This window comes from Pezoporus flaviventris, unplaced genomic scaffold (assembly GCF_033815535.1).
Source record: "Pezoporus flaviventris isolate CSIRO_AGI_PZ_B2104156 unplaced genomic scaffold, CSIRO_AGI_Pfla_v1 ptg000036l, whole genome shotgun sequence".
NCBI lineage: Eukaryota > Metazoa > Chordata > Aves > Psittaciformes > Psittacidae > Pezoporus > Pezoporus flaviventris.
In genome coordinates, this window is record NW_026892584.1 from 35846696 (window position 1) to 36423411 (window position 576716).

General features: G+C 40.8%; 6 protein-coding genes, 2 long non-coding RNA genes and 1 other non-coding gene across 23 annotated transcripts; 4 read left to right on the forward strand and 5 right to left on the reverse strand.

The window, feature by feature from the left end:
• Nucleotides 1-502: 502 nt before the first annotated feature.
• DICER1 (dicer 1, ribonuclease III) lies at nucleotides 503-69537 on the reverse strand. Of its 7 annotated transcripts, none has more exons than XM_061463913.1 (28): nucleotides 51755-51768; nucleotides 50742-50842; nucleotides 43134-43326; nucleotides 42142-42304; nucleotides 41598-41728; nucleotides 40526-40660; nucleotides 39595-39755; nucleotides 38026-38194; nucleotides 35509-35981; nucleotides 31582-31714; nucleotides 29598-29840; nucleotides 29347-29501; nucleotides 27773-27905; nucleotides 27217-27292; nucleotides 25947-26086; nucleotides 23373-23552; nucleotides 22291-22504; nucleotides 21810-21963; nucleotides 17383-17565; nucleotides 16972-17077; nucleotides 16696-16871; nucleotides 15625-16408; nucleotides 14053-14208; nucleotides 9517-10399; nucleotides 7224-7492; nucleotides 4550-4712; nucleotides 4381-4456; nucleotides 503-4111 (listed from the first exon to the last, which is right to left on the reverse strand). In XM_061463913.1, the coding sequence occupies exons 3-28, from the start codon at nucleotides 43275-43277 to the stop codon at nucleotides 3946-3948; spliced, it is 5766 nt and encodes a 1921-aa protein (XP_061319897.1). In that variant the 5' UTR covers nucleotides 43278-43326; nucleotides 50742-50842; nucleotides 51755-51768; the 3' UTR covers nucleotides 503-3945. The 7 variants fall into 7 exon arrangements, with proteins under 7 accessions (XP_061319897.1, XP_061319898.1, XP_061319899.1 ...); XM_061463914.1 differs by lacking the exon at nucleotides 51755-51768 and adding an exon at nucleotides 47780-47840 and having other exon boundaries at nucleotides 50742-51194; XM_061463915.1 differs by lacking the exons at nucleotides 50742-50842; nucleotides 51755-51768 and adding an exon at nucleotides 69396-69537.
• A 10535-nt stretch (nucleotides 69538-80072) lies between these two features.
• CLMN (calmin) lies at nucleotides 80073-163591 on the reverse strand. Of its 2 annotated transcripts, none has more exons than XM_061463932.1 (13): nucleotides 163435-163591; nucleotides 104985-105046; nucleotides 101943-102038; nucleotides 100598-100681; nucleotides 97879-97971; nucleotides 95751-95941; nucleotides 93753-93946; nucleotides 92695-92777; nucleotides 89949-91250; nucleotides 88757-88938; nucleotides 87177-87237; nucleotides 86094-86155; nucleotides 80073-84543 (listed from the first exon to the last, which is right to left on the reverse strand). In XM_061463932.1, exons 1-13 carry the CDS (start codon nucleotides 163514-163516, stop codon nucleotides 84390-84392), a joined length of 2646 nt encoding a protein of 881 aa, XP_061319916.1. In that variant the 5' UTR covers nucleotides 163517-163591; the 3' UTR covers nucleotides 80073-84389. The 2 variants fall into 2 exon arrangements, with proteins under 2 accessions (XP_061319916.1, XP_061319915.1); XM_061463931.1 differs by lacking the exon at nucleotides 163435-163591 and adding an exon at nucleotides 142496-142671.
• A 33163-nt stretch (nucleotides 163592-196754) lies between these two features.
• LOC133274562 (uncharacterized) lies at nucleotides 196755-472441 on the reverse strand. Its single transcript, XR_009745182.1, has 2 exons — nucleotides 471992-472441; nucleotides 196755-200790 (listed from the first exon to the last, which is right to left on the reverse strand). It is a non-coding gene; the product is annotated as an uncharacterized LOC133274562 (long non-coding RNA).
• On the reverse strand, nucleotides 205903-267915 carry SYNE3 (spectrin repeat containing nuclear envelope family member 3). Of its 8 annotated transcripts, none has more exons than XM_061463929.1 (18): nucleotides 267761-267915; nucleotides 243235-243392; nucleotides 240196-240368; nucleotides 239460-239769; nucleotides 233694-233855; nucleotides 231508-231852; nucleotides 229579-229715; nucleotides 227457-227604; nucleotides 226507-226689; nucleotides 226104-226226; nucleotides 225006-225140; nucleotides 223837-223998; nucleotides 222920-223083; nucleotides 221747-221873; nucleotides 221417-221572; nucleotides 220581-220730; nucleotides 219405-219443; nucleotides 205903-207362 (listed from the first exon to the last, which is right to left on the reverse strand). In XM_061463929.1, the coding sequence occupies exons 2-18, from the start codon at nucleotides 243376-243378 to the stop codon at nucleotides 207165-207167; spliced, it is 2856 nt and encodes a 951-aa protein (XP_061319913.1). In that variant the 5' UTR covers nucleotides 243379-243392; nucleotides 267761-267915; the 3' UTR covers nucleotides 205903-207164. The 8 variants fall into 8 exon arrangements, with proteins under 8 accessions (XP_061319913.1, XP_061319909.1, XP_061319911.1 ...); XM_061463925.1 differs by lacking the exon at nucleotides 267761-267915 and adding an exon at nucleotides 267348-267709; XM_061463927.1 differs by lacking the exon at nucleotides 267761-267915 and adding an exon at nucleotides 263773-266254.
• On the reverse strand, nucleotides 274980-275250 carry LOC133274836 (small Cajal body-specific RNA 13). The gene has a single exon (XR_009745302.1). It is a non-coding gene; the product is annotated as a small Cajal body-specific RNA 13 (non-coding RNA).
• On the forward strand, nucleotides 277684-283369 carry GLRX5 (glutaredoxin 5). Its single transcript, XM_061463919.1, has 2 exons — nucleotides 277684-278011; nucleotides 283185-283369. Exons 1-2 carry the CDS (start codon nucleotides 277699-277701, stop codon nucleotides 283361-283363), a joined length of 492 nt encoding a protein of 163 aa, XP_061319903.1. The 5' UTR covers nucleotides 277684-277698; the 3' UTR covers nucleotides 283364-283369.
• TUNAR (TCL1 upstream neural differentiation-associated RNA) lies at nucleotides 290546-459954 on the forward strand. Its single transcript, XM_061463935.1, has 5 exons — nucleotides 290546-290992; nucleotides 318447-318535; nucleotides 396951-397071; nucleotides 428161-428456; nucleotides 459100-459954. The coding sequence occupies exons 4-5, from the start codon at nucleotides 428418-428420 to the stop codon at nucleotides 459283-459285; spliced, it is 225 nt and encodes a 74-aa protein (XP_061319919.1). The 5' UTR covers nucleotides 290546-290992; nucleotides 318447-318535; nucleotides 396951-397071; nucleotides 428161-428417; the 3' UTR covers nucleotides 459286-459954.
• On the forward strand, nucleotides 440528-444720 carry LOC133274790 (uncharacterized). Its single transcript, XR_009745266.1, has 3 exons — nucleotides 440528-440685; nucleotides 442871-442960; nucleotides 444164-444720. It is a non-coding gene; the product is annotated as an uncharacterized LOC133274790 (long non-coding RNA).
• A 36375-nt stretch (nucleotides 472442-508816) lies between the features above and the next one.
• On the forward strand, nucleotides 508817-548199 carry CUNH14orf132 (chromosome unknown C14orf132 homolog). Its single transcript, XM_061463921.1, has 2 exons — nucleotides 508817-508989; nucleotides 546459-548199. The coding sequence occupies exons 1-2, from the start codon at nucleotides 508963-508965 to the stop codon at nucleotides 546681-546683; spliced, it is 252 nt and encodes an 83-aa protein (XP_061319905.1). The 5' UTR covers nucleotides 508817-508962; the 3' UTR covers nucleotides 546684-548199.
• The last annotated feature ends 28517 nt before the right edge of the window (nucleotides 548200-576716 follow it).

Here is a 576716-nt window from a genome sequence, read left to right on the forward strand (position 1 = left end):
CTGTTAGAGAGGTAAGTACAGTATCACAGCAGATCATGATGCTACTCCTCTTTTTTGGATAACATGTGCTGCTGTGACTGTGATACAAAGATTTCACCTTCTATACAAATAAATGCATGTAACGTAGCTATGTCATATGCAGTAACATAAACCCCCATAATTTCCAGTGTATACAGGTTCTGTATTTCCTTATAAGGAGGAAAACCCAATCTGCAACATACATATAAACACAAGATCTTCAGGTATGTAAAAGAATGCAGTTACATTGATTAAAATGATACCACATCAATTTGCACCAGCTGAGGATCTGGCACCTCCTCCCTGGGCCACCACTATACTCCTCCCCAGCATGGAAACTGGTTCTTGTCCAAGTTCTTTACTCTGCAGTCACAACTTATTATCGTATAATGAGACTTAAAAATAGTAGGGTTTTTTTCTGTATGGACTTTTAGCAGCATCAAGCTCAACAAACACTTTAGAAGTCACTACTGCGCACTCAAGATTCAGACTGAGCAGAGATTTAGTTGAAGTTGACCAAATCACTAGGGGCCATCTACTCGCAAAAACTACATTATATGCATTATATGTTGGTTTGTTCAGATATAATTACTGGAGTGTCAGAGGTCATTCTAATTTTAATTACTTCACATAACAGTAAAATGATGTAGCAGAAAGACAACAGCTTCAAAATACAATCAAGAGTTGTTGCACATCATTGTTGTATTTTCCCACATACAGTAAAAATGCCACAGACATTACAAATGACCTCAGTTGTGCAAGTAAATGACGCATTGCAGGCATTATAATTATCTTTTTCAAATTCAGTAAATCACAACAGCAGCAAGGCCAAACCACATTTTTCCTCTCTGTTAAGCATTTTTTCCTTGAAATGAGGTAAAGCATGGTACCAAGTGCAATGCTTATTTGTGCTACATGAACAGAACAACGCAAAAAAAAAAAGCCATAAAAATAAAAATGCAGCATAGTTAGGAGGACTGTTTAAAGTACAGTATAACAGGACTTAGATTAAAAAAAAAACAAACCAAACCAAACAAGGTTCATGCCAACTAACCCCCACGCTATTCATTACAAGCCTGTGTGGTTGCTTTTGAAGATGGGTTACAACAGTCCACTTACACTTGTGCTTATAGCATGTCAAGTGATTTCTATCCCAACCTTCAAATGATCAGATTTAGGTCTTTAATAGCATACAATGTCCAATATCAAAATCTTATCAACTGTAGGGTAAAACACACAGATGTGTAACATGGAAACTACTAAGAATTTTCTATCTCAAAGGATAAAAAATATTTCAATGAGGTCACACTGGAAAAAATTACGGCATTTAAAACACATTTAAAAACGCATCAGCAGCAGAAACTACTTTATAGTCAGCCACTACACATTTCAGATTTCCAATTCATAGGCTTTATCTAGTAACAAAGCAATCATTAAACTATTCTGAAACACAGAACAAGTTCAGTTAATTTTCTTTGCATCAAGACACTCTGTAGCACTTTACTGCTAGCAATTACCTAAAACCCCTGAGAATCTATAACCTTGTAATAATCAGTAAGAAATTTTAGGCATTCAAAGACTAACTTAAAGTTTAGTTTTTCGTAACGCAGTTAAAACTACTTAAGACTTTCTAGATGGTCTGATTTCATCTGCTGATTGATGTCTGGCCAGAAATACAGAACTGTTAACATTAATAATCATGTATTTTTGCTAGAAAACTTCACTCCTACCATGAAAAAAGAGCTGTAACTTAAACCAGTGACCTTTAAAAGCAAAAGAAAACAAAACAAAACAGTTAAAAAAATTTACCTTTGAAAATTCAGACTGTGTGTTTTTACTATTCCATCTCATTTACACTTGTTTTATATACATCAAGACTTGCAGGTCTTGTATTTCCCTGTTACATTTTCATGACTGAAGTACCAAACAAATGCTTTTATAAGCTAGTATTTTAATTCTTGTTCTCACTACTATAACAATGCTGCTTTCAAACATAAGAATGGTCCTTTTTGCAGAATGAAAAATGACTCAGATATAAAACATGAACTCTTGAAAACTGTATTTCAGAAAAGCTTAATGTCTATCCCTTGTCACTAAGGCATTTATTTTCTTTTGTTAAGAAAGCAAGAGCTGACAGTTTTCGTTTTGTTTTAGTGTGCATTTCTGAGGAAAGGAAAAGGGTTTAAAAGCAGGAAATACAGTATTTATTTGTAATTTAATACATAGGACACAGCATCAACTTCAAACTATTGTGCTGGAAAACGTTAAAACACCTTGCTCTGCTTTCTCAAACTTCAAGCATAATTAACAGGGCAAAATTGCAGCAAACCTCTATTGATACTGGTGGGAATACGAGACCCACAGCTTTTTTTTAAAAGGTAAATTAAGAGGTATTATAGTTACAGTGCAAAAAATTAAAATTTCAAGCATAATATATAAACATAGCACCAAAACAGAAAAACGCATGCAAAAAAAAAAAAAAAAAGGAAAGAAAAGAGAAGAAAAAAAAAAGAACTGAGGTATTTAAGTAAAGAGTGCCTACAAAGATCTAATTAAAGAAGTAGAGGCAAAGCCTAAAAGTATGATTTCCACCCCCTGCCCCCAGCAGACCAAAACACCAATGAGCTAGTTTCTCTAAATTAAGGACCTAAATCACAGATGTATCAAAAGTACGGCAGTTGTATCTCATACATCAACTTTCATGTTATTTAACAGCACAGCTTTGGTAGGCGAAATATGCATGCAACTCTGAAAAGTACAGTAAGAAATTTATGTGGAAATATCTTTAAGTGTAAAGGTGCTCTGTTTGTTAAATACGTAACCAATTGACTATAAAATCTGCAGCATATTTAAGGTGTGATATGTCAAAGGTTATTTTGTTAGAGTGACAGTTTGTACTGTGCAATTTTTCATTACTGTTTCCAGTACTGGAACTATCTAGCTTGTATGTTTGTGTAAAATTGGAATTTTAACCAAAGACCATACTTGTTTATGGTATAAAAAAACCAAAAAAACAACAACTTTCAACTAACCACCTCCTCAGAATTGTTAAAAACAACCTAATTACATATATATGAATACAATTTCTATTATAATCCCGTAATAAGTCACAGCTATAGTAATGAGTTGTACTGTAAATATAGAGCTGTATCATTGCAAAATGCATAATAAAATTAAGGGAATGTAAAACAGCTTGTTCCAAAAAAAGATCAGAAATTAAAAGATTATTAATGAGGGTTTATTTATTTTTAAGGCAAGAACCTTTTTTTATGCAAGACTGTGTGGCATAATGAAACGGAAGTTTCATTCTACTAGTATGCCAGCCTTTTCAATTAGAATCTGTCCCTAACAAATAAGTGCAATAATGATTGGGAATGCCATCTTAATGTAAAAAGATGACATGGAGAGATTAAAAAAAAAAAAAAGAAAAACAAAAAAGAAAAACAAGAGAGAATACTGGCACACTTATTCTTTCTTATACCCAATCATCCAGCACAGTTTATCAACTGCTTTATGACTGGCACTAGTGCACAGACTGAAGAATTTCAAGATTACTATATATAAATCTAGCAACTGCATTAGGCATAAGCTCCCTGGCCTTCTAACACTAAGCAAAGCTGTACTGACAATAAAAGTAAACCATAAAGACCTGACAACAATTATTCTGAACACTTGCTAAATGTCATCATTAAAGCACTCTCGTGATTAAACAAAGCAGAAGTGAGGAAAGAAGACAAGATTGTGTTTGCGCAAAAAACTATAACTACAGTTAGTTCCAAAATTTTATACACGTTAAATGTTTTGTTATCTATTCTGTTATCAAACAAACTTTAAATTCTGTCTTCCAATTTGTTCCTCTCAACATCAACATTTTTAAAAATTTTCTTTATTTGTGTTTTTTCCCCCCATTTTTTTTTAAGAGGAGTCTCAGCTGTTTGGGACCTGAGGTTGATTTGCTTTGAGGCTTCGTAGTGCTCTTCTCGCAGCTGCAGATTTGGCAATCCTGTAGCTTCTGCCAACACCTTTAAACTTTCCCTTTCCTACAACTTCCACTGTTACTCTGACCTTTCCATCGTAAGTTCTTTCTGCAGGACTGCAAAAATATACACAAAAATTACTTAGTCCTTAAGTAAGTTAATGTGAAATAAAGAGACCTATATTCTCTTTTCTACAGAAGTTAAAGCAGTATAGTTAAACAGAAATTGTTACTTTTCTCAAAGTTATGCAATAAAAAGCAATAAAATCAGTGAACACAATGATCATGCTAGCTACTTAGTGCAAAAGAAATTAATTTTGGACATTTATGAAGCACAGCTTAAAAATATTTTATGGCAGTGTGTACCAAAGGAAGCATATTCTCACCTAAATTTGGCTGTCTCTGGCTCCATCTCCAGCAGCTCTCGCACTGGAGAACGGGGCACATTAGCAGAAAATTTCTCTATTTGGAAGGGGAAAAAAAAAAAATTAGCTTTCTTCTCTTCATAGCAGATGGCACTTAATTATTATTTTCTTTTCTGAAAGCAGACAATACCTATTAATGGCCTCATCATTGGATAGTACACTTGCCACACCATTTCCAAAGACATTCCGCTATCCATATAAATGGCACCAGCAAGAGACTCAAATATATCCCCCATGGCCTTTGGTACTTCAATGTCTTCCTCTTTTTCTTCATCTTCTTCAGATCTTCTGAGCTGTTAGCAATTAAAAAAAGCAGGGGGATGCAGGAAGAAAGGAGGAAGAGAGAAACAATTGCATATTTTAAAATAAAAAGATCTTCAGAAATGTAAGCTCTCTTTCACGCTACCCTGTGCTGCTTCCTTTAAGCTTTTCACTGACAATTTTCCACAGTGAAATTGTTCTTTTATTTCCCAACAAAACTAAGCTGCTGGATATGTCATTTTTCAAATGCAAAAATAATTCCAAGCACCATTCTGTACAGAGACCTCATGTGCTTTGTGAATTCCTCATGTAATTCTGTAGGATTTTACCATGGGTCTGTTTTTTCCAATAAGAAACAGACTTGGCTCAATCAGTTAATACTAGAAAGCTACGCATAATAAAGGAAGATTTCACACATTAGGCATCTCCTAGAAGTAGCTTCAAAAATCTGTATGAAAGCTTCAAAATCTCTGGACGAAAGTTGGGTGTACTTTTCCTTATCTCATTTACCCCAGAAGACAAGCATGAAACAAGTACCAGTAAACTGAGCCATTAATAAGTGATAACCAGCAACATGAGATAGCTAGCAGGCACACTTAGCTATCTTTTAAAGGTAGCAGGCAGTGTTTTCTTCTATGCTACTATCTTCAGACAATAGCACAGTCTCATTATTAAAGCTAAACTTTCAGCCTATGTTTTAGAGACCTTGAGTTAATCTAATCCTTTACCAGAAATACATCAAATACATACAATATACATTCACCTAAGTCCAAACAAAGTGATCTGAAACAGAAATTTTTGACCATAACGCTCCTCTGCCTAAAAGGAAGTAAGTTCGTCTTTTCTCCCAGCAACTACCTTCTCACTGCGTTGGGTTTAAACCCCAAGGTAGGGGCCAATGTCAGTCCTCTTAAGAGCCACCAAAATACTTCATGAACCAGTACAACCCAGTATTTCTACCCAAAATAAATCAAACAAGAAATCAGAGCTGATGTGTAAACACTCCAAACAGGAATTTTAATGTTAAAAAACAAGTTCAACTCTTCTGAATAGTGTATTTCATACCAAGTGCAAACTTAAGCACTTTTGAGTTATACTGAAATAACAGGAGAGAGAAATTAAGAGCTATAAAGCAAGGGACAACAGATGTTTCACGAGTGGTATCTGAAAAAAGCAAAGCAGATGATGTGGAGACACACATGGAAACCAGCCTAGCTGGCATGAACTGCAGAAACAAAGACTCTTCATTAACTCTGATGAAATAAGAGTTTCAGTAATTCAGTGCCAGACCAAGATAGGGAGCAGGCGCAGGGACAGCGAAACAAGAATTTTATTTGAAACAGCTATCACACAATTTGGTTGCAACTTCGGAGGAAGTTTCTAGGCAATCTTTTTGCATACCAGCAAAAAACTGAACGAACTTAGAAATCACTACTCTGAGGTCTTCAAATAAGTTTTTAGCCTTTTCACTCATAGATTTCACTCTGCAACACAGTGCAAGGGCTGTAAAAACATGTTTGTAACAGAAGTATTTTGACTGCCAAGCTTCTAAGTTGTGTAGCAAAAAGAAGAAATTACTAAAGACGAAGATAACACGTTTGTTGAGTGCTGGAGTATTCTCTGATAGAATACTTTTCAAGAGATTGGTCACAGTTTTTCAGAAGACAAACTATGAGGGTTATGCATTGGATAACACTCCTAAAGAAAGGATAATGAGAAAGTCCATCTCTTCCAGGACCCTGATTAGAATTTGATTCACAAGACCCCTGCTCTCATACATCTTCTGAGCAGCTTATCTAAATGAATTAGTTTTAGACTAATGGATCTCCAGCAAATAGATGTTCACTACCATTAGGTTTCTTCCTGCATAGCACAGATAGGATCTGTGCTTGCAGGTCTTCAGTTAAACTATCTTTCAAGTGGTTTATTTGAAAGATGCATGCAATGTTTCCCTGGTTAGCAGATATAAAGCCCTCAGGAGCATGTCACACATACTTGAGCACAGTGCAGTAACACCTGCTCCAGCAGAAATATTCAAAAGAAAAATGGTGGAAACCTCTGTCAGTGTGCTACATTAAATAATCTCCACATAGTCCAAAGGTAGTATTGCTCATAATGTTGCATGGATATCCTATACTAAGTCAGTATTAACTCATTAACTCTTTGTCATGATTTTATGATGTAGTAGTAGCTTCCAGGCTAAGTGGTCCTGCTCCCCCCCTGCCTGCATACTGTTCTAACAATAACACAAAAGTGAAATAGTGACTGAAATCAAAGGTCACAAAAATCTAGAGGCAAACTGTTTTCAATTTAATTATTTTATGAAAGTTCTTTATACTTTCTAAAGATTGTATTTTAATTTGCATATTGTATGCTTTGTTACTGGGAGCCTGCTTCTTTGGTTGCTGTGTGCATAAAACTAAAGTATTACAAAATGTAATACAAAAATGTATTAAAAAGTATTACAAAAATGTCCATCACTATGAAATCCAGTAGCATGTTTCAAATCAGATACTGAACACATTTCTTCTACTTCCACTAACCTCAGAATCCATTCCTTGCATTTCATTCTTTTCCATTTGAAACTGCACAAAGTCATCAATAACATGAAATAGTTCAGGAGAGACAGCTTTGAAGTACTTGTGGTAGTCATACTTAACAGCTAATGATGCAAAAATGGTATTATTGACTAGAGCAGATCGCAGGTCAGTAAGAACTCCTGGAGAGTGTTGCCGTGGGTCTTCATAAAGGTGCTTGGTTATGAGGTAGTCCAGAATTGCATCTCCCAGGAATTCTAAGCGCTGGTAACAATCTTAAAGCATTGGAAATAAAAGAATGTACAACACCACAATTAAGTTTAACACACACATTCTTTCCAGGACATTCTGGATAAGAGGTCTGGTACACTGCCATTTAAATTCCACAAACTAGCCAATTCTCAGAGGAGACAATCTGTTTTTTTAAAAAAGGTATCTTTGTGTTCAGAGAGATTAGTTATTGAATTCTTTTTTTAAAAAAATCAGAAAAAAACAGATATTACATCTAATAATAGACATTTTTTAACTAAATATTAACTTGCCAGGCTAGCAAACCATTTGTGTTTATAATCAATTAATGCTTTTACTCAAAATCTTTACCACTGCACCAAGAAAGATCAAAAAAAGTAAAATTAAGGGATTGCACTAGCAAGCTGATCTGAAAATGGTAACAGTTAAACCTCAAAAAATTCATAAGAAAACAATGCAACAAAAGCAGGAGGAACATACAATCTCAGATTTTTCATCTAATTCACCACACACTTAGATTTCTCAAAAACCATTGAACTAAGATTCCCATTAAGAATGGGTCTTTTAAACTGGAAACTAAAATTGTCAAGCATTGGCTCTTTGGAAAATTGGCAGGGGACAGGAATGGAGAGCTATGCAAATCTATTTTTAGAACATAAACAAAAGCAAAAAGCAGTCTTGAAAGTAAACAAGGATGGGTAGATAGAAAGAAAGGAAGACAGAATTACTACAAAAGTAACATGAGAGTGAAATGGCTAGCACTAAGCTGTTTTTATAGCAGCTGTACCTATGATACTGCCAGATGTTGATTACTAGCTACTCCTTAACAGAAGTTACAAGCAACAGCAATTCATAGCTGCCTTATGTGGTAAACAGAAATGAAACCAAAACTTTTGGACCCAACAACACAATTTCAGCTAGACACTATGCCTCAAGGTTTCTGTTAGTATGCATGTATATGTGTGTAAAGGGATTATCTACCTTCTATATGTTTTGTGAAATATTTGTGAAAAGTAAATACATAGACAGTAGTATTACCTAGAATAAAAAGCTAAAGGAGCATTCCAGTGTACATTGTGAATTGTTTTCGATGTACTAACACTGTCAAAACAACTTCTTTAATTAAATCAGAACTTTCTTACTCCTTGGTATAAAGAACCAATTCACTTCGGGGAAAAATTCAGACTGCTGACTGCACAAGAATTTGCCATTCACTTCTAACAGGGCTGGAATTTACCATAGTTTGGTTTTAATTGTATATTATAATAGCAAAATATTTAAAGTTTTAGAATGAACAAATACTATGCTAATTGGCATAAGCAAAAGTTATTCAAGATCACAGAAACACAAACTTGTGCTGCTGTAAAATCTTCTGTGAGAGCATGTAGAGAAACATTAAGCAGTTAGCCTGAAATAAATATTTAGCCTGATTTAGTCAATTGCTTCAAACTTGGACTTTAAATATATACTCAATACAATGCCTAGACTTAAACTATGCCTTCTAATTCACAACTTCAAAGGGAAGTCTCCATATGGTATAGTCCTACAGACTATTCAGCTAATTAAAGTTGTATAGTCTAGTTTTAATCTTCAGAAGTATGGTCAAAGGGCAATATTCTTGGGATTAAATTATGGACAAATTTGCTAAATATATTTGCAAAACATGATTGCTACTTCTAGAAGTATACTGCAATTTTCCAGAGTTCTACAAGAACTTATTTCAGCTAAATAAGGATCTAATGTCAGTCACATACACTAGTGATACAGCCAAGATGAAAAATGCTGCTCTTTCCCAAAACTTGATTAAGACTTCAGTAAGTCTTCTATCTACCTCAAATCAAAATATGAATAATCACTGAGATACAGCTTTCACACATATCCCCCTCCTGAAATAAAGAGCAAGACAGTATTTTCAAAGACTTAATATTCAGAGACTATTGTCTTTTAAAGAAACATGTTGTCTAAAAAAAACTGTACAGGAACACATCATACACTGCTTCTCCTGTATTTACAATATGGGGAAAAACCCCACTCGTTTAAGACTACTTACCAGTAATGGTATTATAATGGTACGAGGCATGAGTAAATGCTTGAAGAAGATAAGCCTTGTTCTTAAAACTGTAGTTTATTTTCTTCTCGAAGTTTTCAAAACCAGAAATAAGGTGATTTAGGGTTTTTTCAGCATCTGGGTGATCAAACATACACCTTGGCGGAATCTTCAAACAACCATACTCTAGGTCTTTATACAGAGAAGCCTCTGAATTAGGTATAGAAGCAGAAATAGAGTCTGATGAAAGATTTTTCTCCTCGCTGCTACAATTCTCTCTGCTAGCACACAAAGTGCCTTCCCAATCAGTCTTTTTAATTACAGGGAGCACCTTCAGCCCCAGTGAACACAGGAAAAGCTGAGCAGCTCTTTCACCACAGCTGGTCAGATAGCAGCCCAACAGGGCTTCCACGCAGTCTGCAATGCTTTTGTCAGCAATACACTGTTCTGTATGCAAGTCATATGAGATAGACTGTTTTCCCGCATCAACACCACAGTTTTCTTCTGATGGATTCCAGAAGCCCACTACAAAATCATCCTCTTCAACAGCTTTGCTAGGATCCAGATAGCACATAGCATCCCACGAGCTATAGTCAAAATCATCAAAATCTGATGAAAATTGAACATTACCCAGGGAAGACTTCTTGGGTGCTTTCCATTCATAGTTTGAATCAGTGGTTGAAAAGTGAGAGAGAGAAATTTTCTTCACAAAAGCCCCTGATCCCATTAACATATTATCAATGAATTTGATATGCTCCTGATCATACTCCAGAAAATCATCTTCAAAGTCTGTTTCTTCCTTGGGTAACCTCCACATTAGGTTTTGATCCTCTTCATCATTTTCATAATTATCAATTTTGCCATTAGCCAACAAGTTCTCCTTTGTCTATGAAAGAACACAAAAAATATGGTACCAAAGAAGGAAATGAGAAACTTTTATTCCAGAACTGTCAGAAGTGTGGGATTTGAGTAGTGTCTGCTAACAATATGACTGATTTTTTTTTCATGTTTCTAATTACATTGTCTGATCAGCTGCACAATACAACCTCAATTTACACTAGCATTTTAAGACCAGAATAACTGTCTTAGAATATAAACACTTTATTACTAACCTATAATAGCACATATTCTACATATAACATGCAGCATTTCATAGAAACTTGTGCTTATACTAGAATATGGTGCATCTGGGATTAACTAAATCCACTAAACATTAGACATTTGTATACCAAGCAGACAAAGGAATTCTATACTAACAGATCTGGAGAAGTACAAGGAACATTTTCTGGGTGCATCCTTCCCTCTATCTGCTAAGTAAGGCTAATACAAACGGTGACCCAAACCAATTCTGAAGATTCTTTATACATCCTTCTACAGCAAATACTAAGGGACTTGCAGGACTTGCTATAGTCATAATCAAGATAATCTCAGTTTCTGGACACATAATTGGAAAATGCATTCCATGTAAAAACTGTAAGAACTTCTTTACCCTAGTTCTTCAATAATAATCACCTGAACCAGCAAAATACCTTTCTCTATGTTCTCAAACACAGCTGCTAATTAATTCAGTCTACTTGGCAAACTAGTAGAAAGTAAGTTTAGTGTACCAGTGTAGGTGATTTTTTATTGCAGATCAAAACTGGAAGTCTAATACCAGTTAGTTGGCAAGAACCTAATGCTTATGTGTGTGGCTGTCTTCACTGCATAGGTTGGGGACTCAAGAAATGATCTGGCTGCTTATCATATAGTAGATATAGAACAATTCTTTTCTTCTGCAAGAACCACAGTGCAAGTTAATAATTCTCAGTTTTAACAAATATACTATCTCTCCAGTTTTCCATTCATTTAATATCACCAGGATTTCAATATGGCAAGTCTAAAAATGTAAAAGCAGTTTTTAAACTGAATATTAACATATTCATGAAATCATGAAGTAGATGCAAAGGCAAATAGTATTAATCCTTTAACAAGTAAATACTGGCTTAAAGTTTTGGGTTGTTTCAGGCTGTACTTACAGCCTTAACTTATCAAGTTAAAGTTGTCACCAATTTTCTAATACTTACATACATACCCACACCAGCAAAACTAATGATGTCTCATGTCTTTTCCCTGCTCATATTAAGCAAACTGGTATGGACTGATGTAAATTATAAATTGAACGCAGATATGCCCAAGCTATACAATGATGTATAATTCGCCATGGCCCCAATCCAGGAGAGCACTTAAACATATTAGCTAAATGCACAAGTAGTCTTCCTAACATCAAAAGACTATTCACAGACTCAAACCAGCATCACTGATGTCAGCGGGAATTCTGCCACTTAATTTGATAGAAGCAAGATCAGATTCAAAGTGCTTTTCTGGAATGGGTCCTGAAAGCCAACACCATTTTGAATCAAGCGAAACAGCTCATATCTGCCCTCAATCTATGTATGTCATATTATAGGTCTCAGACACTTAATCTTACATATCTGTGAACCAGATGCTACCATGGGGGACCTGTCCCTCTGGGCCAAATGCACAACTCTCTAGATGTGTGGATGGGTGGCAGCTGTAAGGTGCACTAGGCAACGCTTGAAATCAGCTAAGGATCAGATCACAGCATTCCTCATCAGGACAGAGGAGGCTTAGTGAGATTTAGTGCTGGCAGGGGCAGGGGAAAAAAGTGGCTACAGAAATTCAGTTTAGACATTTGCCAAAAGAATTTCTGCTGCTGTAATTACCCATCTCACATATACACATCTGGGATTTCCGTAGATTTAACTGATCAGAAAGAGATAGCAACACTTGATTTTACATAGCTGTTTTGGATACTAGTAGCAGTATAATGCTCAAAGTAAGACTAATTTAACCAGTCCCAATTAGAGCTAGTGCTGATTTTTTTCTTGTTACATACCACCTGTCATATCTGTCACTGAAAAAAATACACTGATACATCTCTAGCTAGATGACTCAAAACAGATTGCTGTCTGCTTTCACAAAGATTTAATAAGTGATAAATTTAATTCTTACTACAATTTCATTCACAATTTTCTTAAATTCATTTTAATTAGCAGAATGGCTACATGAACTACCCTAACATTGTTTGCACACTGCTTCATGTATAAAAAAAGTAATAAAAATATAAGTGATGAGAATGAACAGTAGCTGAAGGAGCCGGGAAGCAAGTCTGATAGGTCATTACTTTCATCAGACAGCATTTAAAAACATTAATCAATGATGATCCTCAAAAACCAAACCTTTTCTTAAAGAATACCTGATTGATTTTGAGTTAGTTATGGCCACTTACAAGCTAAATACATGTAAGTGCTTCTTTCATGCTTTTTTGAAATAAACTACCTGATCAAATTAACAGAGGAAGATCCTTCCCCTTAATAAAGCCTGGTAACACAAAAATGCCAACATCTGACTAGGATGTTTTTGTAATAATCTGTCATAATAATATGAGATTTTCTAGCCCCAGTTACAGTCCATCAGCCCATGGATGGAGAATGAAAATTATATGCAAGAAAGCAAAATATCTACTTGGCACAAACCCCAGTACTACTTAATTGCACCACAGTCTGCATTTTGGTCTGAAATTGTGTATTTTATTTACAAATAAACAGTGACTAGCAAGGAGAAAGAGGCCACTAAAATGTTATGGTGAACTGAAAGCTTCTACAAAATAACGATTAACTCCTGTCCCAAATGTACTGTCTTACTTTTAGAAAGGTACAGCAGTAAGTCTCTTTGAAATGGAAATCTTGGCACACACAGTAATCAGGTTGGTTCATTCTGAAATAAGCATTTATTTGCACGGTACATCTAACTAACAGTCCTCCCATGTGCCCTCTGGTGGTTCTACAATCGAGTATGGTCTTCAGATTTGGGGAAAAGAAAAAAAAAATACCTCCACCTTCTTCCTTGACCTCCAAACCATTCTCGAAACACTTAAAGATTATATTACTGACTGCTGTGATCAGTGATATTTCTTGCACACACAATCCTACTACAAACATACAATGCGTTTAGTCAGAAAATAATTGGAACTGCTCCTAATTAAGATTTGTCGTTTTGAAGCTTTAGACAGTGAGGGTGGCTACCCCAGCATTGTATTTTGGATGCAAAGTAGCCTTCAGCCATACCCATGGTGTAAGCTAACAGCAACCAATACTGAACATTTTCTCAAGCCGGTTCAATCTTCATTCTCAGCACTATGAAAACCAACTCCGTTTCATATATTCTATGAAGGTGAACTCATTTATTTCAGAAAAACTCCTGAGAGTACACGAACTACAAACAAAACATTTTTTCTTCTCTACTTTTCTATTAATATGCACACTCATTATTGGATGATGTTCAGTAAATTTCCTTTCTACAGGTTCTATTCCGGATCAGTTTTCCTCTAATTTTCCATAAGTTAAGGAGAAGTTTTAGAAAGGAAACAAAGATACAGATCCACATTTTTAGCAAAATATCTGGGGGTTAGAAGGAGGTAGGGGTGAGAGAATACAGACGTGAATAGTTACTCCTCAGCATAGTTAAATCAAGTCTTACCACTTCATCCTTCTCCCACTTATCAGTGTTGCTCTTATCCTGGTTCACTATGTAACCAGGAGGAAGCCAGTTGACCGGGGGATCAAAAATTGATACCACCATACGACTAGGCAGTCCTTTCTTTTTTCCAAGGCGATACAAGTTACAGTTGCTGACCTTCAAGAAAAACACATTCTCATAAACCTCTGGACATACATATATTTAGGTTAAAATGCAAAAGGAGCAAAACAAGTTTACACGTCAAGCCAGATCTTGTACCATCATGCATTTTTATCTAGACCTCAAAAGGCATTTCAGCTTTCTTAAAACAGATTATTTTAATATTTTTTTTTAAGGCTAAGCACATTAGATGTGTCAAATTTAATTAAAGAAATCTGATAGATTAAATCCTATTTGCAAAATAAAATTATTGCTTCTTTTAAAATAACAGTAAAAATGACCTGTACGAGTGTCATTAATTATTCATTATTAATGAACATTCAGGCGAGATTTGGAAATGAAAAATTATTGTGATTATGGGTAGATTCACCTAAACTTTGGCAGTAGAAAGTGTTGAAACAGTTCCATATAACAAATCTTATTAAGTCATAACACAGATGTTGTTTTCATAGACTCTAAAATTCTTTTAAACATTTTAAAAGGGAGGGGAAAAAAAAAAGCACTCACATGCAAACATATTTCCTTTTATGTTGTAACTATCAACTTCTGAGCTTCATTTCTCATTCTAAATACACTTTCCATGTTTGTTTTTAAAGTCTTGAAATTTGAACTTGAATATTAAATCACTTCCTTTACTTGAACTATGCAATTTATTTAGCCCTCTTTATTTTCCAAGATTAAACTACTCAAAATACATCACTGAGAATTAACCTATTATCAGAGACAGACAATCAAATCCTCAGCATTTGATTCAAGTTATCACATTATGTAGGGGAAAAGAAAAACCCAGAACACTTTCGCATGATTGATTACTCCGGAATTTAAAACCGGCAGCAGCAGAACTGACGACCCTACTCTGTACTGTTCACATTTACTTTAAAATACTTTCAAACGTTTTGATGCAACACTTCTGTAAGATTTTTTTATTGGTTCTGTTGATTTATTTTTAGCATTTGTGTAAGATCACAGTAAAAGTTTTCAAGGAAAGTAACTTATTGAGGAAACAAAGGAACAGTCAAATAAAGCTACAACCTAAGGCTCTGTATTGCTAACTCAACCCTTCATTCAAGCACTCCCGTTAAAGAAACTCAGTAACGGCTCTAGTGTTCAGTCCATCAATTATCCTTGCTAACCTAGAACTCTTATTCAGTCCTATCCTTTCTTAGGCTGATAATTAAGTGGTCTAGATTTCAAAATGAACTGCAGAAAACAGTTTCAATCAATCACAGTTATGGCAACATTAATCCTGTAGTCCAGTATTTTCATTCTTATATGCATACTACCCAACGTATAATTGGTAAAGGGGTGGAATTAAATCAACCTGTTGCCATTCAATCTTCCAGCAAAATTCTTACGCGTATGGCTGGTTACAACGTGCCTTTTACATACCATGACCGGATTGTTACTACTTACTTTTTTGCTTCTCATATATGACAGCCGTCCCTCATGAGCATCAGGGTAAGTGCAAAACAAGTACGTAGTGATGGCATGCTTTAAAAATGAATCACCAAGCATTTCTAGCCGCTCCAGATTAAATCCATCACTAGCATTTGAAAGAGTCAAAGCTTGAAGAATGAGACCAGGATTAGGACCAAGAGTTTTTGAGGAGTACTCATTGGAAGGGTTTGTTTCAGAATCTCCTGTGTCTTTTGAAAGACTAATAGCTTTTGAAGTACTGGTGGTCACTGCCATTTTGGGGCATCCATCTGAGGTAGATCTGTTAGCATTTCCATCAAGGTATTTATTACTCAGTAGAGTACATTCATTGCTGGGCTTGGGCTGGTTCTCACTGCTGTATAAATTCTGAACAGGATATGAGGTAGTTGGTTGTACAGGTATTTCCTGCCTGTAGTAATTCAGCTGATTTCCTTGGCAAAAGTCTCTGTTAACTAAATCACAATTGCCATTGGCAAGATTTTTATTATAAGAAACACCATTAATTGCTGCAAGTTCTGCTGAGACATCAATTTGGAGTTTAATGGGTGACTCATTGAGGAGTGCTCTGTAACTCACAGATATTTGGTCATGGTTTTCTGCAGAAGAGGTTCTATTAGCACCTTGATGTGCAGCATTTTCAGGGACTACAATTGTGCTGTGCTTACAGTAATTTTCATTCTCTGCTAAAGAGGAGTTAGGAATAGAGATGAAGGATTTGCTGTCAATAGACTTTTTCCATCCGAAGTCCAAGTTAGGGTATCTGAAAAGATACATGCTGATTTTGTTAACAAAAAAATACTGCCACAAGACAAGAAAATTCTCCATGCACACACGTTTAAAAAAGGTTAGATTCTTCTGAAAAGAACAGTGACTGCAGTATCTAACTTCACCTTTCATAATCAAGTCCTTTTAAGCTATGTTTCACTGAAAACCAATGCGAGTTAAACAAAGGGTATCAGTTTTAGATTAACGCAGTAATAGTTTTCACCTTACTGTCCAATGAAGTCAGATATCGTACTGAAAGACACATCCTGAAAAAATACATGCCTGAAATCTGCAGGAAGTGATTTAACTCCCACACCAGCATCAGTGGCTGTTTGAGCTCTTAGTTCCTCTGCTGTTAAAAGGCAGTGCAGCCGATAAAGTATGCTGGGCAGGCAAACAGCTTTTCTCCACAACGATGCTGGAATAGGATGTATAGCACAGAGCTCTGGAACCAGTATCTGGGGAGAGGAGGAGAGAGGGAAAGAATTTTACCTGTAAAAGTAATTGTCAGATCACTGTTGAGAGAGAGGCAACTTCAATTTGATACTTCTATTTTACCTGCTTATTCTGCAAGCTTTCCCACTTTGCTTTCCTTTTCTCAGCACTGCTTAGTGGAAGTGCCTTCCCCTTCTGATTCAAATGGCGAGGAGTCAAAAGGTTAAGTCTAAAAACAACATAAAAATACTTTAATATAAGCACATAATTAATAGAACTTACTAGCCTAAGCTTTCTAAAGTGATGACTTAATTCTTAGCATTCAACCTTAGTGAAGTGACAGCACAGTTACCTCTGGAAGAAAAATGGGATCAAGTTACAGTTGTTACAGCCTATTAAGTACCTCTTAAGAAAAAATATCGGTAATTATTTTGGAAAACACAAACCCTCAGCTTTATCCTGTAATTAAAAAAAAACAACAGGGCACTTTACAGTCAAATTACAAGCCTCAGACACAAATATGACTGTTGTTACCTTGAAGACGTGTGGTCCACATCCAGCAGTGGCTGGTTGAGATTAGTAAGGTCAAGATTATACTTTGTTTTATAATATTCAGCAAAAGTTTCATATTCAGGGGAAGGGAATTTACTGAGTGGAGTAAGGTCAGTGTATACATCAGCAACATAGAATCGATGAGGCTGATCAAAATTTCGATACCTAAAAAAAAAATAAATAAAAAAATAGGTATATGTTAATATGTTACAGTGTTAGGGGAAAGTTTGTGTGCTAAGTTCTTAATGTTCTAATGTGGTCAGGTATAAACCATTAAATAGTTCACTTGAGAGTTTTGACTGGTAGGTTTTTTGGTTATAAACCCATTTTTCTACACAACTCAAACACTAAGTGAGAAGCGTGCTAAGGTCAGCCTATAATCTCTGAAATTTCCTCGACAGAAACATTTAAACTAAATACAGAATTTGTGTCTTCAATATCTAAGACAAAAATTAACCTTTGGACAACAATCTCAGAGTAATGCTGCAAATGGTAATTTCTTAATTCCAAACAATTAACAATTAAACTTGATAATTTGGCTGTCTAATGTGTAGTCTTCTATGCACTGCCATCAGTAGAAATGGAGGTCTACTGCATGTGAAGACTGTACTACCTCTCATCTAAATTGGTATTTTAACCAAGTAATCCTCTAAATAAAGCTAAAATACCAAACTCCAAATATGCAAGGCAAATTCACAAGCATTACAAGGTCAATGCAGTTCTTGTAATGCAGCAAGGACGTTAGAAAAATAAAGCCAGAACTCTGCAACCCCTTTATTGTGGCTACTGATTCTCATTGGATGATATGGTGCTAAAGATGCAAAGGAAAATAATAAAGAAATTAAATCAACATTCAATATTTAGATCTGTGTATTAGCTTATGTCATCCTTGATCAGCTGCATCTATTACTTTAAGCTTCTATTCAAATATCTAAATAGACATCCCTAAATAAAATTAATACACTATTAAGGACTCTTAACACACTTTTAAGAAGTTTTTATAGCTTTTTTCCAGAGGAGGAAAAAAAACAAAACAAAACAAAACATCAAGAAAGTCATATTATGAGGTTGTCTGAACTCCACTGAAGAACACGCTGGTTAAAAGAATTTCCTGAAAACTTCTTTATCTTACTTTATTCATAGTCATGCCTCATATGAAGAATTTAATTACAATTGTACCACTACAATCATCATATTATGCTTCCCCTGAGGAGTTTACAACCAAGTAGGATATATGCACAAGCACATATTTCCACCATTTTTATGCTGACTAGAAGCATAAGTACTTGAAATTCTGAGATTTCTTCATCTATGAAACAGGGTCAAAATTTTTTTGGTTTCTCCCGGGGCTGAGCATTACCAGATGACAACTAATAACTGTCATAAAAGAGAGGCACTCTTTCATGATGTACTCTGCCACCTCTCCCATAAGAATAATATTCATTTAGGCACTATGGCCAGATCTTTGATCTTCAGACAGGTGAAATACCATAGCTTCATTCACACCACCTATGAGCTACTTGTACAGTGCTAACCCTGATCACATGAAGTAATTCTTACACACTGTGATGGTCTGTTGCCATTATTTCACACAACCATTTTTATCACAGTATTCATCAGCACTGGTAGCAAGACATTTAAAGAAAAGGAAAGAAAAAATCTAACACAGATGAGGCCAAAACAAAGTACTAATATTTATCTTTGATATATATTCTACAATTACCATTATTGACAATATACTAGGTACAAGCACAAACCAGTCAGTCCATTTTCTTCCTTCCCCATCATGCCAGACATGACATAGGGAATAATTAAGTCTCCATAAAACCTACCAATTCTGGAGAACCCTTGCATACCCAATACATAAAATGATGTAGATTTCTCCTCTGAAAGATACTCAATAGAAAGACTTTTTTTTAACTGGTCTTTTTCACTTGTCAATTTTTCCATCTACCAACAGCACACCTTCCTTAGCAGGCCTTTGATGTGGGAAAGCAGTAACCAGAGAACATGACTTCCACTGAATTGTTCAAATTAAAACTGGTTTTGGTAGGCCAGTTCCAGTGAGTGTGTGGGATCCCATGTGTGTTTGTGTTTCTGTGTGACTGAGATGCAGCACAGCTACGAAGCGAGTGTGAAGTCCTGATCCGGGGTTCTGTGTTCTCCTCGAGGAGAGCGGCGGGAGACAGACCAAGCATCTTTGTTCTGTGTTGTGCCTAAGTGCTTTGTGTGTGTATATGTCTGTTGTTAGTGTTAAAGATTACAGTGTTTAAGCAGTGGGGGAGGAGTAGACAAAAGTAAACCCTGGCTAGTGAGGGGGGTTAAGAAGAGTTCCCTCTCTGCACCCCAGTGGCTGTATAAGAGAAGTATAACCTCTAATATCCGAGATCTGGACTTTACACTCAGTACCACAGACTTGTAGCCTCACATATGGGTGCATAATAACTTTTGAACATTGGATCCTGACGTGGATACTAGGACAGTGTAAATTTTGCTGGAACCGAAACTATGATCTAACATCAGGGGAGTTGATCTGCAGAACCCAGAGACATTATTTTACTGAACCCCCTGAGAATATCATAAAACTTGTGTGTAGGTGCTCTCATATTTTAAGCGCATTTGCAGAGCACTGGGAAAGAGAAGCTATAGAGATTTGTAAAAGATTGTTTGAAATGAGAGCTGATCAAAACAAGGTAATTCTGAAGAAAAGCCCATTGGGTTACATTTTGGCACATTGGAAAGAACTGGGAGGGTCTTCTGGGGGCTCCAGAAACATTGATAAAATATTGTACCCAGTGTCTGTTTTTAGTTAGACTGTTGCCAGCTTAAAAGTGACAATTCTCCACTCCTGTAATTTCGCATGATGTACACCCCTGTTATTTTTAATTTGTAAAATTTGATATGAAACTTCTCTGGATAGAGTTGAGTACTTGATGCGTACGTATGGAATATCAGGTCTTGTGTGCAGGTGTATCTTTTTATAAAGACTGTGATGTTCCTATCTGTGTATGAATTGTACCTGTAAAAACATTGTGAGTGTAAAAAGCTTGCTTTCGAAAAGTTAATTGCCAAGCTTGTGATTGTTTATTAGATTGGGGAAAGTATTAATTGGGATTTTGGTGTGAAGTCTCTGAAGTTGAGTACCAGAGGACAGGTATTAGCCCCCTATTTATTATATGCTCACCCGTAAAAAACCCGTAAGACATTCAGGAATGATATGGAAAGAGAACAGTGTGTCAATGAAATGACTCTTTCCCATGGTCATCATCTATATGTGTTTGATTTGCCTTTCTAGACTTGGATTGCTCTGGAGACTACTAAGCATTTTTCCAATTTGATACGGAATTTTCCCTGGCTTGGATTCCTCCTTCTGTCTGTTGTGTGTTAGGGTTTGATAGCAGTTCTTTAAGGATGTTTGATGCCTAAGGCAGAGGATCCTTTATGGCAGTGTGTACATATATAATTTATTTATTTTAAATTTGTCAGATCAGAAAATGGCGCTACAGCTCCTATTGTCTGGTAACTCTTAGTGAATTTAATTATATAAAGCAATGAAAATGGTTGAATTGTAGGAGAGAGATTTAAAAAAAACACACCACATTTTAATCTCCTAATGACATGTCTCAAGCTGGGCATGGGGAGGCTTAGTCTGGGTATTAGGAAAAATTTCTTCACCAAAAGGTGATCAAGCATTGGAACAGGCGGCCCAGGGAAGTGGTGGAATGTGTCCCTGGAAGTGTTCAAAAAACACTGAGATAAGGCCTTTAATGATATGGCTTAGTGGTGGTTTTGGCAGTCCTGGGGTAATGGTTGGACTTGATGACCTTAAAGGTCTTTTCCAACCTGGTTAATTCTACAATTCTACATTTTATCAGAACACTACATAAGTTTTGTGGTGAACTCTACTATTCCTTATGAAAAGGTCCTACTGGAAGCCCTAAACATTTAAAACCTCTTATATTAGATTAAGTATTAACAACAACAAAATCTTTGAGACAGTACTACATACCTTCAGATTAATAGTAAAATTCTTCCTCAGGGACTGTAGTGATAAGACAAAGGGGAATGCATTCAAACTTAAAACAGAGGAGATTTAGGTTAAATACATGGAAAAAATTCTTTAAAGTGAGGGTGGCGAGACACTAGAACAGGTTGCCCAAGGAAGTTGTGAATGCCCCATCCCTGGCAGTATTCAAAGCCAGGCTGGATAGAGTTCTGAGCAACCTGGTCTACTGGGTGGTGTCCCTTCATGGCAGGGGGTTGGAACCAGATGACCTTAAGGTCCTTTCCAATCCAAACCATTCTACGATTTCTTACAAGCAATTATTTTGCAGATACCTACATCCCATTTTATAAGAGTTTATATAAATACAATAGGTACATACCTGAAGTATGTATACAGTACTCACCGTGGAATGATAACCGCATCCTGGTAATCTTCTAACTTGAAAATAAAAGGCATTTCTTTTGTATACTGTGTACTGGGAATGCCTGTTCGTGCTTCAGATTTCTCAATGTCTTCCATGAACTTAAAGTCAATGTCCAAAGTGCTGGAGTCATCAACTTAGAAAGGAAAATGCATAACTATTCATAGGAGAGTTTTCCAGGCTGAACGTTTCTGAGAAGTTGTAAATTACAAATTTTTTTCCTTATTCTATACAACTTGATTATTTTAAAAAATTTACCAAGGAGACATATATGATTTCAGACCCCTACAGAGTCAGCTGAAACCTACTATAAATCAACTTAAATCATCAAGTTAAAACAAATTTGGAATTGTGAAGAAATAATAAAAATGTAGTATAAAAATTTGTCAGTTACCACATATAGTATTATTTCTACAGCTAACACTTAAAATTTAACATAAACCAACAAGAGCTCTCTTCTTACCAACATTAAGAGGTAGAACACAATAGGCTGAATCAGCTTCTGTGGGTTTGAACTCTAGTGCAGGTTTCTCAAGACGAAGAATATGCGAAAATATATACTGATGGAGTCGTGTTATCAGTTCAAGCATTGGCAGAGACAGAGTAAAATCAGATTTCTTAAGCTCAATAGATATCGTAACCTCTCCAGAGCGAGTATACACAGGAAAATGAGGAATCTAAATAAGAAAAAAACAAAAAAACAAAAAAACAAACCCACAAAAGAAATCAAAAGAAAAAATGCAGAGTAGGATTCCTTTATAGAGTAGTGGTTGTTTAGTTTAGATGCTGAGGCAGCACTTGCCAAAGCAAGCTGGATCAGAATTTGGACCTTTGATGACTTTCAATTATTGATAAGGCTTTGAAGGCTTAAAGAATGACTGATTTTTTAGTTTTTATATATAATACTTCTTCCTGTGTTTTATAGCTCTTCCCTTTCTATAAGGCCAAATAAAAACACAAGTCTTTTCCATTATGAAGGAATAAATGTGGAAGAAAACCAGCAATATTCCTGAAATGTCGTTTTCTGAGAACAACAGAAAATATATTTTGAAAAAAATCTTCCTCAGCTGAGTCTCATTCACAGTAAATGCTTTTCTATTAAAATTTTCTGAAGCAAGAGGTGCCAATTTCAATTAACATGGACTACTTTTTCTTCTGCTGCAGACTAGGAATGCTGAGAGGACTTGTTACCATAGCTTTCATATAGAGAAGGTAGCACTGCAGCCTCCTCTATAGCTGGTACACCACTCCTATCACAGCTCATGTACAAAAGGAGGAACATTTTGAATTTGTCACTGCAAAATAATAAAAAACAAAATTGTAAACCAAAATTTTGGCAAAAATAGAACAGACTGCTCATCACTAAAGACAGAAAAATTAAATGGCAACTAGACTGCTTGGCTATTACTGATTATTTTCTGGAGTTTACTTTGTATCAAGCAGTTCTTAAGGACATGTCCAATTCTTCAGTCTGGGGGTGGGGAGCAAGTGGAAAATGACAGGTTGTAGGGCATGTAGAGTAAGGAAAGAAGCTAGATTAATTACCTGAGGTATAGGTTTGGCTGTCAATATGCCAAAACATCTCGTTGTATCCTCAGGAGGATATAGCTTTCGCCTCCTGAAGTTGAGCTCATCAGGTAGAGGAGTCGTTAACACCATTCCTATTACATACAGGTAACAGGGCTGATCAGGTTTGGGATAACTATCCCTCAAACATTCTGGAATCTGAAAATAAAAGCCCCACCAATTAATAAAAATCAGCAAAATTCACCCAAACACTATCCTTTGAACAAAAATTCACATTTACTTGGAAAGGTATTGCTAAAAATGAGGAATAAAACCAATTAATCAGGACTTAACAAATGTTTTCTTTCTTAAGCAAAAAGACTGGCCAGCAGCCTGGCCTGGCAAGCACAAGATCAGTCCAAACACTTGCATCAAGAGAGCATGATACTCCCAGATTTCCCTATTTGCCAAGAGGCAATTCTATTTCATCTCTAAACTTCTTCTACATCCATCCTGTGTTAGAAATACATGTCTAACTGTAGAACACAGGCAGCACTTCACCATAAACACAACTGAAGTTTTGATGTCAGCATTTAGCCAGTAACTCTGAAGCGCTTTATGATCAACGTTCTTTAGACCTTAAGAGTAGAGAAAAAAGTATGCACAGGAAACCCCTGCATCTCAGTAATTGAATTTTCATACAAGTGTGCCTGAACTTACTGCTTCATTAACACGGATTTATTTTTTTTGTTTGTTTGTTTAAAAGTATCAAAATGTGTTTTTGTTAGACCTGGGACAAGCACACAAGCAAGTTCCCCTTTGCCCTGGCACTACACCATGTAAGTTTTCCATTAACAATTCTAGCCAGCCACAATACTTTTAACTCTGCTGCTTGTATCTGTCATAGAATCATAGAATTATAGAATAGTTAGGGTTGGAAAGGACCTTAAGATCATCTAGTTCCAACCCCCCTGCCATGGGCAGGGACACCTCACACTAAAACATACCACCCAAGGCTTTGTCCAACCTCGTCTTGAACACTGCCAGGGATGGAGCATTCACAACTTCCCTGGGCAACCCATTCCAGTGCCTCACCACCCTAACAGGAAAGAATTTCCTCCTTATATCCAATCTAAACTTCCCCTGTTTAAGTTGTAACCTGTTACCCCTTGTCCTGTCACTACAGTCCCTAATGAAGAGTCCCTCCCCAGCATCCCTATAGGCCCCCTTCAGATACTGGAAGGCTGCTATGAGGTCTCCACACAGCCTTCTCTTCCCCAGGCTGAACAGCCCCAACTTTCTCAGCCTGTCTTCATACGGGAGGTGCTGCAGTCCCCTGATCATCCTCGTGGCCCTCCTCTGGACTTGTTCCAACAGTTCCATGTCCTTTTTATGTTGAGGACACCAGAATTGCACACAATGCTCAAGTGAGGTCTCACAAGAGCAGAGTAAAGAGGCAGGATCAAGAAATCATGCTTTGTGTTTGGTAGGAAGTTCATTACTTCATATGTCCCAAAAAGGATCCTCCCGTTCATCTAAAAACTAAATTGCAATACATGTCCTATATTTTAAAAGTTATACTGTTGCAAAACTATGGCCCTGGCTTAATGGAAAATTACTCATAAGTTTAATAACTATATTAAGCCCAAAAGGATCTTATAGACCTTAAACATTTGCCAAAGCTTCTTTTCCAGATGTGAAAAGTTGGGACAAAAGCAAGGGAAAGTATTCTTGAATTCTGTATTGAAAAATAAATGAGAAAGAATGAAGCATCACTTGACAAATCAACTTCTTTGAATGACAGATACCATGATAAGGCATTTTACAAGTCACCCCTATTCTAACAATCACTAGTAAGGCAAAACGACTGAGAGAGGCACTTGTAACAAGAAGCACCAAGAAACACTGTAAAAAGATTTAAACTGTTTGTGAAGTCTTGCAAGTAAAAGGTTTTCTCATCTGTCATTCCCTCTGTAACATGATGCCATGGTATCCTTTCCTAAGGTTTCCTAATAAGCAACTATTTAAACTACTAATAAAATTGGGGCGCATGGAGGATGCCAGTAGTGGAATTACTTAAGGTCTATCACCATAACTGGAGGCTGCATTTGAACATACAACACAGTTTTGCAGCCTACTACTTGAGAACATACACGGTGACATTCCTACAGGTGACTAAAGGCTATTGGTTCTCCATGAAATTCTGAAGTTGTGTTTGAGCAGTAGTCACCAAAACAAAACCCACAACTTCGACCCCCTGTGCATCCCCTTCAATCTTCAATTATTTGTCTAAAAAGCCAGTAACACTTCCTTTGCTGTTGTATATTTACCAGATAACTTAGAGATTTCACAGATTCTTAATGCAAGGCATTTTCTCCTCCCAGTTATTTCTATACTAGGCAAATATAGTCAACGAGTTTTACCAAAAGCGCACATTCTTTGAACTTCAGGCATGCTTCCAAAGCATATTGTCCGTAAGCCCATTCAGGTAACAGTGCAAGTTTCCATGCAGATAAAACTGTCAAGTATTCCACTACAAATGCAAGACTTGTAAAAGATTCTTATCTGAGAAAATTAAGAGTTGGCAATTTGATCAAAGTGAGAGATACTAACAGCTTTAGGATAGCACTGTCTCCGTTTTGTAGAGCCTGGCCTTCCTGGAACACTGGTTTCTTCTTCATCATGTAAATCAAGCTCTTCCTCATATTTAACCGTTTCTTTACCAACTGGCATCAAATGATCATCCAGTTCACCTGAATAGTCCGAAAGAGTAGAAAGAAAAAGCATTATGAACAATCAAATCTTGGTACTTTCAGATACTACACAGCAGATGTGATTGCCTGTAAAAACACCTCACCTAAGGTTTTAAAATACACTTACTACTGCAAGGCTCAGAATGTGTAACTTTGGGGAAAGCGTGATAAAGATGGAATTTCTGGAAAACAAACAAACAAAAAAACAAAAAAAACCCCTCATTTATGGTAAAAACTGTCTGAAATTTTAAGTAAAATTTAATGAAAATTCCAAAGAAAACTATTTTTGACCATAGAAAACAACCAGGGACTGAAATACCCATCTAAAAATCACTCACATAGAGTTATGCCAAGAAAGATGGAACAGTTATATTCATCTATCATTCTAAAAAGGGAGTTACTATCATTAAATGTTCACTCTCAGTACTGAGTTGTGCTACCATGGTATTTTACATTTGTTGGTATGAATCCAGTGATCAAAAGATTTAAGGGGGGGGGGGGGTAGGAAGGAAATACAAACCCCAGACCTAGAGATTTAATTTATTTTTTTTTTTAAGATATGCAAAAGTTTCTGTACTTCATCAAAACACTCATAAATAATGCCACAAAAAAAAAATAATATGCTGCATTACACTTACTAGAGACAAGAGAACTGAAGTAATCCTGCAATTCCTATTTTTGGAACATGACTTAAGATACAGTAGAGAATACAATAAATGTAGGGTGGTGTATTCCATAATTTAATTTGTTACAATTAAAAAAAAAAAGTTATTTTTTGGCTGCAGGATATAGTCCCTGACCTATAATCAGCATCATCTGAAGAACACTAATAGAGTGCCCTCTATTAGTTACATTCAATGTCAGAATCTGCACATCTCATATTAATGTTACATTTGCTGCTTAAGACAAGATACATTAAATAACAAGCTTCCGCTGGGAAATTTAACTTCAGCTTACAAGGTGTAAGCTAAATTAGCAACATGATTGTACTGCAAAACAAGGTAAGAGAAGAAAACTATAGCAGAAGGCTATGACAGAAATGCATGTATATGCGTAACACCTGTTGCATGTTCAGTTTCTCAATTATAAGATATTCTTTACCAAAGAGGTACCGTTTTTCCAGTTCTTACCAATTTTGTGCAGTTTTTCACAGCAAATAAGAGCTACAACTCTCTCAGCCAGTCTTGCACAGCTCATTGGAGGACCCTATAAACATTTAAATATGTCTTAAAAGCTTTGGTTAGCACATTACTTATTATACATTTGTTTGGTTTAATTTAACAGAAACATATTAGGCAAACAAGACTTTTTGAAAAAATACATTGACAACAGTTTTGTGAAGATATTCAGGCCTATGCTGTTTTTCACAGAAGCCAGAATTACAAAATAACAAGAATGCAACAAATTATCGATCAAAAGCAATAAAGGACATTTTTCTATAAAACTTACATAAATGTGTGGGGAAAAAAGGCACTTAGAAGAATATCTAAATATTTTTCCCTTTGGAATAAACAGTAACTACTTGAAAACAGATTAAAACAGTGATCTAAATACAGTTAGAGCACAGCACAGGGAAAGAAAAAGTGATTTACATAAATAACAATGAAAGGAATTCTAGAAACAGCACAGACATCAATACCAACGTATTTCACTTAGTTCCATGCTTTTCTTTCCTCAAATACGTACCACAATTGAAGCTCGAAGAGGCGAGTTGATTGGCAGGTACAGAGTAGAATAAAATGTATGATCAGGTAGTTCTCGTGTTTTACACTTGGGAGCTAGGTGTGTAAATGGATCACTTGGTAGTCTAGCGCAGTACCTAAGTTGACAAAACATTTTACAACTCATCAAAACCTGCAAATTGAAACCTAAACATATTTCAGTGGAACCTTGTTTAATGGTGTAAATGCTAGAAGATGACTTCAGGCCATAATGAGCACTGCAAGGGTACACTAACTTATATTCTACACTACTGAGCAGAAGACTTCTAAGTCCTTTACTGCAAAGCTAGTGTCCAGCAAAGTGGTTTCAAGGTTGCAATGATGTACAAGACTATTCCATCTCAGGTCCCAGAATTTGCGTTTGTTTAATCTCCTGAGTTTACTGTTGCCCTATTCCTCCTATTTGTCATGGCTCTCCCTCTAAATAGTAGCCTTTTCTCCACTGCACTCACTTCCTCCTCTCCCAGCTTGTCATCAACTGCAAACATGCCAATGTTATACCATACTGAACCTCTTAATGGCCCATGAATAATGCCACATATAACCAGCTACCAGCTAGCTTTTGAACCATTTACCATTACATCCTTCAAACCTGACTGCTATGCCAGGTTTTATTTATCAGGCAGTCCACCATAATGGTCTGCACCTCAAGAATTTGGCTACTAAGGTACTATGGCAATTGCATCAAAAGCTTTACTTAAGTAAATGACATTCACTGCACTTCCCTATCTTAAGAGTCAGTCACTTCATCACACAGGGGACTATAAAGCTGGTTAGGCTAAAATTGCCCTTAATAAAACTGCTGGCTGCTGCCAACTCTCTCTTCTTTTACATGCCTAGACAGTGCTTCCATAATGACTCAGTCCATAATATTCCCTATGACTATAGTAAAACTGACCAGTCTGTAGCTTCCTGGGTCTTCTTCCTTGCCTTTTTTGAAGTGTCATAACATTTAACTTTTCCTGTCACTGAGGACATCCTCTAAATGCCATGGGCTTACAAAGATGACATTTGGCTAGCTCCCGTGGAAGCATACCATCCTGTCTTGTGGACTTCTGGTAAGTTCAGCTTACTGTATGTTTGTTTTTATATATGACAACAGATTGCTATGACATAAGATGCAAATATTAGAATTGGAAGATCTTATTACAGTTTTAACAAGCCACTTGATTTTTATTTTAAGCTAGCTTATCGAGGAAAAAAAAAATAACAAACCCACCCTAATAATCTTACTACCCATTTTTAAACTGAACATTTTCAGGACAACTTTAAATTAAACAGGAATTGATGCTGCTAGATCTATTATCAGAGCAAGACCCTCTGTAGGATAGAGAGGCAAAAAGCAAATTACCCCTTCAAACCACTGGGACTACTTTCTCTAGGAGAGTTCTAGAAGTTCTTCAAGGTCCTTTCCAACCTACCTATTTTATGATTCTAAGATTCCTAAGAGGAAATGTGTACAATTCCCTAACCTATGTGAAACAGACTATGAAAGTTTTTATTCAAAGACAAGGAGTAAAACATTAATATGCTTCTTACCTATTTATGTGTCCAATAGCAGTGTTTATAGTAACTCTTGGACTGTTCTCATCTGGCCTCAACACGTAGGGTGGAAATATATCGTCATCATCAACAATGGGTTCAGTTTCAGTTTCACTGGTATCAACAGATTTTGAGCATTTGTTTCTGAGGATCTTAACATTTCAAAAACAGAACATAAGAGACTTTCTCCCTTAAAAAAATACTGTGACATATTCAACCAAATCAGGCACACCCCTTTAACCTCATACCTTCTCAATTGCTTTGTATGTCTTCAGATCTTCTTCAAAACTCTTGATTTTGTCTGTATCTGCTAACATAATGTAATTGGAAATTGGCGCTCTAGCTCTTCCTTTTGACTGCACATAGGAACGATACTCTGTGGGCAAATCAAAACGCACCACCAAGTTGCATTTTGGTATGTCAACACCCTCTTCTACAATACTAGTAGCAATGAGTAGGTTGGTCTCATGTGCTCGAAATTTTCTAAGAACCTGAAAAAATAATGAAGACATTTGAGAGATTAGTCTGAGATCTGTTTCCATCATCAGATACATCACAAGCCAACAGAGTGGATCAGATGTTCCAGAAATTTGTCTAAATATGCAGATAGTTACTATTAGAAAAAATGCTTTCCAGAAACACAGCAAGACTATTTATCAGAACAGGCAGATTCCCAGGAATGAAATCTGATAAGTGGAATTACATGAGTCCAAGAAGCTACTACAGCCATTAACAATGGATAAGACCTGGACAGGCTGGAGAGTTGGGCGGGGAGAAACTTGATGAAATTCAACAAGGACAAGTGCCTTGCATCTGGGGAAGAACAACCCCATGTACCAGTACAGGTTGGGGGTTGACCTGCTGGACAGTAGTGAAGGGGAAAGGGACCTGGTGGATAGGAGGACGACCATGAGCCATTAATGTGCCCTTGTGGCCAAGAAGGCCAATGGCATCCTAGGGTGCATTAGAAAGGGTGTGGTTAGTAGGTCAAGAGAGGCTCTCCTCCCCCTCTACTCCGCCTTGGTGAGGCCGCATCTGGATTACTGTGTCCAGTTCTGGGCCCCACAGTTCAAGAAGGACAGGGAATTGCTTGAAAGAGTCCAGCGCAGAGCTACAAAGATGATTAAGGGAATGGAATATCTCTCCTATGAGGCGAGGCTGAGGGAGCTGGGACTCTTTAGCTTGGAGGAGACTGAGGGGTGACCTCATCAATGTTTACAAATATGTAAAGGGTGAGTGTCAGGATGATGGAGCTAGGTTTTTTTCAGTGATGTCCAGTGACAGGACATGGGGCAATGGGTATAAACTGGAGCACAGGTGGTTCCATGTGAACATCAGGAAAAATTTCTTTACTGTGAGAGTGACAGAGCACTGGAACAGGCTGCCCAGGGGGGTTGCAGAGTCTCCTACATTGGAGATATTCAAGGCCCGCCTGGACAAGTTTCTGTGTGATGTACTCTAGGTTACCCTGCTCTTGCAGGGGGGTTGGACTAGATGATCTTTTGAGGTCCCTTCCAACCCTTGGGATTCTGTGATTATGTGATTTATTTACAATTTTTCAGCCGTAATATTAAAAAAAAAAAATATGCTGCTTTCAGGACCCAACCATTTCTGAAGTCAAAACATTCTTGGTACAGTAGAGCATATTCTAGAACTGGTACTTCTAATATTTATACTATTTACTAACCAATATTAAGGAAAGGTTTGGGGGAGATGGGATAGTCAAAAGGACAACCCAGCCAGGAGTACGAGATAAATGCATTTGCTTTCAAAATACTGTGAATGCTTTAAATGAGGTCAAAATCATGGGACTTTATATCAATTTAATGATTTAACAAATTCACTTTTAGCAAAGATAAATATTAAAGCCAACTTAACTGTTGAAAATGTAAATATATTTCATTTTCACTACAGTATTACTGGGCTATTACTAACCCAATGCAGAAGAAAATAATAATTAAAAAAAAAATAAATAGATGGTTGATGATCTGACATGAAGATTCAATTTCTGCTTGTGTAATATGATATAGCAATGTCCCCAAACATGTTTTATTTTGTTTCTTTGAATATGAAAGTCACCTGCATCTCCAGTAAATATGCATATTTGTTAAACCAAGGGTATCCCATGGACTTCAAATGACTGTACCCCAGACACTGCTTGCTGATGAAAAAAAAAAAAAAAAAAGAAAAGAAAAGGTGCTGGAAGTACTCAATCATTTTTCTTGAAGTTACCTCTTCCTGTTTTCTGAATTCTACTTCCATCTGCTTGTTACGAGGTTGGTTCTTGCCAATGCCATGTCCAGTTATAAAATTGCTACTGATGTAAGCCAGTTCTGGATCTTGCTTGCCAGCTTCTTTTATCAACCTAAAAACATTACACGCATTTTTAGAAGTTGTACAGCCCAGCAAATGGAAAACAATATTTTGTTTGCAAGATCTACATTAAAATTAAGAAGGGAAGCATGACAATTAAGCCGTGCTAACACAAACTGACCTTAGGCTTCTTTAAAAACAGTAGCTCTAGTGAAAACCTTTGTCAGAAGAATAAAAGACGATCTGCACACATACACAGCATAAGTATGCATGTATCATACATTTCAGACCTACAATGGTAAAACCCAAGCCCTAAGGCTCCTTGTTGTTAAAGCACCCTACTCAATTGCTTTACTTAATCTTTCTGTAAATTAAAAGTAATTTTAGCAGAAAGACCTGTAACCTCTAACTCAAAGAGTGTTTCCTCAATGTATGTTTTAACCTAAAAATTAAAACTTATATGTTATTCTCCTTAGTATTAAAATACATATTCTGTTCAGGTATACTGACAAAATCTTGACCTCTGTTTCTAGAAAATGATACTCAGCCTACTCAGTGAGATGTTTACTACTTCTGAAATTAACCCAAATTCATCTACTGTTGGAGGACTTAATCCAGCTCTTCAAAAGGAACACTGATCAGGGAGGTAAGGATCAGCCACGCTCTCAGTTTATTTCCCTACATACTTCTTTAGGTTACGGAAGTATAAGAGCATAGCTTCTCCAATGTTTTGATTTCACAGACAAGGTAGAAGATTGCTCATGTAAATAATATACTGAATCCAGAACTAGGCATTTACAAATTTAAAAGCATAATTGTGCAAAGTAATTATGCTGTGGTATCCTTAGTTGTCAGTTTTCAGCATGGACAGAACCTGGGATTTCTCAAAAGTAACAGGTCTTTGAGCAGCTGAGCCAATAAAAATCAAGGGATCATACAAAGAAATTTACATCCCTTGCACATTTTAATACAGGCATCCCAGCACCACATTGCTCACAGGACATTCATCATGTCCATTACCAAGTGCTCCTCTTGTCCAAAGGACAGGCTGCCTCTGCATACCCCAGTGGCAATTCAAACCTTTCCCAATTAAACCTCTAGCAGTTCTGCCTCACATATACAAAGATAGGTACTGTGCCAGTCTACCACCTGCCCTGAAAACTGCTGCCAAACCAAACAGCAAACTTCTCCCTGCCCCTTCTATACTCAGAAACTACCAAAGTCTCTCCTCTTTCTTGGTCTCTGTTTTAAAGAGGATTGATGGGAACATAAAGCACCTTGACCACTTCATTCCTTTGCAATCTGTTAAAACTGGAATGGACAGGGAGTACAGGCAAGAGAATGGAAGAGAGGCAAACAGCTTGCTATCCTTATGGAAGCAGACAAGGATTCTCCTGTACTCAAATGCATGCGACTCGTTAGTTCAAGGCCAAACTAATTCACATTTCCATATGTACTCTAGGCTTGAGACAGAAATACTAAGAAAGCATGGGTTAGTAAGCAGACAAAACCTTTTTTTTTTAAATATATTTATTTCTCCACATGGCACTTCTGTGAAGTCATATAGCTTCAGCCTGTGTACCTACTAAGCATCTTAAACATTCTTACTGTATTTCACTTATTACAGACATGGACAACTAAAAAAATCTGAATAAACACATTTCTCTCTGCACATCTTTGGCAAGTTCTTGGGAAGCACCCAATACTTCAACTTTGTGGTTAATAAAGTACCATTAGTGGTAGGTAACAGGTGTTGTTTTTCAAATGCATAAAAGAACTTCTGCTATCAGACACCTTCCTAAGGGAGTTTAGGAACACTTCAGTGAAAATTAAAAACTCTGCTTTATAAAATGTTTCCTCTTCTGAAAAGGAGCTTGTAGGCACCAGAAAGTCAACTCTACAAAAACTAAAACAGCAAATGACCCACTTCATCAGTTGTGTGTAATAATAAAGTTGATTTTTTTCATCCTTCTAATTTGCAGTATTTACAATATGTGCAGTGGCTGTTGCTAAAGATTTCTAAAGAAAGATATCAGCAATGATTACCGCATCAGAGAAAATTTCTACCCATTTCTCCCATGAAGTACAACACATGCAATGAATTTTGCCCTTCCTCAGTCATCACGGACTTCATAAAATGAGATTCTAGTCTCTAAATAACTACCGTAATAAATACATTTTAAGAAAAAAATATACTTTCTGCTTCAACTTAGTTCTGCAGAATGGTCTATATTGGATTACTGGAAACTTGAGTGGCTTTGATACACAAATTCAAACACTATTCACTGCCTTATTCAATGGAGACAGTCTTTCCACCTTTACATGCAATGTAAGTATAGTTACATTCAGCAGAGGCCCTTGATCTAAACCACTCAACAGAAGTGAGGTTACAGTCAGGTTCTTTCACTGAAGGCTTTCAGACTGGATTCCAACAACTCAGGCCTGCTGACCACCCAGGTATTCTGAGTCCAGGTGTGTTACATGAGGTAAAGGAAAGCCTGCTATAGCTAGCTTTCAGAAGTAGATAAAAAATTACACAAAGTTTTATTTTTTGCTACTAATAACCTGCATCAAAGGTGTCTAAACCTTACAGACAGCAGAATTTGATCTAAAGATCACATTCTGTCAGGTTCAACGGCAGTTAGTATATAGTATCGTGCATAAATCAGTCTATAAGAATGCACAGTGGAAAAAGTATAGTTTAAATCACATTTATAAACAGGAGGAAATTTTTCACAGCTCTGTTCTCTCCCACAGAATAATGAAATATTTGTTTTCAGCTCAGCAAAGGTTTATAAGAACCTGTTATTTCTTCAGGAGCTGTTAACAAAATATGTTCATTTAACTGAATAGATTAGTTTGCCTCATATCGCATATTTACAAAAACATATTCATAAATGCAAAAAAGGCAAAGAAAAAAGATGAAACTCACAAAAAAGAAACTAAACACACAGGCAAGTCTGCAGATGAAAGAAGACATTACACACTCTATGACTATTGACTCTGGCAAAAAGGTAACAGCAGGGTCAGATTCAGAGGTATCCAGGATGCAATAAACAAACATTTAGCACACTATCAAAAAACTATTAGAAAACCAAATCAAGGTAAATGAATAAATGAGATGTCATTCATAGTTTGTGGAATATAGCATTAAACAATTAAGTGTTATACATAACTAAAAAAAACCACATTCAGGAATAAGAACTGATAAGGAACTACAGTACTGCAAATAGGCAAATATTCTAGGGTTCACATTTTTCTCGGTGGAGACTGTAAGAAAGTGCTTAGTGTCTGACTGAATAAGCATTTTATAAACTTCAACTGCTAAAGTAGTAGTGATAAATCTTAAGAGATATTTGTGCAAGGGCAAATTTGATTTTCTGTAGACTTGGATCATATAATACTGTGATTCAGTAAGGTAATGGTAAAGTTTCCAGAAGTACTGCACCCAGTAGGCTAGAGAAGTTTCCAGCATCCACTGCAAATACAAATTTAAAAGACTGGTTAAAACAAATCAGGGTATACCTATTTTATAGGATAAAAAACAGTGTTTCATATGTTGTCTTCTAAAGGAATCAAGTTACTAACTTAGGTCCAAAACAAGCCTGTGAGTACAATTTTCAAAGACACATATTCTCATCCAGCCCATATGCACATAGCCTGATTTATTTTTTTGTTATTATTTATGCAGATCCAGTATGATCTCCTAAACCAACTTTAAAATAGAGTTCTGAAAATACAATTCCCTATATACTCATGATACTAACATCCATACGCTGGCAGCTGAGTCTGCCTTTCTTCTTTCTTTAAAAGATTTTATTTTTTTCTTTAAACAAAAAGCTTTACCTATTTAGAACAACTGCTGTGTATCTTCTTTCCACAAAAATAATTCCACATAAAATATTAGTAAAGGGAGATGGGAAATTAGTCTCTGGCTTCTCTTTCTCCTCAATTTCTTCATCCTCCTCATCATCTTCAGAATCACTCCAAGATACGTAATTATCCTGATTCCTATTGTTATACCATTCAACACTCTCAAACTGCTGCCGTTCATACGGTTTATATTTGCGCAAAATTTCAAGCAGCTTTATTACTTTTGGGGTTACAAATTTCAGGTCAAGTGAGGCAGGCGAGAAGTGCTCTTCACAGAGTGCATGTATTTTCCTTAGGAAAGTGTCTGTAAACAATAAAAATTTCCTGTGCAGCTCCTCTTGTTCATGTTTGATAAACTTCTGTAGCTCTCTCACCATCATCCCAGCTACCTTATCTGCACACCAGGGTCCCAGAACAACCAACACAGCTCGACAGTCTGACAATATCTACAACAAATGAATTCAAATATCAGTTCAAAGGAGTACATTCATGAACTATTCATTTAAGACTGGGATCTTGTTTCTTACATAGCACAATCTTTGCAAGGATTATTACAATTGTTCTATTATAAGAATATTTAGTAGTCTGCTTTTGTTATTTAAATGACCTTGGCAACTTTTGTTTCTAATGGAGCAAGTTTCCCCCCCTCCCCCTTAAATTACTACAGCTAAATTTTAAACTTTGTACATTTCTGAATCTCAAAAATCCCACTAGCTTAAAAGAGTATTTTGCAGTTCTTTTGCAGAGATTGTAACTTTAAATTTACTTTTAGATAATTATGCTAAATAGGAGAGATACTTTTATATTTAACACAGAACTAATAAAATTAATGCTTTACATGGCATTTTTGTTACTGGCAGCTGCCAGAGTTTCAGAAGTATCCAACCAGAAAGTTGTTGAGATTACCCTAAGGCCATTGTACAAGTCTAGCCTCTCAAAGGTAAAAAATTAGGTTATTGTATGTGTGGATGGAATAGAAAAAACAGAGAACTATACCCTACTCAGAGAAAACAGCATAGGCACTTGAGTACCATCAACATCGTTTTTGACAGCAAGTTTTTTCCTCCACAAAAATCTAAGTGGTTAAACAATAAACTAGGAATCCAGAAATGGGTTGATAATTTATATTGATAATACCATTAAAAAAAATTATGATTTGGATGTATTATTACAACAGAAGAACTACAACAGAACTGTAACAACCATCACGTTCATAGTTTCAGTTGCTGCTTTAATTTATCTTCCATTCTGTGAAGAAGAACAGGTTATCACCCTCTTTACACTATCATCCCTGAAGTTTTTTGGCTATAAGACTTAAGGGCAAAATTTATCTAAACTATTGTAACTGTACATGGAGGCTTGACGTTCTCCAGTGCCAAGACAAAAGGCCCCTCAAACTGAAAACTGATTTCTTTTACTTCATATGGGTGCCTTCATCTTGGAGAACTACTTGATTAGAAAACAAGCACACAGGGTTATGTGCATTAGAAGCATAGCATTTAATCCACTCTTCTGGATTATGCAAATTCTGAAGACTTCCCCCACTTCCCAGCATTCCTTATGTATTTTAGCCTTTTGCATTTTAAGTTTAGCACAAAGTAAGCAGGATTTGCTTTTCCCATTCAGCTGCAACAGGCTTCCCTATGTATCTGGCCAATAGTTGTTTTATGGACAACATCAAGAGTGGTGGGTTTCTAAGAATGTAAAAGAACACTTTGGAACACTTTGGGCTGAAGAAAAATATATTCTCCAACTTCCTCATGGACTAATAAGGAAGTATGACTCACTACAAACTTCTTGCTGAACAAAGGCTTAAGTATCTACATAGCTGTACCTCAGGAGGCAATTCCACACCACAAAGCCTTAGAGGGAAACAAAAGCTGCTTGGACCCCATGTGTGACAGGTCAATACACCATACCTCCTGGATCTGCCATCTCACATGAGAACAGGGGGCAAACACATAAAAAGTGGAAAGCTAGAGGTTCAAATTCCGTTCCAGCAAGGTGTAGCACTAGTCCGATATTGTTCCAAGATCAACTGTAGAAAGTTTAGATCTATGGTTGGAATGTTTTTCCGATCCTTACTTTATCATCTTTCATTATACCTGGGCACATTCTTTCCAAATACTTCCTGAGGCATTAATTCCTCTTCTAGACTGAATTATTCAAAGGTCACAGGCGACCACAAAGATGTCAAATACTTGACTTCAGAAATAAGGACCCAATACATCAGGGTGTAGAACTGTTTTACTACCTTAAGCAAATCTAAATCTCAAACTAGATGAAGTTCTAATAAACGGTTGACATTCAAGCCCCATTCATTTATGAAAAGACCTGCCCTGTTAGTGAGCACAAAAATCAGAATTCTTTTTGCTCAGATAGTCTGTGATGGCTGGCTTAGAAAGTTTCAGCAATGTAACATACATGGCAAAGAAAAACAGTAATAAGATTTCTATTACCCAGGTTTTTCACATAGCTTGATGTTCTTACCTGCTTAGAAATCAAGGTAGAATCTCTTTCTTTTGAATGTACAGATATGTTGCAGTCATTTAGAAAAATAAGTGCTTCATCCAATTCCTTTAATAATCTTCCATACAATCCACTTTTGTCAGTATATGGTCCACAGTCTACAACAATCTCACATGGCTGAGAAGTGTATCTTAATTGAGGGCAAAGATCAAGTTAAATACAGCTTCTGAAAGTCAGAGCTATTTCAGCCTGTTAAGGTTATACAGCAAATAGCAACATGAAGTGTAGTCAAGTACATTTCTTTCCTCACCATGAATTAATAATGATGAATACATACACAGCTAAATACTTCTAAAGCAGAAAAACCTCCCCCACACCAAATACTGAACTACTAAATTCTAAAATACTGTTCTTTCTAATACACTCCCTAAAAAAGGAGGTTTCTATCTTAGTTTCACATACTAAAAAATTTAAAGCAAACCAGATTGAATTTACTTAATCACCCTCACTTTTGGTTTTCCAGAGTATACTCTTTTGATATACCAAACAAAAGTGATCTACATAAGATCAGGTCTATGCATACACTTACACAAGTAAAATAATTACTAGTCTTGAACGAAGAGCTATAACTGCAAAATTCTTAAAAGCACATGGTTCACCAAGTTATAAACTGCATTTAAAAAACAGCCACAAAACACCTGTTCCAGAACAGAAAGAATAACCATCTTTAATTTTGTCCAAAACTTGATGACATAACACAGCTAGTGCAAGAAAACATGCTACATATGAATCATCTCACACTAGTTTTCCCCTACAACAAATCACCACATTACCACCATCTTTATCGTAAATAATATTCACAGGACTATACATTCTGTAAGAACAGAGTTTTCGAAAACACCCACTTGTTCTGATATTTCTATATTGTTTTCATTACTTCCTCTATCCCCCACTGTCTTTCAGCCTCTATAAACCCAGGTTACTCATTGGTGGGATGGAATCACGCAACTTTTCTGGCATTAGACCATCTTGTACTGTGAATGTTGCAACATTTTTCTAAATTAAATAGCAACATTATGGCATACAGTTAACATAAATCAGTTATTCTCCAAACATAAGGCAGTGCATTTTACAAGTTCAAAATGTGTTGTGGAATGTGGTTTTTTTATGCTGGTGGTTATGTTGGGTTTTGGGTTTTTTTTGGTTGGTTGGTTGGGTTCTTTGGTTTATTTGGGGTTTTGGGGTTCTTTTCAGTTGTTTTGGGTTGTTGTTGTTGTTTTTTTTTTTTGTTTGGTTTGTTTCTGTGCCTTGGTTTGTTTGTGGGGTTTATTTGTTGTTGTTTTTTTTTTTATTTGCTTGCTTGGTTTGTTCTTAGCAATTATGGAACATCTCTGAGTATCAAGGTCAATCAGTCAACAATGGTTTCTTAAAATACAAGTTAACATTCCCTCCCCACCCTAAAGAGAAGTAATGGTATCATATACACAGTTTTCTAAAATTTAAGAGGAAATACTTCTATTAGGTTACTCCCCTATTCAAAAATGAAAACTCAGGCATCAATTTAAAAGCCATAATAATTGTATAACATACCTGTCTAAGACAACCAAATCAGTTGCAGTTTCGGCATTGCTCTTTAAAATTTTCTCCAGTTTCTGGATCTTCTCCTCTAGCTCAGCAGGATCACACTTCCCATTTAAAATGGAAGCTGTTAATCCCAAAATTCGAGGACATGATGGATAACCCTCACAGATCTTCAGTAAAACAGAATGAAATACCTTAGGACAGTTATCCTGCAAACTTACTATCAAGCTAGTAGACTGCAAACTTAGATGCCTAGTTGGAAAAAGGAACTGAAAGTTGAATCAATATTCTACTGACTGGAAGTTAAACTAGAAACTGAGTAACATTTAACAGCGAACATCTGGAAAGGTAAATATTCACAACATGGAAAAATAGAAAGAGTTAGCATTACACAGAATAGCCTTGCCACATCTACAAAACACGTAATACTTCCACACCATCTAAAAACTAAAGTATCATCTAAAAAAATTAAAGACACATGCTCTTGATAAACTTGGAGAGATTTGAAATGACATCTATTATACAGGTTTCTTGCATTGTATAAGCCAAATACCACACAAAGCCAAGAATATCCCAGAAGAAGCCCTACAAATATCTCCAGAAATCAGTATTTTAAAAACAAGTAAAACTGATTTTAGTACATCCCTTTTCCAAACTCAAATTTTTTATCAAAGAATTTGTAAAATTCTCTATTCTATAAAGATAACTTATCTTCTCTGTTAATGCCAGATTTTTCTTCAATCCCCACTGTAAAATACAGTGTATCTCATAATACTACTGAAGTCTTATGACAACAGCTGAAACATTTTTCCACTGATACCTTTCCTTGGTAGCAAAGGTGCCTTAAATGGTTCCCACTTCTCCAGGCCTGCCCCACACCCCACCCTGCTCCCCAGACTCCTCAACCAAGGATGAAAACATTAATGCAATGGAAACCCACCTTCATAATTTCACGGTATGGATGATCCTGGATTGCAAGATGGCACTCATCAAACACCAGAAGATTAATATTTGATAGAGATAAATACTCATTTCTCAAAACAGTCAAAGCAACATGACATGTCATAACAAGAACCTAGATGAAAGAAAAAACAAGTGCCAGTATAAGAAAAGTTCAAGCCTGTATTAGGTCAAAGTGAAGTAGGAAAGTGTTCTGTGGGTCTTGCTAGGCAGTAACAGCAAAAAACCCTCTGATTCATCTATATACAAAAGGTAAGGACAAGCAATAAGAAGACATTCTTTACTTGACAAGGTATTCTGTCTGAAGGTTGTGTGTGTGTGTGTGTGTTTGTGTGTGTGTGAGAGAAGGATTGATATATTTGGGACACACACACATATATATCACCAGTCACATCCCTAGGGAGAAACAAAACTACAACAAACAAAACAAAACAAAACCAAAACACCAGAACAAAATACCAAATACAACAAAGAGATGGTATTAACAGCAACAAGACCACACAGAACAAATGCCATTAAATCCATAACAAGTTAGTGTCTCTTATGTGTCATCACACCCTTGGAAAGAAAGATAGTTCTTCATAAACTAGTAAGCACCTGCAATGGTTACAAAAGCAGGATATTATCAAATTCTTTTTTAAAGGAAAACTCATTTCTTGTACATTATCACAGATAAAAAGTTTCTAAACAAAATGATGCACTATTTTTCTGCTGACTTTGAACTCCACTAAGTATAACAACATTTTCACTTTTCAGAGCTCCTCAGACATTTCATCAACCAGTTCTAAACCCTGGAGAGAAAAACACAAATTACAAATACTTGACTACTGCAGGATACCTGGGTCAGGGGGAAGGGTGGGGGGGAAGCAGGGAGAAGGGATTATAACAGAAAGGGCTGAGAACGCCTACACATGCTTTGCCTGAAAATTCACATACAAATAATACAAATTTGCTGAATTTGAAAAAGTTAAGATTTAACTGGAAGAAAACACTTCAGATCAAGCCTAACTTACTGTAGATTCTGCTTGTGTAATTTTTACTTAATAAATTACCTGATGCTTAGAGAATTCCTGACTCCACTTCTCTTTTGTCCATGATTCAGTTAACTCTAAACTTGAATACTCTCCTACTTTAAGATCTGAATGTGTCCTGACAGCTGACACTTGCTGAGCAACTTGACTTGCTAAGAAAAAAAAAGAAAAAAAAATAATCTGAATCACATAAAGGTCTTTTCATACATTGATTTTCAAGATGAGAGCCATGTTACCTAGCACCATGTGTGATAACAATCTTTAGTTTAGGCTAATGTTAAGTCAGACAGTCATGATAACTGCCTCCAGGTAAAACCACAGCAAGAGAACAGATTGTTAACTAAATTACACTTCAGATTCAATGCCTTAATTTCACACCAGGAAACAGAAGATGTCATAAACAGGTTGTATTAAATGGATTAGAAGCAAAAGATGAAAGGTGTCACATCCTTTCTGTTGAACTTTTGCATAAAGTTTGTCCCAGCTTTGCTTTTACACAACTTCTATTAAGGAATGAAGATATTAGCAACATGTTTAGGAGTTCAGTATACTTTTTTCTTCTTACCTGAGTTGACCAAGAACACAGTTCTTTTCCCATTTCTGTTGAAATCTCCCCTGATCTGATAGGACAGCTCTTTAGTGAGTAGTACTGCAATAAAAGTCTTCCCTGAGCCAGTGTTTAAGCAGACTATTGTGTTATGATCCAAAGCTGCTTCAAGCAGCTCAACCTAGGTTTAAAAAACAAGGTCCTTATTTGCAGCAATGCAATGAAAAAACTGACAGAAATAATACAAGCAGTAAATAAAATACAGACAAGTTGGTAGTATTTCTAGACAACAGCAAATTTGCTGCTATTTTAAGTAGCTATTATCTTAATAGATTACTGTGTTGCTAGATACATTATTTGAAGAAAGAAGCTCAAGCTTTTAAGTCTAACTGCATATATCAGTTCCACCAAATAAGCAAGTACATTAGCTCAAGGCAATCCAAGTTTTTTCAGTAATACTAACAAAATGCTAGATTTCAGGCACCTCTGCAGTGCAAAGAGAACTGAAATTCTAGAGATCAGAAATAGCTTTCCTTAACAAAATGAAAATCAGAGTGCTCTGAGGGTTTTTCTGACATTACTGAGCTGCTTTGACCAGTATGTGGAAAAAAAAAAAAAAATATCAAGATTTACTTTGTAGAAGACAAAAGGTCAGAGGTGGAAGAAGACATGATTGTATGCATACAACTGAGAAGCAGTGTAATGTTTACTGTATTTGTCCCTAACCGCATTGCAGAAAGCAGGAAAGGAATATTCAACTTAATAGATGTTCTCTTCATCAGAGCAAACTAAGGAGGAGGAATGGGGAATACTGCAAACATAGAACACAGCCAAGCAAAAGGAAAAGAGAGACAATTAACTTCCAACAGGTGGAGGTGTGAGGGACACATGCCTAGACTGTGCATTCTACACTGCACATCGTACAGCTGCTCTAGTTGTTTTCCCATTAAGTTAGTGGATTTCATCGTACATTTTTTCTGATGCTACTGTATTACTATTATCATTTGTACCTGATATTTTCTTGGTGTGTAAATGTTATCATGAATTGCTTCTTGTTGCCATGGTAGTCCAAAAAATGGACCCATTGGGGATGAAGCAGGGGTCATGAGCTGCAGTCCCGCCATGCTGAGGGATTGCAAAGCAGGGCTTTTCATTCATTCATCCAGTGTTTCTTTCATTGCATTTTTGTTCCAGCACAACCTACTACAAGAAGAAAAAGGAACAGCATTAAATACAGTCACAATATAAAGCAAGAAGAGAAAACTTAGTGTAAGAAGAGGACACTACTTGCTTTTAGTTCCAGTATATGCTAATATACTGTTTTCAGCAGAAAATGTTAATTTGAAATTTACAGGCACTTCTCCACTAAAAGATGTGTGCATCAAGGTACCAAAGAAATTAAAAATACGTACTTTAGAGAGTAAAATTCATTCTATGCATTTGAATTTACACATATACATTTCCATATAAAGTTCCATTAATGTTCTGACAGAATCATGTTTAAAATATCTTTAAGAACAGATTTTTTTTAAATAATAAAGCTGTTTTACCTTTACTCCAGGAAAGAAAAATATTTATTTTCTAGAGCACAGGCATAAATAAGTATCACATTTTCCATTTTTCTTTCCAGTCAAAATGTCTCTATGACCACTTAAAGCTTTACATACACACAAACAGGAACTTTATCCTAATCTGTGGGAAAAGAACAGGAACTACACAAGAACCTCAGTATTTTCAAATCAACAGATCCTGATAAGCTTAGCTGTTTAAGGACTGGCAGAAGAATTGTAAATAATCGCTGCCAACTCTGGTAAGGACTAATGGAGAAAGGGAACCTTACCAGGTTAGCCACCAATTTCCAGAAAGATATTCTAATTGATAAACAAACAAACCATTCACAACTTGACAATTCTGGAAAACACTTTCCTACTAAGGCAGTGAAGTTCTCATCACCAGGCTTTTCTTAAAATGTTTGCCAACTGTCAGGAATGATCGAGGTTTAGAAAAAAAAATAATATCTACCCTGCCCACAGAAACTAAGGCCTGACAACATAAAAAATATTGCTGAAGTAGAATACAAACATTCTGCATCAAATCTTCAGAAAAGTCCCTCTATTCAAATCCGATACATACCCTATTCAACAGGACAGTATTTTCAAAATCTAGTTTCCCTGAAAATTCCCAGATGCTCTATATTCATTTTTCCATCAATCTCAAAATGAGAAATGCATAAAATTGATGTTTTCAAATTTGATCACTAATTAGACATAAGTGAGGAAAAGCTGATTATCATTCTATTGCGCCCTTGCTTTTCTACAAAACAGAAAAGTTGGCTCAGTTTTGCAAATGTGCAGTAAGAAAAAAAACTGAGAAAAGTGCATGTTATCTAATAGACAATATTACCCACTAATGGTTATGAGAAATAATCACTTTGAGAGATTGCAAGTAAAGCCATACAATTAAAAGGTATTGATTTCTTTTCAAGATGAAATTTTATTTACCACAGTCTTCACCTAATACAACATTTTAGTTCTTTATCGTATATTCACATCTTTAATTATTATAACTGGGTCATGTCTAAACACTGATTTACACTCTAACTTAACTAATATTAAATAGCTATGGGAATCACTGACAAAAGAGATCAAACTGGTTCTCTCTATTTTTCCATCTCAGGCATATTTTGTAAAATAAAGAGAAGGCAATATACTGAATTATATAATCACTCCTTTTGCAGCTTCATGTACACGTAATACCATTTCATAGAAAAAGTCAGATATAAAAATCTATATAATATAAATAATTATTTCTCTTTTGAAGACAAAACATTCACCAGTAAACACTATTTAGTGAATGATAATAATTGTAACTTCTTGGCCTTTGGATCAACAATAAATGTACTTCCCCCTATATCAAATATAGTATTTCCTTATGAAAAGCACATTTAAATGTAACAAACAAACAAAACCCACACCCAAACAAGAAAAGGGGTGAATGCGTATTTTCACAAGATATACTAAAGAATGTTCTTGACATTTTATCCGACTTTTTTTTCAGTGGCTTTTGAATGAATCTCCAAACTCATGCAAATCTTCTCATTTACTTTTTCAGTCCTGCAACCTGAACTACCGAGTCTTCCAGATTATCTGAACAGATGAAATGCATCAATATACTGCCTTATTTAGCAGCAACTAGAAAAACAGCATAGTCTACACACATAAAATCAGTAACACAGTTATTCAGTTCAGTTGTAATACAAAAAGAGTCCTGTAGGGTTTTTTTAATTGGTCTTATACATTTCAAACAATGCATATAAACACATGCAGGTTCTGTTCTAACAATTCAACTAGTAACTTTATAGAGTTCAAATCTGGCACAACTTTAGATCCTCTGGTTCACTCCTTCTTTGCAACTAGTGCCTTCATGGCAATTCCACAGCTCTGGGTCTTGGGACACAACCAGGAGGAAACGCGCTATACAACTGCACACAGCAAAGATGGTCACCCTTGACATTCTGATCTCCTGAGCATTTGCACATAAAATATAACAATGTTAATCAGTATGTGATTAATCAGATTAAATCAGTCATGTGGCAAGGACAGTAGCATGATACACAATCTTCCCCAGGCCCCCGCTGAAAGCATTTGGAAACTGCACTGCTAACATAAGTGAAGCTTTCCTATGAAGTGACAGCTTATGTGTATGAGAGGAGGGGAGAAAGGAAAAAACACAGGGAAAGGTGTTATCACCAGCTCTCCCCCCCCAAGATTCTAGATGAAGCTCCCCTTTAATGTATCTAGCTTCCCTTTTTATATTCCAATAAGCATCACACTACTTGGTAACATAAACAAAAAAATCCTTTGAAGAACATGAAGTGTTTATCATGACTGGAGTATTTCACTGAAACAGTCTCAGGCCTGCTTCTCTACTTACATATAGCAACCCATGTGGAAATACAATTAGTGTTTTACTTTGTTTAAAATGAGACCTCATCAGTATCACAATTGCTCAAAGCTAGAAGGGACCAGGAAAAAACAAACCAGAACAAGCCTTTTGTGTAGTAAAAGTTAAAGCCAATTCCTCAAGCATCCTTTTATCTAAACCCAGCTACTTTAGTTTCATAAATTACTTCAGGTCAGCAGTGCCTTCCCTTGTTTATTATTTATTCCACCTATTCCGTGTTTCTTTTCCAAATCATAAATACAACTTTGGAAAACATATAAAATAGCTGTATCACATCACTAGGAGGGAATCAAGGAAAGAAAACCAACCTTATTTTAAAAAGCTGCTAATAAAAAACAAGCATAGAATCTAATATTCACAAATAATCTCATTTCCTTTGCTACACACTTCACCACAGTGATACTAAGTTAGCTACCCCACTGCAAAAAGCAAGAGGATTTATACTTATGTATGGTTCCAGCTTGATCCGGAAAAGCTGTGAAACAACATATACTACAATTTCAGTTTCTGTGTATCTGCTTATGAAAGACCTGCCCTAAAGTACAATCAAAAAGCACTGTTGAAAAAAAATTCTGAAGTGCAAAGGAAGAAGTACATGCATATTTGTACCTTGAAAAGTAAGCACAAGCAAAGCAGAACGCATTTGAAATAGTTTAAAACCTCTCCCACTGCATGCCAACTCAGGTAAAAAGAGAAAGTTCTCCTGCTTAAACTGTCAACGTTACTTCCTGCTATGCTGAAGTTTCCTAGTCCTGGCCTTTATTTGTATGATTTATATTGTAAGTATACAAGATCTGACAAGATCAATGTCAACGTTATTACAGGAGTAAGCCGGAAAATGAAGTAATTGTATCATTCTAAGTTGCTATTTCAATAGCAAGGAAAAATACCATGCTCTTCAATAAAAGAAAAGGAGTACAGGACCATCTAGAAATAACAAAGGGAAAACAGACATCTACTTGAAGAACAGGTTTTAAATTGAAAACATCTGAGATGCAAGTACATGTGTTCAGAATCTGTGGACAGAAGTCAACTGAACCTAGCCAACTGAAACCAGATAACAGAGCAGAGAAAAACCCAAAGTAGTCCTGCTCTGCCAGAGTAATAAACATACCTGCCAAGATGCTCCATATTATTCACTGTGCTATTTTGAAAACTGGTAGACTAAGAAACTGTAAGAACTTTTTGAATCCAGATTTGACGGGAGAAACACAGCAAACAAGCTCTGCTTTCTGTCATTTTAGACTAGGTTACAGAAGCTGGATAAAACAGCACAGTGCCCAAGCTTACCTGTTCTACTAAAATAATACTGAAAGGTCCAGTTTTATGACCATTACTCATCATAGTTTTAAGAACAATATCCACAACTCTGTGTCCTTACTTCAATACATATTTATGTGAACAGTGAACTGGAAAGCTAAAACTAACCCCTTGTCCTACTAATTAAGGAATTTAATTTCAGAAGGGCACTAGGTTAAGAATGAACAGTCAACAACAGTTAACAGCCATTTCTTCCAGACTACAGTTATTCTGGAACTGTGCTGTAGGTTTTTCAATCACAGGACTATATCCAAGTTGAAGCAGTCCTTCGATGCAAAAAAAAATAAAAGCCCCCCCCCCCCCAAAAAAGAAAAAAATTAAATCAAGGTTTACTGCACTGAGGAATACAAACCAAACCAAGCAGGGCACTCACCTGAAATAAGACATCCCAGATCTAGTCCCACTCCAAGGACTGTTTAAAACATGGAGTGACACTGAAGTAAATAGAGAAGAGAATAGAGCCCTGCAGATGCATCTGTCAAGTTTTCACCACCATATGCAAGCATTATATTAATTATCAAGTTAATGCAAAGCTACAACTATCTTCTATTATGATCAAAAATTTATTACTGCCATGTGCAATTTATTTCATTTGCTTTCATCACTAGCACCGATTTGTAAATTTGTACCCAATATAACCCTTGTGACACAAAAATCAGAAATGCTCTAAAGACGCTCTCAACATCAGCAAAAAAAATAAATGTCAGCCTCAATAGGTTAAAGATAAAAAAAATCCACTTACTCTAAAGCAAATGATCTATGAAAAGGAAAAAAAAAATCCTTGCTGCTTGAATGTTCTCTTACACGAACCCCTGAAGAGTCTGAATAACACATTCTTTATACATAAGTTTTATGTCCAACTGAAACATGAAATATTAAGTTGCTGAAAGATGTAACACAGAAAATTCTTACTTTGGTAACGGAGGACCAAACAGAAAGAAAACTCTGAAATGTTACAGATATAAAATACAGAGTAAAAAATGAATGTAAATGTTAATTTACAAAATGAAAATATTCACTGAGAATGTTCCGCATGAGTTACTGCAGAAGTTTGCAGTAAAGTGACTTCTACTTACACTATAAGCAGTCAGTGGCAAGAACTGATTTTGCCCAAGTGATGGTAAACATACAAGGATTCTGACACCATCTGGTTTCCAAATCTGCTTTTAAAAGTGTACTTTTTAAAAGGATTTGCCTTTTCCTGTGATAGTCTAAAAGCACCACACAAGCACATTTCCTGACTATTACTCCTGTAACTTCAGTTCTCTCAGAGAACTTAGAAAAAAACCCCAAAACTACACACAGCTTTTGGGGGGGGGGGGAGGAGAAGGAGTGTGGGGGTTTGGGGGGAAGTGTCCAAAACTCAAACATCTTGGAAACAAATGAACAAGTTTCATTTTCATGGGAAGGAGGTTTTGCCCCTTTATTTAGCAGCTGGTATCTAGTATACTCCAAAATTGAAGCACATTGATGCACACTCAAAACTCAAAGTTTGTAAACAACATTAGGCCCCGAAGGTCTAAAGTAAGGAAATACTGTCAAACAGTATTACTCAATAAGATGAATGAGAAACCTCCTTAATATTATGCTGTCTTTAATGTACAATGCAGCTGCACAAGGCACTCATCTGTTACCTTTCAAAGACGTTTACCACATGCATTGCCCAGCAACAATTTTTGTATTTGGTCTTAGAATATTCTGATTAAATATGAAATCATACTTAAGATCTGTTCCCCTTCAAGAAGGGCAAACAGAATGCAAAAATGCTTACAAAACTCAAATGTAAGCATCCCTAAGGGAAACCAGGGAAGCTGATTCTTAAACATAATCACCAATATTCATTGTGGGTGTTCGTCTTTATAAGAATTTGCTCTATTTTTCCTGATACAGAATCAGTCTAACAGCACAAGCAGAACACTGGTCTCTAATAGCATACCAAAGCAGCAAAGGCTGTTTTCTGTTGTTCACTAAAAAGATTATTAAATGAAGATTACACTGAGGCTCTACATTTGAATGAGTTGCTTCTGAAGCATTTCTACAATCAATAGAGTATAGTTAACAGCTGGAATTCCTGTCAAGACTCCTAAATGTCTGTATACAGAAGAGAAATGGAGTAAACATTACACTTAGACTCAGAAAAATGCACAACCCCTCAAGTCCTAAATTTAGTGTTCACTCACCAGTATGACCAAACCTACATTTGAGGCAAAAGCCTAATAAACAGTTTCTGTTGCGATTAGTCTACCATTATTAACAGAACCAGAAGACCACAGTTCACACCAAAGCTGTGCTGCTGTACACTGCAACAGCCTATAGTGGATTATACCACTATATATCAGCATAACATATGTGGGCTGTACAGCATTTACTAGTACAGAAATAAAATGTCAAAATAAAATTCAGTTTTCTAGCCTATCTATAGTGACAACCAGTGTACATGAGGCATTCAGAGTAACAGTTTACAACAGTGGATGTTTCTCCTTTAACAAATTCAGACATGCAACCAGATTCTGGAACAAGCTCTCATTTTCAAAATTGTATGTATAAGGCCCAGTGCAACAGTCCTAACAATGTAGTTGCTTAATCGGCGGTGCAAAACTGGTGCTATGCTGATTCTTCTGCATTTCCCTCCTTAACACAAGATAAAACATTAAGCATCTGGCAAGGCGAGGACCAGAGAAGTTAGATGCATTTCTGTGTGTTCATTACTATGTTCTCAAACCACATACCAATTTTTGTTTTATGTCTCTTTAATTGGCTAGCATCTTTCCCCGTTTTTGCTGAACTTGTACTTCAAACTGAAGCACACTATTTAAACTAAGGCCTTAAAAATTTACCTGCCATTTACTTCCTTCAATGTTTATTTTGTATCTTCTATCTGGAGCAACATATAAATTCAATTCCAATTCTAACCCTTTGTATCACCCCTCTTTTCTCTTCCCACGTTTTCTCTTCCCCCCAGTTGATTGTATTTCACCAACACAAGTACATTTGAATATAAAATCCACAATAAATATTTACATATGTACACACCCCGTTTTAAGAAACGGAGTATATTTTCTAATATTACTCTGCATCATAAGAAATATCAAAGCACACGTTTCATGACAAACATCTTTTTATCTGTGCCACTGATGTACCTAACCACCTACAGATAAAATAAAGTAGCTACTTTCATTATTCTTTTCAAGACATTCATGGTAAATTCCTGTAACCTTATACATGGAAGTTACTTCACTCTATGGTCCTGAAGAAGCTTTAAAAATAAGACAGAAGAATGCAGTGAAGCAATGCTTAAAAACCTGCTTCTCCCATGCTGCAAAGCACAACCTTACCGTTTTAATTTCCGCAGTCTCTGTGTTTATGCTTCGCGAACTGCACTTTGACATCATGATATCAGCTTGTAGATATATCACATAATTTGCAAGCTTCGGCTCTTAAAAACAACAACAACAAAACTTATGAAGTATAGAAGTGGTTTCAAAAGGGAACTACAATAGCAGGGTTAATTGTAGTCATTCAGTTGCTTATAAGCATTTAAATGTGTCAAAACTACAATATAACCTGCTGACAGAAAATGAGCAATTTAAGTCCACCCTGAACATGAATTATTTTTATTTAGTATTAGAAAGAAAAATTTAGAAGTGTGATTTAAAAGCCAATTTTTGGTAGTTTAAATGTGCAAGGAAAGCCTACTTCCCTAATCCTATTTACAGGTTACTAGGATCACCTGTTCCTGTGAGAAAGACAGTAGCAGTATGTTCCATTTAATTTTACTATGTTCTGTTTAACTGTACTGTTTCCCCCATGAATATGTATTTTCATTTCAGTTGACCTAAATGTAAAAAAACAAAAATAAATTTGTAATCTATACTTTCTTTAAAGTATTTCAATTTGAAAGCACAAGTACAGTAAACTCATGAAAAAGCAACAAACATTTCTTCCTAAGCACATTAACACATTTTTTAATAAAAGTAAAAATATTGTGCAATTAAGATTGTGATTTACATAAAATCACATTTAGCTAATCAAGTAAAATTAGGGAAGATGGTCATTCATGACAGAGAATTTCATGGCTACATTAACCATTCCATAAAACTACAACTTATATCAAAAATACCATATTTAAACAGACCTGCAGAGTTCAAGATCTAAAATAATTCTACAATATATTCACCTGAAGTATGAGTTTTCCCAGACTTAAAGAGAGATTCTTAAGTCATTTTTTTTTTTAATTGATACTGAAAACTTAAATGCAAAAATCTTGATGAAAACTTCTACTCCAATCAGTTCCATACAGTTAAAAAGGAGGACACTCCCAAGATTACTTCAGTATGTTCATTTTTACCTCAAACGCTGATGTGAGCTTTTCCAGAGTCTCCAAGCCTGCAATTTTGTTTCACCCTAGGTAACCTAAAAGGCAATATAAGAAGAGAGCATTTTAACATGAACTACCATAAAAATCAACTGTGCCATGTGCTAGTCTGCTTTCCTGCATTTTAATATTTAGCCCTGTAGCAATAGCACATGGTCCTTCAAAATCTAATTATCATATGTCCTTTTTTGTCTGGGTACAGACAGGCAGTGTCTGCAAGATCAGCTTTAAGTGCTCAGGAGATATTTGCATATTTTTTTTTATCTGCTAAAGTAATTGCTAGCTGAGTCCAACCAGATTTACAGTTTATCTCCACTGTGCTCCCTCCACGTTTCAGCTAATACAGTACTGAAATCTTGAAGAAAATTATCATTTAGCACATTTAAAAAAGATACCTTAAAGAATGTGTTTCCAGAAAACAAAATAAAGAAACAGCTATTGTTTTCTTTTACAACAAGAATATGTAGGGAGCACAGCACCGAAGATCTGATGAGTGTTGAGTTCATGTACAAAACAGACCTTCACAAATTTTACTCCCAGGGCTGCATTTTGCATTTGCCCCATACATACATCCTTTTTTCCTGCACAAAATAAATTAACTTGAGGCTAAGCTGCAGCAATTAAAACGTATTGTAAAGGTTCCTGTTATGCCTATTCATTTATTAACTGCCTCTAAAACATGAGCCAGAATACGTATTCCACTGAACCAGAAAACAGCTGAATGGAAAACTGTCACATCTACAGTAAAAATAGAGACATATATTCCACTCTGTATTTGCAAGAAAACCAGAAATGAGCAATAAATACAACACTTAGTTACCCCACTGTATAACAAGTATGAACAGAAAGAAAAGGTTCAAGTCTTGTCAGTAAAGCTAATGCCACATACGGCATCACATAGCAAATTTACTTTACTCCCTACTCATAGATGGCAAACACAAAGCACACAGACGAGGAGGTAAGATCTGGGAGAACCAAAAAAAAGTATCTAATTCTCCACCAACCACAACAATTTCCTTTGGCACATCAGAGCCGTACAACAGAAAACTGCAGCTTTAACCGACTGGCAGACATTAATTACAGTAGGCCCTTTTAACGCTCAAGCCAACATAAAACCAGACAGGCCACATTCCTGAGATGCAGTCAAGTTCTAGTACAAAACGCCAAGCTTATCTCACATTAGCATCTAAATGGTAGTTGTGCGCCACTTAGACAAAAGCCTGTAGCGGGGCAGGGTGGACCATGTACCGCTGCAGACCACAGGCATCCGCAGCTTCCCAAGGATCCCAGAAGACCATTGGCACAGGCCAGGGGTCACCACAGCAAACAACACGACCAACCCCTTCAGCACTTACTAACTACAGCATTGGAGTCCAACCTCTTAAGAGTTTTTTACCACATTAAAAAAGGAAAATCTTTTTACTCTAGAGTGACCAGGGACCTTGTTAAAAGCAAGCAAAGGGCTGAAAAGGGAAAATCAGTGAGGTTTCTAGAATCTCTTTTATTGAACAGTAACCCTACTTTTTCATAGCAAATAAAGTAACAGCTATTAAGAACTGTTAAGAGCTCAACATTCACATATTTTATCTAAAGGTAGGAAGGTGAGAGTTCCAAGATAATGAGCCATTTGGACTGTCTAGCCAGACACACCACGAACACACCAAATACTCTAAGAAAGCAGCAGCAACAGGAAAAAAAAAAAAAAACACCAAAAAAACACCAAACAATGCACGAAACAAAACCCAACACTCAACCAAAACCCACACAGTTCTTATAAAGACATCAAGAGAAGTATCCAAGAAGTGACACACCATTCACTTCCACAAAGCTCCAGTGCCCTAGAAACCTGCAATTAACCAATAGTTACTTCTTTGAGTCTCAGCAAGGATCTTCAAGTATCTTGGCTATTTGCTACTTAACAGTTGCTAATACAATCCCCAAGTACTTAAATATACCAGAGCATACAGAATATATCAACAGGCTTCGTAATGCAGTATTTGAAAATAATCATGTTAATATGATGCCTAACTATTAAAAAAGTGATGCTGCTATTAAAAAAGGACCTACAGACATAACTACTGGCAAAAGGCTGAGCCTGAAACATAGACTATCAATGTTCTTGCTCTTCAACATCTACAGTTTGAAATTAATCAACTATTCCCTCGATCTTGGTAATGATGCTCATATTCAAACCATTATTCAAACGGTTAACAACTTGAAAATTAAGTTCTTATCTTGCAAGAAGATCTACACAATTGGACTCTTAAACTCACAACAGAACTATGGTGAAGTGAATTATCATCGTGCAAATACAAATGAATTCCAGCAAGAATCAAATCCCTGCAGCAGAGGGTAAGGTATAAAAACTACCATTATGACTGGGAAGAAGATGTCTGTCTGGGCTGGCATCCTGTCTCTCTATAATTACAGCTGGTCGCAGATGCTGGGGGCGGGGGGGGGGAAGGGCTGACTATAAAGAAGGACCCATCCCCTCTTCCAAGTGTTATTCCAGCAACCTTATATTTAAAATATTTTTCTTTTATTATGGTACAAACAATAAATTTAGTCAGAAACCAAAATACAAACTGTCTACTGCCTCAGATTAACTCCAAACCAAAACAGTCTTAGCATCCAAAGAACTAAGCCTTCTCTATGGAAGTCAGGAAAAAAATAATAATAAAAAAATACACTCTGGACATAAATAAAATCTGAACACTCAAACAACATATTTAACAGCAATTAGAGTTAAATTATTTAATGTAACATTTTCAGGATTATTTTCAAGCTACTGCTTGAAAGGTATAAAGGGTAAGGTATAAAAACTACCTTTTCAAGCTACTGCTTGAAAATTAACCCACAAAAAAAAAAAATCACATCTAAGTTTATAGATCTTTATTTATATAGGTAACTACATTATTATTATATCACTATCACAAGAAGGAATAAATGACCGTATCTGTGAATTTATTTATCATTGGGTCCTTTATGTGGGTAACAAATTATTTGCTTGTGATTTTGCTTATTTAAAGGTTAGCTTCAAGCTTTTCAGGTGCCTACCTCATTCGACAGGAAGGCAATTAAGCCCACATTAGGACAGGGAGTTTGCTTTTCCTCAACCTGGGAGCAAGCTGTGAGGCAAGTACAGTTCCAAAGCACCAACTGTTCTTGCTTAAAAGTAAAAGCAGCAGCTGCCTCCTGAATATAACCCCATGTGGGGATTCAATCCCATTATTTGCATAAACATAAATCCTTTCTCTCCATGTGGCATAAAGTCAAGTTCCCAAAACATGAATGGGTGTTTGACAGTTTTCTGTTATCTCTGTGCCAGTACATCCAAAATTAACAAGATTCCTACATTACAAAAGGCTGTCTCTGAAGTCAGTAATTGCATGATGCAAGACCTGCAGACATTTGGGTTTTAAGTCACCCTCTAGAATTTCCAACGAGTCTAAAATTAACGTTCAAATATATAGATGGACATAATATCAGTTTCTGTATCACCCAAGAATCAGTATACAAATGATAGGACTTTTTTTTTTTAAAAAAAAAAGAATGTTTATTATTAATGATGCATCAAACTAACTCAACCTAATGCAACCTTAAAATACATATTATGGACTGGTTGGCACATTATTTACTCCAATTACATTTTGGACTTTGCAGATTTTAATCTAATTTCCTAAAAAAGAAAGGCTTCTCACCCTACGTGTCTGCACATGTTCTTCCCCTGTAAAGAAGTTGCCAGCACACTACTGGAATTTTCTTTCATGTGAAGCTGGGTTGAAGTCAATATTAAGTTCAATATAATATGTGGTATAAAGACTATTTTTGCTCCAAGAAGACATCAAAAGCTGCTCAGATGCCACAGAATCAAATCTACAGAGAGATAATGGGACGAGTGGAGGATGAGAAGGGAGGAACAGGACATGACAAACAAAACCAAAACACCCCCTAATTTGTTAATTCTTACATTTTATTGGGGAAAAAAAACAACCAAACAAAAAAAAAAACGAGCCCCCACACAAACAATCCAATACTGAACCACTGGAAAGACATTTCCATAGCACCAGAGTATGTACGAGCATCTAAAGGTGTAGACAAAACCATCCCGGAATACAAACATTATTGCAAGAGCTCTCACACAAGATGAGGGACAGAATTTCCCACATTACAATTGCAAGACAAGAATACATGTGCCTGACTGTAAAATGATCTGAATTGATTCCAAAACGGAAAAAGCCATTAGAAAAGGAAATTCTTAGCATTTTATCCATCTGGGTAACCAACTTCGTGTGCAAAGCCATCAGAAAAAGCTTTTATGTGGAGCCAGTTCTTGTTTTGAGAGTCGAGAATCAACCTGGCCAGTGTTAATTATCTACATGACTCTAATCTCAAATTAACAAGTGCGGTGCATTCTGTAGCATTAATGGACCAATGCTAAAAAAACTGCATGATGAAGCACTTTACAGCTATTCCAGGTATTTTAAATTTCACCTTTATAAAAATTGAAATAACGTTTAACGTAATGCTTTCTATTTATTTGAGTCAAACTGAAAAGAACTGCTTTTATCACTTCTATTCCTACTGAAGCATTACGCTTCAGCACAGAAGCAGCTACTTAGATGATACATACCTAGTTGAATACAATGAACATCATGTTAATAAGCTACAGCATGTTATAGATACTGTTGTTTCCTTACATGTAAATATATGCATTTAGAATAGAACATTATTGTTTCTTTACATTCTTTACAGTTAAACAAACAAATATAACATGTTGGCAGGTCACATCAATTAACAATTTTTATTTATTTTAATGCATCAATCTTGCACTTTTCAATACTGCCCCATAAAGCACAGATTTACATACTGTATGTGGCCCAAAACTGCTGAGAAGTCATAGTTACTACATTTTTAAGAATATAAAGGCAGTAGCTTCATGTAGTATTTTCTTATTACAGTTATTTGTAACACTGTTGACCTTCAAGAACAACTGAGATGACACTGAAACTGATTCACATATATCCAATAATTTACCTGATGAAAAGACAGCCATGGGAGAGCTGAAGTCCCTGTCTGAGGTGAAGTGGCAAAAAAGTAACAGTACGTGATGAGACATGCTTGTTTTGACTCTTCTCAGTCCTGAGCTACATAGGTAAGAAAAACTGGAATAGTTTACAAAGATTTGAGGACTTCATCTTGTGCTGTATAATTCAAAAAGTTTTGACTAAAAAAAAAAAAATCCCTTTATTTTTAACAGTTGCCTTAAATAGAAGTCTTGGGTTTAAGAGTAAATACGGAAAAATCATGATTTGACTTCGAGAAATAAAAATACTCAATACCCAAAATACTCAATTGTAACAGCTTTCTCTCCCCATTATGTGGAATCATTGATGTCTAAAAAAATAACTGAGAAGCTTTAAATTTGGAAGCTTTTTTCCCCTCCTCCTTTAAAAGCTTTTCACATTCTGATCAACTATGAAAGCACAAGGTCAAACAGCCTACCGTGTTAGAGTTGTGATGTAACCCCTACCACCAACACTTGCAACTAAGCACTAGTAACACTTTCAGCGCAAACACAAACCAGAAAACTGACCCACTCCCAATTCAACCATTTGTCAATTTTCCACAGTAGCAGAACAAATGCAAGATGAAAAAGAGTAACTGAAGATAAAATAGGTATCCTTGAGAGATTTCTCTGAATTATATTATTAGGTATATTAATAGATATCTTTGCCTGATGCCAAGTCTATATTACAATTAAGAATCTCTTCAGTCCAGTGCAGACCAATTCAATACAATTTTTCACCTTAGCTCTGCACATTATATATATAGGAATGGATATTATACTATGTGGCTAATAAAAAAGAAACTAAGCTGCTACTCCTTGTTGAACGGTGTAAAAGCTTCAAAACCTGAGGGGCAAAGATAAGCTTATTTTTTAGCCTTCTTTTCTCAGAATTGAATGAAACCTATCACAGCATATAGGCAAAAGCATTCTCCAGTTATGCAAATGAAAGGATTGTTCCAGACATCAAAGCATGGTTTCTTGAATATGGCATTACTCAATTATTACTGAAGCAGGTTAGAAGGAAAGGTAATGAAATACTGCTGAAAAAAATCCACATTTTCTATATTATTCTCTAAAACCACTCAGGGTTGAAAAATTACGTTTTAAATGAGTTAATTCACTGTATATAATGCAGTTGAGGGTTTCTGACATTAGCTTGGGTTCTGGAAGCAATTAATACAGTACTGCACCTGTCAATTAATTCTTCTGCTGAGCACAACTCAATTTCCTATGGTTCTTTCCATTTCAGTGGCACAGTATTGCACTGAAAGTCAGACATACCTACAGGATTCTGGTCCATATCCATCAGCTGAAGTAAACTCCTTTATTCTGTAACGCTAAAATTCTCTAACACTGTAATTCTATCAGTCCTGAACTGCATTTTCAGGGCAGAACACAAATATACTAGTTTTAATTTCTTGTCTAAAACTATCACCATAGATTTTGCTTTACCCAGAATTACCATCTCCACAGCACTGGTTAGCAAGTAACAGTAGTATCAACAAAAAATATGAAGCAAAAGAATTCTGTCCTGTTCTTACCACACCAGTTGGAGTTTCTACAGAAGTTGTCAATCACTAATATAATCTAATTACCAGAAGTATAATAGCAGTCATTTTACAGGTTGCTTGATTGCAACAACATTAAACAGTCAACATCAAGCAACCATCAACAAAAAAATGAGGTGTTTTACTGTTTCATTAGTTCAGAGTTTTCAAGAAAAAATAAAAATAAAAAAAAAAAAAAAGCAGCCAAATTCTATGAGGTCTTCCTGACAGCTGCAACAGCAGAGCCTGAACCATCTCTGCTTTCTGCTGGTGTCCTAAACTTGTGCTCTGGGTACATTAAGTCCTACAAAAAAATAAGTGACAGCCTGACAGGTCCATTTGCTGCAGAAATCCTGGTGATTGACCAAACCCAGAAACAAGTGAACAAACAGAAGAGCTGGGAAATGACAGGAGAATCAGATAAGCAGAAGAACACGTCTCCACCATTTTGAATTTGGGAAAAGAAAAATAAGATTCACACACAATCTGATACAGTTATGACCGTATCCTTCTTTCAATCTGGGCAGCTCTGCAGACACTTTCAATAATTTCACTTAACGATGAGAACTGAATTAGGAGTACTTTCTTTCTCTCATTTATCCTTGCATTACCTTGCAGTTGACCAATTCCAGCAAATCAGACTGACTATGTAGCTATCCAGAGGTCAATCAAACCCAGACTCTCTGAAGAGATCCATAAAGCAGCACAGAAGGAGAGGGAGCAGAGCAGCTCTAATGAATAGGTAGCCTGTTAGGCAGAATCAGAAGAAACACTGCCAGCATTTAAATTTCAAAGAACTCAATCTAGTTATGAGGCAATCAAAGAAAAGGAGCAAGCTTCTGGAAGTAAACCAGAAAAACATGAACGCAATAAAAATCTTGGAAAATTTGAGATAATTCTGCTTATAAAAGGAAAACAAAAAAATTACTAAAAATCTTGAGACCAAATAATTGAGTTTTAAAGTATGGAACGACCAAGCATTTTAAGGTAAATTACCATTAACACCCCAATACAGCAAGCCTGATTAAATCAAAAGTATTAACACTCCATAATTTAATCTGGATTTATACTGGGAAACCTTACATATAATGTTTCTTATATGGCTAGCCTTTCTATCAGAAACATTTTGGTTTGCAGTTTTCTTGGCAAACAAGTGCTGCTACATTGACACTATTTACCTTGATTTGCAACTATCAAATACAGGCATCTGATTAATGAGGAAGGTAATGTCACAGCCATTATTAATATTCAAGTAATTATACCATTTAACTTATTAACTGGTATATTCTATTATGTAGTATAATTTTTCCCCGTGCTTATTATGCCTATTAAGGTGCCTTTGGAAAGAAGTTGCAACTCAATTAATGCAAATATATTTTAAAGTTATAATAATAATTAAAACTTTAAATTAGGCAAAATAAATATTTAAATACAACTGGCTTTCAATTTCATTGACTAATCATTTGCTTCTATCAGCTAATGAGCTGCCTTATTTGAGTAGGCATAAACAGATGTACCAAGATGCCTAAAGAGGCAGTAATCAATTAGTATGATGTTCAGAATGATTTAAGCAGAGTACATGCCTACCTAACTTTCAGAGATCTGAATGATTTCCCATTTCTTCCTTAGCACTTCTTTCTCAGCTGTATAAAGGAATCTCTCATTTCTCTTTAGTTAACAGATGAACAATACCTTTCTTGCACAATAAAAATCAAAAGTAGTATTTCTAGGAAAACTGCATAGCTACCTTTTGCCTTTTTAAAGGCTGAACAGACATACTTACTGAAAGACAGATGTAATTCCAACACTCAAAAGACCCTTTCCTTTTCTTCATAACTAGATGTAGTTAATTCAAAATTGACCGTTTTCATAATTTACAATTCAAGGTACTTCAGCATCTTTCAAACACATACTAAAACTACATGGTGGGAAGTAAAAAAAACCCAACAAATTAAACTAAAACAAATCCCAGGCTATTAAGTCTAGGCCTTTAAAACTTGCAATATAAAAATAGTTTTGAAATAAAATTTAAAAGGTATATTGAAGTAATTAAAGTTTGACTTGGCTGCACAGAGAAACTGAGACTAACCAACTAAGGCAACGAAGTTCATTCAAAAAGTACAAGTGCGTTAAACCCTGATGGGCAAGCTGTTGCTGAAAGACTGACCTTACATCCTCTCCAAGAGAGGATTAAACACAGAGCATATGCAGAATTTTAACATGCCATAATTTCACCAAATTGGCATTTCATTTTAGCACTCTCAAGTATGCTCATAAAAATCTGTGTCTGGCTGTACAAACTTTTCCAAAATAATCACAGAAGAATATGATCTCTGGTATAGACAGAATACAGAAAAGTCACTTGGTATTTTACCACTTTTCTTTCACTTTCACTCAGCAGTGAGACAAAATGCTGTATGACAAAGACTCCCAGATCACAGCTTAACATGCATTTAATATGGCATTGTTATACACACTCTTCTTCACCCTTCAACCTGCATGCTGCCTCAAGCCCTGTCTTACGCTGACACAACTGTTTCCAGGTAATTTGTGACATCTAGAGACAGACCATAACAGAATAAGGAAATCACACAGAATAAAATTGTTTCTAAGATTAATTAGTTTCCTTAATCCACTTTACCACATAATTTCAGAAATGCTTGCATCAATAAAGCTTAACAACAAATGCTTGGGGATACACAGGTCTTCTCTTTTAGGCAGAAATGCCATCTAAAATGCATGTCAAACTACCACCAAGATAGAGCTTGTGCACCTCAAATGCCTAAAAGGAAGAAGGATTTACTATTTGGAGTTGTATTTCCATGACTCTATCTGTCCTAAATAGAATACAAGTATTTTACATTAAACTTTTCTACATTTCTAATTAATCCTCTAGAAAGTATCATAATATCAAGTGCAAATACTCCTGCATTAAGTACTGGCTATTATTTCATATGAAAATTACACATCTGTCAACTAATATTCCTAGAAGTATTCCCATGAAATTAAAATCATAAATAGTGTTTATCCCATAAATCCCATGGGATACAAAAGCTTAGCCCACACTTTTAAGTGCTGAACTCATTACACTGAAAGACACATTGTTTACCTTTGGATATTCTTGATCAAAGATTTCGCATATCTTAACTGTACTACCACCTTTCAATGACATGTTTTCACAAAAAAATCAAAGTCAATTATCACCATAAAACCAAGTTTCACTTATTGGAAAAAACACATAGTATGGAAAATTCACATAACCTTAACCTCATCCCCAGTTCTGGTCTGAATGCACATTTATTGTGTGGGAAGAAACAGGATCTTGTTGAAGTTGGGGAAAAAAAAATTATAAAGTTTTCATAGTCTTGCCTCTCAACTAGTCCAACTTGTTACTTCTGAACTTCCCACATAATTATCTAAAGACATCTGTTGTGGAAGTGTGGGGTCCTTAAGCTTTGACTCTTTGATTTCAAATTAAGGATTACAGATCTCTACCATACTGGTGGTAAATAAAAACAAAGAACTCTGTAGTTTATTTTAGATTTTGTTTGGGGCATGTGGTGTGTTGGTTTGGGTTTTTTTGGTGGCTTGTTTTGGGTTTTTTTTTGTTTCTTTTTTTGGTCTTTTTGTTTTTTAAAAATCAGGACAGTGATTTGCCCTTCCCCAACTGAAGCCTAAGCACTGCTTTCAATAGCTTTTAAAGCTAATAAAGGTATGCCTGAGACCTTGAATACATGATTACAAACAAACCAAAAAAAAAAAACAACCAAACAAACAGGAATAAAACCCTCCATCACTTTCAAAAGAACAGGAAGCCGGATACAGGAAAACTTTTATTTTAGGCAGTTTCTTGCACAGCTCCCTAATTATGGAGTCACAACTACGAACTACTGCTAGACAAAAATTAGAGATTTTAAACTAGGCATAACTCCAGAACTGAATTTCCCAAGCTAAGAGCTAGAGTCTAAGTGTTCCATCTTGATTATTGCACTCTGATGGTTGTTACCTTTGTTAAAAAGCTGTTAAAAGCTCAGAATAGTAAAGAAACATAGTTATATTCAATTCCATTTTTATTCCATTTTCATTCCATTTTCATAACAAACCATAAGCTTCTCCTCCTCTCCCTCCCTTGCTTTGGTTCATATCCTGGATTTACTACAGCTGATTTTCATATACAAAACCAAAAGATTACTGTAATAGTACACCTTTTTATAACAGCAGGTATTAACCATAAGTAAAAAAGTAGAAGGTTAAGAAAAATATGAAACAACTGTTTAAATTCATAGGTGAGAAGAGAAACCAATATTCATAAAGGAAGACAATCAAGTGGAAAGTAGGATTTTGGGATCAGATTTTATGAGACTGCAGGTCCAATCCCATGGCAACCTAATGCTAGATAAAGTAACCCCACTCTCACTGCTCCTCCCCTCTAAACAGTTTTGACAGTTGTCTGAGTCTTTGGGAGAAAAATAGTTCAGCACACTAACAAGTGTTTTGGATTTTTTTTTTCTTGACCTAGGTAAGTTTTCTGCAAACTGAATTGAACAGTTGATGGCGATCAGATGAGCATTAGAGCTGGCATAAAAAGATGGCTGTCATCCATTTTGACAGCCACTAGACTGCCTACATTACAGAAACCAAGCAAATTGGATTCAAAGGGATTTTGACTGTCACTCAAAACCAGAGACCAGTTTCTCTTCTCTATTGCCAACTGTTGCTGAACTCTGTTACACTAATGACAATAAACCTGAAAATACCAAATCTTCTTGCTGTCTAGTCCAAAACTATTTGAAAGCCGCAAAAGTAAACACCTAGTGGCAGCAGATAGCAGTATCACAATGGATGGATAAAAGATTTTAACAACTGTTAACATTAGTAGCATTACTGGCATGCTACTCAAAATGCTTGCCAGAAATCAGCACCTGCTTCATCATTATGCCAGTCACTACATGCCTTAAAATCATCCAGTAATTCCTTGTAGATCCTCATCCACCGAGATAATAACCAGACAGTAAACAGCTTTAAGTCACAAATTTTGTCACTGAAAACTCACCTTCTACTCAGTTCAAGCAACATAGTTTTTAGACCTCCATTTTCCAGACAATTTAGTATTAATCAAGTCAGATTTCACCCGTCAACTTCTACACAGCAGAGCATTAACTATGCAAAGATTACCATAGCAAAAACTATTCCTCTCCTGGAAGTTGATCATGTGTTTCTAAAACTGAAGGAGCTAATGAAAGTATTTGGCATTCTTCCAGTCTTTTTTCAATAAACTACTTCAAAATAAAAATGCAGGCCTACATTGCCCATTAACTTCATCAAACCTACACCTTCTCCAGAGCTTTGTCACCTGTCACAGCTCAAGCTCTTCCCTCTCAAATCCTTCAAAATCCTTGAGTAGACTGTATAGCCACTATTCTTCAGAGGAAGATTTCACTAAGTCATGGTCTTTCTGATTACACAGTAAACAAATCAACCAACCTATTCAGCACATATACCCAGGTGTTCAAGTCTGTAGGTTTATTTTCTTTTTATTTATAACGTTTAAAGTATACAAAGAAGATGTTGCTTCTTGTCCTATCACAGCTTGCTATGCTGCTTTAGTGCCAAAAAAAGTCAAATTAGGAAGCTACTGCTGACAGTGTTCAATATCCTTTGGAAACAATGAAAAATGGAACACTCCTCTACCCCTTTTTACAAGTAGTAAAAAAACCACAAGGCAGTCCATAGGAATTTGTTTAATCTTCATAAGCTAACAGAAAATGCAGACCTCGCTTACAGGAACTATAAAAATAATGTGAAAGAGAAGGATAATCCCATGGCTCTTAGTAATATGCTTCTGTCACTTTCCTCTTGCAGTCTCTGCCATTCATGCTGACTATTCACTGAACTGGTAGAAAACACTCATTTCCTAGGGCCATTTTTTCCTCTTACTTTACCTCACAGAAACAGGAAAGTGTAAGTAGCAAGAAGAATACACACCCACCTTCCTGAGGACTCATAGAGCATACAGGAGAGGTTCAAACCTATGTCAGACAATACTGAAAGATGATCTTCAGTAACTGGAAAGGGAAAAGATCATGTCTTCCCTCCTCCCTCCCCCTCCCCCCCCCCCCCCCCCCCCCGGGGATTTTTACAGACCTCATATCACTTCTTAGTAACTTTACATAGAAAAGTTGACAATATATGCATTTAGCTTTAGCAGAAACAGCAAAAGCTTGTGGATCACTGAAAAAAATAGAGGCCAAAGCTTTTAGTCATATTTCTAAGCACTTTTTCATTTTATGTCCTCTTTCAAAAACAAAAGCCTGCTAGCCATTGACCATGAACGTAGCAAGGCAGACAGGACTGTCTGCTCAGAAATACAAAGCTTAAGTGAGAAACTGGAAGTCTTTACTTGAAATGGATCACAGGCACTAATATCCTGATCAAAGATGATCAAATACAATCAATGAACATTATGGATTCATAAAGCCATAATTAATAAGCCAGTATAAATACAACTCAATGTCTTAATGCACAGAGACAGGGTATAAGCATCTAAAAAGAGTCTCTGATTTAAGAACTTGAGAATTAAAGGAGGTGGTGAAAATAGAGATCCCTGAATTAACTTGCCAAAGATCAGCGACAGAAGTCAGGTCCTCTGAATCTTAGACAATGTTCTAACCACTAGATTACCTCTTGGCAACTTCATCTTTAGGTACATAAGCTTTGTTCAGTTCTTCTTGACCAAGAAAATACAGAGCCAAAGTCATCATAAAAAAGCCAGTAACAGTTTCAAGAAAGGTGTAAGCAACTTGATCTACATCAGAAACAAAGCAGACTTTGCAAACAAAAGAACAAAACATGAATTTCAAAGTTAGCAAGCCCAAACATGTTTGCATAGCCAGATCATCTCAATGGAGTCAAACAAATTAACTTTAAAAAGCAAGCTCCATTTCCCTCACTTCCTAAGGGGAGGAAATTTATGCTACCAATAAGTGGGCAGGTCTAAAACTACAAACTATAAACAGAATATTAAGAAAATTAATTAAAAGAAACCCTAGACCCTTAAGTTTAAGGAGACTGATTTTTTTTAACCATTACCTACCTATTAGCATCTCTGCTGAGAAAAAGGCTGCTACATGGCTTGACAACTTATGAGGAATCAGATTCCAAAAGAGGAGACTGGCACTGGAAACTGGGTTTTAATAACAGTAAGCGGTTTTGTTTTCTTTACAAATGAAAAACCAAGATGATACTGATGAGCAATTTAAAATAAAAAAAAAAAAATCCCAATGCCTGCTAAAATAGTCCCAACCTGACCATCACTTTTTTCAACCAATCCTAAAGCCAGCAGCCACTCTGCTGCACACTTACTCGGTGAACCTAAAGGAACTGATCCTTTATGAAGAGCAACAGAACATGCAAAACATGGGTACAAACTGATCATGCCAACTTAAATGCCATAAGTACTGAGCAAAAGAGCAGAGGAAACCAAGCTTTTCTACAATACTATGACGCATTAGCAAGGATCAAGAGAGAACACTTTCGGTTCTTTTTCCAGGACTGAAAAGTAACATCTGTGCCAACAGAAACAAGATTCATTAATGGGTTGCGTTTCAGTAAAAGTCGTGTCAAACAGTACTGAAGTCTCTTAGATTCAGATGTATTTATGCAAGAAGTTGGAGAATATTGCTCTTCCTTCTTTTCCCACCTAAGGACATTTCAACACCTTCAGCTGTCCGACAATGCAAGTAAATTCCTAGACAGTAGTTTCAGTATTCTGCTTCATGACTCCAAAAGCTGCAGGAATTTGAAGGTGACAAATGTCACTTAACTAATACAATCTGCAATATAGAGCAAAAACAACATGGGAATTTGAGATGTACGTGCAAGAACTACTAAAACCAAGAGCTCAGCCAATACAGTATCATGGCATACATTAAAGTGGGCACTGCCTTGTCCTGTGCATTTTGTCTTTTAGAGTGATTATTTTCATTACATCTCTATATGTAATATCCCCCCAAATCATCAACACAATCTGAACATCAAACCTTGTATCCCTACCAAAGACTGCAGTAACTTCGGCTAAACTTCTAGTTTTTTCTATATATCAGGATTTTTGCTCTTCTGGTTTATTGCAATACATATGGAAGTCATGAAAGTCATGAAAGGCTAGAGGATGAAGACACCTGGGAGGCGTAAAGAAAAATCATGCCTTCTCTACTCTAATCATTCTTAGCCTTCAGGGTAGAGTGTTCTAAAAGCATACTGCACAGAATTATAGAGAAGCTCCTATTCCATACAATACTATAATTATAATTGCTTTAAAGGGAGCCACTTCCTCGGGGGAAAAAAAATAAATTGAAATTTCTGTGCTATCAGTCAGAAGAAATTGCTGTTGAACATATGACGGCGATGGGATACAGATGATCAGTGGTTACACTGCCAGGCATTAGGATATAAGAACTATCTCACTGTTCTGCCAACAACCTATCAAGCTCAGTATACTCCCTAGTTAGTACCACCTACATCAGAGGGAAAAAACCCAAACCAAACCAACAAACAAAACAAAACAAAAAACAAATAAACAACACCACCACAAAAAAAAACCAAAAACAAAAAACAAACCTTAGGTTTTCTTACAGAGAATTAGGGAATGATGGAACAACCCATCACAAAGTGTCTGACCTTCTATCTGCTGCCTGACCAATCAGATTATACCCTGAAGTAAAATTCCTGTCTGTAGTCTTAGCACTTCCTATAATGCTTGTCATCCCTAAAGCATACAATTATTTTCAAAAATCTTCCTGAACTCTTGCTCTCACTTATATTCTGCAGCTTATCCAAAGAGAAATCAAGTGTTTCAACTGCAAGTTCTCTACATTCATTTTATTAAATAGGTCCTTACTTTTTGAAGAGGGATACACATTTTTGTATTTGGTTTTGCTAGTAATTTGCAGTTACAGATCAGTGTACATTTAATCTGTTCATACTGAAAGTGAACATGAAGTGGAGATACTACCATCTGTGCTAAAGCAACTTTGTGCAATCCATTAACTTTTCCGAAAAACAGGAAAAAGTACTTTAGAAATTAGTGCGGAATTAGAAACATCTTTTTGGCTTCCCTCTGACAGTAACCAATGGATGACATATATGAAGGAGTATAATAGCAGAGCAAGCGGGAATACCTTCCACTAACCAGTCACTCACCATGGTGTTTGTGGAGTCCGAGAAGATCCTCCTGTGTTTTGATAGGCTGATGATTTTTCCTACAAATTAATTGTTTCAACTTCCTTGTAAACTTCTCCTGCAACACCTGGTGTTTTAGTTACACATGGTATAAAGGAGCATCTCCTTTTTTTTTAATGTCTGTTATCCCTCCACTGGTACCTTTTTCCCTGGGTGAAAAGCACTAGTCAATTTTTGATCTCTTATTCTTTTAGGCTAGTACAACTTTTTTTTTGAGGTAGAAAAGAGGTAAAGGGAAAATATCCAAACTATACTTAGTATTAATCATATGGCCCCAGAATGGATTTATACTGTGACATACTGATGCCACTTTCTTCTCATGTAATCATTAACTGTAGCATTATTTAATTTTTGACTGCTGAGTACTGAGCTGCTGCTTTCACAGAACTGTATCACCAAGGTGCTTTCATGAACTGCAGTAGCTAATTCCAAATTCAGCACTTCGGAATAAACATGTATTTTGTTAATCCTGGGGATTAATAAATAACAAACCAATGATTATACATGCATTTTCCAGCCTAGTAACATCTTCAAAGCTTATTTAACCACAGTGTATCTTGTAGAGACAGACAATGGGAAAGACCCTCTTAAGGGAAGAATTTAGGAGAATAATTATGGCATAATAAAAGTCAGTTTCCATTTGTATCTATATCAACCTGTTAAAACAAGCACTACCTAACCTACTGAACATACACATGCAGTTTGCACTTCATCAGAGCATCCAAAATCCCTTATTAAAAGTGTAAAACAGTGTACACTAAGTGTCTGTAAAACTGTTTCGATTTTTTTCATTTTGTTTTGTTTCTCTAAATGTGATTATCATCACCCAGCCTACACACTTTTACCCCTAGAGCCCACCACGTAACTCAAAGTTCTTCATCAAAAATAGTCAAAACTGCTCATCTGAAGTGCCAATCATCCTCCAGACTTTTAACAAAGTTAACTGAAATACTAGAAGTCTCACTTTTTTAAAACAATAATATCTGGTTAATGACAATACACAAATTTTTTTTTTCAGATGTATTACAAACCATTTTGTATTCATTCGTGTTTTTTTAGATTACCTAATAGAGCAACAAACTCCAGTGCAAAATCCTTCATCTTTGTAACCTTTTATTTTTCAAGGTAAGGCCACACAACGAAAGATCTGTATTAATCACGCCGCCACTATGTTTTTTTCACTCCATGTACTGCTTTCATTTAAACTGGAAGAGGACGGAAAGGAAGCAAAGAGAAGAGCTACGAGTTTCCTACACGGCCTTTAACGTGAGCACAGCAGAGTGGAAACTATTTTACTACCCTGCACGGCTTTCGCGAGCCTACCACGACATGGCAGAAGGGCTCCAAAGCCCCCCGGAAGGCCAGGTGCCAGCCCCCAGAGCGCCCGCCTCGGCGTGGCTCCGGCGCGGTTGCCTGAGGGCGCAGAGCCAGAAGAGACAAAGCCGAGAGGGGCCAGAGCGCAGCCCCCGCCACCGCCCCACACGCGAGGCCCGGGCCCTGCCGGCGCCGGGGCCCGCGGGCAGTTGCCAAGACCGAGCCCGGAGGCCGGTGCTAGCAGCCCCGGGACCCGCTGGGACAGGGACAGAGGCAGGGCAGACCTAACCAGGCTCTGACGGAGAGAGAACGAGGAGGGAGCTACTGCTGCCATCCCAGCCCGGTCGGCAAGGGCGCTGGGGCTGCGGGAGCGCCGACACCCGCGCTTGGCAGCCATGCAGCTCCCAGGGCGAAGGGCAGGCGAGACCGGGCCGCCATCTCCTACCTGCTCGGACGGGACCCAGCCCGGCGCTTCCCTGCACTACAGGCCGCGTCTCATTGTGCTGCTGCTGCTGTCGCCGCCGCCGCCATTTCCCCGCCGCCGCCGCCTCACTCCCCCCAACTGTCAGGCTCCTCCATTCACCTGGGCCCGGGACAGCCTCCTCCTCCTCCCCCTCCCTTCCCCCTGCGCTGCCGGCTCTACGCAAACGGAGCACCTCCCCCACCTCTCCCACTCATACCAACAGAGGCCGCCTAGCGCCCGCAACGCAAGCCAGTTCCGAGAATTCCACCCTGCGCCGCTCACACGCTCCGCATCCCGACTCTATGAAAGAAGCCAGACAATTGGTGGCGAAAGCCGGGTAAAAGGTGAAAGGTTCATAAGGCAGCCAATGGGATAGCGGGATACAGCCACGACAGGAGAGCCGCCGGGTGGTCTAGAGGCTCACGTGCGTGCGCACTCCCTTCCCCCCACCGAAGGATTGCCAGGCTCTCGGTCCCCGGCGCTATCCCCGCGCACGCGCTGAGACGGGTCTCGCGAGCGCGGGAGCGGCGGGCGGCAGCGCTGGGGCGGTGGCGACTGTACCCGCCATCTTGGGGGGAGGGGAGGCGCGGTTAAGAGCTGCCGAGGCCTCCTGCAGGGTAGCGCTCTTCCCACGGAGGCAAGAGCGAGCAGAGCTGGCCTACCGTGGGGCTTCAGAAAGCCCTAGGAGATAAGGCGATCCTTTTGGCAGCGTCTGAGCAGAACCGTGCTGGGTCATCGCTGTGTAACAAGATCCCACCTTTCCATACTTGCAGGCGGTCATTTCCATCAGGAATGTTCTTCCTGCCAAAGGCAAAGGGCTGCTTTTCCACCAGGGAGCTGGCTCGCTCAGCTGTTGTTGGTGCTAAGCCCAGAAGGTGGAAGAGAAGGCTACATGGAGACCTCATAGCAGCCTTCCAGTATCTGAAGGGGGCCTATAAGGATGCCTGGGAGGGACTCTTCATTAGGGACTGTAGTGATAGGACAAGGGGCAAGGGGTTCAAACTTAAACAGGGGAAGTTTAGATTGGATATAAGGAAGAAGTTCTTTAAGGGTGGTGAGGCACTGGAATGGGTTGCCCAGTGAAGTTCTGAACGCTCCATCCCTGGTGGTGTTCAAGGCCAGGTTGGACAGAGCCTTGGGTGACATGGTTTAGTGTGAGGTGTCCCTGCCCATGCCAAGGGGGTTGGAACTAGATGATCTTAAGGTGCTTTCCAACCCTAACTATTCTATGAAGAAAGGACCACTGGAGGTGGTTGAGTTTGTGTACTCCCCAAGCAGCATCTGCTTTTGCCATTGTAAGTGCCCTTTAAACAGCTAAACACTTAAACCACTTTTTTAAGTGCCCAGATTAAACAGCTGATGTAGGCTAACTCTTTTCTGCTATCAATCCCTTCAGCCACAGGTGAAGAACCAAAGGGAAACGTGATGCCAAAACAGGGCAACATAATTCTCTTATGTCTCTACTGTTGCCATTTTCCAGCTTTTATTTTCATTACAACTGACATAAAAGTCTGAAAGCTGCGTCGTTAGGAAACTGGGGAAATGTAAGACAATGAGAAGGCTCTTACAAGACTGCCATGGAACACTTGATGTAGAAGGTTCAGGTGTAAGTGTGAATAACTGATTGCTAAGGTAGGACATAGGGCTGGAGTGAATTAGTTTACAAGAACTAGCACATGTGGAGGTACCTTACGGATTTTTTTTAATTCCAATCTCAGTTAATTCTAATTCCATCATTCCCATCTCCCATAGCATCACCTACCAGCATCATTCTCTTTGTGACTGGTGAGAAAACTGAACCCTCCTCACAGAGATGTAGTTAATAACCAAACCTGCAGGCTTGCTTACTGCATGACTTGGATCCATAGCTGCAGCCTGGACCAGATAGATGCTGTGGGCAAGCAATGAAACAGGTAATTCTTGAAAATGTGGAGTTTGAAATCACATACAAAAGGTGAGACATTACCTGGACTTGTGTAAGACAATGTCCCGCACAACATCCTTGTCTCTAAACTGGAGAGGCATGGAATTGATGAATAGACCACTCGGTGGATAAGGAATTGGCTTGATGGTCACATCTAGAGAATTGTGGACAATGACTTGATGCCCAAGTGAGACCAGTGACAGGCAGTGTCAAGGTCCATACTGGGACTGGCCCTTTGTCAGCAACATGGGCAGTGGGATTGACTGTGTCTTCAGCAAGTTTGCTGATGGCACCAAACAGTGTGGTGTGGTCAACATGCTGGAGAGAAGGGATGCCATTCAGAGGGACCTTGACAGGCTTGAGAGGTGGGCCAGTGCCAACCTCATGGAGTTCAACAAGGCCAAGTGCAAGGTCCTAAACCTGGGCTGGGACAATCCCAGGCACAGCTACAGGTTGGGCAGGGAAGAGATTCAGAACAGTCATGTGGAGAATAACTTGGGGGTGTTGGTCAATAAACTGAACATGAGTTGGCAGTGTGTGCTCGCAGCCCAGAAAGCTAACCATATCCTGGGCTGCATCAAAAGGAGCGTGACCAGCAGGTTGAAGGAGGCAATCCTGCCCCTCTACTCTGCTCTTGTGAGACCCCACTTTCAATGCTGCATCCAGCTCTGCCTCCCAGCATAAGAAGGTTGTGGACCTGTTGGAGCAAGTCCAGAGGAGTCCACAAATCAGAGGGCTGGAGCACCTCTCTTATGAAGACAGGCTGAGAGAGCTGAGCTTGTTCAGCCTGGAGAAGAGAAGGCTCCAGGGAGACCTTAGAACAGCCTTCCAGTACCTAAAGGGAGCCTATGAGAAATCTGGGGAGGGACTTCTTACAAGGGCATGTAGTGGTAGGACAAGGGGAATGGCTTTAAGCTAACAGAGGGAAGATTTAGATATTAGGAAGAAAATCTTTACTATGAGGGTGATGAGGCACTGAAACAGGTTGCCTGGAGAAGTTGTGGATGTTCCCTCTTTGGAGGTGTTCAAGGCCAGGTTGGAAAGGGCTTTTAGCATTCTGACCTCGTGGGAGGTGTCCTTGCCCATGGCATGAGGGTTGGAGCTTCATAATCTTTAAGGTCCCTTCCAGATCAAACCATTCTATGATTCTATTACTCTATGAAAGTTCTTTGGCCTAATGTAAGTCTTGATCAATCATCAGAGAGATGAAGGCAGTAATCACATTCCCAAATAAATGGTAGTTTATGGAACCAAAGTGGGGGAATCATTCACCTGAATATCTACCTGTCGGTTACAATAGTAATGGAGCACAAAATTGCATCTTCATCCTGAAGAGCTGTATTTGGAACTGACCATGAAAAAACTGCCTCTGATTGAAATCACGCTGTTCTTCAATGAATTGCACTCATCTTTTCGCAATGTCAGTGAATGTTTGTCAGTGTCAGTGTTTGGATCTTCAGATTATCCTCTCTGTATGGAGAGGTTACATAAACTTGCACAGGGACTGGAGATCATCCTTGCTGCCCACTAAAGAGGAAGACTACGACCATAAATGCAATACAAGGCCATTTCTGGCCAGCCGCTCTCCTTTCAAGCTGTGCTGAAGGCAGTGTGTATGCAACAGAAGATCTGCCACTGTAGCTCTTGCCTCCCTCATTCCTCTGTACTCTGTCAGGGACTTAGTGTCTTCCTTCATATAACTGTGCCTACAAAATCAGTATGAGATAAAGCTAAGTGGAGCACTCTGAGGTTCATTTAAACCAACCTTAGTAAAATTATTTCAGATTAAAAGTGATATAGAGGCCCATGGTATTATCAAATTTTTTTCTTGGCTCAAACTTCTATTGCTATTTAGAGCATGTCTTCTGTAATGCCCATGTTGTTAAATATTACAGCATTAGGTATTTTTATAGCATTGAAGGAGCATCCTTCTGGTTTTTATGGATGGAAGAATAATTATATACTGTGACAAAAGCTTAGGAAGAGGAGCAGCTGTTCAGTCTTATCCAGTGGGAGCTGTCAGAACATATGAGTCTATTTTTCCAATTTTTGCTGAAGTACTGAAAGAAATTGGCATTCTTGATTTTTCTAGCATAAAATAGAGCAGAGAGAAACCCTCCCTAATCCTCTGCAGGCCATGATTAAATAGTGAATTTTATCCAATTCAAGTAGGTTCAAAGAGAAGGCAAGCAGAATAGTTAAAACACAGAAAACAAAACACATGAATGCCAGGAGAATTCTGGAAGTTATTTTGATACATAAAAAAAGGGTATCTTTCTCCACAGTTACTTCCTCCCTGAGCCTGCCTGCTGGGAGGAGTTTTTTATTTAAAAGCACATTAGCATAAAATTTGTGCTCTTCCTTATTATTCTATCACCACTATCCTGTCTCCATTATATGAAAGAGATGTGTCCTATGCTTGTGTAGTGACAGCTAACTTTCAGAGTTTAAGCCCAAAGGAAAAAAAATTACATTTATGTTGATTTCACAAATTTCTGACAAAGATTTTTAAAGTAAGATGAAGTCATCAATATGATATACCAAAAAATGCACATATTTCACACTGCTTGGCATTCAATGTTTGGTAAAAACCACAAACAGGCCTTTGGATGAAAAGAATAGAATAGCCCAACTAATTAAAATCCAGAGCAGGAGAAGTAATAATGTAACAAATTACAACTTTCTCCATATCTTTAGTACTGGAAATACTGATTTTTAGGGGATAACTGTGATAAAGCAACAAGAAAACAGAGACATTTATCTCCCCTTTAAAAAAAAATAAAAATCCTATCAGTAATAGATGGATGTGTGTGTCTGTATGTGTTCTGGTTTTTGTTTTTTTTTTTTTTTTCCTGTTGGGGAAGAGTGAAGAAAAAAAAATCCCTTTGGGTTAGAAATGAGGAAAATTACAACTAAAAGAAAATAAATCACTATGTTACAAGTACTTTTCTTTGTTCATGCTATAGAACTGTGTAATCATGCCAGTGGACACCAGGCTGTGTGCTTTTTTGGCTCTACACGTCTCATCAGGTTCTGAAATGGACTCTGAAGAGATTCCTTCCCATGAGATGATGGTGACCTCTCTTGTTCTGTCCTGTTGGTACCAGCCATGATGCTACTTTGTTACTGCATCACACACTATTTCAATAATGCACTTGGAAATGAGCTGACAGTTACCAGAAAAATACGGGCCAGAGTGTTGCGTTCAAGTTTCTGGCCAAGAAAGGATGTGTCCGTCCTGCACTCCACTTGACAAAGTTTAACTTAAGACTCCTCTCAGACAGTCCCTTGTCTGGCTACCAGATCTTCAGTTCATAGCTGTGAATCACTGCAGAAAAGAGCAGTTGCAAACATTTGAAACCACAGTGCTAAATAATAACACCTGCAATGTATTATGAGAAAAAGCTGCCAGTATGATTTTAGAGGAAGAAGTTGGAAGAAGGAAAGAAAAAGCCTATTTTGCAAAGATTCCATTCCTAAAACTGGAGCTTAGATTTTAAACAGGTGTTAGATTGCACAAACATGTTTTTACCCTCACCTATTTTAAAGGGGGTTTGGGTGTGCTTTCACAGTTCAATGACCCAGACTTTACAACTCCGATTAAGGGTGTTTTCCCTGGTGCAAGAGAAACTTCAGTATTTTTAACTGCTTTAGTGTTGGGGGGGAGGGTAGGAGGATGGGGTAGATGGAGGGTGCTGTTGTCCTTTTTAAACTGCGGGTTTACATTTTAAAATCAGTATAAAAAATGGGATATCAACTCATTCACTCTTCCTATGCAGAGACAAGGCATTGGTGACAAATGCCTAAAAAAAAGTGTTGCTGTGCCTGAAGGTGGAAAGCCATTGCTCTGCAGAAGCACAACTGTGAATGTCTTTCCATCCACCACTGACTTAAGCAAGTCATGTAACTTCTGCATTTCACAAGCATCTGCAATGACACAGTGCAACAAATCTATCATACAACAATTAACAAAAGTTCCTAATATCCTTGAAATATTTTTTTAAGCTCCTTTTTGCCTGAGAACTAAGAAATACCACTTTGCAATGTCCAATGTCTAGATATACTTAGCTGTTGTATTTATCCTTATTCTTGCTAACATGCAGAAAATACTACAAGCAAAGTGATAAATCAGTTTCCCAGAGTACAGATCATCCATAAAAAAGTAATGCAAAAATAATCAATTCAAAGTATTTACAGCAGATGGAGCTATATATTTTGCTTTGATCATATGTTACATGGTACTCCAAGGTAAGGCATATGGTTTGGCAAGGATAGAGAACTGCCTGGGGTGCCATCTAACCAAGAAGTGGAGTTAGGCACTAGAAGGCAATTCATAAATGTATTGTAATTAACTTCTGGAAATAATTGTTGTAACATCAATAGAAACAGCATCTTAAGATTATTGCTGTATATTGGTATCTTAATAGAAGTCACTGCTCAAGTCTAAGGCTTCATTATATCTGCCCAGTGATTTGAAGGAATTCCTGTCCCTGCTGGCTTTTGTTTATCGATCACATAAAATAAGCCCTGAAGAGAGAACAACGGTTTCAGTACACGCTACCAACCAGAATATATATGAGATGTTCATGGGTCATACTTGCACGGTCTGGGCTCCTACACAACCAAAGTGTGCATACTGGGTACACACACTGGCGTATAGTTCTTTATCTGAAATAAACACCATGCTTATTTTTACTGCTGCCATGATCCAGCTGGGTATGTTTCCTACGCTGCATCTGCATCTTGTCTAAGCTACAAAACTTCTGTTTACACAGCAAGAGTAAGGGAGATTATTTTTGCAGTTACTATCAGAATGACTTTTATCCCAGTGCTGTTAAATCAAGTCCAACAATTCCTATCTTACTGTGTTTGAATTTGAACTGAAGTTTGGATCCCGTATGCTTGTAAAAGCTTACTCTACTCCCCTGTTCTGAACTGAACCATTTTACATGCTTGAACTTCACTCCCCACAGTCCATGTGAAAATTCCTAACCACAGTGTCAGCTGCAAAAAAATAACTGAAATTAAAAAAAAAAAAACAAAACACAACCAACCAACCAACCAAAACCCCCCAAAAACCCAACATCACGACCATTTTATTCTCTACTGCAGCATCCGCTTAAGTGATACTGGAGTGACACAAGTGATACTTGTGACACCAGTAAAAGTAACTAAGTAACTGGTCTGAAATTGTATCTAGAAACTTCAAAGATACAGGACTGAAGAAATGGTAGATGTCCCGACCCTGGAAACATTCAAGGTCAGGTTGGACAGGGCTATGAAGCAACCTCATCTAATGGAAGGTGTCCCTGCTTACTGCCGGGGGGGGGGTTGGGGGGGGGGGGGGAGGGGGTGTGGAAACAGATGGTCACAAGATTACCTTTGGTGTGGTCCCTTCCAACCCAAACCATTCCATGATTCTATGACTCAGTATGTCAGCACTGCTAACAGGACTGGACCCAAATACCCCAAATTCTCAACAGCATTATGAATATCCTCTTACCACTTACAAGGATTAGGTGTGGGAGAGGATGATCCAACAGGCAGGCACCAGCTACTCCAGCTGTTGTGAGAAATGCACTCAAAGCATTTGAGGTGGTTGATTTTGTAGAAGGAACAGAAGAATATTTACAATTCCTAAAGCGTGATGACCACCAAACTTTTAGAGAAGCAGCACTCCTCCTCCCTTCCCCATATCCTATATATACTCTATCCAGTTTAAATATATTTTTCATCATCATGGGGCTCATTCTGAACTGTATTGCATCTCTGTTGTACTTTATTTTCATTTTCTCATATACTGTAAAGTGAATTAAGGTGTAGGGGGAAGGACATAGTAAATAGGAATCAGTACTGCACCTAGTAATCTGCTAATCCATATGTCTAAGCATTTATATAGAAACACACCAGATAAACTGCATTGTAAGAACAGTCAGTAATTAAGCATAACTGGTTTTGTAATCTTTCCTATGGCTTGCCTTTATAATGCCTATTTCTAGGCATTGGTAAATTAATAAATCTTCACCTTTATAAAAATTAAAAATTAATTCTGTTTGTTGTCTGGAATAAAAGTTTAGATTCTTCCCAATCTTAAAAGTCACTTTCTGGGTAAGTGGAAAACCAATGCACTTTATGAATTTGCTGTGTTTACTTACTAAGATCTTCTCAGCTAAAAAGTGAGAAATATTTCTGGGCATGAAAATGAATAAAACCCAATATAATATATAAAGTATGTACTATACATAATACAAAAAATGTAATTTATTATTACATTATGAATAATAATTTTTATTTTTTTAATAAGAACTAAATGGTGATCTCTTCTGAACTGTTTGAAGATATTTTCTCATGAGGAAAAGGACAAAAGCACAGATAACAGATCGTATACAGGAAGTCTGTCCATTTATTTCAAAATTGGAGATTTTATAAAATAAATTGGAACTATTCACTAGTAAATACTATTCTTATTATGTCATAACGGTGTCTAAAAACATTTTTTTTGGTAGTGTACCAACTATACAGAAGAATATATTTCTTTCTCACAAAAATTAGCTTTGAGCAACAAAGTGCAAACACTCAATACATACCGACTGAAAGCATTCAGAAGAAATGTATTTGAAAGTACATTAAAATGCATCTCCTTCAGTATATCTTTTAGTACCACTCAGATCCTCCCAGCATTTGTTCTCATTTAAATAACTATCATTCTTCACCACTTGCCAAAGAGAAACATTTCTTTTAAATACCACATTCCTTATGAATTATTTCTCCAGGATAAGAAGTCCCTCATTAGCTCTTTAGCAAACTAGCATTCCAGAGTACACTTTAAACTGGAGAACTTTAACAAGAAGGGTAAAAAAGTTTATTCAGCTTTTTATACAGCAGAATACAATAGCACAGTGGTATGCCTACTAAAATATTTTATTTAAAACAAAAGAAGTCTAATTTTTATGACAATAAAAATATACTTATTTGACCTGTGTTATTTGACACAAAAAGGTGACTGCATTATTTCTCTCAAAGAAAATGAGCAGCATAGAATTTGAAAGTGACTTGATTTAAATCAAACTGGTAATTCCTAAGTAAACAGCAGTGATTTTCTCTTACAGTCTTAATAATGGCCATTAATCAGGATCTCCCTGTACAAATTGGTCCCCAGACACAGAGCAGATCTATTCCATGAATCAAGGAGATTCCAGGAAGGCCCAGTGAAAGTAATAAAACTACTTGGGGAATAAAACATTACCTGAACTAATACAGCAGTGAGGGCAGGATCAATCCTTTTCTGGAATGGTAGGTTTTAGTATTTCTCACTGAAGTAAAATTATTTGTATTGTTCCTTCTAACCTTTTCATGACAAAAGAAGTATATTGATCACTTGAGGGCCCATTTTATGTTCAGAGAGATTCCCCTCATGGTTAGAAAATACTACAGGTCTCATTTTCCAATATCAGCAGTAGCAGCTGCCTGGAAAGGAGTCATCAAAAGTGCCACTGAGGTGGAAGTAAGTTTCCCATGTATAACATTTAGAGAAGAAATATTTTGATGTTCCACAATTTTAGTTAACCCTGAAATGGACATGGCACTTGAAAATAAAAGGGTTAATTTTTCACCCTTTGTTAGCTCTGGAGTCATGTCAAGCAATGGACAGAATAAGCAAGCCATCACATTCAGACTGTGACTTTTCCAAATCATTTCCAAATCATACATCTGCCCCTCATTGTCTGCGTGAATAGCTTCGTGATCTTGGGGTGGCATGGGTGGGAACAAGCCATACTGCAACTCCTGTTTAGATACAGACCTGGAACGTGAACAATCCTAAGTTGGGCAGCTGTAAATTAGTGTTATCACTGATATGTCAAGGGGAAGAATTTGATGTTATTTACCTGACAAAAAAACCCTGCAGTGTGGAAATAACAAAACTTAAGGGTTTTTTACTTCTATTGAGGTCCACTACCTATGAGTTCAATGGAAAACAGCAAGCAAACTATTATCAAGGTAAGAGCTTTCAGCTGTACAGGTTTGGGAACTTTAATGGCCACATCCCAGCCTATAACCTCACCATAATCTTCCAGCCATTTGTTCTCTGCTGCTCTTCTCTTAATAGAAACCGGAAGTAGCTGTTAACTTCCTAAAAGAAAGAGAGGGTTGATCCTGCAGAATTTAGGCAAACAAATGCTATTTGTATACTGGGGTTAACTGAAGTCGTTGGCACTGTGTGTGTACATTGGATTTGAGGGGATCCTGCACAAAGGGCAATGCAGAGGCTACAGCTACTTCCTGGCCTGTGTTATCAACCCCAGTTTAAGTTCCCTTGAGGAAAGATCCTGTAGTGTCTGCTTAGCACACAGATGTGTTGCACTGACTTCCACAGAAGTAGAAGAGCTGAACACATCACTAAATGCGTTCAAGTTTGCGCTTGGCAAGAAGGAACTCTTAAGTACTTAAAGCCAGCATAAGTGATAATGCACTATTATAACTATTATCTTGTTAGACAGCTGAGTATGATCCCAAATACATTGGTCAAATTAATCTTCTAAAGCTCTGATTCTGTGGGGATTGATGCAGAAAACCCTAAAAACCAGAATCACTGGGTATTGCATGGTACCCCTGTAAATTCAGTGGAACACTACTTGCATAAAGAAGTTACAGTCAGTCTAGTGGGCTGGAGTAAACCGAGAGTCTCCAGAAGATGTAGAAGATTTAAGTGTATTTAGACACCAAATACCAACAGGTACAAATTTCAGCCTCAGGAAGTTTTAATGGAAGAAAGTAGCTTAATCACTCAGTATACTTTGCAACTGTAGCTGAAAGTTTAGTATCACAAAATAACATATTGCTATGCAGCTTTAAGAATCACACAATCATATTCAATCATTTCCCACATTTTTCAAGTTACTGTTCATTAGAAACTCTTCTACTATTTGCAGTTCCAGTTTTCAAATGGATGACACAATCGATGCATAGCTTAATGTTCATTCTCACAAGTTGTAATTAATAAATAATCATATCACATACACAGAATTTTATAGTTACTCTTAAAATGGTTTTACATTACTATTAAATATATAGATAAAATAATCAGTTATATAAAAAATCATTTTTAAACAGCTGAACTCCCAAGCTTTGCATAAAATTCTGTAGACACATTCATTACAATCTAGAAACTCAATAAAAATACATTTTAGAGCTCAACCATCAAAAATATTCATGTCATGGAAAAGTGATTGTCATTTTTTACTGTAATCTGTGCTTGCCCTATCTTTGCACTGATCATTTCCTACAATTTGGCAAAGGCTGTGTTCAAGTTTTTGTAGATTATGTGACTATTTAAATTATTTCTTGAACTCTAAGACATCTGTCCCATAATTTTTAGCAGGGTTCTGTCTTCAATAGCATATTTTCCTTGCACTTCCAATAAAATCACAATGAAACATTTTGCAGTTAAGTTACATGACTACAATAACATTGAACCATCCAGCATAGTTGTCTCAGTCTTTAATGGCACTTCTGTGAACACAATTCTTTATCCAGTGATCCTCAAGCACTTCCTGACACACTTCACAATACTCTGCTACCCACACATTTCTTCAACAACAATGGATTTTAGAAGCAGTCGTAACAGATCAGTACCCTTGTGTATCTGAATTTGATGCTAAATCAAAATACCAAACGCAGTCAGTTCAAGTTCGGCATTTTCCAAAAACCCAGACAAAAATTCAGGAAAAACTTCCTTATTCAAATGTATGTTATGGAAAATGGACTGATGATGGTTCATCCACCAGTCTTTAAAACCTGCACTACTTCAAGCCAGTCCTCTAGCCAGAAAGTTAAAATAGGCTTTGCCGGCCTGAATGCTTAACAATCAGGCTTTTAGACTGTTAGCTCAGAATAGGACACAAAGTTTGACAACAAGAAATGTTTTCAGAATAGGGCACTTACACAGGGCCTGGATCTTGCACTGTGGAAGAAATGCAGGCTTACAAGTCAATGTAGGTGGGGGAAGCTGCTGTTTACGCAGATGCCATTTTTGCAGTGCAAAGTAATGGCAAAATTCATGAAGAGTACAGTCTCTTCTTATGCACAGTTGAGCATACCAGTATAATCAATCTTAACTCTTTACCCTGGATATCCTTACCTATGGGAGAGCTGAGTGAGGTCCACTGCCTCTGTTATAGCAAAACCACAAACAACCCCAAATATGGAAAGCAACTTTCAGTCCAAATTGTGGACCAATTTAGTACTTTTTTGATCTATTTTGTATGGAAGAAACAATCTCCATTTCTTAATGGGATAGGCTGGAAAGCGTACATGAGTTTAAATACTGGGAGATGATGATCAAGACAATTGCTGGATGCTGTTTGACATTTAAACTGCTCATTTTGTTGTTTCAGTCACTGTTCATCAGTGGGAGGTAAGAAAGAAAACCTTGTTGTTTCTCCCTCTTGGAAGAAAATACTGTGTAATGAAATTGCCAGCATCAGTGCATTCCCATTCGCTTTTTCATTCTTTACAGATGACAGTTGTTCAGATGAGACAGCCAAAGACCTCTTCATTCTGATTCATTTTCATAGCAAGAAGAAGACAGAAGGGATCTTACTTGATTAACTTTGATAGCTGTAAAGCTCCACGAAGCGTCTGTACTCTAACCCCAGATAATCTCTGCTGAAGATTAAGAAACATGGAAGAACCAGAGAGGCTCAGAAAGAAGAAAAAGGCTCAGAAAAAGTTGTCATAAATGAAATGAGCCTTTGAAGAGTGGCAAATAATGAAGAGCTGTCAATGCTTTTGCTCTGAACTAACATACATTGTTACTTGCCACTATTAAATAGCTGCTGTACCTCAGCCTGGTGTTCACTGGTTTTCAGATTAAGGATATAAAGTTTCTTGTATTAAGTTTTATTCTTTCAGAGAAAAAGCACTGGCCCTTCAAATGTTATATTTTAGCCTACTTCAAGAAAGCATCTTGAAAAATTCTAGTAAGGTTTTCTTTTGGAAGAAAGTACCACTGTCGTCTTTCACAAACACAAACAGGTTCATGCATCACAAAACCAGATTACTCAAAATAGTGAAAATTTTCATCAGCAAAATGAAAAACTTTTTTTTTTGCTTATGTTGATTTACACTGAATTAAGTCGGGAAGTTTGGATCTCTTCCTTAACAAGCACAAAAGATCTGATTTTTAATCTATAGTCAACAGTGACAGGGCAAAATAGGAAAGATCCCAGTTTTATACTGACTGAAAGAGGATCAGAATTTTATCTTCAGTGTTCAAGATCCCCTGCCATGCATTGCTGCTACTGAATTCTAACTTGGAAGAAAAATCCCAGGGAAACAAAAAGCTTATAAAGAACAATGAAGTGTAATGGACAGTTAGGATTACCCCAGCAGGTAACATAACTACAAACAGGTTTTAAATACCTGCAAATAAATTGCTATATATCTGATGTGTCCCAGTCCCAGGTACTTTAGCTGAAAACTAAGCCAGGGCAGAGATGCACCTTATGCTAAACCAAAATATGTAAGACTTCTACTCATATGTTCTAAATTTCTCACAGTGTAAATTATGAAGCCTCTCATTTTATGAAGCACAGTGCAACTAATCTAACGAATTTACAGGGGGAAGCAGCAACACGTGTGGCCTCATAAAGCATACTATGAAACTAAAAATGTGCTGATGCAAAACTATGACTTCACTGTAAGTCACACAGAGAAAAGTTACTGCTATTAAACTGAATTTGAAAACTTCCCTTTTATCCTGTAATGCATGGGTACACCTTCTCTGGTAAAAATCCTAAATCAAATTATCCTAAAGTGATCATTATGTGGACAAAAATTACAAGATGCAGAAGTGGCTCAACAGTGTCCATGGACAAGCCACAGGAGTCTATTCAATTGCACTAGAAAGTCAATACCGGCTGTCAACATTCCTCCGTATTTTGTTTTACATATGTATTTTTTTTCTCTATTGACTTTAGCACTCAAGGGATATTTCTGATCCTTTTACCATGCACTTGCGACTTAACAGTAGCCTCAGCAAATTAGGTTACCTATTATTTTTTGTATCTTCAAGAAAGAGAAGTCTTCACATATCTGGTAAATAAAAGCAGCAGAGAAAAGGAAGCAGAAGCAGCCTCAGAAGCAGTGAGGTGCTTAAATAAAAAAGAACCCAAACCAAAAACCCCAAAACAACAACAAAAAAAAACAACCAACCCTAAAACCCATGGTATCTGTTCCTGATATATTATTAAGCTTCTTGAACATCTTCCCAAAGATGGCCATCAGTAACATATAAAACATCTATTTCTTCAGGTGTTCTCTACAGAAGTTTCTGGGCTAAGATTTCCCATATGATCCCTCCCTAAGAAGCAGGTAGCATGTATGTTCTTCACACTTCTCTACACCCAACTTATTCCTGCAAATTAAACATAACAGAAGGTGCAGAATAAAAATCAATTTAAGTCCTAAAAACCCAAACTCCCCTACCCAAATAAAACCCTTAACCTGATTTTGTTGCTCCACTGGATTGCCACTGGAATTGTAATCAATTCTTGGGGTGTGTTCCACCACCTGCAGCTCCGCTCTGCCTCTAGGTCTCTCAAAGAATTTCACGGAAAACATGATAAAACATTTCTATTCAGGTGGGCTGATTCATGGGCAAGTCAACACTACCCCTCTTCCACAGCTGTCAGGCCCTACATAAGCAAATGAAGCCAGAAGAACAATTTTTGAAGACTAGAGCTCTGAACTGTTTATATTTCTACTGATAAATATCTGGTTTTATTTAGCATCTTATAAAGCAAGGCACAAATGTACAAAATTGCATCTACTAAATCAGGTAATTTTTATATATATTTACACAATTATCATAATATAAAATGTGCCAAGACACTGTCATAGCACAACAGTAGAGGAGTTGAGGACAGCCTGATAATAAACACAAATACCAGGTCCTACATTTCTGTTTGTGCTTCACCCGAAGGAACATATTCATATGCAGATACACAAAGCAATCCAGACACCATCTATTACTTTTTCACACATCATAGAGCTCAAACTTTGTTGCTAAGAAGCTGTGGAAGGAGTAAAAGGCAGTAGGCCAGCACCCAGAAGAAAATGATGAAGTAGAATAGCTCTGGCTGCTCAACAATTGTAATTTCATGAGTTGGTGCTGGAGTCTCACTTGCTTCCAAGTCCTTTTTCTTCCTGAAAACAGGAGAGAATTTGGTAAAATGCAGGAAAAAGAAGAAAACTCCTCACTGTTAATATTTAGTGTAAAGATCAAAGACCGAGTAAAAGACATCCCTTTAATGAACCATTTCAGTATAGTCAGTTGGTGTCCAAGCTAGACTAGAAAGTGCATAAGGGGCTTCAGCAGTGTGCTCTCTTAGGAGCCAATGTACATAGCCATTAATCCTCTGAGAATCCCAGACAAATTCTCAGGTATTTTAAATACATGCTGTTACAGTACAGTTGTTTGATCTAAGGTGATTTCCATCAGTTAAAAAGATGCCTTTTATATCCAGAACAGTAAACATAGCTGTGGGCAACACATACCACACTTTCACAATACTCATACACTATATCTGACTTGATACCTTTTCCTGAAGCCATCTACTTTCAGAGGTACCCATGTCAGACACCAGAACATTAAAAAAAAGTAAAACTAAGGCTTCCAGAAACCAACTAGCAGTTGGGGTTTTGCAGGACAACTCCAGAATTCCAGCTTTCCAAAATTCCAGGTGCGTTTCATAAGGGCAAAGCTTGATGGACTCTGTCAGCCCACTGAGCTCTCACAAAGGCAAGAAAAGGACTGACTTAAAAAGGCACAAGATGGTATACTCATTTTATGATTTTGTAATACTATAGGGATCACCCTCTGGTAGACTTTTTGTAAATCTACTTTTGGAGAAAACTGGTTTTTGCATGTTTTAATGAGTCCTTTTTTCTGGCTTGGGGCATCCTACTTGCTCAGCTGTTATACTGGATATATACCTGAGTATTGCAAAACACTTGCTCGATATCAGCAGTCTGCAAACAGGCATAACTGTGACACATATTCATGCTTGTTTTTTTTTAACAGAAGCATAAGTGAGACCAGGATGCTGGATCCCAATAATATTTTCTGTGTTTTCTGCATTTAATGCAACCATTATTTTAACTAGAAGTTCTGGGAGGTATTAACCAGTATCAGCTGAGAGGGGAAATCTAAAGCAATCCTTTTTTCTCATAGATACGTAAGTCCTAATACCAAAGGGACAGACATTCTGCATGCAGGATCCATCACGCTAAATCTAAACTAAACACACATACAAATTATAAAAACTCATGTGTGCTCTAACAGAGGCCAGAACTCCACTGAAGTATTGTATTTCCTTAGCACTGACCACACTAAACATTGTCTAGACAGTCTTCCAAACCAGGAAAGAGTCATCACTGTCTGAAGACCTCACATTGGAAATCATCCCACTTTTCTTTGTCTGAAATATCCACCATGTGGGGAAAGTGCTGACAATCTTGCTTAGACAGCTGAAGCTTTCCTCTCAAGTCAAGATAAAGCATTTTAGCCAAGGGGGAGATCAAGCGGTTAAGAAGTTTTGTACCTTATACCTATGGGAAATATGGGCTCTGAGCCATTACACAAGACATGAAGTCAATCTCTACCATTACAGGTAATATCCTTTTGTAGCATTGTTAGAAGTACCTAGTAGTTATGGATTCCATGCAAAAGGCTTCTCTGAATAAGAACCACTCACCTGATGATCAATGGATCTTCACTCATACCTGTCATCTTCTGCTCGTTTACACCATAGGTTTCCTTAAACAAAACAGGAATAGATTATATAAAAAAATAAATAAATCAGCATCTCACAAAGATGGTAATTGTGTGTGTGTTTTATACACAGTAAGTCTAACTTCTGCTCAAATAAATTAAAAGTGTGCTTATAAATTTATTCCCTGCCAGGACATCTACCACTGCAGTCTGGGTCACACACAGAACTGGAAAAAAATGTGAAATAAGATTGTTTTTTTTTCTTTCAAGTGCTTTCATTCATCTGAAAAGGTTTCCTCATTCATATATATGTCAGTAGCTCTGACAGCACTGCAAAACTAAAGCATCTATGTGAAATCTCCATTTCATTGAACATTGGGATGCTCAGAGTTTTATTTTGCGCCAAAAAGAGCCATATTCCTATCCATGCTGACCATATCTGGATTACTGATTCTGTCCCTCCCTTCTGATTTAGAAAATAGAAACTCCAGAGCTCAGTTGTATAGTGTGTTCTCAAGAAACCAGTATGAATTACATCTGCCATTGAGGATGCAGTTTCACATTACAACCAAAATTCTTCTAGGCTTAGCAACTCCTATTGAGATAATACAGCACTACTGTGAAGGAAAGGGAAAGAGCCCAATCTTTCATTAAAAAGTACACCTCAAAAGACACTCAGCATTTTTGCAGGGCTGTGACCAGCACACTGTCGAACATGCAAAGAATGTACAAACAAAAAAAAATTCGAGCAGCAAATCAAGGCAGCTTCAAAGAAGCAAAGTGGTTAGGACAAATTAAGCCTCAAAGTTACAATACACTTAATTGTAGTATTAGCTGTTTCTTTGTGGGTTTGTTCAAGGTTCAATAAGGTTCAGTTCCATATATTTAGGAGAGTTCAGTAAAGCTTTCCAGCTATGCCTGGTTTTGGCACTAAAATTATTAGAAGTCACACGGCTTTGTATTATTACAGAGCTTTCTATATAGAGTAGACTCTTTTCCAGTATGTGAATTTTTTTGAGTTTAAGAGAAATAGAGAAACAGCGATAGGCAGATTTCACACACTTACCTCCTCAGAAGTATTCGGAGATCTTTTTCGGAGATAAATGTTGGAATCACCATCACCGGTTCTGAAATGTATGTAAAAGCAAAGTTTTTAAATTCATAAAGCTAAGTTTTGTTTGTAGTTCAAAGACAGCCACTGCAATTGCACATGCTAGTTTCAAACTATGCAAAACCACAAACATGCACTGTAGCATGTATTAGAATATGGACTTGAATTTATCAGTAATATAAAAAATGGCTTTAGGAAATCTAACCCACAATAAAAAATCTATATGCTCAAATTGCAATCTTTTCTGAAAAATGGTATCTGATATGGTTCTTCCATCTTTGACATCATTGACATCTAAGTGAGAATATACCCCAGGTTTTATGGATGTCTATAAATAAAGAACAGACTTTGTAGGGAACAGAGAGCTTGAAGGAGACAGTGAGTTTTTCTAATTCTCTCAAATTCATTAGACTGCCACAGTGATACGCATCAGCAAATTACAGTTCATGTCCCACTCGAATACATTACCTAAGAACTAAATTAAAATGTAAGAGGGAACAGAAAAATGGAGTAAAATTAACTTTACTGGGCCTGGCTGGGGTGCAGTTAACTTTCAGTATAGCAGCCCCTGTGTAGCGCTAAGCCTTGTATTTATAGCTAGAACTGTGCTGATAACACACCAATGTTTCAGCTATTGCTGAGCACTGCTTGAACAGCACCTCGGCTGTCTCTCTAACCCCCTGCCTCAATGGCCAGTAGGCTTAGTCTGGGCAAGAGGCTGGGAGGGGACACGACAGGGACAGCTGACCATGACTGACCAAAGGGATATTCCATACCATATGATGCTGTGCTTAGCAACTGAAACTAAGAGAAAAGAGTAAGCTGGCAGAGGGACACACACACGTTATTAAGGCGTTTGTCCTCTGAAGCAACCACTGTGCCTGTCAAGGCTCTACTTCCCAGGAAGTAGCTGGACACTGCCTGCTGACTGGAAGTAGATAATTATTTTTTTCTTGTCTCCTTCCGCTTTGCTTCCACATGTGGCCTTTGCTTTTTTCATCAGGTAATGAGGCAGACTGCTTTTACCTCAACCCATTAGTTTTTCACCTTATTTTCTCCTCCTATCCTGCTGGGGGTGGGGAGAGAGAGTGGCCTGGTGCACACCTGGTGGCCAGCCAAGGTCAGTCTACCACAAGGCTGTTCACTTGTTCAGACAGAAAAAAATTCTAACAAATATCTGTTGGAGTGAAGCAGTGTTACGCTTCTTCATAGTGTCATAATACACATAGATTATTTCATCTATGTTACAAAAAACTCTTTCTGTTGGAAAAACAGTTGTAACACTGCCATGTTCAAAATGTGTGGGGTTCCAGTTGGGTTTTGTGTAACAAAGTTTGCATAGCAAGCTCAAATCAAGTCCCATTGGCAATAAATCATTCAACATGTTTAAGAGAAACAGAGGAAGAAGCCAATGAGTCCCAGTACACTGCTCCTAAGAGAAGTCTACAAGAAACATCCAGCGGACAGGGAACACTCCAAAAGACCAGGCATTCATACCAGTTAGATGCATTTAAGACAAAGTTAATGTGAAATACCTGGTCAATTCCTGACAAACAGCAATTTTTTCCAGTTTATCTTGTGACAGAATAGTTGTGGAAGCTTCTGAGATTTGCAAGTCTTCTTCTTCTATCATGTTTTCCTCTTCTTCCTCCCCATTACTCCTTTCTTCTGATCTCTTTATGTCTATTGATAAGTCTTCTACATATTCTACTATGTCCTGTTGGAATTAAGAAACATTTTGCATTAGACAACAACACTGATTCCCCACTTTTCCAAGTATTTTAGTGGTGCAGCCTACTCAGATGCTAAATTGCATGTAGTACAAGATTGAAAGAAAACAAAAAGCAATTCATTTCTTGAAAGTCATTTTGGATATATGCAGCTATAAAGCATCATCAGTTCAACATACATACAATTAGTTGTAAGTTCTTTTTTATGTAAGGAATCATGACATGACATGGCTCTTTGAAGTAATCTGCTAAAACTTTTAACTCTATCCTGAATTAGTCTTTGAAGCTAACTGCAAATTGACTGACTTCATTACTCTAGTAAGTGTCAGGACCAGAACATTCCCAGCACGTCTATGCAACACATAGAGTAACATCAAATAGACACTCATTCCTAAACAACACTATCTAAAATTACTACACTGGAAAACATGTAAGACAATTCACAGTAAATGTCTGCAAGAAGAGCTGCCTAAATCCAATATATTGAATAATTACCAAAAATCTCCCCTCCTCCTCCTTCAGTATAGAAAAGCCTTCATTTTACCCATGTAATTTATCCTACTCAAATTAGTTTAAGTTTTTGTAGGGAAATTTATTTGGATTCAGCCCAAAACTACCTTTGCCTATATTCTACATCAGCAATGTTACTTTCTGTTCATCTCATTACAAGTTATTAAAATACCTTTGTGGTAATCTTTGTGCGTAAGTATTATACAGGAGCCTCAAACTACTTTAAATAGAATTAAAATTCACATTTTTTGCAGTACTCTTAATATTAGGAATTACTCTATCTTTCAATATCAGAACTTCCCAGGGATCTGCAATTCCACTCATTCCAGTAGAGGGCTGTGGCAGAGTTACGGGACAGGAAACCAAGTATACGTTACATATTTCTACAAAATGTGGCAAAATTAAAACAAATGAAAACCACTAAAGTCAGATGTGAATCCCCCATATACACACAAAGAAACACTGGTAATAACAAAAAATAAAAAACCTCAGGATGCTGTAGAATAGTGGAATCTCGATGGTTGGTGACCTTTTTGCCATCTTCTTCAGTTTCTAACTCTTCTACTAGTAATGACACTTCCTTTTCACTGGAAGAATTCACGTGACTGTTAATATCTGTTGCTTCCTCCTTGCCATTCTCACTTTCTGTTTCAGATGAAGGGACATCTGGCTTATTCCCTAAGTCTGTCTCTGGAGCATCTTCCTTGTGGTCCTGTTCTGGTAAGACCTTCTTGTGTAAAACATCTCTTACTGTTTCACAAGAAGCTTTATCATTTCCAGCATCATAATCTTCAATACAGGGCTCAAGGTAAGCGTTCAAAACTGCTGATATGGGAACATTGTAATGTGGATAATAAAAGAGATCATGGGGTATTACAGATACTTTCGAAGAACTTGGCAGCACTTCAGCTGAAGACTCAACTTCATCACAGCTGTCCAGATCCTCTGGACTTTTAGGTACATCTGAGAGAGAGTCATCAGATGTTTCATGCTGTGTAGATAATTCTTGGCTTTTGAGGTCAGAACCATTCAGTGAACAATGGTTAGTTTCTATCGTCTCAAAGGTAGGTGATTGCTCTGTATGCTCATTTTGTGGAATATTCAGTATTTCCTCATTTAGAAGATGAAGAACATACTTACGCGTATCTTCTTGTTTTGAGGTATCTTTTGGTAAAAGAACTGAAGTCTGGGGTTTGCTTTCTTCTACCTTATTTATAGATTCATCTGTAAGTATACCTGAAGTCGAAGATAATGGACTTAAAGAAGTATTGGCTGAAAGGCTCTTAGTTTCATTGTCATATTCAGTAGAGGTTTCTTTAGTTAATTCTTCAGAGTAGTCTTCGAAAGAGTCAACAGAATTTTTCTGATCTGTCAGAACAGCTGGAGAAAGGTCATCATTCTGTTTCAGTGGATCATCAGACATGCCTCCTTCACCTGGTGTGAATTTGTCACTTAGAACGTCCCAAGAGGAACTGGATTCTAAACTGACAATTTTCAGTGAGGTAGGCCTCTGAGGCTCCTCTTCAAACGTTTCCTGTGAATCACCTGACATGCGATTCAATTTCCCATTGCATTTTTCAGAAACAGTTTCTGACAGGATTCTCTCAGAGGTGTCATGAATATGAACCTTTGGAGGAGCAGGATGACTCCTTTCGTGATTAACAGTATACATGTTTTCTTCACTTTCACTTAAAATCAAGATTTTACTTTCTTTTTCTGATAGTGTGTCTTTGATGTGAACATATGTGGACTCAATTGGAAGCTCCTTGTCAGGATCTGTAAAGTCCTCCTACAAGTGATGATACACCATTAAAAGACAAATCATACCTCAGATACCATTTTACTTTTCCCAAACACTACAGGAAGAAAAACTGCTTAGCCCATCATCCCATTACCTTGTGAATGGCCAATTCATGACTCACTTATTGTGAAAGTAGAGAAACCAATTTGGCAAGTCAAGAGGCTTGAACAAAGCTGAGCGTCAAGAAGCCACTTGTATAGGAAGATTAGAATGCAGACAAGGCTACTCCTCAGTTCTTAATGTATTCATCTCTCCCTGCTGCACCTGTAGTGACAACTGACATGGCCTTTTGAAACAATCCCAAACCCTGGGAATAAAATAAATCTAACAAGCCCACTAAATTCACTGTGAAATATATTAATATAGTAGTTAATTCCATTCCAATATACTGTATTTTAAAAATGTAGTCTTTTTCTTTGTCCATTAATATGCCCACAAGACTTCATGCCAACAAATCTTACTGCTCATCTAATCTAAAAATAGTAATTAGATTATTGTAATAATTTTAATTCCAGTGACTTTAGTAATGCCCACCAATTTTATAAACTACAAAATTCATACCAACTGGAACCTTCAGTCAAGAAAGGAGAGGAAATGCCTTTCATGCAGGAGCAATCATTTATGTGCATATATTCTAGCAACAAACTTACCCAGATAGTAGAAGGACATTGAGTCCCTTAGGGATCCTTTCAAACCAAAAAGACTATGTTGAACTTAGTTTGTCTGGAACTACAAGTAGCCTCCAGAAGAGTTTTTCAACTTATGCAGATCTTTTCCCCAGTTCCTGGGACTTCCCATTTTAATTTGCATTTTCTGTCTCCTATCCCTTAATTCTTTTGTAAATTTACCCTCTGTTTCTCCAAAAGACCTTTGTCAATCCCTGACACTGTCAGCCCTTACTTACTACTCAGTTCTTTGTTTCTGATAAAGTCTGCATTGAAGTCCTGGACCTTTAAGCTGCAATGTATTTCATGCTTACAGTGAGGGCTTTGACTGCTGCACTGACAAGATCCAGCCTCTGGTATCTTGTCTCTGATATTGGATAAATTCAGATTGATTGTGGTCCTCAAACTTGAGAAGCTAGAAGTCTAAATGAAATTCAAAGTCCAATGAATCATCATAGATGAAGGGATAAAATTCAGCCTTATTTAAGACTAATACAGCAAAATAGCAGAACCCTATGTAACCAGGTTTAACTTCTGAAAGTTATAATTGCATGTAAATCTTTAAAAGCATAATTCTACATAAAGCATTTCAGCAATCACCAATGAAAGTCCATTTGACTGGATTTAACAAAATTGTGAAAAATTAAACCTGAGTTTGTGGTTTATTTTAAATAGAAACCTAGAAGATAAATACAGCAATATCTGACTTTATTAAGTACACCAAAGCAAATAAAAAAAAATGGCATGATGTAGGAATAAACACATACCGCTTCCAGCTCCGGGAGGTGTTCCAGAAACTGCGCCACATACGTCACAATTGACTGTTCATCAGGTGATTCCACCATAATATCTATGGAGACAGGCACAAGGTGCTTAAGCACACATGGCTCTAAAACATTCTTGCAGAGGAAGAGATCATCAGACATTTATCCTGCCTTCATGATGAAAGAAACAGTTACAAACACTTTTCTGACAAATAAAAGAAGTACTTTTCACTGTTGATGGTACTTGAAAGAGTTCTCAATGTCTTACTCTTACCAATTTTTTCCTGCTTCCAAACACATACCAAACCCTGATCAGGGTCCCTTTTCATCCATCTTCATACTGTCATTTATGTTGTTGTCACTAGACAGTGATCTTGTTGAGTGACAGCACAGAGGTTTATTTTTAGCAGGATGGCCCAGTCACCTTACAGGTGACCCATGAAAGCACACATAACCAATCTTTGCTTTCAGTCATAAAAGCAAGGCCTAATACCTGTCTAGTACAGTTCAGTAAAAAACACTGCAAGAAGCTTCATTTATATACATATACGCACACATATATTTACATATATATATGTGTGTGTGTATATGCATTGTAAAGGAAAAATCGGGAGATGAAAACACATCTGAATAGGTATCTACCCATTTTCCTGGTATGGCAGACTGATACCCTTCATCCTGGAGTGACGTTTAATGTCTGCAGACTGTAGGTCTTACAAAACAGTGCTCATGTATTGAGACACCTCTCAGCACAACAGGGTGGGGATTAATGTCCACTAGTAATGCAGATGTCACATAGCATCTAAACATTAACCAAGACCACCATACCCAACTAAAACTGTAGCAAGATCTCTGCTCCCAAGTAGTTTACAAACATGACTGGAAGCATGCAACTACAAGCCAGTACCAATTCTTTTTTATTTTTCTTATCAATCAGCCTAACACACTGATTATGTCAACAGCCTAATCACTGGGAGGTTTTTGGTAGGTATCACAACACAATATTCGTGAATTCATTATAGCTTGAATGTTACCCAACAAGGTTGATGTAGGCATTTTACCTTCTGGTTCTAGGAGCCGAGGAACACCCAGCTTGTTTTGTGCTATGATGAAAGCATCCTCCAGGTTTTCTCGAGCTGATTTCTCCAGTGCTTGCTTCATGTCTACCAAAGTACAGTCTATTGCTTTTATGACAGCTAAGAAAGCAAGACCACTCCTCCAACTGCTTGTAAAGTCCTGAACTGCAACACCATACCTAAACAGAATTACACACAGTTCACATGGATGGTTGTGTTACGAAATCCAAAGAAAAGGCATCATCATTTTCAAAGCCTCCTGAAGGTTAGAATTAAGGTTGCTGAAGTTGCACTAGTCACATCTGAGATCTTTTTGGATTTTGAAACACACAAAATACCATCATAAAACACACGGATTCACAAACTGGATCAACGTGGCCAACAGCTGACATCAACCTGCCTGTAGGAAGCAGCTAGTAAATACAAAGCCCTCAAGAACTCAGCAACCACATTTAACTTTCACAAAACCAAATGTCTATGTGATTCCTGTTTCTGTTGCTCTCCAGCATTTTAATACCATAGCTTGGGAAGACTGCCAACACTTAAATACTTAAAAATATAAGCATGAATGATTCACATTCTTGTGTACTTGGCCTTCTACAGCAGCAAACTGCTTTGCCAAATGCAAATGGTGCCAGTATATGTAGAAACCACGAGTGTGTTAGATGCTCAAAGTTTTGGAGGAAAAAACAACTGTCAAACTTGCAATGAAGTACAGCCACAGAACAGAAACTTCTGCACAGATCACTGCATAGCAGGATTATAATGATGCTATTATGCTTCTAATAATGAAGTTGCAAGAACAATTTTCTCCTATGTTTTCAATTTGTACTCTTTGTCTGAACTGAAAAGCCTATGGCCTTTACTTATTTCGTCCTCACTCTCCTTGTACCACCTCCTTGTTAATGACAGTATCAGCATTATTTTGGGACTAAACCTGTGGTTTCTTTATGGTCTGCACTGGCAGCAGTGAACTACGGATCTTGATGGGACAGATTTATTTGCACAACAAGCACCCTTAGCTTCACTGAAGATAACCAAGGGATTATGTGACCTGCAGGACCAAGTATTTAAAATGTAGATGTGTATTTTCAATACTAGACACAGAACATTTGTGTTCATAGACAGATTTGGATGTAAAAATCCATGAACAGACAAAAATGCCAAATGTTCAGTTATCCAACTTACAAGTAAGTTTGACCCATGCCCTCTCTAATACTTTCTGGCAGTCGTCACCCCCGATAACAATACATATAAAATACATTCTAGGCATTTACACGTGTGCTAGACATCTTACATTAATGTTTTTTAATCTAATGCTGCCAGGTTAAAGTATTACTATACAAAATGCTTTGGTGAAAGAACTGCCTTTTTATTATAGAGAGATAGGTTGAGCGATGGAAATGGATCCAAATATTACATGTTCATGAGAAGCGACTCAAGATTCATCGCCTTCCCCTCTCTAATTCTGAGGAAAGAGCGACTTTAATAGGGGCTCTGTCCTTCAAGGCACTCGGCAGCACACAAGAAGCTGCCTCGGGGCTGCCACTTAATTTAAAAGGCTGTTGCTGAAACCTTTCAATATACTTGTTTTTTCAGTTCACCCCTTGTTTGTGCCTACCCTTTACTCAGTGAAAGATATCAAAAAGACTGCAGGAAAGCCAGGGAGCAGGAGGAGGAGGGAACGATCCTGTTTTAAACAGTGCCAAGCAGAGTCGTACAAGTTAACATTTAACGCTCAAATCATTAAGCCAGCAGCGCACACAGCTTCAGGGTTAAATGGCTGCTGTCAGATGGTAATAGCAGTAATACCCCCCTGCAGAGACCCTGCACCTCCAAACTTAGAAAGCAGAAGAAGCCACTGTGCACAGTAACACACACACGGGGAAAAGAGAGAAGGAAGAGAAAGGAAAGAGAAGAAAGATTCAGCTTCAAGACGGCAGGTGGCAAAACAGGATTTTGTACATGGGTTTGTTAGCTTACTTTCTGGTTTTCCTCTGTACCCAGATTAAAAGGGCTCTGATGGCTTTCCGCTGATCCTTCACTGTAATGAACATGTTTCTCTCCACGCTAGGAGTGCTGGGGTGGGATGTGTCTGACTCCGGACCACTGGGCCCGGAGGACAGGCTGGAGGAGGAGGAGTTCCTGTTGAGGTTGCCTGTCAGCTCCTTAATCTGCAATAAAAGGCAAAACACACATTGTTCTTGTTTAACAGTGGCTGCATAGAGAACTCGGTGCTTGTTCTCATGAAAACTTTAAAGATGACAGTGGCATAACTGAATTTTAAGAGGTAGTTATAGACCTGCCCATTATAATTCCCAACTTGCATTGCACAGGCGTGACAGCCAGCAGCAGCCCAGCTGCCCACCCCAGGAAACAGAAAGGGCAAAGTACCAGTGCAGGCTGAACTGAGCGAACTTGCATTAAAAAGCACAGAGACAATGTCCTTGACAAAAATGTTTAACTGAAATTGTTCTCTTCACAGGTCTTGCTTGATTGAAATATTTTTAGTTAGGAAATGGTGACCTGCAGCAGCACTCCTGTCCTTGGTCAGCATTGACATTTGATTCCAAATTATCAACTCTGCTGCTCTTAGGTCCCTCGTGCCCTCTGCTGCTGACGCAGCAGATTCTCATCACAGCATCCCTGCCTGTGACTCCGTCTGGCCAAACTGGTGCTGTGCAGCACTGTTCAACCTGAGGAGCTCAGCTAGGGAGAGAAACCCCAGTGCAACTTTGAGATAAATTTTTAAACTATTGCCATTTTTTAAATGAAAGAGAGTGAAAAGCCTCACTGCCTTACAAGAGTTGCAGAACCCTTCCACCATCTCTCTCTGTTCATTACAATTTAGTATTATCTAGAAGGTAATTTTCAAAATACATGTAGATTATAGACCAGTTTTAATCTAAGCCTGGGGCTAAATCAATTTTCAAGCTCAAATCAGTTTTATCCATTCCAGGCCCTTCAAGATCTTTCATTTGGTCTTCGATGTGAAACAAGGGGGCACAAAAATCACAAAATGGAATATAGAAACCTTTAGAATTAGATTTAAGTAATGTTAAGTTTGATGGCTTTGTAACAGTATCAATGGAAAATTACTGAGGTGCATGATACATAGAGAAAAAAAATAGAGTACAGCTAGAGAACATATTGAGAATTCTCGCAAGATAAATCGTTATAGTTGTGACATAGTTTAAGAAAAGCAGTCTAGAAGAACAGGACACAGGGATAAGGAGTTTCTGGGAAACGCAGGTGTTCAGGATGGGCTACAGTTAAACTAACTGATAAGTAGGAGGATAGGAGGATTATTATGTCTCTGGTGCTAACGAACCAATTAAACTGGTATGAGCATCTACTGCACATGCTTCAAAGGCTGCCAGAAGTGATGAAGATTGTTGGAAGAAGTAAACGACCCTCAGAGACCACCACCACAATTCTGTACGCATGCGGGGAACTTTCTGGAAAATTATGTAATCCATATGTAGCCTCATGAATATGTATGTATGCCCAGTGGCTATAAAAGGATGGCTTGTGTGGCAGTAGGGAGACACACGTTAGGAGGAGCTATGCCCCGTGTCTCCCGGCGCTGCAATAAAGAATACCTGCTTGTCAGCTTGAAAACATTGTTGGCAAGTTTGTTCCTGGAGTTTTCTCCATATCATACATCAGTTGCAAATTTTTGCCATGTTGAGTAAGCCTCCAGAGATCAGTGATTCTACATGGAATTTCCCACCACATTGTACCAAATCTAGAAAAGGTTACTGAAAATAAACTGTGACCTGGAACCAAACCCAAGACATTGGTTCAGATCCAGGGAATCTGGAACAGAACCCTGACAAAGCGCAGGAGAGAAGGGAAAGGGGTAATCTGAAGCTCTAATTCTGGTCCAAGTGAAACAAGTCTTAAATTGTTTCCTATTTACACCAAAATAGTTCAAATGAAGTAAAATGAAACAGCTGCAGGTATAAAATTAGGAGGCAAAAGCTCAGGTTTGACATGTTTAATTATGTTCTTTAGGATGAAAAATAAATTTGAAAAGCAGTGTTCAGCTGGAATAGATTGATATTAGGAAGATTGTTCACGTATGATTAGAGTATTCAAGTTGCATTACCTGAAAAAACAAGATTATATTCCATATTAGTCCAAGAACCAGAGAGGAATTTCCATCTGCTATTTCTGCTGCATCAATACTAACAAGCTTTACCTGTAGAAGAGATCATAAATTCAGAGCCAAATTCAAAGAAGCAAGGTAAATGCAAAAAGTGCACCCAGACTTCTGGGCATGTCCAGAACACTTCTGCCACTGACTGACCAGCCAAAAACCAATTCTGAAATCTTACGTTATTGGTAATTTGTCCTGATCATAAACGCCCTGCTCATGGAACTCCTGTCTCAAGCCCCCAGCACAGTCTGCAGAACAAAAATGAGCCCAATTCTGCACCCTGAGAACCACAAATGCATTTCCTTCTTATAAAAATTGAACAAGATGGTGCCGTCTCCAGGGGATCCTATTCTTAAAAAGTAGAGCCACTTCTCATACAAAAATAAAGTCGTAATAAGATCTGCTTACTTCTGTTTTGCTATGCATCCCCCTTCTCCTTGCTTATCTCACCTCACATAGCTTGTCACAGAGTTCTGATTAAATCAGTTAGCAAAGGATAGAGTTGCCTAATCCAAGCAAACTCTAGACTTTCCCACACTGTGGTTTCTTTCACCTGATAACACCAGGATGTTATTCTCTTTGACAACACAGACTTGGTTTTGGCAAAGGTCATGGAGGAGGGAGGAAGCAAGGAAGCCGTCCGCACTACACATGGCACCCAGACAGAGTTAAAGCCCAGCATACAGCTCATTTATCACTGAGAAATCCTGTGCATGAAGAATCACTTAGCATTGCTTTACCCTGCTGTCCTGGTTCTACAGAAGCGTCCGCTGATGAGTTCCACCCACTATGGTTTAATATCTAACCCTGAAGCTCTTGGCAACCAAGGCATTTTGCCAACACTTTCACTAATCGGCTTGGTTAAACTGAAAAAAGTAAAGCAAAATAACTTTTATCTCGTGGTTTGCACAACAGTTTTCAATCTTAGCAAGAAGACACCTCTAGCTGTCATGTTTCAAGGCTCAGATTTCTTGCTAGCTCCAAGGTATTTGGCATGGGAAAACCTTTAAGACCTAGTACGTCTGAATAGCAGTTTCTTCAAAATGGTGAGTGAGTGGTACTTATCATTAGACTGCTCTCAGTGTCAGCTCTGTCCTCTCACTGCTGCTTACGTTTGTCACCCAGCTCAGTAGAGATACCTGGCTACAAGATACTGGATGCCTGCCCTTAAGGAAACAAGAAATCCATAGAAAAGTAGGTGTTTTAGCACTACTAATTAAAAGGCTGCCTGTGTCTAAGGCTTCTCCTGGAGCAAGGCCTGGCCTTGCTCATTTTGGTTCTAGGTTGTCCTGTAGTGAGGTCCTGACAACCAGACATGCTCCAGCTGCAGCTCTGTAATGTGCTGATATCAACCAAGAGAAAAATATGCCATCTGCCAGTGGAACTGAGCTGCATTTGGGTAGAAAGCATCAACTGGGAAACTGTTAAGAAATATGTGAAAATGTGAAATATTTCTCAGCAGTTCTATAGCAGGACACATAGACATACACATCGAGGGGCCAGATCAGCCCCTACTGATGGAGTTTCAAAAAGGAGACTGGAATACCTGCAAGTTACTGGACAACCTCTTAACCTTTCACATCATCGCCTGGGGAAAAAGGCAAAGGAGGTTAAATCTCCCACATCCATGAGGTTGTAAGAGATCCACTAAGAACCTCACATCATGCTCATTCCCACAGAGGGTTCTCAGTGACTGTCCTGCATGACTAGCTTGGCGCCACAATCTCTGGAGCAAGAGCTAAGCTCATTGCAGGGAAGCAGCAAAGTTACATCAGTTGCTGTTGTGGCATTCCACGCAAGGCAGGGTTTTGCCCATAAGCACACACTGGATCTTTCCTCACCCATAAAGTTCAAACCCTACTGCAGTCCTTTATAGGACGTAGTCTAATAATTGTTTTCTCCTTCTGAAAGACCTAGATATACCATATATATGAGTTGTTACATGGCTAGGATTTCTCTTGCCTCCATTGCTTCTCACATTTTTCAAGAGCAGGAATTTTTCAAAATACGAGCCACATCCACAGGGCTTTAGAATAAAGCCCTAATGGGAGAAATAATAAAGAAAGAAATAAACAAATAAAAAAGTATGAATAATTTCAAGCTACAGGCTCTCATCTTGCTTGGTCACTTACAATAGAAAGTGATGTTGCAATAATACCACACTGACTGCAAAGGAAGTTATATCCTTATAAGGTTTTGATTCCTGGAATTATACTTTTATGTCATGTTCTCAGATTTATTTTTTTCCTGCCTTTGACTCATGATCAGCTGCTGCAGGAGTTTGCCAGATAAATACATGATTTGTAATACTGTAAATATTACTGACCAAGTCATCTACCTTCAGCGGAACTGAAGCAATGCCACTAAGACCCAGTTCATAAGAATTACTTGCATTTCTTTTTAATTCCTTTTAATATCGGATTCCTGATCCTTTAATCCTGTTGAACATTTACATTATAAAATGAAGACATAATCCTTGTTTTAGACTCTGTAGGTGTTCTCGCTGTGCATTTTTATGTGCTTTTCAGCCTTGCTGCTAAGGTAAGTCATAGTGCCTTTAAGTGGTACATTCCTCTTACATACATGCAGCACATCAGATTAATTACAATTTCAATATAATTTGCAACATACATGGAGAGAAAACATTAAGACCTTTGGATATACTCACATTACTATCCTCCAAGAACTTCAGTGCTTTGGCTATGTTGTTCAAACGAAAAATGCGATGGCTTGAAGATTTGTATTCATGCATCTAGAAAAAATAAAAGCCACACTGTTTGTAAAAACAGTAGAATTATTCACCATGTCATATGAAGCTTAGAAACTATTGACACAGAGGCAAAATAAGACTAAGGTAACCTACCTCTGTAAAATTACTGTCATCTTTGCTGATCAGTAAAGTGCTTCAACTACATGATCTGCCCTTCCTGTAGCAAAACAGGGTTAGCAACCAGCTTTCCTGCTTTCCAGATGTTATCCCTCTCTTCAACCTGCCACATTGATTATTTATGTAATCATGCCCCAACTATGTTCAGTCACAGGATCAAATTTACCTGAAAATACATAATAATGGATTTATCTTTTTTTCTTAAATTGAACTGAATTGCATGATCCTAATTAGGAAGTGTGAGCAGCTTTCACTGCAGGCACAGGCAGGTGGGAAGCAGATACCTTCACTTTGGCAGAAATGAAACAGATTTGTTGCATGCCTGTCTCCCTGCAGTTCCACTTTAGCACAGTTTCCATCACACGTGTGCAGGAACACCTAACTGCCAGTGCAACAAGTCCAGCCAGCTGACCTTACCTCTTGCCTTGCCCTCCTCCCTGACCTGCTGGGCACAGCCTCAGGTTTACCATGAGGTGTCACCCCCTTCAATTCCTTTCCAGCCTGGCTTTCAATGCAACCTCTGTGAATGCACACAAAGACAGTGAAGCTTCTACTACTGCTCCCCAAAACTGCAAGTGTATTACAAAACAAGCAGTTGTGAATGTGTGACCGCAGAGGCCATTCGTGCTGCAGTATGCAGATGGCTCAGTCACTGTAGATCATCATCGTCTGAGTGCATCTGCAGTGGTGAGACAGCTGCAGAACAGGTTTCCTCTTATCCAAGTGTGATACCGACACAGAAGAGAGTACTTGCTGACAGGACTGATGGAGAAAGAAAACATTATGCCAAGTCTAGCTGGTCATTTATATTTGTACTGGGTGTTTCCACTTCTGGTATGTACAACTTTCTACAGCTCTTGCAAAGAAAGGAGGAGGGAAAAAGATTCTGGTAAGTGAAGCTTTGCTCTTCTGATATATACCCTATCAGTAAGACTAATGAAGTCTTAGCCAGGACACCAGAACTAAACGCACAACTACATCGAGCATCAGCAGACCTATTAAGCGCATATCAGACAACACAGAAACAGAATTCATTAAAAAAAACAATACAGCAAATATATCCTTTCTTGGTAACATGACTTGGGTGATCTCCAAATGGAATATGTGAGCATTAACGTATACATACCAGCTTTTGTCCTGACAGGACTTCCAGTAGTGCCATCAAGATTTTGCCATCTTGTACATCAACAAACAAGTCTTTCACCTTCAGAGGAGGCTTGCACTGTGTAGAAAATAAAAAAAAAAACAAAACAGGTAGCTTTTAAAGCAGTACTGCTTGATAAGTCACTATGATTTCAGAGAGTAAGAAGGAGAATTTTACAAGACTGAGATACTAGGAGTAAAACTTAGCCTGCAGGAAGAAAGGGCTAACTACAGAACCACAGAATGGTTAAGGTTGGAAAGGACTGTAAGATCATTTACTTCCAACCCCTAGGCCATGGGCAGGGACACCTCACACTATACCATGTTGCCCAAGGCTCCATCCAACCTGGCCTTGAACACTGCCAGGGATGGAACCTTCACCGTGCAATCTGTTCCAGTGCCTCAGCACCCTCACAGTGAAGAACTTCTTCCTTATATCGAACCTAAACTTCCCCTGTTTAAGTTTAAACCCATTACCCCTTGGCCTGTCACTACAAGCCCTGATGAAGAATCCCTCTCCGGAGCCCCTATAGCCCCCCTTCAGATACTGGAAGGCTGCTATGAGGTCTCCACGCAGCCTTCTCTTCTCCAGGCTGAACAGCCCCAACTTTATCAGCCTGTCTTCATATGGGAGGTGCTCTGTTCTTCGTATCAGTGGCAATTCTGGCCTAGGAATGTCAGAGTTAGAACTGAGGTACAGTATTCATGTAATTGAGATAAGATGAAGACTTATTCCAGATTTCCCATAACAGAGTCTCACCCTAAATAGTCTGCCTAGGAAGTGACCACCCAAGGGTTGGGTGCTGATCCCTCAAACTACAACAAGTTCAGAAGAAGCAAATCCCACTTTATGTTGAAATAAGCCTGCAATCCACAATGTCTCCTCTGTAAGGTTTCTGGTGGTGTCATTCTGTTTCCTACTATTTTCATTTCCGTTGCTGCCCATTTCTTTTCCTACTTTAAATAGCAGCTTCTTCTATTGTGCCGCTCTCTTCTCAGCAGACTCCTCCGAAAGGGAACTATCTCCTCACTTCACTGAGGTGTCTGATGATGTGTGCGCTATGAGGCACACAGCCAAGTCAGCTCAGCCCTTAGGAGCAGTCCCGACTGCAGCAATTATGCTCTTTTCAGGTGTCACTCACTTACATATCCCTAAAGAGCACAATCTTTTCATCTCTGGTTGGGCAATGCACTACTGTTCAATTAAGCACTGCTTCTGGAAAACTGGACAATACGTTTTTGTTACTAGCCTTTAATCTAGCCAAGAGTACTAAGTAATGATCCATACTGAAAGAAAGCAAAGTATCCTTCATTTAAAAATCAAATAACCTATCTGAAAGCCTCAAACCCAAACCTTTTTTATCCTTTCAGTACTTAAGAGCAACCAGAACTCAGAAGATGCAGTCTACTCCTAATTATCCCATGACCAGCAGAGCCATCAAAGGATGACCCAAATGGGACTGTCTACTCCAAAAGAGGACACAGCACACCATAAGTTTCCTGAAAAAGTACAAGAAGAAGACTTCACTGCTGTTTTTAAAATAAACAAGCCACTCTGACACAAGTGTTCCTTTGAGGATAAAGGTCACCTTCCTCAGTGGGTGTTCTCAGAGAATCACCTGTAATTAGAGAGAGCTTTAGCAAAGCTTTGGTTATTTACATGGGTACGTTTACTATGCCACTTCCAGGAAAAACATTTAATATAGGGGAAGACTTTTGCTTTTTCTTCAGAGAAGCACTTTTCTTGGTTGAATCCAGAGAAAACAGTTCACCTGCCCACTCAGATTCTAAGACTTCACATGTTTAGCAAGGCAGAATTAACAGCACCCTATAGCCTTTTAAGGATCTGATTCCTTCTGTAAATCAAAGACCTTTTCCACAGTCACATATCTGACAACTTTTTCTGGCAACTTCCAAAATTACTGTTAGTATAAAGCCCTAGATCCTGATTCAAAAAGGCATCATGTAACACTGCCTTTGTTCTGAGAGACCTCTGGGAGCACCTGCTAGTCAAAACATTTCCTACTAGTCTTATTCCGACTTTCCAGTGAGGATCCCTTCTTCAGCAAGACTCAGTTGCAGAACAGAGAACTTAAGCAGCTATGTATGTGATGGCTTTCTTCTAGAACTCCTTTACTTTACTATGTCTGAAATGCAATCACTTCCCAAGAACTACAGGAGCTAAACTGAGAGTCAGCTTGTAGCCCAAACTCGTTCCCAGTCTGTACTTTATGAAATTCAGACACAGGTACTAGAAGCACTGTGAATTTCAAGCTCCAGTCCAAGTTAAGACTTCTTCTAGATTAGGAAGCTGGTCTGATTCCTTGATCCTGCACTAAGCATTACTTCTGTCTCAGGAATATTACATATGTTTTCTTATCTCTTTCCATCCTCAACAGCAGGAAAATCATTCTCCAAGTGGCAGACTACTCAGGAGAGTTATCACTACTATCAATAAGAAAAGTAAATTAGGTTTAATAGCCATATGAGGGTGTGATTAAGAAACAATCACATCTTAAAAATATGATGTCCAAAAATTAGCTCTCTAGTGGAAGTGGATACATAAAGATCCCATCATACAGCCCTCCTCCCCTCATGACTGACAAGTAACGAATGGCTCCCATCTGCAGCTCTGGGATGAAGCCAGGTTCTGAAAAACATAGGCCATGATGACTCCAATGCTTGAACTTCCAGTCCATGGAAGAACACAATCACCTCAGAGCAAACTCAGCCACATTTGACTTTATGTGAGTAAGTTCTGTGGGAAAATTCTAGCCTCATGACAACATTAAACTCGGGCTTAAATGCACCTGAGGTGAACTAAAGCCAGCCAAGCATTTGTTGTGCCTCAAAAGCAATTTTTTTTTAACCAGAAATATGCTTCCCGTCATTCTCCTCCAAACATCCCCATATGCACAGAAGTCAAATTTGTTTCCAAATTTAAACTACTTTAAAAGACATGACCTGCAATACATCTATGGTTTGGTCCTTGTATCCCAATATCAAGTCTGTTTGTCAGTCTTACCTTTCCCAAATGTAGGTTTATCCATCTGGTAAAGGTCCTCTTCTGTACATTTTCCCGTTCCACTAGAAATACAAGAAACAAAAAAAAAACCAGCACTTTATTTTCCTGAAGAGGAAAACCTTGTACGAAATTTCAAAAACTGACGCACAAAGCAGTCAGAATTCATGAGAGCCCTGCGAATAAAACAAATATATTCCAAATCAGGAAATATAAGGTTGAGCTATGGTGTTTTATAAAATTTCTTTGCCCAGACACAAGCTGTGCACTTGTAGATGCATTCTAAAGGATGTAGGAAGAAATCTCTCTTCAGTTTCACAATCTTCACTACAGCTTTTGGGAGGTGAATATTTACATGTTGTGCACAGCTCCTCAGTGATGTTAGCCTCTGAGCAGGCAGCTTGACCCTTCTATGTCCATTTATAGGATTATTGCTTTGATGCCTCATGCCAATCAGGCTGCCATGGATTCCAGTGTACTTACTTGTATGCACAAGGAACAGGACCACATTAGCCACACAACAATTTTGTCTTCATTCTTATGAATGGAAAAACCTCATCAAATCTCATCTTCACAGTCTCCTAATGTGGTGGTTTAAAACCAGTCAGGCAGCTCATTGACTCACTCACCCCCTTCTTGCCCTCCCCCTACTCCCGGAGGGACGGAGAGGAGAATCGAAAAGAATGCAACTCCCACGGGTTGAGATAAGAACAGTTTAGTAACTAAGGTATAACACAAATCACTACTGCTACCACCAGTAATAACAATGATAAAGGAAATAACAAGGGAAGAGAATACATCTCACCACCAGCCAACCAATAACTCGGCCCCCCCAGCCCAACCAAGTACCGACTGATACCCAGCAGTGAACTAGCCCTTCCAGGTAACCCTCAGTTACATCCTGGGCATGATGTGCTGTGGTATGGAATACCTCTTTGGCTAGTTTGGGTCAGGTGTCCTGTCTCTGCTTCCTCCCGGCTTTCCCTCCTCCCTGGCAGAGCATGAGGCTCACAAAGTCCTTGGCCAGACTAAAACATCAATGTTATCAGCTCTGTTCCCAGGCTGAAAGTCAAAACACAGTGCTGCACCATCTACTAAGAAGGAGAAAAATGACTGCTACTGCTGAACCCAGGACACCTAACTAGTGCATCTAAAATCAAAATTCCAAGTCCCTACATTGAAGGATCATTTTACTTATATTGCAGTAAGAGGAGGAGTGCTTGCTCCTTGCCAGAAGTGCTACAGGCTAGGTGCTGTACAAACAGCTCTTGAAGAGTTTTTAATCACATCTGCGATTTCCTGAATCCATTTCCATAGTGAACTACAGCAAAAGTGTAAGGGGAATCATATTACTGACCAACATTCATTTACCTTCTAATATAAAAAAGTAAACCATATATCTAACATAAATGAAGTAAACTGACAAAGTAATATTTCATTGTGGAGACAATTATTCTCAAGTGGTTCTCAAATTTCACTTGAATTAAGGAAATCTGACAATTTCTGAACAAAAACCACTAAAACTAGTTATATGCTGTATTTCAATTTACTCAAAGAGCATATCAAATACATTTTAGAATCATTTTGTGTTTCTTCAGCCCTACAAAAATAGCTAACCTATCTACTGGGAAATCACTTTCTGTAAAAGTCTGGTTTGTTTTTATTGGTCAGACTAATTACAGATTAAGTAGTAGCTTATGTAAATCACATTTTCATATTGTTCCTTTTGATCATTTTAACTTAAGGGTCAGCAGTCTCTAATCATATGTATAATTGCTTTCCTTATTTTGATGCCTTGGAAGACAGCTTTCAGCATGAATCACATCTGTCACTGATGGCTGTTCAGGCCTTTTAAGTCCTCTTACTCCTGTAAAACCTAATTTTATGTGAGAATGGTTAAAAAAAGTCATTACCATTTAAATGCTTTCGAAAACATGGAAAATGCCAAACTAATTATTGCTGCTGGCTTTTAAGATATCTTAGAAAAATGTGCACAGATTTGAAACAGCTCTCTACAAATGAAACTGTAAGTTATATTAGAGTTCCAGAATATCTATAAAAACCCCACAGCATTTACCACCTACAAATCTCAAAGTACAATAAACTTAAGAGATGTGTCGTATCTTTCCTGGGCTTCCCTTCCTTCAACACCTTGACCCCAGAATTGGCTTTCCAATCACTCACACATCCACAGCTATGTGTCACCTAGGGTGTAACTTCCACAACTGATCTGTTAAAATTAACTTTTGAGGGTGGGTGGAGGTTAATGTTAAGCCAAATCTGTTCCCAGATATACTTCTTTTTGTTCAAATGCATGTTTTGGTGAAAAGGGGAAGACAAAACAGGCGTAGCAGTGGCAGGCAAGAGGGCCACCTCTTAAGCATGTCTGAAAATACTCAGGAATTCTCAGGTGGGCAGCACCATGCTTCAGGGAGGATGGGGGACCTTATCAAATGGGCTGGATATACAGAATCTCAGTGTTGACCAGAATCAAAGAGGAAACACAGAAGGTACACAGAAGCAAAATGAATGTTTTCTGATTTCATCAGCACCTTGGCTTTTTGGTTTTCAGTCCAATTTTTCACCAGTCACTTTGGCAACCTTCATTTTCACAGTAAATAAGGATAAAAAAGAGAGCTGTGTTTATTTACAGATCATCCATGAAACTGAGCACACACTGGCTCCTAATTCTGCTGCAGAAATTCTATCATGGATGCAAATTAGAGCTGCACATATGCCTCAAAAGATGGGTGAGCCAAACTGGTATTACTGCTTCAGGAAGCTCGCACACCAAAAAAAAAAAAAGAAAATAAAAAAAATCCCTAAAAGTCTCATTCAGGAAAGAACTTGCACATATACACAGGTTTCTGACACCAACCAGTGATCCTTCCTACAGCAAGCAGCCTCTTTCAAGTAAGAATGATGACTCCAGAACAGACGCTATTTGATTCTGTAATAATCCAAAGCAATAGTAACTGGATGGGCAAAAGGAAAGAGAAGGAAATGTGTTTATAAAATCCCTAAAGCAGACAAACACCTAATGCAGGCCATATTCTCAATGGTAGAGTTAATGGGAAAAGTTCAGCACAGGTATTTACTGACATGCCTGTCCTGGGTTCAGCCTTTAACTTATTCTTCTCCAGTTTTGTGGACCTCCCAGTTTCAGTACAGCCCCTCTTCTCCACAACCTTTTCATTTGAGACGATTGTAGAGACTATATGAACTTTATGCAGTTCTTATAAATTAAATGTAATCTTTTTTTCTCCTTCGCATTTTTATACTATTGTATAAAAATGAAGAAAATCGTTCAAGTCTAAAGTTCCTATGCCTATGTATATAGTTTACTGAAACTGCACTGTGTTTACTGGGCAGCTAGAGAGCAATAACACCATTATAAAATAATAATTACACACACCATATGGCTGGCCTGCACACAAATCCTATGCTGGAAAAGAAGGATGTCTGCTGTGAGGGTTGGAATCAAAGATGTAATCCTGGAAGGTAGTAAACAGTTAGGAACTGCCATTTCGGTTGAGCTCAACTCAGACCTTGACAAAAGAGAAAAATTACGAAGAGAAATTCTGACCACCACACAGAGAAGCTGGGTCTTCCATACTCTTGCAATAAGCTCAGCTGCAACACGCTTTTACAGTAGGGTCTTAGATGTTGTAAAGGAACAGCTTTATATCGAAGTACACAGGTAAGGCACTGACAGGCATTTGCTGCATTAATTTAGAAGGGAAGGAACCCCTAGAGAAGCAAAAGGTGTACTGGTAGGATGATGAGCTTATTGTATAACCCACACAGTTCTCTGCCCACAACTGTGACCTAAAAGCAGAATTTGGCAGAATTTGGCTCAGCCACAGTATCTACAGCCTAGTCAGTTTGCAAAGAAATATTTACAAAGATATATATTCTGGTTTGTCAAATTTTATGGCAAAGGCGACTCATTTGTTATAGAGTAAAACTAAGCTAGTTCAAAAACCACTTGGGTAAATTCAAGGTTAAGTCATTAATGGACAACAGAGTTCTGGTGCTTTCCTCAGTGGCACTATTTCCTTCCCCACCAGCCTAGAAATTCCTCAGGCATTTACTGATAATACCATTTCCTCCTTCTTCAGATCTCCTGAAAGGTCACTACTGTTGCAATACCTAGAAGAAGCCAATCCCCTAACAGCATTTACATTCAACAGCAAATTAGAGATAGCAAATATTGATTTACTTTTAAATACTATTTATTCTGTTGTTGCAGAACCAGTTATGAATACTCCTCTGAGACACATCACCATGAGGCTGGGCACATCAAGTAACTATTAAATGTGGAAGCTGATGTGAGTGGAATACTTGTCAGCATGTAATTACGTAGCTTCAGAAAACTGCTTGATTTCCATGTATGTATATTACAGAAGTTCACTTGAATTCATTTCCAAAGCTCTTAGCATTTCATCCAGGATATCATCATCAGATGCCATTAAAACCTTCACAACAGGCCAAGCTGGCTTTTAGACCCACTTGCAACTTACCTTGAAGACATCTTACTAACTACTGGTTTTATAACACACACAAAAGCCAGCTTGTTTCTCCTGCAAGTTATAACCTCTATAGATGCAAGATACACCTGTCATTAACATTGAGCAAGTTTTAAAGACAGGAATGGTGGTGTTGGCAACCTAACTGTGAAATAGGATGTTTTGACTGCCCTTGGCTTCAGAGGCAGAAACTTGCCAGGAGAATCATCATATATCCACTTCATCAGTAACCAAAGGCTACCATAAGACCAGCTTATAATGTGTATGGCTCCAGAGGTATCCAAGCATCTGCCAAAGTCATAGATCAGAAGAAAATGGCACTTCTTATTACATAAAAAAATATATATGGGAAACTGTACGATATTTAAATACTAGAACCTAACTCCAAAATGAAACATGGTTCAGACATTTGTCTTGGGAAATGCAAATCCCTCTCCTTTCACCTTCCTCACCCCAAAACTGTGGTGCACACAGCCAAGCAACGGATCAGTCTTCAAAGAATACACATTGAACAGTCTACTTTTGAACAACTCAAACTCAGGCTACTAAATAAAACGAGAACTGGATTTTAAACTGGGCTTCATGCTGTTCCTACAATGTGACTCAGCCCAAGTATTTCTGATTGCTACTCATCATACTATCAAGTCTGAATAGTGTTTTCTCTGCAAACTTTATGTTCATGAAGGAAGCCGGAGTGACAGCTTTGAAAATGGTTTTACCTGAAATTGCTCATTTGCTCCAAGCTTGTGCTACTGTGTCTCAAACACTGAAGAGTATGTTTCCAGACATCCTGTTTTTACAGATCATGACAAGGCTCTCCCAGCAATACCATTAGATAAAGAGAACGTTTATTATTTTTTAATTTTTTTTTTTATTATTAATGCATTTTTACATAGACTCAGACCTATGGCCTTGAGTAGCCAAGCTAAGCCAAGTGTCAAAAAAGAGGCTGGTATGGGACTACTATCTGCCTCACTGAGCTTCTGTATATAGTACAGCTGAGACACATGAATCCTAGCACCTTCTACCTTGTTTTTTTGCGCATATAGATGCAAGTAATTGTATATGCAACAAGCCATGCCATTACTTACAACAGTCAGGCATTAGGTACAGGAGGGTGATAGTAGGCACAGAATACCGACAGCTGTAAGGAAGCACAGATCCTTGTCTACAAGACCTTTCACTGTTCAAACACAACACATGGGACAAAGTTCAGATGCAAAGACAAAAGACAGGGCACATGTAAGCAACACATCTGACATGGGAAGGGTGATTAGAGATGAGCAAAAAAAATAGGGGTGGTAAGAAAGGGAGACTGGGGTTGGGGTAGCAACTGACAGCAAAATAAACGGAGAGTTTAAGATTAAATGTGCAAAGTAGGGCAGTGTTTCATCTCAACACAGACTTACATTAAATAAATTGAACTATGAACCCTCAGAAACTTAATTTCTATTATGTAGTTTCACAAGAGGCTGAAAAGATAGCTCACAACATAAGGTAACATGTAGGAAAAGACTTCCTCTCAAGTGTATTAGAAGGGGGGTGGTTAGTAGGTCGAGAGAGGTCCTCCTTCCCCTCTACTCTGCCCTGGTGAGACCCCATCTGGAATATTGTGTCCAGTTCTGGGCCCCTCAGTTCAAGAAGGACAGGGACCTGCTGGAGAGAGTCCAGCGCAGGGCAACGAAGATGATTAAGGGAGTGGAGCATCTCCCTTACGAGGAAAGACTGAGGGAGCTGGGTCTCTATAGTTTGGAGAAGAGGAGACTGAGGGGTGACCTTATTTGTGTCTATAAATATATAAAGGGGGAGTGTCACGAGGATGGAGCCAGGCTCTACTCAGTGGCAAACAATGATAGGACAAGGGGTAATGGGTACAAACTGGAACACAAGAGGTTCCACTTAAACTTGAGAAGAACCTTCTTCTCAGTGAGGGTGATGGAACACTGGAACAGGCTGCCCAGGGAGGTTGTGGAGTCTCCTTCCCTGGAGACATTCAAAACCCGCCTGGACACATTCCTGTGTAACATTATCTAGGTGTTCCTGCTCCGGCAGGGGGATTGGACTAGATGATCTTTCGAGGTCCCTTCCAATCTCTAGCATACTGTGTGATACTGTGTATATGGTGCAGTCCAGTTACACTGCTCAGTCAATAACTCAGTACTTACAAGAAAATCTCCATATTTGTAGGAGTGTGAATTTGTAGGAGTGTGAATTTTAAAGGCATAATCAAAGTGTAGGGAATAATTTTTTCCAGATTGCCCATAAAATACATTTTATAAGCTTCTGAATTCCTGGGAATTGTGTATTTTCCCTCAAAACAGCTTAGAAGATTAATACACATTTTCTTTTTCAGCTATACAGGGGTTGAAGGCTTTGTTGTGTACCATATGCCAATTTTATGTAATTTGGAGCACATGAAATATTAAAACTTAAAAACCCTGGTTTTCTAAAGGAAACATTAACTACACCATATAACATGAGACTGCTCTCAAGTTACCTCCCATGAAATGGGGCCTCTAAGCCTTCCAGATGAAGTTGTTAAGTGAATTGTTTGTTGAAACTGACCCATTTATTAGGGTCATTATTAAATTCCTATGGCAGGTGTTGAAAGCTTGAAGCTTTTTCATTCTATCAAAGTTGCAGAGGCTGAATCTTACTGGCTCAAAGTTCTTTAAAATTCAAGTTGGTGCTGCAGAACACAAACATTGCAGGATCAGGAGCATTACATTTCCATTTAGCTGCAGCTAAACAGGTTTCCTTTGGAATTCAGGGTCTGGTTATAGCAAAATATTTACTGCTGTAATCGGTATATTAGGATTATATACACCAAACAAATATTGCAGGATGAACATGAGGTTTCTGAAAAACTCTTCATGCTTTAATCCTCACAATGTCTGAGACAGATGTTCCTCTTACCAATGTATCAGAAAGATGAATTTAGTTGTAAATTCTACAGAGCTCTGGAAGAGAAATCCTACGTAAAATATTACTATTAGAGATGATCAAAATAGCTTCCAATGAGAGGGATTTATTTTTCCCCCTTGAAAACTAATTTGGTAGTGGCAGATGGTAGATTTCCCTCCTGTACCCTTCAATCACAAAGCAAACATATTTGTTCTCATTACACATGGAAAATGTTATTGAACAGATTAACAAAATTTCTCATTTACATACCAGGAATGTTCTTATGAAACTAAATTTGATAATGTTAAAAAAAAGAAATACAATTTTGTTCTGAATACTTTGAATGAAACAAACATCCAGTGTCTACAGGAAAGGTTACTGGATCCAGCAAAGCAGTAATTAGGGTAAATTAAATGGGTTTGGAATTCATCTAACAAGTGATTTCAGTGTTGACCCAGAAAGGGGTTTTCAGACTGTGCACACTACCTCTTGTGGTATATTCCATGCTGTGCAAGGAAAATACCTCCTTCCATAAGTGAAAATAAACAGGATTTCCTATTACCAGCAATGGCCACTAGGAGCAATGCATATTTACAATGTCGTAGTTTTTTGTTGCTCCTAGCCCAGGGTTCACTGTGTTCCAGGGCTGTTTGCTGCTCCTACAGATGGTTCACCTCCTGGGACTGCTGATGTTTCTTGGGGGCATTTAGGCCCCCCAGTTGCCCCCCAGGGCAAAACATCCAACCCTTGCCATTGCTGGACTCTGCTTCAAATGCTTAAGTTTAACTTCAGCCTCTCCTTGCACCTTTTCTATCAACTTGACTTTATTCTTTTCACTTGCTTAAAAATAAAATTAGGAGTGCCCTTCTAAACCTAACAAATTTATAGCCACTGCATTTCAACAAGTACCAACTGGCCCCATCTTCTTGTTAGTTAGAAGAATGGCTCTTGAATCAAGTTCACATCAGCATGGTTATACTAGCATTAGCACAACCATTTCCTTCCCAAATGGAGAATGCACCCTATCTATACCAATATCTGCACCAGAGGCTACATATCACTCCTAACTGAAGATCTCAGTGCTCAAATAAGAAGAACAACATCTTCCAGAAGCCATCCTACCTCAACCAAGTAAAGGCAAGTGACAAAGTCCAGTCTGTTTCATCTCCACTACTCGGCATTTACCCTTATTTGTTGTGGCAAACCTAGAAGGCCTAGACTGTGAAAAATTCCTTATTGTTTGTGGCTTTTTCCTGCCAAAGAGCAAAAAAAAAAGTCCTTTTTGCTGGTTAATTTTGCTAAGATATCAAAAGCTGAAATTCAGTAGGATATTCTGCTTTACATCAGTTCTGACAACAGTGCTAAAGCCTGAATAATTTGAGATGAGCAAAGAAGCCCAACAAAACCCACACTATGTGTCAGGATTATTTCTTGACATGCAGAGTCAGATGAGAACTAGCATGTGCACAGAGTCCCACTGCTTGCTATATTCAGCAGTTAATAGGTTGGTGGTTAACTGCACTTTTATGCATGTGAAACCATTGCAACTGAATCTGTGAGTAGAAGGAAGAAAACACAGGTGCAGGAGAGCAGCAACACATTCATTTCCAACAGAAGTCATGGGCAACTTCATGAGCATCTTTACAGGAGTCAGTCTTTAACACAAAATTTGAACTCTCGCAATTAGTAGCCAGGACCTTCAAAGAACTACTGGGTGGTACAGAAGGGCTGAGGAGACAACTGCCAGAGACATACAGTTTTCTTTACCTGTGGGAAACTTGTACTTATAAGACAGTAGTTTTGTTTTCTACAATCAAGTAAGGAAAGGCAATCACAAATGTGTAACACAGAATTACCTTGCAGAAGCCATGAAATCACAAAGAATTGCCTGTTGGGGTGTCTGTGGCTTCTGCATTTCTCCTTTCTACTTCCCCTATTATCCCCAAACAACTTGGGGACACTACCTAGTCAGTACATTATCCAAACCAAGAAATGCTTCTGAACACCACAAGCCAGCACTAGAAGATGTTAAGAAGTAAAAATTAATTATATATGTGCAGTACTTCAAAAACAGAATTAAAACCCTAAAAACAGTAACCCACTGCATGGACCACCAAAACCTTCTGGTTTGTTCAAGAAAGGGAGTCACCTCAGATGGCTCTCCCTAGTGAAAAATCACAGTGTTCTGTCTCTCTCCCACTTATCCATCCCTTTGATGTCTCTTATAAAAGCCATTAAGCAGCACAGATGAAATGGAGTGAGGAGCATGGTAGTCAAGATGAACATTAGAAACATACAGAAATACGTACAACTCTAAGAGAAAAAAAATGAAGAGATTTTTTGAGATTAACATTAACTAGCACAAATCCTGTGGCTTTGGAGGAATAAGCTTTGTCTCTTGTGAGCCAGACACGTGATCTGAGGTAGAGAGCATGAGACCGTTCTTGGAGGGATGGAGAGGAATATAAAACCAAACCCACAACCTAAGACACTGGAGCTACACTGTAAGGTGCTGTGCCACAGAGCAAGGCAATTGCCATTTAAAAACAGATGAAGGCAGAGTGTAAACTGCCTAAATTAGATTAAAATGGCTAAAAAGCGGAAACTACAGTCCTTTTTAAGATGCAAGAACCTAGCAGTGACCAGTAGATACCCCTGAGGAGTTGTCATTTGTCTTAAATGACCTTCTAGTAGGTATGCTTCGAGAGAGTCACACCTACATTTCTAAGAAAAGGGTAGCTGCCACAGAATAGTACAGGCAGATAGTACAGGCAGATCAAGGATGGCAAGCTTCTGAGTGCTCAGCTAAGTCACTCAGGTAGCCTCCCCCATGAGACTCTGACCCTAACTCTGCTCCCCAGTAACCCTAACACAGTCTTCGTGGGCAGCACAGCAGAAAGCCTGGTCCCCTCTGCATGTTGGTAAGCACTGCTTTAGCTAGTACAGGAAACCATAAGTCTTGGACCAGGCTTGGACTGAGGCCTGCTGTAAGACTCAGGATCCCAGTTCTTTCTAAGAAGCTCCTAGAATGCGGCAATGCAGCCCTCAAAGTGACTGACTGAAGGTCTTGATGCAGCTCCACATTTTTATCTGTATGCCTGAAGGCATATTTCAGCTAATCTGCCAGCATGAAAACCCAAGGAAACATGTAGACAGGTTATCTCGTTCACAGACATTTCAGAACATTTTATGGCATTAAACCAATGCCATGAAAAGAACAGAGCACCATAAGCTGTAAACACCGTATGCATCTTCAACACTGACATTCTCATGCCTCTTCAATGTGGCCTTAAATAGTTCACCTGTAACCTCCAGCACAACCACCACCTTTCTGCTTCTCTATTTTTTTGCAACTCTCTTCCAAAATTCAAACAAGAACATGACAGGAACCATGAAAACTCACCCTTTATCCTTCATGGCCCACACTGAATATCCATCCAGAAGAAAAAGCAAACATGAAAGAATTTGGACTAAAGTGCAAAGCAAGTATTTGTGTTATTTATGGACATTTCCAAAAACAAAAGTTAGCAGAGGCATTCCTCATGTACATTACTCACAACAAACTTCTTTCACTCAAAAATCCATTACTACATAGCTATATCCTGTGTTTGCACTGTACCTTCAACCCGATGAGCTCTGTGATCCTTATTATCAGACTTTCACATCCTTGGGAACAAGACATAGCACTGTCTCCTGTTACAAAGGAAAAAACAGGAGCACCAAGAACTTCAACGACTAATCATAATGCAAACAACAAGCCCTTCTTTTAATACACTCAGTGGTGTTCACATGGCATTGCATCTTTCCAAAAGACAAGGGTTTCCTTAAAAAAACAAAACCCTTATGGAAAGAACAGGCATTTTGTTGCTTTGAACTGTGCTCAACATGCATAACGATCCCTCCTGAGATGGATTTAAGTGATATACTTCAAACTGGGACGTAAGCCATTTTATTTGCAATGTTAGCTTGTATTCAGAAGAACAGTAATCAGACATTGCAGGAAAGGTGGACCTTCAAATGTCATAGTCCATAGCACAAAAGGAATAAAGGCACTTGGAAAGAGAAGGACCTTTTGTCAGAGGTTCTGCTTTCTACAGCCCTTTGAAACAGTTCCCTACTTTTACTTTTTTTTTAATGCCAATTAAAATGATTTTTTTCCAAGCTTCCTGGTGCTTTTGGCCACTCCCCAAGACTATTAGGGAGATGAAGACAAGGAACCGTTCAGCCACTGCAGCCTGCTTGGTGGTACTTCAAAGCTGCACCACGCAGAAGCATGCTTTCACATACCCTTTAACCCAGTACAGCTTCACATTGCCACTAAGAACCTTAGCAAACAGTTTGTCAGCACAAGAGAAGGCACCAAACAGCGCTTTGGCAGCAGAGCTGGCCAACAGTGTGCATCAGCCCTTGGCCTGAGAGCACTTGTAAGTGTAAACACCATCACATTAGCTCACTCTCCCCCCTGCATTGCTCTTGCATTGCCTTGCATCTCTCACCTCAAGCCTGAATGACAGGATTCTGATTAGTGTGTGTTCCTTGCATTTTTTTTTCCATTTCCCACATCAAATCATGAATGTTATGCAATGGGAATAATGCAGAACATGAGGACTGACAGCATTCCTACTGCCGTAGGAGTCAGAAGAGGCCTAATCAGTCAGCTCCTGTTCTGTCTCTTTTTCTCCCTCTGACAGGCACACCTGCCAGTTTCAGCACAGAGGACTGCTGCTATGTGCTGGATATGGTTAATAGGTGATATAACAACATTCTTTAGGCCTGCAGGTACTTATGGAGCTGGAATGTGCATGCTCTCTAACAAAAAAAAAAAAAAAAAATCACTATTTGACCTCCATTTTTCTTCATCTGTATGATGTGAGATGGATGAGCAATGGAACAGGACAGTGAGGACACCACTGCTTTGGGACTACACACTCCAATTCCCTACAGCAACTCAGCTAACAATCCAGTAAAATAGGAAAAGACACTGAAAGCACCAGGAAAGCTGCATGCAACACACCCTCTGATGTCAGCAACACCTTAGCAACAACACTGAGATCACCTGAGCCAGGACAAGCATGGATATTGAATTTGGGAGACAGAGGATGATGAGATGTTCTCTTTACTAATGCCATGTCTATGCTTAGACCTACACAAAGCTGGTTTAGTACTATTTGGATAAAATGTGCATAAGAGTCTTATTAAAACCCCATTAAAACACAGAGCTGTATTACAGCCATGTCAGAGCCATTCCATCTTCTCACGGTGCTTTAAGCTGAGAAGCTTTTGCGGATGGTCAAGGTCCTGTGCAGCAATCAGTGCCTTGCTCACACCATTCAGCAACTGCTTAGAGAGCCTGGTTTTAAGGTGAGAAGTTTAACTCTTGTGAACAGTTTCTACTCTTTACAGGTGTATGAAATTACCTAAGGCAAACCAAACTCTTCAAGAACATGAGACCTGACTGACTCATATGTTTTGAGAGCATGAGTCCATGGATACCCAAAGTCTGTCATTTTGGGGTCATGGAAAGACATTATTAAGTATTCCAAGGACTCTGGCAATGTCTGAAGTGTACATGGCAATGAACCTCATCACAGACTCACAGCACACTGGGTACAAGCAAAGTCAGACCAAAGAATTGAGTAATCATGACTAAAACATGATCACACGGTCAGTTCCCCTCAGGATTAGAAACACAATGAATTCTTCATAGAGAGAGAACAAAAAAAGGAATGCAATTACCTGATTGTAGCCTCTTGCATGGTAGCAGGGAAACAATAAGTCTTTAAGCAAAAGATGCTACTTCAAAACTAAGCTATCAATAAAAAAAACGTAAAAGGACTCTCAAAGCCAAACGGCATTTAGACCTGGCTACAACATATTGTTAGGAAGGTCATGGATACCAGTGTATGACCTCTATTAAAAAAGTACTTTGTAGAAGATGGTGAGGAGAAGGCTCCAAGTCTTAGATGTCTAAAGGAATCCCTTTCATACCTTAGGCAAATTTCCACGATCTCTGTGCTTCTCATCTTTAAGAGTGGAATCATTCACGCTTTGAAAGGATCTTGAAATTAAACCTACAAATACTGACTGCAAAGGCAGAGACTTTGGTGACAACTACACAGTCAGGCCCAAATGTTTAGAAAATAAGCAATTCATGACATGATTTTCGTGATTCATCTAACAATATCACAACTCCTGATGAACAACATAGAATCATAGAATCACAGAATGGTTAGGGCTGGAAAAGACCTTAAGATCATCTAGTTCCAGCCCCCCTGCCATGGGAAGGGATGCCTTACCCTGGACTATGTCACCAAGGCTCTGTACAACCTGGCCTTGAACACTGCCAGGGATGGAGCGTTTATCACATCTTTGCGCAGTCCATTCCAGTGCCTCACCACCCTCACAGTGAAGAACTTCTTCCTTATATTGAACCTGAACTTCCCCTGTTGAAGTTTAAACCCATTGCCCCTTGTCCTATCACTACAGTCCCTAATGAAGAGTCCCTCTCCAGCATCCCTATAGGCCCCCATTCAGATACTGGAAGGCTGCTATGAGGTCTCCATGCAGCCTTCTCTTCTCCAGGCTGAACAGCCCCAACTTTATCAGCCTGTCTTTATATGGGAGGTGCTGTACACAGTGAAAAAAAGGAATGCCAATAAGAATGCCACACAACAGTGTGACACCCTTATGCTAGTTTTGTTTGCACTTGTATTAAGCTCAACCCCAGGGCATTAAAGTTGCAAAGACAGAAGCACCTTTTACCTACTAACCCTACCATACTAAAAGTGACCAAGGAGAAAAAGTTACAAGTGAACTTCATCAGCAGACTATTCAAGGATTGCTTTTTCCGAGCTCAAGATCAGAGCATCCCGACACGTAGGAAGTCAAGGAAGAGGGCCAGGAGACCTGCGTGGCTAAATAGGGAATTGCTGGGTATGCTCAAGTGGAAGAGGAGAGTTTACAGGTCATGGAAGGAGGGGCTGGCCACTTGGGAGGAATATAAGGCTGCTGCTAGAGGATGTAGGAAGGCAGCTAGGATGACTAAGGCCTCCTTAGAATTAAACCTGGTGAGAAAGGTCAAGGACAGCAAAAAGAGCTTTTTCAAATACATGGCAGATAAAACTAACACCAGAGGCAGTGTAGGACCACTGATGAACGAGATGGGTGCCCTGGTGACAGAAGATACAGAGATGGCAGAGTCACCGAATGCCTTCTTTGTCTCTGTCTACTCTGCTGCAGGCAGTCCTGAAGAGCCCTGTACCCCTGAGACCTCAGATGAAGTCAGGTCAATGGAGCAGTTTGCCTTAGTCGATGAGGAATGGGTTAGAGACCAGTTGAGCAATCTGGACATCCATAAATCCATGGGTCCAGATGGGATGCACCCGCGGGTGCTGAGGGAACTGGCGGAAGTCATTGCTAGACCACTCTCCATCATCTTTACCAAGTCTTGGGAAACGGGAGAGTGCCTGAGGACTGGAGGAAAGCAAATGTCACTCCAGTCTTCAAAAAGGGCAAGAAGGAGGACCCAGGTAACTATAGACCAGTCAGCCTCACCTCCATCCCTGGGAAAGTGGTGGAACACCTTATCCTTGGTGCCATCTTAAGGCATAAGGATAAGGGGGTTATGAGGGGCAGTCAACATGGCTTCACCGAGGGGAAATCATGATTGACCAATCTCTTAGCCTTTTATGAGGAAATAACACGGTGGATGGATGATGGCAGAGCGGTGGATGTGGTCTACCTTGACTTCAGCAAAGCATCTGACACAGTCTCCCACAGCATCCTCACAGCTAAATTGAGGAAGTGTGGTCTGGATGATCAGATAGTGAGGTGGACTGTGAACTGGCTGAAGGAGAGAAGCCAGAGAGTTGTAGTCTGTGGGGCGGAGTCTAGTTGGAGGCCTGTATCTAGTGGAGTGCCTCAAGGGTCAGTACTGGGACCAGTATTATTTAATATATTCATCAATGATTTAGATGAGGGAATTGAGTGTACTATCAGCAAGTTTGCTGATGACACTAAGCTGGGAGGAGTGGCTGACACGCCAGAAGGCTGTGCTGCCATCCAGCGAGACCTGGACAGGCTGGAGAGTTGGGCAGGGAATAACTTGATGAAATATAACAAGGGAAAGTGTAGAGTCCTGCATCTGGGCAGGAACAACCCCAGGTTCCAGTATAGGTTGGGGAACGACCTGTTAGAGAGCAGTGTAGGGGAGAGGGACCTGGGGGTCCTAGTGGACGACAGGATGACCATGAGCCAACACTGTGCCCTTGTGGCCAAGAAGGCCAATGGCATCCCGGGGTGTATTAGAAGGGGGTGGTTAGTAGGTCGAGAGAGGTCCTCCTTCCCCTCTACTCTGCCCTGGTGAGACCCCATCTGGAATATTGTGTCCAGTTCTGGGCCCCTCAGTTCAAGAAGGACAGGGACCTGCTGGAGAGAGTCCAGCGCAGGGCAACGAAGATGATTAAGGGAGTGGAGCATCTCCCTTACGAGGAAAGACTGAGGGAGCTGGGTCTCTATAGTTTGGAGAAGAGGAGACTGAGGGGTGACCTTATTTGTGTCTATAAATATATAAAGGGGGAGTGTCACGAGGATGGAGCCAGGCTCTACTCAGTGGCAAACAATGATAGGACAAGGGGTAATGGGTACAAACTGGAACACAAGAGGTTCCACTTAAACTTGAGAAGAACCTTCTTCTCAGTGAGGGTGACGGAACACTGGAACAGGCTGCCCAGGGAGGTTGTGGAGTCTCCTTCCCTGGAGACATTCAAAACCCGCCTGGACACATTCCTGTGTAACATTATCTAGGTGTTCCTGCTCCGGCAGGGGGATTGGACTAGATGATCTTTCGAGGTCCCTTCCAATCTCTAGCATACTGTGTGATACTGTGTATATGGTGCAGTCCAGTTACACTGCTCAGTCAATAACTCAGTACTTACAAGAAAATCTCCATATTTGTAGGAGTGTGAATTTTAAAGGCATAATCAAAGTGTAGGGGGATTGGACTAGATGATCTTTTGAGGTCCCTTCCAATCTCTAGCATACTGTGATACTGTGATTCTTCCCTTGCCCACCAACATTACCTTCATAAGCAAGTCATCAGGAAAGTCATGGTGGGAATTTTGTTTCGTGTAACTTCACTTGGAAGAAGAGAGTGAAACTTTTCGTTATTATTATCTTTTAGTTTATTTCTCCATTAATAATAATGACTGAAATTTAGCTGTAAGAATGGCTTTGAAAATATACCTTCTTCATTTCAATTTATTTCTACAGCTGCAGAATTACATTGTTCAACTTTTCTTTCTTAAGTGGATTTCCTTTGGCTTTGGCTCCCATTTAATAAAGTGACGAGTTTACTGAAAACAGCCTTTGCAGTTTCAGTGGATTAGTATGGTAAAGCCGAACTTGATTGAAAAATAACTTTATTCCACGCTGCTTTACTGCAGTCAGCTCACATGACTGACTACAGCTGCGTCTGGCCACCAGACCAGTTATTTCACTTCTCGTTTGTTTTCAAATGGTCAGCAATAGCAATACCGATAACATGCACACACTTCATTTTCATGTTCTGTGGTGTGTGCAGAGTAGTTGGGGACCATCTGAGTGGAGATACGTCATTAGAAGAGGTCTTTTCCTGCTTTGCTGGAGATCAGCAGGTAATAAACACAAAGAAAGCAAGTATGGACCAAAGTCAGCAATATAATTACTTACAATTCTATCCCAAATGAAATATGTGGGCAGCAATTAAGTAGGAAGAGCTTGTCAGAAATCCCTAAGCACATAACTTGATCAGGATTTGATGGTATGACACCACAACAAGCTGCATACCTCTTCAAGGTCTGGAGAGCCTCCATCCCCCACTCATCTCATATCCTGCAGCACTCTGGGCGCAGCTGTGTCCCACAGAGGCTCTTCCTTGACAGCACCCACAGCTAAAGATAGGCATCACGATTTAGCTTTTATTTGTCTGCTGAAACAAACAGATTTAATGTGTAGTTCACTTTATTATGACATAAGTAATAGCTACTCTGTTCTTACAACACTGAAAAGGTTTAATTTTATAGTTGTTTCACAGACAGTCACATTAAACCTCACACATGTAAGCAAACAAAGGCTCTTTGACATTAACAGATGGGAAGCAAGGACCATGGGCTTTTCAAACTCCCAAGACAAACTTTATCTGCCCTCTCCTACCTTGGCCTAAAAATGGAGATAAATGCTGACTTACAAATGCCAGTAGTGGCTCATATGTCTCTGTTGGCAAAGTATTACCCAATTGATTTACTTCTGTGTCCACATAAACATGATTTTAAAGCTTAATTATGTAATTCCTTCCCCTTACATACTTCCAGACCACTGTTTCCATTAAAAAACACATATATATATTACAAAAGATACAATCAGGTATAGAAGTATTATTACATAGTAATAATGGCAAATTTTTGTCACCAACAACACGCTGGCAAGAAAAAGCTTTGAGTTTTGCAATTTCAACAGAAGTCTCCTTGGTATAAAGAACATAAACTTTGCGCACTAACCGAGAGCCAACAGTCTTCTAGAGAACTTGCCTAGCAAGGAAGCTGCCAAGGAGTTAAGAAATGAAACTCTGTCTGGTTCCAGGAGGACAAGCTACTCAAAGGGAAAACTCTGGGCCAGTATAAACTGGCCCTTTTTCTCTGGATTTCTAGAAGCTCAATAAATTCATCTTTGCAGTTTTAGGGACAAAGAAATTATCACTATACCAATTCTACAAACAAGTTACAGTTACTTGACTTGTCTATTGTCATACAAGAAGCCAAGTTAAATATTGAGCCTTGCTCTTTAAGTCACACATTGCATGGTGTGCAAGGATATGCTTAGTAAGTGCTGATTTCAGTTGCTATGCAAGCAATGGATCTTTAAACTGCAGCTTGTGTGGGCCCTTTTCCTAATGAAAGTCACCAAGATACTGGATTCCGCAGTTAAAATAGATTTTACCATACAGATCTGAAGCAAATAAATCTGGAGCAGAATGTACTCACTATAAAAAGTGGGGAGGGGAAGAAAAAAAAAAAAAAAAATTGTCTTCAAACTTACATTTGTCCCAAGAGTCACATAAAATTTCATGTCTCAGGGCTGTCTTCCACAGAAACTAATGTTTCCTTGGAAACATGTGTCTAAATACAGTTGCTCCACTCTGTACTAACAGTTTGTTCTTCAAGTACAGAGGTGGGCTAATCAGTGCTAAGTCAGTATCCTTGAAACTTGCCTGTTCTAGTCAAATCTTTTAATTTCTCAGGATCCATCTATTTTTAACAATTGAGAGTGCAACAACAGTAACCTGTGGTCCAAGTTACTTACAGAAGTCAATGGATGCAAGTCCTCATGCATTTTTGACCTCTGGCTTAAAAATAGAGATGCACTACCGCTAAATGTTCTTCAAATCTGAGACAGCTGGCACTTGAGCTGGCACTACAGGCATTCCAGAACACGGACTGTACCCTGACTTTGTACCATGCCTGGTGCGCTGGAGCAACAATCACTTGTAAAAGAAGGATCTGGAGCGTCCCCAGCTAAGCTATGATGAAATACACATTTCTGAGTTGCTGCTGGGAGCCAGTGGAGGAAATCTGTGACGTCACCATCATGCTTGGTTTCAGGAGATGAGTTTTCTCCCTGCTCAGGCACTAATGTATGCATTAGTCTTAGTTTCTTCAAGCATAAAGCATAAGTGGTGATGAATACTTCACTGTTAAGAGTGCAAGATGAAGAAGGAGTTGCATATTTCCAGCATCTCTTCTGGTTACCCTACATTGAACTTCTTGACAATATCCACCTACAACTAGGAGGCAGTGCTGGTCCTGGCATGTTTCCTAACAAGATCTCCAAGTTGCAGTAGGTTTGGCAGAGCGCTTGCTGTTTTGTGTCTCTGCCTAAAAAGAGCTGGCTCTGAAAAAAAGTGGGCGGGTAATACCAGCCTTTGCCCTGCCTTCTTTATGCTTTACCAGAACAGAGGTGCTGTAAGACATCACGCTGATCTCTTGTGACTACCTGCTTGGCAGACAGATTTTTTTCAGTGACAAACAAGGCTCTTACCTTGTGATACAAGGAAGGTGTCATGAGTAAGATTATTTGATCTGGAGAAAGGAAGACTTTACAGGATTTTTTCTCTCTGTGTGAGGTCTCTCATGAGTGGCACTGAGGGAGACTAATTTGTTGTGTCTCTCCCAGCAAAAGAACCAGGGAATGTCAAATGAAAACACCAGGCCACGGGTTTAAAAACAAAATTAAGGGAATTGTTTCTTCACACACAACATAAATGCACTCTGGTAGGGCTCACTGCCAAATGCTGTCGATTCAACACATTAAGTGAGGGCTTAAGTGGAGGCACATTCACAGAAGGGAAATCGACCCATGTTTACTAACTACAGTGAACTCCCTTCTGGCTCTGGGAGTGCCTGGTTTGCAAGTGGTGGCAGAGTAGATGAGGAAATTGTAAAAACTATTTATATTAGGCATCTGCTTTTGGCTACTGTAAGATAAGAGACACTTGGCTAGACAGATCTTTGGTGTGACTGCATGGCCTCCAGTATGTTCTTCTACCAGGTTTACAGCAGACGAGTCTCAGCTGTGGGACAGAACAGAGAGTACCTGGGCTGAAGGCACTCCATCATAGCCATAGGCTGAAGCAAAGGATCATTTTGGATAAAAGGTCCTGTGAGTCAGGGATGAAGTGAGAAACCTTTGTAGTTTTATGCTTGTATAGCAATCTGTGTGCTCATGGGAAGGCAAGAGGTCTGCATATGGTTTTCTTTTTTACTATTGCCCACTCTGTCCACTCTACAGTAGGGCTTCCACCACTGCAGGTAAGAATATGACTTAAATATGAAATTTAACATCAATTCCAGACAGACATCAATTTACGGTCTTTTTTTTTGAGTGATCTTGGATGGTCCCAGCCTTAGACAGACAGAAACATTAAAACAAAAATCAGTGATGTGGAAGAACCTAGGTAAGACAACCCTTTTGGTTTCCTGCTCCAAGAGGTTTTCACTCACTTTTACTTGGTATAGTCAACTGCTTTAACAAATGACTTTATTAATTCAAAATGTATTTCCTATTTATAAAACAGCTGGCCTTGTTAAACCATCTGTCGGTTAATAAAACAGCCATGAAAAATTTCTGCAGTGTATGTCTTACAGGGTATAGCTATCACTAGGCCCATGGGTGGGAAAGAAGTACTGGCATCCAAAGTTGAACAAACACAGAAAAACCCCTATAGTAAGCATAAGAACCAAAGTAAATAAATAGGTCTCCTATCACACTCTGAAGGTTGGCACCACCCAGAGCTTGCCAAGGAAAGCACATTCCAGATATGGGGCCCTTCCTGGCCAAGACAGGACTGCCACAAGTACTCCCAGAAACAGGTCTAATCCATCAGACTCCAGATCTCTATGGGAAATCAAATACCAGAAATAAAGTCCGGAAAGTGCTACAAAAATATTCCCAGGCAGGTCACCACAGATAATATTTTTAGAACAGAAACAGCCTGCTTGATGTGGACTAGAATGCAAAAAGCATTTACTTTCTCTTACCCTCATTGTGAGCACTATTCCACTGATGCCAGCATCCTCCTGAGATTTCTTTCTCCATTCCTTTGCAAGTCTGTTTAGTTCAGCCTGCCCCCTAATTGCATCTCAGAGATCAGAAAATGCTACTTTGCCTTGGGCCAACTAGGCTGTATGAACACCGTTCTTTTCCCTTCCTTCATCAGGAGGGATCCTTGTGCTTAAAGTGTAGGTTTGCTAAACAGCTAGGGATATGGAAAATGCTGCTATTAAAGGTTTTCGTAATAATGTAGTTGCTTCACAGATGAAGTCACCATGGTATTTGCTTGCTTCAAAAAGGAAACGTTACAATATCAACTGAGGGTTTTTTAAAGAAAATTGCAGCTACCAGGAGTGCTGGCACCTACTGACCAATGTACTTGCCATCAACCTGTAAGAGCATCCTGGAACTTTGGAATAAGCTTTGGGCAGAGAAGTTATCAGTCAACTACCAAGCTAAGAATTTCACCCTGGTAAACTCTGCCAGCATGGTGCTACATGAGAATGCTCTTTCAATTCAAAGCAATTCATTGCTTCCTCTATTCTCTGAGGAGGGGCGAGGAGAGGGGAAAGTATTTCTTAACTGGTATTTTTTCAGGAATTGCATCTGGAGCAAAAGAGAAGAGCCCCCCAGTTGTCAGAATGGACTCCATGTTCTTACTAGGGAAGCAATTCAGTCCCCAAGCACTGCAACTACCTGTCTCATGACATACACATAAGGTGCGCTTTTTCCACAAAGCCACTTGTTCTGTACTCCCAAGGACATGTCCCCTTCAGAGGATCTGCCATCATATGCAGTTTCTGAGCAGGAACTTCTCACTCTGTAGTCCTGAAACCTCAAATGATCTGCACTGTGTCCAGTGTCTGGACACTCTCATCAGCAGTTTCTTATGGCTTTGAGACTCCATATCTGCATCAGACATGGGGGTGAGAGGGTGGAATTATTTCACACTGAGGAATGCTGTCAGCAATCTGCATATTTTGGAGAAGACTTTTTTTTAACAGCTTACAGTTTCTCAGGTTGTAACATGGATCAATGAGGGGTCAGTGGCCAGTATAGCACACCTGAATTTCCACTTTCAGTTTGGAAGCACCAACTCATGTTTTTCCCTCAGATGCCCTTCTACTTCTTGCTTCAAATTGCACCTGAACATTCATCAACAAAGTTAACGTCTGCAGTTGTCTGTACTTACAAGTTTGTGATAGCAGGTGTTTCAGCTAGCTCTGCAAACCGGTATACTCATTCCTAGTTTAAAACAGTGAAACCCTTTGCCTTGCCTGGAGCTGGTAGTGTGGGCAGTACCAGGCATGAGTCATTCCTTGGAAATGGATGATTTCTGGCCTATACTCTGTTGCTTTAGACAGAGACAGAAGTTTTTTTCCTTGTTATGAAGCTACAGACCAAATGAGGCCTAATACAACAATCCACATGTCCTCTGGGTGCCAGTTTGTAGACGCATGACCTTGTGTTCCACATCAGTACTGTCAGTGTCCCAGATCACTGTCCCAGATTTGTACCCTCCTGCCAAATCTTCTCAAAACTGCAGAGAAACTCACAGCTAACCCAGTTCTGTCAAAACAATCACCATTTGCTAAACCACCTGAGCCATGAGAGGAGGTCCAGCACACAGCAGGGCAGACCCCAGGAGTAGCAATGCAATGGCTGGAGCACTGTGCCTGCCCATATCCAGGTTTCCCCAGACACCCAGTACTGCCCTGCAGAGATTTCTGCCATCCTGGGACACGCATGGTGCTGTCCTTCCTCTCTCCCCTGCCCCAGCCTGCAACGAGGAGTTTTACTTCATACATCGCTACTGTCTAAAGCACACACAGTGGATGAGATGCTACTTTCTCTATCTTTGTTAATCTCTTTGAGCTCCTTTAATTGCAGCCTGGAAGCTTTTTCCACTCTAGTGGCTGGTATTATTTTATCCCTTCACTGAAGAGTTCAGCTGTCTCTGCTATTTACAGGCATTTCTCTAGGGTTGAATTTCAGTGGTTTCTGGGATATAGAGTCACATGTTCCACAAGTTGTCCCACCATCCATCCCTCTTCTGCTTCTTGTATCAAGTCAGAAAAGAAAAAACAACATGCACACTTCTCTCTCCCCTCCCACCTCAAAAAAAAATTCTACCCCATTAAAAACTGATGCAATATATACTTTGAACAGCCAAAATTCACCACCATTCTACCACCAGAGAACAAGATCAAGGTGTTTTATTGTTTCTTTTTCTCCCTATGGTCCTCTCTTGACTCAGGCTTCCACGTGCACACATTCTACTGACTCTTGCTTCCACATGCACACAAGCATTTTCTGCCAAGAAGCCCCCTTTTTAAAGGTAGTTTCTGCTGGATGTATAGTCTTTCCAGTTAGTGTTATTTTGCTTTCTCTTTCTATTCTTTATTTGCTAAATTGACAAGTTCAACTCTATTACATATACCAAGTACCAGAAAACATAATGTTTCAGAAGAGATCAGAAGAGGCTGGTTTCAGAAATACTTAGGACACTCCCAAGACCAGCTTGTGGAAACACTGCAAGGATCGACTGTATCTCACTAGGTGCACACAGGCTTGTTGGTGCTCTGCAAATTCCTGCATTCTGTTATCTGTGTTTATTTCTTGACGTTGAAAGCAAATTGCTCCATCTTGCTTTTTAGCAGTTCTTGTGGTTCCTTGTTCACTATTTCTCTGGCTCTTTCTCCAGGTTTGATAATTTGATGTCCAGTAGGAATGTCCCTTTACACTACTGTGACACAAAACTGTCTTCTTTTATTCAAGGGCAAGGAGAAAATGTGGGAAGGGAAAAAATCACAAGCATTTTATGTTTCATTTTTTCTGCATACATACAAAAAGTAGATAGAAAAGCAAAACAGCAAAACAGCACTGTAAATAATTTAGGGGCATGAAAGGTTCTGTAAAGCAGCATCCACAGAAGCATCACTGTTTTCAGTTTAAATGTTTTCAACAATTAGGAAACAGCTATGCCTGACACTTCTTTTTAAAAGCATCATTCTTGCCAGCAAGTACATGATTCTTCAGCTGACTAAATGCTATTTGTTAAGATTTCCAAAAGAACCACTGACTCCTTGTCCTGGGTTCAGCAGTAGCAGTCATGTTTCTCCTCCTTGGTAGCTGGTGCAGTGCAGTGTTTTGACTTTCGGCTCGGGAACAGAGCTGATAGAGATGTTTTGGTTTGGCCAAGGACTTTGTGAGCCTCATGCTCTGCCAGGGAGGAGGGGAAGCCAGGAGGAAGCAGAGACAGGACACCTGACCCAAACTGACCAAAGAGGTATTCCATACCACAGCACGTCATGCCCAGGATGTAACTGGGAGTTAGCCGGAAGGGCTGGGAGACTGCAGGGTTGGAGGAGGTATCGGTCAGAGCTTGGTCGGGCTTGGGGGGCGAGTTATCGGTCAGTGGGTGGTGAGGTGTTGTATTCTGTTCCCTTGTTATTTCCTTTATTATTATTATCATTGGTGATAGCAGTAGTGATTTGTGTTATACCTTAGTTACTAAACTGTTCTTATCTCAACCCGTGGGAGTTGCATTCTTTTGATTCTCCTCTCCGTCCCTCTGAGAGCAGGGGGAGGGCAAGAAAGGGGGGGAAGTGAGCGAACGAATTACCTGACTGGGTTTAAACCACGACAGTTCTTTTTGGCGCCCAACGTGGGGCACGAAGGGTTGAGATAACGACAGATTTGACTGGATTAATAGTCATTTGTCACAATGCTGATTTATTGGGTATCAGAGTTGTTCTTCTTGATCTCACAGCTTCAGACCGTTGTAACTTACGTAGAGCCGGTATTTGCTGTGTTAGTGTTTATCAAGTGTGGGCCTGGGCTAAGGTTCTTGTCTCACTGTGCTTTATGGCAATGACTTGTAATACGGGCGGGCTCCAGCAGCAGGGCGGGACGGACGTGGCCGTGGACTTGTACCTGGCCGTCCGGCTGCTCTTCACCGTCCTGGCCCTCGCCCTACTCTCCATCTTCGTGAGGCTGCGGGGAACTGAGGGGGAGCGGTCCCGGGAGCCGGCGGCTGCTGAAGCGGCCCGGGAGAGCGGCCCCGGGGACCAAGCGACGGCGGGAGCGGGGCCGGAGGCCGCCAGGGGACGGCTGCCGGTGGAGGAGGCCGGGGCGGTCGAGGAGCAGAAGGAAGCGGCTGCCGAGCAGCGGGATAAGGCGGCGGAGGAGCCGAGCCCCGCGGAAGAGCCGAGCCCCGCGGAGGAGCCGAGCCCCGCGACGGCCGAGAGCATTCCCCGGCAGCCACCCGCCGAGCCCCAGGAGGATGCAGGAGACCACGCAGCACTTCCCAGCAAGGCAGAGGAGGAAGAGCTGGACTCAGGAAAAGAGAAGCCGGTGGTGGGAGAGCCGGCAAGCACAGCAGCTACACCAGCCCCAGTGACAAGCACAGCAGCATCGTTTGAGAGTTCTGAAGGCTCTGAATGGCCTTTGGGTATCCTTGGGACCTGCCTGCTGATTGTGATGGGGATCAGCATGTTGGCACACACACAGGCTGTGTTTTACCCACAACCATTTTGTCTGATCTCAAAAGTTAAGCAGAGTCAGGTTTGGGTCTTGTCTGGGGTTAGACAACAATATAGGGGGACCAAGAGGTTTTCCCCAAGGCTGGAGAGTCATGAGTGGCAGGGTGTGTGGGACAGTATGGGCAAGTATCTAGTCCACTGGGCCCCTCCAGTGCTTTGGAAGCATCGGAGATGGAAGGCAGCTGTATGGAGTCCCCAGCAACGAGCTGCAGAAACTGCTTAAGGGGACAGTGAATTATTTTAAGCCTGGTGGGCCCATGGCACTTCAGGCCATCAGAGCAGAGATGCAACACAGAGATGGACTCATGATCAAGGGGTGGACTTAACAATGGACACTATTGCCCAGGTTATTCACGAGTGTGAACACTGCACACAGTCTCTCCTGCTCTGGAAGACTGTTACAAGAGATGGAGCCTGACATGGACCAGATGGACGCAGCAGCTTTATAGGGACTGGTCCATGCACTAAGATAAGAGTGCACCAAGATAAGAGTGATGGTATATTGAAAATGTGGGATCTGAGCATGACGTGAATGGTATGGAATAAGGGGTGGATAATGTCCTGGGTTCAGCAGTAGCAGTCATGTTTCTCCTCCTTGGTAGCTGGTGCAGTGCAGTGTTTTGACTTTCAGCTCGGGAACAGAGCTGATAGAGATGTTTTGGTTTGGCCAAGGACTTTGTGAGCCTCATGCTCTGCCAGGGAGGAGGGGAAGCTGGGAGGAAGCAGAGACAGGACACCTGACCCAAACTGACCAAAGAGGTATTCCATACCACAGCACATCATGCCCGGGATGTAACGGAGAGTTAGCCGGAAGGGCTGGGAGACTGCAGGGTTGGAGGAGGTATGGGTCCGAGCTTGGTCGGGCTTGGGGGGCGAGTTATCGGTCAGTGGGTGGTGAGGTGTTGTATTCTGTTCCCTTGTTATTTCCTTTATCATTATTATCATTGGTGGTAGCAGTAGTGATTTGTGTTATACCTTAGTTACTAAACTGTTCTTATCTCAACCCGTGGGAGTTGCATTCTTTTGATTCTCCTCTCCGTCCCTCCGAGAGCAGGGGGAGGGAAAGAAAGGGGGGGAAGTGAGCGAACTAATTACCTGACTGGGTTTAAACCACGACACTCCTGTTGTATAATTTGGGAACAAATCCTTAGTAAAATTAATCAGCAGCTCAGAGCTTGTGGAAAGTGTGCAAGTGTGATGCATCAAAAAGAGCCATGTAATTGCAAAATGATGGAAAATAACACTTTACATACAAAAAGGATTCTTGCTGAAAGGAAGAAAGAGAGAAAAGAAAGTATTCATGCACATTATTAAGTATATATCAGTCTCTAGATTTTGTCTTCACAGCAGTGTTAGCATCTCAGATTTTTTGTAGCTCCAAAGAAGGATTATCCAATACAACTGCAATTTACTGAAGCATTAATTTTGTAAGTTTTGGTTAATGCTATCTTGTGTTGACGATAGTTTGGGGTTTTTTTAAATGCAAGGTGTACTGAGTTATATTCAATCATAAGGAATAAAAAGTTCCTCTCAGAAAGAAGTTTTTAATTACAAAACCCCAAATGTAATCCTGCTAGTTGAAAAATGTGAGTTCAAACTGTGAGTAGGCCATAAGCCCTGCAGCCACATTTCCAGAGAGATTCCTTAGACTACTCTGTTGGCACAAAAGCAGGAAAAGAATGAGCTAAGAAGGTGCCACAGGAAGACTGGTCATGTTCATGAGAAAGGACAGGTATCCTGGTGCAGCTCCAGAGCTCGAAGTATTATTTGGAGATCTCAGGTCACTTACATGTTAAGAGCCCAAACAATGTACCTGTTGTTTAACAAACTGTTGAAATGTCTCACTGGGTATTTCTTTAGTAACTTGCCAGTGTTTTCTGGACACATTTGGTGGGTTTTTTTTTAACTGGATTACTTTCATCATCTTTTATTCCCTTGCCAGCTTAGTTTTTATGCTGCATTCTGAAACGACTGAAGTATTTGCTTCATGCGTTCAGAAAAATGCACCCTCACCCTTACAAAAATGTCTTTTTTTTTAACATTTATTGATATTCCAAGACACGTGACAAGAAAAACAATTAAGAGACATTTTTCCCCATACACATTCAATTTCCTCATTTTGTATGGTAATTTGGGTCCCAAATGTAGGTTTTAGTAATTTTTCCAGAATCATTCAAAAAGATACTTTTAATACTGGGTCGAAGCTGGTTTCCCTAGCCAAGAATTTGCCTCCTAAAAGCTTTGTGAGGTAAAGTCAATTTTGAATTAATTTCATTATCTTCAGAGATAAACACAATAACTTAATAGCATAAACAGCAAAGGAAACTTGCTGCTTGTTCAACAGTACAGTAAATCCATCCTAAAGCTTGTAGAACCAGATTAAAACCCACATCATACAAAATGTTGAACTAACATAAACTTAACCTAGCAGCTTTATTATTTAAAAGAAGCTGCAAGTTAACTTTGCCTTAACAAGTTTTAAACCACATCAATTAGTATCTGGTCTCCTGCAGCTGGCCTCCTGTAGAGCTGCCAAACTCTTTGTTGCACCTTCTGGTGACTTCAGCAGAGAAGTAACTGTGAGCCCATGTGTGATCTCCATCACTTCTGTGTTGTTTTATCATACAATAACAACATACATTCAATATTAACAGCTAATGGGCTAGGCAGTGTTAAAATAACCCCTGGTTTTAATAATCTAGGGCATTAGGAAATATTTCCCTCATGAGTTAGGCTGTCACCCATTAGCCTGTGCACCATGTCCTAGTATCAAACAGAAGGAGGGGAAAATTTAACATCAAGTCTGTTCTTGGTTCATCTCAGATTTTAGCCCAGCCAGTTGCAATCCAAACAAAGGCCAGCCTCAGACTTCCTTTTATACCAACTGACGGTATCTGAATACAGAGCAAGAAGAGCAAATTTTGTTTGTCCCACTTCAGCTCCTTGCCAGTGAACGTCTAGAAGCAACCTAAAGCCCTTATATCTGCAAGTATACTGGCTGGCAAAAGCCTGGATCAGAGCTTAATCACAGGGGAAGGGATACTCTCACAGAAGGTAGTGAGAGACATCTTTAAAAGCAAACAAGTGTTATCTACTACTTTAATATGAATATCATATTTGAATAGGTTTATAACTCAATCATGTCATTCATTATTACCTGGTCTTGGAAACAGTGGTTGTAACTAAAACATTAAACTACCTCTCTAACTGCTACATAACTAAACCCAGTGCTTAATGATGTATGTTTTTCCCTACCTTTATCACAGATTCACAGCTTACATACCCAACGAAGGCACCCTTGTGCAAAGAATTGCTTACTGTTCTCCAGCAATTCCCAAACACAAGTGGTCTGGGCAAAGTGGGAGATAGGAAAGAGCAGTCTAGATCCTTCTGTGATTCTATGGCAAACCAGATGCAGGATTTGATGCCAGCTAAAGTTAACCTGGTGGACAAAAGGGTTTATTTTAACTTGGTCACTCGATCCAATTCACCACCCAGTCACACAAATACTTGTGCCTGTATGAGCCAAGGGGGAAAGGGTGTGTTATAGCTCTGCCTGTCTTGGCAGCAGCACTGGCTTATTTCTATTTAAACTGTATGTAAAAGTATGCCTTAACAGCCCTCAAGCCATTTTGTTTAGTCTCCTGAGTCACACACACATCACACAGATTTTTTTTGCTGCTGTCCAGACGGGAGACACTTCATAAACAAAGCATGAGTCCTCACAGGGGATGGGAAATTATGATATGTCTAATCAAACATTCAGTGATCCAACGGCTGTATGTAAGGGCTGTATTTTCAGAAATATTCGCAATCTGGTATTTAGAACAGAGGATGGCCAAGATATGCCACCAACATGAGAGAAGCAAACAAATGAATCTGTCTGTGCCCCAGTGTCACTACCTTTCACAAGCACTTTGTAAGGTCTCGGGATGAGAGCTTGTCTTTTGATTGTGTGTCTATGAAAAAAAAAAAACCAACAAACAAACATGACAACAACTTAAGATTTTTAAAAGCATTTAAAAACGTAACATAGAGCTGTGATATAAACTGAGTAAGTGTAATGTATGTTAACAGGGTGGCTGTCCATTCTTTCCTGTGTATCTGCAGGGCTGCTTCAAGAGAGCATGCCTGTACTACAAGAGAAGTCCTTATCTTAAGAGTTCATTCACTTTCTCTCTCCCTTCTGTCCTTACCTCTACTTACCCTTTGATAAGCCACAGAATAAAGTATGCATATTGTTGATCTAGAACAGTTAATTTACACATTTATTAGCTGCTCATCCCAATCATATTCCCAAAGATGTACAGAGGAACTTGTTTTGCACAAGTGGCTGAAGACGTAAGTACTGAGAACTACCTACCTCCTTTCCTTCTTTGCATTTCTCATTCCTACCCCCCTGTTTTGCTGGTGATTTTCCCATAAGTCTTTGATCTTGTCTGTAATCTTGGTACACAGTTATCTGTTCCTCTTCCCTTCTGTTTGTTCTTTCAGTCTCACAGCAGATAAAGTGGCACAGATCTACAGAGGTAGTTCCCCTCCTTACCAGACAACTAGAACAATGCATAACCCATTTCTGATCCTGCTCCAAGACAGCTGTGGTTAGAAGAGGTTAGTCACTCCAGCTATAACATTTCAGGTCAGGATAAAATGAACAAAATGCCCCTGGGGCATCTATACATTAGGCTGCCCAAAGGCAGCAGCTGATGCACCATCTAAGGAGGCTCAATAGGAGAATTCAGTCCCTGCTCATGCATTAAATATCAAAATCACAAGGGGCTGCTACCTTTTAAACAGAGCTAACCATAATAGGATCCTCTATATTGGTTATTTCATGTCTGAAGGAATGAATAATTAAAAGGCAGTAGGTATTCTGTAGAAACTAATTCTTTAGTTAGAAGCAGTACAACATCTAGCAGATCAAGACTTTTGTAAGTAAGAAAAGCTTAGAAGAGTCAAAGATCAATCACTCAGACACAGAGCAGGCTGACATGCGAAGCGCACACCCACTGGTCCTGAATCACTGTGGCTCTCACTGGGTGACGTGTTCACAGCACAGGCATATCCCTGCCTTGTACAGGACTCACACAACTGTCCTGTTTTCCCCATGCTGGTGGCACGTTACAGGCAGATGAAGGTTCCCTCTTTTTTTCAGTTCAACTTTACAAGCTGCTTCAGGATCAAACGTGCCACCTAGTTAAACAAGAGCAGTGCTCAGAGGGTGGGATTTGACTTGCATTAGCTGCAAGATTCCACACTGGTGCAAATGAAACAATAAACTTAACTTGTTCCAATGACTTCATGCTGCACAAACAGAAGCCAGCTAAATATAGACCATGCCTGCAAAATTACTTTCCATAGGTGAAGCCTACTAAACTCCCTGCTCTCACTGAAGCTGCAAAGCCTGCTGCTGACTTTGGCAGCCCTCCAAGGGGACTCCGTGGTGCAGCTCCAGTGGGACTCTCTCCCTGAGATTGGCTGGGCACACACAGCATGGTGCACACCCACCCAGGCAGGGCAAGAGGTAGAACAAATGCTTCTCTACTCCAGAAATCTCTGTGTCACAGCGCGGCAGAAAAGGCTGGCTGTCCCGCCCACAGACACGTGCAAGGTCTGCAGCAGAGCTGGCAGTGCACTTTCCTCCACACCAGCCTGGCAGCTTTTAAGTGCCGTTGGCATAGCCAGAAGTGCTCTTATCCTCATTAGTGGGAGGAAAAAGTACTATGGATATACCCTCAGGCTAAAAGGTGGATCTATCATTTGAGGCAAGGATGTGAAAACAAGGAAAGTAATCTTAGAAGAGCTTTTGAAGACAAAGTTCCTCCAAATACGCAACTTACTAAACTGGGGGAAAACACTGGAAAACAGATCATGGAAGAGTCTGATGCTCACCTCCACTTATGAGTGAGTCCTCACTACTACAGGATGAAATGTTGCAGCATCAGTCACAACCAATATTCTCTGAGGAGCAATCACACTGCAGTTGGCATTTGCTGACTGTGGGAACAGAAGCCTGAAGGCAGAGTGCAGAGTGGGCACTGGGCTCAGGTGCAGGTCTTGTTCTCTGGATCTCTGGAAAGACATGCCTAGGCACTTATAACACTGCATTTGGTTCTGGGCAGGTGGTTCTGTAACATTGCTAAAACTAGGTGGCATAAAAAACACTTGGATTACCTCCTTCAGGTGTTTGGTTCTGGTTTGTTTTTTTTTTTGTTTTGTTTTGGTTTTGTTTTTGTTTTTTTTTTTAAGCTGGGCTATTTTCAGACAGAGAAAAGCAATTGTTTTAATGATTGGTAATTACCCATTGGCTTTTGGGGTGCCTTAGCATATTAATATTTTTTCAAGTCTCCTTTAGAATTGCCAACAGGCAAAGTTCAAGAATAGCATGAAAATACACACTATGCAAATGCACATCAGGTCACTCTTCATGCAGTCACAGGCATGCTCGATGGAAGTGACCTCTGGAAGCCACTATCATAGAATCACAGAATGGTTTTGGTTGGAGTGGACCTTAAAGATCATCTAGTTCCAACCCCCTGCGCCACCTTGTACTAAACTAGGTTGCCCAAAACCCCATCCAGCCTTGTCTTGAACACTGCCAGGGATGGGACAGCCATAAATTCACTGGGCAACCACTGCCAGTGTCTCACTGCCATCATTGTGAAGAATTTCCTCCTAATATATAACCTAAATCTACCTTCTTTCAGTTTAAAGTCATTACCCCTTGTCCTATCACTACAGGCTCTTGTAAAAAGTCCCTCTCCAGATTTCTTGTAGGTACTGGAAAGCTGTTCTAACGTCTCCCTGGAGCCTTCTCTTCTCCAGGCTGAACAAGCTCAGCTGTCTCAGCCTGTCTTCATAGGAGAGGTGCTCCAGCTCCCTGATCATCTTCATGTCCCTCCTCTGGACTCACTCCAACAGGTCCACATCCTTCTTTGTGCTGGGGATTCCAGAGCTGAACACAGTACTGCAGGTGGGGTCTCACCAGAGCAGAGTAGAGGGGGAAAATCCCCTCCCTTGACCTGCTGGTCACGCTCCTTTTGATGCAGCCCAGGATACAGTTGGTTTCTGGACTGCGAGTGCACACTGCTGGCTCATGTTAAGTTCCTCATTGACCAACACCCCCAGGTCCTTCTCCTCAGCACTGCTCTCAATCTATTCTCTGCCCAGTCTGCAATATATTTTCCCAGGACATGCTCTAGTCATCTTATGATCTTCGTAGTCCCCCACTGGACCCTCTCCACAGCCCCCTTGACCTGGGGTGGGGGATAAAGCTGGAAACAGCACTCCAACTGTGGCCTCTCAGTAACCAAGCAGAAGCTCATGATAACTTCCCACAGTCTGGTGGCAGTGACCTTCTCAATGTAGTCTAGTAGAGGGTTTGCCTTATTCACAGTCAGGGTGGACTGTTGGATCATAGAATCATAGAATAGTTAGGGTTGGAAAGGACCTTAAGATCATCTAGTTCCAGCCCCCCTGCCATGGGCAGGGACACCTCACACTAAAACATATCACCCAAGGCTTCGTCCAACCTCGTCTTGAACACTGCCAGGGATGGAGCATTCACAACTTCCCTGGACAACCCATTCCAGTGCCTCACCACCCTAACAGGAAAGAATTTCCTCCTTATATCCAATCTAAACTTCCCCTGTTTAAGTTGTAACCCATTACCCCTTGTCCTGTCACTACAGTCTCTAATGAAGAGTCCCTCCCCAGCATCCCTATAGGCCCCCTTCAGATACTGGAAGGCTGCTATGAGGTCTCCACGCAGCCTTCTCTTCTCCAGGCTGAACAGCCCCAACTTCCTCAGCCTGTCTTCATACGGGAGGTGCTCCAGTCCCCTGATCATCCTCGTGGCCCTCCTCTGGACTTGTTCCAACAGTTCCATGTCCTTTTTATGTTGAGGACACCAGAACTGCACACAATACTCCAGGTGAAGTCTCACAAGAGCAGAGTAGAGGGGCAGGATCACCTCCTTCGACCTGCTAGTCACGCTCCTTTTGATTCAGCCCAGGATATGGTTGGCTTTCTGGGCTGCAAGCACACACTGACAGCTCATGTTCATTTTCTCATCAACCAGCACCCCCAAGTCCTTCTCCACAGGGCTGCTCTGAATCTCTTCTCTGCCCAACCTGTAGCTGTGCCTGGGATTGCTCAGACCCAGGTGTAGGACCTTGCACTTGTCATGGTTGAACTTCATGAGGCTGGCATCAGCCCACCTCACAAGCATGTCAGGGTCCCTCTGGATGACATTCCTTCCCTCCAGCGTATCAACCGAACCACACAGCTTGGTGTCATCAGCAAACTTGCTGAGGGCACACTCAATCCCACTGTCCATGTCAGCAACAAAGATGTTGAACCAGACCGGTCCCAGCACCGATCCCTGAGGGACACCACTTGTTACTGGTCTCCAGCTGGACATTGAGCCATTGACCACAACTCTTTGTGTGCGGCCATCCACCTGGTTCTTTATCCACTGAGTGGTCCACCTATCAAATTGATGTCTCTCCAATTTAGAGACAAGGATGTCGTGTGGGACAGTCTCAAATGCTTTACACAAGTCCAGGTAGATGACATCAACTGCTCTACCCCTGTCCATCAGTTCCATAGCCCCATCATAGAAGGCCACCAAATTGGTCAGGCAGGATTTCCCCTTAGTGAAGCCATGCTGGCTGTCACCAAGCACCTTGTTGATTTTCATGTGCCTTAGCATGCCTTCCAGGAGAATCTGCTCCAAGATTTTACCAGGCAGAGGTGAGACTGACTGGTCTGTAATTCCCCTGGTCACCCATTTTCCCCTTCTCGAAACTGGGGCTTATATTTCCCTTTTTCCAGTCGTCGGGAACTTCACCTGGAGGAAGGGAAATAGCTCACAACTTTCATACCTACTGGCAACTTCAGGCATCCATGGCAATACCCACTTCCATATCAGATGGGGTACAAGCCATAGTCACCTCCCAGCCTTTACCAGTGCAAGCAATTGTTCTGCCCAAGGTACAGACTGCTTCACTTTTTCTTACTGAACTCCATGAGCTTCATGTTGGCCTAGTCCCCAGGTTTATCCCTCTGGACTTAGGTTTTTCCATTTGCCATGTTTCTCCCCCTAATTTAGGGCCACATTGGTGTGCTGACATTTGGGGAAGGCACACTCTGTCTTCACCAGTCTGCTGATGAAAATGTCAAGCAATGTGGACTCTAGCACTGAGCCCTGGGTACTCTGTTCACTACTTGGTTCCAGTTGGATGAAAGCCCTTTGATCCCCTGGAGTCCAGCCAAAGGTGGTCCCATCAGTTTTCAACCCGCCTAACAATCTGTTTAACAAGACTGTGCCTGCAGTATCAGAAAGGCCATTTCCCACTGGCAGAATGTGGCAGCTTTGAGTCTTTCCTACACTGTTAAGGATAAAATTATGCAGATGGAAGGAGAAGCCATGGTATCTCTGAATTAAACTTTTAAACTTCAAAACAATCTGAGACTTCAGATTGCAGAGGTCAGTGATGAACTATACCATGAATTCATCTGCACAAGAACAGCAGCCTGCACGGCCTTTAGCGTGCTGAAAAAGGATGATGATGTTCACAGATGAAATTGAGATCAAACAGAAATTCAGGTTGATTTTAGTCACAAATTGCAGGAATTGAGTAATTCCCAATGTCAATGACTGCAATTTAAGCTTTACTTCCAAAACCAAAGAACATCTTCTCTTTACTGACGCCTAACAGTTAATGAGATCATGCTTTCAAGAAGATCATAGCACTTGTAAGAAGGTATTTTGTAGCTTTCAGAGAAACCACTAAAAAGACTAAGTATCATGCCATCCAAAACTGAAGTAAAAAACAGTAGCAACAATACATCAACTGACTCCAGCAAGAACTGGGAGTTGAGATGAAGAGATTCCAATTTTGGGTGTACATACACTAATTAGCAATTAGGGGTAATTGCTTTCAGCTGCATTTTGCTGTTAAAAAAATAAATAATAACTTCTAATTATCACTAATTAAAGGACAGATGAAAGCCCATGCTGGTGCTGAGAGGAGACACACCTGACAGAAAACAGCTATCTCAAATGCAGCTCCAGTAGTTAGAATGCTAGAATGCTTCTGCCATGTTTCTAAACCAAAATTACAACAGCTTTAATCTCTCTTTTCTTCTCAGGCACTTCTTGCCCATTAATCTTTGCCTTTGCCCATGGTCAGCAAAGCTACAAAGAGGAAAAAACTCATTGTGCTTCCTACTGCTCTGCACATGCTGCCGGATTATCAGCCAGACACTACTCCTTGGTTATCTACCCATAGCCTCACGTAATGGCACAGGAACTGCCATGCTGATGTTAGCTGCACAACTGAAACTGGAGTGGAAGCCTGTGAACCACACAGCCCTGTGATACGTGTTCTTCTATGGCTACATGAAAAGAGATAAAACATATCCAGACCCAAGATTAAAATGAGTTCACTGGAAGATTTCCTGGCCATGTCATGTAATCTGCCCTGACAGCACTTCCTGCCTTGAAATAAAAACTGTACCCCTCTGGTACCCCTCTGGTAGTGTTCCTCCATGCATAGTCACGTGAGGCAAGCCTGTGTGCAGGCTGCATGATGGGCAGGACAGCAACTCCTGTCTAGCTGTATCTATCTGTGTTACAAGTAGGCAAACCAGTTAAGTGCCAGGCCAATGCTGGGGAAGAAGCTACTTGGCCATTACAGAAGTGTGGCTCTAATGGTCCTCCTGGGGTCAGTGAAGAGGCACATAGCCAAGGTAGGTTCATCTCATGAGTACCTTTCCCATTACAACTCACAATCCAATACCCTTTGAGGCAATATTGTCAAAAGTTTACGTACTCCAATACTCCACCCTGTAAAAATGCATGCCTGTTACAGGCTTGAATGCATCAAGCTTGTAAACTTATTCTAAATAAATGTGCTCCCAGCATCTGTTTAACCAAGCTATAAAGCCCTCATGCAGGGTGGTTTAGCATATATTTTCTGGACAGCAATAAGGCTGGATCAGACCTAAATACCAATCTGACCCAGAGTCTCATCTGCAACAGTAGCCAATAGCATATATTTATCAACATACAGGACACAAGACAACAGGGACTGGTCCTCAGTTGAGTTTCAGATTACCAAACACCAGGCAAGTCAAAAAGCCCAAACCTCAAGGCAATGATGCATCTGTCCAACATGGCCAAGGCACACCCATTTCTCTTAACTATATTCCCTCCTGTTGACTACTATAGTATGCCTTGGTTTTTCCACTCGGTCTAACCAGCATTTATATTTTGTCAAATGGGCAGCCTTCAGGAGGCAGCCTACATCCCTGGACCCACAGCAGTACTTCTGAAGTTCCCCAGCCCTGCTTCACTGAACAGGCGCTGAGGTTCCCCACTGGGGCTGGGACTCAGGTTAATTGCCCATTTTCCTTCACCATTCCTGCACACCTCTGGGCTCACTACATGTCACCTTCACTAGCTGAGCTGAGCAGACTTAGGTCCCTGCAGTATAACTGCTTTGTACAGTTCATGTGGCTTCCTTAAAAAAAGGTCTAATAATTACATGTGGCTTCCTTAAAAAAAGGTCTAATAATTACTACTCTGAAGCCTCAACCAGGCATCCATATTCTTCAGACAGCGGGCAAGCTCAGAGATCTCATTTGATCTGTATTTCCTCTAACTCCTATTTCTACAGTATCAAGTTCAGAAATCTTTTATTACTATAAGGCTAATCCCTTACAAGTCATTCCAAGGGGCTCAGAACAGAATTCTGTCATTTTATCAACAAAACTCCACAGCAAACAGAGGTTTCACTGTAAACAGGATTTGCAATACATTATTCAGACATTGTGATGCAGAGGAAGCCCCCACTTGTGACTATAACTTTCAGTTCAGCTCTGGGTAAAACATTAAACCTTTTTTACTCCCTCTAGTCTACTGATTTTGCAGTGAAAACACCCTTACCTGTTACAGACCATTGACAAAGCTCCCTTTTTTTGCTTCCCTTCCCTCCCCCACGACATTTGGAGAAATCCTGAGAAGACGTAACCATCCTCAGACACCACTGCCCCAGGTCCCTGTGTCCCAGGAGCTGGAGAAGGCAGAGAGGAAGATGTCCTCCACCGCAGCTGAGCAGGGGTGCAGGAAAACAGGAATTTCCCTTTAGGGATCAGCTGCAGAGAATTACCTGGTTGCTTAGAAACATGAGATTAACTACAGCTCAGTTTTCTCCTTACTTCACCCATGCACTGAAGGAGAGGCCATAAATTGGCTGCTTAGGGGACTCAGGATGCGGAGCAAGATGTGGGGTCACCACACTGGGTCAGGCAGCAGGCACAGCAGGAAGACAAGTATTCTGCTCCCCTTCTAGGCTGTGTTAGCTCTCTCTGGTTTGCAATGAAAAGTTTGTCCTTGCTGAGTTTCAGCTGCCAGAACATGGGTCAATGTCAATCACAAATCGACTGTGCCAGGATTTCAGCTCTGATGACAATCAGTTGAGGGAACGCAGCTAGGGCAAAGGAAATAAAACATCCGACCAGCAAGAGCCGCTGATATTTAAAGCAGATGATATTTTAAGCAAAATTACATTAATTTCTGTGCCTCTTAGTAATGTTTTCTACGTGAGCTGCCAAAACATCAGTGACTGGCAGCAATAAACACACTTACTGCCTGTTTGCATCTTCCATACCTCAAGGAGTTTGAGAAAAAGTGTGATTAGAAACAGAGAAACCCAGCTACTGTTTTGCTTAACCACCCTCATATAACATGGAGGAAGGAAAAAATGATCTAGATAAAACAGATGTGGACTTAAGCTCACGCAGTTTACAGTCAAACCAGTTTGACATGAAAAAGCACCATCACTAATGCAAACACAGGAGCACAGCCCACAGTGTGTGCTCAAGAGCTTTCAGGAAGTCTCTGCAAGAAGAATGATCCTCAAGCCTGATGTAACAGGTCAAAGGACCAGTGAACTGACATCTGCCTGTAAAGTAGCAGAATTTGGAAAAAGATGCTAGGAAGTGTCCTTAATTTAGACTTACATTCATTCACATTCAGAGATGTCAGCTCTCAGTCACAGAGTGGGAGGGATATGCTGTGTAGCACGTACCTAATAACCTTCTGGACAAAAGCCAGCAGTGTGGTTATCATTATGGTGGATAGTTACTACAAGCTGAAGGTTAATTATTAGCAGAGCTTAAAATCAAGGAGAGTTTGATCCAGGCTGCATAGCTATACACACACACACTGAGCCACTACCCTGAAGCACTTTCTGTCTCTTTCCAGACAAGCTCAACATAGTTTAGCCATGTACAAGGTGACACACTATGCTAAGGTGACAGGGTGACTATAGCTAGGTGGCTCTTGAAAACAGCACTTAGGTAAGCAGGTACTGTGGGTGCTTTCCACTGTTTTTTTTTGGCAATTCCACTTCAGTGGTTGTTTAAAAACAGCATCATTATGAGTATTATTCAAGTTCTATACACAAAAATTCTCTTCAATGTGGGAGGAAGGACTAGAATTGCCTTCTGCTCCACACTTACATGCTTTGCTGTGAAAAGCAATGAGGTCTGCAAGGAAAGGTTTGCAACTACCAGAGCTCTGACCTTGTTAGAAGTTATTTAATGATACTTTATGATTACAGGCTGGTGGGATGGGAAAGAAGAGGCCAAGTGAACAAAGTATCAACATGGAAAAAAGGCCAAAAACTTAAATCACCTGGCAAGGGTTTTCTTCAAGTAACAGAAACTCAGAATTTAGTTACTTTTTTTTTTTCCACAGTGAAATGCTCTTTGGGCCTACTGGAAACATGAAAAGTAAGTCAGTAACTCTGCCTTGCTCCAGAGATGAACATCCCAAACATACCAAGTTTTCTTTTTCACTTAGTTGCCCCATTAATTCAGTATTAACCCAATTAACTCAATTCTAACAAACACAGTTTTACATGTCCATAAGCACTTGATATTTACACTGCATTAGGAAAGAAAACAAGGAACATGGGTAAGCAGGTAAGACTGAATTTGGAATACATAGGGGCAAGGGGAAATCGACTCATTCGTAACATTATGGATGGTGCACATGTGCAAACCTGGAGGTTCCTAAGGCAGACACAGCGAGCAAGAGCTACATACAATTAATAGATGGATCACACTCTTGTATAAACAGAAAAAGGAAAGCAGCTTATGCCAGCAAAATATAATCAAAATGACCAGCCAAGCTGCCTAAACAAGGCAGAGTATGATGTGGGGGGAGGTGTCAGCTGAGAACACTCTGCTCTTTTTTCTCCTACCGTGTGTGGTGCCTACACACAGGCTGACGTGACCAGGGGATCCCTGTGAGCAAGTAGGGTAACTTCCCTTTGGCAGAGAAGGATTAGTGTTTTCTGACTCTGTCAAAAGGAAATCGGGGACCTCTGCCTCCCTCCTGCCGCTCCTGCCATCCTGGTAGCAGCAGGGTTTACACTGCAATTTGCTGTGTTTACATCGCTGGCCCCAGATCTTTTTCTGTGTCTGTGGTGTTACAGCAGAGGCAAGAAACAGAGCCTAATTCTCTCACAGCAAATTAAAGTCCTTTCCAAGCCCAACATTTACCATTCCATATTCCCACATACTGCAAACAACCATCAAAATCAGGGTAAAATAACAGCTCCAGAGGAAGTCTACATGACCAGCTGAGGAAGTCGAACTTCCAGACAGCTAGGGCTTAAGAGAGAGAAATGCCACCCATTAAGCCAAAATCATAAAGAAAGTGTCAGGGGTCTTAGGAGACAGGGCAACTCAGTTCAGGAATCACATCCAGCCACTGCAAAGTGCCATGGCTCAAGGTGTTTGCCATTAAGCCACAGCTGCGAGAAACACACAGCTTTAATGAAGGCTAAGTCAACACAAGGGACCTTTCAGGTATGTAATACTGGCAGTTACAGTGAATGCAGATACGAGTAGACTGTATTTTCATCATGGAAAAATTTGCCAAAATAGTTTTGGAGTGAGCAGTCCGAACAACCTCTCTACTGTTTAGACTGAAGCTCTCCCAAATCTATTTTTTTCGTTAGTAAATTCAATCTTGCTTCAGTAAATTAAAGTACATTTCCACTTTGTTCTGCTAGCCATCACAAGAACAGAAAAGGTGAATTCAATGCTAATGCTGCTCCTGAGAGCGTATGATCCTGGAACAACGTCAACAGCCTGGTAAGGGGTTGGGAAACACCCAGGCATCTCCCAGCCTTCCCTCATGCCCTCTTGCTGGAGTACTACTCAAGTACTTCCCATGCATAACTCAACAAAGATAGGATGAACTTCAAATAGACCTCACCCTACACAGTCAAATAAACTAGGGAAAATGTATGTATGATTTGTAATATTTACATTTCGAGCAAGGAAATTCTTGTTTTGATACATTATACATGCTGGAATTACTAACAAGCCTGGAAACTGCATAGGTTCACTTTATGCATTGCTTTTTACCATGGAACATTGCTCTGTGACTTTGTTCAGGGACTAGGCAGTTTAATCCATCCATTTGCTACTTATCAAGGCCAAAATTTCAAATTTTGCAACTGCAGTCAGGCTAAGCCCTGGCTGTGCTTTGTGGTTGTCATTCTCAGTCCGTCAGTGCTGTAATCTTACTTATTTGTAGTCATGTTATTGAAGCAATGACATATTTTCAAGGGAGTGCTCTGTATAAATGAAAGAACATATTTTTTTTTCTCAAAGGTCACAAATTAGACAACGAAAACAATATAAACAAGGCAATAAATAAGCTGGATTTATATAAATTAACATTAAACTTGTTTGTTGCATAGTTTGCAGTCTGGAAAAATGACCACTTGCACTAGGCTGACTTCAGTGATTTCTATTACTCAGATAAGCATGTCACCGAAAAAAAGTCTGAGGTGAGGCAGGAGCTTTTATTAGGCCAAACAGGAGTTGGAAAAACAACAAAGCAACTTATCAGCCAGCCTAATAAAAGACATTACCTCTCCCTACAAACCTTGCCTTGCTTATGTCATGGCAGCAACTTCCCTGCCCAAATACTTCTCATCCTAACCATTAAATTTTACATTTAGTAGAAGTCCAAGAGCTGCCTTGGTTTATAACTGATTTTTGTGGCTAAACAAGATTTTCAGCACAGAAAGGCAACGAAGGGATGGGAACACCGGTACTGGAAAGAAAGCTTGCACAATTTTACCAGCACAAGCATTGACTCTGTGAGTTCCTCCACCCCCACATGCTGCAATCCTAGCATCCACAGAGTATCCACAGCAGCAAACGATGGGCCTTGGGACCAGATTACCTCCCAGCTGACACTGCCTGGAATTACCATCACTGACATGGGTGGGACTGTATCCCAAATAACTGATGTGAGGAACGAGCTGGCTCGCTCGCAGCCATTCAGGATTCCTCAGGGACTCCTGAGAAGCAACAGCAAGCTCCTGAAGTGGCTGACAGCCATTTTTCATTCCATATTCACTGTCACAGCACTGAATTAAGAGAGCATTTTCTGTGAGGCTGGAGGAATAATTGTATGCCCTGGACCAGCAGATGAACAAGTAATGTATTAGTATGGGGTAGTGTAGGGCTACCCAGGAAAGTTTAGGGAAGCAGAATTTTCCCTGTAGCACCCTAAAGAAGGGAGAGGATTAATGAAGTGTTTCCAGGAACCAAGCACATTAAGGTATATAGCCCTGCCTTGTCAGCTGTGCAGTAAGCATAGACACACACACAGAGACGTGTCCCTTTTTCAGCATCCTTGTTATTAAGAAGAGCTCAGGCATCCTCAGTGAGCTTCTTGGTGAGACACAAACTTCTTTCCTAGCCTATTTTTGTTTAGTTTAGCCACAAAGCTCGTCCTAACTGCCTCAAGGCAACAAGAAATGCGTACAGGGCTTTGTGTTCAGCCTTTCCAGCTAAACTGTTTCTCTAGCTGCCTCTCCCAGCACAGCCTCCAGTGCCAGCAGCTGTGCCCGAGCACAACTCCGCATGTATTGATCCTGGTACAAAGCACATGCTTGGCCTGACAGTCTGAACTCGGAGGTCAGGGTCCTCTCTTCTGCAACCCTCCTGACTGCTCTGCATCCAGCTCCACTGCCAGGAGTTCAATCAACTTCAAACAGAAAGCAATAGACTTGTGCTGCTAACAGCTTGTCTCCAGTAAACTGCTAGCAGAGGAAAAAAGCATCCCTAGTTCAGTTTACATTTAACTATAACCACCTGAGGTAGAGTCACCTGCAGAGAAACCATCATACCATCATCCAAAGTGGCTTAAACAATCAACTTTTGGGGAAGTTAATTTGGATTAACTTTTGAGTGTATTCATGTCGACGCACTCTACATTATTTCTTAGCTGCTCCATATCAGAGTAGCAGTGGCCAGAGTCATTGCTCTCTGGTACTGTAAATAAACACTAAATCTATGTTTCAGTGGTATCAGGCAGGCAGCAGCTGTTGCTGCTGAATGCCCAGCAGATTGCTCTTGCTCTCAGGACTCATGGGAAGGTACTGAATAGCCTGAAGATATTATTGTCTGGCAACAAGCATTTCCTTTCACAAATACCATCTGAAAAAAAAAAATAAAAAAAGAGAAAGAAGAGAAGGCTTTCCTGTGCCCCTCATCTGGGCACTAAGCCGTCACATTTTTATGTGAGGGGAAAATAAGACATTACACAATCTTCCGAAAGATCCTGTTAGAGAAATGGAAGGCAGGATATAGAATTTAATGCATAATTCATGGCTTGTGAGAGCCTTGAGGCAAGACCTTTCGGACTCGCTAATTGCTTTGCTGAGAAGTAAGCAGAAGCCACGATAATGACTCCTACACCCAGGAAAATACACACATAAAGCTGTTGTAACATCCACCTAGGGGCTTACACATCGCCCCTCTTGCACAGATGCGCTGCTGGCCCATCTGACAACATGCCAACCAAGGACAAGTGCATGGGATATCAGGCTGATCCAAGGATCTGTATCTAATTCTGGTATGTATTTCTACATATTCAGGTTTTTAGGATGCAGGCAATATATTTATATAAATATACATGCTGTAGCCCTTGGAGGACCGTCACTGTGTACTCAGAGCCTTAGCATGCAGAATTGTGAACATGAGACAGGCAGAGCTGAGCAGCTCCTCCGCTGCAGTAGCCAGATTTAGCCACACTGAGCTCAATAGCAAAAAATTCAGTGGGTGCAAAATCAGATCCTAGTTGCAGTCAAAGATATAGGTATGACAAGTATTCAAGTGTAACAGCTTATAGTTACAGAGGTTTGCACATGTGCAAAATTCGGTGGATCTAAGTCATGAACAAAGCATAAAAATACCTTTTGCTTCCTATGCCATAACCACCACCTCCTCCATGTCCTCAGTGAACATCCTTGGATCTTCTCATCCCAGCAGGCAAAATCATAGGCTTTCATCTACCTACATGTTCAAATCTTCTATGCACGCTCTCCCATTTCAGAAAATGCTATTCCAGCCAATTCTCTGATCATGTCCTGCTGACTGCCGCCAGCCACTGCTGCTTCTACTCTCTATGAGACAGGACCAGAAGTTAGCCTCAAGGACCTAAGAAAGGCCTCACTATTGCTGTTCCCAATTTGTTACTGAATCCAGTTACAAGTCATTCACTGCATCTGAAGAGAGATGGGACTTGTCTCTAAAGCATGGGGATCAACTGTCTTTCTGCTCTGCCAGCTTGTCCGACTCCAGCCCCTCCAGAGCAGTCGTCTTCTGGTTATCTTGTTGTAACTGTCTTCCACTGCAGTATCCTTAGAGAAATCTAACCCCGCATCCCTTTCACAACACATCAGAAAGAATCTCTTTTTAAGCCCTTTCCTCGCCCTTTGATATTATTTACTGATGCATCAAAATTATCTTAGAAACTCTTTAATAAAATGCAAATCAGTATCTTCCATAAAGCAGAAGGTTGTCGAAGTAAAACTACTGAAAGTGCAAGAAAACAGAGTCTGTCCCTTAATCATACTGTGCAAAGTCATACTACATTGACGGATTTACTGAAACAGATTACAGTTTTATTGCTCATATGCTTATTTACTGACTTCTAGACGTCCAGTCTGTTTCTCAGCATCAAGAATATGAAAAAGCAGAATAATCTGCAAGAGATGAAGACAAAAAAAGATGATTAAAGATCACTGGGTTTGATGGGAAACCATCAGTACTTCTGAGTATGAATGAAGCTACAATTATATGATAATGGAATAAAGTTTCTGAGCAAGTGAAACATCTTTTTGGTGATACTCCAAATCACATGACAGTGAAGAGATAAGATTGCCCTGCAACACCTATGTAAGAATCGCAACTATAAATCTTTAAATCTAAAAGCCCACACAATGAAGGCAGAAGAATTTAAAGAGCAGTTCAAATGTCAGTGGAGAAGTACAATGAAGCTGAAGATCCACAGACTTAGACCAGACTCAAAACACCAGTGCCCAACTCTGAAGGTTATTAACCTCTATGCCACTTTATAATTGAGGTGAAACACAACTCAAACCAAGCTGCAAACCATTACAGGCAACTCTCACCTATACTATTTTAAATCTACCTATACCATTAAAACTCTAGAAATGTTATTATCCTTTATACAGTCTCCAATTTAGGTTTTGATATCTACAAGGAACACACAAGGAATTCACAGTTTCCCCGAAGACCAGGGGTTTACAACCCAAACAAACAAACTGAAGCCAAAGCATGGGAAAGGCAAAGTGAGAACAACAAAACGTCACAATCTTGTGAGGTCTACCTTTAATAAATTTTGATAGCTTTCGCATTGGAAGTAAGGTAAATAAACATTAGCAGGAAGTACTGCTTGGTGTAGTTTCATTTTTTCTGTGACTGGCAGAAGTTAATAAAAGCAGAATGGATCTATTGCAATTGCAACACAAAGGACAGTCTTTCACTTCATACAAAGAATACTAGCACAGATGGTAAATCAACATTTTGCAGGAAAATCCACGTGTTTCCACATTAATGAGACACGGGTTAGAAGAACACAGTATTATACACTGTCATCATTATGGCAGAAGAGATTTGCTGTCCAAGCTTAGGTATCCAGATGGTATTCCAAACTTTCTATAAGGGCAAAGCTTTCACTATAATAAAAAAATGGTTTCAGAAAATATACTTGTTTCTCTGAGTACTCCTAGTTCATGTTAAACTGCTGAGCATGCCCTATATCTTGTCCGCAGTGCTTTAACAAGGAGGATGTATATATGCATTAGCAAACCTCAAAAGGCAGAGCTGGGGAGCGATAGCACAGGAGAGGGTAGCTGTGCAGAACCACATTCCCAAAGTGCAGAGAAGGAACTGGTAAGCCAAGAGCTATACAGTTCTTCCCTGGTGGATACATTAGCAAGGTCTTCAAAAAAGAAGATGGTCTCTGGTCACGCAGAATGGCACTGAAGCAACACCAAAGAACTACATGATCTGTGTTCATATATGTGAAAAAAAGCTCCAAGTTGGAGAGCAGTGGCTTCTTCTGATTCTGACCAGGTTTAACCCCCTCTCCCTGTAATGGGGAGAGGAGCCAAAGCAATGGGCCTTTATAACTAAGTTCTATTATTAACACACTTTCATTGCTGATACGTGCCTAAGAACTCTTCATAAAAGCCCACAGTCAAATAATTGCTTTCTATTCTGTATTTTCACTTCATCCGAGCAGACTCCCACAGGTTTGACTGTATTTTTTCTCTTAGAAGGAAATTGTGCAGGCTCTCTTAAAAGGCTTACTTTTAAAAAAGCAGCCTAGAAAATGCCAGGCTAAATTTGATGTGTTTTTCCCTATGTTTCAAAGCCAGGGAAGCATTTTTCTGGAAGAAGATGACACCTTTTCCACTCCAATAGACTGAAAATCTGCTTCAGAAAAATATGGCAGGGGGTAAGAAAGAAGAAAGGAAGGAACACATTTCTGTGAGAGTATGTGGGTGTCAGGATTCAGTCTTTAATCTGACAGGTACATATCAGCACTTTTCCACAGACATACCTGTAAGTGATCTATCTGTTTTCCTCTTTGCATTGCTATAGGTTTGTACTGTTTTCTAATGATAGCCTGTATTTTTAGGTTAGCTTCCTCCCAGTCTCTTTGCCTCATGTCCAAAAACCTATCAGGTTAACAAAGCATGAAAAATACCTTTCTTCATCAATGCATTTGCCCTTCTAAGTTTCTCAAGCAAATTTGTCCTAAAATTAAAAACTATATTGTCAACCACACAACTGACAACATGGTCCAGATTGGCAACTAGGGAGCAGGCAGAGGAGGAGGCTGCTCAGACAATGGATATAAATAGCAAAATCCCTGTCAGTAGGATATTATTGTTCTTTGGGGTTCCCAAAGAAGCCTTGAGCAATGGATCATCTCCTACACACATGCTGATGGCAAGATAGCACCCGTGTGCACTGGGAAGGCCCTGCTAAGGGAAGACTCAAGGCTACTTGAGACGTTACCAGGTCTCAGCATTTCCCATGCTCCGGTGGGAGGAAAGATTGAGAAAGTGGGGGGAAAGGGCTCAGCAAAGCACCTGTCATCTATTCATTCTTTTACATATTAGTAACTCGTCTCTAAGAATTATGAGACTAAATAGCATACTTCCCTCTGCTCATGCCATGAAGCCAAGCCTAGATGGAGATCAGCAGGCAAATACCAAAGAGCTTGAGAAACTGGGAAAAGAAAACAAAGAAGGAAAGGAGCTTCCCAGGAACAGGTCAGAATGGCTTATTTATCAAGCTGTAACTCCACAAAACACCGGCTTCAACTGGCTTCAAGTCAAGGCAGCTTACACACTCGGGTATCACAGAGCTTCCATTTATAAACCACATTTCAAGGTGAGGCAATTAACTGCCTCATTCCTCTATGACCTTTGCAGAACAGAAAAACAGAATCTAATTGCTCTCCTATTTCTAATTTGTTTCTGTTAACTTTCTGACTTCCTCCTCTTGCAGAACATATAATCACCCAGGCAGCCATCTTTAGGTAGATGCAAAATAAATATGTCTCATCCATGGCCTAATCAAGATCTCCCTTGGGTCTTCCTCCCTACCCCACCAAGCTCTTTCAGACCCCTGCACAAGGGAGACAGGGTTTCAGGACAGTGGATATAGCACTGCTGTCTGTTAAAATAACATTTGGATGATTCTGAGAACTGAAGAGCCTGATTTGACAGCAAGTTCAGGCTTGGATAAAATTTAATCAGATTCAGTTATGAATGCAAACGAAAAGCTTTTATTAGTATACATTCCTCAAAGAAAACAAATTGTAGTTCCTGGAGATGTTAATCATGAATTAACCTCTTCCAGCTTACAGCAGAAAGTTTTCTTCCCTCCCCAGCTCCACTTTATCTCATTTATAGCAACACATACTAAAACCAAAGCAAACAAAACTCCTGGAACAATCTCAGTGAACTGAAAACATAGTAAAAAGAGACAGAGCATGCACAGCTGATTTACATCTTGACTGAGGTAATGCCAGAGCACTTGAAGAGAAAAAAAGGTTTTACCTGAAGATAATAAAGGGTAACTCATAAAGATGATCAACATGAGACTTCAAAAAATACATCTTCAAAATAGAGAGAAATAGAAGCAAGCAGGTTGATTCCATCCCACAAACATTTTGTTCTTGCATTTAAAAAAAAACACCCCTAAGCCAAGCCAAAATGAAATCTGATTGCACTCAGTCAGCCTTCACACCAACTGGTGTGCACTGGGGAGAACACCAACAAGCATGAGCAAACCCCTAAGGAAACACCTGCCACCGAACATGAGAACACCACATGCTGAGACAAAAGATGGGTTTGTAGCTTCATGTGAATCATCAAGTTGTAAAAGTTTACGATAGAGAGGGCAGCATACACGTATTACAGCTCATGTGAATTGTTGGATGATGTTAGCTTTTACTGAGCATGCTAGATGGTGAAGGAGAAAAAAATAAGTTATGAAGAATTTGGTCAGGTAGTTACAATGGTCAGCTTGAAAAGAGAATAGTAAGGTTCAAGTCCTGCTCCACCAAAACTTTCCATGTTCATGCACAGAAAAATATGTAACTAGGTTGTCTGGATAACTTTGAAAAAAATCCTCTGGCTTTCATGTGCTTTTGATCCCCAACCCTAACACAAGGGTGTCATCTAGAGAAACACATCAAAACCATGAGACACTAAAAAAAGAGAAATAAACCCCTGCTAGAATGTAGTAAGAATACATTTCAATTTATTTGAGTCAAATGCAAAACAGTTGCAAGAAAGCCCATATTATCAGTGAGCATCATATTATATGGGCATCAATACTATCCAAGTACCAGAACTCAAGCTTGGACCCTCTGTATAAAACCACAGCTATTAAATGCTACTTCCACAACCATAACAGCCCCATCCTTCTGTGAGGATGCAACATGTGAGAACACACACGTGTAGCAGGACCAGCAAGCCAAAATGAAGTGGGTAGCCCATGTCAGTCTTTGTCACGTGGACATCACATTAGCACATTAAGCTGTGTTTTCCATGCACCTCCTGTGTTTAGCCTCCAAATCTGATCATTAGTGTGACAAATGAAACAAGCAGAAACTGGCTTGAAGAGCCCAAACTGCAGGATCTCTGTGGTCAGTCGCTCTTCCTAAGTTTTGGCTCATTAGTGAAATGGGAACATAAGAGCTCAAGTGAACATTCAGTTCATAATTAAGTGCCTGAATGACAAAGCTGTCTACTGGCTTGAATGACGCAACACAGGGGTCTCATCTGAGCTTGTTGTAGGCATCAGACCATCTGTACAACTGGCTTTTGTAATCAGCCTCAAATTAAAAGTGAAGAACTGAATACGCATGAAAAAATTGTGAACCTACGTTAAAAAAAAAAAAAAAAAAAGCTGTAGAGCTATGTGTGGAATAGGCAATAAAACCATGTTTAGACCTTCTCCAAAATCAAAGAAAGTCAAGGACTTGAAAGGTACCCAAGATCTGACTGGTTGAAACAAAATCTGAATATAACTTGCTTCACTGATTTAGTTTCCAAACAGCCTTGGGAGACAGATGGGCATCAGCTTTCCAGGCCCCCCCAAGCTACATCTGGATCTCTCAGCACCTGAGGATGGCTCCTCTCAGTAATATCTGGGATGGGAAGCATCTGCTGTCCTTCTCCTACAGAGACAGGCTACCATCAACAGGGTCACAGCCACTTCCCAACTTCAGAGTAGTCACACTGGTATGACTCCAGGTTCTTATATTAAAATAAACTCATGATGAGTAATACTGTCAGCTGCAACATTACAGATGAAGGACTTTACTCTGCCCCTTAGCTGTACAAACAATGAAAATATGGTGCTTCCTCTCTATACACACAGTTTTTTGAGACAATTAAATATAGTATCTTCTTTGATCCTTCTGATAAACACACAATGTTTTAAAGTTTTTAAAGGCCAGCATTCAATACATCAAAAAGACCCTCTACCTTCAAAAGAAGAAATGCAGCTTTGACAGCAAAAATCCATATTCTGTCTTCTTTCAGTCAAGGTCAATAATTATATTAACTTCAGTAAGAAGCTTGAGCATAAGTCCTTTTTAACCAACATTGGGTCCCTGAACAACTTTTTTGTTTATTAAAAAAACCCAAAAAACTCACAAGAGTTCCTGTAACTTCAAACCACTCCTTGCCCTGTACCCAGGAAGATCTTTAAAAGAAAACAAAAAGACAAAAAAAAAACACAACCTGAGAGTAACAGGAACTAAATGTTGTTCAGGTGCATTAATCACCAAGGCCAGGAAGTCCCCTACCTGGCATGCAACTTAGAACAAGGACAGTGACCAAATGCTTTCCAGCTACTCTGAACAGTAACTGCTGGAATTGATCAGGATTTGTACCAGAAATAGCACTACTGAGTCCCTTGTCAAAATGGGAAAATCAGTTTGAATTTTGTTTGAAAGCTCGTCTTCTAATCTGGGCAGGATTTTTTATGATTAACCAATTTTAAGTATCACATGAAGGTCTGGCCGCAGTCCCTCCTGCACCATCATTAGGTTTCTGATGATTTTCTCTCTTCCCTATTTGAGTACTTCTGTTTGCTTTGTTGCTCTCCCTGAATAAACAGTCCAGACAGATTTATGTTTCTTTCCTTACACATATCACAGACAATAAGTCTGAAGTGGACGTTTCATACTATGTTATTTATAAATACTATATCTTTATTAAGTTATAACTGCAGTTCATGTTTATCATGCTCATCAGTAAGAACCAGACAGTTTTAATCACATACGTGTCCAGATGCAGTCATATAAAGGATCAGTTTTTAATGAAGTTATCTTCGTTGGCATTGCTTTCATTCGTCTTAATGCCAGGATTCTCTTGCCCTTCCCATTTTTCACTGAGCCATGAGAAGCATAACCACCTCTTAGATGTGAACTACACTGACTGCAAAACACCTACTGGTATGCATTAGGGGGTTCTTTGCAAAGACTAAACCAAAATGGCAAAGTACTGTCTGACCATCAGCACACAACAGAAAGACAACCCATGCACATAACCAGTCCCAGGTGCTTTGGTTGTAATTCAGAGCTTCAGCTGGAGTCCTGTGAAACAAACAGTTCAGGCTGTGATATGACTCCAAAAGCATATGAATAGCACATGGCTGCCTGACCACTGAGGTGGTTACTGAACTGTTATTTGGGTTTCTTGAAGAAAACACAGGAAAAACAGCTGGAAGAATAAAAATGTAGCTTACCATAACCACTGGAGAGCTAGGAGACAATTGCATGATTAGAGCATATCTGAGGCCTTTCACAGATTTCAGAAGTGGTAACAAGTGAATTATCCTAAGGAACAGATCCAAAACAGTAAGACCTGCCACGTTATCGTTGACAGCAACTGTAAACTGGGCGGTGGTGGTGGGAGATGCATGTAGGCAATTTGAGGTTTATTTGAAGTTAATTTTCTCCCCTATCTTCTTCCTGGTGCAACATAAAAATATTTTCTTCTAAAGGCTCTTTGTTAACCTGGAGACTGCAACTGCTGAGCCAGTGAACAGCCACCTGGGAGAGCTGTTCCTCAGGTGCAGCCCCTAAATGCGAGCTTCCATGTAAATCTGGCTAAAACATGGAGCACCCACCCTGGGGTGCCAGTATAAGAAAAGGAGCGCCGTGGCAACCACTGTGATGGTGGTTAATTAGACACTTGAAACTCATTTCACAACCAACTACAAGTCTCTAACCCAACTCAAAAGTTAAAAGGAAAACTGAGAAGTCCAGTTGTCCAAAAAAGCCATAAACCCACCAGTAAGAGTAACTTTTAAGATGCTTCAGCATAAAATATGTTTTAATACACATCTGGAATAGTGGAAAATAATTAATAGAATCCCTCAAAGTATTACACTGTTTCAACACATATTTCTTGAATGATGCCATCAAATTAAGTAATGGGCATAGATATTTGACTTGTGTTTTAAGTGGTTTTGATAACACCTTTTCAGATCAAGTTGGATTTCTAATTTTGTAAAAAAAAAAAGAAAAAAAAAAGAAAAAAATCCTCTCTGGAACTTAACATATTCACAGGCATTCTCTCTCTAGATATCCAGGCTGTTGCTACTACGAGCCTTCTTAGAAGATGCCAACTTAAGCTTGTGTTCACGGCTATAAAGCCTCAAACTACAGCTAAAACAGAGCTCAGATGTTTGCACAGAAATACGCAGCAATTATAATGAAGTAAAATTCATCCTGCAATCCTCCACCTACAGTCCCCATATTTAACTAGTGTGCAGATATAAAAATAGAATAGCAGGTAAAGAGACATGTAGAAAAATACACTTATTTCTTAAAAGGTGCTGTGAAGCCCTTCACCACCCCAGCAGTGACACAAATATGACTGCTTATCTGGTAATTTCATCTCCTGAGTACATAATTTTAAGAATCTTCCTTCTAGATGGCAAGACAGGTAATATTTCACTCTTTCCCTTTAGACATATGACCTGAACAATTATCCTGTAACAACAGTGAGTTTAAACATCACAGGACATAAACAAATAATGTTTAAATGAACACTGACAAGCAAAAATATCCAAGGTTGCTTCTTCTAGTCCAACAGAAATGTCTTTAAAGTGGAGAAAGGAAATCAAGTCATCCCTTTGTAGTATTTTCAAAGTAAATGTTATGCATACTTCAGGATTTAAGTGACATAACCTTGAAATTGTCTTTTGGAGAAATAAAATGGTTTAAATTTCTGTCCAAGCTGGAAAAAAACAAAAAGCAAGCAGAAGAAACTATGATAAGTATATCATATTTTTAAATCGGTGCTAGTTTTAGCACAGTGTTTTGAAATTCATTTTTAAACTAATGCCATCCAACCTCAGGCAAGTAGTACGGTCTGAGATGTCACCAGCTATCCAAACACTGAGGCTGGTCAGTGCTTGAGCAACAGCTCACCAAGGAAAGACAGAGAAGGTGATGTTGGCAACTGGCAGTAGACCAACCCCATGCCTCAATTCAGGTCCATGCTTGGATGCCAAACACAGTCTCTCATACAACGAAGAGTTAATACATGGGTGTAAGAGTTCACTTGACTGCAGCGCTACCAGGGATGATTTGAATTTAGTGTAATATCACCCATGCAATGGGACAGAGAGCCCAGACTTCTAACTTGTCAGAGAAATTAGCCATTGACCTTATTACAATTGCATGCTGAAGCATGCAATCTGTACTTTGCCTTACCTCTCACTACTTCTTTATTTCACTGCCAGGTTTTCCTATTTTAGGAGCAGGTGAGTCTTCCTTCCATTCCTGACAAACACTGTCAGGTATGAGAGTGCACTCACAAAGACCATCCCCACCACAAGATTTAGGTTTCCAGCAATATGTTTGGCTCTTTATACGCAGATTTGAATCTTTATTTGGCGGATTGCATTTGCAACTTTCAGGCCTATTTATCTCCGCTTTTATATTGAATAGGATCACTCAGTGGTTCTACAGGGGTTTGTCTAAGGTTCTCCAGGCAATTTAATCTTTCCAAATATCACCCTAATCTACAAAGAGCTCCACTGAAATGAACACATCTACAGGCAGAACGAAATCCTGCTGAATATGGCAACAAGTTATGGAGGAGTTAAAGTAATGAACAGTTACAGCACCTTACTTTTGTCAGAAGAAACAGATACATTAACAAAGGTGTCCTTCTATTTGTATAATTTCCAGGTGTTTGAAAGTCATGTCAGACTATAGCAAACAACTGAATTCTGTGGATCTTGTAATTTAAAGAAAAATACTACTCTGGAGTTAAGTACAAAAGTCTTAAGAATTATGCTTCATACATAAATGAACAAAAATACAGAGAAAAACAAGACTGACTATAGCACCTGCATTTGGTTGCCCATCAGAGATGCCTAAGCCCCCAAAGTAAAGATACCTAGATACTTTCACAGCCAGAGTTAACTTTCATGAGTTAAGCATATGTATTACCTCTTAAGACAAAGGCTTTGGGACCTGACACAAACCTCAGCTTCCTTTGAGTTATCGGTGACAAGTATAGTTACTGCTGTCCAAAGCTTATAAAATCTAGATCTTAATGATCCAAACAAGAAGACAGGCAAAATCAGAGAGTGCTGAGAGATTTTAACTGATTCAACCAAACATACAAACTTAGGCAAGGATGGGGAACCAGTGGGGCTGGTACTGGTCAATTTATTTCTTCCAGCCTGTCACTTTTTCTGGGAGTTGTTATTTCCAACAACACAATATATTCCCATGCAGCCCTCCAAATATGCCTGAAGGCCACGCAACCCTCATCAGAGGAAGCCTGAGGCTCAGGAAAGTATTTAAACCTACTGAAATCAAGGAATAAACATCAATGTATTTCTGTGGTTTCTGGATCAAACTCTGAGTAGCAAAATGACAAGGAGCAGGACTTCGGGCTCTTTGTCTAGTCCTCTGACAGAAGGATAGTAGAGTTCTACACACCCAGCCCATATATTCTACTGTAATATACAAAATGAACATTCAAACCATAATTACTTTTAAATGGTGATAACAGCACTTGTTTGCCAGAGATGGACAAAACATCTGATTGCACAAGTATTCACCTCCACATATTTCTTTCCCAGGAAAGCAAGGAAAGATATGTACTATAAACATACATTCAGACTATTGCAAAGCACAGGACCAAAATATCTGAAAGAGAATGACTCCTGCTGAGGATGTTGCCTCTTCCTAGTAAGCACAATCCATCACATAAGGGAGTGTATTTTTGACAATCCTAAATCAAGCTTCCAGTAGGGAAGGTTTTAAAATATTTTTGCGTTGTAACAAAATGTTCCCACTGGTGTTGTAATGAAAGAAAAAAATCCATCTCCTGACAGGAAATTAATTATTGAGCATTCCAGTGCTTGATGATGTGCTCCTACATTGGGCAGAGGCTTTCCATTTTTTTCTTTCAGTATGTGGAGAAATTCACTATGGAGAATATACAAGCAGAAAAGAAAAGAGCACAAGAATATCAGTTTATTAAATGCATTTAGAAACCGAACAGACCTGGAATGAGCAACTTTGTCTGTGCATGACCATAGTTGATGTTTATTCCCTCTTTACACTCCCCTCTCCTCCATCAGATTGTCACTTTTTGTTCTGCTCTCTGAAATTACCTCTGTCAAGAACTGAAGCAGTGTGCCTGGCTTTTAGCATCACTTACCTGCAACAGCTCTGAACTATTCACTTCCTCCATTGGAAAAATGAAGTGGAAAAATCTTAGACCTTGATGGAAAGGGAAAATAAAAGCCCCATCATCATATGCCTATGCCTAAATTTCAAGATGTAATTCCATTTTTTAAACCATCCCTTTTTCTTCCCCCTAAGTCTAGTCCATTTGTCAAATTTCACCCCTGGCTGTCAGTTCTAGTCTCCCTGTGAAAAAGCTGAAAAACCCACACATGCCACAACTTCTCTCATTGTTTACATGACAGAATATACAGTTCCTCAAGCTACTTCTACACCAAGCACATGTATATAGAACATCTCAATTTGGTGGGAGCATACCACTGCAAAAACATTCTCATGAGAGCAGATACTTCCCAGTAACCGGAATCCTGGATCCTTCCTGGATGTGGAACTACCAAACGAGAGAGGGAATATGCAACAGACTGAAAGAGCATATGCCATCTTCAAATAGTATTTTACACCAGCAGTGCTTTACAGCTTAGCTAAGGCATAATGAAGAATTTTTTAAGAGAAATGAATAATTTTAGCTTTTAAAAAAGAAGGCGGAAAGGGCATGGAAAACTGCTGCAGCAGATGGCTGCATGATGCCTGCAGAAACTTTCATACCAGCTAGGCTGCTCAGGTGCTACTGGTACAGTTTCTTATGGTCATTACCAGTTGGGTTTATCTCCCTGGGCTCTTCCATCAGCTGCTGGGCAGGATGGCTCAGATGCAGCATAAATGTAATGACTCTGCTTTCCACACCTGAAAGACCTTATATTTGACTGGTTCCGAGTATCAGCAGAAGTCTCCATCTCTGCACAAATACATGCCAGTGTTTCCATGCATTACTCATACCCACAAATATTTAACTGCTGCCTCCTGTCCTCTCCTTACAATATACTCCCTCCTGGGTCTATATTTGCATCATGGGGTTCCCAGAGACCAGGAACCACATTCACATATGAAAAATGTCCCATTGCAAGGGAGTGTTCTGGAATAAGACAAACCATACCCTAAACACAGCTGGCCTTTACAGAGAGCACTGAAGGAGCAGGAGACACTGCAGCTGACAGGGACCGTCCCTACCCAAGGTCTTGTGTGACCCTGAGCAGCAGGGCCCTGCAACAGCTCTAATAGTGCTGCTGGAACCTCTGCATGATCCTCAGCTAGTTTTTCATCCTAGAATCGTGACTTTCTAGCACATCAAACCTGTTATTCACTCTACAGTTGATAAGCTATGATACTAGCAGTGATTCAGATCTCATTGTTTTGAGAGAATGAATTTTGAATTATAAAGCAGGAGAAGTTTAATTACTACGTATGAGCATAGAGCATATGCTGCCATTTTGCAAGAAAGTATCCTGAGGAGAAGCACCGTGCTTTGCCACTGAGCTCCTGAGGAACAAAAATCACACTCTTCGAGTTATCAGACTCACCATCTGTAAAATGTTTTTCATCTCTAGAAGATAATGTGTTACAAATCATGTACACTGTAAGTGACAGATATTATCATTTGCTTTGGAGCAGCATCCCAGAACACCTTTTCTCCCTTATAAGAGCCCACATGGGGCATAAAACTCTTTAAACGCTATTTAGTAGTGCAAGGTGACAACTAAACTCTCTCTCTCATATAGTAAGAGGGGAACAGGAGCATTTTTTTCATGAACATGTTATTCAAAGGAATTTGCCCTGTGGGATGACATTCTCCTACAGAACTATAGGAATTTTAGATGAGGCTGTGTGCATCTGTACAAATACATTTTAAGCTCCAGAAAGGGAAACAAATTTAACTCCTTCTTACACAAATGGCTGAGTCAAAGCCAAAACCATACTACTTTTTTTAAGAACAGATTTCTTCTCTATTCCTTCTCAAAAAGTGCCCATGAATTAAGGATTAAAGCAGGTTTAACTGGTACAGCTTGGAGCACCAAGAAAACAGAGACCATCCATGCTACCACAGAGAACCAAAAAAGACAGAGCCAGCAGTCAGAAATGTAGAATTACACCGTAATGAGAGACTGACAAAACCTAAGGGGAGTTCAACCTGGAATCTGCAGCCCTCAAAATCTGAATTTCAGTGGTTATGGTGATACAGGTCAAAATACTGTGGAGCGCACACACCAGCAGTTACAGCATTGATACAACATCAGAGATGACAGAATGGCTAATTGGAGTCTCTTTTCCGATAAATTATACATCTGCTATAATCAAGCCAAACCAAAACTAATTTCCAGCAACTGCACTGCCTCTGCCAGTAGACAGTGCCTTAATATCATTATGCATAAACAGGAAGAGATAATGACCTGTAATTCAACTCTATTATTTTATGGAACACGAAGATACATTGCAGTATAGTGTGAACTGTTGATTGAGATTGGTATGTTACATTAAAGCAATCATTCTCTCATAAACAACTGCTGCTGTTTCTTCTTTCATCGATTTTTGCTGTCTTGCCAATCACGAAGAGTCAGCTCCTGAGGGGCAAACGTAACTTTGGAAGAACTACCACACTGATACCGAACTACGTTCAAAGCTAGGTATTTGCATCCTTTCCACTACCACAGCCCATGGCACAATAGGGAAGCATCTCATAGATGATTTATCCATAAACTCTGCCCATGTTTATTCAACAGTAGCTTACGGGAGGTACATTAAATTAAGTACGCAGATAGCCGTCGGCTTCCCTTCAGACTGCGCCGATACGGACCAAGACCCGCATCTTTACTGCGGCCGAGTGCCTCCACATCTCCCGGGCGAAGTGGGCTCTGCCCCCTGCTCCCGAGCGCCTCTGCCAGGCTTCAGGAGAAAGAACGGGCAGAGGGAGGGTGATCCCCCGCACCGCTCGATTCGCTCCGCACCCCTCAGCCAGCGCGGTCTCCCCAAGAGGGAGCGAGGTGAGGGCAGCCTACACCCCCCGACAGCCCTCAGCAGGCGGCGGTGGGTGGCCCCGGGGTGGGGCCACGTGCTGTACCTCGCCGCATCCCCAGAGCCCGCGGAGTCCCCGCGCCCCGTCCCTCCGGCAGGTCCCGGTGCCGCTCGCCCCACCGCGGGGGTCTCCGCGGGCTGTGCGGGCCAGGCGCCGCGCACGGGGGAAACTTTGGCCCCGCCGTTCTCCTCCTCCAGCCCCGCACCGCCCACGCCGGGGAGCCGGGAGCCCGCGGCAGGGCACGGGGGGAGACGGGGGAGGGAGGCCGGGGAGATGGAGAAGAAGGAGAGCGGGGGGGAAGGAGGGTTTGTCGGTTTACCTTGGAGGTTCTGCACTCGGATGTCGCTGATGTGCCCGATGAGCTCCTCGCGCTGGAACCAGTCCCACTCCTGCCCGGCCATGGGGACGCGAGGCCGGGCTGAAGCGGGGCGGCGGGAGCCAGCAGCAGCAGCAGCACCGGCACCGACGGCGGGGAGGGGGGGGCGTCCCCGCCCCGGCCCGAGGCACTCCCCTCCTGCCCGCGTTCCTCCCGGCGGCCGGGGGCGGAGAAGAGCTGGGGCGGGGCGGAGCGGGTCTGGCCGTACCTCCCACCATGGGTAGCTGCGCACCGACAAGCCCTTTTGCCCTCCCAGCCAGCGTTGGCGAGGTTCCCGCGCCGCCTCCACCAGCAGAGCCTTCCGCCCCGGCCGACCCCCCACCCGGGCGCAGGCGTGTCCGGGCCCGGCCTTGCTGTAGCCCCCCACGACCGCCGGCCTCTCGCCTCGTCTCTCCCTGACACGGCCTGTTGGCACTCTGGATAAATATGTTTTTCTTGCTGAAGCAGCAGGGGGACTGCGAACAGTACCCGGGTCCTGCCCGCTTTCCCTTGCCGCGCCTGTAACGGGAGAAGTGTCATCCTCGGAAGAAATGTCATGAGTCCACGGCAGAAATGAAAAAGAAAGTCCGAACGGCAAAGGGGTTTTCCTCGTGGAGATTAAATAAGCACTACTATTCATTAAAAGGGATAATGTGCTGTTTGCATATTCACTTAGCCTGCTCTTGCTAGTAGGTTTAGGCTGTCACATTTCCTTTATGGTGAATTTTCATATTGAATACCTTCATTTACACAGTTTGTCATCAAAATTGGACAGTGGTTGTTATCAAGGCCCTTCAGTATTACTAATATCTATGCTCTACAAACTTGGTGAACAGCATAAGCGTTTTCATTACATGCAAGGCATTTCATTACAGTGTACCACTATTTGTACTTTTGTGCCTATTTTCTTTTCAAACCATGAAGACTGTATAATGTAAACAGCAAATTTTGACACAATCCAGTCGGACTAGTGTGGCATCATTAGTTAGACTAGCAAAACACACAAGCCAAGATCTACAAAGTTACCTATAAACAAATTGGGATCTAGAAACTGGGGCTCTTTCAAGTTGGGAATGTTTATGTTATCCCAAGTAAACACACAACTAGTTGTTTCACCCAGCTCAGGAACTCTTTCCCACAGCCCACATTGGTGAATCTCTGTTACATCTTAGAATCAAATGGAATCATCCATAAAGCATCTCATAGGTGAACAAATATGTCAGCACTATAACAAGCACCAGTCAACTATCCTAAAATTTGATCACCAAGAGCTGGGGTGGCGGGTGTGTCTTCAAGCTGTTTACATATCAAAGCTCAAAAGTTTTGCACAAAGGTAAGGACATCATATAAATCTAAGAATACCATGCTGGAGAGTTTATAAACCTGAATGCAAAGAGCAGAAGCAGAAGCTTGTGAAAAGGAAGAGAAACGTCTAAACTCAGGCAGCGTTGGCACAAATCACAGTGCTGCACTTTGACTTTATTTTGCACTGGGAGGACCTGTTACCCAAGTGGGATGAATGCATCAGTACTGTGTTTAGAGGTGAAAGTGGAAACTGAGCTGGTGTGGCTGTGGGAAAAACACGTGAAAGACTTCTCAGCATCAGTGAAATACTGTCCACAAGGGGTGGCTGGAGGTCCCTAGTCCACTCTGATGCTGCCAGTGCTGGATGGGGACAGCTGAGGCTTTATCCCAACATACGTGGGCATCCTCCAGCACCCAGGGTGCATGAGGTCTCTACATAGCCTGTTCCAGTCTGCAGTGTCCTGCTCCTGCTCCTGAGACCTGCCAGTGGCTGCTTACTATGGTCCGTATGTCAGCTGGAGAACGGGAGTTGGTATGAGATGAAAGTGAACGAACAAAGAGAATTGGAACAGACTGCAAACTTCAGCAGCAGAGTCACAGAACTGTTTAGGTTGGAAAAGACCTTTAAGATCATCAAGTCCAACTGTAAACCCAACAGTGCCAAGTCCACCACTAATTTATGTCCCTAAGTGCTACATCTACACGTCTTTTAAATACCTCCAGGGATGGTGACTCAAGCACTTCCCTGGGCAGCCTGTTCCAACGTTCAATAACCCTTTCAGTGAAGAAACTTCCTAATATGCAAACTAAACCTCCCCTGATGCTACTTGAAGCTGTTTCCTCTCCTTCTATCACTTGTTGCTTAGGAGAAGAGACCAACACTCACCTTGCTGCAACCTCCTTTCAGGTAGTTAGAGAGAGCAGTAAGATCTCCTCTGAGCCTCCTTTTCTCCAGGCTAAACAACCCCAGTTACCTCAGCCGTTCTTCATGAGAATTGTGCTCCAGATCCTTCACCAGCTTCATTGCCCTTCTCTGAATGCTCCAGCGTCTCAATGTCTCTCTTGTAGTGAGGGGCCCAAAACTAAACACAGTGTTCAAGGTACATCCACACCAGTGCTGAGTACAGGGGGATGATCACTTCCTTAGTCCTGCTGGCCACACTATTGCTGATAGAGAAGGTGGACACTGAGGCGCAGCAGAAGGAGCAAAGGTCAGAGGAAGCAATCCAATAGCTCCCTGCTGCCAGCCCCACCTGATGTGTGATATTACAGCTGTGATTCACTGCTCTCTCATATTTTCCTGGGGCTAATTACTGCCTTCACCCTGTCCCTGCCCCTGCCCCTGTGTTAGAGCTGCCCAGCTCCACTGCCATGTGGCAGAGTGTGCCTCTGACATCTCCAGGCCTGCCAGGTATAGCTGTATTTGACCTGCACAGTCTGGGTCTCAGAGTCAGGTTGGGTTTAAGATGTTGTAAATTATTAACAGTGTTGGCACAGGGAAGTTAAAACTTCTGATTAGGGAGAGGAGAAAGGCATTAAAACTTTCTTACCTGGAAGAGCATCTGCTCTGTGCAGCCTCATCCTCTGAAGGCAGAATGGCCCTGGCTAGTGTGGCCGAGCAGGCAGCACAGATTGGGACCGCCCACTCTTCCTGCACAGATGGGAGGCCTGAGCAACAGGGCAGCTTGCCCTTCTCGTGCCAGGGAGTCAAGACCTCAGCCCTGGTCAGGGGTACAGGCCTACCTGGCAAGTTTGGCCACTCCAGTTCCTTGCCCCACACATCAGTAAAAGCTGCACTGATCTCATCTTACTTTAATACACTGGTCCATGAGCTGTCCAGGGAGGCAGCAGCCGTATTACCTGCATTTGTCCATCCAAGACTCCCAGAGAGGTCTTCAGCACCTTCCCCAAAACAACTTTGCATTTAGCAGATCTCTGAGCTGATCATAAAAAAATTGCAATATATGCAGGACTAAGTGCTCCCAAATGAAAAGCTAAGACTCTGAAACTGTAAGGACACTAGAAAAATTGTAAGATCAAAAGGGGCATCCTTTATAAAACATTTTTCTTTATGTTTTTACATTCTTCCCTGCAACCATGTGGTCTATGAATCAGCTCAAGAAGAAAGTATGAAATCTGAGATTCTCACATAAAGCCAGAACTCCAAAGGTTGTGTTACTCGGCATAAAATCTGTAAATGGTTGTGGGAAACTACCTGTGAAAATACTATATGCTTTCTAAGAAGTAACTGATTGATACAGTGAGGACTAAAGAACTTCCCTTAAGCAAAAAGTGATTTCAGATTTTATTATTAAAGTCCCCTTGCCTTTTCATGTTTAAAGACAGTTCTGTAACTGAAAAAAAAACAGGTTACATTTAATTAAGTCCCTTGGCTCAGTCAGACTTGTTACTTAGAGCAACACTGTAAACACTTGGCAGAGACTCTGAACTATAGTAACAGGTTTATTAAGAAAAGATTTTGGTCACATAGGAGAAGGAGGGAGTCTAGTAGAAAGTTCATGGGGAACTTACCACTGTTCTACATCTCCTTCATCTCTTTCCTTAGTATTGTATGTAGGATAAAGATATTAAAAAGCTTTCAGTTTACCGTCCGTTGCATATCTTACCTGTGATTTAATGAGCTGAATTCTCATTTTGAGAAGAAAACGTATACTTAAAGATTGCCTGATAGTAGCAAAAAAACCCTCAACTCCTATATCTAGACTTTGTGCCTGTTCAGATGGACAATACCATGTGGCTCCTGCTTAAAATGGCAAGGGAAGATGTCTGACACAAAGGAAGCTATTAATGGAATTAAGGAATATATTTATGCCACTGTGGCTAAATTGCTTTGGCTTTATAAGCAGAGTTTCCCATATGAACAGTCATTCCAGGAGTGGATTATTTTCTGTCTTTGTTTAAATCAGTTCCAGACTAATGGTAAGCAGAAAAAGATGTTGTCTGTCTTGCAATAGGTATGCCTATATGAGCACATTGTGTATCTTCAACCCAAACCAGTGTTTCTGTAAACACTATTTAGGTGGTGGGCATTTGAGTCCTGCCCCTGCACTACTGGCATAGCCCTGGAGTCTTTGCATGCTCTTGTGCTTCATTGAAGGGGCTACAGAGAAGGTGAATCTCACTCAATTTTTAATCTGTTTAGATTTTCTCAAGTCTTCCTGGAAGACAACTGAAAACAAAGGCTTTCTTACCCTATAACTGTATGAGGAAAGGGAGGAAAGTTGAAGTCTGTAACACAGGAAAGTGATCCAAGTTCATATTTAACTCATATTTTACAGATACAGATACAGCCTGACCTGAATGGTGACTTCATTTCAAGGCAATAATCATGCCACCATAGGTCTCATCAACTCTTCATTTCCCTTGTTTAGACCATATCTGAACCACAAAGGAGTGCCAGCCGTGAGAAAAGACTCATTAGCTGTGCCAGATGAATAGCTACGTGAAGGTTTTGTTTCTGTTACCTTGTCTGACAGCAGCCACCCCTCAGTCTGGCTTGTTTGCCCACACACATGTAAACAAGGGGAGGGGTACTGTGTAAAACAGACTTTCAAAGCAAAGCACCAGAAAAGTCAGGAGGAAAAAGGCAGTCTCATTCAACCAAGTAAACAGGAGACGCTCGGGAAAAGGTGCAAAAGCAGTGAGAGAGAGTGTAATAGTAGGATTAAGTGGAAAAAGTGAGGTCGTGTGCAAAAAACCCTCAAATAAGCTATGAAATTTAATTTATTCATCAACGATTTAGATGAGGGAATTGAGTGTACTATCAGCAAGTTTGCTGATGACACTAAGCTGGGAGGAGTGGCTGACACGCCAGAAGGCTGTGCTGCCATCCAGCGAGACCTGGACAGGCTGGAGAGTTGGGCAGGGAATAACTTGATGAAATATAACAAGGGAAAGTGTAGAGTCCTGCATCTGGGCAGAAACAACCCCAGGTTCCAGTATAGGTTGGGGAACGACCTGTTAGAGAGCAGTGTAGGGGAGAGGGACCTGGGGGTCCTAGTGGACAACAGGATGACCATGAACCAACACTGTGCCCTTGTGGCTAAGAAGGCCAATGGCATCCTGGGGTGTATTAGAAGGGCGGTGTTTAGTAGGTCGAGAGAGGTCCTCCTTCCCCTCTGCTCTGCCCTGGTGAGACCGCATCTGGAATATTGTGTTCAGTTCTGGGCCCCTCAGTTCAAGAAGGACAGGGACCTGCTGGAGAGAGTCCAGCGCAGGGCAACGAAGATGATTAAGGGAGTGGAGCATCTCCCTTATGAGGAAAGACTGAGGGAGCTGGGTCTCTATAGTTTGGAGAAGAGGAGACTGAGGGGTGACCTTCTTAGTGTATATAAATATATAAAGGGGGAGTGTCACGAGGATGGAGCCAGGCTCTACTCAGTGGCAAGCAATGATAGGACAAGGGGTAATGGGTACAAACTGGAACACAAGAGGTTCCACTTAAACTTGAGAAGAAACTTCTTCTCAGTGAGGGTGACGGAACACTGGAACAGGCTGCCCAGGGAGGTTGTGGAGTCTCCTTCCCTGGAGACATTCAAAACCCGCCTGGACACATTCCTGTGTAATATTATCTAGGTGTTCCTGCTCCGGCAGGGGGATTGGACTAGATGATCTTTCGAGGTCCCTTCCAATCTCTAGCATACTGTGATACTGTGAAATAAGATTTTCATGACTTCTTTAAAGGCAACGGAAGGTACACTAAGATGTGTGTTCTACTTCTCCAACCAAAGTTTGATAATAAGCAATGACTTAATTTATAAGAGTGAAATAGTCAATAAAATAGAAACCAACTTAGAAACAGGAGAAACCTCACTAAACCAGTCCTCCCCTTAGTCCCTTTCATATGCTAGCAGAGGAAGAGGTGTGGTGACAGTTGTCCCTACCTCAGTGTACTGCTGAGCACACATGCAAACTTGGGATGCTGACCAGCTTCTCTTCTTTTACTCTGTTGTATCTGCCTCCTCCTTCCTTGATGCCCAGAAGTCCACCACATAAGACACACTGATGAACCACACTGATTCATGAAACTGTTGCCACACAATGGCAATAACTAGTCTATGGGTCTTGCTAAAAGGTCTCTATGTGCTGTAAATAAGTTTCATCAAGCAGATCTCTGAATAATGCCAGGAGTTACGGTGACTTCTCACTTGGGCAAGTTCAGCTGGATTTGTTTCATTTGCTTGCTACCAAGGTGAAGTTTATGTGTACCAACTTAGTAGCAAAATGCCAGGGGCTTGAACAGTTAAGGATTTTCTTTGTTCATCTCATGTGTTTTTATACAAGTCAATGGCTTATCCTATTTGATCTTAGCAAACTTTTATGGGAACTATTTGAGATTCTAGGATGAGGTGAAAGTGTGACCACATGTAATCATGTTAGAGGGTTCTGTCTTTCATCTGCAGCAATTTTTACCTGCTTTTACACATTTTGTTGCATCTTATTGAACAACTGATTAAAAAAAATTAAAAATAATAAAGTATCTGTCCAGGAGCTCTTCCTTATGACTGGTGAAATACCACTGAAGTGTTTCATGTGGAAGCAAAATGTTCAGGGCTCTTCACAGATAGTTAGTTTTCTTCTTACAAAGAAAACAGGCATCAACAGTTTTTCAAATGCACTGGGGACAAGGAAGACAAAAACCAGTGGCCAGAAGCTGAAGCCAAGATGAATCTGAATGAGATTCTAATAGTGAGCCAGTCATCTACAAACATGACAATTTGCTAACTCTTGCTGTCGTCAGAGACAGAGCATGCCTTTTTAGAAGATGTGCATACTCGAACACAGTACAGTTTATTCAAAAGTAGGTTGATTGTGCGAAGTGTAATGGCTTGTAACATAAAAGCCATATCACAGGATCTGTCTTAATGGACCTCTTTGCCTTTAGTTTTGCGAGTGAGGTTTACCTTAAAAAGGTATTGTTTTGTTTGTTGGGTTTTTTTCCACTTCCCAGCTCTTACACAGACTAGATCAAAAGAGTGTTAATTCCATTCCTTACAGATTTCTACCTTGGAAAATGGAGCTATTGAGTAATGCAAAAGTAGTAACAGCAACAGGGAATTTGTAAGAGTTTTCTGTTAGTGCCTAGCCAGTGAGAACTAATTTAGTCATTCACAAAGCTACAAAGCTGCCATCAGATGGCTTTTCTTCTTTTTTTTCTTTGTTACTATCAAACAGGTTGCAATGACATCCATTGGCAAAGGTGAATGGTTTGACTGATAGTCATAATTTGATCCTCTGCTATCGGTTCAGCAGGACAGTCACTAAAACACACAGTCCATTTTTTGTAAGGTTATCCTGCAGTTATAGACAAAACCATTGCCACAAAATTGGAAACTACACGATGTTAGATGTTTGTTATAGCACAGTTCATACCTGCCTATGTGTGTAGCCTGTATGGCCTTTCTGTCATCAGTGTGTATAAAATTGTCTATGCACGTACATACACACACATATATATGGAATTAATGAATATGGGAGAAAATAGAAGAATGCTGTTGGTGAAATATGAACATGTGAACATGTTTGCTCTCATTCAGCACCATCCTACCAGTCGTACACATCTGTGCACAAGGAACCTCATGCTCCTCTCATGATACTTTACAAAGACTCAGAACATTCACATGGTATCTGCAGAGAGAGGCTCAGATACTCAGTGGGTGTCCTGCTACTGAGTGACAGTTTGAAGAGCTCCTTTTCCTTGTTGAAATATGTTCTGAGAGTTAAAACATAAATAGCTACACACCCACAGGGAGTTATCATCATCATTCACTGAATTCAGAGCACCTGAATTTGGAGAATCTAGACATTAGTTTGGCTTTGGGTCTACTTTAGGGCATACATGATTATATGTAAGTAGCTTTTCTGGATTCTTATTATCTTATTTACAGGACTGGATGCTATTTGCTTATCATGCGCTACTTCCCCCAGCTTTTGTGAGCTACTACAGTTGCATGACTTCATGTGGAGGAATTTTCAGGAAAGCTGTGTGGTTTCATTATCACATGTGTAATCATAAAGCAATGGCAGTATTTTGACTGGTAAAATGAAGCAACACTGAACAGAGATTTTACACATTCACGTTTTAAGGTAGAGATTCAGATACACCTATGTTCAACTCCTTTTACATACTCTTTCAGAACAACCCCAATTGGTGCTGCACATGATTAACCCCTCTACCCTTCTGAGCTCCTCTGAGCCGATTTCAAGGATCTTTGAGCAATGCAAGTGCAGCTATGCTCTGCATTTCCTGCATGGCTAACAGTTTCAATCTGTTCTCAGTTGATAGGGGAAGGATTGCAATCTGTTTAAGAGTGTCTTTACCACAGACAAGTAGATACAATTTCTGAAGGAAAAATACGGGGTAGGCAGCTAATTTGTTGAGGATGGAGACAGGCCTGCAGGCATCAGTTATATTTGGGAGCACCATGTCATGTGAGCAGATTACCCCCTACAGCCATGGCCTTAAGTACACAACCACAACCACTGTCTGGTCACACCTAATGCATTTTATGTACTGTAAAAGCCACAGCTTTATTCCCACCCTGGTCCTCCACTTCTGACAGCTCTGTCTTTCTCAGAGCTGGAGTAGCAGCACACAATGCACAATATAACAGTCTCTTGCTGTTTCTTCCCACAAACCAGCCATTGAGCATTGGTGAGGAGCCACTAGCACCCAGTTCAAACACAATGTAAATTCTATGAGAACTTATTGTTTTTATGAAGATCACATGCAATTTGTTGCCAAGCAGCCTACACAAATATTTAAAGCCTGCCTTTTTCTCCACACAATTTTAAAAAAACCAACAAACCAACAAAACAAAAATAACAAAAGCTTTTACTTTGTGCCATAAAGGCTCAGAGGGAATTAACCTCTTCCTGCACAGGTCCCAGACACTGAGATGGTGGAATTATTGCCATGTGCCTGGGTTTTGTGGGGATGATCCTGGAGAGGACTTGACTTGGAAACTGGCTATGTATTTATTGGCTTGGATTTAGATCATTATGCATTTAGACAATGCCATGTGCATCTTCCTGATTCTTTCTTTTGAGAGGTAACATTTTCTGGTTAACAGTGATGTAATTACCTCTTTTCTAATGACCACCTCTTCAGACCAAGATACGTCCAGGCTCCAGGCCCACCTAGGAAGAACTGCTACCTTTGATCATGTTTTTCTCCCTCCCTCCATTCCTGCGGTCATTCATATCTCAGGACATGCTAGCTGCTTTGCTGAACTGTCGGACAGGAGCAATGTCTAGTCTGTTGAAACATAACAAGTGTTGCCAGCTCTAGATTTTTGTGTAGAAACTTGGAAGTAGAGACATTTTTAAAAATACTTGTAATTATTTTTATTCCTACCAGACTTCAGTGTCACCAATATGAGTTATCAGGCTAGTGTTTTCTGCCTGTGGAAAAGGTCTCCAGGCACAGAGCTGTCTAGTCACCCAAGAATTATCACCAGCATCACACAGGATAGACCTCTTATGAAAAAAACAGAGCAAGTATAAATATAAGCAATGGCTTGAATCCCAGCTGCATTTTTCCATAGGAACAAGCCTTCATACAGTGTGTGCCTTTGTGTGTGTGTAACTGCAATACTCAGAAGGAGTAATTTTCCAGCCAAATGAAGGCTTGATGTCCTGGATAAGTGACTCCAGGGTCTGATTACAAGGAGACATCTATGATCTGTGAAGAGGCAGGGTTATGAAGGTAATGATAGCCCTATGAACTCCATGGAAAGTTTGCTATTCATTTCCCATACATACCTATACTATAGGAGAAAAACTGTTCTCAGGACATTTTCTGACTACCTCTCTCTCACATTTGACTTCCTAGTTTCAGGTATTATTCTGCTTTTTGAAACAACAATTTCATGATCAGAGTGGAATCACACAAATATGATCTGAGTTCCCTAAGGTTGTAATTTATATGATTTATCTCATATAAGTTTTAAATATATTCCTCCAAACTGATTTCAGAATTGCCTGGAAGCATATTGCAAATACCATGTAGGGTGGCCTGACTTTTTTTTTGCCAGACAAATTTTAAAACTGGTAGGAAAATATCCCCAATTTAGCAATGACCTTGTTATTTATAACCAGGTCTTGATTCTATAAGATCTATTAATTATCATAATTTTCCTCAAAATGTCACTTACCCACATGATCATAAGGATGTAATATCCCGCAATAACTGAGGTAGAACTGAAAGATTTTATCATGGCTTCTGTTTCTATAAAAATGCAAATACTACAGCAAATGTGCCATACTGGGGTTATCATGGTAGTAAAATTAATTAGATGCATAACTGTTTTCTGCATCAAGATATTAGTGTGTAAAAGTGTAAGCAATTTTGGACATTTATCTTTTAACTTTATTTAGCAGCTGTGATTTTCTGTATTTCCTTCAGTAAGTACAAGAAGCAGATATTAATAGGCAGGTTTTTCTTTTGTTTCCAGTTTGTTTCTCTTGTGGTTCTCTTGAATGGCCAATGAGATCTGTAGTACACCCAACTGAAAAGGATCATTTGAATGCCCTTGGTGAAGACATACTGGCTGCCTCAGATCACCTCCCCTCTCATCCACATGCCTTAGCACAGCTTCTAGGGGGATCTGTTCCATGATCTTCTCAGGCACAGAGGTGAGGCTGAAAGGTTGGTCATTCCCATGGTACTGTACCCTTTTAACAAATGGGTGCAAAGTTTCCCTTATTCCAGCCACCAGGGACTTCACCTGACTGCTATGAGTTATCACATACCATGGAGAGTGGCTTGGCAACCACATCCCCCATTTCCCTAAGGAATTTCATCAGGTCCTGTAGACTAATCTGTGTTTAAGTTCTTCAGATGGTCACAAACCTGATCCTCTCTCACAGTATGAGGAACTTTGCTTCTCCAGTCTCTTGCGGTCTGTCCACTCAAGAGGTGTGGGACGAGAGATTACCAGTGAAGACTGAAGCAAAGAAGTTGTTGAATACCTCAGCCTTCTCCTCATCAGTTGTTACCAGTTTGCCAGTGCAAGAAAACATACCTAGCATGGAAAATGGGATCACAGGGTTGGTCAGCTGGGGTCTGTCAGGAGGGGCATTTTGTCCTACGTTGTCTTCTGGAATTGTTACTAGCACTGGCAGAATCAAAAGCTGCAAGCCAAGAAGCTCTTACTAAGCAGACATGAATTGGTCTGTTCTGTGTTAGAAGCCTTCCTGGTTCCTTAAACAGAGAGTGGTATAAAAGCTGACACGCTATGTTTAACATTGCTTCTGATTTCCTTTGTTTAGAGCTAAGGAATGCATTTTTTAGTATTACTTACCTATGGACAGATCTGATAGCAGGCTCCGGGGGCAGCAGCTCGGGGGAGCGGCCGCCCCCTGCCAGCCGCGGGCACCGCTGCCCTCTGCTGGCGCCTGCCTGCATCTCGGCTTGCTTCGGGGGGCCCGTGCTGCCGGCGGCGTGGGGCGCTTGGCGCTGCGGGTGTTAGGAGCTGTCCCTGTTTCAGCTGGAATAGAGTTAATTTTCTTCCAGTAGCTGGTGCAGTGCTGTTTTGGCTTTAATCTGAGAACAATGCTGATAACACACCAATGTTTTAGTTGTTGCCAATTAGTGCTTACCCTGATCAAGGACTTCTCACTCTCTCATGCTCTGACACTGAGGAGGGCCATGGGAAGTCGGGAGGAAGCAGAGACAGGACACCTGACCCAAACTACCCAGAGGGTATTCCACACCGCAGCACATCATGCCCACTATATAAACTGGCTGGAAGCCACCCATCACTGCTCCAGTTGGGCTGGGTATCCGTCAGCGGGTGGTGAACAACTGTGTACTGTGCATCACTGCTGTTTGGTTTTGGTTCTGTTTGTTTGTTTTAAATATCTCTCTGCTATTTTTGTTTGCAGTATTAGTATTAGATTATGACCTATTTTAATTATTAAACTGTTCTTATCTCAACCCATGGTTTCATCATTTTTTTTGACTCTGCTCCACATCCCACTGGGGAAGGGAGAAGTGAAGGGGTGGCTGTATGATATTTAATTGCTGTCTGGGTTTAAACCACAACAAAAGTACACCATAGGGATACATCAGGTGCAATGCAGAAAAAAAAAAAATGAGATTTCCTGGTTAGAACCCAACTTACTCATCTACAGATCACTAAAGGAGCTGTGTGTTAAAAGATTCTGGTAATTCTCAGAAAGAAGCTTTTCAGTGTTTCCCTGCATTAGGGGGACCAGGCCCACCTATGCTCCCCTCCCCGTCTTCCTGCCTTCCCCACCAGGGCAGCTGGGTGGGATGTGCTGTGGTCCCCGGATCCTGCTGTCCAACAGGACAGCAGTTAGTGGGAGAGCTCTTTCATTTGTTAGGACCCCTAATTTGGGGATTGTGTAAAGCATTTTCCCATTCCTGTAGTTAACCCAAAACCCCCAACACATGCACTGTTTTCCCCAGTCTTGGGGGGAATGCACTGAGTGTTGCAACGCTCCATTAAGACCCTGGGGAGGATTTGTCAGTCCAGGTCCATAGAGATATATAGGGTCATCTTCTTACTTCAACCCCGAGCAGTCATTTGTGACAGTGTCAAGAGAGGATAAAGCTCTGCTGCCCATGGTTTCCAAGAACCTTGAATGGGCACCTTTGCCTGTACAAGGTGCAAGGTACTTGTGAGCAGAGCACTGTGGATCAGCCCCCTCTGCTCATCCTCTGAAGAACAGGACTTTGATTTTAACCACATCTCTCTCTTTTCTCATTTCCGGGGAACTCCTGAGGGTACAAGAATGCTGCACATCTGCAAGACACCCATGATGACTTCTCTCCAACCAAGCCCATCTTCAAGGCTCCTGCCCTGCCTGGGGCACCTTTCTCTTGGAATTCAGGGAATAAAACTTAGAGAGGAAAGTCCTTTATGACTGGCTCCAGCCAGGGATGGGACCACAAGAACAGGAGCAGCTGTTGCAGTCAGGGAAGATCAGAGAAGAGGGGGAGAAAAGTCCCAGGCAGGGTACACACTCTCAAGAGCATCTTACAGCCCTAACCTGCTGAGTGGTAAAAGGAATGTTCTCCATTCCCTCTATTTTTATTTTCCTTCTCAAGGAACTTCACACAGTGGAGGAAGAAAAGAAAAATATCCTTCCTAGATACTATTTCAATGCTTTAATTTCTGTTTCAAAATATCCAATTTATTAAGCAGCAGTACCTGTGATTACACTCACCAAGCAAATTCTCAAAGGAAGCCTCACCATCTAGGTGTATTTTTCATTATACAGTAAACTCTGAACTCCACCAAAGGTGTTTTCTTGTAATGTTAAACTCAGTGCCTGACAATTATTGTCCAGCTCCATTTGGTGCCAGAAGTGCATTCAGTGGAGAAGTAATAAATCCTTTCATGCTGTTTAATAAAACAAGAAAATGTGTTGCTCACACTTGGATGCTAGACTTTATTACACAAACACAGCTAAAAAAATAAATGGAGTATTTCCTGTTTAGAAGTGCCTACATGTCACATGATGTTGATTTTCTCCAGGTGTCGCAATTCTAAATGAAATTTTCACTTAAGCTGTTCTTAAAGAAGTGAGTTATTTCAGAATGCAATAATCAACATGTTGTTAAAGGTGCAAAAACCATTGTAAAAAACCCCAAAACATTCAACATGCTGTAATGAAATTAGATGTGGAACATGGTGGTTGCCAGATTATACAACGTACTCGTGAGACACTTTGCCATCCACCTGAGTGTTTTTCTGAGTCTCCACTGAGAAAGAAAAAAAGCAAAGAAAAATCCTATGAGGCCTGAGAAACCGTTTCAAGTTGCCAGTTGATTTTGTCTCTTTGTAGGGAGCTGGGTTATTCTCTGCTCTGGTGGCCTGGTCTTGGTTAGAGGTGCCACCACTATTGTAAAATAAATGCCTGATAAAAACAGATGTCATAGTGAAGTGCTCTGCACTAAGTGGAAACAGGCCCTTAAGCAGGATTGTCTGTTCCTTCATTTTCACTAGCTTACATGAAGTCAAAAGTCAGCTACATATTGTCTTCTAATAGATAAATCCTATGGTTTTGTATCTGTTCTGCACTGCTTACACTCACATGGCCCAAGTTAACCTCATCCAGGGATGCCTTGAAGAACATGCTGAATATCTGTCATAGAATTACAGAATCATAGAAAAGTTAGGGTTGGAAGTACGTGCTTCATTCTTCCCCTCACCTGCTCTCCATTTACAGGCTTGTGTGGGCTGGTCTCTTCCATCTGGGAACTAAATCAGGCATTTAGAGGTGCCCAATAGCCTGTATTTCTGTGGGAGATGCCAAGGTTGAGAAGTGCCTCTAACATTTGGAGCAAGAACACTGAGTATAAGGATGGGTGTTACCATCCTGCTCGATTTCTGCCACAGCTTCTGGAGTGCAGACTTCTGCCCAGGGCAGCTCTACCCACACTGTAAAACTTCTGTGTACATCTCATAAAGATGGGTCTCCCCCCAGAACTTCAGAGACATCTAGGCAATTCTGAGCCCCAACCGTCTTGTCTTCATATATGATAATTTTTAGATAAGCCACCACAGGAACTTAGCACTGCCTCTTTTGTATCTGTCGTGGTTTAAAACCAGGCAGAGCTCCTTCACTCACTGCCCCCCTTCTTCTTGCCCTCCCCCTACTACCGACCAAGCACCAACTGATACCTCCTCCAACCCTGCAGTCTCCCAGCCCTTCCAGCTAACTCCCAGTCACATCCTGGGCATGACGTGCTGTGGTATGGAATACCTCTTTGGCTAGCTTGAGTAAGGTGTCCTGTCTCTGCTTCCTTCCGCCTTCCCCTCCTCCCTGGCAGAGCATGAGGCTCACAAAGTCCTTGGCCAAACCAAAACATCATTGTTATCAGCTCTGTTCCTGAGCTGAAAGTCAAAACACAGCGCTGCACCAGCTACTAAGGAGGAGAAAAATGACTGCTACTGCTGAACCCAGGACAGTATATAATAGCTGAAGTTGTACCTTTCTTCTGTTAACCTCATGTTCAGATCATAGAATCATAGAATAGTTAGGGTTGGAAAGGACATTAAGATCATCTAGTTCCAACCCAACTGCCATGGACAGGGACACCTCACACTAAACCATGTCACTCAAGGCCCTGTCCAGCCTGGCCTTGAACACTGCCAGGGATGTTTCCCAGTTTACAATGGCTGAGCACAATTATGCCACTGGAGTTAATGACTCCTGTTGATGTTTCTTTTAGAAGAAAGTAGATACCATTGAGTGGCTCACACCTTTTCTGCAGAGGCCACAGAGGAACAGGAGGCACTGAAGCTGCATATTTGTAAATCAAAAAGAACAGCATCTCCTTAGATATCCTCCAGAAAGCTCCTGTACCTGGACGAATGACTCAAAGAGCCACAATGTCACAAGCAACAGAACAGATCAGAAGTGGCTGCAGGGACTTCCCAAGTTATGTGAACTTCGTAGCAGTAACAGGCCCTCAGAGCACAAAAGGTTTCCTTATCAACCTGCCCTTCTGAAGACTCTGCAGCCACCCAAAAGGGTGAGATCACCCCATCCCCAGCACCTGCAGTGGCATGGCCATGCAATTAGATGAATCAGAGAACACACCTATATGAAAATGGCTGAAGGTTTTGCAGGATTGCTTTTTGTCCAGATCAGTTTGATGAGGCTGTTGGTCAAACAACCCGTTGGTTGCTGTACTGGGGAAGCATGGCAGGGAAAAGAGGCAGGATATGCCTTTTTAATAGCAGTGCAATCATTGGATGGCTGAAAATGCTTGTGAAACTGTCCCATAGGGTTTTGCAAGCCTAGCACAGTGTGCATCTCCCCAGGTCCTTTCCTCCCAGGGGCCTCAGTTCAACATTGCATCCCAGAGGCCTCAGTTCAACATTGCATTTAAATGGCTGAATGTCAAGCTCATGAGTAATTCTTAAGTCATTTGATATTTAATTTCAATTTAATTATATTCTTAACTTAAATTTAATTCTAAGCTTAGATTTATTTGCATGTGCAGTTAGGTCCTTGCATTCATGTTCTTCCCTGAAATAAGAGTATTTCTCAGGAGGAATATCACAATTGTGTGTATAGAAAGGAATTGATTTTTCCTAAAAGGTGATTCAAGTTATGAATTTATTTGTCTCATTAGTTGAAAGCTGATTTATTCACTCTTTCTCTTTACCGACAGTAACAGGTTTCTTTTCACCTGGGTAGAACTCCAGGACTCAGTTAACTCCATCTGCAGATTTAGTCAATTATTCCCTTATCAGAGTCAGCCTTACGAGAGGGTTTTTGTTGTTTAAAATTTTCCAGACTCAGAGGGCTGAAATGTAAGTTTTTAAATCTGCATTTGAGCTCCTCAGGTCACTTTGGCGGCTGTGAGCTTCCACATCATTTCAAATGAGATGGGAAAAAAGAAAGTCTCCAATTCTCTCTCTGTGGCTGTGGGGACCAGGAGGGCCATTTCTGAGCACAGTTTCCTCTCCATCGAGGAGCAGGGTCATGGCACAACACAGAGAACACCTCCATCCGCCTTTGGGGTCAGATAAGAACAAATGAGGAGAGGAGCAGTGATGGTAATAGAAAAAGAAAGGTGAAAATACTTGGGGTTTAAGAGGGATTTCAAAGACACTCCAGGAATACTAAATATTGGGTATTACACAATTAAATGAAACCTTCTGCTGGTATAAAATGTATTTAAAAACAAATTGGCCTGCCTGAGTTGAAGTGTGATGCCATGCTGCTTACATTATATATGGATAGTAATTGGAAACAGGACATCTGCAGAAATTAACTATTAACTGTTGAGCACTAAAAATCTTTAATTGAGTTTGTAAGCCCTTAATGGCACAGTTAACCTTAAACACAGCTTGGTGCACGCACTACCTGGTTAACACTGGTTAATAACTCTAACAGCCGATAATATTTCACACCCATGAGAGCACCAGAGTAGCAAGAGACTTGGTGGAATGAGCTCAGCTCGCCACTCTTTTGGACCACAGACATAACAGCTTAGCCTTTCTGCTGTAAGTGGTGTTTGTGGGTTTTCTTCCTTCCAGCCCTGCATGTGATGAGAGCACCTCTGCACGTATGGCTTTGTGAACTGCAGACACTGCTGTGTCCTCATGGCAATTTGTGGTGTAGCAGGAAACTACTTGGGTAATGATGGATAAATGCATGTCAGGAGAGCTGACAACTGGAAGAAGTGGCTGTAACCTAAAATAACCCAAGGAGAGCAAAACCTACCCCAAGGTGTCAATGGGAGCTGGGGAGATCTAGGCTGTGAGGAACACCCTCTGCCTGCTCAGCTGAAGAGTTGTTCAGAAATCTGAAAGGTACGATCCTATACTATTAATCCATGTGTCTAGTAAGCCCTGGAGGCCACTGCAGCCCAGGAAGTCCAGTTCAGGAAGTACAACTGCAGGAATATAAATTGTCGAGAGGGATTGGTGCAAGGAACAGAGCTGACAAACAGGTGAAAGAACAACTGTTGGAAAAGCACATACTTCTTTGGCAGCAAGTAGAACTTGACAAGTGGACTCATGGGTCTAACCTAGCACTGTCAGTGTTTGGTTTCCTGGTTCAGAGGCTTGTAAACAAAGCTATACTTTGTTACTGCCAACTTCTAGCGCATTTCTAAACAAATTAACTCTGCTGTTGTTCCAGGAGAAGTATATGGATCTAACAACAAAAAAAAGAAAATAAAAATCTCTGGGCATGAAACTCAAAAATCCCAGATGCAGAGCTGTGTTATCCATGGCATGAGTGTGTGCCACAGCTCCTCCAAGGCATTTATTTGGAGAAAATCACCTGACATCTGCACCTTGGGTTGTCCTGAGGGCATCCTCACCCAAACCCAGTCAGAACTGATGATAAAACAAGGGTCAGTGATGAGGAACGTCTGTGGCAGACCTACATATAATGAAACATCTCTCTGCAGTGAGGCATGCTGAATTGCCATCAAGCAGGTGGATGTGCTGCTGACATGCCAGCCTAGACCTGTGTTGTCCACACACACTTTCCATTCACAGGGCAGGGGTCCAGGCAGCAGCAGAGCTTGAGAATGCTGGTTCTTGCCTTGCGACAGGCACTGCACTTTTATGGCCATGACCTGCAGTGTGCGACTGAAGCCAGGAAATGAAAATCACCCTCTTTCTCAATTTACACATTTGCCTTAATAAAAAATCTTGCTTATTCCTACAAACCTGTATTTTATGCCATTTTTGTTAACAGCACTTAGCATGGCAATGACTTTGCCGATAAGTGCCCATTTTTCTGGCTGCTTTTATGGTACATGAAAAGTCATAATAAGCAGGTACAGACTGAACCCTTTGAGCCAACAGATGTCTCTAAAAACATTTTTTCCTGTGCACTTATAACAGAAATTCTCCAGCATCTTTTTGTACCTACTGAAATGTTTTGCTGACCAAAATTAACAACACAAGAGCTGCAGCTCTGTGCAATGGAGGCATTTTCATTTAATGTAAAGCTCACTCCACGGCAGAGATTTAGCCTCTCTGAGGCCACTGTTTTGTCACCTTTTACAGCTTTGTCTCCTAGGCACCCTCAGAGTTTACTGCAGCTGACATGGCTTCCTGTGGACTTTTGCCTACGTGCTGCATTTAGGTACCTGCAGGAGTTGATCACTTTGCAGCCATTATTCTTTTCCTATTTTCCCATGTGTTTTTATGGCAACTTGTGATTTTCTAGACTAGCTGGGGTATCTGGGGCTTCTTTGTGCTGTTGTTAGATGTTTTGTTTTCCTTTCTTTTTCCCCAGTGGCAGATATTTTATTACATCCCAGCCTGTGTCTCCAGGCCTTGTGCTCTGGGATTCTTGTTTGGTTTTCTCATGGAGGAGTCCTTTTCCCTTACCATTTCCCTCATGCCTTGTATTGCATTTTTATTACAGCAGAGGCTGTGTCTACAGGTCCTTCAGGCTATTTGTTCTGAGACTTTTATTGGATTCTCAATAAATATGTTTGCCATTGGGGGTCCTTAGCTGGTTTCCTTACCTATTTTATTGAAGCTGTGCTTCCAGACAAAAATGTTAACCAGCTATTTCAGCAGCAGTCTGGTTTCTCTTCTGAACCCTTGCAGTTTTGTACATGTTTGTATTGGCTGAGCTACACCTCCTGGTTTTTTTTTGGTTTTTTTTTTTACGTTTTCCTCACATTTAGGGCCTTTTGTGGGGGCGGTCTGGGTGCTTTTCTGCAGCCACCTCTGTTTCGCATGGCAGCACAAATACACCTTTGTGGCTGGCAGCAGGTGAAATGCAAAGAGTTCTCTACAAAACCAAGAAATCCTGGGCTTTTGATAGACAAAGCAAAGCAGGTTGAATGTCTGTAAAAAGCTACTCTTTGATAAACTGACCCAATGGCTTTTGCTTGGGTAAGCCGTGCCCCACTCGGGTGCATCAGGGTACTTCATCTTCATTTAAAGAGATGGACTTGGTGTCTTTTGGGTTAGTGGGTTTGTTGTCCTGGGGAAGGTCCTACGACAAAAGAGTGGTGTACCCATCACAGGCACATCAGCAAGAAACTGATGCTGGATGCTCCCAGTGCCCACAGGGTCATGCTGTGAGGATTTTGATTCAGATTTCAACAGAAAATCTCATCTGAGTCTTGGCTTTATCCCTCTTCTATGGCTATTTGTGATGTCCAAATATGTAAGTTGGGGGACTGTGTCATGCTCTGGAGAGGCTTCTGCAGAAGGGATGATCTGGTAGCCTAGCTGTACAGAGTATGACCAGCAGCTTTTCCTCCCCAAATGTGACAATTGCACCCGTGTACTAACATCCTGTAATGAGGCTGAGGTACAATTGCCCAGTGTTCACACCACAGAAACCACTGCAGGGCCAGTGGATTGCCCTGCACCTCATAGGCAGACAGAAAAACACCGATGGTTAATACAGGAGATGAAAAAAGGTCTGTCTCCAGCCTAAGCTTCATCTTTTCAAGTAATTTTGGGGTATTTCATTGGTTTTCTATTTTTAGCTTGGATAAAAGGGCTTAATGTGATCACACTCTGCATGCGTGTGTGCTTGTGCTTCTCTGTCTGCCCTTCCCATAACTTTTGAACTCATGGACCAGTTTCAACCAGATGTGACCAAGAAGAAGAAGTCACAAATATAAGATGCTCCTGCAATTTCTATATTAAATAAGCAGCCAGGTAGAGGAGAGAGACATCAGAGAACCCACACAGGAAAGAGACATTCTAAATACTTCAACTGCAGGCAAAGTTCAGATCACAGTTAATGCTTTATTAGACATAAAAATCCACCCATCATTTAAGTTGTCTTTCCCAGATGAAGAACATATCCTGTGTGTAATAAAAGGTAATACCAATTGAGCTTTTTCTGGTACTAAGGGCACTCATAAAGTCCTCTCTCCCCTCACAAACACATGCTGCAGCTTTAGCCTGACCCAGATTAAAAACCAAAAATCCACTACAAGTTGCAAATGCACCTGAAAGCAGGATCTGCTGCTTCTGATGCTGATAGATGTGGATGTTAGCTTAGAGCTAGTTATAAAGCTATTCTATGTCATTTATTTTATTAGTAGTCTCAAAAATATCAATAGTTTTTTTGGGACACTATCAGTGGGGAAAAGGCTGGTTTAAAAACCAAATATTACCTGCCTAATTTGCAAACAAGAAGAAAAAAAATAACTGATCAATAGAAATTAAAACAGAAGCTGTAAATCCTTACTTTTTATTCATTCTGTTCAAACCAACATGGAGAACTTTGTGATGAGCTGTTAGGGACTGCTTGGTCCAATATATGAGTGGTTCTTGAACGTTTTGCCAGAAGCCCCATTCCGGCAGAATCAATGGGGGTTGTTGCTTGTTTCCTTCCAGCAAACCATAAACCAGGTTCATTTTGTCCATGGCTGGGTCACATGCAGACTGTGGTACAGCACAGCATGTGGGGAGATTGAGCAGTTAGGTGCCATCCCAGGCATCTCTCTCCCTAGAGCATCATTGCACAGTTCACTGGGGTGACATTGGCTCAAGAGGGATGCTCGGCTCAAGAAAAGCTCCCCACCCCCAAACCTGGACTTCTTATGAAGGACTGTCACACCAGCCTTGTCATCCTGAAGCCCTTGTTCTGCCAGGAAACCCTGTGCAAGGCATACTATGTTCCCTCCCTGTACATCTGCAAGTGGCGACAATGGCACTAATCTTGAAGGGGATCTTCTTTCAAGTATTTGTTATTATTTCCACAACATAATGGGCTAGGTATTGGTCATTCCAAATCCTGCAGAAGAACTTTCTGGCCCCATCTGCAACGAGAAATAAAGAGTAACCTTAATAATGCCAAAACCAAAGTATTTGCTGCTGAAGTGGACTATTCATCCACATCAACCTTCATTTATGTAGCCTGTTGAGCAACGTCTTGGACTTCTACTAAAGCACGCTTAGATGTTGCCCTTTTCCCATGTGTCAAGAGGGTGGGTGGGAGGCAAGACTGGAAGCAGGAAGAGCTATGAATCTCAGCCTTGTGGTGACACTGGACTTCTTAGGCCAATAAAAGCCTGAAATATCTAATGCAGAACAGAGAAAGTCCATCTTTCTCTGTGTCAAAATTCAGGGAAACCACAAAACAACAGAGATACGATGTCTTCCTCTGGGTGCACAGAGCACATGAGACAGCCATTAAGGACCCTGGTGTGAATGTGGGACACTCAGTATTTCAGCAAGCTGGGGAGGCTGTCATAACCGACAGATCCTAACAAGAAACAAAAAAAAAATCAGAACATTTTTCTGCATTTCTGGGAAGCTTTTGCTGCTAACCCTTCTTTCTTCTCTTCTTTTGTTGCAAACCTGCAAATAGGCAATGCAACACACACAGACGGTTGGTGTTTCATCCCCCCATGGGACTCAAATGCCTGAATATTTTACACTAACAATAAAAACCCAAGTACAATTATCGCTGAATAAAATGTGGGACACAATAAAAATAACAATTTTAATTTTTCTTAAATGAAAGCAATTAGCTATATTCTTAAGGGCACAAATCCCATTTAGGAGCTGCTTTGAGCAAACAAAATGCTTCCTCTCTAAGCCAAAAATAGTGAATATTTTTTCACTTAACAAAGCCATAATCTCTAATTATTGTGGCATTTAATGTCTCATGAAGCAAAGTACTCAAACAGAGGTTTTGGCATCAGAGGCCAACATATTTACCTCAACATGGGAATCTAAAATACATTTATAGTACTTCTTTTCACACTGACCGTTTCCACTGTTTGGTTAGCTATGATGTGGTTAATCTGTTGGGATAGCCTGTGATGTGGTTGCAGCTGATGCTAACTAGCACAGTCCTGAGCTGCTGCTGAGAACAGCTCAGGAGGGAGGGCTGGCCATGACTGTCACCCGAAGGCACTGAGGTGCAGCTGCACCATTTCAGATTGCTTCTAGTACTGGGGTTTTTACTGTTTATCGAGGATTACTGTTCTCTGACCACACAGAATCACAGAATGGTCATTCTAAAGTTATTTCCTACCAGAGACCCAGGTTTCATGATATGCAAATTGGGTAGCCATACAGCCAGCCAGGATGATTTGAACTCTGCAGTAAATTAAAATTACTTACTAACTTTCTGAACTGCTGCTCCCAAATGCTGGTTTTCTTTTTGCTGCTGGTTTCTTGCAAAAAGACATTTCAGATGGTGTGAATTAGCATAGCTCCAGAGAGATTTGGTCTTGAGAAAGATTGTTTTGTGCCTTTGTGTCCTCTATGAAATCAATAGCAAACCTCAAACATGTTTTAGTGAGAAAAGGTGCAAGCCCAACACCTCCCTCACTGGGGAGCAGGCAAGCAATTCTCAAAGAACTCTAGGTTTTGCTTAGAGAAGTAAATTTGACATGAACTACTGAATAAGCAGAGTCCCATGACTAAAGGCATCCTGAAATGTGATAAGGGAGTCAGAAGAGAACTTGCTGCTTTTCAAAAGAGCACACTGGAACTACACAAGCAGAAAATGTATTACTTGATAATGGATAAGCTTTTTGGCAGGAATATCTAGTGAGTCTACAAGGTCATTTATGTTCTGCAATAGTTGCTTTATAATGAAGGGGGGGGAAGAGTAATTAGATCCCCAGCTTCACAAAAGCAACAGATCCCTCTTTACTGGCAGATTTCAGATTCTTTTATCCTCTGGTGAGTGTCTAAAATCCTCACATTTCTTTTATATTAAGATTCTTCTCATCCCTTCCTCCCTTTTTATTGTAGGAAAGCACATACAGAACTTTAATCTGCTTTTGTCTGAGCTGAGCAACTTGATTTCATTTTATGTACTACCGACAGCTGTGCGTGATGCTCAGAGGTTTCAGAGTGCATGGAAAATGAGGACTCCATCCCACAGATTATCTGTGACACTCTCAAGAATTAAAGTAAACACCGTTTTGCTTTGCTGTTTCCAACAAAAGAAGAAATAGCAGCTGGCTTTGGCCAGTTGAAACAGAGGTTTTACATGATGTGACGGAATTTAAACACAAATGTTTCAGGCCATGGTATGAAAGAAGCAGAGGAAATGGAGCCTGCCACCTTTCCTTGAGAAGCATGCACAGCTTCATGGGTGCATGCACGCTCATGTGCCCTCAGAAAATCTTCTCATAGCAGCAGTGCAAATTGGAGATATAAACTGGGAACGTAAGTGCTCCAAAGTCAGCATATGGGCTCTCCAAGAAGGGTCCTATCAGCCATGTCATCCAAAAAAACCCACAAACCACTGAAAAATCAGAATATTTCTCATTCTGCAGATCATAGTCCTGTCCCAGCCCCTCTCATGTGTCACTTTTCTATTGAGTGAATGTCCAGCACTATGGCAATATGCCTCTCTGTGAAGACCCTGGATACTGGGCAATTCAGGTAAGAAACTAACATGAATGGGTTTAACAATAGAAGTGGTCCTATTACTGCCAGCTGCTGACACTTCTACCACTGCTCATCTGAGGAGAGAGTGAGCAGCATGGCATGCACATGTGAGTGTGTTTTTTGTTAGATACTTGTTAGGTGCCAGTAGAAATTTTCTGGCTTTTGTCCCTCTCCAGCGTCAACAGATTTGCACAAGTGCAAGCAAGAACTGCCTGTGCCCTGATACAACTAGTGTCAGTTTTTATTGAACCCAAGTTTTGCCCCAAGTATAGGCAAAGATGTCCAGAGCAGTGTGACATCCAGCTTCAGATACTGACAGCATGACACCCATGCTCACAGTAGCATCTGCTACCTTGGATTACCAGCTTGGTCCAACAAAGCTCTCCAGGATGTTGACTTCCATTTTCAGAGGCTGGGAAGAAAGCGGCACCAAAGAATATGCTTACATTTCTCCTCCTCCTTAACAAAAGTCTTCTTCTCTTGAACTAGTTTTCTGTCATAAGAAATTGAACACCTTTTTGCTGTCTTGGAGGAATCACCCAGCAATGCATGTATTGGCCATCCCCATCTGTGTGACCCTTGCCAACTCACAGGGTAATGCACTCAACCACATCAGGGGGGGTAGGGGACAGGGCTACAAAATACACCATGAAATATTGTGGCTCCCTACCACTTCTATCTAACTGCTGCATTTAGCTCTTCCCACAGCAAAACAAAGGTGGATGGCTAGTGCCTAAAATAAATAGTGTAAAAATTACTCAGACAAGGCCAGGCTTCTATCAAGGACAAATACAAACCATTCATCACTGCAAGAAAGGGCACTGTGTACAAGAGCTCTTCTCAAAACTTCCATCCCAGGAAGGCAAGAGAGCCCAAGCTTGCTCATCCTGGGATGAAAGCTCATATTTTGGTATTGCTCTGAAGCAAAAGGAAATACCCAGACTCACTGGCCACCATTCTGCAGGCTGGCACTAGCAAGGGCTGACTGTGCTCATGCAGGAATTTAACCTTGCTCTCCAGCACACTTTCCCCTCTAGCTTTCCTCAGAATTTGCTGGCTGCCCTCTGGAGAGGACTGTGATGCTGGCATGCAGCCATGCTGCCCCCCCCCCCCAGCACCCCACTGCAGGGGCTGAAAGAAGGCCGAGGCAGATGGAGATAGCCCAGGAGGCACAGACACGGCATGTGGGTGCTGTGTGTCAAGAAGCATGGACAGAAGCTGATTTCTGTTGGCCTCAGACTTGCAGTACAACACTGTCGATCTGGTTTTGGAGGGAAACTGGAGCCATTAAATCACTGCTGGTTATAACATCCTGAGTTAGTTCTACCAAACATCTGTTGGACACCAGCCCCGAGGTTCCCTGCCTGGCAGGCTGGAGCTGCTGTGCAGCCTCTGGCTCTTCCACAGAGGATGGGGATCCCCCTGTGCCAGGAGCACTCTTTCCCTGCTAGCTGCCAAAAGAAGGCTGGAGAGCCAAACACAGCAAGACAGTGACAACATGGAAGAAGACCAGTTTGGAATTCCTCACCACAAGCGATGGGATTTCTGACAGGAGATGTTGTTAAAAAATACCTCTAGACATGATTGTTAGCAGAGGGCAATTTGTTTTACTGCTCATCTCTGAGGAAACAGGTTGATCCACAGTGTGGCTGTGCTTTTCCAGGCTGATGGCTATTCCCATGCTGGAGCCTGACTGCCCAGGATGCTGCTCTGCTGCCTCCTCCCCCTTGGGAAACCCAGCACTGCTTCAGGGCATGTATCAGGGACCTCAATTTCATCAGACCCATAGGAAGCACTGTGGAGCCCTGTTTATCCCTTTTTTCCAGATCAGCTCCTGGAGGTCTCCCTGCACCTTGGCTATCCAGGGTGGAAGGGAGGTGGCACTGGCATCCCCTAGAAGCAGCAGAATGAGGCTCCCATACCCAGGGTACATCATTGTGCCTGAGACTATGCCTTTGCTCCAACCCTAAGACTGTGCCTTTGCTCCAACCCGGAGTACTCCCTCCCGTGGGTCTCCTGCAAGTCAGGTACCCATAGCTGGTCATGGAAAACATTGAGCCACCCCCAGTTCCTCTTCACTTATATGAGCCAGATTCCCAAAATGTGAAATCACCATTGCACTGCAACACCAATGAAACCCAAGGGCAGTTTTGGCAATGATATCCTGGAGGCAGCAGGATTTGACCCCAGTTTCCTCAGAGACCAAAGGACACCTGTGACCCAGCCAGAGGCAGAGCAGAGATCTCAGCCCCATCCGGTGCCTCCACAAAAGTCCCGCTCTGGCATTAAGCTGCCACCTTTGTGTCACCCTCCCACTGGGCCAGCCTTGCCCTTGACATCGTGGGTAGCCCTCTCCTTCCTGCCCACTCCGTGCTGGGTTGTTCCTCTTCTCCCAGGTGCAGCATTTCCCTCTGCAGCTCACCTCACTTTCCTCTTCCCTTTGTTAGAAAGCTGTCACTTCGTCATTTACCCTTTTTATTTTCTGTATATAAATGCTATTATTCTTTTATATTTTTAAACCTTGCTGTTGCATCTTTCCTTTATTTTTATTTCCTTGGTTTTGCCTTGGACATTTTGGGAGTTGAATGATTTTTGGTTTTCTTTGAATGTGATTTTACTTTTCTGGGACCAAGATGCCACCCTGTGTCAATTAAGCAGTAATGCCAAAGTGGCCACATTTCTCATCATCTTCCCATATTTGAGAGGAACAAGCAGAGCTGAGACACAGAGGAGCCTAAACTGCTTTTACTCACCAATATCTTGCCTAGTGTCTGCATTCACTAAGACAAGCCTGACACTACAAATATTGCTGATCAGGAGTGTCATGGTATAGATATATAGGCATGTAAAAAAAAAGCCTGTTGCATGACATAGTTGTACCACTAAAAGCATATTTCTGCCAATGTGTCTTAATTCTCCACTGGAAAAAAAAAAAAAAAGCAATGTTGTTAAAAAGACACAGTTTTACTGGTGTAAACCATGTCCTCTCACTTACTATTTTGCCAGTATTGTAATGTTCCAGGCAAAAAGCCACACTCAGCAGTACGGATTCTGTGAAGAATTTTATCTGCTATACATGTGAAGGTGTGAGCAAGAAAGAAATACGATCTCCAGCTATTTCATCCTTAATGGGCTGTGGTGGTCATGCTGAAAGCAGTAATGTAGCAGTATTAGCAGTGTTAGGCTACATTTAGCCCCCCAAGCAAGCCCGCTTGGCCTGCTTTGCGCAACTGAAGAGGTGTGGGTCCTTCTCCAGAGCCTGGAAGCTGGGCTGTTAACACTCAGATGGACCTGAGCCCCTTCTCAGCCTGTGCCCCACAGCACCCATGTCAGCCAGGTGGGATGAGTGCTTCAGCAGTCCTGTGAAGAGGAGGAGAACAAACCAAGCAGCTGTGTGTGTCTTCTTCACTTCTGCACCAGCACATAAAAAGGTACTTCAAAGCCTGATGTGGCAGGAGGAAGAAGTTGATGCTGGTGCTTGCAAGTGCTGGGGGCTGTGGGCACGCCATTGTTTTCAGTCTGATAGCAAGCTAAATTGCTCTTCCTGGATGTTGCTCCTTCTCTTGCCTTCTTTCCACCCCTCTCTGCTCTGACACATCCCCTTAATTACTGCATGGAAATGAACATTCTCCTCCTTCAGCCATAACTCTTGGGCAAATGTCTACAGAAAGAAGTTTTCAGTCTCCCTCTTCTGCATGGTATCACTCGATGAAGAAACACAGGACCTGGCAGAACATACAACCCTTCAGCTGGTACCAACATGACACACAGTATAAACACTAACCCTGCCAGCCACTGTGGTCTGGATTCATTCCTGACATACCTTTGGTGCATCCTTGGAATTACTCTGTGAGGAAATCCAATGCTTACAGCCACATTAGCAATTGGCTGCTCATGACGGTGTGTTATTAATTACAATTATTGAATGTTAACAGCAGTAGTACTGAAGTATTGAGAGCAACTTACATACAAATATGTACACATACAAAAATGAGACCTCACCTGGAGTATTGTGTGCAGTTCTGGTGTCCTCAACATAAAAAGGACATGAAACTGTTGGAACAAGTCCAGAGAAGGGCCACGAGGATGATGAGTGGACTGGAGCACCTCCCGTATGAAGACAGGCTGAGGAAGTTGGGGCTGTTCAGCCTGAAGAAGAGAAGGCTGTGTGGAGACCTCACAGCAGCCGTTCAGTATCTGAAGGGGGACTACAGGGATGCTGGGGAGGGACTCTTCATTAGGGACTGTAGTGACAGGACAAGGGGTAACGGGTTAAAACTTAAACAGGGGAAGTTTACATTGGATATAAGGAAGAAGTTCTTTACTGTAAGGGTGGTGAGGCACTAGAATGGGTTGTCCAGGGAGGTTGTGAATGCTCCATCCCTGGCAGTGTTCAAGACCAGGTTGGACAAGGCCTTGGGTGATATGATTTAGCGTGAGGTGTCCCTGCCCATGGCAGGGGGGTTGGAACTAGATGATCTAAAGGTCCTTTCCAACCCTAACTGTTCTATGATTCTATGAAAATATTTTTGTAGCAGCTAGGGTCATAAGTGAACATAGTAATTTCAATCTGAAAGCAGAAGCCAAGGGTCTGTAAGTTTGCCGAGGGGCCTCGTGTGGTCTAACGCTAATCAGGTAGGGGCTGCTGGTGCTTGGAAAAGAACATGAAGAAAGGTAATTGCTAGTCCTGACCTGTCAGAGCTGCTCCTTGGTGCACCAAGTCCAACTTCCCCTTACACTTCCAAGTTATGTACAGTAAAATTTCTTCCAAGCTAAACAAAATCAGAGGCTTTTAGGAACTTAGAAATGTCTGCTTAATTTCAGTGTCAATAAGCCCCTGCTCCAACTCATTCTTAATATATCAAAATTAAATGCTTTAAACATATTTATCTAGTTGCTATGGCTTCGCCTGGTGTGTTAGACACTTTATCCATCAAATATGACAATTGAATAATATTTTTATTTGCAGATATGGATCACAGATCCTTTGCATTGTACTATTCCCTTCCCCCTTTTCCTGAGTTTTGAACTCAGTCGAAAATCTGTTCCATAATATGGTGGGTAAATGAATAACAGTCACAGATGGCCTCTGGAGATTTCATACACGCTGCAATTCATTTGTTCAGGAATGAAAAAAGAAAAAAAAAAGAGAGACCCTTGTCTTGTGAGGGTATTATCAGCGACAGCAGATCAGACACTGTAATGCTGCTTTGCTTTGTGGATTCAACCCATTTCCTAAGCTTTTATGACTTGGCATTTACTGTTCCTGAATTTGAATTTTTTTTAAGTGGAAAGTCAAAATCCACAATGAAAATGATCGAATGCAAGGAACTGTGGCAGTTACAAGTTACAATTTATTTTTACAATCCTGAGTGGAACTATCATGTGCTACTGTAGAGAGATGCTCAAGAGCTGCAACCTGTAATTAGCAAAAAGATCTTCATTCACAGATGACTGTTGAGAATTAGTTAAACCTTGCAGTAGGCCCTGAGTTCCTCAGGAGGAAATGCTAGAAAAATAAGAAACATAATATGGAAAGCAGTATATCATTTTACTGCTTGGGTGTCTTGCTCAGGGTAAGTCATAAAGCCTATTTGCAAGCAAGCATGAGGGTTAGTCCCCAAGACTCACTTTTGCCTCTAAATTCAGGGCAGCCATCGTGGGAGGAAGGGGTGGGATGACTGATGTGTCATCAGGGGAAAAGTCATCCTGCAATAGGTGCAGGGAATTTGTCTCAAGAGTGAATTGGACAAACTTGATTCTGTTTATGTAATGACATAAAAAAATATTGCTAATGGTCAAATGTAGTACGGTGATTTAATTATACATACTGACACACCATCACCCTGCGCATGGCCAAGCTGCAACAGGCTGAGTGAATATTTATCTTTGCTCAATATTGAGCCCTCTCTGAGTGACATTTCATGCCTTTCATTCCACCCAGCAATTGGCCCTCACTGCTAAGGCAGGCTAATGGTTACCCTGCTGAAGATGCTGGCTGAGAGGCCCTGCTCTGTGCCAGGGCTTTCTTTGGGTTGGAAGTAAACTGCCCAAAGCCTTCAGTAGGCATTTTCCCAGGTGGATGCCTGAGGGCTGACTGTGCATCCCATGGAGAGTCCTGATACCCTGCAATCTCTGCCCTGTGGATGAAAGTCCCTGTGTGGATATGGGTCACCCACATCCCATGGGGAAAGAGGTGGCATCCACTGCCAGGGACATGCAGCGCTGGTGGGAGTGCCTTTGCTCATCCACCTGGGATGGCAGGAGGTCAGGGAACCAGGAGGTTAATATACTGGCTGAATCCTCTCGGGGCTGCAGCTCCCCTCCCCGAAAAGCAGCAGTGATTAAACAGACTCTTTCCTCTGTGGTTTAATAGATGGCTCTTGCTGCAGTGCTTGGGGACCCTCTGACAGGGCGCTGTGAAAGGGCAAAGGGGTACTAATAGCTGCTGTCTTTTCCAGCAGCCCCAGCCAGAGATAGTTCTGTATATAGCTGACAAGCAGTCAGCGTCTGCTCCCTGTCTCCGTTTGCACTTCATCGAGTTATCTCCTCTCAAGCAAAGAAATCCCAGCTGATTGAACAGCACATTCATCATCTGGATTTTGCCTGTATCTTTTCCTGTACCAATGGTGCCATAAAAAGCCCACCAGAAAAGTTGACAGAAATCTGCTCTTCCACTAAAAGCTTTTGCAGAGCCACACTAAGATCTGAAGAGGGGGAAAAAAAAATCAAAACAAACCCCAAACTTCTTTTCCTGGCTGAGCTGCCAATCAAGGAACATTAAACAAAAAAAACCACTAAGCAAAAAGATTAGTTCTGCTCTTATTTGTTTGTAAAACAAAAAGCATGAAATATTTAGCAGTATTGTAATGCAAACCAGATGGGAATAATGCCAGCTTTCAAGGCCACCGATAACCACCCCCTTTTCATGCTGCTGGAGCAGCGGGACGAGGCAGGCAGCCCATTAGGACAATTTATGAACTAGACTTCCACAGAGGGAGTTCTAGCAAGAGGTCCACGGCTCGTACAGAGCAACCCTGATAACATCTGTTAGGGTTATTCATTGAAGAGGATTATATTACAATCCCTCTTAATACCACGACTGCTACAGTAAAACAGGATGAGCCTTCAGTTTCATTTGCTCCAGCAATATGTGTTTATCTTTTGCTGCAGTTGGAAACCAAGGCTGCATCCATGGTATGTCACAGAATGCAATTAGAAAGCTTGAAATATTAATGCAGAAAAAACCTCACCACCCCTTCTAATCTCTTATGGCTGTAGGGCTCAGCTTCTACGTGCAGCATCAACACACCATCAGCCTTTTTCCAAGGAAAACCACTCCCCTTTAATTCTCCAGGACTGAGATACATTTTATTTACATAGTCCTCACTCGCTAACCTTGCTCCATCCTTTATTTAAGACTTTGCTAATGACATATTTTTTTCTCCTTAATTTACCTAAGTGTATAATGAATGCTCACATCCGAAATGACCTCATTATACTGGCAAGGACTTTTGTGTGGATGCAATTTAGTGCACAGGCATAAGGCAGAGGAGAACTCACTAAGTGGAGAGGTTTTAAGCATTCTGTAAATTCCCCGTTGACTACAAGCCAGATTCTTACTGCCACAAATTGACTCAGTTCCAACAGCTCCAATGAACCTACACTGATTTACTCCACTTGAGGGTCTTACCTTATTACTTTTATTTATTGAACTTGCCACCTTTTGCTGCTACAACCTAAACAGATACTTCCATCCTCTAGCAGCAGGGTTGCTATCTAAATCAGGTATTTCTCCAGTAATATATGACTTAAGAGATTTATAACTGCCTGGACTATTGCACTGTCCTCTAACAGTGTTTATAATAATTCTCGTGATGGTCTCAACTCCCACCAATCAGCTCTAGTTGTTTGCAGCCTGAACCTGGGCAACAAATATTCATTCACTATACAAGCATGAGCTGTTTTAGCTATTCTTAGCCACTTTTTGCCCCTACTGGACATCAGTCTTTCCTGGTCTATGTACTGTGTCTGGGACAAAATCAAGTCCCAGGTTTCTTCGCTGGTTCCAGAAGAGCAGGCCCGATATGCACAAAGAAGCCTACTTTCTGGCTCCAAAAAAAAAACCCAACAAACTGCAAGATGAAAAAAATGCATTGCAAAGGAGAAAAACAAAAAAACCCCAAGCAAATCCAACAGAAATTTCTTTTGTGCACTCATTGTATCCCTTATGGGAATGTAACTGTCCCACCATGACAGTCTGTTGCTCCTACAGCCCTGGAATTTTACTCTCTTCTCTTCTGGGAGGGATTCGAGCTGCTGCTCTGATCTTGACTCAGTTATAATCAGGGGAAGTGTTTGCATTAGTACATTTGGGGGCTTAGCAGAAGACAGCTTACAGGAAGGCACAGGAGTACATGGTCCAAATACCTGAGAGAAGTCAAAGCCTTGGATAATGCTCAGCATATTCATAAAAGCAACGGGGAACCTAGGCTACAGGTTCACCAAAACTTGTGGTGGTTTTCCACTCCCCCAGAAGTAACTGCCTGTGGAGCCCTTTGATGTCACAGATCCTGGCAGACTTCAACTCATAAAGATTCAGGAAAGAAACCAGCAATTACCTGGATACTAATGAGAGTTGTGCATCCCCACATACATGCTGCAGTGATTACTTTCCAGACAAATCAACAGTGGTTAAACTCATACACTGCTTGCTCGCCACATGCGACTGGCTTTGACTTTAAATCTGAGGTTCTCAAAAAATTTCCCTTTATCTTGGGGAACCCCATAGAGAGCATCAGAGGCCAGCACCAGAAGAAATCATACTGAGTTGCAATGTGAGTTAGCAAATTAATTTTGTGGGGGCAATTCTATTCAAACAACTGCACAGTCTCATAGAAAAACTGGTATTTTCGATTAAAGGGCTAGAATGAAGTAGGTACCATTCAGCACAATCTTCTTTCAGTAGTACATGGGCAGACAAGACAGGCAGCAGCAAATTTTATCCTTGCTTCACTTGTTCTGGGTATTTCTAGGTCAGCCCAAATACTCAGACAGTAAGAAATAAGCACAGCAAAAATGTGAAACCACCCCCCCAGAATAATTTAAAAGTCCTTAAAAAGAAACACATGTGTGTTTATTTACTGCATTGTAACTGCAACATCAGATATAACTATATTTCATTACAAAAAAGGACACATGCAGTAAAATACTCTGATTTTATAATCTGATTCAACATAGTTCATTGGTAACAGTGGAGCATCACAGAACAGTCACAAGGCTAGGGCTTGGGGTAATGAATTTCCAGTCTCTTTGTCCTACTTGCAAACAGAAAAGCCACATCATTTTTTATTCTTTTTCCACTGAGGGATAAAATTTTGGAATAATGCAGCCTGATTGCAGGTCCCAACTGCCCTTTAACTCCCCAATGTGTCTTACAGAATCAGATTTTTTACTTGAGAAAATATTACGCTTCTAACAAGGCTGAGGAATTGACAGTATTTCCCAGGCAGAGAGCAGAAATCCTTACATGTTACACCACAGCCAAGGTACAAAGCAAGGGCCTCTGCTTCACAGGTGCACAGAAGCCAAAGCTGTGAGTTACTTTAATTATTGTTCTGAAGAATGAGATCAGGCCATTTTCTGCAACATTTCACTGTGGCTTTCCATTAAGTTCATCTGTGCATGAGGCTTAGATGGATTTAATCTAGCATTTCAGCTATGGAATAAATCCAGAATACACAGCAGGAGTCCACAGTGCAGAAAAGAACACAAGAAGTTGCCCTGAAGTACTCAAAATACAGCCTTTTAACTGGTTAAAAGGACCCATTCTTCATTAGAAAAGACCTTTATTCTATCACTGCTATTCACAAATCATAGACTCTTATTTTTTAATATTTCCCATGAAATTTCATGGAAGTAATTTTGAAATAAGGGCCTAAACAGTGTGAATAAACTGTAGAATCACGCCCTGAAATGGCACCATTTCTAGGGTAAATTCTCCTACCTTTCAGTCCAGGCATTTTAGGAAGTGTCATGTAACACTGTCCAGCATTTTGAAACAATGACCTGATTTCTTCCAGTACATCTTGCATGGTGTAACACTAGGGATAACTTAGCTCTAACAATTTAAGTAAAAAGTCAGCAGCTACATTTTTACACATTTTCATAGATCAGTACACAGAAGCTTACAGCTTTTTGAGATAAATTCAGCAAACAGGAGGATATATATGAAAACAGAGTTTCAAAACTACACAGAAATCTGTAGAATAAAATATATATCTATACATAATTTCCCAACACAAGCAATTGGCAGTTTAGAAAAATACAATTGTTACAGTCTTTCTGAATCAGTAATTGTAAAAAGAAAGGATTTAAAAAATAAGTTCAGCTTTTCAAAATGCTGTATTTTAAATAAGAAAATAGACTGGTCTGCATTTCCCTGAATAAGCCAGAAAGGTTAAGGAAAGCTCCAAGCAAGACAAGGAGTCTGACTTGGATTTGATATCAGCTGTGATAACATGCACATGTACAGAGAGCTGCTTGGCTCCAGTATTATTTACCTTAGAAAAGAGCCTAATTTATCACAAATGTATTTAAAAATCATAAATAACATGACAAAAGTGGAACTGGTCCCTGCAAAGCAAATAATTATATTCATACAAGCAAAAAGTGACATCAATCCAGTTACTTTCTTGTGACAGTTAAAAAGTATTTTGTACCCAACTGTTACATTGAACAGCACATGTATAAACACAGATTATTATTACAGACTCTGCTATCAGCTACTATACATAAACAAGAAGAGATGTTCATGCTGTAATTGCTTCTAATGTTTTTGTTCTACTTGAATATTAACATTTACATGCAGCTGGAGACCTGAATTCAAGCCAGGGACTTCAACACACAAAATGCACAGGGTTTATGGGAAGGTTTCTGATCCTTCCCATTCTCAATATTTGGAAATAGGAGATCTGAAGGACTTTAAAACCATTCACAATAGGAGTTTCTCTTGTGCACAACCTTACGTTTCCTCTCTGCCCAGAAGTGGGTGATCTAACATGGGACATTCTGGTAACATTTCCATTTGCTTCAGTAAAACTCCCATTCAGGAGGATTCACAGTTCAGTTTCAGGTCACTTCTACCAGAAGGTGGCAAAACGTACCTCAGTATTTGTTGATTTTTAAATGAAAAACAGAGAACAGTTTGACTGTGGAAACTTCACTCCAGGCTGTTCTTAATAAGTTTTTAATATGTCCAAAGTAACTACTTATTAATTCTGTACAAGATAGAGTAAGTCCCCTCATTTTGTTGTAATTTTTGTGAAATAAATGGGATGTTTACTCACCCTATATGGGAGTGTTAGCACATTTCTTTAAACTTTCTTCTAGCTTGAAACTACGCAAAAGCACAAAAAATGATGGAAGCAAGATTGATGGAGTGTTGGTAAAGGGATCCAACATTTTTTATAATCTGGCCTTGTGAATTAAATTGGGCCCAAGACAGCCAGCTGCTTTGAGGAGTGAGGACAGGTCCCCTGTAGAAGCACGGTACATCGGTTATATTGCTAGCAAACAGTAATGCAGCTTCTGAGTCTTGTACCCTTTTTCAATGTCAGTGGTGTGTTATGTCTTACAAAAGGCAATGACAGGAAAATGCAACACCCGTGTTATTGCTTGTGTAATTACTTCACAGTGGTCCAGTATACCCAAGTAAACAAATGAGAAGAAGGTATGCTGTTGGAAAGGAAGCTCTGAGGCTGGGCAGGTGGAGTGTGCCCTACTAGGATCACCCAATAAACTCAATTAGCACAAATCAAAAGAAAAAAGAAGACCATCAGGGTCTTGGAGCAAGACAAAGTTGTGTCTTTCACCTTCTGGTCAAGTACATGTACTGAATAAAGACTGGTGTCTGGGGACAGACACACAGTACCATGCAGCATCCAAATACCCTTAAGAACTACCAGTGCTCAAGCAGTGACTTCCAGGTTAAACTCTTACAGGGTCTGATCTGGGAAAGTGATGGGAAAATCATCTTGGGTTCTTTTTTGTCTTAGAACCTGCAGCCCTAACTCCAAGCTTATTAAACCTCATTAAAGCTTATTAAAACACATACCTCTAAACTCTTCCAGCTTCTCTTTAAGTCAAGGTTTCTCTTAAAAGCTGCACTTGAAAGTTACACTGAAGTGGAATGTCACCTTTAAGTAGAGCAATAATTACACTCCCCATTACATATATATATATATACATATATATTTCATGTCAATGGAAAGTACTATACAGAGGCACTCATTCATATCTGTAGTGAAACGAAGTCTGTGGTGTTCAATGTTTATGGGACTTGACAAAAGAAATAATTTGATTTTGAAAGCAGAGTCAATTCAGGGAAAATAACAGCTCCTACCCCTGAACTGTGGCTGGAGGCCTCCCGGGAAAGTGCCAGTGAGGGTGGGTGGCACTGCAGCCTGCCTTCAGTTCCCAGCCTCTCAAAATTCACCTCTCCCTTTTAACATACAGCTCTTGATGGAGCAAAAAGGAGCTAAAATAAATGGTTTGCTATAGGGCTTGACAAATGAGTTGTGAAATCAGTTTTTCAAAAGTGACCAAAGTGACCATTTTCTTTTTCTTTCCTTTTTTTTTTTTTTTCTCCCTTTTCCCCAGCTCAGAAGTTAAAAAAATGGTCCTGGCTTATTAGGGTGCACAACAGCACATTCAAACACCCCTGGCTGCTCAAGGGCACACATCCTGGGGCCCCGGGCCCAGCAGTACATGGGAGCACTTTCACAGCGAGTGACAATGAAAGGATAATACAAACTGAAACAACAGCCCTCCTCACTGATAAAGGGGCATTTTTCTGCATGCAGTAATGGGATTACACATCAAAATCTGCTTAGAGAGAAAAGGGTCTGGGCAGGTTAAGAACAATGCTAATGGCAAGGCTTTCACTATTAATAATTGTTTGTCAAGCAACACCTTTGCACTCCCATCTGCAGTTGTGAATATTAAGGCCAGTCCCTGAACCAACACAGAAGGCAAATGAGGGCAGGACAGGGCCAGGAGACATGGAAGAGATGGGTGGCCAGGACCAGAGTCCCCTCAGATAGCAATGAAGGCTGTTTTGACACAGGGGCAGCAGAAACAGACAGAGAACCTGCAGGAGGAACCTCAACGGGAGAAAAATGTATTAAATTTCAATTTACTGAAACAGCACCAGATTTTTTTCTGTATGTATGGAGGAAGAACTGGCACCAGAGACAGTTAACAGAAAGGTGACAGGAATGATCAAGGATGTGGAAGAACTGTAATATGAAAAGCAGCAGAAAAGACTGAGATCATTTACTTTAGGTAGGAGACCAAGCCAAATCTCTGCTCTGATAAAAGAAGGAAAGACAAAGCATGGTCTGGACAGGGTAGTGTTGGTCTTTCTGCTTCCTCGAATTCAACATGTAGAGGCCAAAAAGGGAAAAACAAACAGCCCCCACAGCTAAACAAAAGCTTTCTGATTCAAAACTAATTCAGGGGAATACCTTTTCACACAACTCATAGGAAGGATGTAGAACTCACTGCCATAAATGGCTCTGAAGCCAGAAAGCCACTAGCATTCAGTAAGGCACTGAACAGACTTGTCCTCAAAATCCAGAAAACTAAAGGCAACACCTGGCATTTACTTGCAAAGAAACAGAAAACCTTCCACTTCAGTTCTACAATGAATCTCTAATTCCTAGAGATTGAACAGAAGCCTTCATGACTATCATTCTATGCATTTCCTCCATCTTTTCCTGGAGCATCAGCACCCACCACTTACCATTAATCTGTCACTGAGGGGGTTGATTTAACAGTTTCTCCTGCATTTAATGAAAAGAACACTCCCAAGGCTCAAATCTCAGGTAGAGTGTACCACGCTCAGGGGAGCCTCCTCCCACAGTCAGGGATGTGAAACCGGACAGTGAGGACACTGTCAAAATTTTGTCTGGCAGAGGACAACTAACCCTTGATCCTATGCCACTAGTCCTGGGTTGCTCTCATTATGCCAAATCTACATGTTCAACTCTTGCATCAAGATAACAGATTGCCTTTTGAAGACCTAATACCTCTTGCTGTGTCCACTGGGATGTTGTACCTTAACCTGTGCAGTTTCACCTCATGCATGCTTTACTAAGAGTAAACTGGCTAGCTCACAGGTACAATAAGCTAAAATCTGGCAATTGCTGAACTAGGTTTGGTAACACAGGCACCATGTAGGCTGCTGCTTGAATTGGTATATCCCTGATATACACATCCTTTTCCTTTCCAGATCTACTGATAACTCTCTGGTAGACACATTCATATTTTAAATTGGATAGACAAGAGATAATAACAAAAATAAACTGCATGACAGGTTATTCCATCCTGATTTAAATTTTTCTTTTTAAATGCTACATTCAAGAACTTTTGGTCTGCTTTGTTTTACCACTGTGCAAGTGCAAAATGAACTGACAATTCTCAGTGTGTGCAAGTCAAAAAAGTCATCTGTGCCTAAAACATACCACTCAGTTACCCAACACCTACAACTAATCTGTTTATAATCCATCATGACCAATAGATGATTATGTCTAAATATGGCAAAAATAAGATTGGTTTCTGACTGAATTATGATGTCTCTATCAACAATATTATCTTTAGTATTTTAATAAACTGGTTTCTGAGAGTTGCCAACTGCTGACAGATTAATGCAATAAACTTGTACTGGCTCAGAGCAGGTCAACGATCTGAGTACTAAGAATAACCTCAACAGCCCTCAGCAACTCTGAAAGAAGCTGATACAGTTCATTGAGCAAACGTGTTTTCAGCTGCAGACTAGCAACTGATACTATCCAGTAAAGTGTCCAAAAGCAGTTCTTACAGCCAGATGGTACATAACCTATGACCTGAAAGACATGTATGATGCCTGTCAAAGATATTTCTACTGGGGTATTTATACCAGCACTTCTTGAAAGGAAAAACTATTTCTTCAGTTTAGCAGGGTGGATAATTTAATTTCAGTGTGTAATCTTCAGTTATTCCTAAAGGTTTTGTTTGCTTTGGGAATCTCTACCATATAGCAGTTCTATTTTTTCTGGAGAAAATAAGACAATGTACTCATTTGCTGACACAGGTTACAAGAACTCCTGTATATGAACTCACCCTTCGAATATCTTTAGTGCTAATGAGATGTGTGTGAACACACATCAAAATAAAACAATTCCTATTTAATGCTGAAGAGGAGATAAGACAGAGCAAACTCCTGAGCTCCTAGAGCAGCTAAAGAGAACATCCTATTTCTTCTGACATGCAGAGATTACCATCTGCTTATCGAGTGATGGATATTTTTTGAAACATTTCTTCTCTTTGAGGTCTTCAACTACCCCAAGTGAAAAGGATTAAGGAGAATCAGAAGGCCATTCTAAAATCTCTCCAGATTATTCAGCGATCATTAAGTGGTTTGATTAGTTATGCTCATAACTTGCTTTTTCAGGCCCAAATTCTTGAAATTATTAAGTAACTCTATCAGGGAAAAAAAAGCTAGTACTTGGCAGAAATCATGACTGCTCTGGGGATTCTGTGGTAAAAGAAGGAGACTACCTTTTTAATGTGTGTGCACAGAATTGAACATGATTTTCATATGGAGATTTCTGGCATGTGCATATATAAATAACATTTAATACAACCTAAAGTGCTAGCTGGAATTAGAGAAAGGGCTCTTAATAGACATGTGGCACAATGGCAGTTTTCTACCTCACTGTATTGTAGTCATGGAAAATTCTGTTGAAAGCATCTGGATACAAAATCAATTATAATTATAAATCAGAACTGCAACAAATCTGGTGCAGGGCCTGGAGCACAAGTCTTATGAGGAGCGGCTGAGGGAACTGGGGGTGTATAATATAAGGAAGAGAAGGCTTAGGAGGGACCTTACTGCTCTCTACAACTACCCGAAAGGAGGACGGAGAGAGGAGGTGGCTGGTCTCTTCTCCCAAGTAACAAGTGATAGGACAAGACGTAATGGCCTCAAGCTGTACCAGGGGAGGATTAGACTGGATATTAGGAAAAATTTCTTTACAAAAAGGGTTGTCAAGTATTGGAACAGGCTGCCCAGGGAAGTGGTGGAATCACTGTCCCTGGAGGTGTTCAAAAACCATGTAGATGAGGCCCTCAGTGATATGGTTTAGTGGTGGACTTGGCAGTCCTGGGGTAAAGGTTGGACTTGATAATTTTAAAGGTCTTTTCCAACCTAGCCGATTCTATGATCCTATGATTAGGCTTGCTTTCACTCCAAAGATTGTGTTTGAGGTGTACCTTTGGGGGTGTGCAGAATTCTTAGTTTAACGCATGGGCACTGGAGTGCAGGGTTTTGCCTTCAATGCTGAAGGGTCATTAACACAGTTGATCAAATACTGGGTCCAACAATGCAGGCAAAAAGAGCTTGGAGAGACACCCAAGAGCTCTGCTCTGTGGATATCACCATCCAGCATAGGCTATGTGGCCTGAGCTAGATGCACAAACAGTTTACAAGCTCAGAATAAACTGAATGCAAACCCAGCAGCAAAAGCATGTTTCTAATTTAGGTTTTGAGGTTTTGGTTTTTGGATTTTTGGTTGTTTGGTTTCAGGTGGTTTTTGTTGTTGTTATTTTGGGGATTTTTTTAAACCTGCCACAACACTGAAACATCAAGGTAACAATGCAGTTATTCTGTTATGGACCTCTCTGTAGCAATTTTATCCTACAGTTCCATACATTTGTGAACCCATAAAAATCATTCAGATCAGACCAGGCAGAAAGAAATCTGATGTGAAATTTTGTGCTTTTATAGAAAAACTTGTCTCTCTCCCTACTGATTTTCACCTTCAGCTATATTATTTCTTGTTATTTTTACTTTCTCACTGGCATTTTGCTTTGGAAATTAACTTGGAACAGCTCACCAAAAGCCAGAGAAGTGCAATGTTGGTATGTCACAGAAAAGTGTGTGCACAAGTAAAAATATCCACAACCACATACAGGAAGTTTTGTTACTGCCCTTCTTTCCCCACACTTCTTACTACTGGTGCATTTAATTTGAAATGGAGATGTGTGTGACTATTAGCTCCTTGCTGTCCAGCCACAGGGGTTCATTCCCTCAGGGCTGGCAGCAATTTTTAGAGGAAAGCTGTGGGCAAGTTCATGGCTCTTGCATAGCTAATCAGAGGAGAGGAGGTATGTCCTCTGTCACCAGAAAGAACCGTTGCAAAGAAGGAATTCATCTGCCCCATTTTCAGACAAATTATAGCTCCTCTCCATCTGGCTCCTTCATGAATGAAATCACAGACCTTCCTTTGCTTCCCATTTAGATGTGAATGTCTGATTGCTCAGTGTACATTCTCTGCCTGCTCTCTAGAGCTCTTCTGCTACTTCCTGACAGGTTTTAACCAGCATCATTTCAGCTCCTCCTCATGCTCCCTGTGCATTCTACCTGAATACCTTCACCATGCCTACTCTCACCCTTCTAATTTACTCTCCACTTTATCAGAATTTTTATCCAACTCTAGCAAACTTGTGTAGTTGGAAGCATTATTAGAAACACAGTGACAGAGTCTTAGTGGTAGAAGAGTCTCTTCAGGACACTGGTAGAGTCCCTGTTACTTACCCCATTTTAAACCTTACTGAAGAAAAACTGTTTAATATGCAGTAGTACCAATATTGTAGCAGAGAGAGGGAACCAAAAAGATTCACATTTTTCCTCCACAGAACCTCCTAGTCCTCTGTGCTCACCCTGACTCCATTTCTTAGGCTTTATAAATTGTTGGACACCTCTCATCTCTTAGCTTTAGTTAGTTCTCTTTCACATCTGCCTGTTCTCCCTCATATGCGCTCATAATGAGCTCCTTGCTGCTACGCCTCCCTGTTCTACCCACGTTTGCTCCTTTAGCAAAACTTTCATGGTTTTGTTAAAGTGTGACTTCCTCCTCCAGTCTCTCAGCCACTACATAATTTACCTGTACCACAAATTTAATACTATTTTGGAACTTATTTGGAAAACAATACTGAATACACCATACTGATACCCCGAAGACAAGTTCCTCTGCCACACTGCCAGAACGGGAAAGTAACTGTTTCTTCTGTTAATACATTTTTTTCCATGATTACTACTGTGGCTAAAAACATGAGATGACAAGGGATAGCTTTCAGAAATGGCACAAACTTGTAGAAATTACCTTTTCTCTCATGAGTCAATTGGGTAAAAACACTACTAAGAATGGCTGCATCACAGTACAGTGAGAATTGCTTTAAAATTAAAGGCAATCTTAAAATGTATATTCAAAAATTTGATAGATCAGGCATAAGCTTAGGTAAATAAATGGCAAGTTGTCATCATCTTAGGCTATATAGAAATCTATGCTTGACTGTCTTTGATACAATCAGTTTATATTAGTTTAACAAACCATTAACACTAAAAAACATCCTAGGAAGGAATCTTGTTTACAGGGCAGTATTATTAAAGTACTTCCAACTTCTGCTCTGCTGACACTGAGCCAGGCTGCATCCCACTGTTCAGGCTTCATGATCCACTATGAAATGCCTCTTCACAATGCAAAACAACCCCAACAAACCAAACCACAAAATCCCACAAACAAAAAAAACACAACCAAACCCACTGCTTTTTATAAAGATCACTGACACAAGGTTTTGTTCAGTGCTCACAAATTTGTTCAGAAAATTATGACCTGATTTTTAAAAGTTCTTCTGCTATAGAGATGCTAAATATATATATATATATACTTTTTTCTTTGCTTTATTTCTACTGTAGTCTACCTCTGCTGATTCAGGTGGGCTGGAGAACACAGTAATTGGGAAAGAAATCTGGTAAAAAATATGAACAAGAGGAGGCCCACCCCCACTCTTACTGAAGTCAGTAGAAACATTTCCATTACCTCCTGCAGTCCCTGCATCCTGATACTGAAAAAAACCCCAAACGAACCCCAGCCCAAGATTTCAAATAGAATAGCTCCAATTTTCCTTGGGCTGAATGTCAACCACTGTATTCAAACATTATTCTACTATGCCTGCTCTCCAGTTTGCACTCTGGTGCATGTCCACATCTTCTCATACCTGCTCTGACTTCAGTTGTAAACAAGAATCTGACTTTTAAAATCACCCCAAAGCCCCCAAAACAAAACCATCTTTCAGTATTCCTTGCTGAAAGGTGGTAGAAACAGAAACATTGCAGGATTATCCTTAAACAGTGGATGAGTGAATGGTGGATGTTAGTTTGACCACAGATATATGCATTTTGTTATACATATAGATATGTACATACTTACACAATCTCTATATACACATTATAAATATAATAAAATATTGCAAAAATATTAATTTTGCTCATATACCTGATTAAAGTGGACTAATTTTATGTTGCATTTATATGACCTACCCAGTTGATATGATGGTCTTGTTAGAAGCCCTGAAATTGCAACACTTGCAATTGTTGAAAAGTCTGTATTTCTGACAGTCACCTTGTGCCATGCCAAGAAGTTAGGTTGGAGGTGGGCCCTTGTGTCTCAGCATCAGGTGGAAGGACCGAGCAAAGTTGTTGGCCAGAGAGCAGCTGTGGGCCTCCTCTGCCAGGGGCAGGAGGAAGGCCAGGAGCAGGAGGAGCAAGAGGAGCAGTTGCAATGGTAGTGCTGCCCAGCACACTCGATGCAGGAATGAGCACACACCTCCAGAGCACTTCTGAAAGACACAAACCAAAGAGCAACTCAGAAAAATAAAAGACCTGGGGAGGTGCATTTCAAATACATCCAACTGCCAGGCTACAGAACAACCCACATTGTCCTTGCCCTAGGACCCAGCCTGGGTGCCTGTTACGTGGCAGCTGACTGAAGATGGTGCTTAAATGATGTCTTTAGAAGAATATTTCATTCTCAAGAATTCAGTGCTGCAAACTATTGTCTTCTAGAAGGAAAATGCTGCTGACTTTCTAGCAGACGAAAACAATTGCCTCCAACTTCATTCTCCAATTACAAAGTAGTGGTTACAAATGCTGACACGAAAGTGGCATTTGTACTCCCAGTGTATAGAACAGAAGGTCTGTATTAGTAACTCTCCAGCCAGTAAAATGCTAGTGATGATGTATGGAAGAGAGGAGCCAGCCTTCTGCTCCCTATCAGAAGAAAGGAGCTTCGGTTGCAGCTCATCCAGCTCACAGCCATCTCTCCAACAGCAACATGTTCTTTGGATTCTGACACTGGGGTCCACGAGGCTGGAGGTCAGAAAAGTGGCCCTGCAGTTCAACTTGTACCTTAACAGGCCTGTCTTAAACTCTTACGTGGTGCAAGAGAATGAGAGAAAACACAACAGTGTGTGACAGTGAAGACAACACTAAAGTCACATTTACTGCTGAGCAGCCACAGAAGGGACACACGAAGAAGTCCCACTACACTTTATGCTGCTGCAAACCTAGAGTAGCTCAGTCAAGATCGTGAATTTAATCTGGATTAGCATGAACATGAGAGAACATATTTGTGGCTACAGAATTCAGAAAGTGAGATTTCCACTGGCAAGATTCCTGTATATCTCCTGCCCATCAGCAAAACTATGTATGTTTCACCAAAAAAAGGCCAACTCAACTGTCTGTAAGGGAGTCCTGAAAAAGAAGGCTCAACAGTCCATTAATTTCATCAAGCATGGATTTATAATCAGAACATAGAAATAATGTGGCTACAACATTATTGACCAACCTATGTCACGGATATCAACACAGAATGTCCACTGAAGTGGGACCCACACTTTCCACAAGAGTAAGCTAATCTGTTGTGTTCAAGCTACAGGTGATTTTGCTGCAGCAAAATTAGGGCTTCTGGCCTCTACTAGATGCTTGACTTAACAGGCAAGTACTCTGTCCCAGTACAGCACCGCCATCAATACTCCATGTGAAACATCAGAGAGAAGATAAGGAACAGAATGAAGGTAAAGTAATTACACCCTTTCCTACTTTTTAAGGATCTCTTTCTTCCACTGCTTTCTAAATTTCTCAGTCTCAGAATTTATTATGAAGGCAAATAAATAGTTGCAGTTACAGATCATGAAACAGTTGTGCTGTGAAATCCTTCTGCTGCAGTTGGTTTGCTTCCATTATATCTAAAGGCTGCAGAGATTTAATCATTGTGCGAAGCAGATGTAGAAGCAGCAGCACAACAGCTACTTGCTCTGTCATTTCTGGCCTGCAGCATCTGAGTTGTAACTTGCTTGCTCAGCAAGGTCAGCAAGCAACTCAGGTCCCTGGACAGTGGAACTGTCAGTAGTTGGGGAGCAATGAGTACCTGTCAGGGTGTAGGTGGGACTCTGACTTTAAGCACCATTGGGCAACTTCCTGGGTACAACTAGCATTTACCCACAAAATTAAACTTCAACAATGCGGCTGCACCACAGGAGTCACCTGCTCCTACTGTGACCTATTCTCAAACACTCACCAAAGCACCAGGTGTAAACAGCTGTATTAATGGGACCTTCCCTTCTTTAGCCCTGGAGTCCAGACCTAACATCCTTCATCTCCCATAGATTCCAGCAGCCTATGGGCTGAACAAAACCTGCAGGGCTTCTGTGTTTATAGTCAGTGCTACAACTGTTAAAGGCAGCAGCCACAACTTCTGATCAGAGTTTTCTGGGCTTGTCTCTGTGATGCCATGAAACAGCCACTCCTTGGTGCAATCAATATAAACCAATGGATGGACAGCTTCTGTTTTTATTGACTATTTCTCATTCGTAATTCTTCATTGCATTCATAATATGCAGCAATATGTCACATTTATTATAGTGTCCCATCTATAAGGAAGAAAGCCCCTTCCAGGTTCCAGAAGCCATGGACAAGTTTGTGCATATTAACAGGTGCAGTTTTGTTGGTGGAAGATCAGAATTACCTCTGCCTTGGGACAATTCAAACCATGTTCTTTCTTCTACCACTAAGGCATAATAAGATTTAACACTGATGTTGTTAAAGGGCAGGATCCTGTGACTGACCGTTCAATAGTTCATTGAACTTTATGGCTGGAAATCTCAAAAAATGTTCTCACAGACTCAAACTGAGAATTAAGAAGCTGCCTCTCACTGACACAGTTGTAAGAAGGTCTGCCAATCTTCCTAGCAGCACCTAAAGCTTTTGCTTTACAGCTGTCAATACTTCAGCATTGGATTTGACAGCTACTGCAATCTGAAACTGTTCTTTCATTGCAAACCAGCTGCAAGACCCATCTTCACATTTAATGCCTTCTGCCTCTGAACTGGTGGGAAACAGTGGCTTTTCCACTTATGCCTCAACAATGTTCCTGCCATTGCCCAGGGACCAGCTGTCTTACTGTCCCACCAGTTTGTCGCTGGCTTCCTGTGATGACCACACTGCCAATTAGCCACCCACATTATTCCTACCCCAATTCTTTTACCGATCCAGCATTTGATTCAGAGTGGGTCACTGGCTCTGCCCTATCAATAAAGCAAAGGTTATTAATGCAAATTTCAGAAATGGGATGAGACAGAAATGTTACTAAGTGTCTTGTTTTCAGATCTATTGAAAAGAGCTGTAAAATAGCATTACTTTTCAAAGCTCATCTTCCAGGAGAAATTAATGTGAAATGGCTTTATTAACAACTGATCGTTGCTGGGTTTATAGGCATTTGTATTTGATGAACTTTTGTCTTTGCTGCCCAGCTTCTCTGTTTTGTTTGATCATGCAGCAAGGTTAGAATCTTGTATTTCTGACTCCATTTGTTGCCATGGGAATGACTCTGCTATGACAAACATGGTATTACGATGTCTCTGCAGGACTGAAGATGAGGCACACAGAAGCTGTGAGAGTTTGGTGCTTTCAGCAAATTTGCAATGATAAGCCCTTAATACATGAGGGCCCCAGCCTCCACACACTGAAATCCATGGGAGATTTACCATTAACTTCAGTTTCTGCAGCAGGATTCGGAACTACTTATTCATGAAGTTCAGCAGATACCCTTACTTCATTATTTATATGCCCAGGTTCTTGTGCACATGAAACCTACATTAGTTCTGTTGTTTTGTGCTTGCTGGAACAATTGGTGATATTATTTTTTGGGCTTTTTTTGGTGGTAGTGCTAGAGGTGTTATAGTTAAAGGATAGAAAATTGTGAAGGAGATGCAGTGATAACAGGAGAGATGATACAGTTGGAAGAAGCAAGGAAGGTTTTTTTCTCCAAGTGTGGAAAAACCCCAGCACTTCAATTTTACTAGGACTAAATCAAGGTGTTTGTTTAGGTCTGTGCTGTGAGAGAGAGATGCTTTCAGGCTGTGGTGACTTGAGACTATGGTACCAACATGGAATTCAGGAGGCCAAGGCTCAAACCTCTGCTTTGCTGGGCTCAGAGTCATCAGGGCTCTAGAATCTACTTGGAGTCAGGACAATACTCCCAACCCTTCAGCATATCATTCTGGGTTAGAAAAGGACATTCTGAAACAGTTCCACCTTTGCAAAAGACAGCGAACATTTAATTTCCATATGAGATCACAGGTGGGAACCACAACACACAGTGTTACACAGTGGAATTCCTCTTTCCCAATCACTGGCTAATGGCATCAGTACAGCAACTACCCAGCACCCAGAGTGCTTACAGTGCATATGTCAGATCTAGGCTCCACAAAATATTCTGAAATCAAATTTTGCTCTGAGGAAAACTGGCAAAGCTCCAGTGAAGTCAACAGAACTTTAATTTCCACCGTCTTAGAAAAACAGCTGGGATACCTGGGTATTGAGCTGAAGTGTCAGAGACATTTTAGAAACACATGGAAAAAGAACAGGTTGAGATTTACAAAGAAAACATAAAGTTCACCATCAAAGATAAATGTCCTCCGCCTTCTCCCTCAAAATACCAGGACAAGAAAGGACTATCAAGGGGTAGATGGTTGTGTTTTGTGTAATGCTAAATACATGCTTGTTACCAAATGAATTGCATTGGCTGTGAACATTCACATTTGTACTTGATTCATGTTGGGGCATTTGAATGACAAGCATCGGTTTAGATCTAGGGAATCCTCAGCACTTAAATCTGTTTGCAGTTAATAACTCCTTACCACATGCACCATGAAAAATCACTTTGATGGGAAACAGCAGAAAAGCACTTTAGAACTTGCTACATAATTCCTGTGTAAGTTGCTAAAGTGTTTTACTAAAAATCAGTGCGTTCCCGGTTTGCTATTGACCACATTCCAGGGTATATGAAAACACACTGTTAATCTAGCTATTTGAGGAAGCAGAGAAATATAGCATCTTAAACCATGCTCATTAGTGGGTATTTGCTGCTGCTTGTACGTGACCAGCATGCCTGATACAAATCATACCTGCACCACTGAATCAGTGATCTAGTAGATTTAGTTTGGATTTATTCTTCTCAGAGCATTTCATGAGAGACTGCCCTGGGAAATGCACTGCTGCCTGAAAACTCCTACTCTATCCATGGATAAAGGTACCAATGCCCTAATGTCCTACAGACACTATATAGACAGAGACACCAACAGCCATGATGCTTCATGTCAGTGCTGTACGCAGCCCAAGTTCCTATTTTCTACAGCAATCAACACAGATGCTCCTCCAGCTCAGGCAGTTTCCTCAGCCTTATGTAGATTGCCCATCTAGTTATCAATTAGTGAATCTTTTTTCCAGATACTTGTCCAGTTTCCCCATGAGCTTACAAAAACTATCCAAAGTCCTCAATATCCTTTAGCAAGGTGTTCCATAGGCCAAGCAACCGACATGAACAAATCCCTTGCGTTAGCTTTGAACCTGGCTCCTAGCTCTTTCTTGTGGAAGACATGTAGAGTCAACCCCTATCTACATTCTCTGCACCATTCATGATTTTGTAAACCCCCAAATTAAATGCTTAGACATGATGAATCCAAGCCTACCTCCACAGTGAGAAGGTCACAACATAATGGGCTTCAACTATAGCAATAGGGACAGAGGAAGTACATCTTCGTAGGAATACATAGGCCTTCAGAAGGATCACCTACATAAGTATGAATTCTATCACTTCATTATTCCTCTGAAAATGAGCAGAGCTGCCAGGAAGGCTGCAACAGCAGCTTACCATGTCCCTTTCATTCAGAATATTAGCATGCCATCACCAAGCACCATCCCTTTTTTGGTAAAGCAGTTGCTTTATCAGTGATATTTTGCTTCTGAGAGGCCCTGGGTTTCTGCCACTTGAGATCCCACTGGGTGCTAATTCAGTTGCCACTTACAGAGACAGGTTATTGACAAGAAAAAAAGTGATCAGTTCCAGGGGAGCATAGGCTGCTCTCTCAAACCAAAGCAAACTGGTTTGGAAGTGGGCCTCTCATCAGCTCTCAACTTAGAGCCATCAGCATTCCTCTCTAAGATAAGCAATATATTGCAAATCACAGCTGGTCTTTTCAAGAGGGAAATAATCTGGGAGAGTTAGATACTACTGCCACCATAGAACACATCCAACATGCTCTTCAGCAAAGCTGTGGCTCATTCCCATACACCATAGCAGGAACTAAGAGTTGGATACTGTCAATCAGAGGTTATGTGGCCTCTGTAAAAGGACCAGCAAGCCACTGGGTTCAGAACAGTACTTTTGTAAATGCAAACACTGCCCAGGTTAGGCAACCAGCAGTGAGGAATGAATAAGGATGGCTGGTATGCCTTTGAGTCCTGTGCTTATCATTCTCCGCTTCATAAAGAGGTACCAAAATGACTGTGCTGAAGGGAGGTTAACTGAGGTCACACAAGCAATTTTAGCTCCGATATTTTCTGTCTTCAGATTGCTTGACTTTGCAACCTTGATATTACTTCCAATTGTGAAGATCATAAGTGTATGTATGTAAATAAGTATACAGGCAAATTACAGGCTTTGTTTTCTCCCTTAGGGAAGATTCTGGAGTATCTCAACATGGCTGGATGATAAGCTAGAATATTTGATGAAGGCTTCATTTAAAAGAAACAGAAAACACCATCAGTTTGTATCTGAGGTTTTAGCAGTCACATATGGCTGATATTTCAGAATTTCTGCTGCAGAGTTGCTTAGAACTAAGTACTGTGCCATACGCTATTGTGACACAGATTTATAAAGGTTAGCTCCTGTGTGCATATACCACATGACAAGCTTTTAGGAGAAGCATGCCACAGGACAAGAGCTACAGCCTGATCTGTTCAAGTAGTACTGATTTTTATAATTCTCCAGGCCTAAGCAAGAAGAAGTCCTGGTTTGGCCTGATCTTCAGAACATCAGTGGAAACTACTTTCATTTAATCTGGAAAGTGTTTGACATGTGCTAAAAGTTAGGAAGCACGGTGGAAGACTACTAAAGTGGTAGGTAGGATGGGTTGCTAAAAACGTCTTAGCTCCACATTATAAGAATATGGAAGGTCAAACTTCCAGTAAGGCAATTTTGAAGCACATTTTCATATCCAACAGCAGGCAGTGAGTTACACTTAGTTTCTTGTATTTGCAAAAGATTCAGAACAGGGTGAGATGTTCTTAAACCACTTGTACTAGTTTTGGCCAGAATAGAGCTAGCTTTCTTCAGAGCAGCTTGTATGGGGCTATGCTCTGGATTTGTGATTAAAACAGTGTTCATAACACACCCCTGTGCTTTTGCTGAGCAGTGTACACACAGCATCAAGACCTTTTCTGCTTCTCACACTGCTGCAAGTGAGTAGGCTGTGGGTGAACAGGAAGCTAGGAGTGGGGACAGGTGGGACAGCTGACCCCAACTGACCAGAGGGATATTTCCTACCATATGACAACAGACTCAGCAACAAAAACTAGGTGTAGGAGAGTTTTACTAGGAAGCTCATTACTTGGGAACTGGCTGGCCATCATTTTGCTGGTGGTGAGATACTGGGGGTTTTTGTATCACTTGTTTTTCTTTGTTTTGCTTTTCCATTTTCTTCTTTTACTTATTAAACCGCTTTTATCTCAAGCCACAGATTTTCTCACTTTTACCCTTCCAGTTCTCCCCCATCTCACTGCAGGGGCAGATGGAGTGAGTGAGCAGCTGTGAGAGGCTCATTGAAATTAACCTGGTTCTATTAAAAACATAAGAGTACTCCACCAGATTTAATACACTGATAAGCAATACAATTTATCCCAATAAATGTATTTTGTATTTAAAGGCAATGCTGTACTACTTTTAGAAGGAGAGTTATCAGCAGTTAGTATAGAATCATAGAATAGTTAGGGTTGGAAAGGACCTTAAGATCATCTAGTTCCAACCCCCCTGCCATGGGCAGGGACACCAAAGTAGCTGGATGACATTTCAGTGTATCTGAAATTTAGCAGAAGACATCAGTGTTCTACCTTTATTCAGGAAGGCAGGGAAGGAAAACAACTTCTCCCAGTTTCCAACTTCCACTCAGCCTTGCAATTTTAAATTAACTAATTAAATTTGGCATAGAAGGAATAAAATCTGAAATATAGACAACATGCTCTGGAACCTGTAGAAGAAGCTACTGATATCAAAAGCTGGTTCATCACATCAGCAATGTATGTTTCCAGCTGCTTTACCAGCAATTCCTCTTGAGCCAAGGTTTAACTTTCCTTACTCACTGTACATAATTTGAGTGCTATTTGCATTTTGTTTAAATAATTTTAAAAGTAAGCCATCACATTTTTAAAGACTAATACATATACAATATGGGCTGCTGACTACAAGATTTTTTCCTACCATGCTTTTTACAGTAGTGTTAAAAACATTTTTCAAGTATAGACTGGAAATCGGTTTTGTTCTGCTATTGTCAGCAAATACCTCTCATTACCTTTCAGTTAGAAGGTAACATTGTACCTGCTGAGAAAACAAGTCTAAGGTATCTCCTTGGTGAAAATCTGCAAATACTTCACAACATCGTAGGCTACTGAAGGACACATCTTTTCAACAAACAAAGCAGGGACTATCAACCACATTACCTAGCTAATACCACATTAACAGAAAGTAAGAACCAGGCATCCTGGGAAGCAAGAGGTCGTCTTCATCTTGCACTAGCACTGCTGTAGAGGAAGAACATTGCCAAGGTGCAGAAGTGGTGGAACCAGATAAAAGACAAAGAGTGCCTGTTTTCTACTATTTGGGAAATCTGTAATGTGGATTGGTAAGTAACATGAAACCTACAGAAATAGGAGCAGACAGGCAGCAGGCAGTCTCACAGGTGCAGCAACATGAAAGGAAGCTCATGGGCCAGCTGGAGAAAGAAGGGCAAAATACTGTCTGGCACATGACCAGTGAGTCAGAGTTAAGAAGAGGCAGTCAGGCTATTTCAGTTTTTTACTTTTTTTTTCCCCAAGTTTTCTTTCTGCTGAGGGCAAGGAAGTCTGTTTGCTCATACTTAAGGGCAAGATGCCCTTCTTTCTTTCTTTGGGCCACGACATAATTCCTAATGCAGGTAGGCACAGGCTTATAGGCACAATGATGAAAAGCGTACGGAGAAATAATCTATCTACAAATGAGATACTGAAAACTGAGGAAAGGATACTTTTTAATGGGTCTTTTCCATTTTACTGAGAAGATTGCAAGTGGCTAACACCCAGCAGGACTTCAGGAAAACAAATGGGCCACATACTTTTAATAGAGAGGCACCACAAACACAGGCATGTACACACAATGCTGTGCATTTCTGTAATGTGAATTTCTGCCATGAAGAATTCCTGTCGTATCTGCACTTGGGAAGAGCAGAACATATTGTTTTCTTCCTGGCAAGCTGTGGCAGCTCTTGCTTTGCACAGTTTCCTGAATGACTGCATTAATTTGATAGACTCCAGATCAATGGTGTCTCTAAGTAAGATTAAATTATATGCTCCTTCTGTCTGCGTGCTATAGGAGATTACTTTTAGCAGAATTTGAAATGAAGCAATTAGCTGACCATTGATGTAATGAATCCTAATTACTTTGTTTGTACAAACAATAAAGCCAGAATCATTTGTTTAGCAAGGAAGTGTAATTACTCTGAGCACTCAAGAAATAAAATCAAACAGTGCTACCTAGACCTGTAAATAATGAATCTTTGACTTCCTATTTATACTAAGAATGCTCATGGAATATTTTCAGGTAGCTGGGAGCCAACCTTTGAAAGTAACATTTATCAGAGTTATTATTTTGTTGATTATGTTCTTGGGTGTGCTAGGTGCCCTGAATAAATATCCATCTACACTGCACTGTCACTGGTACCTGCTAAAAATTCACTGCAGCCAGTGCAATTTCCTGCAACTGTTTTTTGTTAATCAACAAGAAGTTGCTCACATCACAATCATTAGCCTGTACCACTCCCAAGAGCACCAGTGGCTAGGTGCATGTCCTCAGCAAAGGATGAAAGATCAGAAAAAAAGCACATTACTATACATGGAGCAAACACTCCTCTGCCCAACATTTAGCCATCCAGGCTAGAAATGGAACAAAAGTGGAAGGCTGAGACTGGCCACAGCTGGGTCTTCCTCTTCTCCCTGTTGATCTGCTGCTGCTGCAAAATCTTCACAGCTCTAACAGGAAACAAGCAGAGTCACCGGGGACCTCGTGCTGCAGAAAGCTGAGGTCAGTCCAAAATTACGTGTGATTCTGCAACCTCTGCTAAATTTGTGTGACCCAAAAGCAGGAGGGAGCTGACAAAGTAAGAGATCCCACTGCATGTGAACTGACTTCATGTTGCAACTACAGTGATGCAGCCCCCAACCATGTGTATTTTCTGCAGATATTAATTCCTGATATCACCCATTCTCTCAGGGTAGTTGATGTCCTTCACTATGGTTTTGAAAGGAGATTCAAAACATACAAAAAAATATTTTGCCTAATCTTTCTTTCACTTCTGGCTGCACTTCAGGTGTTAAATATAAACTTAAAATGAACTGCAGAGCCACAAATTCTGCAGCTGATTTGCTTTTCCTCTTCTCTCAGCCTGAACAGTGAACGTTATTTTCTGGTTCTCTTAAGTGGTGATCTACGATCTTATCGCAGTACACACTCACATCCTGATAAACCCCTTAGCCTGAATGAAAAAAAAGACACCTCTGCTTATAGCACTTGGATTCTCATTGTTGTGACACTTAAACACAGAATGAATGCTTCAAGCAAAATCATCCTGAAGCGAGCAAGGTGTAAGTGACTGTAATGTGTACTGGCTGAAGGGAAACTGAAAATCACTTGCTGGTACAATAAGAGCTGTTTCCATCATGCTTACAAGGTATTTCAGTTCATTCCCACCCCAAGCTGTTTCTCTTTGTTTATGTTCAGTAGCTGTTAAAAATTCACAGAACACTTTTTTTTAGGGGCTCTTGCTGTAGGCCTAATTGTCAAGAGGTTGCTGCTTGCCATTATGTTATTCCAGTATCCTCGAAAATTAATGGAAGACTTTAGTTGCTTTCAGAGAAGTTAAGAAGGAATAAATACCACCTGCCCCAAGGCAGTAGGACAGATGAATTAAAAAATGGTATCTAAATGTGCAGTGGAGATGTGCTTCTGCCTTAAGCTTCTCTATTATTTTCCCTACAAACAACCTGACCCAACCAAATCATATGAAAGCAGAGAATTCCTTGGTCGGTCGTCTGGACTATCCTTCTTTGAGGGAAAAGCATCACTACTAAATGTTTGGCTGCCTCTACACCAATTACTAAATGTCATACTGTTTTTCCAGCCTGAAAAATTCTGGTGACTTTAGTGGATGACCACCAGGGGTACCAAACAATCAATGCTAGGCCAGACAAACAAGAATATAAACTGAAATTGGTCAGTATTTCATGGGGAAAAATACTGGAGATGCTATTCCACATTTGAGTGCCAGAGGAATATCTCATTGAAATAAGGGAAGTCTGATTTCTGGCTATACTACAAGTACACTGTGCTGCATCCTTTAAATACTGGTCTCTTCTAAAGAGATGTTGCAACAGGAGAAATCAAGGGTTTGATTTAGCTTAAGATGATTAAGTGATTATATTCCTGCAACACATTATTCACCCAATCTACTTTGTGTTGGGTAAATAATGCCTTATTCTATTCCTCCTGAAAACAAATGGAAAGTGAGATGACAGTACAAAGTAGAAGCTAACAGTATCTATAAACAAAACAAATTGTGACAGAGAGAAAAGACTCAGTTCAACACTGCTCAGGTCAACAGTAAACTTGCTGACATAAAAATGGAATCAGAAAAGCTGCTTGGGTTTAATAAGAAACTGGTAGCATTTTGGTTTCTTTAAGCTTTTCTTTATCATCTCCTGTACTGCATCCGTTTCTTATGTGATCACTTCCAAAAGAAAATCCTTCACAGGAGGAATTCTGCTGCTTAAAAGTATTTAGTCTAATAACATTAGACAAATCTTTTGACTGTTTCTGGTTTTCTGCATTAGAAGGTGGGCTGAATGATCCAACACAATTTTTTCAGAAGTATCTGAAGTCCCATTTTCAAAATTATTTTAGGCAGTTGACCCCTAAATCCTTTAGAAGCAGACCTGGGCTGTTCCTTAAGTCTCTTCTGAAAAATTAATTTAGTTCATATAGCATATAGATGTATAAAAACGGAGTTCCCCGACTCGAGATGGGTATTTAGCTTCTATAGCTACAGTAAACGTAGCTCAAGAGTTAAAATGGTGTAATATGTTTCCATCTAAAATATGAGGGAAATAAATTGCTTCTTTAGAAGAGGCACTTAGCAAGCAAATTAATCTCAAGAAACTTTAGAAAAGTTTAAGTTAAACTAATTATCTGCAAGATGCCTGATAAAACATTTTAGCTTAACGATAGGAAACTGTCATACCTTTCTGAATCTGTCTGGTTCTTCAGAAGTTCCAGGACTCTGTTTAAAAAAAGAGAAAGAAAGAGAAAACCAAAAGCAGCATGAACTTAAGATCCCAGTGGAGCCTATAAATGAGTACTCACCTCACACAGGATGCTTCTTTAAAATTCATGGTCATCTGGACAGGGTGAACCAGCAGAAGAGTTTCGTCTGGGTTTTTTTGGGGTTTTGTTTTTTTTTTTTGTTTGTTTTTTTTTAATGAACTTCTTAACACACATTAGGCAAAAAGCTGATGTTTTCAGGTTCCTGCCCATTTGAATCACATGAGCAGTTCTACCAGCAATAGCTTTGCCTTTACTGACGCCTATTGACTGCATTTATGCTTACACAAGGTTTTGGTCAACAAAGCAAAATGCATTACAATCAACTGCAAACAGTTCTTCAATATGCTCCTTATTAACAGAGGTCATGCTTATCTTCACGTACATTTTCAAGGATTTGTATTCTAAATAAGCTTTGGATTTGAAGATAAGGTTTCCCAAAGCAGAAAATTTTCAGGAATGTAGAGTTTTAGGTGCCTGAGTTCCGATACCTTCCATACTGAAAGTACCAAATGCATACCTGTAAAGTCTATTCCTCAAGATTATGGTATCTTGAAGTTTAACACATATTCAAGTACTTTATTATGTATGTTTACACTAAGAACAAGGAAATTATCTTTAGCATGCCCTGGAACACCTTATATACGGGGATGAATTCTGCCACACTTAGCATGTCTTGTACACAGCTCAGTAACTTCTTTTAATCATTTGGTTCTTGCATTAAAATACCTATTCTTTATTTCACGTCAAATCCTTGGCCCATAAAGACAGTTTCAAAAAGGACTAGGTCCTTCTGTGCATAGTTACTTTCTGAGTCAGTTCAGCTAGTGACTATTCTGATCACACTGTCTTCCAGTAGATGACAAAAATAATGAACAGTGAATATATTCTTACTGGAGGAACCATTAAATAAAAATTATAATTTGGTGGAGAATACTATGGCTATATTTGTTCTGTCTTTGATAGCATTTACTAGAAAGGGTTTTAATTATGCAGACACAGACACACATACTCTTAAATTACGACTAGCAGCATGAAGCAACCTAAAAGGGCAATGGCGAAGATCAGCAACTGTGAATCGAGTGCTGTAACCTACCAGGGTACTCATGGACTCTTTCAGTATAGATTTGTAGAGCATCCACTGGTAACGGAGGTCCTCCAGATCTTCAGAATATTCAGTGACAGGCTGACTATGAAGAAGCTCCTCAAAGAGATGCTGACCATCAGGCACGCGAGACTGCAGCTCCTGCAGGCAAAGACAAGATCAGCAGAAACCCAGAATTCAAGAAGGCCCCACTTTTAAAATCTGGTGTTCAAAAGAACAGTGGTACTAAATCAAACAACTGGGCACTCTGGACTAGTGTATTTTTTTTTGTTATTAATTTTTTGGCCTGAAACGGTATCAAAAGCTCCACTCCCCTGCAGGAAGTGGATTTGTGTTTGTTTAATTGCTTACAGCATCCATTATCATTGCATCTGGCTACATTCAACAAAAAGAGAACATGTGAGGCCAAATACCAGACATCGATTTTGATCAGATTGTTTTAATGAACACCTTTTGCCATATCATGCTGGAAATGTCCAGTCCAACAGCTAGATGTCAGGCTGCTCCCTTCCTACCACTCCAGCTCTAACAGATCTTTCTTACTAGAAGGGGTGAAATACTTGTCCTAAATTCCTGAGCTTCATCTACTCTAAAGTATCCTAAACCAAAGAGTGTAGTGTTTGAGTTTTTGTTTGGTCTTTTGTCTGGTTTGGAGGTTTTTTGGTGGTGGTAGGCTTTTTTTTGTCCTCCTTGTTTTGGAGGGGGAAGGGGAGTTTGTTGGGTTTTTTTTGTTGGTTTATTGGTGGGATGTGTGATTTTTGGGTTTGTTTTAATTCTGAAAGAACTGTTTCCATCTTTGTCTCCATCTTAATTCCCTGAAAACTAACCTCCAGTTTGCTCTTGCGTGCTTTAATTTCCTCTGTGGAAGATGAAGCCACATCAAGAATTTTGGTCAGTTTCTTTTTTTCTCCTTGTAACCACTCTTCAAATTCTTGTAGAAGCTTCAAGTAGCTGCTTGTATGTTGCCCTTCTTCAATCCTCTCCTAGGTTACAGAAAAACAGGAACAAAAAAGGCCTTACTGTTAAGTCAGATGTTTCCTCTGAAGGCCTGATTGCAAGATCTTAACCTCCAACACTGTAACCCATAGTATCATAGGAAACCAATAAAATTGTTCTTGTGAGGCTGATATGAAGTCAGATATAGAGTGCCCTCTCACCTGCTTATGGTTGGGATCTACACCTGAATGATGGAACACAGGTCCAGACATCCATCTAGTGTCTGCAAATTCTATTTTCTTCTTATTATCAACCACTGGTTTACTTAACTGCCACTTCTTGAGAAGACTTGAAAACACAAAATGGGAGACACCGATGTAGTTAAACATGATGAAACATCACATTTTGACTGGGTCTGTGGGGGACACCTAAGGTGAAATAGCACTATTATTGTTATTAATAGCACTATGACTATTAAAGTTATTTCCAACGTATTTTTAACAAAGTAAGATCAAGACAGGAGTATCTCAAAGCAGCACCAGTCCACATGTTCTGATATTTCCAAGTGTTTTGTTTGCTTTCATTCAGTGGAGTGAGGGAATTAAAAAAATACAACCTTAACAATGTATCTTCACATCTGGTAACAACAGGCAGTACAATGAAGCCTTCCTCAGTCACTCTATTTTTATGCCTATTTTGATACTATGTATGAATATAATTACACATGTAGCACAGTATTAAATTTTAATACAGTAGCAGTTTGGCATTGCACAGTGAGGTCAAAATAAATTAAGCTCAATAAATATATTACATTTTATATAAAAACCAGAATTTATTATATAAATATACAGAATCACAGAATCTATAAATGTAACTATATAAATCTAAATATAAATATATTTATTATAATAAATTTGCCAGGTCAGAGAGGATTTGAGCTCTGTTTATCCTCCTGCAGGTTTGAAAAAAGAACAAATCACAGTGTAGATACAGCCTCTTTGGAAATACCTCCAGATCAGAGAGTTAGGAGAACAGATTAGCAGAAGTCAACTGTCTATGTCCTATTTCCTCTGACATAAACTGGTAAGTACCAGGGTTAGCCAGGTCTCAAGGAGGCATTGCCTACACCAAGCATGAAGTAAAGGCAGCTTCACAGACTGCTCTGCCCCCTGGATTCTTTAAAATGGTTTTCTTAAGAGTAATGACTTCCAGTTTACAAAATAATTAAATAAAATTTCATCTTGCTCCTAACATTCTAACATGGCTGCTCATTTTCACAGCACACAGCATAAAGCATCAACTGTGCCTGGTCATATAGCAGCATACATATCTTACCAACATATCATCCTCATATCCCTTGAAGAGACATGAGGAAATGTCACATGAACACTTACCGAGTTTCCATCTCCTTCAGCAGTCTCCATGATTCCTCCAGCTGATCCAGCTCTGCCTGGACATGGGCAGTCTCCTCTGGGGAAGAATTCTCCATGACTAGTTTTCCATAAGCTTTCACAAGGCACAGCTGGAGCTCCTTATCTGGTAAGTCAGCTAGCCATTTCTGAAATGTACAGCCCTTACAGTTACTTCTAGGTATCCTGGGTAAAGCAGAGGCTATGTCAGACTGAAGGCCATGTTCAGTCCAGGACTATGCTGGTTCTGTTGGCACTAGCTAGAACATGCCTAGCAGGGGAAAAAAAATATGCTGTGGATTCTTGCAAAGAGCCAACATAGGTCAAAGAGCTGATGGCAAAACTTAAAGGGTACAAGCTGTCAATGCACCCCTTCAGTAGCCTTCCCATGAAATATCTTGTCTGTCCCTTGTGAAGGAAAAAGCTGCCAGCTGAAGTAACCCATCAGAGTGAATTGAGCATGCAAAATAGCTTTTTGCTGTGTGGCAGTATCAGCTGTGCAATAGCTCAGTTCAATACAGTATAATGTTAGCTAACAGGGTAATAACATTCAAGGTATTGATGAGTGCATACAGGCCAAGGTAGGTGTTCTCCCGAGAGATCACCCTGGCAGAAGAGCTCCCTTTAAAACCAGCTATCCTTTGATAACACTTCATCCATCTCAATAGTTCTTAGCCATTTCTCACTGTTCTTGTTTTTACCTAGCTCCGCATCCCACAACAGTGTGAGGAATGTGGAGCTAGGCAAAGCAGGAAGGCGGCAGTAAACAACGATCATTGCAGGAGGAACAAGCCACCATTGCTCTCCCCAGCCAGGAAACCCTCACCAGAAAAACCCTGCCCTTAATGTCTGAATGCTGCAAGGTGAATAATTAACGTCTTACACCAAGATGTCGTTCTCACCTTAAGGTCTGCCACCTGGCCCTCAGTGTTCTGGTCTCCTTCAGCACCCTGGTAGGGCTCAATCATCTCCGTTGTTAGTATGATCCACTGCTGAAGGTCAGAGAGTTTGTCTTTATATGCATAGTGCTTCTGAATGCGCTCTTCACTCCGTTGTATCATCATCTACAAACAGTAAAAATTTGTCAGTAACTGAACAGACAAAAAAATCCCCAATTTCATTACTGGATCTAATAAGTAACTACTGAGAATTTCATGAGCAAGAAGGGAAAAAGAAAAACAAACCGATCTGTTAATGAGACACAGAAAACTTTGTCCTTTAACATCAGTGGCATAGAAAACACCTACAGGAGCCTGCAGGCCTGAATTCAGCCACATTGGGGGGGGGGGGGGGGGGGGGGAGGGGGCATTAAGCACTAAAATAGCTCCCTTCTCAGCTGAAACAGAAAAAAGATTATGTTTGGGTTTTTTAATACTCCAGTCAGTATTAAATATATCTTATACTTCCGGAATCAGAAATTTCCTGAATCAGAAGTTACTGCACAGAATTTTTTTGCAAAAGTCCAGTTCAGCAATAAATAGGATTATTGAGATTGAAACTAGAATTTCACAGTGTGTATTAGGGTAACACTTTATCATACATATTTCCATGGTGACCTGCACAACTAAGGCAATTTTATAAGCTTTTCTTTTGAGACTGCTTTGGAATGGGCTGTCCTTTTATAGCTATGTCTATAAACTACAAAATGCTTCAGGTCAAAACTAGTACTTGCACAACTGCAACGCTGTTCTTAACTTTTTAGGTCACGAAACTATGAAAACCAAACAGTTTGGTATAAAACCACTCTCCAGGAATCTGTGAATAAGCCGAGCACCTCCATGATAATGTAACTATAAGGTCTTTAGATCAGAAATCCCAGGCCCACTCCAGATATGATTTATATAGACGTAAGAACTGTGTGGATGGTATCCTGTCCCAAAGGCAATCACATTACAGATATTCAGAGAATCCTGGAAGAGTTATCAATGTCTTGAATTCAATACCTTCTTCTCTGAAATGAAAATATTGTCACTTAAAGGATATAACCCCATATGCTTACAGATTTTTAAATATTTTTAAATAGTGGCAACTGAAAACTCCTCAGGCCATGAAAACCTCTTCCTTATGTTACCTTCAGTGCTATCTTCAGGGCCTGGGAGTCAGATGAAAGTTGGTTCATTTTATGCTTGTGGGTGGTATTTGACCGAACAAGCTTCTCTACCTCCTCCATTTGTGCCACAAGCTCTGCCAAGTCATCTTGGATCATCTGCAGAGGAAGATTCCATATGGGTGATATGCTAGGTATGGTATGGACTTTCACAAAATGTATAATAAAAGGTAGTTTCACTTGACAGTATGAAAACAAAAAAAAAAAAACAGGAATAATCACTGTCATTAAGAAAACTTACTATTTGGTGCCTAGGAGTAAATGTTTCCAAAAGAAATGGTTGGATGTCCTTCCAACATTACCAGTTGATAACAAAGAAGGTAAGTTGCTGGAAAGCCACCAGAGGAGACAGAGTATAATCAGCTAAGTACTACTAAGAGCTATGGTGATAACACCTCTATGGTCACCACAGGTGAAGTGGCACCATACAGCTGAATCACCATAGCTCACCAGGCCAAAAGGGAAGAGTCACATCCCTTCTCTCTTCCCCTCCTGTTCTTCTCTGCCTTCTTCCAGCTATGTAGTCCCACTGCATGCCTTGAATTGGCTCTATTGCACGTTGGACCCTTTGCTGAATCAGTTCAAAACACTAACCAAGCAGAAAATTATAAGTTTTTTTTTTTTCTGATCTTGGCCAGCTCAATCAGCCTGTGGAGTAAACCCAGAATATGTCAAAGCTGTGATGAGGTAAAGAGCAGGAAGGGGGAGGAATACAGAAGGAGGTAGGCCAATGGGAACTCCCTGCTTTTGAAGGAAGTTAGATTGGTTCAGGTTATCTTTGCAATTTCACTCCCAGTGGGAAGTATCAGGATACAATTTATTTTAGCAATCAAACTAGCCCAGAAAGGTGTAGGACCAACAGCTTCCAGCTGCTTGCTCCTTCCCACAAGCACAATTTGCCAATTCTTCAGCTGCAATGCTTCAATTTCATTTACTCCATACTATGAAATAGATCAAATGAAATAGAGGAGACAAGATATGAATTCCTAATGCTAATAAAATATGGACAAACAGGACCACAATTAACTGAGGATATCACAGTCAAACATTACTGTAATGTACCTGAAGTCTCTGGAGTTGTGTCTTTTTACCCAGGAGGTCAGGTTTCAGTTCCTTCTCTAGATCCAACTTAGCTTTAATGGCAGATAATTTCTTCTGCAAAGGTGCGAAACCAGCATCAAAGTGCTTATGTTGAGATAGCAAATTGTAGATGGAGAAAGAAGAAAAAAGATACAGCATTCAACATATATCCTTTGGCATTATCTTTCGTCAATGTCCACTTCATACTCAGAACAAACACCAAGCTACGCTATTAACAGACCACAAAATTATTTGAATATTTGATCAACCTAGAAAAACAGACTCAGCACAGCTGGTTAGTACTAAATTTATATTGATGTAACTGGCTGAGTAAAAGATTTATCATTGTCACAAGAGAAGACCATATATGGGCTTTAAAGCTCACCTGGATTGTCTTCTTGCTCTGCATCAGACTTTCATGTATAATTTCTCTCTTCTTTGAAGCTTCAGCTACTTCTTGCAGGAAAGTCTTTGCTTTTTCCTCACCAAGGACATTGTTTAGTAAATCCTTCTTCAGCTGTAATGTCATGAACTTCTCTTTGAAGCGGGAGCTTTCAGCTAGACCAGCCTAAAGGAGAAAGATTCTTCCAGTGAAATCATACCAAAAACATTAAAAATCATACAACTATATTATTCTCACACAAGTCACACAACCAAAGCAGTACAACATAGTTGGGTAAAAAACAGCATGCTGGGCCAACAAAGGGTAACAGAAGGTACCTGGACAGTGCCCAGCTAAAGGAAAAGTCTTCCTGATAATGTTAGAAGCACCAGGGCTGCATCCATTTTGTGAACAGAAATAGAGGAAATCTGTACTATGGAAAGAGTTTTCTGTGCAGAGGAGAGGCCTAAACAACCAACAGAAAGGACAGCTTGAATGCTTATCCCAAGGATAAACTCCATCCCTGTTCACAGACACATTTAATCTGGAGATCACAGGGATGACAAAGTAACAAAAGCACCTTGCTAGGCACATGCAGAAATCATGCATTATAATCCCACGACTGTATTACTACACAGTTCTTAACAGAGGCCACAGATTTCCCTTCCAGGGAGATCTGGGCTAATGCTAAACAATATTATCATCGTTAAAGGTATCTAACACTTTAATTCAGCCTATTCAGTTGACAACTCCAGTTAACTAAAGGGAAGAAAGTAAGGCATTCTGCTACAGCTAGAGCTAAGTATTGACTTCCATACTTTTGGGGCTCCTGCCATATTGGAAAGGCCCTTCCAGCTGCTTCTGTCCAGCAGCTGTATGCAGGCAGCTGCTGGCAGAGCTTGGGCAAACACAAACCAAGAATCAGTTTCTGAACTTAGTGATAGGTTTGCTACCTCAATGCAAGCCAGTGCTGGCTCTGGAGTCTCCAGGAGCATCTGGACTGATGGCTTCCACCGTTCAAAATCTAGCAGGGGATTTTGGAAGAGTCTTCTCAGTTCAGTTTCTGTATCAGTGCTCATTTTAGATGTCTTGCCTCTAACACTGCAAGGGGAAAGTGAGAGCTGAGAGAAGGATTACAGAGAAATCCAAGTCCAAACATCCTATTCATCAAGGCATGAATTAACCACAATGCTCGTGTGTAAACTGTATCCAATGCAAAAGCCTCAGTCTTTTTATTGTCTAAGCCTGGTGTCGTGTACTGACAGGTGCTAAGTCAGAGACATACAACAAAACTTCATTTAGACAGCATAAGATGCATTTGTCTCTTGTGCAACTGTGTATCAGGAATTACTTTGCCTTTCTAGCAGACAGCAGTCTCCCCTCATGTGATCTTTCTTGGTTGCTCGTCATCACCAGCGTGATTAAACAAATTATACTATCAGAGTGGCCTCACTGACTGATGGGAGGAACAAGCCAAGAGGGTCTAGAATTTAACTTTAGTTGCCTGCATTGTTTTACATATTATCAAGTTTTTATTCCTTTACAAAATTTCATTAAGAAATCTTTGCTCACCCTATGATACCTACAAAAAGAGGAAAATACATACTTTTTCCAGATATAATTTTTAAAAATTTTGCTGAACCAGTAGTATTTATATTAATATATTATGGGTGATTCTGATAACAAGCTTTGTATTTGCATATATATATATATGTTTACACATGCATGCACAGCTATGCGTGCACAAATGTTGAAAAATAAAATAAAATAAAAATCAGTGCGCATTCACTAAACATCCAAGCTTCTCCTATAAAGGCTTATCCAAAATACAGATGAGTAACAAGGCCTAGCAGTGGCACACCCCATGTAGTTGCCTCCTGGTTTTCTCAGCTTTCCTGACTTCCCAGTTTACGGAATCCTATTTGATATGGCAGAATGCAATCCAAACTATATGCTCACATGCGAACAGTATCACGCAGATTCACAAAACAGGCTGGCAAAAGCAATGCCAATCAAGGTTAATAATGCCTTTCTATAAAATCAAACTCAATAATCTTACCTGTGTCAGTGAGATGTCATGGAGGTAAACAAAGGCAAGCTTGCAGAGGCCAAAAGCTCCGCAAATAGAAAGTTCTAACATTACATGTTCTTTGCCATTTGCTCTGCTGCCCCTGCGAGGCTCAGCGTGAAGCTGCCAGACTTCGCAAAGAAGCTTTAAAGGAGCTGGCAAAAGAGCAGCTGCCATTTCCTACTCAGAGGCAAGTCCTCTGCCTTCTCTGCTTCTCATTCAACATCATCTACTTGTTAGTTTTTAAACTGAAATTCTTTCCCGTAACGACCTATAATCCCCTTCCAGCAGGACAGTATACTGTGCACTCAACAGAGGAAGATAAGCTTGGATACAGCAAAAAAAACTGACCTTTCTTTTTCCTTAAAAAAAAGCTCCTTCCTTCTAGTTTACAAAATTTGCTGCAGCTTCCTTACTTCCTGATTCCAGGCAGCCTGGAAACGGAAATGCTTAAGTCTGGGGAGAGGCTAAACTTTCAGAGTTTCCAACCCAAGGCAAGTTGAAAACAGGAATCATGCACATATGCTGGCAGGAGAAAGAGAATAAACTCTGCCAAATAATTGTTAAGGCTGATGAATCACTACCATAAAGTCAACAAGGGAGTGTCATAATTCTTCTGAACCATTTACTACTACGGCTCTTGTCCTGAATTTCTAGTTGCTGTCATAAAAGGCAAGCAAAATACATAAATTATTATTATAAAATGCTAAGATGATCAAATTAGCTGCCAACAATCTGATTTTCTTCAAACCATACACAACATTAATGATGCAAGATCATTGCTTGAGAATAGCCAACAGCCTACAGCTCCTAGAAAATGACTAAAATTACAGGTTTACTGCAATGTGGAGGCGGATGCAATTAGCAGAAGCCTTTCTTTTCTACCAGTCACCTACAATTGGATGGCACATTACTTTTTTCTTAGGTCCTTGTTAATTCTTTCAGTGTCTGAGAGGCAATTCCTCCCCCCCCCCCCCCCCCCCCAGCATAATCAGACTTCCCATTACCTTTGATACTGCTGTATTGCAGAGACAACACTCTCAGTGTGTGGCTGCACATCTTGGGAAAACCGTAGCAGTTCCTTAAGCTGAGCCTTCAGTCTCTCGACATTGGACTCTTCAGCAGCCAGAGCTGCTCTTGTTGCCTTAATCATAAAAACAATTAATAGATTAATGGTCAATGAGAAATTTAACATGAGCCAGCAGTGTGCGCTCGCAGCCCAGAAAGCCAGCTGTATCCGGGGCTGCAAAAGGAACATGACCAGCAGGTCGAAGGAGGTGATCCTGCCACTCAACTCTGCTCTTGTGACACCTCACTTTGAGTATTCTGTGCAGTTCTGGTGTCCTCAACATAAAAAGGACATGCAACTGTTGGAACAAGTCTAGAGGAGGGCTATGAAGATGATCAGGGGACTGGAGCACCTCCAGTATGAAGACAGGTTGAGAGAGTTGGGGCTGTTCAGCCTGGAGAAGAGAAGGCTGCGTGGAGACCTCATAGCAGCCTTCCAGTATCTGAAAGGGGGTTATTAACGATGCTGGAAAGGGACTATTCATTAGGGACTGTAGTGACAGGACAAGGGGTAATGGGATCAAACTTAAACAGGGGAAGTTTAGACTGGATATAAGGAAGAAGTCCTTTACTGTAAAAGCTGGTGAGGCACTGGAACGGATTGCCCAGGGAAAACTGTGAATGCTCCATCCCTGGTGGTGTTCCAGGCCAGGCTGGACAGAGCCTTGGGTGAGATGGTTTAGTGTGAGGTGTCCCTGCCCATGGCAGGGGGGTTGGAACTAGATGATCTTAAGGTCCTTTCCAACCCTAACTATTCTATTACACCTCATTTAGTCTCTAGCACATGTGAGAGATAAGAGATAAGGCTGTCTCTCAGGGTATTCACACATACCCGTTCTGCCTTTTTTTTCTGGTTGTATGAAACACAGACTTTGTTAAAGCAGAAAACATTCTCTGAAACAGTTTTGTTCCTGCAAGCTCTCTCTCCTCTCTTCACAGTGCCTAGCCTCTGCATCTGATCTGCAAGTTTCACTGAATGAATCACAAAGAGGTGCAGTCTCAGCTCACTGACTGCAGTATAAAACATGAGACACGTTTTTGGAGCAGACTTAAGTGCATCTGTTTGCATGAATAGGTCTTTCTCAGACTCATATATACAGCATGTTAATTTTAGGGTGCTTTAGGTCAAGAAATCAACAAAAAAACTATGTAAATATAGCTGGACTGAACCAGTCAGCTTTTTGTGGATCCTTTTTTGCATATACTTTTCCTAGCTAGCCCTCCTGAGTTCTAGACATAAAAAATTGCAATGAAAGGCATTTTGAGAAGAGATAATAAATACAAAAACAGTCCTCAAGAGGAAATGAGTGGCAAAAATTCTTATCTACATTATGCATGACAAACTTTTTGCACTCATTTTTGCAACAGATTGATTTTAGTATAAATAATGGATTACTATAAACTTGGGACTTTGTAGGACTAAAGATATCTCTGCAGGAACATACCTTACACAGATGAAAGCAGAATATAGAAATGGTCTTGCCAAATACCCCAAAATAGATGTATATGTGTATGTGAATTTGTATATATGGTCAGACATTATTTTCTTGCCTTTTTTTTTAAGTAGGGCAAATTATATTGTTTGCTCTGTACTGTGCTCTTTTTGCATGCGGTCCCTTCAAACTCAAGACAAACTCCAACACATTCCAACCCTGCTCCCTCTGTGCTGAGTGAGATAAATGCTACAATAGTTGATTCCACTGTTGCTATTCACATTTTCCTTGTTCTGTTTCATACACAATCATACTCTTTCCTTACCACCTTTAATCAATGGCACAGGCACTTGCTGTTGGATGTGACTACTCATGCTCAATCTATGGCTGCGTTTGATCCTGCTTGTTTTAGGCATACAAAGGACAACAACTTACATTGCATTTTCTCCACAGGGTTACAAACTCATCTTCAGTCTTTTCCCCTTCCCCAGGCTCTAGGTGATTTTCTAATTTCTGTAGATATTTTCTCAACACCTTGATGTCTTCTTCTAACTGTCTGGCTTGGGACTCATAGGCGCTTTCTGACTCCTGGATCTTGAGCAATCTCTCCTCCTCCTCACTATGCAGCAATTTCAACTTCTCCAAGGCTTTTCTTAGCATTTCAAGTTCATCCTTCATTCTCTCAGCTCCAAGTGGGGAGGTATTCTCAGTCACATTTGCACACTCATTTTCAAGTTGGTCTAATTTCTTTCCACCGCTCCTAATGTTTTTGGCAATTTCCTGCAGAAAGAAGGTAAAGATTAGCTGCAGGGATGGGAAATTGGGGGAAAAGCTGAAAACAGTAGAGAAAAAGACTGCAACTCCTGGTTGTATATATTTTGTTCTTCCCTTCTTATTACAAAGTATGTCTCCTTTCAAGTGACCAGAAACCAGGGTTGGTAATTCGCTTGCTTTCTGAGTACTACTAACTGCCACAATTCTGAAAATACTGGCTTGATTTTCATAAATGCTTGTCATCTGAGGTCTCTGACAAAGATAGCAGGAGCTACAGGCACTAAGGAATTCTTACAGTCAGATCTCTGAGAGATTTAAAGCTAAAGAGTATAGGCAGTGGCACCAAAATATCGGATACTGTTCTCAAAACTGGTATGAGTATCACCAGCTCTGAACTCTCAAAACCCATGAGCCTTCAGGCTTTATTTGGATCATGATTACCAAATATCACTCATTTAAACAAGTTTAAAGGGCAATATTCTCAAAGAATCACATAACCATAGGAGATGAGGCTTAATGAAGAACAAAATAGACTAGCCTGTGACTTCACAGTTGGAAGAACCATATTTACTAACAGTTTTAGGACCTGATACAACTCTTCTTCCAGCCCATGTTAAAATCACTCCTTATTTCATTTGTGCAATTCTTTTCTCAAATGTTACTGTCCTTGAACAGGCAGAGGTCACCAGTATCGAGGTCATACTGCTGAAATTGCAGCTGTGCTGGGCAGGGCACGTCTCTAGGATGAAGGATCACCGCCTCCCTAAGATGGTGTTTTACGGTGAAATTGCCACCAGCTGCCACAAGAGAAGTGCCCCAAAGAGGAGATATAAGGACTCCCTGAAACAATACCTTATCCTTGGCCATATTGACTACCATCAGTGGTCCACCTTGGCCTCCAATTGGGAGCCTTGGAGACACACCATACATAATACCGTTGACTCCTTTGAGAACTCACGCAGAACTAGTCTCAAGGAGAAAAGACAACATAGAAAAATCGTGCCCCGCCTATATCACCCAAGGAGACCTTTTACTGTGCTTTTTGCAGCTGGATTTGCCTATCTCACATTGGCCTTTTTAGTCACCAGCGCGCTTGTAGTAAGCGTGGGTGTCCTGGGTTCAGCAGTAGCAGTCATGTTTTTCCTTTGTGTTAACTGGTGCAGTGCTGTGTTTTGACTTCTAGCTTGAGAACAGTGTTGGTGAAGCCGATGTTTTCGGTTGTTGCTAAGTGATGTTTACCCTGACCAAGGAGTCTGTGAGGGGGTAAGCTGTGAGGAAGCAGAGACGGGGCGCCTGACCCGGGCTAGCCGGGGAGGTATTCCATACCACAGCACGTTATGCCCGGGGTGGGGGGGTAACTGGGAGTTACCCGGAAGGACACGGGCTTCCGAGTGGAACTCGCTTTCTTGGCCGGTGGTATCGTATTCTGTTCCCTTGTTATTTTCCCTTATCATTGTTTTAGCTGATAGTAGCGGTGGTGATTTGTTGCTGGACTGTTCTTGTCTCAACCCGTAGGAGTTGCACTCTCTCGATCCTCCTCCCCGTTCCTCCGGGAGCGGGGAAGGGGAGAGCCCCGGTGCGGGGGGGGGGGGGGGGAGACGGACACGGACCTCGATTGTTGTCAGCTCGGCACCACTCACTGGGAGTGAGTGAACAAGTTACCTGACTGGGTTTAAACCACGACAGTGGGTAAAGCCCTTCTCAAATCTTCGTTCGCGAAGTCAAGCCATGAATGAATGAATGAATTCTTTTCTCAAGTACACTCTTGTGTGGTTTGAGAAACATATAAGGGCATAAAGAAAGAACACACAATCCTAGCTCCTTGTTAGAATTATACTTTTAAGGACCTTCAGTGCCTTTAACTTGTCCTCTGCCGAATACTCGGTTGCTTCTCCAATGCAGGAGTTTAATCTTTCCGTCACACCATTCAGCCATGATTGAAACCAGTTGACATTAGCGTTGTACTGCTCATGTTCCTTGGTTATCTTTTTAAGCAGGTTCACTCTGTTCTGTAACAAGACACATCACAAGCTGTAAGGACAGTGATTATCTGGCTCTTTTTCCTTTACATTGTAACACAGAATCTATAAACAAGAGTCCCCTTCCATAAGCCCCGACAGCACTCGGCCTCCAGAAGAATTCAGAATTCATCTCAAGAAACAGAACACAAAAGTATGTAAAAGCTTGTCCCCATTTGGGTCATGCTGTAGGCTTTCAATGGCTAGTCTCCAATAAGACAAATTGCAAGGTCCTCTCAGGTGAATTTCTAAACTCTCCTTTCCAAAATTTCCTAGCATCTCACTAGAAAAAGAAAAGAGAGAGAAATCAGTTTCTGGTTTTTACCTTATTTTTTACTTACTTTTTTACTTTTACCAAGCAGTTGTTCCCCATACTGGTTAAAAATAAAGATGAGCACACAACAGACTTACTTTGCCCATCTCTCAAAATGAAAATAAGAGAGACTCTACTAGGGGCATGTGTACACATTGTTTTAAAGTGTTCTTTATTTAAGTAGGCTCTACAGAAAGTGACCATCTACTTTTATGTAGACTGGGAACTTTCATACTTGTTCAACTAGCAGATTACAAACTATCCTGTGATGATATCACAGGCCCTGGAAGCAACTTTAAGCCTATGGGAAGCAAGTTTCATTTTCTGAGTTACTGAGTGTGCACCCTTTAACCAACAATTCCTGAAGTTACAGGGGCTGAGTTGCTCTCTGCTGATCTGCTCTGGCATCCTTGCAACAAGACAAGAGTCACATTTACCTAGGCTATCCCTGTTTGTCAGCTGAAGCTTAGGTCTTGCTGAAGAAAATTTTACACAAATCACAGATATTCCTGCTCTATTGTTTCACTAGTATAATATCTAACCTGAATATTACTTCCTATGAAACCAGAATAATTTTTTCTTGCCCTTCACCAGTTGGCATGGAGAGCAACTGAGGTACACTATGGTACAATAGTAAAAAATTGTTCCTTGTGCTATCCATTTAGTGCTTGCAGCATTCCTGAAAGGCTTTGCTGTTACACACAACAGGCTGAGTTTCATTTTGCATAATATGGGACACATCCCATGCCTCTGAGCTTCACTCTAGCTGCCCTCCACAGAGAGCAGGGTGATGCAATGGTGGACAGAATTTCAAGCCCACTCTGCATTTCCCTTGTCTCTGTGAGGCTCTGGGCATGTCATCACATCTGTCAACCCTCCTTAGGTGGCAGTGGACTATTGCCATTCTGTCTCTTCATCCAGGCCAATAGAAAGGCAGCATGAACATCAGTCACCATGGGATCTCCCATGTGCTGTGGCGTGGCAGTCCATATGGGACTTTGCCCTTCCTCTTTGTGACACGTTATGCCTGTGGTGCAGTACAAAGCCACAAATGCGTGGCATAATACCAGCCTGTTTTCCACACTGCCACTGCAATCTCCACTGACTGGTACAAATCCAGAGTAACTCCCTTAAAGTTAGTTGACTTGCCTTGGTACAAAAGAGGGACAGCTAAGGGACAACTGATTCCCATGAAGGATGAAATACTGCCCACTTATTAGAACCTTTAATAGCACCATTTATGCAAACATGGGTTTAGATGAGACCAAAAAGCAGAATTATGACTGCAGACTTCTGTGGCTAAGATGCATATAGCAAAACACCTCACATGTTTGCTACATCCCTTTGCCTTGATTCTCAAATCTGCAGAAGTGCATACAGGTTAAACAATCTGCACCTTGACCTCATGCTAGGGAGGTCAATTTTATAGCAGTGTAAATGGGCCAAACAGAGAAGAATGCAATTTTATAGCAGTGTAAATGGGCAGAGAAGTGAAACAAGTCAGTCCAAGCTTATGCATTCCAAGTAATCAGGTTGATTTGTTGCACTGACAGAAGCTCCAAAGGGAGGAGGTCAGGATAACAAAGTGGAGCTAAACTCGAAAGTCTTACATTAATAAATGAACGGTTAAAAAGGAAGTCGAAATGACTCACCCCTGCCCAGGCTACTCAGCCAAAACAAAGGAGTGCACAGTTTGGACACTGCTGCTGGTCTGTGAGGCGAAGGAAGAGATGCCATGGATCTAGACAGACTGCGCTAGCTGTCAAAAAAACAGGCTTACAAAGAGCTGTCTGGGTCCCACCAGCTCCCCCAAGAGGTTAGGCAGGGAAACTTTCTAATGATGGAAAATACAGTATCACTTCTGTTAGATTTGCTGATCAGGGAGCAGGACAGCGTTAAACTCACTCTCACATGCATTTAGTTAACGTGAGGAGACATTAAGCAAGCACATGGCCCTGGAAAGACAGAGCAGTGACAGGAAATTAATGGGTTTGCCGTGAGCTGCAGAGAAAGAGGTGTGTCTGGGCAGGATATGTCCAGCCCAGGGTACTCAAGGAGGGTGGACAGAGGCAGAGGAAACAGTCTCCCCTAACATCTCCCTTAAAGCCAAACAAGCCTCTGTTGGAAGGCAATCTAGAGAATGTAAAGGAAGTTCCTGCTCCAAATTCATCTGTGGCATCTAAAGCAAAGCACTTCTGTCCTCTCAGAAATCTCCTGTACTCTGGGACAAGTCCAGAGGAAGGCCATGAGGATGATCAGGGGAATGGAGCACCTCCAGTATGAAGACAGGTTGAGAAAGTTGGGGCTGTTCCACCTGGAGAAGAGAAGGCTGTGTGGAGGCCTCATAGCAGCCTTCCAGTATCTGAAGGGGGGTTATAAGGATGCTGGAAAGGGACTCTTCATTAGGGACTGTAGTGAAAGGACAAGGGGTAATGGGTTAAAACGTACACAGGGTAAGTTTAGATTGGATATAAGGAAGAAGTTCTTTACTGTAAAAGCTGGTGAGGCACTGGAATGGGTTGCCCATCCCTGTGAATGCCCCATCCCTGGTGGTGTTCAAGGCTGGGCTGGACAGAGCCCTGGGTGACATGGTTTAGTGTGAAGTGTCCCTGCCCATGGCAGGGGGGTTAGAACTAGATGATCTTAAGGTCCTTTCCAACCCTAACTATTCTATGATTCTATGAAAGCAGAGCACTTCGGTACTCAGAAATCTCCTGTAGTACTTTCTGGTGCTTTTAATCTTAGCTCTAGGGTACATGAGGGTTGGCATTATAAATATCTAGGTTTCAGTTAAGAGACAACACAGACTGAAATTCATTTGTTGTGCTCAGACATATTTGATATATTTGACTAAATATGAACATATGGTATATCATAACTTTTCTTACCATCTTCAGTTACTATTTATGCTAAAACCCACAACCATCTACCTCTGCATACTGTTATTTTACTAGGCAAGGGAAAGCACACAGGAAATGGCTTCCACATTTAATATTCTTGTCAATGTAATTAAAAGCAAATTATGTGCTTTTAAAATTTGGGAATGATAAGGACACATGTTAGCACTAAGGAAAAAAAAACAGCCTCCACCATTTGCTCATACCAGAGAAGTAATGCCACAGGCAAACCATTCAAGAAACACTGTCCAAGAGCCTGCCTTTTGATAGAGCTGGACAACTGCACAGGATCTAAAAACGCTCTTCAAACAGAAGTGCGGTCTACAAACACCAGTGAGCCTCCTCTGGGAGGGAACTCAGGCATTTAGCTGGCATCTGCTAGTCACATTTAGCCTGGCCTCTCATCATGTGGCCTGAACAACCCCCTTACAACTCTTTTTTCTCTTCCATTCATTCCTCCCTCCTGTTGGAAGAGGTAGCAGGGTTTCTCTAACAAGTGTTATGCTTTCCAACATGATTCCCAAGGTGCCCATAACCTTGGCATTAGCTAATGAACTCTACATCTACTTCAGCTGCAAAATCCAAGGCTTTCCAACTCTTTGTTCCATACCTCCTGAAAGAGGGATTTCTTAGCTAGATTCTCTCACTCAATTCTTCTATGAAATGTGGTATTTGTAACCAATGCCAAAGAAAAGCTTTTCCTAGTGTCTCAGTTAGCAGGAGACATAAAGACATATTTTGTCTAAGCACTATGAGCCACTTCCTGATCTTATTTACACCAGCATGTATCCAAGTCAGTTAGAGAAATTATACTACATAAAACCAGTCTCAAAGAGGTCACATTCTGGCTCTCAGTATTCAAATGACTTGTTTGAAAGAACAGGCTTATTAAACTACTTAAGGACTGTCTCCTGCTTCAAAACCAAAGACAAATCCTGATTAGAAGGGAGTAAATGAGAATTTTAAATGGCAATCTAGATAAACACCACCTGAATTCCCAGGAACTTTCTTATTTGTAAATCCAGTTGCCTTGTAATCAAGAGATCTACCTTTAAAACTAAATCAGCATTGGGGCTCAGGTCTGTCAGTGGTTTTACAGCCTTTCTGCGCAGTTACAGCATTTCCAAACATACTCTGGTTTTTGGAGAGACTTACTAAGAGTTTTATCTTTATGGCTAAAAAATACCTGAATTTCATGCTCACAGAAGGTGCCAGCTCAGGAGGTTTTTCACTGTTTTGGGGTTCAGGCTATTTTACTTTAAAAGTATGTGTAGAGTAAGCAAAGCAATGGCACGAGCATCCCAATATGGTGCTCTTACAGTGTTATCTGAAGCTAACTTTGTACAACAGCACCCAGGGGGGGAAAGCATACATCACTGTCAGGTTTCAGTTCTGGACCGGGGTGTAGGTTTGGGAACAAATAAAAAGCAACATTATGACAGGCAGATAGCAGAACCAATGTAATGAAAATTACCTGTATTTGCACCAGGTAATTCCAGCCTATGGAATTCCTGGAAGTCACTGTGAGACAAAGACTAGATTTTGATCTCCAAATGCTTGGGATAGCTGTCTCTATCTATTTCAGATATCCTTTTGAAGATTTCTATTGATATAAGCTAGTAGAAAACCAAATACCCCTCACTCACAAATATCTGCTCCTCAGCCATGCCACGTGGTCCAATCCTGTCTTTACCCAAGTTTTAGAAGTGAAAAGTATGAGCCTTACCGTGAATCTTTGCCCAGCAACAGGGTTAAAGGAAATCACTGGCACTGAAATATGAACCAGGATGTCTTACACCAGGGTATCTAATAACTGTTCAAGCTGGAAGGTTAGCATCAGGCAAGAATTAGTATCTGTGTGCAATGAAAATCTTTCAGATTATTAGAACTGGCTAGTTGAGCTCAGTGTTGAGCCACAGCTGATTACCAGCTCAGTGTTTCCCAGTTCTGCAGACAGGGAGTGCAACTCAGGATCTGGACTAACGCTACTTCCTCCAACAAGGGTGTGTGCATGCAATATTCCCTGGCTCCGGGAATGGGTACTTTTCATCTGGTTATACAAAAATTCACTAACGTGTTGAAAGATGAGGAACAATTCAAAATTTATACAGATTACCTAACTGATATTCACTAGGTCAAAGCAAGAAGCTTGCAGTTACTTTACAACAATATTACTATAAAGCACAGTGTAACAGCATCACAATTAAAAGGTTATCTTGGGACATGATGACTTTTGCAAACAGTCCACTGACTAAAAGAACAGGGGTGCTCAGTTCTGTTTCTTTTTGCAGTCCTACCAGGTTAGCCACATCACTCAAGAAGCAGACAGCAAACAATACTGTGTATTGGTGAAAACTGAACACCTCCCACGCTTTATAGGTGTACCTCAGCTTGCTCCCTGATTTTTTCATATTCCATCTTCATTTTCTTCTGAACATCCTCATCAACACTGGAGTCACCTATCCTGCTGAACAAGGAAGCAGCTTCCTCTAGCAGTCTTTCCAGCAGGACTGACTGATTTAAGACATCATTCAGCAGAACCTGAGCGTGGCTCAGCTGCCACTGCTTCTCCTTTAAGCCAAGCTGCAACTCAATGTCAGGCTCCAAGGTCACACTCATGTTGTGAATCCATGTGTAAAACTCATCTTGGGCTTTCAGGTATTCATTCCAGTGCAGCCACACCCACTCAATACGGCTGTTGGGAACAGCAAGAGAGATGAGTTAGATGAAATTATGATGGGCGCAGTTGAGATTGGCAAACTCATCAAGCCTTCAGAGCAAAGGACACGGTTCTCAGCAATTTTAAGCTGCTCTGACCTCAGAGGGTCCAAATTCATTTCTCAGGGCCTCTCTGCTCTGTGGAGAAAATATGCTGTACAGGGCCTCTGTGCCTGGCCAAACTCATCATTCCCGGCCACAAGGTGGACTGGGCTGTGAAAGCAGAGAGCACTGAGGACCCACTGACCCTCTCTTCCCACACCGTTCCACAACATGCTTGTGGGACTGGGATTAGCAGTGATTGCCATCTACAATCCAGGCATCAGAGAGAGACGGGAAGCACGTTATGAAAGTGCTGGATGAGACAAGTCCCTCAATATAACAGAAAGTACGTTTGTCTTACCTGTGACAGTGAGTAATATATATGGCTGTCTCTTCCCACAAAGCTTTAATGTCTTTCAGTTTAGACAGTATCTCATGCTTCTTATCCTCACTGATCCTGTGAAGGGCAGCATCTGCCTTCACAAGAATCAAGTCAATTTTCAAGCTGCCTTCAGGTTCCAGTGCACGTATTTTCTATAAGAAAAACAAACAGGACTGAAAGCATGAAAAGAAAGCAAGTATAAACTGACGAAACTTAAACTTTGGGTTTACCCAGGAATCCTGAAGTCTCTGCTGCAAAACTCCTGAAAGTATGAACTTTTCTTCAGATTTGTTTATTCTTAAGCATCATAAAGGACTGAAATTAATTTAAAACCATGTAGCAGTTGAAAAATATTTAACTGCAAAACCCAGGTCACTGTCTATCAAATATTTGTGGCTGTATTTCCATTGTTGTTACAGCGTTATAGCACTATGTTGCCTCATGTCAGTTGTTCTCTCCCACCTGCCAGAACGTAGAAGCAATCTCCACAGGGGCACACTGCATCATCTCAGTTTTAAAGTCTCCTATAAAAATCATGAAACATTAAAAAGGCTTCCTACTGCAAATAGAAGTTGGCTCAGAAAACAAGCCAAGAGAAATTAAGTAGTGGAATTTTCTGCCTGCTACCAAATTTTGCATTGACCCTAAATTGCTAAGTTATGAATTGGTGAAAACATGTATCTTACATCAACTGGAATGCCAGGAACTGAAAGTTAATCCATCTAATTTTACGTACACTCTTCTCCTCTACCCAGAGATGGAAAATTAGCACAAGCTCTGTACAATGCAACAGATTAATCAGGTCCCAATTTGGATGTCAGTTTTCAGCATCACTTTATCCAAACTTCTAATATGATCAGATTACCTTTTTTTGCTCCTCTTTCACAAACTCCTGGCAAGCTGTACTTTCAAGTTTGAAGGAAAAGACTTCTATAATTAGAACACTGAGAGGTTCAAAATCAGCAGGTTTTGGAAAGATTAGGCCTATGGGATTTGTTCAAAAAGATCATGACGGTTATTGCAAAGCTCAGACCAAATCACAGGCCTTTGATTTCCAGTTTCACATTCTAGGAAAAAAACTGTTCTTCTGGCATGTACACAGCACATCTGCATGTGATACTCAAACCAGTATCTGGATGAACTATCTACTATGAAAAGTGTGATTAAAAGAATCCAGAAAAGCAGGGCAAAGGGTAGGGAAGAGAACAAAAATAAATGCCATGGCTATCACCTGACAGGAAAAATTTAGGAGTAGAGCTGTATTCCAAGCTTGATATTTTTCCAACAGGTTAAAGCAAATATCAGCCAGAGAGAAAGCAGTGGCTGTACACTTTTCAAATCTGTTTCTTAAATGACTGCTATCTTTGGCTGGCATTTCATCAATGAATTAACAGAAAATAAACCACAGGAAGGAAGCATTAAAAAAAAGAAAAAAAAGAGAAAAAGCAAACCAGATGTAAAAATGGTAAAAATCGCTACATTTGAAAACAGCCAATAGGCAAAGCAGCAAGCACATCATGAGGACATGTGAGCTGGACAGGGAAGCCAGGCCCAGAAAGGAGGCAGGATGAGGGAGCTGGAAGCAGATAAGGTAAAGACAGGAAGAGAGGACACTTGCTACTCTTTAGAATTATGAATTCCTGAAGTCTGAATTGAAAACAATCTTCTAACATGATTTTTTGCATGTTTAAGGCCTCCTCCAAAGCCCACGGAAGTCAACAGGCTTCAGTTCAGGCCATATTAAAATCACCACAGACCTCAAAACCTTACACCTTGTTCTCTCTGCCATGAATGCACCCCTTTTGCCAAACTACCACTCTCCTACTCAAGTTTCTGTGTTTCTTGCATATTTTTTGAGACTGCAAATATCAGTTTCCCAGACAGAAGAAGTGAGTGAAAATCATTTAAGAGCAGAAATAAATCTACAGACCAAGAGGAAATACTTCAGATTTTTTATAACTGACATGCAAGTCTAGCCATCATCCATCACACCTACAAGTCTCTACATTATGAGAGAGGCAAGATCCAGTGTTCAATGAGCCGCACTTAAGGAAAAAGGCTGAAGACATGTAAGCCTCCAATGTGGATCTTTCTGGAGTTTTTAAACCTCAGAAGAGAGAGTTCAAACACGAGACGACACACAAAAAGAAAGACTTCAGGGTAATGATGAGAAAGATTTGCCATTTATTGTAAAGAACATACTAGTTTGAATTAAAGGTAATACAAGTATAAAAATAGTTTCAATGTTAATCACAGACATATCACCACCACTCCCTCATGAATGGTTAAGATGGGACAAACAAGATTGTTTCCTTCTCTGAGATTATGAGACCAAGATAACATCTAATGAAACTGAAGTTAATGAATGTGAAGTCACAGTAAGAAAGCAGGCACAATCTGCAATGGGATCTCTATGAGAAGAGTTATACAAGAGTCTAAGTAAAATCAAAAAAAAAAAGAAAACATTTACCTTTTCATTAGACAGATTATTAAGGGGACCTGTAACCCCTTTAATCATCAGGGTTTATGGAAAAAGACAGGGGGATTACTCTAGAACTGCCCATTACCAGGACACTGCAATCTTCCTCCATCAGTGCCAGAGTCCTGGAGGAGATGGAACACTAACATGATCTAATTATCTCAGACTATATGCTGGACTTCTGCAAATCACTCGTAATTGCAAGCAGCAACACAGCTGTTTCAGATTTAAGCATGATCATAGGATAGTGTAAACATTTTAACCTGCCAAACCTGCTGCTAGTTTTCCAAATCAATCTGAAAAGCTTGGAAGCCTGTGATATCAAATTGTCATCCTCTTTTTCTACGATGCCTGTAAACATTTTGCAGATGGAAAAATTAGGGTTAATACAGATGTAAACCCATCCACACAGGACAAATATTCTAGCAAGCAGGGGCAGCTAACAGTTTTCCAGCTAACACAGAGTTCACAGCAATAAATGCTGTAACAACAGTAGCAGTGACAGCCTCCTCTGAAACACTACATCACTCTTCCCTTACCTCAGTCTCTCTCAATCTGGCTTCTAGGGCAGATCGAGGTCCCTTGGTGTTGTCATTGATACTCAGTCTCTCTTGGATGGCCTTCATCCACGCTTCTGCATTCTCCACACTACTGTCAAATTCATCCTGTAGCTGCTGAGTCATTGCATTTGAAGAAGCTGAAAGGATAAGAAACAGGAAAAGTAAGTAGGTTTTGGTTAAGACCTAAGCAGGAATGAATTCAAGGCAATGTAAAGGAGCAGGGGAGAAAACCTAATGATGTCGTGGGTTTCCTTTTTAACAATAATACCAAAAAATTTAGCAGTATCACAATTCAGTCGAGCACAGAGAAGACACAGACACTGCAGCTTTCCCAAATGAAAATATGCCAGGACACAAAAAGAAGGTGGAGAACTGTGGGAGGCTCCACTACAGTAAACAGATTTAATTCAAAGCTTTCAAATGAGATTAATCTGGTGTTCGTGGTATATTCCAGATTGGCTGCACCAATCACAAACACTTAATGTTTCTTCCCAGAGTCTAGTCAGTGCAAACTCTCCCTATGCCCTTCCAGGCGCATGTACTGAGCACCTAATACCAGACTAGCAAAGCAATTCAGCACATGCTTAACTTAAAGGTATATAAACCTTTAAAGCTGGTGAGATCAGGATCAGATGCTTAGGCCCTCAGTTAACTGGTTCTGCTGAGACCACACACAGGTTATCTGAGTGCAAATGCAGCGAGTCTGGGACACATAGACAACAAGAACCGGCCAGCAACTGCCAAAACCAACCACTCACAAACTGTCACATGGGAATATCAGCACTGATGGACTCTTTCTTTTGCCACCTCTTTCATTCTATACCAAGACACAAGCTTTTCATTTTCCCCTCCCTCTCTTGTTGCCCCTTCCCAGTCAGCAGGAGGGTATAATGCTCTGTTGCTCTGCTTTTGTGCCTTCTCTCTTTAGAACATAAGCTTTCTGTTGCTCAAATGGCCTCCTTTGTGAGTGTACAATAGAGGACAGCCATCCTATGCACACCCTTAGGAACTACCACACCAAACTAATAAGGATGAACCATAACAAAGCCCCCTGTAGGTCAGCTCCACTGAAGTTAACAGGAAGATAGCCATTGATATTAAGTGGGTTTGAATCACATCCTACAAATACCACCAGCCAACCCATCAGTGTCTCTTGTAAATTATTCTTCCTCTTTTTTATTCATGACTAAAACATTTTTTTGCAGCACAAAGTCTGAGACTTAATTACTGAACCCAAGTTTGTTGTGCAGAATTCAGTTCCACAGCAGCCCCCTCAGTTTCTATGAAACTTATTCATGTGGAATAAAGAGCTCAGTGCGATGGGCAGAACACAGCTCTTGCCAAATCTAGACCACTGGTGTTTTGTAACCACTTTAACTCTTGGCAGCTTAGTCTTTACAAGGGAGAGTCATCCTTCTTCTGCCCACTTCCCACTATCCTGCCAATGTTCCTGTTCATAAGTTAAAAGGATTCATGCAATATTAATGTCCATCCCCTATAGCTCCCAGTGCATTATTTTCCACATTAGACCAGAGGAAACAAGGTATTAGTGTTCACAACACTGATATCTGGCAACAGAAGGAACCTAAATTATTGCTTCCCAGCCACCAGCAGGCTTTATGCACAACAGATCCTAGAACAGAGCAAGAGAACTGCACCTACAGAGCAGCTACTGCACTACCCACAAAAATTACTGGAGCAAAGGACAGGTCAGACCTCCATGCACAGACAAGCGCATTTGCATGGAAGAGCAAATTCCTCCCCAGCTGAGAGATGTCAGCTTTAACTCGTAGATCCTGGAGTTCAAGACCCTCAGGACAGTGAGAAGGGCATGCAGCAAGCTCACTTATGGCCCTGGTCTTCAAGAGAGCAGATTCGGTCTCTTTGGGAACCTGCTCAGTAAGGTTCCATGGGATAAAGCCCTAGAAAGCAGACGGGGCCAAGAATGCTGGCTGATATTCAAAGATCATCTGCTCCAAGCTCAGAAGTGTTGTTTCCCAACAGGAAGGAAATTGGGCAAGAAGGTCAGGAGTCCTCCATGGATGGATAAGGAACTGCTGAGAAAACTCATAACGAAAGAAGCTTATAGGAGGTGGAAGCAAGTACAGGTGACCTGAGAAGAATACATGGACCTTGTCTGGTAAGCTAAGGATCAGGTCAGGAAAGCTAAGGCCCAGTTAGAACTGTCAGCCCAGAGATGTCAAATATAACAGGAAAGGCTTCTATGGGTATGTCACGAAGAACAGATATACCTAGACTAGGGATAATGTGGGCCCTTGCTGGAAGGAAATGGGAGAACTGGCTACCCTGGATTTGGAGAAGGCTGAGGTTCTCAATGACTTCTTTGCCTCAGACTTCACTGGCAAGTGCTCTGACCACGCCACTCAAGTCTTCAACGATAAATGCAGGGACTGGGAGAATGAAGACCTCAAGCCCACTGCAGGAAAGGATCAGGTTCAAGATCAACTTAGGAAGCTGAATGTACACAAGTACATGGGACCTGATGAAATCCATCTGCGGGTCCTGAAGGAGCTGGTGGATGAATTTGCTAATCCACTGCCCATCATATTACAAAAATCATGGCAGTCAGGCGAAGTTCCCAATGACTGGAAAAAGGGAAATATAATCCCCATTTTCAAGAAGGGGAAAATGGAAGACCCAGGGAACTACAGACCAGTCAGTCTCACCTCTGTGCCTGGCAAAATCTTGGAGCAGATTCTCCTGGAAGGCATGCTAGGGCAACATGCAAAACAATGAGGTGCTTGGTGACAGCCAGCATGGCTTCGCTAAGGGGAAATGCTGCCTGACCAATTTGGTGGCCTTCTATGATGGGGCTATGGAACTGATGGACAGGGGTAGAGCAGTTGATGTCATCTACCTGGACTTGTGCAAAGCATTCAACACTGTCCCACCGGACATCCTTGTCTCTAAATTGGGGTGACGTAAATTCGATGGATGGACTACCTCGTGGATAAAGAATTGGCCGGATGGCCGCACACAGCATTGTAGTCAATGGCTCAATGTCCAAGTGCAGATGGATAACGAGTGGTGTCCCTCAGGGATTGGTTCTGGGATGGATCCTGCTCAACAGAAAGCCAACCGTATCTTGGGCTGCATCAAAAGGAGCATGACCAGCAGGTCAAAGGAGGTGATCCTGCCACTCAACTCTGCTCTTGTGACACCTCACTTTGAGTATTGTGTGCAGTTCTGGTGTCCTCAACATAAAAAGGACATGCAACTGTTGGAACAAGTCCAGAGGAGGGGCACGAGGATGATCAGGGGACTGGAGCACCTCCCGTATGAAGATAGGCTGAGAAAGTTGGGGCTGTTCAGCCTGGAGAAGAGAAAGCTGTGTGGAGACCTCATAGCAGCCTTCCAGTATCTGAAGGGGGCCTACAAGGATGCCGAAGAAGGACTCTTCATCAGGGATGGCAGCGACAGGACAAGGGGTAATGGGTTAAAACTTAAACAGGGGAAGTTTAGATTGGATATAAGGAAGAAGCTCTTTACTGTGAAGGTGGTGAGGCACTGGAACAGGTTGCCCAAAGAACCAGTGAATGCTCCATCTCTGGCTGTGTTCAAGGCCAGGATGGACAGAGCTTTGGGTGACATTGTCTAGTGCGAGACATCCCTGCCCATGGCAGGGGGGGTGGAATTAGATGACCTTAAGGTCCATTCCAATCAAAACCATTCTATGGTTCTATGATTCAGAGCTAGAGGGCAGTTTTATAAACATGACCTCACCTTAAACAGATTAAAGAACAGGAGGTACTGGATTTAGTGAGGGTGGCAGGGTGGCCTAGCACAGCTACTCCCTCTTTCAATTATAAAAAAATATGACAGCATAATTAAAATCATTGACTTACACCACAAGAGTTCTAAGGATAAAGCCAGCTAAAGGAGTAATGTTATTCCCAGCGGATTGCCAGATAGCTGCCTCCTTCTCTAACTATGACTGATCTAGAACTGGCGTTCCTGAACTATAATAATCCAACCCTCAGAAAAGAACACATATCTCTCTGTAGCTGACTGATCAACTTGTTTTCACATTAACATTCCCATTATATCTGGCAGCTGTAGAGGGACTGTCCCCTAAAACTTTTATTGTTACCTACAAACATACATTTCTAGGCAAATAGTTTCTGAATGCACAAGTGCAAGATGTGGCAATTCCAGTTATGCCATTGAGAAACAAAAACTGATAGTACATTTGCTGGATAGATTCTGATGAGGAGTGGCATTCACTTCCTAGAAGAGTTTTCTATTCATGGCAACATCGATATCACATTTAAAATGGGCTTCAGGACTCCAGTCATGGAACAGCCAATACAGAACAGTACGATATCTCAGTCTTACTTCTTACAAAAGTTAAAGAGTAATCAAACATGGTTAAGAAGCAGTGGAAAACATACTGTCATCTAACAGAAGAAAACCTCACTCTAACTGCCCGCATGCTGGTCTCCTCGGAGCACAAGGATTTTCTGTCTAAAATCCACAGATACGCAGACCCCCATCCCCCGCACAGGCTTTCTATGTAAGCAGTCAACTCAGGAAATCATGAAAAATGTTATTTCAATGTTAAGAACACCAGTTTGCAAAGGAAGAGAAACATTTTGCTATTCCAAATGCCTGCATAACATCACTGATTCTGATCCAGTAATTCCTTCATCTAGCACCATAAAGATGATTACATTTAGCATGAAACAAAAGCCCAGGCAGATTTCACAGTTGTTATGACCTGCAATATCTGACATAGATTTGGGCTGTCTCTTGAGACCAACTGTGTCCTGTCTTCTCTCTTTCCTCTACACTGGGCAGCAAGACGCTGTCTGAAGCAATCAGCTATAGTGGCCCCAAGTCTTTTGTTCTGTAACCCGCTCACCCTTTCCCGGAATTAAAAGCATGGGTTATGTCTGCAAGAAAAAAGCTTGGTTTACGGTGTATTCATTGCTTGGTAGGAAGAACAGCTGCTGACTACCTGAAATTTTGCAATATCTGTACTTTCTCTGCAAACGCTCCTAAAACTGGGATGAATGGTTACTGGATAAATGTTAATTAATCAACAGTATTTACCCCATTTCTGCTGCATCATCAGGACTAAATAATTGAGAAATACCTCTGGACATGAAATACAGGGCTCTGATCAGTACAAGAAATACAAAGGAGACACAGCAGCTTCTGGATCAGACCTGTTCAGCTCTGCAAACCCAGCATTCACAGACCAGTGTGCAACAGCAGCAGACCTTAGTGCCACATGTACTGTGGTGCTGTCCCAGGAGGCAGGCTCAGTTGCTAGGACCACTGTGCCAGGGAAAGCCTCCCTTTAATTGCAGGTGCAATTTGTACAGATTTATTTTTGTCACAGTAATTTTCAAACACATGTAGCTGTTCAAAATAGCTTGTCATTTTAATGCCACTTGGATCAGTGTATTAATTCATACCATGGAAGACATATTTATGCTGCAGAAAACATTTAGCATCTTTATACATGTTACTAAATGAAAGTAATAACTATATATAAGAAATTCTGGCACAGATAATGAGATGCTGAGTAAACCCGAGTTTTATTTGTCCAGATGCAGTAACACTGCTACTTAGTAGAGGTAAGGAAGAAGCATATTTCAGAGTGCTGAATATACCTGACCCAGGACAGCTCCTGCAGCATGTCCAGAGGTTATGAAAAACATGTTTCAGGAACAGGAAAAAGTAAGATACAGATTAGCTCCAGAATCCTTTAGCTGAACCGTTTCCACAACACTAGTCTTCCTACCTTCTCTGCATCAGCCTCTGTGGCCCCCAAAACACCGGTTACTATGCACAAGACATCCATACCTTTGGAAAAGGGGAAGATGAACTCCTCTGGTAACACACTCTTGTCTCGAGTCAGTATCACCCCTCTCACCCTCCCTCAGCCAGGCACAAAGCCAGTTAGCAAGGAGGGAAGTCAGGACTGTAACTGATCCCTGAGAAGAGGCAGCTGTCAGGGTGCTGGGGCACACATGCTGTCCCCCTAGCTTGCCCACAGGTTGAATACCCCAACATGAATTAACAAGATCCAAAGCAACAGCAAGCTGGGGTTTGCTTATAAAATCTGCTCATCTCATGAGCTGTGCTCCATTTGTGTTGGTCTGGGATGAAGAGAAGAGACAGAGGCAGCCTTGTATCAACTGTGGTCTTGGAGCCATCTTGCTGAAAGAATGGATAAATTAATTAGCTGACTGCTCTGCATTATAGTTCTTGGAATCACCACATAGGAACAGTGCCATTGAGCGACCTGGAGATGTCCAAGTCTCCACTGCAGTCCCTGACACAGCGAAAGGCACAGGTGACCCTCCATGAGATCCACCCAGCACTCACAGGGCCAAATTCTTCTGAGTGCTTCTGCCATAAGTACATCTACTTCAGCAATCTTTCTAGTGCATCTAATAACTCTCATGAGGGGATTGTGAGACTTCCTTATTTAATATTTCTAATGCAGTACTGAGAGCTTTTGAAGTTACTTTGCAAAAGTGGTGCCTTTTTGTTGGGATTATCTTATTGCTTTGCAGTATTTCCTAACATACTAATTTCTCACTGCCAAGTCATGTGACTTTTTACAAACAAACAAAACCAACAAACTTCTCAAAATGTTTCTCACAACCACTCCCATTTTACACATTCTTTTAAACCCTACATAAATAGAACACAGGCTTTTAAATGGTTTCAGTATGTCTTGGATTTCTATATTCTTGTACTACTTGAGAAGTCTCCAGTACCCAGTTCTTACAAAAATAACAGTACAAAAATGCTCCAGGTAATTCAAATCACTCACCTTTAGGGAGACCGTTTTACAATTACTGAAATACTGCAAACTTTTCATAACCTTTTCCATTTGGCTCTGGATTGAACGTGGGGTCAAAAAAAAAACAAACCTCCAAAACCAAACAGCAAAAAAAAAAAAACAAAACACAAAACCTTATTGGAGTGTGTCAAATTTTGTACAAATGCATGAGTGTGGGAGCAATTTTGGTTCTGGGAATCGTATCTGGGATAATTCAATGACTTTTCAGCTTCCCTGGATACTGTAAAGACAGCTCCGAGAAGCAGCGCTGAGAGCTCTGACTCATCTACTTCAGGCTGAAGTGTAAGGTCAGTAGCTAGCGCAGATCACAGGCGGAGCACTGACTGTCGTCTTTCCAAAGCTGCATATTCTTGGTCCACTCCAGGAGGAGCTATTTTGAATCACATTATTCGTAGCTGATGCTTTACCAGTTGAGGGACTGAAAGCCTCCAGCTTAGCCACACCCATGTACAGCTGAGTTAAACTGCCAGAGTAGCTGCAGAAACCCTCAAGCTTTCAAATAAAAACTGTAATTACTTCCAGCATAGTCTTTTAGAGGCTCAAAACAGTAATCCTATCACTTTGGCCATCTTCCAACACAGCCTTTTCCTGTGTTATTTGCCGTGAATGTTTATGACAGTCAGCAATTGTCTGTCCTAATTAATGAGCTGGAAAATAAATAGTTTTTTTGAGTAAACACATGCATATCTAGTTACAAGCATTCCCCTTAACCAAGGAATGCCAACATCATGAGTACACACAGCACTCATACATATAACCATTTCCTTTCCCTTGCTAAACAATCCATAGGAAGCCTATGGCTAATGTAAAACATTCTACCACAACATGATCACACCTGACAATTTTCTATTTGATTAAAAAATAAAAATAAATAAAAAAAAAAAAAATCAAAACAAACACCATGTTCTGTGCAGAGACTGACGATAAAAAAAAACTGTGTTTTTTTTTTCAGCTGTTTGTTTAAAGATAACTCCAGACTCTGGTGAGAGCCGCTGCAAACGGGGTATCTTTTTGCTTTCTAGGACTGCTGTGGAAAAAATAGAATTCCCAGGTCCCAAAAGTAATTTCCTAAAAAAAGGGATTGAAAATTTATAATAGTTCTATACTTGAATGGAATCATCATGTGCAAGTGAAGCAGAGTTGGGTTTTGGGTCTGTCTTCCCTTTTAGTATCATGATTGACAATCAGTAGCTCTGACCACAGCAGGTTTGTTTGTTTCAACTGTCAAGCCATTTGGAAGTAAAAAGTGTAGGTGAGAAGTCTTAGTTACAAATGGCTCCCCACTCCATATACTCCATACTCTCCCCCCACATACATTTTTGTATTTCAAGGTCACTCTGGGAGTTGGTCCAGGTTGATCTACCATGATTAGTAAACTGCAGTTAGATAAGTAAAATGCCATCTCACTCTACCCTCTTTATAGATAACACTTCACATTCAGAGGGACTTTGTTTCTTGCCTCTAGACAATAATGAAATACTTGAAAGGACAAGAACAGAATCATTCAGTTAATAAACACTACAGAGAGTGATTTTCAACCTTTTCTAATATGCTTCCCTTCAAGCGTCTCTACACAGATGCAGATCACTGTTTAGTGACTTTGAACTTAATGGCAAGAGGCTTGACTTCTCTAGTTACTGGAAAATCACAAGTTTAACACCTCTGTCCTACAACTTCCGCAGAGATTCTTCTGATTCAGAGAAACTGCTTCAGAAATTGCCCCTGAAAGGTACCTGTGAACTTACCGGCAATCTACGTCCTGTGAACTTGTCCCCAGCTGCTCAAGTAGGCCAGGTTTCAGGACTGCTCAGCTCCTAACAGCTTTACAGTCAGCCAATGAAAAAGCATTGCAAGCCAACAGCATTAGTCTCACTGTCTCTGGAGGCTAAAATGTATGTATTTAATTATCTCCCACTTGTCCTCCACAGGCTGTACAATCCCTCAGTACTGGGTGCCAGCCACAGCACAGATACACTCATTAATAAACCTCTATGGTGTCTGCCTCTTGGCTAGAGATCAGTGAACGATTCAACATGAAATATACAGCTGATAAATTATTCCTCTTTTGCTGGCTATACATTGTATATGGACACATACACGGTATATCTGTCAATATATGGACAATCTCGTCTTCTCAAATGTGAGGTTATTCCTAGCTATTTGCCAAATATATTCTGCAAATTAGTTTTACTCTGTAGAGTATTCCCAAGTAATTCTTCTTTGTGACTCTTAACACCCCAGCTGCGCTGCTCAATTTTGGTTTGGCATCCCAACCCTTCTAAGGAATTGTCCATCTTTCTGGCTGGCTGGCAGCAGCTCTTATCTTTTGTGTGCAGTTTGTCACACAGTAACTCCCAAGGGCCATTTCCATAATCAGGATCCCAAAGCATTAAGCTGGGTACAAGTATGCTTTCACAGCACCCTGTGGGGACCAGAAGTACCCTACCATTAAAAGGATAATACCTCTGTCCCAAAGAGGTTGAAGAGATGGTTGAATTAAATGCAAGGAAACTGAGGAACACCAGAACAACCAACAAGTTACCTGACTGGGTTTAAACCACGACACACACACATGTCAGAAGGGGCTCACCAATGAAAGCAAGGCGTCTGTGTGTACTTAGGGGCACAGAGTGCTAAACGGAAGGGCCGTTAGACTGCAGCTGCATGTCCACTGCTCTGTGCAAGCTGTGATAGTTCCACCACCCATGTCCTCTGCCTACCCCTTGAAGCCGGAATCTCTGATTTCAGAACAACATCCTCTAGCCCTGCTAAAGCATGCGGCCTTAGCATGGGGTCTGCAAACATGCTGGGACTGAAAAGCATGTCTCACACCACAAGGGAGTGCTGTCCTGCCAACGGCACTGAACCTCAGGCAGTCAGTGGGACACTGAGCTACGACCCTGTCATTCCCTGGGGAGTCAGCGCGAGAGAGGGGCGCTTCCAAGCAAGGATCCATGCCAGAGGTAGGACAACTAGCCTTCTGCAGGAATCCCATGTCCTGAAGAGGCCTACGATCATCATGTGGGTGCTCAGGGCTGCAGGATGTCAATCTACCTCCAAATGTGCATCCTCTCCTCTTCCACATCAATGTTTCCACATTTGGATCTTGTTTTTTTTGACCATATAGATTTTTTGCCCCCTTATGAAACCAGTGTTAAAATTTTATTTGATGATCAGTCAAACACCACTGACTGATTGAGCAACTGTGTGCAACATGGGAGCACTAAGCATAAAGCTTTTAAACTAGTAAACCTTTTAAGTCAAGGATTTACTACACATATTTGCTAGAAATAAAGTCATTTGAAAGTACTTCATAAGTATACTCTAAGAGCACAGTATCTTTCGTTCCCTTTAGAAGAACATTCTTTCAAAACATTATCACTAGGATGAGGATATATTTATATGGTAAATGTGAGACTCATTTGAATTTAAAGAAAAGTAGTTACCATGTAGGACAACACTAAACTTAAATACTGAAGTTGTTGATTAAAATAAGAGTTATTTTCAGGGACCAAAGCACATGTTTATAGAAAAAAAATTTCAATTCGTATGGAATAGGAAGATACATTTTATAAAGAAAGAAAAATGACCACTGCAAGAGCTACACTTGAAATGTTGCCAAAAACATACACCAGTACAGCTACACCTAAAGAGCTAGCACTCTGAACATGATTTAAAGTAATTGCATTAAGCTGATATTGCCAGGCTTCATATTGCCAATGACACTGGTTTGTGTTGAAACAAAACCATGAGTGAACAGGGCCTGCCTGTGTCTTAAGCAAAATGCGCTACTGAAACTGACTACAACCTCATCCCCAAGCTCAGAAACAAAGTAGACCACTACAAAATGGTGGATATAAATTAATTTTGAACGGCTGAGAACATTTCTGGAATTGAATAAAACAGGCTGCTTTCTTGTGACTCATTTTTGCCTGAGCTATTGAAGTTTGCATGCTTTCATCATCCTCCCACTGTGCGTGCTTGCCAGCACTGTGGGTTAAAAGAGCAAGGTCACATCTCTGCTTTCAGCTGCAAAGAGCCCTTCTGGCAGCCACTGGAGGACGAGCACACCTCAGTTCTGCACAGAGACCAGCACAGCCACAACTCCAGTGCTCCAATATAGCCCATGATTTCACAACATAGATAAAGAAACACCTCCACGATAAAGCAGCAGTGCCTTTTAGTAGTCTCTTTGCCTGAGGACTGAAGTCCTATAGTTTATAAACCTAATGGGGATTTGAACCTCCTGCTACTGAGATTAATCAAAACTAGAATGAAGAGTAAAGTGGCAGCAGGACTCAGCAGTAAGCCACATTTGTCAGCAGTCCACCTCCCGTGAGGAGGACCAGGGAGTTATTTAAAGCTGTGATCACAGATAATTAACCATGCTGAGCAGCAAGAGTAAAGCTGATAGTTATTCTTCTCATTCTTGCATCATCCACTTTTAATTAACTTTTAGAAACCAAAGCTGTCTTTTATTTCTTTTTTATTTTTTTGTTTTCTCCTGAGAATATCTGAACAGATCAGGCAGCTCAGCTCTATTTAGACCCCAATGGGATCTCAGTTCTTTTCAGCAACTTTGAAAATCCCACCCTAAATATTATAGGACATATCTCTGGGGCTGCTGGCTACCGAAAAGCTAACCAGAGATACATTTAGAGAAATAGGGTTTTATATCAGCTGAGAATTTGCACACATCTGCTGTTATACTTGACAAGCATCTCCTGACAGATGTGTCATTCCACTAATGATTCTCAAACACTTGGAAGAAGGAAAAGGTGTAAAGACAGATTCTTATAATCCAGGTAATATATAATTATTCTACAAGGAGTAATATATGTCATGGCAGAAACTCTGATCAAAAATAAAAAAATAATCTTTCCTCAGTAGTCTCCAAAGCCATCTTTTAAAGATACCACAAACACTTTTTATATTTTAAAGGTATTTCACGTCACTGGAATTTCCCCCCCTTTCCACTTTGAATTTGGGCTCAGCAGGTACCTCACTAAAGGTTGACTCAGAAAACAGGAGAAGCAGGTTACCATCTTCCTGGAGTAAAATGCATCTGAACCTGTGATAGAGGGGACCACTGCTAAACCACAGCAAAACAGGAGCCTCCAATGACCACATTTGCCCCCAATGAGCAAAACACAAATGACAGTGCTTGTGCAAATTACACGGTCTACTTCGAAAAATAATACTGAATTTCTTTAATCTCTTTTTAACATAACCAAGGACATGTTTCAGCAGTCATGTATGGGACCTTAGACCCACACTGTTTAAAAAAATTCAGGGAAGGGATCTTAGCAGTCCCTAGTCAGTGAACACTCTGGGTCTGTATAAACTGATACCATGTCAGACAGCAACACTCCCAACAGACTTTCTCTAGTAACTTCACTTGCTAACCTCTAACTTCCAGACCTTGTGGTGAGTACCACAGTGTTGATATTTTTGATTCTTTTTTCCTGCCTTATAAAAAGCAGTTCCCCAACCTGGCATGCTGCTCATAGAAGCTTATTGGCTATTATTTTGTCACAGCAGGCCCTTGCCTGGGATCCTCTCACCCTCTCAACCAGCAGGGGCAGAATGGGAGCTGAGCCATGGGCCTTCCCTGGAGACAAGTGAGTGAATGGAACCAAAAGATAGAGGCACGCTTCACAGTCACAACCACCTCACCTCATTATGAAATAAAAGTAACAAACCTTGCAAAGACCTTACCAAAATCCTGGGAATTCTGCAGAAACAGGTAGGTGAAAGTCTGTAGTGATTTCATCAAAGTTCCCAAATGGGTTTCCAGCACGGCAAGCGCAATCCAGCTTGGCCTCCACTGGGCATTAGTTATGACAGCGGTTCAGCATGGCTAGCAGCACGAGCCAGACTGGTACAAAGAGAAACCAGCAGCTTCCTCCTTACTCATGGCGGAGGCAGCACAGGATTTCCTCTCTGCCTCCTACCGCGTGGTAGAAGTGATAGAGGGGGTGGCAATCTAAAGACGTATCACCCCAGAAAAAGAAAATAAAACACCAGACCGGTATATTGGTACTGTTTGAAAGGTAGGTAAGATTTAAATAGCAATAATCCCCAGAAACTATCTAGCTCAGGTCATCACTAACAAGCTGGTTAATTCCTGTAAGGATTAATGCTTGAAATTATTATGCCTGACAGATGTTGGCTGAACAAGAATTAGTCCACAATATGCAGCACAAAACCCAGCAAGGAGCAAAAGTGCAGACAGGTACTTGTCAGAGATGAGTTTTTTATAAATTATTAGCTCAACCTCTAACATAATTTTAATTTTCCTTTCTACCCACTTTAGCTTCCACTTCTTTTTTACTCTTGGCCTATAACAGGAGATTCTGTTCACACTAATATAGATTCTGCGCTTAGTTACAACAATACAACATGAAAAAGAGGTTAACCGGTATTTGTGGGAAATGCCACTGCTGCACAATATGGCTGAATGGAATATACTTTGCAAGTGTAAGCTGTCTTCAGTGATGAAGCACATGATGAATTCTCCATCCCTCATTCCCCAAAACTATTGGAAAATATAAAGCAGCATTCTCCCTCAGTTAATCACAATCCCACTGGGTATTTCTGCTGCTAGACATTCAAAGAAACTCACTGGTTTGGTCTACCCACCCACTGCCATTTGCATCATCCTAATGGTGTAAATCTAGTTAATATACTCCAGGACCAAACCAGCAATCAGCCTAGTGTAAATCTAAAGCAAGCCAGCATGGCCAACAGTCTCTCTAGTTTTACAGCTGCTGTGTATCATAATTTCTACATTTTAGAATCACAATAAAAGTAAGAAGGTGGAGAAATCAGTGAAAACAAAATAAAAATGGGGAAAAAAAGTTTGTTCAAGTTCTACTTAGAAGTTACAGATACAAACAGGAATAAAACTATGAACCTCTCCTCCCATTTCAGAGTTGGATGGCGTAAGTGAACACCATGGGGAAAAGCTGGGTATGACCAAAGATGTAATGAAAATCTAGATGGAAGAACAGCAACAGAATAGAAACTGTTGATCAAGCTAACTCTGTGAAGTTGCTAATACAGACGATTAACTGAAGACCAGCAGCCTTACATAGGCTGTGACGCCCGTGTGCAATGGAGCCAACCAAACATGGAACTTTGTCACCAGTGGTGACAAAAGAAACAAGGGACAGCAGCGGATGAATATCTTACGAGGTAGCAACACTGTCAGTACCTCTAGAAAGAGAACTGATACCAGCTATTTTCCAACTGTCTTGTTAGCCTTTTGCTAACATGAATAATCCTTAGAAACAATAAAAAAAAAAAAACAACTCAAAACACATCACCTTGCAGACTAAGGTATACAATTCTTGGGGGAATGCAAACTGGACAGTGGTCTATTTATCTGAAAGTCAAATCAGGGTTGGTTTAGGATTGTGTTACTGTTTGAATGGTGGAGTTTAAAATGCCTATAAATGACCCCCTTCACATACTTTTTCCCTGTTCTCTTTCTCCTGTGGTAAATCCCATAGCCACTGTAAATTTGCCATAGTCCTGTTTTAAAAAAAATATAGACTGAAACTACTAGCACTGAGGAAGCAGAGCATATATATAACATCACCTATAAACAGCAGCTTCTAAAACACAGTAAGAAGCAGTCTCTTTGGATGACTGACTAACCTAGAAAGAAGCCCAGCAGCTACACTGGTGAGTACAGCCAGTCATAACCTGCAGGCAGCAATGAAAGGTTCAGAGTAACAATCAGAAATGCAGCATTACCCATAAAACTTACTGAAAGTTAGTATCATGACATATTTTAAATATCCAAATCGTAGAATACCAGTTGTGCATTACCCTTTAGACCAAATTTGCTTTTACATTTTTCCATATTTTAAAAGGAAACTTACTATTTCAGCAAAATATTCCAAATGCTCCCACAAACTCTGACCTGCCATTCCCTTCTTTCCCACACAAAGGACACTATTTTCGGTTTCAGTGGGGTAGGGAACAGTGTTTTTCCCACTCTTCATGCTAATTATCATTTCCATTGTGACAGTGGAAAACATTTAAACGGCCCCTTCTTTAGCCTGACATCTTTGTGCTCAAATATGGATTCAAATTACATGTATAAAAAAATCAGCTGGATGATTTTAGATTACCTGAGAACCTGTAGGTGCTGCAAAAGAAATACTTCTGCAAACAGAGTGCAGCCCATGGAGTTAAATGACTACATTACTCACCCTGACACTCTGGACAGACTGACCTCATTGCTGTTTGCATCTTTGAACAGCCAGTGATGTACCAGACCACTAACTGCTTAGGAGACAGAAGCCATTACACCAGTAGGATTACAAGGGTTAGAAATTATAAAGCATTGTCTAAGCTCTGACAATGAGCTACAAAACCCTTCAGGTAGGAAACAGCAGCAGTACAAAAAATTTTCTTCCAAGAAGACCATTTCAGCTGTGTTATATATTCTTACTTCTCTGCCGATGCTCAGGTCCTAGGTGTGAACCAGTACTCCACCATGCTGCAGGTAGCATGTGTAGAGCAGCAGTGGCATCCCAAATTCAATGAGGTTATTGCTCAGGCAGAAGAGGAGATAGAATATTGCTAGAGACAGAGGGGACACACATACAAGCAACAAGGCAGTATTAGTCAGCATGAAAAACCACAGGCAGAGCAGCAGTTGCCTAACCATTGCCAAACTTCCATAGACATTGCAGCAAGACAGTTTTAAGGAAGAATCTGAGAGATTGTCATGAGGTGGATTTGGGAAGGATTATGTGAGGACAAAACTGGGAAAAAAAGCATGAAAGTGCTCAAGCGAAAGTCTACCAAGCGCTAATGAAGGTTGGTATCATACATGGGCCAGAGGTGGAAGCTGCTCTCTCAGAAACACATAAAATGCAGCTTAGAGATATATAGGAATAAAAATTTCCATCTTCTGGGAATGATCATATTTCTAACTATATTTCAATTCTGAGTTAGAATAACATTGGTATAAAGGGACTGTCCACGCAATTGCTACTCCCCAAAGAATCTGGTTTGGAATTGATGTGAAAGGCCTTTTCAGCAAAGAAACATCCACATCAAGCATTCAGGTTATCCTAAGTACTGGGCTTGGAGGTACTGGCAGGGGTAGCACAGACAAACGTCAAGTTCTTTGTCTCTCTTTCTGGTACAATTTCACTCTGTGTAAATAATGAATCATTATGCAGAACCTAATCATTAGGTACAGCCTCATGATTTAGGTATCCAACCTGCAAGTTCAGCATCTGAAAGATCAGGTCAAGGTAGTCATTATGTTCTGCCCCATTCAGAAAGAAAAAGAAGGAAAAAAAAAAAAGGAGAAAAAAAAATTATTTTGACTTCACCAGTTAGCAAGTTAGTGCAAAAAAAAAAAAACCCAACCAAACAACCCAAAGCCAACCAACCAAGAAACCCAACCCCCACAACAAAACCAAACCCTGAAGAAGGTCAGATCTGATTTGAGATGAGGGTTAGGTGCTTGTATAGTTGCTTAACTGAAAAAAAAAAAAAACACACCAAACCAAACCAAAAAAAAAAAACAAAAAACCCACACATCTATTTGGAAATCCCCAACCTAAGGTGTAACCTGCTAATAGTAACAACCTAAAAGCACTTGACAAATACCAGAGTGACAGATGACACGGGAAGGGCACACTATAAAAAACACATGGAACACAGAAGCAGCCTGTTAACATCCAGGTAAATTCCTCAGCGGTGACTAATTACAACTAATAAAAAAAAAAAAAAGGCAAAAAAACCCAACAACAAAACAGAGAGGCTGTGACATTTAAAATATTGGGATTAAATGTAATTACTTGCAAAAATGCTTTTTATAAACACCTTCAGGTCCTTCATCAGACAGCAAGTGCTACTTCGCTTTGCAGACAAGAACTGACTGTATGAGCCTTCCTCCGTCATTACGTATTTTCACAATACACTATATCTGGACAAGCAAACATCTGAGGGAGAAATAAAGTAATGCTGAAGGAAAGACTATATCTTTAGGGTTGCTGGTAGCCCCATCCCAAGCATCCCCAAGGTAACTGCCATGAGGTGGTTACTGTGCACAAGCAGCATGATAAGAAATGCCTCTAAAAGAGGCAAATGGACAGGAGTTCCTACCCATGTCCCACAGCAAAGGAGAAGTCACACGGAGTTGCAGGCAAACCAGGAATGTGAACAGCCGGGGGTCTAGGCTGATGCGTGGTAATGAAAGCTAGCCCTACTGTGGACAGCTAGAGGCAACAGAGCTATTACTGTCTCACACAACCTAGGATGCAGGCAGCTGCCAGACAATGCCAGAGACATGTGCCTACTCTCGACCTCATTGCAGTAACTTCCTCTTAACTGCTTTACCACCATTCTTTTTCTTCCTTCTTTGTCTCCCTAATTATTATTGATTCTACACTTACCTATGAGCTTCTCTCAGGGGGCAAGGAACAAACGTTTCTGGGAATTCTACAAAAAGGGCTATTTTTCTGACAAGGACCCTCAGTTGTGGCCAAGAACTTGATGCCAATGCCACTGCCTTCCAACTGAAGTGCTTCAGAGGAGAAGCAATCATATCTGGGGTTGGATTTGAGAAAATCTTGTTAAAAATCCTAATTCTACACTGAAAGTGCCTTAAAAAACAAATTAGTAGTAACTATAGAACAGAAACATGAGGAGAGGGGAAAAAGTTTTGCAAGACAGGAATTTATCTTCACTGAAGATATTTTCTGTAGATTGCTATCTCACACCAGTAGCATGCATCCACTGACAAAACAACTAATGGAACTGGCAGGTCTATAATCTGAAAATGTAAGGGAAAATCCCAGGCTCTGGTGAAACCAAGGGCAATATTGTCACAGAGCCAAGATTTCTACCCTGACTCCTGTGGACTTAATAGACAAGGTAACAAGAAAATTTTTCCTTGGGTGCTCTCTCTTTATCTGGAGATCTAAATTAACCTGAGCACTTCTCTGGTGTTTACTGAGCTAGTGTTATTAGCTATGTATTTCACACAAAACTTGTGCTTAACCTGCGGCAGCTACAGACCAATTCTGCTGACTTACATAAGAAACATCACCTAGATTTGTCAACCATTGTCATGTGCCATTCATATAACCATGACCACATTCCCACAGAGACTCAAGAGTGCTCACGCAGAGACTTTCACATTAACAAAAATCAGTCCTCTAATTTAAAGGAAATGCACATCCTGGGGAAGAACTGACAGCTCCAGAGACTGGTCCTTTTATTTACTCACAGACTTTTTAAGGCAAGGGCATATTTCCTCACATGACCCTGACTTTCCATCTAACTGACTAGAAAATGCAACAGATATGTCAGCACCTGTATGCTTTCCACCTTCAGCTTCCCTGAACTTCTTCAGGTTGTACCTACAACAAGGTACAATGCCTGGATAAGGACCAGCTGTTATATCTCAAACTGCTGCTCAGTTAGAGGCAACACGTTTTTCTGCTATGTTTGCCTCATTATAATGGCAAGAAAAGACAAGCATGCAATGCTTTAAATCACATATCACTTCTATGCAAGGTGGAGAGAAAATGCAGCCAAAAGCAACCCCTATACCCTTCTCACAGCTTAGTTTTTTTATTGCTGTTGTGTCAGTCCAGCTGTACACGTAACTGTGTGAAATAATCTTGCAGGTTAAATACTCCAGTCTTGTTGGGTTTTAAATAAACCAGTATCCAGATTCACTATGGATAGTTTACTCTGGCTCACCTGTGACACCCTCCAACCTAGTACTTACAACAGAGTTACCACACATAGCAAGTTATCTTTCAAACACAGCCTCTGACAGATGGTGCCAGACTCAGCAACACATGAAATACTCCACACTTCTGGTCTCATTTTAAACCTCTGATTGTACATGCTCCTTCAACATCTGTTGTGGTTTAAGTCCAGTCAGTAACTCAGAACCACGTAGTCGCTCACTCACTCCTCCAACTTCCTCCGCCCCTGACTCCCAGAAGGATGGGGAGGAAAATCAAAAGAATGCAACTCCCACGGGTTGACATAAGAACAGTCCAGTAACTAAGGTATAACACAAACCCACTACTGCTACCACCAATAATAATAATGATAAGGGGAATAACAAAGGAAGAGAATACAACTGCTCACCACCCGCTGACTGATACCCAGCCCAACCCAACCAGTGATCTAACCCTTCCGGGTAACTGCTCCCAGTTTATACAGTGGGCATGACGTGCTGTGGTATGGAATACCCCTTTGGCTAGTTTGGGTCAGGTGTCCTGTCTCTGATTCCTCCCAGCTTCCCCTCCTCCCTGGCAGGGCAGGAGACTCAGAAAGTCCTTGGGCAGACTCAACCAGTCGCTGAGCGGCGACTAAAAGCAGTGTTATCAGCGCTGTTCCCAGGCTGAAACTCAAAAACACAGCACTGCACCAGCTACTAAGAAGGAGAAAAATGACTGCTACTGCTGAACCCAAGACAACATCATAGAGCAAACTGTGGCAGGCAAAGCTGTACCAGGGGAGGTTTAGACTGAGTATTTGTTTACTGAGAGGGTAGTCAAACACTGGAACAGGCTTTCCAGAAAGGCAATCGATGCCCCAAGCCTGTCAGTGTTTAAGAGGCATTTGAACAAAGCCCTAAATAACATGCTCTAACTTTTGGTCAGTCCTAAAGTGGTTAAGCAGATGCACTTGATCACTTTATGTTCCTTACAACTGAAATATTTTATTCTACTGTTATTATTAGCAGCAGCTGCAAGGGGAGCAGCATGTAGCCTTATGTAAAGTGTTTCTAGGACTCCCTGGTGACAGGCAGTATGTCTACTATGTTTAACAGTAAGTCCCCCAGTACAAACTATGCCATATGGGCCTCTCATTCATCTTGTGCTCTCAAGTATTACTGTCATATTTCTGAAAAGGCTTTCTACATAGCATAACTGTAGCAACGGTTATTTTGCCTTTTAATACCACTAACTAAACAAACACTTATCAGGAACAGAACAAACAAGCCACAGCTTGATAGCTAAATTCCAAGCAAATTACAATCTTATGGTTCTCCTTGTTTCTTGCTATCTCCTTCAATTTCTTCCAGTACGTTATTACATGCATCTGTTCAGCGAGATCCAAAGCCAAGACTGCCACTTACTGCCTATTAGAGTCAAACTCCTTTGAAATCCCTTGATATGAAAGGCTTCATATCAAGCCCATTTCTACGTTAAACAGAAGACAAGATGCTTGTACCAAAAGAGACATGAACATTCAGTTCTGCTGAAGGGAAACAAATGAGTCTACATCATTTTTAAAATCAATGTATTTTTCCTTAGAATACAATTAAGCTGTGTACACAAACAGAGACAACAAAGCTTGCTTATTAACCTGACATGGTGTTAATGAGAATGCCTTTCCCTGTCACATCTGCCACCTTTATCTCAACATTGAGGTGGGGTCATTTCAGATAGCTGAAGTTAAACACCAAAGGGCTCACAACTCTGAGTCATTTTTTTTTGTAATACAGGCAGTACCACCCTATGATTCAATTTATTTGCAATGCAGAAACAAATAAACAATAGTTCTCAGTACTTTGAGTCTACAAAGCAGTGAATCCAACAGCAGTGTCTGACAGACAGCATGTTTACTCGCTGCCCTGCTTTCATCTGATTGAAGTCAGGACATTGCAGACTCACCAATTCTCCTGGAAGGCAAGGACCAACCTGAAGCTCCAGCTCTGGAGAAGAGTGTGTACAGCGATCTTCTTACGTAAAGATCTCCACTTTCATTTAAAAAGAATCTACTTTATAAAAAAATCTGATTACTATGTCCTAAGCAGTCAAACACTAGAGAACAAACAAAAAAAGCAAGTTTTCAAACCGAAGAACAAAATTATATATAAGTCAACACTAACAGTACCACAGCTATTCAGGAAAAATTGTTGCAAGAAATTCTACCTTCCTCAATGCATATGCCAGTGTCAGCTACAGGCAACAGAATTGTATTTCAGACCAAAACTTTATCAAATTCTAGGATGCATAGTTTGGAGCCTATCACTAATCAATATCAGGGTGTGTTCTGAAGTTTAAACACTGAGTTTTAAATACTTTCAGCTTTTCTTGTGCCATTTCAGAGTACTTCTATGTAATCAATATTAACTAAAGGCACACATCCTACCATTTGTTTGGTTGCAGAGCAAACCCACGTGACCAAAAGAGACACTGGACACCTGCTTTTTATTTTTAATTTCACGGAACTGCACTCAAATGAAGCCCGAGGAAGCTGAGATATTACTGACCATCAGTAAGCACTACCTTTAGAGATATTTTCCTTGAAGAGTAGAGGTATTTTGCTGCCTACACTCCAAAGACAGTGGGGAGGTTTTTAGCCAGACTCAGAGTGGTATTGAGGAACCTGGTATTTGTTCCTGTTGATCTTGGATGCCTCAATACCTTTGTCTTCATATAACCATGCCAAGTAAAAAAAACCTCCTTTGCCAGTTACACCCTCTGTTAACATCTCTGAAGCTCAAGAATTTTTCCTATTACCATGTGGCTTTTTCCTTTCATATGTCTGAAGTGCCAGGATTCACACTTAGCCCACAATCCTTCAGTGAGCACACAAGATGCAGTTGTAAAGGGACCCTTTCTAAGGGCACCATCTCACCTGCATACATAGTAGAACAAGTTTGCCAAGAAGGTCGTAGATGTGCCACAACACCCCATCTACAATTGACAAGGACTAATAGTTTAAAAACAAAACAAAACGAAAATCCAATATTTTGTCATTGTTATAGATTATCTGGGATTTGCTCTACCAGCCACATCAAGGAATGCATTATTCCGAGCAAGGGTGGTGATCACTTAGTTTCAAGGGAATTATGCTTATATGATGACATTCAGTAAGTCTTGAAACTGTTGCCCAATTTTGTGAAAATAAAATAGATATAAAGACACCAGCTGAGATCATATCCCTGCTGTACTTGCACAAATGTGTGCCTGGCACAACAAAGACAGGAGCTGTGCCCTGGAGATGCAGAGCCATAAAAACAAAGTGCTTTGTGACCAGCACAACTCAGGAAATCAGACCTCCTACAGAACTGTGTTCCTTTGTTGATTAAATGTCTATACTTAACTATACTAAGATTTTTCTGTTTTCATGTTCAGAATGCAATGTATCCAATCAGTTATTTATCATCTTTTAAGTTTTGAGAGAGATTACAGTTCAGACGTATTCACCCCAAAAATCATTTTCCTTTTCTCTTTACAACTTCATTTACACCAAATATCTTGTTGCCAAGTGGAGGCAGTCACATACGAATGTATCACTCAGTCACTAAGCAAAAACCTGGAGAAAACTGGCAAGTGTCTGACTGCAGACCTGCTTTTCCCCTTTAGTCTGTTTCTACAAAATCTGCAAGAACTTTATTATGTTGGAGCTGTTCTCCTTACATCACACACAGCTGAAATTGGGCATTGACAATAAAACAACATTTAAACAACAAATACTAAAATGCATGTGCGAACACAAAGTAAGAGATGGTATAAACCTTGTTTCTAACAGAAGCTATGCTAAAAGATGAAGTCTAGTTAGCTTTTGAAGTGGCAAAGCAGGTGCTAGGTCTGCCCTCAGGCATCAGTATTGCTCTTCAAAGGCATGTAGATGCAGGTACAGCCACATCCTAAGGCTGAGCATCCACTAGTGTACACGGAGGTTCTCAGGAGTCTTTGGGAGCCACAGATAACTGGAGGGACACACAGAAATGTGTGTCACAAGTGGAAAAGTTAGACACTCTCTTTTCAACAAGGTCAGTGCATGAAGGCCACAGAGGACATATGCACCAGGAGCAGACGTGGAAGCACAGTAAAAGTCTTGACCAGGATGGGAGGGAAAGGAGGAGCAATGGAATACAAAGCTGAAGGAAAGAACTGGAACTAGCAAAAGATGGAACACAAGAAGAGGGGCAAGCACCACAGTACTGCACCGTAAATGGTTATTAATTCTGCCTTCCTTAGGACTTTGATAGGACTCTGGATCTGATGATTCATGAAGCACATGGCAACAACACTGGGTGTAAGGGAAAGCTGTTTTTATAGAGCCCATCAGCTTTGTCAGACTACACTCCCTGACAGCTAGCTTGTAGCAAACAATGCTCCCATGACTCACCAGATGTTTGCTCCTCATTGAAATAGAAGTCACCAAGGGACTGATTGCAACATTTCCTTGAGGTCCAACTGGCTCACACACGTGGCAACCACAGAGACTGTGCCAAGCTGATGTGCATTTCACCAACCACCAGACTGCACGACACTTTTAGAAGTAAAACATCTGAAGGCAACCAATCAGGTTTTAAAGTTTTTCTGCATTTTTAAAATTCTTTCCCCAGAAAACAACCACTGCGCACAAAGATTTTCAAGTGGCACGCACATGCCAAGGGCTTAACAGTAACATTCAAAAGAAGCAGCAAGAAGCTGGCAAGAGTAGCACAGTGATACATTTCATTAATGATTTAAGATAGCCAGGCTTACATTTGAAGCAGAGGACAGGCAGGCATCCTGCTCTGATGAATTTACAAAAGAAAGCAGTGTCTTGCAACCATCATTTTCACAATTAATCATCATATAAATCCGTAATTCCTGCAGACTTCAGTCTGCTACTCTATTTGAGTGGACCTATTTCTAGGAATAAAATTTTCCTGGACAAAGGCCTAAATTCACACATGCCAAATCAATAAGGATTTGGGAATAAAAGTGAAGGCAGACAGAAGTGTATGAGAAAACAAAGCCTTACTACACGATGGGGTGAAGGTTGCTTACATACAGAAGTCAATCTAAAAATGAAGGTACAGGCTCGCACGGAAAAAAACTGGGAAATCTTCTAACTGCTTAGGAAGAAAAAGGGAGACAAGGTCAGCCCTGCTTAAGGGCAATCAGAGACAAGCTAAGATGTATTTAATAGCTCTGAAGGGGAGAGAGGTGGGGAAGGAGACAAGAAACAAGGAGACAGCAAACTGCAGCAGAGTCCTGGCAGTGGGGACCAGGAGATGAAGATATGTGACAGTAGCACCGAGAACAGCTTTGGCATGAGTCTGACATCTGGGAAGGAAAAGTTGCAGAATGCAGCTAAGCACTTCCACCAGGCTGGTGCTCGTTCACAGATGCCATTTTTAAAAGGAACTCAACTAAAAGGTTTACCCGTTTACCTTAAATTATTTAGCGATGTATGCTTCAATTACTGCACCTGCTTTGTTACCTACATACGTTAGCAGTACCTCGGGAGCTCTCACAGAGCCCAGGGAGCTGGCCTGGTTGGTACTTGACAAGGATAAGCCCTCCTGCTTTGCGGCTGTTCCCGTTGTAACCGTTACAGCGGGTGGAGGGGGCCGGCACCGTGGCGGCCAAGGACCCTGCGTTTCACCCCGCCTCGCCGAAACCGGGGAAGGAGGGACACGGGGTGAGACCGGTGGGCAGCACCGAGCAACAGGAGAGTCCGGGCGCCAGGAAGGCTGTCAGCGACCAGAGCCGAGCTTCCCCCCGCCCCGGTGGGACGGGACGCCGCAGTCTCAGGGCGCCGCCGCCTCACTGTTATTCCCTCCCCGCCCGCTCCCCGAGCGCCGGCAACAGGCCCCGAGCAGCGCCACCGGCAGCGCCGCAGGCCCCGTCCGGCGGGTCCCCGTCCACTCACCGCTGCGGCACCCGCCGCCGCCGCCGCCGTTTCCCTCGCGGGTGGCCCAAAGGGCCGCGGTGCCTCTTCTGCCCCTGCGCTGCTGCCGCTGCTCGCTTGGGCGCCCAGCCGCGCTCAGCGGGGCCGTCCCGCACCGGCCCCGCCGCTCCGGGGTCTGTGGGGAGGGCCCGCCCTCACCGCCGAGGCGCAGCACAGCCCTGCCCGGCGGGCGGCGTTATGTAACCGAGGCCGCAGCCCGCGTCGCCGTCCCGCCCCACCCCACAAGCAGCCGCCGTGAGGGGTGCCCTTGGTCGGGCACTGGCGTCCCGGCAGGCCCTGACTCTGCCCGGAGCCGGCAGGTGTCCGCGGCCACAGGTGAGCACTGGTGTTCTGCTGCTTGTTGGCGGAGTAAAACGCACCAGAAGAGACGAACCCGGGTTTCCCACAGTACCGCGTCTGGGGTCTCGGAGCTCTGAGTCACCAAACACTAGAAGCGGGTGTCAGGCCACGAAGAGTCTTCACCCATGCTGGGAGCCGGCAGCGAGCCATGCCAGCACGTGGGCAAATTCCTTAGTGTTCCTTCTGAACGTCCAGAAAGCAAGCCGGCAGCTATACATAAATGCAACAACCCCAACTCACTGCAGTTAGCACAGACAGGAATTCATCTGGATGCACGGTGTTACAACTGACATTTTGGGAAGAAAGAAACAACCAAGAATTTAGGAAACAAAACTGCTTTCCAGTAGTCTGATCCAGGTGATTCCTTCCCTTGTAATCTATCCAAGCAGAAAGTCTACAGCATATGCTCAGGTAACTATCAGAAGCAAAAGGAACACCAGTGGTGTGCTGCCAGGCACAGTGTCAGTTCTGTAACTCAGAAAAAGAAACCAGTGAATTGGCAACATTTTGTGTTCCATCTGCAGTATCAGAAAGTTCTAATTACATCGAAACCAGTGCACTGAGCCACAGGCAGGGAAGGAGAACAGAACGTACAGCTTCTTCATATTTGAACAGCAACATAACCTAAACAAGCTGAATGAACGTGTGAAGAACTTCGTTTTTCATTAGCCACAAACCGGAGCTCTTCGGCAGAGGCTATACTGCTGCCCCCTGCTGCCAGGAACTTGTGCGGTTCACCTGCCTAACGTACAGTAGAACGGGCTATTTGCGATAAAAATCTCTGACCACACAGATACGTAATTCAGAAGGAAAGAGAGGGTGAGCTCCCACAGACGCCGGAGAGGACAGCTCTTGACCTACTAATGCCATCTGGCGTAGGTTGGCTCCCATCAGTAGTGTTTGTTGGTGGCATCAGCCAGGGGAGCTGCCATGGGCTTACGGCTGCCCACAGCCAGGTATTTAAGGTGATCTGCCATCCATGTGCCAACACTGCGTTAATTGGGATAGGTCTGTATTTAACTTGCTCACAAACCGTCAGGAATTACCACTCCTCACTAGCAGGAAAAAAGGTAAATGGAAATCTTGTCAGAATTTAATGGTGAGGAGTGTACTTTCATAGCTGGTTCTGACCTCGAAGCACCGAATGCCCACAGTGGGTCCTGTAGTGGCACAATTTGGGATGACTGACCTTTTAAGTTGTCACTATGAGGGAAACTGCTCTATTCTCCCTCTGTAAACAAGACTATCATCTAGCTTTGAAAATCTAATTTATTTACCAGCACGCTTTTGACAGACTATTTACTTGGAGTAAAGTTTGTATTACCAGTGTGTAAAATTGAATCTATGCCTATGCAATTGCTCTTGCCCTATAGTAATTTAGAGCTGATTATCTCTTAATGACCTTTAGAATAGTGTGAGGAACTGTACACAATCCAAAAGGGTTGGACTCCAAAGGAATGTGTCTAGAATAGGTAGATCATAGATAACAGAAAATCTTATCTGTGAAGTGTGAAAGTTTGCTGTCATCACAGTGAGTATATGAGCTACCCTCACTGGCAGCAATGAGTGGTTTCCTTAGGAAACTACCCCTTAGGAAACTGCTTTGTATACCTAGACCTTTTAAGTCCAAAATAAAAACAGCTCCCTGCATTGAGAAAGCTTGCTGGTGTTGGACAGTGCATCACTATCTAAACCTTGCTTGAATTAAGTTCCTCTTATGCATTTCCATATGTGAAAGCTTTCACAGCTCTGATTTTACTACCTCAAACAGCTTTGTACATGCTGAGTTAGAAAAACCAGCATACACAGGCATTAAGTAAATGAGCATTCAGTGCATTAACCAAATAATATGAAGCTGCCCACACACCACACCTAGACAACAAAGGAGAGGTAAGAATGACTGCAAGCACTGTGGAAGGGTGGAGGGGCTTCTTGAAAAAGAAAGAGCAGCAGCTCTAGTTCTCCTTCCTTAGAGGAAACAAATGTATTTTTAGAAGCAGTTGGTTCAGCCCCTAAACTAAACCACAAGTATTTGTCAGTGAATATACAGACATTTCCTGTGATGAACAGAATACCCAACAGACTGGGCGGAACACAACAAATACTGCAGAAGTAACAATGGTATTGGCATGATTTATCCCATAAGAGGACCTACAGGATATCTTTACAGCAACAGAGAATAACTTACAATGCTGCAGGGTAGCTACTCTCTCTTATTAGCATGACACGCCCATTTATTCACACTCATAACCAATGACAAACAAGAATTACAAGGTATTAGGATGTTTCCCTTTATGTTTGCTTGGGTACAGCAATGTAAAATTATTAATCAAATAATGAGTCACATGGCAGTCTTTAGGTGGGAGGAACAGCATTTGCAGGCAGAGAAACATTGTGTGCAGCATACCAGTGACATATGTCTTTGGCATGACAGGTTTCAACAGCGGGTCTTCTCAGGGTTTTGGGGTTTGTGTGATGTTTTATAGCTACTAGAAGTTGGACATTGCTTAACAGAAAACTGGGTGATCAGACAGGAGTTGCTGCATAAGAACTCAGTCAGTAAAGAATGAAGAGCCATAAACTCTAAATGCTAATGTCAGATCAGTGTATCTTTGGGAGCACTAAGGCAAGGATCACACTGGTAAACCATGAGACTAGTACCTTGTGGAGGGAGTGAATGAAAGATTAAAAGCAGTTTGCTTATCACCATTGTATGGCCATTACAGTGATGAATGGTACAGAAGGTCGAGACATTCTGCTACTATTCTCACCTAAAAGCTTTAAAGTTTTGTTTCCATTCTCTTGGGAAAGCCTATTTTGCATGCACGACCCAACTTTAGCCCTTTCAGTCCTATCCTCTCCACTTTTTCTGTGGTACAGATGTTTATTTTTTAAACCCCAAACTCTTCTATTCCTAACTTTATCCAGTGCTGCTCGAGTGGTTTCTGCTGTCAATGCCATTAACCTCTTTGCTACAGCCTTCCCTATATTCCTAGTCAGTCTCATTCTCTCTCCCCTTCACACTCCGCATCTCAAGTGTCCCTGTTAGCTTACATGTCTGGTTTGAGAATCTTCCTGCTCTGAAGGGACAGACACAGGCTTGGAAAGGAGACACTATCCTGTCCATCTCTAGGAGCAACCAGTATAGCTATCTCATCAGATGAGTAGTTCCTCTCTGCCTGAGTCCCAGCCTGCCACATCTTTGCACATACTCTTCTTACTTTCATTACTGGAAACAGATTCTAGCCCAACCCACAAAAATTCAGAAATACTGGAACAGTATCACAATGTGGAAAAAAACCCCAACCACCAAAAAACCCAGCAAACATTTTGCTTCATTTAGTTTGTACATATACAAACAGGAGTCTGCAGAACCTCATACCATGGCCAAACATGGCCAGGTTTCCATGCCCATACTGAGAACTGATCTTTGACAGAAGTTTCAAGCCCTCAAATTCCACACCACCCTGTCTTCTGAGAGGCATCACACTTCACATCTGCTTCATCTAAATTCAAGGTCTCTTTAGCAAAGCACAAACCATTGTGCAACTCTTGTGAAAAATTTTAGTCAAAACGAATCCAGTTGACATCAAAACTTGAAAACTGATCTCTACAAAAAGATGCAAGCTAGATGAGGGTCACTTTATTCTGCACAACACTTTAATAAATAATAGTGGGAGTAGGAACATCTTTTTACAAGTGTCATTGGTTGCAGTGACTAACTTTAGTTTAGGTACTTGCTCAAGTTTTATTTCATCCCTGCTTTAAGATAGCACTTTTGCACTTCCACAAGCATGTGGTATGAGAATTACCCTCTACATTTTTTATAGAGATGAGAACTTATTTATATTGAAATACTAATATAAAATTACATTGGTAATACTGCAACTGAAGATGAATGGCTTAACAAAAAGCTTCCAGGCTCCCCAGAAATACTTTATTATAGATCTGTCAAGTAAAGATTAAGCAACCACAGTACATGTGATTTAGGGTCACAGCACTGAAAAGGACTATAGTTCCTTTTCAAAGCAATGTCATGAAAACTTAAAAATGTGCTAAAAAGTATACACACATTCCTAAACAAACAAGCAAACAAACAAAAACCCAAACCAAAAAGACTAAAATGTGAGTGATGAAAAAATAAAGCCTTTATTGAAATATTGTGCTAACAACTTCAAGAATACTAAGATTTAAAAATACTTTATAATTAAGATTCTCCACAACAAACATGTCTACTTTACAAATACAGCTATGTGCACAAAACACTAATTTTTACTTGAAGAAGTATTTCATACAGTTGAAACTCACATGTGATGACATATGCTTGATACTACATGTCTTCTGCCATGGAGAAGATAAGATGGCCAGCACTGTTTATTAAAGTTGAGGCAAGTTTTTGTAACAAGATGAATTTCTCAAACTGACAGAAAAAGATACCTTACTGTATTTTTCTTTTAAAAAAAACCCTTTACATAGAAGAAATAAGGGAATTCAAAAGGGCTTAACAAGAATAGCTGTAATCATTCTGTGAGGCAACAAACGTCCAGTTACTACAGCCTGCCATTTTAGTGAGGTTGGTAAGTCAGGCTCACCAGCCAACAGACCTGAGCTATGGGAGCCCCTTCTTGGGCATGAAACACCTAATCGGAGCTTTTCTTGCCACACTGCAACTGCACATTCTTAAAACAAGCTAAGCTGACAAAAGCACTCTTGCCATCCTAGCTATACACAAGAGTATGCCAGTAGGACTTAACTGGGGCACAAGAATCCTTTTTACAGGCAAAGTGTGCCCTGGGGTTTTCCCACAGTTATGAAAGACCAGAAGATATTTCCCATATTTTAAATAAATTACAATTTGTCCAAATTACCATACCATGTTAAATCAGAAACTCAGAACCCAGGATCCTGTTTCTGTTATACTGGTCAAACATGAATGCACAGGAAGCAAGGAACAGGACATGCAGATGGTTATAATCCTGGTCCCTAGCTTTCTATGGCTCAACACTTGATCCCATAACAGTATCTGTATATTTAGCAGATCAATTTATTTCTTGACTTTGCCCAGGTTTTTTTTAGGCCCGTGAAAGATTTTGACATCCATAGCTCCTGGGTAAAAAGAGGCAAGAGGTATTTTCATTAAATGTAACATTTTTCAGCTCAGCATAAAAGTTAAAAGTATATAAAATTATGCTTCCTCTGGAATACTGAAAAACTGAAGCACCACTACCATCTGCAAGTAAGGAACAAGGATCTAAGATTCTGGTCAGTCAGAATAGTTGTAAGGACCCTGCTTATCCCAAATAATAATTCTACTCTATGTCCTGGTTCCAGGAGAGCTTCACAACTGACAAAGCAGAGTGTTACTACAAAAAGGCGTATACACAATCTCTTAATGAGAGGCAAGCTTGGAGAGTGTCTTGTTTAAAGGTCCATGTTCAAACTTCAGCATGATCTTTCATTCTGTTTGGTAAATGTGGGACTCACATTTTTCCTGTGATTATTAGCATGGCCTCTTTCTGCCAAAGGCATCCTTACATGATCCAAGTCAAAAAACTGCCTTAGATCATGTAGATCACCCATCAGTTAAACTGACTTAGGTTACTTTGTACATATTCTTCACCTATTGTATCTTAAAGTTAATGCTGTAAATCTAGAAATATTACTAGCCATCTAGTTCAGAAACAAATTTACTTATAGGTCTCCAGGTGAGATCCAAAACTGGAAGTCAGATACAGCTCAGATTCCAAAACATCAGTTTCCCATAGGACCTGAGCTTCTATGCCAGTAAAAGTCCTGCATCACTTCTACATTTCTGCTGCTTGTTGCACAACTTCTCAAACTAGCACATCTTCAAAATAACCAGGAACTTTCCACAGGCTTTTCTTCAGTGTTCACAATTTAGGCATCCCATACAAATTTTAATTATGCAGTCCAGCACTGTAAGTACATTTTAAGCATTCTTAATGCTCTCAAAATTGAGGATATATTTGTGCTGCCACGTGTTACCTGGAAATTATTGACCTGGCATGCAGAACAGCTGCAGCCATCCCACTAAAAAGCTTCAAAAGACAATAAACGCACCCAAGTAGAGCTCAATTGTTAAGGCACAATAAGGGACTTCTTTCCAGGCACTATCACAAAGTCAGAAAGACGGACAGATATCTGACTTGGACACAAAGAGTTGTCCTGTTCTGATATGCTGAAATGGGACTTCTCATCTTTCTCATCAGCTAAGTTAGCCCTCCCGTTTTTTAAAACAAAGTAAACAAAAATCTTTCTGCTGACAGTATCATTCTTAGATGCCTACCTTGTTCTGCACTGTACAATAACCTCAAACCACCAATTCATAACTAGTAGTTCTGTTCACCAGTAGGATGCCTGGAACTAACCTAATGTTTGACTGTTAGCATTTTAGCCCTGCAGTTTGAATACTGACATTTTTATTACTGTTTTTAAAATGAGGTGATAGGTCTTCTAACAGGAACATCAGCAAAATGTCAGGAGTCTTACAGGAGTTCCCATTAATATTTCTTCTGAACAGTTGATTTAAATCATTATCTGGAAAATATAACAAGTTTCACTTAGACTGATAGAAGACTGGACGAGGTAACAAATAATTATCTCTTTGGTTCTAGTGTGTACATTGGCTAATTGTTCTAGGTCTTTTAAGTAGGGAAAGTGTTTATCCACCAGTAGAATGCTGCATACTGCATACTCCAAAAGCATTTGACCATATTAAATATATTATCTCACAGGCCAGTCTCATGAAACTACGGTGATTAACTTTAAATTCAAGTACTTTTATTTAACCCCATACACAGACTTGAGAATCTTTCTCAACATTTATAGCAGTTTTTCAGTGTTCAGCAATTGTTTCTAGTTTGCTAAACAATATCAGACTGCAAAATTGCTCTTACTGTTGACAGATCAATAATGACATGGGGTAAGTCATTATCTCCGTGGCAACAGAATTGTGATGTTAGAGGAATATTGCGCATGTTGCTGCTGCGACTCTTACAGGCATGCCTCGGCTTCCTCACACAGGTGCTCTCTCTGCAATCCTGGTATGCCCAGAGTACTAACAACCAAGGGCACCTCTTAGACTACAGAGTCTGAAACTGCAACTATGATTATGTTATTCTAGAAGGAGCATATCATCATGAGGGTTTATTTCACTTCAGTTTAATGTCCTTATTTTCCTTATAAAGAACAGTGTCCTTATAGAAATAGACAGAATGAAATTCAGGAAGTAATGCAAAGTTCTTTTTACAGCCCAACATTTTTTTGAAAGAAGACGTTTAGGTGCTTTTAAGAATAGAAAAATTTTTCTTTTTACTCAATTTTCATTTCATTCTCCTCTGACTCCCCAGGATCTTAAAGTGGCAGGAATCTTTCTGCTAGATTAAAATTACAAACTAGGCAACTTGTGCTATCACAGTTCACACTTGTTAAGCATCTGTCTTCGTATATCACATCAGTTCAACAAAAAGAAAGACATTTTTCCTTTGCAGAATTTACTGAAGTTTTCTCTGGCATGAACTGGATACTGGATTAGTTTTTTCATATTGCACACCATATTAATTACAACATATAAACCACAGAAAACAGTAACTTCTTTGTGGCTTGATCAGCGTGACTATGCCTGGCTTCTGATATTCTGTTGAAAACAAAACATACTAATGCACAAAATGCACAATGTTCATCAACAGTACGTGAACTTTACCTTTAGATTCATTAATAGAAGCATTTCTTTGTCATCAGATATACTTTCAAATACTACAGCAACACTTTTTTATTCAGAAACTATTCACATGGGATGACAAACCGAAAGTTTGCCACAATTTCCCATGGAATGTGTTCTAATTAAATTCAAATAAAGGACAACAACAAAAGTCATGCCTGAAGGTGGTTTCACAGAAAATGAAAACCAAGTTGTCACTCAAGCATCACCTGTATTCCATAAAAATCACAAACTAGCAAACAGCCTTCTGAACACTTAAAACAAACTGGTCTCTTTTGTAAACTCTCACATGAGCAGAGCTGGGTGGAAAAAAGATTTTCCTTACAAATGCAAGTAATACAAATGGCCATTAAATATACCAAAAGGCCAGGTCCTTGAGCTGCAATGTGGATTAATACTCAGAAATACACTTTTGTTATTTGCAAGACTGTGGTTTAGCACAGAGGAAAACCTTTCAATATTTTCTTCTACTTACAGGATGGACCTGGCTGGTGCAGGAAACTCCATGCTTTGCTCCAAGTTCTTGGAAAGAATACTTCATCTGCTCAGGAGCATAGTTAGTTGGACACGTTCCAAATTCAGCACTTCTCTGGCTGATGCTGGCCAGTTCTGTGCATCTGCCAGCATCAACTGAACCAACCCCTCTGCACATACAGCCAGCCAGACCAGTCTTGCTCTCATCTCTCCCTCTTGACATTAAAAAAAAACACGTTAATCACAAAAATCACATTAAAAAACAACCAAGCTCGAGCAAGAGAAGGCAGCCAAACAGGTCACTAAGCACAGCCAAAGCCACCAAGGAAACACACCCACCCGCACTTTGTCAGCTACCCATATAAAAACTCCACTGCCTCCGGTCACAAAAAGTGCCGACTCAGCGGCACTGCGCTTTTAAGGACATGCTTCCACCGCTACAACTCGCAGATCTGAACGCGCTTCACCACCAAGGCGCATCACTCAGCACAGGCAGACAATATCTGAGAGTAGCCCGTCCCTTTGTAATCCCCTTCTACCCGGTTTCCGTTCAGCCGCTCAACAGTGGTTTGACTCCCGCTAGCACCCTCACCCAGGGAGCACCCCTACCGCCCACACCGCCAAAGGGCCGGTGGGATAAAGCTCCAAACCCCACCGCAGGAGCAGGCAGCAGCAGCACATCCCCCAGCTCCAACAGAGAACCCCACCGCTCCACCCTCACGGCTCCACGGAGTCCCCAGGCTCTGCCCACACCGCAGTCCCGAAAGCAGCGGCTAAGCATGGCTGCGACCGCCCGGCAAGCGCCCCCGCTCTCCCTTCCCCGCCGCATGGCTCAGGCTGCGCCCCGGCCACCCCATGAAGTCGGTAGAGGAACCAAGGGGAAACTGGACGGCTTCGTGGAAAGCACGGGAATGCAATACGTCCATCCCGACAGGAGGTTAAGCCCCGCCACCACGAGCTCAACCTCTAATCGGAAGCGGAAAGAGCTGCACACACATCACAAATCCCCGAAGCTTCCCGAGTAACGTACCGCGCCGGGTAAGCCTGACCAATCGCGTCCGCGAGAGGCGGGGATTAAGCGGATCACGTTAGATTGACAGGTCCTCCTCCCAGTGGAACTGCAGCAGCGCGGTTGCCTCCACAAATAGAAAAGCAAGATAGCCCCAGGGTTGCTGGGTGGGACGAGGTTCACTGTGTTTTCACGCAACTGGCTGTAAGTATTGATTGGCAGGTGACTAAGCCTATGTGTAGGAGGCGCTCCCGCTCGCGACCTTTCGTGGTCTCCGCCAATAGGCGGTGACGGTGACTTGCGGCCGGCAGTGGGAGCGGTGGGTGGCTGCGCGGCATGAGTAGAGCGATGCGTGCGGCTTGGCGGCTGGGGGCTGCCGCCGTGCGGTGCCGGGCTGGGCGCCCGCTGAGTCATGCGGCCGGGGAGGGTGGCGGCGCTGCCGCCGAGGGCAGCGGCGGCGGCGGCGGCTCAGGGTCGCGGGAGGCGATAGAGCGGCTGGTGCGGGAGCACCCGGTGGTGGTGTTCATGAAGGGCAGCCCGGAACAGCCGCTCTGCGGCTTCAGCAACGCTGTCGTGCAGATCCTGCGCCTGCACGGCGTGGAGGACTACCGCGCCCACGATGTCCTACAGGACCCCGACCTCCGCCAAGGTCAGCGGCGGGCCGGGGCTGGGGCTGTGGGCAGTGGCTGCAGGGGGTCACCTTTGGGTGCCGTCTTCCCCGCTGCCGGGGTTGACTCATAACCCGAGCCAGCCCCTTGTTTCTCTGTGTGTAAGGTCGCTGTTAATGGGGCAGAGCCAGAACCACGGAGTGTTGATCTACTGCCCCGGCCTGTGCAGCCTTGCCGGGGTTACCCCGAGGGCTTTGGCCTTCCCGTGGGCTGCTCGGATACCCTGCGGAGCGCTGTGGCAGCCCCTGCTTGCTTCTCACGGGCATAGCTTGGTTTTGCTCGCTTTCTTGTTTGGTGTTCTGTCTTTTCCTTAGTTGTTGTGTTTGGTTGCTTTTGTAACCCCTGCTGGGTTATGTGCCAGGGTTTTAGGGTTTGTGGAGTTTGAAGCATATCATAGAGATGTGCTCTTGAGGTTGCTATGTCTGGATGTCCCGTTTCGTTTCTGCTACCCTTACTGGGTCCAAGAGCGTCTTGGTTATCAGCCCAATGCGGTTACGTTTAGGAGGGTGATCAGGCTTTTCATACCACACTGCCTTGCCTAGTTAAGAGATACAGAGCTGCGTGAAAAGACCCCTACAGATTTCATCTTCCCTTGCAACAGTGTGGTGAAATTTCATTAATTGCTTGGACTGTACCTCTTGATTCCCTGCTGGCACAGACTGTGGGGTTCCTTTGATAAAGTACAAAATTATGCTAATCACTTGCACATTTTCCCCATTACTACTCAAGTGGTGGAAGCTATTCCATGTACATTTTTTGTCAGTTGTAGAAAGCTAGTACTCTGCCTTTGTAATGCCTTTCCTCTTTTCCCTCTTCTGTGTGAATAGCTGACTGTTGAGGTTTTGTGTGGTTATTTGAGAAAGTTTTAAAGCCCCAAACAAACCAAAATGGCTACATAGTAGCTAGTCTTGCCAGGTGTATGGCATTAACAGTTACTGTCCAGAACATACAAAAAAGTGCTTTAAAGCCACATGCTGGCATGTATCTGGTGACTTCCTTCTCCCCTGTTTTTGTAATCATTTGACTAATTGAGTTTTTCAGTAGCGTTTAGCTGAAAGGCTGATTTTTTTTTTTCCAATCTGTGCAGTTCAAAGGTGTAATAGTTGGTATAAAAGCTTAAGTATTGGAATTTGGGTGTAATGATGTTTTTTTTGTAAATGTTTTTGTTCAAGTAAATCTTCTACCTTTGGCAGTTGAGCAAGTCATGGTAGTTTTTTAAACTTTATTTACCTATCTGAATTTATTAATTGTACGCTTTACTACAGTAAACTTATAAACCAGCTTTGACACTCGTCTTGACTGCATGGAGAGACAGCTTGATTTATTAATTGCATTGCTGGGTGCATGAGTTGATATAGTTTGTTGTATTGTGAGGCGAGTGACAGAGCCAGTACCAGTGCTGGAGTGCTGAAGAGTTGAAGAACTCCTTTCAAGGCCAGGAGGCTGTCTTACTGCTTCAACTGTGTACCTACTGCACCCTAAAAAGCCAGTATGTGCCTGCTTCTGTTGGATGGCAGTCTCTGACAGAGGAGGGGGCAGGGCTACTGGAAGCTGTAGCTCTGTAAATTGCTAAGTGTGATTAGCAGTGACCGCCTGAAGACTCTCTTAGTCTCCTCCAGGATCTGGCCTCAGGTTCTGAAAAGTTAGATATGCAGAATGAGACACTTTGCTAAACCCTCTCTGTAAACATAGTCTTCATTGTATGCATGTGGGGTTAATGAGGGGATGCTGAACCTTTGGCTGTAAAAATACCAAATACATCAATTAAAGATTGATCTGTAAGGAGATTGTTGTATGTGAGTTGGTCATCAGCTTTGTATTAGATCATAGAATCAACTAGGTTGGAGATGACCTTTAAGATCATAAAGTCCAACCTTTATCCCAGGAGTGCCAAGTCCACCATTAAACCACGTCACTGAGGGCCTGAATGTAACTTAAATGTGCTTAAATGAACTTAACTTACTATGCATATGTATGCTTATACATATATGTAGGAAGAGCAGTGTATTGGAGAGAGGGTGATTCAGGCAGGTCTGAAGTGCTAGTTGTTTTTTTTTCTTGTATCTATTGAAACACCTTGTTTTCAGGTTGTTATAGTTCAATTGCTGAAACTTGCTCTGTGTTAAATATGGCAATCTGTAAAACTAAAGTAACCCCTGTACTTGCCTCTCCACCTAAAAGAACATTCAAATCTGTTACACTGAATACGTTTTGGTACTTCGTGTGATTTATCTGAACTTGAGCTGAGGATATGCTTCCCTGAAACAAATCTTTCCTTATTAAAGCTGATTTAGGAGACCTCAGTACATTCCATGACAATCCAACTTCCTCTAAATTGGCTCTTCCAGAAGTGATGCTGCTCTCAGCTGATGGACAGCATTAGGCTGGTTCAAGTCATTAAGGTGGCAAAGAATCTTGGGGTTACATACTGGACAAATAGTGGTTTAAACCATTTTGAGCTGTTGTGGTAGTTTACCCTTGGATTTTTTTCCATTTACATTACCTCAGCATAGGATGCTGCCAGGAGGATGGTTGCGATCCATTCTCCCACCCTTGAACCAGCCTTCTGACAGTCATGCTTGCTCCAGTGGTAACTATCTCCATGAAAATGTGCTGCTTTCTAGAGCAAGCAGGGTTGGAGTGAGATTGGTTGCATGAGTCTGTGCTTTCATTTGCTAGTGCTACTGCTGGCAAGAGAGAGGCTACTAGTTAGTAAGCGGAGTTGGGAAAATGGGAGCGTTCAAGGTACCCCTTTCAGTAGCACTTTGCACTCATTCTGGTTTTGCAGTTACTTTAAAGTGTGCTAGCTCAGATATCGAACTGTAAACCTTATCTGTACAGTGTGGTTCAGCACAGAGTCTGCGGCTTCTGAAGCCCAGCAGGGAGTGCTGATCTGCAGGGAGGGGGAAGGATATCCCTTGGGGTGGCTTGTACTGCCAAAGGATTCAACATGAAAGTGCATCCTGGGTGCAGCAAGTATAGACCAGGCTAACTTGCTTTAACGCTACTAAAACAGTAACTGCTCTACTAAGCTAGTAGTTGACTAGCCAGTTCAGGAGGTGTTCAGTTTGTAATCTGGCTGACCCCTGGCATGAAGACATTTAAGGCAGCTTGTCTGATACATGAAATGCAGCATACAGAGCAACTAATCTTGATTGTATTCATGTTTTTGTCTGAAGTCGGATAGGTCCTTGAAAGTGCTTTTGGAGCTGGTACATATATGCAGCTGAGTCCTCGAAGAAAATATTTCTGTGAAATGCTTATTAGCAGTAGGTTTTTTATGCAGAGCCCTTGGTATTCAATTCATGTTTAGCACTGCAGTATCTTAAAACCAAACCCTGTTTTCTAGCTGCTGTGGCTCCTTTGAGTAGGGTTATCCTTAAGCATGTCTTACTTTTGGGACTCAGTTTTGCATTGCAACTAGTTCTGTGTGCTCAAACATCAAGAAGTGTTTAAGACAAGCACTGCTAAACACAAACTGACATTGAAGCTTATGGTTTCTGTAAACTGTATCTAGACAACTGATGGAGGCTGTAATGAAACACTAAGGAAGAAGTTATAAGTGATGCTGGAGATTATGCTAGATGGTTATGGGTTCTCTTTGGCCTTGATTTATATGGTAAACTTGCTGTTTTGGATTTATAAAGCATTAGGTGTTCAGACACAAAACCTGAAGTCAAAATCTCCTGGCTGGTGGTGTACTTTGCGGTTAGGAATGCTTTTCTTTTTTTTTTTCTAAGTTACTATTTTAGTAGTTTTTTTAAACACACTAAGGGGGGGATTGGCCAATTCCCCTTTGACTAAGGGGAATTATTAGCTCTATTTCATCTTTTATGCATTTAAAATAATAATCCAATCACACATGATGCACTTGTGCATGTATATAAATTTATATAACACTTTCAAGTGTTTTTGAGTTCCAATAAAGTAAGCATAATTTGCTTATAGTCATTTTTTTACTTCATACATCTTTGGGTTTACCTTTAGACTCTTTAGAGGGTAAAATGTTTTCTAAGGGGAAAGCAAATTCCTTTGTGTTTTCTGCTGTACAGGTCTTAATATTTGCTGTTAGTACTTTGACAGCCTGTACTAAAGCTTGTACTTGCTTGTTTAGAGGGGTGACTTCCAAGGTGAATGGGCTCTGATGGTCTATAAAGGCACTTTCGTTGTCTGCAGGCTTAAATTTGCTATATGGGCTTCTGTGCTTTTGGTAGAAAAGTTCCAGGTATTGGGTATTGAAAATGTATAAAGATGTTAATTCAAAACTCGGTATCTTTAGCAAGTGCTGGTGGGCTTGGTGTGAGAGCATGCAGATGTAGAATTTGGCTATTTCCTCTGATACAGAAATAATGGCTTTGTGTGAAGCGTCATTTAAAAAGTGGCAAATTAGATATAATGCTGCTTCTGTACAATTTTTTGTGGTATCTTTAAGTGCAAGTCAGGATTTGGTTTATACCAGCTAATCAGTTGGTATTTTTGAATGGTCTTGCATTTGTCTTCTAAGAAGTATAAACTTTACTTGTGTACTTTCATAACTGTGAGTCGAGCTCAGTTTTGTTTAATGGGTACTTTCAAAGAGACTTTCAGCCTTTGTGCCCCTCCCATGGGCTGTAAGGTCTGGCAATGAAAGATAAAGCAATTTGAAATTCATAAGGCTCCTAGAGGGGTGAATGTATCTTGCAATTGAAATTGCAGTAGTAAATGTGACTGTATTAATTCAGTAAGAACATAAAGTATTTTGAAGTCCCTTTGGAAAATGTAAAGGATAACTGAATGTAAACAATTCTCAATATTTTCCAATATCTCTCATTTAATCTATTGGAAAATCGTATTTGTTTGTTTCCTGGGAGAGAAAAGAGGAACTACGTTTTACCAGCTCCTATTCGAAGTCAGTGTAGGAGCTGACTCTGTATCTTTCAGCCACATCTTTAAGTTGGAGTGAGGACCAACGTAACTGTAATGTAGTTTTTTCTGATAGTGCTCCTGTTACATAGATAAATTTTTGCCTCAACTGGAAAGAAATGAAAATATCAGTAGTATTTTGAGGTGGAAGCAATGTATTCTGTTTAAAATGCTGTAGTATTTGAAGAGGGTAGAAAACTTTTAATACTCTTCCTTTTTTTTTTCATTTTTTTTTTTTTCCCTCTTATGCAGGAATAAAAAACTATTCCAACTGGCCTACCATCCCACAAGTGTACCTCAATGGTGAATTTGTTGGTGGCTGTGACATACTCCTCCAGATGCATCAGAATGGAGATCTCGTAGAAGAGCTGAAGAAGCTAGGAATCCGTTCAGCACTTCTGGATGCAGAAAAAGACCAAGACAAAAAGTAAAATGAGTGGGGGGAAAAAAAAAAAGATGCTGTGAGAGGAATAAAGCAAATCTTAGATAAGAAGTTGTTACCAGTAAAGCCTTACGTACTTCAGCTCAAAGAAGGCATTTGTTGGAACTGATGCTAAGATTTTTCTGTGAATGTCTGTTAGTTCATGGTAGATGTAATGATCTCAATATTTTGATTTATGGATATTGTGAAAATTTGAGTATAACCATTGCACTGTAAAGCTTACATTTGTGGAAATTTGTGTTTGGAAAAAGTTCACTTCTGAAACCATTTTCTTCTTAGATTGAGGGGAGTAAACCAAAAGAACTTGTATTTTTATGGATTTTGAGTGTGTGTTTCTCTGTTTGATACACGAACCTACGCAAACAGTGTTTGCACTGCCTTGCTCCTTTTGAGAAAGTGTCAAGTAATAATGCATTCGTTTTGCCGTAAGCTCCTTGTGGTAAGACTTCCTGAGAGTCTGTAAAACTTCTGTAATCACACATGCTATAGGAGAAAAATAGTCTTCAAACAATATAGGAGAGAAAAATTATATGAGAGTACATAAAATATACTTTCATTCCAAAGGGTAAAAATAAAGGTTTATACAGATTACATGTATAATGGTCATTATTACTTTGTAACTTTCTGATAGCTTTTAAAAGGTTGTTAAGAATTGTGCCTCAGATTTTATAAAACCTTTTCTACCTCTTGCAAAGTAGCTTTCCCCCTGCTTATGTACTTTGTATAAGTTCTGTGTCAGTGCTAAAATGTGTGAATTATTTAAGGCTTCAGTATTCTATCTTGAAATAGTACAGGAAAATACTGCAGTTACTGCTGTAATCTTGTATTATTTGTTAGTTACTCGTTATCTTTTTATATCTGTTGTATTTCCAAGTTATTTTCTCCTGACTGCTGTGCTCTGAAGAACAGGGTCTTCAGATGTGGGATTAACAGATGAAAACGTTTCATGTAGATGAGTGCAGCAGAGAGGCTACTGAATAGATAAATACTTCTTCGTGGAAAGTCCCTGAAGTCTTCAATGCCTAACTAATCACATTTCTCTAAGTGAAAACATAATATTGACCCGTGTAACTTCAGCTGTACAGCAATACTGCTAAGGTTAAAAACTAACCAAGCTGTTTCTGCTTTTATTAATATAAACTAGTTTGCATGTCAATTAGGAAAATGATTGGAAATAAACTGTATTTATGTTGATTGTCTACAATAGTTCCTTGTCATTTTAAATGACTAATGAAACTGATACTACTTTTGTTTTGAAACCTAAAATGTTTTCCACTGCACGGGTTAGTTTTAGAGAAAGAAAAAATGATTAAATGGTTAGTGAAAGTCAGGATTGGAACTTGGTAGACAAGAGAGATTTGATGCAGATTCCGGTTCTAAATACCTCCTGTCCATTTGAGCAAGCTGTCCAGTGGAGCAACTATACTGGTATATTTGTTGCAGAATTTGCCAAACTGGTTACAATAAGCTTATTGTACAGTTACAATGCGATCAGTATCACCAGTATTAAATACAGCCTGTACATTTTCTGTGTATTCACTTGTTTGTGACAGCTGCCTGGATGTGACCGAGTGACCACTGAGTATGAGTAAGTTGCACTCTAAGGCAGTCACTTGTGGCTGTTGAGCATGGAGATACAAGTGCAAGATTTTTTTTTTTCTTCATACACCACAGCCCCATTCATGAGATGTGGAGCTTTATGTACAGATTATGGTTAGTTCTGAGCATTTCAGCATTACATCTCTTTGAATTCAAATTAAATAATTAAATAAGTTGCCTTATGGTTAATCTTCATGAGTAGGTTTTTGCCATTCTGAAAGTATAATGTTTTGAAAATAAGTGAATTTCAAAAGTCTTTAGTTATTCATGTCAAAAAGATGTATTGAAATGGATATACACAATAAATGAAGAGTAAGAACAAAGAAAATCTGCTTCAATGGTTAACTCTTAGTCTGGCTACTAAATAAATCTAAAAAAGCAAACCCACAAATCTGCTGTTTCATAGAGCTCTCTTTATTCTTCTGTGAAAGTTGAATATTTTTCATTACTATCTGCTAGTTTAACATAAAGGTAACTTTAGCATTGTCAAGTCTTTCCTTTCCGCAGCATTTTTTTTTTCCAGTATGAATTCCTTCCTTATACAGAAACTGTAACAGTTTTTTTACTTTCCCTACTTCCTTCACTCCCCTTAGATTTTTGAATTGGTTAACATTTGCCATAACATACGTAGTATGTCAGATTATAAAACTTAAGATGCTTGCTAAATGGCTTATTTGGGGAGTTTACAGAAAGTAAACTAGCTTGGTTAGGCTGATCCATTTTAGGAGATGGACAGTATTCTGCTCACCAACTTTTCCTGTCCTTCCAACTAGAGGCAAAAAGAGTGCTTCCAATCCAAAAGGAATGCTGCTGCAAATAAGCTGACTTTTTTTGTATCTGTGGAAAAAAAACCAAACATGCCTCTTGTTAAGGAGAAATTTGCCTGTTTTGATGTTCTCCTTGGCAATGAGAGAAGGCAGCTGGTAGTACTGGAGTCTGAGGTAATAAATCAGTGGGTGTGCTGAGCTAATACTGGGGGGCTGGTGCTAGCTGGGAAGATCCATGGGGACTCCCTGGCTGGGAGGATGTGAAGGGTTGTGTGGAGGAAAGGATGACTTTTTTTTTTCCCCAGGAGGAGTAGCTTGTCACAGGAGGAGGGGGGGAAAGATGGGAAAACCACTGGCACTGCTGTTTGCTCTTCCCTGGATACTCTGCAATAACGTGGAGATGGAAGAGGTAATGATGGAAGAGGAACACAGCTTAGGAAGGCTGGCTGAAGTTGCAGGGAAGGACAGCTAGCTGGGCGCAAATATGGGGAGCTGCCCTTGCTGTCTTTGGTAAAGAAAGAAGCAAAGCTGCCTGCTCTTGAGTTTGATCTGCTGGGCTAAGAATATGGCAGGTGTCAGGGCTGTGCACATTGCCTCCTGCAGGACTTTTACAGATCAAGGTTGTATGGAACTGCCAGCTCCAAAATACCGCGAAGTTCAATTCCCACAATTTGTGCTGTGTGTTGCACTGGGCAGGTGTTCTGGCTTGGCTGCTCTTTTGGTGAGAGACTTCTGGACTCGCTTCAGTCTTGTTGCACTGCTGATGACTTACAATGAGAGGAGTGCATGTCAACTGTTATCAATGTTTGGTTTTATATTATTAGGATTGTATTATGAATATTTGCCGAACTGGAAAACATTGTTATTTTCATTTTATTCTGAGGATGCCCTTGGTGGTGCTCCTCCTATTGTAAAAGGCTGAGTGGACCAACCTATTCAGATCATAAATTAAGCTAATCCTCTGCATCTTCTAATGCTCCTCACCTGTTGCATATAAAGCAAAGTAGTTTGATTTAAGCAAATGAGACTGTTCCTATTCTAAAACTGTCTGCTGCCCTAAGCCTTTGAAGACCAGGTAGGGTTTCTTTGCTTTTCTTGGACTGGTTCTGGTGGGCAGAAGGAAGCAGGTTACAAACACTTGTTATTGTGCCTTTAGTTTTGATTTGGGAGAATTCAAATCAGTTAAACCAAAAGTTGTTTCTCGGAGAAAATGAGCTGTTAACAGCTCATGGTAATGTGTTTCTCAGCCAGGTGACTTTTTCCTTGCCTTAATTTTGCTAGCTAGCAAATGTGTGGATGTGGTCAATATTCTCCATTGCTTATCTACTCTGGGGGGAAAAAAGTTTATACTGTTTAAATACCCTGAAATACTTGCCTTTATTTGGGTGTGACAGCATGGAGACTTACTTTCATGTTCTCAGTTCTGTGAGTCTCTTTAAAAAGTGGGTTAGGAATCTTTGGCAGGATTTTTCCAGAAGCCTGTCAATGCTAACAAAGCAATCAAGTGTAGGAACATGAAATCAAAGAATCGTATCAAGGAAAATCTCTCCTGAACTGGCACCAAGAATCCCATTATGGCCCTTAGTGCCCGCATCTAAGAAGGGCGATACTAAAAAGCAGTGCTGGAAGCCTGAACAATAAATCCCCATCTAATGTGGTTTGCATGTCCCTTCTGCAGAAACCAGATCTTACAAGGGGTTTTTCAGCATCTGTATTACAGGATTGTGTGAGGAAAAAACGCTCATGAGTTACAAGATACGCATTGCCTGTTAAAGAGCCCCCATGAATGAAGGTGGAAAGATAGTATCATAGAATAGTTAGGGTTGGAAAGGACCTTAAGATCATCAAGTTCCAACCCCCCTGCCATGGGCAGGGACACCTCACACTAAACCATCTCATCCAAGGCCTTGTCCAACCTGGTCTTGAGCACTGCCAGGGATAGAGCATTCACAACCTCCCTGGGCAACCTATTCCAGTGCCTCACCACCCTAACAGGAAAGAATTTCCTCCTTATATCCAATCTAAACTTCCCCTGTTTAAGTTTTAACCCGTTACCCCTTGTCCTGTCACTACAGTTCCTAATGAAGAGTCCCTCCCCATCATCCCTATAGGCCCCCTTCAGATACTGGAAGGCTGCTCTGAGGTCTCCACGCAGCCTTCTCTTCTCCAGGCTGAACAGCCCCAACTTCCTCAGCCTGTCTTCATACGGGAGGTGCTCCAGTCCCCTGATCATCCTCATGGCCCTCCTCTGGACTTGTTCCAACAGTTCCATGTCCTTTTTATGTTGAGGACACCAGAACTGCACACAATACTCCAGGTGAGGTCTCACAAGAGTAGAGTAAAGGGGCAGGATCACCTCCTTCGACCTGCTGGTCACGCTGCTTTTGATTCAGCCCAGGATACAGTTGGCTTTCTGGGCTGCAAGTGCACACTGCCGACTCATGTTCATTTTCTCATCAACCAACACCCCCAAGTCCTTCTCCACAGGGCTGCTCTGAATCTCTTCTCTGCCCAGCCTGTAGCTGTGCCTGGGATTGCTCCAACCCAGGTGTAGGACTTTGCACTTGGCATGGTTAAACCTCATGAGGTTGGCATCAGCCCACCTCACAAGCGTGTCAAGGTCCCTCTGGATGGCATTCCTTCCCTCCAGCGTATCAACCAAACCACACAGTTTAGTGTCATCGGCAAACTTGCTGAGGGCGCTCTCAACCCCACTGTCCATGTCAGCAACGAAGATCTTAAACAAGACTGGTCCCAACACCGATCCCTGAGGGACACCACTCGTTACTGGTCTTCAGCCAGACATTGAGCCATTGACGACAACTCTCTGTGTGCGGCCATCCACCTAGTTCTTTATCCACCAAGTTGTCCATCCATCAAATTGGTGTCTCTCCAATTTAGAGACAAGGATGTCGTGTGGGACAGTGTTGAAAGCTGTCCATCTAGAAGACATCAAGTGCTCTACCTCTGTCCTTCACTTCTGTAGCCCCATCATAGAAGGCCACCAAATTGGTCAGGCAGGATTTCCCCTTAATGAAGCCATGTTGGCTGTCACCGAGTACCTTGCTGTTTTTCATGTGCCCTAGCATGCCATCCAGGAGAATCTGCTCCAAGATTTTGCCAGGCACAGAGGTGAGACTGACTTGTCTGTAGTTCCCCAGGTCATCCATTTTCCCCTTCTCGAAAATGGGGGTTGTATTTCCCTTTTTCCAGTCATTGGGAACTTTACCTGACTGCCATGATTTCTCAAATATGATGGACAGTGGCTTAGCAGCTTCATTTGCCCACTCCTTCAGGACCAGCAGATGGATTTCATCAGGACCCATGGACTTCTGCACGTTCAGATTTTTAAGATGGTCTCGAACCAGTTCCTCTCCTACAGTGTGCCCAAGGTAAAGAGAGTTGGAAGGTTTTGGATTGTTGGTTGTGCAGGATTGTGGGTTGAGCCTGCCTTTTGGCTGAAAAGATTGAGATGAAAACACTGCTCTGGAAGAGGCTGTTGTTCATTATTTGGCTTTAACATTTTTGTTGTGATGCTGCTTGTTTCATTGAATAGTTCTGTCTTAGAATACTGCTGTCTGCTATTTGGCCTGATTGTGGCTATAGAAACTTCTGACTGATTTAAGTACTTGAGGCCCATCCTGACTCCCTGCTTCTTAGGGAAAACAGGTTTTAGTTACACAGAAAATAGGACTGAAGTAGCTAAGTGGAGTCAGGTTTTATTTTTAAATAATGGGTTGGGTGGTTGGTGGATTTTGTTTGTTTGGTTTTGTTTTGTTGCTTTGGGTTTTTGCTTTTGTGTTTTGGGGTTTTGGTGTTTTTTTTTTTTTTTTTTTTAATTCATTTTAACTGATTAAAACTAAAGTAAAAATGAACTATGCAATTGTTGGCACCGGTTTTGTGCTGTTTCACGGATAGAGGAAAACCAGAGTAACTTGCAGGTCAGGTCTGGCTGCTCTTTTTTTTTGTTTGTTCGTTTGTTTTTTTTGCTAAATGGTTCTTCCTGACAAGCTTCTCTGGGCTTTTATACTAAAAGTATCAAACCCAGAATTGGAATCTTATATATCCTGATTGGTTTAGGAGTGAGGGAAGGGCTTCTAAGTTTATCATCCAGCTTCTTGCACATGCCTTCCCTGGAAGTAAGGCAGTAGGCTAGAGCAAAGGCAGTTTTTGTTAGAAAGACCATCGTACTGTGTCCAATTTAGGGTCATCGTAGAGTGTGACGGAGAGGAATGTACAGTGCTGTATATAAACAACAAGCATTCATATCTTCCCAGTTTTGAAGATCACTTCTTAATTAGACACCAGAAATACTCACAGGACAGCAAGCTGCTGGCTTGTGCTTCCCTTCTCAAGAAGAAAGAAAACCTTTTAAGCGTGGCTGTTCCTCTCAAATGAGTTTAATGTTTGAAGACCTTTTGAATCAGAGTAAAGAAAAAAACTAGTCTTTTCAAAGATGGACGGAGTCAGTAGAAACTTTTCTTCAGCTGTTGAAATTGTACATTGTAGAAAATCTAGGATTGTTCAGTATTTCTTGTATATGCTTGCCTGTCTGTGGTGCTCCGTGAGAGACAAGCAATAGTATGTGAAAGGAAACGGGTACAAGAAGACTGATGCTGCCTGGAAGGAAAGCAAGTAAAAGAAAACACAATAAAAATTTCAGGTGGCTCCGGAGGAAGGTTGCAGAGGGTCCCTTTGGGGAGATGCTCTCGGGGGGTGCGAGCAGCCGGCGCGGCATGTGGCCGAGGCCACCCAGGAGATGGTGCTGTTGAACCGAGAAAGCGGCATATCCCTGACCCAGAAGCATCCTTCAATGCGGTCCTCCCCGTTTTCCATCTGTGTTGCATGTTATTCATTGGGGTCCTCGTTTTCTTTTGGGAGAAGGTGTCAGTATTGAACCCGGCGTGTATTCCGGTCTGGTACGTGATGCTGCTCCCAGACAGACAGCCCTACGCCCTCAGTGGAGATGACGCTAGTGCCTGAAGGCGATATTTTTCCCGCGGACTGCGTGGCTGGTGAGATGGTAATGCCGAGGAGGGGAGCAGCTTCACAGCTCACTGCCCTCACCCGAGCAACCGCCTGAGGAGCACCGCGCCAAAGCCAGGCGTTAGCCCGGTGCCTGCTGCATCGCTGCGAAGGGTGGGAGCAGCGCACCTACCCGCTGCGGGGGCTCCTCAGGGACCCACCGCCTGCCAGCTTCCCTCCGCCATCCTCTGCAGTGGCCTGTTCCCACGTACACGTGTCTGGGAAAGGTAAGCGCAAGGGTGGCTCTGTTGCTCCACGTGAGGACTCGAGCTGGGCCAAGCATGGGGTGCAATGCTGTTTTGCCTCTGGTGTACATGGGGATGGGGTGTGCAGAGCACAGGTGCTGCAAGCACATGGTGGGGTGTGTGGCTCTGGGTACCCTTGCCCTGTGTCCCAGGCCACAGGCACCCACCTCCCTCCTGTGCACGTGGGCCACAGCAAGCATATGGAGCTGCAGCCAGCTCCAAATGGGAAAATTTGAGGTGGCAAAGGGGAATTTGGAGTTCTTTCAGTCTGGGGTGGCCCAACAAAGCAAGAGGTCAGATCGTTGTGGTGGTGTTTTCTGTTGGTTTACTGTTTTACTAGCATGCTCTGATTGGGTTCAGAGGCTTCAAATCTGCCCAGAAAAGGAGGAGCTGGAACAGGTCAGCAGATGCCCCAGAGGTGGCTGTAGCAGCATAAAGTCACCAGACCAGGGATTTGCAGAACACTTAGTGGAAGAGTTCAGGAAAGGCCTTTTCTCCATTTGCAGAAGGGCTTATGTCTCTTGGTGTTTCAGCAGCATAAACAGTGACTGGGGTTTTATACGTGATATAAATTACCAGCTCTAATTCCCCAAGTCTTCTATCCGAGCTGTTTTCTCTCTGAACAGGTATTACCAAAATTAGGTCTTTAGATGTTCAGGCACAAGGCAGAAAGAGAGCCTACTGCAGGTATTTGGGTGGCTTACAAGGCCTTGTGAAGTGCAGCCGCTGTTCTGCTACAAAGCCATTTTGGGTTAGTTGCACCTAGTTCTGTGGTTGAAGTAAGCAAAGTGGTTGGTGAGGAGAGGGTCAAACCATACGTGATGTGGACCCACCAGGGGGGTCAGTGGTGTAAGGATTTGAGGATTATGTCTGTTGTGCTGCATTTCATTGCATCTCTTCCTAAATCATTAACAGCGAATCTGTGGCCAGATGTAGGCTGATTTTTTTTTTCTTGTGGGTTCCCTCTCCCCTCCCCACATACTTGCAGACAATCATAGAATCATAGAATACCAGGTTGGAAGGGCCCTCAAGGATCATCTGGTCCAACCTTTCTTGGCAGAGCTTCACCTAGACAAGATGGCCCAGCACTCTGCCCAGCTGAATCTTGAAAGTGCCCAATGTTGAGGAATCCATCTCTTCCCTGGGGAGGTTATTCCAATGGATGATTGTTCTCATAGTGATTTTTTTTTACCGGTGGTGTCCAACTGGAATCTCCCCATCAGTAACTTCTGCCCATCACTCCTCACCTTTTCCATGTGACTCCTTGTAAAAAAGGGAGTCTCTGCCTGCCTTGTGGCCATCCTTTAAATACTGGAACATGATGATAAGGCTCCCCTGAGCCTTCTTGTGTCCATGCTGAATGAACTCAGCTCTCTCAGCCTTTCCTTGTATGACAGGAGGACCTGACCATCTCTGTGGCCCTTCTCTGGACCCCCTCCAGCCTGTCCACATCTTTTTTGTATAGCGGGGACCAAAACTGAGCACAGTATTCCAGGTGTGGTAATTAGGTGTGTCAGCAGCAGGAAAACAGAAGAAAGTATGGAAGAAGTTTCTAACAATTTAGGAAGAAGCATAACAGAAGTAAAGTAGCTAGAAGCAAGCCTGTTCAAATAGCCTGTTTGAAGCAAGCCTGTTCTGCAGAAGAACTGTCAAATTTTAGGGCTGGAGCTGCATGTCACTCAAGCCCAGGCCCCAAGAGTGAATGCTGTTTGGGGGAGATGTTTCAGGGTTCAGGCTTAGGCTTTAACTCAATCATAATGGTCCTGCATATCTCTGTCTCAGAAAGATAAGCGCTTTCTTGTGTATGGAAGGCAAGTCTCAGGAGGCATCAGACAGTCTGTTTTAGGGAAATCTTGCACTGAAATTTTGGACAATATCAAGTGGTAAGGATCAAAACAATTACTCACAGCTCTGAGATCTCTCTCCTCTGAGACCCCAAAACATCAAGATACAGTGTCAGGCTTCCCTTAACCTCAGAAGGTTTGCAGTTCTTTCTGAGCCAGGAACCCTGCCCCAACAAGTATGAGAGTATGTGCTGTTTTCTCTCCCAATGCCTGGTGCCTTGCCTGGTGGCAGGGTTCTTCATTTGAGATGGGCATTGTTGGCTTGACCTCCCTTGCGTGCAGCCCTTCCATGTCCAGCAGCAAGTATTATCATCACTACCCTGTTGCAGAAAAGCAGCTTCCACCACCAGGTTGTTACTGATACGGATTACACGCTCCAGGTTTGTCAGCTACTGCCTAGCTTCTGCTTTTGTCAGGTCCAAAACAGGGGGCATGTGACCTTTTTTTCCAGCCTTGGCCAGAGCCATAAGTATGCCTTTTTTAATGTGCCTAAATCCTGATATCCTGATTCTTTTGTTCTTAATGTTAAGCAAAGTGTAGGAAGAAATTAAGGACAAGATTGCATCTGAAGCTGATAGCGGATGTATTAATATAATATGGTCCGGTATTGAAGTGGGAAATAAAATACAGAAACTTGCTCTGAAGTTCAAATTTTGGACATCTGGGCATTAGTCACATTGAGAGGGTTAGTCAAGAAAGCTCTTGAGGAAAGAGTGCAGGAAAAACAATCCTTAAGGATGCCATGAATTTTAGTTAAGAACAGTAATAGAGTCTGGAGGGTATGTATGTTCCTAGTAAAAATATTACTAGGCAAACAAGCAGGATACCAGTACAACTGAATGGCAGGCCTAGAGGGTTTTTTGAGTCAAATGGGAATCCTTCCAAGTTTGAAAATCTAACCTTAGCTTTCCAATATGTTGGTTTATTAATTAGCATAAAGAGTAGATGAAAGGGAAATTAAAAGCAAATACAGTGGGCTGCAAACAGCTAATGGTGTAAAATAAGAATGTTTCGGGTTTGTCAGGCAGAAGAATACAAATAATTAATTTGGTAGTTCAGAAACTGGATCATTGAAGGTTAAAGGCAGAAATTAAAGAAGATAAAGGCATTGGTGAGAATCCAAATTATTTCTTTGCATCACTCTTCAGCATAAAGAATATCAGAGCAATACCTACTGGGACTTGCTTTTTTCTGGTAATCAAGATGTGTTAGAAGAAGAGCTGGTACAAATCGATAATTTAAAAAGCAGCAAATCATCAGGTCCAGATGGTACATTGAAAAGTTCTGAAGGAGCTTAGTATAAAATAACTGATCTGCAGCAAAAATATGCCTTTCCTAATTAAAAACAGCCATTTAATTGGAGAAGTGGAGGGTAGCAATTGTACCCAAAATTAATAACAGGATTAAGATAATTTGAGGATAAGCATACTCTTACCCAGGCATACATTTCTTCTTTATAAGTGGTTGAAAACAGAATGTAAAGTAGGAAACAAGCAAACAAACCAACAACAAAAAAAGGGAAGATGGTGTCATGATAGTATCTAAAGACCAAGAAAAGTCATTAATCAGTTGTAACTCAAACTGGGCCAGTCTTGTCATGAACAAAGAAGCAACCACTTTAATTTAGATAAACCTCCAAGGACCTTTAGCCTATGTAGGATTGAAGAGAAGGGAGCTTGCTGCATGTCTCTTGGCTGATGTGACTGTGCCAGGTTGTGTGTCCAAAAAGCCCTGACCAACCTTGACATCTCCATGCTGCATCAATCCCATGACTTGTTCCTGCTCTGTGATGGTGTTATCCCACCTATGTGACACCAGCCCCTGCTTCCAGCTGTCCTGGGAGGTGAGAAACCAAGAAAGGGCATGAGTGATCTGTTTCCAGCCTCTGAGAGAGGTTGGACTCAGGTTGTTTCTGTGTCTGTTAGGCTTAAGAGTCTGTAGAGATGAATATTGTTGAGAAAGCTGACAGGCTGCTTTTAAATTTGAAGTCCTACAGAGGAAGTAAAGGCTGTTCTGGAGAACTGCAGGAGGGCAGAAAGTACCAGTTGAGGAGCATCACTAGAAGCTGTGGTGGGGAGTGAGAGATATTAACCAAAAAGTAGAGCCCCTCTAACCTGTTACTTAAAGCCAGGAGCTGGCTGGCTGAGTCCTTTTTGCCACTATCAGTGTCACTCACTAGAGGTATGCATTCTACTATTTAAATGAAAATTATTTTGAATTAGATATGTAACAGGAGGAGTTTGGTACCAGGGAAATAGAAAATGAACACGGCAAAGAATGTAACTTCAGAAGAAGAAAGGAGGGAATATATTAATTCCCCTCCAATGCCAATGCAGGAATTAATTAGATACAGTTTCAGTGTGAATATCGTTTAACAATGTCTCTGTGTGTTTAAAGTGAGTACTCTGGATGAGCTGAGAGGAAAATGTCATCAGAATCCATACCTTTACCCTTAACAATTTTCTTTTCCTATTATAATTTTATGCAAATTGGGATTATTTGTGGCCTCTTCAGTGTGTTCTTTGTTCCCATGTGCTACCTCAAAGGTACGCACCTGCTTCCATGCTGCCAGTGAAGGCTGACAAATTGCCCATGATACCTGGAAAAAAAAAAGTATGATTCTGTAGAACAGTTTTAAAACAAACAAAGACTTGTACAAATAATTCATGCCCAGACCTGTTCTTTAGTACAAATTAGCAGTTTTCCTCAACTTCAGTCAGTGATTCTTTACTTTTATAGACAGACAACAGAACTACTACCTCCTTGTTTCCACTTATCCTTTGTTTTTCCCTCATTCCCAGGATCTTCCCTTCCTTGCCTCCCTTTTCCAAGTCAGTGATGCTCCTCCATATTTGCTCCTGCCTCCTTATAGCATTGTCACCTCACAGCTGTACTGACTGTGGTGCCCAGCCAAAGTCAATTATGCCAGCAAACTAAATAGAAGGCATAGGATGTTATGCCTCACTCCTGAGATCTATGCATCTCAACATTTCTGTGTGCTCTGCTGGTTAGAAAATGCTGATTTAAAGTAACATTAAATGATAAAAACTACAAAAAATATTTAAAGGTTTCTGTAATAACCCCTCTGGTATTATCCCTGCTTGGCACAGCAGATTACTGATATTTCCATATCAGTAATCTCCAGTATATAGCACTTCTAGTGTTTCATTAGGTACTTGGTAGGGAACAGCATCAGCCACAAGATGCCAGGAGAATCACTATATTTATGGGTGATAAACTGGACTGTACATTTTAGAAAGACTGTGTTTCACATTTTCCGTTAAATTTTCTATGCAGTCACAGAAGGAAAGAAAAAACAGTACAGAGGTGCCCAGGACACTTTTAAATTAGCTGATTTATTTTGAAGATGTGAAATCAGTTCAGCCAGAGAAGCAACGGAACAAAGCAGCATGTCTGATTCACTCAGCTCCCCAGTAGTCCCGAGGGTCCCACTGGTCAGCTTTTTCAGTGCTCTTTTCTACTAGTCTCCCCTCCCTAATGCTGTGGGATGCTGTGGCTCATGTTGTCATACAGTAATTCAGCTGCTTGACATGCCAATTTGATGATACACAGGCTTATAGACTTTTCCAGAAGCAAGATCTACGGTAGCATTGTATTGCTAACAGTTCAGGGTTAGTAGGTTTGGGTCCTTCCTTTTCATTTATGAAAACACCCGTAACTGTCAAAGTTCAAGAGAGCTAAGACTCTACAAAATACTTGAACCACTTGTACATCAATGCCATCATCAAATCATAGAAAAAAGAATGATTTGGGTTGTAAGGGACCTTAAAGATCATCTAGTTTGAAGCTCCACTAAGCTAGGTTGCTCAAAGCCCCGTCCAACCAGGCCTTGAATGCTTCCAGGGATGGGATATCTACAACTTCTCTGGAAAACCCATTCCAGTGTCTTGCCACCCTCACAGTGAAGAATTTCTTCCTAATGTCTAATTTAAATCCTCATTCAGTTTAAAGCTGTTATGCCTTGTCCTGTAACTACATGCCCTTGTAAAAAGTCCTTCTCCAGATTTCTCCTCTCCAGGCTGAACAAGCTCAGCTCTCTCAGCTTGTCTTCACAGGAGAGGTGCTCCAGCCCTCTGAGCGTCTTCATGGCCTTCCTCTGGACTCGCTCCAACATGTCCATGTCCCTCTTATGTTGAAGGCCCCAGAGCTGTATGCAGCACTGCAGGTGTAGTCTTGTGAGAGTGGAGTAGAGGGGGAGAATCCCCCCCTTCAACCTGCTGGCCACGCTCTTTGCGATGCAGCCCAGCATGTGGCTGGGTTTCTGGCAGTTCTACGCCACTGCCAGGTCATATTAACTTTGTTTCTTTTAAACTGCTTTCTCTGTCTAAGTCTCAGGCCAACATGGGGTGATCTTGTTACTTTGACACTAGCAGAATAGTGGACAGCTGACATCTCTTTCCATACCCAAAAGTGCTTTCTTTGGTCTGGATAACACAATAAGATATTGGTAATGGTTGCCTAGAGCAATTCTAAAAACCATTTTATTCCTCATCAATGAGATTTTTTTTTTTTTTTTTTTTTTTTTTTTTTTCACAGAAGGGGTGCATTATTTTGTCTGGTCAGTTGTGAGTTTATTTTCCAGAACTGTGAAGTGCAGCTGGAACTTTAGGTGCCTGGTCACTTTGAAAATAATGCCCAGGGTTTCCAAATCCAGGGAAAAGTCCATGGTGGTTTACGTGGAAATTCTGGCAGTGAGGGGGAAATAGGGGCTCCCTTTTCCAGAGGAACCTTCTTATTCAAGAACCTCAGGGATTTATAAATACTGAAACCTTGCTGTTTAAAGTCCTTTCCACTTTGAGGTAAGTTGAATTCATAGAATCAGAGAATAGTTAGGGTTGTAAAGGACCTTAAGGTCATCTAGTTCCACCTCCCCTGCCATGGGCAGGGACACCTCCCACTAAACCATCTCATCCAAGGCTCTGTCCAGCCTGGCCTCGAACACTGCCAGGGATGGAGCATTCACAACTTCCCTGGGCAACCCATTTCAGTGCCTCACCACCCTTACAGTAAAGAACTCCTTCCTTATATCAAATCTAAATTTCCCCTGTTTAAGTTTTAACCCGTTACCTCTTGTCCTATCACTACAGTCCCTAGTGGAGGGCTCCTCTCCAGCATCCTTTCAGGCCCCCTTCAGATACTGGAAGGCTGCTGTGAGGTCTCCACGCAGCCTTCTCTTCTCCAGGCTGAACAGCCCCAGCTTTCTCAGCTTATCTTCATACAGGAAGTGCTCCAGTCCCCTGATCATCCTCGTGACCCTCCTCTGGACTCACTCCAACAGTTCCACATCCTTCTTTGTGCTGGGGGTTCCGGAATTGAACAGGACCTTGCACTTGGCATGGTTAAACCTCATGAGGTTGGCATCAGCTCACCTCACAAGGTGTCGAGGTCCCTCTGGATGGCATTCCTTCCCTCCAGCGTATCAACCGAACCACACAGCTTGGTGTAATCGGCAAACTTGCTGAGGGCGCACTCAATCCCACTGTCCATATCACCAACAAAGATGTTGAACAAGACCGGTCCCAGCACCAGTCCCTGAGGGACGCCACTTGTTACTGGTCTTCAGCTGCACATTGAGCCATTGACCACAACTCTGCGTGCAGCCATCCAGCCAGTTCTTTATCCACTGAGTGGTCCACCTATGAAATTGATGAATTCCACCAGGAAGTGCAGGAAGTTCTGCACAAAATGATACAGCATCAGTTAGGACACTGTGTGTGAGCCCCATCTAGAATAGTATTTGACACTTTATTTTCTTGTGCAGATTATGAAGAGTGCATGAGGGAGCTCTACATCATCTCCTACATCTCCTACTACATAAAGAGTGCTGGGAGCTTTTACCCTGAGAGGATAACAGGAATGTATCAGTTTGAATTTTATTAGATAGGTAAATCCTTTTTTCACTGTACCAGTAGTTGGGTTAATCATTTTGTTCACTGTCCTGCTTTAACTGGAATTTCAAAAGCTGAAGCCAATCTGATCACAGTAATTTTACCTTCTGGTTATTATACTTCTGCTTCTTGTTGACCATGTGTCATGGTTTAAGCCCAGCCAGTAACTCAGAACCATGCAGCTGCTCGCTCCTGGAGGGTTGGGGAGGAGAATCGAAAGAATGTAACTCCCATGGGGTGAGATAAGAGCAGTCCAGTAACTAAGGTATAACACAAACCCACTGCTGCTACCACCAATAATAATAGTGATAAGGGAAATAACAAGGGAAGAGAATACAACCGCTCACCACACACTGACCAATACCCATCCCAACCCGAGCCGCAATCTTGGCCTTCCAGGTAATTCCCCCCAGTTTATATACTGGGCATGACGTGCTGTGGTATGGAATACCCCTTTGGCTAGTTTGGGTCAGGTGTCCTGTCTCTGCGTCCTCCCAGCTTCTTATGCCCCTCCTCACTGGCAGAGCGTGAGAGACTGAAAAGTCCTTGATCAGAGTAAACATTACTTAGCAACAGCTAAATACATTGTTGTTGTCAGCGCTAAAGTCAAAAACACAGCACTGCACCAGCTACTAAGGAGAAAAATAACTACTACAGTTGAACCCAGGACACAATGTTATGTTGCCATTTTGCTTTTTCAGTCTGTATTTCTCCATTTGTATCTTCTGAAAATAATTTTACCCTATTCTGGCATTCAGAGCATTCCCAATGAGTTCTTGAGACCAGTTTCTGGGTACTTGAGTTGGAGATCACATCATGGAGGATGGAGTTATAAAACTGTAATTGGTTTCTTCAGAGTTTATTTTCTCCTCCTATTATTTGATCACAGATGAGTGATTCACTCAACTTTAGAATGGCTCATGAGATTGAAGAGCCCATACTTGCACTCATATTTTAAGCATCTCCTACCATTCCTTTATAAACAGGCAGTTGAATGATAATAGATTTGAACTCAAAGTACTTATTTTCTTTACCAAACTGAAGTGTAGCTGAAAGCATGCAAAGTTTGGTGTAGTTGTTAAGAAAGTGATTTACTGTTTTTCAAAACAGACTACTGCTTTTGTTAATATGCCCCACTGGAGCTCAACAAATGTGTATTACTTTTCTTACCATGATGATACAAGCTGGTACAATTGTGATGAAATTCAAAGAGGCACTTGTGTTCTCTCCTGCTTGTTATTAGGACAGAGCAAACAGTTCAGGAGGGGACCCTGAACTCTTACATCAGTTTGTATGGGCCATGGTGATGATGCCAGAATAGGCATCCTGAGATTCTTTAGGCTTCACTGCTGACTTTGCTGCAGATGCTTCCTTCAGGGCTCAGGTTCTGTTTCCCATTACATCAATGAATTAACCTATTTTTTTTTTATCAGTGAACTAACACTGATTAACCCACTAAGTAGGGTTTGTTCTTGAGCATGTTTCTACAGTGACTTGACTAGTGACAAGTGAACAGAGATGCTAGGTTTGTTTGTATTGTTTCTCAGGAAAATGGGCTATATATGGTGGGGCACGCAGACTAAAAAGCACTAAGCTGTGGTGCTGTTGGGTCACAACTGGTGCGTAAAACCTGGGTAGGTTTTAACATGACAGCTAGGCAAGCATCATCTGCATGGAGGTATCTGCATGTGAAACAGCTGTCTGTGCTCTGATCATAGTCAGTGACGGTCAGTCAATACTGCCAGAGGCAATCCAGAGTGGTGTGCAAGCACCAGGGGCTTATTCCAATTGCTTAAATTTAGGTATCTGCTGCCATTTATGATGCCCTGGACAAAGTGGGACATTCAGAGAGCTGAAGATTTGACACAGAACTTTTGCTGTTCTGAAGTGGCAGCTACAAGCACCTCCAGATCTCAGTTTACACAATCAAACCTACTTGTCTGTTTGAGGGTAGGCTGAATTGCAATCTGGACACATCGTTCACATGTAGACACATGGATGGAGGCATTTTCATCTCCACCTGAATCCAGCCCCTAAAGATACAGGTCTGGCTCCTGAAGAAATTTAGAGTTAAATATCTGTGTAAGCAGCTGCAGAGGGCAATGTATTCAACCTTTTTTTTTTAATATCAATTATAGGATGAGATGAATTGCCTTCTGAAAGTGCCTTTCACCAAACTGACTACAGAGAGACACTAATCATATTAACTGTTTAACTTTCAGGTTAAGAAAGTGAAAATCTTCCCACCTTTTACTTTAGATGCAATCCTTTTAACTCCACTGACCCAGAAATAGATTTCTTCAGTTACTGGTAGGAAAGCTTGTACAGGAGACCTGGTAATGATATTCTGAACTTCAGGAACATCTTGAATGTGTCTGAATTTTGCAAAATGAAATTGACTTAAAGATAGTTAGAATTGAGCTAAGTGTAAGCTAAAAGCTCACTGTTTTCTCTTCTCCAGATAAAACTTCCCACCTTTGCAGCCCCAAAAATTTGTGAAAACAAGAACACTTTCTAGCTCTATTACCCCAAACAGTTTCAGCCTTCACCACCTGGGTGGTGGTTTATTATCTCCTCTCACTATTTTCCTTCCTTTTGAAAGATGAAAACACTACAGTTTCACTAAGGTTGGTCTGGAAGACATACAAACCATGATGGCTGCTGTGGGATTGATGGGGAAGTTTAGTGTTTTAGTAATGGCATTTTCAAATTAAGGCTGGCTGACCCAGATGCTCTTTATAGACATATCTCTTTTAGAAGCTTAAGTGAATTATATGGTCAAAGTTTTAAAAGGAGGCGGGAGGGGAAAAACTGGGGCAACTGAAAAAGTGCAGCAGTAATGAATGTCTGAAAAGTGCCATAGGGACTTTTTAAATCCACAATTCACCAATCACCCTGGAGATGTGGGGAAGAAAAGTAAACGGTAAATCTTAAATGGGTGTAGGTTGAGGTAACTCCAGTGGGATTAATTTTACTTACACCAGTGAGAAAACAACTTTCAGCAGTGTGGGCTGATGGCTCTGGTGGGAAGGTGATAGTGTCACCTTGATATATCATTAAACAATATTATTTTGTCTCCATAATTGTCCAGAATGTAACATTCTACAGTTGCTTTGATTAGTTCCAGTTGCTTTTAATTCAGCTTTCTATCTGTGTATAGATGGTAAGAATGACTGGAACTTTGATAGAGTACACTCATTTATTATCGATTTACATATGCATATACATAGAGAAATGAACATTTACTTATCAAGTAGAGTGCATAGAGCTAATGGGATGAAAGAGCCAGGGAGATATTGGCTGCTAACCTTTTCCCCATAGTCACTGTTCTGTGCTTAGATCCATACAGAGGGGCATATGTATCTGTATGGACTTCTAAGGAGACCAGTCAACAACATAACACTGACATTCTGCTGTCTGTATTCCTGTGGTGCCGTGTTAATAAAGATCCTAAATGATCTTACAAGTTGTAATGTAAAGAGGGTCACAACCATTATGATGCCAGGAACAATGCCAGGCTGCTGAAATCCTTTAGGGAATTTGCACAGGAGCTTTCTGACAAAATAAAGAACAAAGTTGAGATTCCTGGGTCTTGGCTCTACACCACAAAGACAAGGGTCTCTGTAGCAGTTACCTAGGCAGTCCAGGATTTCCTCTATATGTGCTGGCTGTTGAAGTCAAGAGTGCTGTCTGAAGCTGTTATCAAGGTTTTCTCTTTGCAAATAAACTATAATGCCATAGAATCTTAGAATGATTTGAGTTGGAAGGGGCCTCAAAGATCATCTAGTTCTAACCCCCCTTGGTATGGGCAGGGACACTTTCCACTTGATCAGGGTGCTCAAAGCCCCATCCAACCTGGCCTTGATGGTCTGGAGATCTGCTAGGTTGATAGGGTATGATTGCAGCATGAGCCCATAACTTCTCTCATCTGGGACCACTGAGCTACAGAGCTCTTGTCCAGTCGAGGAAAACTCTCCTGTAGGATGTCTCCCGTAGGATGCCATGTGCTGTTAGGAAATACCCTGGCACCCAGTAGTCAGCCACATGTGGTGATGGGCCAGGCTGTGTTCCCTGGCTCTGACTTATTATCACGGCCTGGAGCTTGGAATAGAGCAGAGCTTATTGTTCTGGATAAATAGCTCCCTGTTCTCCCGAGGGGAACAGCTAGGAGGGAGGCCCATCCTAGGGGAACTTCCAGAAGGAAGGCAGCATGGATACTTTCAGCATCCTGAAGTAGGAGAAAACATAACCAGGTTGTGCAGCATAGCTAAAAATGTGATACTTCTAATGAATCTGTACCAATAATTTTATTTCTCCTCCTCCATATCTGTGCTTCCCTCGTCTCAGGCCTCTGTACGTCTTTCTTTCTTTGAACCAGTACTAAAATCTCTTACTTGAAAATTTCCATAGGTGGAATTAGATTAAAATAGGTCAAAAAAAAAAAAGGGGGGGGGGAACGGGGACAGACACCTCTGCCTTCACATCCACTTTTGCTGCTTCTTATAATTCTTTGAGTTGATTTTTACCATCCTTTCACTCCTCCAGATGCTGTCACAGCTTTCATACATCAGCACAAAGCTTAAGCAACCTCATCAATCAGTCATCCTACCTCGGGGCAGCAGATGTCTTAGCAGGCGTTACTTGCTTGAAGGAGAGATTTCACTGTGGTTAGGCTGGTCAGAAGAGCAGTTGATGTCGGCAGTGGGATTGGAGGAAAATCATGGTCCCATGCACAGTGGGTGTAGCTAGTGGCTAACTCTGTCACTAGAAAACATCACTTCTCTTTTGGAATAATAGATCTGGCAAGTGAACCCACCTTCACTATTTGGATCATGACAGAAAAATGAACTCTCCCATATAGAAGACTCTGCTTGTCCTCCAGTTATGTAAGTCAGAGCTTCAACTTCTGGGCTCTCACTGAATGCCTCCTTTTCTTTGTACTCTTCCAGCTCGTTTGATAGAGTTTTTTGTGTCAGTTTTGGGTTAGTTTTTTTAAATTATTATTTTTCTTTAAGGTTTCTTTTTTGTTTTTTTAAGAACCAATGCCTTAATTGCACAAACGCTTGGTGGAGAGGAAGGCTCATATCAAAACATTTAAGCCTTAGGTTCAATTTGGTTGAATGTCTGAAATTTTGCTCTGAACCAGTGTCAGTCTTTGAATTTATAAATACTAATATCCACCTGAGATACTGGTCCAAATCAAGAGCAAGTCTTTTATTCTATTCAGGTTCCTCATCTCTGCTTATCACCATAGCAAATTGGCACTTTTTAAGCAACAAGTGGCACTTACTCTTTCTTCCCAGCAGTTTTGGTGAGAACAGCCAAGGTCTGGCCATTCAGGCCAAGGACTTAAAAACAAGGGTTTGATATTTTTGAGGACACTTTCAAAATTTAATAGAAATTATCCTTGTTTGGGAATTTGTCCACTCTTGGCTGGCCCAACATAATCAAATATGGGGTGCAGGTTCAGCATCTTTTCTATATCCCAAAGCTGTGGAGTGACAGTGTCCATAACAAAGTGTTTAGCCACTGAAGCCAGTGCCCAGGGATGAGCGACCAAATCAGATAAATTAGAGTCTGAAAACAGCTGAAAGCATGACCATAAGACAGGAATAATACTTTAGTTATTATGAAATTGTAGGATTTTAAATGTTCTTACATTGAAAAATTAGGAATGTGTGTTTTCTTGCTGTCTGAGTAAAAAAACATTATAGGATTTAGAACCAACACTGAACAGATAAGGGAAACCTGGATTTGGGATTGGATATGTAGATGATGGATTTGGGAATTTTCAGTTTATGTTAAGGCTGGAAATGTCACCAAGGCAGGGCATATTGTGCTAGTTGGAGATTTCTGTTTCCAGGTTTCAGTTTTCAGATGTGAAGGAAGACAGACAGAATGTTACCTTTCTGACTCCCATACAAATATAGTCTGAGCACAGAAGGGTATCCAGGAATACTTTAGCCTGAGGGAACTTTTCTGTCACCTGCAAGAGGTGAGCAGAATTAGGAGCTTCTTTTCTTAACCACCCATGTTTGAATACTGTTAGTATTTAATACTTGTACCGAATCTCAGATAATTGCTTGAAGTGCTGAACTGCTGTCTCAACTTACCCACATGCAGCTAATAATATTGATCACCCTACATTGACCTTGAAAGTTAATAACTGTTTTTCCCCTTAGTTTTCCTTGATGAATGGTGCTTTCTAAATGCCAACTTGTAATTTTGTCAAGCTGTCATATCACGGGGTCTGATCTTGCAGACACTGAAATGCGAGCAACATTTGCTGAAATGGATGTTTCTTTGGGACTAATAGTACTATTTATGTCTAGGCTGAGGAAAAAAGTACATTTTTATAGGATTTGACCTGGGGGGAAGTCTACACAAATGTTTGAGGATGTGGAAAATTACTTGAAAGCTGGGTAGGATACACAAATGAAGATTTGGGGCTGTAAAAGCCAGGCCTTCTTTTCTCCATCAAATAATAATGTAGTTCTTTTCTCCATCTAATAGTAAAGTAATTCTTCTTTCCTCCTTTCCCCTCCCTCCAAGTCTTCCCAGAAGTAAACACCCTGGTTAAGACACAAAATAGATAATATTTGTCTCATCTTATTTGGAGGAACATTTAGAGGTCTTTTTGCTCTAGGTATTCTGAACATCTTTTTCCCAACTGGCCTTGAACCAACTGAAGACTTCAGTCATGGTTATCTTTTATTTATAGACTGCCCTGCTTAAGTGATCCTCCTCTTTTTGGGATTATCTTATAACGAATGACCAATACTGCTCTTGTTCTGTATGACATTTTTCTCTTAAGCTTCTATTGCACTATGTGCCTAGACAGTTGTGTATATCCCTCTACTAAAGTTTTCTGTTGGGACCTCTCTAAGCAAGATCAGAGCTAACGCAGGACTTAAAATTGAGAATTTTGCAAATAGAGTTCTGTCAAAGTCGTTGGAACATTTTTATTCTCTCCTGCAGAGAAGACCAAACAAATCTGGAAAGTCTGAAGTAGCACTACCAACTCAGAGCTTGGCACCACTGAGAAAAGCTTTGCAGAACTGTGTTACCCAAGAGACACATAGTGAGGGAGTTTCCGGGAAGAAACAGTCCTCTTCACAACAGTGTTCTCACATCAGCACTAATGCCAGTTGGCGGAGCAGTGTGTGGGAATAATGTGCAAACAGAGCGTGTTGTCCTGTAGCAGCAACCACCCAGCGCTTCTCTAGCACTGATTTGTCTCCCCCATAGGCATATATAACTGCCCTGTTTCTTTCAGACAACTGGCGTCAACCGAAGATGCCTCACATTTCTAAAAAGCATCTTGACAAACTAATCAAACACTGCCTCTTCCCTGCTTTTATACTCAATTATTCCCTCCCCATTGCATCCTCAGCTAAAGCAGATTGTTGCAAAATCCATTTAAAAAGCACAGCAGTTTTATATTGAAAGATATCTAGCGGGCAGCAAATCCAGAGGGAAATCTCATCTTTCAGTACAAATGAAACCTCTTCTTTTATTTCATTTCTAAAAAATCAAGCACAGAGTTACATAAAGCCTTTTTTCCCCCTTTCTACACAAAGCAGCAATAATAATAAGGTATATGTCTAAGGCTGGGATAAAATCATGCCTGGGAGCAAATTTCTAATTTGATTAAAGCTTACTGTAGCGGGCAAAGACTCTGAAGTTCAGGTGTGAGTTGCAAAGAAACTGCCCTGCCATCCCTAAGCCTGTCTGAAAGCAAATGTATTTTTAGAGTCCCGGTGTGCAACATGGGATACTCCTGAGTTATTTGTGCATAACCGTGTGTCGTGGTTTAAACCCAGCCAGACAGCTTGTTCACTCACTCCCAGTGAGTGGTGCTGGGCTGGAAGCAATCGAGGCCCATGCCCCCCAGCCCCCCCCCCCCCCCCCCCCCCCACCCCAGGGCTCTCCCCTCCCCCTACTGCCAGAGGGATGGAGAGGAGAATTGAAAAGAATGCAACTCCCACCGGTTGAGATAAGAACAGTTTAGTAACTAAGGTATAACACAGATCACTACTGTTACCATCAATAACAATAATGATAAAGGAAATAACAAGGGAACAGAATACAACACCTCACCACCAGCCGACCAACAACTCGCTCCCCCCAGCCCCACCAAGCACTGACCGATACCTCCTCCAACCCCACAGTCCTCTAGCCCTTCTGGGTAACTCTCAGTTACATCCCGGGCATGATGTGCTGTGGTATGGAATACCTCTTTGGTCAGTTTGGGTCAGGTGTCCTGTCTCTGCTTCCTCCCAGCTTCCCCTCCTCCCTGGCAGAGCATGAGGCTCACAAAGTCCTTGGCCAAACCAAAACATCATTGTTATCAGCTCTGTTCCCAGGCTGAAACTCAAAACACAGCACTGCACCAGCTACCAAGAAGGAGAAAAATGACTGCTACTGTTGAACCCAGGACACCGTGGTTGATGTGGAGGATATATTTAATACAATATCAAGATTGTGCTACTGATCGCAGTTCTGTTATTTTTCACGTTTGATTCAAATTGTAATTGGCCAAACAATAGCTGGGATCCAATTAACTGCTAGCAATGGAAATCAAGGTTTCTGTGATATCTTGTTTTATTGCATCCTTCAGCACATTTTGTAACCTGTTGAGAAGCAGTTCTACAATTACACTTACTGAATTTCATCGCCAGCAGTTAATGCCTAGAGTAATAGGGATATCAGAAATCTCTAGATCATCTCCCTTACATTTTATTTTTGGTAATTGAGGTTTGGAACTTGGCCATCATGAAGTTATCATTATGCTTAAAAATATAAATAATAGCTTAAAAGTATCCATGGACATGATTTCAGTTTTCACTCAATTTTTGAAGATTTTAATTTTAATTATGTATGGAAAATTGGCATTTGCATAGTGAGAGATGCAAGTAGAAGCAAGCCTGTGCAACTTTGTGTGGATGCTGGCAGTAACTAGAGGGAAAACAAGACAAGCTTCTCCAAGTGCACTGGAAATACTAGTGCTTAATTAGAAAGCCATGCTGAGTGCCCTGAGCCATGTCCCCCAGAATATGTTCAGTGTAGCTGTACCATTTCAATTTGACTTTTTGTCCAGCCCAGGTTGTAAATACAGAAGTTAGGGATCCCAGGGGAACATCCCTGAGCACCAAAGCTCTTCTTCTGTTTCAACCTGCCAGGAGGGATGTGTGCTATTACTCACTTTCTGAAACTGCAAAATGCAATTAATGAACTGACCTCAGCTGGCCTGATGTTTATATCTACTAATGAAAAATGTTATATGAGAGCTGTGGTGACTGTTATTAAGGGGCAAAATATTTGCATTGAAACAGGATATGATGTATACAGGAGATAAGAGGAGTGGGTCTGTGTGATGGAGAGCATGCCTGAAATGAGAAGGATTTATGTGCTACCCTGTCAGTGGGTATGGCAAAGGCTATACCGGAGCACAGATAATTTCCCTGCTAATTGCATGTCTTCTGATGTACAAACCCCTTTTCTTCTTTCATACACTTGGTGATTTTGCACATCTAGCATTATGATCCATTAAAATTGGGAGTTTTTGTCACTAGAATAGTCAGGTATTACTGAATATACAAAAGGCAGTAATTTCCTTAAATGCCTGCTATTTCTGAACATCCTGTGTTTCTTCTGCAGAAAGGGAAGATTCCCTTTCTTCCTCCAACTTTACTACAGTTTTCTTTTTGCCTCAGGTAACAGTTTATAATGTGATTGCTCCATGCTTTTCCAATGCAGCTGTAAGTTGTGAGATGCTGGTTCAGAATGATGCACTGCTGAAACCAGCTGGCCTGCTGTTATTTAATGGCAATATAAGACTGCGCTTTTTGTTTCTTTGTTTTCTTATTTATTTATTTTATTTTAAGATGCTTAATTCACATACTTCAGGCATTGGGCACTGTCAAATCCGAAAGCTTTTGGCCTCTGAGAGGGCTCAGCCTTTCCTCCCTACATATGCAGTCAGTCTGGCCATCTGCAGGCTGGATGTGGCCCTCTAAATTTTACAGAGGCTTCATGGCTGGGTATCAGCTCAGAGTCTGATCCAGGAGGTAAAATGCTACTTGGGCAGGATTGAGTGGGGATGCTGTATGGGGATGTGGTGAGGTGGCTGCCAGGTCATCTGGATGAGGGAAAGCGGCTTGCGAGGGAGGCCCCTGGAGTGGCTGGTGTTCAGGTCAGTGTCTGCTTGGAGAGGATAGCTGCTGTCTGCCTGGGGCAAGAAATGCTCGTAAAAGGGGGAAAGCATGACCAGATCAGGGAATCTCACACGGGAAATAGGATTTCTGCTCACAGCACTGTATACCATCACCCTTGATGGTACTGTGCTTTACCTTGATGGTGCAGAACAGGCCCATTTCATATGCGAATGTGAGCCAGTAAAGATTACCCTTTCCGACTCCTGTGGTTGTTCAGAAAACTCACACTGCCTTGGGCTTCATAGATGAAATATAAACACCACTTACGTCTGCTTAAAATCTGATTTTAATTTGAAATTTGTGTTCAGTCCAGTGGTGAATGTATCTGCTATTAAATTGCTCCATTAACTGTAAAGCAAAGCTTAATCTGCTGTGTTTTACTTTCATGAAGTGTTTCTAAGTGCTGGTAATGTTACCTTTGTTGTGCTCCTTTAACTTTACAGGAAAATGAAAGCTTTGTCCCCAGAAAATTAAAAAAAAAAGAAAAAGAGAAAGTGCAAGACTGTAGGATTAAAACACCTGTGAAAGCAATGCAAAGACTCAAAAAAGACAGGAAAATCATCATTACCAGGAAGGATTAAGTGAAACAGCACTGGAGCAAGTCGCTGTTTTGCTCTTTCCTTTCCAAATATCGAGCATGGTCAAAGAGCCCTACTAAGCAGATTATTTTAAGTACTTGTGGAAAAGAGTACAAGTGCAATCCAGAAAGGCAATTACTTGTTTAATTCAGATGGAATTTTTCAGTTTATAACATGGAGTTAATTGCCTCTCTTTTTTTTGGGGGGAGGGGGGGGTGTCGAAGGACGTGTTGTTTTTTTTTCTCCTTTTTCCCTGTAATGGTCCTTTGCATAGGTTTAGTCATCCTTGAGGGCAGCTGCTCCACCTATACAGCAATTGCCAGATGATTACCTCTTTAATATTTTCACTGAGTACTTTGCTGGTTAACCTCCTCAACTGGAGAGCTGCTTATTGATATGTATGTCTTGCCAGCATAGAGGTTCATTAAGCATTGGTAAATGACATGTTTTCATATCTGCTGACACTACAAATGCAATATGATTAATTGCAAATTGACTTCAGCAATAGACTGCAGCAATAGAGTGCATTTAACACACATCAATGGATCATTCTTACAAGCAGAGCTGGATTTTTTATGGCTGTTTACGTCTCTCTAATATCCAAGTACAAGTTCTCCCAAGTCAAGCAATTCTTAGTAAAACAAAATGCAAAACTCAGTCCAACAAGTGATCATGTATCCCAAGCCATCTGATAAGCTGATAATGTGCACAGGTAATTTTGGATGGCAGGATGCTGAAGGTGGTGAAACAGCCCTGATTGCCTCACCTCTGCTGGGAGGCAGAAAGGGGCTGGGACAACTCTTGAGGTGTTTTGTCCCCTGCCTTGATCTGCACCGGGAGCAACTCTCCAGGGCTCTCCCTTACTTGCTAGCTTGCCACCACCTCCCTTTCTCTGCCTGGGCCTTCTCCATCAGGAGGGCGACACTGAATCTTGCCTACAGCCCTGCTGCTCTGCAAATGGCCGTGTGTATGTGTGAGTCCCAGAAGCCAATCTGACAGCCACCTTTGTCACCAGGTCTTGCTGGGGATCAATGATGGGGAGTCAAGAGCTCCTGGTTTCTCAGATGTGCATGGTAATTTACTCTTCTGTTGCTTGATTTTCTGGTAAAGAAGATGAGCTCACACTAAATTGGGTCCAAAGTGCTGCTTTCTGATATTTTCTTACTGCAGCAGCAGTTCCTGAGGAATATGCAGTTGCTTTTTATAGTTCAAACCCATTGTTAAACTGTCAGTCAGCCTTGGGGATAGGGATACTGGGGTCAGAAGGCAGGGCTCTGAAACCCTGCTGCTCGTGGTGGTAGAGCATTCACTGCGATAGCACAGTCAGGCACTGAGGATGTCCTGTGGTGTGGAGGGCTGGGGTGTTGATCATCTTCATCAGTGCTCTAACCTCCCCTCTAGGATGAGATCTGACAGCCTGCCAAAGGCAGATAAAAACAGCAACTGTGTTCCTTCAAAGTGTCTCCTGTCTAAAGGTGTGCATGTGCATGAGTTTTGCTGGATATCCCTCGCTGAAGCACAGTTTCCTCGTCCTGTTCGCTTTTGGCCAAAATTTCTAGAAGCTATTTCTGTTCCAATTTAACAAAACACTGTAAAATAAAAGAAAGCTGTGAATGCAGGCAGTAGGCCTGGGAACATTCAGTGCTAATTTACTATGCCAGGACATATCTCCTGTAGTGTTAGATTGTCACACATTGTTGCATGTTTGAGACTCCTCATCAGTAACTGAGAAAAAGTGGAGAGGATTTATTTACATTATGTCTGTTATTTTATATACTGGAAGAAAAAAAGTTAATGTCCTGTGTTGAATTCTCTTTGGAAAGAAAGACCTTTACATTGTTTTAATGGGGGTAGGTTTGCTAACTTAAAATCTATATGTGAGTCCAAACATCTTGACATTCATCTGAACTATTCTGGCTATGAGCTTATGCTTTTCTTCAGTTAGAGTATTTGCTACTGGTTTTATATGTTGTGTTAACTTTATTTTTATTTTTTTGTCTTATGAAAATGAAATTAAACTTCAGATTGTGTCTGCTATATAGAAAAAAAACAAACATGAGCTTCCAATCCAGTCTGTTTGGTTAGTGATCTTCCTGAAGAAAACTTTCAGTGCTGCATCTTCCTGGTTACAATTATTCTCATTGAATATCCAGAATCATATTTGGTTGTGTCTATTTGCTCTCTGTAGACTTGAGCCCATGTGAAATAACATTGTTTCAGCACCGTGGATGACAGAATGCTAAATTAATATTGTGGCTTCCTAACAAAACAGCTTTGATGTAAGATTCCAATATTCTTATTTTGTTACAGAGCCATAATGCTAGTTTAGCGTTCTATTTTTCACAGCGCTGAGACGATATTGCTGGACTTATGAGGAGTATAGCTTTGGAGTTCATGCTGAGGTAGAGTCAGACAGATAACAGCAAATTTCAATCCAAGTTTTAAAGAGGGGGGGGGAAAAGATATACCTGTAAGTCACAAAACAAGAAATCTTGTTTATGGAAAAAAAGATAGACTTGACAAAGGTTAGAAAGGTGAAGAAAAAGGGGCTATCTAGGGAGGTTTAGTTGTCTAAACAAAAAGTATGGCAATTCCACTAAACCCTTGACAGTTTAACCAAACTCCACTTTTGCACACAAGTAAGTATGAGCAACATTTGGAAGCAAAAAAAGAAGAAAGAACAAATGCCCTGTGTGTTTTCAGAGCATGCATACGTTCCTTCTAGCATTCACCAGGAAGGATAGTATGTGAAAGTGTGGTTATGCACTGAGCCACTAATAAACAAATTGAGATCACAAAGAGCTTACCATTTCCTTTTCCTTTCTTAAAATCAATTTAAAAGTAATTTTATTTCAAGAATGAAACTGCCTGAAAGATCAGGAACATGGCTAAGTAGGTAATTTATAGACAATTCTAACTCTGGATGGTGATGACCACTAACAAGGAAACAAGATCCCAAAGCTCTTTAAACTGAGCTTTTAAAATCTGCTGGAGACCTGCTGGGGCCAGGCTTTCTCAGAGAAACTGCAGACTCTGAGAAACTGCCTCTGTCCAAATAGCAGAGCCACTGACAGGCTGTAAGAAAAGGAGGTGTCTCTCTTCTGGTCTGCCTCTAGAGCCTGGGCAGAGCTGTGGCACTCGCAGATGGAGGAAAGCACCTCTGAGATCCTCTGCAGAACCCATCATGGTCCAGCTAAAGGGTGGGACCAGAGATTCATCACTCCCTGGGTTGGTGCGTGTGCTTGGAGGCTGCTGCCCATCCCAGAGCTGTACTCAGGCTGGGAGCGGAGCTGCTGGCCCAGCCAGGGTGCAGGAGGACACAGAGCAGGAGTTGCAGAGGCTGGGGTCCTGCTCTTTGAAACTCCCCTGGTTTTGACAGACAAGAATCTGAGTTTCAAAGTTACACACATCTGCAAGGATAAGGAAGAAAATTGACCAGAAATACCAAAAAGACCAGTGTTTCAGTAAGGAGGATAGATTTATTGACTGTCTAGGCTGAAGTTAGTGTTGTATTCACACTTTAAATGTTTTAATTAAGGTTTACACTCACACCGTCTATCCATTCCCTGGTTAGTTTTATGAAAACATTAACCTTGACATTTTGACAACTTTTTTCCTTTCATTTAGCCTCTCATTTAAAGTTGTTTTCATTGTCTGCAGTTTAGCAATTCCCTTGGTCAATTTACACAATCCAAGCCCTTTGAAGAGTGACAGCTCAGCATGCCTGATGGCAGTTCCCAGCATGGTGTTTAATTCTCAGTTGAAGGCGAGCAGTGGAGCTCTACCTCTGTGGTACTACACCAGTATGATGCCAGGTTTTGCAGGCAGTGATGCAAAATTGGCTTCTACACTCGCACAACGCATGTGCAAGAACAACAGCTTGCAGTTACCAGGGACCGGCGGAGGACATGGGACTCTCCCTCCCCTGTGCTTCAGACAAGCTACTCCTGTTGTCCCTCCTGTCATCGTGTACACACACGAGTCCTGTACCTCCCAGTGCAATCTGATTCTCTGTAAGAGGCTCCAGCTCTAAGCAGTTCCCAGTAGCTTCTGCCCTGTGCTAGGACAAAGCTGCAGCTGTAAAGATGCTCTGACAGTATCACATGTTGACTTGCAAAGTTCATGTTCAGCACCACTGTATCAAACAAATGCACCCAATCACCTAAGAACTTAATGCTAGCCACTTATTGAAGCAGAAACATATGCCACCTATGTAGAGTTATATAGATGCACGTGGGTGCTGTGAATGTAATGCCAGAATCCTTCCATGGCTTATGCTGCTTAAATACCTCTTGAAAGTCTGAGTCTTTAAGTCTTTTTAATACTGATGTATTTCTTCTCATTTTTTTTTCTTTCCTGCAAAGCTGCTGTGTTTTTTAATTCATTGTCGCTCATGAGGTGCTGAGGCAGGGCATTTGGGTGTCAAAGGCAGCACTTTGGTGGACAACTAGGGAGAGAAAGAAGCTGCAAACGTTTCCAGGGAGATACAGGAGCTCACCAACTCTGCAATTGTCTGAAGAAAAGAATGACTCTCATGTCTGCAAAAACAGGGTCAATCACCCAGTGTGTAATAGGTAATTCACACACAGAACCAAGGGGGTGGTAGGTGGTATCCTGCAAAGCTAGCACAGGACCCCATGCAAAATTGACATATTTGTACTATTCAGTTCAGGTTAGTAACTGCTCATAACCCTCACATCATTTAATGATTTGGCAGCTAATTTACACAAAGTTATGTCATTGATTCCTTTCTGTGCATGCTCAGGGAAGAGTCTTTTAATCTGGGCAGGGGTCTTTTGACCTGTAGGTGTGGTTTTTAGTATTATAATGAGGGTATAATGAGGATAGTTCATGTAAAGGACACGCTAATCATGTCGTGCTGACATGTCCAAGTCATATCTTGATGACATCCATGTGTTTTCAGGATGTACCAATCTTCAAGGATATTTTTTCCTGATTAGAGATTTGTTAGCCCTGTTTCTTAATCCACCTCACAAGGCCAAAACCTTCTCCCCAGATATGAATTTTTTTTGTCAGCCACTGTTGTTCTCAGGTCATCCTAACCTTTTAGGAGGCCCTTGTATTTGTTCCAGCTTTTCCATAGTAACCCAAATTCCAATTTTTTAATTATATGTCTAGATAAGTCCCATTTTTTAAACTATATGCCTACAACATTAAGACTGCATTATGTTGAGGAATTGCCATTCCAATCTCACTGAATCAATATGAGGAGCTGGTCTTTCAATTTCATTGGAAAAGGGGAAGATAAAGCGTCTTGGTGTTGTGTGAAAAAAAGTCCAGAAAAAGTTATAAGATGGCCATTCATGCTGTTAGTAATAGGTGAAATTGTGTGTTGAAACAATAACACAAAGAGAAAAGATGATCATATTTGAAAATCTGTTAATCAGTAGAGGGTTTCTTTTGTATTATTGAAATTCTGAAATTCTGTATTATTGAAATTCTGAAATTGAAATATATATGAAATTCTGTTACTGTGTATCTTAGTTACTTTATAATTAAATGGTAGCTATAATGATAAGCAATTAACATAGCCATATATGGGGAAGGGTATATGGGTGGATCCAGGGGAGTATTGTGAAACTCTACCGAAGCAGAACTCACGAAGGTACCAGCAGTAGTCAAGTGAAAATAAGAGAATGCTGGCGTCCACATAATGACTGGGACATGTCCAAGGAACAGAAAAGTGAACAGGACAAGCTGAGGAAGACTTCTTACTTCATCCGAGGAAGACTCCTTACTTCATCAGGACGACCACCAGAGGGGGGCTGCGCAAGCGCAGAAGAGGCTGATGTCGTAATAGACTGATGTGGCAATCCTTGATGCGTATGTATTAGTCAATGATGTAATCTGTGTTGAATATGTATTAGTGACGACATTTTTAGTGTATAAATTGCGAGCGCGATGTAATGGGGTTGAAGCCAGATTTGGGCACGTGCCCCTGGTTTCCCAGCGCTGCAATAAAGCACCTCATATAACCATTCCGGTGGTTATGTGTCAGTTCTTACGCTAACAAGGCCAGACTGTGGGAGGCTGGAAATGTTGCTGGTAGATGCTGCTGGAGGACAGAGCTGGTTGCAGAGATGCTAGGAATATAGTGTGATTCTGGCCATCGAGGACCAACATTTCCTGTAAAAGCTGCCTGCATGCCCTCCTGCTTCTCTTTCAAATATTGTCCAGCATGTTGATGACTGGATAAATCAAGTAAACCCTCTAGTTCCAGTTTTGAGAGCTCAAGATGGGACCATAGAGTCACTTGCTCTTTCCAAAGGTAACTTTTTAACTTGAGTGTGAATCAGAAGCTAAGAAGAATGGTGACATTTTACAAAGTCAGGGCACTTGAAAATGTGAAAGTTTCTGCCTCATGTAAGGCCGAGGGGAAAAGAAGGTTAGGACTGCATTTTTAATATTGTTTGGGAATCCAGGTCCCTGAGACAGGCAATGTGCATTCTTGTGAGCATGAGGGAGCACTAGGGAGAGTGCATGATCCCCTGTCACCATCTCCCTCCTGTAGATGGTGACAACATATTTATAGCAGGAACATGCTCCCTGTTCCCAGGGCAAAGAGAGGCAATGGGGATATGAGGAGCCAAACAAATACCACTTTTAAAAATCTTCACTCCTCAACAGCAAATACATCTCTTCTTTACATAATGTGAGTACCTGAGGATTAATTAATGAGTACCTGGGATTTTGGTACTGGAATTAGGATTTAGAGAAATCTGATGAAGTGAGTAGTGTATAGGGCTTGAGATAAAATAGGCACAGCAATGAAGTTGATAATAAGGGAAACACTCTTGGCAATCCCCAGATGGAAACCCTTATTGATTTCTTGTGACACCTAGAAAGAAAAAGGCAGGTCAACAGATTGACAAGCACTGCGTGAAGGAAAAAAACACATAACAGTCAGGTGATAATTCCAAACCAAAAGGAGTTTAGAGAAAGAGAAGTGTCTAAGCTTGTTTGCTTATAACTGAACTTTACAAGCATGGATGTTATACCCTGAGGGCTTGACTGTATTGATAATTCCAACAATAAAATTTAAAAGGAAAAAAAAGAACAACCCAGAATAACAGAGTACAGTGGGGTATCCATACATTATTTCTTCTACTATGCAAAAGAAGGGAAAGACTGTCCATAACTATCTTGATTAATTCAGCAGCCTCCTGAGCTAATGCTCTGTGTCAGAAATGCAAATCTCTACTTTGAATGAAAATATTTTTTTAATCACTCCAAAGATTAGTAATGCTGGTCTATGGCTAATAATTTATTTTTTTATTGAGTTTATTAATATTATAAAAATCTAATCTGTTTCCTTGTATTAGTTTCCTTTTCTGACTTCATCTATATTGGATTGTAGAATTTGGCTCACAAAACCACCTTTTCAGCACATTTGACCCTCTCTGATAAGAATCTAGTTTTTGTTTTAAAGGACCTGGCCTGGGATTTAAGTCTCTGGTATCTGGTTCCCATTTCTGATACAAACTTTATGTATGATCTTCAATAGCAGGCTTAGTTTTCTGTGCCTCATTTCCCTTTTTTAAAAGATGACTTTTGGGAAGAGGGTTCCCAGCCTTAATCCTTTGAATAACTAGAATCTTTCTAGTTTCCAGGATGGATGTCTGCGGTAAGTTTGCATCCAGTACCTTTATGTTAATATTTCTTTTAAATTAAATAGTGCTTTTCCTCTTCTGGTATGTAGTTCTTGGATACCTTACAGGCTCCAGTTTTTTCAATTTGTTTTACCTTGCAAGACAACTCTTCTAGCCTTATGTCATGAAACAATACTCCTCTAATCACCTCCATAAGCCCCTGAATGCCTCTGTTTCAGTGTGAGTTCTTGCATGCAGTATCCAGATGGGATTTCTCTGGTGTTCTGTGTATGAAGTTCCCACAAGAAATTTTTCAGAAATGCTTGTCCCCTCAAAAATATAAGAATCTTTCTGAGTCTGTTCACTCATAAAAACACATCAGACAGGGACATGTACTTGTAGTATCCCAACACCATGTCTATCACTCTGTCCTCTACTACTCAATACACAAAGGAAGGTCCAGCTGAAAGGTCAGCATTTCCTGGGGGAAAGCCTGAATAAAATACAAAATCAAACAATACGGCAATATAGTTACTCTCCCCTGGATCTCTAGCCCTTCTGCCCCTCTCCATCCATACATGTTCTGCTCTCTCACAGCTGCTGGGTACAAGAAGAGCACCTGGTACAGGCAAAACTAGCCCATCCTGGGGTAATGTGGCTGGCAGGAGCACCCCTCCATGGCATCCTGGCAGTTGCAGGTGTAAGTGCATGAAAAGAGGTTGCTGCCGCCAAAGAGGAGCCAGGCTGAAGGTTCAGCCGGTGTAAAGTGCTACCCCTCTTCAGGGCCTAAGGCTATACTGAATTACCTTAGGTGCGTACCTCAGGGGAAACCTCAGGTGATACAGATACATGCAGTTAATGAGGCAAATTATAGTAGTTCTTACTGGAACCAATAGAATTTTCCTTAGTCCCTGAAAGATGGGTATGGTCTACCTTGCTGTTGGTATGAAGTGGAACTAGGATAAAAGGGAAATGTTAGGGACAGAAGCTGCCAAATGTGGGGTTTGGATATGCCTGATATATCTGGGATTTAACTGATGATAGTCTCTAGTTACAAAATGCAGCAGCTGCGAGTGTGTGCAGTCTCCCTCACGCAAAGGTGTTTCATTAGAAGATGCTCTGAGATGACTGCTGCCTTTTACTTACTTTTTTTCAAAAGTTTTTTTTTTTGTTTGTTTTTTTTTTTTACTTACAGTTCTTGAATGGGTCTGTTTTAAACTTTGGTCTTAAGTATTATGCCTCCAGATTGAAGCATTTTGTTGGTTTTCTTGTTTCTAGTGCCAAGATCACAATCAAAAGGGAGTCAGCAATAAGGATTTGGTGTGCAGCTAAGAAACTACCTGTGGAGAAAGCTGTGAACAAAAGAGGTCATTGTTGTTTTCCCGACTTAAGAGGTAAATTCTTTGTGAAATAATACGAAGTTACATTTTTTATTTGCTTCTTTTGAGTTATTTGTGAATGATGTTGTCTATAAATAAGTTTTTTTCATGAAGTTGGCTCAAAACAAGGTGGATCCAAATACTCTTAAGCTTGTTTTCTTTTTGTTGTTCTTTGTTTGTTTTTGTTTTTTTCTTCTTTTTTTTTTTGTTGGTTTTGTGGTTTTTTTTTTTTTGTGTTTTCTTTTTGTTTGTTTTGTTTTTTGTTTGTTTTCTCAACTAGAAATCATCAAACATCCTATTCCTGAAAGGGAGGAGCATCTGTTGAGATAGTAAAACAGTGATCATGAATCTCTTGTTTGTTCTAGGGATCAAATTTGAGGTCAAGGTCAGGTCTTGCTCACACTAAGCTTGGTTGAAATTCAGTCTTTCAGAGAAGACTAGACTCACCATGCTGTGCCTACACCCAGGAAAAGATGCCTGAAGCACGACATAGGGCTTGTGCTGGATGAATTCTGGGAAGCTCAACTTGAGCCAAAGGACACTTGAGAGCAGCATACATGGATTAAGTCTATCTTTGTTAATAGCAGTGTGAAGCCTAAAACTCCCCTATGCCTACAATCTGCTTTTTCTAACCTAGATTTGATTTGTGGTTGGTGGGTTTAGGGCGTTTTGTGTGTGTGTGTGTGTGTGTGTGTGTGTGTGTGATGTAGTTTTAAAAAGCAAAAGATGAATTTCCTGAAAGAATGGCTAAGATGTTTGAGGAAGATACTGGGAACTCTTTAAGTCTGTAATAGGTATGCAGGGTGATAGTAATGCAGTGCATCCAAAAGGATACTGTGTTGCAGTTTCTGCTTCTGCTGTACCAAGTGTGATCTTGCTAAGAGTAGGGACAGGACCACCAGGAGCAGGAGTGCTTTTCTGCTTGCCAAATCTGGTGTCCTGCTGCCGGAGGCAGCTGCCATTTTCCCCTTGCAAAAATGTCTATGCCTTTAGTTAGCTACTGAAAGTTTTTCTTCCCTCTTCCCCAATTATGAATATGTTCCAGAACCTGTCTCCTTGGGTGGCTTGAAGACTTCTCATTTCTAGTCTTAACATATTCATGGGCAATTTATAACCCTGTGACTAAATCAGGTAGATGATACGAAAGCATAGAAACATGTTTCTATTCTACAAACTTAACAATATCTATGTATTAAATAACTGCATATCATAAATAACCAATTTAAACTCAGTCTAAATGCTGATCCATTTTAGGATATGATATGAAACTTTTACAAAAGATTGTCTGAACAAAGTTCCTCTTTAGATAGTATCTTTCTTAATTTCTAATGCCAGTGGTTCAATATTACTGCTTATGCTTGCTATCCCATTTCAGTGTCCTTCACTTCATTTTGATGCATTGACTGCAGCAGGGGAATTGCTCAGGGGCTCATTTACTTTTTTGTGACTTGGCAGAACAACCAGAGGAACAACAAGCCCAATGAAAAAAGATAACACTACAGATTGGTCACCAACAGTACCTACAGTGTCACAAGGTTTAATATAAAAAATCTTTTAAACTTGAATAAGAGATTTTTGATAGACAGGTCAGAAGTTTCAAATGAAACTGGATCCATGTGAAAAATAATGAATGTGTTCCTCTGGAACACAGTGAGTCTTAAAACACAGAGCTCTCCCAGAATGTAATGCTATGGATATTGAAAAACAGACAAAGAGGACATTGGATGGCATGAGAAGAAATGTTTAACAATAGAGGCAGAGTGAAAGAATAATGAATGCTAAGATTAATATTTCAGCAGTCTATTTAAAACCATGTTATTGCAGTGCTTGAGGCATTAAATTTGCTGGGCTGACTAGTGTGGGAAAACAGTTTATTTTAAACATTTTTCAGTCTTGGAGAACTTGCAGAAGTTTTCAACCAAGCTAATGCATTATGCATTTGAATTGGACAGAAAAAAGTGTGAAACCTACGTATAATAAAAATTGATGGAGGAGTAGAAATGCTTGGAGTTGAAAAAAATAAAATATGAAGAGCATCCAAGGAGATTAAAACTTGTAAAGAAAGAACAGTGAAGGCAAAGGAAACTACAAATAAGAACAACTGGGAATTTCATCACACAATTACACAAGGATATTTAAGATTCACTTTCTCCACTGGTTAAAGTTAATCTGCAAGGTAAAAACGAAACTATCAGCTTGCAGGAAAACAGAAATGGAGTCAGTAGCTTGGTAATTACAATAATAATTGTGGTTATTATTCCAATAATAATGAAAATGTGGTTACCAATAAAGACTGAGGTATATATTGTGGCTCCTGAGGTTGAGTGTGAATAATAGTATCCTCTGTGAAGGAGAATTGGCTTCTGGAGCTATCAGCTACAGCCTGCCCCACATCCCGGAAGAAATAGCTTTTCCATACCCTGTTCCCAGTGTGAGAAGACATAGGAGCGGCAGTTATAAAAATGCATACTAACCTGCCTTCTTAAAAAGCTTAACTACAGGAAGGGCTGGAGCAGAGATCCAATGTATTCATTAAACATGGGAAAAAAAAAGGGGGTTAGAAACAACCTGTTGTTGCTGGTAAAAACTGGTTCTCAGTGCTGAAGGAAAAGGAATTTATCTCCATCTTCTTTAAGATTTGGTATTTGGGAACAGCATGATTTCATTTCTAGAGGCCCTTTTTAAATGTTTTGTGTATGTGTGTAGCACTTTATTGTTTATTGTGTGACCCCACAGCAGAAAACCTTGGGCTCTAATTTCTTCATTCCTTTCTGCCCTGCATCCCCAATGCATACTCCAGCTTGCCAAGAAAAGGAGCGAAACAACATTTTCTCTTCCAGTTAAACAAACAGCACCCCCAAAGGCATGGACAAAAAACAACCCAATGAAGAGACAAAATTTAAGTACATGCTATACAATGTGTTTAAGTTTGATTGCCGGGCATCAGAGATGGAAAAAAAATTGAGGGGGAAGGGGGAGAAATCCATACTATATTATTGAAGATCGTGAATATGTCTGTTAAGGAATCTTCCAGTGTAGCAGAGCGTATATGCTGTAAAAATGCAGGTAACTATGTTTTAATGCCTTCACAGTGTAACTAACAGTGAATTCTGTACAAGTCATGGCCTTCAGGTTGCTGAATGTTTTCCTTCTAACCTCCTTGTTGGCCGCTCTGTAGCATGAAAAGGGATGTGGAGGTTAAAGAAGTGAGAGAACGAAAATGTTAGGTGTGAACCAAAGCATTGGTGGCTACCTGTAATCACTGAGTTCAGCTAGCAAGGGTGAAACAGCTTCTGCCTGTAGAAATGCTTATCATCCTCCTAGCACCTGTGGCAGATGCTTTCTCCAGTAGTGCAGTGCTTGTGCCTGCAGCCCTGCTTCAGCTCAAATCTGCATGGAAGTACCGTGGTGACGGCATGCAAGAGACCCTGACAGATTGCCCCTGCTGCCTTTACCTTGCAAGTTCCCACACTGCTGGGAGATAGTGCAGGCAGCCAAAACCAGAGCTGCCTTGTGTCAGCACTGAATCAGAGTAGCTGTTGGCTGGGCTATGTGTATTTGGGCAAGCTTTCTCAAGGAGGGGTGGAAATTAAGTTACAGTCTCAGCTGTGATGTGCTATAATGAGGTGTCTTCAGGTTTCGCAGTTGCCACATCTGTTCCTCTGTTGGCCAGATGGCCCATTTAAAACCATCTCATCTGAGTTATACCTCTTTACTGTCAGCACTTGTTTTCCATCTGAACTGCTTAAACACAGTCCTATAGTCATATCCAGCCTTTAATTTCTGAGCACAGTATAGTAATTACTCACCTTGCAGGTAAATCCCTGATGCAGGATTTTTCTGGGGTGTGAACCTCTTAAGTTTTCCTCATGGAACTCTTCAAAGCTTTTTTCCATTTTTTTTCTCTTTCTCAGGGATCTTTGTTTCACAAATTTAAGAGCTGATTGTGGAAGAAAATATTAGCAGTCATAACCACAGTGCTACTGAAGTCTTTGTAGCCTGTTTAAAAGCAAGATCTAACTGGAGCTTGTTTGGGTTGAACACCTCTGTGTAATCTCATGGCAGAGCAACTGTTTCATTAATGAGTGACTGGAATGTCACTCCGAACAGGACTTGTTTCAGTGCCATGGTAGATCAGGTTGTCCTGTGTTTGATCAGCCCACATAAAGCCAACATGGGGTTTGCCTTGGTATGTGGGCAGGACTACTCTCCTCCCTAAGCCCCAGGGCCAGGATCATGAGGGAGCTCCTTCCCTCCCTAGATACCCAAGTCTCCTCTCAGAAAAAAACACAGTGATCACAAGAAACGGTGATCACGACATCTCTCCTCCTGACTTATAGGTAGGACATAGCAAACACATACTATATCAGCCCAGCAGGATAAACCCATCTCATGCTGAAGCTATGGCTTAAGTCCAGTTATCATTTTTCTGTCTTTTGTTAAAATAGAGTTTTAAGATGCATTAGTGCTTGGATTTACACCAGTGTCTAGCTCTGGAAGTTGCATACTTGAAAGGTATTTAGGAGGGCTGCAATATTCATAAATTTCCCTTTCTTGCTTTTGGCCATCTTTTTTCCTGACTTGTGCTCTTTGGTGTAATGATCCAAAGACTTGGGACAATGTGTATGCTTGGAACAGAGCATCATGTGGCTTTTGACTGTTCCTCTGATGTATTGTCACCTGCAGAAATTCCAGCCTGTATTATAACACATGAGAAAATGCAGAGTGTGACAGGTCAGGTGTAATCTCGGCATTTGCAAAGAAATCTACATTGCAATTTAAATTAAGCCAGAAATCCCCTTTTGCCAGCCCTTATGTAACTTCTATTCCCACCTGAAGAGCTCCAGGTCTAAAAATAGCAGAGAGAAGACTGTCATTACGAGGTTATGTAGTGATTTTAATAATAAAAATATGCTCAGGGTGGTTGTAAGCATTTCTGAAAATGCCTGGCAAGTTCTGTACTAAATGCCTGCTTACCACTTGGGCAAGTTGGGATTCTTCCTATGGTAGATCATTGGGCTGAATATCTAGGGGACTGAGTTAAAGCTTAAAGGAGAAAGAGGTGGAACAGTGAAAATGCTCAAGCAGGTTTGCTGGGTGGTAAGTTTTTGCCTATACATATACAAGTTATAATGTTTTACTTAGCCAAGTCAAATTGCTTATCATTGTCACTGCTATCCCTGTACATACGTGCCCATGATTTTAGTATGTGGGATCTGAGTTTCTGACTCTACCCTGTGTGGTTTAGTGTGCAACACTGAATACTTTATCTACATTTATTTCAATGTTTTGGGACAGAAAATGATCCAGGAGATTTGTTTTGCCTTGTCTATGAACTTCTTTGCCTCAAAGTGTTGATAATTTAAGAAAGGAGATTTGAGTAGAGCTGGACTGTTCCAAGTCCTAAACATATATAGCAGGGAGCAAACATACACTGCTTATGCTTACAAGAGGATTAAATCTAAATAAACCCTCCAAAATTCAATAACATAAAAGTAATGAAAAGGTCTTCATTCCCAATATTCTCCAAATTCATATGATGTTTGTATTGTGCTGTATTTTGACAAGTAAGAAAAAGCCTATGCACTATTTGGATCACGACAGACTAAAATGTACTTTGCAACCATAACTTTATGTATCAATAAATACTCAGGCTTTTCAGAGACCTTGAGAGCTATTGCTGGCTATGAAAACATCAGTTGCTGTCCAGAAGAATAATATTAGGAACACTGATTCAGTAAAATGTGCAACATAAACCCCTCGGAGTAATAAACAGCATAATAAAAACTGTCAGTGTAATAATTGTTTAAAAGGTGCCTTCAGATTTGAAGCTGAGACCTTGTTGTTAGAATAATGACTGAAGATGGGAGAAATTTATGGTGGGTTCTCTTCTTGCCTGTGGGTTTTCTCTGTGACCGATGATCTCTCCCCATTTAGCTCTGCTCCTGAGTGCTGGTTCAGATGTCCAGCTGAAATCCTGCTTCCTTAGGTTGCCATCAGTCAACCAAATGTGTGCATGCTTTTTACTTCACACTTGCAAGAGGTTAAAAGTATCAGCTTCAATTATAAAGATCAAGCTTTATGTATCTTTTTAATTTTGCACATGTGGCAGGTGATAACTGCTTCCAGCTTCGTTGGCAAATAGAACCTTGCCATGTAGCTTGACTGGGTCCCAAAATGAGGACAGTATTCCTTTCCCACTTCATATTGCAGAGTAATCCTGTTCTGTGATGGAAGCCATGTTATACCAACAAGTGGTTTTGGGTGGTTCTGGATAAAGGTTTATTTTCCTGTTGAAGTAGTACTTAGTCATGCAAAATATTCTCTAGCTTGAGTTCAGTTTGCTATTAGTCACTGCTCCACACATCTCACTAGCTTTATGCCTGTGGCCATGTCTCCCTAACCAGAGGCAACACACATCGCTTCAGCTGCTGGGGAAACTCCATCAGCTCGTGTCCTTGTAGGATGGTGCTCCTACAGAATGTCCTTGCTCTCTGCTGGTTGTACCACACATGAGATGAAGTCAATTGTTAGGAGGGTATTGAAGACAAATCCGCCTTAAAAGGGAGACTCAGAATTAAATTACATGCGTAGGTGTAGGAGATACTGGGGAAGAGAGTACTGCCTCTCACAGAGATGTAGCTGGGTTTGGTCAGAGGAAAAACCTTCCAGCAGCTCAGTGTGTTCCCTTACGTTGTCATGGATTATTCACTGACTGGCAAAGATGTATAAAACTGGTGTATACTTTCTCCAGCCATGGATGTTAACCAAAAAAAATTGAATCCTATTTGCTTCTACATTTTTCCTAAAACAATTATTGCTATTCAAATTTCCATGGCAATTGTAATAACTAAACATACCAGAGGAGCTCACTTACATATTTTATAATTTAACTTGTGGCCAATGGCAAGCAGCTAGGCAGATTCTGTTGTGCAAGAACAATGTGAAGAAAAGCAAGTTTTTAATCTGTTTTAGGACCCTGTGGATGTAGGTTAAGGCTGTGCTGATCCTTTCACTTTCTGCATATTCCTGACTCAGTGACACTTAGAGCTGTTTGATAGAAATGCAAACCTTTAAACATAAACAGTAGCAAACTGGACTTCCATCAAAATAAATAATAATTCAAAGATTTATGCTGATAACCTCTGTTAAAACACACATGACAATGGAAAGAAGGCTTCCAGTTGTTCAAGCATCCTGTGAACTTTTGTTCCCCCTTAAGCTGGCAGACTTTAATATCCTCCCTCGTTCTTGGGGACAGAGCTCAGGCAAAACTGCTAAATTTGGCAATGACAGTTTTCTTAATCTCTTGTCATATCTGGATGTGAGCATGAAGCAGGAGGTTGCACTAAGCTTCTCTACAAGGAGAATGCTTCTCAATATCCCTTGCATAAGACACCTTTCAGCTCTTTACTCTGATGAATTGTGCAGGTGAGTTGTGCTGGTGAGCTCCACTGCAAAGGCTGGGTTTGTTACTTCTTTCCCCCCTTTGGAAAGACATGCTGTATGCTCTCTTACTTTGCAGTCTGCGTATGTGGAGGAAGGGTATGAAAGCAACATCAGAGCTGTATTCAGACCTGATGGCTCAGGCTAAAAGCAAACACAAAATTCCCATTGTTGGATCCCCCCAGGAGACAGAGGGTATGGCAAGCTGGAAAAGTGCATTTTAGGTATGTTGTTTTATTGTGAATGAGAAGAAATTCTGCCTGGCTAAAAAGAGAGAGCTATAGAGTAAGCGGCTGTGAATAGGTGAAGCCTAGACCAGCTGAAGTCACGTATATGTGAGACAAATTGTTGTTTTAGCGTACAGCAGTAGCGACCTCTATCAGGTTGAGAAAGTTACACCCTAAAAGAAAATGGGATACCATGCTTGCTGCAAAAATCTTGTGCAGGCTGTCCAGGAATTTCTTCCATGCAGGAGAGTTGTACTGTTTGTGGTGCTACAATTTCTTGCAGTGAGCCAGAGCAGAGGCTGCTTATGAACCAGGAATGGCCCCTAGGGGAAAAGAGGGTCCTGTTACCAAGCTGGTGGCAATTGCATTTGAGAATTGCCACCCTACAAGACATGGCAACATGAGTTCAGTTACTGTAGGAGGGGTAAGATGAAACTGGTGGACCTAGTAGTCATGAAACTCATATTATAGTTTGGAAAGCAAGTATTGTGTGCTATTCTGTTTATACTACTGGTGGTATGTTTTCTTTGTCTTCTTTCTTTTTTTTTTTCTTCTTTTGAAAGTGGGGTTTCTATGTAGGGGCTTCACCCAGAGTTTTAGAAGCAACCCAGTTTTTTTCCCCTTCCCAGGGGAAGGATCAGATGTGGCTGAATAAGAGGGATGTAAACAGAAAAACCTATATGAATTTGTGGGGCATCCTTCTGCAAATAAGCTCTTGTTGATAGTGAAGAGATTTAAAGAGGAACATTCCTACTTAACTTTTAATTTTTTTTTTTTTAATGGAAAATGGTGTAGCTGATAGGGAGCTGCGATGTATTTTGCTGAACACTTCCCTTTTCCTTGAGCACTGAAACCAAGAAAGCCCCCAGTCATTAACGGGTGAACAGTGTTTCACTGTCCTCTAGGAAACCTAGCTCTGTGGGCCATGAAGTAGTGCCCTCCTGTTGCTAGCAGTCTTATTAGATGGTTAAAAATTTCAGCAGTGAGTTAGTGTGACAGTGGGTCAGCTTGTAGGAAGCAGGTCAGGGATGCTCAGCACTGTTTGCAGGACTGTTTCAGAGCAAAGTGCACAGGGAGCTGGAGGGATGAGAACTCTGGCTGGGAACAGGTTTTTCACCTGCCAGTGTTTTCCATCTAGTCTGGTGGTGTGAAGTGTGTGCTTTGGATGAAATTGGTACTGGGAGAGGCAGAAGGAGGTAGTGTGTTGTTCTATTCATCTGTGTTCATCCACCTGCTAGTGAAATAACTGAGCGCAGATCTGAAAATGCAGCAGGCACCTACGTAATCTCCTTCATGTCTGTTTAGAGTTTACAGATTTATTTTCTTGAAAGGATCTTCAGCAGGTTCAAGTACTGATGTGGATGCCGACACAGGTAGTAAGTTGCAGTCCTGAATATTTTCTTTAAACGGCACCGACTTGCTGCAGTATTTGCTGCACAAACAATAAGGGCTGTATGGCCTTAGGTTCAATTATTAGCCTTTATTCCAGAGTACCTCTGAATCTCCCATGTCTTCTTCCAAAATACTCACAAGATATAGAGAACAGGAAGAAGATAAAGCATTAGTCTTGACTCAATACACTTTTCTGAATTTTCACTGTAGTCTAATGCTTTACTCGGCAATGGATCATAACTTCCTTGGGGCTCTTCCACTCCAGTAAACTCAAAGTATGAGGCCTGATGTAATGGAAAGGTTCAGGCAACTGGCACTGAGCCAGGGCATTTCCTCATTAAAGCTGTCACGATCCTGTCATTGTGGGGACACCATTTATTTTGTTTGGATACCTTTTTGGGCAACACATAACGTAAGCAGGTATAGCTTAAGATAGTTCAAATTTAAAACAAACTGATTACAAAACTACTTTCACTTGCTCTGCTCAGCAGCCGAAGGTTTTATTTATATTTCCATAATACAAGCTCTGGGAAAAAACTCTGTGACTCAAAATCTGGAGACTAAACAGTTTCTTCATTAAAGACTTCAATGTGGCATTTGACACACTGCAAATTGCCCAGCAAATATAATCCTAGTAACTGAAGTGGACAGATGATATCCTTTTATGCTTAGAATCAACAAACACTGCACACTAAATGCTGCTTATCTCAGACAGCTAACTAAATAAGCACTGAGAACTGAGTCTGATGGTTGGCTACTAGACTCACCAAAGTAAATACAGATAATACCACATGTTCTGAATGTGCCAGTGAAATCCTGCTGCTGCTTTTATTGAGTATCTCTAAAATAATTTGCCTGATTGTTTTTCCTTGCATAACTTTGTGCTGGCTTGCTTTTCTCTCCTCTTATGAAAAGTTTCTTCATGTTGCCGTATTAGCAACCTTATCCCATTTGCTAAATTAATGCAAAAACTTCTACTTCTTCCATTTTTTCCACCTCTTAATTGAAATGGAGACTCTGACCCATGACAAATTCTGCCATGCTACAGAAAATAGGGTTAGCTTCAAAAATACTATAGCAAACAAATATCAACAAACCTATAATGTCAAGCTTACAGAACTTGGTGAATAACAACTGTGATCATCCCATGAAATCTTTCTTCAGTCCTACTATGCACAGTTGCTGTGAGGTAGTCTTCAAATGCAAGCTCATACAGTACTTTATTCTAAACTTGTTTTAATAAGGATTTTCATGCTTAATCGCCTAAGGATTTCAAAATGATTTTTTTTTTTTGAAGTGTATGATTATCTTTGATTTTGGCTTTTCATTTTTTTTTCCTTACAAAGTCTGTATATATATATATATATATGTGGATAATCCCTAGGAGATGTCACATCTATCCTTCAGTTGTTGATTCCAGTCTTTTCTCACTTCTATACCAGCTCAGGGCTCCTAAAGTTTCTTTTGGGATGTATTTTATGCAGCTATTGCCCTGACTCAGTGTAATTCCTGGTCTTGTTTTACAGTCAATATTTGCAGATTTCAGAAGTTTAAATAAGCCCTCAGACTCATTCTCATTTTTAGTAATGCCAGACTGCTGTGTAGAAGTCAGTCTTAACTAGTGTTGCCTATTCTACTTTAAGAGAACTCCAACCCCAATAAATCAAACTAAAACAAATACTATAAATAATTTAACTGATACGTGTGGCTGTTGTATTAGTGTCTTTAGTAGGTAAATGGTACCTACATCATCAGGGAACATATTGAGGATCACAGAATCATAATTCAGGCTGGAAGTGACCTCCAGAGATCATCCACTCTTGTCTCCTGAAAACAGGTCTAACTAGATCAGGCTGTCCAAAGCTATGTTCAGTCCCAGTCCTGGGTGCAGAGAAGCCCGTGGATTGCTCCATGTGGAACACTTGAGCCACCCCAGGTGTGCTGGAGAGTTACTTGTGACTTTCTGCTTTAATGATATGAAGCAGGATGCATGAATGAACTCCTGGGTAGATAGAGAGATAAAACACAGTTAAGTATAGGAAAGACTACCCTGAAGTTTGTTCTCAGAGGAAAATACAAGAATAGATGCTGAAGAAATGAAAAAAGTGGTGATGGAAAAGGAGATACATAAGGAGATACATAAAGAGAAAGGTGTTGGTGGATGCTGTGCATTTTTCAAGTGCTGAGCTGGCAGAATGTGAAAGTGAACTCTGTAGGTTATAAATTTTTGCCTGGGAATTTCATATCCTTCATGGAAAACTTACCTTTAAGCCCCTGTTGTCAGGTGTGGGCATTTATTCTTGAGAGAACACTCAATATTTCTAATGCATTTTATTGTACATCATGTGTGTCTCCTGTGGTGTGATGTAATGTAATATGGCATGTGGTGTTATAAATAGAATGACGAGATCTTGCAAAAACCTGCCTGGCAGGCAGACTCACTGTCCCTCCTTTTAAAAGGCTTCCTGAGCTGTCCACTATGATCCTTTCTTTTGTTAAAAAATACCTTCCACCCTGGCATTCTCCTGCTCAGGTTCCTGGGAGTGGTTGGGATAGAACGGCTTTTTCTCCCAAATTCCTTTTGCTTGTCAGCAACACAGCAAATGAGGGCAGTATCTTGCTGCTCTCAGCTCCTATCTCTACTTTCATGTGTGTTTCTGATTTGCTCAGTGCTATGGGCAAGGTGCTAATTTTAGCAACCTTGGGTAGTTACTCAGAAGTCACTGGGATTAATGCATGCGTACAGTATAGCTCCAATCAGAATCTGGCCTTATGTTGTCTTAGTATTTTTGGCGATTTTTTTGGTGACTGCCAGCAAATTCAATCTCTGTGGCCTTAACAGCAATGCTGCTGTTAGAATAATATTCTGACAATAGTTTAAAATACGCAAGGGAGTCAGAGTTACAAGCATGATAACATGGGAGCAATACACTGGGCTTTCTGGCAGTGACACTGGACTGCAATGTTATGGTCCCCAGCTTGCTCTGTGCTTTCTGGAAGAATGATGGGTTACTATATTTATACCTATCAGTTAAGAATACTGCTTTACTAGCATTTACTTCTAGATCTGTTGGGGTTTCCAGACAGGCGTTTCCTCTGAGTATCTAACCAAGAATAATTACTTTTACCTGCATTTTGCATAAGAGTTGAAGATCATATCACTTGCCTGCTAATAGTCATTAGCCTAAACCATCAGCTGTAAAACTGGACTTATCAGGGCTCCCTCTTATGTTTCATGTTCTAGTGTGTGGCAAAATATATGAAAAGCGACTTTATTTTTCACTAGCAATTTTTAGTTGCTTTGTCTTTGCTTTTCTTACAGCCTAAATTAATGAAGCTGTGTGGAAGAAGCATTAATGAACAACAGTGTGATTAACGTGTGTTGTCTTGAATACTTCTATATATCTATGAAGATACTGTACCATAGATCCCTGAAATCTTGACATGGTGTGATATCCTGTTGCAAAGCTTGTTACTTCTGTTGAATAAACCCTAAATATATTGTGATACTTCCCAAAGTCTTAAATGGTTTTGAGACACTAGTTGGCAAGTACATACATTGGTGGCATTTGCTCTCCTTTGGCTGAGTCACACAGGAGAAGTGTGCATGCAGAAGTGAATTCACATAGTTCCTGAAAGGTGATGAGAAATAGTTAAATGTAGCAGACAAATAATTGTATGGTTTAATCACTTCCCACTGATAGTGAGTCCATACGTAAGAAAACATTAACCAGGGAAAACGTTAGTGCATGAATGATGCATTGAGTTGAAACTCTACACATTGTGTTTGGCTCAGTAATTTAAGCAAAACCAAAACAGATTCAGCCTAAAGCAACATAGCTCTTGTTAAATTTCACAACTCATGAATCATTTCAAATGCTATAGTGTTACAAATTAAAAGCACGTTTATATGCATGATTGGAGGCACATCAAGGGATGGGGTTTATTTTGCCTTTACTCTTAATCTTTCCAGCTACACTGAAACATGATCCTTTATTAAACTGTTATCTTGTGGCTTGCCTCTAGGTTTGTTGTATCTCTCAACCCCATTTGGATCTGCTGCATGGAGTGTTATTTTCTTTCTGGCTACTTTTAGGGCTGCTCTTTGCAGCCAAATTTATTCTCCTCCAGCTGGAAGGATTTATTTCTACCTCCAGTACAGAAAAGCAGTTGGACCAAGTAATGAAAGCAAAGGTTGCTCTTCTTTCCATTACAGAACATTTTTCTTCTAGGTCTAAACGTGTTCCTCAGCAGAAACAAATGGATCTAGTATGGACTGCAATGCCAAACCATGCAGAACAAATCTGGACTTCTGCAACTATTTAGTCGATAGCCAGGAATTATGATAATACAGGGCCCTCTGAGACTACTTAAGGAGCAAAATCAAGTGCTACAATACAGGAGGATGTATATGCAACATTATTTGTCTCAAATTTCCAAACAAAAATACATAAAAGTATTAGAAGAAATTGCATTGCGTATGAAACCTTCAAAACCTCTTTCAGTCACCGTAGTATCTAGTCTCTAGTTTCTGATGGATAAGTGTGAAGATGGGGCTAATGAGCTAAGTGAATTCTGTGGGATTTGGAGTTTGTTTAATGTTTATTTAAATTTTATTTTAAATGTGTAACCACATTGAAGCCTGGATTCAGCAATGCAAGGAATCTGATGTTAAGCATGGCTTTAGTATCTTCCTCGTGTCAAAGAATACTTCCTAGAGTAATCTGTGTAAGTTTTGTAAAATTATCCAAGGCTTATTTTTAATTGCCTTGTAATGGGACATACAAAGCAGCAGAAACACTTAGTAGAAAGGTAAGAAGAAACTAGTTCCCCCTGAAATCCTCACCTTTGACTAAATCCACTGGTAGGCGATGTCTGTCGTGTCTTAAGGTTTTTCAAATTTCTCATGCTCTTAACTCCATCACCACTTGCCCTTAATTACACAAGAAGCTGGTACTGGAAAGAAGATGCATCTGCAGCTGATGCAATGCTTTTTGCATCAGACAACCATCTAGTAAAATATTGTTTAAAAACAAATCTTAATGAAACAGCTTTTGCATGTTTTTAAAATGAACAAACAAAAACCCAGCACAAAAAAAAAAACACAACACAAACTTCCTGTTGCATTCATGGATTTGTTCTTTCATGACACTCATAAGGGATTCCCTATTACTGAAAACCAAAGATTAGGAGCTTCACAGAGCAAGGTTTTTTGTGGCAAAAAAGCAAGCTGTTCCTTCTGCTACATTTACCTAAGTCTACCATTTGTTTGGCTTAAGCATGAACCATCCCCTCATGCAGTGAAGTGGCTCAATAACTCCTTTTTGAAAGCTGAAGAACTGTGGATGAATACAGGGAAGGAATTAACTTAAATCCAGATGGTGTTTCTACATTGTCAAAGACTCTTCAATGCATAGAGTTTCCTGCAGGAAAAATTACTACACAGTTGGGAAAAGTAAACAAAGGAATTCAAGGACACTGATATGTAGCAGCTGTTTTACAGTTTTGCCTCTGAGATAGTCTGAAATTCTGAGCTACAAAGAAATGCATTATAGAAAGTAGGGTAGAAGACCACAATACAGGAAATACAGTGTGCTTTGGTCACACAGTGGCAACAGCAGTGGCAACTGCTGCAGAGACACAGTATACCTGGGTGATTCAGTCATACTCTTTGAGACGCAAGCCTGACTGACTGTTTGTGTTTTCATGGCGGTTTGTCTATGTAGTCTGGGTGTTGTTTTGTTTTTGTTTTTACCCTCCTTTATTAATAAAGCTTAAAAAACAAAGCAAGGAGGAAAAAAAAAAGCCTTCTTACATGATCATGCAGGGAATGTTAAGGACACATACCACATTTCACTATAGCAAATGTCATCAGCATCCTTAAAGTAAATGGTGAAACAAAGGGTTTTCTTTTTGCTAAACCCCATTGCACATTATAGCTGTGCAATAAAATTTATTCCTCACAAAGCTTGTTTGAGATCTGCGCTCCAGAGTTTTTGTGCAATTCTTCCACAGTTGTCTTTGAGCTTAATAGTCTCCCAGAGCAGCTGAACTAAGCACCCAGTAGACCTTCCTTTGCCATGTCTATCTTCAATATTGAAACAGCTGAGATACGAGTTTATGTATCCCTCTGTAAGCAAGAAGATGAACTGAAGCGGAGTCTGCTTTTGCTCCAACCCATTCTTGTATGTGCCAAGCTTGTCCCTGTTGGAAGTCAGTCTGAGTATTTTTGCACAACTGCTATAACCAGGCAAGCTGTTTTTGGGATAACTCCAAAGTCAGAATAATCTTTCTATCGAGATCATTGCATGCGACTGAATGAAACATCAATTAGTTTCTTTCTTTAATACTCACTTGAATTTCTAAAGTTTTTTGCTAAATGAGGAGTTGGTTTGTCATTCTACAGATTCCTGATGAAAATAATTAGTTTCTCTCACCATTGAAGAGTCAATGCAATAAACTGTTCTTGAGACCTATCCTGACAAAGATAGGTGTTTAAAAGGGTTCTTTCTGTGAGTAATTGTTTTCTGTTATCTGGAGAGAGTAATAGATTTACATCCCAGAAACAATTGCAGTCTGCTGAAATTGGTCACTTTCACAAAAGCCAATTTTTTTCCCATTTTCTACTTAAGAGTTCAATTTTTGTATGGAAACTATCTTGAGTTACAATGATATGGGTTCAAATTTATCAGAATATAATTTTTGGTCATCCACCACTATGCTGTGTGTGTTGGCTTCAGTCTCCTCTGTCCCCCTTTTCCCCTCCCAGCCAAAACATGTCCAGCCTACTTATTTCCTTATGATTTGGGTTTGTTGTTTGTGGTTGTGGTTTTTTTGTTTGTTGTTTTGATTTGTTTTGCTTTGTTTGTGTGGTGTTTTGGCTTTTCTTTTTATCCTTGTTGTTGGCTTTATTTTTATTTTGTTTTGGTTTTTTGTTCTCTCACCAGATTTGGATGAAAGAACTTTAATCCTCCCTGCTTCTCATGCCTAGGTAGGTTTCTCTGTACCTGGAACTTCCCCTTGGGGATGGTGTTTCTGCTCAAGGGTGTTGGGGTTTGGATGGTAATCAGCAATACATTTGAGCTGAAGGCCAGCCTGCTGGAGAATAGTGGCTGATCCTCTGGCTGATCCTCTGGATAATAATGCCTGCTCCTTGTTTAAAAAACAGCCCAGTTCTTGGGCTCACAACTGGTAATTTTGTGACTGCTCCCTGAGGGCTCCTGGACTGCTTGCGTTTAAGTATGGGAGAATGAACAGTGATCTGGGTTGATGAGTATCATAAATGTTTTGTTCAGAGGGGGATCTTACTAACATTGGGCTAAATGCAAAATTTATTTTGATTCCCTAAACCTGTAGGGTATATAAGGCCTTTGTTTTGGTCCACATATATGCTAACTTTTAATAGGATGATTAATGCCTTATTACTGCTTGGAATTACAAAACCAAGTATAATAGAAGTTCAAATGGCTTCTTCATCTATCAAACAAGTTTCCAGGTTTCATTCACAAGAGAGCAAGGAGTGGTTAAAAACAGTACAGGAAGAGAACATAATTCATTTAGATTCTTAAACTCTAGCAAACCCACCCTGACAACCCCAGCAGAGGAAATATGAAGCATTAACTTAAGGATGAGGAGAGGTCAGTGGAGCTAAAGTTGCTCTTATACTTTTTTGTGCTATTGACAGATGCAATCCTTTAAAAAAAGATAGACAGGAGTGCCAGCAAATGTGCCATAGTGATTTACACTTGTTTGTTTTGGGTTTTGTTGTTTTGTGGGTTTTTTGTTTTTAGTTCATATTTTTCTCCTGAAATATTTGCCATGGCAAAATAATTTAAAGTTATTATGTAGCTAAGGACTTCACGCAAGGCTGACGTTACGTTAGGCAATGAACAATATAAAACAGACAATGATCTCTACTGAGTTTACTCTCAGAAAAGCCAAGGCAGACTAATAAAAACAAGCAACAAAATAGAAAAATGGTACAACTGAATTTCTATTTGAGGCACAGCCTGTGTCAGGTAAAGAATAACGTGTTCTAAAGTATTTATTTCCTTCTTTAGTAACTGCTGAGGGAATAGCATTCAAATGTGCAAGAGCCAGGGATTTTCTTCTAGAGACAACTCAAGGAAAAATTGCAGATATCTTTTCCATGCCTAACCACGCTGTTTAAGAGTATGGTAAATGTAGTCAAATGCTGTCTTGTATTCTCCTTTACAAATATTAACTAGAGACAGTTTGGGCTTGTTTTAAAAGTAATATACTAGAATATCTGTGCTCAGCAAGTGGTGTTCAGAGGTCCAGTTCCAGTGAATTTGCTCTGCTCTTTAAAGAGGGATACAGCACTGATTTCGGTAGAAAGGGGAATGACCCAAATGGACTAAAAAATTGGAACAAGTGGGTTACAGAACCAGTTCTTGATTTCATTTACCACAGAATGCCTGCAGCACATGTGGACACTAGTGGAATTGACCGGGCAAAGCAGAATCCAGTTTTTAATTTAACTCTAATATGGGTGCTGCATCTGCAAAGAGAATGGTGAGTCTGATTGAACTTCAGTTGCTGGAAAGATCTGTATGTTTACGATCTCAATGCAAAGATGAAGTTTATAGATCTATAAAAGAACCTTCTGAAGGACCAAGTAGTAGAAAGGTATATATTAACACTGGCATAGTTTGTTATGAATAAAGCTGGGGAAGACTAATGTGTCCACAGAGTCTCCTGTGACCAAACCCCTTGAAACCTATGCTTACACTTCCCTGCCTGCAATATACTTTATCTGATGCATCATATGTTCTTGTAGAAACTTTCTAGGTAAAACTAAACAGCATTATCCAGCTGAATAAACTTGCCTAGGCAAGTAAGGACAGAAGCTGCCAGTTCCTAGGGGGAAAAATTTTACCTGCAAAATGGAAACACAGGCTTGCAAATATGGGCTTGAAAGCATTTTTTATCTTCACCCTGCTCTTACTAAACTAAGTCCTAAGGTTTGTGTGAGCCCTGTTCTTTCTGAGGTGTTATCTCCTGTAGTAAGTACAATCTACACCTTTTTTTTGAAGATGTAACAACTGGGTAGGTAGGCAAACTCATTTTCTTTTGATTTTTTTTAGAATAAATTAGTGACTTGACTGTGAATCGCTAAGGTCACTTTTGATTGTAACTTGATTCTGTCAGATGAATGGATGACCATATTCAGCTGGTTTGTAATAAATCATTGGATGTAGTTTGCCCAGGATGCTTCTACCCACCTATTATATATACACTTAACAACTTCTTTATCACATAAACTCTTCATGTCTATGGTGAATAGTCAAGATCCTGACACTTACTAAATCCTCACTGATTTTTTTTTTTTAACGTGCGATAGCTACATGGGTGGTATTCAGTGCATTGAACTTGGTCTGTTATCCCAGTATTTGATCTTTGACAGAAACAAATGTCCTTATGCTAGCTCTTGCTTAGTGGTTCTCTCATCTCCAGAAGATCTCTGCTTCTGACTTTCATCTCCTTCTGAGATTTGCCGAGCTATCAAGTCTCATCTCCAAATCTTTTCACAACTCTTTATTTGTTGAGGTTCTATGAGGGCCCTTGTAGGAATCCATAGCAGTTCCACCGTCTTACACATGGAAATGTGGATCCTACATGTAGGAATATGGAAATGCTCTGGATCAATCATCTTTGTTTTATACTGCCTCAAATTCCTCTTCAAATAAAGGTCTGTTGTTACACAGAGGTCTATTATTAACACACATGCTATTTTAGCTAGTCTTACCTCCTGAATTTTTCATGAAGTGCAACATTCAAATCGTTATTGGGAGGCATAAAGAGACCCAGTGAATCAAATAAATTGAGTCACCTGTTGAATAGGCCCAGCTCTTGGTATGACAATTTTGCTGGTGCTGGACTCATCATAGTACAAATACAAGTGGGTGAATTAATGTGGTATGTCTGAAATTGCTTTTCTTCTAAAGAGTATTGCTCTGGGGCTTTAATGCATGTCTGATCTCATCAGGTCCAGAGGATGTGTAAGTATCTCAGCTCTTATGCCACTTATGACACTATTTGTTGATTTCTAGTAGAAGTAAGTATAATACCAAGTTTGAATATATTCTCTGTGGGCGAGGGCTCAAACTTTATATCTGTATTTCAATAAAATTGTTAGGAAAAAAATAAATGCTATAATCGCTAAGAAATGTCTTAGACTAACAGTTTGGTTTCGGTGTATTTTAATAAATAAAAATGCATGAATCCTAAAGGGTTTAGAGATCAAATAGTTATTCATATTTAGTCCTATTGTGTAATATATATAATTTAAACATAGACATACAATCAAGTGATTTAGGTAAAAATGGAAATTATAGTACAGTCTAATCCAAGATTCTAAAATCCTTTCTTGAAAATGTAAAATTTTCATGCTATCTCTGTCCAGGAAGGAATTTTTTCTTGCTGTTACATTTTACAGATTGTGAAAGGAAGGCACAGAAGTTGTAAATTTTGCTCAGGGTCATAGATGAAGCAAACATTAGAACTTGGAAGTTGGCCTTATTTCTTATTCTTGTGCTTGTGGTATGAAGTCATCAACATCAAATAAACTTTGCATTCAGTTTGTTTTCTTTCAGAACCTTATCCAATCCCCTCTTTCTTATCTCCTGTTAATTTGGATTTTTTTGTAGATAAGGGGATCTGTTCTCAGTGTATCTTTCTTTCCAGCTAATAGGATATTGGAGAGATACTGTCTCTGATATTACCCTGCTTTGATGCTTGATGCTTTCTTCTACAGTGGCAACCCAGAAGACATGTCAGTTAAATAAGACTTCCAGCTTTTGCCTGGTTATCACTGATTAGATTTTGATGGAGGCTATTAGCAATTGGGTTCGCAGTCTCCAGATGTATCTGTAGTCTTCTTGACCTAAGAATCTAGGACATCTCTGAAATATTTATCTGGCTTCAGTAAGAAATCTTACATAGGTGTTGTTCTTTTAATATATTCTTATCGCAAGCTCTAAAAAATATCTTGCAAATATGTGTGGTAAGCTATGAAACATTCTGCTACAATAAGAACATTTACGTGTAAGGGAAAGACTATTAAATGGAAAAAAATCAGTGTCCAGTTGACACATTTTGAGATGTGTTGGGAATTTTTAGGAGCTATATTGACAGTTTATTCTAGTAGGTTTGCTGTTATAAACTGGGATTATCTAGAGAGGCACAACGACTACTGCAGACACTGACACTCTTAAAATTAAACTTTATGCTGCTTTTAGCTGCATTGCTGAAGGTGTTTTTCAAAGTGAGGAGGCCAGTTAATGAAGTTGGAATGGGGAGGCAAGTTTCCCAAATGCTTTAATGTGAGGCTTACTCTGAATTTCCCCAGGGTATTGACAGAAGGTTAGTTTACATACATGGTGTGCCAGAAGACTCAACCCTGATGTGAATGGCAGTGGTGGCTCCAGGTAACCTGGAAAATACTGAAGCTGAAACAGAAATTTCTGAGATACTTTCCTTGGGATTTGGCAATTACTTAGTGTTTCTTCCAAGGAATATAAAATTTCAGGAAGTCATTAGACAAAAAGTCTTAGAAAGTTTGAATTGTAAAAGATGCAAAGGACTACAGGCTGTCAGTGAGCTGGAATCTGCATCATCACTGTCAACAACATCAGATAAAAATTAGTATCTTCACTTTTGAAGTCACCAAAACTAAGATGCTTTTAATTCAAATTTGATATTCTTGTGTTAAGATAGTCACCTAGACTCCTAGAGTTAGTGGAGAGAGAGATTTAACTGATTCTAAAGCAGTCTGTGAAATGCTCCTGGAAGAGCTTATCATTCCAACTTTAGCCTTTATGATTAGCCTCTAAACTACATGAAATGCATCCTGTCCCAAATTTCAATCATTAGTCAAACTGAAGCCAGGCCTTATAGAAGATGTCCCCTTATACTGCAGGTTGGGGTGGGGGTTACTCTAAGGTGAAGACTGTCATTCCGCAGCACTGTGAACTGGAGGGCATGCTTAGAGCAGATGGTGGAAAGTAGTGGTGCTATCGGTAGCCCCTTCATTGCACCATAAATATCCATCAAACCTGATGGCCAGAGTGCTCCCTGCCAGACAATATAATGATGCATCTGTTAATCACCTAGCTGAAACCTGGTGATGGTCAGGCACAGTAGCATGAATCATGGTGAAAGCCAGACATGTACACAAGGGTGAAAAAGCCCAAGTAATTGAAAAGTGGTAAAATAATAATTTGACTGATTACAGTTTGAGTTGTAAAGCTGAAAATGCTTTTGAAGGGAATTAAAGAAGCTGGGAAGGGGAGAAATATCAAATTATCAGTGCAAAGAATGATTATGTTAATACCTTGCTGAGCTTCCAAGAATACCCTGTGGGAACTGGATGTTTACAGAGCCCTGAACAAGCACTTTCTCAGCTAGGTGCTTATGTACGCAGAACAACAAAAAAAAATTCAACACAGCTATCTTCTCTGAGCCAAATCTTCTCCATGCTTGCTAAACAGCACAGATGAAGTTTCCACAGGGGCTTGAATTGAGGAGGCTAAAGGGATTGAGGGGTGGAGTGGGGAAATTCTTGATTGCTTAGAGAGATTTGCTACAACAGCTATTCTTCTGACTAAATTTGAATGAATGATCCTACCTCAGTTATCTTAAAAATTTGTGTTAATTTTCCCCATTTCTTTAGGCTGCTTTGGTGAAATTCTCCCTATCTTCAGGTGTATTACAAGCCTCATCTTAGCCTATCACCCAAAGCTTTCTGCAGAGTCCCTGGAAACAGGCACTTATTTCTTCTGCTTTGCATGTCTGCCTCAAGGTGAGATGAGCTGTGTCCTAGCACTAGCTTTTTCCCATCCTTGGCTGTTGTGGGAGCCCAGATGTCAGTCATCCGTATCCCACTTGAGAAGACTTTCAGCCTTTATTTGGATAGCTTAGTTATTTGGCCCAGTTAAAGTAGTCCTTTTAAGGAGGTGTGTATGTTAAAACAATGTCATAGGCTAATGTTTTGCAACCTTTCCTTTATTTTTTCTCACTTCCATGTCTAATCAAGGCTATAGATTCCTATTTTTACTATCTGAATATCATGAAGGCCTTGTGGTATGATCATAAATATCTCTTATTCCTACTAAGCATAAGCATGTTTTTTCCACACAGCTTTAAAGGCACTGGAGGCATGACAACATACAGTGATGTGTCATAATGCCACTTTTTTAGATCAAATATCTTCCCTTTTTAGGCAAAAGGCTTCATATTGGATGCCTACAAGAAACCCTGCCAGTGTTACAAGCGACCCTGAGCAGCTGGTGGGAGAGAATTTGGCAGAAGCTTTGTTCAGCCTTTGCAGCTCTGGGCTGGGGATGCTCAGTCCAGATGGAATCTGCAAACCATTCAGCTGCCAAACTCAAATAAGCCTTTAGTGATCATGTGTAAAATGGCACTTTTTTTTCAGTTTGGAAATTGTGAAAAATTTGGCAGATTTTCCCTGGAAACAGGAAAATTCAGTAACTTTCCAAAACCATCTTAAAAGTGAACAGATCTTTTTTTTTTTTTTGGAGAAAGCAGAACTTCTGAATGCGTCACCTTGAAAGAGTTGTATGTTGGCTTTGCTGTGTTCTGTTTTTTGAACACAGACAACAAAACAGTTATATGATTTTGCTGGTAATTTTCCGAAATTCAGCCTGAGGCAGGGACCCATTGGGAAATTTCCATGGCCTAAATAGACTCACAAAGCAGATTCTACAAAGGGATGTTTGAGATAAAGGCAGCACAACAAGCACTACTTATAGTAGGGTGATGCTACCTCTGGAAATGCATGGATCATTTATTACAAAGTTTTTGTGGATTAAATGAGAGCCATGCTTGAGCTTCATTCTGCAAGAAGCAGATACACACCCAGGAAATATGGGTTTAGGACTTTTTCCTACACACACAGTCACTGCTGGGCACCTCTGTGCCTTGTGTAAATGCTAGGCTCTCCTACGGGGAGAACCAATCCAAACCAATTGTCGTGGTTTAAACCCAGTCAGGTAACTTGTTCACTCACTCCCAGTGAGTGGTGCCGAGCTGACAACAATCGAGGTCCGTGTCCGTCTCTCCCCCCCCCCCCCCCCTGCACCGGGGCTCTCCCCTTCCCCGCTCCCGGAGGAACGGGGAGGAGGATCGAGAGAGTGCAACTCCTACGGGTTGAGACAAGAACAGTTCAGCAACAAATCACCACCGCTACTATCAGCTAAAACAATGATAAGGGAAAATAACAAGGGAAGAGAATACGATACCACCGGCCAAGAAGACGAGTTCCACCCGGAAGCCCGTGTCCTTCCGGGTAACTCCCAGTTACCCCCCCCACCCCGGGCATGACGTGCTGTGGTATGGAATAACTCCCTGGCTAGCCCGGGTCAGGTGCCCCGTCTCTGCTTCCTCACAGCTTCCCCTCCTCCCTGGCAGAGCATGAGCCTCACAGAGTCCTTGGTCAGGGTAAACATCACTTAGCAACAACCGAAAACATCGGCTTCACCAACACTGTTCTCAAGCTAGAAGTCAAAACACAGCACTGCACCAGTTAACACAAAGGAAAAACATGACTGCTACTGCTGAACCCAGGACATCATCCACCCCTTATTCCATACCATTCACGTCGTGCTCAGATCCCACATTTTCAATACACCATCGCTCTCCCACATATATACATCCATATACATACAGACCAAGAGGAAAAAATCATTTTCTTAGTGCATGGACCAATCCCTATAATGCTGCCGAGTCCATTCGGTCCATGATGTTCCAAGTTCATTCTCTGTTGGGATGATGGCTGGAGGGAAGTCAGGGCCAGTCGCTGGTGACCTGGAGACATCTAGTTGATGGGCTATAAAAGCATTACACAGCAGGCAACAGCATACAATTGAGTTCACTGGCTGTTTTCCCCTAAAATCAAATCCCCTTGAGGTATACATCGGACTTCCCCATCTTCCCGCATTACCCACCAAGTATATCCAGGTCCCTGAGCAAAAGCAATCCCACAAGTGGGTTTGCCTTTACCTGAAGCAGGAATAACCCAGACTGTCTTCCCCAGCAAATTCTTCATATGCACCACGGGAACTTTGTCCCCCTCTACAATATGTAAAAGTTCTGACTGGGCTGGGCTGGCCCTGTTGGCAGATCCTCTGGTGTTGACCAACCAGGTGGCCTTTGGTAAGTGTGTATCCCAATGCTTGAAAGTTCCCTCACCCATTGCTCTCAGTGTAGTTTTTAACAGCCCATTGTACCGTTCGATTTTCCCAGAGGCTGGTGCATGGTAGGGGATGTGATATACCCACTCAATGCCATGCTCTTTGGCCCAAAGATCTATAAGGTTATTCCAGAAATGAGTCCCATTGTCTGACTCAATTCTCTCTGGGGTGCCGTGTCGCCACAAAATCTGTTTCTCAAGGCCCAGGATGGTGTTCCGGGCAGTGGCATGGGGCACAGCGTATGTTTCCAGCCACCCGGTGGTTGCTTCCACCATGGTAAGCACATGGCGCTTGCCTTGGCGGGTTGTTGGCAGTGTGATGTAGTCAATCTGCCAGGCCTCCCCATATTTATACTTCAACCATCGTCCTCCATACCAAAGAGGCTTTAACCGCTTGGCTTGTTTAATTGCAGCACATGTTTCACACTCATGAATAACCTGGGCAATAGCGTCCATTATTAAGTCCACCCCTCGGTCACGGGCCCATCTATATGTTGCATCTCTGCCCTGATGGCCTGAAGTGTCATGGGCCCACCGGGCCAAAAATAATTCACCTTTATGTTGCCAATCTAAGTCCATCTGAGCCACTTCAATCTTAGCCGCTTTATCCACTTGTTGGTTGTTCTGGTGTTCCTCAGTGGCCCGACTCTTGGGTACATGGGCATCTACATGACGTACCTTCACCACCAGGTTCTGCACCCTGGCAGCAATATCTTTCCACAGTGCAGCAGCCCAGATGGGTTTACCTCTGCGTTGCCAGTTGCTCTGCTTCCATTGCTTCAACCACCCCCACAGGGCATTTGCCACCATCCATGAGTCAGTATAGAGATAAAGTACTGGCCACTTTTCTCGTTCAGCAATGTCCAGGGCCAGCTGGATGGCTTTCACCTCGGCAAATTGACTCGATTCACCCTCTCCTTCAGCAGTTTCTGCAACTTGTCGTCCAGGACTCCATACAGCTGCCTTCCATCTCCGATGCTTTCCCACAATACGGCAAGAGCCATCAGTAAACAAGGCATACTGCTTTTCACTTTCTGACAGTTTATTATATGGTGGGGCCTCTTCAGCGCACATCACCTCCTCCTCTGGTGACATTCCGAAATCTTTGCCCTCTGGCCAGTCCATGATGACTTCTAGAATGCCTGGACGACTGAGATTTCCTATTCGAGTTTGTTGTGTAATTAGTGCAGCCCATTTACTCCATGTAGCATCAGTTGCATGATGTGTAGAGGAGACCCAGCCTTTGAACATCCAGCCCAGCACGGGCAACCGGGGTGCCAGGAGGAGCTGTGCTTCAGTGCCAATCACTTCCGAAGCAGCTCGAACCCCTTCATAGGCTGCCAGTGTCTCTTTCTCAGTTGGGGTATAGCTGGCCTCAGATCCTTTATATCCTCGACTCCAAAAGCCAAGGGGTCGACCTCGAGTCTCCCCTGGAGCTTTCTGCCAGAGGCTCCAGGTAGGACCGTTCTCCCCAGCTGCAGTGTACAGTACATTTTTTACATCTGGTCCGGTCCGGACTGGTCCAAGGGCTACTGCATGAACTATCTCGCGTTTAATTTGCTCAAAGGCTTGTTGCTGCTCAGGGCCCCATTTAAAATCATTCTTCTTCCGGGTCACATGATAGAGAGGGCTTACAATCGAACTGTAATTTGGGATGTGAATTCTCCAGAACCCCACAGCACCCAAGAAAGCTTGCGTTTCTTTCTTATTAGTTGGTGGAGACATTGCTGTTATCTTGTTGATCACATCTATGGGGATCTGTCTACGTCCATCTTGCCATTTTATTCCCCAAAATTGAATCTCCTGTGCAGGTCCCTTGACCTTACTCTGTTTTATGGCAAAACCGGCTTTCAGCAGGATTTGGATTATTTTCCTCCCTTTCTCAAAGACTTCTTCCGCTGTATCGCCCCACACAATAATGTCATCAATGTATTGCAGGTGTTCTGGAGCTTGCCCCTGTTCCAGTGCAGTCTGGATCAGTCCATGGCAAATGGTAGGGCTGTGTTTCCACTCCTGGGGCAGTCGGTTCCAAGTGAACTGGACACCCCTCCAAGTAAAAGCAAACTGTGGCCTGCACTCTGCTGCCAAAGGAATTGAGAAAAATGCATTGGCAATATCAATCGTGGCATACCACTTGGCTGCCTTTGACTCTAGTTCATACTGAAGTTCTAGCATGTCCGGTACGGCAGCACTCAATGGTGGTGTGACTTCATTCAGGCCACGATAGTCTACTGTTAGTCTCCATTCTCCATTAGACTTTCACACTGGCCATATGGGGCTATTGAAGGGTGAGCGGGTCCTGCTGATCACCCCCTGACTCTCCAGTCTACGGATCAACTGATGGATGGGAATCAGGGAGTCTCGGTTGGTGCGATATTGCCGCCGGTGCACTGTTGTGGTCGCAATTGGCACTTGTTGTTCTTCAACTTTCAGCAACCCCACAGCAGAGGGATCTTCTGAGAGACCAAGCAAGGTGGACAGCTGCTCAATTTCCTCAGTCTCCAAAGCAGCAATACCAAAAGCCCACCGGTACCCTTTTGGGTCTTTGAAGTACCCTCTCTTGAGGTAGTCTATGCCGAGAATGCATGGAGCCTCTGGACCAGTCACAATAGGGTGCTTTTGCCATTCCCTCCCAGTCAGGCTGATTTCAGCCTCCAGCACAGTCAACTCTTGGGATCCTCCTGTTACTCCAGAAATATAGATGGGTTCTACCCCTTGACAGCTTGATGGCATCAGGGTACACTGTGCACCGGTATCTACTAGAGCCTTATACTTCTGTGGGACTGATGTGCCAGGCCATCTGATCCACACAGTCCAGTAAATCCGATTGTCCCCTACCTCCACCTGGCTGGAGGCAGGGCCCCTCTAATGGTCGTCACAGCATTGGACACTTAAGTCATGTTGAAAGGGATTATTCTTCATTATCACAGGAGCTGGAGTAAAATCAGCTCTTCCACTCCATCTGGGAAACTGCTCACCAGAGACTGAAGCCGTAGCTCTCATGGGACGATCAGTCTTGGCCCTTGCTCCCCTCTTCAGTTCACTCACCCGTTCCTCCAAAGCTGAAGTAGGTTTTCCATCCCACTTTGTCATGTCTTCTCCGTGATCCAGCAGGTAAAACCATAGGGTACCCCGTGGCGTATACCTTCTGTATCTCCTCTCTTGAACAATAGGACGCCTTTTGTTAATAGCTGAGACGTGTGTTGGTACACGTGAGGAGCTGGATAAATCAGATAGATCATCCCTCAATTTTTCGAGGTCCTGGGACAGTTTTTTCACAACTGAGATGATGGAAGGAGTGAGATTGTCTTCGAACTCTCGGAGTTTATGAACCATTTCATCCACTGTTAGTGGTACTATGTCATTCCAGGTCACTGTTGCCAATGAATGGGCATATGATGACGGTGCATTCCGTGTAAGTTTTCGCCACATGGGTCGTGTACATTTAACTTCATCTGGATCTATAGGTGTATCCCCGTTATTCGGCTTGATGTGATAGATCATCTCTACGATGGCCGAGTCCCTCAGAGACTGGATGCCTTTGTCTATAGTAGTCCACTTGGCCGAACGACTCGTAACATCGTCCTTGTACGGAAACCTTTCTTTCACAGCTGCCAAGAGCCTCCTCCAAAGGCTGAGGGACTTTTTCTCTCTTACAATTGCTTTGTCAATTCCCCCTTCTCTAGGAAGTGATCCCAGCTGCTTGGCTTCTGTACCTTCTAGTTCGTGACCATCGGCCCCATTGTCCCAGCATCGGAGTAACCAGGTGATGATGTGCTCCCCTGCTTGACGGGTAAAATCTTTTCGCATATTCCGCAGCTCGGTTGAGGTCCGAGGTCGAGAAGTTACCTCTTCTTCTTCATCTTTGTCATGTGATGATGACTCCTGATCAGATTCTGGACCGGGTGGTGAATTCATTGGTTCTTCATCTCGCTTCACCCTTTTTGCCTCCTTTTTGCTTGTTCTCTTGCCTACAGGGGCAACTGATATTGGTACGAATTGGTCCTCTGGTTTGGCTGCAGTGATTATCACTGTGGTTTGAGTAGCGACTGTACTTGTTGCTGGGGGTGGTGTAGCTACTGTGCTTGGAGCTGGGGTAACCGTGCTGTCTGTTGCAGTTGAAGTTTGAGCAGCTGCTGTACTTGCCACTGGGGTAGCTGCGCAGTTCATTGCAGCCAAAGTTTGAGTAGCGACTGTCACTTTGCCCTCAGATCCGCCGACATTCTTTTCCTTTTGAAGGTGCTGGATAGTGTTGAACAAGGCCCTGTAAGCATAGGCCAAGCCCCAGCACGTTGCCGTGATTTGTCCATCTCTGGTATGGCCAGAATGACCACACACCTCATTTAAGTGTTTTACTAATTCTTCTGGATTTTGCAGTTGTTCGGTACTGAAATTCCAAAGTACTGGAGGGGCCCACTGACCTAGATACTTGCCCATACTATCCCACACACCCTGCCACTCATGGCTGTCCAGCCTCAGGGAAAATCTCTCGGTCCTCCTACATCGTCGTTTGACCCCAGACAAGACCCAAACCTGAATCTGCTTAACTCTTGAAATCAGTAGTGGGCAAAACACACTCTGTATGCGTGTTAGCATGGTGATTCCCATCACCATCAGCAAACAAGTCTCAACAGCATTAAAAGGCCATTCAAAAAATTCAAAACTCTCAAATGTAAATGGTCTGGGGGGACGACTAGGAGGGTAAAAGGATGTCTCCTTCACAGGTTGAGCACCTGAGGAGGAGAAAAAAGATGTGTAATTGCTAAGCACCTCCATCATATACCTCCCAAAGTATAAAGGTGGTGACCACACTGGGAACATAAGCCAGATCAGTTTCATGATCAATGATTCTATTGTATTACAAGTCATTACCATAAAGTACAATGGGATAAAAACCTTAGCCCAAGCCCCACACTTGAAAAACACTAATACAGCAAATACCGGATGGACGTAAGATATGGTATACTGAAACTGTGAGATCAAGAGGAACAACCTTGAGAGCCAATAAATCAGCATTGTGACGAGTGACTATCAATCCAGTCAGATCTGTTCTTATCTCAACCCCTCGTGCCCCACGCTGGGCGCCAAAAAGAACTGTCGTGGTTTAAACCCAGTCAGGTAACTTGTTCACTCACTCCCAGTGAGTGGTGCCGAGCTGACTACAATCGAGGTCCGTGTCCGTCTCTCCCCCCCCCCCCCCCCCCCCGCACCGGGGCCAAGAAAGCGAGTTCCACCCGGAAGCCCCTGTCCTTCTGGGTAACTCCCAGTTACCCCCCCCACCCCGGGCATGACGTGCTGTGGTATGGAATACCTCCCTGGCTAGCCCGGGTCAGGTGCCCCGTCTCTGCTTCCTCACAGCTTCCCCTCCTCCCTGGCAGAGCATGAGCCTCACAGAGTCCTTGGTCAGGGTAAACATCACTTAGCAACAACCGAAAACATCGGCTTCACCAACACTGTTCTCAAGCTAGAAGTCAAAACACAGCACTGCACCAGTTAACACAAAGGAAAAACATGACTGCTGCTGCTGAACCCAGGACACCAATCCTAATCTTTTAAAAAAGTGCAAGTTGTAAATGCAGACACACCCCTAAAGAATAATTTTTAGCAGACCTTAAGGCAGCCGGTGTTTAAAAATATTTTATGTATCTCAGTGTACTGGCACAGACTAGACCTTCATGTGCCACATGGAGATGAACGTGAAAGCCGGTTGGGTAATGCAGTTGCACTGCCATCCTGGGTTAGGCAGATGGGAATCCCTGTACCATGACCATAGTAAGGACTGTATGCACGGGTGTACAGAGGAGGTGCCCTGGGCTGGCAATGGGATCTGAGTAGCCAAAGGAGAAACCTGCTGAGTCTGCTGAGCTGCTTTTCTTTGCTACAATGATGTTTAGTGTGCATGTGCAATAACGTGACTGTGGATCCATGATTACATAGATCCTGCAGACAGTTGGCCCAGTGTAAGAGGATGCGTGATTGCTAGTGATGCTAGTGAAGTTTTGGAGACATGATGAAGCTCTTCTGTTAGACTGAAGAGGGCGTCTTCCTATTGAGGTACTGCTCTGAGGACGAGATAAACATTTGGTCTGAACATGAAGTCCAGGATTCAATGTAGTCAAACCCTGAGATTTTTCAGCATCTCTTTAAGGGAGTGTTCTTACAAATAAGGAATAGGGAGACCTTGTCTCTAGAGCCTGTCTCTTATCTCTTCTGTCATAAACCACATTTCTTGAAGCAAAATATATGCATTGTAAATGTCTTCTGGCTGTATTGCTTAGTTTTGTTTTTTTTTTCCTTCTTCTTCTTTGTGCACAATTGTACCAATTTCCTGCACTCAGGAGACAATGATATGCCTGAAAATTACTTGGCTGCTCAGGAGAGTCTGTCATGCTGTTTGGTGGGAAAATCATGATAATGTCTAGAAGGAAAGGGTATGTTTTTCTATCTGTATAATTACCCAATATAGTTTTTACCAGAAACAGCAAGTAACGGCTTAAGCCAAGATCTGCCTTCACTAAGTGCAAGTCCAAGCACTGTGCACACTGTCAGGCATGTGTTGCCCCTGCTGGCAGCCACCTTGCAGGCACTGGTGTAAAAGTTCCAGGCATTTCTGGCAATGCTGCGTGATCAGGCACCCAGCTCCAGCGGTACCCAAGGCTGTGCCTACAGATCTGTGGCATCCAGTCTGAAGAGATGTCTCAAGGGCCTCCCTTGCATCCAGCATAGAGTCTCAACATGACCAGTGTCCACTAACGTCAAGACAAGTGCTCCAAAATCATTTACTCATTGATTCTTTACCCTTTCACTGATTAATTCTAAATTTTATCAGAATTATATAATTGGCTTTGTTTTGTTTTCTTGCCTTTTTGTTTTTTTATTTCACCCCAAACCAGATCAGTATTTATCTACTCTTTGGTTGCTTCCAGGGTGGCATTAGCACCTGAATGTACACAATCTCACATGTCCTGGAGGCAGTTTTGTGATATATGTCCCCTCATTAAACAATCTACAAGAAGACTAGAAATTTTAAAAAGGCAATTGTAACTTGAAGCAAATATCAGCCTAATTATTTGTGATAGCTTCTGTCATGTATTTAAGGCAAGCCCCTGGAATAAAACGACTCCATTTTTCTTTTCCCTCATACTGTTCTTTTGACATTCTTGACCCCTGTGGTCAGAATCAATGCACTGAAATCCAGTGAAAAACACAGAAAGAAACATGTACTTAACGTTTCATGTTATCATTGAGATTCTTCTGTAGATTGACTTCTAAATATTTTCCTTTAGGCTGATGACATCTAAAAATAGGTCAGATGTTACAGTAAATCTCACCTGTATGGGTTTATATCCATCCACATACTGAGGCTTTAGTCTGAAGCAGTTGGTTTTGTGGAAGCTTTTTACAATGAAAAAGAGGCCATGCAGTTTTATTGCAGAGAAGTGTGGTTCCATCAGAGCCTTTTATCGAGAGTTTACAAGTGCAGCGTTACAAATGAGTTTGCTGGCAGGGAGCTGACCTCTCACTGTGGAAAGCAGAAACTAGTTTTACAATTCAAAACATCGATGTATGGGCTGGTGGGATTTCCAACTGCAAAAAGACTGTCTGAAAAGGGCTTGAAACAGATAACAGAGGTACATGCAGAACAGCGAGCCCTGCCTGGAGAGCAAAGCTCAGTGAACGCTCTCTTCATCACAGCAACCAGACCTCTGTGTCATGCTCAGAAGTTTTGCCCTAATAAGCTGTGCTTTTCAGCAAGCACTTGCTAATTGCTTAAAAGTCAGCACAGAGAGCTTGCCATCTGGGGATAGCATAGCTGCATCCACACTGCAGTCTGCCTGTGCTGATAAGCCTTGCTCAAAATCAGGGCTTGATAGCTCAGCATTGCACTGTGGGGCTGTGGCTGTGGTGATCCACTGGCTTTGGCACCTCTGCTTCAGCTGCCCTGGCCCTGCCTGCTCTCATCAGTGCAGACGTGCCCTAAGTCACCTCTTGTGTTAGTGAGATGGTGCCAAGTCATGTGCAGGGCTAGGAGGGATAGAGTGAATAGTTAATTTTTCAGTTCATTGGGAAAGTGCGTGAAGTGGATGGAACATTTGAATTTGGATGGGAACTTTGAGAAAGGGGGTTTGTCGTGTTCAAAATGGAAGAACATGTTGAAATGAGCAGTAGCTGTAGAAGGGAAGTGTGAAAATGTCAAAATGAAGTGTGTTGGCTCTTAAAATGGCTGTCAGGTTTCAAGGAATATAAGGAGACAAGTTGAATTTAAAGATTCTGAAGATGTTACTAAATTTATGCTTTTGGTGCAGAAAATACAGGGGTGAAAAATATCACCCAGCTCTGATGTGGAATTGTAAGAAGAAAGGAAACTATGGGCATTACAGGGGAAACTGGAGCAAGAAATGTCTTTCTGGTACATGATAAAGATATAGGAGGAGAAACGATTAAGACCAGACAGCCTGAGCAAAAATGGTAGTGTCAGGTGTGAACTAATTGTTAATAGTGATAAATGCAGACTAAGGGAAACAGTTATTCTAATTTTTCTTTTCACCCACTTTGTACTGATGTAAAGGACTATGATTAACAGAAAATTGAGAATCAGGTCCTTCAAGGGTGGTAGAGCCAATATGCAACCATATCTGTTTACAGGGCACGTATGAGTAAGGTACAAGGAACTGGGGGGTGCAAACCCTTTATCCTAGAAAAGGTCTCCTCATGCCCATACAGAACAGATAAATGTCCATGTTTCAAAGTTTCATAAAAAATAATTAAAACTGAACAAAAACTTTTGCTGGAAATTAGCTTGTGGCTCCCAGGGAAAGCTGATGGAGTAGTCCAGTACTCTGGACCCATTTGCTACTATACCTAGTTCTGTTAAACTGTTGTCACTGGTGAGCAGAAACCTTGAGAAAGTAATTCCTGTTCACTTGGAGCCAGCCCGTTGAGGAAGGTTTGCTGTGCTCACACCTGTGGCTTTTTGGGCTCCAGTGCAACAGCAGGCACTGATGGCTAGTATCAAAATTCAATCTCTGCTGTTGTTGCTTTCTCACTAATAAAAAGCATACAAGTACAAGTCTGGGGAGAATACGATAGTGTCAGGTGATAATTACTTTCCAACAGAAAGTTGCTTCATTCTAACACTGAGGGCTGTTTTTTTTTCTTGTTTTGTTTTTTAAAGTATGTTACCTGTTAAGTTATATTTTAAGTATGTTAACCATTCCACTCCCACCCCACTCTTTGTATAGCTTCTAAAGGCAGTATGGGTATCCTAAAGGAACAGAAAGAAAATGTTTTGGTAGGGTAACTTTAGATGGGAAGGAATGTAAGACTTGCTTTAAAGTCTGTACTTACTTTTAAAGTCTTCCAAATATACTTTTTTAAATGCTCAGAGAACTCTGTGCACAATGTATTTGTGTGTTTCTACATTTCTGAGCTGAACAGTACGTGTGAAGCAAACCTAAGTGTGGCACATCACTGACTGAATACCAATGTCTGCATAATTCTCCTTGTGCAGGAGGCAGAGATTTTTCATTTCATACTTCGGTAAAGACTTGCTGCTGCAAATCTCTGAATACAGATAACCTTATCCTGCCTTCAGTGTTCATTAGCACAGAGATTTTAGAAAGTTCCTTCCCAGACTGGGCTGTGTAAGTGCAGAGTGTTTCTAGCCTTTGCATTCATAATGGGAGCAGCTTTTAATACAACCAATGTGCTTGTTTAAACCAGATTTTATATTACTGTTTGTGGCGAGAACACGGCCCAAAGAGCCTCTGTGGAGTTCTGCCTTCATTAAGGATCCTTGGGATTTGAGCAAGGTATTTGGATTTACTAACTGTATCAACTAGATCCTCATTAGCATCACTTTGAGATTTACGGAATCTAATCTTGCAGAAAGCAAGAGAAGCTTTTATTCACCATCCGTTTTAGACCATAGCATGTGCTGTAGGGGTGGCCAGCAGGATAATCTGCTCCTTCCCCAACTCTGGAGCTTTGTGTTGCTTGACATAATTATAGTTGCATTGAACTGCATGCTTCTGCCCAGTCCTGGCACTTCTTACAATTTGGTAGCGTTTGGCAGATTTTCTGTTTCTTGTAGCAACTATCTGTTGTGTGCCTTTTGGTATTGCCAGCTGAGCTGTTTCTGGACAGAGACTTCTGTCTGCTGTCACAGATATTTTGCTGTTTGGCGCTTTGTGGGATAGAAGGTCAGGTCAGAAGCAGTCTGGACTTCTACATGATATTAATTCAAAAGAAGTTGGGTTTTACGCATAGTGAAAATGTTTGGGTTTTGTGTTGGTTTTAAACTGCTATATATGAGCAGTCCTAATACTTCATAATTTAAGGTGAGCGCCTCTTACTCAGACTCAGTCCTCTCAGACTCTGACTGTCCTTTGCCACTGCTTGAGACCAAGGTGTCCCTTAATTTCTTTCTAGCTTTCTCTGACTTGAGCACCAACAGGTTCTGCTACAGTCCAGCTTCACAATAAGTAGCTCTCTTCTGAGGTAGTGACAGCTTCCAAAACCATTGTATTTTAGCCAGCTTTTTTTGTAGGCATTCTTTATCTACCTCTTCTGGCAGTGGTTGCTGCTGTGTTCTAGTTATGAATTAATTAGTTTGCCATGATGGTTTGACTTATTTGATCTGCCTCTCCTCTGAAACACCAGGGTATTTCTCTCCTGAAAATCTAGTTCTGCACTGGTCACTTAACCTCATACCATTCCAGATTTCCATTCGGATACTCTGGTTAATGATAAACAGGGAATGGAGGAGTGCTACATGCTATATGATGTGTGTTTGGCCCTTCTTGGACTAATTCTGCCTGGCATGCCAGGGAGACCATTCACTTTGAGGTGTGGAGAGCCAAACTCTGCATCCTTTTGCATGGGCCAGCCTTAAAAGCCCTGCAGGAGGGGACAACGGAGGGTGTGCAGTACTTTCCAGTGGGAACCAGCAATACAGTTATGCCCTAGTGAATAGCTGGTGCTGACAGGACTGCAATGCTTTGCTCTTGTGGTTTGCTCCTGGAGTTTTTTTGACTGCTTTTGAGAACTGCTATCCTTTACACTTACCAATTTGTACAAATGTATCTTCTGTACTATGCATCTTCTTTATTGTTTCTATGTGGGAAAGCACAGATGTTTTTTGTCCCATCTATAGAATCATGAGATGCAATTACAGCTTGATTTTAAATCTTTCTTCATTTTGAAAGGTCTTTAAGAAACCAGTATTTGGGCTATGTTTGGTTACCAGTAAAAATGGATCTCAACTAATGAAAATGGATGATGTATGGTTTTGGGTTTTGTTGGGTTTTTTTGTTTGTTTGTTTATTTTCAAAACTTTGAGAGCAATTCAGCTATTTTTTTTTAAATGCTTTTGAAATTTTAAGTCCAAACTTTTTCTCCTATCTCATGAAAGTGAACTTCTTGGAAACCATACTTTGTCATTTTAAAAACACCTGTTTTCTTAATTTAGAAGGGGAGATGCCACACAGAGGAGGTATGCAAACAGGGAAGCCTGTAGAATTACACATTTTTCTAGTGTCTGCACTGATTATGGCATTTTGGATGAGGTATCTTGTGCTCCAGTTTCCCCCATCTATGATCAGAGTTAATATTTACTTTACTAAGAAACCTTAACGTCAGAATCTCAAATCCCTGTTACGTTATTGCTTATTGCAAATCAAGTTAATGTACTTAAAAGGACTCATATGCATGCAAGAGATTACAAAAGGACTGCTCACATGGTCTAAATGAAACACATTAACAATATATCTACTTTTCCCAGTAGTGTGGTAGAATGCAGAGGCGTTTGCGGGATCAGTACTTTATAATGGAAAAATATACAGCTTTATATTATGGAAGAAAAGTTTTCACTATACTGTAAGTGATACGGCTCAGAAGGATACCAGATGCTTTGAAAGTCTGTTAAAAGTTAAATGGCTAAAGGAAATGGCAAGAGAATGCATTATTATTACTTGGAATAGAGCCATCAGCTCACATGATGCCTTGCAATTAGCAAAAAGAACCAAACTGCTACCCTTGAGAGAATATAAGGTGGGACACTGGCTCATGCCGAGGAGGAGAGAAATTAATTCTTTTAGGAAGGCGGGCAGAGGACTGCCTCACAACAGAGATGAGCTTTAAAGTTTTCAGGAAAAGGAATTATGTAGGAGGGATAAGAAAAGATGGAATAGGTTTTGATTGGAAGATTTTACTGTGGGGGTGGTGAGGCACTGGAACAGGTTGCCCAGAGAAATGGCAAATGCTCCATCCCTGGCAGTGTTCAAGGCCAGGTTGGACAGAGCCTTGGGCGACATGGTTTAGTGTGAGGTGTTCCTGCCCATGGCAGGGGGGTTGGAACTAGATGATCTTAAGGTCCTTTCCAACACTAACTGTTCTATGATTTAAAATTCCTTCAAAGTCTAATGTAAGGGTGGTGAAGTAGGTAGCTGAGTATAGCAGTCTCCACCTCTGGAGAACTTTAGGTGCAAGGTAGACAAACTTTTGTTTGCTTTGATATAATAGGTGGTTTATATCCTGTCCTTGTGTGTGCTTGGCAACCTATTGAGGCTTTTGCTTGCCAACTTTTTTATGATCTTACAAAATGTGCCTGCTTCATCCATGCTGCTTCTGTTTTTAATCGTCCCTGATTCTATGAAGACTTTGTGTCGTTTCTCTTTGCACTGCTAAAAACAGCCTTCAGATTTGTGTACTGCTAAAATTTCATTTTTTTTTCATAGTATTTTCATTACTCAGTGGAATGTTGAACCCTGTTCACCAAAAAAATCACTTCAGTAAAATGAGGGCTATTTGGTTTTAAATGTAGAATGCAGGGCTGGTTTAGTGAAGTTTCACTTTTTTATAGAACACACAAAAAAAGAAGAAATCTTTACAGGTGATGCTTTATGCTATACGTGTAATAGATGCAAGGAGAGCACAGACTTGCCCCTGGCACAAGCTACTCTTTACTGTCAAATTTTATTCCATTACAAAGGAGGGTTTCCTGTGCAGCAGCTGATGCATAAGAATTTCCTCTAAAGCTGTTGGAAAATAAAACCACTGCTGGCAGCAGGTGTGCTTCTGCATCCTCAGAGATTCAACCATTCACCCCTTCAGCCTGGTTCCCATCCCTATTGAACTTCATTATAGAGAAGTTGGTCTTTTCATGTAAATGACATGAACCCAGTAAGCAAGGCCACAAGAAAATAAGTCCTCCTATTTGACTTTGCCTTGGGTACAAATTGTCATCCCAAGACTGCTTTTGTACACAGAGTGCCACAAGACAATTATTACCCTGAATTTATCTGTCCCCCAAGGCTAATTTTGAAAGTTCCTTGATAAAACCTTTCTGTGCGTGTATTAGTACTCCTTTCTTTGGATACTGTTCAATGCAGCAATAGAATTGGGATATTTTAATCCTGTGTTTATTATACATGAGTATATGGGAGGGCTCAGTTTGGACTGATGTGCTGACTTGGGCTGCATGGTATTAGTAGACAGCTTAATCTTCCATTCCTTTGTTTTAGTGTTTTTTTGTCCTTTTAGGATGTTGGAAAAAACATTTCTTTCAAATGTATTTTCCTAACGATAGCATTTTGAGTCTCATGACTTATTTCAGGGCATAATAGTTAAATAATAACTCCTGCAGAACATTGAGAGGTCATTTTAGAAAGAAGCTGCCATAAATAGTAGTGATTAAAAAATGTGACATTAATGGAAATTCAATGCATAAAGGGACTTTATAATAAATGGGGAAGCCCTCTAATATTTCCATGAAACTGATGAACTTTTTATGTCATAGCTACATTAGGTTTTCTGTTTAAAATCTTCATCCTCTATGTTATAACCTAGTCACTTCCATTTGGCTACAGATTCTTCTTGTTCATATCCTGCTTTATGCTAATGAAAGGCTAGTGTTTCTCTTCTACAGGGTTGGGTAACATGTTCTTTGTCCATACCTAAGGTTCTGTATTTTCTGAAATACTCCTGGGTATACTTTTCCAGTTGTTACAGAATAAATGTATTCAGATGTGTCCTAGAACAGCTCCTCTGTAAATGCGCTTGCTGATCCATGTGGAGAGCATTCTGCAATAGCTACTGTGTTGTGCCCCCTTATTCTGATTTAATCTGGATTAATTGTCTCATACAGGAGTCAAAAGTGCAGTTTGTGTATTCAGGCTGAATTGTCTTCTTTATCCACCAGGTGGTCCATTCATCAAATTTTTGTCTCTCCAATTTAGAGACAAGGATGTCATGCGGGAGTGTCGAACACTTTGCACAAGTCCAGGTAGATGACATCAATTGCTTTGCTCCTACTCATCAGTTCTGTGGCCCCCATCATAGAAAGCCACCAAATTGGTCCTACCCCCCTGAATTTCAGACTGAAACCAGTTGTCCTTTCCTCTTACAGGAGGAGTTGGGGGAATTGGGTTTGGGGAGGAAATCACCCAATTCAACCTGTTAAGGTCCCAAATCCTGAGGAAAAGTCAAAAGAATGTGCTATGTATTAGAAGAATATAGCTTCAAATACTGGCTGGTTAATGCATGAAGGTGTATAGGGCTTAAGCCAAATTCATCCTTATTGACAAGAATGCCAAAGACAGCCTGATTTCAAAGCTGACATCTTGATTTAAAGTCAACTTAAGGATGCTTAAAGCCCCTCTTGATAGTTCTACCAGGAGGAAGGCAAATCCTGGAGCTACTCTAAATGTCAGCCTTGTATACTTGGATTGCTTCAGCTGACAAAAACTTGATGGCCACTTGGAAAACTGACATGATAGAAAACACAGGAAAGTATACAACTGCAGCTCAATTAAACCTTTAAGATCTTTCATGTTGTTGCTGCTGTCTTCCTTTGTGCTAATACAAAAAAGAAAGAGGGAGGTGCCAGGGGAAGAAAAAAGAAAAGGTCCTGGCTTTTGTCTTCACTAACCTATGTTTTCATCTGTAACACTGGAAATAATTCAAGAAGGCATGGCAGCAGGGCTTTCGTGTTCTCAAAAACAAATCAGCTATGAAAAACTTCCAGACTATTTCTCTGCCTGTCCCCCTGCCAGCCTTATTCTATTTCCCCTTAAAATTGCAAAGTTTTTATCATCTCTCAACTGTCATTGTGTGGAGGTCATTTTAGTGTTGATTTTCTTCCTCACTTTCCTATGTTCCCTTCATAGAAAGTTCCTCTGGTAGAATTTGTACTTCTCAATTGCTTTCAATCAGAATTAAACACACGGCTTTGTACCTCTAATTTGTCTAGTACAAACACCTCACGCATTTGTCAGAGGGGATTCACTCCTTTGTTAGCTGCATTTATAAAACCAGTCTTGACTCATGCTGGAAGGTTTTGTTGGCCCTTTACCCTTCAGCAGGAAATGACATGAAGTCCTATTTGAAGCAGTTTATCTTGAACACAGGGTTACGCTTATATGTACATGTCGGAAAGCCAGCAAGGTTTCAAATCCTCACCCATAGAAAATGAAAAGCCCATAAAAGCAATGCAGAGTGTGTTTCTGAGGTTGCTTCTCCCAGTGCTCCCCCCTTCCTCCTACACTGGCTCAGACCTTGCAGAGGGCTTGGCTCTGTGCTTACACTCCACTGCTCCCCAAAGCCTCTCTGAGGTATGAAGTGAGACAAATCCAGCAAAAATTAACTATGAACCAAACCTACATTTAACTTACAAATGTAATTTTCAAGGGAAATCAGAAATTTACTATAAAAATGTTGGGGAAAAAATGCCAGGCAACTAACAAAATGTTCAAGCACTTGCAGCTCTGTAATTTCACAGATGGAAATGTTTTTGCTGTCTCATTATATACTCTATTGGTCACCACCTGATTTTTTTTTTTCCTCTGATATTTACAATGCATTACTCTATATTAGACATAAGCAGTTAATATAGTTTTTATGCCACTCTTACCTGCAGAGTAATTTTAGATAGTGATTTAAAGACTCATTCTTGGACAATCCAAACAAATCCAGAGACATTTTTAAGGAGTCTACCTCCATCCACTTTCTTTTCTTTGCAAGTGGGCAGCTTCCTGATCCCAGCTTTATGTAAATCTAAGGTTAATATTTTTCTGTGGTGTAAATCTAATACTTCATATCCTATAATGTGTGTGTATATAGTAAATCACTCCTCTTGGAGACTTGTTGGTTTTTTGTTTGGGGTTTTTTTGCTTGCTGGGTATTCCTGTGCCATACAGAAGCTGTAAGCTGACCCAGTAAGTAGAGCATTGGGACTATAAAAAGCTGAAGTCAGCCACCAGCGCTTATTGCTGTTCTGCTAGTTTTTGGGGTTGGATTCCTCTTGATAACTCTTAGGTGTTCAAAGGAGTGGTTTAGTCTAGGTTAGTATCTAGGCTTTTTCCACAGTCATTGTAGAGAGACTGGCACCTCCCTAGGGCTATTAAGCTCATTCTTTAATATTTCTTTTGGAGGGTATCTATAGCTATCTGCAGGTCATCATCTAACCAGAAAGTATGGTTCAATGACCATCTTGGGCTAGATATCTAGATCTCCCAAGACTGAAGTTGGGTTGCTTGAATCCCATTCCTAACATTTAAATATGAAGTTAGTTAAATAGCTAAGCTGCCTCTCAATGGCTGCTCTAATTCTTAAACTCTTACACTAAACTTCTGCTATTCTTCACCAGTAGATTGGTGGCTTTATTGATTTTTTGCAGGGTACAGAAATACTGTACAATAGATACGGTTCTTACTATATGGTGATTCTAAAATTGTCATCTATTTGCAAGAGTGTGAGTCCAGTCTTTGAGTGCAAAAGCAAAATTTATGACAGTTCTGTTACTTGGTTACCAAGATCCACATTTATGACTGAACATTGTCTGCAATATTTTTTCTGCATATGTGATTTAACATGCCAATAATTCTTGAAAATAAAAAAAAAGTAGTCATTTGGTCACCTTAATCCCTGACTCATCAGTGACTTCAATGGCATTATGATATGGACTAATTTATCCCACCCAGTGTCACTGCATCCTCAGATACTACAGTTGTGCCTCTTCCTCCTTCTCATGCCAAAGAGTAGCAGATGGAGATAGATAAATTATTTAGTATTTTCAGCTAACTAACATAGAGTATTACTTGTTGGATGAAAACCCATTATGTAATTATTACAAGCCATTTTGTGTGAAGGTGTTATCATCTTTTCTCAAGAGACAACCTTCTCTTAGCACAATAACCATCGTCCTTCAGCTGCATAAGCTGTCTTCTGTGCCTTTTTTTACAGTCTAAGAAGACCAACAGGGCATGGAAAATTCATAGGGCAGTGAGAAGACACCCCATCACCCCTTTTCTACCACATAGAAGCCAGGAAATTCTGTCCAGTTCAATATCAGCAACGGATGATTAATTTGAAAGTCTTTCATCTCTGGATCAAGGAGCTTCTCTCATTGTTTTCCATCTTCCACTTCTTCAATGCTGCCACTGAAATCCACCATGACAGGGTTGTCTCTTCAAATAAGAATCATCCTGTGAAGTCTCTTTTTCCAAATGAAATGGGATTAAATTTAGGCTTTTCAGTAAGGATACCCTTACTGACAGACCCTCATATTGTGACTGCTGGTTCATTCTCATTTACCATAAAAGTTGTTAGACTCAATCTTGGAAACTTCATGGCTTCAACACATGTCTGGTGTTCTTATGGATGGACTGATCTGTGGTGCTCAGTCAGGTTTGTGCACACCCATTTGGCCTGCTCCCACCTCAGCTTGCTGCATTCTTGAGTCTGTCATTTAAAATGCATGGCTCATCTGGTGTCCTGCATGTTGCAGCAGGAACCTCCATAGCTGATTAGCACCTGGTGGCTCCACTGTGGGCAAATATCTGTGACCAAAGTGTGGTGTAGGTAGTTGTGAAGTTAGAGTGATCAAGTCTGGGGACAGCTAGTTTTGACTGAACTAGTGAGGTGCCTTGGGTAAGGCATACATGGTCACACTGCTTTTGGCCAGTCAGAGTGCAGACAGAACGAGGTTGTCTTTAGTCACAGTGCAAAGGGAGGCAGATCCTTAATCACTTCAAAACTTAGCTTTTGCAGTGCTGAGCTCCCCCATGAAAAATGCGGAAGTATGTCTCTCTCCCACACTTTCAGAGATGTGACGTCTCTGAAGTGCTTAGAAACTTGTGGAGGTGTAGAAAAGAATAAATGAGATGGACTGTGAACTTACACGAAATGCAATCAAAAAAGTTAAACACCACTTGTTTTTGTGCCTTTCCACCTCTCCACCCCTGCTATAACCAAGCCGTTTTTATGTGTATACATTAGATGTACATTTCAAAGGCAAACATCAAGGCTAGATAGTAGAGTTATTTATTTCCAAACTCAGTCATTTAATTGAAATGTACAATTACTCTAACTTACAGTGCACCTTAATAACCTTGATGAAGAAGAATTAAAGTAATAATGCATGAATTGTATTGCTTATTCCAATAACAGCGACTGTTGAAGTGGCAGAGCATCAGTTATGCTGACTTACAATCAGTCACACCATTAAAGTAACAATGTTAAATAGGTAGCCCTTTTTAACAGGGTTATCTCATCATGCCACTCAGAAATTGGTGGTCATTAATTGTCTTGTAAGTGTAGTTTAAGACATCCTTCCTGACAGAAAAGGATTTCCAAGGGCCAAAGGATTGCTAAGTTAGATCCTGCTGGGGGAGCCTGTGTTTCTTCTCACCTGGGGAAGTTAACTTCATGATGCTAAACCTGGCCTTTGTGAATGTCCATGGATGAAATTCAGGCTGTATCTCAAAGACCAGATTCTCTCCTTTGGTTAATTGTACTTCATCTTTTATCACTGATTTGCAGTCTGTTTCTGTGGAAATACAAATTGACAGTGCTTACCCAAGGTGTTTTCACAAGTTTTCTGTGGACTAGAACCCTCCTTTCAAAATCAGTTTTGCTTTTCCTTAAATCCAGGCAACAAAATTTCACGCTTAGTTGTGGATTTAGGTCCTCTGCTGTTGTGTTCAAATGCTACTATTTCTAATACCCATTCATGTATGATGATGATGAAGTACATGCTCCTAAAAGGCTACCTTTTATACATAGCCTTTTATAGCTTCCATGCTTTTGCCTAAAGCCTCATGATAATGAATAGCTTCTTGAATGAAAATTCGAACATCTCAGTGTTCATACATTAAAAAGCAGGACTTCAGCATGTAGGGTTTAGGGTATGGGGGAATGTGAAAAGATTCTAGGGAGATTTAGGAAAAAAAACAACCCCAAACAAACCTAGAAAACAAGTAATAAATCTCACAACTTTTTGGCAATGAACAGGATTAGCACAACTATTTTAATTTGTAGAAGTTGAGCTGCAATATAGCCCAAGTATTACATATAATATCCCATGTGAAATGAATTAGTCTCACAGCACTTTCACAGACTTTAGGAGTATAGACAAACACTGCTTGGTGTTACCATGACTTGATGAATCACCCTACCTCAGCTGAGCTACAGAACCTACCAAGGTCCTCTTCCTGGTCTGATTCAGTCACGAGATATGTGGTGGGTTAAGTTGATGCACTTTGATTCACAATGAGTGTGCACATAAGATCATATGCATAGTCATGAGCCAGCTCAAGTGACAAGTGGTAAGTAATTAAGCTGTCACAATACACTTTATTTGCAGTTGGAGTGAATGAGAGACTCTCAGATGGGCAGTTACCAAGGTTTAGCTGATGTGTTAAGTACCTGTTAGGAAGTGGTAACACAATTACTTGTAATCACTGTCCTTAATTTCAAACAGTAGAGTATATCACCACTGGCTGGCAGTCTGCAACCCTGATCCACAAGGGAAGCACCTTCTTTCTGTGTCAAACCAAACTCACACAAATTAAAAATGTTTTTGTGATGCAGGAAATGAGGATATCTCAAACAGCATTGTGCTCAGTCATGTCTTTCTTCTTTTGTTATTGCTGCTGTTATGAATTTTGACTGAGATCTCAAGGAAAATAGAATATTGCTTTCTAGTGCTTCCTTTTAAAATTAGTTCAGAAATGTGAAACAAATTGGCAGCTGCCTTTGGAAGTGTTCTATAAGATCTCAGGTCTCAGCTTCTTTCTGTAAAAACCTCAAGTAAAGTTTGGGGTTTCCCAAGGTAAGAAATATTCCTTAATTCTCATATCCTTGAACTTACCAGCAGAGTGGAAAATGCCTGAGAGTCTGTTCAGGAAACAGGACTTAAACCTACAAGGTATACTTTGAAATGCAACAGCAAGCACAAAATCACTCGAAGCCCCAGCAAAGCGAAGTAGCAAACTTGATGACTCTGGCTTTCTTGCACAGTGTTTTTGAAGCTAATTTGAAGCTGTACGTTCCCAATGCAACCAAGGACTACGAGATCTTAGCCAGCGTATTTTAAATGAAGTCCTTCCAACTGGGATAGTCCTTGTGTTGCACTGGACTGCATTTGCATCATTAGCTTGGAGAGAGATCAGGCAGTCAACATAATATAGTAACTAAAATCTTTAAAAATCCTAAATTCTTGCTACTGATCTGATCCCACTATCCCACTGGGGCCATTCCTCCTTACTTTGGTTTGCTTAATATGAGTTAGGTCAGTGTGTGTCCAAATAACAGAATGCTGTCAACTTTGGATGGATTTGGGTGATCTTACTGATCTGTTCTTTTTGTGGGTAATTTTCCTCCAGCTTTGCATGTATTTGAATGTAAAAACAAAGCAGACTTTTTTTCTTTATTTGCCCTGCATGTAGTCTTTTACATGCATGTGAAATCTGGACCAAGAGCCTGTGGGAGATGCTAGACTGCAGCCACAACCATCCTTTTCCAAGAATTGTCATTCCACAAGAATATCAGGTAACTAATGATAATTAGAAAATTACCTTCTTCAGAGAAGATGTCCTAAAAAATACCTTTTCATGTAGACATCTTAGCAGCCACTATGAAAACAAAATGACTGGTGTTTCTGTGCAGAAGTACAGCTTTTATAAATGTGTCATAGGTATGCAATACAGAGGAGATGCTGCCATTTATCCATGGTACAGAGAAGAATGGGCATTTCCTGTGCACTGGCTGTGTTACTGTTGTGAGACTTAAAGAATGAGTTAATCAAGTCATCTTTCAGAAGTCATGGGAGAAGTGGCCCTCTGTTGTGTTGAACACTGTACAAACATAATGAATGCAGTCAGTATTCCCCCGCTGTTTCCAGTAATAATATATACATGCACATTTAAAACGTCTTTTCACATGCATAGTACAGTATTTGACAACAGGATAGGAGGTCTTGCACCTGGATAGTACTTGGCATTCTATGAATGGCAGCAGTTTCTCCCATAGCAGTTTTCTTCGTGCTTTTTTTTTTTTTTTTTTTTGGTGGGGGAAAATGGAAAGAAGAGTGTTTGAGGTAATTTTTCTGCCAGAGGCATGTTCCTGTAGCTTGAAGTATATGTTCCTGCCCTTGGAGGTGTCATGAAAGTACATGGAGTTTCAAAGCCTCGTAGGAAATGAATGAACTCTTTAGGATGGACAGATCCCAGCTGGGCACAGTGCTGTTCATCCTGAAGCAACAAGTCCCTGGAGTGAAATAGTCTAGAGACCTGGGAATGAACGGTGGAGCTATTTTACTTGAGAGAGAAAACACTGTTTATCAGCCTTTCTCTTCATCCCTGTCTGCCTTTCCAGCAATAAGAACTAACATGAGCTGTAAAATACAAGGAGTCATATCAGCTAGTTATTTCCTGGCAAATATCTGGAGATTACATTAGGCTATATAAAAATGTAACTCAAAGATGAACATTTTGTAAATGTTCTGATTATTTCAAAATAGGATTGTATGAATAATATTTTAAATTATTTTTAGCTCTTGTTGACCTAACACTGCAATGCAATTTGCCTAGTAGATTCCCTGTATTTGTACACTTGTAGTGTTTGGCTTTACATTCCAATAGATGTAAAACAGCAACCATGGACTGTCACTTCAACCTGATCTCTGCAAATCTCAAAGGAAACTTTATGAATGATTGGTTCTGGTGTACTGATGTGTTAGGGAGAGTAAGATGTCAAATTAGCATATCACTGCTACTTCAGCATGTCAGTTTTACTGTTGCTGTATCTGTGTTTACTAGATGCATTCAAAAATGCTGTTGTGTTTTTATTACTATGAAAATTTATCTCTTGAAGAAGTTGGTGGGGCTTATTTTTACATCCATCCTCAATTAGAAAGAATAATCCAAAATAACTACTTTTTCTGCTGAGGAAAATGATGTTCTATGTGATACAGGTACCACATAATGCATACTGTTCATTAATGAAGCCCTTAGTTTTAGGGCATGTGTTGCCATTCCACTGTTATACATGAAAACTGACAGTTCAGTGCCTCAGCTGGTTGTGGGGAGAGATATATGCCAGGATGTGGCACACTGTATCATTCTTTGCTTTCTGACAGAGGATAGTGCAAATGAAATGGAATGAAGTCAGTGGCAGTTTGGGGTATGGAAGCCACCTTACAAGACCCCTCTCCACAGTTGTTTTTGACTTTGATGGTTACTCCTTGGCATTAATTCTAGAGAAGCAAGAGAAGTACAGGAAAGGGGAGTGAAGAATACAGCTGAAAAAGATGGAGGGGAAGAGAAGAAAGAAGAGAAAGACAAGGGAAAACAAGATAGAGGAGTAAAAGAAGCAGCACGGTTAGGAAATATCTTCTCTGTTGAGCTAGGCAGATCTGAGGGCAGTGAAATCTGCAAGTTCATGAGGCTGTAGTCCCTGGCAGCCAGAGGCTCCTCCATACGACTGATGTACAAGATGGTGGAATAATGTTTATTTAATTGCATGGCCTCAGTAGGTAGGCATAGTTTTGATAAGTTAGTTTATGCAGGGTGGAATCCCAGGTCTTTATTAATTCAGGTGCTGGTATCTGTTACTATGGTTACAGTTGCAAAGCACAGCCCTCCACTTTTATTTGTAAGTTTATGAAACTGTCATCTTGGGAACAGAAATTTCCTGAGCTTGGTACCTTCCCTGAGGTAATACCTTGCTTTTAAGAGTAGTTTTGAAAGCAAGCTTGAGAGAGACAATTCTGCTGTTTTGACAGGAATGGAGGAAAGTATGATTTTCTTAACATCTGAGAAGGCATACATGTCATAAATGAGACCTAGTGCAGACAAAAAGGCAGGTGTGATAGGACATTTGCTTGTTTGCTGAATACTTGGTGTACCTATTTTTCCCAGGAGTATTTCTCAGTCAAAATCCTCTGGCCTCACTCTTGCTTACTGTTATTCCTATTCTTACCAAAGCAAGGTGCTGTGCTCTGTCTACGCTGCTCCTTTCCATCCAAAAGATGGTATAGAAACATGTACAAGCCTGAATAAGTTTGTTCTCAGACTTTGAGAGAAAATGAACAGCAAAATGTCCACATTCATAGAACTGGTGCAAAGTGATGAAAGCCTCAGTGAACTGCTAGTATAGTCAGTCATACAGTGTTTTGAGAACTACACTTTTTTCCCTCAAATAATTAGTGTCCTGTATTTGAGATTAATAGGCTCTCATGTTCCATCACTTTTTCCAAATCAAATTGGCTTCCAAAAGAAAACCTAATCCTTTTCAAAAATCTTTCCTGAATGTTGATTTAGAAGTTGGTCACTGAATTTCCATCTATTGGGTTAGGGTATTTACCAAGAAGCACACGGGCTGAAACAACATTTTCGTTCTAAATTGAATTTGAGTAGAAAATGAAAAATGCTAGCATATTAAGGAAACTCAGTACTGGATTTTAGGGGGAACATTTCTGATGGATAAATACAACTTGATACACTTCTCCTAGTTCCAGAGATTTTCTTGTCTCTATTTGTGTTGAATCATAGTATATATTTTTCTGGCATACTTTTATGTATAGATATCCTAGCTTAATTGAAATCAAATTGGGCTTGTTTAATGAGGTGGTTTTATTTGTGCAAAATTAGACAAATGATGATATGGCTGTTCAAAGACATGAGATGATATAAAATAAATTGCCGTTACTCCCCTTTCAAGTCTAAAAAAGGAACTTGGAATCTAAATAGCATTTGTTACTACTAAAGCCAGACCTTCTAGCACTCTCCTAACAAGGGTTGTACAGCGTTATCACAAATGCTGTGGTTGTCTAATTTTTAAATTTAGCACACACACATACATGCACAATTCCTGCTTAGATGTTTACTGAGTAGCTACTGTCTTATAAAGTACAACTTAATATGAAAAGGTATGCAGGAGAATTTGTTTTAATTCAAAGACACAGTCAAAAAAGAGGGGAAAGAAAGAATCATAAGCTGTGAAGTAGGATGCAGAAGAATTGAGCTGTGGAAGCAGGGGAAACAGAGAAGGAAGAACAAGGATCTAGAAGGAGAAGTAATACTGCACAAAAAAATGCAAGATAAATTCTTGGTTACCAAACCATTTAAATGGTATATTTTTGAAATTCATCATCTGAGTCCTGCTTTCCCTTGTTACTTCCTGAGCCTTTGAGGAGCATTTGTAATTTTAGATGCATAGAGGCAACCTTTCTGCATTTTAGAGCAAGAGATTTTGATTGTCTGTACAGTCGGCCTCTGACTTTTGCATAGTTCTGATGTCCTCAGCATAAAAAGGACATTGAGCTGTTGGAACAAGTCCAGAGGAGGGCCACGAGGATGATCAGGGGACTGGAGCATCTCGCATATGAACACAGGCTGAGAAAGTTGGGGCTGTTCAGCCTGGAGAAGAGAAGGCTGCATGGAGACCTCATAGCAGCCTTCCAGTATCTGAAGGGGGCCTATAGGGATGATGGGGAGGGACTCTTCATTAGGGACTGTAGTGACAGGACAAGGGGTAACGGGTTAAAACTTAAACAGGGGAAGTTTACATTGAATATAAGGAGAAAATTCTTTCCTGTTAGGGTGGTGAGGCACCAGAATGGGTTGCCCAGGAGTTGTGAATGCTCCATCCCTGGCAGTGTTCAAGGCCAGGTTGGACAGAGCCTTGGGTGGCATGGTTTAACGTGAGGTGTCCCTGCTCATGGCAGGGGGATTGGAACTAGATGATGTTAGGGTCCTCTCCAACCCTAACTATTCTATGATTCTATGATTCCGTATCTATGTGTGGAAGATGAAGCAATAAGAACATAATCTGGGATCTCCAGCTCTGTTCTCTTTTGTGGAGAGAAGATTGGAGCCCAGTAATTGAAGAAAAATCCTTATTAAGAAAAGATTTATTTTTTTTTAAATGCACAGAGAAGAATTGCAAAATATATCTGTGTATGTGGCATTTGTTGATTCTGCTACTGGCTCAGTTCAGTGAAACTGCAAGAGGAAAAGGAGAGGTCATTTTAGAGGCAGGTTCTGCCCGAATCTGTCTGCCAGAGAGAGTCTTTGGGACTTTGGTAACACTCTTTACCATTCTGAAACAGGAGGGAAAAATCCAACTTTTTGCTTGTTGTTCACCTATTATTCTTTTTTTTAATATATTTTGAAGGCTCTTTGCATGTTAACTTCTTTTACGGGTATCTGTATACAGTATGTGGCATGATAGGACCATCACGTATATTTGGAGGTACTTCCATGAATATAGATGTATTACCAAGATAAATAATAGAAATTTGCCCTTGTTGTTAATAAATGTCACCTATATTTGACTTCCGTTTGCTAAAAACTTAAGTTTATTGTAAATAAGCTTCAATGAAAACAAACAATGATTATAGTCTGAATTCCCTTCAGAGTGATTTCTGGCATGTAGGAAATACATCAGTGTATTAAAAAAAACAGGTGCTTCCATTTGGATATCAGAATATATCACGATTTAATGAAGACAGCCATCTGTTTCTAAGTAAAATCCGAATTAAGCACTATATGAATCAGAACAAAATTAGGTATAAAGCAATTAATACTTTAAGTGTTGCCAGCAATGTACAGAAGCTAGCATGTGAAATGTTTCTTTAAGTATGGTTAGCTTTCATCATATTTTTATGTACTGAGAAGGCTGCAAAGCTTCTGTTGACTGTAGCTGGTATGACAACAATGGGCACTGATGCTTAAGCTACAGGGGAGCTTAGAGAAATAATAACTGGTCCTGTATGCTTAATATATTTCAAGGGAAATGCATTTTTTCTGGGCAAATGTGAAGAATGTGGGTCCAGAGACAACAGCTTGAGGGCATGTGCAACCCCAGCTATGTTGCTGGGCTGGGCTGGGCCCGGCCCTGTTTTGGTTCATCTTCCATGGCTTCACCTTCAGGAGCATGAGGCTTGCAAAGAAATGAAGGAAAAGTGAAGTGGTGGAATGAGCAGGCAACACTTGTGTGCTCTGACTCACTGAGATATAGGAGGTCTTCATGCATTGTTTAATGAAAATAAAAACCATTGTAAACAGCGGTACTGTGTGTATAAGTAATACTTGATCCTATTTATGGCAAATAGTTTCCTTCCACACGAATGGCTTTTTTTCTTTGCAGTGCTTTCAAGAACTAGTAAAAGATAATATGCAAAACAGAAGCTACAGCTTGCTTGGCGTGGATATAAAATCTAATATCCATGAGAACTTTCTTTGTCTCTCCTTTAAGCTGAAGTGTCTGGGTCAAACAAAAATGAAGTAGTTATTATATGATGTAAAATTAGCTTGTCTGTTCACAGATCAGCTCCTTGCCTTTTTTCACAGCCTTCAGAGAGGATATAGCCAGACTAAAACCACGAGGCACATGCCTCCCTGCTATTTCCTAGTGCCTGTTGAGTGAAAGAGAGATTTTTCTTGGAGATTCAGAGCTATTGTAACAGGGTTTCATCATGCTTCTGTCTGTACAGCCTCTGCCTTGCTGTGGCACAGGTATTTGTGTCCCACCCTGGGACAGTCTTGCATATAGGCTGCCTCAGGCTGACACAAACCAGTCCCAGGAGCAGGGTGGTCCCATCAGCTATGAGCCAAGACGGGGTGTGATAAGGGGTCAGGACACATGCCACGCATCTTTGTTATCAAAAGTATCTTATCTATGGCTCAAACCAAAAGGACTTAAAAAAAAAAAGTCACTATTTTTCTTGTTGTTCATTGCTTATCTCCAGGAACTTTTCTGGTTTTGTTCTCCCTGAGCAAGAAATCAGCTTCTTCAGTTTAGTCACTGAATAAAATTTTCCAGTGCTATACTGAGCTGGGCTACACACACTGCAGGGGAATTTTTTCAAGGTAGATGTAAAATTGTTCTCTTTTCCCCTTATACTCTTGAAATTAAACTTCATACAACATTGGTGGATTCTTTCATTTCACACCTAGCTTATGCAACAGCCCCTCTTAATGTAAAATCCTCTGTAGGAAGAACTGAATAGTTATCTCTTTAAGATGCTATTCTTCTGCCCATAGAACAGCAACACTTTTAGCAAATCTAAATGTTTCTCTAACTCTCAGCTAGAATGGCTTTAGTGGGTAGATCCTCATCCACTGTGATCTGCAAGCATTTGTTCAGCTCTGCATGGGAATTCTACACTGCTTTCTTTAGGCATTCAGCTTCAGTGCAGTTCCAAAGAGCAAAGTTAGCCACATCACGCTTCCCATAGAGGTGCTGGAGGGAAGCAGCTGCTTGTGAGGGGAGCAGTTTAGATGGCCAGAGATTGAAGTCTGAGATGGCCGTACATGTTTCCTGTTTCCCAGTAGTGACTTTGCTCCTTTATTGCTTCCACTCAAATGATCTGTTCTGCTACTTCCTTAAGAAATGAAAGTCAGAATTAGACCTGAAAAATGGCAGGAATCATGGTGGGGAGAGAGGTATGGTGATGAGGAACTTGCTCTATTCAGTTGTTTCTGAGCTCCAGTGAGGAATAAAAGAAGGATAATGGGGGATTCCTTCTCTTTCTTGATGTATTAGATACCTGTAGTGATGCTCAAGAAGCATCTTTAGGCCCTTAGTATGATTAACTTCATGATAAAGCTGGTTACATCTTTTGTCTCAACTTTAGTAAAAAGGAAAGGCAAGGTCTACAAAGGAGCCTGTTTCTGTTACCTGAATACAACAAAGACATACCTGCCACAAGCTTGCAGACAGAATTTTTTATAAACATATCTATAGGTATGTATCTAGGAAAAGATAAAACCTAAATGAAGATAGCTGTTTTTACCTTTACCTTTCAGCTCTAGCTTCTGACCTCTTTCCATGATATTCCTAAGCACCTATACTGTCATTGCTTTCTTGCTTGGATAGTCTTCATGACTGATTTTAAATGTGGTCTTGGCAGCTCTGCAGAAACCATTCAGTGATAGTTGTCCCATGTTGTACTTTCAGAGAAGTTCAGCTTCAGTTTCAGATACCACTTTACAGAAATTCAGTATGTGGCTTTTTCTTTCTAAATCAGTTTTAAAACCTTGGAACAGTGTCTTTCTGCTTCCCACTATGAAGGTCTGAGCCTCTGGGTAGCTGACTGTCCCTCGGTTTGTTCTCCTGTCTGAAAATAGAGCTGTTCTGAGGTAAGGATTTGTTTGTTTTGTTTCCATAGCAAGGTTTCAGAAGTATGTGGACACCTAATTTGAACAAAGACCTTTCCTCTACTTCAGTGAGTGGGCCTATGGCCAGTAAACCATCAGGGCATCCTCCATGACAGGAAGTGTATCCAGAAGGGCAGAGGATGCCTGGAGCTGTGCCTGCTCCCTCCCAGCACCTGAAAACATAGCCAGGGAGGATCTTCCACCTGCTGCAGACCTCTCCAGCAGGGCCCAGAACCTCTCTTATGTCCTGCTTAAATTTGCCCTATCAGTGCCTCCCCCCTCCCCCATTGCACCCTCCCTCAGCAAGGCCATGCCTCCACCTCCACCTGCCTCCCTCATTTCTGCACGTGCCTTCCCTGTGCGTGAAAGCCTGCCTTGATGTGTGGGCAGCCTGCAGGTATCTAGTGGATGAATGTTGATACAGGGGCATCTAAATTGGCCTCGATAGGCATGGGATAAGGTTTGGTGAAGGGCAGGTCTGAAGGACAGTACAATTGCATCCTCATAATTTACTGCTGGCAAATGCCTTTTTGTCTCCTCTTTCTCAGGTGTTGGGAGGTTGTTGTGTCTTGAGGGGTTTCTCAGGGTCAGCATATCTTGGGCTTCGCATTTTGGTCAGACCTGTCCCTAGGGTCGCAGTTTAGTCATCAGACATTGAGCTGCACTGTGGTGATACTGAGACACACAAGAATTAGTCAAAATGACATTACCCTTATTGTGATCATTTCTTTGCTTAGTGTAGCAGTGTGACTGGAACAAACACAGAGTTCCTGACCCAGAAAGTGTGTGTGGGTGCAATAGGAAAGTCAAGCAGTGTCCTGAGCAGAGTGCTAATGGGACCCAGTGAGGCTGTTTCTCTGAGCACAATTAGTCCTTAGTTCATGCAGCCATTGCTAAGACTGGTTTCAGGGCGTAGGGAGGAGAGGTGTTGATGATAGAACAGGAGCAGTAACTTGGGCAGGTCTTGCATCTCAGGGAAGAGAAGTGGATGAGAAGAGGGACAGCATTGCTAACAAGGGCAAGAAGTGTTGGGATATGTGGTGGGAGCTTATAGCATCAGTCTGAGATCTCTGTTTAAGCTGTGATGAGAATTTTAAACTTCATGCTTTAGAGTTCAAGCTTTTCTGTTTCACCTGTCATTCCCCTAACAGCATTTTTCTGAGAGTAAGCTCTATTTTCAGTGAGACTACTGGCAGGTATTGCTTTAGGCAAAATCTAACCCTCACATTTGAGGCTTTACACAAGTGATTTCTGCACTTGAACTTGTACAGATTAGTGATCATTCCAGTTCTTTCCTAAATGTGTTGTGGTTACATTACTTCTGCTGTGAACAGTATTTAAAAATAAGAAGATTTAAAACTGGATCTGGTAGCTACTTTCAGTATGCTTCTTTTGAAGAAGATACCTTCATATGTGTATGTCTTTATCTGCAAATGACGAAAAGGTTTTCTGAGGCATGAAAACTAGTCTAAATTTAATATCCTTTATTTTGCAGCTCAAAATATGAGGAAATGTATATTTATAGGGCAATCTTACCTGCCTTCTGCTGGATATTAATATCTGCCTGATATTAATAGAAAAAAATTGTAATTATAGTGTCAGTTTGTCTGTGAGAGTAGGTTTGGCTTCAGCACTCAAGGCAGAAAGAGAGTTCCCACATGTCACTCTTGACATTTTCTCAGAAGTATTGCTGCCTCACTAACTAACCTATCGAGCATGGTGAATTGCATTTCTTCTCATTGATTATTAGCTTTCCTGTGCAGCTGGAAGCATTGCCAGCTATTCCCTGACATGATGTAAAATCAGTTGAACACTTTGGCAGGTACATTGTGTTAAGAAACTTTTTTTAAAGTGCCATTAAAAGGATGTTATTAATGTTGATTTTTTTTTTCTTAATCCAGTCCCTGGACTGGCAATATTTGCATTTTAATGTCATGTATGCATCAAAGTAGCTATGTCTCTATACCAATATTCTTCTGTATTATAATGATACTCAGTTTTGAACAGAGCATTCATAAAATGATATAGAAAAGGGTTTGTTTAGAGAGTGATTTTATATGTTACTGTCACAAACCTTTAAAATCCACAGCTTTTTGGCGAATGGTGTTATGATTTTGAACACCTTTCCTGACCAAGTGTTGGAAATCATACCTTGTCCCTGGATACCCTGAGGATTATACATCTCCTTGTCAAAGATGGCACAGTTAATATTCACTCATATAGTGCCAGTAGCGTTCAGGGGCTGTAACTGTCTTGTAGTGATCTGTGTTATTACATTCAGCAGTCTGACACAATTTACCAAGTGCCATTTTCTATACCAGGAAGGGCAAGCAAATAAACCTGTCCTGTCGCGTCAGCTGCAGCCTCAGCACCAGCACACGTTTGATTCCTGGAACACCTGAGGCATAAAAAGCATCAGGGCTATTTCTGATTCACCTCACTTTTAAATGAAAAAAACCCTAGGTATTTGTGGAGAAAGTAATTTGGATGCCTGTTCATCTGTGCATGGGAGTTCTGCTTGGGACCCAGTTCAGGGAGGGCATCTGTGCAACCAGGCCAGAAATTCCCTTCTCCTAGGGCATTTGGAGTGTTTGCTACATGGCAGCTGATTGATTCACTTGAATTAGTGGGCATGTTAATTTTCTCCTGCAAGTGACAACCTCTGTCGAAAAGTCAGCCTGGTTGGGCTATTACAGTTGGTTGGAGCTCGCATAGGGGGAAACTATGTTGAAAAGGGCCTGGTGCCCTCTCTTGGCCATCATCACAATAGCAGCCCAAACTAGGACTCAAAATAGCATCTGGGAATGAAGCAACGCGACTGCTCCAGTAGAGAGGTTTCAAAAGACCAAATGATGTGAATGTGACCAGAAGCGAAGATCCTAATCTAAACCCACAGTGCTTCTTGAGCTTTCGGTGAGACAACTAGCTTCTTGGTCTCTGTTGGCACACCCCAGCAATAGGACTAATGAACCTCTGTACTGCTCCTTAGGTACAGATGACAGCTAGAAATGAAAGAGTAGGGAGTTCCTTAGCCTGGTCTTCTTACGGAGTTTCCTGTTTAGCTCTTGTCATTTACCACATCAGTCTTTTGTCATGTAATTTACATTTTGATGAAAACTGCAGCTATGATTATTTCAACAGGATTGCACTTGAGTGGTAGCTGTGGGGCTAAGACACACATGTGCCTGCATGCTGATGCCAGCACTCTAATAAGGCTTATTGGAGACGTCTGTAAAATTCCTGAGGTTACCAGCAATCAAACCTACCAGTTCAGGAATTACAGTATGTCAATCTTCTACTAGAAAAGCATATTCTGATACTAAATAGTGGTTTCTCTATATGTAAAATAAATGAAAATTGAGACAGTATTTAACATATGAATAAAAATAGCGTGGTTAAGTAAAAAGATTTGATCAGCCTTTTATCAGTCAGATAAGAATATCTGTGTTAACTAGAAAATGGACAGTTTAGGGAAGAAGACTTAATCTACATGAAGTCATAGAATCATAGAATAGTTAGGGTTGGAAGGGACCTTAAGATTGCCGAGTTCCAACCCCCCTGCCATGGGCAGGGACACCTCATGCTAAATCATATCACCCAAGGCCTCGTCCAACCTCGTCTTGAACACTGCCAGGGATGGAGCATTCACAACTTCCCTGGGCAACCCATTCCAGTGCCTCACCACCCTAACAGGAAAGAATTTCCTCCTTATATCCAATCTAAACTTCCCCTGTTTAAGTTTTAACCCGTTACCCCTTGCCCTATCACTACAGTCCCTAATGAAGAGTCCCTCCCCAGCATCCCTATAGGCCCCCTTCAGATACTGGAAGGCTGCTATGAGGTCTCCACACAGCCTTCTCCAGGCTGAACAGCCCCAACTTACTCAGCCTGTCTTCATACGGGAGGTGCTCCAGTCCCCTGATCATCCTCATGGCCCTCCTCTGGACTTGTTCTAACAGTTCCATGTCCTTTTTATGTTGAGGACACCAGAACTGCACACAATACTCCAAGTAAGGTCTCACGAGAGCAGAGTAAAGAGGCAGGATCACCTCCTTCGACCTGCCGGTCACGCTCCTTTTGATTCAGCCCAGGATACGGTTGGCTTTCTGGGCTGCAAGTGCACACTGCCAGCTCATGTTCATTTTCTCATCGACTAACACCCCCAAGTCCTTCTCTGCAGGGCTGCTCTGAATTTCTTCTCTGCCCAGCCTGTAGCTGTGCCTGGGATTGCTCCGACCCAGGTGTAGGACCTTGCACTTGGCATGCTTAAACTTCATGACGTTGGCATCAGCCCACCTCACAAGCATGTCAAGGTCCCTCTGGATGGCATTCCTTCCCTCCAGCGTATCAACCAAACCACACAGCTTGGTGTCATCAGCAAACTTGCTGAGGGCGCACTCAATCCCACTGTCCATGTCAGCAACAAAGATGTTGAACAAGACCGGTCCCAACACCGATCCCTGAGGGACACCACTCGTTACTGGTCTCCAGCCGGACATTGAGCCATTGACCACAACTCTTTGTGTGTGGCCATCCAGCCAGTTCTTTATCCACTGAGTGGTCCATCCATCAAATTGATGTCTCTCCAATTTAGAGACAAGGATGTCGTGTGGGACAGTGTCGAACGCTTTACACAAGTCCAGGTAGGTGACATCAACTGCTCTACCCCTGTCCATCAGTTCCGTAGCCCCATCATAGAAGGCCACCAAATTGGTCAGGCAGGATTTCCCCTAAGTGAAGCCATGCTGGCTGTCACCAAGCACCTTGTTGATTTTCATGTGCCTTAGCATGCCATCCAGGAGAATCTGCTCCAAGATTTTGCCAGGCACAGAGGTGAGACTGACTGGTCTGTAATTCCCCAGGTCATCCATTTTCCCCTTCTTGAAAATGGGGGTTATATTTCACTTTTTCCAGTCATTGGGAACTTCACCTGACTGCCATGGTTTCTCAAATATGATGGCCAGCGGCTTCGCAACTTCATTTGCCAGCTCCTTCAGGACCCGCGGATGGATCTCATCAGGACCCATGGACTTGTGCACGTTCAGATTTTTAAGATGGTCTCGAACCAGATCCTCTCCTACAGTGGGCGCAAGGTCTTCATTCTCACAGTCCCTGCATCTGCCTTCCAAGACTTGGGTGGTGCGGTCAGAGCCTTTGCCAGTGAAGACCGAGGCAAAGAAGTCATTCAGAACCTCAGCCTTCTCCAAATCCTGTGTAGCCAGTTCTCCCGAGAGCTTCCAGAGGGGGCCTATGTTCTCCCTAGTCAGGGTAGAATCCCTACCTGTTATCCTTAACATCCCCAGCCAAGTTTAATTCTAACTGGGCCCTAGCATTCCTAACCTGGTCCCTAGCTTCTCGGACAACATCCCTCTACTCTTCCCATGCCACCTGTCCTTGCTTCCACTTATTATAAGCCTCTTTTTTCATTTGAATTTTCTTCAGGAGCTCCTTATCCATTCAAGGAGGTCTCCTGGCCCTTCTGTTGCACTTCCTTCTAGTCGGGATGCAACACTCCTGAGCTTGTAGCAGGTGATCCTTGAATGTCAACCAAGAGTCTTGGGCCCCCCTGCCCTCTAGGGCTATATCCCATGGAACCTTACTAAGCAGATTCCTGATGATGCCAAAGTCTGCTCTTTTGAAGTCCAGGGCAGTGAGCTTGCTGCACGCTCTTCTCACTGTTCTGAGGATCTCAAATTCAACCATCTCATGATCGCTGCATCCAAGGCTGCCCTGGAGCGTCACATTTCCAACCAGCCCTTCCCTGTTGGCGAGCGCAAGGTCAAGCATGGCACCTCTCCTTGTCGGCTCCTCTGTTACTTGCAGAAGGAAGTTGTCTTCTACACAATCGAGGAACCTCCTGGATTGCTTGTGCCGGGCTGTACCATCCTTCCAAAGGATGTCAGGGTGTTTGAAGTCACCCATGAGAACAAGGGCCTGCAAGCGTGAGGCTTTTCCTATCTGTCTATGGAGTGCTTCATCTGCAGGTTCTCCTTGATCAGGCAGTCTGTAACAGATCCCCATAGTAATGTCTCCCATAGCTATATTCCCTTTAACCCTGACCCACAAACTCTCTGTTGACTGCTCACCTGTCCCCAGACAGAGTTCCATACTCTCCAGCCTATCCCTAACATAAAGGGCAACTCCCCCTCCCTGCCTGCCAGGCCTGTCTTTTCTAAAAAGCCTGTAACCTTCCATTCCAACACTCCAGTCATAGGAGCCATCCCACCATGTTTCTGTGATGCCTATTATATCATACCCCCATAGATGTGCACACATCTCCAATTCCTCGTTTGTTCCCCATGCTACGGGCATTTGTATAGAGGCATCTGAGCTGAGCTCCAAATGAAGCTGGCTCATTGGCTGGAGTGGCTGGAATATATCTACATTGCTCCAAGCATTTATCATAGGTTCTGGCAACTGACTGGGTGTGTTGGAATGGAATGATGCCCCGGTCTCCCAACACATCTAATTTAAAGCCTCCTTGACCAGTCTGGCAAGCCTCCTACCAAAACTGCTCTTTCCCTTCTTTATCAGAGCAGCTCCACCAGTCCCCACTAGACCTGGCCTACAAACTTGGGTCCCATGTTCAAGACACCCAAACCCCTGACTATGACACCACCCTTTTAACCATTTATTAACCTGGCCAATCCTCCTAGCTTTTTTTAGGTCCTCCCCTGTATCCTGGAGAATTGACAAAAAGACTATCTGAGCTCCAGAGTCCCTAACCACCTCCCCCAGGGCTCTGTAGTCCTTCTTTATGTTCCCCAGGCTACTACTATCTATATCCCTAGCACCCACATGTATCACCAGGAGCGGGACTTACTAGAACAGGCAGCCTCTCTGCAACATCCCTGATCCGGGCCCCTGGTAGGCAACACACCTCCCTTGAGACGAGGTCTGGCCAGCAGATGAGTGCTTCTGTCCCTTTCAGTGTAAAGTCCCCTACTACTACGACCCGCTCCTTTTTCCTAGCAGCACCAGTAGAGATCTTCTTTACCAGTGCATCAGCCGGCTGTTTCTGGCTCGAGTGCACTTCCTCATTAGCCCCCTGCAGGACAGCAAAGCGGTTCTGCATGGGGACAACAGATTTAGGGGGAAGCCCCTTGCTTTTGGTTGTCCTTTTCCACCTTTTTTTTTTTTTTTGTCACTAATTCCCAGCTTGCAGGGTTAACGGCCTCCTTTCCTTCATGAGCTAGAAGGGAAGCTCGAGGCCCCTGCACAGTTTGGGCCTGGAGCAAGCATTCCTGCTTCCTCTCAGCTTCCCTGACATCTCGCAGCCCATTAACAGCACCCCGCAGCTCAGCCCCTGCTGCAGGACCTCCACCAGAGAGCACCGAGTGCAGTCCTGCCCATTGTGCATCCTCCCCTCACCAGACCAGTGCAGGCACTCTCTACACCCCGAGCTCTGCACTGCAGCCTCTCCTCGCATCGGCTCTGTCTGGGTGCCTCCGCTGGCCACCGCCGGGGCAGCCAGAGCAGAGCTCCCGGACCGGGCCCTGGTCATAGGACGAGTGCTCCCCATCCCGCTCGCCTGCCCGCACAAACTGCCTCGCCGCGCTCTGTTTGCCTGCTCTGTTCACCGCGCTCCTGGTAGCTCGCTCTCCCTGGGGCAGGTTTTTAACCGGTTAGGGCTGGTGCCGCTCCTCCTGGCTCCGCCCCCCGTGAGTCAGCTGCTCGCTGTCGTCAGCTGAGCTGCCGGCTCCCGGGCAGGTCCTGTCGAGGACTTGAGGCTCCCTCGGTGGCTCTTGTCGCTCTGAGTTGAGGCTCCTGGACGCTGATCTCCCCCCCCGCTCCGGTGTTGAAGGCGTCCTCTCGAGATACTCACCTCAACAATTGACCAGTCCTTGTCATCCTAATAAAAGAAGACATTCTACAAAGGATTTAAATTATATTTAGGTGCCTAATAGAAAATTGTAATAATAATCTTTTTATTTATGGAATCATAGAATTGTTAGTGTTGGAAAGGACCTTAAGATCATCTAGTTCCAACCCCCGTGCCGTGGGCAGGGACACCTTACGCTAAATCATATCACCCAAGGCCTTGTCCAACCTGGCCTTGAGCACTGCCAGGGATGGAGCCTTCACAATGCTGAAGACAAATCTAGCGATTAACAGTAATGGAGCTGAGGTGGTTTATACCTGCTGAGTATCTAGAACCATCCTTCTTCTGAGCTAGGTTTCTTAGTAATTTACTGGTGGATAAAAGGGAACACGGATTAGAGCAAAACTGGGTCTGAGCACTGAAGCTGCACCCTGCTGCTGTTCCAGGCGGCTTCTGGGCATAAGATGACAGCACTGTTAAATAGCAAACACAGTGTTAGGAGTCAAGTGTACGCACCCTATTTCCAGCTCTGATCTGGGCCTGCTATGTAACTTTAAAGATCTTGCTAAACCTCTTAGCTAATAGAGTTGTTGACTGAAAATTATGAACTCACAGGCAAGTTTTTGCATCTGCATGTAAGCAGTGGCTTATAAAACATTCTTAAATGACTAGTGCAAAGACACTCTTTGAAAGTTTGTTACTGGTTTGCTGTATGGCATTGATGAAGATACAGCAGTTGCCGTTACAAGACAGACAGCCCTTACTGGTGGGATGATGCTTGCATCTGCGTGGGTACTTCCCATGTTAAATCTTTCCTCTTAGGTAAAACTCTTTGATGCTCAGAGTTAGGGATGGAGCTAAGTGCTTGAGTGAACATGAGTCTTTTAAATAAATGTGTGGCTTTGGGTGAATTTCCTTAGACTGAGAAAGAAGAAGTATTCAGGGAAAGCTTCAAGCCCAATAGGATGTATGTGGACTCAGAGAGCCAACTACCAGTTCTGGGCAGCCATGTGAAAAAGTACAGAGCAGAAAGACAGGCCACAGAGATAAAAGGAAGCTCACAGCTGAGATATCTGAAGGGTCCAGGGAAGAGTGGTCAGCCATGAATCAGAATCAGTTGCAGTGTTCCACTTTTAGCATGAGAACCTTTGATATTCCTTGTTCTGCATGAGGCTTACCAGTTGCAAACCGGTTCTTGTTCCTACTTATTAAAACCAGAACGCGTTCAATACTGAAATGTAAAATACCCGTATAATTTACTTGTATTCTTCTACTTGAGTTAGCAAGTCATAACAGCCCTACAAGAAATGGGACTTCAATATGCTTTGACAGCCTATGTACAGTGTTCATTGATCAGACAAACATTTCCTGCGATGCATGATAAAAAGCCGGTCCTCATAGCCTTAGTGCCAAGGACATCTTGTGCAGACTGCCCACCCGGGCTACCTACTGTCATTTTGTATGGAGCTGTTTTAGATAATAAAAAGTGGAGATACTGTCATATTTTCACGTGGGTTTTATTATTAATTAACAGAACAAGAAAAACATTTGAACAGCAATCCTGTGTTTCCAAAGGTAGTCACTTTTGAAGCATATGGTGTTGATATGCCTCAAGGCTATACTTTATTAGTTTATTTGTCTTGCGTATCCATACATATCTGGGATCATAGGTGTTTTACATACAAATACAAGATGTGGGTGGAGGCGAGAAGAGGGCTGAATTATTTACTTTTCTGCACTGCAGCTTGTGTAATCATGTTGACAAATGTCCTAGGCAGCTTCTGTGAAGGGTTACACCTGCTTTATATTCACTACTGTGAACGACTGTAAATAATCACGTCTGAGGTCCCAGGCCTTCTTTACAAGTACTAAATAGCCACAGGAAAGCAGGGGGGAATGACCTGAAAGTAAAGGTCTTTAAATGTTATTTTGAGATGTTTAGGTTTCTAGACATATATACAGGTAACTGGACTCCACTGAAGCAGATAGATATCAGCTGGCTGCTCTTGAAAAGGATGGAAAATTGGGGGCACAGCAGAATTCCTGTTCCAAGCCATTAATTTGTTCTGGTTTTTGATACTTCATAAGCAACCTAGACTGGGAAGAAAGCTCTTTGTTTATGTGACAGTGGCATGCATTAGTACACAAAGCAAATGTGAGGAAAATACCACATGAAAAAATAAACGCAGTTTCTGAGTAATTAATTGCTCAGCACTAGTAAAGCAATGTACTCATTTATTAAAATAGACAAGGTTTTGTGTGCAATTCACAGCTGAATTGCCTGCTAATTAAGAAAGAGCTAATACTCATTTAGATAATAGTCCTGTCAATAATTGCAGACAAAAGGAAGAATAATTTTATTAACTGGAAAGAAAAAGATGAGATGGATGACTTCTGGATGTTGAAATCTGAAAAAAATACTGAGCTTGAGAGATACTGTTGCTAAATGGTACTGAATGCTTCTTGTTGAGTGATTATATTCTATTAGGCACCTGCTAGGACACTTTTCTCTCATCATTCATCATTATCTTTGGTTATGGTTTTATTGTGTATTTGATAATGCACTCAAAGGAATACGGAAATATGCTGTGGGGAAGTGAAGAGGATGGGAATAAAAAATTAAGTATATTATGTTGTTTACCTATTGACAGAAATTTCTGACTTCATAATGTGGTATAAAGACACAATTGTCAAAGGTCTGTAGACCTCTTATTTCCCAAAAGTCAGTAAGGGACTGTCCAAGCCCCAGATACAGTTTGGGCTACATCCTGTAAAGGGCTTGGGTCTCACAAAACATGCCTGATGAAGTAAACGGCTTGCAGAGTGGGATTCAGACTGGTTTCCCTAGGGAGACATGGCAATCCAAATGAAATACAAAAATACTCCCAGTAGTAACAGTAAGTGCAAGGACGTTCTGAAATCCATCCTGATTTCCAGCACTGGTCTCTCCATCCTTGTAGGTTTCATGGGCCTGGACCTTCCTTTTGTTCTTTAAAAAATTCAAACAAACAAACAAACAAACAAAAAAACTAAACCAAACCAAAAACAAAACAGTATTGTCTGTTTCCATTTCCATGACCAACAGTGATGTCCCTGCCACCACCTCCTTGAAGGATTATTCAAAGGTTATGGTATTTACCTGGAAAGTGAGAGACTCAGGTTTGCCCTTCTCAGCCTTCCAAAACTTTCTTTTTCAGACTTAAGTCTTAGGGACCAAATGCTTGGGATCAGAAGCTGATCTGGGTTCTTCAGGTCAAACAGGTAAGTTGCACAGTGTGAACCACGTATCGTCTTGATTTCAGACACACAACAGAAAACTACATAGGTTTGTTTTTTTTCTGACGCATTGCTGCAGTCTCCTCTGGCAAAGATGTCTCTTTTCTCCATGCCAGAAAAGTTTAGATGCTTTTTCTGTAGACCCTAGGGGTAAACTTTTGCATATCTGATCTTAGAGATCTGTAAACTTCAGCTTCTGCATGAATCATTGAGTCACTATAGACGAACAAGAGTCTCTTGAGTGAAGTCTTAATGCATTGTAAAGCAGATGTGAAAAATAGGTTGGGTGAATCCTGCCTAAAAATACTTATTCCTTTCCTCTAGGGAGCTTAAGGCAACTGGCTCAAGATGCATTTCTAGAGGGAGGTGTACCATATCAGTGATGTCCCTATGAGATAAATCCCTCTCTAGAGTTCAAGGTCATTGAAGGAGTTAATGCAGGGTGAGAAATAGACTGCTCCCCCTGTGTCCTTCAAATTCTCCATCTCAGACTTCTTTAAAATTTCCAGGAATTATACATAGTTGTAACCAGTTGTTATAATCAGAGTATCAATTGTGTTTTGTTACTTTTTTTTTTTTTTTTGTGCAAGGATCTGTCTGGAAGCCTGCAGGTCTTCTGCTGTTCTGCTTTTCTAAAAGGCTTCAATGAAGAGCATGGAACATTGTAACTCACTTCAAGTTACAGCACCTTTCTGGGAAGCTTTCTGTATGTTTTAGCTATCCCACTTTTCCAAAGTTCATTGTTATGTTGCTTGTGTTTGGAACAATTTCCCTCTTGAAAACACAGCATAGTATAATCATGGAGAAGCTAGCATTCCCATGGTGCTGTTTTCCTTTTCTTCTTTTCTGCATCTGCTTTCAATCTGTATTCAGAATATTCTGCGTTTAGGGACTTGTTCCTTGCGGACCTGGGGAACAAATGGTTCACTGACTGAGACATTAATCAGTGAGATGTGACATGTTAGAAATGTACCAGTTGACTCTAAAACATATTTTAACTGACAGTTTTAATTTTCAGTGTTCTTAATGGAGAAACACAATGATATGTTGCAAGATGCTGGATATCTTGGAAACCCATAACTTTTACAAAATAAAACCCAAATGGAAGGAAATAACTAGTTGCTGAAAAGTTCTGGCAAAGAGGGGGTCTGATCAAGCTTCAGTTCAAATACTGGAACATGCTCACTGTATCATCAAAAAATTACAAATATATGGGCCGATAGAGAGATTTCAGTCCTGAATACCTGTTACTACATAGCTTTAGATTGTCTTTCTTCATGTCTAGGCAACTTTTCCTGACTGAGACTTCTGTATTCAGCTAGCTCTACAAAAAAGACTCAGCCTCAGACAAAAACAAAGTAACTTGTGTGCCCAGCCCAGTCTTTACAATGTAGTGCTAATGAGCATGTGAACCAAAACCCAACATGTGCTGTTACTAGTTGGACTTTTTGGAAGATTAATATATATGTTACAATTTTCATTTTCAAGTCCTTTCCAATGAGCACTTATGTCATCACCTATTGCCATTAGGGAACCTGTCTGCAATCTCTACGTAACATAGCACATTATTAAGGAGATTTAACAGATAAGGGTCCATATGCAGCACATGCATAAGAAGTCACCATTTGCTAAGCTAATTCCAATAAACACTCATTTGTTTGGGTTTCGTTTGTGGTACCCATCTGAGAAATGTAACTTTTTTCCTGACAGTTTATTTTTCGACTTGATGCTGTATCAAGGGGGAGAAGCCTCTTGGTGAGGCCTGCAAACACTTCTGAATCCAGAGAGGAAGTCTGCCTCTCTATGACTGTACTAGACAATTTCAGTGGTGGATATGAGGGCTTAGCTGATGGCCCTAAAGTGAGAACAAAGGAGGCAATTTCTCAAGGGGCTTAACATTAACAGTGGAAAAAGAGTTGTCCATGCACTCATGTCAGGGCTATCTACTGGTATTTATTATGATTTCAAATCCCCACCTCTTTAAAAGTTTCAATAGTTTTTGTGTTGAACAGTACAGTGGACCTATGCAAACTTTGTCTTCACATCCAAGATCTTGACAGAAAAAAGTATTATCGAAACATGTAAATAATTGAATTCATGATGATATGATTCTTCATAATGGTAAAGATTATCAGGCATAGGTCTACTAAGAATGTGGAGACACGGTCCAAGCTGAGTTAGACATCCTAGCATTCAAGTCTCTCCTGTCTTCCTATACTTGATCACATTTATGTTAGGTTTTAAAGTTCTTTAGATCTTTTTGTCTCTGTATAGAGACCGTGTGCATGCAATAAAGGCTAGTAAAACTAATGGACTGCAGAAGTCTGTGACTTCACACATTCTGAAATTTACTTTAAATGAGGAACATGAACAAGCATCAAATTTATAGCAAAACTCAACCAAATTTCCTCACAGCTTATTCAGTGTGAGAACAAAATTTTACCAGGTGTTTGAAATTCACCTGATCTCTGTCTCAACCTTTGCCTCTCATCAGGTTCATCAAAGCTTTTAGGAAATAGAGCAATATTTTGATAAAAAGCAGGCCAGGTCTGCAGGATAATACTGATTTTTGATCATTTTCTTTTGCAATCTAGAACTATTTAAAAGCTAAGTAGAGTGGCTTTTAAGAGAAAAAAGTGTGATTGTACATGGTTTAAAGTAGAGCATCTAGAGAGGAAAGATAATACTTTATTTCATTCCCCCAAGCTCTTAAGAACTTCTGGAAACTGATGAACCTTTCAGTAGTGGGGACATAGGAAGTCAGTGTGAAACTGGAAATGTCATGCCAGTGTGAGATGCCTTCTCTGTAGAAGGATCTCACAGCTTTTACCTACACTCTGGCTTAGTCCTTGTCATGAGGTGGCAACAGCTATGAAAGTCATGAATGTTTTTATTTTTGTTACCAAGAAACTTTCCCTCCCTTTCGTCGTTTAGTTAAAAAGACAAGTCGAAATCTAGCCAAGCGTCTCTTTCTCTCCCCCTAAATCACCTTGATGTTTGTTATTCCAAACAGGCTTATTTCCCAGATGTGCGTGGCTGATTCGTAGGTTAGTAAAGAGATGAAGGATGTGTAAAAAAGTTATTTCTACAGAGTGAGACTCAAGGAGAAAATACTGAAAATGTCTTTCAAGCTGGTTCCTCTTGGATTACCGAATTTCTCTGTTTACTCAAGGTATTTGCATAGCTGTTCAACCAAGCGCTTTTTTAGAGGTCATTTACCAACAGTATTGGGACCTCTCTGCCAAGGACACCTCACTCCATTTTCATGTGCATCCTAACAGCCTCATCATCCCCTCATATCCTGCTGCAGCTCAAGTCTCCACATTGACTCCCCATAACTAGGTATCTCTCACATTTATCCTTTAGGCTGTGCCTGTTCAACAAAGCTCCTCTGTGCTGTTTTATTCTTGGCTCTTCCTCTTTTATCTTCTGGTTGCTCACATCCCACTGGCTTCTTTTGGGCTGCCCTGCCTCCGTCTGCATCCCTGACATTTGGCTGTCTGACATGTGTTGATGTTAAGAGCTGGGCCCTCAACACTGTCTTTCTATGCTGGCAGTAGTAGCTGATATTGGATTTTAGGTTTCACTCATTTGTAAGCTTTGATCATTTCTGGAGATGATACTCAAGGTCCTGGTTATTTAGAAAGTCACTGTTAAAACTGCTTATGTGTAACTCATCTTCATGATGAAATAAGTTTCAGGTTCAACTCTATGGCAGAGGCCAAACTCCACCAGTGCAGAAGTAGGAGAGGTCACTAAGACCTCTCATGTATTGGATGTTTACTGGATGATATATTCATTTTTACTGTCATGGGTAAGAGCAGAAGGTAGGCTGGCACTAAATCTACCATTAACTATTTATGCTCTACCCATTACAATAAATGAATAACTACTTGTCCTGGGTTAAGCAGTAGCAGTCATTTTTTCTCCTTCTTAGTAGCTGGTGCAGCACTGTGGTTTTGACTTTCAGCCTGAGAACAGCACTGATAACACCAATGTTTTTAGTCGCTGCTCAGTAATGTTTACTCTGACCAAGGACTTCTGAGCCTCATGCTCTGCCAGGGAGGAGGGGAAGCCGGGAGGAAGCAGAGACAGGACACCTGACCCAAACTGACCAAAGAGGCATTCCATACCACAGCACGTCATGCCCACTATATGAACTGGGGGCAGTTACCTGGAAGTGCTAGAGCACTGCTTGGGTCGGGCTGGGTATCAGTCGGCAGGTGGTGAGCGGTTGTATTCTCTTCCCTTGTTATTTCCCTTATCATTATTATTATTGATGGTAGCAGCAGTGGTTTGTGTTATACCTTAGTTACTGGACTGTTCTTATCTCAACCTGTGGGAGTTACATTCTTTCGATTCTCCTCCCCATCCCTCTGGTAGTGGGGGGGAGGAAGGCAAGGGAGTGAGTGAGCAGCTGCATGGCTGACTGGGCTTAAACCACAACACTACTGAATGCTGGAACCTTGGTAATACTGGCACTGAAATAACATTCACAAGAGTTAGTTGGCATTGATTAGAGACATCATCCTGGACTCCTGTCCTCAGCAGAGACAGCTGTTCTCAGGTGACAACCAGACACTGCTGAAATACTAACTCTGGGATGAAAGGAACTGCAGGGATAGGAGTATACAGCTGGGAGAAGCCTGCCATCAAACAGCATTACAAGTTGTAGTGGCACCCAAAAATCTTGGGAGTATATTGAAAGCCCCATATGTAATAACATGGGAAAATTTAAATTCTTTTTTTAACGTGTAGTATGTCAGTCAGTGGAGCACCATAGCAGCACAGAAACTAATGGACAGGCAGACAATAGGAGAGATAAAAGAGATGCTTGTTGCCAAAAGCCATTACCTCACCGGTCAAAAGCAAATCTGAAAGCTATCTAGATAGTGAATTACTAAAGGAGAAGTGAATTGCCAAAAGATAGTGCCTGGAGAATTTCTGTTCTTGGGAGATGCCTCCATCCTCAACAGAGTCTGTGTTTTTCCATTGTATGGTGTCACTGTAGAAAAAAGGCAAGAACTGGGTGCCTCATGTCACCCCAGTACGTTTGACGCAGGTCTGAGACCAGAGCCTGGTTGACACTCAACCACTTCTCTGCTCTCTTTCTCCTCTTGCAACCAGATGGAGCCCTTTTCTTTCATGAAAGCTACTGATCATCCTGCTTCAATCCAATGGCCTTCAGCAAAAGCACGACTTTTAGGCTTGTGGTCTCAGAAACCACTTAATTTTCTCATTATTTTCTGCACCGAGTGCAGGAGGGCAGCAAAGTTCTGGCAACTAGCTGTCAGTGCCCTTAATCACAATCTTTTAGAGAGAGATGCCCAAAGCATAATAATCAGGCTGAAATTATAAAGCTACTCCTGTCACACAGTTTACAAGTTCTGAGTTGAACTGTTTGTGCTTTGCTGGTTGTTTTCATTCTGCAAAGCAGCATGTAATTAAAATATTCATACGCAGATTGCAGCCCATTTAGGACTGAATCCTGTTAGATGCTGAGCAAAATTTGGATAGTGCTGAGAGATCTCAGCTGCCAAGGGAAGTGGGAGGAAGCTCAGAGCCTGGGCTGCCCAGCATCTGGCAGAGTGCCTTAACATTGGTTTGTTCTTATGTTAGGATAAAACTGGCAAGGAATATGGAAGTGGTTTAAGGCTTGATTAACAAACAGCCTTTAAAAAATGTATTTCACTTTCTGCCTTAGACTTTGCCTTAGGGCTAGCTCTGTTCACTGAGCTAAGACTAGAAGAGCAAAACTGCTTATATACATAATATCCTGTAAACAGTCATCCCCTCTATAATATGGGCAATTCCAAACTGCTTATCTGCAATATGCTTATCTCAATGTCACAACTCTGGAAACAACATTTATCAGGGTGATATAGGGTCAAATTATTCAGTAGAATATCTATGATTGACTTTTAATTTTGTGGTTTGTTTTTGTTTTCATAGTGTTTGAGCCAGAGCAAAGTAAATTAGTATCTTTTGGGTTTGGGTATAAAGTAGCCTGGGCTGAAGGAGTCATAAGGTTCCAGACTAGGGCACAAAGGGACTCTTGCTTTATCTCCTGGGCATGAAGAATATTAGGGTCCAGAGATCAGAGCTCTCCAGCTATTGAAATATGCATTAGCTGCATTTGTTAATTATGTTAGTGGACACTTCTTTCTTTCTTGTTGCACTTCACAAAAGTCCAGAGCATCTATGCTATACCTATGGGTAGTTTTGACTGACTTGTGTAACCTTACAAAACCTTATGTTATGACAAAGAGGAAATGTTGTTGGAGAAGCAGTGGAAGTAATCTCTGCAGAGTGATTGTGACTTGGGCCATAGTCCTGTGACTCACCTTCTAGGAGGAGTTAGTGCCTGGAGAGAGGATGACCCTCTGCTCCTCTCCCTGTCTACAGATCATCTAGGAGACAGGAACTAAGACTCTTCAGTGCATTGCAATCATTGTAATTCCTTAATGGGGTCTACTGTAATGCCACCCTTGGCTGAATTTTCTGAGGTTTTGCAGAGGTCTTTGTGCAGAAATTGAAGCTGAATCAATAAAAGGGCAAGACAAGTATTCTTCTGCTTTATCTTGCTAATCTGGTTTCTGATTATCTGACTTTGAGATCTTTTTGCTCCTCTTTCCATTCAAGACAAATTCAGCTGGTATCAAGAGAGAATAAATCCTTCGAGAGTTTAGTGGTTCACTGTGAGTCTACATTCAGTTTGTCTATACAGTTTCTCTAAGTTGTTATGACGGTGCCAAAATAAAGATCTATTTATGCTTTGTTGTTGTTGGGGTTTTTTGTTTGTTTGTTTGTTTGTGGGTTGTAATCTTTCTAAATGTAGCTGATTCAAGGTTTCTCTGCACTGTAAGCAAAACTAAATTTTGGTGCCCCAAAGATTGAGCTTGAAGCTGCTCCTGCCATGAGGAAGAAAAGGAGAAGCAAAACAGATATGAGAAGAAATATTGCGCAGTGAGAGAATGAGCCCTGAGGAACCAGGCTTGATGGTTTTCCTTCTGCAGAAGGAACAGGAAGCCGGTCTGAGGTTTGGGAAGGAGTCCCATCTAATTTCTTTTGCAATGGAAGCCACAACAGTCAACCCACAAGCTGAGTCTGTACAAGCTACCATAATTTTGAGTTATCCAGCTGACCTCTAAGAAATGGAATAATATTATTTTCTTAAATATAGAAAAGACAGCTTCTTTCTTAAAGACAGCTTCTGTGCTGAACATACATGCAAGGCACAGTATGGAATGTAAGCTGACGAATGCCATTCTTGTGCTGGTCTTCACCATTTCATTGTGGTATTCATGTTCAAGTCTGTAACAGAAGTTGATCTAAGGGTGGTGGTAAGAGATGAAAACATTCAAGTAGGCTCTTACAAAGGTTAGATGAAATGTAATTTTTTGTTTAAAAAATGGTATATTAATTGCACAAGTTGAGGCTTAAAAAATAAGTCTGATATGTCATTTTTTTAACTCCTAAGAGTCCCTTTGAATGTCTCTTTAAAGGTTAATTTTTCGTAAGCTTATGAATAACATGCATGTTTCATGAAAGGTTGATTAATGACTATAAATAAGCAAAGGATCTCTTAAACCTATCCAGGTGGTGGTAACTGATATAAGTACATAAAATAAACAGGACATGGAACTGTTGGAACAAGTCCAGAGCAGGGCCACGAGGATGATCAGGGGCCTGGAGCACCTCCCGTGTGAAGATAGGCTGAGAAAGATGGGGCTGTTCAGCCTGGAGAAGAGAAGGCTGCGTGGAGACCTCATAGCAGCCTTCCAGTATCTGAAGGGGGCCTATAGGGATGATGGTGAAGGATTCTTCATCAGGGATTATAGCGATAGGACACTATGATTACAATTGATAGCAAATTACAATTATCGAAAGATTAATGGGTTTAAACTTGAACAGAGGAAGTTTAGGTTAGCTATAAGGAAGAAGCTCTTTACTGCGAGAGTGGTAAAGCCCTGGAATGGGTTGTCCAAAAGCAGCAGTGAATGGTCTATCCCTGGCAGTGTTCAGGGCCAAGCTGGTCAGAGCCTTGTGTAACATGATCTAGTGTGAGGTGTCCCTGCCCATGGCAGGGGGGTTGGAACTAGACGATCTTAAGGTCCTTTCCAACCCTAACTATTCTATGATTCTATGAAATAAGATAATAACTAGCATGAGGGACAAAATCTTGGAGCAAACTTCTTTTGCCATCATGCAGTGTTTTCTGATACTTTTTCTGGGGAAATGAAGCTGCAGTTGTTATCTAGATTATGTAACCTGAATTCAAGTGGGATTTCTCAGTGTTATATCCATCATAATTAGCTGTTCATGTTGCATCAGCCCAAACAACTCTTCTAAATTTGTTCAGAACTTTCAAACACTCATTTTATACAGCCCTTTCAGTCACAGACTGGCTACCTTTTTTGCTAAACATGCAGAGATATTGCATATATTTATCTGTGATACTTTTTTTTCGGCTATGCTTGCATAATTTTCTCCTTTCATTTACTTACTTTTCTCGACTTTTCTATTCTGCTCTGCATGTCCATTTATCCCCTTCTCAAGCAAATGATTCACAACCTTTTGTGGTATATTCCACAAAGTCCCACCTGACAGCCTTTGTTTGGTTTCTGTGCAATTGGACAAAATCCTGACTGTGTTTAGAAGAGTTGCTTGTGGTATAGATTAGGACAGAACCATTTTGTTAAGTGTGTAAAATCTTCAAAAATCACTGCATGATAAGGAAAGGAGTAGTTAACAAGGGGGTCCTCTGGGTCTCTTGAAAAACTTCCAGTGGTTTCAGAAAAATTCCAGAAAAAATTCCAGGTCAGATGAGTAACACTTCACTGACATTTCCCCTGGTACCTTAATATTTCCAAATACTGTCTCATTTAGAAAACAGGATGACAAAGATTCTTGCATATGAGAGTGGGGCTGATAAAGAATCATTATGACATTTCAGCCGCTCAGGAAATGATGGCTGCTGAGTGTGTGTAGAAGGATGAGCTTACAGTTGAAAAGCACAGCTTGTAATCTTAGCCTGTGATCCTTTTCTACCTGCACTACAGATTTCTTGTAAATCACTTTATTTCTCCCAGTGCCTACAGCAATGCAACTTCTTTACCTTGCAAAGAAAGTTGAGGCAAGGCTTTGTTTCTCTTGCAAAGCAGTATAGTATCCATTTGTTAAGAATCAGTTCTATTCATGGACTGAAGATACATTTTTTTTTAGTTTTTATTTCCTTCCCATGCAAAATACTTGCACTCCTGACCCCTCTTTCATCCACCTAATGTTCTGGTCACTTCTCAGTATAAACGATTTCTGAGTTGGCAATATTTCATGCAGGGCCACTTGCACTATCTTCAGCTTCTCTGCAATTAATATTCTGTCCTGTCATTTAAGTCCAGCCTTGTGTTCCTCATGTCAGGCTGGCTTTGTTTAATATGACCAGCAAAGTAGCATATATTTCTAAGTTGAGTCTCACTGCCATTTCTGGAGGTATCTCCCATTAATCAAGAAGGCTACTTTGTCATAATGCAGCTAATGTTATCACCAAACTTTAAGTACAAAGGTGGAATAATAATGACTCCTCTTTCACTAAATGGAGTTAACACAGCTGAATAGCTTCCCTGATAGTTTATTATATTAGTCTTTCAGAACGTTGACTGATTTGTTTTTATTACCAAGAAAGCTTTTGTTTTATGAAAATTACTTAGGACCACAGGTCAATGTTTTTCATGTCACATGTCCATAAGAAGTACATTGCTTCATTATACTTTGCATTCTGCTACTGCAACGTATATGTCACTTAAATTTATTTGTCATGATACCACTTCCAGGCTGCCATTAAATTGTTAAAGGATATTCAGGAAATGTTGTTGCAGTAACCTTTAGAGGAAGACATATGGAAATGGGCTATATCTGTTGATTAACTTTTTGATATGCAAACCTTCCAAGGTGTAAGGCCTGGTATGGATTACTACATGTGAGCAGAATATTTAGAGTGATGATGATCATGGCTTTCTTTTTCTGTGGGGCAACGGAGACTCTAAGTTTGAATTACCTTTGTATTTGTTTAAGCTAGGAGCTGAAGAAGAAAAATGAAGTCCATAGAATAACCAAAATATATGTCTATCTTCTGTCACTTCACACCTAAAATAAAACGGCCTATGATGCCTGCCTGTCTTGGCAATATTTAAAAACCACAAATCACAGAAAATTAACAGACAGCATAAAAAATACATAACAAAGTAAAAAAAAAAAACCCATGTTGATTAGTTTGACTATCCATGGGAAAAGCTCCTGAAGTGTTTCAATCTAAGCTGAACCAGGGATCCCAGGTCTTGGACAGGTCATCCCCCCTTTGGAGAGAAGAGGTCACCAGCTCTGAGCTAACAACCGAGATAGTTCCCAGGCATGTCCCAGGTGTCAAAAAATGGACCGCAGGCAGATAAAATGAAGCTGTGAAGGATCAAGACTTCCTGCTACAGAAACTGTGATCTCTATAACAAGATAAGTATGTTAAGGGATATTTAAAATACTAATTGTTCATACTTTAGGGCTGCTCTGGCTTTTAGAAGCTAGAGCTCTTAATATTGATCCCATAGTAATACAAATACTTGCAGATGGCATAGCACAGCCCTGCTGAAGAAAGAGGCTCACTGCTTTCTTCTTGCTAAACTTTAACCTGCACTTGTTCTATGCCATGGTTTGGTGTGTGGCTGCTCAAATTCTTGTGGCAGTATAAAGGGACATGCTGGTTCTTTTGGAGGTGCCAGGGTGGAGGAGCTGTATGTACCAAAACAGGTTTGGAGTTACAGCGGGAGCAGTAGTCACAACATGCAGGTGCTGACGACATGGAATAGGGATAGGGTGTGGTTGAAGCAGGACATGTAGTGGTTGCCCAGGCAAGTATGCTTAAATGAAAACATGCATAGGTTAGTGTGATACAGGCTGAAAGCACAGTGATAGACAACAGAAATAAAATCTGCAGAGTAGGAAAGGCACAATTTATTGCTCTGTTAAGGAACATTTTCATCCATCGAACCTGGCAGAAAATCCAATTTTGCAAGGTTTGAACCTACCTGACTCCATTGTATGTTAGGCAAGAGCTGCCGCACAGCCTGAACTGCCTAAAAACTGGGTAGAGGGTAACTGAAGACAAGCTTTTTTCCTGCGGACATCAAGGTAACTGGAGGAAATAGAAAGTACCTGGTGAACTCAGGCAAAAGGCTGTATCAATCTTCTTGTACTTTCCCAAGCATTGGATTAGCGTGAAATGTCACAGATAGAGCTCCAATTTCTGATTATGTGCATGTGGCTAGGAAGCCATGCTTACAGCATCTCTCCAAGAATTAGCTTTGACTGGCGCAAGCAGTATAGAACAGGTTGCAGGAGCTCTATGGTCCAGCTGAAAATATTCAGAGAATGTAGCTGTGGCATCACATGTTTGAGAGGAAAAACTATTGAGAGACCAGAAATATAGGAAGCCAATATAATTATTGTTTCCAGATTCACTGGTGTCTCACTTGGTAAAAAACAGAAACAGAGGCATTAAAGAATGCAGTGTATCTTTCATGCAAGTTGCGTCTCTCTACAGTGAATTTCAGTATCCAAAATGACATCTGTGGAAAAGTTCTTCCTACTGAATTTGCTGTTCTCATTATTCTTTTTTATTGTTGCTTCTAAGCTTAGGGCTAACCAGTAAATCTCAAAATGTCTTGTTTTTCTGAAACCAGTTTGCTCTATGAAGCACAGGTCTAAAAGTGGATGCCCACAAGTTTTGCTTGAATTTTGGGGTAGTAATAAACCCCTAACATATTTAAGAATTTGCAGTTTTCATAGGGGTTGGGTGAAATAAAATACATTGTAACATAGACATAGAAGAGAAATTACTTTAAGGAATATTCCAATGCAGTTCACTAACCATTAAGTATCATTCTACTTTCGTGAGCTTACATCTCTACTGACATGAATCTTTTATATCCTGCAGTGTAAGCTGTAATACTTGGATAACTGAGAGTTAGAGCAGCTTTTCATTAGACCTGAGAAAGTGTGGAATTGCTCATGATCTTTGAGCAATTGAGTATCCATTTTGTGGTATTGAAAATTTTCTATGTTTTAATACACAAATATACTTGCATGTACTTGAATGTACATTCCTGAGCTTGATTTTAGCCATTACTGGTTACAAAGAAAAAATGTTTTTGTGACCAGCAGTTTTCAGGTCTATTTTCTGTTTAGTAGTATATTTTTTTTCCTGTACCCGTTTTATCTGTGGCCCTGAATGTGGATTTATTAGGAATGGAATTAGAACTAATGACAGTAAATAAGATGAGACAATGAGCAAGTAATAAAGGGGCATTGCAAAAGTCACAGAGGCAGTTATAACAAAAAACAAGTCCCAAACTCTTCTATGCATACAATGAAGTGCCAAATTCAACAAATGCTTATGGAAATTATGTGTACTGAAATAATGTCATGTTTAACTGGAGCATGATAAAACAAAATTGTCAGACATTCTGTTTATTTAAAAAACATACTTGAGGCTATCCTGAAACTAATAATATTCTTATGCCAAAATGAGCTGAAAAAAAAAATACAGTTTTTTTGCTTAGAACTTCTAGGTTGGTACCACACTCTGACTGATGGTTGTGTGATTGGAGTAGTCTCTGAGATGCCTTGCGGTCTCAGTTAAGCATCTCCTCTGCCCAAAAGAGATTCCAGCCCCTACCGTCTGTCAAGCCCCACTGCCAGGATGTGCTGGGGGACCCAGTTTCCCATGCTGTTGTGGTTCCAGTGTGCCCAACAGCAGCCACTGAGGATGGCCCAGTGGCCATCTGCTGGGCCTCAGGGATGAGCAGTCCAAACCTGTCCTGCCAAGTGCTTTCATTTTTGTCATGTTTACTGAGTTTTATTTACTAGCTGTACTATAGCAATTGTTTCAGTGCTCTAATGTAGGAGGAAGTTAACCTAGATTCAACAAGGTTAAATCACCTTTAACAATGAGATAAATAACCTTTAAGGATAAAGTAACTCACCTTAGATAAAATAATTCTGTATTATTCTGAAGATGTGGATAATAGGCCATATATGTGCAGTAACCAAAGAACAGTTGCACTACTAAGTTGTGCCTTGCCACTTGTGTTTAGACTCTTGCCTTCTGGGGACAGTGAGGCAGTCTGAGGTGTTTCTCTCCTCAGTAAACAGAGGTTGGCTTTTTATCTTAAGCATGCCATGGAGCTAAAAGGTTGCCCTAAGGCAGCAGGGTTGGAGGTGCATTAGATGAGGAACAGAAACTTGTTTCTGTATGACTTTTAGCTTGCTCCCAGGATCTTTGAGCAGCACCCAAAACTGTACTTAGATTTGTGTTTTCAGGTTTGTAATGTGGGTCAGGGACACAGGAGGCAAAAGCTGGAGATGGTGAAATGTGTGGTGGGAGGCATGAGGGCATGGAGAGTTGGATCCTAGTAGAACATTAGTCTTGTACAAGTGGTGAATGAAGGAGGCAGAAAAATTTAGAGACAGAGATGAAAAGATGGCATGTGAGAAGTACAAATACAATTATTCTTTAGAACTAATTGTGATAAGTAATTCCTGGGTCTGAGTCCTTTTCTGCAGGGTTGCTGCCTGCCCAGCAGGTTCCTGTGATGTACTGTGACATGGGGCTGTTCTTCCTCAGGAGCAGAACTTTGCACTGTTCCTTGATGAACTTCTTGAAGTTTCTGCTGTCCTAGTCCTTGAGTTTATTAACATCCCTGTGTATTGAATTGTGACTTGGTACCTGTTGTAGCTGTCATTCCCCTAAAACTGACACTGTTAGCCTTTTCTCTAGTCATCAGGGACCTCCTCTGATTAGTGCAGTTTTTCACAGGTGATAGGCAGTAGCTTCACAGTCATGCTGCCTGCCTATGCAGGCACCTGAACCAGCTTCTCAGATTTGTGTATGTCCAAACTGTAAGCAGTTCGTGGCCTATGGCTCCCCTGCTGCTGGTTGCCCCTCTTTTTTACAGAATGTACTATATACAGAAGTCCAGGAGTAGGCTTTTCGTATGAAGTCAAAGGCAAAAAAGGCATTCAGCCTTTCCAGTGCTGTTCAATACCATCACATCCACGTTTTCACTGAGCTTCCTTTTGTAGGCTCAAGGATCTCTAGAATCCCTTCTTTTGCCCAAACCTTGCAGTTATGCTTCTGTTTCATTGTCTCTTCTTGCTTCCATTCCTTGTACACTGACTTCTTGCATTTTAGTCATCAGCAAACTTCTTACTAAGCTAGCTGACACTTTTTACCTCTTTCTGAGGTTGTGAACTATTTTGCCTGTTAAAAGTATCTCACAAATAACATCTTCTCTAGTCTTTTTCTCAGAAATGGATGGATTGGAAAAGAAACAATAAGCTGAAAGAGAATACCTCAGTATAAGCAATCTGTTTGACAAAAGCATAATCAAATGCAAAACTTGTTAGAAGAAACTGCAGTCTTTCGCAATAGATATTTTCTTGCTATTGATAAACAGAAATATTTTTTCTTGGTCAGTGTTTCTTCATTAATCTCTTCTCTCCCCACTCTCTGTAGGGAATTGTGTACCATGTAACCAGACAGCTATAAACATTCAGCTGCAGACCACTGACAGGAGTCTATGGACCGCCAGTTTGGAGAGCCTCTGCTTTAAACCTCTAAATGATTCAACATTTGTGTAAGTCAGACACATTCTAGGATCAGACACATTCTGGTATTATGTAGCTAAATAATTTTATAGCCGTTTCGTTGTAATCTAAGAGGTTCAGACACTGTGTGAAGAGTTTACTAATGCCACTTCTCTCTAAACAATTAGGTGATAAGAATGGATAGTCTATGTGAACTATAAATATGTCCTTAAAAATGTGCATGAAAATCTGTGTGCTGTTTACAGTCTGTTCAAGAAATTCTTGACGCAGGAACACATGACTGTCTTATGTAGGTGTTGTAGTGATTACAAGGTTTGGGTCCTTTTTAATTTTTCTCCTTTTTTATGAAATTGGCTTAAAATAATATTAATAAACACCTCTGGTCTCATATTGTTGGTTTTTAAAGCAAAGCTCACCTATTCTTGTACAATAATCAAAATGACATGTAGAAAATACTATGTTTTCAAACACTCAGAAAAGGTTTTATTACCCTTGTCTTTCAGACAAAGACAAATATTAGTATTTGTACGTTTAGTTCTTCAGCTGCTTTGTCATTTTTTTACTTGAGAATGGGAGATACTATGTCAATACTTAAGTATTACAATGGGAGGCAATTTGGTTAACGTAAGTTGAAGCATTTTGTGAATGAAAACTGAAGCACAAGCTATAGAGAAATCACTCAAGCCACTGCTGAGATGCATCCATCTCTGGTAATGCATAAAAGTTAATTAACAGTGCAGTGAATTGGAGGCAGTTGTTAGATGTGGAAGCACAAAAGAAAGTGCAATGTCTTTCAGTTTACTGACTAAGGATATGTGAATACCTACGAATGTCCATAAGCGACCTTGACAACAAGGAAGAAGAGTCTGTCTGGAGATGTTCTTTGGGCTGCTCTGTCTGTAGAAGTAATAGGATAAAAGAACAGGCAATCAGGTTGTGATGTAAAAGGGTAAGGTCTTTTCCATGTTAATGTCTGGCAGCTATTGAGGCTGCATCTATATAGTCCCTAAATGCAGATCAGAAAACGTTTTTACTGATTGAGCACACTCTGGTATCTGACCAGCTAACATAAATTGTCATTTTCTGTTGTATATATAGCATCTGTAAGTGGAGAATAGCAAAGCCACTGCATACTGAATCCCAAGCTTAGATATACTCCAAGGCAAGGAATTGATTCATGCATTTAAAGCTAAGCTGCAAACTACTGCTCAGAGCATTTTGAGAACAGTCCTGCTCTCACAAAGAGGTGGACTTTATACTGTTAATAGAGCCTTTTAGACTGTATGTCTTGTTATGAGATAGTAGTTTCCTACTGTCAGCTCTGGCTAATAGGCTCAAAAAAAGTTTTCACCTAACACATCTATTTGCGTAAAACTTTTTTTCATTCTGGTTTTGCTTTGTAGGGACACTTGTGCATAGAGTGCTTTGTGGGAAAATAAGTGCTCTGTCTGTGCCTGCTCCTGCTAGCTGAATTTTCCTCTCCTGAATTTTCTTCCCATTATCTAGGCAGGTTTGAGATATGGATTTGGTGAACAGTAACAGGCTACTACTGATGTGATTAAGGACAACTAAAATGTAGAATCATAGAATCATAGAATCGTTAGGGTTGGAAAAGACCTTAAGATCATCTAGTTCCAACCCCCTGCCATGGGCAGGGACACCTCACACTAAACCATGTCACCCAAGGCTTTGTCCAACCTGGACTTGAACACTGCCAGGGATGGAGCAATCACAACTTCCCTGGACAACCCCTTCCAGTGCCTCACCACCCTTACAGGAAAGAACTTCTTCCTTATATCCAATCCAAACTTCCTCCACTTATATTTTAACCTGTTTACCCCTTGTCCTGTCACTACAGTGCCTAAGGAAGAGTCCCTACCCAGCATCCTTCTAGGCCCCCTTCAGATACTGGAAGGCTGCTATGAGGTCTCCACGCAGCCTTCTCTTCTCCAGGCTGAACAGCCCCAACTTTCTCAGCCTGTCTTCATACAGGAGGTGCTCCAGTCCCCTGATCATCCTTGTGGCCCTCCTCTGGACTTGTTCCAACAGTTCCATGTCCTTTTTATGTTGAGGACACCAGAACTGCACACAACACTCCAAGTGAGGTCTCACAAGAGCAGAGTAGAGGGGCAGGATCACCTCCTTCGACCTGCTGGTCACGCTCCTTTTGATGCAGCCCAGGATACGGTTGGCTTTCTGGGCTGCAAGCGCACGCTGCCAGCTCATGTTCATTTTCTCATCAACCAGCACCCCCAAGTCCTTCTCCGCAGGGCTGCTCTGAATCTCTTCTCTGCCCAGCCTGTAGCTGTGCCTGGGATTGCTCCAACCCAGGTGTAGGACCTTGCACTTCGCATGGTTAATCTTCATAAATGTAAGAGAGGCCTTAAATCTACTTTGATTGCATGTATTTTGCTGTCACTTTCTTCCTTCCTAGATTTTGTAGCCCTATTTCTTCTACTCAAATGATAAAATGAAATGGATCTGTCTGCATCTTTACTCAGGTTAAGAATAATTAATATTTTAACAAATTATTTCCCTTCTATCTGTGATCAGTTATTACCAGGAGCTCTCTTTCTCTGTTGATATCCAGACTGAAGGTTTAACAGTGCTACATCTTATTTTGAGTGGTATTGGTGAAACTCAGTAATTAGACTATCAAACTGTGCTGTTGGAAAAAAAGTAAAGATATGGGCTCTCCTCTTGCTTGTTTGAACTGAATGCTTTCTGTATTGAACTACCAGTCATTTGAAGAGTTCACATAGAACTCATCAACATTGATGCCCATCACAAATACAAGAATGAAAAAATACCCCACAGATCTGTTTAACGTATTTTCATAAACAGCTTTTGATGAGTTGCTGTTTTGGTACCTGAGCTCTGCAGCTGAAGGTCCAGCAGAATTCCAGGGAAAATGAGCTCTGCAGTTGTTGCAGAATGACTCTAAGAGCAGGACCATAGAGTTCTGGAGGACTGTGCAAGCAAGGCAGGGGGTGGCCCCCACAGGTAGCCGGAGACCGGACCTGGGAGGAGAATGTGGAGAAAGCTGTGGGGGGCTAACCAATACTGTTGTGCCAAGAAGGAGTGGCTGAATACCACTCCTATATATGTGTGAACTGCGTCACAAATTAGGTAGAAGTTGCTTATCACCCATATTGGGTTGGCCTGTCTGCTTCTCCTCGCCGCTTACATGCAGTAACTGGAAGCAAAACTGTAATAGATGCATACTTTCACTTAGCCATTGCCCTAGTTTGTGTGAGCTGTAAGTCAGTTGGCAAAACAAGACAGAAATATTTTCTTGAAAATGTTTCTATTCATATGAGTGTGGGTATAGATCTTCTACTTATACTGGAGAGAAAACAAAATAGTGAGAGAGAGGAAGATGGCATGAAAATATCAATTTGAGTTATTGTCACAAGGGAGGATTACACATGGCACCACATAATGGGTGAGTTAATCATCACAAAATTACTTGGAAGTGAAATAAGGAAGTATAGAAAATGACAAGAATGATATTCAAATGCAATAAAATCTGTCTGAAATTGTTTACATTTTTAAAAGTAGTTCTGTAATTTAAGAGTAGGCAAGACTGGTGTGTGAGAATTCAAAGAACTCGGCAGAATTCACCCATCCAGTGAAATTAATTTGAGGCTGTTTTGAATGGTTGATATGTTTTCCCCCGTAAGGTGCTTATTGACTGCAGTAGGCTTCTCCTTGTTGGAGACTACCTGAATTCTGTGCAGCACACCTTAAGAAAGCAGTGCTGCAAACCTGGCTCAGACATAGTGAGTGAGCTTAAGTATCTTTGCACCTTAGATGGTTTCTTCATGGGCATCATTTAGAGAAGTGCTGACAGTACCTAGTGGCTTCACTGTTACCTGGATTCTCCAGCAACATGACAGGTTATCATCATCAAATCTGTGAGACCTAAGATGGACTTTCCCAGGAATTTTCCCCATTGCTTCTGAATGAGAGTATCTTCCCTTTGCCAAGGGAAGTTTGGCCATTTTACTCAGCAGAAAGGGGTCAAGTGGGACTACCATGGGAGTTCCCATGATGATGCTAATCTAGAAATAACCATTCAAGACAGAAAAAGGAGGAAGACAAGATCAATAAAGTAAATCAGATGAGGAAGAAAAACATGAAAGCAAAAGAGACAAACTAATTAAGAAACCCCAAAGGACCAAAGGGTAAATCTGTTTTCTAGGACACATTCATTCTTGGAGCCTCACTGGTGCAGACCTAACCACAATGGATAACTGGATGAAGCTAAGGCATTCCCTGAAACATGACAGCTGTTTACAGGACATTTCTGCAGCATGATGATGTCTTGTAAAAAACAGTTGTGTGATGTGTGATATCCAACCTTCCCTGAAAAGCTGGGACCTTAATATTCATATGGGTCATGATATGGTTACAAATACAAATCTTAAGTGCTAAGACTTACATATACCCCTGAAATTAATTTGACCGCTGTGTACCAAAATCTAATTTATTTTCTTATCATCTCCCAGCCATTAAATTGCTAAAGCTGAGCTGCATAAATGCTTTAAAGTAAGGCAGCTCCTAGTCACTAAGGAATATTGCAGAAAATTTGCCTTCCAAGCATGGTTATATAAAGCCCACTTATTTTAATTAGACTTCGGCTCTCAAAGTCCCACTCTGCCTAAGTGGCAGGATCACTGAAACATAGTACAGATCTGTGATAGAAAGTGCAATCTATCCACTCCTTTCAGCAGTGACTTTGCCTTCAGTGTTATGTCTCTCAGGCATGTGAGCCCCCCGCAGCTACTTGCAGTGCTGTCTATTATTAGTGCTTACTCAGAATGGGTCTTGTTCTCTATCAGAAATGCAAGAAATGTCTGTGTAAGCACTGCATAGCTTTAATTCTCCTACAGAAGAGTGATCCTTTGGGAGGAAAGTCAAATAAACAGCAGCCTAAACTGTACTCCAGATAGCTGAAAAACATGAAAGACCAAACTCAATTATTTACAAGATGATGCTGATGTTAGTCTTTTCTCAGGAAGAAACACCAAACAAAAACAATTTCTTGGAAGCAAGTAAATTCCAACTAATTAAGGGTTTCAATTCTTTCCAGTCTTACTTGAGAACTATTGCTGTATCAGAGTCTTTGGCAAGCATAAGAAAGGTGTCATGATTATATCCATTAATTCCTCTACCCCTGCAGAGAGCTGCATCTTCCTCCTATGTTTTCAGTGACATGTGCTGTTGGAGAACATAGAGACTTATTTGGGCAGGACTGAATGCAATTTCATTACACAAGCCAAAAGAAAAAAAGCCAAATTGTACATTTGTCACATCATAAAAAGATGATTTGTGTATATAGGTGGCAACAATCCCTTTCTATTTTTTGACCCACCATTCTTGCACTTCTGACTGAGTAGACCAAATAATTTATTTCTCTGTAATTGTGTTAAGCCTACAGGAATTTCCTGACAATTGTGCTATGCTTTGTTATGATGATGAATTACTGCGTACATTCCTGCTGTGCTCATTAGTCTTACGCTGCAGTCCTCACCCTGCATGTGTGCTGAGATAAATTGGACATTGAACCTAAAGGGCAGTGTCCTCATGAACCATATTGTTTTAAGGTTGCCTGTTTTAAATTTTGCATTCTGACATCATCTGCTCTCTTGATTCTGTAAATGGAGACATATTTTTTTTTCTCAGTGTCTGATTTAGACATGGAATACTTTATAGGACATGTTATCCCTTAGTTGAAAAGCAGGAGCTGATTCCAAGAATAGTGCCTTATAAAAACAATGAAACAACCCTACATATAGACATTGAGAAATGTTTTGGAAAAGAGGAGAAACAGTCTTGGAGCAAAAGGGAAATGTGGGCTCTGTCTGGAGAGAAGAGATATACCTGATAAAAAATCAGGATTATATAGATTGGTAGGGGAATTTGAATAAAGCTGTTTAGAGAAAGAGAATGAGTAAGGTAATAATCAAATGATATAACGCATCGTGAGCGTTTGCAGCAGTTTATTTTACTGAGTGGATTGTTTACCTCTCAGAGCAGTCACTGCAGTCAAGCATGAGAAGAAATCCAGTCAAGCATCTGCTACATGTCTTCTTTCTCTTAGTGAACACTACAGTTTTTGCCAGACATGACACATACACACAAAAGGCATGTTGGGAAGAAACTTAAAGATCTTAGTCATCTGGCAGTATGTAATCTAATAGAATAGCTAACAACCTAATGGATAAGTTACATTGGGAAATATACGTTTGTAAACCTGATCCATAATCACATTAATTATAATCAATTCCTACCAAAGTGTTGTAGTGGAGAAGCTAAGATGGTACTAAAAGCACAGTGATCACATGGGTTATAGGATTGTCTGAACATTTTTAGGGAAATGGGTTTAGGGAACTGATTTTTACAGAACATGAGGCTATTGGCAATTTTTTTTTTCTTAGATTCTTTTAATAAAAGGCAACTTCTCTTTTTTTTGTCCAATATGGACTGTCAAAAGATGAAGTTGTGTTTCTATGTAGAAACAGTGCCTCAGTGCTTCAGGGGTCTTTTATTGGCTGATGTCTCACTTTACTAAAATTGCGGTGATTTAGCAGCAAGAGGGTCAGCACCAAAGTGTCTGAGTAGATCTAAATGGTAAAGCTTACTAGCAGACGCCATCCATGCTCCAAGATACTGCAGCACAAGCCAGATCCATCTTGGAGTGTAGCCAAGTTTGTCATCTACTGAGCTTGCACGAAGAAGCTGAGAGGTGTGAATTTTTAGTTCAAATACTATCCTGTGATAATGCATCTAGATGGCTTACAAACCTGAGGTGACATGAAACATGGAGTGAGTTAACTTGTGATCATCTAAATCTGACCATATAGATATTCCTTAAAAAGACCCTTAAGCCCCAGGATCACTTTCTGTAACCTTTTGAAAGTGATCAGTGGTCCTTGCTCTTTGGTTCTGAAGACAGAGTATGCAACACATCCTTGTACTCTTGAGGAACACATATGAATGAGCTTGTGCTATGCTTTTCTTCTTAGTTTCCTCTTGAATTATAGGAAGGAAACCATCATAGGCTACTTCGTGTGAGTGCTGCATATGCTGTGGCAGTAACATGGCCTTTCCAGATACAGCTCCTGTTCAAGTTCTTAAATTCCAGAGGTACAGCTGGCAACTGAGATACCTAAGTTTGCTATGCCTACCTGTAGGAGTCTGTTGTGGGTGGAGGCTTGCTCAGTCACCCCCACACAGGAACTGTTGCCATTTCAGATGCCCTAGAGTATGCAAGGCACCCTGACAAGTCTGGGAGACCTATTGCCAATGGGACAACAGGCAGATTATGCTGCCTCATCTCAAATGGCACTGTCTCCCTCTCTGTGGACAATAGATTGAGCCCTCAGTATCAAAGCCCTTATTAGAGTCAGTAAAGCCTGGAGTTTCTGGAGCTGAGCGAGTGATTCAGCTCAGCAGCTACTGATTCCCTAGGTTAGGGTGAACTGAATCATGCTCTAGATTGTATTGGCTAGATTTCTGCTGATTACAGCAGGTGGATCAACAACTGATGCATGCGTGCATGTCTACGTGTAGATAACTGTGTTTAGATATCCTAAACACGAAATATTTTGAACGGCCAAGAGTTCATTTTTAGAATTTAAAGGTTAATTGCAGAAGCTTTCTTGCAGAACTAGAACAGAACAATCAAAGTACCCAGAAAGCTTAAAGGTCTCATGGGGAAGTATTTGTCCTATGAAATTGCAACAGGAAACAGAGGTATTTACCCTGTATACAAAAATTAATACGTAAGGCAAACCAACTAATAAATGACTTGTCAGACAGGTTCTCAAAGAGAAACAGAGTGTATTACCTTTAAATAAGAAGGTTTTAAAATGCTAGAAGACACACTAATGATTGGTGGAATATTGAAAGCTGAACAGGACCTTGATAGTACCACCGGTGGTTTTGACTGTTCTGATACCAATAGCTGTGTGGGGAATGATTTCCCATTCTTCATTAATGAAATGAAAAGGTGTGCCATTTATTTCAGTCATAGATTTTACCGGGAGTAAAGGGCTGAGCTTTATGTGTTGTTCTAAAGGGCTGGACTTGTTGCTCTGAAGTCGGAGGTGTAGTAGCATTCACATGTGCAAAATTTAATTACTCTGATTTATCAAGCAATTATTTTTCCTACTAGTTTAATTTAACTGTGGGAGATCACATCCTTTCTTTGATCATAATGAGTGCATTTGCTCCAGGACACAATTTGCCATTCACAGATGAATTATTTTTAACAGTGACTTTGCCTTTATTTTTCATTTTCAAATGAAATTACATTCTCAATTTGTTTGTAAATTTTAGTAGTAAATTTATTAGTATATGAGAACAATGAATTCTTTATTGGATGATGACAGAACTTCTGCCAGAAAGTCATTCCCATGCAAACCTTTTTAGACAACAATGTTATGCCATGTTGGTGGAAGATGAAAATTTTGAGTTTGAACCAGCTGGATGGAGAAGGTAGTTGTCACAAATACCGACATCCAAGACAGAGTTTGAATCTGTGTTTGATTCACACAAGCTTTTAGTGCACTTTCAGCGAGGGGACAGTATGTCATCCTGCTATTATTACCTGTGATTAGCACAGTGCTGGCAATTCTCACTCCTATTCAGAAACATCTAACTCTTCCTTGCATTATAGGAAGAACTTGTTTGCGCTATCTACATCTCTGGTTTCTGCTGAGGGATCAGATATTATTCTGAAAAAATGGTCTGAATGGGGAAGTGACTTGGTTAGGTCATTCTGCTTCCACTGTCCTGGGGATAAAGACAAACTTTCTTTGAGAGCCTCTAAAAATCGCCATTACTGATAAAAACTCAGCCACAGGATGATTGGGTTTATGTCACAAAATATGACTTGTGTTTGGCAAAACTCCAGATTTCTGACAATTTTCCCACGCAAAGGATTAGATTCGCTTAGTATGGTTTGATATTGAAAGGTCCGTGTTGGCAATCACTTATGTCTTTGCTGTCTTTTAGGTGCTTATGAACGATTTGTTAGACTATTTGTTCCATGACTTTTCCGGAACTGAAATTAAGTTGAGAGGTTTTCTCTCCTCTTCCCTGTCTCCCTTCACTTTTCTTTATTTTTATTTTTTTTAAAATAAATATGAGTGGCCTTTTCCCAGTTTTGTGAAGCCTTATTTTTATAAATATAATCATTTATCATCCCTGAGACAAAAAACTGGTTGAAGGAAAATACCTACAGAGAATTTTCAGTGAGGTGATCTTATCTTAAAACCTCTCATTTACCTATTTTCCAATCTGTCACTATTCTGGTTTTATTACTCCTCTGTATTTCTGCTGCTAAGTTTTTGATCTCTAAGATCACATGGACATTTTCACTGAAGACAGAAGCAAAGATGTCATTAACACTGTGAACTTCTCAAGATTCCTGTTGAGGAATGGATCAATATTTTTCTTAATCTTCTACTAATAATAATGTAAATATGGAGTATTTTCTCACAAGTTATGTTTTGCCTTTCTGATTCTTATTCACAGACTGTTGATAGTCTAGTTCAGGGTATTTTGTGCCTATGAGTTATCCTTTTTTTGTTTGTTTGTTTTGTTTTAGCAGCACTACCAGCTCTCCCCAGTTTGTTTTCTCCTTTTTACTGACACTATGTAAAATTCTAGCACTTCCACTTTCTAGTGTTTGTTGCAGTCTACTCTCCTAATCTTTATGATTTACGATGTTTGTGTTTCCCTTTCTAATTGTCTGAAGAAAGTTCTGTCATCGATTTCATGGTCACTTTCAGACAAGTTACTTTGCATCTACGCATTCTCAACCAGTTCTTCCAGGCTGACCAGAAAGACAGCCAAAAGACCTTTTATTTACTTGCTTTCTACAACCTTTATAGAAACAAGAGTTTCAAGAGTTAGCTGCCAATATGTTCTGGCTACCTTCCTTTCCCAGTGGTTGTCTGGATGATGAAAGCGTTCCACCACAAATCTGTGCTTTGCTCTTCATGTTTTTGCTGGTTGCCCAGAAAATGCCTCATCCACCTGATCTTTGTGACAAGACCCAAAACATGACACCAGTCTTTTACATTCAACATTTTATCAAGTTTTTATTCCTTCATCTCATGGGATTCTGAAGAATATCAGTATTCCCTGGATTCACAGAAAGACGTCTCCTTTGTTATACTTTTCAGTAACAGCTGAACAAGATATATAGACTTATGTCTGCTAAACAGTTAAATTGGGCAATATTGCAGCATTCAAATGCTGATACCTTCAGAGTCAAATATTCTGTTGGTATAACTCCAATGACTTCAATACATCTTCTCCATCAGAGAATGACTGTCGTGGTTTAAACCCAGTCAGGTAATTCGTTCGCTCATTCCCCCCCCCTTCCTTGCCCTCCCCCTGCTCTCAGAGGGACAGAGAGGAGAATCGAAAAGAATGCAACTCCCACGGGTTGAGATAAGAACAGTTTAGTAACTAAGGTATAACACAAATCACTACTGCTACCACCAATGATAATAATGATAAAGGAAATAACAAGGGAACAGAATACAACACCTCAGCACCAGCCGACCGATAACTCGCCCCCCCCAGCCCGACCAAGCACCGACCGATACCTCCTCCAACCCTGCAGTCTCCCAGCCCTTCCGGCTAACTCCCAGTTACATCCTCGGCATGACGTGCTGTGGTATGGAATACCTCTTTGGTCAGTTTGGGTCAGGTGTCCTGTCTCTGCTTCCTCCCAGCTTCCCCTCCTCCCTGGCAGAGCATGAGGCTCACAAAGTCCTTGGCCAAACCAAAACATCTCTATCAGCTCTGTTCCCGAGCTGAAAGTCAAAACACTGCACTGCACCAGCTACCAAGGAGGAGAAACATGACTGCTACTGCTGAACCCAGGACAATGACCTATGTCTTCCCTTGAAAAGGAGGAAAAATATGCAAGTCTTTTCTTAAATCTGAAATTTTGATTTGAATTTAAGAACTCACAAAACATTTGTGACACCTTTTCTGACCCATGTAATCATTACTTTAAATGTTATAGGCAGGATAGTTCATAGACCATAGATAGTAGTACTTCAGAGGAAAAAATATAGCAACCAATATTATAAGAGCAAAGAGAAAACACAGAAAGAAGATAATCAGTTATTAGATCTTGTGGATACTACATTAAAAGGCAATGAATAGTTCCCTTTATATGATTAATTCAGATTTTAATAACTAAGTTCTTCTGCACAACTGCAGTATTTCTTTTCATCACTAGTGTAGATGTTCAAACAATGTATTCTTTCCAAAAAATGAATGGGCAAAAAAATTGTAATATTATTGACTTCCTTAAACCTAGCTCATATGATGAATTTATGAAATAGAAATAATATAGAAATTCCTTAGACGGTGACAGGAAATACAAATCGTGAATGGAAAGGAGGTTGCACTGAAATAAAGACAGTACAGAAGATAATGCGTTCGCTACAAAAGAGTTTTCTGTTAAGTACTTCCTGTAATTCTGTTTTCAGTGGAGCACCTGACAAGACACAGGAGAAGATGTACTGCATACATCACTTTTTTGTTCACTAGTAGCTGAAGATGTATTCAGAATGTAAGCAAACTGAATGCAGTGAGGGCTGGAAGGACCCTTGAGTGACTGTTTCCTGGTTAGTACAAAACCAAAACAAAACAAGCAAAACCTTTATAACTGAATTACTGGTACTATAGTTCTGAGTTAATGTGTTAACTAAGTTAGCATGTTTAGCATGTGTTTAGTCTTAGTTAATGTGTTTAGGATGAAGATTATCCAGCTGCAGTGATTAGAGGCATTATACCTACAAAGATCAAATATGTCTTCTGGATCTCAAATGTGAGCAGGAAAGTTCCACTAAGTTCTGCGAAAGTGAGTTTGGTTCTATAGTACCTTTATACTATTTGAAATTAATTTTATTGAAAACTAGGCCTGGTGCCTATGGAAAAATTTTTAGGGTTGAGAGTGAGCTCTTGACTGAAAGTCTTGGGAATCGTTTTATCAGGAAAGAATGACCTAGGAAATAGCACTTGCCACAGCTCTGAAAAAGGTATTCACACTCAGTGCTGGTGTCTGAGCCTGCTGCTTTGCACATAACACAATATCATGTTTTTTGTGGAAAGTATAATAGAGATTCTTTCTTGAAATTCAGTGAACTGATATCAAAGATATTTCTCACTGAATTCACGGATTAGATTTAGTAATGACAGTAGACCTGAGCACACAGCCACTTGTATTCCCTTATTCCATATGGCAATTGCTAAATGTGTCATTTTGTTGTCAAAAAAAGGAAGAATACCTTTATTTTCTGGTTTGGTTTTTTTTGTTGTTTTTTTTTTTTTAATAAAATTTGGAGCTATAATACAATGAAAAAGGGACAGGCATAAAATTCTGGCAAGGCTTTACTTAGAATTGTTGCTTTTAATTCTTCTGTCCTGAGATATAAATTCTCAACCTAAAGAATGAAAAAAACAAGGGAACATTCTCACATACAATTGGAGCAAAATTTCCAGTTCCTGTAAAAGCATCACCTCAGACAGACAGAAGTGCTTTTCAACTTCACATTCTCCTTTTTCTATAGAAATAATAAGTTCATATTGTTTAAAACCCATTCTAAAGGGACAAAAATTATAAGTCTCAATTGCATTCACAGATGCTGATCTCAAAAAGCATGTTCACGGAGCAGCAGATATCAAAACTGAAAACATCTTCCAAAATCTCATTGTAGAACACTTCAATATAGCCCTCCTCTTCTTTAATGTTTGTCTCTGTTCTTTTCATCTGAAGCACATTTTGTACCTCATGTGCACTGGAAATCAAATTCAAGAATTGCATAATTGGCTACAAGAGGGATGACTGACTGCTTTAAGGAGTCATCTCCTGTTCTGCTACTTCACAATAAATCCACAAAAATTGCTATTTCAATGAAAGTGGTCACTAGAGAGTAGAACAGAATTTCATCCCTAGGTTTTAACATTGAAACTGGGAAAGAGTCAATAGCCCGAAAGTGCTTTTTGTGTACCTGCTCTACTTTAAGAGAATGTAGAAGGTTTTATATTTTCTTAAATTAAGCAATTAATATTTCTTCTCTTTTTTCCTTTTTTTTTTTTTTTTCTTTTTATGCAAAATCCCAGCTATAACAGTGTTTGAGGGCATGGGAAATATCATACTTGAGGAAAAAAAACGCTATGATGTATTGGTTATAATGTTCTCCACCACAGGCCAATAAAACTGCTAAAATGAAATTTGCTTGTTGCCTTATTCTTTGTAACATGCACTTCTGGTGAAAGACCAAACAGCTATCAAACTTTTGATGGGCAAAACGTCTGTGTTATGTGTTGAGTTGGGCTGTGCATAATATGGGCTCCAAGGCTGTTGCATTGATAGAATGGATTGGTTTTGGTTTTGTATTTTCTTAGGAAAGCCATAGCAGCATTTTTAAGTTTTCATACTTTTTCTTGCTTCTTATCTAATAGGTATTCTCTCATGATTTATTAAGAAGTATAGAACATGTATTTTGTTAAAACTGTGGAGAAATCAAGTACTGTAACGATGAGATATTATATAAAAAGATAGAAAAATATTTATGCAGATTCTTGTGGAATTTTTATGTGTTTGCTGCATATAAATTAGCCCTATAATTTCACTGAGGAAAGTGAAGAATAAATAAATTCTGAGGGCAGAAATAGTTGAAGTTTTAAATAACATGCTGAAGGACAAAGCTGAAAAAACTGTCAACAAAAGAAAAATGGGAAAAATATGTATTTTCTTGGGGTTAGTTGTGAATTCCACTGTCACTTGTTATACACATATTTGAAAATATAAAGACTTGATCTGGATTTCATTATAAAACCTTTGTGGATATCCATTAAATCATAATTTATTAAGCAGATTTTGTTTTAATTTTTAAACAGAAATTGCTTTATTTTGTTCAGCTTGAAACAGTTTAAATCAGAAATATAACTCACTGATGATTGTCCATGCAATGCTGTTGTATTTTATGAGAATAGGGTGGGAGAATTTTTTACATGAGGAGTTTAGAAAGACAAATACAATGTAATAGATGAAATACATAGCAAAACTAGGTAATTGTTCCTGATATGTAAGTATACTTGTTAAATTATTTCACAGTCTATGAAAGAAAGTATATTTTTGTGAAAATATTGCTAGTTGGTTATTTTCATCTTCATGAGCATGTGTATAATATATTGCATTAAAAAGCAACCAACAAAAAACAAAGTGTGAGAGGAGCATGAAAGTTTTAAAGAAAAAAAAAACAAACTTGAATACTCAAAAAAAAATCCCAAACTCACTTACTCATATTAGAGGCTGGAATTTCAAAATGCATAGACAAACTTTGTACTCTTTCCTGTAGTTTATCTGTGAAAATATTACCTGGTTTTTATTTGGTGCTGAGTTTCACACGTATTTTTAAGACCATAAGGAGATGCTTTATTGAGGAAATAATTTAGGAAAATGGTATTCAAAACTGCATATGCCCATGGCTGTTTTAGGATTGTATATGCAATTATAACGCTGTCACCAACTGACTTTTTGAATCTTAATCTTCCATTTTAAGACTATTTTATGGCAGCTGTTTGATAAAAGAAGTATTCGATATATCATTTGAAATACTTAGAGGATAATATTATTATCTAAAACCAACCGTGGACAAAAATGTTCACAGTTAAAAGGAAATAAGCCTATGCAGACCAGAAGTACCTTAATGGCTTTGTCTTCACAGGAGATGACATTTTCTTTACAGAATATAAATATCTTTTTCGGTATTATGTACTGTAAGACACAGGGAAACTCAGAAATGAGGTGTGGAAATGGTGTTTCTTAAAAATGTGTAGCCTTTAAACATGTATCTTTTAGTACAAAGACATTCAATGTTCATGGAACTGTTTGAGGTTTCCAACAGTTCTAGTCTTGTGTCCACAAAATAAAGTCTATTAAAAGTGATGTAGTGTGACACTCCTTCTGCACTAAGGTGGCCAACCTGCCCTTCATTGACAATAAGCCTTAGTCTGTGCAAGCTACTGAAACAGGGCTGGCCAAGACGAGAGGCCTCCTCAGAAAGGGTCACTACCCAGGGGCTGCTGATGGAGAGAGGCAAATAATGCTCAACTATGAAAATGCTGCGGGACAGCAGACATACTGGTGGCTCTCCAGTGGCTTTGCTGAGTTAAGTTTTTCTAAAAACTTCAGCCATAATATTCACAGAACATTTTAATGTTCCCATAAATTTCAGGCTTGCAATGACATTATAAGCTAATTCAGGGGTTCTACTTGCACTTTTGAGCATCTGAAAGTAACCTTTGACCATTGTCCTTCTCTAAACAATTCAGGTTTACTATAATTAAGAACATATTGCCCATTAGATCTGCTGTGTGAAAAACAAAGAAACAGATCTTTTCTTTCCTCATGTTAAGAATTCATAATCAGACTTTAACAAGATAGCTTCAAGAATACTTTTTTTTTCATCATTTGTAAGAGAAAAATAAAAAGGAATAAGAAATTACCAACTGTGAAGTTAGGTGCAGAGTTTAGAAAAATATTGTGTTAGCACAAGAAGTTATTTCTTTAACATAAGATGTCAAATAGAAAAGCCTCACATCTTCTTTGAATTTTGTTGTTAAAATACTTTGTGAAATGTAGCTACATAACAGTGTTCGGAATTAGAAAAAGCTCTTGTGTAAAATGTATTACTAAAGGCTGCTCAGCAACAGGAGTTTAAGATGGAGAGTGGAGAAAAATACATTACTTAGTTGAACATGTAGAACTTATTTGGTGTACTTAGAAGGCAATTTCCTGAGTTGTTTTTTGTCCAAGGTTCTGCAGTTGTCACCTGAAGCTTATGGGAAAAGCCACAGGATCTTTCATAAGCAAAGGTTATTGTGACCTTTGCTTTAATGCCTCAGGACAGAAGATTCAGGATGGTTTCTCTTGACAAAGTGTGAGTACAGAACAGGTGTGGGTAACAATGCTATTTATTTATTCCTTGCCTGTCTCAAGCTTCTGTGTTTTTTTGTTCTTTGATAAACAGAAAAATAAGAGATTTTTTTTAAAGCAGAAATCAGTTAGACTGAAGAGCAGTGTTACTTCTCAGTGGGGACTGTCAGCTAAGGAATGAAGAACTAAGATGACAAAAACACTATTTTGCAATGTGAATTATACTACCATTTATGAAATTGATATTTTGTGTCCTGATGACTTCAAAAAATGGTGGGGCTCTTTGATATTCATAGGACAAATGTACAAAGCATTATGCCAGAAGCCAGTGTAATCTGCTTCCAAGGATGAGGATAAAAGTACAAACTAAAGATCAAACAGCAGAAGATTCTGTAAGACTAAGAAAAAGCAAAACTTTAACGGGAGTCTAGAAGTGGGCTGAAAAGCAAAAACTTTCTTATGAATAAGAATTGTTTGACTTTAGACAGTGTTTTCCATCTGTGGATTGCAAAGCATTTTACTAATTATAATTAAAGCATCACAATGTCTTTCTGTGGGAAGTAAATACGTCTGTTTTGTGTATCTGTAATGATGATACTTCAAATAAAAAAGTATCTGGCCTTCAAATACGGCTGTCAACTTCTCCCTTCAAAAGCAGCAAATTGAAAAGAAATTGAGCTGTGATGAAAAAATAATAAGTTTTTTGGACTGAAATCCTTTTAACCTTTCCAGATTATTTTTATATGACAGTCACAGGAGTGTTCTTACACAGACTGCACATTGCGTCTGGTTAACCCATATTAATTAGAAACAGGACTGCAGATTGATTGTGATATTATATTCCTCTTTATATGTAGTCTGATTGATATATGATGGTTCTTTTGAGTTAAGGAATAACATGAGATGCGAACATATGTGATAGTTCTTTTGAGCTAATGAATAACATGAGATGCGAACATACTTTCTTTTTTGTTTAAGCAGAGTTTAAAAAAAATGTTGCTGCATGTCCTGTTCAAAGTGGTCAGGGAAGAACTGTGTTCACAGGCTTTCTATAGTGAGAATGTTGTAATGAACGGATGACTGGGCTGAATCTTTTATATGTGATCTTTTTCCTCCCAAACCCCAAAAAGGCCTTCCCATCCAATGCATGTATCATAACGGCAGCTGGTGAAAAATATCTCTGATTTATTTATCTGTGGCTTATCAAGCTTGCAGACTAACATACAGTGAGAATGATTATAATACATTCATAATGTCTTTTCTTGAAGGTCTGAAATTACAGAAAAATTTAAAAGAAAGAACAGCAACATCTGTCACATCTGTTCAAGACATATACACTAAGAAAAGTCTGTTCTTAGAGTTATGCTTGAGATAAAGGCGGGTGCTTATGGCAAGCAGGAAAAATCGGGTCAGAGGTTGACAAGATGACCTCCTGAGGTCCCTTCCCACCTGAATTATCCTATAAGACTATGTTTTTAAACATGAACTCACTTCAGAGTGTGATGCGCTGTTCATAAAAGTCTGAGGCAAAAGAAATGGCATTATATCCATTTATCCTGACAGGTTGTTGCAGTATCCCCACATTAATCACATGCATAAAGTATGCAACAAATGTGTTGTAACCATCTCTTAAAGCAGCTGAATGATCAGAGAAATTTGCCTTTGACAAAGGAATTTCTGTCGCTTTTTAGACCATGAAAAAAAGGTGCCTCTTTCTCAAGCTTGGCTTAGATATTTGGGCATTTGATCACTGAACATAGGACAACAAATAAAAGTTGTTTGTCAGTTTCGATTCCTGTTGACACGTGCATTGGCATGTTTTAGATATGTTCTACTCTTCTGCTGGGAACTTAAGCTCTAGGGGAATTTTTCAAGATAGCCCAATGGCAGCCTGTCCAACTCTGCAGCATTGAAACTGATTTTGTATCTAACATAAAGGAACTGTTTGTGCTTAATGAAAACTAAACACAATTCTTGAATTTCTTGCTACAAGTAAAAGTGATCACAAACTGTTATTTTAAAATGTGACTGAACTTAATCAAAACTGAGTCTTAAGCACGCTGACTCAACTTTCTCATTCTTATGTATAGAGGCTTGTTCTTTAAGCACAAATAAATTTATTCCAGTTATGAATATGGATATGCACAGAGTGTGTCAGGATTTATGTTTCTGGCTAGAAATAAAGTAACATAATCATTAAAGACACCAATTTCCACCTGTGTTTGTCTCTGTGTTCATCTCTGTGTTCCTGGTTTATTGTTTCTTTTATTAAGACTCTGCACCCTCGACAGAGCAGTAAAAGTGCAAACTTTTAGTAGTTACTTTTTTTTTCTAGCATTTTCTTTTATGTCTTGGAACTATTTTGTCATTTGATTAAATTTCAACAAGGAAATTGTGCAGGATATATTATTTACTGAAAATAACTTGCCAACATGCATAAAAAAATTGCTTTGATGAGGATTCTCTGAGCAGGATACAAAGTAAAAGTATATTTGGAGGCCTTTGGTGTTTAGGGAGATGCATATATTATCTAAAATGAACAGCTCTCAGTCCGTCAAAGGCTTTTTTCATGCTAGAATAGTATGTAGGAAAATCCAAATGACACAAGACAGCATTATGTCATGCTTGCTAGGATCCTGGCTCTTTGAGGGGCTGTATGCCCTCACTGAGTTCCTGCTGACTTTCAAAAGAAGCTGAAGATGCTCAGAGTCCTTCCTAGGACACACATATTCTCCCAGGATGAGCAGGAGATACCCATAAGCCCTCTACAAGGGTAGTGTCACCTTCCTATGCAAAAACAACCCTTGGAACAAATTCAGTTCTTTATAGTCAGTAGCTGAAATGCCATGTCTCGTGGAAAACTATAGATCTCCAGTGTTATTAATATCCTGGCTTTGTGAGACACACACATTGACCTCTATTCCTAAAATGTACCTTTGAGTGAGGAAAGTATATTGTACAAAACATAAGGCAAGCATTTTTACACAGTAATTATTGGACCTGATGGATAGAGGGGTAATTCAGACATTCAAAATATTTCTAGAGGCAAATACATTTTGTAGGGTCAAAACATTGAAATTCTTCATGTTTAACAAGATAGTGACAAATTTCATGGCCACTGGCCTCTGTTCTGAAAGAAGCTACTGATATCTTCTCTATCTTTTTTTCTCCTACTCTCCAACGTTAAAGTGGTTCAGCCTTTGAAAAGTTCGTTCAACATCAGACCTCATTCCTAACCTGGGAACCCAAAATGGGAACCCTGGGCATGCTAAAAAGACTGAATGCATGAGAAGTGGTTTTAGGAGTCAAATATGAGTTGAGAACAGGATGGGCATTGAGATTTCTGCCATATAACACCAGAGTGTTGCAGTGACGTTGCTGAGGGTGACCTTCCATCTGTGGTATCAATCTACCATAGTAGGAAATACATGCTAGTGTGCAGAGAACACTATATGCTGCATCAGTGGCAGTGGTGATTTCTTTTTGTGTTGCTGTTTGTTTACACATTCTGTGATAGATGGTGCTTTACTGCTTTTTTTATTGCGGGGGTACTGCATGTGATGCTCTGTCAGAGGCTTGCATGTAAAGCAGTCCTGTGCTAGTGGGAAGACTCCTGAAAGGAGCAAACACCCAGCCAAATTGCAGAGTTGTAAGGAAGAAGGGAATTTTCTTGGGAATCTAGAAGGGTCTGAGTGGAGTAGATACAACTCAAGAAGTCACTGAAAGTTGCTGGACTCGGTGGGATGGGATTTCCTCCACGATGCTCAGAAAATGGTGTTCCTACTCTTCCTATCTTTGTCTTTTCCAGGGGCAGTGGGGTTGTTGAGCATCCAGAAAGAGCATTTACCTTCCACCCAGGCATCATATATAGAAAGGGAGTTGCCAGCATATCTAATGCATGGGGTCATATGAGCAAATGCTTCCTCTATAGTAGCAGCAACCAAAGCTTTATCAAAGGGCAGCTGTTTTTCCATGCACATATAAGCTTAGGATACTGGGTTGCAGCAAAATACAGAACTGTGAATATGGCAAGGAAAGGAATATGCAAACTAAACTTAGCACTACAGCATTTTCAAACAAAGTCCTGAGCTATCAATGATTTTTTTCTGTGCCAAGGATGTGGGATTTGCTGTATCTGGCATGTGCAGTTCCTCAGAGCTTGAATGGAAAACATGGCCATTTTTTAAGCCCCATTTTTCATATTTTCAGCATATCACATGGATGCACGTTGACTACAGCCTTTGTAAAATATGGGGTAATGGAAATAGGGGTTGATTTCTTTTTTCTTTTTTTTTCTTTTTTCCAAAATGTGATATTTTCACTGATTGCAAAGGGCTAGATTAAGCTCTTCTAAGGGGAAAAAACAATGCAAAGTATGGCAGCATTAATAACTAGAAAGCTTAAATTCAGAAACTCTGTTTTCTGCAAGATTTGGTGCCACTGCAGGTAGACAGTGTGCGTGTAAAGCATGAAAGGTGACAGCTGGACTGTAAATTCATGCAGATGCAGAGTTTCTTTGTTTAATGCTTGAATAGCATTTGGCTCAGTGGTGTTTTGGTCGGTGACTGGGCTCATCATATAAATAAATGGAATGTTTTCTTTTTGGCCCTGAAGGGAACAGGCATGTGTTTGTGCTGCATATGTTATCTGAGCAAATTCAGACCTAACATGGCACCGTTACATGCAGGAGATCTTCAGGTCACAGCAGGGTTTCAAACAGCTCCTTTCAAGATGTTTTTGGTGAATTTGTGGTCTAGCTGTATAGTGATGCCCAGGGACACAGGAGCCAGCTGGAAAAGGTCCTTATCCACAGACTCTCAAAATCTATTTTTGTGGGCCTCAGTGGGATTTAAATTAGGGTTTTTAGGCTGAAGTTCCCATTGCTTGATGCCAATAATTGTGACAGTTATTCCAAAGTGTTCATCAGTTATGATTTTTGTGACAGCCTTCATAGCCATATTTTCCAGAACGTCCAAAGACCTGGTGTGTTTAGGCTACAGAAAAAGCAGTCACAAATGCATTTATTTGTATTTAGGAGATGTGGCGTTACTAAATGTTCGTTCTCCACATGTACTCCAGACAGTATTGATAACAATAAAATGTCCTGTGATACTGATAAATGCTGCTTTCACATACACATCTCTGGTAGATTTTGGAGCTATCTGATAAGTTTCTCAGGGGAGCAGAAACAATTACAGTAGTTACACATACTGAATTTTCTTTTCCTCTTCCTACCTGTTTGCCTCTAATAAACAGAAGACTTCTAATTTCTTTTGCACTCTGTCACAGTAGAAATTAATGGAGTAAATGCACATGCTGCTTTACTTTGCAGAGACTGGCTTATACAACAGATTTTTACTCTGTGAGACAGATTTTGCTGTATTTGTGCTTTTTTCATCTCCCCCTAAGGAGTATTAACTCAAAGCAATCACAAGACGCCTGTCCTTGCCTGCTGCTTCTTGGGCTGCTATATCCTCTTCTTTGCTTCTTGCTTCTCTATTTGAAGCTGCCTTTTTTCTCTCTTTCTCTCCCCCCCCCCCCTTTTTTTTTTAAAGAGGAAAGGACAACAACCAAAAAAAAAAAAAAATCTAAGGGCTGTCTCCTTTCCTAAATCATAACTATTTGATGTGAGAAAGCTGAAGCATGTAAAACCTTTTTTCACACAGAATTTACTTTCCACAACTGTGTTCTTTCTACTCAAGTCAAGATAGATAGAGTGCTCTGTAAAGTACAGTGTTGGAAAAGGAAGACGTGTACATGCTTTGAAAATGCTGAGCTGCTTGTGAACTATAGACATGGCATGTTTATGACTTGGTTTTCTAAGCAATCTCCAGAGCCTGAATGGATTACAGTGATATTTTAACAAGGCTGCTGGCATCCATCACCAGCTTTCACTTACTGAGAAAGCTAAAAGTTGGAAGAATGTAATTATTTCCCTGTAAGCTAAATGGTAGTGGCTGATTGTCAAGAGAACTTTGATGCTTTAAACTTCTTCGTCTCCTGTAAGGCAAACAGGTAAGTCTCGTGGGTTTCGCTTCAGCATCCATTTTGGTAAGGGAGCAGGGGCTCACACGGGAATGGTGTCAAAGGAAAAATGAGTTTGATATAAAAGTAAACTGTATTTCTAAAATTTTAAGCGTAGTATTGCACATTGTCATTTTCTGTCTGTCAGGTTACAAATCCACTACCTATAAGGAATATTATTGCATTCCACAATCAAGATCTGAATCTCACTCTGACTTAATCCTGAATATAAGCAACTATTGTATACATTTATATGCTATTGGAAGAGGATGTGTTTATCTGTCATCTGTGCATAGTTAAGTATGTGTGTCTAAACCTCTTTCTGTCATCTTACAATTACTTCTGGATCAATTACCCTGGTTAAAACAATGGTATTCCATGTGATAAATGCAATAATATGTATAGGATTGTGTTTTCTAAAGATGATTTTTGTTGAACATGTTTTCCCTGAAAACATGATTTCCTGAACTGAAATCTTTGGGCAGCTTACATTTCAAATGAGTCCTGCATCACTGTAGAAATACTGTGGTAAAAAAGAGGGGTTTCCTAGCTCGCAAATGGGGATCTAACAGCATCAAAAATAGATATTTCTTTCCCTTTAACCCTTGAAAAAATACTTATTCTCTTTGACTAATGTCACTGCTGTGCCTCTAGAGGTAAGGCTTCCTATTTAAAGACCTTTAACCTAAAGGACCTGATTACCATTAGGAAAAAAAAGACCCTTTGACCATAAATAGTTTTTGTCTTAATGAAGTTTTTTTTTGTCCTCTGGGAACATTTGCTTTCTTACGTATTGTTATTATCGAAGGGCAAACCTTTTATATAGTTCTCAAAGATTTTTGTCTATAAGAATGACTATCAGAGAAGAGAGTATTTTGAAGTAAAAAATATTAATAATTTTTTTGTTTTAAAATATGATTGTTTACGGAAAGCAATTAATTTAAGCTCCATTCCCAATCTGGCTCTGATAACTGAAAGAAAGCCTGCTGGCAGACACAATTAGAAATAAACTTCTAAGAATAATTAGATGTGTAATTAAGGGAAGACTGAGTTATTATCACTTTCTCCTCCACATAGTAATTTTGCATGAAAACATGAGAAATGACTCTCATTAAAATCTCACAGCAGATCAATCCACAAAAGGGAGTGAGACATTAAAACAGAGCATTCAAGATGTGCAAACAGTACAATTAATTAAACAGAGACCAGCACCAAAGAAAAGCCTGAAACAAATTGGACTTGTAAGAAATAGATATGTCCTTTTAGGATGGTTTGAGGTTTTTTTTGTTGTTTGTGGTTTTGGTTTGGGGTTTTTTGGGGAGGGCGGAATCTCTGTTTTTAAAAGGGATACCTCAGAGTACCTTGTGGATTTATATTAGTAAATTTCGCTTTTACCATTTAGCTTTGAAGAATTCTTCTGAATACCTGCGCTTTATTCATCTGTAAAGTTTTCAATTTATTAATTAACGGGAGTGAGTAATTACTTACGATGGATTTAAAAGAGCCTGAGAGAGTAGTGGGCTTTACCTCCGGCTACAGAGCATTCTCCCCCCTCTTCAGGGACTTGCTGAGCTGCTCCCAGTGACTTTCACCAGAAAGCTGCTTACAAAGGTATCTCTGCTAGTGGCAAACAGAAAACCAAACCAAACTGGCTGATGAGTCTTTTGTGAAACAAAGAATAAACAGGCATGTATTGAAAGGCTTTACCAGGCAAAATACTGTGATTCTGGAGAATGACAGTATTAAGAATAGAAATGCCAACAGTTACTTAAACGTGGCTTCTGTCAAATTCCTCAAAGTGCAGTATTAACCCAACATTTACAGTTTGCATTTTAGAGTATTTAATAATGTCTTAGCTACTTTGCTGTTGCACAGTATTTATCCTATCTCTAGCTGTGGATCATACAAATATTCAGGTTATTTACTTTTCATAGGGCTTGGAAGTTAACCCAGGAAGGGAAATCTGCACCTCTTCTATTAAAGGAAAAAAAAATTAAAATAAAAATTAAAATTAAAAAAATAAGCAAGAGAAAGAAATTTTTATTCTGTAGTATTAGATAGTAATGTCATGTAATATGCACCCAAGAGCTTAACAAAACTGTAGTAGGACTTTAACCAAGCCTCTCTAATCTGTCATTAGCATGCTATATCATTAGCATACTATTATTTTTTTGCCTGGTGGGTATATTGCCTGTTGAGAAATAATGTGAATTTTTATTCAGCAGTAATAACAGCTGCTGCTTAAGAGGTTGCTTGTTTTTTTTTTTTACCATTTGTGAGCATGCTTATCTAGAAAAGGATTTCAGGCAGATGATCACTCTTGGGATTCAATGAATTCATGCATTGCATGTTCTGTTTTACTACATGGCTCTACAGCAAGATTACTCTTTTTCTAATGCAATTCCAGTTCGAACTTGGACACTGCAACCATCACCGCATCTCAGAAAATAGTACCTGTCTTCTGGTGTGGTTTAATCAACACATGGAACTAGTCTACTAAAGCAGCATTAGAGGTGCAGTCTGACTCTATTTGGTGCAACAGGCTAAGCAATTTCTGTCTGAGACTGTAATAGCCTCCTCAGAGGCCAATCCTTTTCCATAGAAACTGGGGAGCATTTAGCTCCCAGAGGAGTAGGATCATACCACTTGTTTTGGTGTGTAATTTGTGCTCGGTATTGATGACCCCGAAAAAATACAAATGCCACTGCATCTTGCCTATGCAAAACACCATTTTAAGTCAAGATGCCCCTTTTTAAAATGAGATTATGAATTTATGTTCCATTGTGTGCAAAGAAGTTAATTTCAAGCCAGGTTTTCTTTTTTCTGAAGAAAAAATAGACTTAGTGTATGTATTTTCTGCAGTGAATATAGCTGTGCTACTAGCTAAATAGTCACATATTTTATAGAAATGCTATTTTTCATATTAGGGTGATGTAAGGGAAGCAGTGCTACATTACCAGTACACAGCAAATTTAAACTGAAACTAACTCAGCAATGGACAGTTATTACTGCGTATGTACTGTTACTAGCTACACCGGTGTAAATTAGGGACAATTTCATTCCAATAGGTGACTGTAGGAGGTTTATTTTACAATAAATAAAATTCAAATCAGATCCATTAAAATTTATTTCAGACTAACTTGGGAAAGTATAAACAAGACCAACAATTAGTAACCACAAGCTGTAATCTTGTATTATTCTTTAGTTAGCAGTTAAGTTGCAGTAAAGCAGCATTTATGGAAGATGAAGGAGAACAACAAATGTAAAATATTTTGCTGTTTTTACTTACAACTGATTATATTATTTTCTTACCATAGCAAGTTTCGGGCAAGTATGATACCCTAGTCTGACTTGCACTGATGGAAACTAGAAAAGACTGAGACCAGTTGCCACATAGAATATTGAAAATAATTATTACAGTAATATATATTAAAGTATAGTAGAAATATCCTATAGGGATTCTAAGTATACTGCATGTAGATGGAATTATATGTACATTCTCTGTCATGATTTCAGATTTTTTTTTAATGAAAGTCTGTTTCTTACAGTTAGATTTTCCAATTAATTGCTGATGATGATCTGGAAATGCACTCACTGAAACTCAGGCTCTCATGCATGTATTATGGCATTTCAACTAAAAAGGCAAAAAATCAATTCAGTTGTTTGTGCTGCAATTGGCTGAATAGTAATTGCGACACAGGATATTGAAAGGTCAAAAAAGAGATATCCAGAAAACTTATTTGGAAATTATTTTCACAGTTTTTTTATTAAAATTTGGTTAATAATTAAGTTATACCTTCTGTTTAATACCTTAAATATTTTTGCACAGCCTGTGCATGTCTTTGCATTTATTTTAAAATTACTTTTATGTAGTTTTATGTATCTTTTGCATACAATACTGATTTGAAAAATCTAATTCAGTTCTCAGATGGCAGCTACCAGAAAAGGTACATCTTGCAAGGAATAAAGTGATGGTCTCTATCAAGTATTAAACTATGGTTACAATGAAAGCAAATGTTTTAGTAAACAAGCAATTTCATTTGCTTCTAGCAGCCAGGCAATACTGTAGCAGTCAGCTGGGTGAACTGGGGAGGAGATTTCCCTTGTCACTCAGTTCAGAGCCTGCATGGGTGGCCTGCACTGCCCTGTGGGAAAGCACCTCCTGACCAAAGTGGGTGCTCAGGCTGTCTGAGCACCCAAGGAGCAATGCTGGTACACCTCTGCTTCCACCTCCCCTGTTTTCTCTGCTTCTGAAACTTGCAGGGAGATTCCTGGGAGATTTTTGTGCTTCAGCTTAAAGCCTGACAGCCTGTGACCACATCTTCCAAGTCTCTAGAGGCCTCTGCTCTGCTTCAGGCTAGGGGACAGTTGCCCAGAACAGTAAGGAACCTACACCACCCCACTGCCCTCCCTCCTTGAAGCACAGGCATTCACACCCAGCCAGAGGATGGCACCATTTCCCTAGCCTGGACCACCATTTCGCACTTGTTGCAGCCCTCACTCGCCTTCATTAAATGTCATCCTTCCACTTGGTCCTTTCCTACACTAGAACATAGTGATGGAAGAGGCTTTTTTATTTCCCATTCATCTCCCTGGGGGCTTTCTCTTGCCAGGTCTCAGCAAAGTGAAGGAGCCAATCTGATCTGAAACTGGGCTTCTCCCCAGCCAGTTGCCATAGCTTGCTGCACCTCTCCATTATGTTGATACCCAAGGTCTTGCAGTATGAGCCTTATCTGTCTACAGGACTTGAACACGGAGGGTTGCTGCTGGTCTGATTTGGCTTCAGTAACTGATGTGGTTTTGGAGGAACACCAGTTCTACTATTCCCCCAGGGAATGAGGGCTGACTGGGTCCTAGCTTGCTCTTGCACTTAGGCTCACAGGACACTCATTTCCTCAAAGGGGATAATGCTACTATTGAAAGGATAGAAAGGTGGGAAGAGAAAAGATAAATAGGAAATGGAATAGGAACAGAACACATGTATTAGCCTTTTCAGTGCATAATAGAAAGCATTTATATGAGATTAAATTCAAGCCTTGTGTAAGTAAAAGAGAGATACTGTACTTGCTTTCTGTAAGAGACAGAATTTTATCTCTAAGCAGCTTTGCATTTTCCAAAAATAAAAAATAAAAAATTGCACAAATGTTGACATCTCCAAACCTATTTCTCCTGCAATTTCTTTTAATAATCTGATGGCTCCTTCCTACACGCTAGTTTGCTTTCATTTTGAAATCACCAGTTGTTGACTTGTTTCCTTTCTATAGTTGTTTTGTTTTATTGCCTTGCATTTCAACTGCACTTCCTTAGCACTTTTTATGATATTTGCTCCAATACAGACAGCTTCAACACTGTGTTTGGCATTCCACCTTGTAAAAATAAAGTACAAATTAATTTGTTGGCAGACTTTTTAAAGTTTGTACAGTTGAGGATTAAAATGAGCACTGGCATGAATGTAACGGGTTACAGTGGAAAAAGATAAAACACAGCTTATCATGTTGAAAAAATCTTTCATTACTATGTGAAGTGAAATGGTGAAATGTATGATGAAATATGTTCATACACACTTAATGTCTTCATAAGAATTTGGGAAATCTCTCCACCCCTTTGTTCCCTTAGTCTAAATGCTCATAGGTTTTCCAGGCTTTTATCACTCCCAAACGCTTACTCCTCCTTATCCCCCCAAATTTTTTCTCTATTTCTATATTTTTCATGTATTACATACCTGAAAGCTTGTTCTAGCTTCCCTTTTCTGTTTAGTCTTTCATAAATGATGATACAAATTCCAAGCAAAAAGTAGTCTAAGAAAAAAGGATATTGAAACACTATTTAACCTTATTATTACACTTAGTTGAAGCAGTACCCCTTGTTTCCCTATTCCTGTGTATATGTGACTCATTTCCTAAGACAGACACTGTCTCTTTGGTACCTTTTACTTTTGCATGCATTAATGTGCGTTCCTATGCACACATAATTTCACACTTAGTTTTCTATACTCCAGAGGTCAGTGTGTGATAAACTATTCCCTAAAAAGTGACAGAACAGTAAAGGCTCAGATAAATTTTTAATCTAGAAAAGGACAAGAATAAGAACAGCTCTAATGAATTTTATACACATGAAAGGTAGTTGCACTGAGGAATGGAGGACCTCTTTTCCTTTAGTATTGTAAATAGGACAAGAAATAGTGTGTTTAACTTTGCAGCAGTGGAACTTAGAAATACCCTTCTTGTAGTTACAGTAGTAAGACTTTGGAATAAATTGCCTTTTAACTCATGGAGTTTCCAGAAAGGAGACTTATAAGCACTGGTTAGAAAGCCATTTCCCAGAGTTAACATTTGTGTGGTTGATCCTGCTGTGAGACAGAGGTTGGCTGGCTCTCTTTCAGCCCTGCTTTTTGTCATTCTTCAGCATTTTATTGCAAACAAGTAAACCTGTGGGCTAAAGGAAGCAACGTCACATATGAGCAGTGACATGCAACAAAATACAGTGTTTACATCAGCAGCTGCTAGAGGAAACCTTGTTGGATCTATTCCTATCCAGTAACAAAGATGAAGTACTATGAGAGAGGCAAAACAAAGGTCCAAAGAGTCAGAAGAGATAAAGGGAGGATCAGTGATACCAGATAAATTACATAAATCGGTGACCATATAAATCAAGAACAGTATGTTTATTATGTGTGATCTTACTGTGCTTAATATGTTAGAAGACCTCCGGAGCCACATTTTCACGAAGTGGGTAAACTACACCACCTCTTCCTTCGACATACCCTGCTGTATTCTGCTGTTGGTAGGAGGTTAAATGGCTTTCATTTACTAACTCAATACCAAAGTTCCCATATGACTCTCGATTCTGTACTTTAGGGATCAGGAATACCCAGTATGTGCTCTTATCAATAGACATATTGGATGAACTGAATAGGTTCTGCAATCTGTTTCATGTAGCAGCTCTGCTAACCCTCATCTAATCGTCTTTCCTGAGCTTTGAATATATGTGAAGCATCTGGCATTGCTAAGAAAATGAGGCTAAATGGTAGATCTTTCTTGGTAAAGCATGAAAGCAGAGTGTAGTGGGGATAAGATACTGTCAGAAAAAATTAATCTTTTGCTTAAGATAACCTGTCCCCTTTTCACAGAGACCTGGTGTTTGCCGTTTAGATAGTGCACACAAGTTATAGGTTGGAGTCTTTCAAGGGCAAAATCAGATAATTCTGGTCATGTGACTGCAAACAAAGGCAGTCCTCAGGGCCTTGCCCTTTAACTTGTCCTATCACTACAGCAGAATAAAGAGCTGATCTAGCTCATGCCTTTGACAGTAATCACATGTGAGCAGCTTGGCCAAGACCTGATATTGCACTTACTGCCAGGTCACAGGGAGAGAAATCCTGAGGTCTTCATTTTTTACGCCTTACCTGTGCAATGGAAAGGCAGCTTAGTCAGTGTTGAGCAAATGCCATAATCTGACTGAGGATTTATCCAAAACAAGAGCGCAAGAAAAATGTCTTGATTCAGACACTGTGGTGGTCTGGAGATTTTTTTCAGGGTCTAACACCACAGAAGTCATTGGAAGACCTGCCACAGATTGCAGTGGTCAGGTCCTGTTCAGGGTCCATCCACTTGGCAACCTTGCAGAAGTTCCCTATGCAGCCATCAGCTGAGGCACTCTAGGAGGACCCCCTTTGAGCCAGCTGCAGGCTACATGGCCTCATTGCTGCCTCTCTCCTATGAGGAACTTAAACACAACATCGGTTAAAGCAATGACAAGGTTATGTCAGAGCTCCATTTTGCAGTCTCTGGCAAAGACATCCAGGCCATTTCTCTGGATGGTGGCTCTGACTTACTGTTGTACCCTTACAGCCAGAGAAGTGTCTGCTCTGTCTGATGGGCAACATGAAAAACAGGTCAGAAATAAGTAGTAAATTTGCCTTGTTATTGCAGGGACAGAGCTTAAGAGGCTGCAGCTTCAACTGGAAAATCACTTTGAACCCATGAGTTGACATAGCCATGAGAGTTCCTTGTTATTTTGATGGCATCTTTGCAGTGTGCCTGGAGAATCCAGAGGGTTAACTTGGCTTCCCTTTTCAGAAGGAGGCTGCATCACACTTGTTCACTTGCCTCTCACCATGGCTGGGGTGTTTCCTATGCCCCCCTGGCCTAAGTACCCCCTGCAGGGCAGCTGCGGTACAGATGCCCTTTGGGGCTGCAGAGGTGCTAGCCTGAGTTCTCCCAGTGCGGCACAGGGTGGGGGCAGTAAGCCACGTCCTCTCCTTGATGCATTAATGGGGGCTTTTTCCTTTTCCTTGCAAAGCTTCCCTGCAGGTCAGCTGAGGGCATCCTGGGGAGGGTGAGGGAGCCCTGAGAGGAGGAGGGTGATAGGAGAGACCATCCCCTCTCTCTGATGTTGTTGCTGATGCTATGCTGGAGCCCTCGTAGATGTAGCTCCCCAGAGTTAGTTGCTCAGCAACCAGAATCAATTAATATGCTTTGCAGAAAGTGCAGGGGAAGCCCAAGCTGCTGTCAGTGAGAAGGCAGGAGGCTGAGGGTGACTCAGGATCCCACTCCCTCCTGTCACCCATTTGGTCCCACCCCATCCTCTCCAAACTTGTCATTAGCCACCATTCTTTATCCTTTTCTTCGCTATGATGACTTAGTGTGCGTGTCCCCAGATTCTTGAGGCAAAGTATCTTGGTTAAGAACTTCCCTGCTTTCAGGGTTTTGGTTTTAGATCTAATTTGTGTATTGGGGTTATTTGTCAATCTTTCTTCAACACTTTTATAGAAATTCTAATATTCATGTTCTTTGGGAAGGGAAAGAGCTGATGTTTTTGTCGGATTGTTTTAAAGATTCCTCAGGATAAGAAGGGTTGTTTGGCAGTGCACAGCTGAGCAGCAGTAATGAAAATGCATCATGTACTAATTGGGAAAGTTTTTGCTGCTTCTTTTATGACAAGTAATTAGTACTGCATATATGAGACCAGAGGTAGTACTGATTATTGTTGAACACATAGACAATAGAATAAATGAGGGGTTGTTTTGTTTTCTTCTCCTTTTCTGCATAGTAACTTCAGGGCTTCGGTAAGGTATTATTTTCTTCTTTTCTTTCTTTGATTTTCTTTGGAGTCCCTCTGATGACACCACGAATCTGGGAATGAAGAACTTCTTAGAGCTAATTGGAAATGGCATTGTGGAGCTCAGACTTAACTGGAGGAAATATATCTCCTGAAGAAGAAAAATATAATGCACTGTAAGGATCTGACTTCTGGTGAAAAATTCAAGCCTAGAGAAAACTTGTCTGCTTTGTTAGGAAGAATGGGTTGGACAATTTTCTTCAGTTCCAAAGGATTTCTGAATGCCATGCTGAGCTTAATCTCTGCAGCATGCTCTGTGCTTCTCATCTCTTCCTGATGCACTACATGGTAAGGCCTTTTTCCTTCCTTTTAATAATAGCAACAACCATATTTCTGTTACAGTGAGAGGTAAAAATAAAAGCAATAATCAAATGAATATTAAAAAAATAAATATGGAAAGTTAACAAAAGAATATTTGTTTGTATGGTAGTTTCCAGGAGCAAGTATCCTGATTACTGCAGCAGCATTGTAAGATCATTTCTGTCTTTCTTCCTTGCTGTGTGACTGTGTGTGTGTGTATATATGTTTGTGCACACCTGTGCAGTCATTTGCACTGGGACTGGAACATTAGTAGCTGTATTGTACATATTTCCATGCTAAAAAGGATGCTTAAGAATTTGCTTTGACATTTCTCTCTCTCTTTTTTTTTTTTCCCCCTCCATTTCCCTCCTCCTGCCTCCTCTTTCTCTTCTTCTGTTTGTCTGTCTGGGGTCTCTGCACCTCAGTCATGTACTGACCACTAGAAGGCAAAAATAGAAGGTAAAAGAAATCTAGTTCCAATGTAAGAATAGTTCTGAATAAGTATTATCTGAGTAGATAACAGCTGCAGGAGAGATTAGTATGTCTGCAAGATCTGCAGGTACAGAAGATTTACTTTATTTTGTTTCCCATGGGAAATAAATATCAAATGCAGATTTGGATGCTGTGTTTTAGATACAGTGCAAGGCAGATGCTTCTGCACATGTCAGAAAGCCAAAAAATGACCACTGTGAATTATGACAATGTTACTCTTGATGACCCAAGTAATAAAATAAGCAAACCTAGCACAAGACGTCCTCATATCAAATAATTTTTGTCATGTATTAGCAGGGTGTTGAGAATCATTATAAATGGCTTCAGTGGATGTTATATTTTTCATTAACAGCTGTAGTGTACTTACATCTTCCTGGATGAAAGGTGCTAGGGGAGTACAAGGTGATGTTATTAAGTAACTACCCAATTTACCAAAATTTTGGGTCATTATCACCAAATTGCCAAGCAGATCAGGAATTATATAGTGAGTGTACTGAGACAGGAGAACAGATTATTTTTCCAGAAAGCCTGGTTTTCTTGGATCTCTTTTTCAGAAATTAGGGTAGAATTAAAAGATGAAAGAATGGTGATGTGAAATGCATGTATTTCTTATACATTCTGGTTGTTCACTGAGTGTGGAAGAGGGAAAGTTGAGTGCCTCTTGAGAAGCAAACTCTGGTAAGGGCCTGCCCCTACTCTGAGTGTAATTCCTCACAAATCCCACTGCCTTTGGGGTTAGAAACAGACCAGGAGTGGGTTTGTGTGACAGTTGTCACTGGCTGTCCTGCTGGGTATGGAGGTTATGGGTTCCTGGCAGCAGGTTTTGAGGGGGAGAGGGAAGCAGAGAGCCAAAGCAAAAAGGCTAGGCCAGGCCAGGCCATACCAGGACTCATGAGCAAGCATCAGAGCTTACATTCTATCCAAATAATGGAATTTTGTGATAGTACCCAATGAATCTCCTCCCTGTATGATGGACTCCATGAGAGAGTTTTTAGAGAAAGAATAGTAATAAAGCCTTTTCAGATCACTGCTGGAAGAAGAGACAGTACAAACACATTCCTGTAGCGTGACAATTTTTCAATAGGGTTCAGAGGAAACACCCCCAATTTCAGGAGTTCAAAGTATGCATACATCTGAACTGAGGTAGATTTTTTTGTGTGTTTTACCACCTAAAAATGTGGCTAATATAAAAACCAGTAAGGAAAACTGGGAAAGGACAACAAAACCCATAAAGGTTATCGAAGTAGTCCCCTCAGCTCTTTATTTGAACAAGTACTTCACCTTAAGTTCAAGTTTCCCAGTTGAAATCTCTCCTCACATCAGCAGTTCTATTCCAGTGGGACAACTTGTACAAGTGTCATGGTTTAATGCTAGCCATCAACTAGGCCCCACACAGCCATTTGCTCACCCTCCCCCAGGGGGAGGAGGGAGAGAATCAGAAGAGTAAAAGTGAGAAAACTCCTGGGTTGAGATAAAGACAGTTTAATAGGTAAAGCGAGAGCTGCATGTGCAAGCAAAGCAAAACAAGGAATTCATTCACTACGTCCCATGGGCAGGCAGGTGTTCAGCCATCTCCGGGAAAGCAGTGCTCCATCGTGCATAATGGTTACTTGGGAAGAGAAATGCCACCACTCTGAACATTCACCCCTTCCTTCTTCTTCCTCCAGATTTTCATGCTGAGTATGACTTTATGTGGCATGGAATATCCCTTGGGTCAGTTGGGGTCAGCTGTCCCAGCTGTGTCCCCTCCTAACTTCTTGTGCACTCCCAGCCTGCTCGCTGGTGGGGTGCTGTGAGAGGAAGAAAAGGCCTTGACTCTGTAAGCACTGCTCTGCAGAAAGGAAAAGGTCTCTGCATTATCAACACTGTTTTCAACACAAATGCAAAACATAGCCCTTATTAGGTACAATGAAGAAAATTAACCCAGCCAAACCCAGCACATTGTCCTCCCCTTATTTCATGCCATTTATGTCATGTTTAGGTCTCACACTATCCAGCACATTCTCTTTAACCACTGCCGCCCTTCCCATCCTTTTATATAATACACAGGTATCATTCTCTTAGTCTATGGACCACCCTTGCAAAAAGTCCTTATAATGTCCAAAAATGTCCACAAAATGCCCCTTGAGTTAATTTAGTCCATGACTTGGGCTTCATTTGTTGGTTGCACAGGACAGGAGAAGTCAAAACCACCACAATGAGTAAGAACTACTCATGTGGATAAATTATGAAAGGTTTTATAAGATCAAGCTCTTTGATTTTTATGGCAACAGATTTATTAGGCTTCAGGCATAATTTGTATTTCCCTTCTAAACAAAATCAGTTTTTCTTTACCCATGTGAATTCTTTTGCCTTGTAATTAGGACAAGAAAAATAGATTAATTACATTCTTAAAGATCATGCAACTGTACAGATACATTGTTAGTGAACAATTATGAGTGTACGCAGAAGTTTACTTTTATTAGTGGTCTCCAAATCCGAGAAGTGTAGTCTTATTGGAATCATTCATTGCCTTATTTATTTTTGTAACAGTATTAGCATTGCTACTAGGTATTTTCAATTCTTCTGGCAACTAAACAAAATAAATAGTTCCTTTAAACTGTCACTGGTGTTATAAAAGTACTCACTATTATAAGGTTCAAGGATACTTACCAAGCTTTCTACTATATTAGATATTCATTTTATAGTTAATGCATGCTGTTTAGCTCTTTGCTTGATCCAGGAACATTTTTACCTTTAGGGTTTAGAAACACAGTATGAAGTCATAATTATAGTAAGCTTCCTGCAGAATATAGCTATATATTGAAATAGGAAGCATAAAATCATCTAATTTTCTTCTGTGCAATTTTTTCTGCTTATAAATGTCTGTGTTGTTGATATATATTACATAACAAGTAATGTTCCCTTTGTTATAGTTTATAAAGAATAGTTATTTTTCAAAATACATAGGATTTTGCACGTATAGCAAACTTTCAAATGCATTCAGTACATTAATGCAGCAATAGACTTGTTTCTTTCTTTTCTCTATAATAATAGCAACATATACATAGGAAGAATAGTGGATTATTTTCTAAAAGTGTGTGATGTTGAGAGAGAAGATTTTGCATGATACAGGATGTTCATTGTAACAGTTACTTCTGCCAATGATTTACTGTGACTTAGAACTTTTTCTTCAGTGATGTTTTTAATCATTTAAACATTTGCACAACAGCTGTATTTGGCTTGCTCTGTCAATCCTGAAGCAAGTAAAATTAGTAATTTCCTTTCCTTTTAAGATAATATTCAGTGAAGGTCTGATGCTGAAAACACAAGTATTTCATTTTAGTCCATTGAACTGTTTCTTTAGATAAACTATGTGAGTTAGATCTTAAACCATCTGCATTATCAGGGAAGTGATACTGAACAGTGGAAATACATTCTACACTTGCATCAACTATTTCTGGTAAAGAAAAATATAGTTGAATAGTACAACACATAAGCACAACACATTCCTGTACTTGGAATGCCTCAAGCTATCTTGATTCAAGATCCAGCAAAAATTTTGAAAGGCCTGCAAAATCCCAACACAAACCAAATGAGTCTTCAGCTTTTGTTGTTTAAACATAAATAGACACAGAAAGAATATTTATCTGACAAAAAATTTCAGTAGATCATCATCTGTGCTTTTCTTACATCAGGCTGAAAAAAATTGAAAAGGCATAACGTTTTTCAAAACTGAAAAGCTCTACAAATCCATATGTATGGAAATATTGATTTCAAAATGATATGCCATTTCATGTTAACGTTTTTAATTTTTCATTTGTCACAAGAAATTGTACTTATATCTGATTTTGTTGGGGTTTTCTTGTGACAGGAAAATATTCTGTTGTATATATTTTCATTAGATCTGTTCTAGCTGCCCCAATATTTATTGGCTTTCATAGGTCAGTCTTTAATTAGAAGCTCTCTAAAGGGCCATCTTTAGCAAAACATGTTGTATAGCCTTGTATTACTGGTACTGAACAGCAGTTCTTACCAGGTCTATGGTAGACATCAGCTCTCATTGTCATTCCGTCCCTTAATTCATTCCGTCCCTTAATTCTTCTTTGTGTTCAATAAAAAGAAGGCTTCTATTCTGCTGAGTGCTTCCTACAACAGAAACCAGAAGTACTTCCTACAACAAAAAACCTTGGAGAGGCCCTCAAAAGACATGTAGGCAAGGAGTAGAACTAACTGAGTATTAATACTGTTATTAAATAGATAAGGACCTGAGGAACAAAGAAACTGCCTAAAGCTATCCTGGCAAAGGAAGAGTTCAGAATTGAACCAAATGTCCTTATTCTTAGTTAATCATTGCCCCTGCAAGGTTGCTCTTCATTTGGAGGTTGATTTTTTTTGTTGCTTTTTGGTTTGGTTTGGTTTTTTGTTTGTTTGTTTGTTTTTATTAATGACTTGCATTTGGACTTTCAAGTTTATACTAGTTGAAATGTGTAAAAGGAAATTCCTGGTGCAGTTGTCCTAATTTTTATTTTTTTTTTTTAATTTCCTGAGCCATTCTGTTTGAATGTAACCGTTAATTTTGCAATTCCTTTACTACACAGGGGAAGTATATGCTAGATGAAACACAAAATGACTAAATAGAAATATTCTAATCATGCCATACAGGTTTTGTGGGATGTACAAGTGTATCTATCTGTTTATGCTGACAGGCGTTAGGCATAGCTGTGGGGCTATGTAAGGGTTTTGAGGGCTCTTGGTAAAATAATTGAATTGCAGCACAGAAAAAAATCCAATTGACACAAGAAGGCTGGTGATTTGTTATCTGGAAGTCATTATGAATCCACCACTTGTGGGCAAAAAGATGACACAAAGAATATGGTACCTAACAGCGATTCTTTTTATCCCCGATATGCCTCCTCTGTCCAAGGCAGTCTTTCAGCTTTTGATCCTCCCTGTGAAAGAAGAAAAGACGTTGTGTACAAAAACGACTCAGCTGCTAAAATTACATCTGAAGTTGGGGGAAAAATATCTGTCTTGGCATGTTAATACAAACCCAGGGAAATCTTGTACATGTTGAGAAGAGAAAAAAGCTTTTTGCAAATGTGCTAGAGTTTTGGACTGAATTCTGCAGCAGAATATCCCAGAAGCTGAAAGGGTATCTGCCTCACTCTGGTCTGCTTCTACAGCTCCAGCTGTGACACACCTCTGGAAAGTACTTGCCTGATTCCCTAATGAAAGCACTTGCTGGAAGGACCACTCAGCAACCCAGCCACAGTCCAGGGGGTTCCTCCAGTGTATGGATGATAACTTCCTCATGCAAATGGTGAATGAGCCGACCAGGAGAGGAGCACTGCTGGATCTCATCCTCACTAACAAGGAGGGTCTGGTCGAAGCAGTAAGGGTTGAGGGCTGCCTTGGGTGCAGCGACAACGAGATGGTGGAGTTCAGGATCTTGTGTGGTAGGACTAGTAGAATAGCAAGTAGAATTGCAACCCTGGACTTTAGCAGGGCAAACTTTGGCCTTTTCAAGCAATTGCTAGGGGAAATCCCATGGGCAAGGCTGTTTGAAGGTAAAGGGGCCCAAGATAGTTGGTTGACATTCGAGGACTGCTTTTTCCGAGCTCAAGATCGGAGCATCCCGATACGTAGGAAGTCAAGGAAGAGGGCCAGGAGACCTGCGTGGCTAAACAGGGAATTGCTGGGTATGCTCAAGTGGAAGACGAGAGTTTACAGGTCATGGAAGGAGGGGCTGGCCACTTGGGAGGAATATAAGGCTGCTGCTAGAGGAAGGCAGCTAGGAGGACTAAGGCATCCTTAGAATTAAACCTGGCGAGAAGGGTCAAGGACAGCAAAAAGAGCTTTTTCAAATACATGGCAGATAAAACTAACACCAGAGGCAATGTAGGCCCACTGATGAACGGGATGGGTGCCCTGGTGACAGAAGATACAGAGATGGCAGAGTTACTGAATGCCTTCTTTGTCTCTGTCTACTCTGCTGCAGGCAGTCCTGAAGACTGCTGAGACCTCAGATGAAGTCAGGTCGATGGAGCGGTTTGCCTTAGTCGATGAGGAATGGGTTAGAAACCAGTTGAGCAATCTGGACATCCATAAATCCATGGGTCCAGATGGGATGCACCCGCGGGTGCTGAGGGAACTGGCGGAACTCATTGCTAGACCACTCTCCATCATCTTTACCAAGTCTTGGGAAACGGGAGAGTGCCTGAGGACTGGAGGAAAGCAAATGTCACTCCAGTCTTCAAAAAGGGCAAGAAGGAGGACCCAGGTAACTATAGACCAGTCAGCCTCACCTCCATCCCTGGGAAAGTGATGGAACACCTTATCCTTGGTGCCACCTTAAGGCATATCAAGGATAAGAGGGTTATGAGGGGCAGTCAACATGGCTTCACCAAGGGGAAATCATGTTTGACCAATCTCTTAGCCTTTTATGGGGAAATAACACGGTGGATGGATGATGGCAGAGCGGTGGATGTGGTCTACCTTGACTTCAGCAAAGCATCTGACACAGTCTCCCACAGCATCCTCACAGCTAAATTGAGGAAGTGTGGTCTGGATGATCAGGTAGTGAGGTGGACTGTGAACTGGCTGAAGGAAAGAAGCCAGAGAGTTGTAGTCTATGGGGCAGAGTCTAGTTGGAGGCCTGTATCTAGTGGAGTGCCTCAAGGGTCAGTACTGGGACCAGTATTATTTAATACAATCATCAACGATTTAGATGAGGGAATTGAGTGTACTATCAGCAAGTTTGCTGATGACACTAAGCTGGGAGGAGTGGCTGACACGCCAGAAGGCTGTGCTGCCATCCAGCGAGACCTGGACAGGCTGGAGAGTTGGGCAGGGAATAACTTGATGAAATATAACAAGGGAAAGTGTAGAGTCCTGCATCTGGGCAGAAACAACCCCAGGTTCCAGTATAGGTTGGGGAACGACCTGTTAGAGAGCACTGTAGGGGAGAGGGACCTGGGGGTCCCAGTGAACGACAGGATGACCATGAGCCAACACTGTGCCCTTGTGGCCAAGAAGGCCAATGGCATCCTGGGGTGTATTAGAAGGGCGGTGGTTAGTAGGTCGAGAGAGGTCCTCCTTCCCCTCTACTCTGCCCTGGTGAGACCGCATCTGGAATATTGTGTTCAGTTCTGGGCCCCTCAGTTCAAGAAGGACAGGGACCTGCTGGAGAGAGTCCAGCGCAGGGCAACGAAGATGATTAAGGGAGTGGAGCATCTCCCTTATGAGGAAAGACTGAGGGAGCTGGGTCTCTATAGTTTGGAGAAGAGGAGACTGAGGGGTGACCTTATTTGTGTCTATAAATATATAAAGGGGGAGTGTCACGAGGATGGAGCCAGGCTCTACTCAGTGGCAAACAATGATAGGACAAGGGGTAATGGGTACAAACTGGAACACAAGAGGTTCCACTTAAACTTGAGACGAAACTTCTTCTCAGTGAGGGTGACAGAACACTGGAACAGGCTGCCCAGGGAGGTTGTGGAGTCTCCTTCCCTGGAGACATTCAAAACCCACCTGGACACATTCCTGTGTAACATTATCTAGGTGTTCCTGCTCCGGCAGGGGGATTGGACTAGATGATCTTTCGAGGTCCCTTCCAATCTCTAGCATACTGTGACTGTGACTGTGACACATTAGTGTAGAAGAGTATAAAAGTCCTGTTGAAAGAAGTACATCCACTGGAAACCTGATCTCATCTGTGTTTTATTCCTGAGAAAAGTTAAGAAGAGAATTTAAAATGCACCATACTGCATCAAGTGCACTCTCTTATTTTTCCTGACATAAACTTTTTACTGGCTTATAATGAAAAAGGATTAGAAAGGAGTGCTTTAGTCGATACATACTCCATTATATTAATCAATTACATAATTAGATTCAAAGTACTGTTCACCAAAGCACAGAGCTCAGGGCAGCCAGGAGGATCCTCTGCGCTCTATTTGCATCTGCAGTGATGATGCACAGGGTCTTCCCCAGCCTGCCTCAGCCCTCCATCCTAAACTAGATCTGTAAAAATCATAAAAGAGGTTCTGAAAGGCTTTTACAGTTAAGCTGGCAATTTTTCCATGGAAACTCGGATGTTAGAATACATAAAAGTGTTTAAGTTCGAACACATGCTGGTGTTTAAGAACTTAATATATCATATGGCCCTTAGTTTTTTTTTTAAATAAGCAGGACTGAGGGATCCAAACACCTTTGAGGACCTGAGCATGGGGTTTATAATATTTGTATATTTTCTACAATATGAATAGATCAGGAAAGTAAATCTGATGATTACAGTAGGATAATCACTGAACTTTGATAGATAAGGAGGTTTTTAGTTGCCTAAGAAACACCGGGCAAGCACTGTAATTCATGAACATAAATAAAGAATTTCATACAAGGTAAGAGCCTCCAAAACAAAAAGCCGGAGAAAAGTTGATGAGCCGAAGAAATCAGAAAGCTTTGATGAAAAAAGGGGTAAAAGGTGTCTTTCACATCTCTATATGAGAAAACAGAGTGGGGGAATGCCTGTTCCAGTTTTTAGCCAAGCTAGACAGAAAGGAGTGGTGTCAGTAGAAAACAATGTGGCACCTGAGAATATAAATTGTGCCTTAATAGTTTGTTACTCTTTTAATGAGGATATTAATGCAGTACATATACTTGACTTCTAAAAATCTGGGACTTGTCATTTTATGCATATGTCTTTAGATACTGAAAAGCATCACTTTCTCCTCCATGTGCAACTGTGATGTGTTTGATGAAAAAACTAAAACTTGACTTTGACACATCCCAGACCATAGCAAAACTGTCTCTAAAGTGAGATGTTGCTGACCTAGCAGAAACTTTCCTTTAAGGAAAGTCTGATGCTTGAAAACAAAACCATTGAGCTTTTTGGATGAAAAAGCAGATGGCAAAACTGCTTAAGACCTGTGACTTATGTATTGATGGAATTTTTTACTTTGTGCCTAAACCAAGAACTGGTTGAAAGGTTTTTGTTTATGTATTCACAGGAAATGTAACTTTTCACTGAATAGAGAAATTATACAAAATATTTAGCAGGAGAAGGTAGGATTTTGCAAGGGTTTTTAAAGCATTCTTGAAAGCGGCTCTTAATGGATGACCATAATGGCCCTCAGGACAGTATTGTTCCAGTAATGTTGAACATAGTATTTGTTCTTGATCTGTATTAATCATAGCTAGAAACTAAAGATTTCCTCAGGAAGACTAATCCACTTCACTGACATCATAGCTATGTGGTTTGAGTTCCTGTGGTTTTGTTCCATAGCAAATACTTTATGTTGCATTAAAATGCTCTGGAGCTTGTTACATCTGGATGAGTTCTCAGAATGCTGCATTCAGTGTAAAGGGAACAGCATCTCTGATATTACTTTGTGCAATGGTAAGAGTGTTTCAATGCGTCATGTCACTGGGAACATCCTGAGTGTTCAATGCGATTTACCTTATATTATGGTTTTAATATCACTAGCATATCAGAGCAGACTGAAGAAGGGTTGCTCTGTTACTTCTGCTCCTAATTGCTGTCCCTCAAATCCTGCATATGTTTGTGTGCTTTTTAGTGGAATTGTGAGTGATCACTGGTATCTTCGGATCTAGTTGTGTCCCCACCCTGAAAACCATGCTATGGATACTTGGTGCAGAAGGGCCCACAGACTGTCTGCTCCATCCATTCATGCTCAGCACAAAATAATTCCAGTCTTCCTCGCTGAATTTTAGTAAGCTAGTAAAAGACCACAAGTCACATCTGCAATGTTTCAAAAGAGAAGATAGATCAAAAGCATCACTAAAGCCTTATACTCCTTTTTCAGAGGGAAAAAAACAAACCAAACAAACCAAAAAAAGCCATTAAGTAGACCTTCCCTAATGTTACACAGAGAATCCTACAATAGTTTTGCTTATTATATCTCCAGATTAATTTGTGATCTCTAGTCTAGCTTTCAGTAGATTTATTGGATGCATGAAGAAGGCACACCAAATGGGCATCACAGGAATTTTAACATCAGTAACACTAGTGCTCCCTATCTCACAACCTGTTCCTACCCACACCCTCCCTATCTCACTAGTGCTCCCTATCTCACCACCGGTTCTCTGGATACTCACATGGAGGTTCAGCATCCCTTTGCAGAAGTCAGGTCATGCATAAAGAGAGAAACAAACTTTTTGGATCCCTGCGGGTTAAGCACAGGAGTAGTACAGTGTGATTATGATGCAAACAGACAGGATCAATAAGCTATTTCCTTCATAAAACTGAAGAGACCTTCCATAGAATCGTTAGGGTTGGAAAGGACCTTAAGATCATCCAGTTCCAACCCCCCTGCCATGGGCAGGGACACCTCACACTAAACCATGCCACCCAAGGCTTCACCCAGCCTGGCCTAGAACACCTCCAGGGATGGAGCATTCACAGCTTCCCTGGGCAACCCATTCCAGTGCCTCACCACCCTCACAGTAAAGAATTTCTTCCTTATATCCAATCTAAACTTCCCCTGTTTAAATTTTAACCCGTTACCCCTTGTCCTGTCACTACAGTCCCTAATGAAGAGTCCCTCTCCAGCACCCCTATAGGCCCCCTTCAGATACTGGAAGGCTGCTATGAGGTCTCCATGCAGCCTTCTCTTCTCCAGGCTGAACAGCCCCAACTTTCTCAGCCTGTCTTCATTCAGGAGGTGCTCCAGTCCCCTGATCATCCTTGTGGCCCTTCTCTGGACTTGTTCCAGATATATCTTAAGAATCAGGTGCCGTGTCCTCCTTGCCCACACATCTCTAGCAGATGCCTGCACAGACACATCTGCACCTAACACTTTTTTGTGTCTGTCCTAGTCCATGTGGGCACACATCATTAATCCCTATGACAGTATATCTGGGTATATCCATCCACTGCATGACTGTATGAACCTCTCACTCCTTTGTTGCATGCCCCTCCTATAAAACACACAGCTGTGAGAACATTTCCTGTCCTGCCACTCCAGAGACCTGATCTCCCAGTCCACTGTTGCTTATGATGACTCCTTAGACTTCGGTCACACTGCAAAGAGCAGATTCTTCTACTGCATAAAAATGATGTCTTCCAGGTAATTGAATGAAACAGCCAGCATAGCTTCATGGGCCACGACCATGTCCCACTTTCTCATTTGGTCTATGAGCTCTGTCAGTGTGATCTTGTGAGCTGTATCCATCACAGGCCCTCCTTGCTCCTCAGTCTAAAACCAAAGCCTTTGGTACAGAACTCAACTTTCATCCATGTTTAGTATATGATGACTGCTACTGCTTTTAGAAACAAGTCCCAATGAAATGAGCTGAGATGCTTTAGATAGCTGTTTGTGTAAGGAAACTTGCAACCAGGTAGGACTTTTTCATTTCAGCTGCTTGGTTTGCTTTACACTTTGGGTGTGAAAGACAGTGGTTTGCACATGAATGCACCTGTGTCCTCTGTGCCAGGGTAAGAGCTACCATCCTACTTGGGATTATCACAGCTGGTGTGAATTGAAGAGAAGCCAGGAAATCAGCGCGTAAGTCCCCATAGCCCCAGCTCCCCATAGACAAAAATGGCTGGGCCAAGGCTGCTATCTGCTTTGTGCTTCTTTTTCTTCTGATGTAGAGGTATGAAGTCCCATTCTCTTTGTTGGGTAAAAGTTGCTGGGTTCTCCTGGAAATCAGGTTACAACCACTGTGTGAGTCAGCTTCCAGGTATGTTTGTCAGGACTACTGAACCTTGCTTGTGTGTCCCAAGGTGAGGTTTAATCCATTAATGTTTGTGAAAATCTATGTAAATGATCTGTATCATGCTGATAGGTCAAGTACTGCGTTGCTCACTGGCTGCTCCTCCCGACAGTTTAATATATGCCAAGCAATGTCTATGCTTTCAGATGATGTTTGCTGATGTAGTTTGACTGGCTTAACCCTCTCAGGATTTGGCCCCACTTTTTCTAGCTTACTGATTGGGGGATACAGCACAAATATGTAAGGCTGCTGCTTTTTCTCGTAATGTAGAAAACAATAACTTTATTAACTTGTGCAGCACCATGAGCTCAAAAGAAACCTCTTGGATCTGTTATAGCACATGTGCAATTCAGGCCATGAAGGACACATGCAAAGCAGTGAGGTTGGACGGAGGGCAGTGTTCTGCTTCGCTGTGAGCAGGAGGCAGCATCAGAAGCTGCTTCTGCAAAACTGCTGGCAGGATTTGGCCCTGCTGCACCACAGGAGCTGCAGGTGCTCAGAACAGCTGGGAGGCTCAGCATGAGGCCCTCCAAGAACCCTACCTAAGAGAAGGGTGTGCTTGAAATTTGGGATCATTTTTGCCCTGTGCTTATCACATAGATTATTATCTATGCTATTATCAGTTATTGCTATCAGGGCCTGACACTGGTATATACTGTACAAACGGTAAGAGAAGCAGTCGCTTCTAGAGAATTAAATTCTAGGTGAATGCAACTTCCATAACTAACTCTGCAAGCACACAGAACAACAAAGGTGTCCAAAAGGTAATTAGTTTCACTGTCTGCTTTACCACATACCTGGTCCCAGTTATCAGCATTAGTTGTGGATTTTTATGTTGATTTTTGGCATGAATGATTAATACATTCATTATCTTTAATGCTTTTTGCAATGATGATCATTTGCCACTGATCTTTCCTCATGCCTCCATAGGTGTATCTATATTTATCCTTAAATACCTAAGCTAGAAAGCAATGCTGCAGCATGAGGCAGGGGCTGTTATTGCCACAAGATGTTACTAAATGAGAATAAGACAGCCAAAAGTAAGAGACTTTCTGTGAATCTTCATTGTTACATGGACCTCTTCTTTGAGGCTACTGGAGTTGATAACTTACTATGTGGGCCATTTTCAGAAACTAACACAGTGATACAGGGTCAGTACATATGCCAGCAATTTGGGAGACAAAATTATGAAAAAATATTTTTTGTTTCTGTCCTTATTGCTTTTCTGGGCAACTTTTGCTTTCAAAGCCTAATCCAGAACCTGGTGGACTCGGCAAGAATTGTGCCCCTGATTTCTTCCACAGCTGGATCACACCACCAGCTGGTTTCTTCACCACCACCAGTACACGCTGCTGCGGTATAAGATACAGAGTGGCTTTGCACTTTATTTCTTTAGCTGAAATTTTCTTTACATTCTTCTGCTTCAGACATTTATCTGTCACATACGTAGGCTTCAGCAAACATACAGGGCATATCTATCTCTGTGTCTCTGCACAATGCCTTTGCATGTAGATCTCCACTGGTATTACCAGAGCTGCTTCACAGCTGAACTGACTAAGCACATCTTGTTTAGTTTCACTCAAACAGCCTGTTTGTCAGCCACAAAAATCTGTGAAAATGATTGACAATGAAAGGACTAATTTCTTATTCCACCTCATAAAAATAACTGTGTTATCTCTATTTAGGGTGTTTATTTACACTTGTACTAAACAACCTGTGTAAATGTACCCAGCTGTCATAGATCTAGCCAGATTAAGCAACAGGCAGAGGGAAGTGTGGGCTTCGGGGTACATAGAATCACAGAATAGTTAGGGTTGGAAAGGACCTTAAGATCATCTAGTTCCAGCTCCCTGCTAAGGCCAGGGATACCTCACTAAACCATACCACCCAAGGCTCCGTCCAACCTGGCCTTCAACACCGCCATGGATGGAGCATTCACAACTTCCCTGGGCAACCCATTCCAGTGCCTCACCACCCCCACAGTAAAGAACTTCCTCCTTATATCCAATCTAAACTTCCCCTGTTTAAGTTTTAACCTGTTAACCCCTTGTCCTATCACTACAGTCCCTGATGAAGAATCCACCCCCAGCATCCTTATAGGCTCCCTTCAGATACTGGAAGGCTGCCAGCAGGACTGTGGCTGTGCTTTCAGGTAGCTGTTCCCCTTATGGGGTGCAGGCCCTCATATTTTCCAGGAGACTTCTGCTTCCAGATGGCTATGTTGGAGAAACCTTGGGCACCGTTATGTGTGCAGCAGTCCTGTCTGCAACAGAGTTACAGCTGATGTCAGTTATAAATGACTGGAACAGAAGGGAACTGTTTTTTGGGAGTTTTTCAATACCTTGTTTACCGGGCTGTTAAAAAAATTATGTGTAAAATTATAACAAAATAACGAAGACCAAACATCTGTAAATCTTCCTTTGATGAGATGCCTAGTAATAACCTAGTGTTTACAGTTTTGACAGCAAAATGACACTGGAAAAAATGCAAAATAATCATTTGTAAGAAGTCAGGAATGAGAAAACAGGAAGAAGATAACAGAGACTTGTGCTAACAGAGGGATTATGGCTCTTGAGAGAGGGAAATACACCATCTATAAAGAGCAGTCATTTTTGCAAATCTCTGCCTTTCTGCTTAGCAACAGTGGGGGAAAGGCAGCCCATGTAGTGCTTTGACAGGGTGGAAATCCTGTGCTTTAACAAAATGTTTGGTAGCTCTGCACAGCATCTTCCCAGCAGCCCATACCTGAGGAGAGAGTCCTCATGAGCAGGGAGGAGGAGATACAGTTTCTCAGAGCCAGGACTGCTTGTGCTAACCAGCTTCCCACCTGCAACGGGTGTCTTTGTGCTCCTGTAGGTGCCCCTTGGTTCCCCAGAGGCCATAAGTCCCCAGTCGGTGCTTTGGCCACTCAGCCATCCTTCCTGTGACAGACAACAGTGTACAGCAAAAATGTTATTGCAAGTGTGGTGTGGAAAAGTTTGTTCCTAACTGGTTATGAAGGATATGGTGAGTGGCACAGGCATTGTGCTGGTAGAGCATGGTGTACATGCAGGTGTCTATGAGAAAGCCGTTCTGTCCTTTATTTGCAAATACTTGTGTGTGGTGGAGTGCTGTGTATTTGTAAGTCACACACATTTTCTTCTCAGTAATGCTTACTTTAGCCCCAGGGAGAGTGCAGAAATTGTAGCTGTGACCAGAACAGATGACTTTGTAGGAGGAGGTAGGTGACCCAGCCTCACTGGCAGATTTTTGTGAAGGGTTTCCCAAGGCCAGCCTGCAGCAGCACATCATTATAGATACGCTTTTGACATTTGTAGTCCAAGAAGCAGCAGTACTCAAAGTAAAACACTGCCAGTGGCTTTCCATAAAAAGCCTGATTCTTGGATTATTTGTGGGGGTTTGAATGCAACTGTGTTGTACAACAGTAAACTTTGGCTTGAAAGGCCTCCACCAGCCTACATTTGTTTTCCTTTCCCCTCTGAGCACAGTGAGCTGCAGCAGTGATGGTTTGCTCTGCAAGCTACCTGCAAGCACTGCTGGCCAGTGAGCAGCTCCTACTATGGCTTGCACCCTCCAAGCAAGCTCTGATGAAGAAAACTAGAGAAAGGAAGAAGGAATTGGGAACAACTGTAATAAATAAAGTCATGAACTTGGGAAGACAGACTCAGGAGTCCTCTGAATGTTTTCTTTCAGAAATAAGCCAAAAATGCATCCTGGCCAAACCTTAGCTTCCTGAAAATTTGACAGAATTAATTTCTTCTCTGTAATATAGACTATCCTTTTGGAAAAATAACTGGAGTTTTACTAACCCATGCAGAATAGATTGTCCAGTTTTCCTATGACTGCTGCCATAAGTCCTAGCCTAATTATAGGTATGAAGTGTAGGCAAGTGTAATTATGATGCAGACAGATTTATGTGTCCCCTGACAGGTTTTCAAATAACAAAAGAATATAAATATTGGATGTATGGTAAGAAAATATCCATTATTAAAATCAATCCACACGCTTGTACCATAAAAAAAGCTCTCTTCTTTAACACAGCTGTCAGCCCCCCTGAGATTTTAAATTGGAGTTTGTCTATTGTAACTCTCTATTTAAAAAGAAAAGTCAGAAGTATTAAACTTTTATCTTAGGTTTTTAAAATACAGGAAGCTAATATAATTGCTGTACCAATACAGAGTTATGAGCTTTTAGGTTCTTCAGTTTTTGGCAAAGAATGGTTACATCTTTTGATTCATGTAGTAAGTCTTTTCCCTGTATAAATTTGCCATATACTTTCTCTTCAGGAAAAAAAAGCCCCAACAGCTCCATCCCTTCCCCTTCTCTGGACCATTTGATGTGGCTTTTTGGTTTGTAACTTTCACTTGAGAGCTGGCTGTATTTCAGTTACTAGTCACTGTGCAGACTTTCTGTGTGAATTAGTGGAGTGTACGTGGCATCTGGAGATCTAAGGAATTGAAAAGTATGGTTCAAATGTCAGACTACAACTTGAAAGGCTTCCGGAGATGCGGAGCCAGGTCTGTGGCCTGACTGAGGCAGTGCCCATGCTAAACTCAACAGAAAAAGCCGCTGGGTAACAAAATTATGTCCCCTGTTGGACCCGTGGCATGTGCAACATGGCTTCCAGTTTCAGCATTAAAAAAGTAGTTTACAGGGTGACACAAATTCCCAAGCCTGTGAGAACAAGGGCTGGATATGTTACCTCTGTCACTGGTGCTTAAGAGAAACTAAGAACTGGTAAGATAAGCAGAGTGGAACTTAGCTTGTGTTCTGAAGTTAGACAGGCTTGTCTGAATGCAGATAACCACCTGGGAAGTCTCTGGAGAAAAATTATTTCAAACAAAGGGAAATCTTTGAAAGGTTGCTTTTGTATCAAGAAGAAATGGAGAGGAATTTAGTGTAAAGATTTTTTTTCTGAGCTGTGCACATTTTATCATTTTATTTTGTTTTTTTTTTGCCGCTTCTTGGAGTCTGTAAAGCCACAGATCAATTGCTAGTGTTTAGTGACCTCCTGCCCAAGAGTGTAGGGCCTGCGTGTGGGTCTTCTTTGGCTGGCACTTGTACACTGCAAAATCTAAGATGACACTGACCCTTGCAGCCTTATGGGGATAATATTTTCAGCAGGATTAATTGTTCTTGAATGTTTTCTTCAATGTACTGTGTTACGTGGCCAAACATTTTTTTCATCATTTAGAGCATATGTCCTACATTTCCTCTCTGCTGTTTTTGTTGCATGGTTTTGATTGTAGCTAACAGCAAAGGTCAAAAGACATTTTAGTGTTTCTATTCCTATGTTTCTGTTAGGCTGAATTAAATTGTTGGTGCTGCAAAGTGACTTGTTAAAAAGCCTATGCTGCAGGACTTGAACCAGTATAAACTGAAGCTAAGCTACATCAGTTTAAATAAGATGGTCCAGAGAGACAATGTGGTCCAAAGAATAGGGTACTGATCTGGAAACGTGAGCAAAAGAGTTTGGTTCGCTGGAGCTTCAGTGTGCAGCTTCATGAATTTAGGTAAAGCTTTTCATCTTGCTCTGCTTCAGGTTTTGTGGATGGGTGGTAGAGTGACACTTTTAAAGCACTTTGCACAGTCAGTTTTTCATTCAAGTAGTCTTATTCCTGTCACATCTAACATTAATCAGTACCACTGCCTGTTGAATTTACATTACAGATAGGTTCTGAAGTCATAATATCTAGGAATGCTGTGGTATCATTGAATGGATTAATTGTGTTTACCAGTGTCTGTGAGTATTTGCTAGAAATTATCATTTCTCAGTCCAAAATTAAACCAGCACTAAGTTTGCCCATCAAGCCACCTTTCATTTCTTTCCTACATAGTAAAGCAAATCCAGAAGTTTTCTTAGAGTATGAACAATTCCAATCAGAAGTTTCAAGTTAACCTAAACTAATACTTTGTTCGGTCTTTTAAATTACCCCTCAAATGACCTTTGGAGAAGTTTGGCCCAAGTGTCTTTTTATTTTATTTTTTTCAATCCCATCTATATGACTCATGCAGGATCTTCATTATTTTTTCCTATCTACTAGAATTCCCTTAAAAGCCATGAACTGGCAATACCTGAATATCTCTAGTATGTTAGGGTTTATTTCCCCATTTTGCTTTGTGAGGAAAGGCCTTCCTCTCACCTGAGCTTGAAGAACATTGTTCTACTGTAGGGCTGCATCTTTTGTGGGTTTTAGATGTTCCATGGCCACAAGCTTGCTTTATTTTTCCTGGTATGCTCATTTTCCCCAGTCTTCTCATCTCAGCACCCCTTGATGTTGATGTTGCCTTACAGCATGAAAGGGGAAGAAATGGGTAAATATCTCCATAGAGGACCATTTGGCTTTAAAAATACACATAGAGCTAAATGGATGGTTTACAAATGTGAGCAAGGTGTCTTAGCAGTCTTACAGGGATGGAGTCACAGCTGCTAGAATAAAAAACAGGTCTGTGTGAACATGCAGAATATCTTGGGCAACACTTCACTACGGATAAACACTTTGAAAGTTAAGTTGAAATAAACATTATCAACCTACTGTTTCTAGGCATATTGCTATTCATTTATTTAACACACCTGTTCAATGGGACTGAATGGTCTCCCTGTGTGTTACAAGGACTCTGGGACTTTTCCAATGACCAATTTCACATAATCCAGACACTGTGAATATTTTATTTATTATTATCAGCATCTTTATTGCAAGCAATACTTTTTAAGAATTATTTATGTGTTTAAAAAAAAAAAAAATCAAGGTTAAATTTGGCTGTCTGTTCTGGGGGCATAAATCCAGATTAACTTTCCTTTTAACAGTAACTTTACTCAAGGTTTTGTGAACAGAATTTGGCTTAGTGTCTGCTGAAGAAAAATGTAGCAAAATATACACTCCTTTCTCTAAATCCTGAAGAAATGTTACCCATACGCTACTGAACAGTCTTAATATAAGAAAGCAGTGGAATATTTTCAGTTTTGTGGCTATGTTCTTGGTCTTACTCATATTTTATATAGGCATTGTTTTAAATTACTGGCACTACATAAGAGTATGTCAAGATGCATCATATAAACAGATGCAATTTACCATGACCTTGAGGCAGCATGACGTGTATGTTGTATTACATTAGTTATCAAAATATGTTCTTATATAGTATGGTACCCACTGTACTAGATAGAGAAAGATAGAGATAGAACATGGGTTGTTGGGCATACTGTACAGAGTTGGAAGACATATGCAAGTAATATCTCCATATCTATAGCCACATCATTAGTATCTTTTAAAAGAGACTAGTAATAAGCAATAGGAGAAAAAATAAATCCAAAAGGCTTTGCTTCATTGTCAAGGTGACATTCTTTGCTGAAAAACTGAAAACTCTGAACATCAGGAAATATGTAACTGGGAGAGTTACTGAGCACTGGAACAGGTTGCACAGGGAGCTTGTGAAGTCTCCCTCCCTGGAGATAGTGAAAAGCTGTCTGGACATGGTTTGGGCAACTGGCTCTAGGTGACCCTAGTTGAGCAAGAGGGTTAGACCAGTTGACCTCCAGAAGTCCCTTCCAACCTCAAAGAGTCTGTGATTCTGTGATATCCACAACTCCCTTCAGCAAGCACTTGTATAGCAATTTGACAGTGCACGGGAGTTAGGAAATCCAGTTCGTCCCATGTTCCTTTCTTCACTGCCTATCCTCATGGCCTTGCCAGAGCATTTGATGAGTTAATCATGACTTTTCCCCATATGCCACTCCTCTGCTGTGCCACAGAGCTCTACCCTGAGCCCTGAAGGAATGCGTCACCTCACTTTCATGTTTTTCCAGATACGTTACTCCATGCAAAACCAGCTTGTTTCCCCTGGAGCATGGGACCTGCACAGTTGATCGGACACTTTTCCCCATGCTGTGCGTGCTCTGAGCACAAGCCAGAGGGGCAGCTGCTCCCATGGATCAAGGGCCTGTCTCTCCTGGCTGTGCCCTGTTTGTGCAAATTAACCTTCAGCAGCTCACTTCAACCTTCTGTTCTTCCCCACTCCCCTTCCCATGCTTTGTACTGTTATAATTTTGTAAGCCGCTTGGTCTAGGTATCATTCTGACTAACTGTGTCTGGTTTCTAGCCCAGACGTCAGCAGGGGTTGCCGCATGCTGCTGCAATATAAATGACTAATGATGATGATAAAAGGTGTGGGAGTTGGTTGCCTGGAGTGTTATCCTACTTTGATAACTTTGCTTTAGAAACTAGCTTCTTCCTCAAATTATCTGTTATTTTATCTCATTAGGTCTAATATTCTAAAAGTGGCAAGGGATTTTTGGATGCCTTTTTTGGAGTGTTCATTTTAGGACTTTGAAAGAGGCTTTGAAATTGTCAGAGGTTGGATGATGTTGCTGTGACAGTGCCAGTAGCCTTCAGCATGAATTGCAGGTTATTGGCACTTTCAAAGAGTCAGCTGCAACTGTGTCCTAACAGATGTGTTTGATAAGAAAGTGCTCTATTTTTAAATTTGGGCTGAAATAGGTAATAATTACGAACAAAACAGTATGTGAAAAGAACATTATCAAGGTTGCACAGCTCAGCACTTGGAGTTAAGAAATGCTGCAAGTAAAACTGTCTCTGCTCCGTTAATTTGCAACTGTGCACAGGTGCATCAGTCACAGACTATTTTTGCCCAGGATCTGAGTCTCGCTTGGTGCACATAATAGATGGCACAGAAAATCAATTCTTGATTTTCTTTTCACTGTTCAATGCATAGCTCAGAGTCTGCTGCAAAGGCAAAATTATTTCCCACTGGGACATTCCAGGCTGTTCCACTGTGCAGGTCCTTGCCACATGCTAACACTGACTAATTTCCATTTACAGAACCTTAATAGCAACTCTGGGTATCATTGCTGTCTAGTACAGCTGGTAACCTAAGGCAAAAACCAGTAAGATTACAAGTATTCATAAATGTAGATGCCTGATGTAATTTTTTGGAGAACCAGACAGTACATACTCCAGCTCCCAGTGACTTCCATTACAATGGCTAGTACTCACCACTTTCAAATAGTCAAGCCTCCATGTTTAAGGCTCCCAGAAATACAGAACAGGAAAACAGCTTTGAAAAGTGTGGTATGAATGTGTTGTCCTGTTCCAAGACTGCTGCTTGTTTTTCCAGACTCTCCTGCCACCTTTTAAATGCTGAAAAAAAGAAATTATATATATATAAATTAAGCATCCTACAAGCAAAAGCTTTTTTCTCTCCTCTTTGACGGCAATGCATTGTGCTCTGACTGAAGGTGGAATCTGGTGGACAGAATAGTGCTTAGTCTATTTGATAACGCATGAAGAGAAGGAGGCTGAATTCATCCTGGCTCACTTTTAATTGTGGTATTTTTGGTTGGTCTATCAAATTAATTTCAAAAAAACCCAAGCAATCAAACAAATAAAAGATTTCTTTTCTAAAAGCAAACTGAAAACCTTTTGGTATTCAAATTTTTATCTTGACAACCATCAATGTAATTTCAACCTAGTGCTACAAAGCTGCTTCGAGCTCAGGGAGTAATTACACAGGATAAAAATGACAAGAGGGAATTTCTTTTACAAAACTGATCATTTAAAAATAAAGGTATTTTCATATGCACAAGGCCTTCATCAGCACTTATAACAAACTATCTCAGCTACAATAAAATTGAGAATGCAGTCATTGCTACAAAAGTGCAGATACTTGAGTATTTCACAGAAAACGTTGCCAGGTTTTTATATGGATAAAACAACAACTGGTTTCCAAGTATCATTCCTATAAACAGCAAAACTGGGTGATTGGGTTTTTTTCCTCAGAAAATATGTTCCCTGAGACAAATAGCTAGCATTTGTATAATTTCAGAATAAATAGTTATAATTTTTAAAAGTTCCAAAAGTGCTAGAACACAACTATCCAACATCAGAAAGTACCAGTTGGCTAGAATTATTTGCAGTTTTGCAGTGTCCATTAATATAACTGTAATTAATAACTAATTTTGGAATAAAGATATAGTTGCAACTAAAAGGGGGGACACATTAGGCTTTCTATAGTGTTGTTGTACCCACAAACCAACAGCTCTTTTCTAGATAAGTTCTGGTGTTATATGCCTCAGGCTTCTGGATGCTCTTCTAACAGATGTTTGTTTTTTGTATGGAGAGGTCACATCCAACGCAAAGGTAGTTTCATCCATTACTGGCCAAATTATCTTCTGGTCTTGGCTGAATTTAGAAATGTTCTATAGCAACAAATTAATACAGATTTGTGTCACTTTTCTGTGTCTTAATATTTCTTAAATGTCTTCTGAAGCAGCTCAGTTTCCATTCCAACATGCAGTGGTGAGGGCAGATCTTCAAATTGCTTATGACTGAGGTTATGTGCCTTCTGGCAGATAGTGGAGACCTGTCTTTCTCTGAGACTTGGATATTGTATGGTTTTCCTTTTACAGAGCTTCAACGTATTTTTGTTCCTAAAGGAGAACTCTGGAAATGCCCTTGAAACAGAAAATGAGGTGCTGAGATCTGAAACGATGGAAAGAGATACTTTCTCATCTCATTCTCTCCCATAGCTGTTTCAGCTAATGCTATTTTTGTCTGGGCAAAAATGTGACTTTTACGGCTTTTAGCAGTTGGGGGACTATTATTTAATCTGAATATGCCAGAATCCAGGTCATTGTAAAGGTTCTTGATGATTCTGCTTTTTTAAGCTCAGGAAAGATAAGGTAGAATTGAAAGAATGTAAATCCCAGTGCACAGACTCCACATTAATACCCGAAGCCCAGAAAAGTTTTGTCTTTTCTTGCTTCAAAACCCACTCATATAACTAGAAAAGGCAGGGAGAAAGGCAGGAAAAATAACCAAAAGCATGGAGTGGCTTCTGTACAAGGAGACAACTATTCAGACCTCGATTTTTTTCAGTCTTGAAAAAAGGTTACCACAGGGATAATGTAAGAGACTTACAGCATTCTAGGTGGCCTGCAGTATAAAAGCCAGGTGCTTACTCTTTCCCAGATTACATAAATGAGGATTGAAGTAACAGGTTCAAATAACTATGTATCTTTTCAAATGTCTCTTAATTATCTTTTGAGCTCATTACTGGAAGACACTGTACAGAAAAAAAAAACCACAAAACACCATGAATTCAAGTAGCAATTAGACAAATTTAGAGAAAACAGATCTATGAAGGGGTATTGAACCCAAAGATGCTTCCTCTGGTGGAGAATGTCCTTGAGCTGCAGATTTCTGGACCCTAGTTAGGTATAGTGGGGTAAGCAATACTGCAGTCATGCTTTACACCTTTGGCTTGAGCTAACAGTAAATGGGCACCTGCTCAGCTGGGCTGTGGTTTGGCTCCATTTAGCTACTTCTATGCCCATAACACGTGTTTGGTCTATACTGGACATCTTATAACGCAGTTCTGGGAAATGTTCCCTGTGGCTAGCACTTTCTGTTCCCACTGACAGTAAAGGAGCAGCAGTGAGACACAAAAGACCTGCTCAGGCTGATGTTTGGTTTCTCGTCTCCATTGCAGCTGCTGCTTCTGGGGCAGAAGCCCCTCAGGCTCTGCAGGACAGTGCTCAGAAGACACTATATGAACAGGCAGCGTGAGAAATCTGTTCCCCATCATTGTATCCACAATATGAAAATCTCATCTTTCAGCACTAACCATTTGTTGCAGCAGAGCAGTAAACTGTCTGAAAATGGAGCATGCACAGTCAGTATTTTTTTAGAACCAGTGCATTTGCACACAATGCAGAGGGATTCATGCAAAAAAAGTAAACATAGACCCTGTCATTCTTCCTCTCTTGCTGATAGAAGATATCGGAGGCTAACCTCAAGACTAGTGGAAGGGTGGAAATGCTATTCTAACTCAAAAAGTCTGAAAAGAAATACAGAGTAAAAGGAGGAAAATGGCAAGTGTGTGCTGCAGTACCAACTGAGAGTCAAATGGTTTTGCTTTTGAGCATTATCACCAAGCAACCAAGCACAGTGCTGTGTATCAGGAAAATGGATTGTAAACACAAAACAGGCTTGTCTAGCCCAACCAGAATTACACTGAAATTTCACCATTGTTTGGACCTAGCCAGAAAATTAATCATATCTGGATTTGTGAAATTTGGATTTCTAATGGTAGATGCTTCCAGTTTGTTTTAGATAGACTGGTCAGTTTAATTAATAGCAATTAATTCTTCATAGTGCATCTTGTATCAAGGGGAGAAGGGTATGGATTAAATAAGACCTATGTTTCAGTCAGGCTTGTTTCTATCACAAACTAGAACTCATTAAGCTTTATGAATCCTGATGTATGGGAAACTGTGTAGGTGGAGGATTCAAAGGCTGTTAATGAGTCTGTGGATAGCACTGTCTGCACGGTTGCAGGTAAGGGGGAGCCTGTAGAGCCTGGATTTAAGGATCATCCTCTTGCTACATGTCATAGCTTTGTTTCTAAGATAAGAGTACTTACATTCAAAACATCTGGTCTCTTTATAATAGAGCTTAGGTATCCTAAGCATTTCAGGGTTGTGCATGGTCCCAGATACATGCATAAGGAGAAGGATGGTAAAACTGGCTGCAAGTTCTTTGCCTCCTCTGAGTTCTGAGCTGCCTGGGAGACAAAAACTGCTGCCAGAACAAACTGGATTAGACCCATGGTGGGGAGCAGGATGAGCCCTGTAATGTGTTACTTATTTGAATTCTGCCCTCTCAGAATAAGCTCTTTGTTGCTGAGTGCTTTCCTTTATTTTAGAGGAGGTCTCATGCTGCTGAGACCTTTGGAAATATCCTGGCTGTAGTGCTATAAATAGCATGTGTTTCCCACTGACTAAAACCTGCCAGCAGCAACCTGATGTGGGTTTATATTCCTGCTTGAGGACTACATAAGCGTTTGTGTCGTCTCTCCACTGAGACATCTCTTTGCTTTAGGCACTGGTCTCTGCTTGCTGCTGGGGTGTGTTACTGAACCTGGCTCACATTCCTGATCTTTCTGATCTGGGTACATTTCCTTGTCTCCCCTCTCTCCACTCTGATGGTAGGCCTTTGCTTTTTTCAGGTATCCTGATTCTACCAGGTATTAGTTTCTGCTTATTCTATTTCAATTCATCTGCTATTCATAGATACTGCACACTGTCTGTGCAAGCTGCTGTGTCTCTAGTGAAGCTTATTATGGCCTCAGAGCTTCTTTTGGCATTATCTTGCATTTACATAGTGCCTTTCAGTTTCCTGACATCCAACTCTAAAAATAAATACCAATGTGTGTCCCTGCACCCGCCAGTGCTTCTCTGAGCAGGATCTTGACTGATAGCTGACAACATAGTATGTTAGTACAGTTTAGGAGAGGATTTATCCAGTCAAAATGGTATAAGGATTGGGAGTCACACAGAAGTCAGAATATGGCAAAGTCATCAACAGAAGTCAGAATATGGCAAAGTTGTCACAGAAGTAAAAATATGGCAATGTATTCATTAGAAATAGGACTGCTAATGAGCACAAATGTGTGAGCTTAGTCTGTCTTTGCCCCACAAAACATTAGCAGCAGTGCAGTATCCACCTAACTGCCGTGCTCAGCATCTTGCTTTGGGGGCTGTCCAGGACTTGAGCTGAGCACCCAACTTTGCCGGGTCTGTCCTTGCAGGAAAACAAGGTTAAAATAACTTGTTAGGAGTAAAGGAGCAAAATTCCACTTGGCTGTAATGTGCAAGGGGGGTTAAATCCTCAAGGACCCTTTCTTCCCTGCTTGGTAATAGGAGCACTTTTGTGAGATAAAAGGCGTCAGCTCCAGCATCTGAACTCACGCTCCACTTTGTAAGATTTCTGTGCCCTCTTCAGTTTGATAATCAAAACAAGTTTGTGCTGTGTGTTTCTTATCCCCAGAGGGTGGAACTATCCTCAGAAAATTAAAGCTCTCTTATCTCTTAATGTGTCATCACAACTAATAGCCTGGGGACTGCAAACAAGTTTGAATATCAAAACAATTTGGCTGGTGATTGTCTGTGATTATGGATTAAGAATACAAAATTTGTGTTTATTGATATTCAAACTAGATTTAATACAAGGAGCCAGACCCTCAGCTGGTGTAAACAGAGGTGGCTCAGCTGAATTTGGGGAAGGGAGGCTGCTTTGTACCAGCTCAGCATCGGACCCTGGGAGCCTTTCCGAAGTTTTTGTTCTTGTTTTTCAAAATGCCAGAATGGGGAGAGAGGGACGAGTGTGGAGGGCACCTGGCAGAGCCCAGACCGTGCTCCCCTCCTCTTATTTCCCCAGCGGCCTCTTTCTGCTGTGAGCACCCTCCACTTGCGGCATCTTTGGGGAGCTCATAAATAATGACTTGGAAGAGAAGTGATTTAAGATTACAAAACTTTTTCAAGAGCAAGTCAAGGTGCCAGCATATTCAAAAGCTGACAGATATATCAGGGCAGGCACTTCATGAGGGATGTGCTTTGTATCCTCAATGTGATAAACATACTGCAGTAAATTCGCAAACGTGCACTTTTGCTGCTCCCTTTTCCAAAGCTCTGCCACTAAACCATCACCTTTAGATCAGTCACTGCTCATGCTAGAGCAGAGAGATGAATGGGATTATCTCCTTTTGCTAGAAATGTTTAGTCTAGTTCACTGGGCTGTTTGCAATGACAGTTGGGTGCAGAAGGTCCCACAGATCTGGGGACATGGTAGTGGGTGTATTTTATAGCACTGTTGGATTTGAAATTTTTCATGTTTACACCTCTCTCTTTTGGAATTATTTGTGGGGCCTCACTTTTGTTATGGATCATTTCCTGTCATGGACATAGGCTGGGCAGTTCTTCAAAGAATTCCACAGATAGATAAGAAACTGAGGCAGGGAGACTATGTGGGTTTTTCATACATATATAAAAAGTCAGCAGAAGTGCAAGGAGGTGAATAGTGCAGGGAGTGTCCTAAGCACTGAAATGTCCTTTCCTCCTTTGTGCAAAGCAGAATATATGAAATACGTATCTTTTCATGGATAGCTTCTGGAATACACATCTTTTCAAAAGGCTGTGTCATGGTTTAAGCCCAGCTGGTAACTCAGAACCTCACAACCGCTTGCTCATCTCCCCCTTCCCTCGCCCTGCTCTGGTGGGATGGGAGGAGAATTAATGCATACCCTATGGGTTAAGAAGTATTGAGTCAAATAACTGAAGTATAATATACAGCTACTAGTACTACTACTACTACTGCTAATGATGATAAGGGAAATAGCAAGGGGAGAGAATATAAAACTGGCAGGAGAATGGGGAAAAAACGATAAACACAAGTGATGCACAATACAACCACTCACCACCCACCGACCAATACCCAGCCTGACCCAAGCAGTGATCTGGGCCTTCTGGGTGACTCCCCTCAGTTTATATACTGGGCATGATGTGCTGTGGTATGGAATATCCCTTTGGCCAGTCTGGACCAGGTGTCCTGTCTCTGCTCCCTCCTGGCTTCTTGTATATCTTCTCACTCACTTGCAGAGCATGAAAGACTGAAAAATCCTTGATCAGGGTAAGTGCTACTGAGCAACATCTAAAAATTTTGGTGTGTTATCAGCATTGTTCTCAGGTTAGAGCCAAAACACAGCACTGCACCAGCTACTGGGAAGGAGAAAAAAAATCCTGTTACAGCTGAAACCAGGACAGGTTCTTAGGTTGATGTTAGGTTGATGATGAATCTTGCAAAATGAAGTAGGAAACATTAATTTTGATGTGGCAGGAAAGTGCATTCCCAATGAAGTAGTAATTAAGTAAGAAGTATAGTTATTAAAGAATTGGTAAATCTAGTGCTCTCTATGGCTTCTGTATCAGCAGTTCTAGCAGCAGTTCTGTATAAGGAAAAGGTGTGCTTCTGACAAGCATGAAGTTTGATCAGAAATATATGAAAGGAGCAATGTGTCTTAAGAATCTTAAATACATGAAACGATGTCAAATAAAAGAAATCAATTTCCAGAAGAGAATAATAAAGGTTGATAAAAGGTATCAAAGAAAGCCAGAAAACTTTTCTATTTTCTTAATTGGAGCAATTATATTAAAACTGACAGCAAATACTTTCCCAGTAACAAAAAAACACCCACAGACCTCAGCCAGCCAAAATACTGCTGTGAGCCTGAGATCTGTGAAGGTTAAAGCCTTGAGTCTACCATTAGGAGACTCCTCCTCTTCTCCCAAGGTCAGTCCTTAAATGTGGGGAAGTAATTTTGATTCTGGTCTCTTCACAGTTCAAAGCCAACGCTTACCTTGATTTCAACAGTGCTATATTTGGCAAAGTACTAATATAATTGTATTTGGTCCCAGTCTTGTCCTGTTTGAATGTTAAATGCCTCTTAATACCAAGCTCATTGCGCTAGCTCTCTAGCAGAGTTTAGGTGTATGAAATAGCAAGCAGTGTGGACCCACTGGAGAAATCCCTTTAGGGAAACAAATGGCGCCAGTGTCCACACCACACATGTTTTGGGGGGTTTGCTTTAGGCCAGTTTCTATCTGGACCCCTGCTGCCGTGGACTGCAATTTCTTTTATTGTTTTTATAGCACATGAAGCACTCCTGGGACACACCTTTTGCGTAGTTTCATCAGTTCATGTAGTTGCAGGCTGTATCATAGCATGAGCTAAGTACAGCACACAGGCATGACTGGAGCAAGAGAGATGACCTCCAACAGATCACACTGTGCATCAACCCATGTATAAACTCTCAACTGCTGTTGCCTTCTTGTTGTTCCTTCGTGTTCATCACGTCCCAGTCACCAGCTTCTCCATGCGTATTTCACTGAATCCCACTGAGGACTTTTTTCCTCATTTAAGGCCCCTTAGTGGGACAGAAAATATCTGGCAGTCCAAGTCATGCTGGTTGTGTTTTGTTTTCAAACTGCTCAGCATCTCCTTGCTAATATTAAAAGAAGAGAAAAGTGATAGTGCAACCTCAGATCAGAGATTGTGCAGCCCAGGGACTGGTTTATTTGGTTTTTTTCCAAATAAACAATGAAATGCAAACATTTGGACAGAGGGAAAACCTCCCAGTTACTGGAGGGGAAAAGAACATGATATCCAAATGACTCATGGCTTTATGGGTGAAGTAATTGCTGCGAGTCATAGCTTGGGACGTGTTTTTTTTTTTCCTCCCAGTGCCTCTATCACAGGATTTTCTCACCTTTCCCAGTCCTTCCGTCTTTTCAGCTCAATGGAGCTGCAGGTCAGGGCTGCCCCCTGGTGGTAACTGCTGATGGGGACATGCCCATAGAGGCGGTGGCCTGTCCTTGGGGAGCCCTCATCCCCCAGAACATCCATGCCACATGGGATCTAATGGTTTTGCTCCATGGGTTAGCAGAGGGAGGAATGAGGAAAGTGACTGTGCCCCCTTTCTCTTCCAACCAGATGCCTCCCACAGGCACAAGATGTTGCAGAGCATTTTTTGCTACATCCTACCATTGCTTCCTGCAGCAGAAAAATCAGGGAGTATGCTTTACAGCTCAGGAGACAACAGCAGGGCATTGCCTGAACCCAGCTGTTGGCAGATCAGTTGGCTTTGGGAAACCAGCCAAACTTCTTCAGTTTTCTAGGACGCTCTGGTTTGCCCATGAGGTTAGAATCTGCAGCATTAGATAAACACAGATAAATAGAATGTATCTGTTTCCAGTTTGAACAATCAAATGTTTATCCAGGTCTTAATGCCTGGCTGGAAGACCAAAGGAGTTTCTTTATCTGTGGATCCAGCAGTACCAGGAGTCAGGGCTGGTCCCACATTTGAAGAATCTTCTTTCTTTTTTTAAGCAGTTCAGAGGCTGGGGCTGTTGCTTGGGAAATGACTGTATTCTCCCTGCAGGCAGATCGATACATTTCAGCTCACTGCACTGCAAGTAACTTTTCATTGTACATTAAGAATGAGGAAAATAAAAGCCAAGATGGATGTTATTTTCGTTGTGCTTTTATTTTGAATTATTTATTAGGAAGTTACTGCTGTCTTCTTTCTCATCAGGAGAAAAAAATGCTGTTGTCTTTGGTGATTTTTCCTATTAAAAAGAAATGAGCTCTTCCCAGTTTTATTTCCCTCACCTAGTTGCTTCTTGGTACTGAAGTGTAAATCTAGGGTTTCCACAATTTGACAAGAAGGTCTACTGCAATTCAAGTGCAGGCAAAGTCCCCACTGACACTGGTGGCGTCACACCTCATTGATACATTTCTAACCAGCTTTATAACAACATTGCAGATGAGTTATATGTGTAACAAACAATAGCCGGCACATAAACAGAGTGTTATAGAAGGTTATGAGTAATCTACAAGCTAGCTTAACTATCATTTTAATTAAGCATTTACTAAATAGTTAGTAAATTATTTATCCTTTTAAAATTAATTCTTAATATAACGCATTATGGGGCAAAAATTCTGCAATTGGCTCCACTAATAATATGAGTTTGGAAACTAACAATACATTTTGATGTTTTTATTCTGAAATCTAGGTTATCTGGAAGGGGAGGATAAAGAAACTGGCCACCAAGATGGTAATCACTAGTGGAAATGAAGAAGATAAAGGCAGTCAAGAAAAGGAAAGCAAAGAAGAAACCATCTTGGCAATGCTTGGAATTATTGGGACAATTCTGAACCTCATTGTTATCATTTTTGTGTATATTTACACAACGCTGTAAACTAGAAGGCCTGCAAATAGACCAGATAAAACGGCCATTGAGTGACAACAAACATTGCTGACTATTGACAAGTTGTTTAACCAGAATTGATTCTGTATTATATTAACACATCATATAAGCACTGCCTGCAGGCAGCAAAGGCTGAAGCACAATTAATTTAACAAGACTTTTTCACACAGTCTTGCTCTCTTCCTTTCTGTTTGGTTTTCATTTTGGGGGAAAATGACTGCAATTATGCAAGGTGTAGTTCTGAAGAACTCCATGAGGGATATGTTGTTTTAATACAATTCATTAAAAAAAGAAAGAAAGAGAGGAACTGTACACTATATACAATTAGAAACGTATACTGTATACCCACAAAGATTGAACTTCAAGATAGCTCCATAGCACAGATCACGTGTCTGTTATGTCAAATGACTTTTTTCTCTTGGTTTTTGCTTTTACTTTCATTGAATGTGACAAGCTTTTTATTTAGAATGAACATATGGTGCAATCATGAAAAAAACAATTCAATTGAACAAGGTCTGCCTAAACATGATAAAATGTTGGGAGAAATATATTATATGATTGCTTTTCCTTTCTCATTTGCCTAGCATCTGTGTCTGTTCATATCAATGTTTATAAATATCTATTTTTAATAAATGTGCTATATTTTTAGCATGAACCAAATATTTGGAGACACTTGTATTCATGAAGCTAAATTTTGTTTGAAGTGCCCTTTTTGACAATGGATGTTATTTTTCTCAGCAACTATACAGCAGTCTTGTCTGCAGCCCTCTCTCAGTGGTTTGAAGCAGGCTTGCATCATGCTCATATGCATGACTTGAAGTTGGAATGTCAGCTGAAAGCATTGCTGCTTAATACGGGAAATAGCAAAACAATGTAAGGTGACCTTTGGAGACTGGTTGCCGGAAAAAAGGCTTTATTTATAGTAAAAAAAAAAATTAATATTGAAGCATCTCAAAAAAAAAACCAAACCAACAAACAAACCCAACAAAAAACCCACTACAGAATTCACAGAATTCCTGGCTTCCAAAATCTGGTCACACTAAGTGCATATATTGAGAGAAGTGAAGAAGAGGTTTATGCAGTTGAAAAGAGAAATTTAGAGAGCCTGTAGTGAAGGGGTTAAGTGAAATCCAGACTGTAAATGAAGAGTATATTTTAAATGTGAAGATCTTTTACGCTTCTCTGACATGTGCTTTATCTGAGGTCAGTATAATGAAATTTTCTGACTTGTGTTTTTTACAGGATTGTATAATGATGATGATCACCATTTTTCTTCAGAATTCAGTACCTATAAACATATGAAGCATTAAAAATATGAGACCTCGATTGTGCCTCAAGCTGCCTAAGTACACTGCCCACTAACTGACATATCATCTTAAAAAATAGGTCAGTTAATTGTTTACTGACTTCTGGTTTGGATTGCATCCTTAGATGTACAAGGGGAATTGCTATTGAAGTCAGCAGGAGCTGTAAAAAGTTTGATACAAGAGTGTAATTGATTTTAGTGATTAGTCTTCTCCTTCTGGAATCAATAAGGAGATTTTTTGTGAGTTCCAGGGACTAGGACTGCTCTCAAAAGCACAGAATTTCATTGCAGGATATAAAAGCAAGCCTGGAAAACCCTGAGGGGCACCTCTCATAAACAGAGGTGTTTAGTCTCTTGTGGTATTGCACATTCAATAATATTGCTGAAACCAGGACACAAAACTAATTTGAAGAAGGGAAAAGGTCAGTAAATAAAATGAAATTAAATCACATATGAAGACCATAGTAAAAAAAGAGCAAAAATAATCTCATGTTAATGAAAACAGGGGTGAGAGAGATGAGAAAATGAGCAGAGATTTAAACAAGCAAGAGAGTGCCAATCATGCCAATGTGGTTGAGGAAACATTTGAGTTTGGACAGTGCTGGTAGAGAGGTAGGTCTTGGAGAGGATGAGGACACTAGTGGCACAGTTCTGTGGAGCTGAGTGAGGCTGATCTTGGTTTTTAATTTATAGTTATTTATTGGTAATTCTAAGGAATTAGCAAAGTCTGCTTTTGGTCATACTGAATAAAAAAAAAAAACAGCAAAAACCAAACAAAAACAAAACCTAAAATATATTTGCCTCCATGTTTTATCTTCTGGTTATACTACTGCTGATTGCAGACCATTGCAATGGCACTGGTGGTCTTGTCCCAGAGCACACCTGCACATACTCCAGGCAGCTAACTCCAGCCTGCCTCTCATGCTGGCAGGATCTTCCCTGCAGATGTTTCTCTTGAACCTCTCCTTCTCCAGCAAACACAGAAGCAATCAGCCTGAGGCTCATACCCATCTTCTAGAGGTAAAGCCTGGGAAAGAGCAGTGTCTGAGTCAAGAGATGCCTGATGCCTGATATTTCTTTCTCTCTCTGCATGAAATAATACCTGTCATCTTCTTGTGGGCATGAAGATGCTTAAGGAATAAAATTTCATTAAGTATTTCTCTTAATATTAAAAATTATAACTCTGCATTGTAAAACAACATACTACACTCCTTACCCTTAAAGTAGCAACTTCTGCTGTTCATCACAGTTGTACTTCTTCAGACATGAACCAGCATCTTCACCAAGACAGGCCCAGCAGATAGCCCAAATGTGTTTAAGCTGAACTGATGGATCAAAAAGCCTAAGACTCTGTTTTTACTGTGTCTTTCCCAACAGAAGACCAATTAGGGGAAGAGTTTCCAGCTACAAGTGTTCTGTACTTTGTACTTCGCCTGTTAGTCTTAGCATAAGCAGTGTGTCCCCATGCCTACGGCTCTGTGCCAGAAGCAGCTGTGTGCTCTGTGCTTTGCCACAGGGCTTTTATTACGCCCTGAAAAAGGAGAAAAGGTTTATCCTGTTCCATAAAAAGTTTTAATAATTAATATTTTAATTTTACATGTTTCTGTTCACAGATGGACCTAGAAATGTCCTGGGACAAGTACTTCTTAAGTAGATTAAGTATTCATTTAAATAAAAATGAAGAGTTCCCTTCGAGGAAAATTTCTTTACCTTTTATTTGGTATTCATAAACACTGATATGGGAAAAGTATGTTTTCAAGACTGACTTTTGAAGGGAAATGTCTTATACAAAGATCTGAAGGCATGCCTACCCAGGTAGCCACACACAGGCCTGCTTTCATCTGAATGCCTGCTGGAGCCAAATTACCATCATGCTTTTTTTATGTGAGCAATTTTCATCATGTACCTATAAGAAATATTCAGTTAAATAACATATACCGTGGATACCTTATAGTCAGTAAGTGCAGTATAAATAGTTGAATAAAAGTCTCATTACAGGTACTGAATGGTAAATATGCTTTGGCAAGGAAAAGTCCGGTACTCTTATTTTTGGCTTGTAGTTAATACAAATAGTTTCCAAAGTATATTTTTAAAACTAAGATATTATTCCATTAGCAACAGGAACTTCATGTTTGCACTTGAGTAGAAGGCAATTAATATACAATATCTTAATAAGATATGAGAACATCACCTTTTCCTTCTGCCAACTAAGAATACGATTGCATTTTTAAATTATCTTATGTAGTTTGATAGTTTGTGTACAGGAATGAAAAATATTTTCCTGATGAGACAGGAAGGTGAGATTCTCCCAACTAGTGTTGTCTGATGGGTGCAGAAGACTTTCAAGAAAGATGGTGATAAAACCATGCTGTGTACACAACAAAGTGAGGAGAAAGAAGAAAGATAGGCTATCCCTCATCTCTGGTTCCTACAACTGCCACTGAAAATTCATCATCTCAGGAATCATGTCTTCATACAGGAATATATCTTCCTGTGTGCTGACTGACAGGACACTCTTTTCAATAATGTACCTTTGACTCCTTCTTTTTGCATCTCTGCAACTTGGGAGAGTTTTTACACATACCCAGCCTGAGAGTTTCTGGAAGCTGCTGGTTTGGGTTATTGTGGTGTAAAAGTCTACTACAGGGCAGAGTTTTATTATTTTAAGGACAGTCGGTAATCATCTTCATATTATTGTCTGATAGTGTAGGGGATACTTTGCTGACTGAATTCCCAGACCCATCTCTCCCTGGCCCACAGGTCACTGATTCAGTAGACATCCAGTTACCAAAAATCTTCAGTTACATTGTGATGAAACTTTAGTATGAAGCATTGCTCAAGTCCAGGAGTCTTATATTTCCATCTAATCTATGTCCAGGAGCTCACCTCAAATCCCCCGAGGTCTCATCCATGTCAAGAGGTCTCACTGTTTCTGAGTGAGAATTGACATTTCAGAGTGCATGGTGGCATAAGCAAAGAACTTGGCCCAGAGAGGGAAACAGGGATAGAAAGTAAATGAACTAAAGCTTCATGGAGGCAGCAGTGCAGAATTTACTAATTGAATAGTTGTGGTTTAGCTGAAGAACTTTGTTTCTGGCTAAAACAGAGTATTTTGGATAAAAAATATTTTTCCTTGGAAAGTTTCTGGAAGAAATATGTCTAATTGAAAGAAAGAACCTCATTGAAATTGTTTCAACAGCATTTTCCAGCAGCAGCCTTCCAAAGAAAACACTGACCAGGCCTCTCAGTGATTCTGGCTTGCTTCCCAAGAGTACTTCTTGGCAGCACAGTACCACACTGCACATGTGTGTAAGCACTGGAAGGCTTTGTCGTCTTTGAACAAGAATGCAAGAAAAGCTCTTCATCTTTATTTCCAGCAGGTACCCCCCAGAACCTGTGCTGCTTCTGTGCCTGGCTGTGCATTTTGGAGTCTCTTCCCAAAGGGTCTTACAAATTCACTGTAGCTTTCCTTCCCCACTACATATCCAAGAAGAACAAAACCTGTTCAGCATGGAAATCTCCACAACAGCCTGAAACCCCACATGCATCCACATGTGAACATGCATCTACATATGAACCATCTGGTATCCAGTAAGACTCTTGTCTTAAGCATTAGGTTTGCTTATTGGCATTTCACCTGGGGACTCAGATGGTGAAAGGCAATTTGTAAGATCTAAAGCACTCAACTGTTTCCAACTTTGCATAATGTAGCTGTTACCTAGAAAGGTACCTACTCATCCTGTGCAGTGCCATGTGCATGGCACGCAGTCTTCCATGTGCAGTGTCTCACTAACAGAGTATCCATGACTGTGAGGCGGGTTTGGCCCCTACATCAGGATTTTGCATCAAAGCCTAGATCCAAAGTCAAACTCTGTAGAGTGAAAGGACATCCTTCCTTGTCCACAGAAAGTACTTAGCTATGCTCATTCTTCTTCTGCAATCAGGACAGATTCAACTTAAGATGGTCCATGCACCACTCCTGACTCTCTTGTGGCAGCTGCAGAGCTTCCTTCCTCCTGGGTGGAAAAAAAAAAACAGCTTTGGGCTTTTGCAAGGCAGAGATAGCAGCAGGAGCAATTACTTCTTGCTGGCAATGACCAGGTCACTTGCCTGGAGTGTTGATGGGGACCCTTTTCCCTCCCGTCACCCCACATAGCCTGGAAAATACAAGTGTATTATGTGGCCTCTGGGTTATCTACAGGCTCAGTCACCAGTTTGACACAGGCAGGCTTGTTTTATGATGCTGAGACTTTGTTATGCTCAAATGCCTCCTGGAGCCAAATCTTCAGCAAGAGATTGAAGGCCCTGATATCTTAATCAGGCCTGATATCATGAAGGTCTCAGGATAAGAAGTCTCAGTCATGATCAGTCTCTGGCAGCAAAGTGTTAATGGACTAGCATTAGCAAGGGACACCAAATGGGAGCCATGGTGAGCCAGTTAGTGCAGAGGAGATTGGCTGCCTTTCACAATACTTGCCTTCTGGAGGAGCAACAGTATTATGGTGGATTGATATCGCTGGTGGGTAAATGTAATAAAATGTTTGTGTAGCAGGGGAGTGATTTCTTACCTTTAGTTCCTGCAGATTTAACGGGAAAGGCTTTATAAATAACTCTGGCTTTGTCAATATAAGATATGGATTAAAATTTACTACATGTTTTCAAATTTTAATGTGTTGCTTTTTTTCCCTCACCAATCAATTCAAATTTTGTTTTGCAGATATTATTCCTATTTTTGTAGTAACACTGGCTAATACAAAAATGCTGACATTGGATGCATAAGGAACAAAGGAAGAAGATATTGTCAATTTTTAGTAATTTGCTATTTCTGGCAGGAAAAGATAGTCAGTGGTTTTCTTTGCATCCAGTGCACATCGTTAGCAGTATTTTTATAATAATATGATAGATTTAAGCTCCATTATTTCTGGAGTTTAAATGAATTTTGTGGGACAATGTTTCATCATTTATAGCTGCGCATTTTCAAACAGATGTCAGCAAACAGAGAAACATATGAAATGTTTTCATTAGCTAAAAGAAAGCAATGTCAGACATAAACATTTTTAGAAGATCTGAACTCAAAAGTAAGACCACATAAGTATCATTATTACACCCCTGTTGATGTTGCATAATACACACCAGGCCATAATTTAGGTGCTCACTGTGCTAAGACTATGCATGGACATAACTCAGACTATGGGGCTAAGTTATGTATATTAACTTCACAGTTAATATGTGAACTTCACATATTAATGTGAATATATATTATATATATTAACTAACTTAATATATTAACTATATATATTAACTATATATATTAATATATTATATATATTAACTAACTAACTAACTATATATATTAACTAACTTAATATATTAACTTCACAGTTAATATGTATATAAGTATGTATTTGCAGATTTGGGGCATTAGCTGACAGTTAGCTGACAATTCAGCTACAGCAGCAATACAATTAATCAGACAGGGAAAAACAAAAAGTTTCCTGTACAACGAGCTATTTCTCTTTGCCTCATTGACCTTATTTTCAGCTGAACTGTTTGAGACTGTGATTGATGAGAATGACACTAAAACCTACCTAATATAACCAATGGAAGAATCAAGACAATGGCAAAATATTCACCTACACCTTCCATCAGAAACTAAGCATTTCAGCATTTCCCTAAACTGCTTGGAAAAAAATCTCAGTGCTGGATGTTTTCCATTTTCCTTTATATTATTCACCATCAGCCAATACACCAATTCATTAATGGCTTAATCACATTTCTATTTGATTGTATAATAATATTTATGTACAGTTTCACTGAGCTGTGCAAACATTAGCAAATGGATTTTGCCTCCTTTGCAGCTGTTTAAGCTTTGTAAGACTTTCTAGTAAATACTGACCTCCGCTTTTAAAGATTAAGCAGAGAAAAATAATCACAGCCTTAGAGCAACATGCAATTATACAAACCACATTGCACATTTAGGTGCAAAGTATATGGCCATTTACACAAAACAGGTAGGCTTATTTCTTGAGCTTGTTCATATGGCCAGCCCCAGGTGACCCTGATGCTGTGCTGAGTACAACAGTCCTGCATGATTAGGTTCTTCCAATTTTATAAAAAGGAGCTCAGCTGCCAAACTCCTTGAAGCAGTGCATCTACCTTTGCAACTTACAGAGCACCACAAAAAAATCTGATGATCACAGACAGTGCTCAGCTTCTGGCTGACCTTCTGTTGTGGGGCAAGAGCCCTTAGTGCACTCTGACAGACCAAGTGCCTGGTACCCTTTATACTTGGTGAAAGGCAATTATAGCTAGGCAATTAACTTTCTAAAATTTGAAATATCACTATTATCAATGTCCCTGGTTCTATGGTGCAAAGATGTCAGATAACATCAGAGCTATTAAAGAGGCAATAGCCAAACACTGCCACAACAGAGAATCCTTGCTGTTGTGTTTGGGTGTTAAAACACCCAAACCTGAGGCTCTCCTCCCTCTGCTGTGACTTCCCGTCATCAGAGATGCTTCTTCTACCCACTGAGTATTTGTCATTCTTTGAAATGGTTTTTGGCCTGCGCCAAAGCAAAACCCTCAGCAAATTCAAATATTGTCACAGAAAGTCATTTAGAAACAATTGCTTATCACAATTTGGTTTTATACATTTTAAACATGTTTTATTTTAATTGTTTTAATTTTTTTAAAAGAAAATGCATTTCAGGCTAAAAAGTTGTTTCAGAGTAAAATCAAAACTCTGTTCCAAAGAGCTGTAATACCTTGCCTGAATGAATTTTCATTAGCATCAAAGAAATTCTGTGGAGAAAAGAAAAAAAAGACAAACAAGCAATCTTTTTGTTGAGTTATCACGCTCTTATTGAAAGCTACCTGGATTACAATGTTCAGACCAACTCTTTCAAGCATCAGTAGTCCTTCTGTATGTGGTAGAAGGTATCAAATAGAGACCCCTAACGCTCTTAAATTTCTTCAGTTATGGTTTCCCATTTCTCCACTTACTTTCACAAAGGTAGATGGTACCTTTCAGGGACAGCAACAAACCCCACAACTCTTGCACTTTAACTCCAGCTTCATGGTTTCCTCCCTGAGGTGGCCATCCCCTACATACAGAGTCCAAAGCAGATCCTGTGCCTAGGCAGACAGAGCCCTCAGCCCTGCCTCCCCTGGCACTGGTTCACCCTAGGGATGCTGTCCCGTGACAAACAAAACTGGTCAGCAAGAGAGAGCACCGGCCAGGAGGCTGAGACCTGCCTTATAAAATTTGTTGTGCGAATCAGCAGAGTATTCAGGAGTGTTCAGCAATTAATGCCTTTTAGTTTATTCAGGTTTTTATTTTTGTGTTTTGTGGGGTTTTTAGTTACTCATAAATCTTTTGTAAACTGAGGGCACACCTCACCACATAAGTCTTGTGAATCAGATTGCTTCTCCCGTGAGTCTGGGAGCACTAAATGGAAGTGGAAAGCGTGAGACTGTGAGATCTTTGCTTATTGTTGACACACTATAGAAAATCTACAGAGTTATACAGAGCCTATGAGCACAGAGCTGCCTCTCCCCCATGCCTGGCTGTTGGCCCCGTTGTCCCTCACGCTCTCGGGGGGTGTTTGGGGAGCATGAACATTTTTCCCATCCTAATTGAGTTTCATGCTCAGCTGGCTTTGTTGCGATGAGAGCGACTATGGCAAGTGGCAGAGCATCAGGGGACCACGGCTGGGGTGTCTCTGGGATTTGAAAGGCTTTTGTTCAGCATCAAAGTCTTGCTGCAGTTGCTGGTTGCCTCATGCTTCCATGGAGCTTATCTATCACTCACAGGTACCAGAGCTGCTTGGTTTTCAGTTCTCAGATAATTAGGGATAATTTGTAAGTCCAGCTCAGCTTTTTAGAGCCACTTACATGATTCTTACGTGACTTGTAAGCACTTTCATGGCATGTAAGAATACACAGTAGCACGCTTCATTCACAGTGCCTGGAGTACTCAAATTCTTCATGCAATTGCTGAAATACTCCCATTATCTCAACTGCATAATGGAATTAAAAAATAATAATCATAATAGAAGAGGTTAGTAATTTAAATTGATTCAAATATTGTTGCTTGTACTGAAAACAAAGGGTTCAAAAAAAATCAGTAGCAAAAGTAGGCTTTGATGCCACAAAACCTGAAGAGGATTAAAATCCCATGTTATTAAAATACCACAATTTGCTTCCTTTGAAAAGAGGGGATCCAGGTAATTGTTCTGGTTCAGAAACAGCTCTGCAATTACCAAATGAGATATAGATAAAAAAAATTCATAAAACTCTTTTTCTTCACAGCATATAACAAAAAGCCCAAACCCAATGATCCTTGCACTTCAATTCCACTGCCTGGAAACTAAATAAAGAAATCAATAAGCATGCAGAGTGTTTCTCCATCAGCCCATGCTGGGTTTGCAGAAGGATGTATTGAAGTGCGGCTAACAGTAAAAGTCTGACTGGTACTTTCCAATATCCTTTCAGATCAGTAAGTTTTTATTTATAGTCCCTGTCCCCTGTACAGAGGATGGATATTCTTCCTTCCAATGACATTTCTTCTTTCTGTGCACTTTTTATTCACCAAGGCCTACATGATAGTATTGTCAATGTCATTGCCAAGAAGTGGTTTTAAAAGAAATTAAATAGTCCAGTTGTAAAAATAAAATGTATGTCAGTTTGCATCAATCAAAGCTACACAGAACAAAATGTATAGATCCCAGTAAGCAATAAGCGCTTTTGAGAAACCATGATTTCCTAAGGATTGGCAGAAGCAGAAGGATGTGCAGCACATATCCAGGGGCTCTTTGAAAACTATTTTGGAAAATAAAACTCTATTACATAAAAATTCAATATATTAGTTCAGTTCAGTGGCTTTTCTTTGATAAGATTTTTTTTCATTACATTCACATATATGGAGGGTGGTGTATCCCAGCTGTCAGTCCAGCCCCTACAGATGTTGCATGACTAGAGCTGAAGTTACAGTCTCGCTCCCAGGTCTGAATCCAGCAGGGCATTTATATTTGCATTTCTCTCCAAGAAAGTGTGTGGTCCTGTTGTCTTTCTGGGCTGCCCATAAGCTTGAAAGTAAGTATATGCTTAAGTGCTTCACTGGAGCAGTGCAGCATCCTGCAGCCACACTGACGCATTCAGTCCAATTCACTTTTCAGGGAGGTTATTAGTGCTTGAAGTATTTCTCTCAAATGGAAGAAGGGAATAAATGTCCCAGAGCACTCATTCATTTCCCTCTCAGTCACTTTCCTCCTTTCTGCAATTCCCTTCTCCTATTTTCCTGGCTCGTAACATCAGCCCTGTCACTTCCTTACAAAACATCGCTGCTAAGCAGTCCTGCTTTGTACTGCTAGATCTCTCTGCTTTGTGGCTCTCAGATTTAAACTGAAAACGTCTTTCTTGCCCAGGGCCTTATTTATACTTCTGAACCCATTTCAACCCCCAATAGCACCAGCTGTTGAGCGTCATCATTTCCTACAGCCAAACAGCTGTGGGGTGCTTTCTGCTGCATACCTGTCATACCTTGCACTTTCTACCAGCCTTGCTTCTTCCCTTATTTAAAGCTTGCCAGAAAAAAAAACCACGCTCTGTAGTGATTGTATAGCTACCCCTCAGCAAATCTTTTCTGCCTGGGAACAAAGAACAGCTAGTGAGGGAGAACTAGTACCAGGGCAGCTAGAGAAAGGGCTCTTTGCAGGTTGGTTTAAACTACCAGGGTTTCTTGGACTGAAGTGTAGCCATCAGAGCCTCTGGGTGAAATTCTATGATTCCCAAAGGAAGAGCAGTATATGCATGGATCTGTAGCTATAATGAGTGCTGCATTGCAAGGACTGTGTGAAATTCCTTCTTTACATGCTTTGGTAAATAAAGAAAGAGCTGAGGAGTGGGAGTGTGAGTATATCCTACAAAGAGGCCTCTGTGGTTTTTTGATAAAACTTCTTAGAAAGAAAGAAACCACTTTGGCTTATTATCTGTTGATAACCCATTCTTCCTGCACTGTTAGTCGTCACTTACAGCACCAGTGTTGGTGATCAAGCTGATTTCATACTTACAAGGTCACAGCTAATCTAATCAAATGCTTGCAGCAGTGGGTAAAGAAGCTGCTGCCCTATAAATCTGTCTAATTGTGATTCTGTATACTTTTTGAGCTGTTGTTTGTTTTAGGGGATTGGAAAAGCTCTGGAAGACACAGGCAGATCTAGGGAGACAGTCCTGAGATCTTACGTGCTCCATCACAGCAGATGTAGCCATGCTGGTGGTGAAGGGGATTTGGGATCAGAGCAAGTGATTTTAATGAAGGCAGCATGGATCTATGAGCAAATACATTCTCATCAACATGACTAAGAGCAGGCTTCAAAGGAACACTGGAAAGAAGCAGGGAAGTATGAGTCATCTGTAGAATGTCAGTTTTCATGTGTCTTTATGCAGCATGTAATTATTTTTATACACGTTTAATTAATTCTTCGTGTTTCATCTGGGACTACATTTGTTTGTCATTCTCCTTGCTGGGTATAGCGTTGTGCTGTTACAATGTCAATGACTGTTGTGGGAGTGGGAAGCCTTTGCAGAACACAGCAGTGAATGCAGCTGCCCTGAAAACTGTTCTGAGTTGGAGACAACATCTGAAGGTACTCTGTGATGAAAATTATATGTTCTGTTGCACAGCTGCCTCCTGCACCTGTGTCCAAGGCCAAAGCTCCTGGTGAAGTTGCTAAGCCACTGTCCATCATATTTAAAAAAACGTGGCAGTCAGGTGAAGTTCCCAATGACTGGAAAAAGGGAAATATAACCCCCATTTTCAAGAAGGGGAAAATGGATGACCTGGGGAATTACAGACCAGTCAGTCTCACCTCTGTGCCTGGCAAAGTCTTGGAGCAGATTCTCCTGGAAGGCATGCTAAGGCACATGAAAATCAACCAGGTGCTTGGTGACAGCCAGCATGGCTTCACTAAGGGGAAATCCTGCCTGACCAATTTGGTGGCCTTCTATGATGGGGCTACAGAACTGATGGACAGGGGTAGAGCAGTTGACATCATCTACCTTGATTTGTGCAAAGCGTTCGACACTGTCCCACACGACTTCCTTGTCTCTAAATTGGAGAGACATCAATTTGATGGATGGACCACTCGGTGGATAAAGAACTGCCTGGATGGCCGCACCCAAAGAGTTGTGGTCAATGGCTCAATGTCCGGCTGGAGACCAGTAACGAGTGGTGTCCCTCAGGGATCGGTGCTGGGACCGGTATTGTTTAACATCTTCATGGCTAACATAGACAGTGGGATTGAGTGCGCCCTCAGCAAGTTTGCTGATGACACCAAGCTGTGTGGTCTGGTTGGTTCCCTGGAGGGAAGGAATGCCATCCAGAGGGACCTTGACACGCTTGTGAGGTGGGCTGATGCCAACCTCATGAAGTTTAACCATGACAAGTTCAAGGTCCTACACCTGGGTTGGAGCAATCCCAGGCACAGCTACAGGCTGGGCAGAGAAGAGATTCAGAGCAGCCCTGTGGAGAAGGACTTGGGGGTGCTGGTTGATGAGAAAATGAACATGAGCTGGCAGTGTGCGCTTGCAGCCCAGAAAGCCAACCGTATCCTGGGCTGCATCAAAAGGAGCGTGACCAGCAGGTCGAAGGAGGTGATCCTGCCCCTCTACTCTGCTCTCATGAGACCTTACTTGGAGTATTGTGTGCAGTTCTGGTGTCCTCAACATAAAAAGGACATGGAACTGTTGGAACAAGTCCGGAGGAGGGCCATGAGGATGATCAGGGGACTGGAGCACCTCCCGCATGAAGATAGGCTGAGAAAGTTGGGGCTGTTCAGCCTGGAGACGCAGACCTCATAGCAGCCTTCCAGTATCTGAAGGGGGCCTATAGGGATGCTGGGGAGGGACACTTCATTAGGGACTGTAGTGATAGGACAAGGGGTAATGGGTACAAACTTAAACAGGGGAAGTTTAGATTTGATAAAAGGAAGAAATTCTTTCCTGTTAGGGTGGTGAGGCACTGGAATGGGTTGCCCAGGGAAGTTGTGAATCCTCCATCCCTGGCTGTGTTCAAGGCCAGGTTGGGCAGAGCCTTGGGTGAGATGGTTTAGTGTGAGGTGTCCCTGCCCATGGCAGGGGAGGTGGAACTAGATGATCTTAAGGTCCTTTCCAACCCCAACTCTTCTGTGATTCCATGATTCTATAAGCCTAAGACAAAGGGCTATTGAGCTGTTTGGTTTAGAAATAAAGTAAAGTATTTTGTCTGAAAAGAATTAAAAAAACAATAGAATTTACCTTTGTCATCAGGAGAAAAGTTGTTTCTTAGTTGTCTATTGATTTTTTTTTTTTTGGGGGGGGGGGGGAGTGGGGGCTTTATCCATGAGAAGAAGACCCTGATTTTTCTGGAAAGGTAAGTTGTTGAAGCTGTTCCACGAAGACTTGGTTTGTGCGTGTAAGGTGAAAGCAGCCCATGGCTCTCCTGTATACTAGAGCCGGGGACATGGGGGAGAGAGAAAAACCTCCTGCAGTAAACTACAGTGTTATTTTCAGCTATTAATGAATTATTCCTGTTTCATATAACTTTAACATATCATGTGCCATTAGTCTTCAGTGGCTGCTGCCCTCTGAACACGTAGTCAGTGGCAAATGGGAGGGGGTCTGTTCTGCCCAGGTTGAGATACTGCAGAAGCAATCTGTGAAAGCTCTTATTTCACCTAGTTAATACAGTTCAATCCAGTGGCATTAGACCAGTATAAAATCTGACAAAACTGAGCTAATTAACTATTGCCAGCCTTCTGTCAGACGTACAAAAAGTATCTGAGAATGCCTCTACTTTCAGGATTAAAACTGAAATTACTAGTTAAAGCAGAAGTTACTAGTTAAAGCAGAAGGGAAATCCTGCCTGCCACTTGTTTCTGGCATTTTCCAGCATGTTTTGTAAGCACAGGATGCTCACCACGGGCCACCTCCCCCATCCTCTCTGCCATCGCTTTGGCATTACTTCAGGGTTTCCTTCGATGTTCTCAACCCTTGTTTGCTGGCTGGTATAAACTGTCATTGGAATATTTGGGAAATTAAGAACTTTTTCAAAGAATCATAGAATCATAGAATAGTTAGGGTTGGAAAGGACCTTTTCATATTGTGCCTTTCTTTACTCATGATGCTTTTATCTCCATTCTCTATGGCTATCTCATGAGTTTGACACTTTATGTGTAAAGTCCGTGCCAATATTTTGCTTGTTTTAGCTTTTTAAAAGCCATAAATAACACTTCTGCTTTCTTGTATATTTTCTAAGAGTGAAAATGCATTGGAAAAATAAACATTTTTCCTTTTCTGTGACAGGACAGGAAGAGCATGGAGCAATTCTGCCACTTACTTCAGTATCCCTGGCCTTACAGCTAGGGACTGCAGTCCTGCATGCTGCATCACCACTAACAGAAGTATTTATACTCTTTTCATAGCAACTTCAGCTGTTACATCTTCACCCATCTGTGAGATGAATGGTATGCTTGGATTTCATCTCTTTGTATTTACAGAGTATCACAGGTAGTGACTCCATCTTTCCTGAAAGAATCCAGCAAGCCTTTGGCAACCCACGCTCTGCATAAAAGGATCCTTACTGTCACTCTATATGAAAGTAAATTGGGAGTTTCATAAATGCAGGATCCAGACAAGAGAATTGGTAAGTGTTGAACTTGTCAAGATATGAGACAAAAAATAAAATAAAATAAATCTTCTCTTGCTTATAACCACAAGAGAAATGGTCAAATTAGTGTCAAGAAAGCTTCCTGACTTGTCATATATATTAAGATGTTACTGATGCATCTGCACTTTCCTGCAGGTACCTCTTATCATTTTAGAAAAAATAAATTTCCCATTTAACTGTCATTTGTTCAGAACTTCCATTTCTGAAAGATGCTTGAACAATGCATCATGCATTGTAGAGAATTCAATAGAGACCAGACACCTTTATAAGCTTGTCATGTATCTGAATCACTACAAATGGGGGTAAGTTAAGTGACTGCTATTTCCCACAAAGATGACTAAAAGGCAAGGGCTTTCATCTGAAAGCTGGTTACTATTTTTAATTGAAACTTTTGACATATATTTGGCATTTCACTCCATAATCCATACAGACAACAAGATGGGCAGGAAGTATTCTACCACTCGCAGGATGTACTTGACCATGGAGGGAACCCACACTGTATAGCCAGTGTATGTCTGGTTCAGAAAGATTTGATCAGCCCTGAAGACATAGCCTGTTTTAGCAGTGGTTCTTCTAATTCAGATGAATACATCAGTGGTTTCCCAGAGGTGGTATATTCAGCACTGGTGATATGCAACCTGTTGTATGGCCCTTTTGAGACCTGCTGCTTCCTGTAGTGTTGCAGCTTATTGCAGAGACACTGGTGGCTGTTCCTGGACAGAAAAATGTTTATCAAGCTCAGGGATGAGACAGGCCAGCTGAGTATTTCCCATTCTTTGTGACTTCTATCTTCACTGCAGGTCAGGATATCTCCTTCATGGCAATATTGGGAGACATGGATGCTATTGACTGGCTGGTACAGACCACAGATAAAAACGCTATTAGACCCAGTCAATGTAATACTCTGAGGGGCACATCAAGTGTATTCAAAACTGGAAATTACTATTGCGTTGCGTCTTTGTCTCTGCTTTGGCATGGGAGCTGGCCGATCTTTTCTGTGAGATGCCAGACACTGGGCTTGTTAGGCTTGTGTTCCTCTCCCAGTTATGGAGGAACCTAGCATCCAAGCAGGATTCATCCCTGCAGGGGTTCTTGCAGAGTGAGGTGCCAGCCAGCCATTGCATGCTTTCCCCCACAGCTTGAAATATTGTCAGAGGGAGAATCTGCGGAGGATTGTTTGTCATCTGATTGCATTATTTTTCAACCACACAAGCAATAAATATTTAAAGTCTGGTTGTAGGCAATGTAACAACTCTGTAAATATGTAGTTCTGAATACAGAAGTGAGAGGCTGATCTTTTCTTTTAAGAGGAAACAAATACATCTCTGTTTGGCATAAAGTGTCCTCCTCCCTATTCCTTAAGGAGGAATATGTTGAGGCAATTTTGTTGCTATGAATGAAAGGGGAAACTAAAGGCAGAAAAATACTGCTGCATATTTATTGCTACCTTCTGGCTATCCTGTGTTCTTTTCCATTTGTCAAATTGAAGTATTAGATCAAAACCCAGTAAGGAAAGGCAGGGACTGAGAGAGAGAACTGTGGAAACTGAATAGCTTCACCCTTACTGTACTGCTGCTATTTTTTCTCTCTCTGCCTGTCCCCACTATGCTCTTTCCTACAACAGAGCAGCTGTGATCAGCAATGGAGATCGAAAGCAGTATGGATGTTCCTGTGAGGTTTTTTATCTTCTCTACAGCATCACATGAACTTGCACTATTCTAAGTAATTTTGTTTTACAGGAATACTTACAGCTGGTTTATGTAAACCAAGATTGGTAATTGACAAGTGCCTGAAGATGTTGGGCCCATATCACTATATGCACTAGTGGAAGAGTAGTGAAAACAGCATTAAAGTGGTAGCAGTAGTGGAAGAGGAGAGAACAACCTGTAAAGTGATTGAAAGGTAAGTGCCCTGTAGTGTCCTTAGACATGGACTACAGTGTGGAAATAAATCCAGGCCTGCTTTGATGTAATGTTCAAACTAGATTTTGTGCCTTTGAAAGAGCTTTGAAAGGGAAAATAAATACTCAACATTGACTGAAGGAAGATCTAGGCTCTCAGCTGATTTAAGTCAAGTAGCAGAGCTTTGGTGGTGAGGGGAGGCTCTGGTTCAGCACATTCCATTCTCTAGTGTTCCTCAGATTTTTTGAAAGTGTTTATTTTTTTATTTCTTTAAGTGGTTTTATGAAGTGCTTGCAGTTAACAACTCAGTGGTTTGACTCATGCGGCTTTTTTCTCCTTGGCAAGGCATAGTTAGTAAAGTATGCATAAATAATTAGGACAATGTGGTGATATGTGCTGCATCTTACACCTCTGCCATTTTTAAAATCAGTTTAGTGAACAAAAATCCTAGTGGTCATCTCAGAACAGGCCATTATCAAACAACTGTTACCCACAGAGTAGTTTCCTTTCAAAAGCCCAGCTGAGGCATAGTAGAATATTTATTCCATGGCTGGCAGTATCCTTCTGCCTGAGGGATGGACTGCAATTACACCATGATAAATATTTCATTAGAACAAAGCAAGACTGCATGGGAAGCAGCCTTCCCTTTATTTAAAACATTTATTAAAATACAGTGTTAGAATCTACATGGGAATAATTCTTTCTACCCAATCTACCAAGTAAGCTGCAATTTTAGGTGAGACATTTTGTTATTACAAAACCTTGCATATTAGAGTAATCTATCTTTCCCTTGGAAAAAGATTGACAACAGTTTAAACTTAGTGCACACTGATGTTCCTTATACCATTCTGGCTTCATTAAGGAAGTAACAGCAGGTATAGCCTAAACCCATTATAAAATCCCTTCTCTTCAGAAGGATGGTATGAATGGAATTTAAGAGCAAGACCTCAACATAAATGAATGTTGAAGTCTGTGCACAAGAGTGGGAAGTACTCACTTCAATACTGCATAACAATCTTCGTGCAGTAGTGGAGAGCAGTGGTCTACATTAAATATCTTCTGACTTTCATTTATTTTAAAAATGTCCACTTCTATGGACACTGAAAAAAACCGCAAAGACAACCACTTTTTTGAGTGCTCACCCTACTACAGCAATTTTCTTAGTGAATAGAGAAGATATCTAAGAGCACTTATGAAAAATTATGTCTTATTGAACAGTAATGTGGCAATAACTCCTTTTCATTGAAGGTCATCTTTCTACTAGAGGACCAGATTATACAACATACACTTACAGCCTTCTTGCTTCTTCAAAGGCTAAGGAACTAAAAGAAAAAGATGATAACCTTCTCACTATGCCAGTTTTAGGAAACCTTAAACCCCGTTTTGCCCCTATTTTTCATGATTATTGGAGAGATACTGCTTCCAGTTCAGGTTTTCAAGCAGGTGAACTCCTTTCCCATGGTATCCATTCTGCAAGCAGGAAGACTTTGCTCAGTGTCTTTCTCTCTCTAGGATCCTAATCAGTACTTCCCTGCCAGTGATGAGAATGCTGCCTACCTTGCTTTGAATAATTTGTAGGCTTTATGTGAAGTTTCAGTGTGGAAAAAAAATATTTTTGAAACTGCATGTTGTGGTGGTGTAGGAGTGTGAAGTAGCCTCCCTGCTGAGCATCCTAAGCCAGCCTACTGTCTCTCATGTGTTGGAGACTCAGCTTCACCCTTGATCTCTTTCTTCCCCAATCCCTTACAAAGTTTCAAAACTACTTGATTATGCTGTGGTATGTACAAAACCATTTTCTATGTATCAGCACTAACCTCATAGCATGACTTACCATCTGTCACAGCTGCTGCCTCTGCAGCAGCCCAGCGGAGAACTTCTACAAGGTGCTCCAAGATGTCTATGCACTTTTTCATGCCTGTGTGAGTTGTCACCAGCACCTGTTAAGTTGTTGTGACCTTTAAAGAAGCAGGATGACTTTAGCAGAGAAGAGTCTAGCATATGCTAATTAATCCAGGGAATTTTATTGTCTTAACTGGTGTGTGTTGTCCTACTACCTTCGGCTCCAGTAAGACTTTTCCAGATACACTAGAAAGCTGACACTCTGCAAAAGTTAATGTACAGTGAAACCTGTCTCTAGAGAACACTTAACAATTCTTGAAGTTACAAGCATACAGATGCTGAAAAACTGTGTCCCCTTGTTTAAAGCTATGTTTGTTTTTCACCCTGAGAAAGGGATCCTGCAGTAAAGCTGCCCTGGGGCATAACATTGCCATTCATTGCATATGGCATGAGCTAGCTCTTGGAATGCAGCATTAGCTCCAGAGTCTAAAATATGTTTAGGTTTAAATGCTGGTTTCCTCTGGGTGGCATCCAGACTCTGATGATGTAAACTGAAAAGCATTCTAGTGAGACTCAAAAAAAACCTAACACATTGCAAGTGAGTCTCCAAAGTGCACTCCCAGGGCTGGCTTCCATGCTGTGCATTGGTCCTGAGCAAATAAGAGCCAACTCACTGCCAGACAATAGTGCAACTGAGCCTGAGCCACAGACATCCTTCTGGCTGTCCCCCAGCGTGATGGGCAATGGAGGCCATGCTGCACTTCCTGGTGCTGCCTCCTACACAGTTAGCAAAGAAAGACAGTCATTTCACAGCCCAGTGAAGCAGCTTTGAGATACTCAAGCTTAGATGCCTTAAGTTGGTTAGTTGATTGGTTTTTTTTTTTTCGGGGGGGGTGGGGTGGTGGTTTGGTTTTTGTTTGGTTTATGTTTTAAAAAATTTCTTCTTTCACAAGCAGAAATGGATTGCTCAGAGGCAACGAATCTGAATATGTAGAGGTGGCCATTGGGGTTGCTAGGCAGCACCTGAGCAGTGGAAGTTGAGTATTTCATGTGATAAATACAGCCAAAGTAACACTAAAATAGCATTTTGGTACCTAATTTCTTTGGAATACTTGGGCTCTCCCTTTGTGTGTCACAGGATTAACACAGCAACCACATAAACATACTCTCCTTAAGCAGAGTAGCAAGGCACTCTGTGCCTGTCTTTTTACTTAACACTAATACATGCAGCGCTTCACAAGCAAATAACTATGCCAGGATTTGTGTAGAGTCCTGTGCCAGAAGACAAATTGTACAGCTTTATCTTCATAATGCTGCTTCCCTTCACCAAGAAGTCAGAGCAATGCAATCTCACATAAATGTGTTAAATTGCATGTGTTATATTTAAAAGCAACAGTGGACAACTACAAATAGGTAATGCTCAACAGCAAAAGAACTAAAGTGGGGTTATAGCTTTAAGTTAGCAAGACAGATAGTAAAAGGACAAGAAAGTTTAGATACTTGCTGTCTCCTGGGAGGTTTATGATGATGTACCAAAATGAAGATGGGTCTTTGGAGTTGCCTTCCTTCCAGAGAGTGCTCTCTTCATGGGAGTATTGGTGTACCTCCAGCAACATCCTTATGGTTGTCTCACACACACAGACACAGACACGCACACACACACACACACATATACATATATATATGGATGCTTCACAGCTGAAGTGATGTACTTATAAGAGAGAAGCAACAACTCTGTAACTACTTCATGAAGTAGTGAGTTAGCAGAGTTCAATGATAAATGCAACAGCAGTTTAACAAAATTTGATGGAAAGGTACATAAGATTATTTACTGCACAGACGACAGGCTCAGAAAAAACTGAAACAGGGACACTCCTGCTGAGCCAAGAAGTCCAGAAAGCACCCCTTTGCTTTCTAAACTCCTTCACAGAGAGGAGTCTAGGTGTGGTTGGATCCTCTCCAAGTCCTAGACTTGGTCAGTGGTTTATGTCTGAAGGATTACATATGTGCAATCAATCCTTTCTATTACTTAACTAAGATTTCAAAGTTTAGCATGTTATTAATCACTTACTGACAATCTGTCAAGGCAAGGAATCTCTGTGCCGGATATCTCAGTGGCCCTGGAATGCCAACTATTTATAGAGTAAGGTGATTGACTTATGTTTGACATTTGCATAGTAGCACGACCACTTGCTACCACATAGTAGCAAGACCCCCCTACTGGCCTCACTACTGTAGACAGTGATGTTGCCATCTGTCCTCCAAAGACCACAGTTAAGTAGATGCAGCGGTCACAAGTCCCACTGCTGGTTATGGCCTAAGTGACGGGGGGAGAGCACAACGCCACAGGATGTTAAGAATCCCAAAGACCCCAACACTGGCAATTTACAGTTATATTTAATACTTTAAGTAGTTACTGAAAACATTAATATGTTGCCATCATGTGATGAGGTACTCCAATTCTATAAACTGCAATCTTTTCTGCAAAACAAAGCGTATTCATGGCTGTATTCTGGAATGTTTCTTGGTTTGCCTTTTTGATCATGAATTTCTGCATCTCTGTGCTTGTCTGGATTTTGTTAGAACAGTTGTTACATCCAAATTCACATGTACGTCATCTGTCAACCAATTACTAGCGGTTATTCAAAGGTTACATTTGAAGTACTCATTTGAGATTTAAAGCAAGCATTTCATTCATTGATAATGATTGCTGAGCAAAGGCTTGAAAATCCTAAAGGAACCATCAGAATAGATTTGAACTTCTATGCTATGGGAAGAGCATTGTGAATTCAAAGTGTGACTTTACCAGAAATAGCAGGTAGCTGTGCTCACACCTTCTGAAGTATGAGGGACATGTTCGCATAACTGGCTGAGGGTGCTTTTCATGTGGCTGACATGTTGACAGTGATTACTTATCTTAATACTTGCTTGGGTTCTGAGCCTGCACCAAGCGATTAAGATACTTTCCGAAATTAATGGTTTTGCTTGCACACCTTCCTCTAATTGTTTGCTAAATAAATTATCACCATTGTGTTTCAAATCTCTGAGTACTGAAAGTAGTACTTAAACAGTATGTGTTAGTGGAGAGGGAAGTAAATACAAATGTGTAAAGAGTGTGTGGATGAAGGAATGAAGGAGTGGGCATTAGAGGTTAAAAGGAACATAAGTATCTTCCAAAACTAAATAGGAGGTGATAATTTAGAGATTACTTGTATCAAAGAGCTGTAATGTTTCATGCAGACCTGCAGGATCTATCTTTATTATGTGGATGTTAAGTGGACTGTTACAAACTTAGAAGTCTACAGCAATTTTTCCAACAGTGTGCATTTCTGAACATCAGGCAACTCGCCAAACTAGGTCCCTCCAGAAACCAAATTACCTACTCATCTGCTTCTCCCTAATAGATACCTTTTTTGATGCACCCATTTGTTCTCAGTGGCCCTCATCTGAAACTCACTGGGTATCTCTCTATGTATTTCACTATGTTCTTGAAGGTTGCAGGGATGCCTGCAGTGTTCAGCTTGTTCTGTAAACATAGTAGGTATCTTTTTCAGCATGAATTTGACTTAATATATTTCACCTCTTTGCACCCTTCCAAATGCATGGCTCCAGTTTGTAGGCATGTCATGCATTGTTGCTGCCTTTTCTATTGAGATAAAATAAACCAAAATGATGCAGTAGGGCTATTTAAACAGAAACTGAAATTCTGGGAAAGAGGTAAAGACAGAATAGTTCTCTCTTTGTGATTTCTGATTGATTTCAGAGTTGTGAGTGAAAGGGAAGCTATGAGTCTCCTACGTTTTTTGACTGTCCTTATCTCGGTTAATCCACTAAAACCTCTATGATTTAGCTCAGACCATGCAGTCCAGAAGTCAATGTCCGAATAATTACCAGAAGGCATCGGTCAGCCTTAGATGGCTATAGTTCTTGCAGTTGTCACTGGTATGTCTCATCAAATTTACAACAGAAACTTCTAGTATTAGGAAAGAATTCTGGCTGGTTCGGACATGGTATCCTCTGTTAATTCTGGGCCAACTACCTACCTGATGTGTGACTCATATATATGACTGTTAAAATTGATTATGCTGATGTGTTGTAAAGTAATGGCTGAAAGCACTAATTTCCACAAAATACTGACCAGCTTTCCCTACTCCTGTGTGACAACACAGCCCTTCATTAATCTCCTGGTGATCCCATTACTGAGGTCAGCTACATAATGTTCACAACAGTCTAGCATCAGTGGAAGCTCAATGGCTGTGGTAGCACTTTTTTGTTAGATTTAATTCAAGCACTCTTACGTATTTCCCCATATCCTTTACAAACACAGGGAGAAAAAATTAAGCAAAGTATGAAGAGATAAAAGATGGGAATCCTCCTACATATTCATGAACAAATCATCCCTTTCTATCCTTTAGTATGTATGGGCTGTCCATATGCAAACTCTTTGGCAAATTTCATTTCACTCTGAAGAAATTTGTCAAAAGAAAACAAAATACCAACACAAGCCAAAAGAGAACTGTGGAGAAAAAATTGGTAAGGATAACATAGTGTTAATGTAGGAAAATGCCATTTGCAAACCTCAGAACAATCCTCATTAACTGCACTTATTCCTTCTTTGCTGGATAAAAATAAAAGGAAACAAGTGTGGAGTGCCTTCTACCTCAAATTTCCTCATGCCTCTGTTCATGTAGCGAGTCCTTCCCATTCTCAGTGGATGAATTGATATTGCTCTCCATCCAGATAACCTATTGGCTATCCAAACATTTATATTGGCTAACTCTAGATGACTACAGACCTCTGGCAGTATATCAACTTACAAGGCCAGGCTGGAAGGGGCTTTGAGCAACCTGGTCTAGTGGAAGATTTCCCTGCCCATGGCAGGGGGGTTGAAACTAGGTGGTCTTTAGGGTCCCTTCAAGCCCAAACCAGATTCTATGCTTAAGACTTTGATGTGCATATCAGTAAGAGTGTCTGACTCAAAACAAGCAACAGCAAATTCCTTTTTTTAAAAAATGAAAAGGCATCCAGGCTGTCTTCATCTCTCCTTCCTGCTTCTCTCTCATACCATCGTGGTTTGAGCCCAGCCAGACAGCTTGTTCACTCACTCCCCCCTTCTTTCCCTCCCCCTACTCCCGGAGGGACGGAGAGGAGAATCAAAAGAATGCAACTCTCATGGGTTGAGATAAGAACAGTTTAGTAACTAAGGTATAACACAAATCACTACTGCTACCACCAGTAATAACAATGATAAAGGAAATAACAAGGGAAGAGAATACAACACCTCATCACCAGCCACCCAATAACTCACCCCCCCCAGCCCAACCAAGCACCGACCAATACCTCCTCCAACCCTGCAGTCTCCCAGCCCTTCCGGGTAACTCTCAGTTACATACTGGGCATGACGTGCTGTGGTATGGAATACCTCTTTGGCTAGCTTGGGTCAGGTGTCCTGTCTCTGCTTCCTCCTAGCTTCGCCTCCTCCCTGGCAGAGCATGAGGCTCACAAAGTCCTTGGCCAAACCAAAACATCATTGTTATCAGCTCTCTTCCCGAGCTGAAAGTCAAAACCCTGCACTGCACCAGCTACCAAGGAGGAGAAAAATGACTGCTACTGCTGAACCCAGCACACACACACAAGTGCACCTTAATCTGTTCAATTCAACCACTCTGTCCAGCCTTCATGTTTTATCTTAGATTTCTGCCTTTCCATTTATACTATTTTTTCAAAGGAGACTTCTTTGATCACTTTTTTCTTTAGCTAAATATTCAAAATACTGGTAACATTAGCATCATAGAAATTTCCTTGTGCACACCCAGATAATAGAGTTTAACAGTTACCAGATTTCATATTTAGGGGTGTGAAATGAGGTCTTTAATATAAAGGCACTTTCCTAAGCCTTACACTGTCCACAGGAGTCCTTGGTTTAGCTTTCAGTTGATCTAGGTAAAGAAAACAGGCATGTATGCTCAGTCAAAGGCTTAGGATGGGCTCTTTCACACTCAGCAGATTACTATATATTTTTATATACAAGTGTCACTTTTTGGGTTAGCTGGTTGTTGAATAGTTGCTTGCTCCTCAGGCTCCCAGTGTTTGACAAACTCTTCTTGCATATTTGTCTCCTACTCTTCCAAATGTTTTTCTCTCCCAAATGGCTTTCTCAAAACCTGACTATGTTGCAGGGATTTGCTCATGATATAAATTAAAGGAAAGACATGATTACTTTTATTTGGTCCTGTAGATATGCTACAAGGGAAATGTAAGATACAGTCTTGGACTCTGTGATCTGGAACCTCCTATGTAAGCTTTGGAAGCTGTGTCATCTCCATACGCCTGCACTCCTTGCAGGAGAAGGCAAACTGAGCTGATGTATGCTGGCGACAAAGTAGTTTTAGAGTGGAAAGCCTGTTTGGCGTATGGCTCCCAAACTTTGACACTTGGTAAGTGATTATAAAGATAGTTAGCTCAAATTCTGAGCCATTATGTTATTACATTCATACTCATGTTATAAGCCATGCTACCCAAACTTGCTAAACAACAAAAAAACCTCACTGCTTTGTGCCAGATTAATACAAACAGATCCTTCCATTTGTACTTGGCTGTTGGGATTACTTGACTATCATATGTTTCTCTCTGCTGTGTGTAGCAGGGCTGACAGCTGGGGACAGGAGATGTAGCTTCAGTTCTCCAAATTTAGAGTGAGAGCAATCAGACTTCCAAGCCCCAAAGGCTACTAATTTCCTGACTGTTAAAGCAGAGAAAACATTCTTCTATAGATAGCAAGGCCAACTTTTGAAGACAGAATGGGCAAATTGAAGACAAATTCTCCAATCTGGTTGAATATCAAATAAACAAATACAATTCTGCCACAGAAACCTGCAGAAATGTTGTGCTATGCACAGACTCATGCATGTTTTTACCCCTGGTCTAGGCAAAGCTATGCATAGTAGTAGAAATGAGAGAGCACACGCACTGCAGTTTGATTATTGCCTCTACATTACACAGAAATACTGTGTGTGTTCTTCTTGACTCCATATAGATTCTTAATGGTCAGAATATGTTTGACAGACCTGAGGCAAAATTCATTGTTTTTATATTCAGAAGATAATGAAGTCCTATCTGGAAGAAAAAATAGGCTTGTTATGATGTTTGATAACATACCAAATGGCAATATTCTGAGCTCCTTGAGATTAATTTCCTGGAGGAGCTACACTTTTTTTCTTTGCTTCTTTCCTTTGCCTCCAGCTGCCTGTTCCAGAACAGGACTTCCATTCTTCTTTGTCCACCCATTACAAAAGCATAGTCCAGGAGAGTATTTATGCAGAGAATGGTGCTGCTGCCATCTACTCGTTGAAAGAAGCATCAACACTTTCTTGTAAATTATGAGCACAGCTCAGTTTATGTCCCAAATCACCTTTGTTTTCCCTAAGTCTACATGTTTAATCAGAATTTTTATCTCACTTGTGCTATGTATCCACCAGACAATCCACCACGCTTTCTCTTTTCCCCCAGCCACTGCAACACAAAACAAGCAGTTGCATGACCATTAGTTTCCTATTTCATGAAAGGATTAGGAGTACCTAATAAGATGCCAGCTCAGGCAGAAATATTTCCTGCAGCTGTGCCATTAATAATGTCTTTCTCTCACATGAGTTCTCTTGACTTCTGTTATGGCTGAGCTCTTACTGCAGTGGCATTTGTGTTTGACAGATCTTTGAGTTTCACTGAGGTGCCTGCCTGTGATTAAGAGAAAGTTTTGGTCCTGTGTATCCAAATCACCGTGACTCAAAATTTAACTAAAATTGGAAGGCTCCATAAAGAGGTGTTACTTGCTCAAGAGGACTCCCCAGCATCTCCATTTCCTTTGACATGAGTGGAGGGATTTTTCTGCTGTATGACTTGCCTTCATGATGCAGGTGTGATTAACATGCTGTTGTGTGAACTTTGCTATCTGTGTGTCATGAGGGGGATTCTGCAGTGAAAATTTTCTCTAGAAAAATTTCAGCTAAACCCCCCTGATTTTCCTATTTTCCTTTTTTATTTTTTAGTTTGCTTTTAAATTTTGCTGCCTAAGCAGCACCCTATCAAATCAGCTGCAGAAGAACCCCAGCTGAGCTGCATTCTTGAAGCACAAACATGCCTGCCTGATTCCTTATAGAGTGGGTACTGAGGACATACTTAAAACATTTAAGGGATGTTGTTTACAGAGTGTCTCATTGCTGAGCCTTTGTCTGGGGCCTTTGCTGCATGTCAAAGTTAATACTAAACAGGACCTGTATCTTGGAATTATTGGAAAAGCAGTTTACAGATACTTTGGTTCTGGTGATATTTGTGCAATATACAGAAATACAGGTGACGTTTTCTGATTTACCAGTTTAGTCATCTTTAGGAAAACATCTTGGTCTTTCCTATGATACTCTTTCAAATGGCACAAAAGTGCTCTGTGTTTTAAAACAACCTTGCTAAAAGTTTTATATGTTGAAGCTTCCTTCTGGCCTTCATAAATGCCATTACAGCACCCAAAGGAATACTGTATTTTAGAAGCACTTCTAAAAGCCTAACGACAGAAGAAATATGTTAGATCTTGACGAAGTAGGAATTAACAAAAGCATCCCACTTTCTTTATTTTCTATCTCTTTTCTGAGACCACTACCACTGGGACATGAGTTCAAATCAAATTTTAAACCTATCTGAATCATTCTTCTCTTGGAGCTGCACAAAGGGCTGCAAACAAAATGAGGTGCCATGAAGGAGTCCATGGCCCAGTTTCATCTCTCAGAGTAATTCTTGGTTAGCCAAGGGAAGCAACAAAATACTTACCATGAGGCACCTAATTTGTTCAAGGAATTATTGCTTATTGACTTGTTTGTCAAAAGAAAAGAGACAGTGTGCAGCACTGCATGATGTCTCCAGCTGGCATTGTCTGGAGTTCTCCAGAACTATCCTTCACTATGAAATTCTCAGGCAGAAAATGAAAAAGAAATTCAAATGATCATTTCAGAGAACATTACTTTTTATTATGATTTATTTCTCAATTTCGCTGCTTCACTTGTGTGCTTTTAAACTAAAAAATGGCTTTCATTTTAAGCTTTTACATGAGTAAAGAGATTTTTACTGCTAGATTCAGTGATCTAATGCGTCTTTCATATCTATAAATGCTGGAACAGGATGTATTGATAGCAACTCTGCACCAGAGGTTTTTTAACTATAGATATTTTGGTATATACAATACAGAAAGCTCTTATAATAAAATAATAAATGATTTAGTAATAGTAAGATTTATATTCAGAACGTGATGGGCTAAATTATGTCCAAATTTTAAAATGGTACTCAGTAGATTTGTAGGATGTGTTAGCAATGAGTTTTACCAATGGTTTTGAAATAAAGAGTTTGTGATAGGCAGCTAGAAATAAATTAAGAAGGAAATCAGGAATAGAGAAATAAACATTTGAAAGAACCTGCACAACATCTCAAACTGAACAGACATCTTAGTGCTTCAACAGTCTGCCATAATTTTTGGGTTTGTGCTAGAAAAGGCTGATGTTCCTGCTCCATCACTTAGTGTGTGGCTATTCTAACAGCTGAGCCACAGACTCCAGCAGGAAGAGGGGGATGAGTAGGTGGGATCTGGGCTAGCCATAGGGCAATAGGTAGATGAAAGGAAAAATCCACCTCTGCCAAAGAGCTGCTCTTTGATTCAGCAGCTGATCCACGTAGGAAACTCATGGCTGTTCCAACGAGCTTCTTTTCAACCTCTTCTGGAGACTTTCACCTGAACTGCATTGTGCTGGATGTACTTCTCTGTACAACCTTGCTTTCACAGTTAATGGAAAAGAGAAGCAGAACTGAGAACAGGAAACATAATAAAGGAAATCTGTACTGAATATATGCTGTTTCACAAAGCCCATTGGTGTCTATGGTGTGGCACTGTACAGGTCAGTTAAAATTAGTTTCAAGTTTTATTTATTTCTTTTGATGGAAAAGCATAAACAGGCACAGAAAGGGCACCTCTGAAGGTGTGTGAAATAACTGCCTGAAAATTGGAAGCTGGGAGGACAGGAAGGAGAAAAGATTTTTTGTGTTTCTCTACTATTATATCCCTTTCTCAAAGACTTGCTACTGGCTGCTCTGAGACAAGCTGCAGGGCTGAAGGGACCCCTGCTCTGACCTCATGCATCTGGGCTTGATTGATTATTCCCAGGGACAAGGACCAAGGGAAGATGCTGTGCCAGAGGCTGGTATAGAAATTCCCAGTGGACCAGCAACAGACACTCCCAGAGCCACCACTGAAGACAGAGACAGGTTGCTTTCCTTTGAAAAGTATCTCACAGTCACCATCATATTCTAAGATGTCATCAGAATATTTCCCCATATACATTTCTGTTCAAATACACATGATAAAAACACTGGTAGTAAGCTGTGTTACATAAATTCTGGGAAGTTCCATATGGGCTGTGCTGTTGTGCACACAAAACTTCTCAATTCTGTCACAAACTGTGCTTGGGGAGCGAAGGATGCTCTTTGTCTTTGTGCCTATTCTGGAAAAAGTGCTCGAAATGATCAAAAGTGCTCTTTTTCCTCCAAGGTGATATTCTGGATGGCGTTTTCTTACATGGCAGGGACCTCTGCTGGTGCTAAGGTAATCCTGCAGAGCACCCACCTTGCCCCTGCATCACCGTGGGCTGCAGTCCAGTTGAGGGGGATGTGGGAGACCATGATATGGTGATGTAGGGAAGGGACCTGAGTAGTATGGAGCAGACATCAGCCTCTCTTTTATTGCCAAGAGGCAAAATAATACTACTTTGGAGTACAATTTGTTATGAAGATCAATATAAAATTTTAATCATTAAGAAAACTCACTATAAATTGATAATCATTCTTGTTTTAAGGCACCACTAAAATATAAATCATATGCTTGTCCAGCTGCAATGAAGTATGCTATATGAAGAATGTGATTAGTACACAATTCATGTACTGACAGCCAGGATAATAATGCTGGTATTTCAGCCTCAAAACAAAATCCTTTGCATTAATGTCTGTAATAACTTATCATGGTAGGAGGAAAAATGGAACAATGTTAGTGTTCAAGTACCTGCAAAAGTCCCAAAAGGATGGCTGTTTGCCATGTGTGATGAGCATATCTAATGCACATCACAATATCTGTTCCTGCTAAACACAGCTTCTGTGACTGTCCCTGTGAATGATTTCCATGCTGCTGAAGGTGGCTGGCTGTGGTGCTGGGATGGCCGAGGTTTCAACTTTCCTGTCTCCATCCTCATTCTCCATGGTTTTATTGTGCAGAAGGGATCTTGGTAATGTGATTTGCATATCACTAAGTAGTTCCTAATTTTCAGTGGCTCTGGAGAAGTTCATGTGATAATAAAACAATTATTATGCAATATTATCGATTTTTGGACCACGTATTTAAGATTTGAGGTAGGGAACTTACCTAAGGACCCTGAGACTACTAACTTGCAATTTAAAAAGCCTATCATGCTTTTGAAAATCTAAGCCTTTGTAAGTTAGGCAAAGAGAAATGATGTTCATCTCCAGCAGTAATCAAGAAAAAAAGAATGAAATTCTACCCAAGAAAAAATGTCCACTTTTTACTTTTCCACTTTTTTATCTAGAGGGAATTTTCAGTAATTTATAAATAGTCTGTGTTTTGATGAAATCTATATTTATATATGTGAAAGCTGTATAAAAGAGGAAAATAGGTGATAAAGGGGTGCATTTGGGTGTGTGTGTATGTATATGTGATGTTCTGAGGCTGTTACAGTACAGCCCTGAAGACTGGCTCCCTTGAGTGCCTCCATAAGGAGTATGAGGGTTTGGCCCAGAGCCTGAGGAGCAAACAGCCTTTCCCTACAAATCCCGTGGGGAAAGATGCTGTAAGCAGGAGCTGTCTGATGTTTGAGGGCAGACACATAGTCAGAAATGCTAACGGAATCTCACTAGAATGAGACACTCATGACTTAGCTGGGCTCCGTTTTTATGAGAGCTTTGTGGTATTTAAGGGCATGTCAAATCTCACAGTGTTTGAGTGTCACTCTAATATGAGCAATATTAACAAGGACATCCTGTGCAGTACCATGTTTCTAGGGTGTCTGTGGAGATAATCATGCTATGCTATCCATTACCATTTTCATTATTATACTGCAAAACCTCCATTTTGCAGCTGCAGGCAAAAAACAACAAAAAAACAACAAAACAGGTTAAGTCAGAAACCTGTTTTATGTGGCAGTTTGGTTTTTTTTTGTGGGGGTTAGTGTTTTTCTCTTTGGTGTCATGTTGTCCTCCCCCCCCCCTCCCCCCCCCCCCCCTCCCCCTTTCTCTGTAAGTAAAACTATAGGGCCAAAGTGTTGTGCCTTCCTCTGGGCAAAGAGCCCAGACATGGGGTATCTCAGCAACTCAGCCCGTGTATCCACAGTCACCTTCTGGCACACTGGGACCCTGAAGGGTTGAGGATGTGAACTAGAATAAATTTGATATATTTACACAGAAAAAAAGCTGCAGAAAGCATGTCGCAATGGTCGCAAGGGGGCAGAAGCAGCCCAAGATTAAGTCTGCTGCTCAAAGGTGGTTTCTCCTAACCTGGATTCCTTCTTTTACAATCAAACTCATGAAATCTTTGATCAAAAATGAAAGCACATGCCTTAACACAGTTATGCCCAGCTGTATTATTATCTCAGTCCTGAAAAAAAAAAAAAAAACAAAATGTCTGAAATGACTTTTGCTTATAGTCTGCTGAAGAGATCAGCTTTCTTGGGAGCTGAATTTTAGGAACAAGGGGCTCCAGAAAAGCAAGGAGTTTGATAGCATCCTTAACCACTCTCTACTGGTCCTTTAAAATCAGTTGCAAGACAAGTTCTGTCACTGCAGAAAAGAGAAAATGCAGAAAATATACTAATTTCTTCAGGTGAAACATGATTATTTCCCCTTGCCCCTCTTCATATGTTTTTGGTTCTGATACTAAGAGGTTGTTTTTATGCATTCAGCTTTAACTATATAAGTAAGTATCCTTGCTAAGTCCACTGAGGCCATAACAGTAGAGCAAGGCTTTTTGGGATGAGTTAACACCTGACTTTATATATCAGTAAGTCCTGGAAATCTCTCTATACACCAAAAATAGCTCCAAAATTATTTCAAATTAGTTCAAAGAAGCATTATGAGATTGGGCTCTTTGCATCAAATTACATAAATTTCTGGTTTTAATGCTTAAATCCAAATACGAGCCTGTTCCTTCCTGCCAACAGCTCTGGACCTGATGGGCATGCAGCATCCCCCCTCTGGCATATAGAAACAGCCTCCTGAGCTCCTGCTCTGCTGGCTGCTGGCTTCCAGCAGCGTGGAGGAGCCAGCATGGGCAAGCACAAGCCCTGTTGGAATGGGTACAGACTCTGAGCCACTCCAAACTGATCCAGAACTTCTGTGTTAGACAATAACCTTCTAATTTAGTGCCCTATGCAATGACTCATATTTTCCATGTTGCTAAATAATTCAGCTACTGAAATATGCATTAAGAACAAAACTTGTAATGACCATTTTTAGGAATAATTCCATTTGCCACTTAATAAAAAGGACAGGCAGAACCCCTAGAGAACTTATCTGAATCCTCTGCTTAATGTAATATATGCCTACAGGATCAAATCCATTTATTAATAAGGAACTTAATTTACTGGGGAATGGACTACTATAAATAACAATGTAATAATGCAATAGTATAAAAGAAATAAAACACAGATAATAGCATGAGTGGTGAACAGACTCAAGAATCAAACCCTCTTGGTTGTTGTTATACGCACATTACCTTGGAGTAGAGAGACAGTCCTTTACACATGCTAGACCCTTGGGTAGCCTGGGACACCAAATAATTTGGAATAAGTAAACAGCTTCCTATTGCACCAGTCCCAAGTGACTAAATTCTTGTCTGTGTGACCTTCATTACAATTTAGAGGTGGCATGAAATGAAATCTTATTTTTTTTCCAGGGATTTAAAACCGTGATTCATCTTGCAGTATACTAACGATGACAGTTTCTAGGTTCTACTAATTAATTCCTAAATTACAGATGTCACTAAACCAAAAAGGATGGCAAATTCCTTTGATGAGAAGAACAGAGTTCAAAATGTCCCCAACAAATTGGAAAATGGACTTAAAAATAGGATAAAATTTAAAAGAAGTCATAATTAAATTAGCCAAAGGCATGCTGTCTAAGTGGGATTAATCATTCAAGAAAGGGAAAATGGATGACCTGGGGAATTACAGACCAGCCAGTCTCACCTCTGTGCCTGGCAAAATCTTGGAGCAGATTCTCCTGGAAGGCATGCTAAGGTACATGAAAAACAACCAGGTGCTTGGTGACAGCCAGCATGGCTTCACTAAGGGGAAATCCTGCCTGACCAATTTGGTGGCCTTCTACAATGGGGCTACAGAACTGATGGACGGGGTAGAGCAGCTGACGTTATCTACCTGGACTAGTGTAAAGCATTTGACACTGTCCCACACGACATCCTTGTCTCTAAATTGGAGAGACATCAATTTGATAGGTGGACCACTCGGTGGATAAAGAACTGGCTGGATGGCTGCATGCAAAGAGTTGTGGTCAATGGCTCAATGTCCAACTGGAGACCAGTAACGAGTGGTGTCCCTCAGGGATCGGTGCTGGGACCGGTATTGCTTAACATCTTCATGGCTGACATAGACAGTGGGATTGAGTGCGCCCTCAGCAAGTTTGCTGATGACACCAAGCTGTGTGGTTCGGTTGATACGCTGGAGGGAAGGAATGGCATCCAGAGGGACCTTGACACGCTTGTGAGGTGGGCTGATGCCAACCTCATGAAGTTTAACCATGACAAGTGCAAGGTCCTATACCTGGGTTGGAGCAATCCCAGGCACAGCTACAGGTTGGGCAGAGAAGAGATTCAGAGCAGCCCTGCGGAGAAGGACTTGGGGGTGTTGGTTGATGAGAAAATGAACATGAGCCGGCTGCAGTGTGCGCTTGCAGCCCAGAAAGCCAACCGTATCCTGGGCTGCATCAAAAGGAGCGTGACCAGCAGGTCGAAGGAGGTGAACCTGCCCCTCTACTCTGCTCTTGTGAGACCTCACTTGCAGTATTGTGTGCAGTTCTGGCGTCCTCAACATAAAAAGGACATGGAACTGTTGGAACAAGTCCAGAGGAGGGCCACAAGGATGATCAGGGGACTGGAGCACCTCCTGTATGAAGACAGGCTGAGGAAGTTGGGGCTGTTCAGCCTGGAGAAGAGAAGGCTGCGTGGAGACCTCATAGCAGCCTTCCAGTATCTGAAGGGGGCCTATAGGGATGCTGGGGAGGGACTCTTCGTTAGGGACTGTAGTGATAAGACAAGGGGTAATGGGTTAAAACTTAAACAGCGGAAGTTTAGATTGGATATAAGGAGGGAGTTCTTTCCTGTAAGGGTGGTGAGGCACTGGAATGGGTTGCCCTGGGAAGTTGTGAATGCTCCATCTCTGGAGGTGGTCAAGGCCAGGCTGGACAGAACCTTGGGCGGTATGTTTTAGTGTGAGGTGTCCCTGCCCATGGCAGGGGGGTTGGAACTAGATGATCTTAAGGTCCTTTCCAACTCTAACTATTCTATGATTTTTGTTGATACAGGATAGGGAGCAACTTTCTTCAACAGTTTTGATGAAAATAATCTAATCTAGCATGGTCCAAAACTGCCATTCCAGCAACCATGTCATATCATTACAAAAATAGGAAATGTTACTCCAAGATATTCAGATGTCAGAAAACCTGCTCCTGCCTGCTTAGGCCCCTCTCCATGGGCTGCAGTGTGGGTTTCTGTGTCACTGTCGTCCTCTCTGGGCTGCAGGGACACAACCTGCTTCACCATCACAGGCTACAGGGGAATCTTTGCTCTGGCACCTGGATCACCTTCTATCTGCCTTCTTCACTGACCTGAGTGTCTGTGGGGCTGCTTCTCTCGTATTTTCTCACTACACTTTCTCACAGCTCCTGAGCAGCATTTTTCACCTTAAGTACTTTATCACAGAGGCATCACCAGCATCGCTGATGAGCTCAGCTTTGAGCAGTGACAGGTCCATTGGAGCCAGCTGAAACTGGCTGTGTCCAATGTAGTGTCTCCTCACAGAAGCCAGCCCTCCAGCTGTCAAAACTTTGCCATGTAAACCCAGTACAGGAGGAGAGTCTATTCTCCATGATGGTATTGGACAGGATGAGTAATATGTGCTTAAATTGCAAGAAAGGAGATATGTGTTAGCCGTTCTTGTGGTGAGGCTAGTGAACCAGTAGGATTTCATGGGAAGGCTATGAAATGTTGATTACAGGATGTTTTTTTAAAAAAAACAGAAAATGTTTCTGTCAGAAGTGATCATATTGCAGAGTAGAGATAGAGGAGAGGGACTTTTGAGGCCCCTTCCAATTCTGTGATCGTAGAAGGTTGAAAGAATTAGTTAATTGGTGTCAGATAAGGAAACTTTGCTCTACAGGCAAAGCCATGATTTGGGATTTTACTTGACTAATTTATTATATTTGCTTATTTAGTATTTTGTGATAATTTCTTAGACCTCACCCTTCCCTCCCTCCCTCCCCAAAGCTTTTGTGCTTGTGTAGTCTCTTACCGGTAGGCTGTTATCTGTCTCTCTGGAAGTTTTATAATGCTGTGTGTGTCCATTACCATTCCAGTTTAGTCTTTACTGCATGGATAACAAGAGTAGCATCTAGCAGATTTCATAAAGTGTTTGGCTTTCTTTTGCTTTCTGGCTAAAAATTTCTGCTTTGGGGTTTGCCCTTTAAAATGTAGGATATATTAATATATGTTTTATTTGTGCCCATAGCATAGCTCCTGTTAACAAACAGACTGTTTCTGAGAGTGGATATTTTCTGGTTGTTGCATTTTTCCTCAGGTGCAGACATCACATTCAAATATTTAGTGCTGACCTCTTTCTTTTGGGCTGTCTACATAGCTTTTAATGATCTTGAATATTGCTTTAAAGGCTTGTTGATGGCTCCCTGGAGAAGATTAATCTTCTGTGGATGGAGTAATAGCAAGTAAACATTAAAGTCTGTTCCCAAGATACTCAGTCTTTGAGCTCTGCAAAGTGAGGAAGGCGTTTTGCCCTTCATGTTGTAATATAATACTCTTCATGTTGCAATAGTAGATGAGGGAGCATGCTGCCACTGCCCGTGTCTTGGTATGCCTCTGTGTGCCACCTGCAAGATGGAACAAACCAGATGCCACCAGCCATTACATCTTTTCCTGATCTTTCCTCTCTGGGTCCATAGCAAAAAGGTGCCCTGAGCATAGGGATTCTTTCCTGCACAAAGAGAGAACCAGGAGTGCTGAATGTGATGTGGAAAAGTCCAACCCGGCAGCCTATGTACAGCCTGGGTTGGTCCAGTGGAGCCTTAGCCCTTGCCTAGGACTCACAGGCATGTGGTTATACACGTGAGCCAGTAATACAAAGCCCCCTAATAGCTATATTTGTCTGAATATTACATGCAAATTAAAAAGAATAGCCAAGGCAATTATCTTTATTGCAGTACTGAATTAGACACTAAACTCCTCAAGGCCAGGATATTTAGATGAACTATAAACTTTTCTAAAACACATTCGATTTTACCTCTCTTTTCCTGCCCTTTTCATAAACAGTCACAAAGGTTTCCCAATACACTATCATGCAGTCAAGATGATGATTTAGTTTAGAAAACATCCTGGAGTTTAGAAAGTGAATATTACCATGCTGAAGACGCACAGTGTAAAACCACAGCTGGCCACAGAAGGTTACTTTGGAACATCTGTAATAAACTAATGACCCCCCCCTCAAGTCACAAAGAGAAGGTAGTGCACTAGATATCTGCATTTGAAAGGGAAGGGAAAGGGAAAGGGAAAAGGAAAGGGAAAGGGAAAGGGAAAGGGAAGGATTGATTCTGAAAAAAAGTAATTTAAGACTGGTTTTTAAGGCTCGGGTTTAGGCAGATTGAGAAAAGTCTGTCACTTTTAATACTTATTTTCAAACTTCTGGTGTTTACAAAGCTAAAGCTATCTGTCACTTCATTTTTCTTTTAGAGGAAGCAGAATGTGACAGAATTTGGTCATTAAGGAATGAGGTACTCCTACTCACTAGGCACTGCTGCTATTCCAAATCCCAAACACAGATTGCTAAGATCAGTGCATGCATAAATACAAGAAAATTAGCATCAAACCCACAGAAGTATACTCAGCATATTGACAATATCCACTTTTTAGAAATGGTACCTGAAAAGCTGTGCTGAAGAGATGTGAGCATTTGTAACCATCTGAGACAGCTGCCTTAAACCTGTTACTAATAGCCTGCTATGGCATACTGAGCAGCCTCTCCAATTGAATTAAAACTGCTAGAGGAAGTAGAACAGTTCAGGTTACTTGATGCCAAGCTGTTACTCAAATCCTTCACTGGAAACACCCGGAGCAAACACCAGCAACAGTGAGGACAAGAATAGCACACACTGTTGTAAGACAGCTTTTGACATTGAAGAAAACACCACTTTCTCTCTAAGTCTCATGGCAAAATAAGAAATGTAATCAGAATCATAAACTGACCACACAATGATCATTTCGACATGCCAGGTCTGACAAAAATACACACGCATGCTACTTTTTCTTATGTCCACACTTTTATCAAGGTGTAGCATTTCCACCTAGGATTCAGTAATGAAGCTGCAGTAAAAACTATTTTAAATTACAGTTTACAACATGTACAGGTTATATTGTCATCTGACACAACGTAACATATTCAATTTGGGTGCATGAAAGCCTGTTAATACCCAGAATTACAACATCAGAAGATTGTGACTGTAGTCACTTAATGAGCACTTTGGAGAAGACAGCAAATGAAGCTCTGAAATCCAGTGTACACCTACACACCTGCTCTACTACATGACACTTCTGAATGGGCTTACCTACAACAATATTTGACAAGTGATGAAAGCTGTGTTGTTAAATCTGACAGTCTCTTAGGTCTGTATACCTAGGATGCTTTTTGTTAAAATGCTTTCAGCTTTGGGTCTTCCTGAACAGAGCCCCTACTTTAAGAACTGTATTGGCACATTAAATAAATCCATGTGTTTATCATGCTGTATTTTCTAGAAGGATTCAAGGATTTAAAGATGTCTGTCTGAGGCTCCCAAAAAAGGACCTGAATTCTTGGAAGGTGAGTGCACAAAATCATTTATCATATTCCCAAGAAGACATAATGTGATTAATATAAAATATAAATGTGTAGCATATCATAGCAATGTTGTTTCATGTAATATACAATGTATAAAATATACATAATTATAATAATTACATTAATCCACTTACTAAAATGAAATTATGTAATTACATTTTATAGTAATATATATACAGATATTTCTTTAAAATACAATATTTCTTATTAGCCTTTGCCTTTTGCTCCAAACTGTGACAAGTTCTTTCTTACATTTTTAAACCCCTGAATTTTATTGTCATTTGTATTTGGCAGTGTAGCTGATTTTGAGTATGTGTTTCAAAACTGTCACTGTTAAATATATGAGAATATGATGTGTATATAATATCCATTGAATAAATTACTGCCCCTTCCTACCTTTCCAAAATCTAATATCCCAGTTCCTAAAAAAAAAAAGTATTTATTCTATTCTCTTCCTTCAAAATGCTTTAAGAACAATAATATCCCAATTTCCCCTGCTCATCTTCAGTAATTGTTGATCCAGCCATTTAAGGAAAGCCTGATAGCCCCTGTCCTGACACTCCTGTTTTGTTCTGAGGACTTCAGATGCAACCAACTCAGCAGATGTGAGGGGCTGTCCCATAAAATATAGCAGCAGTCCTAGCATGATAACAGAAATCATGGCCTGCAAGGCCATGTTCCTCCTATATGACCATAGTCAGGCACCCTCTTGTGTCCTCTCCATTTCTCTGAACTCTTTTTCCACAGACTATTTTCCGAGTGGAGCATAACTATGGAGCATAACTATTCAAAACAAACTACTTGAATATTTAGGAAACTGTAACAAAGATGGGGAAATACAGGCCTGGATATAAAATTAACTGATATTATCCTATGTCCTATGTTTAGACCCTTAAAACCCTACTTAGTTTCTACATAACACTTCAATGTGTGCTTTTGTTTTAGGCACGTTCCCTGAACATGATGATCAGAGGACTGGGAAGCCTGCCACATGAGGAAAGGCTGACATAATTGGCAAGAAGGCTCAGAGTAGACCTTTAAGTATTTAAAGGGTGGCTACAAAGAAGACAGACACTCCATTTTTACAAGGAGTCTCATGGAAAAGATGAGGGGTGATGGGCACATGTTACTGCTGGGGAGATTCCGGTTAGACACAAGAGGAAAATTTTTTATAATGACAGCAATGATCCATTGGAATAATCTTCCCGGGGAAGCAGTGGATTCCCCAACATTGGACACTTTAAAAATTCACCTGGACAGGGTGCTAGGCCATCTTGTCTAGACTGTGGTTTTGCAAGGAAAGGTTGGACCAGATGATCCTTGAGATCCATTCCAAACTGGTATTCTGTGATTCTATGAAATACCTCATGCTGAACAGGACAGGACATTTTGACAAAGTATGCCTGTTTGTCCAGTTGCTGTGCAGGCTCATAAGCTAGATATTTCTGTGGCCATCTATCTCAGTGACAGGGCTCAATCTCTTAACTCTTTCAGCCCACGCCTCCCAGATAAAACACTATACAAAACAGCAGTAATGCCTCCTTTGCCCTGAAAGCAACCTAAAGTACTCATCCTGCCTCTGCTGCCAGAGTAAACACATATTATGCATCTCCTTGGAGAGTTTACTGATCATCATTAATATCTTAGTGTGACTTGGACTTCCGTTTCTCATAGAGTCCCAGTATATTTGCTGCCCTCAAGAGACCAAGTGGATAAGAGTATTCAGTAGCTCGATGTTCAGTAGCTATGAACTAGGGGAGGCAGAGACCTATTTACCTGTTTCTACATCAGCAAATAGTTAAATTTGAGCATTTGACAATTAAACATCACAGCCTCCAAAAACCCACAATAAAATACCTGCCAGACTGTGGGAAAGGTGTGCAAACATTGCAGTAAATAGCAGAGCTGGTCTATGCCTTTTCTTTTCCAGGAACAATCTGCAAACACACGTAGATCTCTGCAAAAATGTTTCTCAAGTTCAAAGTAGATTACATAGGCAGTGTGAATGAACAAGCTCTGAGTGTCAAAGTCTTGGATATAAATGAACATACCTAAATATATGAGCTCTAAACAAGTGCATTACAAAATGGTTTGTAATCATAGGACAGGCTTACCTGTAATTTCCAATAAAAGGAACCTTGAATCTTCAAGGTGGATAAAATCTAGGTCTGAAAACACATGGATGTACTGGAGCAGAACAAGTTCAGCAGAGGGTTTGCAGGATGGATGGGGGCTGGAGCATGGGGTATATGAGAATAGACTGAGAGACCTGAGGTTGCTTGGTTAGGAGAAGAGAAGGTGAATGGATCTTAGCGCTATCTACAACTACTTATGGAAAACCAATGTCTTGCTATTATAAAACTCACTCTCTTGCTTTATGAAAGACTTCTTCAAATGGAGTGAAAGATTCTTCACTGCACGGGAGAGTACAAAACATTTTTTTCCAACTCAAGCGTAACGTTGAGAAATCTTCAATAAAGCAGGTGAGAATTTTCTTAAGATTAGAACAAAATACCAAACCTTGGAGTAGGACACCTGCCACAACAAAAAATACTCATTTCTTCTTGGAGATATCCTTAAACTCATTAATTGTGTGATCTGATAGGTGATTTCTTTCCTTACATAGTCAATGTATCTGGTTCGATAGATCATGGTTTATTTGACTTGATAGGTGGTATGTATTGGACCATAAAAGATGGATAAGTTTTGACAGATTACATGGTTTGAAGCTCAGTCTAAAACATGGACACTTCCATGAGACGTTCACTTTGGATACTGATGTGCCATTCAATACAACTTACAAAGGGGCTGCATGATTTAATAAATACAGGGAGTATTTATAGTATGTAACCAAACATACTTTTTCTCCAATACTGAATTACGGAGCTTTAAAGTCTCTTCCTCATTACCGTAATTTTAGATTTATTATCAGGAGTAGAGTATGTAGCATCTATTAAAAGCAAATACACCATGTTGCTATTTTTGGTTATTTCGAATTTTCTTAATGCTGTTTCTTGCCAATGTCTGTTATTTGTAAGCTTTTTAGGAGAAACTTTCATCTATTCAATGTGATTTATTCAGATCCATTCAGAGGACCTATTCTTTTTTTTTTTTAATACTTTTTTATTATAATTACTTATAGATCTAAAGCAAAAAATTTCAGGTTACCACTAGTAAGGCTGTACTTGGTGTATAATATCCCATTCTAGGCCTTGTTTTTAAGAGTGATACAGATTAATTGAAGGAAGTAGAGGAAAATGAATAGAAGTCAAAAAAAAGCTTATGAAGTCTAAAAAGCATGATTTGTGTAAAGAGGCTGAAATATTTGTGTAAAGAGGCTGAAATATTTGTGTAAAGAGGCTGAAATGATACAGATTAATTGAAGGAAGTAGAGGAAAATGAATAGAAGTCAAAAAAAAGCTTATGAAGTCTAAAAAGCATGATTTGTGTAAAGAGGCTGAAATATTTGGGGGTTTTGAGCTACAGGGAAGAGGAGAAATGAAGGAGAAATTATATCAGTTTTTACATCTCTGAATGTGTGCTATGAAAAAGAAGGCAATAAAGTGTCCTCCATATCAACTGAAATTAAGAGGAGAGTAATCCATTTAAACAGCAAAAAGGAAAAGTTAGAAGTTAGGAAAGGCTTTCTAACAATTAAAGTAAGATAATACTGAAATGGGTTTCTTAAGAAGTTTATAGATCTTCAGCACATGACCTCAGCACTGGATGTTTTTAAGACCCATTTCAGGAAAAGATTCTGGCCCAGTAAGGGAAAATTGATTCATTAGTCTCTTCAGGTCCTATTTGGTCTTCTTTTTTTTTGCATGTCTCTGTACATTAACTCTATACATACACAGCCACAGGCACAACTTTTTTTGCCCACAGAGTATGTTTCAGCTTTTTGCTGCCACAACAGATGGGTCTGGCACAAATGCTGGCTAGAAGCTATTGCTCCTTTCTTTGTGAAGGGTGAAAACACAGATATCACATAACATTCAGTGATATCTGTGAATGTTTTGCATCTCAAACAAAGGAATGATTTTAAGAATAGTTTTAAAATATTCTATTTATATAACCATGGATTTTCAAAAATATAATGAGAAATCCTGTCTTTTTACTTTAAACGTAGGAAAGCAACTGCATAGGATGTTTCAGTGGCAGACCTGTTCCCGATGTCACTGTCTTTGTGAAATGTTTCAAGATACGCAGAAGGAAAAACCTATGCAGACGCTGCACAGGTGCAAATAACACAAATTTTAAAGGATAATGATTATGAGACAGTTTATGAAAGACATGAGGAACTAGTTTGGCTCCCTAGGTGTCTTCTTTTCCCCATATATTTAATTCTTGTCTTTATTATACCATCTAAAGATAAAAGAAGCTAAGTCTTTAATGTAGCACTTTTTTTTTTTTAATGTTTGGAGAACTGAAATCTCATTTCTTTTTCCAAGTTGAATTTTCTAATGTGAAAGCCCCAGAACCTGTAAATAATTTACAATCCTTTGGAAGTGTCTTTAACAGCTTCACTTCAGCGATATTCAGATGGAGATCAGAGGCGAGATGAATCTTCTCATGATACCCTTTGGTTTTAAAGTACCACACCAGATTGTCTGAAATGTGATATGAACATTTCAGTGGGTTAAAGCAAAGTGCAATATAGTATTGTTCACATTTCGTTCATAATGTTACCTCCCTGCATTTAAAAGTTCTCTGCATCTTTTAAAGTGGGAAGCTCAATTTCACAAGTGTTGACACATTAAACACAAATTACATTGCACAGAAAGATGTCTTCATTAGCTTTGCCTCACTGGTAAGAAACTTTTAATGTCTGATGATGACCCAAATTCAGCTCAGTTTTGAATACCATGGCTTAGCCCATGTATCTAAGTTTTCTAACACAACCCGCTGTATTATAAAACTACCAGGTGACAGTAACATCAAAATTCAATTTGAGTATTTCATGAGCTCGCTCTCCAGGGAAAGGGAGAATAAAGGATTGCTCTGTATAAAATAAACAAGGAGATTTTTCCTATTCCTCTGCCTCAACCCTTATCAAAACAAAGCTGTCAGAAGGCAACCAGCAAGTGTGAAGCTCTGTGCTGCTCACTTCTAAGTCCTGACTCCATGACAACTCATTCGCAGTCCTGTCATGAGTCTGCCACAGTTTCCAGTGGCAGCATTGCTCTTATGGGAGGTATGCCTGAAGCTGAAGTCCTCTTTAGCAATGGGAAAGAAGGGATGGTGTTTACCAGGGCTGGTAAATAACAACTGATCCTTATTTAGGCAGAGGACTGGTGTAGAGAATTTCTCAAGGTACTGCACAGTGCTGTCTTTTGGATGTTGGATTATCTTCTAAAATGAAAGCCTGCTAATAGTTTCACAGGAGCATCCTTTTTGCAAACTAGTTCCCTTGAGAACTCTGTCTGGGACCATAAAATTCTCCTTCTCAAGGCCATATGCCTCTTTTCCAATACTTTTAATTAGTATCTTGATAATTATGTCATGAATTATGGTTCTTAAGCGTATGCTGACATTTCAGACTGAAAACTGAATTCACACTGTGACAGCTGATTATATTGTTTCAAAGTGTGTATAGAATGTGTCAATGTCAAGAAATCAGATGCTTTGTGACAGGAAACGCGCAGGGTAGAGCTTATTGCTTGCCTTGAACAGATTGGCTGATCTAAGGACAGGTGAAGAGTCTGTCTTGGAGTAATAAAGTAACATTTATTTCCATTAGAAATGTTTTAGACTGTAAGAAGCTTTTTCATATACATTTAACTCTTGGTAATAGAATTTGTAAAGATGGATTTTCCTTCAGGGCTATAGGCAGCTACTGCAGGCAAAATTCCCAGTGAACTGGGAGTTCTAGCCTTACCGGCTGTGATCTTTTACTCATTACTTTGTATCACGTAATGTAAATTTGGGGTGGGAATAAATTTTTCCAACAGCCAAGAAAATTGTCCCCTTGAGTTTTTAATAATTTACAAGTATGCAGCATTTTCTGTCTGTTTTCACCTTCCTCTCAAACTAGTGCCACTTAAATTAGTGCCAAGTGCCAGAGCCATCGTGAATCTCTCTAGCACGAAATAAACTGATCTTGAGCTGTTACCTGAACAGGTAATGTCTAAGACAAATGGTTCTTTAGCAAAGTTCCTAAAAGACTGTAACTGGGAAGACAGGCTACATTACATATCCCTTATTCTAATCTACCCATTACATCAATAAGGGGTCAACAGAGACGTTTTGATGTCAATGATAAATGCCTGTCTCCACTGAATGGAGGTAACTCTCTGCCAATTACTTTCTCACTTCTTTCACCTCACTGTCAACTCTTCTTTCCCAGTTTTTTTCTAGGCTGGCAGGGCCCGGTGCAGACCAGACCACAGATGCAGACAGCAGACCCATCCTCCCCATAGGAAGAGTTACTGGTGGTCTCAGGGGGTAGGTCCATACAGGTCAAGCTAGTTTGAGGAGCCAGGGTTCCCAGTCTGCCTTTGCTTCTGTTTCCATTACGTTTTCAGCTCAATAAATGAGAAAAAAAAAATGTCAGTTTCTTTAAGGAGCTAGCAGGGCTTCCCTGGAGAGTGCTGATGCTTCCTCCCAGAGGGCTGAGCGCTTGTCCTTCCCTTGGTGGTGACTAGGAGTGAAGTAGAAGGCAATGTTTTTCTTGTCTCTGCATTCAGTTACTTCTGCATTTGTCCTCTGTGTCAAAGAAATTTGGGTTTACTTCTAAAGCAGCAGTGCCAGCAGTACAGGAAGAAGCTTCTTGAACTTCAGAAGCATTCTTGCACATTAGAATTAAATTCTACATGAAGCTGAAGGCCTGAAATGTTAAGAATTTGAGCACTATTGCAGCTCATCTGTGTGCTAATTGCACATATTTCAGGAGAGTTTTAAACCTAAAACTGTTTTGAGAGGAATATTTTGCCCAGAGGTAATTTGAAGGCAACATCTGATTCTTATTATTCTTGTGTGAGCAACTGTGGGGATTCAGGAGTTGCATAGAAAGTTGAAAACTTAATTTTCCTTTAAATTACTTGGCACTAACTCATTTTATCATGTTACGTATGAACAAACCCTTCAGCATGTAACAGATGCTGATACTGGAAGCTGAAAAGGGATGTAACCCACACCAAATCTGCTACAACCCATTGAAAGGTCAGAGGGGATACTGCAGCCTTGACTTACAAGGCTGCTTGACTTTTTGCTTGCCAGACAGTAGAGAGTTGTAGGTGTAGATCTGACCTCTAGGCTTCCATTGCTGATGTCACGAGATTCATTCCACTGTAGAAGGAAAACAAAACAAAACAACAACAACAACAACAAAAAAAATCCCTTATTCTGATCAGTTCTGAATGATGAAATATATTGACGTGGCAGTTTACAAAGATTATAGTGTAAAAATGGAAGCTTGTTACTGTAATCTCATTTGTTATTGTAACAATAAAGTATGAATTTACAGTGCATTAGGTACAGATATCTGACTGATCAGCCAGTGCCTGAGCCTCCTGCATTGCTTCTTATCCCCAGACCACTTACCATAACGGCCAACTCTCCTACAAGTGGGCTGTGGACTCCAGGCTTCTTTCCTTGCACAAGAGTGCCTGGAACATTAGGCTACAGACAGATAAATCCATATTCTTTCTTCCTAACATAGTGACTTATCTGCCCTTCTGCAGAGACACCTACCTTCAATATGGTTTGAGGAGCAAATCTCCTTCTCAGTCATAGTTTATCATACAAGATACACTTCCAGGGAACAAGGATCTGCTTAGTCTATCTCAAGTGTGGCAGATCACTCAACTGGAGGTTTCCCTCTTCTGGATTTATCCTTTATCCTATTATTGTAAACACCTGGCCCCTTACCATATATTATAAAGGGTAACAGTGCTTGCCTGTTATCTTCATGAAAGAAAAGTTGTGTCTTCTGTCTCAGGAGGGGGTACTGGATCTGGAGCCAGAAGAGGTGTCAGTCTGCAACACGGACTCAAGCACTTGTGGCTTGGAAAGCAGTATCTGTTTAAGCACATATCTGTGTCTGCTGTTTATTGATGATGGCCGGTTCAAACCATCTCCATTCCCAGTTTGACAGTGACTCCCTGAGTAACTGTCCAAGCACTGCCCAGGAGGCCTGGGAAGCAAGTTGGGGCATTTGGATTCCACTCAGGCAAATCAGCTGCTTGAAATTTAAGGGCCACACTGTGTTAAGTTGCAGGTGTCAACATTTTTTGTTGAAAGACAAAGTGCAAACAAAATCAGTGTTCAGCTCCTAAATGAAAGAAGAAACAGAAAAAAAAACAAAGAAGTCAAATGCTTCTCAATCAATTCCCTTTTGCTAATTCAGGCCACCCAGGCTTCACTTGAAAAAATCAGCATCTTTGTCCTCCTTTATGATACACTTAACAGCAGGAACCCATCAGAGATAATGCACTGTCTCCAGACAGGATACCACATGTCACTGTGGCTGATCCTTCATTAAGGGAGCTAATTGTCCTGTATGACTGCAACCTGCTGCAATGAGGCAACAGTAGGTTAAAACTTGGGCTCAAAGGGAATAGCATTTAAATACATTAAAATGTAGCAAGAAGCCAGTATTACTATATCTCCCCAAAGTGGGAAGTTAGTCCCCCTTTGCATAAATGTAAGATTTAAATGTGATATCAAGTATGCAAAGCTAAAAATTGGTACTGCATTGCCTAAGGTATCTAAATACAACATATGGTAATAGGACTGTACAGATACAAACCCATTTAAAATCCTTTTTGGCAGCAAGACTCAATTGTCATGTTTTGTTAGGTCTGTTTTGGGAAGCAAAGGAAGAGCTTGTGCACACATGCAATGCAACAAAGGATTTCCTATTATACCACAGGAAAACTGACAAACCAAACTATTATCTAATTGAGTTGTGTTCCACTGTACTGAAAAATGTGGTCTTTTCAGCAAGCAGCTTTAAAGCTAATTAAAAAGCATCTTAGGCTATCATAGCTTGTTTTTAAGAATAACGTTATATAACAGTTTGCAGTTTCAGCTGGGTGCTACAACATCTGTCCATAGCAATAGCAAATTATGACATAATCTTTTTAAGTGATCTAGATATTTTGATGAGAAAGCCATACCATACGGCTGGCAAGAAAGCTAGTAGATCCCAATTCAAACTCTGAATCACATATGGAACAAAGCTATATACTTTTTCCACAGAAACTGAAAGTAGCTGAGTTCACTGTCCCCTGTGTTGAACGGTGCTTCTGCTAAATCCAAAATCCAATTTTTCTACAGAAACTTGCTCCAGAAGTCAGTGTGAAAATAGACTTTGAAACTGGAGCAGTACGCATTTATTTTTTTTCTCCAATAAGTGGTCCACAGACTATTCCTGAAGTGAGCAACTACATGAGACAAATAGGAGGAAATCAATTTTTGAGACACCAAAGATAAAAAGGAACAATTTCCAGAAGTATATGAATAGATCAATAAAACTGCTGATCTATTTCTCAGTGGAAAGGCAAAATTAATAAAATTTGATGCCAAGAAAGTCAAAGTGACGATGCTCCATTGCTCACTAAAAGGTCGTATGAGCAAGTGTCTGTATTGTTACCTGCAAGAAAGATGTCAGCTGGGAACCACTTGGAAACTATTAGTGGTTGAACATCACAGTAAAATACCTGGAAACCTGACTGAATAATCTTGTTATCATTAGCAGTCCTTCTTGAGAGTGTACAGGGGATGGACAAAATACTGTAAGACTGGGAAAAAAGTCAAACACAGTATCCAAGAGCAGTTCTCAGAAGGCAAGTGGTAGCCACAAAGAAAATAATCTCTTCTGCATGTACCTGGTGGACACAGCCTTGGGAAATGGCCAGCAGAATAATGCTATGCATTTCCTCACTGGACATTCTGCAGAAGAGACTGGGTAAAGGTCAAAACCCCCTGTTTGGAGGGTCACAAGAGTAACTGGTTGTGGTTTAAGCAAACGCATGGACTAGATTATTTCCTGAGGTCTTTCCAGCTCTGTTCTCTACAATTCTCATGCTCCACAGGGTTAAACAAGTTTGGAAGTCACTGGGGTTTTGAAGCCTTGATTATTTTGTTATTCTCATGAAATGATCATTACTGCAGCTGTTGCTGCAGATGCAGTGACTGACCAAGCTACATTCTCCCTCTAGAGAGGTCTACTCAGTACATGTAAAATTTATCTGGATGATAAAAGATTAACATCGCTTTGAAGTTACTTTATGGTTTCTGACATACACATCAATACCCCTTCAAAATTCTGGAGAGAGTCCATGAAGAGACAGGTCCATTATTTACACAACTGAATTTAAAAATCTTCAAATGACACCACCACTTTTGGAATTTACTTGTTTTACTTAATGGGCCTCTTAACATAAAAGCATTTTTGGCAAGCCCACTAATAGTCACTCAACTAAAGAACTGATTTAAAACAGCTGATTTGCTTTTCACCACCACTGCTGCAACAGTGCAACATTATACTGATGAAGCAGCATACAGGATAATGCACCTCTTTTTTACTCCGGAGTTTAAAACCCTAGTTCTCCAGGTACATCTGCTATCATCATGCAATTGTATTCCCACTGGCCCTTGTTCAGGCCCCTGTAATGGGCTGAAACAGTAAAAATATGGCCAAATAGTTCAGCCTTAGAAATTAAACCAACAGGTGCACAGCAGAAGGGTGATCACAGGGAAAAAAGAGCATTCAATACATAGGAATTTTTATTATCCTGCTTTTCCAGTTGGTGTCAAAGGCTTTTCAGAGCCATGCAGGAAATGAATTTGCTGAATTTTCTTGTGAAGTGGTAGCAGTATATATGAGATACAGGGGAAAGCATACAAAAAAAAAAAAAAAAAGGACAAAATGCGTTTACTATAAACTGTTGAATGGCAAATTCTGGGAACAAGAAGGAGAGAGAATTGAAAATAAAGTTGTAGCAGCTAAGCCATGAAAAGGCGTGAGAACAAGCTGCCAGAAGCTCTTTGCAGCTGTGGTGAGAAGAGCTGGTCGAGTATTTCAGAAAATAGCCGGCAGATTTGCAAGCTGGACCAGAGAAGCATTGCAGCCAGGTCCGTATCTCAGGCTTGCATGATGCAGAAGACCTGCAAATACAGCGAAAGCTGGGCTGCACCTGCTCCTTAGTACGTTAAGGATAAATCACTTGGCTCTTCCCCACTCACCTACCATCACTCCTGCATGACCCAGCTACCACCACCTCCTCCTCCTCCTCCTGCCCGCGTAGCCAGGCTTGCCTACTGCTGGTGAGATACCAAGCACAAAGCAGGGAGCGGACCCTGCCTGCCCCGGGAAACTAAAAACCAAGGGTGACCTCAGGCCGCTGAAGCCGATGCGCACTGGAGGAAGGGCGTCTACGGGACCGTAGGCGTCTCCGTCTCAGCCCCCCCGCCGCGGGGCGGATCCAGGCCCAACCCAGCGCTGGGGCCGGGTCGCCGTCGTTGCCTCCGCCCCCTGGCGGAGCAGCCTGCCGGGTCGATCGAGTCGAGTCGAGTCGAGTCGAGCCGAGCCAGGCACCGCCTGAGCTGGAACTGGTGCTGGTGTCGGTCCTGCTGCCGCGGCCGCGCCCGCCGCTGCTGGGGGAGGCGGTGTCTGCGCCGCGCCCCCGCGCTCCGCCCGCCCCCGGCAGCAGCGGCAGCGGCAGCCTCAGCACCTCCGCCAGTTCGTCCGGCAGCTCCAGCACCATGGACCTCTCCTTCATGGCCGCGCAGGTGCGGGGAAGGGTCGGGTCGGGTTGGGTTGGGTCGGGTTCGGTGTTCTCGGGGCAAGCGGCGGAGCGCGGCGGGTTCTTCTCCGCTCCAAACTTGCGTCGCGCCGCGTGAGGAGGGGTCGGGGGAGAAAGGAAAATACAAGGGGAAAAGGGAGAAAAAAGCAGCTTGAATTGGAGGCGCCGCCGGATCAGAGGCAGGCGGGCCAGCTCCGGGCAGGTCACCTGTTAGCGCTGAGCCGGGCCCGGCAGCTGCCCGGGAGTGCTTACACGACAGGGAGGGGGCAGACAGCGTCTCTCCTTCTTTCGAAGGCAGGCTGCGAATAGACATCGAAGATGCGCTATTTCGGTTCTTCTCCCTTCCATACTGTGTTTGTAGGTGCATTTGTGCTTTTATAAGTTGTCTTTGCTCACAGAATCCGGCTTGGCTGGTACAGAAATACTCTGTTTGCATGAGCAAATTGTTTAAATCACAGCTAAGTTCTAGATTTCAGCCTGAGGCACAATTATGGGTATTGCTATTCAATGTGTTGATGCTTAATATACTGAGAAGTAGGTAATGGCTATAAGCTGCCTTATTCCAAAAATCGTCTTGGTGATTCCAACTGAGTTAGGTTTTTAAACAGACATTGCTGTGCTTCAGAAAAAGTCACACTCACTGAGCATCCATTTCATATTTTTCCGAGGCACAGGTACCTAACTGTATGTGCATAACTGTGTTTTTTCAAGAATGATTTGGATCCAGGTTTGAGCTTATGCCAAAAAATGTCACCCTCTATTTGGAGGTGCAGTAGGGGCCAGGTAGGCCTTTCAGCACTGTTGCTGCCTGAGCACTGACTTGAGCAGGAGGTGGTTGGCTGAAACCAAATCTGATCTGTGCTGTATTGTGCTGTTTCATTAGTGCAATGGCTGTTTTGTCTTGTTCCCTTCCTGAAGTCTACTTCCTAAAGTCAGGCTCTGCCTTTCTGAAGATAGCTGTGGCTGTCCAAGAATCTCTTCCGTTTGGAGGTATTTCTAAGAAGAATATATTTTTAAGGAACTCCATAATGGGGAGGAAGAAAGCATCATTTCTACCAATTTGAGGTTCTCTTGATGACTGGAGTATTCAAAGGCAATTTTGTGTGTGTCTAACCATTTTCATATGGTCCTTCTCAGTAACATCAGTGAGCTCACTGTGCCCATCTCTTGTTCCTTCAGCTCTGAGTTGATGAGGGATGCCCCTGTTCTGCAGAAGTAGAGGAGCAGCACAGTTGCAGGTTTTATCAGCAGTCAGTTTTGTGTGCCAAAGCTGGGACTAGTGCTGCCCTTTCCTTTTCTATGCTTTCCCTTATTCTCGCTGTCCCCTATTCCGTGTATCTTCCATCCTAATTCTGTGCATTGGAAGAGTCACAAAGCTGGGTGCTTTAGTTCTCTCAGAAGTTCCCTGTACAAATATGTCTTACACTTGCTAAGGTTACTAGTGCAACAGTTTACAGTGAATTATGTGGTTTTCTTCCTGGTTCTCTGGGGTTGGTTTATTATTTTCCTTTGTCACAAGCGACAAAGAATAAATATTTTCATGTAATTTTGGTGAATTTTGGGAATCTGCCTTTTCTCAGGTGACACATTTTTTCAGGAAAAGTATTTTTGTTAAAATCTCATAGCAGGAAAGCCTCTCTGTGAAGAGAGGTTTGCCCTCCCCAAAGTGGGTATAGATCTCCTTCCTGTCCCTGAGGCAGAAGGGGCAGAAGCCTTCACTACATTTCCCCTGTCCCCCTCTGGACGCCATCCAGTAGCTTGGGGATAGGGACAGGCTTCAAGAAGAAGGTGCTGTGACGCACAAGCCTTCCTGTGGCTCACTATGCCTTGGGAAGAAAAGATGAATACCTTGGAGCTGTCTCTGCTGTGAAGCCCTTTGGGTGGTGAGGGGAAGGCAGAAGCTCTGGGGATCTCTCCCAGTGGGGCCATGGGGCTTACCAGGTCTGCACAGGACATGTTTCACATGGGTATTTGCATAATTAACCTTTGATGAGCTATAGCAGAGGATTTATTGGGCTCCCCTTCTGCTGAAGGAAATGAGGGTCACTGCGTACAGCTGATGCTATGGTTCTCTCTGTTACTCTGCTGTCACAGGAATCTTGTGGTTTCTTTCTGAACTGGGCAACCCTTTCTGTTCCTGTTGCCACAGTGGTATTTAACCCCCAGAGGCTCACTTCTCTAATTTAACTATTTTCTTCAGCTTTCTTTTTCTTTCTACATATGTCTTTTTTTTTTTTTTTTAAATCCTCTCTGGTGGTGTGGTTCATTGAGATGATCTTCATTAAGGACTATGTGAGAACAGAAGAGAATTATTGGCCTGTGCACCGTGCTCATAACTACTTTTAAAGATGCTCTGCTATCAGTCTTATTAACATCCTCATGACCCGCAGTGGGGATTGTGTTTTATGTGATGAATACCAGCTGCATTAATACTTTATACACGGAAATAGGTAATGCCTAAACTGAGATGCTTAGTGGCATAAAAGCAATGGTTATCTCTCAAGTTAATCTCTCAAGTTAATTTCTGCAAGATACTGTAGACTGTTAATGTTCCTACAAGTTGCTTTTGTGTATTATTCTTATCACACCTTTTCACTGCTCATCATGGACCCAAATTGGATTTGCTAGATGTCTTGTGAGACACCACCATCGTAAATAATCTGTACTTTAGGGCCCCTCTCATGAATGCCCAGAGACAGAAGGTGTGTGTAAATTAGCTTACCACTTTCAGCCTCAGTGATACTGTAGTGTGTTATGGAGGCTTAAAATCTGGCCTCCTCTAAAATGCACGGGGTGAAAGGCCAATTAATGGAAGAGCTAAGTGTCTCTTAAGTAAAATTTTGGTGCAGTTGCTAAAAAGTTCAGTGGTGAGAGTCTGCACATCTGGATAACTGTATTGGTATGTCCACCTCTTTCAGACACCTGAATACAAGGAACCCTGTTTTCTAGAAGCACTGGGTGTAGTGAATAAATATGAATATATTTATATGGTATATTTATATATATGGTATATTATATGTGGTATATTTATATATATATGAAATATTATGTGGTATATTTATACATATGGTATCTGAATAAACCACAGCTTTCAAGCTTTCATATTCAGCACCTCCTTTTGTTTTTAAGATGTCTGTGAGATGGTTTGTGCCTTGGAGGCCCTGAAATCAATTCATATGCCAGCAGAAATATAAATCGAATGTACCTGTGAATGATATATTTATTTGATGCTATAGAAGGGATAATGTTTTACTGATAAAAATTATTGTTGTGGAACAGGAGATTATCAGCTAGTAATGCTAACAAATCCATGCTGCCTAGATACAGCATGAGGGTTTGAATGTGCAGTTTAAGCAACCACATCTGAACATCTCAGCTGTAGTACCTTTATTAGCTATGTCCTGAAGAACAGCTTTTGAGTGTAACAATTAAATCTGTGGTTAAAATAAGCCTTGTTGCATCTGTGAGTTCATCAGTAGTTGGTTGTGCAGGCTTGAGTGCCCTCTGTTCTGCAGGTGGTCTAATTGTTTTTTGTTAAGGTCAGTTGTGATAATAAACATGACTTGCACCTAGTCAGAGCCTATAAACTAGTACTTTGGTTTTGGTTTGTTGTTTTTTTTTTTTCATTTTAAATCCATATTTTAATTAAAGTTATCCTGTACACCCCAAGATGCTATGTCAAGATGTTCAGCTACTGCTGAGCAGTATGACTGGCTCATTTCTGTGTGTTGTTCAGCAGTTTCAGAGTGCTCCTGTAGTCTAGGTAACCTCAGAAACAGCCTCTTATAGGTAGAGACTTTTTTCCCAGTGTAAAAGCCTGGTTTTAGGGAGTGCTGAGGGCTGGGTCAATCTAAGAGCACTCAGTGCTTTTCAGCAGGGGTTAGGGGTTCGCTCTTGGACCTTGAGTGCTGAGCTGCCACCTTCTCTGCTTTTGACATGCTAAAATAAATATGCATTTAACAACTAGCTAAAGCATTTCTAATGCAAAACCCTGTAACAATGAAAATTGCATCTGCATTAATGACAGCAGGGCTGAAACGTGTGTTCAGCTTGAGAAAATAGAAGTGCATAGTGGGGAAAAACAGGGGTGCTAGAGAAGAAAAAAAATGATGTCATGATCTTCAGTATGGTAGAAATCAACATGAGCTGAACAGCACCTGCAGTCATAATGCCAGTTATGTGTTTTTCGAGATTAGTATTGGCAATTCAACTTAAATGATTTCTCCAATTTTTGTTTCATATTGAAAATAAGGAGTGGATTTCTTGACCTTGCAATATTTTTATAGTTGGGTATATCCCCGTACAGTAAATATATTATTTTAATTGTCAGATAAATGATCTTTTACATATAGAAAAGAGAAAAACTGATGAGGGCCTTGGGAGTATGGCCATTTCTGTGGATATATTTTTGGTCTCAGCCATCTACAATTTACATATGATTTATCTCTTGATTCCTTATGTTCAAAAGCTCTTTATAAACAACTGCCAAGGATTTGAAATGCAGTAAGTTGAATTCTCTGTGTTTAATTTCAGTGATTAAAAGTTGTATTTTTGTAATCTTTGGTTTCTGTTGTAGGGTTGATGATGCTTTTTAATTAAAAAAAAACCACAACATGACATGCTTCAGGAGCTAGAAAAATTGAATGAACAAATTTGGTAGAGAAAGCAAAACCATTTAAGTAACAAAGATAGTTTAAATTTGGTCGGTTTTGTGTTCTGTATTATCCTTCTAGGGTTTCAGGTCTGGTCAGCGGCGATTCAGGTTACTCTGACTGTATTGGCACTTTGGTGATTTGGCAGTGGTGATTCAGGTTTGGTGATTGGCACTTTGGTGATTTGGCAGTGGTGATTCAGGTTACTCTGACTGTATTCAGTCACTTTCCCCAAAACAGGGCTGTAGTCCTTGGTAGGTCTTGGAAAAAAAAACCCTTTAGCTAGTTATAACCATGTATAATAAGAAGTCCGAGGCTGCCATACTTCCACGTGTAACATATTATTAAGAACTATGTAACTTCTGGAAAGCGCTGGAAAACAGAGTAAACTGAGTTTATTTAGGACACATTTGACTTTAATACTCATATGTTCCAGAAGATGTGGACTGTCTGTCTTAGCCTGTCTATGTCTATACTGTAAAGCTGGTGTGTGCAGAGGGTGTATTTGGCATTTTTGGGCACCCAACCACCTGAACGCAGCTGCTGTATTTCCAGAATTCCCAGGCATAGGTGCAGTATCCTTTGATTGCTTTTATTGAATTTCTGGATGCTAGAAGATGCACAATTAGGATCCGCTGTGCTCTGCTGTATCAGCACAGAGGAACAAGAGCGCAGGGCAATCCTGCGTCTGTCTTCCCTCTTTTTCTTTATGTATTCTCCATTTCAGGGGTCAGGATGGATTCAAAGCCTTTATTAGCTGTGTGCTCTTTCTACAGCTGGGTAATCTGAAGGTATTAAAACAAAGAGGGTTTAGATTTGTGGTTTTGGCAGTTTATTCTCACTGGCTGAAAACAGAATCCATGCTACATGCTCAACATGAACTTGCATGGGTGCCATGCCTGTGTGCAACATATATGTGCCAAGAAAGCTGAATTCATTGGCTGTCTTCAGAGAGAGACAAACCTTTCAGTACTTGGAGAATCTATGCATAACACAGCTGAATGGAGTGGTCATTTGGAAGCTTTGACATTGCTGGTATAAGCTTAGGGTGGATTCATTCTACTTTCTTTCTTTAAGAAGTGTGATTGCCAAAAAATAAACTCTATGCTAAACCACATGGACCAGGATTTAAAGATTCATGAACCTCTCCTTGTCAAAAACTTCTGGGATTATAATCTAAGATGCAGACAAAACCTCTTTGATCCATAGTATCAAACATTAATAATGTTAGCTCGGAGGATGTAGGCATTCTCTTACATGACCAGATCAGTGCTCGTTTATGTATGGCATAACAAGATACTGACCATTGCTTTGCCAGTTTTGCTTTCTTTCAAAGGTTAAAGTAATTTTCTGTGGCATCATTTGATTCCTTCAGAATGTCTTGACCTATAATAAATATAATCAAAGCATCAGGAAGCTGAGAGAGCAGACCTGAGTTTAACTAAGTGTGTCTCAGATGTTCAAAGTTCAAACTGAAGCCCTGATTTCTTGCTGTGGTATGGCACAGCCACAGGGACCAGCCACATAATCCACATGCTGTGGAACTCCTGTGTGCAGAAATCAGTGGTACCCTCATCCAGGATGTTGCTAGCAGTTGAGATGAGAATAATTACTGGAGAAGTCTTTCTGCTAGCTGCTCAGCACAACTGCATTAGTTTTTTATTAGTGAGGGGAACACAAGGAATCCCTGCACTTTCCTTATCACTGCAGTAACACTGCAGACTGTGTTTCCAGGTCTTGTACAGCAGAAATGTCAGTTCCAGCAAAGCTTTTGAAAATTCTGTGGAGATTTGGGGACACTGGTTTTATAAGGTGTTGATAGTGCTTTTTGGAGGAGGCTGTTGTTCTAGGATTGTGCTTGTAATTGCTGTCAAAAATGATAAAAGCAGTGATTCCAATCCAGCAAAACAAAACACTGCACTTAGAACAAGTGTTTATTGTTCTGGTAACATCAGCAGGTCTGCTCTTTTGCTTAAAATGAAGTATCTCAAAGTCTGGTGCAGATGGGGTGAGAATGTGTTGGAATTCATAGGAAAATGTCCTAGAAGAGCAAGAGGAAGCCTACTAGGTCATACTATTAATACAGAGAAGGCCGAGATGTGTGTTTTGGACTGATTTGTTTTCCACCAATTAATAGCATGACCAGTTTCTCATAGGAGCTACTGAATGTTAGAAGTATGTGATAGAAGGAGGGTGGTAGGGAAGGGAGAGTAGGTGTGGCTCAGGTGCTGCCTAGCAGAGTATTTGTGCAGTCTGGTTTTTGTAGCCTTGCCCAGGGAGGTTTAGAAAATACTGGAAATAAGTTCTTTTGTGTGATGATTAACTGTGAGACTAATTCTGTGAAGTCAGGTCTCACGTGTTTCTCTTTTTGAATGTGGAAAAGAGGTTTGTAAGATGACTATGGATGAACACATTCATAATCACTTTACAAAGACAGTGGGAGCCTTTCACAACACAGTTGATGGCAGCAACAGCTGCAGTCCTGTTGTACACAGAAAATAGCTACAGGTGGCAGGTAGGAGGAATGGAGACTGAAGAAGCACTACATTCATGCCAAACATTGCTCGTGTTTGGGTGCCTGGTATTTCTTGAGGAGTGAGAGCCCAGCTGTCATACCCTGAGCAGTAATGTGCTTGGCAGACTTGGTGAGAACTGTTTTTCTGGGCAGCATCTGTTTAAGCCAGTGGTATTGGGTCCTCAGAATCCATAGGCTAGAAAATATAGACTGGTTATAGATTTTTATTTTTTTTTTAAAAGCTGTTTTTGGCTAGTGTAGGCTGAATGTCTCAATTCATTGATGAGCTCAAACATGCAGGTTGAGATTCTGTTTTGTGTTTTGCTGGAAGTGGGGTGGATGCTGGCCATTAGGAAGCTAGTGTCGCCACCTTCATAAACTTATTCCCATACTGGGAAAAAGGCAAAGAAACCTCCAAATTTTTCCAAGGGTTGCATGTGATTTAGTAAAGCAGTGTGGTGCTTTGGGGACCATTGGTATATCATCAAATTAAATCATTGATCAAAGAAAATATTAAAGCATTCAAATGAAGTGCAATGATGTGGAAAGTGGAACACTAGAACAGCAACCAAAGTAAACTCAGCAGTGACCAGCTCTGTGTCACTTCTCTATCTGTCTGCTGGGACTTAACTTCCCTTGAAGATATTTTCTGTTATGAATGGCACTGTCTGCCTAAGCCAGTGAGGTCTGTTGGAGTCCTCTGTTGTTTCCACATACTTCTTGGTTTGAGTGTTAATCCCTTCCACTGTTAACAGGGGTGATGAGTTTTAAAGGCATCTTTTGAAATAGTGATGGTTCTCTTTTTTTCAGTGGATAATATGCTCAGGTGTGAAAGTTCTTGAAAACTGGTTGTAAACTGCTGATAGCAGTGTCCTCCATCAGTGGCTCAATCTACATCTCCTGCCAGTGGATATGTCAGGAGTTGCTCCATTTCCATGGAGTAGCATGGGAGCCTTTGGCAAACATGGTGCTGACACTGCATATGCAAGTTGTTAGCGCGTCAGAACAAAAAGTCAGAATGAAATGTCTGAGCTTTATTCTGAAGCTGCTGAGCGGCCAGGTGTGCTCTCCTGTCCCCTCTGGTACTGAAGTACAATACCTGTCCCTACACTGAGCACTGGAGGAAAACCCACGGCCAGTTGTGATGCCAAGACCAGGAGTGTTGAACACTTACTGAATGCACTTTCGGAAGGATTACAGGGAGCAGAGCCAACAGAGGGTGGAAGATCTCTCCCTGCAAAGATGACCACATGGTGCATACATGGCAGCCAGCACTGCTGCTGTGAGCAGCAGTCACTACGCACTCTTTCACTCGCCGGCTTGCACACCCACATGATGTTTTCAGGTCTGTCTCACAGTACTGGCTGTTTGAAATGACACCAACTCTTAGACTGAATCTTCTGAAAGCTGAATTCCAGCTCCTTGTAGCTGCCAGAACCATAACCTGCCAAGCAGCAGCTAATTAGAAAACATTAATGTCACAATGGCTTCAGAAGAGCTCAGAGCCTTTTTGCAGCAGGCTGTTGGATCATAGAATAATAGAATAGTTAGGGTTGGAAAGGACCTTAAGATCATCTAGTTCCAACCCCCCTGCCATGGGCAGGGACACCTCACACTAAACCGTATCACCCAAGGCCATATTCCTTTTGTTTTGCAAAGTGATTATCTCCACTTTGGAAATGTTTAAAAAAATTATTTAGAAAAGCTTTTAACCTCATCTGGTTCTGTTTGTTGTAATTTTGCTTTCAATTTTTAGTGAAGGGAGAGCAGTCTAGGACTGACCTGCGCCTGGTTAAAACAAAACCAGTCTTCCAAACAAAACTTGACTTCTGCTGTGGCTTTTTTTTTCTCCTGCCAAAACAACTGGATGAGTATTTGCAAAAAGGGGAGAAGATGTGCTGAATTCTGTGACTGATAAAGCTACCAACCCCACAGAGTCGCTGTATAGAAGGAGAAAGGACAGCCATGTCTCTTTGACTGATGCATAGAGGTGTTGAGGTGTATATCTGGAGAAAAAAAGTAACAGTCAAACTGGTGAGGAAGCAAATATATTAAAATATAAAGTTTTGAAATTCTGTAAGTGCGGTGATCACACTTAAATTATCTCAGCTCTTAATTTAAATGTGTGCTTAAGGTATGTGACTAATTCTCTCAATGACACCTCTGTTTAAATGAAGTATATAATTAAGTGCATTGATAATCTGCAGTAAGTAGCAAAGCATTTGAGTTCCACTCAAAATAAATTGAGTTAGTCCTTTAATCTTTCTGCCTTACCTTAGATGTACCATGTAAGTTTTTATGGGCCTTTCTCAGAGGTTTTCTCCCAGCTTTTCTGGTGTATGCATGTCTGAAATGTTTTCCTTCCAACTTGGGCGTGCAGTCCAGTGTCAGTATCTTCTTCCTATGGCTCTCATATCCAACACCTTTACCTTCTGTAAATTATTTCAGATGCTATAGTTGCACCAGCTGAAGTCCAGATCTCACGGAGATGTAAGCTGAGATCTGGAAGATGGGAGCCAAAGAGTAAGTGTTTCTTCTGTTCATGGACAGGAAGTGCAATTGGAACAGAGCAGCAAACTAAAATACTACAGTCCCTGAAAGTGTAAGCGATGTGGCAGGAACTTTCTCAGTTGTATTACTAAACACAGAAGTGTGTTAGTATGTTTGCATAGTCTTTACTGGGCTGCAGGTTAGTGAAAGTTGAGCAGAGTTAGATGTAGGATCTCAACCCCTAGGAATGGAAATGTTACCCCTCTGCTCTGTGGTTTTGTTGGTCTCCAGTTGGAGGAGAGCAGTGTATAATTTCATTGTGAAGGGTTCTGAATTCTCTTTAGATGCTAAGCCCAGCAGTCACTTCAGAGAAAAATACTGAAAATGCACTCCTCCCTCTTTGTCTGTCCTGCAATATCTTTCCCTCCACAGCTTTGGAGGAAAACTTTTATCAAATCTGTGGTTATTAACATTAAGGCACAGCAATTTATTATCGTTCTGTTAAGAGGTTTCAGCCTGTGAAATGTTTCATTCTGTGTTGGTCTCTGAGCATCTGATTGAGTGTGATGCAAAACAGTGCAGATGGGCAAGGCAGTGAAATCCTGCACTGATTTGTTGTTGGGGTGGCAGATGTTTTATTCTCCTGGTGCGTTCTCTGGCATTTCCCACAGACATGAAGCAGAATCAGAAGAAACTGAATTGCTCTGCTATCTCTCCCTTGTTCTCTGGGTTATTTTTGCAACCCATTTCTCATGTAATCTTTTGAAGTGTGAGAAGAGGCATGCATCTCCTGACTTCTCTTACAGCTGTGCTTTATACTTTCACAGGTAACCTTTGTTAGACAGCCAGCTGTAATTGTCAGCATGAGTGGTTTCCATGGTGCATCTCTTTCTTATCACTTTAGGGTATTTAATACTCTTGACAGTGCTTTAATGGTAAGCGTTTGGATGACTGTATAAACAATCCTGCCTCTAAAACGTTTGTCTCCTGACCTCTGGTCTGCGCAGTACATAGCTGGCAGAAGAGGAGGGCATGGAGAAGGCAAAAGATGACATGCTGATGTAAACTGCTGTCTAGGCTGCCATGATACCAACCCCTTGCTGGCCCTTAAAGCCTTCAGGTGCCAGCATATGCCCCTGGGAATGCTGAGAAAGTGAAGGGAAATTGGAGGCAGTTAGCAAAGGTAGTTTTGGCCAGATTCTGGTGTCTTCCTCAAGCATGCAGCATGGTATGATTTGGGTTGATGCAGGGAATGCTGGCCAGCTCCTGGGAGCCAGCTTATCATTTCTAAAATTGTTGTCTTTGGAAATGGTAAATCTAACAGTTATTAGAAGTCTTAAATTCAGTTCTAGAGAAGAATAAATGGAATTAGGAGGGTCTCTTCTGAAATGAAAGTTGGTCTTGTCTTGCCAACTGATCTTTGCCATTAGAAAACTGATCATGGTTTTACTCAGTAAGTTTACTCTTGCTTAGGCAAGAGTAATTTCATCAATACAAACAGGTTCAATGCTTTTTTAGTGTTAGCTTTTGTAATTAAAAATAAGCATCCATGCCTTCTATAGCACATAGGCTATGAGGGTAACTCAACTGGATTCTACCACATCCATGGTATCTCTTTTTTACAGAAATATCTAGCATTTAGGTATGTGTGCATCTCCATGCTTACTCTAGAGATATCTGGGCCCCTAGAACATTAACAGTTAGGCATATGTTGTCATTTTGGTGAGAAATTACACACCTTGCACCCAAACACTGTCATCATCTATGGTGCCTGCACTCAGTCTGCAGGATGGTGGCATGACCAGAGAGGAGAGGGATTGTAACAGCAAGCTGCTGCATGTCTGGACTGGGCAAGCATAGGTGTGTATGCTCGGAGCGGCAGCCAAAGAGAAAATGGCTGTGTCTGTCACCTATGGGTGGCTTCTGCTGTGTTTCAGGGGTTTTGTCTAACTACTACATCTAGCAGTGACTTACTGCCTATATATTTTTATTGTTATTGTTATTTTTATCTATGGTGTAATTTCTTTCAAAATGAATCTTGCAGCCTGAGAGCTCTTACTGAAGTTTGGAAGACTGGGACTGTCAGACTCTGTACCATCTCAGTAAAGCTTGGCCAGCTCTCAGAACAGGGTGTGCTATTCCCAAGAAAATAGGCAGCATCATTGAGTGCTGATTTTGACAGAAAACCCAGCACCAGTTTAAGAATAATACAGCTCATGTATAACTCTGCCTGAGGATCATACTATGTTCCTGTCTGTCCTAGCAGCCATTCTGTTCACTGCCTGGCTTGCAGGAGGAGCAGAGTGGTGACAACAGACAAGATGCTGCAGCTGTCACACATATTTACAGCTTCTTGGTCACTGGCATGAGAATAAATGCAATGTTCATGCTGTTGCATGGTTAGCATTTTATTTTTAGAATCAGTCACTTGAAAAATATCAAGGCACAAGTAAAATAGCTCTGTCAGCACTTCCTGTGTGATTTGGAATCTAGTGCTTGACTTGAGGGTTCCCCCACTTCTGTTCATTTAATAGAAGAGAGAAGGTAAGGACCACATCCTTAGCAGATAAAAGCACGTTTCTTCTCTGGGTGAAGTTGTACCAAGATGGGATGGAGCTCTCCAAATGCAGGAACATACTGAATCTTGTCTTCTGATGCCATTTTTGTTCCCTGATTTTGTTACTGGCAATGAGTAATTATCTTACATGTAAGCAAGTGATATTTCCTGTAAAAAAGGCTGAGTGAATTCATAGTTGAGCAAATGTTTAAAGAAGCAACAATTACAGGCTGCTTTCCTGTCTTCTTGAAAACACTGAGAAGAAAAAAACCAAACCTATTTTTCTCTTTGATAGCCAAAAAAACAAATGCTTGAGCTCTTCTCTCCCAGCACTGCATTCTCAGAAATGTGAGCATGAAAATGGTTGTATTTAGTCACTAAATCTTTATTAAAGTAAAACAGTGTCTGACAGTAGGCCACTTGTAAACAAAGCAGTAAGTCAGGAAAGTTAACAGGAATAATCTGCGGTCTGCTTTTGGGGGTGAAGTGGGACAATCCCAGATAAACAGGAAGGAAAGCCCAAATAACCTACGTAGGCACAGTATTGGGGGCCAAGGATGTTGCACTCTGTTTTTCCTTCTGTATCTGCTTTCCTTCTCCTCAGAGCTATGGAGGGGATCACACAGGAAGAGCCTCTCACTATTTTTGGCTTGGAGATGAGAGCAATCATCCCTTGTGTGACCAATCTACTATGCTCAGTCTTATCATTGGTAATTGCCCTTTAGCAGCTGTCTCTCAGAGATGTACTCTGGTGCAGTGGCTGATACAAAGGGAAACTGTATTCAGGCTGATTTTCAGTCAGTGTTCCTAACTGGGACTTGCCGGTCACGTAGGATGTCACCTATTGGTCTGTTTCTGAAGTATATGGGAAACAGCATGTGTGCTTATAAACTTAATGTGGATGGTGTTTTTAGGGACATGACCTTAGAGCTGCAATGAAACATTTAGGCTCCTTTGTCTCATCTCATTATGGAAGGCTTTGAATCTGGTCCTGCCATCTTGTTTTAATGTGGTGATGCATCCTTGCATCTAATTCCCAAATGATAGCAGCACGTGGCAATGCTTGAGTATCTCTGTCACCATTTGACCCTCCTCTGCCACATCTCTGTGTGATGGTACTGTTTCTCTCCTGTCCACTGCACCAGCTAGTACCAAGTAAGTTGGGTGTTTGTCTCTTAAAACAGCTGAGCGATGTATTTGTTCAGTAACTTATGTCCTATGTGCATGTTATGTACAGGATCCTGTACATGAATGTGTACCTCCTGATGTTGTTCCCACTGGTCCATCAGTAGCAGAGCTCTGCATTTCCCTGGAGGCACCAGACTGTAGCTTCCAGAACAGCAGTCTGCCTGTTTGGGCTTTTTTTATCTCCCACTCACATTTTTCCTCCTAATTATAAAAGCATATATAATCATAAAGCAGACTTGCTTTTCTGAGTCTGGTGATTGCTGGAACCAGAGCTTCAGGGAATTCATCTTTCAAATGTGCTACCATGCCGTGGTTTAAACCAAACCAGACAACTTGTTCACTCACTTCCCCTCCCTTCTTGCCCTCCCCCTACTCCTGGAGGGATGGAGAGTCAAAAAGAATGGAACTCCCACGGGTTGAGATAAAAACAGTTTAGTAACTAAGGTATAACACAAATCACTACTGCTACCACCAATAATAATAATGATAAAGGAAATAACAAGGGAAGAGAATACGACATCTCACCACCAGCCAACCGGTAACTCGCCCTCCCCAGCCCGACCAAGCACCGACCGATACCTCCTCCAACCCCGCAGTCTCGCAGCACTTCCGGGTAACTCCCAGTTACCTCCTGGGCATGACGTGCTGTGGTATGGAATACCTCTTTGGCTAGCTTTGGTCAGGTGTCCTGTCTCTGCTTCCTCCTGGCTTCCCCTCCTCCCTGGCAGAGCATGAGGCTCACAAAGTCCTTGGCCAAACCAAAACATCCTTGTTATCAGCTCTGTTCCCAAGCCGAAAGTCAAAACCCTGCACTGCACCAGCTACCAAGGAGGAGAAAAATGACTGCTACTGCTGAGCCCATTTTTGCTCTAGGAACATTCATTTTGCACAAAATGTAGGCTACCTTTACTTTTGTGGGTCCAAATTCAACTGCAGGCTGTGCACTGGGTTTATGTTACGGTAACCATCAGCAAAACCCTGAATCCTCCAGAATTCGATGGTTTTGGTTTTTGTTTCACAGAAGCTGCACAGATAGCCTCTGTCGTGGTTTAAACCCTAGCCAGACAGCTTGTTCGCTCGCTCCCAGTGAGTGGTGCTGGGCTGAGAGCAATCGAGCCCCCCCCCCCCCCCAGGGCTCTCCCCTTCCCCGCTCCCGGAGGGATGGGGAGGAGGATCGAAAGAGTGCAACTCCCACGGGTTGAGACAAGAACAGTCCAGCAACCAATGTACAACACAAATCACCACTGCTACCACCAACGACAACAATGATGAGAGAAAATAACAAGGGAAGAGAATACAATACCACTCGCCAAGAGACGAGTCTGACCCAGAAGCCCTTGTCCTTCCAGGTAACTCCCAGTTACCCCCCACCCAGGGCATGACATGCTGTGGTATGGAATACCTCTTTGGCTAGCCTGGGTCAGACATCCCATCTCTGCTTCCCCACAGCTTCCCCTCCTCCCTGGCAGAGCATGAGCCTCACAAAGTCCTTGGTCAGGGTAAACATCACTTAGCAACAACCGAAAACATCGGTATCACCAGCGCTGTTTCCAGGCTGGAAGTCAAAACACAGCACTGCACCAGCTACCAAGGAGAAACATGACTGCTACTGCTGAACCCAGGACATTATCCACCCCTTATTCCATACCATTCATGTCATGCTCAGATCCCACATTTTCAATACACCATCACTCTCCCATATATATACATCCATATACACACAGACCAAGAGAAAGAGATCATTTTCTTAGTGCCTGGACCAATCCCTATAATGCTGCTGAGTCCATTCGGTCCATGATGTCAGGTTCCATCTCTTGTAACAAATCTTTCAGGGCAGGAAAGGCTGTGTGCAGTACTGGATCATTGCCTACTGATGCTGGTCGTTCCTTTACTGCGGAACTCATCTGGTTCTATCAAAGTTCATTATCTGTTGGGATGATGGTTGGAGGGAAGTCAGGGCTAGTCGCTGGTGACCTGGAGACATCTACTTGATGGGATAAAAAAGTATTACACAGCAGGCAACAGCATACAATTAAGTTCATTGGCTGTTTTCCCCTAAAATCAAATTCCCTTGAGGTATACATCGGACTTCCCCATCTTCCCGCATCACCCACCAAGTATATCCAGGTCCCTGAGCAAAAGCAATCCCACGAGTGGGTTTGCCTTTACCTGAAGCAGGAATAACCCAGACTGTCTTCCCCAGCAAATTCTTCATATGCACCACGGGAACTTTGTCCCCCTCTACAATATGTAAAAGTTCTGACTGGGCTGGGCCAGCCCTGTTGGCAGATCCTCTGGTGTTGACCAACCAGGTGGCCTTTGGTAAGTGTGTATCCCAATGCTTGAAAGTTCCCCCACCCATTGCTCTCAGTGTAGGTTTTAACAGCCCATTGTACCGTTCGATTTTCCCAGAGGCTGGTGCATGGTAGGCGATGTGATATACCCACTCAATGCCATGCTCTTTGGCCCAAATATCTATAAGGTTATTCTGGAAATGAGTCCCATTGTCTGACTCAATTCTCTCTGGGGTGCCGTGTCGCCACAAAATCTGTTTCTCAAGGCCCAGGATAGTGTTCCAGGCAGTGGCATGGGGCACAGCATATGTTTCCAGCCACCCGGTGGTTGCTTCCACCATGGTAAGCACATGGCGCTTGCTTGGCGGGTTGGTGGCAGTGTGATATAGTCAGTCTGCCAGGCCTCCCCATATTTATACTTCAACCATCGTCCTCCATACCAAAGAGGCTTTAACCGCTTGGCTTGTTTAATTGCAGCACATGTTTCACACTCATGAATAACCTGGGCAATAGTGTCCATTATTAAGTCCACCCCTCGATCACGGGCCCATCTATATGTTGCATCTCTGCCCTGATGGCCTGAAGTGTCATGGGCCCACCGGGCCAAAAATAATTCACCTTTATGTTGCCAATCTAAGTCCATCTGAGCCACTTCAATCTTAGCCGCTTTATCCACTTGTTGGTTGTTCTGGTGTTCCTCAGTGGCCCGACTCTTGGGTACATGGGCATCTACATGGCGTACCTTCACCACCAGGTTCTGCTCCTGGGCAGCAATATCTTTCCACAGTGCAGCAGCCCAGATGGGTTTACCTCTGCGTTGCCAGTTGCTCTGCTTCCATTGCTTCAACCACCCCCACAGGGCATTTGCCACCATCCATGAGTCAGTATAGAGATAAAGTACTGGCCACTTTTCTCGTTCAGCAATGTCCAGGGCCAGCTGGATGGCTTTCACCTCGGCAAATTGACTCGATTCACCCTCTCCTTCAGCAGTTTCTGCAACTTGTCGTCCAGGACTCCATACAGCTGCCTTCCATCTCCAATGCTTTCCCACAATACGGCAGGACCCATCAGTAAACAAGGCATACTGCTTTTCACTTTCTCACAGTTTATTATATGGTGGGGCCTCTTCAGCACGCATCAGCTCCTCCTCTGGTGACATTCCGAAATCTTTGCCCTCTGGCCAGTCCATGATGACTTCTAGAATGCCTGGACGACTGGGATTTCCTATTCGAGTTCGTTGTGTAATTAGTGCAGCCCATTTACTCCATGTAGCATCAGTTGCATGATGTGTAGAGGAGACCCAGCCTTTGAACATCCAGCCCAGCACGGGCAACCGGGGTGCCAGAAGGAGCTGTGCTTCAGTGCCAATCACTTCCGAAGCAGCTCAAACCCCTTCATAGGCTGCCAGTATCTCTTTCTCAGTTGGGGTATAGCTGGCCTCAGATCCTTTGTATCCCCGACTCCAAAAGCCGAGGGGTCGACCTCGAGTCTCCCCTGGAGCTTTCTGCCAGAGGCTCCAGGTAGGACCGTTCTCCCCAGCTGCAGTGTACAGCACATTTTTTACATCTGGCCCGGTCCGGACTGGTCCAAGGGCTACTGCATGAACTATCTCGCGTTTAATTTGCTCAAAGGCTTGTTGCTGCTCAGGGCCCCATTTAAAATCATTCTTCTTCCGGGTCACATGATAGAGAGGGCTTACAATCAAACTGCAATTTGGGATGTGCATTCTCCAGAACCCCACAGCACCCAAGAAAGCTTGTGTTTCTTTCTTATTAGTTGGAGGAGACATTGCTGTTATCTTGTTGATCACATCTGTGTGGATCTGTCTACGTCCATCTTGCCATTTTATTCCCAAAAATTGAATCTCCTGTGCAGGTCCCTTAACCTTACTCCATTTTATGGCAAAACCAGTTTTCAGCAGGATTTGGATTATTTTCTTCCCTTTCTCAAAGACTACTTCCGCTGTATCGCCCCACACAATAATGTCATCAATGTATTGCAGGTGTTCTGGAGCTTGCCCCTGTTCCAGCGCAGTCTGGATCAGTCCATGGCAAATGGTAGGGCTGTGTTTCCACCCCTGGGGCAGTCGGTTCCAAGTGAGCTGGACACCCCTCCAAGTAAAAAAGCAAACTGTGGCCTGCACTCTGCTGCCAAAGGAATTGAGAAAAATGCATTGGCAATATCAATTGTGGCATACCACTTGGCTGCCTTTGACTCTAGTTCATACTGAAGTTCTAGCATGTCCGGTACGGCCGCACTCAGTGGTGGTGTGACTTCATTCAGGCCACGATAGTCTACTGTTAGTCTCCATTAGACTTTCACACTGGCCATATGGGGCTGTTAAAGGGTGAGCGGGTCCTGCTGATCACCCCCTGACTCTCCAGTCTACGGATCAGCTGATGGATGGGAATCAGGGAGTCTTGGTTGGTGCGATATTGCCGCCGGTGCACTGTTGTGGTCACAATTGGCACTTGTTGTTCTTCGACTTTCAGCAACCCCACAACAGAAGGATCCTCTGAGAGACCAGGCAAGGTGGACAGCTGCTCAATTTCCTCAGTCTCCAAAGCAGCAATACCAAAAGCCCATCGGCACCCTTTTGGGTCTTTGAAGTACCCTCTCTTGAGGTAGTCTATGCCGAGGATGCATGGAGCCTCTGGACCAGTCACAATAGGGTGCTTTTGCCATTCCCTCCCAGTCAGGCTGATTTCAGCCTCCAGCACAGTCAACTCTTGGGATCCTCCTGTCACTCCAGAAATATAGATGGGTTCTACCCCTTGACAGCTTGATGGCATCAGGGTACACTGTGCACCGGTATCTACTAGAGCCTTATACTTCTGTGGGACTGATGTGCCAGGCCATCTGATCCACACAGTCCAGTAAATCCGATTGTCCCCTACCTCCACCTGGCTGGAGGCAGGGCCCCTCTAATGGTCATCACAGCATTGGACACTTAAGTCGTGGTAAAATGGATTATTCTTTGTTATCGCAGGAGCTGGAGTAAAATCAGCTCTTCCACTAATCTGGGAGACTGCTCACCAGAGACTGAAGCCGTAGCCCTCATGGCATGATCAGTCTTGGCCCTTGCTCCCCTCTTCAGTTCACTCACCCGTTCCTCCAAAGCTGAAGTAGGTTTTCCATCGCACTTTGTCATGTCTTCTCCGTGATCCAGCAGGTAAAACCATAGTGTACCCTGTGGCGTATACCTCCTGTATCTCCTCTCTTGAACAATAGGACACCTTTTGTTATTAGCTGAGACGTGTGTTGGTACACGTGAGGAGCTGGATAAATCAGATAGATCATCCCTCAATTGTTTGAGGTCCTGGGACAGTTTTTCCACAGCTGAGATGATGGAAGGGGTGAGATTGTCTTCGAACTCTCGGAGTTCATGAACCATTTCATCCACTGTTAGTGGTACTATGTCATTCTAGGTTACTGTTGCCAATGAATGGGCATATGATGACGGTGCATTCCATGTAAGTTTTCGCCACATGGGTCGTGTACATTCAACTTCGTCTGGATCTATGGGTGTATTCCCATTATTCGGCTTGATGTGATAGATCATCTCTACGATGGCTGATTCCCTCAGAGACTGGATGCCTTTGTCTATAGTAGTCCACTTGGCCAAACGACTCATAACGTCGTCCTTGTATGGAAACCTTTCTTTTACAGCTGCCCAGAGCCGCCTCCAAAGACTGAGGGACTTTTTCTCTCTTGCAATTGCTTTGTCAATTCCCCCTTCTGTAGCAAGTGATCCCAGCTGCTTGGCTTCTGTACCTTCTAGTTCGTGACCATCGGCCCCATTGTCCCAGCATTGGAGTAACCAGGTGATGATGTGCTCCCCTGGTTGACGGGTAAAATCTTTTTGCATATTCCGTAGCTCAGTTGAGGTCCAAGGTCGAGAAGTTACCTCTTCTTCTTCTTCTTCGTCATGTGATGATGACTCCTGATCAGATGCTAGACCGGGTGGTGAATTCATTGTTTCTTCATCTTGCTTCACCCTTCCTGCCTCTTCTTTGCTTGTTCTCTTGCGTACAGGGGCAACCGATATTGGTACGAATTGGTCCTCTGGTTTGGCTGCAGTGATTATCACTGTGGTTTGAGTAGTGACTGTATTTGTTGCTGGGGGTGGTGTAGCTGCTGTGCTTGGAGCTGGGGTAACCGCGCTGTCTGTTGCAGTTGAAGTTTGAGCAGCTGCTGTACTTGCCACTGGGGTAGCTGCTCTGTTCATTGAGGCCAAAGTTTGAGTAGCGACTGTACTTGTCGCTGGGGGTGGTGAAGCTGCTGTGCCTGGAGCTGGAGTAGCTGCGCTGACTGTTGCTTTCTTTGCTCTCAGATCCACCGACATTCTTTTCCTTTTGAAGGTGCTGGATAGTGTTGAACAAGGCCCTGTAAGCATAGGCCAAGCCCCAGCACATTGCCGTGATTTGTCCATCTCTGGTATGGCCAGAATGACCACACACCTCATTTAAGTGTTTTACTAATTCTTCTGGATTTTGCAGTTGTTCGGTGGTGAAATTCCAAAGCACTGGAGGGGCCCACTGACCTAGATACTTGCCCATACTATCCCACACAACCTGCCACTCATGGCTGTCCAGCCTCAGGGAAAAACTCTTGGTCCTCCTACATCATTGTTTGACCCCAGACAAGACCCAAACCTGACTCTGCTTAACTCTTGAAATCAGTCATGGGCAAAACACACTCTGTATGCGTGTTAGCATGGTGATTCCCATCACCATCAGCAAACAAGTCTCAACAACATTAAAAGGCCATTCAAAAACTTCAAAACTCTCAAATGTAAATGGTCTGGGGGGGAGGACTGGGAGGGTAAAAGAATGTCTCCTTCACAGGTTGAGCGCCTGAGAAGGAGAAAAAAGCTGTGTAATTGCTAAGCACTTCTATTATATACCTCCATCAATGTCAAGCTTTTCATGTGCAAAGATCTCGTTTGCATTTCTGCAAAGGAAAGAAACATGTCATCATCTAAATTACAGGCTTTAATGAAGGCCTAAAATGAAAATAGCGTGGATCAGATAGTATTTTAAGGGTTGCAGCTCATACTTGGTTCATCTTATTCTGTCTCTTGATGCCCAAGTAGAGTTAGCAGATGACAATGCTGCATTTTCTTTCTTTTTCCACTGTCATAACTAGAGATCAAGAGGGATCAGCTGTGCATTTGTCAGTCTCAGAATGCCAGGAAGACCTTTGACAAAAATTACTCATGATCTAAGTAATTGTGATCCATCAAAGGCCGGAGAAAAAGTATTAAGTAGGGGAACTGGGGTGATAAAAGGGGAAATAGAGCCAGGTGAAAAAAGTGAGGGGAAAATAGAAGTGTAATGGGAACAGAGAAGGAGAGATGAGAGTGAGATGGGAGAAAGGATACAAAATGAAATGTGACTAAAGCACAGATAATCAAATCACAGAATATCTCAAGTTGGGAGGACCCATAGGGATCATTGAATCCAAATTCCTGTTCCTTGCAGGACTACCTAAAAGTAAACCATATGACTGAGAGCATTGTCCAGGTGCTCCTTGAACTCTGACAGCCTTGGTGCAGTGACCAATTTGCTAGCAAGCGTGTGCTAGCAACCAACAACCCTCTCAGTGAAGAATCTTTTTCTAATGTCTAATCTGAACTTCCCCTGATGCAGCTTCATTCCATTTCCCTGTGTCCTATCATTGGTCCCCAGAGAGGGATCAGCTGCCCACCTTGAGAAAGCTGTAGACTGCCATGAGGTCACCCTTCAGCCTTCTCCAAGCTGAGCAAACCAAGTGACCTCAGCTGCTTCTCCGAAATCTTGCCCTCGAGACCTTTCACCATCTTGACTGCCCTCTTCCGGACATACTCTTAATAGTCTGATGTCCTTTTTATATTGAGATGCTCAACACTGCGGGCAGCCTTTGCTCTAGTTCCTCAGTATGATTTTTTTTTTCAGCACACCTAACCTGAATAAGTTGGGGATATTAGCTGTCTGATGGTCTTTACTGCCTGATCGTAAGGCTGACTGCCCTAGCACAAGTCTTTTGGGGAATGGCCATTTTCTTTTTCTTCTAGTTTAACTCCAGGAGAAGACAATGGTGCAAATAACTGATGTGAGACACTACCTTCTGTAATAAGGACCTTTCACCTGCTGTAGTCCGTAAATGGTGCTTTCTGAAGAGAATGAGCATGCCCTTGTATTTGAACATCTTCGTGATAAGTGTTCAATGTCAGCCTTTGGCTGATCTAAAGAAAAAATCTATAGGAGTTATTCTTCTGACAGAAGCAGGGGAACAGCTTGCTAGATTTTGAGTTTTTTAGTGTTGTGAAGCCACTGGTTCATTAGGACTGGCAAAACAAGCTATAGATGAAAATGATTCAAAATCAGCATCAGAATATCACTAGCTTATTACAGATCAAGGCAGCTTTGGAGTTAGAGGTGAGCTAAACACTGGCAGTCCTTCAGAAACTCATCAGCTGGTCTTTTGATGGACACTGAACAAGTGCAGAAAACACATAAGAGCTTAGAATCAAAGCAGACAAGATAAGGCAAGAAGGAGCTTAACATATGAATCAGAGGGAAGGTTTAAGGTCCATAAAGAAAATGAGTTGTTCCAATTTTCCTCTTTTTCCTGCTTCATTGTGCAAATAATCAGATTTGTAACACAGATCTTGTTGCGACACAAATCCTGACTGGCATATTTTTGTACTATATTTTGCATGTGAGCAGATTCTGGATCAAAGCCCACCGCTTTTGGAGCCTTCATAGGCCAAGATCAGTTGGCAGCTGTGGCTTGGTTCCAAGTAATGGGTAAGGATTTTCATGACACAAGGTGTACTGTACCTTTCACTGAAAGGTGCCAGTTCATTCTGAAGGCAGATGCGACCCAATGGTATTTCCTCAATAATGAGTCATGCATTCTAATGCCTTCTAGAAAGTTTTATTTCTCTTTTTTTCTTTTTCTCTATCAGGTCAGATGGAGACTTGGATTCTACAGGCTTGGATGAATTGTTGATGTTTCTTTTTCTTTTTTTTTTTCTTTTGTGTCGTGGTACAGCTATAGGAAGCTTGAAACAGATGGGATGGGTTATCTATGGACAAGGGGCACTGGTAGTATTTTTGTAGCAGAACCTTAGCTTTTCTGCTGCTCCTCAAGAAGTGAGCACTTTCCTTTTGGGGAAACCCACATGGTGGCTGCACAGTGGGATTATAGAGGGAAATGGGTAATGGAAGGATAGAAGTGGAAGCATACTCTTCTGCTACAGCTTGGGCAGGCTAGTGAACAACCCTTCTATTTCTGGGGCTGGCATGCAAAATTCAGGCTCTGCTTTCACCTCAGAGATGGTAGCACTGGTTTTGTCATATTGGTGCTGGGTGTAATTTAGTGCCTTATAGGAAGAAAAATGCTGCTGGGGGCAGAGCTGCAATACACAGATGGGATCCCTACTTGTTAATCATGTTCTTCAAATAAAATCAGTGGTGACCCTTATGTGCATGTGGGAATTGGTGTGTAAGCCCCTTTTTTCACACTGAAGCTCTGTCCACCCACAGAAATGAAGAAGAGAGACAAGTTTTTGCTTTTGTTTCCTCTTCCTTTTCTGTTTAAGCTGTAAAAACAAGAAGCTGCTTTTGATAAAATTGGATTAAATGAGATTCATGAACACAGTGCTGCAGAACACCAGACTCAAACTCCATTTTGATGTGTTCTCATCTAAGCTGGGAAGACCCAAGCTTAAGAAACACAGCCTCGGACTGAGGGATGAACATTTCCATCTCATTCTTTGTAGATCTTGCAACAGAAAGTTGAAATTGATCAAGGCCTGCTTATGCAGCTCATATCTGAAGTAATTAGACTCTTAAATTTCTGGAGAGGGAGTTCACTCTGAGCCAACGTGGAATAAGTACCCAAGGTATAGATGACTTCCCAATGAATTGCCTTCCCCTGCATATATTAGTGATGTACCTCTTCCTGTGGACCCTCTGCCTATCTGTGTCCGCCTTCTCATATCACGACCTCCTGTTACCCTTTCAGCAACACGCGATGATCCAGAAACCTGGACCAGATAGTGAAGCGGAGGAACGCACTGTGGCTTCCCAAGCCACAGTCAGGCAGGACATTGCTTTTACATGAAGAGACTGTAAACAAGCACCAGCACAGTCTGAACACTATTCCTCTTCTGGAAACAACATGGCGCAGTCTGGTTCTGTTACATTGCAGTATCTGACTATCCCTGTTGGACGAAGCAGGGTGTTGGATTTTGTGAATATTCTTTAGTTGTATCTTGTCAGTTTTGCCTGCAGGCGTGCAAACCCTGCAGCCCTCTGAAATCATTGATGTGATTGCATATGACAGTCATTAGTGGGTAAAACAGAAATCTGACTGTGAGCATCTGTTTTGAGGGAGCCAAATACAATTAAAGTTTAACCATGCTGCATTTGCTCTTTTATTTACTGGGACCTGGTCCTTCTTGTTAGGGATTGCAGTCACATTTCTTGTGGTCCTCTGACTTGCTGCTTTTTGTTGTTTATGTGTATTTCATCTGAATATGTTTTTGTATCACAGGTTGGGTCAGAGGTTTGTTTAGGGATTCAATGCAGGATAATGATACTCTACTTTGTTGAATGTCTTCAAGATTTTCTCAAGGCTAATTCTTTCTGGTTTCATGTCGTTCTGAATGGGCAGACTACACTGCTGTGTTTCCCAGCATAAATCAGGTAGAAAACTACAGTTGCAGGGTTTTTTGCTTATAATATGCCCAAACTGATATTGTTGCAGTAAATGTCAATATGAAACTAATACAAAGGGAAGAACTGGCTGTCTGACATCAGTTAGTTGCTTATACTAAGAGCCCCTGATAATTCTAATTATTAGGTATGGTTGTAAATTAATGGCACTGTAGTCAAAGTACCTAGGCAAGACTGGGACCTCACTGTGGCAGGCTTTGTGTAAACTAAAACTAAGTAGAACTCAACCATTCTGCCAAAAAAAAAAAAAAAGAACTTTTCTGAAGTAAGGGAAAAAAAATAAAGAAAAGAAATGAAATGAAAGCAGCACAGAAATGTAAGTTTCTGAAGGTACTGGCTCAAGCAATAGCAAGGATGCAAATAAGAGTTTCTTGATGAGCACCAGTCTGCTTGCCCATGGCACCCAGTATGTCTCAAACTATTCCAGTTGGGTGACTGTCTAATGGTCACTAGTGTTTCTGCTTTGAAGCAAGTAGAGCTTTTCCACTGGCTTCTACAAGCTCTCTAGATTGTACTGCAAAGGGATATGGTTTGGAATTAGCCTGAAACCACATCATATTCACCTCTTAAATTTGGTTGGTTTGTTTCACTGACTTGACTTGTATTCATACCAGCAATATGGAAATAAAAGGTTTAAGAGAGATTTGCATGTTTCCTACACAAGGATTTTCATATTATTTCAGAATTTCCCACTTCTCTACGTCACTTAGTCCTGAACTGAGCTGGAGCTACTTTTTATGTGGGAATCCCTAAAATGGGCAGCTGTCTTATACCTGTCTACTGTATTTTACCAGTTAGATATCCATGAAGTTGTTGAGCAACAGGATGGATTAAATGTGGTCTTATTCTGCAATTAATTCTATGTACTTGCCAATAAATAAATAATGTTTTTACTTAAATGAAATTCATGTAATGGTAAGCTATAGATGAAAGGAATTATGTTCTCCCTTAAGAGACTGATTCTGTAGTCTCCCCAGTCAGAGAGTGATTATGGCTTGGTATCCAATTTATTTCAGGGGAAAACTGGATCAGGTATTGAATGTGCTAGGAGGAAAGCACTCAGACCAGCATCTGTGCTTTTATAGTGTGAAGATATTACTTAGGTCTTGGAGAATCTTTGCATAAAGGGGTGTCTTGAATTCAGGCCTACCAACAAATATGTAGAAAACATTGTTTCATTTGGAATGTTTTAAACTTTCTAACTTGATCTTATTTTAACTTGGGTGACCATGGCCATCTGTTTGTTATGGTTATCTATATGTTACCTGATGTTACTTTTAGCTCTTTGACTATGCTTTCTGTTTACAGTCATTCATATTACAAAAGGACTCATGGTTTGCAGGACACTTTCAAAGTGACAGAATGCAGAATTGCTTTAAAGAAATGTTAATTTCCTTTGAAAATGTCTTTTTTTTTTTTGTTATTCCTTATTATTTAATTGATTTAGTTACGTTTAAGATGGGTATATGTAGATAATTTTAGATATGTGTCTGTCACTTTTTATTGCAACTCTGAAGCCTTAAATGCAAAGTTTCTTGCGTTAACGTGCAAATGAGCAGTATATGCCCTCTCTCAAGGTGAAGTACTTGCATTCTCACATATTGCCAGCGGAGAGCAATAAGTGTCCTCCTAAGGGAGACCTTGATGTCCAGTTTAAATTTCTGAATTTGCCTCCTTTGACTGGTTGGTGAGTTTGAGAATGTTTTTAAGGAAACTGCTTCTGAGTGTGTAAACCAGATAAAGTGAACCTCTCTGTGTTTTGTTTTGCTGATGGATTTAATTGTTTCTTGGGACATCTGTTGCAATCATTTTTCTTTGTGACTTTTCTTCCTGAAAAAACCTTTTTCCCAGTACCTCATTGTGTTACAGATTTATTCATGCAAGACAAAGAATGGTGGTGTGGGACACATAAGTCTCTTGGAGATTTTTTTAAATAAGGATCTTCAATCCAATTTCAAAATACAAGTGATTAAAGATGAGAGGGATGCTTGCATTTTTACAAGTACTCGATACTTGCACTGTTGTTACTCCCATGCTGCTTATTAATATTCCTGTGTTGGATTTTTGACGAGCGATGCTCCCTTTGAAAAAGGCTTGGGCTGCAATTCTGAAGACTTCATCATGGCTGGGATTAGTCCTTCTGTGGGTAGATAACTGTCAGGCTGCTGGGTAAAGGCAGAGCCCCCTTTCTCCCCAGGAAGCAACAACTTCGAGAATGAATTAAGGCTAGTTCCAATCAAATTTCCTTTCTTTAAGAGGTCTCCCTTATTAGTCAGTCCATCTGAGTTCAAAGGCTCCACTAAATGGTAAAAGGATTCTTTTTTTAACTGAGCTGTGCCTCTGTCAGGACCAGTGGCTCCTTGGTGAGAATCTTTGTGACCTCAGCAGTTCTTATCTCATTCATCATTTAATCCTTTTACCTTGTATTTATTGATGCCATGAAAAAAAATCAGATTATGATATTATGTTGGCTTCAGTAGGGTCATACATAAAACCTCAGAGTGGGTGAAAGTGTTATAACCTATGTCAGTGAGTTCATTATCTGAGTATGTGAGCTTTGGACTGAAGAACCCAGCCAGCTTTTCTGCTGTGCTGCGAACTGCACTGCTATGCACGTGGTAAGATCTCCTGTTGCCAAGAGTGTTACTCTTCTGCCAGGCATTTTTTGCAACTGTTTTTGTGCAACTTGTACTAAGGGCTTAACAAAACAGAGATGTGGGTTTTGGTGGAGTTCACGTACATAATATTTTAGCTTACTTTTTGTATTCCAGTAGTTGAAGTTTACTCTCAATCTTAGACTTTTTTTGTCCAGATAGATTATTTTAACTCGCATCTGTAGGTGCAAGATACTACCACAAAATTATGTGTGTAGTCATATATATACATGTGCAACTGAGTTTTGGTCTTGGAGTATGTGGGTGTACTTGTCTGTCTTCAGTCTGAACCTTGTCTCTTAAAGCACCAAGGTATCCGTTATCTGTTCTGTTGTTTTGTTGAGTTGACCATCTGAAGTTCAGAGGGCTCTGAACTTCAAGTTTGCGGAAGACTCTGCGTGTTTACCTTGGTTGGGAGGCTGTAGAGAAAACCTGCTTGACTTTGGAGCCAGCCCATTTTCTGATTACCTTTCAACACTCTTTATGCAAAGGACTTTTCAACTCGTGCACTGTTCTGGTGGTGGTGGTGGTTTCTTCTGTACCTGAATTGTGTCAGGCCCAGGGACAGCTGTCATGCACAGGCACAATAACAGTTCTCTCCTGTTTATGTACTTTCAAAACATTGCTCCAAACACCCTAAGATCTTAAGACACCAGAGGAGTGCAGAGTTGCATCTTCTATAAGCCATCGGAGGCCACCGAATCACTCCTCTCTGAACTGTTCCAGCTCTTTAGGCCAGCAGTGATTCCATAATTCAGATTCCAGTGAATAAAATGGGAGGAAAGTGCAAATACGTTATATTTTTGCTTTATTTTCTTTGTTCCCTGCTCAGCCTTGCATACACAAGAATAACTGAAAAAGCTTTTAGAGAAATCACTTTTGGGTAGGAAAAAATTAATTTCTGAGGAAAGTTGTTACATATTCATGTCTTTAGTTATCCTTTGCAGCCCCACCAACTGCAAAAGTTCAAAGCACAAATATCAAATTACAAATAAAAATATAATAAATTCTATTGATTTGTGCCTATCCTCTATATATGGCCATTAAGGGGTGCTATTTTGCCTACACAGAGATAGACAAGTTATCTAGAGAGAAAGTATCAATGTAAAATTTATTATATTTTTCCGTAATGTGCTCTGAACTGTTTGAACAATCTTACACATAAGCACACAAACACAGATGGCTTGGCTGTTCTGTTTGTATTTGGCGTGATAAAAGATGCCATCAGCTGCTGTCTTGTTCAGCCACACTTAATCATCCCTTGATGGTCTCAGAACTAGAGCAAAACCTGGGTTGTGAGAATCTGGATTTGTGAGAACATATGGAATATTTGGCTCTTACGATGGCCATTCTCACGCATTGATGAAGGTTTCTGTTTTCCCCTATAAAGAGGCAGTGAAATATCCTGTGTAGGGGCTCCTCATGTACTTCAAAGCAAAACGATTGAGGCTTATTTTAAGCCATTTGTGAAATGTGTTCACATTATGCCTGCTGAATTTGCACCAAAGTGGATGAGAAACACATGTTCCTTCTCTTCCTTGGGTTCTGCTGAGGGAACAGTAAATCTTAGAAGGCAGCTGAAAGAGTTATGCAATAGTTGCCTGGTGGCACTGAGTTCCTAAGCACTCAAGATTTACATACGATTGAGCTTTTAGTCTCTTCATGATACTCAACGAATAGTTATTTTGAAAAAAACTTTTCTTAGGATAATGAATACTACTTTTCAAATACCAGAAATTAGGAAATTGTAAACATTTTTTACCTTCTATTTTTTATTTTCTTGTGCATTGTGTGATTAGCTCATTCATGAGACAAAATACAAGAGAATAGGATCAATTTTTAAGCGAACTTTGTGTTTTCTTCAGTTATAAACTACTACTAAAACATTACAGAATAAGCTGAGGGGGATGTACAGTCTATAGGTTGTTCGGAGTGCATATTGAGCCTGATATGCCTGATGGTATGAAAACATATGGTAAGGTGCCAGATGTTGGTATTCTATCAAGTGAAGGATATGCAGGAGGGGTAACATTTTGCAATCCTCGTTTCTTCCTAGAAGCTGCTCTGTATGCTCTACCTGACCTTCATGCTGGTCTCCAGACATGAAGAGGACTACACTGTCACCTTTCTCTCCTGTTTTTTGTCCATTTCAACTGGAATGCCTTGTTTTTGTTGACTCTCAGGTTTGTTGTTTGTCTTGAACTAGGTGCCAAGTAAGCAAGCAAAAAGATTTACAGAAACAGCTGTAAGTAAGACATGAGAGATATACCTCAAATATTCTGACCAGTAGGTCGAAAGAGATGATCTTGCCCCTCTACTCTGCTCTTGTGAGAATTCACTTGGAGTATTGTCTACAGTTCTGGTGTCCTCAACATAAAAAGGACATGGAACTGTTGGAACAAGTCCAGAGGAGGGCCACAAGGATGATCAGGGGACTGGAGCACCTCCCGTATGAAGACAGGCTGAGTAAGTTGAGGCTGTTCAGCCTGGAGAAGAGAAGGCTGCGTGGAGACCTCATAGCAGCCTTCCAGTATCTGAAGGGGGCCTACAGAGATGCTGGGGAAGGACTCTTCGTTAGGGACTGTAGTGACAGGAGAAGGGGTAACGGGTTAAAACTTAAACAGGGGAAGTTTAGATTGGATATAAGGAGGGAGTTCTTTCCTGTAAGGGTGGTGAGGCACTGGAATGGGTTGCCCAGGGAGGTTGTGAATGCTCCATCCCTGGCAGTGTTCAAGGCCAGGTTGGACAGAGCCTTGGGTGAGATGGTTTAGTGTGAGGTGTCCCTGCCCATGGCAGGGGGGTTGGAACTGGATGATCTTAAGGTCCTTTCCAACCTGTCAGCATACCTAAGCCCTCCCCCCATTTTGCTTGTGAAATGTAATACAGCATGAGAGTGGAAGGGAAAGAAAATAAATAGGAAAAAATGGATTAAAATGACACATAGCCAAAATAAAATTCCGTACATCATTACTAGTTTTCTCTCTCCTCTGTTTATTCAGGGATTCTGATAGCATATAAAAACTTAAGGAAAATAATAATTATGGAATAAGTTGAGGCTATTAAATTGATTTCATTTCTTTTCTGAGGCTTCCTATTGGATGTCTGCTAGTATTTTCCATGGAGAATTAATTTCTGGAAGTCACTGTAGAATAATTTTTTCCCAGTGGGTTTGCATTATGATGGGGGAGCTGACCTGACTCTTGTCTTATCATATCTGAAGATAGATTCCAGGTGGCTATCTCAAAGGTTCTGAAAATGAGGCATTATCATATCATTAGGTAGAGCACAGCTGCAGTGGTAGCAATTACTTCCCTGAATAGGCAAATGTATCCCAACTTGTCTTCGTTGTCCAACCCTCACTGTTTAAAATAAATCAGAGGTATAGTTTGAAAGCTTTTGAGTCTGCATGGAATAGTAAATAATTTCTCTGATGAAACAGAGCTAAGCTATATCATGCCTGTTAGTGTGGTTTGATAAACCTCATCCAATTAATTTTTCATGGGATGTCTAGCAGGGATTGGAGCTAGGAGGCAAGATTTTTTTTTATTGCTGCCGGATTTTGGTTTTAAGAGTGGTCAGCTTATGCAACATAGAGGAACTTGTATGCAAGTATTTTTCTCTAGAGAAATAAGATGATTCCAAAATGTCAGATCCTTCTAGGTGTAGCCCCTAACACCTGCCCCTTGAACTTCTTACAGGGTTTGTGAGAAGCATCCTGATTACTGAATACTAAAGGATACAGTGATTTACAAAATCACTGCTTTTGCCCATGTCTGAAGTCTGGTGATGTAAACAGTTTTTCATCTGGAAATAGTTCTAGTTTTGAAATTTTGTCATCACTTCCGTTACTGTGAATGGCTGCCAGTTCCCATCCTTCATTCCCTGGGAATAGCCTAAGCATCTTGTCAGGCTAAGGGAGAAGGAACAGAGGAAAAATCAAAAGAATATGAAGATCAGCCCCTTTCTCTGCTACCAGGTTATGTTGGCTACCACAGTAAATTGATAATGAGGCATTGACATTTTGTCAGAGACGAAAATGGCTTCAGAGATCGTGGTGGAGGAAGGGCTTGTACAGCCCTTTTTCACTTCAAGAAAATTTCTTCCTACACACCCTCTCTTGAGCTCTGCTCTGGTTTTCCACTTACACCTCATCATTTGACTTCTCTGTTTATGATGGGAATGCCTTTTCATCTTGCAGATATAAAGTGTCATTACAACTAGCATATGTGACTCTTTTTCTCTTTATCCTGTCTTGTAGTAGAGGAACTTGACACTGGAAAGGAATTGCCAGCCTGGTTCACAACAGGAGACCATGTAACTGCAATTAAATCCAGTAGTCCAGCTTTGAAGTTGCCAATGCCAAAAATATCAGAAGGTTGTGCCAGAAACCCTCCAATATGTGCAATAATCAGCACCTCTTTTTTTTCACATATGATTAAAGAGTTTAAACTCAGAAGCCTGGTGTTTGAAGCCCTTCCAGCATCATGTTGAGTATTAAACTGATACAGCTCTGCTGGTTGCTGCTATTTCTAAAGGAATTCCTGTTCTCCCTGAGTTTCCCAGTATGACTACACAGGGTGTGAAAAGGTTCTCTGTTTTGCCAATTTTGGAAATTGTAAACAGATTTTAATAGCTTCTACTCATGATAACACTGATGGTTAGTTTTATAGCCTCCTACTGAGTTTTCCCGTATTGATAAATACTTCTCTTCCTGGTTCCCTCTGTTTGTGTTTTTAATTCTATGTGCATGTGCTCCTGGAAGCACAGAAGTTATAATTACGTGTAAATGGGACCCAGGCATCTTCTGCTTCCCCAGAGTGGTGTCCACAATAGGAAGCTTGCCTCAGCTGTACTACTTCTGTGGAAGGTCAGCTAGTGCTGCTGCTTGAATGATTGTTCCTAGCACATCCATGTCTGCTTGACTGCCCTGCATGCTTTTGTAATATGGCAGGGGGGTTGGAACTAGGTGATCTTAAGGTCCTTTCCAACCCTGACTATTCTATGATTCTATGGTGATTCTATGGTATTCACCACCCTCTCCAATTTAGAGTATATAGATTCACCATTTAAATTAAATGTGATTTAGAGTTGCTGCCTCTTCATACAGGTTGTTGGCATTTCAGTTTGACACTGACAAAGTTTGCAATTTTCCTTGATACAGCATAGCTGGCATTGGCTGTAAAAAGAAGAGAAATTCTTCAGACCAGTGTTAGGATGAGAAACTCTTCCTCTGTTTCCATTTGAGATTTGTCAGCAATAAAAAGGCTTTTGATTGTTCTCAGTCTTCCACACTTGGGAGATGAAATCCAACAGCAGTTTTAAAGCAGTAGGATTCTTTGAAATAATAAAAAAATATATCAGGTCGATACTGGGCAGATGTAAATTGTGGGAACGGAATCATAGCATGTTTATCATTAGAGTATCTGGTTTCTGCCTATGCATAAATATGAGAGAAAAAAAAAAATCAGGGTGAAAACACCTTCGTGGTAGTTATTTGCAGCTGATTCAGCAGAACTCCACAGAGAGGTGCTTCAGTCTGCACAAGCCGTATGCTCATATAAGGCACTTGAGAGATAGCTGTGCTTAGGGTCAAAGATCCAGCTGAGCTTGGTTCCCCATGGGAACACCTCAGGTAAGGGAAATAGGTTTCTACAGCCAAGAGCAAATACAGAATTGAAGTGTCTGGTGCAGTATCTTGGAAAATCTTGAAAACATCTTTAGATATTACTTCCTGAATATTCAGGCACCTGTTGGTCAAGGAAACTCTTAGTGTGGTTCAACAGCAAGGCTGAAACTTGAACCTCTGAGATTACTGCTAAGGAACAACTCTGAACAGATATCTCATCTAAAAGGACACAGACATCATATCTAGCCGAGAATGAATCAGGAAAGAAGCAGAGGAAGTAAAACACAGGTCCTAGGAATCCCGTGACTTGGAAGAAAAGCAGAGATTGATAGAATTAATAGAAGAGAGGGGATTTAACAAGATTAAAAATAACAGGTGAAATCTTGATGCTTCCAGGTTAGAGTTAAAATTTTCCATTGCCACTGCTGGGATGAGCATTTTGACAACTGTATTTTGAAAATAAGCAGCTCTTTTTTCCTAAGCTTGTCAACCTGAGACTGTGATTTCAAGATGAAGAAGGGATCTGAATTAATTAAAATGAGAATTTGAAGTTAACTACATAAAGCACTTGTGTGGATCCTCCCTCTTCAGAATTAGACCTATTTAATTAAATTAAATAGGGTTGCCTTAGGTGCCCTTTAATTTTGGTTGTATGGGGTCTTAATGTGTTTAAACTAATCCACTTGCAGTGTACATGGGCTAACTGTCCTGATTATCACTGTGTAAGCAGTCTTCATATTCTAAGTAATAGGGTGATATTCTGTCAAATGGTGGACAGAAGAACTTGGTTCTCTAGAGATTATCAGTAAATAAATAGTAGCCAGGACATCTTCTTTTACATAATAGTGCATGCTTTAAATGAGGAGAATATATATATATATATATATATATATATATATATGCACATTTCTGTGTGACAGAAGAGAATTAGCATGGGGAAAATTTTGGTCAATTGGGGTATCTGTTTAGTGCAAAACATATTTAAAAAGAGCTTAAAAATTAAAATATGTTTGTGATGCTTGTGCAAACCTGTATGTTGTTGCCATCTTTGGCAACTCTGTTAGATTGACTTGTGATTGCAACTAGAAGGTTTTCAGACACAAATATGCACTGCAGTGATCACATGCTGCCAGGGCAGAAGGAAATAATAATTCCACTTTATGTATTCAGAATATGTCAACATATAAAAATATGCTATCTAAAATACAAGCCAAAAGAAACACAAAAAAAATGAAATATTCTGAAGTAACAGCAGGGATTTTACAAAACATCTGAGCTGGGGTGACATATCACCTGTCAGCATCCCATTCCCAAAGTGGTGTATGGTGAGGACAGAACCAGGATGTAGCACAGTTGTTCAAGCTGCTGCTGAGTTTTCCTAATTTCTGAAAAATGGCTACTAGAAGATTCAGCTGTGCTTTCAAATCTCTATGCCAAGCTTGGGTTCCTGATAAGGTAGAGTAAGTTTTATGCTTCTGTAGCTGACTGAAAAAAATGATGGAAACCTGATTCTCAAAGAAACAGCACAATATTATTGCTAAGTGATGGATTTTGTGTGATCCAACTTAAGAAACCTATCATTTTTAGAGTACCAGTGACTGGTACCCAACATGTTGTTTTACCTTCATGTGAATCATTCTGGTTATAAAATAGGATTTTTCTGCTAACTGGAAATTATGTCACTTAACTGCTCAACAGCCTTGTTTTCTTCCTTGTGACCCTAAATGCATCCTCTCGCTTGTCAGTAGGAGGTATTCAGCACAGTGGGTGTTCTCATTACCACTTGACATTTTGCTGTTTGGTTTTCTTCCTGTTGCTATTTAATTATTTGAATTCTTTCATCACCAGTCCCAGGCGCCATTTAGCAAGCAATGTACTATTAGTGCTACTTAACAATATTGACATAGTCACTAGGAAAAGAGTTTAATTTCCAAACAGTACTACAGCATCCCCCCTTGCCATCTGCTCCTGCTGTGTCCCTCACCATTGTGTTTCCCAGTTAACCCTTTCCTCTGGCCCTCTCATCTAGTGCTCTTGGGGAGGGTGGCACAGGCTCTGCACAGCTTTGACAGAACTAGAAAAGTCCTCTGAAGCTAAAGCAGACTGCAGCTCACTATAATAGCAATGACATGGATGAAGTTTTTGGCTGATGTAAATTGGTGTATATTTGTTTTGTAGAGGCATGGACAAATAGACCAAGCCCAGAAAGCATGGTAGGCTTTCTGTCTTCCGCCGTTTATCACAGGCACTTCACAGCTCCCACTAGTGTTGGGTCTGGATATCTCACAGCCTTTAATGTAATATCTCAAATAAGACTGCAGGGGGAATGTACTGTACCTTTTTGGAGAACAGAGACATCAAGACTGATGGTTAGATTCATCTTCCAGAAGTTAATCTACCTAAAAGATAGATTGCTGGTTGATATTAATAATCCATGCTTCCCTTTCTCCAGTGAAGAGATGATATCTCCCAAGGATGATTTATGTGACTCCAATCACTGGGCCACCTTGACTGTTAAGTGGCAGTAAGAGGCCAGACTGAGAAGGATGCTCAGCTTTAGATGAGCGCAGGTAGAGGCTGGAGAAGTTAAAGGTAGCAGAATACTTTGAGTTATTAAATCTATAGCAATAACATCTGGCTTATGAATTTCCTAAAGTGAAAACATTTGGAGGCTGTGAGTTGCTAAGGTGTAGTATCAGACATGCTTATCCTGGTGTTCGCTTCTTTCCTAAGCATCTGTTCATGGCCACTGCTGGAGCCAACACACAGGGGAGATGGACTTTCGATTCATGTGCTCTTATGTGAGGCCATTTTGGCAGTGAGAAGTGGGAAATATGCATTTACTAAGAGATGACTTCTGCAAACGAGAAGTTGGTAGTAAGGTTTATTTCCAGATCTGAGGTGAAGTGCTACTGACCTACAAACAGAAAAGCTGGAAATCAGTTTTACATAAAGAGCCCGTGCCAAGTGCTGAGTGTCAGCGCTTTATATTGGGTCATGGCAACCCTTTTGGAGATTCAGATGAGCTGTTTCACCATGTGTTCCCCTCAGATGGTGCAAACAGCTTGTTGGTATGAGGAGATTCAGATGTGACATAATTTGGACTTTGGTGTGTAGCTGTGCTGCTACACAAATGCTCCCTTCCTCTGTGACAGCGTCAAGTCTAACAGGGTGGAAGCTTGTCACTTCAAATAACTCTCTGAGAGCACAGAATGTGTGGCCCAAAACCCCAGTATCACTCACAAGAGCGCACACAACCTCCCACTGTCTTGGGCACATGAACATACATGTGTACCTCTCTATTTTGGATATTTGCTCTAGTTGAAAGATTTTGCAGAATTGACAGTCCTAAATGCTGATACCCTTAATGTGTTTTGCTAAGTAGCCAAGCAACCTCACTTTGAGTATTTTGTTGCCAGTTTGGTTAATGTGTGCCTGTCATTTCTTGCAAAGGTCTTTAACTAGTGTTTACAGAGCTGTTAATGGCAGCAACACTGTGTAAATACACTTTAGGTTTGAAGTCAGAATTGCCTTTTATGGCAATCTCTACATAAAAAAAAATCCTGATTAAACTGTGCAGTGTTCTCCTTATCAAATTGCAAGACATAAAAAAGGCTAGTGGAATTGGATTCAAAACATCAGGCTGGGCTGCTTCTGAAATGGAAGCTTTTGCTCTCTTTAAAGCATATTCTGCGTGGAATCTAGCAGCAAAAATTTTGGATTCAGGGAGAATATATCAGACTTCACTTTGGAAATTTCCTGTTTGGTTTCTTGAAAACTGCTTTTGTCTAATCATATTTGATTTCACAGATAATTTTATTTAATGTGGATTAAGTAGTATCACATACCCATTGTGGTCTTTCATCACTCTGTTTAATTTTGAATGTGACATGATATTTTCTAGTACAGCTAAAACTTGTTCAGTAGTCAGCTTTGAAAGAGAGTGTCTTTCATATCTCTGTAATATGTTATAGATAGCAAGCAAAAATAGTTACTTTATTCTTAAGCTTTTAAAATTCCTTACTCTAATTTGCAGATTACAGCAACCACTGTGGATGGAAAGAAGTGATTTATCCTTGAATCCTGCTCTGTTTAGCACACAGCAGGGAGGATGTATAGTTTAGTACCAAAGGGAGAGGTTACTGGAAGAGTCAAAATGTAGTGCGATAGTTGAAGGCCAGGGTGTTAAGTGAGATTGATTTTTCTGCCCAGTGAGTATTGGACATGGTAATTTAGGGCTGATGGTATACCAGTCTTCTGTGATGTGGCTGAATGAAGGCAAGGCTGGTTCCTCTGTTACTCATAGACCATGGTGATTTCAACACTACTGCTGAGGTTATAATCTATTACTACTAATATAAGAGCATGAAGGATTTTTATTTTGTTACAGAGCCACAGGGTTTCAACTGTAGAAAAAATCCCTATTGAGAAAAAATAAAATTAATAATGCCAAAAAAACAAACCCACTTCTTTCTAAATGTGTATCATTATTTAGGCTGACTTGGAGCCTTCATGCTCTTATGTACATTCCACATATGCATAGGTTTTCTGCAATAATATTGATCCTAACAGAAATGGAAAAAAAATACTGTAAAGTGTGTGCCGGTAGTATTTCTGACAGGTTAGCACCAAGTACCATGAAATCTCAGTAATTTTGCAGGTTTGCTAGTGGCTAGCCTTTTGTAATAATTTTGAGACAAAGCAAATACAGATATTAGCCTTCAATCTAATTTTGCCATATCTTTCTTCACAGCTTCCTGTTATGGGAGGAGCCTTTATGGACTCACCCAACGAGGACTTTAGTACAGAGTACTCCTTGTTTAACTCATCAGCCAACGTCCATGCAGCTTCTTCTGCGCAGAATCCACCAGAAGAGACATCCCGTTCTTCAAATGATGCCATATTGTTATGGATTGCAATAATAGCAACAATTGGAAATATTGTGGTTGTGGGAGTGGTGTATGCCTTCACCTTCTAGGATGACTGTCACTCCAAACACTGGAAGAAAGGATAACTGCAACAGTATTTGTCATGTGTATGTGTGTATATATACATGTATATCTATAGATACATATAGGTAGGGACATTGTTGGTTAAGTGCAGCTGCAGTCATGGAAATGAAATGCAAGTTAATCATCTTGAATCTCGATGGCAGAAAGTTTGGATGCAATTGCAAGTTGTGTGGAGGTGAGAGCTTTCACTGAGAACAGAGCCAATATCAGTTTTGTATAGAAATGTAATGAAAGAGAGGCCAACATACATACAAAGTGACACTTACAGAGACAAGTGCTTGTTTTCTACTATTTAGATTTTTCCAGCAGTTCTGCTGCATTTTGTCAGCTTTTTTTTGTGCAGTTTTTACTGTGGTGTAATGCTGTATGACATTGTTCTATATCATGTTTGCTGGACATCTTGGTTTTCCAGGTGGACTAAATGGCTGGCATTGGCATAGTTCTGAGGAATCACGTGTTCATCATGTGTGAGTGTTCAGCATGTGCATACACTGTGTTCAAGTTCATGAATCTGAAAGCTATGACAGGCAAATGTGTGTTATCTAACACTTGCCTTCCACTGTCAATTGCTGGATCTGAAAATACAAGAATTGATGCTAAACCTGTCTGCTGTTTGCAGGGGGAGACACAGCTATTGCAAGGCGTGGCTGGTCTGCAGACCTGCTGCACTTCAGGGGAGCAAGTGTTAAACAGCAGTACAAGCTCCCATTTCTGTTTGGAGGTACTGGATTGCAGTGGTTCATAGACATGTCTCTCCCAGGAATCAGAGGCCAAATACCATGCTTTTCAGATCGTTTCACTGTTCCAGATTTTTTACAACAGCCATGTATTTTCATAAGATTATTGGTGTATCAAAAAAATGTGGGAAAACTGCAAAGCCTGATTAATAGTGAAAGATATCGATGAGAAAAATAGAACTGAAAGAAAGATTTGACACTTCTGTGCTCACAAAGGAGTGAGCACAAGAGTCAGGTATGTCCTGGGATCGAAACAGCACAAAAAAGGTAGTAAGTGACAGATACACAAGTGCTTATATTTCAGTATTATGATGTCTCTGTGTACTGATGAGGCTTCTGCAAGTGATTTTTACATAGCCTGCTTTAGGTAGCAACTCCAATTATCACTTGGATTTGTTCTGTTGGGTGACAACATTTTCACTGTGTTGTTCCCACAAGCAGTTCCTTTTCAAGAGCTATATCTTTTCAAAGCAAGTTGTAGCCTTCCTTGCTTCAGAGATCATAAAATCCTGTGGGAAGAAAAAAATAATCACCTCTGTAGGAGATCTGCCTCTTCCCTCTTAAAAAAATAAGCACAAATACATTAAACATCTGCACGTTGAGAGTAGCAGACGAATTCTTCATCTATGTCTGCATGTACCGGTTTTCTGTCGTATACAGCTACTACCCAGAAATTCCAGAAGGCTGTTTCTGCAGGCACAGAGACTATTTTTGACACTTGCCTGTCACAGATCTTGAGGCTGGACTAAATGCTGCTGAATGTGGAGAGAGGGTTGGATTTTCTTCTTTTCTCTTTAAACCCATTTTCCTGCAGGGCTGGTGGACAGTTACTTGAATCAAAGCAGCATGCCTCAAATGAGTATTTATAACCATTTATCACTATGTATATTGTTTTTCGACCCTATAAACTGGCCTTTAAAGTTGGCAAGATGCAAACAGAGCTAGAGGGGAGCAGAGACAAAAGAAACAAAGTTATTTTGAGGATGAGAAAAACATTGACAGCTCACTTGAGGAACTAAGCTTCTGTGTGTGCAGTTATTTCCTTGTTTGGATGCAAAATTTTGTGAAGATGGCTGAGGACAGCTAAGATCTGTGCTAGGATGTCCTGGGTTCAGCAGTAGCAGTCATTTTTCTCCTTCTTGGTAGCTGGTGCAGTGCAGTGTTTTGACTTTCGGCTCGGGAACAGAGCTGATAGCGATGTTTTGGTTTGGCCAAGGACTTTGTGAGCCTTATGCTCTGCCAGGGAGGAGGGGAAGCCAGGAGGAAGCAGAGACAGGACACCTGACCCAAACTGACCAAAGAGGTATTCCATACCACAGCACGTCATGCCCAGGATGTAACTGGGAGTTGGCCGGAAGGGCTGGGAGACTGCAGGGTTGGAGGAGGTATGGGTCGGTGCTTGGTCGGGCCTGGTGGGTGAGTTGCTGTTTGGCTGGTGGTGAGGTGTTATATTCTCTTCCCTTGTTATTTCCTTTATCATTATTATCATTGGTGGTAGCAGTAGTGATTTGTGTTATACCTTAGTTACTAAACTGTTCTTATCTCAACCCATGGGAGTTGCATTCTTTTCGATTCTCCTCTCCATCCCTCCGGGAGCAGGGGGAGGGAAAGAAGTGGGGGGAAGTGAGTGAACAAATTGCCTGACTGGGTTTAAACCACGACATAGGAAAAAGTTTGAGAAGCCCAGTTCTGGAAGAACAGTGGGGCAAAAAGCATATTCTGTCGAATAGCTGCTGTCTTGAGAATGATACCAAAATTATAATTTTCGCTGTCCTGAAATAGCTATTTGTTCCTTCATAGGCAGAGGATAATAAAAACCAGGGAGCTTCATGAACTGTGTACTTTTCCTATTCTTAAACTGTTTATCATTGCTGAGAGTAGTTTGCAATGCAGAATTGAGAAGGACAGTGTCTGGGTATGAACATGTAGGACTCATGGAAACACTGCTTAATGTAATGTACTGTCCCCAGCCATGTTCTAATATCCTATTACCTTCATAATGGTATCACTTACTTAGGGATTTTTCTTCAGTATGTCTGTAATTAGGCCAGACCTTGCAAGCACTGTTTTTGCATGAAGAGCAAAACATTTCCACCTTGATTAAAACCAGTTTAATACGTAGGTATTTGCCAAATGAGGTTATTCTTCTGCTTAATGAATTTTCCAGAAGAGTGTTTTGTTTCAGTTTCCTATAACAATATTAGTGCAATTAACAGTGTTTGCATCTCTCTCCCAGACTGCTGGACTAAAGTCTTCACCCATGAAGTGTGAGAGTGGGAACAGCAAAGAGACACCCCTCTGCTCATGAAACCGCGTGATGCTTTTGTGTTGCTTTTCCAAAAGAAAGTGCCCTACTTTCATATGGAATTGATATAGGAGTGTTGAAAAACAATGAATTCTGCCTCCCGCATCCAGATCGTTGTCATATATATTTTCATTGTTAGAGGCTGAATTGTCAAGAAGGGCCAGACAAAACTTTAATTAAAGTAACAGGTTTGACAGGTTGGCATAACAAACTGGGTACAGGCAGCAAGTGCAAGCATTTCCTGTCTCATAGTTAAACTGCACATTAATTGTGAGGCTTTTCTGTTGGGGAAACAGTTTTAGGATGCAGGGACAAGGATACTACCTTTAGGTCTTTAGATCGCACTGGGCAGAGCTGGTTCAAATTCTGATCTACTTTGATATTTATAACAAGCACGTTATATTTTTGGATGTAGTGTTCTGGCACCATCCACTACAGCCAGTTCCATCTTCTGGGAGGCTAGGGAAGGTTTGAATTAAACCAGTAAAAAAGGGGACTCTTCCGTCATTAAATCAAAGAAGCCACGGAGGGGAACAGAAAAGTAGATGAATGGTGGATGTGTCATAGGTACGGTCCTGTGAAATGTGTTACCACTTCTTTATGTGGGTATGTGTTATACCCTGAACTGTCAGCACAGCTTGATTTAGAGCACTGTAGCTTGTCCTTTCCTTGGAGCCAGGCAGTTGGATAACTGCTGTCACTCACTGTGGGGTGATGAGAGTGCCCAGCTGCTTTCCTCAGAGCTGTTCACTGTAGCTCTTCAGTAAAGGCAGAAGAGGACTTTGTGTTTTGCTGAGCCCTTCCTGTATCAGCATGAGAGCAGGATTCTGTCTGTGGAAGATCCGTGTTTTGAATGTAAGCGTCTAGCTCAGATGACAGTTACAAGATCTTAATTGGAATTTGTTCAGTGGCAGACAAAACAAACCACTTTCTGTATGCAGTGCTAGCCCTCTAGTTCTGTTGTGATCTTCCTTGTACAAGCAGAAGAAATAGTGTATGTGCTTTGCAAAGTTATTAATGAGCCATGGGAATCAGGGAGACAAACTGGGTGGCCTAACAAGTCTCTTCTAGCCATGGCAACTAATTATCAACAGATAAAATTATCAACCTTTCTCTAAAGATTTTTTTTTTTTTGCTCTAAGCAGCCAGAAGCAGCTATATAGCCACCACAGCAGAGTCTAAAGGCTGCCCAACTATAAAGGTGGGTACAAAGGCACATTAGATAGGAGAACTGATTGAGGAAACCCACACAGATACTGCTGTGATATTGTTATCTGTCGGGCTAGGAGGCTGTGCTTGTCCACAGCATTAACATCCTCCAAAATTGAAATGAGGGAGGGGGATGTATTTCTGTGTCAACACATCTGCTACACTGAAAAACAGATTTTGAAAGTGATGCGCTGATGGTAGGAGAGAGACTCTCTGCTATAAGTAATTTATTTGGCCATTTGTGTGTGCAAGTGAGGTGATGGATACCTCAGAAGTAATGAGATTCCCCCTCTCCAAAATCCTTATCCTATGCATCCATTTGAAGATTAAGGGAAAATACGCCCTTGTGTCTGTGACCAGACAAAACCCAGGAGCTGAAGGTTGTTATATATTTTGTCTGCTACTAGAGGCTTTCATTTTGCTAGTCTCAAACAATTCCAGTTGATAATACCCTCTTCCCATTTCTCTGCAGGCTTCTGAGAGTTATTAATTTCATGTAGCTCTGTCCTTTTATCTGATGTAATTTTATTGGGTTTCCTGTGGCTAATCACAGGGAAGAATCTGGAAAATTACTCTTTTTAAAGATAATTTCTATTGTTGAGATAATTAAACCAAAAATCAGAATCCCAGATCAAAATGCTTCTGTTCTTTTGGAACATTCAGAGCTCTGGAGAATTGGATTTCATCTGTTTAATGCACAGAGAGGAAAAGGGTGGTCAAGTCAGTGGTCAAGCCCCTGACATTATTGTCAGACATCAAGGTTCTGACAGGCAGATACGAGTGCTTCATTAACTCCTGCTCTGTCCCTCTGACCCCTGTGGGCTTCCTGGACCCACAGCCTGAGCTAAATTTAAGTGAAGTAACCATCAGGTAGAGCATGTACCTCTTCATCTTACAGCTTGCTAATCCTCAGGGAAACAAATGCATTTATTCCATTTGCACAAGAAGAACCAGAGATCAATATTCTGTTAGGTGTATTGCTATTGGTACATTAATCAGCCACCATAAGGTAAAGACAGGGATGGTTTAACATGTAGTTAGCCCTTTGCCCCTGATCTGGGAATATCCTAAAGAAGTCAAAGCATCCTTGAGACCTTAAAGTCTCCTACTGCCGTTAATCTGATGCTAACTTTTTGTGCTTCCTCATACAGACCCTTTTGTCTTTTACCTTGTTTTTCAACTCAAAACAAGGAAAATGAAGTCACCCTATGCTCTTCTCTGGATGCATAGATAGTGCGGCCATGAAGCTGGGTAACTGCGGCCATGAAGCTGGGTAACTGTCAGGATCTATACAAACCAAAGCTACCTTTTAGAAATTCAGATTCTATAAATATACTGCACTGTTCTGCCATCAGCATGTACTGAGCTTTTCTCAACCCAAAGTACTTTGTTATTTTTATCAAATCAGAATCAGTGGTAATGCACTTGGAGTAAGGCAAGGGGAGCGGCAGTGAGCACTAGGAAAAATACAGAAGCTCCCCATGAATAATTGTAGGGTCAAGGCCATTAAACACTAGCCTATTCAGTAAAGAAAAACAACCACAATGTACTAAACAATTTCAAATCTAGACACACCTGTAATTCTCAAATTCACAGCCAAGCTGCTATAGCCAAATTGAGCATTTTAAAATCTCATTGTGACCAAAAGGAAGTGCATTTCTTGGCCAGATCAGAGAGTACTGAACAGCCTCCCTCACAGTCCCTGGTTGTTCTAGTATTGTTTTTGGAGCTTCCTGATCTGCGGTCCATTAAGGCATTGTCACATTTCCTGTGGAGTTCCTAGTGAGCAAGTAAGATTGAACTGTTTACAGATCTATACCTAGAACTCTTCTCAGTTACTGCCTGCATAAGGATGATTGAAGTTCCTGAGCCTGCAACCTGCTACATCCAGAGAGACCTTTGCCTCCCTCTGGAGTCAACTGGATTGATAATGCATCTACACTTCTGCTTCAGTGGATCAAATTGCAAGACTAGCTCTGGGTTGCTGGGGGTTTATTTTAAGTGTATCTAAAGATGTCCATAATTTCCTAATGAAAAGCAAGCAAGCAAGCGAGCAAGCAAGCTGAAAGCTGTATTTTTTTAAATGAGAAAGTAATAAAAACTAAGTCTGACTATTTTGATAGATATGCTGGAAGGGTATATAATGTAGCAAACAGTTGCACAATTTTTTCTATTGTCTAAGTACTTAACCTGAGAAATATTTACTCTTTCTCTAACAAAAACCTCTTTCAGTTCTGAAGTTACAGTGTGAAAGGAGTGGAGTTCAAAGCCTCAGTGAAATTTAAACTAATGTCAATAAATCTAATAGCTGGCTTTGTGAGGTAGCCTATAACATTTGTTTTTCAGTTATCTCAAATACTGCCTAATTGCTTGAGGGGGTTTTGTTAGGTTGGGTTTGGGTGTTTTGTTTTGTTTTTTCAAAATAAGCTGAGTAGTGACACTTCTGGAATCATCTGTACTTCACACAAAATCACAGTCATGTGGTCATATGGAAATTACATCCGTCAGCTCATGTAAACAGCTTTAAAGGAGCCCTTTAGTATGCACTGGTATTTTTTCTTAATAATCCTTGACAGTTTAAGTCTCTTATCCTTTCTCTCTGATACTGTTTTGTACACCAACAGGGCTGTATTGTTTTTATAATATATGAGTTGATTTAAAGAAAAACCTTTGCTCTTGTAATCCTAGTTCTTGAAATGTGGATCTCTGTCTGTAAAGAGAAAAACAACTTTAAAAATGTCCTCTGTTTTGTCTAAATTTACTGTAATCAGCAAGTTTAGTTAATGGAAGTGTACTCTTTTAAGCTCCTGTTATATTCTTTTCCAGTTACTGACTACTTTCACTATGTGTGTAATTAGTACTGGTTCATTCTTTTACTATGGTAAAGATGACAAGTTTTGTTAATATCAGTTGGAAGTTGTGGGTTTGGATAAAGTTCTTAAAATTGATGGCAGAGTGTGATCTTTCATTTTATTCAGTTTACCTGAGTGTTTAGAAGTCTGTAATTGCAGTTGATATAGTGACACTAATAATTAGTTGCAATTTACAGATCTGTGTGATTTTTCAGCCCAGGAAACCATCTCTATTGCATATATGGAACAAACAAAACACTGCGGCTGTTTCTGTAGAAATGGATTCATCTGCTCTCAGAGTCCAGGCAGTGCCTCAACCCATCTTGGAGCTAAAAAAAGATGTCTCAATTTCTTCACACATAAGCTCAGAAGCCCTTATACCATGAGCCCTTATGTCATTGACCTCTCCTAGTTCTCTCAAGTTTAGCACGACTGCCCTGTCCCACAAGTGTAGTGTGGATGTTTTTGTGACTGTGGCCCCAAACTCCTGTCCTAGGGCAGCCATGTCAAGGGCTTTTGGGGACTAAAGGGAGGCATCAAGCTTCCCTGTAGGATGTTCAGCAAGCTTTATAAAGACAAACAGTGGAAAAAGGAAGAAAAATTTGGTTTTTCAAATGCCGTAGATTATCACATGCCTCATGACTCTCCAGAAGGGATCCAATCAGGCATGTGTATTCAGATCTACTGAAGGAACAACAAAAAGACATGCTAAGTGATCTTTTAAGCACAGTTTTAAATGAAAATTTAAGTTACCTTTGAATGAAGCAAACTCAGATCATCACAAAGATGCATAAGCCAATCCTGACAGCAAGTCTTGACAAAAAGTCATTAAAAACAAAACTCAAAGACATGTTTTCTTTTAGTCCCGATCTTTATCAGTAGAACACATAACATATTCCAGAGTTTAATCATCAGCATGTAAGGCAGTGCAATTGCTACACTACAGCAAAACTACTTATAATTCACTTCTCTGTTGCAGTTAGGGAATCTTACAGATCTTGGTTCCATTCGTTTCTAAATTCTGCACAGCAATTAGATATGAGACAAATTGAGAAATAGAAGGTATGTTCTGTTGAATAGTCATTTAAAGATTTAGCTGTGTTTTGTTGTGAGGCTAATAAAACCAGCTGAAATTGTTGACACTGTCTTCTTGCACAGTATTATCTATATAAGCAAACTGGATGCTAATATCCGCTAATGTAAGTTGTTTTGTACTGAGACCAACAAAAAACATCAGTCTGTTAGCCCAAGAGAGCCTGTCCACTATAGCATTTCAACTGACATATTTTGCTTGGCCCTATGCTACATTACAGTTTTGTTTAGGATAAAGCAAAATTAATTCAAATATTTTGGAATGACTGAGCATGCACACATCTGGTACAAGAGTTGATGAAGTACCCTGTTACCAGCCTGCTATCCCTTTCATTACTTGCTGTGATACCAGAAATACTGGAATCAAAGAGGAGCTTGCCTTTTGCTTTGAATTCTTATGACATACTGCAGTGTTTCTGAAAGGCAACAAGCCAAGAACGCCACACTATCAAAGTGCCAGCTCACATGCAGTGCAGGTACTGGCACTGAGACTTGGCCCTACCACAGAGGTCACACCAAGGCCAGGTAAGCCAGCTTGCCTGTCCTCCTGCACCTGCCAGCAGGAGTCCATTAATGCTGTTCCCTGTAAAAGTTTGAGCTAATTAGCTCAAATGCTGTTTCTTGTAAAGGCTTTATTTTGACCTTAGCAAATCACCCACAAAGTTTGTATTGCAGTTTATAAAGATGCATCTTACGATTCTAAATACACAGGATCAACTGACTCTCATATTTGCTTTACATATTCAGATAATCATTGCTCATTAGAGGCAAGAAAGATGATGCGTTTATGAAGGTGTTTTTCTTGTCATTTTAAGTTACAAGGCTTTATGCCTGCAGATGTTTAGTTGGATACAGAAGCAAGGTTTACCAGTCTGTGAATTTCCCTACTGACTCCTTAAAGAACAGGTAAAGCAATTTATTACTCCTTGGTCCTCCAGTATAGGAAACAATTTTAAACAGAGATTTTTATTTTCTCAGCAGCTCAGCTCGGCTTCCAAGCACCTGGATGCCTTTATTTATTTATCTATCTCTTTATTTAATCTAGTACTTATAAAGTACTTATTTCCTTCACCTTCTTGTAAATCAAAAGATCCATTAATTCCTTTGAAAGCCTCATGCTTTTGGGCTTTTTTTAATACTTTATGTGATGACACCAGTTTTTCTTAGCCAGACTAGTTCCTATCCTCTGTGCAACCTTCCCTAGTAATGTCTGTTTACTGACTTGATTTTGTTTCAGGTGGGTTCCATCTTCTGAAGTACATCTCCTAAAGTCAAATTCAGACTTTGACCTTTTAGCACTTTTTCTTAGCTTTCTGTTTCCTTTATAGCTCAAGAACATGTAGGACCTAATTCTTAAAGTTGTCTCAGTTTCCTCACTTGTGATTGTAAAATACTCTAGATGAAATCTTAATTTTTCCATCTTCCAATCTAGAATTTCCATTCTTCAGGTAATTTTTAGGAAAAAAAAAACCAAACCCAAAACACCCAAGCAAACATAAAACCTACTGTATTTTGTATATTGTGTATGGTATATATTTTAGAATAGCTTTGTTTAGCTTCAGTTTTACTTATAAGATGTTGAGGCCTATGATATGAAAAAAATCAGGTTTTAATGCAGTACAATGTGACAGCATACTTGCTTCATATCGTAAAATTGCAATGTAATCTCATCATTGAAGCAACTTTTCAATGCATTGATACGTGATCAGCATAATGAGTCAAATTACACTAACTTTTTTAACATATAATCTAGTATCATCTCCTGTGATAAAAACAGTTCATCATGTGTTTTAACGCATTAAAGTGCTGGGGTTACAAAAGCTTTTCCCAGTGAAGCTGATTTAAGTTAGATGAGAGCCGCTCTTACTTTATAGCTTGACAACATTCATTCATGCTAGGTTGGGAAGAGCTGTCTCAGAAACCAACTGTATCAAGAACAAGTGACTTAGGGGTCTAAAAAGCTCTGCTTCAAACCAACTGACTATTTGACCATCGTAAGAAATCATCACAAGTGCTAAAGAAAACCACAGCAGCACTACTCTGAGAAACTCTGGTGCTTTCCACGGGATTGTGTGCAGCACAGGTCTGGGAATGAGGGTAGTGTTTGCTTCTGTGTGGGGCTGCTCAAGGGCTTGCCAGGACAGAGGGTGGGCTGCAACCCTTCAAAGTGGAGCACACACTGCTGACATGGAAAACTGCTGTAAAGTAACTACTGGTTGTAGTTTAACCCATATTCTCTGTGCAGATAAACAAATTACTCACTACAGGGAAATAGGAAGTGCCTCCTTCAAACCTGCATAGTAAGAGACTCCCAACGTAACACATGCATTGTAACAGGAAAGAACCATGGGGAAGGAGCAAATATTAAATCAAGTGGTGAAGCACTGTTTTATATTTAAAACAAAAACAACAGAGCAAATTTGGAACAGAAGTGAGGATAATGTCTCTCAAATCACTTGACTTCTTCCACTTGATATAATACAAGACAAGGAAAATGCCACCACATCAGATTAGCAGAACCAGTGTGCAGGACCATTTCACAGCTGCAAATAAAAAAACCTCAAAACATCTGACATCGGGACAGACTGGGGGTCTTGTAGCCTGCTGGAAGGGCAGCTCTGCCAAGCTGCTGTCAGTTCTGTGACTCGCATTTCAGTGGCAAGAGTGACTTTGGTATGACCCATTACTTGTGCTGTGGACACAGTCAATGAACTTTACTTTGCATTCCTCATGCACCTTTCATTTAATGTTGCAACTTTTTCAAAATACCAAAGACTGCAAAATAGGACCTTATTTTCATTACCAGCTTAGTATCTTTCATTTGTCTTCTGCCACTTTATTTAGCATACCTACAATAACAATTTATTCCTAATGCATTAGGCTCACACCAATGTTAAAATTGTACTGAAAAGCTGCCAGATTTGATATCTCAATTCTCCATTTTGCTGTGAAGAGTTTACAAATTGTATTCAAACCCCTTCTCCCTCTTGTGTGTTTGCCTTTATTTTCAGTTCAAGCACAGGAATCCATAAACTTTAGCCTAGCATTTCTCTGTATGAGGATCCCTGTCCAAGTCTCTTCTGAAAGCCCTTCTGGACAAGCCTTATTTAAAACTGGCAGAGATGTGTAAAAAGTACTTCTGGGCTGAGAAACATGTTACACTCCAAAGAGTTCGGGTCCTCAACTGTCCTGACTGGGGACCTTGCTAGAGTTCTTCAAGTTAATTTTTAGCTTGTGTGCTGGAGCATTGCTCATTTAGGAAGAGTTTGGCAGGTGCCAGGAGTATGGTCAGGAATTCGTACCATCCCCCTTCACCCAAAACAGCAGAAGCACTCAAGGCTGACCAGCGATGCAACCTAAGGACTGATTATTACTTTATCACCTTGACATTTTTACAGGTGGGTATTTTGATAGCATAGATACTGCAATTCAGCTAATGATAGAACTCTTGTGGTTAACAGCTCAGCTTAAACAAAAAAATGTAGTAATTTCTGTGTCAGGTCTTGAAACTTGACGCTGAGGTGAGTCAGCTGGAGAGTTCCACATACCATACCTGGTCTTAACTAGTTACTAGTGTCATTTTGATGTTCCTCCTCTCCTGATCAACTAGAAAAGGCATAATCGCTTGAATCTAGATATTTGAAGTTAACTTTTTGCTTTTTTTTCATGCAAAAAGAAGTCTCACCCTTCTCTGCCTACTTCTGGCTTTGAATCTCTCTTCAGCTCAGGGAAGGTGTTTAAAAGTTAACATCAAGTCCACTTGTTACAATAGGTAAAAAATGTCTAGGAGAAAACATGAAAACCTTTCAATTACTTCTGATGCATATTCATCAGTTGGAAACCTGCACAGCGTTTGCTTGGAAACTTAAAACCATCACAGTAGCTATGTTAATAAACTGTGGCTGCAAAGCTCCATATTGGTGCTCTTTGTCTTACCCTTCTTAAAATGTGTGATTGAAGGATAAGTGTAAGACTCAACTTCTCTACTCTCAACTGAGTGTCCTAACTGCAAAGACACTTGTATTTACTGTCTCTCATCCAATGAATCTATATTTACTGCCTGAACACTAAAATGGGAGTATGGCAAACAGTATTCTAGAGCTCAGTGAGTGCAGCCTTCACCTCAGAAAAGTGAGTTCACCCCCCACATGCAGAAGAGAAACCTGAACTGCTCTCCTCTACATTTGGGTAAGTGTTGTGACCAATGAACATTGGACATTGTTGAGAGGAGAAGGAAGAAGAAAGAAAGAAAATGATATCTTAGTCTTTCTGTCCACTTAAACATGACACTTCCATTGTTAGTTCTGGTGATGCACTGAACCTTACAGATGAAGTCTGTGGTTCATAAAGCATTGGTAGCCTGTTTGCAACCATCAGGAAAGCTATCCTTCATGTAGTGTCCCAAAGCAGACCTTAAGAAGCCATAGATGCTTGAGTATTTCCCAAGTTAGACAGCTTCTGAGAGAGATTTGAGAAGGATTTGAAGTTTCTTGTTGTTGGGCGTTTTTTATTTGTTTGTCTGGGGGATTTTAAGATGAAAACCCTGATGACAGAATTTGCAAGTTTAATCTTTTTATGGAACTATTCCTAAATCATTTGAAAGCCTAAGTCTCATCTGTTTATTGATTTATACACTTAAAATTTATTAAAAATCAGTACAACTACAGAATTGGTTTGGTTTGGTTTCTGTCACTGTTTCCCAGCAAACTATATTGCTTATAACTGTTGATGCATGTTAGCTTTTCAGGATGGAAACCTTTCTAATAATCAGATTCAAGACAATATGTTTTGAAGTAACAGATTTTAGTGTCCATAATGGTTGTTTGATTTAATTGGTTTAGTTCAATTTGTGAGACCATCAGAAGATAACATTGTGGTTTCTTTGAGTGGAATTTCAAGGAAGGGAGGGAGCTTTCTGAAAGGAAGCTGTTAAAAAATTTTTGTTCTAACAACAACTAAAGTAATTCTTCTGACTTGTTAGACTGTCATTTACAAATCACCATGTAAAACTTGTAGTGTTTGCATCAGTTCAGTTCCTTTAATTCCTAGAAACCACATTTATCTTGGATTTGAGGCACCAATATATATTAAGAACTATTCTTCCCTATGAAATCAGAGGCAAAAACCTTATCTGCTTGCATGGAAAAACAGCCTCTAAACCTCTATTGCCTAATTTTCCAGATGTGAGGATCTTCATGTTCCTTTTTTCCCTTGACCTTCCAAGTCACCTCAACACACTGTAATACCTAAGAACTATTTTTTTCTATAGTGATTTTCTTCCTTTTCTTTCCTATCTTCCTTAAATTATGTCAACGTACACAGTGCAAGTGCCTTCCATTCTTCAGGTTATATGACAGTGGAAAAGTACATAGGTTTCCCAGGAGAACTGCAATGTTGAAAAAGGAGATTAAAATATTATTCCTGATGAAAATCATCTAAGATTGCACAACCTATAAATCTAAAGTGATATTTCCCTATCTTGTTTGGCAAAACAGTACCTTTGATAGAGTCATAACCAAAGTATTTCCTTTCTTTTCCATCAGTAATGAATACTGTTTAATGTACTATAGCCTTGAGACCGCATTAGAACTCTCTGCTGGAATGCTACATTATCTATTATGAACTAATCATTATACCACAGTTACAGTCAATGATCTGTCTTTGTTTTTATGGTTTACAAAACTAAAATTATTTATGTCCCATCTGTTCATTGCTATATTATGAATTCACAGAAGGCACACCCTGCCTCCCTTTACTGCTTGCTTTATCCTATGTCACATAGGATACAGTCTTGTTAGAAATGAATCAGACAAAATCTTGTAGAGATGAATCACAAACTTAAAATAGATATTTAAACAAAAATACAGCCCATTTCTTCTCCTAGACATGTTTTTCATCAAAGTGTATCTTTAAAAAAAGACTCCTCCTAAATAAATGGAACTCATTTACAGAAAGGATTCATAAAACTTAAGTGTTGTGAAAACACTGGAAATTTGTGGTCTATTTATATAAAAGACAAAGTTAAACAAAGTGTCCTTTGACTCTGGAATCCTTTAAAAAAATCCTCTTAAATATCACTGATGGTCTATAACACAACCTTGAAACTTTCCTCTCTTGTGCAGTTTAGAAGCACATTAGAAAACATTATTTCCTATGGCATTCTGTGTATTTTGTTGAGAATCCTTGGAAGCAAAAACATTAGAATTTCATTTCCACACTCAAAGTAACACTGTAACTTATTGATTAGAGCAAATTGAGCAATATTTTCAGCAGATAGCCAAAAGATAATCTTACTAATCTTTTCCACAGACATTTTAAATTACTCTGCGTAGTGCAGTACTGGCTTCAGTAGGGTCCTTCCTGATTTAGACCACTTACAGTAAGCTCAGAGTCAGACCCTTTATTTTTCATATGGCTCAGAAAATGTCCAGTGGATCATCGCTAAGTGCAAGACTGGAAAGAAAAGAAAGCTACAGTTTCTAGTTGCCCAAGTTATTCTTTAGCAAGCGTAAAAGCCAGGGGAAATTGAAAATTCTCCTTGTCCTGGGTTCAGCAGTAGCAGTCATGTTTCTCCTTCTTGGTAGCTGGTGCAGTGCAGTGTTTTGACTTTCGGCCTGGGAACAGAACTGATAGTGATGTTTTGGTTTGGCCAAGGACTTTGTGAGCCTCATGCTCTGCCAGGGAGGAGGGGAAGCCAGGAGGAAGCAGAGACAGGACACCTGACCCAAACTGATCAAAGAGGTATTCCATACCACAGCACGTCATGCCCAGGATGTGACTGGGAGTTAGCCGGAAGGGCTGGGAGACTGCAGGGTTGGAGGAGGTATGGGTCGGTGCTTGGTCGGGCTGAGGGGGGCAAGTTATCGGTCGGCTGGTGCTGAGGTGTTGTATTCTCTTCCCTTGTTATTTCCTTTATCATTATTATCATTGGTGGTAGCAGTAGTGATCTGTGTTATACCTTAGTTACTAAACTGTTCTTATCTCAACCCGTGGGAGTTGCATTCTTTTCAATTCTCCTCTCCGTCCCTCCGGGAGTAGGGGGAGGGAAAGAAGGGGGGGGAGTGAGTGAACAAGTTACCTGACTGGGTTTAAACCACGACAGTTCTTTTTGGCGCCCAACGTGGGGCACGAAGGGTTGAGATAACGACAGATTTGACTGGATAGTCACTCGTCACAATGCTGATTTATTGGCTCTCAGAGTTGTTCTTGTTGATCTCACAGCTTCAGAATGTTGTAACTTACGTAGAGCCGGTATTTGCTGTGTTAGTGTTTATCAAGTGTGGGGCCTGGGCTAAGGTTCTTGTCTCACTGTGCTTTAATGGCTTGTAATACGGGTGGGCTCCAGCAGCAGGGCGGGACGGACGTGGCCGTGGACTTGTACCTGGTCGTCCGGCTGCTCTTCACCGGCCTGGCCCTCGCCCTACTCTCCATCTTCGTGAGGCTGCGGGGAGCCAAGGGGGAGCGGCCCCGGGAGCCGGCGGCAGCCGAAGCGGCTCAGGAGAGCAGCCCCGGGGACCAAGCGGCGGCGGGAGCGGGGCCGGAGGCCGCGAGGGGACGGCTGCCGGTGGAGGAGGTCGGGGCGGTCGAGGAGCAGAAGGAGGCGGCTGCCGAGCAGCGGGAGAAGGCGGCGGAGGAGCCGAGCCCCACGGAGGAGCCGAGCCCCGCAGAGGAGCCGAGCCCCGCGGCCGAGCCCAGCCCTGCGGCGGCCGAGCCCAGCCTTGCGGCGGCCGAGAGCATTTCCCGGCAGCCGCCCGCCGAGCCCCAGGAGGATGCAGGAGACCACGCAGCATTTCCTAGCAAGGCAGAGGAGGAAGAGCTGGACTCAGAGAAGCTGGCGGTGGGAGAGCCGGCAAGCACAGCAGCTGCACCAGCCCCAGTGACAAGCACAGCAGCATCGTGTGAGAGTTCTGAAGGTTTTGAATGGCCTTTGGGTACCCTTGGGACCTGCCTGCTGATTGTGATGGGGATCAGCATGTTGGCACACACACAGGCTGTGTTCTACCCACAACCATTTTGTCTGATCTCAAAAGTTAAGCAGAGTCAGGTTTGGGTCTTGTCTGGGGTTAGACAACAATATAGGGGGACCAAGAGGTTTTCTCCAAGGCTGGAGAGTCATGAGTGGCAGGGTGTGTGGGACAGTATGGGCAAGTATCTAGTCCACTGGGCCCCTCCAGTGCTTTGGAAGCGTCGGAGATGGAAGGCAGCTGTAGGGAGTCCCCAGCAGCAAGCTGCAGAAACTGCTTAAGGGGACAGTGAATTATTTTAAGCCTGGTGGGCCCATGGCACTTCAGGCCATCAGGGCAGAGATGCAACACAGAGATGGACTTATGATCAAGGGGTGGACTTAGCAATGGACACTATTGCCCAGGTTATTCATGAGTGTGAACACTGCACACAGTCTCTCCTGCTCTGGAAGACTGTTACAAGGGATGGAGCCTGGCATCATGGACCAGATGGATGCAGCAGCTTTATAGCTACTGGTCCATGCACTAAGATAAGAGTGATGGTATATTGAAAATGTGGGATCTGAGCATGATGTGAATGGTATGGAATAAGGGGTGAATAATGTCCTGGGTTCAGCAGTAGCAGTTATGTTTCTCCTTCTTGGTAGCTGGTGCAGTGCAGTGTTTTGACTTTCGGCCTGGGAACAGAACTGATAGTGATGTTTTGGTTTGGCCAAGGACTTTGTGAGCCTCATGCTCTGCCAGGGAGGGGAAGCCGGGAGGAAGCAGAGACAGGACACCTGACCCAAACTGACCAAAGAGGTATTCCATACCACAGCACGTCATGCCCAGGATGTGACTGGGAGTTAGCCGGAAGGGCTGGGGGACGGCAGGGTTGAAGGAGGTATGGGTCGGTGCTTGGTTGGGCTGAGGGGGGCAAGTTATCGGTCGGCTGGTGCTGAGGTGTTGTATTCTCTTCCCTTGTTATTTCCTTTATCATTATTATCATTGGTGGTAGCAGTAGTGATCTGTGTTATACCTTAGTTACTAAACTGTTCTTATCTCAACCCGTGGGAGTTGCATTCTTTTCGATTCTCCTCTCCGTCCCTCCGGGAGTAGGGGGGGGGAAAGAAGGGGGGGGAGTGAGTGAACAAGTTATCTGACTGGGTTTAAACCACGACACTCCTTCATAGTGTTTCCATGACACCTGTCAATAATTCTATTTGCAGAATGACAATTCAACTTCCCCTTTTTGAATCAGAATATTGAAAAAGTGAGTCTGTTCCTCAGGTCCTGCTAGTACTTTTCCTCCTTTCCTGTGGGAGCCTGCATCCCTGAAGGTGACAAGGGGAAATTTCTCCTCATAAGGTTATGAAAACTGCTGCTTGGTGTCGTGGTTTAAACCCAGTCAGGTAACTTGTTCACTCACTCCCAGTGAGTGGTGCCGAGCTGACAACAATCGAGGTCCGTGTCCGTCTCCCCCCCCGCACCGGGGCTCTCCCCTTCCCCGCTCCCGGAGGAACGGGGAGGAGGATCGAGAGAGTGCAACTCCTACGGGTTGAGACAAGAACAGTCCAGCAACAAATCACCACCGCTACTATCAGCTAAAACAATGATAAGGGAAAATAACAAGGGAAGAGAATACGATACCACCGGCCAAGAAAGCGAGTTCCACCCGGAAGCCCCTGTCCTTCCGGGTAACTCCAGTTACCCCCCACCCCGGGCATGACGTGCTGTGGTATGGAATACCTCCCCGGCTAGCCCGGGTCAGGCGCCCCGTCTCTGCTTCCTCACAGCTTCCCCTCCTCCCTGGCAGAGCATGAGCCTCACAGAGTCCTTGGTCAGGGTAAACATCACTTAGCAACAACCGAAAACATCGGCTTCACCAACACTGTTCTCAAGCTAGAAGTCAAAACACAGCACTGCACCAGTTAACACAAAGGAAAAACATGACTGCTACTGCTGAACCCAGGACACTTGGCTGACATATAAATGCCCATTGTCCTTCAATGGCTCCAGACTTTTAAAAGCAATTCACCCTGAGACCAGTGGAAATCTGCTGATGTTAAGCTTCCTGTTGCCACTCTGAAGCTGCTTTCCCAGTTTTCTGTGAGTGATATCCTCTCTCACTAAGGTATACTTTAACAATAAAACATTTCCTCTTTCCGGTGTTTCACCTCAAAAGAAATGGCACCTTAGTGGACATCCAGTCTCTGATCAATTATTTTTCCTTTCTTTTTTTTGCTTTCTAAACTCTATGAAATGCACTTATCTTGCATCTTCTCTCAGTGAATATACTGGATGTTGTGGATATTGAAAACCATTTTAAAAAACAAACAAAAAAAACCAAAACAAAACAAACACACACACACAAAAAAAAACAACACCCAAGCAAACAAAAAAACAAACAGAAAACCACAAAACCAACCAAAACAAGCAAAAAAACCAACAAAAACCAAACTACAACAACAACAAACTGAAAGAAGGTAGGTTTATATTAGACATTAGGAAGAAATTCTTTACTATGAGGGTTTACTACGGAATAGGTTGCCCAGAGAAGCTGTGGCTGCCCCATCCCTGGCAGTGTTCAAGGCCAGGTTGGACGGGGCTTTGAGCAACCTGGTCTACTGTGAGGAGTCCCTGCCCATGGCAGAGATGATCTTTGAGGTCCTTTCCAACTCAAACCATTCTATGATTTAATGAAAAATCTTTTAAAATCAGGACATACACAGGATTCAACCAAACTTGCACAAAGAGCAATAGCATTTCTCTAATCTCAAGGATATGTCTATGATTCTATGAAACCTGAATTCGAGATGTTCCAGTATTACGCATAATTTCAGACTCATGGAAGGCTGAAATTTCACCACTGGTGAGAAACCTGAGACTTTCTGTATATTCCCAAGAGTGACAAAAGTGGAATGGGAGGCAAGCTTCTTCGTATAGGTGTTGACTATAAGAAACACGACTAAGTGGAAATATCTTGCTAAATGATCATGAAAAATGCAAAGCAGCGTTAGGGCAACAAAAGCACATATTACAGCTCAAAATTAACTAAAAATAAATTGTGTCCGCAGCACAACAAATTATCAGCAAGACAGATAGCCAAAAGAGGAAAAATCATAATTGTTTCCTCTTGGGTTGGATTTCTGAAAGTAAACAGTCAATCTAGTCCTGACATTGTAATGGAAAATAGAATTCAATAGCACAGAGTAAACCCTTGGGAAATATACAATGGCAATGCAGTATTTAGAAGCCTGGCCATATGAGGGAAAGGACTGATGATGACAATTGCTCTCTAAGTCAGTGCTGAAAGCAGACTGAGAGGAAGTTTGGTCTGCTGGGAGGCAGCAGTCTGGGTGCTGGGAGACCTTGGCCTCCACTGGGCCTTCTGTTTACTTCTGATCTCTGAACTAGACATTGAATCCTCTTATCTACATAATGCTTCCCAAGTGACACCTCTGTCTGGAAGGAGACATAATCAGGATTTTCATCACACTCTAAACCAGAAGAGAAGTGGCAAACAGGTTTTCAAATAACATCACAAGAAATTGACATAATGATGTAATAAATAGCTCTAAGAGACCATTCTATGGTGATGGTACAGATCACAGCTATGAAAGTATAAATAAGTCATAACCAGCAACATACCACAACATAACCTGATCTTATTCTCTGTGCTAAACCTGGGCAAAGAGGAAGCAAAGGAACTGGATACCTCAACTGTGTATCATCATCTAAAACATCTCTAGCAGGGAAGCTCTCAGCTAAAAAAATTCAGCTGTTCTCCATCATCATCCTCCTCTTTGCACATAACATAGGGATAAGAAAATACATAGCAATATGACCTTATGCCACAGCCACATTCAGAATCACATTATTTTAGCAACAGGGGAAAAGGATTTTGTCCCATCGGCATTACCACTTACACCAGCACGGTACAAGCATCACAGCCAACTTAAGCCCCAAGATCTGTTGCTGACAAGATGGAACAACAGCCTGGATCAGAGGAGAAGTAAATGGGGTAGGGCTGCCCAGCCACATGGTCACCACCATATCACAGTGAGGAGCAGATGTACTGACCTACACCAAGAAAAGGGGTGGTTCAGCCCTTCTGTTGTGCGAGCTAAATTCCTTATGAGGATGGTCACTGACAATACCTGTTGTGCCTGTTTTGTGCAAGTTTCAGACACCTCTGACCCTCAGTGGCATAGGTACGTAATGAAAATGAAAAATAAATGATTAGTTGCTTAGTTTCTCCATTAGAAATTATACTTAAAGAATTCGTGAAAAAAAAAATATCACTTGCAAGTGCTATTCACAGCTAAATAGAACTTACTTCAAACACTATAGACAGGAAGTTATTAGGTTAATGCTGCCTTTTACTCGCATGCAAAGATGATCTTTAGCTCCTCTCCCTGTGTAGGTGAGGAGGCAGCCATCCTCTTCCTGGTATTTTGCTGCCATGTCCAAACTGCTACAGCAGAGCATCACTGATAGATGGTCACACTCCTGCACCTGCCCCATTATACTGACCAGCATATCACATCATCTGCGGTAGGTCTCATCCCTGTGACTGCCAGAGAGAGTGGCAAACACTCCTCCCCTGCTATGATACCTTTTTTTTCCAGAGGATGTGCCATGGGACCATGTCAGGTTTTGGGGAGACAGGAGAGGAAATCAGTAATTTCCTCTGCTCCCTGTGTGGTGCAACTTATAACCAGATACCAATACTTCCTGTCAGAATGGAGAGCTCTGGACTGCACTGTGCTAAAAGAGACCTTAAGTGTTCACTACAGTGATAAATAACTTTCAGGATAGTTGAAAATATGAGCTGGTGAAGTATTAATATTCATTAAGGAAGGCCACTTTGGGTGAAACAGGTTTTGTACACTTCCGTGCAATTTCCATAAATACCTCAAGGCTCCTCAGGTCCTGGACAAAACAAGGGGAAGCACATACCTTTCTCACAAATGTACATTCCTTGGTTCACCATGCGGTGCAACACCCTTCCTGCTGAGCTGTTTGCAGCAGTGGTTGGAATTTATCCAGTGCTTTTAATCTGACCATAAACAATGTCATTGCATTTGTCTCTCTCATCTCTTAATGTTGTTTATACTCAGCTGGATGTAGAGAACTTTGGCTGGATCCACCTGGATTTCTTTCCCTGCTGCTTTCCAGGCTAATTAGTATACCCTGTCCTGTTTACTAACACCATTACACACCCCCAGAAACAAGGTGTTGTGGTGATTCACATCCATTGGCTTGAATTTGGGTGTCTGTGTGTGAGAATCAATACTTTCTGTAAGGTTATAAAATAGCAGTGGCTACCAAGAGGAGTCGGCACCATACCTCTGTGAATTCAGCAAGGCCAATATAGCAGGAAAATGCAACCATGGCATTTAACAATACACAAGAAACTGAAGAGAGCTCAGGTCATGTCTGTGCATGGTGTTCAAAGCTCTCAGCAATTCAATGAATATATTTTCATCTAAATATTTGAAAGGTCTTCACATCAAACAAGCTGAGCTGTTGTAAAAACCCGGCCATTTGTCTTGGAGCACTTGGCAGAAGTATGCAAGAACTATGTACATTTTTGTGTATTTTGACATTTTGATTAGGGACATTTTTGTGTATACAAAAATGCACATGCCAGGAATTGCTGCAAACACACAAATTAGAATACTTCTGATCTTCTGAGCTTTATAAATGGAAATAAAAATCAGAGTGTGAATCACTATATTAGAATCACAGAATAGTGAGGGTTGGAAAGGATCTTAAGATCATCTACTTCCAACCCCCCTGCCGTGGGCAGGGACACCTCACACTAAACCGTATCACCCAAGGCCTCATCCAACCTGGTCTTGAACACTGCCAGGGATGGAGCATTCACAGCTTCCATGGGCAACCCATTCCAGTGCCTTACCACCCTAACAGGAAAGAATTTCCTCCTTATATCCAATCTAAACTTCCCTCATTTAAGTTTTAACCTGTTACCCCTTGTCCTATCACTACAGTCCCTAATGAAGAGTCCCTGTCCAGCATCCCTATAGGCCCCCTTCAGATACTGGAAGGCTGCTATGAGGTCTCCATGCAGCCTTCTCTTCTTCAGGCTGAACAGCCCCAACTTTCTCAGACTATCTTCATATGGGAGGTGCTCCAGTCCCCTGATCATCCTTGTGGCCCTCCTCTGCACTTGTTCCAACAGTTCCATGTCTTTTTTATGTTGAGGACGCCAGAACTGCACACAATACTCCAGGTGAGGTCTCACAAGAGCAGAGTAGAGGGGCAGGATCACTTCCTTCGACCTGCTGGTCACGCTCCTTTTGATGCAGCCCAGGATATGGTTGGCTTTCTGGGCTGCAAGCGCACACTGCCAGCTCATGTTCATTTTCTCATCAACCAGCACCCCCAAGTCCTTCTCCACAGGGCTGCTCTGAATCTCTTCTCTGCCCAACCTGTAGCTGTGCCTGAGATTGCTCCGACCCAGGTGTAGGACCTTTCACTTGTCATGGTTAAACTTCATAAGGTTGGCATCAGCCCACCTCACAAGTGTGTCAAGGTCCCTCTGGATGGCATTCCTTCCCTCCAGCGTATCAACCGAACCACCCAGCTTGGTGTCATCGGCAAACTTGCTGAGGGCACACTCAATCCCACTGTCCATGTCAGCAACAAAGATGTTAAACAATACCGGTCCCAACACCGATCCCTGAGGGACACCACTCGTTACTGGTCTCCAGCTGGACACTGAACCATTGACCGCAACTCTTTGCATGTGGCCATCCAGCCAGTTCTTTATCCACTGAGTGGTCCACCTATCAAATTGATGTCTCTCCAATTTAGAGACAAGGATGTCGTGTGGGACAGTGTCAAACGCTTTACACAAGTCCAGGTAAGTGACATCAACTGCTCTACCCCTGTCCATCAGTTCTGTAGCCCCATCGTAGAAGGCCACCAAATTGGTCAGGCAGGATTTCCTCTTAGTGAAGCCATGCTGGCTGTCACCAAGCACCTTGTTGATTTTCATGTGTCTTAGCATGCCTTCCAGGAGAATCTGCTCCAAGACTTTGCCAGGCACAGAGGTGAGACTGACTGCTCTGTAATTCCCCAGGTCACCCATTTTCCCCCTCTTGAAAATGGGGGTTATATTTCCCTTTTTCCAGTCGTTGGGAACTTCACCTGACTGCCATGATTTCTCAAATATCATGGCCAGGCTAAAAGCCTGATTCCACTGCCAGTGGTTGATGCAAACCAAGCCTTCCTTGCCTCTACTTTTACAGTGAAGCTATCCTGTGAAGTATTTTTTCTTGACTGGATGCTGTGTGGAAATGACTAGAGTTTTCTAAGCAAGAGTATGCAGAAGAGTGGGCTTGTTACTGTCCTGATTTCCTAGGAGAAATTCCTAGGGAAAGAGGTCTCTCCAGTGTTAATGAAACGGCCAGTTTTCTGAGTAATTACCCAGATTTGCTTTGTTCTATATTTCCATGAAGTCAAAAGACATTTCAGGTGGTGGAACATGATCTTATTGTCAGTCTGCTCTGGGTCAACAATACACAACTTCATCACAAGTCCCTTATTTTTTCTAGTGCCAATTATGTGTTAAGTGTTCTGCAAATAGCAGAGGAGGAAAAAAGAACTCTGGACCCAGATATACACAGACAGTGCTTCTTGTTCTCATTTTTCAAATATAATCACAGATGTTTAGATACACTCTAGCAGCTTCTTACCTCCTGCTCACTTTCACAACAGCCTTTTAAAATTTGAAACATGCTTGAGGCTTCTGATTACTCAGGAATGCTTTAAAGCTCTCCTCAAACTCTGTTGCTCTGCATGTTCCCAGTAATCCTACACGGGCTGTAGTTCTTTATCCTTCCTATTATCTTTCTCCATTATACACTTTTCTTCCCAATCTGCCTACATACATTGCAGAAATAGTCTTTGGCTTTCCAAAATGCATCACAGTAAAGGACAAACAAGCCCACCAGGATGCTCAAGCTAAGCCCTTGAAGTCTGATTTCAGGGTGCCTCCCAGTCCAGGCAGACGCCTTTCAATGTCAAAATTCTCAGCACAAAATATGCACATTTCACAACATAATAAAGGACAAACTTGAAGTGAACCTGCTTTAGGTTTATCCACATAGAAAACAAAATATTTAGCAAAATAAAAAAAATGTTGCTGCTGTAAACATTGATTGCAGGAATTGCAAATAAAGAGAAAGAACAACCCTGACTGCTCTAAACAATTCCTAGAAAGAAATTAAAATCAAAAGTATTTACATTGCTTGGGTATAATTATTCTCCCACAGTGTCTATACTAGATACATTCATGGGGACAGATTTATTTAGAGCTATTTAGTAAGGTTGTAAAGATACAGAATCCAGTTTAGGATCCTTAAACTGTTGAAGTTGGAAAGAATTATCCACACATTTACTTTCTTATTTTTTCTCTTTAAGCTCATACAATTAGCCACTGCTGTGGATAGAATAAAGGTCTAGACTGACTTTCAATTTGAAGCTGCACACCATTTCTCATGCCTGTGCATGCATACCCTGCACTGGCTGCTCCTCAGTGCTCACAAGCTATGCCAGCTCTGTGGGCACATAACACCAGCCCTTGCTTCTCAGGAGACATCAGCAATATGGTCAGGTACATATATTGCTCCTGGTGTAGGGAAAACTAATTTCACAGTAGTGTGAAAAACCTAGCACACGGAGACAGTCTAACAGTTCAGTCAGATGGTTTTATAAGACTGCCCCAGTGAAGACAGGATTATGTTTATTTTTTCTAACAGGGTCTTATGGTTAAACTCCATGTCATAGGCTGTTCTTGCACAGATTAACCTCAGCTTTCATCTAATTTATACTGAGCTGTTGACCGAAAGCCTCATGGGAGCATTTAGATAGCCAGAGACTGTCAGCCTAGAGGTGCCCTACCTCAAATTTTCTTCACTGCAAGTAATACTTACCTGAGTAAAGCCTGAAGAGGCACACCACACTGTGCAGATCCCACAGGTTTTCTGGGGATTTCTGCCACGTCCTCCAGGCTTTTTGTTTTCACAGACACAGCAACTTGCATGGGAAATTATCAAAGTATTTTAAAACATTTGAGTGTGCAGGAGATGGCCAAAAACCATCTACAGTTTTTAGCAGCATGAGGGAGGAGTGAGCAACTTTCAGTTGCAGAATATCAAATCTGCCCTTATGATCAGCCATATCTGAAGTAAAACAAGATTAAGCTGCAACTAAATTTCCATTTCATTCCATCAGCCCTGGGAGAAGTGTTCTGCTTGGATGGAAAGGCAAAGGTTGGGAGTAAGGATTAATTAGAGAATTAAGCGAATAAGGGAGCAGGGAGAAGACAACTCTTACAAAAGGGAATGGAAAGAAACCACAAACTTCAGCACTTTAGATATACTTTATCTTCTCTCCCAGGAGAAACAAACCCTACATTCAGGTGCTAAAATAAGGAGCACAGTTGCCTTAGGTTTCTCATTTTATCAGGGTGGGAGACAGATAAAGTTGCTACAGAACATCTCTCAGCTAGCAGCAACACCAAGGCCATGCTCTGAACTTACAGTTCACATTAAGGGGCCTGCAGTTAGGGATCTTCATCCTTTTAATCAAGATCTCTGAATCTTCAAGGGAAAATAGAAAATATTTACATAACAGAGCCTTTTAGAGGCACTTCTTGCATACTTAGCATAGAATAAATGTGCACATCAGCTTACCGGGCAAACAACAAGGATACTAGAAAAGCAAAATAATGTTTTTAAATAGCACAAAGGTAAAATCAGAAATCCTAATTTTGCAGGGGGGAAGGCTTAGCAGAAGGAAAGACATTTATATTTTGAACATTCTTACTAAGATAAGAACAACATTGGGGAAAGGTGATTTCCATGATTGCCAAAAGCACAAGTGGAGATACAGCCATAGTTGTAAAAAGCACTTTTTCTACAAGAATTTAATTTACAAAATAGTGCCATGAAAAAGAATCAGTCTAACACGTTCTTTTGAAGCAGTTTCACAGTAGGAGGGATTGCCAGCATAGGTATGCCAATTAGTCCTTCCTTAGCAGGCGTGCACAGATCTAACAGATTTCCCTTTAACTGCAAAGCACTTACTGTTTGCTCTCTATCAGATTTTCCTTCAAAGAAAGAAATGAGTAAGTTGCAGACAAAAGTTCACAAACTCAAACCAGTGGCACAAATCTAAACCCAAAATAACTCAAACTTTGTTGAACTTCCAGATCAGAAGTTTAATGTGTGATTTATAGTGCCACTGAGTGCAGCCATGACAACGGCACATTCCAGAGCCAGATATATCTTAAGCATTAGCACTTATGGTTACAAATGCATTCAGCCTATGGCTACATGCTAAGCACTATTTGGAAGAGCAGAAATAGTTCTCTAGCAACTGTGATAAATAAAGTTTTACATTTGAGATCATTTTCTGTCTATTCACAAAGACATTTTCCCATTCCAGGAATGTGAGCTTCACAAGCAGGCTCTTAAGAGAGTCCAAAGTTCACACATCAAAGTCCTTCATTTTGGATTCCATAGTGACAGAAAGTCATACATGTGTCCAGCCCGAATGCACCACCTTTAAATTCAAATAGCAGGTAGAAAAAGTACTCCTTTCAAATAGTTGTAAGCCTCAGGTATTAATGCACCACATTTATCTGATACTGAAATTTCTGAAAAATCACTGTTTTAAACTAAAAGACAGATTAAAAATAGAAGGTCAGCAACTAGCTATATTCTACAGAGAATTTCCCTGTCTATTATCAACTTTGAAGGTTTTTTTTCCATGTTTCTAGTAGAAATAACAAAAGATTAATGATTCATAACTCTCATTTACATATAACATGATAAATTCTTTCAGTAGGATTCTGTGTCAGTCCTTTACTTATTTACATGTGAATTGGTGTTATTTGAAGGTAAATTATACCTTAGAAACCAATTTTTCCCATTGTTTATGAGGGTGGAAATGAAAGGAAAGTCTGTTCACGTGATCTTTAGAACAAGCATCCGTACCTACACTTCTTAGGACAAGCATTACAAAGGGGTGGTATAGCATTGCTTTTGAAGCAAACTGATACACAATTCAAGTGTTAGATTATATCTAATGTTTTACCATGTGGAAGATGCATAAGGAATATACAGAGCACAGACGAAAGCTGTACTCATAATTTGCTACAACTTACAGCCGATGTACATTGTCAGGGTCTAATGTCAGAAAACTGAAAGACATTGCCAAGCGTTGCATATTCCTTCTAGAATATACCAGCCCTTCAGATAATCTGATTTTTCCATATTTCTATACTAAATTTACTTGAAAATAGTCTGCCAAAATATATAGGGTTAATGCTTATAGAGGAAGTTACAAATAAGACTGAAATAAGCTCATCAAACTGAGTGTGCACTTAAACAAGATAGCATGATCAATGCTCCATGGCTGGTGCAAAGATTTGGCCTACATTAGCATAGATTAAACCAAGTATCAGAGATCCAAATCTTAGAATATGGAAATTATGTTATTACAGTGCTGAATTTATGGAAAACACAATGAAGCAAGATATGCAAAGAATGGGTTTAGAAGCTAATGAAGCTACAGGAACCTGAGAATACATGTAATGGGTAAAGAATGTTACTGTTTTAAGTTTTGCTGATATGAGTAACCATGCCCTGAAGAAGAACTCCCGAGTGCAAGGCACAAAATAACCTTTAGTACTAAATCTGACAATAAATTGTTTCATAAACATCCTTTTGGTTCACATGGGAGAGAAGGGCTACACCAGTATGGATGGGACTGCTCTTATCTGCACTTCTTCTTGTCTTCATCACATGTTTTTGCTATACAAAAAGCTGACACTAAGAATTAAAAAAAAAAAAAGAAAGTTAAATAAAAAATCAATGTCACACACATTAGTATTTATGGTTTAGATAATTTTTTTCTCACCAGTAGCACTGGGAAAGTTTTCTTTGGCAACAACAAAAGGACAAAGCAAGCGAAAATCCTAAACAAAGTCAGGTTAAAGGCAGGATCCATTTTGATTTAAACAAGCAAAGCAGGAAAATATTCCACACTCACTGGTTCAGTTTTGCAAGCACTCTTTAGGGTATCCCATGGAGATTCTTCACAAGCTTCATCCCCCAGGCCATTTTTTGTAGTCATAGCACGACTATAAAACAAGATTTCATGATTAATTTCTTGTCCTTGCAATTCACCAACCCAATTAAATAAGTTACAACAAAGGTGATTCCAAACAAAAATGTTCAGCTCTGTCCACTTAGACAGAATTCAAGTTTGAAATTGAGATCATGGCCCTGCCCTGATCATAGCAAGAAAGATGTGGGTGCCACATGCTGCACACACATCTGGCTTGGAAGATTTCTGCATATAGCAACACTGAAGCATCTGAGATCTGCCAATTTATGAAGCAGAGGGTGGTTAATCTGGCTGCAAGCTTCCAATTAGTGGAATCAGGCACAGCCTCTGCTGTGCTTTGCTGCCTATGGTCTCCATCAGGAGTTCTGCTGCCACCACAGTTTCTCAAGCAGATAATTACTAGAGTTTTAATTAAACAAAGGCCTGTCTGTTCCAGTTGAATACAGGAGAAACTGTTTGTCCAAAGCAGCTCATCTAGCACGTTTTCAAGGATTTGTACACCTGCTAAAAATGGCAATCAACACGCCTACACAGGCTTTACTTTTAGGTACATATAATTTAATAACGCACAGTGGTTTTGTTTCAGAAAAGTTATTTGGGAGAACAGACAGGGGAATAGAGAGCCAGGATGTCTTTTGTATCATCTCAGTAAAATAGAGAAAGAAAAATTCATGTCATTAAAATCAGATGACTATTCATAATTTCAGAAGTACTTTGAACACGTATTTACAGATGGAGGGCTGAGCAGAATTCTCATGTGTTTCATTTGTAAGCTATTCACTTAACCCTTCGCTTTTTGCAACAAAAGCTACCACATGAAGACTTTTTCATTTAAAATGAAAACACAATGAATAAGGAATATGAAGTCATAAAGCAAATGCAGTCTGAACTTTATGTAAAAAACAAAACCAAAACAAAAAGCCAAAACACAAATGAGTTCAGCAATCTTTAACTTCTTCACTAGTCATGTGGAAGTCTTTGTCTCTGACCTCATCTCACTTAGAGCAGAAAAGCTACAAAAGCACCACACTGAACAGAGCAAGAAGGTCTGCTGCAACAAAACAGCTAGAAGCTGACTTTCTAGGGTTGCATTTGCACACGGAAGTGCAGTTCTCAGCTCTCCTCAGCATCTCAAAAGTAGAATCCTGAAATCTGGTCACATTTCATAAAGAGATAGACACTTGTTATCCCAGATTTGTTAGAAATCAGAATTTTTACACATAACCAACTACTTTTTTGTTTTCCAGGTTCTATGAGAAAAACATATCAATTGGGAAGGAAAACTTTTCAGAATTTTAAACTTTTAGGAATAAAATTTTTCTCTTTAAAGTTTTGTTTCCCTCCTTAAATTTGAACTAGATGTTATGTTGGGGTTATTGGAGCTTAGAGGAGATACACAAAGTGAGAGGATACTGCCATTCAGTCTCAGTGACCTTTGGATCCTGAGAAGGTAGAAATACCCCCACCTCCTTACAGTCATCATTTACCTGCTCTCTTTCACTGGGCTGGTATAGCATGAGCCATGAACAGCTCTTCCTCTCTTGTCACCCCACCCAGTGCGCTGCTTCACAAGTGTTTGTACTTCACATGTATTACAACATTATAATTATTTGAGATAAACAACAACAAAACCCTATTTTTCTCCCCCACACCAACACACATACACAATACTTTCTTGCTTTTTTCCCCTGCA

Excerpts from the sequence above, each read along its gene's own strand:
- CUNH14orf132 (XM_061463921.1), top strand. The coding sequence starts at position 508,963 with ATGGACCTCTCCTTCATGGCCGCGCAG. Across the intron at positions 508,990-546,458 it reads TCTCCTTCATGGCCGCGCAG|CTTCCTGTTATGGGAGGAGC; the intron begins GTGCGGGGAAGG and ends CTTTCTTCACAG.
- GLRX5 (XM_061463919.1), top strand. The coding sequence starts at position 277,699 with ATGAGTAGAGCGATGCGTGCGGCTTGGCGGCTGGGGGCTGCCGCCGTG. Across the intron at positions 278,012-283,184 it reads GGACCCCGACCTCCGCCAAG|GAATAAAAAACTATTCCAAC; the intron begins GTCAGCGGCGGG and ends CCTCTTATGCAG.
- TUNAR (XM_061463935.1), top strand. The coding sequence starts at position 428,418 with ATGCTCTGTGCTTCTCATCTCTTCCTGATGCACTACATG. Across the intron at positions 428,457-459,099 it reads TCTTCCTGATGCACTACATG|GTTATCTGGAAGGGGAGGAT; the intron begins GTAAGGCCTTTT and ends TCTGAAATCTAG.
- SYNE3 (XM_061463923.1), bottom strand. The coding sequence starts at position 255,869 with ATGAAATCACTACAGACTTTCACCTACCTGTTTCTGCAGAATTCCCAG. Across the intron at positions 223,084-223,836 it reads GCCAGGTGGCAGACCTTAAG|AAATGGCTAGCTGACTTACC; the intron begins GTGAGAACGACA and ends TGTACATTTCAG. Across the intron at positions 219,444-220,580 it reads AAGAGTCCATGAGTACCCTG|AGTCCTGGAACTTCTGAAGA; the intron begins GTAGGTTACAGC and ends TTTTTTAAACAG.
- DICER1 (XM_061463915.1), bottom strand. The coding sequence starts at position 43,277 with ATGAAAAGCCCTGCTTTGCAATCCCTCAGCATGGCGGGACTGCAGCTC. Across the intron at positions 31,715-35,508 it reads ACAGCAGTTGTTCTAAATAG|GTTGATAAAAGAAGCTGGCA; the intron begins GTAAAGCTTTTT and ends TAATGTTTTTAG. Across the intron at positions 14,209-15,624 it reads CATATATGAGAAGCAAAAAA|GTCAGCAACTGTAACTTGTA; the intron begins GTAAGTAGTAAC and ends TTTTTCTTGAAG.
- CLMN (XM_061463931.1), bottom strand. The coding sequence starts at position 142,583 with ATGGTTACGTCTTCTCAGGATTTCTCCAAATGTCGTGGGGGAGGGAAG. Across the intron at positions 92,778-93,752 it reads TCGGCTCCTAGAACCAGAAG|ATATTATGGTGGAATCACCT; the intron begins GTAAAATGCCTA and ends CTGTCTCCATAG. Across the intron at positions 91,251-92,694 it reads ACCTCCCGGAGCTGGAAGCG|GAGGACTTTACAGATCCTGA; the intron begins GTATGTGTTTAT and ends CATCACTTGTAG.